At 46.5% G+C, this 576,716-nt stretch overlaps 4 protein-coding genes, 1 non-coding gene and 1 pseudogene across 8 annotated transcripts; 3 read left to right on the top strand and 3 right to left on the bottom strand.

The window, feature by feature from the left end:
* Positions 1-15,768: 15,768 nt before the first annotated feature.
* On the bottom strand, positions 15,769-78,968 carry TXNRD3 (thioredoxin reductase 3). Its single transcript, XM_053599554.1, has 16 exons — positions 78,549-78,968; positions 59,496-59,556; positions 58,128-58,237; positions 56,371-56,475; positions 56,067-56,139; positions 54,221-54,340; positions 43,900-44,042; positions 42,110-42,225; positions 40,916-41,141; positions 39,684-39,776; positions 36,396-36,472; positions 35,690-35,846; positions 28,237-28,344; positions 18,250-18,345; positions 16,771-16,905; positions 15,769-16,579 (listed from the first exon to the last, which is right to left on the bottom strand). Exons 1-16 carry the CDS (start codon positions 78,702-78,704, stop codon positions 16,517-16,519), a joined length of 1,839 nt encoding a protein of 612 aa, XP_053455529.1. The 5' UTR covers positions 78,705-78,968; the 3' UTR covers positions 15,769-16,516.
* Positions 78,969-116,837: 37,869 nt separating this feature from the next.
* CHCHD6 (coiled-coil-helix-coiled-coil-helix domain containing 6) lies at positions 116,838-428,293 on the top strand. Of its 4 annotated transcripts, none has more exons than XM_053599513.1 (8): positions 116,838-117,007; positions 131,136-131,271; positions 134,824-134,893; positions 136,851-136,995; positions 302,916-302,999; positions 378,934-379,004; positions 425,714-425,849; positions 428,089-428,293. In XM_053599513.1, the coding sequence occupies exons 1-8, from the start codon at positions 116,921-116,923 to the stop codon at positions 428,092-428,094; spliced, it is 735 nt and encodes a 244-aa protein (XP_053455488.1). In that variant the 5' UTR covers positions 116,838-116,920; the 3' UTR covers positions 428,095-428,293. The 4 variants fall into 4 exon arrangements, with proteins under 4 accessions (XP_053455488.1, XP_053455490.1, XP_053455489.1 ...); XM_053599515.1 differs by lacking the exon at positions 116,838-117,007 and adding an exon at positions 117,082-117,200; XM_053599514.1 differs by lacking the exon at positions 116,838-117,007 and adding an exon at positions 117,252-117,385.
* On the top strand, positions 361,470-361,576 carry LOC128592878 (U6 spliceosomal RNA). Its single transcript, XR_008382089.1, has one exon. It is a non-coding gene; the product is annotated as a U6 spliceosomal RNA (small nuclear RNA).
* On the bottom strand, positions 370,627-375,786 carry LOC128592315 (eukaryotic translation initiation factor 5A-1-like; annotated as a pseudogene).
* Positions 428,294-448,098: 19,805 nt separating the features above from the next.
* Positions 448,099-500,549, top strand: PLXNA1 (plexin A1). Its single transcript, XM_053599512.1, has 32 exons — positions 448,099-448,293; positions 453,371-454,643; positions 456,249-456,431; positions 467,324-467,464; positions 468,372-468,472; positions 468,744-468,867; positions 468,946-469,099; positions 469,814-469,913; positions 470,603-470,717; positions 474,724-474,924; positions 476,700-476,796; positions 476,864-477,057; positions 477,184-477,335; positions 477,412-477,532; positions 477,820-477,956; positions 479,157-479,324; positions 479,588-479,681; positions 479,922-480,161; positions 480,301-480,444; positions 480,759-480,993; positions 483,510-483,652; positions 484,935-485,191; positions 486,370-486,436; positions 493,384-493,530; positions 493,605-493,764; positions 493,922-494,025; positions 494,336-494,432; positions 494,728-494,918; positions 495,074-495,243; positions 495,884-496,096; positions 496,183-496,333; positions 497,095-500,549. Exons 2-32 carry the CDS (start codon positions 453,390-453,392, stop codon positions 497,188-497,190), a joined length of 5,751 nt encoding a protein of 1,916 aa, XP_053455487.1. The 5' UTR covers positions 448,099-448,293; positions 453,371-453,389; the 3' UTR covers positions 497,191-500,549.
* Positions 500,550-508,720: 8,171 nt separating this feature from the next.
* LOC128591770 (small ubiquitin-related modifier 1-like) lies at positions 508,721-509,667 on the bottom strand. The gene is made up of 2 exons (XM_053599517.1): positions 509,317-509,667; positions 508,721-508,863 (listed from the first exon to the last, which is right to left on the bottom strand). The coding sequence occupies exon 1, from the start codon at positions 509,620-509,622 to the stop codon at positions 509,317-509,319; it is 306 nt and encodes a 101-aa protein (XP_053455492.1). The 5' UTR covers positions 509,623-509,667; the 3' UTR covers positions 508,721-508,863.
* Positions 509,668-576,716: the final 67,049 nt, after the last annotated feature.

A 576,716-nucleotide genomic window follows, 5' to 3' on the forward strand; every position in this document is an offset into this window, starting at 1 on the left:
TCCATTGCTCTGCTGATCTACTCTTACCCTAATACCACACTGTCTTGATCCCCATAGCTTTATACTGAATATTGAAATAAAATAATTTAAGTCCTTTAACTGAGTTATTTTCCAAGTTAGTTTTAGCTACCTTGATATCCACTGCATCTTCACATGAATATTAAATTAGTTTTTCACTATATATGTATATATATGTGTGTGTATATACATATATGTATGTGTGTATATATATATATATATATATATATATTTTTTTTTTTTTTTTTGCAGTTTTTGGCCAGGGCCAGGTTTGAACCCAGCACCACCAGTCTATGGGGCCAGTGCCCTACTCCTTTGAGCCACAGGTGCTGCCCCACAATATATATTTTTTAAAAGATTGCCAGGAGGTTCTAATTCCAGGTAAGAAAAAGCAAATTATTTATAACCTTGTCTGAATCCAGGTATAAAACCTGGACAGACCTCAAAGAATCAATTTGAGATCTATAAAAAATAAGTAGAAGCAGATAAACTGAGGAAGAAAATAAAAAAGGATTTAAGGTACCATCAAACTGTAAAACAATTTATCATCTGTTTCCCACTGAACGCTGGTTGGAGGTCAACTGCCTGATGAAACAAAATGTCAATCTTTTCTGTAAGATTTAAACAAACTGGAAGACTTACAACATAATATTCAAAATATCTGGACTATAATACAAAATAACTCAGCATATGACAACTCAAGAAAATTTCTGTTTGTATGAGGAAAGGCAATTAATAAATGCCAACAAAGTGATGACATAGATTGAATTAACTAACAAGAATGTTTTAAAAATGTTATTAAAATGCTTCCAAGTAAGAGAAAATATTCCTAAAATGATTAATGATTAATACTGATTAAAAGTATCAGGACAGAAATAGAAGAGATAAACTATGAAGTGGAAAATTTAGAACTGAAAAATGCAATAATCATTTTATTTTAAATTATCAGATAAATTCAATAGCAGGATACAGATGACAGAGAAAGAATCCGTGAACATGAATAAGGATAAATAGAAATTATCCAATATAAATAACTGAGAGAAAAGAGATAAAAAAAAAACTTAACAGTGAACTGTGGGTCAATAGCCAAATTTCTAACATTTATGTCATTAGAGTTCCAGAAGGAGAAAGAGTACAGGTATATTTGAAGAACTAATGGCTGAAAACACCCCAATTTCAATATTAATATAGATCTAAGGATCCAAGAAACTCAATGGACCCAATAATGGACATAAAGGACAGCATTCGAGGTAAGATGGCCACCTGGAGCCAGCTTTTCCTGTCCAGAGGGAGAGATAAAAGACGGAATGAACTCAACAAGGCCGAAGGTCGGGAACTCAGCTAAGAAAGAAGATTGATGAGTACACATCATGCCTTCTGAGGCAAGCTGCAACGCCAAGGAACCAAACTACAGGTATAAAACCCTGCACCAAGAGGATGAGAGACCTGTCCCCCAAGACAGTGGCTTGCTGTGTGCTCTCTACAAGTGAACAGTGTTCGGAAGACCTCTTATTTCACCCCCCAGGAGAGAGCTGCTAAACACAGGGACTCCTTCTCTAGAGAGGTCCCAATGGTGAACCTAGGCATTCTGCCTGGCATAAAATTGAATAAATATTTTCCACACATTTCTGTATTCCCAGTCCACCCCTCCCCGCTCGCCTGTCTGAAAGCCTGTCCCCTGCAGAGCCAAGAGTGTTTGCCAATTCCTCGAGAGGTCTGGACATGGCAGGGGCAGCAGCGTGACTGCACTGAAACAGTGACTTTAGGGGTAGCTGGGGGTGTAGGGAGAGACTGACAAGTGGGAGAGGGAGTAACTTGGCACCAGAATGGCGGGGCTCATGCCTCGGGTTAGATTTTGAGAAAAAATTCCTGTTTCTGTTGACCGCAAGAGGGAGCCAGGCCTCAACCTGGGGGGTGGTGGTGCCGGTGGCTGAGGGTGGCTGGGGCAGAGATGCAGACTCTGTGAGAGAGAAATACGCACTGTGGTGGTACCTGCCATGGATGACGGTGATCACACCCCAGAACTGACTCTGGGGGTGATGCCGTTGAGCACTGGAGGGAGCTGGGCTTTAGTTCAATGAGGTTGCTCCAGTGGCAGAGTGTGGCATGGGAGGAGGCACTAACTCCCCTTTGACTCTGGCAGGTGCACATCCCTGTTGCCTTTGCTCACTACAGGGAGCTAGGCCATAGCCCCATGGGGTTACCAGTGTCAGGGCAAGGGGAAAGAGGGGCTGACCCCCCTGGACTGATTCTTTGGCTGGGTGGGCCTTCCTGACCCTATTGAGCACCAGAGGGAGCCACACTCCAGCCTCTCGGGTTTCTAGGATGGAGCTGCCTGTGGATCCCTGCCATCAGGTTGCTGGACACTGTTTGAACTCTCCCAGTTGAGCAGTGATTGTCCTGCCTGGGACAACTGGATTGGAGCTCTCAACCTGGGCTGTGGGCCATGGTTGTATTGAAGTGGGAGGGACTTATTCTTCTCCTGCAATTGTTGCTGGAGGGGGTTGGGGTGTCTCGGTTGCTTGTGTCTCCCCCCAGCTGAGATTTCAGCCTAATTCTGCACCTCAGTAGGATAGGATAGAGGCTGGCTGACTACAAGACAGAGCAAGCTAGCTCTATCACACCAATCAGGACCTCAGGGTCTCTGGCTGTAGGTCTGAAAGGGACCTTTGTAAAGCTAATGGGGAAAAGCCATAATCACTAGTCCCAGCTCTTTGGTAAAGGGCTGGTTAATTATAATTCCTGGACCCCCGCCAACCCACCCACCCAATCTCACACTACCAGTTTAAATACCCAAACTGTACTAACTAATCATGGGTTGGCACCACAGGAAGAACTCTGGCAACATGAATAATCAGAGTAGATGAACTCCCCCAAGGAAGGACAAAGGAGATATGTCAGAAGATGTCATTCATAAACAAATGGTTGAAATGTCAGAAATATAATTCAGAATATGGGTGGTAGATAGGATGAATAGAATGGAAGAAATGATGGAAATAGAAATCCAAAGAGTTATTCAAAAGTTGTCTCAAGAAATTAATGAATTCAAAGACAAAATCACCAAGGATATGGACATAAGAGCTCAAGGAAATGAAAAAGTTATTGGAAGATCCCCAAAATACGGTACAATCCCTTAGTAATACAGTTGAGCAGGCAGAAAAAGGGACCACTAAAATTAAGGTTATGGGTGGGGAGGAAAAGCAGAAAGAGGGTTGGAGGGAGGGGGGTGGAGCCTTGGTGTGTGTCACACTTTATGGGGGCAAGACATGATTGCAAGAGGGACTTTGCCTAACAATTGCAATCAGTGTAACCTGGCTTATTGTACCCTCAATGAATCCCCAACAATAAAAAAAAAAAAAGTCAAAGGATAAAAAAAATAAAATAAAATTGAAGACAAAGATTTTGAATGTTCTCAAACACTCAAAGAGGCAGATAGATGGAGAGCAAAAACTGATCATTCCCTGAGAGAGTTGTGGGACCACTCCAAAAGATCAAACATTCACCTTATAGGAATTCCGGAAGGAGAAGAGGATGGTACTAATGGAAGATGCTCTGTTCCAAGATATTATGGAGGAGAATTCCCAAGCATTGCAAGAGACACTGAAATTCAGATGGTAGACAGTTTCAGAATACTAGCAAGACTCAATCTAAATAAAGCATCCCCTACACACATTGTAATTAACTTTGCCAAAGTTAATATGAAGGAGAAAATTCTGAAAGCAGCCAGCCATAAGAAAAGAATTACCTACAAAGGGAGAAAAACTAAAATGACTGCAGATCTCTCAGCTGAAACCTTTCAAACCAGAAGAGGATGGTCATCGACCTTCAATCTCCTAAATCAAAACAACTTCCAGCCCAGGATCCTATATCCAGCTAAACTGAATTTCATTTGTGATGGAGAAACCAAATACTTTACTGACATACACATGTTGAAGAAATTTGCCATAACTAAACCAGCTTTATAGGATATTCTCAGACACATCCTCCATTATGGTCAGCTCGATGGTCTACCAACAAAGTAAATTTACCCAGAAATTTTTGAATAAAACCTAACTTTCATAGTGGTGAAAGGATTAAAAGTATCCACTGGACATTTGAAAAATATGACACCCAAAACACTACCATGTTTGTCAATTCTCTCAATTAATGTGAATGGTTTTAATTGTCCTCTAAGGAGGCACAGATTGGCTGACTGGATACAAAAACTCAGACCAGATATATATTGCATACAAGAGTCTCATGTTACCTTAAAGGATAAAAATAACATCAGGGCAAAGGGATGGACATCTACAAACAGGCAAATAGAAATCAGAAAAAAGCAGGGGTTGCAATTTTATTTGCAGATACAATAGGCCTTAAATCAACAAAGATAAGGAAAGCTAAGGATGGACACTACATATTTGTCAAGGGAAACACTCAACATGAAGAGATTTCAGTAATTAATATTTATGTGCCCTACCAAAATGCTCCTCAATTTATAAAGCAAACCCTTACAGATATCAACAATTTGATATCTTCCTGCACTATAATAGTTGGAGATTTTAACACCCCTTTGACAGTTTTAGATAGATCCTCCAAGAAGAAACTAAACAAAGAAATATTAGACTTAACTTGATCCTGGAACAAATGGACGTAGCGGTCATCTACAGAACATTTCACCCTAATAAAACGGAGTACACATTCTTCTCATCTGTCTATGGATCATCCTCCAAAATTGATCATATCTTAGGGCACATGTCTAATCTCAGCAAATTTAAAAGAATAGAAATTACGCCTTCCATCTTCTCAGACCATCACTGAAAAAAAGTTGAACTCAACAGCAACAGGCATTTTCATACTCAAATAAAGTCTTGGAAACTAAATAATTGTATGCTGAATGATAGCTGGGTCAAAGATGAGATTAAGAAGGAATTCACTAAATTTTTGGAACAAAATGATAAAAAACCTGTCGGATACTGCATATGTAGTCCTACGAGGAAGATTTACAGCGTTGGAAGCCTTTATCAAGAAAACAGAAAGAGAGGAAGTCAACAACTTACTGGGTCATCTCAAGCAACTGGAAAAAGGAAGAACATCCAACCTTAAACCCAGAAGAACAAAAGAAATAACCAAAATTAGAACAGAATTAAATAAAATTGAAAACAAAAGAATTGTTCAGAAGATTAATGAAACAAAAAGTTGGTTTTTTTGTAGAGATCAATAAAATTGATAAACTTTTAGCTAACCTAACCAGAAACAGAAAAGTAAAATCTCTAATATCATCAATCAGAAACAATAATGGAGAAATAACAATAGACACCTCAGAAATCCAAAAAGACTCCTCAATGATGACTATAAAATACTCTATTCTCAGAAATATGAAAATCTGGAGGAAGTGGTCCAATACCTGGAAGTACACCACCTTCCTAGACTCAGCCAGAAAGAACAGACCTGTATCAAACACTGAAATAGCATCAACTGTATGAAATCCCCCCAAAAAGAATAGTCCAGGACCAGATGGCTTCACATCCATTTAAAAGTTCTATCAAACTTTTAAAGAGGAACTAGTACCTATATAATCTTTTCCAAAACATAAAAAAGAAGGACTATTTCCCAACACATTCTATGAAGCAAATATCACCTTGATCCCCAAGCCAGGAAAGGACCCAACAAAGAAATAAAACTATAGACCAATATCATTAATGGCTATTGATGCAAAAATATTCAATAAGATCCTAGTAAACATAATTCAACAACACATCAAAAAAAATTATACATTATGATCAAGTTGGTTTTATCCCAGGGTGACAAGGTTGGTTCAACATGTGTAAATCTATAAATACAATACAACATGTAAATAAAATAAAAACAAAGACCATATGATTCTCTCAATTGATGCAGAAAAAGCTTTTGATAATATCCAGCATCCTTTCATGATCAGAACACCTAAGAAAATAGGCTCAGAAGTGTCATTTCTTAAACTGATAGAGACCATCTACAGCAAACCCATAGACAGTATCATATTGAATGTTGTAAAATTGAAAACATTTCCACTCAGATCAGGAACTAGGCAAGAATGCCCATTGTCTCTACTGATATTCAACATAGTAATGGAAGTCTTAGCTATTGCAATCAGGCAAGAGAAGGCTATCAAATGTATTCAAATGTGGTCAGGGGAGATCAAACTCTCACTCTTTGCTGATGATATGATCCTATACCCCAGGGACTCAACCACAAAACTCTTAGAAGTAATCAAGGAATACAGCAGCATCTCAGGATACAAAATCAATACTTACAAATTGTAGTTTTTATATATGCCAATAATAGTCAAGCTGAAAAAGTAGTCAAGAACTTTATTCTTCTTACAGTAGTGTCAAAGATGATGAAATATCTGGGAATTTACCTAACAAAAGACGTGAAATATCTCTATAAAGAGATCTATGAAACTTTGAGAAAAGAAATAGCTGACGATGTTAACAAATGGAAAAACATACCATACGCATGGCTGGGAAGAATCAACATTGTTAAAATATCTATACTGCCCAAAGCAATCTACAGATTTAATGCAATCCCTATTAAAGCACCATTGTCATATTTTAAAGAACTTGAAAAAATAGTACTTTGATTTATATGGAATCAGAAAAAACCTCGAATAGCCAATGCATTACTCAGAAATAAAAACAAATCAGGAGGTATTATATTACCATACTTCAGGCTATGCTATATATCTATCAAAACATCTTTGCATTGGCAAAAAAATAGAGAGGTAGATTTATGAAACAGAATAGAAAACCAAGAGATGAACCCAGCCACTTATCATCATTTGATCTTTGATAAGCCTATCAAAAACATTCATTGGGGAAAGACTCCCTATTTAACAAATGGTGCTGGGTGAACTTGCTGGTGACCTGTAGAAGACTGAAACTGGACCCTCACCTTTCATCACTAACAAAAATTGATTCTTACTGGATAAAAGATTTAAACTTAAGACATGAAACTATAAAAATACTGGAAGAGAGTGCAAGGAAAATACTTGAAGAAATTGGCCTGGGAGAGTATTTTATGAGGAGGAACCCCTGGGCAATTGAAGCAACACCAAAAATATATTACTGGGATCTGATCAAACTAAAATGTTTCTGCACAGCCAAGAGCACAGTAAGTATAGCAACAGACAGCCCTCAGAATGGGAGAAGATTTTTGCAGGTTATGCTTCTGACAAAGGTCTGATAACTAGAATCCACACAGAACTCAAACTAATCAATAAGAATAGAACAAAAAAACCCATTTCAATGTAGACAAGTGACTTGAACAGAAACTTTTCTGAAGAAGACAGATGCATGGCCTACAAACACACACAAAAAGGCTCAGCATATTTAATCATCAGAGAAATGCAAATCAAAACCACTTTGAGATACCATCTAACTCCAGTAAGATTAGCTCACGTTAGATAATCCCCAAACTACAGATGTTGGCAGGATGCAGAGAGAAGGGAACACTTCTACACTCTTGGTGGGGATGCAAGCTAATATGGCCTTTTTGGAAAGAAGTTTGGAGAACACTCAAGGAACTTAAAAGTAGACCTACCGCTTGACCTGCAATTCCTCTACTAGGTATATACCCAGATGATCAAAATCATTTTACAACAAAGACATTTGCACCAGAATGTTTACTGCAGCCCAATTCATAATAGCCAAGTCATGGAAGCAGCTCAAGTGCCCATCGGCTCATGAATGGATTAATAAATTGTGATACATGTATACCACAGAATACTATGCAGCCATAAAAAAGATGGAGACTTCACATCTTTATTTTTACCTGGATGGAGACGGAACATATCCTTCTTAGTAAAGTATCTCAAGAATAGGAAAAAAAGTATTCAACATACTCAATACTACTATGAAATCAATATATAATCACCTACACATTGATACGAATGGTAAAACGTAACTGTAGTCCAGGAAGAAGGAGTGAAGAGGAGGGAGCGGGAAGGTGAAGGGGGAGGCCAGGAGGAGGGAGGGTATTTGGGGGGACCTCACCTAATGTCCATCATGCAATGGTACATTTCAAAACTATTAAGAGTAGAGTATACATGCCTTACCACAACAAATAAGTAAGCCAGGTGACAGCTGTGTTAATCAGTTTGATGTAATCATTCCACATTGTATATCAAATCAGTACATTGTACCCCATAAATGCATCAATGCTATGACACAGTTATGATTTAATAAAGGAGAAAAGTGGATATAAAGGATAAACCCAGAGAAATCCACACCTAAACACATCCCAATATAACTGCTACGAACTACAGGCAAAATCTTGAAAGCAGCCAGAGAATAATCAAACATTACTTATAAAGGCACAATTCAAATTATAGCAGATTTCTTACTGGAAATCATGAAAGTCAAAAGGAGAGGGATCACATTTTGTAATTGCTGAAAGGAAAGGATTGTTGGCCAGGTATGGTGGCTCACATCTGTAATTCTGAGAGGCTGTGGAGGGTTGATTGCCTCAGATCAGGAATTCAAAACACTGTCTCTACTAAAAATAGAAAAATCAGTTGGGTATTGTGGTATGTGCCTGTAGTTGCAGCTACTTGGGAGGCTGAGGCAGGAGGATCACTTGAGCCCAAGAGTTTGAGGTTGTTGTGAGCTATGACGCCACAGCACTCTATTGGGGGCAACAGAGTAAGACTTTGTCTCAAAAGAGCGATGAAGGAAGGAAAGAGAAAGGAAAGGAAAGGGAAGGGAAGGGAAGGGAGAGGGGAGAGGAGACAGTAGGGGGGAGAGAGAGTGAGAGGGAGGGAGGGAAAGAATTGTTAATCCAGATTCTGTATCCAGCAAAAATATACAGAAGGAATGGGACATTAAATCACTTAAATTCTCAAATAAAAGACAATGAAAGAGAATCTGTTGTCAGCAAACCTGACGGGATTTTTTGACTGGTGTTGCATGGAATCTAAAAATCAATTTGGGGAGAAAAATATAGAATTGACTCTTCCAATCCATGAACATGGTATATCTTTTTATTTATTTCATTTAAATTTTTCTCTCAGCAATTATTTTATAGTTTTTGGTCTATAGGTCTTACATATATTTTGTCAAATCTGTTGTACATGGTATTGTAATCACATTTTTAAAATTCAGTATAGTTTTTTCTAATTCTTAGAAATACAATTAATTTTGTATTTGACTTTATATTCTTTGACTTCTTAAATTCATCTAGAATTTCCAGTAGTCATTTTCAGTACATTTCTTAGAATTTTCTATGTACACAATCATGTTATCAGCAAATTAAGACATTTAAATCTCCCCCTTCAAACCTGTTTTTTTTTTTTTTTGAGACAGAGTTTCATTTTTTCTCCCTCGGTAGAGTGCTGTGCCATCACAGCTCATAGCAACCTCTAACTCCTGGGCTTAGGTGATTCTCCTGCCTCAGCCTCCCGAGTATCTGGGACTACAGGCACCCACCATAACGCTCGGCTATTTTTTTTATTGCAGTTTGGCTGGAGCCAGGTTGGAAGCCACCACCCTCGGTATATGGGGCCAGTGCCCTACCTACTGAGCCACCTGTATGCTTTTTCTTCTTTTCTGCATTACTGCGCTGACTAGGGCCTCCACCCTGATGTTAGATAAAAATGGTGAAAGTCAACATCCGTGGCTGTGCTATCATCTTATACTATTTACGTATAATGTTAGCTGTGGTTTTTTATGTAGCTATCATTTATTAGCTTGAAGATGTTTCCTTCTATGCAGAGTTAGCTGAGAATCTGTATCATAAATGCAGCATACGCTTTGTCTTCTGCCTCTACTGAGATGACTCTATTCCTTTCTCCATTTCTCCCCCTTTGTTGGTTCAACCAATCCTGCTATAAACTCCGTAGTAGTTCATCACCCATCTTACATATTGCTGGATTCAATTTGGTATTTTGTCAGGAATATTTGAGCTAACTTTTATGAGTGATATTGGTCTATGATTATCTTTTCTTTGAAAATCTTTTGTCAGCTTTTGTTATCAAAAGGGTTATGCTGGACTCATGAATTGAGAAGTATTCCCTCCTCCACTTTATTGAACAGTTGGTGTAAAACTGGCCTTTTTCCCTTAAATGTTTGATAAAATTTGACAGCACAGCCATCTGGCCTTGGACTTTTTGCTGTGGAAAGATTTTAATGATTCATTTTATTTCTTTAATCAATATAGCAATATTTAGATTTCTTATTTTTTCTTGAGTCAGTTTTGGTATTTTTTGTCTTTCCAAGCGCTTGTCCATTTTCTCTAAGTTTTTTAATTTATTGGAATAGAGTTGTTAAAATATTGTATTATCTTGTTAATGTCTGCAGATATTTTTCATTTAAGAAAGATAAACTTTGTATTTTAGGAGAGTTTAGATTTGCAAACAACAACAAAAAACAAACGAACTGAGAAAGGTGGTTCAGAATTTCTGTAACCCCCTCACCTCATCTCATTTCCCTTATTTGTGTGGTGCACGTTAAAATCAATGAACAAATACTAATATATTATTTTTAACTAAATCCAATAGTTTACTCAGATCTCCTTAGTTTTTACTTAATTTTGCTTTCTGTTCTAGAACCTCACCCAGGACACTGCATTACCCTTATTTATTGTATCTCCTTAAGTTTCAGTGGTTCTCAACCTTCCTAGTGCCAGGACGTATTTTCATTGTTACAAAGGGGTTACGACCCACAGCTTGAGAACCGCTGCCTTAGGCTCTCCTGACTACGATGGTTTCTCAGGTCTTCCTTGTTCATCATGACCTTGACACTCTCAGGAGAATTGCTGAGGTATTTTGCAGAATTTATAATAGTTTAACTGGAACTTGTCTTATGTTTTTCTACTTAGACTTTATTAAGGAAATGCAAATAAAAACCTATATCATACTAATTCATAACTATGAGGATATGAAAAGAAAAGCGCTGGTGAGGACTGTACAAAATTGTTAGTCTTGTGCATTGCTGGGGAAAATATAAAATGATGTAGCCCCTGTGGAAAACAGTCTGATGCTTCCTCAAAAGGTTAAACATAAGAGTTACCACCTGACCCAGCAATTCTACTCCCGGGTATATACCCAATAGAGTTGAAAGGACTCAAACAGATACATGTACACCAACACGCATAGAAACTTTATCCACAACACCGAAACGGTGGAAACAACTCAAGTGTCCATCAAAAGATGAATGGATAAACTCCCTGTGGTATCTCCAATGGAATATTACTCAGCCCTTAAAAAAGAATGAAATCACAATGCTACAACATAATACCAAGTGAAATAAGCCACACACGAAAGGGCAAACGTTGTATAATTTTACCTATATGAGATACTATTATAGAACAGGGACACTCATAAGGACAGAAGGTCACCAGGAGGGAGCGGGGCATGTGGAGTTACTGTTTAATGCATGGAGTTTCTATTTGGAATAAAAAACAGTTCTAGAAATGGATAGTGGTGATGCTTATGTAATACCGCTGAACTTTTAAATGTTTTTTAAAGAAGATTAGTGCCCTTTAATCTTTTTGTTATATAAATTCTTTAATTTTACACTTCCAGTTGGGTGAACAGTGAGCCTCCGTTTCAGGAGTTTGTCTCTTCTACCCACAGCCGCCCTTCCTCGCTCCTTTCCTGCCTTCCTCCCTTCCCTGCTTCCCACTTGTCCCTCTTTTGCCTCCCTCCTCCCCATCTTCCCCCTTCCCTCCCTCCTCCTCTTCTTCTTCCCTTTCTCCCCTCATTCTGGTGATAACTGGATACACTTCAGAGATGGGTTCCTCTGTCCTGCTCATACCTCTAAGTTTCCTCTAAAGTCTCAAATCAGTGTCTTTAGGGCTAGGATTCTCCCACACGGCAATGGTGGAATTAACTCCTTGACTGTGCCACAGGAGTGTCATATATAAAGTTTTCCTATCACAGGATCCAGGATACTTTTTGGTGACAGAGGCGTACACATCAGCAAAGGCATTTTGTAGCATCCTAGTGAACCATGCACTTTGAAGAGCATGACCTTATCATGCCACACACTAACTGCTCCTCCTCCACAGGAACAACCATGTAATGAGCCCATTTATGGCACAAGGAATCGACCTTTCCCCTGAGTACTCCACAGAACAGGGGCTGTGCCTGCTGAAGAATACAGCTATGGCACAGAGTGGGAGTCATTCCCCTGAGGATCAGGGATGCCTGTCCTTGAGACATTCGACTCCATCTGAGACACCTAGATAGATATGGGCCAAGACACATGACTCAGGGCCATTTTAAGGAGAACGCCAATCGAAAATTTCTAACTTAAGTCAGTTAAATCTTTAATAGTAGAACACAGCAAATACAATCCAGAGCAGCACAGCTCCAAGGCAAGCTCGCCAGTGAGCAGCAGCCTTGAGTACAGTGGGGCCCCCCCAGCTCCCTATGCTAACTGCCTCCCTAGGATGACCTGATTTCCACAGCCAGACATGCACCACAGGTAGGCGTCCATACTGTAGGCCTAGTTCCTTAGGCTGGCCACCTCTATGTGCAGACCAGTTTGTTACAGTCCCTCACATATGAATTCTCTCATGCATTGTGAAGGTCACCTTATGGAGGTCCCACTGTATTATGTACAACACCAGCACATGCTCACTGGCAAGCAGCAAAGCCAGTGCGAGAGATAGCCTGCCCCCTGCACGTCCCGCCCCCCACCCAGTAGTCAGCTAGACATCTCAGACAGACAAAAACTTCCCTGCTGAGTCTGCAAGGATGAGGTGAGGTCAAGGCTGTCTGAGCTGAGTCCTGTTCATTTAACTTACAACTCTATATGAAGTTTATTTTGTCTGTCCTAGAAATAAAGTTCCCTAAGACATTTAGGTTATCAGATCTGTATTAGTTTTCATTTTCTTTGACTCATGTACTAATTACCTACTGATGTGTAAAAAATTACTCTACTAATCAGAGGCTTCAAGTACAAATATTTATTCCCTCATACTTTGTGAAGGTCAGGAATCTTGGAATAGACAAATTGGAGGGTTTTGGCCCAAAGTGTCTCAAGAGGTTATGATCAAGCAGCTGAGCTGGAGGAGGCCTGACTGACTATTCATTTCTAGGCTCATTCACAACTTGCTGACAGTTGACTGGAGACTTCACCACATGGGCCTCTCTGTGGGTTTCCTGAGCATCGTCATGACATGGCAGCTTCTTCTCCCACACCAAGCAGTTCAAAAGAGAGTACACAAGGGCGACCAGAACTCAGGCTTCAGCCCTGTAACAACCCAATCGTAGCAGCGATGTGCCACCTCTTCTGCCATTGCTACTGGTCACACAGACCAATCTCAGAACAATGTGGGTAAAGACTATACAAGAATATGATTATCAGCAGCTGGGGATCCACACTGGGGACCAGCTTAGCTCTCCCAAGGGTCAGTCTGCAGAGTGCTGCTGTGCTTGTCTTCCTCCTGAGTGCTCACCCAGTGGCTGGGCTGCTGTGTGTCTCAAGACCGTTCCTTAATAGGGTCCCTACTCACCATCACAGAAGCCACGACTTCCTACACCAATGTGCTATATGTGGGAACTTAATCAGTGTTGCTCAATTCTTAAAAGTCTATGAGACAGCATCAATACTGTCCACACTCAATAAATGAAGAATAGGAAAAGTTAAGCAATTTATTATCACTCACCTACTAAGTCACGGGACCAGAAGTCTCAAGTCTATCATTCCTCAAGGCCATACTTCCCTGCTTCTTGTGAAGTGGCTCCTGATTCTACCAATTTCCAAGTTTGTTCTCCCACTAACCCCTTACTCACCTCACGTGACACTCCATACTCTATTTTCCAATGCACTACATGGATTTTGAGGTCACTGGGCTCCTGGTGTTAGTGACATCCTCTTGCCCCATCCCTACACACCAGCCTTTGGAAATCTGTTAGGCCTTGCCTTTATGGCCTAGCACAGGGCGAGTTTCATAAATACTCGAAGTGTGCTTGAAATGAGTTATGTTTTCGAGATCAGAATTCATAAGTTCATTAAATCATTAAATATATATATTATATATATATTCATTAAAATATAAATTTTGTTATACTACTACTCAAATCTGCATCTTTACTGATTTTTTATCAAAAATTACTGAGGTATATTAAAATCTCCACTGTAGTGGAGGATATTAATTTTTTTCCTTGCAGAACTACACACACTTGCATGCTACTAGATGCACATATGATTTATCTTTAGTCTTTCACTATTATACTGTGTAGTCTATAGAGACTGGATTTACCCAAGTAGAGGAGAAAAAGAGGAAGGGGAGAGAGAGGAGGAGGAGGAGGAAGAGAAAAGGGTGAGAAGGAGCCAATTATAGACAGATGCAAAGGCAAACCTTCTCCTTTCCCTGCTCAAGAAAGATAATTAGCCTTTCGGTGGTCTCTAATCTTACAGATTCTTGGGGTGGTTATTTCTTCTCTCCCATGCCAGTGAGGGGTGAGGCAAGTTTCTCTGCCGGCTCTTTCTGTGAGACTGTTTTCCACTCAGCCTTCCCCCCGGGGTCCCAGCTTCACACAAGTCTTCTACTAGACCTGGAGCAAGACTGAGATTTAGTCTTTTTGTCCTATGCTCAGTGCAAAGCAAGAGTTCAAGGCTCACAGGGTACCTGGTTCCACTTCATTTGGGATTCTAGAAAAGGTGTGTGTGTGTTTGGTGCTTAGTAATACAGTAACACAATTTTTTAAAATAAATTTTAATCTAGTATTTTAATTGAATCTATTGAAAGCATTATTCAGATTATTTCCGTAGCTGAGCATGGTGGATTATGTAATCCCAGCACTCTGGGAGGCTGAGATGGGTGGATTGTTTGAACTCAGGAGTTCAGACCAGCCTGAGAAAGAGTGAGACCCCATTTCTACTAAAAAGTAGAAAAACTAGGTGGGTGTGGTATCAAGTGCCTGTAGTCCCAATTACTCAGGAGGCTGAGGCAGGAGGATCACTTGAGTCCAGGAGTTTGAGGTTGCTGTGAAATATGACGCCACAGCCCTCTACCCAGGGTGACAGCGTGATACTCTATCACACACACACACACACACACAAAAATTATTCTCTCCACATTGTTTCTAAATCTTTCAAATTTTGTTCCTCACCTTGTGACTCAGCTTGACTGTGGCTGCCTCCGTCACTCTTCACCCTACCTCACACCGCACACACCCAACACAAAGCAGTAGCATATTCCTCCCTCTGTCCCCACAGCACTGCTTCTACCCCAAGTGCATAATTTCTATACCCTGTTCTTACTTTCTGGACAGTTACATCTGTCTTCTTTCCCACTTGATAACCAGGTCCTGTGTCAGCTTTCTCTAGGTTCCACTCCCCACTCCTCCCTGGTTCCAGAGAGGGCAGCAAAAATGTTCATCTGAGGATGATGTTCCCATCTGTTTGTTGGCTTAAAATTTTGCTTTTAAGCAAATTTCAGAAATTTTTAAAAAGGACTTATGCCTAGAAATTCTGACCAGATAGACCCATCTGATCCTATGGCACTGAACTAACCAGCCTGTGTGGCTCAAGAGAGCAAGTGGCCTGAAGAAGCTTCAGCCCAGCTGCTGTGGGGTGCGCTCTTCAAGAAACAAGAGGCTTCCCAAAGGGTGCTAGACAGCCTTCCTTGCCAAGGGCCTTTGGGTGTGGACAAGGAAACCTCTTTTTGCCACCTGTTCGTTCATGGAACTTGACTACCATTAAACAGACTGTGACTGAATCATCTTATGCAGTTTGAAATTAGTTAGATGTCACATAATTCAGTATTGAAAACCTTTTTTAATATTGCTGTCAGGATCAACATGAAAAAGAAATTCAAGTAGTTTTCTGTACATGAGACATTCTTCCAAGGCTAGAGATACAACCAGGAGGAGAATGACTTCAAGTTTATTACCATCAATAAATGTATGAGAAGGTGAAGCATGAGTCAGGATTTTGACAGGAGGTTAAAATATACCTTAAAAGAGAAAACAGACGACTAAAATCTACACAAGAGTGCACTGGTTTTTGCTAAGGCACCCAGTCATCTGCGTCAGCTGCCCAACTGTATTTCCCTGGATGCCATTCACCAGTGAGCACCTGAGAAATCTAGGTCCACACAATGGAAGTTCACGTTATAGTTAGTTTCATAACCGAAAAACATATTTTCATAGAAACAACAAAGCAAGGGGTTAAACATTAGCTACCAAAAAAGTTGACTTAGGTTAACTGTGCCATTCCAAGGTATTGCAGAAGGAAGCTCAGTTCTGACTTGCAAGAGTCGGTCTCAGCTCACCTCATGGGGGCTCTGAGCCGAGGCGTCAAGCAGGCAGTCTCACTGCTTCTTGCTGTCGGCGAGCCTGCGAGGCAGATGCTGCTGCTGTCCTGTCTCCTTGTCAGCTCTCTCATCTCCGTGCTGCAAACAAGCCCTGTGCTGGTGCCTGAGTAACAGAGCAGGTGTCTGAGCACAGGCTCATTTTATATGAGTGTTCTTGTCTTTGAAAGAAATGAGAATATGACAAGGAAACCGAGCAGCAGCAGGCCTATCCTCAGCAGCCTTTCTGAGTGATGTCCAGGCCCGAGGCCTTGGTGATTTCCAAGGCTGTGAACACCTGCGCAGAAGGGGAACACAAAGTGGACAGACAGAAGTTAGCACTGCTTCAAGAAAGCAAGTTCTCAACGTTACATTTATGCCGTTCTTTTAAATACACAGTTACTAATACCAAAGTTTAACAATGTGCTTTATGATTATTTTTTGAACCACATCAATTGAAGCCAATTAAAAAAATGTTCTACTTCCTACCTCCCCGCATGTGGGGTGAATTCCAACGGTGTCATCAAGTTGCTGTTTAGTGAGCCCACATTTCATTGCAGCTGCAAATCCCTGGGTAACCTCACCGGCATTTGGTCCAAGAATATGTAATCCTATTACCCGATCCTTTAATACAGGAACAAAACAAACAGAATCCCAGTAGGTTAATGGTCTGAATAGGAATCTGTTCACCGCAATTCCACAGTTAAATTTTACAGTAAAATGTATAGTTAAAATCTACAGAAAAAGAACTCTCGCGTTGAAGTGAGCAGAGAACATTACCATGAAACTGAGTCTCTCTTAAGAAATCCGTTAAATGAGCCAGTAAATGCACATCCAGACTTAATTTACACTCAAATTTACTAGAACAAGCAATTTACCCACTGCATGAAGGAGTTCATTAGTATGATGTAAATTTCTGAATTATGCTGAGCCAGTGCTCAACAACAACATAACATATCTGAATTAAAGTCCAATGTTGGAATAATTCTAAGGCAGTGGGTTTACTGGAAATGCAGAGATTGCCAGCCCAGGAAGCAGGAAGCAAGGTGTCCTGCTCCTAACACTGAGATCAAGGAGTGGCAGGTGTGGGGCTGTTACCAAGCACTGTGTGCTGCACGGTATAGAGCGTATGTGGTGCACAGACCCTCAGAGGTGGAGGCAAGATTTGCAGTCAATTTCCAAGATAATGGTGCATTAGTATTTTCTCATCAGACTCTGTTCTTCATCTTGATCTTCAAAAGTGTATAACAGATGAAGAGAGGACTGTAAAAGGGCACCAGAGGTCAGAGGCAGGAGAAATATTTGCCCACTCAGATTTTGGAAAAAGAATAATGGTTTAGAGCAGCCAATCTCATCTACACCTACTGGTGGGCACTTAGATGAGAGGCAGGCAGATGCCATCTGGGCTGGGGGTTCCAAGTACAATTCCAAGGGCCCCATGGAAGGCTACCAAATTGGAATCCGAGGTGGTGCCTCACACAGCAACCTGGAAAAGGGCAGATGGCCCAGAGAAAATCAGGAAATCAGGGCATCTGGTGAAAATCTCCACTGATAACTGAAAATGAAGTCAGGTCCTTCACCAGGACTCAGCTCAGTAACATGTGTTTCACTTTATGAGCATCTCCTTCTAACAGCTTCGGAAACACAGTTTATAAAATGCAAACACATACTATACAATTCATTAATTGGTAGCCAAAATTTTCACAGATCATTCTGTTCTAAACCGTCAAGTTTCAACTACCAAGCATCGAGACAGCTCTGGCAGGAGACAGCTTTCGGTGCTCTGCCTTGAGAGGGCTTGTGAACTGCCACTGCTCGGCCTCTGCAAACACATGAGCTGGGTAGCAGTGCGAAGGGGTTCTGTTTGGCCCTCCAGGCTATCTTTAAACAGATTATAAAAATCCAAATTCTAGGAATGAAAGCTACATTTTAAAATCACAGCACTTCAGTTATAGTGGTATTACATACATGGTCCAATTTATTGCAGACTATCTTTGCATAACAAATATTGTTGTCTCTGCCGGCTAGTGTCCATTCAAGAGGCCAGAAGAAACTATGAAATACCTGGAAGATGAGATGAGAGAGAGATTAATGTATGTGAAAGCTACTCCTCCACAGGCTCTTTAATTCCCTAAAGACAATAATCTCTGTTACAGCTTTGAGAAATTTAAAGTTCAACGATCCCAACTTTATGTATCTGATGGGAGCATCTGGGCCGGAGCATGGGGCCATGGCTCCTGAAACATCAGTTCCACAAGTGTGTGGACCTTTGTTTTAGTTGCTCAACAGTTCCTGCCTGACTACAATGTTCAAATTCAAGCAAAATATAGAAAACAGAAAAAATAAAATAGTTCTAGCCCTTCAAAGAGATTAAGAACCTAGGTTAATTGAAAGCAGGGATCATGGCCCTCACATTTCACAAGACTGTCCTCCGTGTGCTGCTGAGCCTCTTCAACACGGCTCTGCCTCCTGAAGACTAGAAGAGAGCAGCGTGCCCTCCACCCAGCGTGGGATCGAGGGATGGCGATAACCTCCCAGCGCTGCTCCTCTGAGTCACTCCATACAGAAGTGGGAACTAATCCTGGGTGATGGAATAGGAAACATACCTGAACTATAATCTATAAGGTACCTCAACTCTCTACCCAGCTACGGAATCGAAGATAAATGTTTCTCTACCTCAAGATATAATCTCCTAAAATTACACCTCCAAGATTCAAAAAAAGCAAGGGTGACAACCTAGGAGCTGTGGCGTGACTTCAGAACAGCAGGCTTCTACTTCTGACGCTGCGCCCTGCCACAGACAGGGGTGGGCCCTCCTTCCGCTCTCTCCCTGGCTTTGCCACATGCTTTTTCCTTCCAGTACTTTAAAGTTTGTACTGTATTTAAGTTTTGATTCTCCTGGTTCAAGGTGGGTATGAAGTGTAGGTCCTACTTCTTTTTCCTTAACAGCTGCCCGCTTATTCCAGTAACAAGATAGAGTAATGGTAATCTGTCTTCTCCCACTGACTTAAAAACACTACTTGTGTCCTACAGCAATTCCTATAAGCATTCAAATCAGTTTCTGGACTTTGTTTGTCCCACTGACCTCGCTGTCCATCCATCCATCTGCCACCACTGTACAGCTGCGATACTGTGGCCAGATGTAAATTTCAGCATCTAATTAGGGCTGGTCTCCTTACTCCCTTTTCTCAGTCTTCCTATTATTGCCCGTGCTTTTTAAAAAGTGTTTATAAAATCACGAATGATAATTACAGACACAATTTTCAAAACTGTTATGAAAAACAGCCATTTCTGCCCCCACCTGTTTCAACAAACCCAAGGGCCGTCACTTTTGCCTCTGTATGTGCTCATTTTGGTATCTACCGCCATGTTTCTAAAAACATGCTTGTATCGCCACTATTTGACTTTTCTAGGTTAGGCTTTATCTGCCAACTTGGCTCTATCCAAGAAGGGGATTTCACCCTTTCTTCCCCAGCCATGCCCTTAGCATCCTCCTGCTGACACAGTGATACTCTCAGCTATGTAAGCACCAGTGTTTCCTCTACTACGTAACAGCTGTTTGAAGGCAACCACAAAGCCACATGCAAAGAAAGAAGGAAGCCACAGCCTTACCTCACACCACTGTGTATGCAAATATTGACTTAAACTGGGTCAGAGACCTAAATGCAAGAGCTAAAACTGAAGTCATGGGCCACATAACATTTCAGTCTACAACAGTCCACACAATGATGGTCCCCTGAGAAGCTGCAAAGTTCCTGTCACCTAGTGATGCAGCCGTCATCAGGTCAGAGCACAACACGTTACTCACATGCTGTGTGACGCTGTCACGTCAAAGCCTCGCACAGACGATTATGCAGGGTGCACGGTACTCGACGACGACGCCCACTAGCGTGGTGTGTGTACTTACTACACGACACATTTTGTCGTTATTTTAGAAGGTACCACTTTATTAAAAACTTGAGAGTTTTTATAAATAAAAAAGTTAACTTGTCAAGCAGCCTCTGACAGGTCCTTTAGGAGATATTCCAGAAGGTGGTATTGTACTCACTGAACACGATGCCACATAGCTGTCACTGCCCCTGTGGACCTTCCAGTGGGACACGGTATTGAGGCGAAAGACAGTGACGCTGATGATTCTGACCCGGGGTAGGCTCTAAGCTAATGTGTGTGTTTGTACCTTTGTTTTTAACAAGAAAGGTTTAAAAAGTAAAAAAAAACCTTTTTAAAAAAGAAAATGATTTATAGAATAAGGATATAAAGAAAAACATTTTTGGACAGTTGTACAATTTGTGTTTTAAGCTAAGTGCTATTACAAAGCAAAAAAAATTTTTTAATTAAAAATTACAGTAAGCTAATAAAAGTACACTTGTACCTGCCACTTATAGTAAGAATTGAAACATCCGTACCTTTGAGATCTCCTATAGGGTCCCTTCCAATCCGACTGCTGTTCCTCCCTGAAGAGTTAACCAGTCACTAGTCTAAATTTTGTAGTATTTGTTTTCTGTATTTTCATTATAATTACATGCTACATTCATGTTCTTCTAAATAATTACCATTTCGTTTTATATGTTTAATCATTGTAAAACTGGACTCACGTGTTGATTCTTACTATTTTTACTCCTAAATGCTATTTGAAATTGATGCATATTTTGTATTTATTTTACAGGATGTGCATATCTAATTATGAGAATATATATATTCACTATTGCATGGCTTTTCCCCCTCAAAAAAAAAAAAGAAGAAAAGAAAAAGAAAAATTACAGTAAGCTAAAGTTAATTTGTTAATAAAGAAAGAAAACATTTTTAACAAAAAAAAATTTTTTTTGAGACAGAGTCTCACTTTGTTGCCCTTGGTAGAGTGCTATGGCGTCACTGCTCACAGCAACCTCAAACTCTTAGGCTTAAGCGATTCTCTTGCCTCAGCCTCCCGAGTAGCTGGGACTACATCTGCAACAAAAAATAGCTGGGCGTTGTGGCAGGCCCAGGCCGGGCTCGAACCTGCCAGCCTCAGTGTATGCGGCTGGTGCCCTACTCCCTGAGCTATGGACGCTGAGCCCATTTTTAACAAATTTAATGTAACCTAGGTGTCCAGTGTCCACAAAGTACATGGCGACATCCCAGCCTTTCACGTTCACTCTCCATCACTTGCTGACTCACCCAGAGCAACTTCCAGTCCTGCAAGCTCCACTCATGGGACGAGCCCTATTACCTCCATTTATCTTTTGTGCCACATTTTTACTGTACCTTTTCTAGGTTTAGCTATACCACTGTCTTACAATTGCCTACAATATTGCGAGTAACATGCCATGTAGCCTGCAGCCTCGGAGCAGTAGGCTGTAAGCCACGCCACCTGGTTCTCTCTTAAGTACACTCTGATGTGCACGCACAGAACTGCTTGACGCACTCCTCAGAATACACTGCTGCTGTTAAGCAACGCATGACATTTTTAGAACTCTAAGAAGAAAACATGGGCATAACTTTGGATTAGGCAGTGTTTTCTTAGATATGACATGAAAAGTGTAAGTGACCAAAAAAAGATAAATTATATTTGATCAAAATTAAAGACTTCTGTGCTTCAAAGGACACCATCAAGAATGTAAAAACACAACCTCCAGAATGGGGGAAAAAAACCTGTAAATCATCTCTAGTAAGGGATGTGCATCTCCTCTCCACATGTAGAATGGGGCAAGGACATGAGGCAGTGGGGTTGTTGGCAAGCAAGTAGGTTGTGAGGGCCGGCACCCTTGTAAAGCAGTTCCAGGGAGCTCACTGTCCCTGTACTACACAGGGACAGAGAGAAGAGGGTCCTCATCAGATACTAAATATGCCTTGATCTATTGGAACTCAGCCTCTAGAACTCTAAGAAATAAATTTCTATTGTTCATAAGCCATCCACTTAAGCCATTTTGTTAGAGCAGCCCAAACGAACCAAGACACGATCTTTGAGAGTTTATTTTAAAACACGCACTTTCCCTCAAAAGCTTACAGACATCACGCATTGTGACTGGTACTGAATGTTTCTGGGCAAAAGCTCAAGGCCGGTCTGACTTTGTGCCCTCTGTGGACAACTCCTTTTCTCTGCCTGGATTCCTAAGTGTCAAGAACGTAACTGGGACATCCTTGTGTCAATTGCTCTGCATCAGTTTCTCCAAGAATAAGGTATGTTACATCAATCTTTAGATTCAGCTCTTCTCCAACATTAGCAATATACTCTTTATTATATTTCCAAATACTACTCCTATTACCACTTCTTAGGTTTTCCACTGAAGGGTGTGAATTATGTCTTTGTTGGATCATCTTTGCCTCTCCACATGTATCACAGTCCTTGTCTTTTTTCTCCCACACTGAAGTATAATTAACCCAACTTATATATAATTAAGTTTATATATATATATAAATCCTACATAATTAAGTTTATTTCCAGTCATATGCATATTGTAATTCTGATGTGTTAGTTCAGTGATATAGTATTTCTATTTCTCATTTTGTCCTTAATAATCAGTGCATGGCTGTGATGATTTCGCTCCCTCCTTCCGTATTACAATAGGTATTCGTTAGGAAAAAAGTCCAGGTTTTTTACTCAAGAGAAAGCCTAGCATCTCTTTCTTTCTCCCCTTTTTTTCTTTTCTCCCAAGTGGCAATATCAGATATGGGACTACTGCACTGGGGAAGAATAACATTATTTCTTTTTATCTGTCTCCTTTGGGTAACATTTTCCTTAATGTTGCAGGAGTGCTGAATAGCCTCGCTTTTTCACATATCACAGTAGCAAGCCAAGGAAACTACAAGTTCAGAGACTAGGCTACAGGAAAGAAACGATGAGGTTGGGGAATAAACAACAAACCAGCATGACTGGGTCATCCTGAGCAGGAAGGACTGGCGTGAACGACCTGAGAACATTCTGCCTCGCACGGCAAGAGGAAGGAATGTGGACTGGACTCTATGGGCACGGGGAAACTGTGGAAGAGCTTTAAGTGGGGAAATGGCATAATTGATTTGTATTTTTAAAAGATCCCTCTGGCTAATGTGTTATGACTGGATTGGTGTGCGTTACAGAGACCTGGTGAGTGAGCCAGAGGAGGGAGGACTACAACAGGATGGAGAGGGGAGGGAATAAGTAGACACACACCGGACATGTTCCACAGGGACCACAGACTGCAGGTGACAGCATGGAGGGTTAAGGATGACTCTTACGTACGCATGAAGGTGAATTTCCCCATATGGAACCAAAGATTTTATTCTCGAAGAAACTCTAGAGTAAAACAGGTTAAAACCTGGGGTCTAAAGTCTCTAAAATTTTCTATTTAGTCAGGCCACCAGAGAGCCCTGTTTTGGCCCATTTAGGAATTGCTTTTTTATACTGTATTTTTGATATTAAGCCATAAGACTGTATTTCTGGATCTAATAAAGAAAACTGTTCTCCAGCCTGGGCAATGTAGCAAGACCTTATCTCTACAAAAATAAAAAAAATTAGCCAGGCCCAGTGGCATACACCCACAGTCCCAGCTCTATGGAAGGCCAAGGTGGGACAATCTAGGTTACAGTGAGCTAGGAACATAGCACTGCCCCTCAGCCTCAGCAACTGAGCAAGACCCTGTCTCGGGAGGGGTGGGGGGGTGGGGATGGGAGAAACAATTCTATAAAACTCATTATATTTACTAAAGGGATATATTAAGGACATTATTGATATTATTCACCATATCAAAATGCCCCTTTCATAAGACCTTGAGGAAGTCTCCCAGTTCTCAGTTTCTCTTTGAGATCAGGTCGTAGAAAACTAAAATTAAATTTTCAGCTTAATCTCAAAGTAGAACTTCATAGCATGAATTTGGTGAACAAAAAAATTAACCTTTTTCTAGTTCTTATTTTTTTCCACTCTCATTTTCTTTTCACCTTGATTTTCTCAGTTTAAAAGTTATTATGTATATATTTTTAAAAGGCCTTCTCAATCCCTCTTTAACAAGAATTTCAACTATTACTAACATCATATTTTTGGTACTATAAAAATGCAAAAAAATAAGTGTTCTGCAGTGAACCTTAGGGAAAAGACCTTAAAATAATCCCACAAACTTGACAACTTGTTTCCTTTACCTAGGATACGGCCTTCTACATATTCTCCCTTCTGAGGTACCTGCCACCTTTCTACCCCAATTTCTCATTAATTTCATGAAGTTTCAAAACTAAGTACTAAATCCATAATTATTACTACCAGTTTTCTAAGACCCAAGTAGAAGTTCACAATTCCAAAAAAAATGGCTTATTATTACAAAGAGTTAATTATAAACACTAAAGAAATAACGTTCGCTAAATGTAAAATTTGAAAACCACCATCTAAACTAATGTTACAAGGTTTTTTGTTTTTTTTTTTTTAATTTTTTTTTATTGTTGCAGTTTGGCAAGGGTTGGGTTTAAACTCACCACCCTCAGTATATGGGACCAGCACCCCTACTCACTGAGCCACAGGCACTACCCGTCACAAGGTTTTTTAATCATTCATTTTTCCAGAACCAGAAATTTATTTTTTTTCTCTTTTTTTATTGTTGGGGATTCATTGAGGGTACAATAAGCCAGGTTACACTGATTGCAATTATTAGGTAAAGTCCCTCTTGCAATCATGTCTTGCCCCCAGAAAGTGTGACACACACCAAGGCCCCACCCCCCTCCCTCCGTCCCTCTTTCTGCTTTTCCTCACCCCCCCATAACCTTAATTGTCATTAATTGTCCTCATATCAAAATTGAGTAGACAGGATTCATGCTTCTCCATTCTTGTGATGCTTTACTAAGAATAATGTCTTCCATGTCCATCCAGGTTAATACAAAGGATGTGAAGTCTCCATTTTTTTTAATAGCTGAATAGTATTCCATGGTATACATATACCACAGCTTGTTAATCCATTCCTGGGTTGGTGGGCATTTAGGCTGTTTCCACATTTTGGCGATTGTAAATTGAGCTGCAATAAACAGTCTAGTACAAGTGTCCTTATGATAGAAGGATTTTTTTCCTTCTGGGTAGATGCCCAGTAATGGGATTGCAGGATCAAATGGGAGGTCCAGCTTGAGTGCTTTGAGGTTTCTCCATACTTCCTTCCAGAAAGGTTGTACTAGTTTGCAGTCCCACCAGCAGTGTAAAATGTTCCCTTCTCTCCACATCCACGCCAGCATCTGCAGTTTTGAGATTTTGTGATGTGGGCCATTCTCACTGGGGTTAGATGATATCTCAGGGTTGTTTTGATTTGCATTTCTCTAATATAAAGAGATGATGAACATTTTTTCATGTGTTTGTTAGCCATTCGTCTGTCACCTTCAGAGAAGGTTCTATTCATGTCTCTTGCCCATTTATATATGGGATTGTTGGCTTTTTTCATGTGGATTAATTTGAGTTCTCTATAGATCCTAGTTATCAAGTTTTATCTGATTGAAAATATGCAAATATCCTTTCCCATTGTGTAGGTTGTCTCTTTGCTTTGGTTATTGTCTCCTTAGCTGTACAGAAGCTTTTAAGTTTAATGAAGTCCCATTTGTTTATTTTTATTGTTGTTGCAATTGCCGTGGCAGTCTTCTTCATGAAGTCTTTCCCCAGGCTGATATCTTCCAGTGTTTTTCCTATGCTTTCTTTGAGGATTTTTATTGTTTCATGCCTTAAATTTAAGTCCTTTATCCATCTTGAATCAATTTTTGTGAGTGGGGAAAGGTGTGGGTCCAGTTTCAGTCTTTTACATGTAGACATCCAGTTCTCCCAACACCATTTATTGAATAGGGAGTCTTTCCCCCAAGGCATGTTCTTGTTTGGTTTATCGAAGATTAGGTGGTTGTAAGATGTTAGTTTCATTTCTTGGTTTTCAATTCGATTCCAAGTGTCTATGTCTCTGTTTTTGTGCCAGTACCATGCTGTCTTGACCACTATGGCTTTGTAGTACAAACTAAAATCTGGTATGCTGATGCCCCCAGCTTTATTTTTATTACTAAGAACTGCCTTAGCTACACGGGGTTTTTTTCGGTTCCATACAAAACGCAGAATCATTTTCTCCAAATCTTGAAAGTACGATGTTGGTATTTTGATAGGAATGGCATTGAATAGGTAGATTGCTTTGGGAAGTATAGACATTTTAACAATGTTGATTCTTCCCATCCATGAGCATGGTATGTTCTTCCATTTGTTAATATCCTCTGCTATTTCCTTTCTGAGGATTTCACAATTTTTTTTATAGAGGTCTCCTTCAACTCCTTTGTTGGGTATATTCCTAGGTATTTCATTTTCTTTGAAACTATGGTGAAGGGATTTGTGTCCTTAATTAGCTTCTCATCTTGACTGTTATTGGTGTATACAAAGGCTACTGACTTCTGGACATTGATTTTATATCCTGAAACATTACTGTATTTTTTGATGACTTCTAGGAGTCTTGTGGTTGAGTCTTTGGGGTTCTCTAAGTATAAGATCATGTCGTCAGCAAAGAGGGAGAGTTTTGGCCTCCTCTGCTCCCATTTGGGTTCCCTTTATTTCCTTGTCTTGCCTAATTGTATTGGCTAGAACTTCCAGCACTATGTTGAATAGTAAAGGTGACAGAGGACAACCTTGTCTGGTTCCAGTTCTAAGAGGAAAAGCTTTCAGTTTTATTCCATTCAGTAAAATATTAGCTGTGGGTTTGTCATAGATAGCTTCAATCAGTTTTAGAAATGTGCCACCTATGCCTATACTCTTCAGTGTTCTAATTAGAAAAGGATGCTGGATTTTACCAAATGCTTTTTCTGCATCTATTGAGAGGATCATGTGATCTTTATTTTTGCCTCTGTTAATATGGTGGATAACATTTATGGACTTGCGTATGTTAAACCAGCCTTGCATCCCTGGGATGCAGAACCAGAAATTTAAAGAAGAATTTCAGTAAGTCCATAGGCCAATTAGGCAATATCATTGGTTCTATATTTATATTCCCAATAATAAATTAAATCATACAATTAAAATTAAAATGCCTTCAAGGTAGAAGACTGAGATTTCAATTCTCTTTTACTTAAAATATCAAGTATTAGTAATTCCAACTCTCTTTATTTTTCCCTCTTTATTCCCACGTCAATTTATGTTGGGAGGGTGGGCAAAAAAAGCCAATCAAATTACCCACCAAAATATAAGAAAATATTTTTAAGATTATGATTGGCCAAAAGGTAGAGGAGTGAAAGAGAGATGCAAATAAATGTGTGTGGAGGACATCTCTTTAGGAATCTGAATAGCCCACACCATTAAGACAACCCTGAGACCACCTGCCTGCCTGACGCCAGCCCGTCCAGAGGGCAGGCTGCCAGAGCTCTAGTGATGGGTGTGGCTCTGCTGCTGGCCACGTCAACCCAAGGGGATGGACACCTGACCCAGTTGAGACCAACCAAGTGCCTTCTCTCATGTTGTGGTATTGAGACTGAGAAACAGTGTTTCAAATAAGGTCTTTTTAAGACCAGAACTATTAGATAAACTCAGGAGCAGAAGACAAGGTCATGTTTTGGCTGCATTCCAGCAGCAGATAAAATTCGTCTGCAGAAAGAAAAATGAACTGTGTACACACATATAAACGTACACAGAGACTCAAGAAAGTAAAAAGCTGAGATGACATTCCAAGGCCTGGATCTGTCCCTTCCTAAGGCCTTAATGCATTCCTACCCCTGGTTCCCAAAAGACTTTAAAACAACTTGGAGCTTCCTTGTACAAGCTTGCTCACACAGATTTTTGTTAACTGTAACTCAAAAGTCCTAACTTAAATATTGTAATCACCTCTTTCCCCAATTGTACTCTTATTATTAGTCTGATAGAGAAATAGTGTTTAATTTCTAATTTCCTAAATTAGTAATATTATCTCCTACAATATAACCATTACAGTAATCTGCAAAATGATAAAATATAAAGTGACTGTATAAACAGTTGATTAAAAGAGAAATTCTGAAAAAGGAAATAATAAAACACAGTCTTACTTCTAGATTCTCTTTTCTGTATGCTTCAGTAGCTTTCTCTTCAGATAATCCACAGCAACCATATTCCAGAGGGGTAAACACCGTAGTCGGAACATTAACATAATCACACTGAAAGGAAAACAAATTCCATTCTCTTATTTTGTGACACTGGAATGATGCTATTGCGTTGAAGCTGAGACTACCCCTGGACCATTTCATACTCCTGGACCACAGAGAGACCAAATCTGCAGGTCCGCAGTGCTGGCTGGCTGACTGTCCTTGAGCACCACAGGGAGATGGCACCCAAGTGTGTGTAGGGCGCTGATATACCCCAGGGCTGGTTAATGGTGACCCAGTTCCAAAGTCCAATAGCTAAGACAGACCATTTTCAGAGACTTATCAGACTGAGTTGCAGAAAAACAGAGACTGAAAGATGACTGTGGACTCCAAACGCAGCAAGCACTCCTCTGGCAGCCCAGGGGACCAGCCTGGGGGAAAGTGAGGGGACTGCAGATGGTATGGCTGCCTGGGAGGACAGGGCCTCTCTGACTGTGGAAAAGGGCTGGGACACGTGGCCAGAGGCACCGTGAACGCCATGTACACAGACATTCAGTTGGGCACAGGTGGCAGAGAAAGGTGGAAAGTGCTGCTCGACCCCGTTCCCTCCAAGGGCAGCACAGAACGCTGTGTGCTCCTCCCACCTCTGCCAATGGTTGCAGGAGCTAGATGAGAAAAACCCGTCTGACCCCAGAGAACCAATACATGAGCTAGCCAGAAATCTGTGAAATGCCAGAAACAGGTGAGCTGGGTCAATCCAATTCTTTCTTTGGGAGGAAATAAACGGCAAACAGAGAATGTTTCAGCCGGTAGTGGGAGAGGAAGAAGCATCCCTACACAGCCATAGCCAAGTCAGGCCAAGGAAGAGCAGCAGGACCCCAGGGACCCCTGAGCTCCAAGGGCAGTGAGGCCCAGCTTTGGCATGGTTCCTGTTCCAGCTCCTCTGTGATCCTACCTCTTAATCCTGCGATCCTTATAACAAACTGCCTCAACCTGTGTAGTCTGAGTAAGTTTCTATTGTTACCCTAGAGCAGTGGTTCTCAGCCTATAGGTCGCGACCCCTTTGTAACAATGAAAATACATCCTGCATATCAGATATTTACATTATGATTCATAACAGTAGCAAAATTACAGTTATGAAGTAGCAACGAAAATAATTTTATGGTTGGGGGTCAACACAACATGAGGAACTGTATTAAAGGGTCATGGCATTAGGAAGGTTGAGAACCACTAATTTAGAGGGAAAAAGCAGCACCACCAGGTATCACTGAACTGGCGAGGGGATCTACTCTTTACCATCCGGGCTCTGTTTGTGCCAGTTTGTGTCTGCCTACCTGTACGCACCATGGGTGAGCCAGGCATTTATTTTCTTTTTTCCAAAATGGATGTGAAAATAACATAACTATGTGAACTGCCCTGGTATTTTCTGACTTGTCTTAGGCCCTCGAATACTGATTGAATAACAGTCAATCCCATTATTGACTGGCAGCTGACCCCGGATTCCCTGGCTTACACAGAGGCCTCATTCTTAACAGATGTCTATTTACTATTTCACATCAATTAAGAAAAATCAATAGGAAACTACTCAATTTTCCTCCTCCTCCTCCTAAAACCCTTCTCCGCACTTCAGACCATCTCTGCACCTGACCTCATGGTAGCCGGCTGTTAGGCTTCCTTTCTGTCCTTTTGCTTTTATCTCCTTCTTTATACCCTATAACCAGGCGTTCTCAAACTTTTTAAACAGGGGGCCAATTCACTATCCTTCAGACCGTCGAAGGGCCGGACTATAGTTTAAAAAAAAAAACTATGAACAAATTCCTATGCACACTGCACATATCTTATTTTGAAGTAAAAAACAAAACGGGAACAAATACAATTCACACCGCTTCATGTGGCCCGCGGGCCGCAGTTTGAGGACGCCTGCCCTATGCATATGGCTCCATCTTCTAATCCCTCCTCCCCACAGATGCCATGATTAACTTGTTAGAGCATTAGGGAAATGCTCTGCTAACACACATTCAAATGCTATTTGCACTTGAGATGGGATGACTCTTCTTTGCACATTTAGCATTGCTGGCCTCCACCCACTAGTGCCAGCAGAGCGCCCCCCAGGTTCACTTCATGGGCCAACTCCTCCACACAGCCTGCAGGAGGCATGAGGGGTGAAACAAGCAGCACGTGGTGTCTCTAAAGGAGAATATGAGCCAGAACAATCACAGAAACTCAGTGTGGAATACTCTGCAAGAAAAGTAGCATGGGTTCATCAAAGAGTTGATGAATTAACTCTTAACAAGGGTGCCCGCTGTCACCACTGGAACAAGACAGGGGCGCCCACTGTCACCACTGGAACAAGACAAGGGCGCCCACTGTCACCACTCTTATTCAACAGGGTCCTGGGAGTCCCAGTCAGAATAAGCAGGCAAGAGAGAACATAAAGGGCATTTAAATTGAGAAGAGAAAGTCAATCTGTCCCTCTGTGTAGATGACATGATCTTATACACAGAAAAACCTAATGATGGAAGAAGCCCAAGTGCCCATCGATCCATGAATGGATTAATAAATTGTGGTATATGTACACCATGGAATATTATGCAGCCTTAAAAAAAGATGGAGATTTTACCTCTTTCATGTTTACATGGATGGAGCTGGAACATGTTCTTCTTAGTAAAGTATCTCAAGAATGGAGGAAAAAGTACCTAATGTACTCAGCCCTACTATGAAACTAATTTATGGCTTTCATATGAAAGCTGTAACCCAGTTATAACCTAAGAATATGGGGAAGGGGGAGAGGGATGGGAGGGAGAGGGGAGGATGGACGGAGGGAGGGTGATTGGTGGGATTACACCTACGGTGCATCTTACAAGGGTACATGTGAAACTTAGCAAATGTAGAATATAAATGTCTTAACACAATAACTAAGAAAATGCCAGGAAGGCTATGTTAACCAGTGTGATGAAAATATGTCAAATGGTCTAGAAAACCAGTGTATGATGTCCCATGATCGCATTAATGTACACAGCCATGATTTAATAAAAGAAAAAAAAAAAACCTAATGATTCTACCAAAAACAGTTTACAGTAAAGTTGTAGGATTCAAAACCAGCATGGGAAAATTAATAGCATTTCTATACATCAATAACTAACTGAAAAATAAATTAAGAAAGCAATACCATTTATGATTATCTAAAAAATAATAAAAACTGAATTTAACCAAGGAGGTTCTGAAACTCTCTACAAGGAAACAAATGGAAATATATTCCACAATCATGAATTGGAAGAATTAATATTGTTGAAATGACCACACTACCCATAGTAATCCACAGATTCAATGCAAGACCAAAGAAAATACTAATGACTGATGACATTCTTCATGGAAATAGAAAAAATACCCTAAAATTTATATAGGAATCACAAAAGATCCCAAATAGCCAAAGCAACACTGAGTAAAAAGAACAAAGTTGGAGGCATTACATTACCTGACTTAAAAAACTACTACCAAGCTATAATAACCAAAACAGCACAGTACTGGTAAAAAAAAAAAAAAAAAAAAGAACAGATACATAGACCAATGAACAGAACGGAGAACCCAGAAATAAATCCACATATTTATGGCCAATTCATTTTCAACAAAGGCACCAAGAACATATGTAATCGGGTGAAAGGTTGCCCTCTTCAATAAATGGTATTAGGAACTAAATATCCATATGCAGAAGAATGAGACTAGACTCCTACCTCTTAACACAGACAAAAATTAACTCAAAATGCATTAAAAACTTAAATGTAAGAACCACAGCTATAAAAGTACTAGACGAAACACAGAGGAAACATTTCAGGACACTGGTCTAGGTAAAGATATTACAGGTAAGACTTCAAAAGCACAGTCAACAGAATAGACAAGTGGGAGAACATAGAACTAAAAGCTCCTGCACAGCAAAGGAAATGATCAAGAGAGTGAAGAGACAACCTGTAGAATGGAAAAAAATATTTGCAAACTACTCACCTGACAAGGAACTAATATCCAGAGTATACAAGGAACTCAGACAACTCACAACAACAACAACAAAAAACCCTCAATAACCAAACTAAAAAATGGGCAAAGGAGCTTCAGCCAAGTGTGAGACCCCATCCCCACAAAATACAGAAAAATTAGCCAGATGTGGTGGTGCACGCCAGAAGTCCCAGCTACTCTGGAGGCTGAGGCAGAGGATTCCTTAAATCCAGGAATTCCAGGCTGCAGTGAGCTACGGTGATGCCATTGTACTCTAGCCTAGGTGACAGAGAAACCCTGTCTCCAAAAAAAAAGGGCAAAGGATCTCAATAGACATTCCTGAAAAAAAGCATACAAATGGCCAAAAAGTGTATGAAAAAATGCTCAACATCACTAATGATCAAGAAAATGCAGGAACACAAATGTCTTAATGCTGTAATTGGGTAAATGAGGTGAAGGCTATGTTGATTAGTAGGACTCCAATTTGTACAAATAATCAACACATTGAATCCCATAATGGCATAAATGTATTTGTGATCTATGTACAAATGACTTAATAAAAAACAAAAAAATTAAAAAATTAAGAAAATGCAAATCTAAACCACAGTGAGCCATCATCTCACACCATTTAGAATGGCTGTTATCAAAAGATAACAAATGCTTTAGCCATCAGGAATAAAAGTTTGGAGTATACTAATAAAAAAAATATATATATAAATGCTTTAGCCAAGCATGGTGGCGCATACCTGTAGTCTCAGCACCAGGGAGGCTAGAGGACGGCGTTGGCGCCCAGGTGTTGGAGGCTGCAGTGAGCAGTGATGATAGCTACACTCTAGCCTGTGCGACTGAGTGAGATGCCGTCTCCAAAATTAAAAAACATGCTGACGAGGATGTGCAGGATACACTGTTGGTAGGAATGTAAGTTGGTACAACCATTATGGAAACAGCATGGCAGTTTCTCAAAACCCTAAAATTAGAACTGCCATGGGACCCAGCAGCCCATCCATCTCAAGGGAGGAAAAGCAGGCAGCGTATGGAAACGGCATCTGCGCTGCCTTCACCGCAGCAGCTGTGCGACAGCCGTGGTAAGGAGTCGGCTGAAGTGCCCGTCAGTGGGGGAGTGGATAGAGAAAATGCGGTATATGGATACAACGGATACTATTCAGCCACAAGAAGAGCTAAACCCTGTCATTTTTGGCAACATGGAAGAGCCTGGCAGGTATTATGTTAAGTAAAATAAGCCAGGCACAGAGAGACTGATTCCACATGTTCTCACTCCTGCTGTGGGAGCTAAAACCAAGTTGTAGAGTGTGTAACTGTGGGGAGCAGAGCTGGGAAGGTGGGGAGGATGGAGAGCGGCAGGTATGGGTACAAAATCACAGCTAGACAGACAGGAAAAATAAACCTCGTGCTCTGCAGTGCTGTATAGTAAACAGAGGTAACAATAATTTACTGTTATATTTTCAAAAAGCTAGAAGATTTTGAGGTGTCCCAACAGAAAGAAATGATAAATGTTTGAGGTGAAAGAAATGCCAATTTACCTTGATCTAATCATTGTACATTGTCTACATATATCAAATACATCATAAATATGTACATCACATATCAACTAAAAATAAAAGGAAAAAAGTCAGTGTCATGAAAAATAAAATGAGAGGGGCGGTGCCTATGGCTCAGCAGGTAGGGCACTGGCCCCGTACACTGAGAGTGCCAGCTAAACGGTAGTGGCAACTGCAACAAAAAATAGCCGGGTGTTGTGGCGGGCGCCTGTAGTCCCAGCTACTGGGGAGGCTGAGGCAAGAGAATCCCTTAAGCCCAAAGGAGTCGGAGGTTGCTGTGAGCTGTGATGCCACGGCACTCTACCAAGGGCGACAAAGTAAGACTTTGTCTCAAAAAAAAAAAAGAAAAAAGAAAACGAGTCAACAAAGGAAGGGGAATGGGAAATGATACCAGATTAAAAGGCTTAAGAGTCACAAGAGCCAAATACATCGTGTGGGTAAAACACACACACACTCTACGTGCAACTGATCACTGTTGCATTTTTGTTGAATTTCTCAGATATGGTAATGAAACTGTAGTTCTGGACGTAAATATCCTTGTATTTAGAAGATCTAGGCTAAAGTACTTAGGGACAAACATTGGGGTCTGCCACTTTAAAAGCTCAAGAAAAAATGGAAAATAGAGCAAAAATGGCAAAGTGTTAGTAACTGGTGACTCTGGGTGAAGGATTTAATATGGGTATTGATTTACTGTTCTCTGTTTTGACATCTTTCTAAATATAAAGTCTGGGGAAATAAAGACCTTCAGAAGATCTCGGATGTCTTGAGAATCTCTGCCAACTCTCTACTGTGGCATCAAAGATTGCTGATGGTCTGACACTTAGGGTGGGCATGGTGGCTCACACCTGTAACCCCAGCTACTCTGGAGGCTGAAGCAGGAGGATCCTTTCAGCCCAGGAATTCAAGGATGCAGTGAGCCTGATCATGCCCCTGCACTCTATCCTAGACAACAGAGCGAGACCCTGTCTCAAAACAAACAAAAAAAACAACGATGTGGCACCAAATTAATTTTCCAGGCTCATTCTCAATTGTACCCCCATATCAACAACTGTTCTACCTACATACACCATAAAACTCTACATGCACTGCAGAGGGAATAATTCTTCATGTGGGACAGTACCTTAAGCCTTCCTAACCACAGCCACTAATGCTGCCGAGTCCCCCCCATCCCCCCCACGGCCACCACAAACTCACAGTCCTTAGCACAGACCCAGCCCTGCATATCTCTGGGTTCTTCATCTACCTACCAGTAAAGTCTTCTGCTTCCTCAGTTTTGAATTACTCACCTTACAAAGCCCATCCCAAACGTTTGATCAAAGAATGTAAAAAGTGGAACACAACTGTAGAAATCATGAGTCAGACCCTTGGCTTTGCAAATGAAAAAAATGAGGTCCAGACAAGTTAAATGATGTGCCCAAGTTCTCACACCAAGTAGGCACTGCAGCCAGCACCAGAACCTTGATCCATGTGAGTGTCCCTTCTGCTCTCTTAGGACAATTCTTTGTGAAGGCTGTTCTTAGTCCGTCAGCACTAAGAACTCAAGCACTCCTTACAGGGTCCCTAAAGCACTCTGCTTACAGCACTCTTTGGCACACAACCACCTTCTGTCTCATTGTTAGTCTGTGCCCATCTAACTCATGACCCCCTATCTGGTAAGCCCCGATCCTTCTGTATCACCCAGAATGACATCATGCAGAGAGCAGACACCCAAAATATATTTAGAACCATTAGTAAATAGCAAGTCAACTGCAAATTATATCTCCGAGGAACCCTTTACTTGGAAAACAAACCCCTACGTGTTATTTGTACTACTTTTTAAAGTCATGATTTTGATCAAAGTTTCATCTCAGAAACAATAGTAAGTAACTTACCTTTTCTAAAGAGGCCCCAAAAAGTCTCCGAGCTAGCAGCTTTCCTGCCTGTATGGCAACAGGGGTAAGCTCTGGTTTACCCTCCAAAACATCCCCAATAGCAAAGACATAGGGCACGTTGGTCTGTTCCATATCGTTTACAGGTATTTTGCCATTCCTATTAGTTTTTGAAAAGAAAAAAATAATGACTAACTCTATACTGCTGCTGATTAACACTATTCCAGAAGATTAAACACTAGAGAAAGACTTCCTCTAAGCAGTCATACACCTCAGGTTATATTTATCTACAAGGTTAATAACGTAAAATAACAAGGATTTCTGTAGCTCCGAAAGAAAACACACCTGGTGAAGCTATGCCTGTTTCCTGGATGCGGAGGATGTCTCCAGGCTTCCCCTACAGCTGCACTAAGCACTTCCGAGTTTTTCTCCTTGCCTGACCAAGGGGATAAAAATTAACTCCAAAATCACAGATAGTAAGTGAATGTATCTCCACTATTATTTTTCAAAAATCACTGCTTAATGCATGAGCTGATTTATGAAGAAACTGATAATAAAGAGCTGGTACAGTACTTACTGTAAGATAAAGCATCTAAATTTAAAAGCATTTAAATTTTATATCTTAGTAATCAATTTAGAATTTCTAAGATGATATGCAGCAAAATTTAGCTTTGTGCAGCATTAGTGCAATGATCCTACACATACTTACTTCTCATTAATTTTGACACCAATCTTCTCTAAGCCTATTTTCCTTGTACAGGGATCACGGCCAATTGCTAACAAAACCTGTATTTATAAAGAGATCAAAAGCACAAATTATCCACATCAGTAATTAAAGAAGGAACATCACTATAGATCTCACCAACATTAAAAGGATAATAATGGAATATTTATCAAAATAGGAAAAATAGAGTCCTGAAAAAGACACCATTTATCAAACACACACAGAAGTCTGAATAAGCCTAAGATATGGGTTAAACTGTGTCCCCTCAAAATTCTTATGTTGAAATGCCAATACCAAGAACCACAAAACGTGTATCTGGCTACTTCAAAGAGGTAATTAAGAAGATTAAGAACAAGACCAAAGGACGACCACGTGAGGACAAAGGGAGAAGACAGCCACGCATTTCCAGAAAAAATACAATCCCAAACACAAATCCAACAAATTTTTTCTTCTTAAGAAATTGATAATATGTTTTTAAATGTGTATATTAACAAAAATGCAAGGGACCTAAACAAGGATTTAGGAATCACTTCACTTGATCTAAGATTTAACCATGAAGCTTCAGTAACCAAAGCAACGTGGTGCTGGGGAATGTCAGGCAGATGGTCGATGAGACAGACTCACTGCTAAAGAGCCGGGCGGTTTCCTTATGGCACCAAAGTAATTCAATGGAAAAACAAAAGTCTTTTTCAAAACATGGTACTGGATATCCATATAGAAGAAAAAGAACTTCAATTCCTATGTCACACTCTATGTAAAACCTAACTCAGGCTTCGAGGCCTGGCCGAGGTGCCAGGCACCTCCAGAGAGCCCGAGGCTGCCCCGTGAAGAGACACCTCCGCATGGGCACCACACGGCCGGCAGGAGGGCGCCAAGGCTGCACGGATCTGAACAACCAGACCACACCGCTGCTGGGAAAAACAAAAGCACATCATCATCTGGAAACTGTCCGGCAGGCTCAGAAAGTATAAATACAAACTATCCTATGATTGAGAAATTTTACTCTTATGTATTTACCCAGAGAAGTGAAAACATACGTCAATGTGCAAAAACTTTATACAAAAAAATCTTCACAGCAGTTTTAATTACAATAACACCAACTACAAAGAGCCCAGGTGCTCTATCCACAAGAAAATGAATGGTCAAACTATGCTGTCTTCATGCAATCCATACAATAAAAAGATACAACACAGATGAGTTCTGAAAACACCAGTCTGAATAAAAGAAGCCAAATATCAAAGAGTACACAGTGTATGACTCCAACGTCTGGAACAGGCAAAGCTCGTCTATGGGGACAAAGTCGGAATGGTAGCTGCCTGGGGCCAAGGACTTGGGAGGGGCACAAGAGAGCTTTCTGGACTCACAGAGATGTTGTTTCCTTTAAAAGAGGGTGGATTACATGAACATACACATTCGTCAAAACTGATGAAACTGTACACCTAAAATCTGTGCATTTCACTAAATGTAAATTATCTCATTACAAAAACAGTTTACAGTAAGATATTATATACTTTATGCCAAATACATTTGAAAACTGATAAAACAAACAAATTCCTAGAAAAATATAACTAATGAACAGTAGTAACTCATGAAAAAACCAGAAAGCCTAGAAGTCCTTTGATCATTAAAGAAGTTGACTCAGTGATCAAATATATCTTCATAGAAAATTCTAAGCCCAAATGGTTGTGTCAGTGAATTCTAACAAACATAGAAAGAATCAATGCTAATACTGCTAGAGAATAAAAAAGATGGAACATACCGCAAACTTCTTTCATGAGTTAGAATAATCTTGATACCCAGATCTAAAAATGTTCAGAAACCAATATAATTCCTAAATATACATGCAAAAATTCTAAATAACCAACTCTAACATTTTCAAGTTGGGTTTATACAAAGAATACAAAGTTGATTGACCATTACAAAATCAATGTAATTCAACACTTTAACAGATTAAAGAAAAAACTGATCAACAGCTGCCAGAGACTCACAGTTATAATTGAACATCCATTCATGATTTAAAAATAAACAAGACAAAGTAAACAAAAGACATTTAAGAAATAAAAAATATGAAGAAATTTCCTTAACATGAAAAGGATTCACCAAAATCCTACAGAAAATATTACTCTCCAATAATGACACTGAATACCTTCCTTTTGATATTGAAAACAAAAAAAAGTATGTCTGATATTGCCAATTCTTATCAATATTGTACTAGAGGTCCCAGTTAGTATACTTATGCAAGGGAAAAAATAGAAAAACATTAGAAAAAAAGAAACAAAACTGTTATTCAAAAAATAAATGAATAGGTATTTAGGAAATCTAAAATAATCTAAGGAAAAACTATTAAATAAGAGTTTAGCAAGATGACTGAAAAGAAAATGAAAACAAAAACAGCATTTCTGTATACTACCCATAAGTAGTTAAAAATAACGACATTTTCAAAAAATATACCATTTGTAAATACATAAGTACCTAGGAATAAATCTGATAGAAGATCTCTGTGCAGAAATTTATTCACGTTGGGAATCATTAAACAATATCTAAATTAACGAACAGATACACCATGTTCGTGGACTGGAAGACCACATATTGCAAAGAAGTGTTTCCAACTGATCTATATACACAATGCAATCTGATCAAAATCTCAACAGGGTTGATTTGGGTTATGGTGTATCTTTTTTCGGCCCTGTTGATCCTCTCTACATTTTACATTTTTTAACTGAAAAAAAGTACATAAAACATAAATGTATAGTTTCTATTAAAACTATAAAATAATTGCAAAAGAATTGTTGGCATTCAAAATAGTCCAAGGATTGTTCACATTGCCTGGAGATTTCATATAGTTTGTTTTTGAAAAAGAAAGATAACTTTATTGTTGGTTTTGATTATAAAATATAATAATTAGTGTTTATTAGAAAAATATTCAAATGAAGAAATGTATAAAACACCTAATTCTCCAAAAGCAAGCACTAATAACATTTGGATATAGGTACTTCAAATTTTATGCTATACACAGTTACACATACGCGTATTTTACCATGGATATTCTGTATGTATCACTAAAAATTCAAATGTCAACAACTAAAGTATTTTCTGTATTTATTATAATCTTAAGGAGTTTCAATATGTTAAACCTTCTAACATATTGAAAAATTATGTTTTTCATAAAAATTTAATATATTTAAAAATTTATATAATTTTTCCATAAATTTCATCTCTGATAATTTATGAGCGTGTTCAATCACTTAGAGCTGATAAGATATAAAAACTTACCGTGTTATATACTCCTTCAATAGTTTCTGATCCTTCTGTGGATTTAGCCGATACTTTCAACTTTCCAGGTGATCCTTTCTCCAACTGTTGAACCTAGTAAGGACAAATAATATAATGATTGTATCTAAAGGTGACAAAATACTAATGGATTAAAGGGTGTATACAAATGTGTACATGTATACTTGCATGTGTGGTAGTACATATGTGTGCAGTGTATTTAAGGTTTCTGGACTAAGCAGAGAAAGAGTGAAGTGGACTATCGCAAGGCACATTTCGGAGATAACGTGACTTAACAGATTAGTGGAGACTAGAAGGAGCATAAAAGGAGAAATGAAGTCATCTTAATGACTTGTGTAGACTGTGATACCATTTTCTGAGTACTGAGATAGGCCAGAAAGACTGGGGGGCAAAATCCAGAGTTTCACTTTTGTCTTATTAATAGGAAATGTTTACAAGGGATCTGAGTATCCATAGCCAGCAGGCAGCTGTATAAGGACACCTGTCAGGTATCTTTCTTGAACTCCACAGTCATTTATGCAGTTTCCTGCTAGTTATGGAGACTATGGACAGGATGAAAACTAACAGAACTGGTGTGCGCAGGGTAAGTAGACATGGACGGGAAGACCACAGACGGTAGGCCACAAAAGCCTTCACACAGAAGGACAGCCAATTTTACCACAAGCTGCCAGGGGGGCCCAGTAAAAGAAGGACAGAGACATGACCACTGGATTTGACAATGGGCAGTTTGCTCAAAATCCAACAAGCAGAACCAAAGACGTGGTGGAGATGGAAGCAGCTGAGAGTTGGCCAAATGTGAGGGAAGCAGGAATGTGAAGCAGCACGTACGGAAGTGCTTTTGCTACGGGGAAAAGAAAAACAGGCGCCTAGCAAGAACGGCGCGGGGTGGAGGCGAGGAGGACTTAGTTGTTTCAAATGAAAGACACTGATGAGAATAAGGGAAGGACAACAACTAACTGAAGAAGGGACCTCTGGAGAAGGTGGAAGAAGTGAAAGACGGAGAGGACTCAGCTCTGAAGACCCTAAGGGCCCTTCTCCACCATCAGAGGTGGGGACGAATGAGGCTGGTTTTATAAATCTGGGGGTGAAAGCACTATTTTTAACACTGTTTGAGTACAGGCTAATTTATTTAATGAAATGAAGTAAGGAGAGGTAAAATTAAAAGTTAGAGAAGAAAGAAAATAAAAGGAATTCCAAGTGTCGCTGAGACTTACCATCACAGGTATGAATTTTCTTAAGAACTTAACACCGTGCTGTTCCATGTAGGAACCTACTTTCTCTGCCATTTCTTGGTCGAAGCCACGAAGAAGGATTGAGCGCACCATGACTGTGACATCTAAGCCAAGGCCAGCAAGAAATCCTGCACATTCCAGGGCAACGTACGAGGCACCAACTACTAACGTTTTGCCAGGGCAGTAAGGCAGAGAGAAAAGGTCATCACTGAAAAATAAAAATGAACAAAAGAATACCTAGGCAATAAGAATGAGATGAGTATTTAGGTTTCAATGCATTCTGATCTTTTGATGATTGAATTGCAATTTGGTGTGTGAATGAAAAAACACTAAAACACCTTCTGAAGTTTAAAACTGAGTCTACTGTGAAAAGAATGTGGAGGAGGAAATAGATCTCAGCTTTTTTCAAAACCAGATCACAAGCAAAGATATTTTAAAAACAGAATAAAAATATCAGACTACATTATACGTGATAAGAAGAAAAACAAGGGAATGTCTGCTCACCTGAACAACAGTGCAACAAGAAATGTCTTTCTTAGTGTGAGTCAGCCAAAAGTTTGCAAGTCACTGTATTCCATTATACAATGTCCTCTTTTTACCACCCGCAGAGAACTCTCAGTAAACTTCAGTGTTAAGAAGAGCTGTGTTGCTCCTACCCAGCCAGTTCGTGTTCATTGTGTGGACACTTAACCCTTAAAATTAATTGTATTTACTTCTTTGCTTTGGCCTGTAGGAAGTTTAGAACCAAATTCTCAGACCACTTCCAGCAATTAACTAGAAACATATAGCATGTATTTTGTGCATAAATTTGACCACTGACATTATAGGGTATCTCACCCATTCATGCAAAAATGGGAAATTAAAGCTAAATGTACCTTAATTTGCAAAACATTAGTTACAGAATTTTATAAAGTATTCTCTACGTGTTGGGCACCTCTCGTAAAATTTTGTAATGAATGTTCTCCATGTAGAGCAACTTTATGGGCAGCCTCTGGCACACCCTATATTTACCTAACCTTATTTTCTTCTATTTTCATTATTTTAACTATTCGGCTTCTTGGATTCTATGTACTTTATTTGTCATCAATTTAAATCATTCACGGAAGAAGACAGGGAGTAGTAAATGGGAAACAAATAATGGAATTTATTAAAGTGAAATGGTCTAGTTAATCTTACCTAGTAATACAGTATTCTTTATCTCCTTGGATTCCTAAATACCGTGGCCTTTCACCTGTTGCTATGACAAATTTTGCAGCAGTATAACAAGTTTCCTGACCTTTTCTATTGGTTGCCTTGAAAAAAGAAAAGTAAATCTCGCTTATTCAACAAACACCACAGAGTATCAGATAGCCCTGACAAAACAGTTATCACCCCTCTGAACAAAAGTAATCACACAATGTGATACGGGCCAACACAGATACTAGGAGTCACCACAGAGTACTGATCACAGCACCTCAGAGGGATGAAGGCTGCCGAGTGGAGACAGGGAGCGGGATTGACTCCAGAGGGAAGCATGGGTCTGGGGCACAGCAAGAGGCCACAAGTGACTGGAGACACGATGTGTTAGAGGCAAAATGAAATAGGCAGACTAGAGCCAAATGTGAAGGCCCTTATTCTCCATGCTAGAATTAAGGCTGTGGGAACTAACAAACATTGTTCATTATTTAATTATACAAATAATTAATAAATGCATTTTCATTGTGAAGATGTGTCAGACAAGTGGGCTCGCACCAGCAGTGGGCTGAGGTTGAGCAGCCTGGAGACTGGGGCCTTGCAGAGGAGGGCCCCAGACACACAAGTGAGCACAGTTTGTGGGGGAAGGGAGTACCTGGAGTTTCCAGCCTGAGCAACAGGGAAACACTGATGCCACCAAGTGATGGACCAAAGAAAAGGCAGGTATGGTTGAGGAAGGACTGATTTATTCAAACAGGTGTGCCAGAAGTAAAACTAACTTGTATTTGAACTGTGTTTTATGTTAACAATGCAATTCAAATTGGCCCAGGTAAGGCTTTAAAGAGGCAGCTTTAAATGAACCACCTTATAACTTTCAAACTTAAAATAATAACTGACTAGGGCGGCACCTGTGGCTCAAGGAGTAGGGCGCTGGTCCCATATGCCGGAGGTGGCGGGTTCAAACCCAGCCCCGGCCAAAAATCACAAAAAAAAAAAAAATAAAAAAAATAACTGACTAAAAAATAATCTAAAATCTTATCAAAATGATCTTACATGGTGCTACCAAAGTACAAAAATAAACTAGATATTGAGGATAATATCTGATTATCTTTCATAACTCCAATTTAAAATGTTTGTGTTCCTCAAATGAACTCATTTTCCTTACTATGATCACATAATATATAAACAGTACAAATGTAAACTTATCAATTTCATGTACTCCTTTTATCAGTGTTTTTATGAATAATATATATTGGAGTTCAAGTAAAAGTTTTGCTGTAAAAAAAAAAAGGTTCCATTAATAAAATTGTGATCTTTAAATCTTTGAATTTAAAATTTTTTAATCTAAACATTGTCTCTTTTAAGATGGCAATGAAATCAGAGGCAAATAACTTTAGATTATGAAACCAATATATAAATAATTGCACGTCCACACAAATAAAATACAAATACAGTCTAGCAAAGAGGAGGGACGAGGTGGAGGGAGGAGGAGGAAGGGCGACTGGCAGGGTCTCGTCTGATGGGAGGGTGCTCAGCAGCCCCTGGGTGAAGGGCTCACCTACAACTAGAACTCTATCATGGAAGTGAGAACAACATAACCGAAAAATCTGTACCCTCATATTAATTAAGAATTGAATTTGAAAAATAATTCTATAAAATATGATTTCTTCAATTTAGCCAGATGCATGGCTGTGCAAGTGTTTGCGTGTGCATTAAATATGTGCACAAAAGTCAAGGCAAATACAGGAATCATGAGGAAAGGCAATGACCAAAACAGGGAATTCAAACCATACCTTTATCTTATGATGTTCAACAAATTCACCATAGGAATTGACATAGGCCACAGACTTCTCCCGCAAAGACAGCCTGTAGCCCCAGTTTAGAGAGCCAATGTGGCTCTGAACTGCTCCTATCATTGTCTCCCAGCTGTGCCTCACTGCAAAGACAACAATCAGGTGAGGACGTAAAGTGATTTTACTTTCAGTGGTAAATATACATAACCACATGTGAGCCATCCTATACACTGTTTTAAAAATCTAGAAGTGGACAGGGATAATTAGCAACTTAATCTTTTTTTATGTCAGCTACAGTTCCTACCTCTTCCCATTTTATATTTCAAACAATAAGCAGAAAGCAAAGTCCTGAAAAGAAGAAAACCGGGCAAGAGCCCACAGAGGAAAAGATGGGGGCAAATGGCCCTCATACGGCTGTGCCAGCCAGGAGGCTCGGTTCTCTGTGGGGCACCCCAAGCACCCTGCCCTGCTCTGTGGGGCACCCCGAGCACCCTGCCCTGCTCTGTGGGGCACCCCGAGAACCCTGCCCTTCCCTGTGGGGCACCCCGAGCACCCTGCCCTGCTCTGTGGGGCACCCCGAGAACCCTGCCCTTCCCTGTGGGGCACCCCGAGCACCCTGCCCTGCTCTGTGGGGCACCCCGAGAACCCTGCCCTTCCCTGTGGGGCACCCCGAGCACCCTGCCCTGCTCTGTGGGGCACCCCGAGAACCCTGCCCTTCCCTGTGGGGCACCCCAAGAACCCTGCCCTTCCCTGTGGGGCACCCCGAGCACCCCGCCCTGCTCTGTGGGGCACCCCGAGCACCCTGCCCTTCCCTGTGGGGCCTGTAGATGGGAAGGCCTCAAGTCGGCGAGCACAGCACACACACCCTTCCAGGCTGGCAGCTCCACTCCCAATCAGCTCACTGGCTGGTGGTTCTCTGACAGTGAGTCTCACATTTCTTTATGATACATGTGGTTCATCCTCACTGCTGCCAGCCTTTCACACGTAAGTCACTATGAAAGTTTTGAGACAGACTATGTTGTGGTCCATTATTTCACTTCAAAGAAATACAACTGACAGAGTCCTTTCTCATCCTCTCTGATACACCAGTGCCAGTTTCAACTTGCTGGGCTTATTGGTGTTGCTAGAAGAGCTTCATTTGTTTCCATCCACACAGGTTTTGTGTTTATTGACTTTTGTGTATCTAAAAACTTTTGTAATGACCCACGTATAATTTTTTTTTAGAGACAGAATCTCCCTATGTTGCCCTCAGTAGAGTGCTGTGCCGAGCACCCTGTAGCCCTTCCCAGAAGCACAGGTTTGAGCCCAACCTCAAACTCTTGGGCTTCAGTGATTTTCTTGCCTCTCCCTCCCAAGTAGCTGGGACCACAGGTGCTGGCCACAATACCTGGCTATATTTTTGTTGCAGTTGTTGTTTAGCTGGCCCAGGCTGGATTTGAACCTGCCAGCCCGGGTGTATGTGGCCAGTGCCGTAACCACTGAGCTACAGGGGGTAAGCCATGACCCCTGTATTGTAACACTTAGCCCTTCCTTTTGAATTTGAGGTAAGGCTCAATTGCTGGGACTCCGCATCACCCCTACGTCTGCTAGGTGAGGTTTATCTTAGGGTGTTCACCTTGTTTACTGACGCTAGACTCCCAAGTCAAACTGGTCTTGGAGCCTCTCTGTGTTTGTAAGGCCAGCCCAGGGTTCCCGTGATCACTGGATAAGATCCCGAAAGACAAACCAGCAACCTGAGGTCAAGGATCCTGGCTGGAGACTCACCCCATCTGCTCCTCTCCAGCAGTGTCCCCACTCACCCTGTGATGTGGGGTGTGACTGTACAGAAAGGGAGAGGCCCAGGAAAGACACCTAGAGCACAGAGATGCTTCGCCAACCCAACACTACAGCCTGACCAATGACACCAGGGTATCACAATCTCATTTGGCTCTGCAGCCCACAACACTCACCTGGCTACCACATCACTGCACCCTCCCACACCCTGCTATCCGAGAGGGTTACAACTGAAGTACCTGTCTTAAAGAGTGATAATTTCCCTATAGTGGCATGTACCTTGACATCCTAAGACAGCACCTTCCCCAACTCTCAGAAAACCTTTTCTTCCTACCTTTAGATTTATCTCAAGAATCTTGACAGTTCCATTCACAATTCACATGTTCTTTTTTTCTTGTACTTTTGTAAAAGACATACTGTATCCGACTAGGTGAGGTTTATCTTAGGGCCACAGACTATGGAATCAGAAATAGGACCCACAAATACGCTCTTTTTACAAAGCTCCCCTGGGAGACTTTAACATGCCAAGTGTGAGGACTGGTGTTCTGGGACAACTTGCTCTGCCGCATTACTGATCTGCTTAGTCTCGTGCTTTCAATCCTGATGGGAAAAGTTGCCCTCCATACTTTCTCAAACGTTACTTACTATTCTCACATACCTATTTTTTGACACAATCTTTAAAGTAATCAACTGAGCTCAAAAAAGGGTGAAAGACTCATTGACATTTTTACTGGACTTACATAAAATTTACCAATTAAAATCACAGTGCATGTTTTTGCTGTGACTTTATATTCTTTCCTTATGTATCAGGTACATTCCTGGTTAAGTTTATTCCAAGGTGATGAAGTTTGGAAACTTGTCCCCTCCACACCTCATGCTGAAATTTCATCCCTAGTGTTGGAGGTGGGGCCCGGTGGAGTATTTGGGTCATCGGCACCGATCCCTCACAATCCTGGGTGCTTTCCCAGGACAATGAGTGAGTTCATATGAGAGCTGGTTGTTTTAAGGGCCTAAAACAAACAATCAAAAAACAACAACAAAATAAAATAGAAGAGCCTGGCACCCCTCGCCTCTTGCTCCTTCTCCACATATGACGTGCCTACTCCCATTTCACCTTCCGCCTGGACTGGGAGCACCCTGCAGCCCTCCCCAGAAGCACAGGTTGGCATGCTTTTCGTACACCCTACAGAACCATGAGCCGAACAAGCCTTTTTACTTTATAAATTACTCACTTCAGATATTTCCATTATAGCAACACAAAATGGACTAACGCACAGGTATTCTATTATTTTTGTCATAATTTTCCATTTTCTATTTTACTTGTTATTTGTGATATATAAGAAATATACTGATTTTTGCACATTTATCTTATCAACAATCAAGTGAACTCATTAGTTGTTCTTCTTTTTTTTTTAATAGAAAGAGTCTTATTTTGTGGCCCTGGGTAGAGTGCCATGGTGTCACAGCTCACAGGAACCTCCAATTCTTGGGCTCAAGTGATTCCCCTGCTTCAGCCTCCCAAGTAGCTGGGACTATAGGTGCTTGCTACGTGTTGAGTGGAAAGCTTGGAATAGTGGGCCGACTCGACAATATACAGCAACCAGATTCAAATGCTGGTTGGAATGGGTTTGCCATTGCTTGGTAGCTGGCAAAGCAGCCATACTCAGAAGGTCTTGGTGGCCAGAGGGCTGACATTGTGGGAAGGTTGGGAGAAGGTCTTAGCAGGGACTAAAGCACAGCCATCCTAATTCTGAAAGTAGGGATCAGAACCCCACTCTTGGGACAGGCTGAGGGATTCCCACACCCCATGGAAGCTGGAGTCAGGGGGCACTGTGAGACCTCTCCCTGAAGGATTCTTGTGAGCTTCAAGATCCCAACCCGGCAGGGTCTGAATGCTGAGGAAACAATCAGACGATCACTGAAGGCAACTAAGTTCAGAATAAGGACCATAGAGGCTGCCAGCTATGTTTTCCATCTCCTAAAAAAACCCAAAACACTGCCACCTGATGTCCTGTCAACATATGGCAACATACTGTCATCAAGAGCAAGGACTTCTGCTTGAAACAAAGGAGGCGGTGAGAAGGAAAAAGGAGGCAAGGAGGTGACAAGAAGAAAGAGCACATGAGGAGGAACCAACAGGACATTTCAGGCAACATGAAAAACCAAGCACAGCAACTTCCCCACGGGGCGATGAGGCAGCGACTGCAGCAGACTCCACCCATAAAGAATTGATGGACTTCACAGAAAGGGAATTTAAAATATGGATGATAAAGACAATAAAAGAAATGGTTGAGAGAATGGAAAAAATACAACCAAAAGTTGGATGAGAGATATGTAGACTATAGAAAGGATATGGCAGAGCTTAAGGAAATGAAGGAGACAACTAAGGAATGTAAAAATGCAGTAGAAAGTATCAAAAATAGGTTAGACAACGGAGAAGAAAGAACTGTAGAGCTAGATGATAAAGCTTTTGAGTTAACCCAGAGAGTTACAGAGGAAGAAAAGAACAGACAGCAGAACAGGCACTTGGGGAACGACAAGACACCAAGAAGCGTTTAAACATATGAATAATACAGATCCCAGCGTTCAAACATATGAAGCACAGGGATCCCTGAAGGGGGAGAAGATTGTCCCAAAGGAATGGCAGCCCTACTGGAGACTGTTAGAAACAAAAACTTCCCAACACACTCCTTTCAGATGGATATTGAACCCCAGGTTATCTCAGCTCAAACAGACACACTGTAACGAACCTGTCCAAAATCAAGATGAAGGAGAAAATTCTGCAAGCAGCCAGGAGTAAGCACCAAGTGACTAGAGAGGCAGAGCCATTAGGATGACAGTAGACTTTTCAATGGAACCTTCCAAACCAGAAAAGCATGGTCATCCACCCTCAACATTCTTAACAAAACAATTTTCAGCCCAGAATTCTGTATCTTGCTAAACTAAGCTTCAAAACTGATGGAGAAATCAAATCTTTATGGATATACAAGCACTGAGGAAATGTGCCACAATAAGACCAGCTCTATAGGAAACACCTAGGTCTCAACACTGATGACCAAATGTTTGCTTTTCTGATGGAACACCAGCAAAGCAAACACCCAGAAACTAAAGGTCAAAACATAGCTTCCACGATGACACAAAGGACATTCACAAAATAAGATGAATAGAAGTTCACCCACTTATCAATTCTGTGAATAAATGTCAATGGACTGAAGTCACCACTGAAGAGAGACAGGCTGCCTGACTGGATAAAAAAGTGCAAGCCAGCCATATGCTGTCTCCAGGAAACACACCTAGCCTTGAAGGACAAATCAAGACTCACTCATGGTTAAGGGATCAAAAATAGTATTTCAAGCAAATGGAAATCAGAAGAAAGGAGGAGTTGCAATCTTATTTTCAGATACAAGCAGATTTAAAACAACTCAAGTTAAGAAAGATAAAGATGACACATTTTACTGGTCAAAGGAATAGTACAACAAGAAAACATTTCAATTTTAAATATTTATGCACCCAACTTAAATGCTCCCAGACTTATAAAACAGATCATGATGGTTCTGAGCAATATGATATCGCCATTACTAGTCAGGGACTTTAAACCCCTCTGACAGAACTGGACAGATCCTCTAAACAGAAACTAACTAAAGATACAAAGGACTTAAATGTGACCCTACAAAAAATGGGATTAACAGACATATGCAGAACACACCATCCCAAAGCTAAGGAATATACATTTTTCTCGTCAGCTCATGGTACATACTCCAAAATCAACCACATCCTAGGATACAAATCAAACCCCAGTAAAATTAAAAGAATAGAAATTATACCTTCTATCTTCTCGAACCACAAATCAATAAAGTTGGAATTCAACTCCAACAGAAACATTCATCCCCACATGATGACTTGGAAATAAACAGCCTTATGCTGACTGATAGTTGGGTTCAGGAACAGATAAAAAAGGAAATCATTAAATTCCTCAAACATAACAACAATGAGAACACAAGTTACCAAAACTTATGGGATACAGCAAAAGCAATCTTTTTTTTTTTTTTTTCAGAGACAGAGTCACCCTCAGTAGAGTGCCAAAGCGTCACGGCTCACAGAAACCTCCAGCTCTTGGGCTTAGGTGATTCTCTTGCCTCAGTCTCCCAAGTAGCCGGGACTACAGGCACCTGCCACAAGGCCCGGCTATTTTTTTTTGTTGCAGTTTGGCAGGGGCTGGGCTTGAACCTGCCACCCTCAGCATACAGGGCCAGCGTCCCACTCACTAAGCCACAGGCGCCGACCAGCGAAAGCAATCTTAAGAGGGAAATTTATCTGATTAGATGTCTACATTCAAAAAACAGAAAGGGAGCACATCAACAAACTCATGAACCATCTTATGGAATTGGAAAAAGAAGAACAATCTAATCCCAAAACCAGAAGAAAAGAAATAACCAAAATTAAATAAGAGATTAATGAAATTGAAAACAAAAGAATCATTCAGATAATTAATGAAACAAAAAATTGGGTTTTTGGAAAAATAAATAAAACCAATAAACCTTTGGCCAGATTAACTACTAGCAGAAAAGTAAAATCTCTAATAACCTCAATCAGAAAGAATAAAGGGGAAATGACAACTGATGCCACAGAGATACAAGAGATCACCTCTGAATACTACAAGAAACTATATGCCCAGAAATTTGACAATGTAGAGGAAACGGTTCAATACCTGGAATCAAACTCTCTCCCTAGACTTAAAGAAGAAGAAATACATCTTTTGAACAGACTGATTTCAAGAACTGAGATCAAAGAAACAGTAAAAAATCTTCCAACAAAAAAAAGCCCTGGTCCGGATGGCTTCACACCAGAATTCTATCCACCCTTCAAATAAGAGCTTACTCCTGTACTGCAGAAATTATTCCAAAAAACTGAGAAGGAAGGAATCATCCCCAACACATTCTACAAAGGAAACATGACCCTGATACCAAAAGCAGGAAAAGATACCACTAAAAAGTAGAACTTCAGACCAATTTCACTAATGAAAATAGATGCGAAAATTCTCAATAAGATCCTAGCCAATAGATTACAGCTTCTTATTAAAAAATTCATACATCACGATCAAGCAGGTTTCATTCCAGGAATGCAAGGCTGGTTTAACATATGCAAGTCCATAAATGTAATTAACCATATCAACAGAAGCAAAAACAAAGACCATGTGGTCCTCTCAATAGATGCAGAAAAAGCATTAGATAAAATCCAGCATCCTTTTCTAATTAGAACACTTAAGAATTTAGGAATAGGTGGCACATTTCTGAATCTGATCAAAGCCATCTACAACAAACCCACAGCTAATACTATACTGAATTGAGTAAAACTGAAAGCTTTTCCACTTAGAACTGGAACCAGATAAGGTTGTCCTCTATCACCACTACCATTCAACAAGGTGCTAGAAGTTCTAGCCAATACGATCAGGCAAGAGAAAGAAATAAAGGGCATCCAAAGGGAGGCAGAAGAGGTCAAACTCACATTCTTTGCCGAAGATATGATCTTTTACTTAAAGAACCACAAGACTCCTGGAAGTGATCAAAAAATACAATAATGTCTCAGGGTATAAAATCAATGTCCACATAGCATGGCGCCTGTAGCTCAGTGGTTAGGGTGCCGGCCACATACACTGGGGCTTATGGATTTGAACTTGGTCAGGGCCTGCTGAACAACACCATCAGTAATAACAACAACAACAAAAAATTGCCAGGCGTGGCAAGCACTTGTAGTCCTTAGCTACTTGCAAGGCCAAAGCAAGAGAATCGCTTAAGCCCAAGAGTTTAAGGTTGCTATGAGCTGTGATGCTACAGCACTCAACTGAGGGCAATGTAGTGAAACTCTGTATCAAAAATAAAAAAAGAAATCAATGTCCACAAATCAGTAGCCTTTGTATATGCCAATAACAGCCAAGATGAGAAGTTAATCAAGGAGACAATTCCCTTCACAGTACCTTTAAAAAAAAGAAAAGAAAAGAAAGAAAGAAAGATCTCAGAATACGCATAACAAAAGAGGGGAAAGACCTGTACAAAGAAAATTATGAAACCCTAAGAAAAGAAAAAACAAAAGATATTAACATAATGGAAGAATATACCATGCTCATAGCTGGGAAGAATCAACATTGAGAAAATGTCCACACTACCCAAGGAAATCTACAGATTCAATGCAATCCCCATTAAAATACCATCATCATACTTTCAAGATTTGGAAAAAAATATTTCTTTGTTTTGAATGGAACTGGAAGAAACCCTGTATAGCTAAGGCAATTCTTAATAATAAAAACAAAGTTGGGGATATCACCCTAGCATACAAGGTCATAGTAATCAAGACAGCATGGTATTGGCACAAAAATTGAGACATTGACATTTGGAACTGAATAGAAAACTATGAAATGAAACTAACTTCTTACAGTCACCTGATCTTTGATACACCAAACAAGAACATACACTGGGCAAAAGAATCCCTATACAATAAATGGTGCTGGGATGCCTGGATAGCCACATGTGAAAGACTGAAACTGGACCTGCACCTCTCACCACCTACAAAATTGATTCAAGATGGATAAAAGATTTAAATCTAAGGCATGAAACAACAAAAATCCTCCAAGAAAGTGTGGGGCAAACACTTGAAGATATCTGCCTAGGGAAAGATTTTATGAAGACGATTTCTGTGGCAATTGCAACAACAACAACAAAAACACACAAATGGGACTTAATTAAACTAAAAAGCTTCTATACAACTAAGGAAACAACCAAAGCAAAAAGACAACCTACAGAATAGGAAAAGATATTTACATATTATGAATTGGACAAAAGCCTGATAACTAGGATCTATAGAGAACTCAAATTAATCAACAAAAAAGACCCAACAATCCCATATGTCACTGGGCAAGAGAGATGAATATAACCTTCCCTAAAGAAGACAGATGAATGGCTAACAGACACCCCTAATCATCAGAGAAATGCAAATCAAAAGCACCCTGAGATATCATCTAACCCCAGTGAGAATGGCCCACATCACAAAGTCTCAAAGCTACAGATGCTGGTGTGGTTGTGGGGAGAAGGGAACACTTTTACACTGCTGGTGGGACTACAAACTAATACAACCTTTTTGGAAGGAAGTATGAAGAATCCTCAAAGAATTCAAACTAGACCTCCCATTTCATCCTGCAATCCCATTACTAGGCATTAACCCAGAAGAAAAAAAAAATCCTATCATAAGGACATTTGTACTAGACTGTTTATTTCAGCTCAATTAACAATCGCCAAAATGAGGAAACAACGCAAATGCCCAGCAACCCAAGAATGGATGAACAAGCTGTGGTATATGTATACCAAAGAATACTGTTCAGTCATTAAAAAGAGGGAGACTTTACATCTTTTGTACTAACCTGGATGGAGTTGGAACACATTCTTCTTCGTAAAGCATCACAAGAATGGAGAAGCAAGAAATCAATGTACTCTATTCTAATATGAAGGCAGTAGATGAGCTAATACAAGGTGGGGGGTAAGGGAATTAGCAGGTGGGGAGAAGGGAAGGGAGGATGGAGGTCATGGTGTCTGGCACAACTCTTGGGAGCTGGACACAATTATAAGAGGGACTTTATCTAACAAATGCAGTCAGTGTAACCTAATTCTTTGTAGCCTCAATCAATCCCAAACAATAAAAAATATAGTAATTTTTTAAAAAGTCAGTAACAAAAATAAAATAAAGTGGCACTGAAGGGCCTTCAGGATCCACTTACCTCTCCAATCTCACTTCCCTAATACCCCTCACCCATTCTTCACTCCAGCCACTCACTAACTCCCCAAATACAAGGGAACGTGTTTCTGTGTTTCCTCCCTCTCCGTAGTGCTGGCTAAGCTGCTTTCCCGTCTTAAATGTCCTACTCCTCAGTAACCTTTGAGACACAGCTCAAAAGTCACCTTGTCTCGGAAGTTTTCTTGACACTACCCTCCTCCCCCACCGACCCTCAAGGCTACATTAAGTGCCATTAAGTAAATGTGTAAAACAGTGCATTAATTGCAGTGCACTGAATGGATTTCCTTCTCTCTCTCCCACAGGACACGTGCGGCCTACAGGCAGGAGCTCCGCTTTTCTGACATCTGCATCCTCAGAGCCCAGGCATGCGTGTTTATTGGATGAATTTAGTCTCTACTTTTCATTGACCAAAGATATATATAACCACTGAGAAAACGAAAACAAATGCTATTGTAATAACAGATAAAATTCAAACAATAACCTTGCTATTCTAGTTTCTTATTCTTGAAATAACTCTGAAAACAGTGATTATTTAGTCTTTCATATTTTGCTGAGGATCTGAACTACGACAGCGGAAATAGTCCCTCCCCATGCAGTGCAGCTGACGAGAGTGGGCATCTCTGTGCCTATCTGTCACACAGTGGTTTCCTAATGAGTGTTTGTTAAGCAAATTTCAAACTCAAGTATAAAAATCTGAGCAAGTCTTAGGTAGACAGCTCACTCTTTCTTTTTTTTCCAATCAATATTTTTATGTGTCATTACTCACCAGGTTGATTGTACTCCCAGCCAAACTTCTTTGAGTCATGTAATGCCTGTCCTAAAAGGGCAGCTTGATGCATCAATTTCTTAGGAACACAGCCTACATTTACACAGGTGCCACCAAGACCTGAGAAAGAAAAAGAACTTTCATGTTTCCTGTGAGGGTGAGTGTGGGTGTATTCTTACACACCTGCGCGGTGTTGTTATAATAAAACACAAGGAAATGACAAGCTTGAACGTGGTAGGGACAATACCTCACCCCAAAATAAGACATAAGTGATTCATCCAAAATTTCTTTTTCTTTTTTTGAAACAACAACGCCTGGCTATTTTTTTAAAGACAAGGTCTTGCTCTTGCTCAAGCTGGTCTCCAACCTCTGAGTTCAGGCAATCCACCCACCTCAGCCTCCCAGAGTGCTGGGATTATAGGCATGCGCCACCGCGCCCGGCCTAATCCAAAATTTCTAACCAAGGGGTCACGAAGGAGATTCAAGAATGAGCAAAAATAGAGTCGTGAAAAGTTCCCTGGGGACACAGTCCAAAACTTTCATGTGAATCTGATGCACAGAGGGATCAGAACTGTATCAGGTTAATTACATCTGCCCTATACCAAGGGTCAGCAACTTGGCTCCCAAGCCTGCCTTCTACTAGCAGCATCTACTTTGAATCCTAAACAAAAGAGATCGTGCAAAACCAAGTACTCTTCTGCAGGACAGGAGTCAAAGTTCCCTCTCCCATTGTAGTCTCTTCTCACATGACAGATCAGTAGGATTATTTTGGGACAGAAAGGGAGGAGAGGAGAAAAAGAGAGGAGATGGCTAGAGGAGGGCCATCAAGACAAGGGCGCACACGTAAGAATGTTACAAGAAAAATCAAGGTGGATCGTAGCTTTGGTGTAAAATTCTAGGCTACAACCTTTAGAGAAGTTTGAATTTTAGAAAATGATTTTCATATTTTATCAGTTAGGTTTCTGGCGGGAAAAAAAAAGACATACTCAAGCCAGGTAACTGAAGAAAGTTTATAGAGACATCGCTACGCAGTGTGGTTAGGAGAGGAAACAGGGCTAGAACAATGCCCTAACCCAGGGGCAGCCAGGGTAGCAACCAGCCACCCTGTGAAGGAGCAAGGAGACAGAGAGAGTGCCCCACCCCGAGGGAGCCTGCCATCCAACCCAGCAGACCAGGAGGGAGTAGGGTCGCCAGACCCCAACTCTGTTCCCCTCACTCCCTCTGCTATCTACCACTCTAACCAGACAACCCTCACAGTCGGCGAGGCTGCCAACTGACCCATCTGTTGGGGCACAGTGCAGGACAGAGACAGAGAGGGAACGCATTTGAAGCCACAAAAAGAGAACATCCAGCACAAAATGTCTTCTATTTTATTACAAAAAAACATAACAAGAAGAGCCCTGTCCACAGCAGAGTTACAGGGCTAGGGCTTCACTGGGTTCCTTACTAAATTAAAATGTGATGATTACACACACTGAATCAACTATTATGTAGCCATTAAAACTGTGTAGCCACTAAAGCTCCCATGATAAAACTGATACAGAAACACAGAAAGATGTTAAGAGACCACAATACACATAGTGAACAGTATGTGTACTGTAAACACAAAACTCTGTGACAATATCAGCACATGGACGAAAAAACTAGGACAGAAGTCCTGGAATACTAAGCTCACGGTATTTTTTTCTTTTTGCAAAGTCTTCCTTAATAATTTTCCTAGCATCTTCCGAATGTCACCACTTGTTCACTAGAACCTGAGACTCAGTATCCTCATCTATGAAACAGACTAGTTATACCTCTTGAGATCGTGGTGAGGGTTAAATCAGAGTGAAGAGCAGGGGCTTACCCCAGGACGTGCCCTGAGGAGACGGCACCACAAAGTCTACCACCATGACTTTCTTCCCCAAAATGGCAGCTTCCTACAAAAAAGCCGTGAATAAAGATCTTGTTGTTTTCCTGACATTCCCCCATTTTTCTCTCCCCTAAATGAAAACACAGTTTTTATGTGAAAACACAACTCTCTTCCCAGAATTAAACCAGCTATTAAAATGAAAGCTTAGATTGTAACATGATGGCTATTTTTGAGCAGCAGAAGTGCTTATAGTGATCACCAGGAAAACTGTCCACAAGTCTCACTTCCCTGTTCACACCTTTGCACAGGCGAGGCCGCCAGAGCCTCCACCAATGACAATGAGGTCATAGTCATATGCCGAGTCTTCCTGAAGGAGCTTCTGTAACAAACCACTCTGATGTGCCTATGGTTAAGGAAAGGAGGAAGAACACTGAGTTACTCAAAGTTTCAAAACTGTTCAATCAGTATGATTTTGTTCATGAAAAACTCATAGAAACAATTAAGCCATAATTCACGTAAGCTGGAATTGTAAGTTTATTTGTCCCTTCTGACCAATCACCTGACAGACAACTAGGCATGTGTCAAATAACCCAAAGGGTCATGGATTTGTATCTATGTCAGATGAAGTCATTTTTCTTGGTTTAATCATCCAAATATTATAATCTGGTGCAATGAAATAACTAAGTATCATTTTTCAAGATAATTTTGGAAATAATTTTTGTGTGCCATCAACAAATTTTGCTCATGGTTTCTCATAAATTGCCCTAAATTTTGTAGCTGGACTGGGCAACGACCTGTATAACACAAACATCTTGCTTTTTCTTACAGCAATGGTTGAGAGGCTGGCTCTGGGCCGTATTCTGTTTATTTGGCCCTCCTGGAGATCAGGAGTAGCCTAAGTGAAGTGAGAGGTTTGATGCAACATTTGGCAACAGTTCTCTACAAAGTCAATTGCTCACCCCATCAGTCTGGCTTTACAAATACCAAGCTCACTCCCAGGGAGCCCTGGGAGCCACCCAGGAAGCCCCAGAGGTGCTTCATAACCCTGGAGGATTCACCAAATACCACAGGGCCCACAGCAAGAAGGCTTTGAGTTCAGTGCTCAAGGCTTTTGGCACATTCTACAAAGCACTCCTTTGGCCACCTTATTTGCAGGTGACTTTAGGGAAATCCATCTCACAAGAATCTGCCATCCAAGGAAATATCTTTCAGTCTAGAAATAAAATTGCTATCTCTGCATGTCTAGAGTCATTGTCTGACATCATTTTCCAGGTTAGGACTGGCGAGATCAGCACTTCAGACACTAATCAGAAGCTATGATGATGGAACTCGGCCAGCCAGGTAACTGGGTTACACCTTCCAAGACTGATAAAGCAGGCTGTTATTATACAGCAATGATGATCACAGATTAACATAGCATGGAGACAATCTTTTTTTCCCACACAAAAATATAATCCTTAATTAAAATCTCAAATATAAGTATTTAATCAATCACTGATTATTAATACTGCATACATATAAAAAGGATACAAATGAGAATTTTAATAAAAGTAAATAACTAATTATAAAATAAGGACCTATTTAATAAACATCAACTTTCATCTATCACTGCCTAACTGACGATTCTTATTTACTTCTAGCATTCTAGGAATCAAAACATCCAAAGCTACCTTTGCAAAGCACCCCAGGGTGAGCAGCCTTGGCAGGAATTCTAATGAGCCTAGATAAGAATGTTAGTGTCCACCTCATTTCACTGAGGGAATAGCCTTGGTTTCTCTTCACATCAGAAGGAAAAGACCTGGAATGACCCCAGGATGGCCTCCCTGTCTGGCCTCGTACCTTCACACAAAGGTGAAGTTCTACAGTTCTGTGGTGGAAACTCCAATCTTCCTAACAGTAATCAAGATTATCTGTTAACTATTCTATAAGTATCTTCACTTTATAACTTCCAAAAGACTAATGAACAGACTTCTAAAAGTCTTTTTTTCTCCTGTTAAGTACTTTTTAAAATAAAATTTAAACGAACAGTATTAACATATATTCTATTCTTACTACCTGGAAAGTTCGGTCGCATCCACCCACGTGTACTTTATTCACAAAAATATTGGGCACGGTTTTCTGATTAGAGATTTCTGACAGTACTTCTTGAACATTGGCCCCATCATCTAAGAAGTAAAAAAAAAAGAATGAAAACATTGAAAAAGGTTGCAGTCCTTGGTGAGCTGAAGTGTCACAACACCCAAATGCTCACATGTACAGGCTTATAAAAGGTCACTACATTATATAACTTTATGAAACAATGACTCACAAGGAGAAAACAGCCACAATTTCAAATTAAACCTTAAAAAAAATGAAGATTAATATACTGATTTATTTTAAAATAAATACTTCCAAATTATATTTTGATATATAATTCAAGGACTATGGCAAGACAAATAGGTTAAGAACCCTAATCTTTAAAGAGAAAACATCAAGATAAAATCTGCTGCAACAGTAACTTAGAAAATACTTCCTACTATTATATTAGGAAAATCTATATGATTTAAAGTCTAAAATGTATTTTTCATCCCTAAAAATCAAATGAAGCCATGACGACTTAAGACTACCTTATCTCCGGGCGGCGCCTGTGGCTCAGTCGGTAAGGCGCCGGCCCCATATACTGAGGGTGGCGGGTTCAAGCCCGGCCCCGGCCAAACTGCAACCAAAAATAGCCGGGCGTTGTGGCGGGCGCCTGTAGTCCCAGCTACTCGGGAGGCTGAGGCAAGAGAATCGCTTGAGCCCAGGAGTTGGAGGTTGCTGTGAGCTGTGTGAGGCCACGGCACTCTACTGAGGGCCATAAAGTGGGACTCTGTCTCTACAAAAAAAAAAAAAGACTACCTTATCTCCAAGTCTACCTACATGTTCTCCAAGATTCAAGAGCCTTTCGCTTATTCAGGCAACTTGGTTAAAATGTGTCAGGGAAGTCGCAGAGGTCAAGTTTTCTGCCTGCCACCCTGTCCCCACCTCTGTAAAGCACCTCATGTATGAAGCGCTCAGCCAGGATTAGACTGCAAGGATGCCGGAACTGAAAGGTAAAGCTAAAACCTAACACGCTCTCCCTGGTGGACAGCAGGACCTGGGAACAGGAGCAGATACTCTCCATTTATTACAGCTTAATTCATTTGACCAGAGAGATACATCTGAAATGCCTCAAGTTCTTCAAATGAGTAACTTATATATCTTCTTTTTACTCCCTTCTCTCAAATATGGAAAACATAAATAAAAAAACCTACACCAAATTATCTGTCATAGGAGAGTTCATTTTCTGCATGACTGAATATAGGCAAAAATGGCTTATCTAACCCAGACACAAGAGCAATTTGAACTGAACAAAGCAAATGAAAAGAAGTCAATCTTGTTGGCATTCATCACAAGTCTACTTACCAACTTGATCAAGTTCCAAGATGTTACATCCAACTCCCAAAGAAGAAAAGAGTTCTTTAACCTGTAACAAAAAATTACCTAAGTTTCATTCTCACAAAAGATTCAACAGTTACGGGCCTGGCAATGTGGCTTGCGCTATAGTCCTAGCACTCTGGGAGGCTGAGGCAGGAGGATCAATTGAGCCCAGGAGTTCCAGTTTGCTGTGACCTGTGATGATGCCACAGCACTCTAGCCTGGGCAACCAAGTGAGACTCTGTCTCGAGAAAAATGCAAAACAAACAACAAAAAATCTTCAACAGGTATGAAATACAGACAGTAAGATGTCCAAAGGGGGAGTTCTTTAGGAATATGAGTGTTTTCCCCTTTCTTCAACACATTTTCCCAGAATAATTTCAGTCCAGCCTTGCCTTGTTTTTTTACTCTCTCCTTTTGACTCCCAAATCTATGACTTTTTCCCAAATGTCTTTTCTGAATTCAAGACCCGCAGCAAACATTTTTCCACCTGGATACCCCACAAGCACCTCACAGACCACATGCCCATAATGCACCTCCTCTCCTTCCACAGGCCTTTCCTCTCTGTGTTTCCTTTTAACAGTCACTAAATCGTTCAACTAACTTTTATCCACCAAATACCTTGAGTGGGTCAACGGCTATTCTAAGTACTCAAGATACAATAACGAACAAGATGAAATCACTGCCCTCAGACAGGGAAACAGTCAAACAAGAAGCTCCAGCACCTCGCTACTGAACCGGGGGACGTGGAGGAGCATGCAGACTCCAGAATCAGACCTGAAGCAGCACCTGCATTTTTAACAAGTCTGGCAAACTCTCATGGGGAATAATTTTAATGCCAAAATGCTGCCCTCCCACACTAATTCCTGTCTACCCAGTGACAGAGCTTATTAAGGCCCAGCAATTCTGTGTTGAGCTGGCTGATCTTTCTAGCTCCCCTGAGTAGCATCTTAATTTGAGCCACAAACACTGACTACTGGAAATTCTTAGTGACATCCTAAGAAAGCTCTCTGCATCAGCTTTGGTCCTTCTAGTCATCAAAACTGTGGCCAAAGAGGTCTTTTAGAACCTACTTTTGACCACATTACTTAAAACCTTTCAGTGTCCTTAGCCCTCAAGATAAAACTCAGAGGTTCCACTTCCAAAACAGAATCCTGAGCAGATTCTCCACCATGGTGAAACAATCACAACTGGGGAACGTACAGCAGAACCTCCCTGGCCGGTCACCTCCCCACACTGAACACCTCCTCAAGGGACTAATCCTCACAGACCAGACACGCGCCACATGTACGTATATGCTGACCAGTTAGGTGGTCAACTTACAGACGTTCTACTGTATTTTTAAACAACCATTAAGTCTCTGAAAAGTTTCTAAGGGCATATAGCAAATGAAAAAACAATTTACTCAAGAAACTCTACTAAATCTCAGTAAGAACAGAGAGCGGCTGCGGCACTTGTGCCCATCTGCTGCCTTCTCCCCAGCCCTGGAGCAAGCAGCTATGGAAGCTCTACTCCAAGAGAGCGCAGCCCAGAACCCCAGGCTCCCTAGCCCTGTCTCCAGTTAGGAGACTTAGGCTCTCACCAGAACCACAGGTGCTAGCAAGGCTCCCCTCCCCGCCCGCCCCCTCAGTGCAGAGGGACCTTCTAGAAGCAAAAGCTCTACCACAGGTGCAGCACGTGGGGATGCTGAGGTTCTGATCAATCTCGCCCCTGTCCACGTAGGGTGACCAGGGGAAGTTCTAGGCTGGAATCAGCAAGCCAAGAGGATCAGCAGCTACCATCCCACTCCCCTGCAGAGCCCAGAAGTGTCACTTGGAGAGAAGCAAGTCATTGCCGCACCCTCAGCTCTGGAGCAAGGGATAAGAGGTTTTGCCTGGTGCAAATCATAAAATCAGAGAGCACTGAAGCTTATTTTATTTCAAACAGACTGTGGAGAAGTTCAACTATACAGCCACTCCTGTAAACAACAGAGATTTTCATGGCAAGCACCTGAGAAGGCTGATCACCCTGCTAAAGCAACATGTGTACCACAGGCCAGTTCGGCCCCTCACAGGGGTCCTCAAACTTTATAAACAGGAGGCCAGTTCACTGTCCCTCAGACTGTTGGAGGGCCGGACCATAGTAAAAAAAAAAAAAAACTAAACAAATTCCTACACACACTGCACATATCTTATATTGAAGTAAAAAAACAAAATGGGAACAAATACAATCACACCACCTCATGTGGCCCATGGGCCATAGTTTGAGGACCCCTGCTAGAGCAGTGGTTCTCAACCTTCCTAATGCCAGATGTATTTTCATTGTTACAAAGGGGTTGCAACCCACAGGTTGAGAATTGCTGGTAGAGGGAGGGAGAGAGACAGCTAAGAATAGCCTTCCTGGTTTTATTTTGTTTTTGTTTTTTGTTTTTTTTTTGTAGAGACAAGAGTTTCACTTTATGGCCCTATATAGGGTGCCATGGCATCACACAGCTCACAGCAACCTCCAACTCCTGGGCTTAGGCGATTCTCTTGCCTCAGCCTACCAAGTAGCTGGGACTACAGGCACCCGCCACAACACCCGGCTATTTTTTTGTTGCAGTTTGGCCAGGGCCGGGTTTGAACCCGCCACCTTCAGCATATGAGGCCGGTGCTCTACTCACTGAGCCACAGGCACCGCCCAGCCTTCCTGGTTTTAAAATAAACTTTAAATACTTCCCTCAAAAACCACCTGAGAAGAAGCCCCAGATAAAATTAGATCAAAGTGTGTAATAATTTATGCGCAGGACATTGTCAAAATCGACACAGACAGGGACAATCCAAGATGGTGGCCAAGTAACAGCCTCCCTGCAACAGGGCATGGTGCGTCTGGAGAGATAAGACTCCAAGCATCTCTGGCTCGTGGGATCTGCCTATAATCATCCCTTTGAGGATACAGGGAGTCAGCAAGGGACTTCTGGACCCCTAGAGGAGGACAAAAACAGTGGAAAACTGGCAAGTGGTTGCGTGTGTCCGATCAACCTAATCCGGCTGGCAGCCGTAAGTACAAGCAGCAGTGAGACTGCAAACCAGAAAGGCCTTACCTGTGAACTGTTTCAGTGTTTTTGGACTTGGCACTCAGTTGAACTGCCTTGGGGAGAACTTGAGCAGGAGTGCAGAGAGCTTTGGGCACTGCCTAGGGCCACAGACTGAGCCGCTGAGCTGGACAGAGCTAACAGTATTTGGCTGTGGGCCGCAGGGAGCCATTGTGAGAAAATGGCCCCGGCAAGCTATGCCCTCAGAATCGCAGAGCAAGGATTGGGCGGGAGCTAGTAACCTAGTGACTGAGCAGCCTAAAAGTGGGGACTGAGCTACCTTACAGCCTTAACCCTCAAGGGCAGAGTGAGACCAGTTTTGGCACACTGGAGCCTTGGGCTGTTGCCCTGGCTAGAGTGACGTGGCATCACAGCTCATAGCAACCTCAAACGCCTGGGCTTGGCACTGCCCAGACCTCCATAAGAGCTGCGTCGTGACCCCCAAACAGTGACCCGCGCCCGCCAGGCCTCTGCATGCACCGACCAGGAACTGCGAGAGCCGTGCAACCCTGCGTCCTCCCTCCTGTACACTCCCTGACGCCACACCGGCCTGCTTGTCTGGCCAGGGACTCTGGTAGCACCATGCCCTCCGGAGCTCTCCCTGCCTCTGTGCAGAGCCCTTGTCCTGGCCAGAGACTGCTGCATCCTTGTGTTCTCTGTGCCAAAGTCACTGGGCGCCAGGCACTCCCAGAACCGTGCACACCACCTCCGGCCCTGTTGCTGGATCCAGGTGTGTTACACTCCAGCGCTGCTTCCACAAACAGAACTCCCTGGCTGGGGCAGCCCCAGAGGAACTACACAGGGCCACTCCCTACAAAGATCCAGCAACAATAGAGTGATCCCGCTGGGGTCTAAGCTTGGAGAAACACCTCCCCAACTCTGAGGACAGCCAGAGGCAACGGTGAAAAACAATCTGAGGTGAAATCAACAGAAAAACTCTGGCAATATGAATAGTCAGAGTAGATCAACTCCCTCAAGGATCAATGGGGCAGACACAGCACAAGGTCCCATGCACAAACAAATAGCTGAGATGTCAGAAATCGAACTCAGAATCTGGATAGCAAATAAGATCGAATTAGAATTCCAAGCAGTAACCCAAAAGATATCTCAAGAATTCAACGAATTCAAAGACCAAATGACCAAAGACTCTGACACATTGAGACAAGAAGTTGCAGCCCTCAAAGATCTGAGAAACACAGTAGACTCCCTCAGTAACAGAATGGAGCAAGCAGAAGAAAGTATTTCTGACATTGAAGACAAAGCTTTCGAATGCTCCCAAACTCTCAAAGAGGAAGAGAAATGGAGGGCAAAAACAGATCACTCTCTCAGAGAGCTCTGGGATAATTCGAAGAAAACCAATATTCATCTTATAGGGATCCCCAAAAGTGACAAAGTGACTTCACAAGGCACAGAGTCTCTTCTCCATTAGATTATGAAGGAGAACTTTCCAGACATGCCAAGAGATTATGAAATTCAGATAGCAGACAGTTTCAAAACTCCAGCATGAATCAACCCAAATAATACATCCTCCAGACACATCATAATCAACTTCACTAAAGTTAATATGAAGGAGAAAATTCTCAAAGCAGCCAGACAAGAAAGCCATTACCTACAAAGGGAAGAATATTAGAATAACTGCAGATCTCTCTGCTGAAATTTTTCAAGCCAGAAGAGGGTGGTCATCGACTTTTAATCTCCTAAAGCAAAATAACTTTCAATCCCGGATCATGTACCCAGCTAAACTGAGTTTCATTTATGATGGAGAAATTAAATACTTCAATGACATTCACATGTTGAAGAAATTTGCCATAACTAAACCAGCTCTCCAGGATATTCTCAGACCTATCCTCCATAAAGACCAGCATAATCCTCCACCACAAAAGTAAACCCACCCAGAAAAAATTTTTTTTCTTTAATTTTATTGTTGGGGATTCATTGAGGGTACAATAAGCCAGGTTACACTGATGCAATTGTTAGGCAAAGTCCCCCTTGCCCATCCAGAAAATTTTGATCAAATTCCAACTTCCACAGTTGCAAAAGGATTAAAAATGTCCACCGGATTCTCAAGAGGAGTATCAATATTCTCAACTAATGTGAATGGTTTAAATTGTCCTCTAAAGAGGCACAGGTTGGCTGACTGGATACAAAAACTCAAGCCAGATTATATGCTGCATACAAGAATCACATCTTACATTAAAAGACAAATATAGACTCAAGGTGAAGGGATGGTCATCTATACTCCAGGCAAATGGAAAGCAGAAAAACGCAGGTGTTGCAATCCTATTCGCAGACGCAATAGGCTTTAAACCAACCCAAATAAGGAAGGATAAGGATGGACACTTCATATTTGTTAAAGGTAATACTCAATATGATGAGATTTCAATTATCAATACTCATGCACCCAACCAGAACGTACCTCAATTTATAAGAGCAACTCTAACAGACATGAGCAACTTGATTTCCTCCAGTTCCATAGAAGTTGGAGATTTTTTTTTTTTTCGTAGAGACAGAGTCTCACTATACCGCCCTCGGTAGAGTGCCGTGGCATCACATGGCTCACAGCAACCTCTAACTCTTGGGCTTACGCGATTCTCTTGCCTCAGCCTCCCGAGTAGCTGGGACTACAGGCGCCCGCCACAACGCCCGGCTATTTTTTTTTGTTGTTGCAGTTTGGCCGGGGCTCGGTTTGAACCCGCCACCCTTGGCATATGGGGCTGGCGCCCTACTCACTGAGCCACAGGCGCCGCCCAGAAGTTGGAGATTTTAACACCCCTTTAGCAGTGCTGGATAAGATCCTCCAAAAACAAGCTAAGCACAGAAATTTTAGATTTAAACTTAACCATTCAACATCTGGACTTAGCAGACATCTACAGAACATTTCATCCCAACAAAACTGAATACACATTCTTCTCATCAGCCCACAGAACATACTCCAAAATCAACCACATCCTAGGCCACAAATCTAACCTCAGCAAATTTTAAAAAATAGTAATTATTCCTTGCATGTTCTCAGACCATCATGGAATAAGAGTTGAACTCAATAACAACAGGAACCTGCATATCCATACAAAAACATGGAAGTTAAACAACCTTATGCTGAAGGATAGATGGGTTATAGACGAGATTAAGAAGGAAATCACCAAATTTTTGGAACAAAACAACAATCAAGACATGAATTACCAGAGCCTCTGGGATACTGTAAAGGCAGTCCTAAGAGGGAAATTTATAGCACTGCAAGCCTTCTTCAAGAAAACAGAAAGAGAGGAAGTTAATGACGTAATGGGACATCTCAAGCAACTGGAGAAGGAAGAACATTCCAATCCCAAACCCAGCAGAAGAAAAGAAAGAACCAAAATCAGAGCAGAACTATATGAAATTGAAAACAAAAGAATTATACAACAGATCAATAAATCCAAAAGTTGGTTTTTTGAAAAGATCAATAAAATAGATAAACCTTTGGCCAATGTAACCAGGGAAAAATGAGTAAAATCTCGAATTTCATCAATCGGAAATGGTAATGATGAAATAACAACAGACCCCTCAAAAATTAAAAAAATCCTTAACGAATACTACAAGAAACTCTACTCTCAGAAATATGATAATCTGAAAGAGGGGCGGCGCCTGTGGCTCAGCGAGTAGGGCGCCGGCACAATATACCGAGGGTGGTGGGTTCAAACCCAGCCCCAGCCAAACTGCAACAACAACAACAAAAAAAAATCCAAAAGAAATCGGATCAATACCTGGAAGTATGCCAACTACCAAGACTTAGCCAGAATGAAGTGGAAATGTTGAACAGGCCTATATCAAGTTGAAATAGCATCAACTATACAAAATCTCCCTAAAAAGAAAAGCCCAGGACCAGATGGCTTTACGTCAGAATTCTACCAAACCTTTAAAGAAGAATTACCCTGTTTCCCTGAAAATAAGACTTCCTCCGAAAATAAGACCTACTTATAGGAAAGATAAGACGTCCCCTGAAAATAAGACCTAGCGCATCTTTGGGAGCACACCTTAAAATAAGACACTGTCTTGTTTTCGGGGGAAACAGGGTAGTACCTATATTACTAAACCTCTTCCAAAATATAAAAAAAGAAGGAATATTACACAACACATTCTACAAAGCAAACATCACCTTGATCCCCAAACCAGGGAAAGACCCAACAAGAAAAGAAAATTTTAGACCAATATCACTAATGAATACTGATGCTAAAATACTCAATAAGATCCTAACAAACAAACAACATCAAAAAAATTATACACCACAACCAAGTGGGATTTATCCCAGGGTCTCAAGGCTGGTTCGATATACATAAATCTATAAATGTAATTCAACACATAAACAAACTAAAAAGTAAGGACCATATGATTCTTTCAATTGATGCAGAAAAAGCTTTTGATAATATCCAGCATCCCTTCATGATCAGAACACTTAAGAAAATTGGTATGGAAGGGACATTTCTTAAACTAATAGAGACCATCTACAGCAAACCCACAGCCAATATCGTATTGAATGGAGTTAAATTGAAATCATTTCCACTTAGATCAGGAACCAGGCAAGGTTGCCCATTGTCTCCATTGCTCTTTAACATTGTAATGGAAGTTTTAGCCATTGCAATTAGGGAAGAAAAGGCGATCAAGGGTATCCACATAGGGTCAGAAGAGATCAAACTTTCACTCTTCGCAGATGATATGATCATATATCTGGAAAACACTAGGGATTCTACTACAAAACTTTTAGAAGTGATCAAGGAATACAGCAATGTGTCAGGCTACAAAATCAACACCCATAAATCTGTAACCTTTATATATACCAACAATAACCAAGCTGAAAAAACAGTCAAGGACTCTATTCTTTTCACAGTAGTGCCAAAGAAGATGAAATATTGGGGAGTATACCTAACAAAGGACGTGAAAGATCTCTATAAAGAGAACTATGAAACTTTAAGAAAAGAAATAGCTGAAGATGTTAACAAATGGAAAAACACACTATGCTCATGGCTGGGAAGAATCAACCTTGTTAAAATGTCCATACTACCCAAAGCAATATATAATTTTAATGCAATTCCTATTAAAGCTCCATTGTCATATTTTAAAGAACTTGAAAAAATAATACTTCGTTTTATATGGAATCAGAAAAAACCTCGAATAGCCAAAACATTACTCAGCCATAAAAACACAGCAGGAGGAATCATGCTATCAGACCTGAGACTGTACTATAAATTGATAGTGATCAAAACAGCATGGTACTGGCATAAAAACAGAGAAGTAGGTGTCTGGAACAGAATAGAGAACCAAGAGATGAATCCAGCTACTTACCGTTATTTGATCTTTGACAAGCCAATTAAAAACATTCAGTGGGGAAAAGATTCCCTATTTAACAAATGGTGCTAGGTAAACTGGCTGGCAACCTATAGAAGATTGAAACTGGACCACACCTTTCTCCATTAACTAAGATAGACTCTCACTGGATTAAAGATTTAAACTTAAGACATGAAACTATAAAAATACGAAGAAAGTGCAGGGAAAACTCTTAAAGGACTCAGACTGAGTGAATATTTTATGAGGAGGACTCCCCAGGCAATTGAAGCAGTTATCAAAAATACACTACTGGGACCTGATCAAACTAAAAAGCTTCTGCACAGCCAAGAACATAGTAAGTAAAGCAAGCAGACAGCCCTCAGAATGGGAGAAAATGTTTGCAGGTTATACCTCTGATAAAGGTCTAATAACCAGAATCCACAGAGAACTCAAACGTATTAGCAAGAAAAGAACACATAATCCCATCTCAGGGTGGGCAAGGGACTTGAAGAGAAACTTCTCTAAAGAAGACGGACGCATGATCTACAAACACATGAAAAAAAGCTCATCATCCTTAATTATCAGAGAAATGCAAATCAAAACTACTTTGAGATATCACCTAACCCCAGTAAGAGTAGCCCACATAACAAAATCCCAAAACCAGAGATGTTGGCCTGGATATGGAGAAAATGGCACACTTCTACACAGCTGGTGGGAATGCACACTAATACGTTCCTTCTGGAAGAAGGTTTGGAGAATAGAGACCTAAAAATAGACCTGTCATTCAATCCTATAATTCCTTTACTAGGTTTATACCCAGAAGACCAAAAATCACAATATAACAAAGACATCTGTACCAGAATGTTTATAGCAGCCCAATTTATAATTGCTAAGTCATGGAAGAAGCCCAAGTGCCCATTGACCCACGAATGGACTAGCAAATTGTGGTACATGTATACCATGGAATATTATGCAGCCTTAAAGAAAGATGGAGACTTTACCTCTTTCATGTTTAAATGGATGGAGCTGGAACATATTCTTAGCAAAGTATCTCAGGAATGGAAGAAAAAGTATCCAATGTACTCAGCCCTACTACGAAGCTAAATTATAGCTTTCACATCAAGGCTATAACCCAACTATAGTACAAGACTATGAGGAAAGGGCCTAGGAAGGGGAAGGGAGTGGGGACGTTAGGGTGGAGCGAGGGTAATGGGTGGGGCCACACCTACGGTGCATCTTAGAATGGGTATAGGCGAAACCTCTAAATGCAGAATACAAATGTCTGCATACAATAACTAAGAAAATGCCATGAAGGCTATGTTGAACAGTTCGATGAGAATATTCCAGATTGTATATGAAACTAGCACATTGTACCCCTTGATTGCACTAATGTACATAGCTATGATTTAACAATAAAACAAAAAAATCAATGCAGACAGAGAGCAACCAGCCTGTGATTAGCAAAGCCCAACACGTGGGTGTGAACACCAGCAGAGGCAAGCACCGTGGTTCAGGATCCAGAGTTGCTCTAATATATAACCTAAAATATCCACTATCAACAAAAAATTAGCAGACATACAAAAAAACAGGAAAGTGTAATTCATACACAAGAAAGTGGGAAACAGAAACTGCCTCTCAGAGGGCTCAGATGTCATATTTAACAGAGAAAGTAGCCATTATAGGTATGTTCAAAGAACTAGAGTAGCTCAACAGTAGATTTGAACTGGCAGAAGAATTAGCCAACTTAAGCATAGATCCATAGAGATTATGCGATCTGAACACACGGAGAAAAATGTTTCTTCATATACAAGGGAGTAAGAATAAGATTAAAAGTGAACTTGTCATCAAAAGCAACATCAGCCAAAAAACAATTTGGATGAAATATTCAAATTGTGGAAGATAAAAAAATCATTAACCAAGAATCTTACACCTAGCACAACTAAACTGTCAGAAATGATGAGACAGTGGTGCCAGCAAGACGGTGGACTAGGCAGCTCCAGGCCCTCATTCTCCACAGAAATACTGACAAACCAAAAGTTGACCAGAATTATCTTATACAACTCAGGAAATTGGTCAAATATCTATAGCAACTAAACAAATGCAACATCAAGAAAAAGCCACATTTAAAATGGAAGAACATGTCGAGGCATCTTTACTGGCCCTTGCCCCACCTGCTCCTGATGCTGCACAGCACAGGACTGGGGGAAGCTGTAACCTGGGCCCCAGTTCCTTTCCACAAAACAGAGATCAAACTACAAAATTCTAACATTCAGCAAACTAAAAATAGAAGGAAATCACCTCACCACATTAAAGTCATATAAGAAAACCCATAGCTGACATTGTACTTGATGAGGAAAGACTGAAAGCATTTGCTCTAAGATCTGGAAGCAGACGCCAGTGCCTGCCTTCACCACTTCTATTTAAAATTGTACTGCGAGTCGTAGGCAGAACAATATAGCAAGAAAAAGAAACAAAAAGCATACAAACTGGAAAAGAAGTAAAATTATCTCTTCACAGACAACATGAAATCTAAAGATTTCATATACCAAAACTGTTAGAATAAAATTCAGCGAAGTTGAAGATACAAAATCATACACAAAACTCATCCCATGTTCACGGATTATAAGATTTTATATTGTTAAGATGTCAATAGTACTCAAAGCATTCTATAGATTCAATGCAATCCTTAATCAAAATTCCAATTATCTTTTTTGTAGAAATAGAAAAATCCATCCTAAAATTCATATGGAACCTCAAGGGACACTGAATAGCTAATAGCTAATCTTGAAAAAGAAGAACAAAGTTGGAGATCCCACACTTCCTGATTTCAAAACTTACTATGAGTACAGTCATTAAAATAGTGCCGCAGTACTGGCCACAAGGACAGACCAATGGAACAGAATACAAAGCCTACTAACATGGCTCGGCACCTGTAGCTCAGTGGCTAGGGTGCTGGCCGCATACACCAGAGCTGGCGGGTTCAAATCCAGCCCAGGCCTGCCAAACAACAACAACTACAACCAAAAAATAGCTGGGTGTTGTGGTGGGCGCCTGTAGTCCCAGCTATTTGGGAGGCTGAGACAAGAGAATCGCTTAAGCCCAAGAGTTTGAGGTTGCTGTGAGCTGTGAGGCCGCAGCACTCTACCAAGGGTGACAGTGAGATTTTGCCTCAAAAAAAAAGAAAGCCTAGAAACAAAGCTTCATATCTACACCTAAATATTTTTTTTCTTTTTTGAGACAGAGTCTCATTCTATTGCTCTGGCTAAAGTACAGTGGAGTCATCATAGCTCACAGAAACCTTGAACTCCTGGGCTCAAGCAATCCTCCTGCCTTAGCCTCCTGAGCAGCTGGGACTACAGGTACATGCTACACACCCAGCTAATTTTTTCTATTTTGGGTAGAGACTGGGTGAGGGGGTGAGTCTCGAACTCCTGTCCTTGAGCAATTGTCCTTGGCCTCCCAGAATGCTAGGATTACAGGGATTACAGGCATGAACACTACAACTAGCCTATAGTCGAATGATTCTTAACTAGGGTCTCAAGACCATTCAATGGGGAAAAGATAGTCTTTTCAACAAATGATGCTGAGAAAACAGCCTATTCATATGCAAAAAATTAAATTGGACTCTTACCTATATGCAACAATATTTGAGTATAGAAAATAACTCAAAATGGATCCCAGATCTCCATATGACAGCTAAAACTTAACTCTTGACAAAAAAAAAAAAAACAAAAAAACAAAACAAGGAGTAAGTCTCACAGCATTGAATTTGGCAAGGATTTCATGGATAAGGCCTCAAAGGCACAAGTAACAAATTAAAAAAAAAAAAAAAGTCAAATATGACATCAGAAAAACGAGAAAGTAACAACCACAAAAAAAAATCCAAATACGACATCAGAAAAACTAAAAACTTTTGCACATCAAAAGACATTATCCACTCAGGAGGCTGGGGCAGGAGACCTGTTTGAGCCCAGTAGCGCAGGGCTGTAGTATGCTTTGATTACACCTATGAACACCCACCGTAGTCCAGCCACGGCAACATAGCAAGACCCAATCTCCAAATTAAAAGAGACAGAGAGAGTGAGAGAGAGAGAGAGAGAAAACAGAGGACCCTACCAACACCAACTCAACAAACAGGCAGCACAAGGCAGTGGAGAGATGTGTGCAAGTCACACATCTGATGAAGAGATTAATATGCAGGTAACAGAGAGAACTCCTAAAACTCAACCAAAAAAAAGTAACTAGCCCAATTAAAAAATGGGCAAAGCACTTGAACAGGTACTTCTGCAAAGATAACCACAATGACGGCCCAGGCATGGTGGCTCACACCTACAATCCCAGCACTCTGGGAGGCCAAAGTGGGTGGATCACTTGAGCTCAGGAGTTCGAAACCAGTCTGAGCAAGAGGAGACCTCCTCTCTAAAAATAGCTGGGTGCCTGTAGTCCCAGCTACTCAGGAGGCTGAGGCAAGAAGATCGCTTGAGCCCAAGAGTTTTAGGCTACCATGAACTGTGAGGCCATGACACTCTACTGAAAGTGACAAGGTAAGACTGTCTCAAAAAAAAAAAAAAAAAAACACACACACATAGTGAGATACTGCTTCACATCCATTAGGATAACTGATTTAATAAAACAAGTGTTGCTGAGGATGTGCCTGGATCCTTGTGCATTATTGATGGAAAAGTAAAATAGTGTTGTCACTATGGAAAATGATAGTTCCTCAAAAAATTAAAAATAGGAATAGTTTATGATCAAGCAATTCCATTTCTAGGTATATACCTAATAGAATTGAAAGCAAGGACTCAGATATTTGTACACCCATGTTCGTAGTAGCATTACTTAAAAAAGCCAAAAGGCAAAGCAACCAAGTGTCCACTGACAGATGACTGAATAAACAAAATGTGCCATATCCAGCCTTTAAAAGAAAGGAAATTCTGACAAACGGATGAGCCTGGAGGACATTACTCTCGTGAAGTAAGCCAGACACAGAAGGCCAGATGCTGTACCAGGTACTCATCTGAGGTACGCGGAGTAGCCAAAGTCCCAGACAGAAATGAGAACGACGGCTGCCAGGGGCTGAGGAGGGCAGGGTAGGGAGGTAGTGTTTAATAGGTATGGAATTTCAATTTGGAAAGATGAGAATTCTGTGGATGGATGGTGGTGCCGGCTACACAACAATGTGAATGTACTTAATCCCAATGAACTCCACACTTAAAAGATGGTTAAAATAGTAAATTTTATGTTGTATGTAAATAACCAAGGAAGTATAAATTTTTAATCCACCAATATATGAATTCAAGATTGAGGAAACATGGCTTAAAATTAATGTGAGGATAATGTTTTTTTAAAATTAGGGTATTTTATTCATTATGTAGTTACTAGTTTACATCTGTCCTTTAAAAGTGACTTCCCAACTAGTCCAGCCTCCGCACTCTCAGCCTAGGATCACACTAGGGCCAGATTTCCAATCCCAGGTCAGACCCTGCCCACAAGCCTGAACTGGGTTTTCTTTGCCGTATCATTAAGTCCACACTTAACAAGCGAGCATTTTAAGACCTTCTCAATTCATCTTTAAAACTAAACTTCCAGTCATTTTCCAGTGAACTGTCCTGATTCCCTTTTACATGGCCTGTGTTCAGCCACATTATTTCCCTTTCAACGTCTACTGTCTCTGCTTACACCAATTCCTTAGCCAAATGCTCTTTCTTCGCTACAGACATCCAACTCACTTCTCAAGGACCAGACCAGCTACGTATCATTTTTTAGATTGTTCTGGTGCCCCACAGAAGCCACTGTATTATCCCTCATTCCACAGTACTTGTCCATAGGTACTTCTGTGCAAGCAAGCTGGTTAATTACAGCTCAGCTGTTTACGAGTTCTCCTCAAGGGAGACCAAGGTTTATTCACTTTTGTGTACCCATAACACTAAGCACCCAATAACTGATGTTGAACAATATAAGGAGCCCACGCAAAGAACAAATCTCTCTAGTTGACACTACAAGGTCAAGGGTACTACCACAGCCAACGTGCTTGAAACTTGGATTGCTTCCACCTTTTGGCTGTTGCAAGTCAAATGTCTCTACTTGACATTACAAGAGTAAAGACATATATGTGGGATATGGTGTCTTCTTTGGGTAATAGATTTAAAGAGTTCACGCGCAAATGACTGCACCTTCAAGTTGGTCACATGTAAAGACAGACGTATGGGAAAGCAGGCTGTATGGCCAGGCAAGAAAAACACTCAACAAAAGTACCAGAAGATCTGCCATCTAGGTGGAAGCAGGGTCCTTAATCTGGCCCACTACAGCAATGATTTTCACCCAGTGTGAAGATCTTACATGTGCCAAAAAATTTTTAAAAATCATTAATTAAATTATTTTTGAAATAAGTTCAAAGTACAGTAAGTACAGTCTTATTTTTACTCTTTTTTTGATCAACATAATTCAAGGTGTTGCAGAGTACTAACGGTTCAAGTGTGTCATTAGATAAAAAAGGTTGAGAACACCGCAGCTCTGGAGTAATGCTCACCTCCAAGAGTATGTAAGCATGCCAGAGAGGGAGATTTTGGCTCACTTTAAAAAATTATAATAATCAGAGGTGCCCAATTACGTAATGAGACTTAAAGAGTAACTCAATTATTGGAAGTGTTGACACACAAAATGAAAGATCATTTGTTCTAAGATTTTTTTTTGCATCAGCAAAGGTTTGATCAGAACGATCTAAGACCATTTTTTCATTCAATTCATGTTATGTACCTAACACTATTCTATGCCCCACCAACAGAGTAGTAGACACAGTTCTGATCATTTGGTGCTTCTACAGACTCTCAAGTACAACATTTAAAATATATAGATAGAAAACAGACCTCAGAAATAGACCAACAGGGCGGTGCCTGTGGCTCAGCGAGTAGGGCGCCGGCCCCATATACCGAGGGTGGCGGGTTTGAACCCAGTCCTGGCCAAACTGCAACAAAAAATAGCCAGGCATTCTGGCGGGTGCCTGTAGTCCCAGCTACTCAGGAGGCTGAGGCAGGAGAATCGCCTAAGCCCAGGAATTGGAGGTTGCTGTGAGCTGTCAGGCCAGGTACTCAACCAAGGGCAACACTGTCTCGATAAAAAGAAATAGACCAACAAATATATGAGAATCTGATCAATGATAAGTGAACATTTAAAGTAGTGTGCAAGGGATGGGCTCTCTGATAAATAGAAATAGCTGATAAGTAATAAAGAAGAAAGCAAACTGGACCCCACTCATGTCACCAACATCATTTCCAAAACAAACCATAAAACGTTCAGAGGCTAAAACAGGAGAATATCTTTATGGCCTTGGGACAGAAATAGGTTTCCTACATAAGACACAAAAAGCACAAACCATAGAAAGAATACAGGTGCAACTGCATTAAACTTGTGAGCTTCAGTTAACCAAAAGATCCCAGGAAAAGAAGGGGAAAAAAAGCCAAATCTAGACTTCCTAATACATTAAGTCTTCAAATCATGCCATTACCTTCAACATCATTTACTTATTACATTAATGAGAAAAAAAAAAAATCCATTCCCCTCCATTGCCACTGTGAAGTGGAGCCGGCAGGTTCTTCCCACGTCCATGTGGGTTCATTCCAGGCACTCGTTTTTCCCCACACCCCACAGAGGTGCACATCAAGCTAATTAGCATGTCTACACTGCCCCAGTCTGAGTGTGGGTGTCCTGTGATGGAATGGTGTTCTGGCCAGGGCTGGTTCTCATCTTGTACCCTGGGATGCTGGCTGGCACAGGCTCCAGCCACCTACAGCCCTGATCTGGAATAAGTGGGTTAGAAAATGGATGAAAGGGGAGGTGCCCATAACTCAGTGGGTAGGGCACCAGCCACATACACCCAGGCTGACAGGTTCAAACCCAGCGCAGGCCAGGGCCAGCTAAAATCAACAATGAGAACTGTAAGAAAACAATAGCAGGTCGTTGTGGAGGGCGCCTGTAGTCCCAGCTTCTTGGGAGGCTGAGGCAAGAGAATCACTTAAGCCCAAGACTTTGAGGTTTCTGTGAGCTGTGACACCACAGCACTCTACTGAAGGTGACAAAGTGAGACTCTGTCTCAAAAAAAAGAAAAGAAAAGGAATGAATGATACAAACTATTGTCAAAAAAAAATTCATAAAGTGGACAATTATCCTCCGGATGTATGACAATAACTAGTGTGGTACCAAAGCACACAGCAAGCCCCCTTATTTGTTGTTTCTTTGTGAACTGCTCAGTGATAGGAGGTATTCCTCACAATTTCCACTTTGTAAATACGTATTCCTTAATTTCACCCACTACCACTAGGCTGCCACCACTCACTGATTCACCAAAAATTGGGAAATAATTACCTTCTTTGTTTTTATTAATCTTTCTTAGATGCATGTATAGCTTACATTTATTTCAACATTTACTATCACAAAATAATAAAAAACCAACAACCATAAAAAACTCCCCCAAAACAAAGCCAAAAATGGCCAACTTAAAAGTGAACATTTGGAAGATAACTCGCAGATAAGACAGAGAGTTTTGATTATTTTAAAATTTATTTCCCATTATGTAAAGTTGAAATAATTACCTGAAAGACAACAAGTAAAAGCATGAACTATTGGGTTAGGTGGCTAAGATTTTATTACATACATACATATCATAAGTGTTTGGGGCCTTTCTTTAGAAGGTTAATGATATTTTTGTGACCAGAAATATGACATAGGAACTTAACTCCTATTTCTATCATTTAGCCTGTGGGAAAACTGGTTTCATCATATGTCATTTCAGGTAAAGTTTCAGTTTCCAAGAATCTATAGCCAATGTTAAGTGAGGACTTACTGTATATACAACCAAAGGATTAGCATCCAAAATACATAAAGAAGGCCTATAAATTAGTACAAAAATATAAAAATGACTCAACAGAAAAATAAGCAAAAGACCTGAACATTTCATAGAAGAGGAAACCCAATGGTCCATAAACACTACGCATCTGGTCTGGGAAATGCAAACAACTAAAGCCACAATGAAAAACCATTTCATAATTGCCAGAATGAAAAAATTTCAAATATCAACCTTTGCCAAGGATGCAGAGCAGGAAGAACTGTTAAAAACTAGCCAGAGGGTAAACTGGTACAACCCCTTGGAAAATGAGCTGTGCATTATGTTGCTAAAGTAGAAATCAGCATCCCTTTTGCCCCAGTAATTCAGCTGCAAGGTATCTACCCCAGAGTGTAAGTCCTGCTAAGTGCACAGGGAAGCATATAGCTGTATTGTTTTTAAAAGCAAAATACCAGGAAGATTAGAATGATAAACTGTGGTATGACTCACCATAGGGAATATTACAGCAATGAAAATTAATGAACCACAGCTATAAATACTAACATGCATGAACCAGTAAAACATAACTGTTGAGGAAAAAGAACCTGAACATGACCTAAAGTCCCAAAACAGGCCAAAAGAAACAAAATGTTGTTTAATGATATGTATTTAGTGAAAATATAAGGAAGACTAAGGAATTCTGGATAATTTGAGAGGAAGGCACCACTGAAGGAGAAACCTGTGCTATTATTATTAATTTAAAATAAATATATATGATACGTGTTTTAAGAAATTACATATGTCGATGTAAACTTCAAACAAAAATGAAAAACTTAAGCCTATAATTTCATGAACCTAACCCAATAGTTCACGCTTTACCTTGTCTTTCATGTAATTATTTCAACTTTACACAATGGGGAGTAAATTTTAAAATCATCAAAAGTCCCTGTCTTACCTCTGAGTTATCTTCCAAACGTTCACTTTTAAGGGGGCCATTTTTGGTTTTGTTTGGGGGGAGTTTTGTGGTTGTTGGTTTTTTTATTTGTTTCTGTTTTGCTTTGAGACAGAGTCTGGCTATTGCCCAGGCTGGATGAAGCGCAGGGGTTATCACGGCTCACTGTAACCATGAACTCCTGGGCTCCAGGGATCCTCCCTAGCAGCAAGGCAGGGCGCCTGGTTCACTGATGGTACTTCTGTACAGAGGGGGTCCTGCTGGGTTCCTCAGGTCCTGGCCTCAAGCCATCTTCCCAGCCTCAGCCTCTCAAAGTGCTGGATTGCAAGCGTCAGCCACCGCACCGGCCTGGTGGGTTATTTTTAAACTCAGAATACACGTATATACAGAAATCATACTTGCTCCCTAGCTAGCCCCCCAAAGTTAGGGACCTGAAATGACCTCATACGATCCTGACACTCTTCCTGTACCTTCGTTTTACAAGAGGTGGAAACCAAAGCTCGGCGGAGCACCGAGTCAAGCTCACTCGGTTAAGTGGGTCAGTGGGTCTTGAATCCAGCTTTTAGCCGACTCCAAAGTCATCCTCTCTCCTCGCACCACCCTTTCGCCACGCCTAAACTTTTCAAATCTTTTCCCTGTCTTGATAATCAACTTTTTAAACGAGCCTACATCAGGTTCAAAGGCCGAGGGGAGTGCGAGCGGTCACCCCCCCAGGGGCGGGCGACCACTGGGCGGCCGCGCACCCCACTGCGCGCCAGCGCCTCTCGCGCGCCCCCCCAGGGGCGAAGGACCGCGGCCTCTCTGGGCTCCTGTCGCCGTCCGCGCACCCGGGGGTCGCGCCCAGGGGTCCGGGGGAGGATCGGGAGCGAGGCCGCGCAGGGCCCCCGGCCCAGCCGCCCCTCGCGGCCCCGCCCCGCCTACCCGCGCGCTGTGCGGACAGTAGCTCTTGCTGAAGATCATCACCCGGTTGCCCTCGATGAGGCCCATGATGCGGCGCCGCACCTCCTCTCGGTCCTCCGGCGGGCGGCTGGTCCCGGGGGACGACAGGCGGGTGCGGCGCCCGGGGGGCGACGACATGGGCACGCCGCGGACGCTGCCCAGGGGGCGGTTGGGGACGACGCCCACATTCCCCAGCCTCGGCGACTTTGGCGCCGGCGACGGTGACTTTGACGCCGGCAGCGGTGACTTTGGCGCCGGCGGCGGCGACGACGGCGACTGCCGCTCCAGGGTTCCGTTCGCCCTCCCGGCCAGGCCCGGCCTGCTCAGAAACTGTGACCGGAGCTCCGGGACCGCGACCACCGCCCACTCTTTCCCCGCCCCGTACCGGCCAGGAGTCCTCGGGGCTGCCGCTGGCCCCAGCCCCGCCCCCATAGCCCCGCCCCATAGCCCCGCCCCGCGCATGCGAACTAGGTCGTCTGCGCGCCCGCGGCGCGGGAGTTACCTCCTGGTCAGGTGCCCTTCTTCCAGCTCGGCGCCTAAAGGTGTGTGCACCCTGGACCACCTGGTCTCGGTGATGCGCCCAGAGACGGCCTTTGTACAATAACTTCCACTCCTAACAATCACCAGCCCCCTCAAACCACCTTAAAATCTATAGTCGTCAGGGAAGACAGACGTCTCCATTCTAGGAGGGGTGTGAATAAAACCATTTTTTTTTTTTTGAATAAAACCATTTTTAGGAAAGTTTACATATTACACAAGGTGAATAAAAATACTGCGTTTCCTATCTCAGTGTAGTTCTAAGACGAGTACCCTAGGTTGCTACCCGTCATTTCCCTACTAGATTAAGTTCCAGAGCCACGTCAATCTGTCTACCTCTCAGCTGCCTCTCCTGACACTCTCCTCTGGTTCACTAAGCTTCAGCTATGCTAGTTTCCTGTTAAAATCTGTATTCTAATTAAGGCCTTAAAGAAGCACAAGCTCTGGAGCCAGACAGCTCGGCTTTGAATCCTGGCTCCCTATTCTCTAGCTGATTATCTTAGGCAATACTTAGACTAATAACAGTCCTTGCCTTAAAGGCTTGGTGTACATTTGAAATGCATTGATTGAGGTCAAGGGCTTAGGACAGCATTTGGCCTGTGGTAAGGGTTCAATGAATTTGTGGATAAAATCTCATTACTTACTCCTCCTAACAGCCCTGTAAAAAAGAGGTTATTGTCTCTGTCTCACAGAAGAGAAAACTAAGGAAGAGAAACAGGACATAATTTGTCCAAAGTTACCTAGATGGTAAAAAGAAGTGAGATATAAATCCTAGCTCACTAGCCACTGGCCGTGATACTTTTTCCAGCATTAACACTGTACAAAGTTTTATTCTTTTGGTGGATTTTAAGCGTGGGAAGAAAGTAGAATTGTCTTTACTTCATCATCTTTAACTACAAGTTCTTTTTTTAAAACCCATGATAAATTCATTTTATGAATTTTTCTCTAAATGCTTCTTTGGCTCCCCATTGCATTTTGATCCTTGTCTTTCATTGTCATGTATTTCTATAAAATTTTTAATTTCTAAATTAAAATTTTTAAATCATTTTTTAAAAATTAAATTGGGGCACAGTAGCTCATGCCTGTAATCTCAGCACTTTGGGAGGCTAGGGCAGGAAGAATGCTTGAATCCAAGAGTTGGAGGCTGCACTCCAGCTTACCCAACAGAGCAAGACCTTGTCTCTAGAAAATTTATTTAATTAATTTGCTTTAATTTTCTCTTTAATGGAGCAGTTACTTAGGAGGTATATGTTGACACTTTCAAATGGATAGCTTATTTTTTTGTCACTGTTGATGGTGGTCTTTATAGCGAATTTTCAAATGTATTATATGATAGACCAAAAACATGGCTTCTCTAATTTCTGCTTGTTGCAATTTATGAAGATCTTCTTAATAATTTAACAGCAATTATTATTTTCTGCCAATACTTCTTTTTTTTTTTTGGCCGGGGCTGGGTTTGAACCCACTACCTCTGGCATATGGGACCAGCGCCCTACTCCTTGAGCCACAGGCGCCGCCCTGCCAATACTTCTTGACTAAAAAGAATGTACATTTTCAGCATATTGCATACAAAGTAGAAGCTTAAAATTGTGTAATCCACCTTGTTGAACTCTGACATAGTTCTTTTTTCTTGATATGTCAATTTCTAAGACAGATGTGTTAAAAATCTGCCACTTTGATGATGGATTGCTCAATCATCCCATCCATTCACTCATGCGTTTTGGACAATGTGGTTAGCTCCCTGAGATTTGTTCCATTGCTTCTATATGCACCATTTCCAAGTGTTTGGGATACTGCTGAGTCTCCTCCTACCACAAAGAGCCATGGTGGTCTCAGATAATTGAGGAATGCCTTCCCTTTGCTCCATTTCAGAATTGTTTGAGCCAACCAGTATCTCTCATTCTGCATCAACTGGTTCAGGCATGGTCACATGACCTAAGTTCATCCATGGAAAATGTAGCTCAGAATTTTTTTTTTTTTTCTGATTGCTGAAGAGAGATTCCTCAGTCTACATGCTAATGGGGAAATATTTGATCCAGATGATACTAGCAATCATCCTCTAATCATAAGAATAGACTTCCCACAGTGAAATTATTGTCCTGAAAGCAAGGATGAGAGAAAGCTGGAAACTTGGAATGTCACTAAGCCACTGGAGCAGACCCCATCTGAAAGCTACTTGGTCTCTGCATTATTGTGGTCCAGTGAAGTCCTCAATTTAAGCTTAAGTTGTATTTTCCATTACCTGCAATCAAATCCTCTTAATGAAGAAACATATTTTAAAGATGCAGAAAAATTAATAACTCATCATTTATTAGTGAATTATACCTTTTATCATAAAATATTCTTTTTTCCCTAGTTAACTCCTTCATCCTTAAATTATATTTTTTTCTAGAATTTCTGCATAACAAACTGCCACAAAATTTAGTAATTTAGTAGTTTGGAAAAAAAAAAAAGGTCAAATCTACTTTCTTTTTTTGGCATTTGTACCTGTATCTTTTTCCATCCCTTTCAGTATTTATTTGTCTTTTTTTTCTATATATGTCTTTTAGGACAGGATATGGCCTAGTCAACTCTTATCTCTCATAAATTCTTAATTAACTGAAGACAGATGCAAGAAATCAGTTAATAGAGCCTAGAAGATATTGCAAAGGAAGTAGATTAGTTATTGCCTTGGGCTAGAGGAATAGAACAAGAAAATAAGGAAGGGGGATTGGGAGTGATGGCTAAGGGCACGGGGTTCATCTTTTGATGAAAATGTTCTGAAATTAGGGCCAGGTACAGTGGCTCACACCTGTAATCCCAGCACTCTGGGAGACCGAGGCAGATACAATGCCTGAGCTCATGAGTTTGAGAACAGCCTGAGCCAGAGTGACACCTTACCTCTAAAAATAGCCAGGCGTTGTGGTGGGCACCTGTAGTCCCAGCTACTTGGGAGGCTGAAGCAAGAGAATCACGTGAGCCCAAGTGTTTGAGATTGCTGTGAGCTATGATGCCACAGCGCTCTACCGAGTGCAACAAAGTGAGACTCTGCCTCAAAAAAAAAAAAAGAAAAAAAGAAAAAAAAATGTTCTGAAATTGATTGTGGAGATTGGTGCACAACTCTGTGAATATACTAAAAGTCATATGAATCATATAGTTTTAAGTAGGTGAATTGTATGGTATGTGAATTATATCTTAAAGCTGTTAGAAGATATTAAAAAGATACTGAATAAACAAGATGCTATAAAAAAGAAGCCAAACCAGAAGGAATCCTTATAAATTTGAAGTATTTTTGCCAAAGGTTATGTATTATATTACATTATTTATAATTGATTATATATTACTTAAATCTGGAAAAATAAATGTATGTAGGTATATGTACACACACATCTGTGTATGTCTATGACTATGTATAAGAAAATTTCTCATGATGCGGAACAATAAGGCAAAAAAAGGCAAAAAGTATGAAAGTGTAGATGAGAAACCAAGAAAGTCAGTCCATGAGGTTGAAATGTCTAGTAAGGCAAAGTAGAGGACAAAGAAAAATGGATGGAAATAGTAAAATAATAATAACAGAAGACAATTTTCCAGAACACAGATCTTCATTTTTAAAAGGGCACCCAAATGCCCAGCATAATGGATAAAAAGGACCCATGTGGCACCAGCACAAAATTCCAGAATATCAAGAATCAGTGGAAATAACAAGCTTCCCAAATGGATGGATGCAGGGGAGATAAATTTTGGCATCAGATGCCTCATCAGTGACTCAGGGTGCCAGAAGAAAATGAAATACTGTCTCCACATTTATGAGGGAAAATAATTTTGAACTTAAATACCTACAAGGTTTAAAGGCAAAGTAAAGATATTTTCAGGTATGGAAGGACTCTCAGTTGACCTTTCACACATTTCAGGACATTATTTGACACTTCGCTCCACTAAAATGAAGGAGTACCCCTCAAGGAAGGGCTCCAGGAAGAAAAAGTGAGTCTACCCTAGAAGTGTCATGAATGAAAGTCCTTGGGTGACATCCAAACAGCAGTCTTAAAGAGTGATCCATCCACATAGGAGAAAAATATCAGGAAAAACCATACGCAGCACAACCTCTACACAGCAGCCTCTCAGCTCTTACTGGGATCAGTTCTCCAGGCGAGCCAACATCTCAGCTGATTCCCTATGTCCATAAAATTACCTACTGGCGGCCCAGTACTTCTGAGACCAAGGTAGGAGGATGATTTGAGGCCAGGTGTTCAAGATCAGGCTCGGCAACAAGCCAAGACTCTATATTTACCAAAGAAATGTTTTTGAATTATCCTGGCCTGGTGGCACATGCTTCTAGGCTGAGGCAGGAAAATTGTTAGAAGCTAGGAGTTGGAGGCTGCAGTGAGTTATGCCCATGCCACTGCACTCCAGCCTTGGTGACAGAGGTCTAGGGAAAAAAAAAGATAATTTAGTGGCAAGCTGCTTTCCTAACACCAGGCCCCCAAGGGGAGAGGGTAGAAAATAACCCATGGAGACACAGCTACCCACCTGGATGAGCTTGAGCAAGTCCATGAGCAAAAAAAGGAAGTTAGCAGGTGTATCAGTTAGGTGTTGCTGCATAACAAACTGCTACAAAATTTAGTAGTTTGAAATAATGATCATGTGGTACTGTTCATGAGTCTGTGAGCTGGTTCTGCTAATCAGAACTGGGCTCGGCAAGGTTGACTTGTGTATCGGCTACCTAACGGTGGTGTTTGAGCCAGGTGGCTTTGCTGAATTTAGTTGGGCTCATTAACATGTCTAAAGACTTCTGGGACCACGGGCTGACTCCTTCAGCAGGAGCTCTGTCATCCTACAGTGGGATAGCACAGAGATCTGAGAGAAAGGCCTATCCTCAGACCCAGAGCACCTTCATTACTGCCATATTTGGGTGACCGAAATAAGTCACAAGGCCAGCTTAGATCCAAGAAGTGGGAAACAGAAACACACCATGCGTCTTGATGGGAGTTATTACACATTCACATAGCTGAGAACATAGACAAAGGGGGGCTGTGGGGAGGTGGAGTAAAATGGCAGATTGGAAGGACATTTAGCTCAGCTTTCCTGGAACAGGTGAGAGTGAGTGGCTAGATCATTCCCAGCGTGGAATATTGGTGTGGAGAGGGCGTTCGGGTTGTGCAGCGAGGTGGCAGATTGCTGGACTTGGATTGTAATCTGGAGTTGCCGAGACTACCAGGAAAGGTTCTGCCCCTGCTGCAGCGGCTGTGGGCAGCAGCAACGGCAACCAACCCCACCACAGAGGATCTCAGTTCCCAGTTTGTGGGGAAACCAGGTAGTGTGTGGAGAGATTGGTGAAGTGTAGACTCCTGAGCAGAATTAGGCAGCCAGAGTTGGGTGCCATCTGGTGCAGCACCACTGCAGTTAGGTGGCAGGAGAGACACTCAGACAGGAAAGATCCTGGAGAGGAAGAGGCCATTGTTTTGGAATTTGGAAAGTAGTGTCCACACAGGCCAGGCACAGCGATTTGAGTCTCACCTGCAGACAGTCGTCCTACACTTGGAACTGGCACCAGATAGTCCACACTTCTCGGGAACTGTTGTAGGGAGAATTTGAGAAACCAGCCTGTGAAGATTTTTTGAGATGGGTGGAATCAGCAGTTTAGCAGGGTCTAAGCGCCAAGCGGGTAATCAGGCAACAATAATTTAAGCCTGGGAACCACTCATGGCACCAGCTGGTGTCCAGAAGTATATTGCAATATAAATATATTCCTACTAAAGTCCATCCCTACGGCATATATATAGTCTTATGTTTTTATATATACATATAAAAACTATTTTGTTGCCTTTTTTCTCTTTGCTCATGCTTTTTGCTTTTTTCCTTTTTTTATTTCTTATAGGAGTTATTGTTAATTTTTTTTTTTTTAGACAGAGTCTCACTATGTTGCCCTCAGTGGAGTGCTGTAGCCTCGCAGCTTATAGGAACCTCTAACTCTCTTGGGCTGAGCAGTTCTCTTGCCTCAGCCTCCCATGTGGCTGGGGCTACAGGCACCCACCACAGTACCCAGATGTTTTTTGGTTGTGGTTGTCATTGTTGTTTGGCAGGCTCTGGGCTGGGTTGGAGTCTGCCAGCTCTAATGTGTGTGGCTGGTGCCCTGGCTGCTGGGCTAAGGGTGCCAAGCCCTTCCCTTCCTTTTATGGTTGCTGAGATTGCTTACATAAGGCTATTCAAGTTTTTTTCTGTTTTCGTTTTTGATTATGTGTATGATTGTTTTTTTGTTGTTTGTTTGTTTTGTTTCAATATGCCTTGTGTTATGCTGAAACCTCAGGTTGCTATTTTCTCTAACTCCAATTTTTACATTCAGTAAGAGCAAAGGGGAGTGGGGGATAATAGCCAACTGAAGCCAGCTTTCAACAGAAGCTCCTGTCCAGAGAGAGAGATAACTGCCAGAAAGAACTCAACAAAGCTGAAGAGTGGGAGCTGAGCTGATAGAAGAGATTGATAATTGCACATCTTCTCTGCTGAGGCAAGCTGCAACTCCAAGGAAACAAACTTCAGTACAGAATCCACCCCAAGAGGACGCGTGTCTGTCCCTCCCCCAAGAGAGTTGTTTGCTTGTTTACTGTGAGATCTTTACTAGTGAGTGGTGAACTGAGGTCCTCTTCTCTCACCCCACAGGAGCAAGTTGCTGGAAGCTGGGACTCTTTCTCCAGAGAGTCCCTGCTGTGAGCCTGAGCATTCTCTTGTCTGGCAGGAAGGTTGAACAAATATTTTCCCTGCCACTTGAACTCCCAGTCCACCCTTCCACCTGGCTGGCAGTCTAGAAGCCCAACCCCTGCAGAGACCAGAACATTCACAGTTCTTTATTAAGACTGGGTATTGCATGGTCTTAGGTAGCATGGCTACACTGTACCTGCGGATCTGGTAACAGTGCAGAAAGGCACAGCAGGGAAGGTAGCTGGCTTGACTCTGAGAAAGAGCAACTCAGCAGCAGGTGAAGGCTTGGGTCTCCATACGACAGGTGGAAGTTCGGGAACTGCTGAGGCGTGGGAACCCAAGTGGAGACACCTCCTACCTAGCAGCAGCATTAATAGAGCAAGCCCATCTGCATCAAATTTCAGAGAGACACCTCCCAAATTCTGTGGGCAGCCAGAGGGAGCTAGGTCTCGCATTGCAGGGATGCCAGAGGTGCAGAGTGGCAGGGGCAGAGGCACGGTCTCTGAGGGTAAAAAACATTTGCTACTTTGTTAACCTGTGGTTTGGAATGATCAGGTGGAACACTCCCCAGTTTCCATTGAGCACCTGAGGTAATGAGACTTCAACTCCCTCAGCTGGCTGGGTGGCAGAGTGTGGTCACTTGGCTGAGGAGGCATTGACAGCCCTCTGACTCTAGTAGGCCCAAATCCATGGTGCATTTGCTCATTGGAGGGAACTGGGCCACATCCCCATGGGGCTACCAGTGCTTGGGTGTGATGGAGGTGCAAGGTGGGGAAGGAGGCACCAGTCCCCCTTGGATTATTTTACTAGGTGGGCCTTTCTGACTCCACAGAGCACCAGAGTGAGTTACACCTGAGATGCCAGTGGACTCCCACTGCCTAGATGCTGAAGACCTTTTGAACTCTCCCACCTGATTGGTGTTTGTGTTGACTGGGACAATTGGTTTGAAACTCTTGATCTGAGCTAATCACCCGGGGACCCACCAAGGTTGTACCCTGGCTGTGTTGTTGTGGGAGTGTGGGATTCTCCCCTTCCACTTGTCACTTGTGGGGGATGGCAGGGTGTCTTAGTTGCTTATATATCTACACAGCTGAGATTTCAGCCCAAAGCCACTGATTCACTAGGATTGGACAGAGACTGGCTGAATACAGGTCAGAGCCATCTAGCCCCACCACATCAAGCAGGTCTCCAGAGTTTCAGTCTATAGTACTGAATGGAACCTTTGTAAAGCTCTAAGGGAAAAGCTGCAATCACCAGTCCCAGTTCTTTGGTAAAGAGCTGGTTAATTATAAATCCAGGAGTCCTCAATTCAATTTCACCTTGCCAGCTTTTCTAGCCAAATGGTGAAAAATAATCATGGGGCAGAATCAGCGGAAATACTCTGACAACATAAGTAATCAGAGTAGATCAACTCCCCCTAGGAATGATAAAGGAGACACAACAGAAGATCCCATTCATAAACAACTGGCTGAGAGGTCAGAAATGAAGTTCAAAATTTGGATTACAAATAAGATTAACAGAATGGAAGTAAAAATGGAATTAGAAATTCAAGGAGCAGTTCAAAAGTTGTCCCAAGAATTCAATGAGTTCAAGGGCAAAAATTACCAAAGATTTTGACACATTAAGGCAAGAACTTTCAGCCCTCAAAGATCTGAGAAATACAGTAGAATCCCTCAGTAATAGAATGGAGCAGGCAGAAGAAAAGATCTTAGATGCCAAACATAAAATTTTGAATGCTCCCAAATGCTCAAAGAGGAAGAGAAGTGGAAAGCAAAAACAGATCATTCCCTGAGAGAATTGCGGGACCACTCCAAAAGAGCAAACATTCACCTTATGGGAATCCCTGAAGGAGAAGAAGATAGTACAAAAGGCACAGATACACTACTCCAAGAGACAATTGAGGAGAACTTCCTAAGCAAGGCAAGAGATACTGAAATTCAGATAGCAGACAGTTTCAGAACCCCAGCAAGACTCAACCCAAATAAAGCATCTTTTAGACACATTGTAATTAACTTCAGTAAAGTTAATATGAAGGAGAAAATCCTGCAAGCAGCCAGACATAAGAAAATCATAACCTACAAGGAGAAGAATGTTAGAATGACTGCAGATCTCTCTGCTGAAACTTTTCAAGCCAGAAGAGGATGGTCATCAACCTCCAATCTCTTTTTTTTATTATTATTAAATCATAGCTGTGTACATTAATGCGATCATGGGGCACCAGACACTGGTTTTATAGACCGTTTGACACATTTTCATCACACTGGTTAACATAGCCTTCCTGGCATTTTCTTAGTTATTGTGTTAAGACATTTACATTCTACATTTACTAAGTTTCACATATACCCTTGTAAGATGCACTGCAGGTATAATCCCACCAATCACCCTCCCTTTGCCCCCTTCCCCCTCCCTCTGCCCAATTCCCCCCTCCCTCCCCTCACCCCCTTACCCATATGCTTAGGTTATAACTGGGTTATAGCTTTCATGTGAAAGCCATAAATTAGTTTCATAGTAGGGCTGAGTGACCTTCAATCTCTTGAAACAAAACAACTTTCAGCCCAGGATGCTGTATCAAGCTAAATTGAGCTTCATTTATGACAGAGAAGTTAGATACTTTAATGACATACACATGTTGAAGAAAATTTCCATAACCAAACCAGCTCTTCAGGATATCCTCAGACTCATCCTCTATAATGGCCAACACAATGCTCTACCACCAAAGTAAACTCATTCTGAAATTCTTAACCAAAAGCCAATTTCCACAGTGGTGAAAAGATTTAAAATGTCCACCAGACTTTTGAAAAACTTGACACCCAAAATATTACCAGGCTTATCAATATCTCAATTAATGTGAACAGCTTAAACTATCTTCTTAAGAGGCACAGGGTGGCTAACTGGATACAAAAACTTAGGCCAGATATCTGCTGCATACAAGAATCTCATCTCAAAGGATAAATATAGATGCAGGGTGAATGGATGGACATCTATAATCCAGGCAAATGGAAACCAGAAAAAAGCAGGGGTGGAAATTTTATTTGCAGATACATTAGGCTTTAAACCAACAAAAGTAAGGAATGACAAAATGGTCACTTCATATTTATTAAAGGAAACACTCAACATGATGAAATGTCAATTATGAACATTTATGCACCCAACTAGAATGCTCCTCAATTTATAAGAGAGAAACTAACAGACACAAGCAATTTAATATCTTCCAGGACCATACTACTTGGAAATTTTAACACTCCTTTGGCACTGTTGGATAGATCCTCCAATAAGAAACTAAGCAAAGAAATTTTGTACTTAAATTTCACCATACAACAATTGAATTTAACAGACATCTACAGAACATTTCATTCTAACAAAACTGAATACACATTCTCATCAGCCCATGGAACATCCTCTAAAATTGATCACATCTTAGATCACAAGAATAACCTCAGCAAATTTAAAAGTATAGAAATTATTCCTTGTATTTTCTTGGATCATCACACAATAAAAGCTGAACTCACCAATAACAGGTGTCTGCATACTCACAAAAAGACATGGAAACTAAATAACCTTATGCAGAATGATAGCAGGGTCATAGATGAGATTCAGAAGGAAGTTTCCAAATTTTTGGAACAAAACAATAATGAAAACACGAATTATCAGAACCTGTGGGATACTGCAAAGGCAGTCCTGGGAGGGAAATTTATAGCATTGCAAGCCTTCCTCAAGAGAATGGAAAGAGAGGAAGTCAACAACTTAATGCGACATTTTAAGCAACTGGAAAAGGAAGAACATTTCAACTCTAAACCCAGCAGAAGTAAAGAAATAACTAAAATTAGAGCAGAATTAAATGAAATAAAAAACAAAAGATTATTCAAAAGATCAATGAATCAAAAAGTTTGGTTTTTTAAAAATTCAACAAAATTCATAAACCTTTGGCCAACCTAACCAAAAATAGAAAATTAAAGTCCCTAATATCATCCATCAGAAATGATAAAGGTGAATTAACAACAGACACACCAGAAAATCAAAAAATCCTCAATGAATACTACAAAAAACTTTATTCTCGGAAATACAAAAATCTGAAAGAAATTGACCAATACTTAGAAGCACACCAACTTCCTAGACTTAATCACAAAGAATTGGAAATGCTGAACAGACCTATACTAAGTACTGAAATAGAATTAAGTATACAAAATCTCCCAAAAAAGAAGCATCTGGGACCAGATGGCTTCACATCAGAATTCTACCAGACCTTTAAGGAGGAACTAGTATCTATATTACTCACCCTTTTCCAAAACATTGAAAAGAAGGAATACTTCCCAACACATTCTATGAAGAAAATATCACCCTGATCCCCAAACCAGGAAAAGAAGAAAGTATGTAGAATCTTCAAAGAACTCTAATTAGAATTCCCATTTGATCCTGCAATCCCATTATAGACATCTACCCAGAAGAATAAAAATCCTTTTATCGGCGGCGCCTGTGGCTCAGTCGGTAAGGTGCCGGCCCCATATACCGAGGGTGGCGGGTTCAAACCTGGCCCTGGCCAAACTGCAACCAAAAAATAGCTGGGCATTGTGGCGGGCGCCTGTAGTCCCAGCTGCTTGGGAGGCTGAGGCAAGAGAATCGCTTAAGCCCAGGAGTTGGAGGTTGCTGTGAGCTGTGTGAGGCCACGGCACTCTACCGAGGGCCATAAAGTGAGACTCTGTCTCTACAAAAAAAAAATAAAACGTTAAAAAAAAAATCCTTTTATCATAAGAACATTTGTACTGACTGTTTATTGCAGCTCAATTTATAATCACCAAAATGTGGGACTAGCTTAGATGTCCACCAACCCAGGAATGGTTTAACAAGCTGTGGTATATGTATACTATGGAATGCTATTCAGTAACTAAGAAAGATAGAGACTTTACATGTTTTGTATTAACCTGGATGGAGTTGGAAAGGAGAAGAAAGACTCCAATGTACTCTATTCTAATATGAATCAGTAGATGAGCTAATACAAGGGTGGGAAGGAGAATGAGCAAGTGGGGAGAGGGAAGAAGGAAGGGTGATGGGGGTCACGATGTATGCTACACCTCTTGGGCATGCAACACAATTATAAGAAGGACTTTAACAAATGCAATCAGTGTAACTTAATTCTTTGTATCCCTAATGAATGCCAAATAAACAAACAAACTAAATAAATAAATCTTTACTTATACATTTTTAAACAGTCAAAAAATTAACAAAGAACTCTTAGTATAAAAAAGTGTAAGAAAAAGAGGAAAGAAAGAAAGAATGAGTAAGCCTTGTAAGGAGAAAGCAAAAATTGTACGCACAGTTCCAATAATATGACAATAGATGTAAAGGAAATAATTTTTTAATTAAAAGAAAACAACTATCGTTGAATAAAAGTATAAACTCTAGCTGTATGCACATTTCGTGAGACACATTTAAAACCATTCAGAAAAAATTAAATTGAATAATGGAAAGCTAATAAAAACCATGGGATATGATAATATTACATTAAGATAAAATGGAATTCATGGTCAAAGCATTTAGAAAGACTAAGAGAAAGATATATTACATTGGAAAAAAGGAATAATATGTAGGTAACAAATAATAATATAATAATTATTTTTTGTTTCATTTAAATCATAGTTTCAGCATTCCCAACAATAAAAAAATTATAGCTTTAAAATATAGAACAGAAATCTGACGAAATTGCAAATAGGGAAAACCAGATCTTTAATATCTTATTAAGCCATTTTAACAAAATTTTCAAAGAAATAAGTAAAAAGAGGATTTGAATAAATCATGTGTGTGATTAAATCAAACTCTTTCTCTCTTACATTAACAATTAACAAAGATTAGATGTTCCTTTAATGACAAATTGAATATTCTGATAAAATTAGACATGTACAGGCTATAAAGGAAATCTTAATAAATTCTCAAGAGCTGCTGTTATTTAGGCTATATTCCCTGACTGAAATGTAATAAAATTACAAATTATCAAAAACATTTTAATAGTTCTTGAATTAAAAGGAAAATAAAATATATAATGTATAAACTATTTATGTCAGAACAGTAACAGGGGAAACACAGCACTAAATCAGTGTTTTGCTTCCAAAACAGTACTACTTGGTGGAAAAGTATGGTTCATGTGTATTTATTAGAAAACAGAAAAGACTGAAAATTAATTAAATTTAATCTCAAAACACTGTTAAAGGCGGCACCTGTAGCTCAGTGGGTAGGGTGCCCAGCCACATACACTAAGGCTGGTGTGTTCAAACCTTACCCAGGCCACCTAAAACAACAATGACAACCTAAACAAAAAAAAATAGCTGGGCGTGTGGCAGGCGCCTGTAGTCCCAGCTACTTGGGAGGCTGAGGCAAAAGAATCACTTATGCCCAAGAGTTTGAGAGTGCTGTGAGCTGTGACACCACAGCACTCTACCGAGGGCAACATAGTACGACTCTGCCCCCCCCCAAAAAAAAACTGTTAAAAAATACATTTAAAATTTCAAAAAGGTGGAATGATTGAGATTAACACTAAAATAGAAATTAATGGAAAAAACAAAAACAATGCCGTTGATCAGTGAAATAGATCTTTCAAGAGACAAAACTTTAATGCATCTAAGAAATGAAACTAAAAGTGAGACACAAGTACAGATACATAAAGATTTTTTTAATTATAAGACAAAACCGGCTGGGCATGGTGGCTGATACCTATAATCCCAGGACTCTGGGTGGCCAAAGTGGGAGGAATGTTTGAGCTCAGAAGTTCAGGACCAGTCTGACCAAAAGAGAGATCCTTTCTCTACTAAAAATAAGAAAAAGATAGCTGGGTGTTGTTCCAAGCACCTGTAGTCCCAGCTACTCAGGAGACTGAAGCAGGAGGTTCACTTGAACTCAGGAGTTTGAGGTTGCTGTGATCTATGACATCATTGCACTCTACCCTGGACAACAGAGTGAGACTGTCTCCAAAAAAAAAACAAAAAAAAGAATGGCAAAAATCCACAACACTGAAAACAAGACTCTCACTAATCACTGGTGGGAATTCAAAATGACACGGCCACTTTGGAAAACAGTTGGCATTGCTTACAGACACTCTTACCATACGATCCAACAATCATGTTCCTTGGCATTCACCCAAAGGGAATAAAAACTTAACGTTCACACACAAACCTGCATGCAGATATTTATAGCAGCCTTCTGCATAATTGCCAAAAGACTTGGAAGCAACCAACATATCTCTCAGCAGGAGAAGGGCTAACTACACTGTGATACATCCAGACAATGGAATATTACTCAGTGCTCAAAAGAAACAAGCTCTCAACCCCTGAAAAGACAGGTAGGAAGCTTAAATGCATCATCACTAAGTGAAAGAAGCCAATCCGAAAAGGCTGCATTCCACCTGCATAACTTCCCAGAAAGGGAACAATGTGGAGATAGTAAATAGAGCAGGGATTGCCAGGGACTAGGGGTGTGGAGGGAACCTCAGGACAGTGAAACTGCTCTGTATGATGCTGTGTGACATTTGTCCAAATGCATAGAATATAAAACACCAAGAATGAACTCCAATGTCAGCTACGGACTCTGGGTGATGTGACGTGTCACTGTAGCTTCATCCATTGTCTCACGTGAACCACTCAGGTGGGGGACGTTGATAGCAGGGGAGCCTGTTGAGGTGTGGAGTCAGGGGGCATATGGGAGATCTCTGGACTGCCTGCTCAATTTTGCCACAAACCCAAAACTGCTGCAAAGATTAAGTTTATTTGTGTTTAAAGCGGAAACAAAAAACGTCTAGAAAATTAGGTTCTGACTTAATATGATAAAGGGCTTCAGAATGCTATAGTAATCATCATACTTGATGATGAAATAAAAAGAAACAATATTGCTATTATTTCTCTATTCAACTTTTTTATTGGAGATTTAACCAATACCACAATGTGTAGGAAAAAGAGCATTGATATTGGAAAAAAGGGACAAAAGTGAGAGCATTTGCAGATCAGAGGATCATTTGCCTGGAAAAGTCTCCAGAGAACCAATGGGCAAGCCAGTAAGAATCTGGCCCTGCAGCCAGACATCAGATCAGCATAGAAAAATCAATAGCTTAGTCACATACAGACAAGGCCAATCAGAAGAGGATGTAAGCAATGAACTTATTCTTAAATCAATAAATTTCATAAAATATCTAGCAATAGAGCTAATAAAAATGCCTCAATACTATTTTTTTTTTTGAAGAGAAGGAAAGAGAAATTTATTAATTTGCCAGCAAGCGAGGAGCTGGCACACTCCAATCTCAAAATTACCAGCATCCACCTCTGAACAGAAGCACAGAGCTTTTAAAGGTTCTGACCAATCCCATAGTCTTGGGGTAAGAGAATTTTGTGACCTCCCAGATTAATCTTGGGCTGTGACAATCTCATGATGTCCCTCTGACAATTGCCTTGAGCTGTCCCCTGTGGCACAGAGAGCAAAAGATATTCCCCTGGCCCTCCTGACCACTGTCCAGGGTCAGAGATGTAGGGTTTAGTTCTCACAAAAGAAGGAAAGGCAGTTTTGAAGAGACAGAAAACATTTTTACCCTTTCCCAGGCCATCCTCTGTTACCTGTTTCCCATTGTGGATTTTACCCTTCCCGATCCGTGGGAGGAGGGGCAACACAGTACTTACTTCTGGGTGTTAGGAAGAGTCTCTCATAAACTATTTCTTAAGGGCTGAACTTAAGCCTGCTTCTAAAGGGTTGCCCTTACCCAGGGAGGGCAAGTGGCAATGCCTTATTCCACTTCCTGTGGGTCCCATGTAATTTTCATTCTAGATATAGAGCTTTGCTTACTTGCCAGATTACGTCTGCTACAAAAGAGGGTCGATTATCATTCAGGCTCCCATTGGGGGTTCACTCAGAGAAGTTCATAGGTGACTACAGAACACTGTGAAGATAGTAGGAACCAAGGTTTCCCCAGTGGACATGGCCACGGAGTAGCCAAGCCTTTTGATTCCTTGAGGGGAGCTGCTGAACTTCTCCTGGCCTGCCCACGGTGTCCACCGCCGGCGCGCCCTCCTCCATCCCTGACCTTTCCTCCTGGACTGTGGCTGCCTGTCACCCTGTCTTAGTTGCAGACGCCTTGTCCCGGGCCCGCATCTGCTGGGAGGAACCCATCTGGGAACTTCAGATGCTCTCTCCATTCATGTAGAGCAGGCCTCTGCCCAGCCTGGAAAGATACCTACTAACACCAAGTGAACCTGCATGTTGGGCTCCCAGAGCAGCGGTCACCTCTCTGTCTTCAGATTGTTCTGAGCACACAAACGGTGTCCCCCCAAATGAGGATACCCCAAATCCATGGGGCATGGCACCCCTAATGAGTGCATCCATGGAGTTGCCTCCCAGAGGACCAACCAAAGCTTCAGCCTGCAGGACTGAGATGTCTGTCTCAACTCAGCTGTGCCCCCCACATGTCAGAGCCCGGGGATTTCATGTGAAAGGGGATCTTGGCACCAATCAAATCCCTACTGTCAACTGGCATCTGGGGCTTCAGTGGGGAAGCATGGAGCTTTGGGCTTCCCCATTCAAGAAAGCCATGTCCTTGGTGTCCAGGGCTTCTGCAGGGATTTTGGGTTGGAGTCATATGAGCGGGGGGCCCCCAGACTCCCTCCTTCATTGTCAGAGTCTTGGGCCCGAAGGAACCATTTGCTATCCTGAGGGTAGCTTGTTACCTGGAGCCCCTTGAAAGTAGGGGGCAGGATTCTTTCCAATGTCCCTTTATTCTCCCCACAAATGCAAACTGATTGCACCCTACCCTAGAATGGCATTTCCTTTCAGCAGCCTCAAAGGATCTTGTAGCTGCAGGAACAAGCACAGTTTTTAGTTTTGGTTAAAGGCCACAGTATCCAGCTGGGAAGGATTCATGCTAATTGCTTTTCCCTGACTGTGGGTACCCTCTGGCCTAATCCAACTCCCACTTGGTAAGGAGAAACCATTCTTGACCCCAAGTGAAAGCAGAATAGGGTGAGATCAAAGAATCAGTTCAGTCATGGCCCTTCCAAGCCCATCCCATCGTGCCAAGATGGTGGCAGTGGCAGGCACTGCTGCAAGTTGTGTGCTGTGTGCTGTGTGCTGCTGTGTGCTGTGTGCTGTTGCTGCTGTGTGCTGTGCTGCTGTGTGCTGTGTGCTGCTGTGTGCTGTGTGCTGTGTGCTGCTGTGTGCTGTGTGCTGCTGTGTGCTGCTGTGCTGCTGTGTGCTGTGTGCTGCTGTGTGCTGTGTGCTGTGTGCTGCTATGTGCTGTGTGCTGTGTGCTGTGTGCTGCTGTGTGCTGTGTGCTGCTGTGTGCTTGTGCTGCTGTGTGCTGCTGTGTGCTGTGTGCTTTGTGCTGCTGTGTGCTGTGTGCTGCTGTGTGCTGCTGTGTGCTGCTATGTGCTGTGTGCTGCGTGCTGTGTGCTGCTGTGCTGCTGTGTGCTGTGTGCTGCTGTGTGCTGTGTGCTGTGTGCTGCTGTGTGCTGTGTGCTGCTGCGTGCTTGTGCTGCTGTGTGCTGTGTGCTGCTGTGTGCTTGTGCTGCTGTGTGCTGTGTGCTGTGTGCTGCTGTGTGCTGTGTGCTGCTGTGCTGCTGTGTGCTGTGTGCTGCTGTGTGCTGTGTGCTGTGTGCTGCTGTGTGCTGTGTGCTGCTGTGTGCTGCTGTGTGCTGTGTGCTGTGTGCTGCTGTGCTGCTGTGTGCTGTGTGCTGCTGTGTGCTGTGTGCTGTGTGCTGCTGTGTGCTGTGTGCTGTGTGCTGCTGTGTGCTGTGTGCTGCTGTGCTGCTGTGTGCTGTGTGCTGCTGTGTGCTGTGTGCTGTGTGCTGCTGTGTCCTGTGTGCTGCTGTGTGCTGTGTGCTGTGTGCTGTGTGCTGCTGTGTGCTGTGTGCTGCTGTGGGCTGCTGTGTGCTGTGTGCTGTGTGCTGCTGTGCTGCTGTGTGCTGTGTGCTGCTGTGTGCTGTGTGCTGTGTGCTGCTGTGTGCTGTGTGCTGCTGTGCTGCTGTGTGCTGTGTGCTGTGTGCTGCTGTGTGCTGTGTGCTGCTGTGTGCTGTGTGCTGCTGTGTGCTGTGTGATGTGTGCTGCTATGTGCTGTGTGCTGTGTGCTGCTGTGTGCTGTGTGCTGCTGTGTGCTTGTGCTGCTGTGTGCTGCTGTGTGCTGTGTGCTGTGTGCTGCTGTGTGCTGTGTGCTGCTGTGTGCTGCTGTGTGCTGTGTGCTGTGTGCTGCTGTGTGCTGCTGTGTGCTGCTGTGTGCTGTGTACTGTGTGCTGTGTGCTGCTGTGTGCTGTGCTGCTGTGCTGCTGTGTGCTGTGTGCTGCTGTGTGCTGCTGTGTGCTGTGTGCTGTGTGCTGCTGTGTGCTGCTGTGTGCTGTGTGCTGCTGTGTGCTGTGTGCTGCTGTGTGCTGTGTGCTGTGTGCTGCTGTGTGCTGTGTGCTGTGTGCTGTTGCTGCTGTGTGCTGTGTGCTGTGCTGCTGTGTGCTGTGTGCTGCTGTGTGCTGCTGTATGCTGTGTGCTGTGTGCTGCTGTGTGCTGTGTGCTGTTGCTGCTGTGTGCTGTGTGCTGTGCTGCTGTGTGCTGCTGTGTGCTGCTGTGTGCTGTGTGCTGTGTGCTGCTGTGTGCTGCTGTGTGCTGTGTGCTGCTGTGCGTTGTGTGCTGCTGTGTGCTGTGTGCTATGTGCTGTGTGCTGCTGTGTGCTGCTGTGTGCTGCTGTGTGCTGTGTGCTGTGTGCTGTGTGCTGCTGTGTGCTGTGCTGCTGTGCTGCTGTGTGCTGTGTGCTGCTGTGTGCTACTGTGTGCTGTGTGCTGTGTGCTGTGTGCTGCTGTGTGCTGTGCTGCTGTGCTGCTGTGTGCTGCTGTGTGCTGCTGTGTGCTGTGTGCTGTGTGCTGTGTGCTCCTGTGTGCTGTGTACTGTGTGCTGCTGTGTGCTGTGTGCTGTGTGCTGCTGTGTGCTGTGTACTGTGTGCTGCTGTGTGCTGTGTGCTGCGTACTGCGTGCTGTGTGCTGCTGTGCTGCTGTGTGCTGTGTGCTGTGTGCTGCTGTGTGCTGTGTGCTGTGTGCTGCGTACTGCGTGCTGTGTGCTGCTGTGTGCTGTGTGCTGCTGTGTGCTGCTGTGTGCTGTGTTCTGTGTGCTGCTGTGTGGTCCTGTGTATTGTGTGCATCTGTCCTCCCTCTTATCAGGTCTACTTCTTCTGTGACTCCTTCTGGCATCTCACCCTGTCACTGGCTCCAGAGTTCTGGCAGGGGCAGGGGGATCTCATTTATCAAAAACCCTACATGTACAGATCATTTCATGTACCATAAACAACAAGTTTATCTTAAGAACTGAGACTTAACATTCTAACTCTGGAATGGCGGCCAGTCCCTCTGAGCCCTGAATTTTCCTTGATATCATTTGACCCTTAGTAAAAACTTGTGCACAAGAATTGACCATTCTACAAAACCCGGAATGGCTTTGAACCAGAGAAAAAATACTACTTGCAAGTAGAGGTACCACAAGCCAGTTAAGATGCCCCCCCCAAGGGGCTCCTTCTCCCTGTCTTTCGTAACTTTTAAAGTTTTATTTCCCCTTGTTTTTGAAAGTTCATTTACCTACAAAGGAGATAGTTCAGTTCCTCTTTAACAAAGACAAAGAATGGAGAGTTTTTGGAGAGAGAGGCAATGCAGTAGAAATCACAAATCAACTATCTCCAAGAATTGTCTCAAGGAATTTGAAAAGAATAAACCAATCCCAAATCCAGCCAAAGAAAAGAAAAAAATCAAGGTCAGATGAGAACTAACAGAAATCTCTAACAAAAGCTGTTACATGGAAGATCAGTGAAACAAAAAGTCAGGCTCCTGACAGACCTCCTGCTAGATGAACCCAAACAAGAAGAGGACCCAAGTAAGCTCAATCGGAAGTGAAAACAGAGATATCACAACTGATGCTAGAGAAACACAAAACATCATTCCGGCATACTACGAAAACCTCCATCCACAGAAACGGGAAAACATTGAGGAAACAGATGAATTCCTGTAAACAAAACCTCCCCAGGCTCAACCAGGAAGAAATAGGATCCCAAACAGACCAACAACAAACAACATGATGAAAGCTGCTTTAAAAGCCTTCCAGTAAGGGGAGTCCTGCACCAGATGGCTGCATGGTCAAACTCTACCAGACCTAAAGGAGAAATGGCACTCACACTGCAGAAATGACTTCATAGCATCAAGAACGAAGGAATCCTCTCCAATTCACTCCACGAAGCCACATCACCCTGATATCAAAGCCAGGTAAGGACACAGCAAAAAAAGAAAACCGCATTCCCCATGAATACAGATGCAAAAACTCTCAATAAAATTCTAGCAAACCAGATTCAGTAGTATACACACACACACAAAATCCATCACCACCAAGCGGGCCCCATCCCAGGTCCAACATACACAAATCTGCAAGCATGACCACTACATAAACAGAAGCAATAACAAAGAACACATATTCATCTCAATGCGCACAGAGAGAGCACCAGAGAAAACTCAGCACCCTTTTATGATGCAACAAAATAGAATGCAACAAAATAGGTATGGATGGAACATACCCCCAGACTATAAAAGCCATACACAACAGACCCACAGCCAACATCACATTATACAGAGAAACATTAAGGGCATTCTTGCCTAGACCCAGAACCAGACAATATTGCCCTCTGTCGTCACCGCCACTTAACATAGTGCTGGAAGTTCCAGCCAGAGCAATCAGGCAAGAAAAGGAAACCAAACACATACAGACGGGGCCAGAAGAGGGCAAACTGTTTCTCTTTGCTGACATGATCTTACATCTAGAAAACACTGAAGACTGCCAAGAGATTCTCAGAATCAACAAATTCAGCAGTCTCAGGACACAGAATCAATGCCTATGAATCCATAGCATTCCTCTTCACCAACAATAGTCAACCAGACCCAGGAAGGAAATCCTGGAGGATATAAACAAATGAAAAAACATATCATACTCAGAGGTTGGCAGAATGCATACTGTCAAAATGACTGCTTTACTCAAAGCGATGCACAGATTCAAGGCAATCCCTACCAAAACACCAAAGTCATTCCCACAGATCCAGGAAAAATAATTCCGTGCTTTGGATGGAACCAGAAAAGAGCCCAAACAGCCAAAACGACCCCAAGCAAAAAGGACAGACTCGGGGGCATGACCCCAGCAGACTCCAAGCTATAGGAATCAAAACATCATGGCACCTGTTCTCAAGAACAGAGGCCAAGATCAGTGATCAGAATGGAAAACCCAGACACAGAACAATCCCTCACTGCCGTCCGGTCCCTGACAGAGCAGACAGCAACACATACTGGAAAAAAGAATCCCCGTTCAACAAATTATGCATGAAGAGTGAGACAATCACACACAGAAGATTGAAACAGGACCTGCACCTCTCACTCTCAACAAAAATTAACACAGAGCAATCAGACAAGAGAAGGAAACAACAAACTCAAACCTTAGACAGGAAACCATAAGAATTCTAGAAAACTCCAAGATGTCCTACAGACGTCAGCCTAGGCAAATGATTCACAAAGAAGAGCCCAAAGGCAATCCCAGCAACAACAAAAATCAACAAACTCCATCAAACCAAAAAGCCTCTGCACAGCCAAGCAAACAATCAGTAGAGTGAACAAACAACCCACAGAAGAGGAGAAACATCTTTGTGACATTGAAAAAAGGGCTGAATCCACAAAGGTCTCATAAGAAAAGTCAAACAGTCCCACAAAGGCTGGGCGCCTGTGGCTCATACACCTGAGCTGGTGGGTTCAAATCCAGCCTGGGCTGCCAAACAACAATAACGGCTGCAACCAAAAAATAGCCGGCATGTGGCAGGCTCCTGTAGTCCCAGATACTTGGGAGGCAGAGGCAGGAGAATCACTTGAGCCCAGGAGTTGGAGGTTGCTGTGACCTGTGATGCCACAGCACTCTACCCATAGCGACAGTTTGAGGCTCTGTCTCAAAAAAACAAAACAAAACAAAAACAACCCCACAAAAAGGTCGGCAAAAGAAATGAACAGAAGCTTTCCAAAAGAAGACAGACCAATGGCCAACAAACATAGACTGCACCTCTGAATCAAAATTAGGCAACCATCACTTTTTCTCATACTCCAGGTGAGTGGTATCACGACATAAAAATTCACCTGACAAGTAGTACTAAGATTTGCAAACAAACACAAACAGTATAGGGAATTCCCAACATAAATGATCCAGAATGTCATGATCTAACACCATTCTCTTTCCAGAGGTTTCTTCCAAGGGACTTTGAGATGGAGCTTTCTTAGGTTGTAATAAAAAGCACAAATAACAGATAACACAGGGGACACACACCACCCAATCTGGCATCTCAGATGGTGCCCAACTGCCCTACGGTGTGGATGGCTCACAAAAACCCTTCCCCACGTGGTGGCCTAGTTGTCTCATTCCCTGTGAACCACAGATAAGCTCTGAATTCAAACCAGTTTCCCTAGTTCTCCTCAACCTTGTTCCAGCTTCAAAAGACACCTCAAAACAAACAAAACTAATAGGAAGATCTGAAAGCCCTGATACGGGTATAATCAGGGAACTTACTCAAGAGGCCTGGCCACAGGCCACTTTCCAAGTCCAGTGCCTTCTCTTTAACAAGTTCCAGCTGTGGGAGAGGCAGCCACATGTAGCAAGGGGAGACTGGAGTTCTCTGGAGCTACGCTGACTCTGAGAGCTGCTGGGGAAGTCGTTCCTGCCCATGAAGACCATAACTTTGACCCAGGGCTGCTCCCTGCCTCTTACCGCAGTTGCAGGGTATCATTCCCCAGGGTGCCAATGGCATCACCCAGAGATGCCAAAATCTGAAAATACTGAAAAAATTATTGAAAGCATGTTTCCTAAAGCCTTATCAGAAAAATGGGGACAAGCAGTTTGAGAAGGAAAGAGAAATTTATTGAATTTGTCAGCAAATGAGGAGGCTTGCATATTCCTGTCTCAAAAATACCAGCTCCCCCCTAAAAACTATATTTTTAAAGAGCAACCAAGGTTTACTGAAAGGCCTTCAATAAGAGGGAGATAAACCAATTCTCTCATTAATTAATCTATAATTTCAATGGAATTCCATTTGAAAGCTCAGTAAGGGCGGTGCCTATGGCTGAAGGAGTAGGGCGCCGGTCCCATATGCTGGAGGTGGCAGGTTCAAACCTAGCCCTGGCCAAAAAAAAGAAAGCTCAGTAAGACTATCAGTGATATATGGCACACGTGGTAGACTGGAAGAAAACAGTTACAGCATCTAAAAAAGAGGAGTAATGTGTAAATCAATAATAAAAAGATCAAATAAATAAAGTGGGTAAAGTATATGAAAGGGTAATTCATAGAAAAAATGAATATAAGTGACAAAAAAGTAAAGATGGTTAACTTTAGATATGATGTTCAGGGAATTGAAATTAAAATGAAAAATTATTTTTCTTCTATTATATTGATGAAAATGAAATAGACACACCCAGCATTGGCCATGGTGAGAGGAGATGATCATTCTCATACATCATTGGCAGGTGAAGCGTCCTTGGTAGGTAGTGGTATTTATGGGAACTTAAAACGTGCATATGGTTTGAGCCAGCAATTGCCCTTCTTGGAATCTTCTTCAGAAACACATTCATAGGTGCACAAAGACATACACACAACTGAGTTCATTGTAGCACAGTGTAAACTGAAAGAAAATCCCCTCTTGAATTTTGCTCTGACTGAAAAGACCCCCTCTTGGCCAGGGGCATCCTAGAAAAACCTTAAAGCTGAGTTTCTGGCCAAGAAGGGAGGGGAGGTTGTTTAGTTACAATTGACCAGCATTAAAATTAAACCATAGATCCTAAGACTTGACAAAATGGATTCTTTGTAGTGCTAATATATGCAATTACTAATAGGACCTAAGGGTCTGTAAGGGAAAAGTTAAAATCATACCTGTAGACCATCCATTTTCTTAATAGAATACTTTGAATCAGTAAAACATTCCTTTTCTGCTGACGCCTTTATTTTAGACAAAGCTTTCTTTAACCACCAGGTTGTGCTGTGGTGTAAGGATTGAGAGAACACATGCTGGAAACCCCTCTTCAGTTGTTGAGCGGGTAGGTCTTGTCTTCCTGACTTGTTACCCTCAGTCAGTGCCTGTTTGTAGTCATCATTTAGTCCCTGCAGTGTTGGAGTCTTAAAGTTCTGGCCGGAGTCCTTAGGCAGCATGTCTCATGACACCCCCAACAATTCCCAGAGGTAAAATCTCTAATAACCTCAATCAGAAACGAAAACGGGAAAATAACAATAGCTATTAAAGAGATAATCTCTGACTACTACAAGAAACTCTATGCCTAGAAATTTGACAATTCATGCTGGTCAAGGGAACAATACAATGAGAGCATATTTCAATACTAAACATTGATGCATCTAACTTAAATGCTCTCAGATTTATGCAACAGACCTTGATTGGTCTGAGCAATATGATATCCAATAATAGCAATACCTAGATTAATACCTGGAATCACATCATCTCCCTAGACTTAACGAAGAAGAAATAGATCTCTTGAACAGACGGATATCAAGCATTGAGATCAGAGAAACAATAAAAAAATCTTCCAACAAACAAGTGCTGGACCAGGTGGCTTCACATCAGAATTCTATCACACCTTCAAAAAAGAGCTTATACCCATACTGCAGAAACTATTCCAAAACAGTGAGAAGGAAGGAACCTTCCCAAACATGTTTTATGAAGCAAACATCACCATGATACCAAAACCAGGAAAAGACCCAACTAAAAAGGAGAACTTCAGACCAATTTCACTAATGAACATTAAGGCAAAAATACTCAACAAAATCTTAGCCAATAGGTTACACCTACACATTAAAAAAATCATTCATCACAATTAAGTAGGCTTCATCCCAGGGATGCCAGCCTGCTTTAACATACCCAAATCCGTAAATGTAACTCACCATATGAGTAGAAGCAAAAACAAGGACCATATGGTCCTCTCAATAGATGCAGAAAAAGCATTTGATAAAATTCAGCACATTTTCTAACAGGAACACTTAAGAATATAGACGTAGGTGACACATTTCTTAAATTAATTGAAGCCATCTAAGACAAACCCATAGTTAATATTACACTGACTGCAGTAAAACTGAAAGCTTTTCCACTTAGAACTGGAACCAGACAAGGATGTCTACTATCACCATTACAATTCAACATTGTGCTGTACATTCTGGCCAATATAATCAAGTAAGAGAAGGATATAAAGGGCATCCAAATGGGGGCAGAGGAAGTTAGACGCTTGTTCTTTGCTGATGATATGATCTTATACTTAGAGGAACCCAGAGACTCAACCATAAGAGTCCTAGAAGTGATCAAGAAATACAGTAACACCTCAGGGTACAAAATAAATGTCCACAAATCAGTAGCCTTTGTATATGCCAGTAACAGCCAAGTTGAGAAACTAACCAGAGACACAATTTCCTTCACAGTAGCTTCAAAGAAAATGAAATAACTTGGAATATACCTAACAAAAGAAGTGAGGACCCCTGCATAGTGAATTATGAAACTCTAAGAAAAGAAATAGCAGAAGATGGTAACAAATGGAAGAACATAGCATGCTCATGGCTGGGAAGAATCAACATTGTGAAAATGTCTATACTACCCAAAGCAATCTACAGATTCAATGCAATCCCCATTAAAATACCAACATCATACTTTAAAGATTTGGAAAAAATAATTCTTCATTTTGTATGGAATCAGAAAAAAACCCATACAGCTGAGGTGATTCTTAGCAATAAAAACAAAGCCAGGGCTATCACCCTATTGGACTTTCAACTGTAATACAAGGCCATAGTGATCAAAACAGCATGGTATTGGCACAAACATAAAGACATTGACATTTGGAACAGAATAGAAAACCAACCACTGTTCAGTGAGAACAATATAACCTAAATATTATACTCTCATATTAATTTGAATAAAGTAAAAAAAAGACCATGCATTAGGGAAAAGAATTTCTATTCACTAAATGATGTTGGGAGAACTGGATAACCACATGTAAAAGACTGAAACTTGACCTGCACCTTTCACCACCTACAAAAATTGATTCAAGAAGAATAAAAGATTTAAATCTAAGGCATGAAATGATAAAAATCCTTGAAGAAAGTATGGGAAAAACTCTTAGAGATGCCAGTCTGGAGAAAGATTTTATGAAGAAGATTTTAGTGGTCATCACAGCAACAAAAATAAACAAATGGGACTTAATTAAACTGAAAAGTTTCTACACAACTAAGGACTCAAAAATCAAAGCAATTAGCCTTCAGAATGGGGAAAGATATTTGCTTATTATGAATCTGACAAAGGCTTGATAAGTAGGATTTACAGAGAACTCAAATTAATCAACAACCACAGAAAAAGAGTTAACAATCCCATCTATGACTGGGCAAGAGATACGAACAGAATCTTCTCTGAGGAAGACACATGAATGGCTAACAAACATGAAAAAATGATCAGTATCCCTAATCTTCAAAGAAATGCAAATCAAAACCACCCTGAGATATCACCTAACCCCAGTAAGAATGGCCCATATCACATAGTCTCAAAGCTGCAGATGTTGGCGCAGATGTGGAGAGAGGGGAACACTTTTTTTTTTTTGAGACATAGTCTCACTATGTCACCCTTGGTAGAGTGTGGTGACATCACAGCTCACAGCAACCTCAAACTCTCGGGCTTAAGTGATTCTCTTGCCTCAGCCTCTCAAGTAGCTGGGACTACAGGTGCCCATCACAATGCCTGACTATTTGTTGTTGTTGTTATTATTATTGTTCAGCAACCCAGGCCAGATTCGAACCTGCCAGCCCCAGTTGGCATCCTAACCACTGAGCTACAGGTGCTGAGCTGGGTGGAACACTTTTTTTTTTGCAGTTTTTGACTGGGGCCGGGTTTGAACCTGCCACCTCTGGTATGTGGGGCTGGCACCATACTCCTTGAGCCACAGGCGCCACCCTGGGTGGAACACTTTTATACTGTTGGTGAGACTGCAAATTGATCAGCCTCTTTGGAAAGAACTACGAGAAGCCCTAAAGAACTCAAAAGATCTCCCATTTGACCACACAATCCCACGACTGGACATTTACCCAGAAGAAAAAACCATTTTATCAGGAGGACATATGGACTAGATTGTTTATCACAGCTCAATTTACAATCGCCAAGACATGGAAACAATCTAAATGCCCATCAACTCCGGAATGGATTAACAAACTGTGGCATATGCATACCATGGAATACGTCACATCTTTTGAATTAACTCCATTTTGGATGGAGTTGAAACACATTCTTCTCAGTAACGTATCATATGTGGAAAAACAAATGTCCAATGTACTCAATACTAATTGTAAAGCCAGTAGATGATCTCATTCACACCTACATAAGAGAACTCATTTCAATTCAAGTTAAGGGGAGGGGGAATGAGGGAGGAAGAGGGGGTTTGGGGTGCTTCCACTGCAGGGGCACAGTGTAGGGGTGTGTGGCACATCTTTTGGGTGCAGGACATAACTACAAGAGGGACTGTACCTAAAAAATTCAAATATTCTGATTTGGTTGTTTATACCCTCACATTAACCTGAAATAAACAAAAATAACTACTAATCAGTGAACGTTTCCTCTTTGTCAGGTATTGGCAAAGTCCATGACATGTGTTAACTCATGCAATCCCAAATCAACTGTATTTATTCAGATGGGGAAATTGAGGCACGGTGAGTTTAAAAAAATATATATATATATATAACTTATTGAAGATCACATAGTGCATAGCTGAGACTCTGGACCCAGAATCTTTACTCTTAAACACTCCTTTTCTTTCCTCTCTAAATAAGAGATAGCTTGACATATATACTCACTCACTCATTCAGCCATTCAGTTCTTCAACAATTTGAATGTTTATCTCTGACTCCTGGTCTATTAGACAGTGCCTGAGTCTTCCAGCCAAGTGCCAACTAAAGAATCTGTAAACCCACCTGTAATCTGCAGGTCCTGCTTTGAGATGGTCCATCTTTCCAGGCCAAACCAATGTATGCCTTCCATATATCAATTTATGACTTTACCTGTAATTTCTGTCTCCCTACAAAACCAAATTGTAACCCCACTGAGTCAACTTGCTCAGGACTTCTTGGACATGGCTTCAGGTTATGGTCCTCAAATGTGGCTCAGAATAGTCCTTTTTAAATTATTTTACAGAGTATGGCTTCTTTCCCATACTCTGAGAGATGGGGTCTCTCCGTAAATGTGTGTGTGTGTGCACATGGGTGCATGCTGGGGGAAGTATTGGTTGGAGACCAATCTTAAACAAATAACTGAGCAACAGATTCTTTTTTCAGAGGGGGAGAAAGTGGTGAGAGAGGCCTATCTGGGAAGGGACATCTGAGGGAAGACCTGGATGCTGAGGACCAGTGCTGCACAAACAGCAGATGGAAAATATGTGTGGGCCAAGTGGCCTAGGGCCTGCACATAGCAGGTCCTCCAAGAGTTTCTTTTCTTTTCATTTTTTTTTCTTTGAGACAGAGTCTCACTCTATCACCAAATCTAGAGTGCAGTGGCGTCATAGCTCATAGCAACCTCAAACTTCTGGGCTTAAGCGATCCTCCTACCTCAGCCTCCCAAGTAGCTGGGACTCCAGGTGTCTACCACCATGCTCAGCTCGTTTTTCTATTTTTAGTAGAGATAGGGTCTTGCTCTTGTTCAGGCTGTTCTGGAACTGCTGAGCTCAAGGGACCCTCCTGCCTCGGCTTCCTAGAGTGCTGGGATCACAGGTGTGAGCCCTGAGTCAGGTCTCGAAGGATTCTGGACAAGTGGTGTAAGGAGTCATTTTGGGGCAATCCATTTAGACCTAATTCAATTCAAAAGCACTGATTGATGACTCAGAAAACCTTTTGTTGAAGAGTAATCTGCCACTGTGGCATAATAAAAATACATATTTGGTTGTCATCCCCAGTTCCTGGAACAGAACTCCTAGAACTTTTGACAGGAATATTTTTTTAATTTATAACAAGCACCTTGGGACTCAAGGGAATTTTTGTTACCTTATTTCAAAGTCACTTCCCTTCACTTCAAGATGACTCACGGTGAAGCCCCTGGCTAGCTTCAGGATGGGAGCCAGTCACCAGAAAGGCCAAACACATATTAAAAGGTGGGAACTTTTAGCTTACCCCCTGACTACTGGGGAGGAAATAAAAGTGGGACTGGAGATTGAGCTTGATAAAAACTCTTGAACAACAAGACTCAGGGAGCTTCTGGTAAATGTGTCTATATGCCAGAGGATGGCTTACCCTAAGTCCAGGGGACAGAGGCACCTGCCCTGGGACCCTTTCAGACCTGGATCTGTGGGCCTCTTCATCCAGCTGTTCCCTGTGTCCCTTGTTATAAACTGTAATTATCAATATTGTACTTTCTGAGTTCTGTGAGCCATTGCAGTGGATTATCAGACCTAAAGGGGCAGGGCAGTCACAGGGACCTCTGAGTTGGTAATCGGCGGCAGAAGTATGGGCAGCCAGGCACCCCCTCTGTGGAGTCAGCCACATGTGATTGAGCCCTGAACTGTGGGGTCTGCACTAGCACCAGGAGTGACCGTCACACTGAACTGATTTCTAGTTGTCTTAAGAGAACTGAAGAATTGGTTGGTAGGGGGAAAATGACACATGACTGGTGTCGGCAGTGGTATCAAAGACACCACTGCCACTTTTAACTTCAGCCTCTTTTCCCAGATTGTCTCTCCCTATTGAGTTTCTGTCTTTTCTCCTTCCTTTATCCAAACCCCACTCCTCCACAGAGCTGGCTCTTCCCCTCTAGGCAGAACACATCTGGCTCCCAACTAGCTCACCAAAGCCCCAGTGGTCACCCTGAGCGGTCCCAACAGCACCCACCCCCGAGACCAGCTGCTGCTTTTTTTTTTAATTGTTGGGGATTCATTGAGGGTACAAGAAACCAGGTTACACGGATTGCATTTGTTAGGTAAAGTCCCTCTTACAATCGTGTCTTGCCCCCAAAAAGTGTGTCACACACCAATACTCCACACCCTCCCTCCTTCCCTCTCTCTGCTCTTCCTTTCCCCACCCCCACTGTGTCCTTAATTGCCATTAATTGTCCTCATATCAAAACTGAGTATATAGGATTCATGCTTCTCCATTCTTGTGATGCTATACTAAGAATAATGTCTTCCACTTCCATTCAGGTTAATACAAAGGATGTAAAGTCTCCATTTTTTTAAATGGCTGAATAGTATTCCATGGTGTACATATACCACAGCTTGTTAATCCATTCCTGGGTTGGTGGGCATTTAGGCTGTTTCCACATTTTGGCGATTGTAAATTGAGCTGCGATAAACAGTCTAGCGCAAGTGTCTTTATGATAAAAGCATTTTTTTCCATCTGGGTAGATGCCCAGTAATGGGATTGCAGGATCAAATGGGAAGTCTAGCTTGAGTTCTTTGAGGTTTCTCACCAGCTGCTTCTTATACTCTAGGTCTACCTGGGTGGGAGGGTTGGGGTGGGAACCCTGGGCTCCAGTTGGCCCCACCCTGCAGCAGAAGGACGGGGCTTAGAGAGGTAAAAGAGCTGCAGAAATGGAGGCCATGCTCTGCTCTGCTCACTGGGACCTGCCCCTCCACCGTCCTCTGGGACGGGGCCCCGGGCAGGTCTGCCAGCAAGCAACTCCTGCAGCCCTGGATTCCCTCCCTTCCCATCAGGGCTCTGCTCCTCATCGTGGTTTCCAAACTGCAGCCTAAGGTAATTTTAATCAGTGTGCAGTGAATAGAAAAAAATAAGGACAAGCCAAGAATGCAGAATCTGGCCTCCTCTAAGGTATATGCATGTTAGCATTGCCGAGTGGCTGTTTTTTGCACCCCCAAAATAACTTCCAAATGCAGGAGATCCACAGAATATAGTTATTATTCAGCAGGAGACTTACATATACTCTTATCACAACACATATGTTCATAAAATGGATTGTGATTTTGTCTCTATGTGCTATTTCAGTGTGAGAAATTTCTTGGTTGTTATGAGTATGTTTTCCTCATGTGGACCTTCTCAGGAAACCAGGAGCCGGCAGGTTGCCCGTTCATCAGCTGTGTGTGCTGTTGGGTGTGCTTACTAGTTGCTTTCCTCTCTCCTCTGCCTCAGGGAAGATAGCCCTTCTCAGCCCTTGTGGTTGGGTGGGGCCATGTGGCCAGCTCTCATCATTGAGGCTGGGAGCTGCAGCTTAGTTTTCTGGTCTCCCAGGCTCACTCCCTGCTGCTGACTTTACCCAGGAAGCCATGTGGTCCAGGCAGTGCAGCTGAAGCACGGGAGAGCCTCTGTTAGCCAACGTTGCCCAGTGCCTCCAACCACATTTTGCCTGAGTGAAAAAAAAAGCATTATGTTGGCAATCCCCTCAAAAATATTTTACACTTTTATTGGGACGTACTGTTCATATAATAAAATGCATAGATGCTAAGTGTACAGATGATGAGTACCAATAAAAACTCCACATAACCACTACCCTAATCAAGATTTGGAAAACTTTCATTCCCCACAAACACCCCTTAAATCACTTTCCTGTCAATTTACATCCCCCATCCGAAGGCAACAGTGTTTTGTCATTTTCAGTATAAAAATCTTGCACTTCGGTTAAATTTATTTCTAGGGGTTCTATTCTTTCTGATGCTATTGTAAATGGAGTTTCCTTAATTTTATTACTGGATTGTTCATTGCTAGTGCATAAACATAGGACTGAGTTTTTTTGTTTTTGTTTTTGCTTTTGCAGTTTTTGGCTGAGACCGGGTTTGAACCCACCACCTCCCGTATATGGGACCAGCGCCCTACTCCTTTGTGCCACAGGCACCACCCAAGTACTGAGTTTTGTGTACTGAGCATAAACCTGCAACCTTGCTGCACTTGCTTAGTAGCTCTAATAATTTGTGTGTCTGTGAATCTCTCAAGGATTTTCTATATATAAGACCATGTCACCTGCAAATAAAGATGATTTTGATTCTTCCTTTTCAATCTGGATGACTTTTATTTCATTTTTCTTGCCTAATTCCCCCACTCGATCCTGCAGAGCAATGGTGAATAGAAGTGGTGAATGTGGACATCCGTGTTCCTAGCCTTAGGAGGAAAGTTCCCTTTTTCATTTAGCATGGAGAGAGACAGACTCCTGCTCCACAAACAGAGTAGTGGTCCTATCTCCAGCAAGAGATGGACCTCTTATGTGATAATGATAATGTTTTTAAATGTTCAGAAACTCTGTATGGGACCAGCATTGCCTTCAGGTCAGGTCATCAAAGTTACTCATAAACTTGGTGTCACAGAAAAATTAAGTGTAAACCGTTTGTAAGGCATCTGGTTTAGTAATCTATCCATCCTTGAGTGCTCCCAGGCAGGGACCTGCTGGCGACTTCCTGTTCAGGTGGTTAGGGTCTGGTATTGGTCAAAATGGCTGCACTGAGGCTCATTCAACCTTCCTGTTCTGCTTTATCTCTACGCTAAGCCCAGGAGCAACATAGTGAGACCTCTTGTCTGCAAAACATATATACGTATATAAAGGAAAGATTGATTGGATAAAAGACATATAAATTCATTTAACATGTATAGATGGGAGCCTTCAGAATGAACACTCAGAGACGTTGAGGAAATTGCCATTTTTATACTCAGGTTCAACAAAGTCTGGGAAGTCATGTAGAAATACGGCTTGACAAGAAGTGTCTGATCTAACGTTGATAGAGTGAATGGGGCAGTCCAGCACGGCGGTCCGTCCATATTTGATCTCTCTGCACAGCATTCCTTCCTTCCAGGTACAGAGCAGGACCCTCTCTGGAATGGGGGTCTTATGACCTATTGTCAGATGGTCTGTGTTCTTACAAAAAATAGAGGGAAAGTTAGGGTAGTATTTGTAGGTCTTACGGCTGACTTCAGGGAAATGGGGTTCTGGTTTCTACAACCTGCCTTAGGGAAGAGGGATTCTAGTTTCTATGTCTAGCTGAAGGGAGAATGAGACTGGGAGACAGAAAGGCCGAAGGATGTCTGAGAAAACTTCTGTTGAGGCCTTCATTATGTTATGAGGCATAACATTATGGGGTGTTATTTTCTGAGCCTCAGCATCATCAATTGGGTTCCTGACACAGAACTCCTCAAATCCTTAGAATCTCCAAAGTGATGTCTTTTTGTACACTAATGATTGACTGATGGCTGGCAGCGTATAGGTGACTTCAAGATGGGGGATGGTCACCAGAAAGACAGGATTAGAGGATTGGGATTTCCAGCACTACCTGTCCCCCAACCTCTAGGGAGGAAAGTAATGCTGAAGGTTAAGTCAATTACCAGTGCCAATGTAATGAAGCCTCCACAAAACCCTCAAAACACAGGGTTAGAAAGCCTCCAGAGAGCTGGAAACTTGGAAGCCCCTGCAAGGTGGCATGCCTAGGGAGGGCATGGAAGCTCCTTCTCTCACAGTTGGTCCTGTACAGCTCTGCATCTATATACTTTAAACTGTGAACTAAAGTGAAATCTTAAGGCTCCCTCCCAGCGACTGATTGATTGGATTCTGTATTAGCCAAGGGGATCCCCCAAAATTGAGTTGCTGGCCATGAGGAAGGAGATCAGACGTGCCTCATCAGGTCCCCTCCTTCATGACTCATTAACAGGCCTGGGGCTCTGCAAGACACACCTGCAGGTCCTCAATATATAGAACAAACCACTTGAGTCTGAGTGTATGTCCAGTACTGTGTCTCTGATCAACAGACCCTTTCATATTTTATTAATTATCATTATTATTATTATTAGAGACAGAGTCTCACTTTATCACCCTCGGTAGAGCGCCGTGGCGTCACAGCTCACATCAACCTCCAGCTCTTGGGTTTAAGCGATTCTCTTGCCTCAGTCTCCTGAGTAGTGCCTGCCACAACACCTGGCTAGTTTTTTGTTGCAGTTTGGCTGGGTCAGGTTTGAACCCAACATCCTTGGTATATGGGGCCAGCGCCCTACTCACTGAGCCACAGGTGCCACCCAGACCCTTTCTTATTTTAACTCAACATTTCTTTTCACCAAGTCCTGGTCTATTAGACAGAACCTGACTCTTTTAGCTGATTGTCAGCCAGAAAATCTTTGAACCCACCTATAACTTGTAAGCCCCTGCATTGAGATGTCCCACCTGTTGGGGCCAAACCAATACATGCCTTCCACGTACTGATTTATGACTTTACCTGTAATTCCTATCTCTCTGAAATGCATAAAATCAAGCTGTAACCCCATCACCTGGAGTCCACTTGCTCAAGGCTTCTTGGTTGTGGCTCCAGGTCATGGTCCTCAAATTAGGCTCTTCAAATTATTTAAGACTCTTTAAATTATTTTACAGAGTATAGGTTTTTTTGTTGTTGTTGTTAACAAAAAATAAGTATTATGAGTGGTTCCCCGTGAGTTCTGTGAAACACTCTAGCAAATTAATCAAACCCAAAGAGGGGATTGTGGGAACCCCAACTTGAAGCCAGTTGATCAGAAGTTCTAGAGGACTGGACTTGGGACTAGTGTCTGAGGAGAGTGGGAAGTTGAGTCCACAAGCTGTGGTATCTGACACTATGTCCAGGCAGATAGTGGCAGAATTGAATTGGAAGACACCCAGCTGGTGTCTGCTGCAGAATTGCTTGCTTGGTGCTGGGGGGAAATCTACACTTACTTCGTGTTAGGGTGGACAGCTCAACAGGTAGGTGCTCTGTCGGTGAGAAAGATATCTCAAGACCAAGATTAGAATATAAAGTATGCAAATTACCTTATCTTCTTAGAAGGAAAGAGGCAGTAAGAGGGTTTAAGAGAGTGGGGAAGGAGAGGGAGAACAGGGATCAGGGAGACGTGGAGGTGAAGAGGCGTCCCAAAGAAAGAAAGGAGAAGTGCCAGCAACATCAAGCAGAGGCCGATTTAAGGGGTGTGGGGAGAGAGAGAGAGCAAAGTAATTGCAGCCAAATTCCCAGGGTGCTGTGAATGCCATATTCACTTTTCCTCTGACAGGATGATAAGCAACTGTTTTTGCTACTAGGGACAGGCTTTCCATAGGTGTTTCTGTTCCTATTGTTGGTTGTGTCCTGAGATATGATTTTGACCAGGGTCTGGGGCCAGAGGCTTATACTCTATTGTTGGTCCAGGAAAGACTCAGGAACCCTTGAGATATAAAAACAAATTCTAAAAGACAGGGAGCTGGTGAATGTAAAAAAAAAAAAAGAAAAAGAATTTACATTTCCTTTTGGTGTACTCTTCTCAGTGGTTTGTGAAAATGGAACACCACAGAGTAGGCAGAGGAAAGGCTAGACAGAGAAAGAAAGCAGAGCGGGGAGAGTGAGCTTCATTTTTTATCCCTTACTGAAAAGCTACGAGTTAACAATTTCTCTGTTGTTTCACCATAGACCAACCATGTTTCACTTTGGGGTCACAGTAATCCTTGGTATTATCTTTAAAAAATTGTTATTATTCATTTATTTTAGAAACAAAGTCTCTCTTTGTCACCCAGGTTGGAGTGCAGTGGTGGGATGACAGCTCACTGCAGCCTTGAACTCCTGGGCTCAATTCATTCTCCTCCTCAGCCTCCCAAGTAGCTGGGACTACAGAGGTGCACCAGCATGCTCAGCTAACTATTTATAAATTTCTTTTTTGTGGACACAGTGTCTCCCTATGTTGTCCAGGCTGTTAGTGAACACCTGGCCTTGTACAATCCTTCTGCTTTGTCCTCCCAAAGTGCTGGGATCACATTCTCAGTGATGACTGTTGTTGTTGAGTAAGAGAATAGGGAAAAGCATGTTGAGTTTTGTTTTTCTGTAATAGGCTACTAGTTGAGTTAGAGAATAGGGAAAAGCACACTGAGTTTTGTTTTTCTGTAATACACTACTATGAACAATTACATGCTAACAAAACTATATAACTTAGAAGAATAGACAAATTCCCAGAAACATACAACCTACAAAAATTGAGTCATGAAGAAACAGGAAATGTAAACAGACTGATGATTGAATTAGTAATCAAAAACCTCCCAACAAAAGAAAACTGAGCACCAGAAGTAAGCACATCTTTACTTGGCTTTTCCCACAGCCTCATCCTGTTTCCCTCACATCCTTTATTCTGAAGTACTTCCCCAATAAAACTTTAGCACCAGAATTGCCTTTGTAGGCTCTGCTTATATGGAAGAAATGTAGAATAAAGGGGTTGGAGGGGGATTTGTAAATCAAGTAATTTTTCAATTTATTTTTTATTTCAAATTAACATGAGGGCACAAAGTTTTAGATTACATTGTTCTCACTTCCATGGTAAAGTTCCATTTGTAAAAGAGCCCCTGGCACTCTCACAATGTGCACATTAGGTGAGATGCCGCCTCACGCCCTCCCTCCTTCTGCCAATCATCCTCACCCTCCCCACCACCTCCCTCTACCACAAATAGACTATATTTGTGTTTTATTATTATATAAGCATGTAATTGTTTATATATTGGTTTCACATTAATGTGGTGTACATTGGATATTTATTTGTCCATTCTTGTGATACTTTACTAAGAAGAATGTGTTAACCCCATCTAGGTAAAGGTAAAAGAGGTAAAGTCTCCCTATTTTTTATGGCTGAATAATATTCCACGATGTACATATACTGCAGTTTGTTGATCCATTCATGGGTTGATGGGCACTTAGGTTGCTTCCACAACTTGGCCATTATGAATTGAGCTGCAGTAAACATTATGGTGCAAATGTCTTTGTAGTGAAAAGATTTTTCTTCTTCTGGGTTAGATTTCAGGATCAGGTTTACTTTTAGATCTTCAAATCAAAGTATTTTGAATGAAACTCGCAGGTATCTTTGTTCCTAAAAATTCTTTGGCTGCCTCACTTGTGGAACTTCTCCACCCTGAGCTATTCTCAGAGCACTTCATTGGTCAGTGGTCACTCTCTTACTCCTTTCTTTGCAGGTTGCCAAAAGAAGTTCCAAATGCTTGATATTTCATACATCAATCCAGTGTTCCCCATCTCCAGGTTCCAAACTCAGTTTTAGGCGCACTTTGGCAAATCAAAGCCATTCAAACAGGGGCTTAGTTCATAGTTCAAGGTGGACGTGTCTATGAATCGCAGTTACTTGCATTCCTTCATTACACACATGGTCTTGTGTAAGAAGCATAAACGCAACGTGTGGCATGCTGCGCTTAGTACATAGTATGTATACCTTTTGGATAATGACTCTTAAATGCTTAGGACCATTCATCCAAGACATTAGAAGAAAATCCGAGTCTGACTCTGTCTTAGACGACCCTACATGATTTGGGACCTCGCTGCTCATCTGACCTTGTTGCTCTGGCTCCCCTTCTCACTTTCCAGCCGCGTGATGACCTCTTATTGTCTCTCCTAACTCAGGGCCTTTGCATTTGTTGATCCCCAGAAAAGTTCTTCCCCTACCTTCTCCTGGCTGGATGCCAGCCGTCCACAAGTTTCCATACAAATGCCTCTCCCTCAGAGCATTTGCTCTGGCCTCTCACGTTAAAGGAGGGCTCCTTCTATTAATTTCTTTCGTGGCATCATGATGCACTTTTCCGTTCATCTCAGTAAATTTATTTCCTTGTTTGTTTTTTTGCTTGTTTCCTCCACTACGCTGTACAGCTCACAAAGACGGGACATAGCCTGTTGGTTGTGATCCCCAGGCGACAGGTGCCTGGCGTATAGTGGGTGCTGCTCAATGCGTGTTTGCCGGAGGGGCGAAGTTCGCCTCCAGGGGGTCGCCTGGGCCTCCTCCCCGTGGTCTCCCTGCCTCAGAGCATCACCCTGGGCTCTGCTTCCAGAGTAATCTTTCCAAAGCGAGCCCTTCACCGCCCTCCCCAGCTCCTTAGCCGGCTACTGCCCGGTACTCCCTCCGTCTCAGCCTAACGCGCCACCCAAGGCTCTGACCACCACGCCCCCCAACCTCTCCCCACAGACAGGCGGGACTACAGCCTCCAGAAGGCACCGCAACGCCACGCCACCTGATTGGCTAAACCTCCGGCCGTGGCCAATAGAACGCGGTCTTGTTGGCATGTGACGCGACGGCCCGACGCCGGCGCGGGGTGCCCACAGCGCGGCGTCTGTCAGGTTGCTTTGGAGCCGACCTACTTGGCCGACCGCCCGCGAGTCCGCCCGCCTCCGGCGATGGGGAGCACGGAGAGCTCCGAGGGCCGCAGGGTTTCCTTCGGAATGGACGAAGAGGAGCGGGTCCGGGTGCTGCAAGGCATCCGGGTGAGCGGCCCCGCCCGGGCAGGGGCGGGCTGAGGGGCGCCTGAGGGCATGGAGGGGCGGGGCGGGGCGGGGCGGGCGGAGAGCGCAGCCCGAGCGTCGTGCCCGGCTCGTGTGGTCCTCCCGCCGGGCGAGGGGGCTGTAGGGCTCGGCCCGCGCCTGCACCAGGAGGCTGCGCTAGGACACGAAGCCAAGGGTGGGCGTCTTCAAGTTTCACTGCTCTGGCTGGCGAAGGAGCGGAGGACTGGACAGGTGGGAGGCCGAGCGAATACGAGGGACTCCTGAGGCCGCCTCCCAACCCTACTTGGTTTAATTTTTACATTTCCTGAATTTGTTCCCGGTCTCCAATGCCGTGGTCCTCCAAGTGTGCGCGTCTCGTTGGTGTGTACCAGAGATGCTTCCAATCCCGGATGACTGCAACGGTCTCTGGACTGGGGCTTTTCCACTTCCCGCTCTGGTTTCTTTTTCTTCTTTCCTTCTTTTATTTATTTATCTTTTTTGAGTCAGTCTCAGTCTCTCACCCTCGGTAGAGTGCCTTGGCATCATAGTTCACAGCAACCTAAAACTCGTGGGCTCAAGTGATGCTCCTGTCTCAGCCTCGGAGTAGCTGGGACTATAGATACAGGCACACACCACGGACACCCAGCTAGTTTTTCTATTTTTAGTAGAGGTGGGTCTCTCTCTGGCTCAGGCTAGTCTCTAACTCCTGAGCACAAACCATCCGCCTGCCTCCGCCTCCCAGAGTGCTGGGATTACATTAATGCATGAGCCAACCCTCGGCCTCCTCTCCCCACTCTTGCCCTGAGAGTCTGTTCTCTCCAGCATAGCCAAAGAGGCACTTTAAGAATCAAACAACTTACCCTTTTCCTTGCTTAAACCCTCCTAGCACACTTGAGGAGTGAATGCCTTACTTGGTTTTACAAAGCTGTGGTGGTGCCCACTGACTTATCTAATGGCATCTCAAGGCCAGTTCCCTCACCTCCCACCCTCCACCTACTCACTAGCCACAGGGATCTTGTTCTTCATGGAAGATGCCCTGCTTGCTTCAAGCATAAGATATGTGGGTTTGCTGTCTTCTCTCTCCCAGCTTTCCTTAAAGCTTTCTAGCACTTTACTGTCATTCTTGTTATAGCTCATATGTCATCTGAGAACCCTTCTCTGACCACTCAGTCTAAAGCCATCCCACTGTCCTTCATTTATTATTTTCATGGCTCTCATCACAGTTTGAAATTTCTGTTTCTAATTGTGTTTGCATATTTGCTGTATTTCCCACTGGAGTATGAGCTGCTTGAGGCTAAGCGTCTTCTTTTTTTCATGACTTTATCCCTAGAACTTAGACGAATAATAAAAGCAGCTCATATTTCTGTGTATAGTAGGGACCACGCATTGGCTAAACCTTTATAGGTATCTTATTTACTTTTTAACAGCCCTATGAGAGAGGCAGAATTCTTTTAAGGCTGTTTTACAGATTAAGGGCTCAGGCACTGAGAGGTGAAGGAATTTACCCAAGGTCATGTGAGTAACAAGTGGGAGAGTTGGGATGGAAACAAGCCATGTCGACACCCATAACTGGCACTTAGTTGGTGCTTTGTAAATAACTGCGGAGTGATTAAATGAATGATCTCAGCGAAACAGAGCAACATTAAACGGAATGCACAGAGCTGAGTTTAGGTGAATTAGTTCATTCGGGAGGTGGTTCCCAAAGATTTCAGAAGTCTGATTTTTAGGCCCAGATACTCACTAGCTGTGTGGCGTTGGGTGAAACATACTTTGAGCCTCTATTGCCACATTAAGAAAAAAAAAATGTGTGTGTGTATTCTAGGTGTTGCCTAAGAGAAGATGAAGATGTGTGTGGAAGTGTTTGGAAAATGTACAGAGACCTTTGTGGGAACTTCACTTAGCCTAGCAGAGTACTCAGCCATTTGATACTTGCTAAATGGTGTATAGCCACGTTGACCTGGCTTGTGGTGAGGATTAAATGGGGGAGGAGATGGCTTGTGTTGGAAGGCTGAAAGGGGGACATCAGAATTGGAATTTAGAAAGATACCCTTGGCTCTGTTTGGGGAATGTTGTAAAGTTAGCTAGAAGTCTTCAAAGGTTTAGGGAAAATACCTCTGGAGGTCCTTTCTTCTAAGTTGACAGAGAAACAGCATCATTTTTGAGTATTATATCAGGCAGACACATTTTATTTTAGTTCTCTTAATAATTCTGCAAAATATAAATTCTCTTTAAGGAGAATGGAGAATGGAGGAATTAAGGATGGAGAATCAGGCTTAGAGAGTTTGGCTTTAATCTTATGGGTACAAAAAATAGCCTTTTCTCACCACTCCACCACCTCCCCCCAATGATATGTACAGGGCAGTCAAACTTTAAGTGACAGGGATGCTGATGCCCTACTGAGTTTAACAGACTATTAAAATTAGAAGGAGCTTTGATGACTGACTGTTTCCTTTTCCAGCTGGGTAAACTATTCAGAGTGAATGAATGGTTTGTCTGGAGGTACACTGTGAGGTGCACAGCACTATATTACGAGAGCCATGTTCTTCCTTCTGCTTGTGTTTGAAAGAGGAAGATGTGAAGAAAGGAGGCAATGGCAATAAAGTCTTTGGTATTGGGGCTTTTTCTGTTAACAGAGTTACTTGAGAATTGAGGAGTTCACTTTTTTTTAGGTAGGCAAATAAAAAAGACCATCAGATCAACAAAGCAGTTACCAAAGTGAACAATGAGAAGTTAATTTAATAGGAGATAGGTGCCAAAGAAGAGTATCTGCCCTAGCTTCTTCAGAGCAAATTGGATGTTCTTAAAGGCCATTTGTGTTGTTGAGACAGTCTCTCACTCTGTTGCCCTAGGTAGAAAGCCGTGGCGTCAGTATACTTCACAGCAACCTCAAACTCTTGGCTTTGAGCAATCCTGCCTAAGCCTCCTGAGAAGGTGGGACTACAGGTGCCCACCACAATCAATGCCCAGCTATTTTTTCTATTTTTAGTAGAAATGGAGTCTCACTCTTGCTCAGGCTCGACTACATCTCCTAGGCTCAAGCAATCACGTGCTGGGGCCTCCCCGAATGCTAGGATTATACGCATGAGCCACTAAGCCCGGCCACCATTTATATTTAATCCCTGGGGGCTTAGTCCTGGAAAATCCCCTTAAAATTAAGTGTTAGGGCCTTGCTAGTTTGCATGCTTATGTGCATAAATTTGTGTAGTGAATGTAGCCCTAATTCCATGAAAGGTAAAACAAATTTAATTAATGCAAAAATGCTGCAGTTATATTCAATTCCAGTTTTCAGGGCAAGCTTGTGTGAAATAAAGATTTTGTTTTAACTAGTACGTTCAACCTCGTCCTTCAGTAAGTGATGTCACACACAGTAGAACCTCCATAGCTGACCTCCCTACACTGCCCACTTCCTTAAGTTAACCTAATTTTCATAGACTGGACATGCACCACGTGTACGTATCAGTACAGGAGGCCTTGCTCCTTAAGTTGGCCCCTCCATGTGTTGACCAGTTTGTTGCAGTCCCTTGGGTGGTCAGTGTACTGAGGTTCGACTGTATATGGCAGTAATGTCCTGTATATGTCCATTTTTCCTCTCTACCCTCTGTAAACAGCCATCTTTGTAATTCACCCGAAGCTGGTTTCTTATCAACATTCAGGCTCCTCACTGCTCTCAACCTCTTCCCCTTTCCAGCTGTTCTGCTCTGCTCCCTTCACTTTGGGGGCTGCTTCTTTAGCCATGTTCCATGTTCCTAGCCTCATCATACCCTCCAGGCTAGATCACCTCTGCTGTTATTGCTCCTCAGAGGCTGATTCTGGACCACTGCTGAGGGAAAGATGCAGAAGGGCATGGTCAAACACAGGAAAGAGTCCAAATGTGCCAGTGCCAGAGAGCCTGCATGCCAGAGCACCACACCTCAGCCACCAATTACTTGTCACCTAAGCCAGTGTTTACTGCCAGGTTGTTACTTGCTGGGCACTGGGCCTGGCCTTGTTGAGACAATAAGGAACAAAGCCAAGGTTCCCACCATCATGGAGACCTCAGCCTAGTAAGAACAGAGGGAATAGACCAAAAAAGAAAAAGAGGCAAAAGAGTAAAAGATGGCAAGTGTTAGGAAGGAAACAAAATGGCGCATCCTTCCCTGGGCCGGCATGGTTTATTACGTGCTTCTTCCCTATTGCTTCCTGAGCAGGAGCCACAGCTTACTCATCTCTGTTCCCCGAGCTCCTAGCTCAGAGCCTGGCACAATGGGTAAAGTACTTGCTGGACAAAATTTTAAGCCACTGGCTCAGTTATTCTTGCCCTAAACCAAGAGTTCAGAAACTTTGTTACATTAATTAGTTGCTACCATTTAAAAATAGAGTTTTAGCTTTTTTTAGAATAAAATTGAGTCTGTCCAGTCTCATGGGCAATACTTTGCTGAAGTTCCGAGTTGCTTTCCTCTCCAGGGGGGGTATGTGCTCTCACCACTGTCATCACCACCGATGTTGTCCCTGTACTGTTTTTTTTTTTTTTTTAATTTTGTCAGGTCTTGTGGGCATTTGTGTTTGCCATGGTTGGTGTAGAAGGTCTCCAAGATCTCTTCTTATTCTGACATTTTGGAGTTTAAATCTGTGGTGAGCAGCCGGGGAATCTAATTTCAGATTATAGAAAACCAAAAGACTAGGGAGACAGAACTTCCAAGGCAAATAGCCTTAGGCGAGGAGAGGAATCTTTTTAGAATCATAAGATTGGGTATTCCTTCTGTAGGGAATGGGGTGTCCGGCACCAGCAGCCACTGACCAAAACTTGTGAAAGCCTTTTCTTCTGGAAATTGGCTTCTTTAGCACTGGCCTGGTAGTTGGCCAACACTAACCCACCCCCTAGCTGCATTCTGTAGGCCTGGGCTGGGAGAGACTAGGAAACTGGTTCATCCCCTAGCATCCACTGGGCCTCAGAAAATGCTGCATTGAGTGGATGATCACTGCAATGTAGGCCTGGCCCAGCCGCTGACTCATGTACAGCCTTGGGCAGGCTGCTTCTCTGCACTGTGCCCCCCCATCCTTGACGCTGTTCCTGTCTATATACAGGCTGATGCTTCACCTTGAACTCTTATTTGTGAACATTCAGCGCAAAGGATAATTTTTTGAAAAATCCCTCCTCAGTTTTCTCTAGGTAGTAACATTTTAAGGTGGAAAGCTGTGAATTTCATATGACACTCAATTAGTTTTGGCAGGTTGTCTGTTTTAGATATGTAGATGCTCTCCCTAGAATCTCCCAGGACTTCAGGAATGGGCGTTGAAAATCATTTTATTTTTTCAGACTTAGCCCTTCCATGACTTGACACTTGTTACTGCTGATCTTGGAGTCGCTCTGTGTTATGGCTTTGACTTGTGTGGATGCTACTGTGAAGTGCCCTGGGTTTGGAGGTGAGTCTTGGCTCTAGCACTTACGGTGTCTGTGATCTTAGGTGAGTGGTTTAGCCTTCCTAACTCCAGTTTCTTCATCTGCACAGGGAATGTGTGTAGCCTGGAGCCTCGCCAGTGAAGAGTGCTCCAGAACAGTAGTACACAGTCTTGGCATCAGTCTTTAGCAGGCCACCCTTGGCATCGTTCTGGGGCAGAGTTTCTCAGCTCCGGCCCTGGGCTCTGTTGCCTCCTCCTGGATATGGAGAAATGACATCCTCTCTCTGGTTTGCCTGGGGTGGGGTGTGGGGTGTCCCTGGTTTCTTTTTCCAGATGAGGCTTCTTGCAGCTCGCTGTGCAGCAGCCCTGTGGATGAACGACGGATTGGGAACCTTGCAGTTCTTGGCTTCTCTGTCTTTCAAGCAAGCCAGGCTTAGGGCCTTCCTGTCGTCTTTCATCTATTACTTTAAGACTTTTTCTTCTTGTAGACTGTATCTTATTTTTAAATGCCAACTGTTCACAATTTCATGTGAATTCTTTCAGACTTTTTCCAAGCTTATATATAAGCATACTCTTTCTTTTTTTATAGTACAAATGAGATCATGTTGTATATATCATGTTTCTCTTGCTTGTGCATTAAGTCAGTTGCCTGGTCTTATTTTACTTCCTTCTTGTCTTTTGTAGCTATTCACTCTCCTTCACTCCTGCAGCTGGTCCACTTTTTTGACCTTCTTACTTCTGACGTGCACCGTGGTGGGGACCCTGCTTCTAACGTCTTTATCATCTTAGCCCTTCTTTCTCCTTCGCCAGACTGTCCTGTGCAAAGAGAAGCTCCTGATCGAGTCCCTGCCCAGAAATCATCAGTGACTCCCATTGATTAGAAAATAAATTCCAGCCTCCTTGACTTGCTATTCGAGGCCTGCAATGGGTGGAACCCTAGCTGCCCTTCAGACCTCTGTCAGAGTTAAGCTCAGACTTCTCCCAGCTCCCTCCCTTCCATGCCTTACATATGTCTGATGGTAGTAAGTTCTGTGTAGAGAGCAAGGAGAGGAAACAGTGGGTGATGGGGCAGTCAGACAGGGTAGTCGGGAAATGCATGAAGTCCCCCTTCGGGGTGGAGCCTACTGGGACTCAATTGGTATCCCCTGGCTGTCTCTTAGCAGAATCAACCCCTTTGCTTTTTACTGCTTTAACTTCTGTGCTGAGTGATTATCCTTTTTGATCAGGTCTCTTCTAGCCCATGATGGCTGCTTAGCAAGTGTGTCTTCCCGTGTTCTTGTTGGGGTAACGTCCTGTGGCTCTTGGAGCAGAGCAGCACAGTGGTTAAGTGCAGGGGCCCTGCGGTCAGGCTGGCCTCCTGTTGGCTGCAGGGCCTGCGGCAAGCTCTTTAATCCCCTTCGCTGGAAGGTGAGGGTGGTGCTGCAGGATTAATGCAGTGGTCTGTAGGTGGTGAGTGCTGACTGAAGGCTGGCGGCTGCTGTGAGGCTCGTCCTTGGCACTGTCCTTCCATTCACCTACTGACAATATACACTTGAGTTTTTTCTAGCAGTACTTTTCTTCCTCCTCACCCCTTATTAGTTGTGGGGTGGCCACATGACTTACTAATAGATGTGTATGTATGGTTTAATAAAGAAACCTGTAGCCCTCTGTTTGGGAGCTTGCCTCTAAACTCAAAGTTGCTTTTGAGTGAGGGTAGAATTTTGGTGGAAGTCATGGAATGGTGATCCTTGGAAGGAAGTGAGATGTGGGTTACAGATACATTTGCTAGGATGGAAATGGTGAGGTCTCTGTGTGTGCACCACTTAGATCGGGGCGCAGGCCCCTCCTTGGCCTGTCCTTGCCTCTGCTTTTGGCTGCTCGTGGGCCTGCCTGTTCTGCATGCCTTCTCACCCATGGCTCTGGAGCTCACAGGGTGAGGGCTGCGGGCTGGAGAGAGTCCCTTTGGGGATTATGCTTTGTCACTGGAGACATGTGGAGGTGCCAGCCAAGTATGCCATGATGTTGACAAGGAAAAGGCCCCTCTCCTTGGCATCCCTCCAAAGCGAGAGCATGACTGGGTTGAGCCATATAATATCAGAGCTGGAGGACAATTTAGAAAGAATATGCCCAGTTTAGTTTTGTGGCCATCATGGACAGGGAAGAGACTTGCTCAAAGACACAAAGCTACGTGGAAAACACTTAGAATAGTGCTTGGTTTTATGGTTTGTGGCACATTCTAACTTGCCCTTGTTCATCAGCCATGTGTTTTCATACTCCCGTATGTGCCTGATGCAGATTATGATTCATATTTGTATAGTGCTCTGTGGCTTCACTTAATAGCTAATATCGATTGTTTTCCTTGTGCCAGTTGCTTTCTGTAGATTGCTTTGTTTAGTCCTCACAATAGTCCTACAGTCTGTGCCATTAGTTATTTCCATTTCACAGATGAAGAAGCTGACTTAGAGATGAGAAGTCCCCTGCCCAAGGTCACAAAGCTAGTAAGCAGCTTAGTTGGAATTCAAACCCAGCCTGATCTTAACTAAAGAGCACGTAATTCCTAAGCTGTGTTGCAGCCAGGCTAGCTTTGGCGGGGGCCTTCATTCCACAGGTCCTGAGAGTGAAGCTCAGGGAAGCTCAAGGACTGGGTCAGGGTTCCACGCCACAGAGCAGGCCGAGCTCCCTTTACCCCGTAGTGCTCTGGATTTCACCTTCCATCATCTGCTGACCACGCAGGACCCTCTCTGGCCATCTCTGATGTCACAGTGACCAGTGGGCCTCTGGCATCAAGCACCCAGCCCCGTCTGGCTCTGGAGGCCTCCATTCTGGTTCTGTTGGTACAGAGAGCCCTGCCCAGATGGTGTTTATTCTCGCATGACTACTGTGTGTATGTATATTTGTTGATTAAAAATATTACTTGCTGTGTTTTATGGTAACATTAAAAAATATTATAAATTTCTCGCCGCCAGCAAGAGTCTCGCCAGTGTTTTCCTTAACCCTTTACTTACCAAGCAGTGTGATTCTGTTCCTGCCACCTGGCCTGGGACTAATAAATCATAACCTCTAGTCGCATTTGCAGGACACCCATCGTGACTTCCTCTTGCCCTTGGATCAGATTTGAACTTCTTACCTTGGTCTGTCAAGGCTTGCACTGTCTTTTCTTTGCCTGCCCCTCTGGCCCGATCACCTGGTCCTCTTCTTTTCATTCATGTTCCTCTTGCCATCCTGGCCCTATGTGGGGCTTGCCAGACTCAGTCCTTCTTCTCTCCTCTGCTGGTACCAAATCTCAACATGTAAGTGTGACTGGGGCTTCTTGGCGAAAGGTGGAGTCTCGACATAAGTGTCACTGCTAAGCAGCCTCTCCAGTTGTGTGGCATCCTGTGCTCCCTGCCCTGGCCCTGCATGCTCCCATCACTTTAATGCTATCATTTCTTCATTCATAGCACTAATCATTATCACTAATGCATTTCATTGATTTTTTTTTTCCAGATGCATAAAAACATTTCTGAAATGGAGAAGTCACATAATAGGTGGAATATTAATTTCATTTGGGCGTTTTGTCTTTTATCAGGCAGTGTAAAAGGATGGTGTGATTTACTAGTTATGGTGTCTTAGAGTAGATGAAATAGGGTAAGTGGGGTGACTTGTTAGCTTTCTTATTGTTTCTTATGCCCTATTAGAAGGTGAGCTCCATGGAAGCAGTGACTATTCTTCACTGCTGTTACCTGCTGTTTCCAGGACGTCATCACATCATGGGGGCTTAATAAGCAGATAATTGGTGAAGGAGAATGTGGTGTCTTTATGGTGCTGTTGTTAGTTTTCCCCTGGCTGGGCTGCTTCCTCTGGCCTGTGTGGGCTGCACTCCTAGAGCCGCCTCTGTGTGTGTCAGGGCCTGCTCTTCACAATATGGCCCTTTCCCAAGGTGCAAATTAGGACATTGCCAGCTGTGACTGCCCCTTTTATGCCAGTCACATTGGTCATCAATGCCTTGTCCACTGCCTCATTGATCCCAGGACCACTAACATTTGGTCCTTAATGCTGACCTCCCTCAGGACACATGTCCCGTGTCTCCATCCCTTACAGGACGGTACATTCCCCTGCTCTACTCTGAGGTGGGGGGTAGTGTTTGGTGATGTGCTGGTAAATTTCTAACAACTGGCTCTCTCCCCACTAGAAAGGGGGAGAAGTCCAGTATGTCTCTTATTACTTCATTGCTCATCAGAGAATTCATTACCAAAGCCCAGGTCTCAATGCTTTACCCCGTTTTCTTCTAAGAGTTTTATTTTTTTTTTAGCACTTAAATTTCAGGGGTGCCTAATTTTTTTTTGTCTGCTGCACATTGGAAGAATAAGAGTTGTCTTGGGCCACACATTAAATACACCAACTCCAGTGAAAGCTGATGAGCCCCCCTCCCCCCAAAAAAGGTCTGTGCATACTTCTTGTGATATCTGACACCAAAGATAAGCAAAAGAAATCCTCAAAAAGCCAGCATGCATGCGACCTAGGAGCTGTAGGTTGGGCAACCCCTGATTTAGGTCTTTGATCCATTTTGCCTTAGTTTTTGTGTATAATAAGAGATGAAATTCAACTGCGTTCTTTTGCAAGAGGATACCTGGTTGTCCCAGTTCCATTTGTGAAAGAGGCTTTTTTTCCCCATTGAATTATCTTGGCACCCTGTTGAAAATCGATTGTATTGTATGAAGTCTGACAATAAAGTTTGTGAATTTGCCACCAGGCACTTACGTTGGCTACACTATGCAAACAGCTCAGTAAGGTTTCCTAATCTTGGTATATCAGTGTCTCATAGCTGCGTTTGTGTCGAAGTGTATCGTATCTTGCTGAGTGGTGTTCATTACTGTCTCATGTTTTTGTGTGCCATACGATGACGGCTCTGATAGCCATTCCAGAAAAAGGGTTCCAAAATTGCCATGAAGGTGGACTAGGTGCTGGCATCAGTGCACAGCTTCCCAAGGGGAGCACTTCGAAGGTGACTGTCGTGATAGTTAGCAATAAGGTATGTAGCACTTTTTCTAGGATGAGTTTATGAACTTAATTGTCAGACAATGTCTTTGAAAATTCAAACACGTTCATACTTGCAAATATGCTTATATGTGGGTATTCATATTTTCAACTTCAGCTATATTTGTCTGCATTTTTATAATTGTATCTTTTACAAAATTAAGATATACAGAGAGTTCTGTGGGTTTTTAAACACTCAGCAATATATCCCATGACGGTATATACATTCTCCCTCATTCTTTTTTAATGGTTCCATAATATTTCATAGAACGTATATGCTATGGTTTCTCTAACCAGTTCTCTGTTGTTGGATGTTTATGTTGTTTCTAATTTTTTTCCCTAATTCTCTCCATTGTCACAGTGAGTGTTCTTACACATGTCTCTGTGTACATGGGGGAGTACTTTTCATGGTTAGATATCTGAAAGCGGAATTGGTATTGTGCCTTTTGTCTTAAAGTTGTTTTTAATGTCTTCCCCTCAGCTGTGCTTTGTGATGCCTGGCACATATTAGGCACTTAATAAATATTTACTAAAGTGAGCTCTTAGGGGCTTTTATCCTGGATTTATCCCTAGCTTGCTATTTCATCTCAGTAAACTGTTTTATGACACCCATAGGCCTATTTCACTTCCTCTAAAGTGAATGAAGGTTCTGGTATCCAGTCTTCATTAGGGGAAGGTGGGATGAGTCAAGCAGGGTTCTCACTTGTGCTCTTTGTGTGGCCCTGGAGGTGGAAGTGAGGGAGATGGCAGCCCTGACCTTGAGAACACTGATGCCCTTCAGGATAGGCAGGCAGGAGGTGTGGTGCTTCTTGAGAGGCACGTGTGTTATCATGGGGGTTTAAAGGACAGGGAGAAATGACACAGGCAGACCTTGGAGATGTTGTGGGTTCCTTTTCAGACCAATACAATACAGCAAGTATCAAAGCAAGTGACAGGAATATTGTAGTTCCCAATGTATGTGTATTATACTGTATTATACTGTAGTCTCTGAAGTATGCAATGACATTGTCTAAAAAACCATGTATGTACCTTAATGGAAAATGTTGCTAAAAAACACTACAATGATCAGCCTTTGGTGATGGTCTTGCCTTAATGTTGATGGCTGCTGACTGATCAGGGTGGTGCTGCTGAAGGGCAGGGTAGCTGTGTAGTTTCTTAAAATAAAATAACAGTGAAGTTTGTCACATCGATTGACTCTCTTTCCTGAAAGATTTCTCTATAGCATGGGATGCCGTTTGATGGCTTTTTACCCAAAATAGAACTTTGAAAATTGGAGTCAGTCTTCTTACACTCGGTTGCTGCTTTATCAAGTAAATTTATGTAATCTTTAATTTTCTACATTCTTTGTTGTCATTTCAAGAGTGTTCACAGCATCTTCACCAGGGGTAGATTCATCACAAGAAATTATTTTGTTTGTTCACCCATAGGAAGCAAATTCTCATCGTGCAGGTTTGCTCACGAGATCGCAGCAGTTCAGTCACATCTTGAGACTCCATTTCTAGTTCTAATTCTCTTGCTGTTTCTGCCATGTTTGCAGTTACTTCTTCCCCTGATGTGTTGAACCCCTCAGAATCATTCAAAAGGTTTGAAATCAACTTCTAAACTCCTTTTAATGTGGATGTTTTGACCTTTTCCCATAAATCATTAATATTTTTAATGGTATCTAGAATGGTGAATCATTTCCAATAAGTTTTCAGTTTACTTTGCCCAGATCCATCAGGGCAAAGCTTTAAGAAATGTACTTTTTAAATAATAAGACTTGAAAGTCAAAATTACTCCTTGAGTCCTGGCTACAGAATGGATATTGTATTAGGCATTAAAAACAACAGTTATCCTCTTATACATCTCCCTCTCTTAGGTTATCTGCTGGATTGTTAGAAGAAATACTTTGAAAGGAATCTTTTTTTTATGAGCAACAGGTCTCAATAGTGGGCTTAAAGTACACAGTAAACCGTGTTATGAACAGATGTGCTGTCATCCAGGCTTTGTTCAACTCCAGAGCACAGGCAGAGTAGATTTAGCACAATTCTTAAGGGCCCTAGGATTTTCAGAATGGTAAATGATCATTGGCTTCAACTTTAAGTAACCAGCTGAAACTAGCAAGAGTCAGTTCATCCTTTGAAGCTTCCCTACTCTGTTGCGCAGCCTGGAGTGTAGTGATGTGACTGATCACAGCTCACTGTAGCCTCTAACTCCTGGGCTCAGGTGATCCTCCCACCACTGCCTCCTGAGTAGCTGGGACTACAAGCATGTGCCACCACAGTCAGCTAATTTGTTAACTTTTCGTAGAGTTGGGGTCTCACCGTGTTGCCTAAGCCAGTCCTGAATGCCTAGATGCAAACAGCCGTCCTGCTTTAGCCTCCCTTGAAGCTCTGAAGGTAGGCATTATTTTGTCCTCCCTAGCTATGAAAGTTTTAGATGGCATCTTCAAATATAAAGCTATTTTGTCTACACTGAAAATCTATCGTTAGTGTAGCCACCTTCATCAGTGCTCTAAGCTAGATCTGGTAACTCGCTGCAGCTTCTCCATTAACACTTGCTGCTTCACCTTGTGCTTTTATGTTATGGAGACGGCTTCTTTCCTTAAACTTTTCTTTTTCAGCTGCCTCTTTTCTCTCAGCCTCCATAGAATCGAAGAGAATCAGGCCCTTTCTCTGCATTTGGGTTTGGCTTAAGGAAATGTTGTGGCTGGGTTTGTCTTGTACCCAGGTCACTCTGATCTTTTCTGTATCAGCAGTGAGGCTCTGTTGCTTTGCTATCACATTTAACTTCCTTCAACAGCTTATCTTTTGCATTTACAAGTTGGCTAACTGGTGCAAGAGGCCCAGCTTTAGGCCTGCCTTTCTCTCCTAGCTTAGTCATTTCTAGCTTTTGATTTAAAGTGATAGATGTATGACTCTTCACTTGAACACTTAGAGGCCATTGTAGGATTATAATTGGCCTAATTTTAATATTGTTGTGTCTTAGGCAATAGGAGGCTTGAGGAGAGGGAGGGAGATGGGGACTGGCTGGTCAGTGCAGCAGTCAGAACACACACAACATTCAGTTCTGTTAATTAAGTTCATTGTCTTATACAGGCATGGTTTGTGGCACCCAAAAACAATTACAATCGTGACATTTGCGATCACTGATCACAGCTCACCATAACAGATGTAATAGTAATGAAAAGTCTGACGCGCTGTGAGAACTGTATAGAGACGCACAGCGCAGACACCACGTGCTCATGGACTGTGGCAAAACTGGCAGCGATAGGGTTACTCAACACTGGATTGCCACCGACTTCAGTTTGTAAAAATCATGGTATTTGCAAAGGATACAAAAGTGCTATCAGGAAAGGTTCCCTGGGGAGGGGGGCACTGAGATACTAATCAGGTCAGGGTAAGATCTGCACAGAGGGAGATGGAGCGGGGGAGCAAGGGCACAGGAGGCTCAGAGGGAACAGCATCTGTGCATTCAGAGGCGGTGAGGAAAGTGAAAAGTCAGGTTCCGTGGAGTCCAGGGTGTGTCTAGGGCCATGGTGGGACGTGAAGCTGCAGAGCCAGTAGGGAAGTGCAGTCCTGGGCTTGGAATTCCAGATGGGCAGGCCCTGGGCCACCAGGAGAGGTTTTTGAGTAGAATTTTATTTTCAGAGTTGATCTGGCGGAAGCAGTATATTCGGTAAATCTGGGGCATGAATAAAAGGGAGTCTTAATTTTCAGCGGTTTTGGTGACATAACTTTTTCTTGTTTCTCTTTTCCCCTTTCTCACTCTTCCATAGCTGTCTGAAAATGTGGTTAACCGCATGAAGGATCCCAGCCAGCCTTCTGAAGTGCAGCAGCCCTCCTGTCCACCGGTGGCTTCTCTACCTTCTGCATTTGGCCCTCGAGAAGGCAATTCAAAAGCCCCTCAGAAAGGTATGAGGAGTTGCAACAATTCTCTGGAGAGTGGGGGCAGAGGTGGGCATGGATAACCTGGCTGTCTCTGGAGAGTGGGGCAGAAGGTGGGCACGGATAACCTGGCTGTGTCTAGAGAGTGGGGCAGAAGATGGGCACAGATAACCTGGCTGTCTCTAGAGAGTAGGGACAGAAGGTGGGCGCAGATAACCTGGCTGTCTCTAGAGAGTGGGGCAGAAGGTGGGCGCAGATAACCTGGCTGTCTCTAGAGAGTGGGGCAGAAGGTGGGCGTGGATAACCTGGCTGTCTCTTAGAGAGTGGGGCAGAAGGTGGGCGCAGATAACCTGGCTGTCTCTAAAGAGTGGGGCAGAAGGTGGGCGCAGATAACCTGGCTGTCTCTACAGAGTGGGGCAGAAGGTGGGCGCAGATAACCTGGCTGTCTCTACAGAGTGGGGCAGAAGGTGGGCGCAGATAACCTGGCTGTCTCTACAGAGTGGGGCAGAAGGTGGGCGCAGATAACCTGGCTGTCTCTAAAGAGTGGGGCAGAAGGTGGGCACGGATAACCTGGCTGTCTCTAAAGAGTGGGACAGAAGGTGGGTGCAGATAACCTGGCTGTCTCTAGAGAGTGGGGCAGAAGGTGGGAGCAGATAACCTGGCTGTCTCTAAAGAGTGGGGCAGAAGGTGGGCGCAGATAACCTGCTGTCTCTAGAGAGTGGGGACAGAAGGTGGGTGCAGATAACCTGGCTGTCTCTAGAGAGTGGGGCAGAAGGTGGGCGCAGATAGCCTGGCTGTCTCTAGAGAGTGGGGCAGAAGGTGGGCGTGGATAACCTGGCTGTCTCTTAGAGAGTGGGGCAGAAGGTGGGCGCAGATAACCTGGCTGTCTCTAAAGAGTGGGGCAGAAGGTGGGCGCAGATAACCTGGCTGTCTCTACAGAGTGGGGCAGAAGGTGGGCGCAGATAACCTGGCTGTCTCTACAGAGTGGGGCAGAAGGTGGGCGCAGATAACCTGGCTGTCTCTACAGAGTGGGGCAGAAGGTGGGCGCAGATAACCTGGCTGTCTCTAAAGAGTGGGGCAGAAGGTGGGCACGGATAACCTGGCTGTCTCTAAAGAGTGGGGCAGAAGGTGGGCGCAGATAACCTGGCTGTCTCTACAGAGTGGGGCAGAAGGTGGGCGCAGATAACCTGGCTGTCTCTACAGAGTGGGGCAGAAGGTGGGCGCAGATAACCTGGCTGTCTCTACAGAGTGGGGCAGAAGGTGGGCGCAGATAACCTGCTGTCTCTAGAGAGTGGGGACAGAAGGTGGGTGCAGATAACCTGGCTGTCTCTAGAGAGTGGGGCAGAAGGTGGGCGCAGATAACCTGCTGTCTCTAGAGAGTGGGGACAGAAGGTGGGTGCAGATAACCTGGCTGTCTCTAGAGAATGGGGCAGAAGGTGGGCGCGGATAACCTGGCTGTCTCTAAAGAGTGGGGCAGAAGGTGGGCGCAGATAACCTGGCTGTCTCTTAGAGAGTGGGGCAGAAGGTGGGCGCAGATAACCTGCTGTCTCTAAAGAGTGGGGCAGAAGGTGGGTGCAGATAACCTGGCTGTCTCTAGAGAATGGGGCAGAAGGTGGGCGCAGATAACCTGGCTGTCTCTAAAGAGTGGGGCAGAAGGTGGGCGCAGATAACCTGGCTGTCTCTAAAGAGTGGGGCAGAAGGTGGGCGCAGATAACCTGGCTGTCTCTAAAGAGTGGGACAGAAGGTGGGCGCGGATAACCTGGCTGTCTCTAAAGAGTGGGGCAGAAGGTGGGCGCAGATAACCTGGCTGTCTCTAAAGAGTGGGGCAGAAGGTGGGCGCAGATAACCTGCTGTCTCTAGAGAGTGGGGACAGAAGGTGGGCGCAGATAACCTGGCTGTCTCTAGAGAGTAGGGACAGAAGGTGGGCGCAGATAACCTGGCAGTCTCTAGAGAGTGGGGCAGAAGGTGGGCGCAGATAACCTGGCTGTTTCTAGAGAGTGGAGTAGAAGGTGGGCGCGGATAACCTGTTTGTCTCTAGAGAGTGGGGCAGAAGGTGGGCGCAGATAACCTGGCTGTCTCTGGAGAGTGGGGCAGAAGGTGGGCACGGATAACCTGGCTGTCTCTAGAGAATGGGGCAGAAGGTGGGCGCAGATAACCTGGCTGTCTCTGGAGAGTGGGGGCAGAAGGTGGGCACAGATAACCTGGCTGTCTCTGGAGAGTGGGGGCAGAAGGTGGGCGCGGATAACCTGGCTGTCTGGACCCGGGTGACTGCTGGAGTGGTTCACGTTCACTTTTGGGTGAGTGCGTTCCGGGGGAAGCTGCTTCCCAGCTGGGACACATGCCATCTGCTACGATGAGGGCAGCGCACAATGCTCAGAGGTAATGTTACTGGGCCAGACCATTTCTCTCTGTTATAACTTGAAACAGCTATTGTCAGTAAATGAATAAGCATGTAAAGCATTGATGTTGAAGTGAAGCCCTGTAGCAGTCCACTTCATTGAGTCTCAGCTGAGATCCTCCGGGGTCTCTAAGGAGCAGGTGGTGTGGCTTCCTGGTGTGAGGTGGTTTAAAAGTGGAAGTCATACGCTGACCAGAGTGGAATGGCACATCCTCAAACACTCCCCCATAAAGCCTGGTTCTTCTCTCACACTGTGTGTGGTGCCGGCTGCTACTGCTTCAGAACTCTGTGATGAGCTGTTAAAGTTGGAGAAGGCTACGGACAGGTGTTGAACTTTGACTGACAGTTTGGAAGGGGAAAAGTTTGTGTGTGGGGGGTATCACCAACGGTGGAGAAAGGAAGTTGGATTTGCTCTGAACCCCCCACTTCATGATGATGAAGAGGTGGACTTAACTGTGACAGCTTAGGAAGTCCAGTAGTACTGAAGGTGATGGGTTAAAATATAGTTAGGTCTACTATGGGTATTTGGCACTTTGGGGATTAGATATCTGTGAGCACTGGTTCTCAACCTTCCTAATGCCGTGATGTATTTTCATTGTTACAAAGGGGTCACAACCCACAGGTTGAGAACTGCTGCTGTAGAGTGAGGTGCTAAGAGAAACAAGATTAAAGGAGTCTCCTACCTGCTCGCTCTCCCATGCCAAAATCTAGACCTGGGAGACTGTCCTCGTGAAGCATAGCAGTGGCTCCCTCAGCCCCTCCTGGGCACCTGGGAGACTGTCCTCATGAAGCACAGCAATGACTCCCTCAGCCCCTCCTAGGCCATGTTTAGGAGATGACCACAATTCCAAATAATTGTTGGGGGAGTAGGGGCAGATTTGGAATACTGCACTCAAGTGGTTCTGCCTGCAGTCTGCTCAGCACCATAAGTGCCCTGGGGGTAGAGAGACCACTTTGGGATGAGAAGAGGCTTGGGGACATCAGGTAGAATCAAAGATGTGTTCCTCGTCTGCCTGTGGGATTGCTCCTCAGTGAGGACGTGTCTCTCTTGGGGCACAGTCTTTCAGGGGAGCATCTTTAGACACAGGGCTGTGTTCCTGAGCCCCTTTCCTGGGTGACCACTGAGCCTTAGTTGACCCTGGAGTGCTGCTAACAGGACTTTTTCCCTCTTTCCTTTGCAGAATCCAAACTGTCCCAGTTGGAGAACAATGGCAGCCAGCAGCTCTCAGGGGCAAAGGAGGATCCCAAGAGGTGAGCCCAAGAGTCTGCTTGCTCCTGGCACTGTGCTCTACCTCAAAGCCTTTTCCTCACTGGCATCCCGCCCCTCACCTGAAGTCTTTGAGGCTTTGTCTCATGTATTTTTTCTCATTTGTGTTGAAGGACAGTTTTAGTTGTCCAGTGCCAAACTATAGGTGGCACTGGTCCTCGTTTGAAGAAATGACAAAAGGGACATGAGAGTGTTGACTGCAACTGTGTTTAAAATTCCTTTTTAAAAAGCTGGGATTAAACAGTTGAGTGGCTGGGCCTCCTGTGCATATGTGTGCATGAAGGCACGTTTTAGATGAAGGGAGTGGAGCCCTCACAGTTATAACCTGTCTAGATGAACTGGCACTATGATGTCAGTGACTTTCCATCAGCATAGGCCACAATCCCAAGAACTAGGCACACCTCTAAAACAGGACCTAATTCTTGTCCTCTGAGAACTTGTAGAAAAGTGGTTAAGGCACAGAAGACCAGGAAGCAGAGACTGACATCCTGACCCTACAATTTACTAGTTATGTGACCTTGGAAAATTACTGCATCTAAGAAGAATACTCTAACTGGGTGTTGTCATGACTATGTAAATCCTTGTAGATAGAGCACACAGCACAGTGCTGGCACCTGGGCTGTTAGTGAGGGCTGACTGTAGTTGTTACTGATTGACTGCTTCAGCATTCTTTTTTTTTTTTTTTTTTGTGGTTTTTGGCCGGGGCTAGGTTTGAACCCGCCACCTCCGGCATATGGGACCGGCGCCCTACTCCTTGAGCCACAGGCGCCGCCCTGCTTCAGCATTCTTGGGGAGACTGGCCTCTGTATGGCAAAGGACCCAGTGAGTTGGCTTAGGGGGCCCAGTGTTAGCCATAGTTGGAGGTTTCCCCTTCCAGTAGCTCAGCTTGCTGAGTGTTCCACAGCTTTGGATTAAGATGAACATTCTAAGAAGAAGGCCTCTGCAAGAATAACTGACCTCAGCCCGTTGCCCTTTTTGGTACTTCTGAACATTTAAAAAATGTTAAAGAAATGTATACTGATGAAGATTTACAAAATTTATGAAAGGAAAAATCTGCAATAGATGCATTACCTCAAGACAGCCACTGTTAATATTTTGGAGCGTTTCTTTTACATGTCTTCTTTCCCTCAGTTTAGGATTATTTTTTAAAATTCATATGATTTTATATCTTGCTATTTTTGCTTATCATATTATTTTTCATTAGTTATGACTGCTTTATAAACATTTTTATTGCTGACAGTATTGTTTATTTGTTCTCAAGTTTTTGATTCAACCTATAGAAAAATCAAAGTGTTTTCTAATTATGATGTAATATATCATTATATGATTATACCATATTTTCTTTAATTGACCTTGATTGTTGGTCTTACAGGTTACTTGCATTTTTTCCCACTTTAATAAATAATACTGCTGAGATCACCTTAGTACTAATCACTTTTTTTATCTTTGTAGGGTTATTTTACTAAGTAGAATGCCCAGAAATAGGCCAGAGGGCATGAACCCATGCAGAGGGCTGCCGTGTAAAACCTTCACACTGTCCAGTGGAAGCAGGGTGCCACTGGGGCCTCCCACCCTGCTCAGGCCCTTTAAAGGAGGGGCTTGTGTGGCCTGAGCCGTGCCCCAGGAATCTCTCATTGGCATGTGGCTGCCTGACTCCCCACCTGGTGGCCAGAGCTTCCGTTTCTGATCTGTGTTATCCTGGATGAGTGTGTTGGTCTCCCCTTGTCTTGGGAGATGTCACTGCACCTGACCTCAGGGGTGACATGGTGGGGCATGTGGTTTCACAGCACCCACTCCTTTCGTGGCAGGCTAGTGGATGGCCCACAAATCACAAATCCCAGTCCTGCTTGGTGACTGAAGTGAATGTGCAAACCGGGTCCTGGCTGTGCACTGCAAGTCATGCTGTCTGTGTCTCTTTCTCCTCGCCCCTCTTCTATATAGGTACAAACAGGAGCATGTCACAGTCCAGGATGAACTGTTCCATGTGGCAAAGAAGGAAAGAGAATCTGCCACCAAGCACTCAAAGGCATCTCTGCCTCATGGGGAGGGCAGTTTCGAGCCTGAGAAGCAGCAGTCAGCCCATCTGGTGAGTGTAGACTGCAGGAATGGACACTGTGTGCTTGTTGCTGTGCACAGGGAGGCAGATGGGCTTGGAGCCTGGTTGTCTGAAGCCCTGGTGGCTCAGGCTGCCTGTCAGATGTGCTCAGTGTCACCTACGTGGAAAGAGTGCCTTTGTAGGGGCCAGGAAGTGGGGTTCTTGTAGCCCTGGCTCAGTCTCTGATTTGCTTTGTTGCCTTTGGCATGGCTTTTCAGTCTTTGGGCCATAGGCTTATATAGTAGGGGCTGGATCTGTGATGGTCCCATTCAGCTCTGAAACTTCACAGGTGTAAGGGGCTGTGTGCTAGGAGTGTATGGGAGATGACTGAGGCCAGGTGTCATGTTGTGAAAGAGATGGGGAGCATAATACTCCAGAGTTACACAGGCTGAGTGCAAACCCTACCCACTACTGTGGGCACCTCCTCTGTGAGCCTTGCTTGATCCTGACGTTCACGGGAAGGATTGTCCAAGGGAATCATGGGAGATAATGTCTGCCCAGCGTTAGCACATGCCCCACAGATCAGAAAGTACGTGATTATTATTAACACATTCATCAAGGTTCTTTCTGCTTTAGTGCAGTATTGGTTTTGCAGTAGAAGTCTGGAAGTGCCCCAGGGTTGACTAATTCAGTGGCTCATTGGCGTCCTCAGGTACCTGGAATTTCTGCCCCTTCCACTCTGCCATCCTCAGTGTGCCAGTGTATCCTCAGGCCCGCTGTCCACATGGGTAAATGGTGGCTGCTATTGCCCCATGGGTCAAATGCAGATGGTACTGTACTTAGCAGAAGGAGAGGTCTCATGTTGGCCCGTGTGTCTATCAGCAAGGACCTTTTGTGGAAGTTCCCAGCAGAATTCCTCTTACATCACGTTGGACGAACTGCTCTGTAGCTAAGCCAGCCCTCCACTGGCAGCAGACAGCAAGAAGGGCTCCACTGGCTGCAGTGAGGGCACCTTTCTAGTCATGTGTGGGAGATTGGGCAGATGGGGAAGGACAGTGAAGAAGGAGGAGGGAGGGATGGCTGTTGGCAGTGTCTACTAATGTCTGCTCATGAGGCCACGTGGTCTGAGAGCAGGAGCAGCCTTGCCAGAGCTGCTTTAGGTAGTAGCCTAGCCCTGCGTCGGGTGAGTCCAAGACCACGTGGTTTGGTCTTTTGGGGCTGTGCTCTCTAGGAGGGGAAGGTGGACAGGCTGGCTGAGTGTAGGCCTTTGTTTACTGATTGGCTTATCACACAGATGTTCAAAGCACTCGGCAGGCAGTTAAGGATGCTGGTTGAACTAGGCCCTCTGGGAAACACAGTCAGTCTAGGATCCCAGCTCTCAAGAACTTTTAGTCTATGAGGTGACAGACTTAAACCAAGAACTTTGAAAAGGGTCAACTTGGTTACCGTTAAGTGTTAGATGGGGTAACAGTGACATGATGTGGAGATCCAAAGAGCATGGTGTAAGCTGCTAGGATCAGAGATGGCACTTGACCTTAGTGTGGTGTCAGAGAGGTGATAGGGTGAATTCAGAGGAGAAGAGGTTTGAAGCTAAGTAATAGGAGGCCTTGGATGCCTTCCACAAGTAGTGCTCAGTGCTCCAAAACAAATGAGGACTCCTGAGGTTTGCAAGGCTGGGAATGCTAGTGGTGTCCTGGGGAGAAATCAGCTGATATAGGGGCCAGGACATGGTCTCACCCCTCTGTAGGCTGCCTAAGTAAAAAAGACCCTTATCCCAGAGATGAAGGGTTAATTAATATGGACTGAGCAGGAAAAGTTGGCCACCTGGGACAGTCATCCAGCAGTGGAAAGTCACAGCCTGCAGGTGTGGTATCTCTTCCTTCTCACCTGGAATGTGTTAATTACAGTGAAGGGGAATTCACAGCTTCCCTTCCCTCCTCCGCCCCCCAGGAGAAGGCTAGGCTCCACCCCCTCACAACTGTCCCTGGGGAAGAACTCGTGTGTAGTTTGCTTTTAAATGAAGGGTGACTTTAGATAAAGAAAGTACATTCTTACTTGATTTTTTTCCTCCAGATCTCTAGAAGGATGTTATAATTCACTTCGCTGAACCAGAGTTCCTAGGGAATAGTGGAGCAAGTTACTTCTTTCCTTTTGAAAATACTAAACTACTTTTGTGGGCATTCCCAGTTTTTGATAGCTCAACATCTATTTCTCCATGTAGTTGGTATTTCAGTTTTCTTTTGGGAGCTTTTCTGTTTCCTGTTGTGTGTAGTCTTGGTGGGATTATATTTCATGCCCAGCTTCCTCTGTGGAAACTGCATCTGGGCACGGTTCCTTCAGCCAGCCAGACTTCTCTGCAGAATTTTGGTTTTGAGTGAGTACAGAGGAAGGGTGGGTGGCCCGGGTGGAGTTACTCATTGCAGCTCAAGTGTTCTGATCAGGCCCGTCATGCAGTGAGGTTATGTCTTTTGCTATCTCTTACCCTTCCAGGCTACCATTGGTTTTTCTCTGGTCCTCCTGCCTTCTTGAGGTTTGGGGTCATCTGCTGGTAGTCTGCTCGTCGACTCTCCTTCGCTGAGGTAGAGTCTGGTTTGCACTGCTTGATGGAGATGATTTTGAAGGTGTGCCACATCAAGTATTCAGTACAGACGGAGACAAGAAGATGGTGCCAGGCTAAGTGCTGAGCAGATGCTACAGCCGTCAGGTCTGAAGAAGGGGTTCCCTTTGGTTGCTGTCCTGGCGAGTGGTTCAATGGAGATGATTCCAAAACTGTATTTTGGAGTATTTATTTATTTTTTTATTAAGTCAAATACACATAGATCATGAATACGTTCATGCATATGTGGGGTACAATGTACTGATTTTTTTGTTTAATACACTCTGACGTGGGTAGATCAAACCAATCAACATAGCTTTCACCTCATTTACTTGATTATTGTGCCAAAACATCTATGTTCTACCCTTGACAGATTTGACTTGTACCCTTGTCCTATGCTCCATAGGTGTGGTCCCGCCTTTTACCCTCCCTCTGTCAAACCTCCCCCTTCCTACTCCATTTCTCTATTTTGGAGTATTTCAATAAGAAAAGGAAGGTAGAGAGAAGAGCCTGAACAGAAGTGTGGAGACCTTTCTCTCCTGAGCTGGTTTACCCTGTGCAAGTGTTGAAAGAGTCAGTAGGGTGGCAGGCTGCTGGTAGAGCCCCGAAAGGCCTAGTAGTCTGGAGGTGTTTGGATCATTGCCCATCCTCCCAGCCGCAGGGGCAGGTTGGTTCATGAGCTAGACCTGGCGTGGGCGCGGGCAAAGCGAGCTGGCGCCTGCTCCTCAGTGCCTTCTCTGAGCGCTGTCTCCAAGCTGCACCCCTGTGGATGGACCTGTGGCCTCATCTGTAGGGTTCCTTCTGAGTGTACTCAGGGGTAACGTGTTCTTCTACTCTTTCTGTTTGCCTCTGACTTTTTCTAATATTGATTTTTTTAGTCCTCTTCTGCATGAGGGAATGATTTAGCTTGTTATTGGGAAAAGTTCATAAAACTAATGACAAAGAGGGGAATAATTTTTATAACCTACTTGTGATGACGAAAGTGCCATCATTTCGCACCTCGTGCAGCCGTGATTGAGGGTGAAGACCATGCCATGGTTGTCACTGGCACCTGCATGAGGTATATTTCCCTCTGAATTGTGGAGGAAATGTTCTAGGTAAAAATAAAAAGAATACAGTGCTTTGTTGATCTGTGTCTTCTGACGGTAGGGCTTTAAAAATCCAGTGGATGAAGCAATGAACTCATGGCAGACATTACTTTAGGGGAGAATAAGATTTACGATCTTAAGATTTTGCCTTCTTAATGCATGTTATTGGACATAGGAAATTATAGAACACTTGATAGAAAGCAAGGCTTTCATTTCTTTTTTGGTGAGTGATTCTTTTATTATTTTACATATATATTCTCTCTGTGCCGATTGTATATTAGACACTGGGTTAGTTTCCTAGTAAATGGAAATGAATGAGATTACAGCTCCTGTCCTTGAGAAGACAAGCTCATTAGGAGAGGTAAGCAGTCTCAGAAGTGACAATAGGTTGCTGTCCCAGGGGGACAGAAAGGTGCTAGAGGAGCAAGGAGGCAGGGCCACTTAACTCTTCCTCATGGGGTGGGCAAGGCTCTGAGAGGAGGTAACACATGAACTAGATCTTGAAGAATGAGTACAAGTTTTCCAGTGAGCTGGAAGGATGCTGCAGATAAAAGGCAGCCTGAGCGGAGCAGGTATGGGGAGAGTGTGAGGTCTGTGTATGGAGAGGAGGGGAATGGCAGGGAGGCCAGAGAGGGTAGTATAGGTGCTGGTCTATCATCGGAAGTCCGATGGGGAAGCTTTGGGGAGTGGCTTTCCAACTCCTCAAAGAGACAACCGAGGTGAATGAGCCTCTCTGTTACTCAACGTTGAACACTAGGAAAAGTCTTCAGTGGCAAATCCAGAAGTTGGGACCAAATCCTTCCAATGGAGACAAGGCAATAAGTCCCTGGATGTGCCCAGTCTGACCTAAGAGTTCCGTCAGCAGAGCAGCTGTTCTGTCCCCCTCTCTAGTTGGCAGAGGACTTTAGATCTATTTTTGTTCCATTCTCTTCATTGCTCGAGTGTTCCAGAAAGCTACCACCTTAGCTATATGAGCTGTATACAGTCGGCCCTCTCTCTCTGCAGGCTTCTGCATCTGTAGGTTCTACCAACTGTGGACTGAAATCTGTAGGTACGGAGGCCGACTGTACTATGTCATTTTATATAAGGGACTCAAGCATCCACCGATTTTGGTGTTCGTGGAGGGTCCTAGGGACCAGTTCCCCTCTGGGGGATAGAGAGAGTTGACTGTATCATAATTTTAAGAAAATTTGTGGTTTAAAGATTTGAAATAAAATTTTCTAAAATTATGAGCAAGGTGGAGGATTAATTTTGTTCTTATTACAGTTGCCTTTCTTCCTGGTACCTGTCTTCTACATTTGTGTGGTCTTTTTCCTCAGATTATAAATGCAGAATAATAGCTGTGGTGTGAATGGTTATTAAATGGTAGATCCCAAGTTGGTGAGGCTGTGGGAATCCAGCTGCTCTGAAGTCCACTGTCCAGCAGTCCCTTATCTTCTCCTGGAGGGCTCGTTGCCGCACCCTCATTGCTAATAGTTGGAAGCATGTACTCATAACAGCTTCCTTTACAGTGGGTGCCAATTCAAAGATCTGACCTTTTCAAATAGTAGAACAAAACAAAGCAAATTTAAAGAGCCTTTCATTGTGGTTTTATATCTGGGAGTCAACTAAAAAGAAGTGTGACACCTAGTTGGAGACTTACGGACTTCAGGTTTAATTTTCTTAGAATGAGGGAGAGAGTGGACTGTGGTAACTCCAGTCTCAGTCTCTAGGCACACTGCTGGACTTGATGTCTGGGTGGAACTTGTCGGCGAGGCTGTTTGAGAACTTTGACCTGGGAATCTGGTGGCCTTGTTCTTATGTCCTCAATTTCTATAGAGATCTATATTGTTAGTACCCAGACAGCTGGCAAAGGTATACACTTGGAAACAAAAATCATAACATCCACAGCCTCCTTTCGTTGACCTTTTATTTTCCTTGGGATGTGAAGGGTACTTTAAAGTGATGACAATAAAAGGGAAGAGATTGTAGCTTTTTTTGAGACAGTCTCTGTCACCCAGGTTAGAGTGCTGTGGTGTGAGCCTAGCTCACAGCAACCTCAGACTCCTGGCTTCAAGCATCTTGCTTGAGTGTCTCGATTAGCTTGGGCTACAGGCTACCTTCCCCCCCCATCCCCTGTTGGGCTTGGTCCTTAGATTAGATTATAGGTTAACAGACTTTTTTGTGAAGAGCCAGACAGTAAATATTTTAGGCTTTGCAGGCCACATATGTGTTTGCCACATATTATTTGTGTTTTTACAACTCTAAAAAATATAAAAACATATAAAAATATAAAAAACGTTCTTAGGAGTGGCACCTGTGGCTCAAAGGAGTAGGGCACCCGCCCCATATGCTGGAGGTGGCAGGTTCAAATCCAGCCCCGGCCAAAAACTGAGAGGAAAACAAAACAAAACAAAAAAACCAAACAAACAAAAAAAAACATTCTTTGTTTAGAGGTCATACCAAAAGAGGCTAAGGGCTGAATTTGACTGGTAGGCAGAAAGAAAAAACTCCTGGAGTAAACCCTTGGGACTAGACTGTGCAGCTCCAGAGATTGTAGCATTTTTTTGGTTTGTGACAGAGTCTGAATAGAGTGCTATGGCATCAGTGCAGCTCACAGCAACCTCAAACTCCTGGGTTCAAGCAGTCCTCTTGCCTCAGCCTCCTGAGTAGCTGTAACTGTGTGCCCACCACAATGCCTGGCTAATTTTTCTGTTTTTAGTAGTGATGGGGTCTCGGTCTTGCTCAGGTGGTCTTGAACTCCTGAACTCAAGGGATCCTTCCACCTTGGCCTCCCAGCATACTAGGATTACAGGCATGAGCCGCCATGCTGGCCCAGAGATTACAGTGTTTTAAGTCTCTGAGTACCTAGGTGTCTCAAGAGTTAGGGGTGGAGGCATTGATGTTGGTCACAATTTCTTGGTGCTTCTTATTCCTTGTGAGAGGTTTTATGTCTTGGTATCTGACAGCCTCAGTCTTCTGATCTATAACATGAGGAGTTTTCTGGAGACAGCCCACTGAGCTATATGGGAAAAGTCATGAACTTCTACTTTAAATCCTGATTCATTTTTTGTTTGACATTTTTATACTTTCCATTTCTCTGCTGAAATTTCCCATCTTTTTTACTCATTGCCCACCTTTTTCTGTAAATCTTCTAAACACATTTATCATAGTTATTCTGAAATCTTTACTTGATAATTCTGTTGCCTGGGTTATCTGTGGGTTTGGTTCTATTGACTTATTTCCTCTCTTGATAAGAGATCACATTTTCTTGCACCTTTATGTGTCTTGTATTTTTTTTTTATTAAATCATAGCTGTGTGCATAAATGCGATCATGGGGTACCATACACTGGTTTTATAGACCATTTGACACATTTTCATCACACTGGTTAGCATAGCCTTCCTGGCATTTTCTTAGTTATTGTGTTAAGACATTTATATTCTACATTTACTAAGTTTCGCATGTACCCTTGTAAGATGCACCGCAGGTATAATCCCACCAAATTACCCTCCCTCTGCCTATCCTCCACCCTCCCTCCCCTCTCTCTCCCCCTTCCCCATATTCTTAGGTTATAACTGGGTTATAGCTTTCATACAAAAGCCATAAATTAGTTTCATAGTAGGATTGAGTACATTGGATACTTTTTCTTCCATTCTTGAGATACTTTACTATGAAGAATATGTTCCAGCTCCATCCATGTAAACACGAAAGAGGTAAAATCTCCATCTTTCTTTAAGGCTGCATAATATTCCACAGTGTACATATACCACAATTTTTTAATCCATTCGTGGATCGATGGGCACTTGGGCTTTTTCCATGAATTAACAATTATGAATTGTGCTGCAATAGACATTCTGGTACAAATATCTTTGTTATAATGTGATTTTTGGTCTTCAGGGTATATACCTAGTAGAGGAATTATAGGATTGAATGGCAGATCTATTTTTAGATCTCTAAGTGTTCTCCAAACATCTTCCAAAAGGAATGTATTAATTTGCATTCCCACCAGCAGTGTAGAAGTGTTCCCTTTTCTCCACATCCACGCCAACATCTCTGATCTTGGGATTTTGTGATATAGGCTAATCTTACTGGAGTGAGATGATATCTCAAAGTAGTTTTGATTTGCATTTCTCTGATGATTAAGGATGATGAGCATTTTTTCATATGTCTGTAGGCCATGCACCTGTCTTCTTCAGAGAAGTTTCTCTTCAAGTCACTTGTTCTTTTCTTGCTTATACATTTGAGTTCTCTGTGGATTCTGGTTATTAAACCTTTGTCGGAGACATAACCCGTAAATATCTTCTCCCATTATGAGGGCTGTCTGCAAGCTTTACTTACTATGTTCTTGGCTATGCAGAAGCTTTTAAGTTTGATCAGGTCCCAGTAGTTTTTTTTTTGAAGTTGTTTCAATTGCCCGGGGGTTCCTCCCAATAAAATATTCGCCCAGACCGATTTCTTCAAGAGTTTTCTGTGCACTCTCTTCTAGTGTTTTTATAGTTTCATTACTTAAGTTTAAATCTTTTATTCAGTGAGAATCAATTTTTGTTAATGGTGAAAGGTGGGGGTCCTTTTTCAGTCTTCTACAGGTCGCCAGCCAGTTCACTCAGCACCATTTGTTAAATAGAAAGTCTTTCCCCCACTGGATATTTTTGATGGGCTTGTCAAAGATCAAATGACAATAAGTAGCTGGGTTCATCTCTTGGTTCTCTATTCTGTTCCATAAATCTAACTCTCTGTTTTTGTGCCAGTACCATGCCATTTTGACCACTATAGATTTATAGTATAGGCTGAAGTCTGGTAATGTGATACCTCCTGATTTATTCTTTTTTTATTTTTCTTTTTTTTTTTTTTTTTTTTAATTTTTTTATTAAATCATAACTGTATACAATGATATGATTATGGGGCATCATACACTCACTTCATAAACCATTTGACACATTTTTATCACAGTGGTTAACATAGCCTTTCCGGCGTTATCTCAGTTACTGTGCCAAAACATTTATATTCTACATTTACCAAGTTTCGCAAATACCCCTGTAATATGCACCACAGGTGTGATCCCACTGATTCCCCTCCCTCTACCCACCCCCCCCTTTCCCACTTCCCCCTGTTGTTAAGTTGTAGCTGGGTTATAGTTTTCATGTGAGAGTCCCAAATTAGTTTCACAGTAGGGCTGTGTACATTGGGTATTTTTTCTTCCATTCTTGGGATACTTTACTAAGAAGAATATGTTCCAGCTCCATCCATGTAAACATGAAAGAGGTAAAGTCTCCATCTTTCTTTAAGGCTGCATAGTATTCCATGGTATACATATACCACAATTTATTAATCCATTCGTGGATCGATGGGCACTTCGGCTTTTTCCATGACTTAGCAATTATGAATTGGGCTGCAATAAACATTCTGGTACAAATATCTTTGTTATGTTGTGATTTTTGGTCTTCTGGGTATATGCCCAGCAGAGGAATTACAGGATTGAATGGCAGATCTATTTTTAGATCTCTGAGTGTTCTCCATATATCTTTCCAAAAGGAATGTATTAATTTGCATTCCCACCAGCAGTGCAGAAGTGTTCCCTTTTCTCCGCATCCACGCCAACATCTCTGGTCTAGAGATTTTGTGATATAGGCTAGTCTCATTGGAGTTAGATGATATCTCAAAGTAGTTTTGATTTGCATTTCTCTGATGATTAAAGATGATGAGCATTTTTTCATATGTCTGAAGGCCGTGCGCCTGTCTTCTTCAGAGAAGTTTCTCTTCAAATCCCTTGCCCATCCTGCGATGGGATCCCTTGTTTTTTTCTTGCTGATGCGTTTGAGTTCTCTGTGGATTCTGGTTATTAAACCTTTGTCAGAGTTATACCCTGCAAATATCTTCTCCCATTCTGAGGGCTGTCTGCTTGCTCTGCTTACTGTGTTCTTAGCTGTGCAGAAGCTTTTTAGTTTGATCAAGTCCCAGTAGTGTATTTTTGAAGCTGCTTCAATTGCCCGGGGGGTTCTCCTCATGAAATACTCACCCAGACCAATTTCTTCAAGGGTTTTCCCTGCATTCTCCTCTAGTATTTTTATAGTTTCATGTCTTAAGTTTAAATCTTTAATCCAATGAGAGTCTATCTTAGTTAATCTGATTTATTCTTATTTCTGAGTAATGTATTTGCTATTCGAGGTTTTTTCCTGATACCATATGAAACAAAGTACTATTTTTTCAAGTTCTTTAATTTATGACAATGGTACTTTAATATGGATTTCATTAAATCTGTAGATTGCTTTTGGTATGGACATTTTAACAATGTTGATTCTTCCCAGCCATGAGTGTGGTATGTTTTTTCCATTTGTTAACCTCTTTAGCTATTTCTTTCCTCGGAGTTTCATAGTTCTCTTTATAGAGATCTTTCACATCCTTTGTTAGGTAAATTCCTAGATATTTCATCTTGTTTGGCACTATTGTAAAAGGAATAGAGTCCTTTACCTTTTTCAGCTTGACTATTGTTGGCATATATAAAAGCTACTGACTTGGGTGGTGCCTGTGGCTCATGGGAGTAGGGCACTGGCCCCATATACCAGAGGTGGCTGGTTCAAACCCAGCCCCGGCCAAAAACTGCAAAAAAATAAAAATAATACATAAATAAATAAATAAATAAATAAAGCTACTGACTTGTAAGTATTCATTTTGTATCCTGAGATGCTGCTGTATTCCTTGATTACTTATAAGAGTTTTGAAGTTGAGTCCCTGGGATTTTCCAGGTATAGGATCATATCAGTGAAGAGTACGAGTTTGATCTCCTCTGACCCTATTTGGATACACTTGATCGCCTTCTCTTGCCTGATTGTGATGGCTAAGACTTCCATTACTATGTTGAATAGCAGTGGAAACAGTGGGCATCCTTGCCTTGTTCCTGATCTGAGTGGAAATGTTTTCAATTTAACTTCATTCAATTATGTTGGCTGTGGGTTTGCTGTAAAGGGCCTCTACCAATTTAAGAAATGTCCCTTCTATGCCTGTTCTCTTAAGTGTTCTGAACATGAAAGGATGCTGTGTATTATAAAAGGCTTTTTCTGCGTCAATTGAGAGAATCATACAGTCTTTGTTTTTTACTTTATTGATGTGATGTATTATATTTTGAACTAACCCTGTAACCATGGAATAAAACCAACTTGATCATGGTATATAATTTTTTTGATGTGTTGTTGAATTCTGTTTGCTAAAATCTTATTGAATATTTTCAATTGATATTCATTAATGGTATTGATTTATAATTTTCTTTGTTTGTTGGGTCCTTTCCTAGTTTGGGTATCAGGGTGATATTTGCTTCAAAGAATGTGTTGAGAAGTATTCCTTCTTTTTCTATACTTTAGAAAAGGTGTAACATAGGTATTAGTTCATTTTGAAAGGTTTGATAGAATTCAGTTCATTTTGAAAGGTTTGATAGAATTCAGATGTGAACCCATTTGCTCCTGGACTTTTCTTTTTTGGGATATTTCATATTGTTGATGCTATTTTAGTGATTGATATAGGTTTATTCAAGATTTCTAATTCTTTCTAGTTGAGTCTAAGAAGATGGCATGCTTCCAGGTATTGGTCCATTTCCTTCAGATTTCCATATTTCTGGGAATTGAGATTTTTTTAGTAATCAGCGAGGATTTTTTGAATTTCTGAAGTATCTGTTGTTATTTCTCCTTTATCATTTCTGATAAGACGATATCAGAGATTTTACTTTTCTATTTCTGGTTAGGTTGGCCAAAGGTTTATCAATTTTGTTAATATTTTCAAAAAACCAACTTTTTGTTTCATTGGTCTTCTGAATGATTCTTTTGTTTTCAATTTCATTTAATTCTGCCCTAATTTGGTTACTTCTTTTCTTTTGCTGAGTTTGGGGTTGGAATTTTCTTCCTTTTCCATTTGCTTGAGATGATCCACTAAGTTGTTGGGTTCCTTTCTTTCTGTTTTCTTCATGAAGGCTTCTAATGCTATAAATTTACCTCATAGGGATTTTTTTTTTTTTGCAGTATCCCACAGGTTTTGATAATTTGTTTCTTCATTATAATTTTGTTCCAAAAATTAGATGATTTCCTTCTTAATCTTGTCTTTGACCCAGCTATCATTCAGCCTGTGATTATTTAGTTTCCTTGACTTTGAGTATGAAGATTCCTGTTGCTGTTGAGTTCAACTTTTATTCCATGGTGGTCTGAGAAGATACAAGGAATAATTTCTAAACTTTTAAATTTGGTGAGGTTAGACTTGTGTCCTAGGATATGATCTATTTTGGAGGATGACTGATGGGCTGATGAGAAGAATGTACATTCAGTTTTATTAGGGTGAAATGTTTTGTAGCAGTCTGTAAAGTCCATTTTTTCTATGGTCCGGGTTAAGTCTAACATTTCTTTGTTTAGTTTCTTCTCGGAGGATCTATCCAAAACTGTCAAAGGGGTGTTAAAATCTCCAACTATTATAGTGCAGGGGGATATTAAGTTGTTTATATCCATTAGGGTCTGCTTTATGAATTGAGGAGCATTCTGGTAGGGTGCATAAATGTTAATTATCAAAATCTCTTTATGTTGGGTTTTTCCCTGGAGAGATAGGTAGTAACCTTCCTTATCTTTCTTTATCTTTGTTGGTTTAAAGCCATTGTATCTGCTACTAAAATTTCAACCCCTGCTTTTTTCTGGTTTTCATTTCCCTGTGTTATACAACTCATCCCTTCATCCTGAGTCTATTTTTATCCTGTAAGGTAAGGTGAGATTCTTGTATACAGCAGATACCTGGTCTGAGTTTATGTATCCAGTCAGCCAGCTTGTGCCTCTTTAGAGGACAATTTAAACCATTCACATTAATCAAGAGAAGTGGTAAGCCTGGTTGTGTTTTGGGTGTCATGATTTTTGGATGTCCAGTGGATATTTTTAATCCTTTCACTACTGTGGAAGTTGGGTTTTGTTCAAAAATTTCTGGGTGAGTTTATTTTGGAGGTAGAGCATCGCACTGGTTGTTGTGGAGGATGGGTCTGAGAATATCCTGGAGAGCTGGTTTAGTTATGGCAAATTTCTTCAACATGTTTATGTCATTAAAGCATTTGGTTTCTCCATCACAAATGAAACTCAGTTTAGCTGGATATAGGATCCTGGGCTGGAAGTTTTTTTTTTTTTTTTGGAGATTTAAGGTCAATGAGCATCCTCTTCTGGCTTGAAACGTTTCTGCTGAGAGATCTGCAGTCATTCTGATACTTCTCCCTTTGTAGGTGATGCTTTTCTTATGCCTGGATGCTTGCAGAATTTTCTCCTTTGTCTTAACTTTGGCAGAGTTAATCACAGTGTATCTAGGAGATGCTTTATTTGGATGGAGTCTTGCTGGGGTTCTGAAACTGTCTGCTATCTGAAGTTCTGTATCTCTTGCAATGCTTGGAAAATTCTCCTCCAGGACCTCTTGGAGTAGAGCATCTGTACCTCTAGGTCCATCTTCTTCTCCTTCAGGAATTCCTATAAGACGAATGTTTGATCTTTCGGGATGATCCCACAACTCTCTCAGGGAATGATCAGTTTTTGCTCTTCATTTGTCTGTCTCTTTGAGTGTTTGGGAATGTTCAAAATCTTTGTCTTCAGTTTCAGAGATCCTTTCTTCTGCCTGGTCAACTCTATTACTGAGGGATTCTGCTGTATTTTGGAGTTTCTCAACTAACTTTTTCATTTACTTGAGCTCTGCTATCTCTTATTATGTGCATATATTTGGTGACTTTGTATTCATTAATTTTTTGAGACAACTTGAGAACTACTCTTGGAATTCATTTTCTGTCTTTCCTTCTATTTATCATATGTGCCATCCATATTCTGAATTCGATTTCTGACATTGCTGCCATGTGTCTGTGCATGGCATCTTCACTTGTATCTCCTTTGTCATTTCTTGGGGGTTGATCTACTCTGGTGATTCATGTTGCCAGAGTTCTTCTGTTGGGTCTGTACCATGTTTATTTTCCACCTTTTGGTTATTAGAACTGGTAGGGTAAGATTGAATTGGGGTTCCCAGGTAGTAGAGATAGCCCCTTACCAAAGTGCTAGGCTTTGTAATTGTGGCTTATCTCCTACAACCTTACAAAGGCCCCTTTCAAAGTTTTGGTGGGAGATTCTGAGGACCTACTTTGTGAGATAGCGCAAGCTAGCTCTGTTTCGATATCAGCCAACCTCTACTGTATCCTCAGAAGCCACGGTATTAGGTTTAAATCTCGACTGTGAAGAGATACAAACAGCTGCGGGGCCCAGCCCCCACCCTTCAGTTCTGTTCCGCTACAGAACTTTGAAGGTCAACCTCACAATGTCTCTGAGTGGACAGTCCCGGACACCGGTTCCAATTAAATTCTCTCAGGCAGTGCAAACCCTGCTCAACAGAGAGGGGTTCAAGGGTCTCCAACAGCACAACTGGAGCCAGGGATCTACACTCCCACCCACCAGACACAGTCCACACTGTTGTCTGCTTCCCTGCTCACAGGCCCAGTTGGAGCCAGGGGCCATGCCCCCGCCCACTGGTCTCAGCCAGCAAGCTAGCCTCTGCTTGCCGGACCAGCTGGAGTCGGGACCATGCCCCTGCCTGCCAGCCTCAGTCCACTGCCTGGCAAGTCTCTATTCACAGACTCTGTTGGAGTCAGGGCACTGGCCCCGCACTCGGTCTCAGTCCACACCCAGCTAGCCTCTGCTTGTCGGACCAGCTGGAGTTAGGGGACCACACCCTCGCCTGCCAGCCTCAGTCCACTTCCTGGCAAGCCTGGGCTCACAGGCTCTATTGGAGTCAAGGTACTGGCCCTACCCTCCAGTCTCAGTCCACACCCAGCTAGCCTCTGATTGCTGCACCAGTTGGCATCAGGGGACTACGCCCCTGCCACAGCCTCAGTCCACTGCTTGGCAAGCCTCTGTTCACAGGCTCTATTCGATTCAGGGTACTGCACCCGCCCGCAGGTCTCAGTCCTCACTTGGTAAGCCTCTGCTCATCAGCCCTGCTGGAGACAGGGGACCACACCCTTGCACTCAGGTCTCAGTCCATGCCTAGCAAGCCTCTGCTCACAGGCCCAGCAGGGGCTGGGGACCAGCCCTGTCTGCCGAACTCAGTGCACACGGGGCAACCACTCTCCCACTGTGGGTGCCATCAGAGCTGGGGGTTCTGCACCCCATCCTGCCACACACAGCCCGAACTGAGGGTCAGCACCACCACTGGCCTGGCATAGTCATAACCAGGGGGCTGCTCCTCCTCCTGATGAGTGTCCCTTTCTTCCCACACCCTCTTTCTTCCCCATTAGTCACAGATTCCATCCTGAAGGGTGGTGGTGCACACTATGCCCAGATCTCTCAGGACAAGACCAAACACTCTGTGCTCTGCAGGGGGCAGAACTTCAGACCGCTATGTAAGGGGGAAGGTTGGACTGGGAGTTTGGACTTGTGGGGGAAAATACCTGTTCAATTTTATGCCTTGTGGGGTGGTGTCTAGGTTCATAAGTGGGACCTCCCTAGAGAAACAGACCTGGAGTTTAGTGGTTCTCTCCAGTGAGGTAAAAGGAGAGTTTATGTTCCCTGTTTGCCCGCAGATAGCCTGAGACAGGCCTCCTGCTTGGGGGAGGGGTCTTCTGTCCTCTAGTGATAGGCTTTGTCCCTGAAATTTGTTTTCTTGAATGCTCTTCCTTGGAGTTAACAGCTTGCTGAACTTCTTTCTTGGCTCAGCTCCCTACCTTTGGCTTCATAGAGTCCGATTCCGTCCAGTTTTTCTTCCTCTGCTCAGGAGCCTCTGCTGAGGATTGCTTCCAGTCAGCCATCTTCTCAGAATTCCTCTCCTTGTCATAACTTTAAAGCACCCTTCACACTCTAAGGAAAACGAAAAGGCCAAAATAATAGGACTGATCTCACACCCTCTGTGAATGTCAGGCCTCTGTGGCTGACAGAGATAGGAGTCTGTACCAGCTGGGTAGGAAAGGATATAGCCTGCAGTTGACCATCTACATACCCTGTTTGCATTCACATTTGCTCAAAGAGCAAGGGTTAGCTGATCATATCATTTTAGAGAATTGGAATTATTAGTTGGAAGGGGCACTATGAGGCCTCCTGAGTTCCCACTTAACCTAGATTTGGTGTTTACATGTTGTGACATGTTATGGAGAAAGGAAAACTGTAGATAAGCTTACATGAAAATGAAATCAATTATATTTTAGTTGATTATACACCAGAAAAGAAGTTTGGTTTATTTATCTCATATTTTATCCAAACTGAGGGTTGAGGGAGCTTATAAAAACCAGACAGAGCATCCAGTCATAGAACTGAGAATCTAACATGAGAGTCCAGGGATGGGCTTCAGTTCATCAGGACTGGAGGGATGAAGTCTGCCTTGGCTAAGTTGTGCAGACTGATGAAGGGAGCAAGTCTGTGTACAATGCCTGGTGTATAGGCACTCACTAGAACAGAAGTGTTATCCTGGAGTGGTGTAATGGACAGAACATGGCCTGTGAGGCACACCTCTGGGCCCCGGTGGCCTCTGTCATGGGTTCCTCATGTTTCTACCACATGTCCTTATCTCTGCGGTGGGGACAGTGGTACTATGCACTACAGAGAGAGCTGTGTGTCCACGACACACAGTTTATGTGAGCCGATTATCAAAGCAGAGCAGTTTTTTTTTTTTTTCCAGGGTATAGAAAGAGGCAAGAAACAAGTGAGATTCAGGTAGCTTCTGATTAGGAGACTAAAGTACTCTGAGATGAGATCCTAGACATACCTTGCTAAGGGCCAGATTTTGGGGAGCTTCCAGATAAGGCGTGCATTTCAGCCTTTCTGTTGAAGAAGGACTATTTGACCTGTGTGATCTGGGTCTTGGTTCACCTCACTGCCTCGCTTCTCGACCTGGCTGTGCATCAGAATCATCTTGGAACTTGTTAAAAATGAGGAAAATTGGAGCTTCTGCCAGAAATGCCTGGATTAGACTCTTTAATGCTGTGAACATGGAATCTGTATTTTAATAGCCCCCTTGTGGTTCTGGAACAGCAAGCCCATGCTGGCTCTTGGACTGCTGCTGGAGCCATTGATCTCAGAGTGGTTCTTGGCCCTTGTTGTCTCTTGGACACCCCAACATGTGGAGTGCTCCACTAGGAATGCTGCTCCCCACAGTCTTCAGGGCAGGGGTCTCTGGTATTTGAGAAAATGTGCCACGTGACTCTGATGATCCTCCCCACCCGCCCCGTGTTGTACCTTGTACCTCCCCTCCCCGATGCAGCTCCTGCCTCCAGGAATGGCTTTGTAAGGCTTACTGACCTCAAAGAGATGCTAGGCAAGAGAGTCAGCTATTTGTGTTACCAGTTCCAATGAGAGGCCCAGGCAGGCTGGGTGCAGCGTTTTAGGGGATGGTGGTGAGACATTTGTTCCAGACTCCAGAGGGATGACTATAGAGTGCAACTGACACAAGGTGGGCATCACTGGACTCTCACAGGAACTCGACTTGGGTGAGAGCTCAGAGCCTCAGCTTTTAGCTCAGTATAATATTGGAGGCATGTACAGGAACAAACATAAACCTTCTCAAGGGCTGTGGAATTCGTGGGAGGGGTGCTGGTGGTCTAGTCACTTCGTAGGTCACTGGGCTGTTCACCCAGGTGGGTACAACAGACCTGTGGGTTGAGCTCTCAGGTTCAGACTTGCTAGGCTCTTGTTTCTTGTCCACTTCAGGAGGTGCATTTTCATTGTGTCCTTGGTGCTATAGTTTGAATTTAATCCCCAATGTGGCAGAATTGAGAGGTGGGGCCTTTAAGAGGTAACTGGGTCAGTAGGGCCCTGCCTCGTGAGTGGATTAATCCATTCCTGAGTTAGGGAGAAACAGACAAGGGGGTCATTGTGGGAGTGGGGGCTTTATATGAAGAGGAAGAGAGACCTGAGCTTGCACACTCAGCCCTTTGCTATGTGATGCCCGGGCTGCCTCAGGACCCTGCAGCATCCCCACCAGCAAGAGGGCTCTCACCAGATATAGACCCTTGGCCTTAGACTTCTTGGCCTCCAGAACTATAAGAAATAAATTCAGTTTCTTTATAAATTAACAAGTTTCAGATGTTCTAAAGCAACAGAAAATGGACTAAGATGCTTAGGATGAAAGAAGTCCTGTTGTCCCGTAGCCGTGTCATGCATTCTTGACCTCCAGGTGGGAGGTAGGCAGCCTGGTAGTGGGGATGGGGACGGGAACTAGGGTATTAGGGTTGGTGGAGAGTTGCCCGAGGTAGGGGTGCATCTGGACAAGGTGGCCAACATGGCGAGGAGAAGGTGAATGGCAGTCTCTAGTTGTTTTGAATCCTAGTAGGCAAGGGGGAGCTTGTGGGTTCCTGCTTTTTAAAGAAACCTATTGCTCTGTGGACTGTTCAGATTCAATTGTGGGGATTTCAGAGTCTGATTGTTCCTGAATAGCTCTGTTATGGGAAAGGGAAGTCCAGTGTTTTTGAGTAGTAAAAAATAAGCATGTACTATGCTTTATTTATGAAGCTGGAATTACAAGTAGGTTTCACAGCCTATTTTATGAGAATTTTGTGGATCTTGCCTCCTCACTAAATCACAGGTCAGCACGTGCCTTTAGTTTTCCTTGCTCTGGCTATGGTGGCTCAGGTGACCTCTGCTGTGTGCTGACAGAAGCTGTGAATCTGCAATAGCTGCTAACTTTGTTAGGCAAATGGCTGATTGGCTTCCACTCTTGGTGTCATTGTTTCTTTTTTTTTTTTTTTTTTTTTTCTTTTTTTTTTTTATTGTTGGGGATTCATTGAGGGTACAATAAGCCAGTTACACTGATTGCAATTGCTAGGTAAAGTCCCTCTTGCAATCATGTCCTGCCCCCATAAAGTGTGACACACACTAAGGCCCCACCCCACTCCCTCCCTCTCTCTTTCTGCTTCCCCCCCCATAACCTTAATTGTCATTAATTGTCCTCATATCAAGATTGAGTACATAGGATTCATGCTTCTCCATTCTTGTGATGCTTTACTAAGAATAATGTCTTCCACGTCCATCCAGGTTAATACGAAGGATGTAAAGTCTCCATTTTTTTTAATGGCTGAATAGTATTCCATGGTATACATATACCACAGCTTGTTAATCCATTCCTGGGTTGGTGGGCATTTAGGCTGTTTCCACATTTTGGCGATTGTAAATTGAGCTGCAATAAACAGTCTAGTACAAGTGTCCTTATGATAAAAGGATTTTTTTCCTTCTGGGTAGATGCCCAGTAATGGGATTGCAGGATCGAATGGGAGGTCTAGGTTGAGTGCTTTGAGGTTTCTCCATACTTCCTTCCAGAAAGGTTGTACTAGTTTGCAGTCCCACCAGCAGTGTAAAAGTGTTCCCTTCTCTCCACATCCACGCCAGCATCTGCAGTTTTGAGATTTTGTGATGTGGGCCATTCTCTCTGGGGTTAGATGATATCTCAGGGATGTTTTGATTTGCATTTCTCTAATATACAGAGATGATGAACATTTTTTCATGTGTTTGTTAGCCATTCGTCTGTCGTCTTTAGAGAAAGTTCTATTCATGTCTCTTGCCCATTGATATAAGGGATTGTTGGCTTTTTTCATGTGGATTAATTTGAGTTCTCTATAGATCCTGGTTATCAAGCTTTTGTCTGATTGAAAATATGCAAATATCCTTTCCCATTGTGTGGGTTGTCTCTTTGCTTTGGTTATCGTCACCTTAGCTGTACAGAAGCTTTTCAGTTTAATGAAGTCCCATTTGTTTATTTTTGTTGTTGTTGCAATTGCCATGGCAGTCTTCTTCATGAAGTCTTCCCCCAGGCCAATATCTTCCAGTGTTTTTCCTATGCTTTCTTTGAGGATTTTTATTGTTTCGTGCCTTAAATTTAAGTCCTTTATCCATCTTGAATCAATTTTTGTGAGTGGGGAAAGGTGTGGGTCCAGTTTCAGTCTTTTACACGCAGACATCCAATTCTCCCAACACCATTTATTGAATAGGGAGTCTTTCCCCCAAGGTAAGTTCTTGTTTGGTTTATCGAAGATTAGGTGGTTGTAAGATGTTAGTTTCATTTCTTGGTGTTCAATTCGATTCCAAGTGTCTATGTCTCTGTTTTTGTGCCAGTACCAAGCTGTCTTGAGCACTATGGCTTTGTAGTACAGACTAAAATCTGGTATGCTGATGCCCCCAGCTTTATTTTTGTTACTAAGAACTGCCTTAGCTATACGGGGTTTTTTCCGGTTCCATACAAAACGCAGAATCATTTTTTCCAAATCTTGAAAATACGATGTAGGTACTTTGATAGGAATGGCATTGAATAGGTAGATTGCTTTGGGAAGTATAGACATTTTAACAATGTTGATTCTTCCCATCCATGAGCATGGTATGTTCTTCCATTTGTTAATATCCTCTGCTATTTCCTTTCTGAGGAGTTCATAGTTTTCTTTATAGAGGTCCTTCACCTCCTTCGTTAGGTATATTCCTAGGTATTTGATTTTCTTTGAGACTATGGTGAAGGGAGTTGTGTCCTTAATTAGCTTCTCATCTTGACTGTTATTGGTGTACACAAAGGCTACTGACTTGTGGACATTGATTTTATATCCTGAAACATTACTGTATTTTTTGATGACTTCTAGGAGTCTTGTGGTTGAGTCTTTGGGGTTCTCTAAGTATAAGATCATGTCGTCAGCAAAGAGGGAGAGTTTGACCTCCTCTGCTCCCATTTGGATTCCCTTTATTTCCTTGTCTTGCCTAATTGTATTGGCTAGAACTTCCAGCACTATGTTGAATAGTAAAGGTGACAGAGGACAACCTTGTCTGGTTCCAGTTCTAAGAGGAAAAGCTTTCAGTTTTACTCCATTCAGTAAAATATTGGCTGTGGGTTTGTCATAGATAGCTTCAATCAGTTTTAGAAATGTGCCACCTATGCCTATACTCTTCAGTGTTCTAATTAGAAAAGGATGCTGGATTTTATCAAATGCTTTTTCTGCATCTATTGAGAGGATCATGTGATCTTTATTTTTGCTTCTGTTAATATGGTGGATAACGTTTATGGACTTGCGTATGTTGAACCAGCCTTGCATCCCTGGGATGAAGCCTGCTTGATCATGATGAATGACTTTTTTGATGATAAGCTGTAATCTATTGGCTAGGATTTTGTTGAGAATTTTTCCATCTATATTCATGAGTGAGATTGGTCTGAAATTCTCCTTTTTGTTAGGGTCTTTTCCTGGTTTTGGTATCAGGGTGATGTTTGCTTCATAGAATGTGTTGGGGAAGATTCCTTCTTCCTCAATTTTTTGGAATAATTTCTGCAGTACAGGAATAAGCTCTTCCTTGAAGGTTTGATAGAATTCTGGAGTGAAGCCATCTGGACCAGGGCATTTTTTAGTTGGAAGCTTTTTTATTGTTTCTTTGATCTCAGTGCTTGAAATTGGTCTGTTCAGGAGGTCTATTTCTTCCTGGCCAAGTCTAGGGAGAGGGTGTGATTCCAAATATTGATCCATTTCCTTCACATTGTCAAATTTCTGGGCATACAGTTTCTGGTAGTATTCAGAGATGATCTCTTGTATCTCTGTGGGATCAGTTGTTATTTCCCCTTTATCATTTCTGATTGAGGTTACTAGAGATTTTACTTTTCTATTTCTAGTTAGTCTGGCCAATGGTTTATCTATTTTATTTATTTTTTCAAAAAACCAACTCCTTGTTTCATTAATTTTCTGAATGATTCTTTTGTTTTCAATTTCATTGATCTCTGATTTGATTTTGGAGATTTCTTTTCTTCTACTGAGTTTAGGCTTAGATTGTTCTTCTTTTTCCAATTCCATAAGGTCTCTTGTGAGATTGTTGATGTGCTCTCTGTCTGTTTTTCGAATGTAGGCATCTAAAGCAATGAATTTTCCTCTCAAAACTGCTTTTGCAGTATCCCACAGGTTTTGGTAGCTTGTGTCTTCATTGTTGTTATGCTTAAGGAAGTTAGTGATTTCCTGTTTGATTTCTTCCTTCACCCATCTGTTATTCAACAGAAGATTGTTTAATTTCCATGCCTTTGGATGGGGTCGAGCATTTTTGTTAGAGTTGAGTTCCACCTTTAGTGCCTTATGGTCTGAAAAGATACAAGGTAAAATTTCAATTCTTTTGATTCTGTTGATATTTGTTTTGTGTCCCAGGATATGATCAATTTTGGAGAATGTTCCATGGGGTGATGAGAAGAATGTATATTCTTTATCTTTGGGGTGGAGTGTTCTATATGCGTCTATCAAGCATAATTGTTCTAGGGTCTCATTTAAATCTCTTATATCTTTGTTTAATTTCTGATTAGAGGATCTGTCCAGGTCTGTAAGAGGTGTGTTAAAGTCCCCTGTTATGATGGTATTATCAGATATCATATTGCTCAGACTGAGTAAGGTCTGTTTCAAGAATCTGGGAGCATTTAAATTTGGTGCATAGATATTTAGAATTGAAATGTCTTCTTGTTGTAGTTTTCCCTTGACCAATATAAAGTGACCATCTTTGTCTTTTTTGACTTTAGTTGCTTTAAATCCACATGTATCTGAAAATAAGATTGCAACTCCTCTTTTCTTCTGAATTCCATTTGCCTGAAAAATTGTCTTCCAACCCTTGACTCGGAGCTTTAATTTGTCTTTTGAAGCCAGGTGTGTTTCTTGCAGACAGCAAATGGATGGCTTGTGTTTTTTAATCCAGTCAGCCAATCTATGTCTCTTCAGTGGGGAATTCAAGCCATTAACATTTATGGAGATAATTGATAAGTGTGGTAGTATTCTATTCGTCTTATTTGGTGAGAGTCCATTGCTTAGTTTTATCTTTTGCATCAGTGTGGAGGTTAGGTTCTGTCCTTTGATTTCTGAGTTCTTACTTTGCTGCTGATCCATTGTGGTGGTCAGTGTGCAGAACAGGTTGAAGTATTCCCTGTAGAGCTGGTCTTGTTGTGGCGAATTTCCTCAATGTTTGTATATCCGTAAATGATTTGATTTCTCCATCAATTTTGAAGCTTAGCTTAGCAGGGTACAGAATTCTGGGCTGAAAATTGTTCTGTTTAAGTAGATTAAAGGTAGATGACCATTGTCTTCTTGCTTGGAAAGTTTCATTAGAGAAGTCTGAGGTCACTCTGATGGATTTGCCCCTGTAGGTCAACTGGCGCTTACTCCTGGCAGCTTGCAGAATCTTTTCTTTTGTCTTGACTTTGGACAGGTTCATCACAATGTGTCTTGGAGAAGCTCGGTTAGAGTTGAGGCGACCTGGGGTCCGATAGCCCTCTGAAAGCAGTGTGTCAGAATCTTTGGTGATGTTTGGGAAATTTTCTTTTATAATATTCTCTAGTATGGCTTCCATTCCTCTGGGGCATTCTTCTTCCCCTTCTGGAATTCCTATAACTCGTATGTTGGAACGTTTCATAAAGTCCCATAATTCTGACAGTGAACGTTCTGCTTTCTCTCTCTTCTTTTCTGCCTCTTTTACTATCTGAGTTATCTCAAAAACTTTGTCTTCTACCTCTGAAATTCTTTCTTCTGCATGGTCTAACCTGTTGCTGATACTTTCCATTGCATCTTTAAGTTCCCTGATTGACTGTTTCATTTCCTTCAGCTCTGCTATATCCTTTTTATATTCTTCATATCGTTCATCTCTGATTTGATTCTGTTTTTGGATTTCCTTTTGGTTATTTTCCACTTTATTAGCAGTTTCCTTCATTGTTTCCATCATTTCTTTCATTGTTTTCAACATGTGTATTCTAAATTCCCTTTCTGTCATTCCTAACATTTCTGTATAGGTGGAATCCTCTGCAGTAGCTACCTCATGGTCCCTTGGCGGGGTTGTTCTGGACTGGTTCTTCATGTTGCCTATAGTTTTCTGCTGATTCTTCCTCATGAGTGATTTCTTTTATCTGTTTCCTTGCCCTAATTTTCCTTTCACTTCCTCTTGCTCTTTAAGTTCTTGTGCCTGTGGACTAAGGGTTACAGGACCAGAAAGGTGAGAAGGTTGAAGAGCAAAAAAGGGATGAAAGAAAGGATGACCGAGTGATAAGAAAAAAAAGAAAGATAGAGAAAGGAGAGGGGGTAGGGATAAGGAATATTGACAAAAAGAAGAGAGGCACAGAAAGAGGGAGACAGGGCAATATAGGTGTACAGTAGGGTACTTTGACACAACCTTAAAAAACCCCACCTTCTGGGGGTTGGGTGCCCAGTTGGGTGGTTCCCTTGAGGTCAGCAGCTCTTTGCTAACCTGGTCAGACACAGTACCCCACCTCCACCAAGTAGAGAGGAAAGACAAAAATGCTATAAATCAAACCAAAACAAGCAAACAGAAAACTTTATGGCGATAAAATTGGGTGAAAAACCAAGTGATAGCGGTAGAAACACTAGCAAAAATGAAGTTGTAGTTATTAAAAAAGGCAGCAATGGGAAATTATAATTAAACTAGAAAAATTGAGAAAGAAAAAGGGATCTGTATGGAAAAGATTGAAATTAAGAAACAAAAGAACATCAACAACGTCAAAATAAACAAACAAAAAAACCCAACCAAACAAAAAAAAAAAGAAAAAAAAATACACAACCAAAAACAAAGCAGTTTGTATATGTTGTTGAATATTGTCTGGGCAACACGTGGTCTTTTGGGGTATGAGATGTTAGTCACAGTTCTGATACGACTGGAGGCTGCTGATTTCTCAAACCCCAGCAGGTAGACACCCTAAATCTCTCTTCAGCCCACTTAAAAGGCACTTTGAACTTGTAAACTTGCTGAGCAGAAGCTTTCCCAGCTTTCTCGCTGGAATCACTGCTGAAGTGGCTATCCACTTACTCAGTGTGCCAAAACCGGTCTCACTCTGCCCCTGAGGGTTAGGGCTGCAAGGCGGCTCAGACCCCACCCTTAGGCTACTTGGTTGCTGGGTTACCAGCTCCCACCCGTTTCTAGCTCTGCTACCCTGAGGGCGGAGCTTGCCGGGGCAGATCACTGACAATGGATCCGTGTGACCCACCGCCAAACACTATTAGCTCCGTCTGGCTCAGCGGCTCAGACTGGGGCCCTAGACAACGGCCAAAGTTCTCCGCACTCCCACTCAGGCCTTCCCCAAGGCAGTTCAACTCAGTGCCAAGTCCAAGGACATCAAAAGAGTTCACAGGTAAGGCCTTTCTGGTTTGCAGTCTCGCTGCTACTGAACTTACAGTTGTGGGCGGGTTTAGACGGGTTGAACACACGCGACCACTTGCCGGTTTTCCACTGTTTAGTCCTCCTCTTGGGGTCCAGAAGTCTCTCGCTGACTCGTATCCTCATAGGAGTGATGATAGGCAGTTCCCACCAGCCAGAGATGCCTGGAGTCCTATCTCCCCAGACTCTCGGTGCCCAGATGCAAGGAAGCTGTTACTCGGCTGCCATCTTGCTCCGCCCCCCGGTGTCATTGTTTCTAATTAGCAGATCACATGTCTAGGAAAATGTCTGTTAGCACTAGGGATGACTAAAGAGGCCGACAGCTGTGGCTGGGAGCTGAAGAGAACTGTGAAGGAGTGTCTTCTCTAGCCTCTTGAGGAACGAGGCTACCAACCTCAGCCATGGGGCCCACGGGCATGGAGCTGCAGGCTTCCTTGGGGAAACCTGTCAAGAGGACAAGGGTGACCTGAACCGTGATAAAGGCATTGGAGCAGCAGGTGGTGCCCTCCCCAACTCCTTGCTTTATTAGGAGAAGCTGGGCTTTTGTGTTTTGAGCAGAGGTCTTACATGGTCATGCATAACCCTAAAATTGTAGGGAAACCTGAAGTCAGAACTGGGCCATCCCTTGTGGCTTGAGAGTAGATGGTGTGTGCAGGTGGTCAGAGGGAGCAGTGGCCACCAGCTGCTGTGTGCCTGCCCTGAGTGCACTCTTCTCCCTCTGGTGGCAGTGTCCACCACCCTTGCACTCTCTGTGCACATGGCCCAGGTGGGTGACCCACAGCCCTCACTCACCTTCACCACAGTGTATTCTCCTCTTCTCTCCTGCCCTAATGGAACTGTGCTTCTGGGATGCTGGCAAGGCTGGGGAGAGGGGAGGGTCATGGTTTATTTTAAGTCTATATTTTTTGCGAGTTATCCACATCACTTTTACTTTTTGTGGAAAAATTTTTGGATTTGTCAATTAAACAGATTGTGTTTGCCCTCTTAGACAGATGTCACTACTAGCTACTGGCGGGGTAAAGAATAAAAACGGGGTTCTTTGGCTGACGACATCAAGTGTGGCAGGAGAAAAGTCCCAGGTTTTTCCCTTACCTTTGTGTTCACCCAGTGGCCACGCCAGGTCCCTGTCTCACGTGTGTCAGCTCCAGAATGAGTGTCCTTGGATAGACCAACCTATGCACCAGTAGGAGTGGGTTTGGCTATAATGGACGCTAGTCTGTGGTGGCTTAAACACTGGGAGTGTATTTATCTCATAAACAAGAAGTTGAGAGGCAGATATTCCAGGCAGGTACAGTAGCTCGGTATATCACTGTACCTCTCCTCATGGTTGCAGAATGGCTACTGTGCCTCCAGCCATCACATTAATTTTCCATTTAGGAAGAAAGAAGGTCAAATAGTCTTATTTTAGTGAAATTTTATTATTTTGTCTGGGAAGGCTACCTTCTCTGGGAACTCTGTGGCAAAACTGTATCACAGGGCTACCTCTGGCTGAAAGGAGCGCTAGGATGGTACATGCTTTTAGCTGGACACATGACCACCTCAAACAAAATTAGGATTACGTAATTAAAGAAGACAGGGCTGGATGCTGGTGAGGAGTTGAGAGCAGCTTATGTAGCATGGTGCCTTAGAAAGAGCCCAACTTCTAGACCTTGGTAACCCTGGGGTCAGATCCTCTAGGTCCTCTTTCTGTGACCCTGAACACATAATTTAGCCTCTGTGAGCCTCAGTTTCTTCAGTTGTCAAGTGGCACACATCTCTTAGAGTTGTTAGGATGCTTCAGTAATATGTAAGCAAAGCACCTTAACATGATCTGGCAGACGGAAGACTGTCCGTAAATTCTTTTCTTTGTATTATGCCAGACTCCACAAAAATGCACAAGAGAATCTGCAAGGTGACTACTAGGAGTGGAAGGGACAGAAGTGGGAAATGAGGGATACTCAGCAGAGTGCTTTTGAGGCAGGAATGCTGGCTGTTACCGGGTTACCAGGGTTCCACCTTTTGCCTCTGCTGGCAGCAGGGATGAGGAATGTTTGAGACCACACATTCCTTTATTCTGGAACAGACTTTCCATTCAGTCCATTCTGACTATTCTCCCCTAGCTCATGAGGTGATTTGGTGCTTGGAGGGCAGGTGCAGGTTCTCCATGCTGCCTGGTTTGTGTTCCTGCTAACTCGGGCCTGTGTGAGGCAGAGCACGTGGGGCAGGCGTTCTTAGCAGAGCTGGGCTCTGGAGGCAGAGCCTCCTCCTCCCTTGTCAGATCTTGGCAGGATTTCTTGGGAGGCTTCTGCTGCTCTGTTCTCTCTTCAGACCTGGGTGGTTGGGGAGGGCAGCTGAAGGGTATTGTTGAGGAGAGCACATATGCCTGGAAAATCCCTTGCATGATGCATCACCAGGCAACAAAGTTCTGATGCCACTAGGACGGAGCCCCTGGGGGAGGTAGTGACTGTGGAGTGGCTTCTGCTTGGCACAGTTTGTCCTTGCCTCACGTGATGGCCAGAGCTGCCTTGCTGGGCCCCAGCCACCGCTTTCCCTCTTACTCATGCTGACTTTTTGCCCTTTCTCTCCTCTTGCCCTGTGGATCGGGCCCTTCCCCTTCCCTAGCACACTTCCTTCTGTGGTTTCCCTCCTAGTGTGTAGCTTTTGTTTTCCCGAAGCCCCAGCACCTGCCCTGCCGCTGGGCCCTGCTCCTTCTCCGCACCCTCCATCCGGCCACTATGGCAGGAGGTTCTCAGGCGCATCCAGGCCAGGATCAGCCCAAGAGTCTCTGTTCTCGGGGTGTCCAAATGTTAGACAATGTTGAACATGGGCCCATTCTCTAATTGCCTGGTTGGACACGATGTCGGCACCTTATCTTCATGCTGACACGCGCTGGACATTAATAGAAATACATCGCCACAGCACACGTGCAGAATGTCAAGCAGCCCGGCAGGCCGGCGCTTTCCATAGCCCATTGTGCGCTTAACCTCTCCGTAAGAGGCTTTTGATGAGTAATGAGAAAGACTGTTAACTCCAGGCCGCTGGGTATGTGGCAGGTTTTCTTTTCTTTTCCCCTCCTTGGTTCTTTATGGTGCTTTCTTAACCTTCACTCTAGAGGAGGGGCTTTGCCACTTCAGGGTTTTTATTTAATGCACGGCTGTGTGCGTAGCCATCTGCCAGCACTGGGGAGGAGGATCGGGGGTCGTGAGAGCCTTCATCTCAGCCTGAGGCACCTGGCCCTGGGCTCCTGGCACTGGTCTCAGGTTTGTGGCTGTGCATAGGCCTGTTGGGACCACTGGCTGCTTCTCTTCTGAGACACTCTGAACTTTGGGAGATGCTTTCATTTTTCCCCTTCATCTTGTTTCTTTTTCCTTCCTCAAGAGCAGTTGGTAATTCCTCAGTTTTTTCTACTAGGGTCCAGTGCCCAGGAGAAGAGTGATTCACTCAGAAGATCTGGGTCTTGGTGTGGTCTAGGGTAGCCAGGGTCTGAGTCATTGCTGGTGGCCCTGCAGGTGTTGTGGGAGATGAGTGCTTGCAGCTCATCTCCGCTCTCACTGTCTGCAGTAGCTCCATACATCTTCAGTTTCCCCAACCTTAGACGAGGTAATAGTGCCATTTGTATGGTCAGTGTGGGGTTCAAGTGAACTAAAATTTAGTCTCTGGGAAAATGTCTGGACTGTGGTAGGTTCTCAACAAAAACACATAAAGCATTCCTGGCCGTTGGCTTCCAGATCCCAGGTCTCAGTCTTCTTGGTAGCATGGCTCGTGTTTAACCTGTTCCGGTGGTGTTTCTTTCTGATGGCACATGTCCTTCCTCACTCCCACTGACTTCTGCCTTGGCGTTTATCAGGACTCTTGGTTTCCTGCATGTCCCCACACACGGAGTGCTTAGTGACAGCTAGCACCCTGTTGTCCTCTGTGCCCAGGTCCTTCCTCCATGCCCACTTAACCAATCTCAGCTGGGGAAGCACGGCAACTACTTTCTCTGTGCCTGGGCTCTTGAGGGCTGCTAGAAACAGTGACGGTCTGGACAGATGGGTTCCAGATGTGCATTTGTGCTCTCTGACCTCCTTGGTGTCACCCCAATAGCTACTGGCTTAGCCTTCCTTTCACTCAGCCCCAGCGACTCCTGTGACAATCCTTGCTATACCCAGCCTGTGCCCTCCCCACTCACTTGTCATACCTGCCTCGCTGCCCTCTCTTCCTTGCTCACAGGTCAGAAGAAGTTTCTCTTCTCTTAGAGGTGCCTTATCTGCTTGACCTGGACCTAGCTCCCTTCCTTCCCTCCTTCCCCCGCTCACTCCCAGCCTGAAATCAACACCCCTTTCCCAGACAGTTCCTGTGGTTTCCTGGCTCTTCTTTTCCTTTGGGATAAAGTCTCTTGGAATCATAGTGGTAAAGTCTCAATCTTGCTTTTCAAATTCATTACAATTTGGCTTTCATGTCTGTTACAGTTTGGCTTGATCTCGAGACACCACCATGATCATCTTTCCAACCAATCAAATAATTTTTGTCACAGTTCCTCTGGGGGGTATTTGACACCAAGGAGCCAGTCTTCCTTTAAGCTGTCACTTCTGCTGCCCTCTGTGCTCCAGCTGCCCTTCCCCGCTCTGCAGGCTTTGTTCACCCTCCACACATGTTCACTGATGGGCTCTGTTGCTTGTGCTGTGCTGAGTATCCAGAAGTCACAGTCCTGGCCCTGCAGGAGTCTGGTCCAGTTGAAGAAACAGACATTAAACAAGTAACTATGCATTGCATTACCAGCTCAAATTAAGTGTGGTGCTATTAAAGAACAAAGTTTAAATAAACAAATAAATGGTAGTGTACCAATTTAGACTGTGAAGTTAGCAAAGAGTTCTTTCGGGAGCGGGTGTGGGAGCTAGACCAAGGTAGGAGGTAGGCAAGGTAGGAGAGCACGGCATTCTGGGGAGAGCACGTGCCAGGTCTGGGACCAGCGTCCTCTGGAAGCTTATGGAACTGCCAACGCAAGGATGAGAGTGAGGGGCAGGGCTCAGGGGCACGGTGGGAAGTTGGGGCCTAAGACGTGATAAGGAGCCCGTGAAAAGTTCTTGGGAGGATGCTTTAGAGTGGGGAAGAAGCCCCCCAGAAATCCTGCAGAGGGATCACAGTAACCCAGAATGAGGACAGTGACAGCAACTGGGAAAAGAATTACACGGAGAAAGAACTGATGTGTTTGGTGAGGACTGGGTATGTGAGGTGAGGGAGATGGAACTGTTGAGAATGATTCTTGGATTTCTGCCCTTGTCTGACAAGGAGGTAACTGGGTCCCTCTCTGGCTTCCCTACCTCTGAGTCCTTAAATCAGTTAGGGTGTAGACTGAGCTACTATAACAGAGAGGGCCCCAGATACAGTAACTAAGAAAGATGTGTTTCTCTTCCATGTAGGCTAGGGTGGGTAGGCTGTCCTAGGCTTAGCAGCTATGAGTTAAAGTGGTTGTTCCAGTTTTCTCCAGGTCTGGCCCATGGGAAAGGGGAAAGGGGCCAGTGAGTGCATACCCATTTGGTTATCTTTTTATTTTTATTTTTTTATTGTTAAATCATAGCTGTGTACATTAGTGAAATCAAGGAGTACAATGTTCTGGTTTCATATACAATCTGAAATATTCTCATCAAACTGTTCAATGTAGCCTTCATGGCATTTTCTTAGTTATTGTATATAGACGTTTGTATTCTGCATTTAATAGGTTTCGCCTGTACCCATTCTAAGATGCACCGCAGGTGTGGCCCCACCCATTACCCTCCCTCCACCCCAACCTCCCCCATCCCTTCCCCTCCCTTGGCCCTTTCCCCATATTCTTGAGCTATAGTTGGGTTATGGCCTTCATATGAAAGCTATAAATTAGCTTCATAGTAGGGCTGAGTACATTGGATACTTTTTCTTGCATTCTTGAGATACTTTGCTAAGAAGAATATGTTCTAGCTCCGTCCATGTAAACATGAAAGAGGTAAAGTCTCCATCTTTCTTTAAGGCTGCATAATATCCCATGGTATACATGTACCACAGTTTGCTAGTCTATTCGTGGGTCGATAGGCACTTGGGCTTCTTCCATGACTTAGCAATTATGAATTTTGCTGCAATAAACATTCTGGTACAGATGTCTTTGTTATATTGTGATTTTTGGTCTTCTGGGTATATACATAGTAAAGGAATTATAGGATTGAATGGCAGGTCTATTTTTAGAACTCTAAGTATTCTTCAAACATCCTTCTAGAAGGAACGTATTAGTGTGCATTCCCACCAGCAGTGTAGAAGTGTGCCCTTTTCTCCACATCCATGCCAACATCTCTGGTTTTGGGGTTTTGTTATGTGGGCTACTCTTACTGGGGTTAGGTGATATCTCAAAGTAGTTTTGATTTGCATTTCTCTGATGATTAAAGATGATCAGCATTTTTTCATGTGTCTGTAGATTGTGCGTCTGTCTTCTTTAGAGAAGTTTCTCTTCAAGTCCTTTGCCCACCCTGAGATGGGATCACTTGTGCTTTTCTTGCTAATATGTTTGAGTTCTCTGTGGATTCTGGTTATTAAACCTTTATCGGAGGTATAACCTGCAAATATTTTCTCCCATTCTGAGTGCTGTCTGCTTGCTTTACTTACTGTGTTCTTGGCTGTGCAGAAGCTTTTTAATTTGATCAGGTCCCAGTAATGTATTTTTGATACTGCATCAATTGCCTGGGGAGTCCTCCTCATAAAATATTCACCCAGGCTGAGTCCTTCAAGAGTTTCCCCTGCACTTTCTTCAAGTATTTTTATAGTTTCATGTCTTAAGTTTAAATCTTTTATCCAGTGAGAGTCTATCTTGTTAATGGTGAAAGGTATGGGTCCAGTTTCAGTCTTTTACAGATTGCCAGCCAGTTCACCCAGCACCATTTGTTAAATAGGGAATCTTTACCCCACTGAATGTTTTTTTTTTTTTTTTTTATTGTTGGGGATTCATTGAGGGTACAATAAGCCAGGTTACACTGATTGCAATTGTTAGGTAAGTCCCTCTTGCAATCATGTCTTGCCCCCATAAAGTGTGACACACACCAAGGCCCCACCCACATCCCTCCTTCCCTCTTTCTGTCCCCCCCCATAACCATAATTGTCATTAATTGTCCTCATATCAAAATTGAGTACATAGGATTCATGCTTCTCCATTCTTGTGATGCTTTACTAAGAATAATGTCTTCCACGTCCATCCAGGTTAATACGAAGGATGTAAAGTCTCCATTTTTTTTAATGGCTGAATAGTATTCCATGGTATACATATACCACAGTTTGTTAATCCATTCCTGGGTTGGTGGGCATTTAGGCTGTTTCCACATTTTGGCGATTGTAAATTGAACTGCAATAAACAGTCTAGTACAAGTGTCCTTATGATAAAAGGATTTCTTTCCTTCTGGGTAGATGCCCAGTAATGGGATTGCAGGATCAAATGGGAGGTCTAGCTTGAGTGCTTTGAGGTTTCTCCATACTTCCTTCCAGAAAGGTTGTACTAGTTTGCAGTCCCACCAGCAGTGTAAAAGTGTTCTCTTCTCTCCACATCCACGCCAGCATCTGCAGTTTTGAGATTTTGTGATGTGGGCCATTCTCACTGGGGTTAGATGATATCTCAGGGTTGTTTTGATTTGCATTTCTCTAATATATAGAGATGATGAACATTTTTTCATGTGTTTGTTAGCCATTCGTCTGTCGTCTTTAGAGAAAGTTCTATTCATGTCTCTTGCCCATTGATATAAGGGATTGTTGGCTTTTTTCATGTGGATTAATTTGAGTTCTCTATAGATCCTAGTTATCAAGCTTTTGTCTGATTGAAAATATGCAAATATCTTTTCCCATTGTGTAGGTTGTCTCTTTGCTTTGGTTATTGTGTCCTTAGCTGTACAGAAGCCTTTCAGTTTAATGAAGTCCCATTTGTTTATTTTTGTTGTTGTTGCAATTGCCATGGCAGTCTTCTTCATGAAGGCTTTCCCCAGGCCAATATCTTCCAGTGTTTTTCCTATGCTTTCTTTGAGGATTTTTATTGTTTCATGCCTTAAATTTAAGTCCTTTATCCATCTTGAATCAATTTTTGTGAGTGGGGAAAGGTGTGGGTCCAGTTTCAGTCTTTTACATGTAGACATCCAGTTCTCCCAACACCATTTATTGAATAGGGAGTCTTTCCTTCTTGTTTGGTTTATCAAAGATTAGGTGGTTGTAAAATGTTAGTTTCATTTCTTGGTTTTCAATTCGATTCCAAGTGTCTCTGTCTCTGTTTTTGTGCCAGTACCATGCTGTCTTGAGCACTATGGCTTTGTAGTACAGACTAAAATCTGGTATGCTGATGCCCCCAGCTTTATTTTTGTTACAGAGAACTGCCTTAGCTATACGGGTTTTTTTCTGGTTCCATACAAAACGCAGAATCATTTTTTTCCAAATCTTGAAAGTACGATGTTGGTATTTTGATAGGAATGGCATTGAATAGGTAGATTGCTTTGGGAAGTATAGACATTTTAACAATGTTGATTCTTCCCATCCATGAGCATGGTATGTTCTTCCATTTGTTAATATCCTCTGCTATTTCCTTTCTGAGGATTTCATAATTTTCTTTATAGAGGTCCTTCACCTCCTTCGTTAGGTATATTCCTAGGTATTTCATTTTCTTTGAAACTATGGTGAAGGGAGTTGTGTCCTTAATTAGCTTCTCATCTTGACTGCTATTGGTGTACACAAAGGCTACTGACTTGTGGACATTGATTTTATATCCTGAAACCTTACTGTATTTTTTGATGACTTCTAGGAGTCTTGTGGTTGAGTCTTTGGGGTTCTCTAAGTATAAGATCATGTCGTCAGCAAAGAGGGAGAGTTCGACCTCCTCTGCTCCCATTTGGATTCCCTTTATTTCCTTGTCTTGCCTAATTGTATTGGCTAGAACTTCCAGCACTACGTTGAATAGTAAAGGTGACAGAGGACAACCTTGTCTGGTTCCAGTTCTAAGAGGAAAAGCTTTCAGTTTTACTCCATTCAGTAAAATATTGGCTGTGGGTTTGTCATAGATAGCTTCAATCAGTTTTAGAAATATGCCACCTATACCTATACTCTTCGGTGTTCTAATTAGAAAAGGATGCTGGATTTTATCAAATGCTTTTTCTGCATCTATTGAGAGGATCATGTGATCTTTATTTTTGCCTCTGTTAATATGGTGGATAACGTTTATAGACTTGCGTATGTTAAACCAGCCTTGCATCCCTGGGATGAAGCCTTCTTGGTTGTGATGAATGACTTTTTTGATGATAAGCTGTAATCTATTGGCTAGGATTTTGTTGAGAATTTTCGCGTCTATGTTCATGAGTGAGATTGGTCTGAAATTCTCTTTTTGTTTGGGTCTTTTCCTGGTTTTGGTATCAGGGTGATGTTTGCTTCAAAGTATGTGTTGGGGAAGATTCCTTCTTCCTCAATTTTTTGGAATAATTTCTGCAGTACAGGAATAAGCTCTTCCTGGAAGGTTTGATAGAATTCTGGAGTGAAGCCATCTGGACCAGGGCATTTTTTGGTTGGAAGATTTTTTATTGTTTCTTTGATCTCAGTGCTTGAAATTGGTCTGTTCAGGACCTCTATTTCTTCCTGGCTGTGTCTAGGGAGAGGGTGTGATTCCAAATATTTATCCATTTCCTTCACATTGTCAAATTTCTGGGCATAGAGTTTCTGGTAGCATTCAGAGATGATCTCTTGTATCTCTGTGGGATCAGTTGTTATTTCCCCTTTATCATTTCTGATTGAGGTTACTAGAGATTTTACTTTTCTATTCCACGTTAGTCTGGCCAATGGTTTATCTATTTTATTTATTTTTTCAAAAAACCAACTCCTTGTTTCATTAATTTTCTGAATGATTCTTTTGTTTTCAATTTCATTGATCTCTGATTTGATTTTGGATATTTCTTTTCTTCTACTGAGTTTAGGCTTAAATTGTTCTTCTTTTTCCAATTCCATAAGATCTCTTGTGAGATTGTTGATGCGCTCTCTTTGTGTTTTTCGAATGTAGGCATCTAAAGCGATGAATTTTCCTCTCAATACTGCTTTTGCAGTATCCCACAGGTTTTGGTAGCTTGTGTCTTCATTGTTGTTATGCTCAAGGAAGTTAATGATTTCCTGTTTTATTTCTTCCTTCACCCATCTGTTATTCAACAGAAGATTGTTTAATTTCCATGCCTTTGGGTGGGGTCGAGCATTTTTGTTAGAGTTGAGTTCCACCTTTAGTGCCTTATGGTCTGAGAAGATACAAGGTAAAATTTCAATTCTTTTGATTCTGTTGATATTTGTTTTGTGTCCGAGGAAATGATCAATTTTGGAGAATGTTCCATGGGGTGATGAGAAGAATGTATATTCTTTATCTTTGGGATGGAGTGTTCTATATGCGTCTATCAAGCACAGTTGTTCTAGGGTCTCATTTAAGTCTCTTATATCCTTGTTTAATTTCTGTTTAGAGGATCTGTCCAGCTCTGTAAGAGGAGTGTTAAGGTCCCCTGTTATTATGGTATTATCAGATATCATATTGCTCAGACTGAGTAAGGTCTGCTTCAAGAATCTGGGAGCATTTAAATTGGGTGCATAGATATTTAGAATTGAAATGTCTTCTTGTTGTATTTTTCCCTTGACCAATATAAAGTGAGCATCTTTGTCTTTTTTGACTTTAGTTGCTTTAAATCCACATGTATCTGAAAATAAGATTGCAACTCCTCTTTTCTTCTGAATTCCATTTGCCTGAAAAATTGTCTTCCAACCCTTGACTCGGAGCTTTAATTTGTCTTTTGAAGCCAGGTGTGTTTCTTGCAGACAGGAAATGGATGGCTTGTGTTTTTTAATCCAGTCAGCCAATCTATGTCTCTTCAGTGGGGAATTCAAGCCATTAACATTTATTGAGATAATTGATAAGTGTGGTAGTATTCTATTCGTCTTATTTTGTGAGAGTCCATTGCTTACTTTTATCTTTTGCATCAGTGTGGAGGTTAGGTTCTGTCCTTTAATTTCTGAGTTCTTACTTTGCTGCTGATCCATTGTGGTGGTCAGTGTGCAGAACAGGTTGAAGTATTTCCTGTAGAGGTGGTCTTGTTGTGGCGAATTTCCTCAATGTTTGTATATCTGTAAATGATTTGATTTCTCCGTCAATTTTGAAGCTTAGCTTAGCAGGGTACAGAATTCTGGGCTGGAAATTGTTCTGTTCAAGTAGATTAAAGGTAAATGACCATTGTCTTCTTGCTTGGAAAGTTTCATTAGAGAAGTCTGCGGTCAATCTGATGGATTTGCCCCTGTAGGTCAACTGGCGCTTACTCCTGGCAGCTTGCAGAATCTTTTCTTTTGTCTTGACTTTGGACAGGTTCATCACAATGTGTCTTGGAGAAGCTCGGTTAGAGTTGAGGCGACCTGGAGTCCGATAGCCCTCTGAAAGCAGTGTGTCAGAATCTTTGGTGACGTTTGGGAAATTTTCTTTTATAATATTCTCTAGTATGGCTTCCATTCTTCTTCCCCTTCTGGAATTCCTATAACTCGTATGTTGGAACGCTTCATAAAGTCCCATAATTCTGACAGTGAACGTTCTGCTTTCTCTGTCTTCTTTTCTGCCTCTTTTACTATCTGAGTTATCTCAAAAACTTTGTCTTCTACCTCTGAAATTCTTTCTTCTGCATGGTCTAACCTGTTGCTGATACTTTCCATTGCATCTTTAAGTTCCCTGATTGACTGTTTCATTTCCTTCAGCTGTGCTATATCCTTTTTATATTCTTCATTTCATTCATCTCTTATTTGATTCTGTTTTTGGATTTCCTTTTGGTTATTTTCCACTTTATTAGCAGTTTCCTTCATTGTTTCCATCATTTCTTTCATTGTTTTCAACATGTGTATTCTAAATTCCCTTTCTGTCATTCCTAACATTTCTGTATAGGTGGAATCCTCTGCAGTAGCTACCTCATGGTCCCTTGGCGGGGTTGTTCTGGACTGGTTCTTCATGTTGCCTGGAGTTTTCTGCTGATTCTTCCTCATGGGTGATTTCTTTTATCTGTTTCCTTGCCCTAATTTTCCTTTCATTTCCTCTTGCTCTTTAAGTTCTCGTGCCTGTGGAAGACTCTGCAGAGCACTTGAACTTTTTCGACTGACTGGACGCAGGCCCCTACCAGTCATCTCTAGAGGGGGATGAGCACAGGTCCCCACTGAATGTTTTTAATTGGTTTGTCAAAGATCAAATAATGGTAAGTAGATGGATTCATCTCTTGGTTCTCTATTCTGTTCCAGACATGTACATCTCTGTTTTTGTGCCAGTACCATGCTGTTTTGATCACTATCAATTTATAGTACACTCTCAGGTCTGGTAGCGTGATACCTCCTGCCGGGTTTTTATTGCTGAGTAATGTTTGGCTATTCGAGGTTTTTTCTGATTCCATATAAAACGAAGTATTATTTTTTCAAGTTCTTTAAAATATGACAATGGAGCTTTAATTGGAATTGCATTAAAATTATATATTGCTTTGGGTAGTAGACATTTTTACGATGTTGATTCTTCCCAGCCATGAGCACGGTATGTTTTTCCATTTGTTAACATCTTCAGCTATTTCTTTCTTTTAAAGTTTCATAGTTCTCTTTATAGAGATCTTTCATTTCCTTTGTTAGATGAACTCACAAATATTGCATCTTCTTTGGCACTACTGTGAAAGGAATAGAGTCCTTGACTGTTTTTATGGCTTGGCTATTGTTGGTATATATAAAGGCTACAGATTTATGGGTGTTGATTGTGTAGCCTGAGACATTGCTGTATTCCTTGATCACTTCTAAAAGTTTTGTAGTAGAATCCCTAGTGCTCTCCAGATATATGATCATGTGATCTGCAAAGAGTGAAAGTTTGATCTCTTCTGACCCTATGTGGATACCCTTGATCGCCTTTTCTTCCCTAATTGCAATGGCTAAAACTTCTATTGCAAGATTAGAGAGCAATGGAGACAATGGGCAACCTTGCCTGGTTCCTGATCTAAGTGGAAATGATTTCAATTTAACTCCATTCAATGTGATATTGGCTGTGGGTTTGCTGTAGATGGCCTCTATGAGTTTAAGAAATGTCCCTTCTATACCAATTTTCTTAAGTGTTCTGATCATAAAGGGATGCTGGATATTATCAAAAGCTTTTTCTGTATCAATTGAGAGAATCATGTGGTCCTTATTTTTTAGTTTGTTTATGTGCTGAATTATGTTTATAGATTTATGTATATTGAACCAGCCTTGAGACTCTGGGATAAATCCCACTTGGTCTTGGTGTATAATTTTTTTGATGTGTTGTTGGATTCTGTTAGGATCTTATTGAGTATTTTTGCATCAATAATTCATTAGTGATATTGGTCTATAATTTTCTTGTTGGGTTTTTCCCTGGTTTAGGGATCAAGTTGATGTTTGCTTGGTAGAATGTGTTGGGTTGTATTCCTTCTTTTTCTATATTTTGGAAAGGTTTAGTAATATAGGTACTAGTTCTTCTTTAAAGTTTTGGTAGAATTCTGACATAAAGCCATCTGGTCCTGGGCTTTTTTTTTTTAGGGAGATTTTGTATAGTTGATGCTATTTCAGAACTTGATATAGGCCTGTTCAACATTTCCACTTCGTTCTGGCTAAGTCTTGGTAGGTGGCGTACTTCCAGGTATTGGTCGATTTTTTTCAGATTTTCATATTTCTGAGAGTAAAGTTTCTTGTAATATTCGTTAAGGATTTTTTGAATTTCTGAGGGGTCTGTTGTTATTTCATCTTTACCATTTCTGATTGATGAAATTAGAGATTTTACTCTTTTTTTTCATGGTTAGGTTGGCTAAAGGTTTATCTATTTTATTGACATTTTCAAAAAACCAAATTTTGGATTTATTGATCTGTTGTGTAATTCTTTTGTTTTCAATTTCATGTAATTATGCTCTGATTTTGGTTATTTCTCTTCTTCTGCTGGGTTTGGGGTTGGAATGTTCTTCCTTCTCCAGTTGCTTGAGATGTCCCATTAAGTTATTAACTTCCTCTCTTTCTGTTTTCTTGAGGAAGGCTTGCAGTGGTATAAATTTCCCTCTTAGGACTGCCTTTGCAGTATCCCAGAGGTTCTGATAATTCGTGTCTTCATTGTTGTTTTGTTCCAAAAATTCGGTGATTTCCTTCTTAATCTCGTCTATAACCCATCTATCCTTCAGCATAAGGTTATTTAGCTTCCATGTTTTTGTATGGGTATGCAGATTCCTGTTGTTATTGAGTTCAACTTTTATTCCATGATGGTCTGAGAAGGTGCAAGGAATAATTTCTATTTTTAAAAATTTGCTGAGGTTAGATTTGTGGCCTAGGATGTGTTTGATTTTGGAGTATGTTCTGTGGGCTGATGAGAAGAATGTGTATTGAGTTTTGTTAGGATGAAATGTTCTGTAGATGTCTGTTAAGTCCAGATGTTGAATGGTTCAGTTTAAATCTAAGATTTCTTTGCTTGGCTTGTTTTTGGAGGATCTATCGAGCACTGCTAAAGGGGTGTTAAAGTTTCCAACCACTTTGGAACTGGAGGAAATCAAGTTGCTCATGTCTGTTAGAGTTTCTCTTATAAAATGAGGTGTGTTCTGGTTTGGTGCATAAATATTGATAATTGAAATCTCATCATATTGAGTATTACCTTTAACAAATATGGTCCATCCTTATCCTTCCTTATTTTGGTTGTTTAAAGCCTATGGCATCTGTGAATAGGATTGCAACGCCTGCTTTTTTCTGTTTTCCATTTCCCTGGAGTATAGATGACCATCCCTTCACCTTGAGTCTATATTTGTCTTTTAATGTAAGATGCGATTCTTGTATGCAGCAGATATCTGGCTTGAGTTTGTGTATCCAGTTAGCCAACCTGTGCCTCTTTAGAGGACAATTTAAACCATTCACATTAATTGAGAATATTGATAAGCCTTTTGAGAGTCCGCTGGACATTTTTAATCCTTTTGTGACTGTGGAAGTTGGAATTTGATCAAAATTTTCTGGGTGGGTTTACTTTTGTGGTGGAGGATTATGCTGGTCTTTATGGAAGATAGGTCTGAGAATATCCTGGAGAGCTGGTTTAGTTGTGGCAAATTTCTTCAACATGTGAATGTCATTGAAGTTAATTTCTCCATCATAAATGAAACTCAGTTTAGCTGGGTACAGGATCCTGGGTTGAAAGTTATTTTGTTTTAGGAGATTAGAAGTCGATAACCATCTTCTTCTAGCTTGAAAGGTTTCAGCACAGAGATCTGCAGTTATTCTAATATTCTTCCCCTTGTAGGTAATGGTTTTCTTTCATCTTGCTGCTTTCAGAATTTTCTCCTTCTTATTAACTTTAGTGAAATTGATTATGATGTGTCTGGGAGATGTCTTATTTGGGTTGAGTCGTGCTGGAGTTCTGAAACTGCTATCTGAATTTCAGAATCTCTTGGCATGTCTGGAAAGTTCACCTCGATAATCTCATGGAGAAGAGACTCTGTGCCTTGTGAAGCCACTTCATCACTTTCAGGGATCCCTATAAGACGAATATTGTTTTTCTTCGAATTATCCCAGAGCTCTCTGAGAGAGTGATCTGTTTCTGCCCTCCATTTCTCTTCGTCTTTGAGAGTTTGGGAGCGTTTGAAAGCTTTGTCTTTAATGTCAGATATCCTTTCTTCTGCTTGCTCCATTCTATTACTGAGGGAGTCTACTGTGTTTCTCAGATCTTTGAGGGCTGCAAGTTCTTTTCTCAATGTGTCAAAATCTTTGGTTATTTGGTGTTCGAATTCGATGAATTCTTGAGACATCTTTTGGGTAACTGCTTGGAATTCTAATTCGATCTTATTTGCTATCCAGATTCTGAACTCGATTTCTGACATGTCAGCTAGTTGTTTGTGCATGGGATCTTGTGCTGTGTCTGCCCCATTGTTCTTTGGGGGAGTTGATCTACTTTGATTATTCGTATTTCCAGAGTTTTTACCTTGATTTCACCTCATGATTGTTTTTCACTGTTGCCTGTGGCCGTCCTCAGAGTTGGGGAGGTGTCTCTCCAAGATTAGACCCCAGCGGTTTCCCTCTTGTTGCTGGATCTTTGTAAGGAGTGACCCTGTGTAGCTCTTCTGGGGCTGCCCCAGCCAGGGAGTTTTCGTTGTGGGAGCAGCTCCAGAGTGTGACACCCCCGATCCAGGAACAGGGCGGGGGTGGTGTACACGGTTCTGGGAGTGCCTGGCACCCAGTGACTTTGGCACAGAAGGCGCAACGCTCCAGCAGTCTCTGGCCAGGAGAAGGGCTCCACAGAGGCAGGGAGGGCTCTGGAGGGATGCGGCTACCAGAGTGCCTGGCCAGACAAGCGGGTGGTGTGGAAGCACGGAGGGTAGCGGAGGGAGGACACGGGGTTTTGTGGCTCCTGGAGTTCCTGGTCAGGGCGTTGGGAGGCCTGGCGGGTGGGGTCGCGGGTCCTGGTGCAGCTTTTATTGGGGTTCGGGCGGGCGTAGTTGTTTCTGAGGTTTGGGAGGGTGCTGATCACGGGTCCCAGTGTAGCTGTTCTGGACCTGGGAGGGTGCTGATCATGGGTCCTGGCGCAGCTGTTCTGGAGGTCCGGGAGGGTCCCCATTTGATTATCTTAAGGGCAAGACCAGAAGTGGGAAATATGTCCTTGCTGCAGGTTGTCGAGGAAATGTAGCCTAGCTGGGTGCCAGGCCAGCCTTCATACCAGTGCAGGAGGAAAGCATGGTTGTTAGAAGACAGTTCAAAATCTGCCATTGTTGTCTGTGCTTGTCCCCTTTGACAACTCTGCTGTCCACCTTGGCCTTACCTCTGTTCAGCACTTCTGTTCTGGGGACCCCCAACCATGGTGCCCACAGTAACAGTTCATGCCCTGTTAGGAAACAGGTGAGTGGAAGCTTCATCTGGTATTTGTATCCTCTCCCCATGGCACGTGTCACTACTTGAGTTCTGCCTCCTGTCAGGTAAGTGGCAACGTTAGATGCTCATAGGAGTAGGAACCCTACTGTCAACAGCACACTCAAGGGGTCCTAGTTATGCTCATTGTAAGAGTTTGTGATAATCTGATGCAGAGATGGTGATGTGCTTGAATCACCCTGAACCATCCTCCCCTCTCCTAGGGCATGGAAAATTTCTTTTCCATGAAATAGTCCCTGGTGCCAAAAAAGTGGAGGACCACTCCTTTAGGTGCCTTCAGTGACCCGAGGTGGAGGATGTCCAGTGCAGAGCAAAAGACTGCCCAGGTTTAAGTCTTCTCCTTAAACCTGGGCAGAATCATTTACAGACTATCTTGCTGTTGTGATGACACTTGGTGCTCCACATGTAATAATGAAAGGGTTCCACCCAGACATCCACGGTGGTGTTTCTGGGGAGCAAGGGGCAGAAATCTCACAGAGGTGAGTTGTCATTGACTTTTTCTTCCAGGTGATGAGCTGACCTGAGGGCTTCCACTGAGACCTCAGATATGTTTCTCTATGGTTTTAAAGATTATCTGTCAAAATGCTGACCATGGCAAAGCACACAGCTCTTCCCTGGCCATCTGTCCAATGTTTGGCCTTCACCAAACCTCACAGAGGGTCAGGATTTTCCACCAGATCAGATGGAATCAGAGAGCTGTCCTCTAGAGCTGGGGACTCCCTCCTGGAAGCTGCATTGGGATGAGGACTGAGATGCAGGTCCAAGTCAGCCTGGCTGGTGTAAAGTCTCTGGTGAGGTCTGGCCCCACCCAGCTTTCATGCTAATTCCCTTTGCAATGAGCTTGAATGTTCCTTGTCCCAGTTAAAGCCAGCCCATTAGCACTGGCCCATCTGTCACCATAAATGAAAAATTCTTCTAACAAGTGGGCAGGCAGTCTTCCCATGCTAATGAGGAATCTATGAAATTCCTCCAGGGATTTGGCAGCACAATTGTGGGTCCTGCTTTTGCTCTTTCTGCGGGAAAGCACATCTTACCAAGGGTAGCTTGTGCTCTGTGCTGATCGCAGCATGACCCCTTTGACCTCTGGACGCTCTGGGAGGACAGGAGAAATGGTGGTGCAGGGTCTCCTTATCTTTCTTACACTCTGGTTGTCCCTGGCATTACCACCAGTACTGGAGGAAAGGAAAGTGTGTTTCTGTCTTTTGTCCAGGCCTTACAGGACTTCCGGGGGGCTGACTTCTTTCCTCCCCATGGCTAGTGGTGGCCTGTGGACACAGTTGCTTTTTGTCCCTAATAAGAATTTGCCTGCATTCCAACCAAAAAATACTCTGGTCCAGGGCTTCACACCAGAATTCTATCAAACGTTCAAGGAGGAGCTTATTACTGTACTACAGAAATTATTCCAAAAAACTGAGGAAGAAGGAATCTTCCCCAACACATTCTATGAAGCAAACATCACCCTGATACCAAAACCAGGAAAATACCCAACCAAAAAGGAGAATTTCAGACCAATCTCAGTCATGAATATAGATGCAAAAATTCTCAACAAAATCCTAGCCAATAGATTACAGCTTATCATCAAAAAGTCATAAATCATGATCAAGTAGGTTTCATCCCAGGGATGCAAGGTTGGTTTAACATATGCAGGTCCATAAACGTTATCCACCGTATTAACAGAGGCAAAAATAAAGACCATATGATTTTCTCAGTAGATGCAGAAAAAGCATTTGATAAAATCCAGCATCCTTTTCTAATTAGAACACTGAAGAGTTTAGGCATAGGTGGCATATTTCTAAAACTGATTGAAGCTATCTATGACAAACCCACAGCTAATATTTTACTCAATGGAGTAAAACTGAAAGCTTTTCCTCTTAGAACTGGAACCAGACAAGGTTGTCCCCTGTCACCTTTACTATTCAACATAGTGCTGGAAGTTCTAGCCAATACAATTAGGCAAGACAAGGAAATAAAGGGAATCCAAATGGGAGCAGAGGAGGTCAAACTCTCCCTCTTTGCTGATGACATGATCTTATACTTAGAGAACCCCAAAGACTCAACCACAAGACTCCTAGAAGTCATCAAAAAATACAGTAATGTTTCAGGATATAAAATCAATGTCCACAAATCAGTAGCCTTTGTATACACCAATAACAGTCAAGATGAGAAGCTAATTAAGGATATAACTCCCTTCACCATAGTTTCAAAGAAAATGAAATACCTAGGAATGTACCTAACAAAGGAGGTGAAGGACCTCTATAAAGAAAACTATGAAATCCTCAGAAAGGAAATAGCAGAGGATATTAACAAATGGAAGAACATACCATGCTCATGGATGGGAAGAATCAACATTGTTAAAATGTCTATACTTCCCAAAGCAATCTACCTATTCAATGCCATTCCTATCAAAATACCAACATCGTACTTTCAAGATTAGGAAAAATGATTCTGTGTTTTGTATGGAACCAGAGAAAACCCCGTATAGCTAAGGCAGTTCTTAGTAATAAAAATAAAGCTGGGGGCATCACCATACCAGATTTTAGGCTGTACTACAAAGCCATAGTGGTCAAGACAGCATGATACTGGCATAAAAAATAGAGACATAGACACTTGGAATTGAATAGAAAGCCAAGAAATGAAACTAACATCTTTTGACCACCTAATCTTTGATAAACCAAACAAGAACATACCTTGGGGGAAAGATTCCCTGTTCAATAAATGGTGCTGGGAGAACTGATATCCACATGTAAAAGACTGAAACTGGACCCATACCTTTCCCCACTCACAAAAATTGATTCAAGATGGATAAAGGACTAAAATTTAAGGCATGAAACAATAAAAATCTTCAAAGAAAGCATAGGAAAAACACTGGAAGATATTGGCCTGGGAAAAGACTTTATGAAGAAGACTGCCATGGCAATTGTAACAACAACAAAAATAAACAAATGGGACTTCATTAAACTGAAAAGCTTCTGTACAGCTAAGGAGACAACAACCAAAGCAAATGGACAACCTACATAATGGGAAAGGATATTTGCATATTTTCTTTTTTTTTTTTTTTATTGTTGGGGATTCATTGAGGGTACAATAAGCCAGTTACACTGATTGCAATTGTTAGGTAAAGTCCCTCTTGCAATCATGTCTTGCCCCCATAAAGTGTGACACACACTAAGGCCCCACCCTCCTCCTTCCATCCCTCTTTCTGCTTCCCCCCCCCATAAACTTAATTGTCATTAATTGTCCTCATATCAAGATTGAGTACATAGGATTCATGCTTCTCCATTCTTGTGATGCTTTACTAAGAATAATGTCTACCACTTCCATCCAGGTTAATACGAAGGATGTAAAGTCTCCATTTTTTTTATAGCTGAATAGTATTCCATGGTATACATATACCACAGCTTGTCAATCCATTCCTGGGTTGGTGGGCATTTAGGCTGTTTCCACATTTTGGCAATGGTAAATTGAGCTGCCATAAACAGTCTAGTACAAGTGTCCTTATGATAAAAGGATTTCTTTCCTTCTGGGTAGATGCCCAGTAATGGGATTGCAGGATCAAATGGGAAGTCTAGCTTGAGTGCTTTGAGGTTTCTCCATACTTCCTTCCAGAAAGGTTGTACTAGTTTGCAGTCCCACCAGCAGTGTAAAAGTGTTCCCTTCTCTCCACATCCACGCCAGCATCTGCAGTTTTGAGATTTTGTGATGTGGGCCATTCTCACTGGGGTTAGATGATATCTCAGGGTTGTTTTGATTTGCATTTCTCTAATATATAGAGATGATGAACATTTTTTCATATGTTAGCCATTCGTCTGTCATCTTTAGAGAAAGTTCTATTCATGTCTCTTGCCCATTGATATAAGGGATTGTTGGCTTTTTTCATGTGGATTAATTTGAGTTCTCTATAGATCCTGGTTATCAAGCTTTTGTCTGATTGAAAATATGCAAATATCCTTTCCCATTGTGTAGGTTGTCTCTTTGCTTTGGTTATTGTGTCCTTAGCTGTACAGAAGCTTTTCAGTTTAATGAAGTCCCATTTGTTTATTTTTGATGTTGTTGCAATTGCCATGGCAGTCTTCTTCATGAAGTCTTCCCCCAGGCCAATATCTTCCAGTGTTTTTCCTATGCTTTCTTTGAGGATTTTTATTGTTTCATGCCTTAAATTTAAGTCCTTTATCCATCTTGAATCAATTTTTGTGAGTGGGGATAGGTGTGGGTCCAGTTTCAGTCTTTTACATGTAGACATCCAGTTCTCCCAACACCATTTATTGAATAGGGAGTCTTTCCCCCAAGGTAAGTTCTTGTTTGGTTTATCAAAGATTAGGTGGTTGTAAGATGTTAGTTTCATTTCTTGGTGTTCAATTCGATTCCAAGTGTCTATGTCTCTGTTTTTGTGCCAGTACCATGCTGTCTTGACCACTATGGCTTTGTAGTACAGACTAAAATCTGGTATGCTGACGCCCCCAGCTTTATTTTTGTTACTAAGAACTGCCTTAGCTATACGGGGTTTTTTCCGGTTCCATACAAAACGCAGAATCATTTTTTCCAAATCTTGAAAGTACGATGTAGGTACTTTGATAGGAATGGCATTGAATAGGTAGATAGCTTTGGGAAGTATAGACATTTTAACAATGTTGATTCTTCCCATCCATGAGCATGGTATGTTCTTCCATTTGTTAATATCCTCTGCTATTTCCTTCCTGAGGATTTCATAATTTTCTTTATAGAGGTCCTTCACCTCCTTCGTTAGGTGTATTCCTAGGTATTTCATTTTCTTTGAAACTATGGTGAAGGGAGTTGTGTCCTTAATTAGCTTCTCATCTTGACTGTTATTGGTGTATACAAAGGCTACTGACTTGTGGACATTGATTTTATATCCTGAAACATTACTGTATTTTTTGATGACTTCTAGGAGTCTTGTGGTTGAGTCTTTGGGGTTCTCTAAGTATAAGATCATGTCGTCAGCAAAGAGGGAGAGTTTGACCTCCTCTGCTCCCATTTGGATTCCCTTTATTTCCTTGTCTTGACTAATTGTATTGGCTAGAACTTCCAGCACTATGTTGAATAGTAAAGGTGACAGAGGACAACCTTGTCTGGTTCCAGTTCTAAGAGGAAAAGCTTTCAGTTTTACTCCATTCAGTAAAATATTGGCTGTGGGTTTGTCATAGATAGCTTCAATCAGTTTTAGAAATGTGCCACCTATGCCTATACTCTTCAGAGTTCTAATTAGAAAAGGATGCTGGATTTTATCAAATGCTTTTTCTGCATCTATTGAGAGGATCATGTGATCTTTATTTTTGCCTCTGTTAATATGGTGGATAACGTTTATAGACTTGCGTATGTTAAACCAGCCTTGCATCCCTGGGATGAAGCCTACTTGATCATGATGAATGACTTTTTTGATGATAAGCTGTAATCTATTGGCTAGGATTTTGTTGAGAGTTTTTGCGTCTATGTTCATGAGTGAGATTGGTCTGAAATTCTCCTTTTTGTTTGGGTCTTTTCCTGGTTTTGGTATCAGGGTGATGTTTGCTTCATAGAATGTGTTGGGGAAGATTCCTTCTTCCTCAGTTTTTTGGAATAATTTCTGCAGTACAGGAATAAGCTCTTCCTTGAAGGTTTGATAGAATTCTGGAGTGAAGCCATCTGGACCAGGGCATTTTTTAGTTGGAAGCTTTTTTATTGTTTCTTTGATCTCAATGCTTGAAATTGGTCTGTTCAGGAGGTCTATTTCTTCCTGGCTAAGTCTAGGGAGAGGGTGTGATTCCAAATATTGATCCATTTCCTTCACATTGTCAAATTTCTGGGCATAGAGTTTCTGGTAGTATTCAGAGATGATCTCTTGTATCTCTGTGGGATCAGTTGTTATTTCCCCTTTATCGTTTCTGATTGAGGTTATTAGAGATTTTACTTTTCTATTTCTAGTTAGTCTGGCTAATGGTTTATCTATTTTATTTATTTTTTCAAAAAACCAACTCCTTGTTTCATTAATTTTCTGAATGATTCTTTTGTTTTCAATTTCATTGATCTCTGATTTGATTTTGGATATTTCTTTTCTTCTACTGAGTTTAGGCTTAGATTGTTCTTCTTTTTCCAATTCCATAAGATCTCTTGTGAGATTGTTGATGTGCTCTCTTTGTGTTTTTCGAATGTAGGCATCTAAAGCGATGAATTTTCCTCTCAAAACTGCTTTTGCAGTATCCCACAGGTTTTGGTAGCTTGTGTCTTCATTGTTGTTATGCTCAAGGAAGTTAATGATTTCCTGTTTTATTTCTTCCTTCACCCATCTGTTATTCAACAGAAGATTGTTTAATTTCCATGCCTTTGGGTGGGCTTGAGCATTTTTGTTAGAGTTGAGTTCCACCTTTAGTGCCTTATGGTCTGAAAAGATACAAGGTAAAATTTCAATTCTTTTGATTCTGTTGATATTTGTTTTGTGTCCCAGGATATGATCAATTTTGGAGAATGTTCCATGGGGTGATGAGAAGAATGTATATTCTTTATCTTTGGGGTGGAGTGTTCTATATGCATCTGTCAAGCATAGTTGTTCTAGGGTCTCATTTAAATCTCTTACATCTTTGTTTAATTTCTGTTTAGAGGATCTGTCCAGCTCTGTAAGAGGTGTGTTAAAGTCCCCTGTTATGATGGTATTATCAGATATCATATTGCTCAGACTGAGTAAGGTCTGCTTCAAGAATCTGGGAGCATTTAAATTGGGTGCATAAATAAGGATATTTGCATATTTTCAATCAGACAAAAGCTTGATAACTAGGATCTATAGAGAACTCAAAATTAATCCACATGAAAAAAGCCAACAATCCTGTATATCAGTGGGCAAGAGACATGAATAGAACCTTCTCTAAAGAAGACAGACGAATGGCTAATAAACATATGAAAAAATGTTCATCATCCCTATCAGAGTCCAATGCAAATCAAAACCGCCCTGAGATACCATCTAACCCAGCGAGAATGGCTCACATCACAAAAATCTCAAAACTGCAGATGCTGGTGTGGATGTGGAGAGAAGGGAACACTTTTACACTGCTGGTGGGACTGCAAACTAGTACAACCTTTCTGGAAGGAACTATGGAGAAACCTCAAAGCACTCAAGCTAGACGTCCCATTCGATCCTGCAATCCCATTACTGGGCATCTACCCAGAAGGGAAAAAATACTTTTATCATAAGGATACTTGTACTGGACTGTTTATTGCAGCTCAGTTTACAATTGCCAAAACATGGAAATAGCCTAAATGCCCACCAACCCAGGAATGGATTAACAAGCTGTGGTATATGTATATCATGGAATACTATTCAGCTATTAAAAAAAAATGGAGACTTTACATCCTTCATATTAACCTGGATGGAAGTGGAAGACATTATTCTTAGTAAAGCATCACAAGAATGGAGACACATGAATCCTATGTACTCAATTTTGATATGAGGACAATTAACAACAATTAAGGTCACGGTGGGGGTGGGGGAAGGGGAGAGCAGAGAGAGAAAGAAGGAGGGAGGGGTGGGGAAAGGAAGAGCAGAGAGAGGGAAGGAGGGAGGGGGGTGGGGCCTTGCTGTGTGCCACACCTCCTGGGGCAAGATAGGATTGCAAGAGGGACTTTACCTAAAAAATGCAGTCAGTGTAACCTGGCTTATTGTACCCTCAATGAGTTCCCAGCAATAAAAAAAAGAAAGAATTTGCCTGCATTGTCCTCACTTGGTTCTTATCTTTGCTCCCCTAGAGTAGGAGCAAAGCAGAGGTAGGGTTTTCAGGTGGAGAGTTTAATTAATTTATTCTTTTGTTATGTCTAGCAGCTGGAATTGGAGGCAGCAACACAGTGTGGATTCAGAAGCTGCAGTGTCTGGGGTCACATCCAGCTTCCCAGTTAAGCTTCTGCGGAAGTGCCTCTTGTTAAGTGGGGCTGGTGACAGGGCCTTGCTCTTGAGTCCCAGGGGTCCTCAAACTTTTTAAAAAGGGGGCCAGTTCACTGTCCTTCAGACCGTTGGAGGGCTGGACTATAGTTTAAAAAACAAACTATGAACAAATTCCTATGCACACTGCACATATCTTATTTTGAAGTAAAAAAACAAAACAGGAACAAATACAATCACAATGCCTCATGTGGCCCGTGGGCCTTAGTTTGAGGATCACTGTGACTAGACTGTTGTGAGGACTCCTAGAGCTAAGTAGGAAAAGTGCTCAGTGTGGTGCTGGGCACACACAGTCCTTGGTAACTGTCACCTCCCATTTTCGTCTTGATTATGTACAGTTGAATATTTGTACACAGCTCTGTCATGTATCAGGCGTGCTCCTTCAAGGTCCCTTAGCCTGCCTAACTTGGGAATATCTCCTCATGTGTGGCAGAATTTTCTCATTTCATGGCCATGTGGTAATCACAGATTTAGATCAGAGTTTTAGGATAAGGCCGGAGCCCACAACCTGCATGTCTGGGTGGGGACACTCTGGGGCTGGCGGTTGGAATGGGTATACCTGCCCCCTGCATTTCCTGTGTTTGATTAGGGGCAGGTGTGGGAACAGAAAGGTGGGGAAGGAGCCCAGGCTCTGAGAACACCGCTGACTCCTTGTGTTTCATGCTGTCACTGGTCCTTGGGGAACTGTTTTTCCCAACAGTGATGGTGAATGAAGTCTAGGAGCTGCTGGGCAGGGTCTTGTTAGAGCAGCCCGTCTTCTGGGTTCTGGCCTCATGCTTACCTGCGTGTGGAGCAGAGCCCACTAGGTGGCAGTCCTGGGCCACTCGTCAGCTGGGAGGACAGGCGTGTGGGGAGCAAGCCTGATGAGGGTGGGGGCAGAGGGGCCGCCTGTGATGGGCTCCTCGGAGGGCCTGTACCTGGTAACTTGGAGACTGATTGGATTGGCTGAGAAGGCTGAAAGGCTCTTTGTCCTGGGTCTGATCTTCCACCTCTCCTGCCTCTCTTTTGTTGGGAGATCTAGATTTTTAGCCTTATCTAACCTCCTTTTGTTATGGCTGCACTGGGGGCTGGTGCAGGTCACCAGGTCAGTACTGTCCCTGGGGGACTTGGCATTCAGTTCTTCTAGGCCCTTTAATGCTACTGGTGAGAGGAGGAGTCCCTTTCTTCTTTTGCCTCATCAGGAAGGTTGCTATGGCTTAGCTTAGGTCTAGGAAAATGTAGAGAAGGAACAGTTGGGGTTAGATGAGGAATGAGAAATGTTGGAGCTTTGTGATGGGCTGGGTTTGGGATTCGCTCCTCAAGCCCATGTTACTTTGTTCCCAGACCTGATATGTCACATTGCTTTTCCTTTCCAAATACCCGAGATTAAGGCCAAATTAAGAGCTGAGTCTGTGGACTGCTTCTGGCAGATGGTGGTAGGGGTAGGAGGGTGCTTTCCCCAGCTCCTTCTCTGGGTAGCTGGCAGCACCCTGTAAGTGCCTTTTCCTTCACTGCCTTTTGCAAAACTAGCAGATTCTGACTTTGATGTGGGCGGATGGACTGCCATGATTTTGGCAGTCAAATATGTTTTCCAAAGGCCCAGAGAAGGGACACGGAGAAATCAGCAGCTAGCATAGCAGTGACTTGAACTTCCTATGATGAAGAGCTGAGGGTTTAAGGAACCTCAGGTTGATATCCAGATATGGGATTTCTTGCTCACTTCTGCACAGAAGCCAAGGTTTGGGCGGGCAGCAGGAGCTGCACTGTTCTTTTGCCCTCCTGGGGGCTGAGGCGTAGGGATGTACAGCCTGGTGCACATCATTCCGGTGATATTCTGGTGAGCGTGCTGCAGCCTGCCCGCGCGCCTGCCATAGCAGAGCATTGGCTGACAGCGACTCTGGGGTGGAGCTCTGTGTGAACATTGCATGGGCCTCTGAGCCAGTGGCTTCAGCAGAGAGTTCCTCTCAGCTTTACTGGGACCTTGGCATTCTCCCAGATAAAGATCAGCAGCTTCTGCCTCTTTTTCCTTCCTCTGCTTCCCCCCTCCCCACATCTTTCTGTTGTATACCAGGTGTGAAGAGAGGGACTGTGGGCTTTGTTCCTGCTCTGTGGGTGAAGGCTTTTCAGCCTGAGTCTGGATGGCATGGGGCATGGTGGTGTGGCATCCACCTGCCAAGTCCCACTGGAGGTGTGCCACCTGAGAGATACAGCAGGGTGGGCTGGAGAAGCTCAGTGGTGCCTGCTTTCCTCAGGGACCCTTGTTGGAAGACATTGTTTTGAAAGAGGTATACAAATTCCAACTGGGGAGAGGGGGTCCTATTAGAATTACCCAAGTGACTCCTTAAGAGAGTCACAGCAGCACTGATGTCCCTGTGACTCCAGCCAGTAATCTCTGGTTTATCCACACTAGTTCATAAAATAATCATAGCAATTAGAGCTCTAGTTCTTTGAATCACCATCTGAACTACCCCAATAGTATAAACAAATCTGAAAAATCTCATCTGTGTTATGGAAACAAATTGTGTGGCCTTGGCTAAATATCTCTGGGTATTAGCGTCTCCACCTGTGACTTCCCAGGGTGTCATAGAGGTCGAGTGTAAACGTCTTCAGACACTTCTGGCTCAGTGCTGTGAGGGCCCTAGGTCCTCAGTGAGCACTCACGTTCTCTGGGAGGTGCTGTGAGCATTTGGCTGTGGTTAGCACCTGCTTTTCTTCAGCCCAAAGCCATGTATGCAGCCATTTGGGGATGCACAGTTGTCCCTCTGTACATCCTCTCCCAGGACGCTTAGGATCGTCCCCCCCCGCCCCCCCCATGACTGAGCTCTTTCTAGGGCACTGGCTGCTGGTAGAGGAGTGAGCAGAGGAAAGGAGGCGAGCCTGTCCGGGAACATTCTTTCTGACGCTTCCTCTCCAAAGCAGGCTTCTTCTCACAGCTCAGCTGCCAAAGTGAGAATGCCGTGTGCTCACCCTAATTGGTTTTCAGGGGAGATTGATTTTTGCTTGTGTAATTGCTGTGAGGAACCCTGATGTACCTCCAGATGAATTTTGTTTTTAGTTACCCACCACCCACCACCTTTTCTAGAAGGCCATGTGTAAAAGTCCTGGAGATGAAATGGTAGGCACCTGTAGCCTTTTGTTGCCTTGGAAGCTGTCCCTTAACAGTACACTGGTTAAAAAGCTGATGGGCTGGAGGGGAGATGGCCACAAGGAGGGAGTGGGGCTGCGGTCTTCCTGGCCTGGAGTCTTTCCAGTGGCAGTAGTGCACTCCTGGGGAAGGGGAGAGTGAGCAGGCTCCTCAAGTCCATGCAGAACAATCACCTGGAAAGGGGTAGCCCAGCCACCTGATTCCTGTGAGGCAGAGGAAAGAGGATTGGTCATAAATAGTATGTCAGAGAATGTGAGGAGGAGAAAGGGTTAAGAGAAATTAGAGTTGAGAAAAACACTTCTGACAGCTCTCTGCCCTGAGTGGTATGCCTTCAGGTACAAATCATCAGAGCTGGGAGTGGGCTTCCCAGGTTCCCAAGACCTTCTAGCGTAGCTCTGTCACTGTGCGGGGCAGCCTGAAGCCCAGGTGAAGTGAGAGGCCCGGTCTGAGAACCTGAGTAATGCCCAGGTCTCTGAGTCCCTGGGCATCTGTGTTGGGGCCCTGGCTTTATATCCCTGGCTGGAGGGTCATCTCTGAGGCACCGCATGCTCCAAGAAACATCTTTCACGGCATTCGTTGAAATCCTGCAGTTTCACTAGGCTCCCCAGGGATTCAGCAGTGCATCTGTATTTGAGTCACTGTAGCTCTGTTTTTGGCAGCCCGATTATTTAGACTTGACAGGTAGGCACAACTGTCTCATTAAATGCAGATATACTTGTGTGGCTTAAAAAATGGAACATTCCATTAGCCTAAAAAAAAAAAAAATACCAGTTGCCTCTTCTATTCATAAACTCAAAGTATCAAAATTTGCGGTCATTAAATTTATGAAATTGTTAGCAAAGTCATTCCTTGCACTTTCTGATTATGCAGCGTCCAGGTGTTGGCGGTGCTGGTGTGTCTGTGTGTGTGCACACCTGTGCCTTTGTGTGTGTTTATAGACTCAGCCACTACTATGCTTGGTCCTGGGCTGGGTGCTTTGTGTGTGCTTTCTCTTTTGATTCTCACAGTACTCCTGGTAGGCAGTTTTACCTTTTTGCAGATGATGCTGAAGCTCAGGGACTTTCAGTAAGTTGCCCAAGCCTGGAGGTTGGGCCTGTGCTGGGCTGAGAGGTGAGTCCAGGTTGCAGCAGCTGGTCTGCCTTCTTAGGTGTTGGTGTTAAGAGAGCCAGGTGGACATTGTAGCTGGAGCACAAGACAGAGCTTCCCATTCTGGATTGGGATTATCTACCAGCCACTCCGCCCACCCACACACAGTCCCAGGCTTTAGAATCTGGGGCAGGGGTAGGTAGAGAAAGGAAATAGAGATTGCAGAAGTCTCTTGGGTGATTCTGTTAAATACTCCCACTATTGAGAATCAATAGTTTTTGTAAAGGGAGAAAGATGAACATTATTAAAATCCTTCTCCTTTGTCTTCACAAGGGCTGCTTGGGGAACTGTGGACGGGAAGAGAGGTGTTCCCTGTAGCCTTTTCTGCACTCCACCTGAACCAGAGAGGGTTCTGTCTGTTCTGACTTGTTTGCTGTAACTCAGCGCTGAAGTGGAATTGGCATCTCACCAGTATTCTTCAGCATTGTATCCCTTTGTGAACCTAGGTTTCTTTCTGCTCTGTCATACCCACACCACAAGGTGGTGGTCCTGGGTGATTCCGGGCTAATTACCAGACCTCTTTGGTCTCAGTTCTTCATTTATAGTGTCAAGCAGCTTCGCAGGGTATGAGGACTAAATGGGAAATCATTCAGCCGATGTTTATTGAGAGCTTTCTGTACACCATACTCTGTTCCAGGCACTGGGCAGCATGGACAGAACAGAGCTCTTCCCCTTTATTGCTTATATTCTAGCTGTAGGGAGTATAAGCATGAGGAGACAGCTGTGAACAGATGGTAGGTCAAGTGGGAGGTGCTAGTGGTTAATCTGAGTTTCATTACCTGATTATATCTTATTAGTGAAGGCAAGACTCATGTGTGTTTTCACTTGTATTCCTGTGCACCTGTAAATTAACTAGTGCTGTTAGAAATTTCTACCTCATCTTCCCTTCTGTGTTAGCATGGGGAAAAAAAAATCTGAAAAATCAAACACATTTATGTTTTCCTTTATAAAATTGCAGGTCGTACAAATCCAAGAATCCAAAATATGAAATGCTCCAAAATATGAGATGATATTCAAAGGAAATGCTCATTGGAGTATTTTAGATTTTGGTTTTTAGATTGAGGATGCTCAGTAAACATAATACAAGTATTTCAAAATCAGAAAAGGGTCAAAATCTGAAACACTTTTGTCCCAAACATTTTCTATAAGGGATATTCATCCTGTACCTGGGGACATTGCCTCAAGAAAAAAAGATATAACCTGTCAGGAGACAGTCCAGGGAAAGATATTTAACACAAATAAAGCAGGGATGAGGTGATGCTGGGGCAAAGGGTTAAAAAGAAAGAGGGGAAATGTTATTATGGAATGATAATCTAAAAAGTAAAGGGCTTTGTTTATAGTGAACAGATCCTTGTGAAAGAAGAGCTGGAGTGCAGACTCCTTCAGCAAGCTCAGACGAACACTAGGAGACATTTTTTTTTTAAGATTGAAAAATAAGAAATGCTACTTTGGCACAGAGCATGGGCACCTTGAGGTAGATACTATGAGGTGGTACAGGCTAGAAACCTAAGCCAGTTTTAGAAAAGTCTTAGATCAAAGTTGCAAATGTAAATGCCTTTCAGGAACAAACGAGAAATGGCAGTAAGAGGCAGTCGGGTCTGGTGAGGGCCCTGCAGATGTGGAGCAGCAAGGGGAGCTCTGGGAGTGTGCGCCCAGGGTGCTAAGCTGCAGACATACATTTTTATGTGAATTTTTATGTGTCAGCAACTAATTCAGAATTAAAAAAAGAAGAAGAGGAGAAAGAAAAAGAATCTGTGTGGTATAAACAAAATAAATCTGAAGTGTTAAATAGGGCCCAAAGGCCCCTCCGGTTCTGAACTCTGATTTGTATGAACCTACCCTTTCATCTTTTGTGGGGGAGAATACAGATTTTTGATAAGTTTATGAGCTGGAATTAGAGACTGGGTGAATTCTTGGGCCAGCCCTCTGTGACCCTGTTGATAACCTTCAGTTTGTCATCTGTGAACCAGGCCACCACCAGCTGCTCCATGTCTGCGGGGAGCTTTAAAATCTTGATTAAAAGGCCCCAGCTAAATAGTAAAGACAACCCTAGTGAATTGAGTCTCCCATGGTCCTTGGTGTCCATCGGCAGGTGCCACCCCCCGTGTCCACTCCAGCCTGTAGCTGTGTCTGCTATTTTTAGCTCTTTGGTAACTCTATTAACCACATCCACCTCCTTGTGCTACTTGTCTGTATGTTTAATTATGTAAATGGCATTTCAAATCACAGTGGTGTTGAACTACATCTCATTTCCTCACAGCAAATCACAGCATGTTACACTGTGTCATTGGCCATCCGTTCAGTCTAGAGGTGGACGCAGTGGAGGGTGACTGCTTCCTTCTTGTGAGGAAGGTGACTCAGGAAAATGGATTTCTCTGTAAAAAGGATTTCACAGGATGGATGTGGGATTGTTCAGAGCAGTTGACATTGTTCTGTTAACTTAAGATGTGGGTTTTGTGCCAATACTAAGCCAGTTCCTTGCTGGCTCTTCTTCAACTGTTGGCTTTGGTTCTCGGTTTGTATGTAATGTAATTTTTGAACTGGAGGAGGAAGATGAATGGGGCAGCAAGTCTGTCCTTTCCCAGGTCGCCTGTAGGAGGGGTGAGTTTGAAACCACCTTCTTTGCATTACCCTAGGGACAGAATTTCTTCTTCCCAAATGTCCACCCTGCCTCACGGATGCTGTAGTTTAAGTTTATTCTCTGATGACTGCTCTTCAACAGAGAAGGTGGCGAGCGCTTTCCTAGATTTTGTTTCTGTGCTCTTGCTGTCCTCTCCCCTGCTGCTTGCGGTCAGTGCCTGTGCATGGTGAGTTTGGGTATTTGACCCTCCAGACTTCATGTTGGACTTTGATCCCCCAGGGTTGGAAGTGGGGCCCAGTGGGAGGTGTTTAGGTCAAGGGGTTGGACATTTCATGAATAGGTTAATGCCCTGTGGTTTGGGTGAGTGAGTTCTTGCTCTGTTGGTCCCCTGGAGAGTTGGTTGTTGAAAAGAGCCTGGCCACCCCACCGCTTTCTCCTTTGCCATGTCATCCCTGCACACAGGCCTCCTCTTTGCCTTCTGCCGTGAGTAGAAGCAGCAGGAGGCCCATGTCAGAAGCAGATGTTGGTGCCAGCTTCTTATACTGCCTGCAGAACTGTGGGCCAAATAAGCCTCTTTTCTTCATAAATTACCAAGCCTCAGGTATTGCTTCACAATAACAGGAATGGCCTAAGATAGTCTGCTGCTCTCGCCTGTCCAGCCCTGTGGCCTCCTGCATCCCTGCGGCCTTCTCTTGCTGCCTTCTACCAGCTGCTTTCATCTCTCATTGCCTGCTCATTTGTGGAGGTTTTGTGATCTGGTGGTCAACCTTACTCTTCTCAAATGATTCACTTGGGTGCCTGCCAAATCTGGCCTCTTCTCCAAGTCTTGTCTGCCAGTGTTGTTCGTATCAAGTCATGTAAGAGTCAGATGCAAGTATTGTCATTTGATCTATAAATGACCTACGCATCTCATCTCCTAAAGATAAGAATATCCTTCTGCCCTCAGTGCGACAGTCCTGCTCCACTTAGTAACAGGCCATGCACAGCTCTCCTGGCTGTCCCAGTCATGGCCTGTAGAGCTGTCTTCCATAATCTCAGCATTCAGTCAGAGTCATGCGTTCCCGGTTGTTGCTATGCCTCTGTTACATGCTTTAATCTACAACAACAGTTGTCCAGGCCCTGCTTAGTCTTGGTTGAAGAGGCAGCTAGTGGTTTTGTACAGTGTGGCTAAGTTGGATTTATCTGCTGTTTTCCTCAGGATGGGATTCAGGCTAAATGCTTCAGTCAAGATGACCACTGAACACTCTTGGTGCCCTTCTCTGTGTCACATCTGGAGATTCCTGATGCCAGTTTTCCCGCTGTTGGTTTGAGTGAAGTTGATTATTTGGTTAGGGTGGTGTATAGCAGATTTTTGTATAATATAGGTACATTTGAAGTTAATAAGTTATCTTTGAAGTGATGTTTTGAGACTGTGGATTATCCTGTTTCCAAACAAACTTCTATGATTTTCCACGCATTGACAGTTCTTCATGTTTTTAAAATGATTCCTTTATTGTGGTAAAATGTATATAATATAAAATTTACCGTTTTAACCATTTGTCATTCCAAACTGAAACTGTATCTGTTAAATGACACTTCCCCTCTCTCCTCAGTCACTGGCAGCCACTGTTCTGCTTTCTGTCTCTATGAGTTTGGCTACATTTGAGACCCAAAGTGGAATCATACACTGTTTGTCTTTTTGTAACTTTTTGTAACCTAACATAATGTCTTCGAGATTCATCCATGTTGTAGCATGTAGCCAGAACTTTCTTCCTCTTTCCAGCTAAGTAATATTCCATGGTATGACTATGCCACGTTGGCTCATCTGTTCATCTGTCAGCAGACACTAGAGTTTTTTCTACCTTTTGCCGATTGTGAATAATGCTGTTACTAATATGAGTGTACAAGTATCTCTTCAGGACTTTGCTTTTAATTCTTTTGGGTGTAACCCAGAAGTGAAATTGTTGGTCATATAATATATATATATTTTTTGTAGAGACAGAGTTTCACTTTATGGCCCTAGGTAGAGTGCCGTGGCATCACAGCTCGCAGCAACCTCCAACTCTTGGGCTTGAGTGATTCTCTTGCCTCAGCCTCCCAAGTAGCTGGGACTACAGGTGCCCGCCACAACACCCGGCTATTTTTTTTGTTTGTTTTTTTTTGTTTTTGCAGTTCGGCCGGGGCCAGGCCTGAACCCACCACCCTTGGTATATGGGGCCGGCACCCTACTGACTGAGCCACAGGTGGTCATGTAATATTTTTATTTATTTTTTATTTTATATTGATATTTTTATTTTTAATGGTTTTAGGAACTGCCATTCTGCTTTTCATAGCAGCTACAGCATTTTACATTCTTACCAATAATTTATGAGTTTTCCAGTTTCTCCGCATACAGTATTAGTCAACATTATTTTCCTTTTTATTTTTTTTAAATCACAGCCATCCTAGTAGGTATGAAATGTTATCTCATTGAGTTTTGTTTTGCATTTCTCAAATGACTAATGGTGTTGAACATCTTTTAATGTGCTCATTAACCATTCGAATGTCTTACTTGGAGAAATCTTTATATAGAATGTTACTAATTTTTATTTTTATTTTTGTTATTGAGTTGTAGGAGTTTTTTAATTCTAGGTACAAGTGTTTAATCAGGTATATGATTTGCAAATATTTTCTCCCATTTTTGTAGACTGTCCTGTCACTTACTTGTTAATACCCATTAATACACTAAAGTTTTTAATTGGTTTCCAGTTTATCCATTTCTCTTCTTGTTGCTTATGCTTTTGGTGTCATATCAAAGACTCATTCCCAAACCCCAGGTTTTCCTTTGTGGAGTTTTATGGTTTTAGCGCTTATATTTAGGTTGTTGGTTTATTTTGAGTTAAATTTTGTGTAGATGTGAGGTTGGGGGTCCAAACCTCATTCTCTTGCTTATAGAAATCCAGTTTTATGAGCACCATCAGTTGATTGAATTGTTTTTCCACCTCGATCTTGACATCTTTGTCAAAAATCAGTTGGCCATACATGTCTGGATTTATTTTTGTACTCTCAATTCTGTTTATCATTGAGCTGCTATCACACTGTTGGCTTTTATAATTTTTATGTTTTAGAGAGAGGGTCTCTCGCTCTGCTGCCTGTAATCATGGCTTCTTACAGTATCATACTCCTGCCTTAGCCTTCTAAGTAGCTTGGACAACAGGTGCATACCACCATGTCTGGCCAATTTTTCTTGTTCAGTGTTTTTGTTTTTTTCATTATTTTTTTATTTTTTGGTAGAGACCAGGTCTCATTTTGCCCAGGCTGGTCTTAAACGCCTACCCTCAAGTGATTCCCTTCCTTACCTTGGCCTCCCTGAGTGCTAGGATTACAGACGGGAGCCCCCACGCCTGGCTACCACAGTGTTTTGATTACTCTAGCTTTGTCATAGGTTTTTAAATCAGAAAATACTGAATCCTTCAGCTTTGTTCTTCTTGGGTGTCACTCACAATTCCACATGAATTGAATTGTTTGGTAGTTTTCTCAGGGCTGCTGTGACAAAGTCCCTCATACTAGCCTGGCTTCATAAAACCCAGAAACCTGTTTCACAGTTTTGGAAGTTAGAAGGGCAAAATTGCAGTGTCCTCAGGACCATTTTCTCTCTGAAGGATCTAGGGAAGAATCCATTCTGTGCTTTTTGTCTCCATTTGAGTATTTGCCAGTAATCCTTGGTGTTTTGGGCTTGCAGCTGTATAATTCCACTCTCTGCCTCCATCTTATGTGGCAGTCTTCACTCTGTGTCCAGATCTCCCCCTTCTGGAAAGGACCAATCATAGAGGCCACCTTAAGCCAGTATGACTTTATCTTAACTAATTGCCTCTGTGAAGGTTCTATGTGTAAACAAGGTCACATTCTAAGGTTTTGGTGGACGTGAGTTTTGGAGGGAGGGGCACTATTCTAACCAACACAGTTGACATGTTACCAGTGTTAATTCTTCCTATTCTTAAACATGGGGTGCTGTTCCTTTTATTTGGGTCTTTTAGAAGTTTCTTCCAGCAACGTTTGGTGGTTTTTGGTGTATAACTCTTTCACATCTTTGGTTAAATTTACTTTTAGTTATTTTATTTTTTTAGAGGCTATCATAAATGAAAATGCTATCTTAGCTTCTCCTTTTGGAGTTTTTATTGCTGCTGTATAGAAACACAAGTGATTTTTGACTGTTGATCTTATTATATCCTGAAACTTTGTTACATTCATTTATTCTAATAGCTTTTTATGGATTCCAGGGATTTTCTTCGTACATAAGGTCATGTTGTCTGAAAATAGGGATAGTTTTTACTTCTTTCTTATCTGTTTGGATGCCTCCTTTTTCTTTTTCTTATTTAATTGATCCAGCTAGAAATTCCAGTTAAATTTTTGGTAGACTGAAACAGGATCTGCATCTGTCACATTCACAAAAATTAATTCACAGTGGATAAGAGACTTAAAACTAAGATGTGAAACAATAAAAATTCTAGAAGAAAATGTTGGAAAAACTCTTATAGATATCAGCAAAGGCAAAAAATGTATGAAGAAGACCCCAAAGGCAATCATAGCAACAATAAAAATTAACAAATAGGACTTGATTGAATTAAAAAGCTTCTGTATAGCCAAGGAAACAGTCAATGGAGTGAATAGACAGCTGACAGAATGGGAGAAAATATTTGAATGCTGTATATTCAATAAAGGGCTGATAACCAGAATCTATAAAAAATTAAAGACTCAGCACCTGTAGCACAGTGGTTATGGCAGCAGCCATATACACCAAGGGTGGTGGGTTCGAACCCAGCCCAGGCCAGCTAAACAACTGCAACAAAAAAATAGCTGGGCGTTACATCACCCTGATACCAAAACCAGGAAAAGACCCAACCAAAAAGGAGAATTTCAGACCAATCTCACTCATGAATATAGATGCAAAAATTCTCAACAAAATCCTAGCCAATAGATTACAGCTTATCATCAAAAAAGTCATTCATCATGATCAAGTAGGCTTCATCCCAGGGATGCAAGGCTGGTTTAACATACGCAAGTCCATAAATGTTATCCACCATATTAACAGAGGCAAAAATAAAGATCACATGATCCTCTCAATAGATACAGAAAAAGCATTTGATAAAATCCAGCATCCTTTTCTAATTAGAACACTGAAGAGTATAGGCATAGGTGGCACATTTCTAAAACTGATTGAAGCTATCTACGACAAACCCACAGCCAATATTTTACTGAATGGAGTAAAACTGAAAGCTTTTCCTCTTAGAACTGAAACCAGACAAGGTTGTCCCCTGTCACCTTTACTATTCAACATAGTGCTGGAAGTTCTAGCCAATATAATTAGGCAAGACAAGGAAATAAAAGGAATCTAAATGGGAGCAGAGGAGGTCAAACTCTCCCTCTTTGCTGATGACATGATCTTATACTTAGAGAACCCCAAAGACTCAACCACAAGACTCCTAGAAGTCATCAAAAAATACAGTAATGTTTCAGGATATAAAATCAATGTCCACAAGTCAGTAGCCTTTATGTACACCAATAACAGTCAAGATGAGAAGCTAATTAAGGACACAACTCCCTTCACCATAGTTTCAAAGAAAATGAAATACCTAGGAATATACCTAACGAAGGAGGTGAAGGACCTCTATAAAGAAAATTATGAAATCCTCAGAAAGGAAATAGTAGAGGATATTAACAAATGGAAGAACATACCATGCTCATGGATGGGAAGAATCAACATTGTTAAAATGTCTATACTTCCCAAAGCAATCTACCTATTCAGTGCCATTCCTATCAAAATACCAACCTCATACTTTCAAGATTTGGAGAAAATGATTCTGCATTTTGTATGAACTAGAAAAAACCCCGTATAGCTAAGGCAGTTCTTAGTAATAAAAATAAAGCTGGGGGCATCAGCATACCAGATTTTAGTCTGTACTACAAAGCCATAGTGGTCAAGACAGCATGGTACTGGCACAAAAACAGAGACATAGACACTTGGAATTGAATTGAAAACCAAGAAATGAAACTAACATCTTACAACCACCTAATCTTCGATAAACCAAACAAGAACATACCTTGGGGGAAAGACTCCCTATTCAATAAATGGTGTTGGGAGAACTGGATGTCTACATGTAAAAGACTGAAACTGGACCCACACCTTTCCCCATTCACAAAAATTGATTCAAGATGGATAAAGGACTTAAATTTAAGGCATGAAACAATAAAAATCCTCAAAGAAAGCATAGGAAAAACATTGGAAGATATTGGCCTGGGGAAAGACTTCATGAAGAAGACTGCCATGGCAATTTCAACAACAACAAAAATAAACAAATGGGACTTCATTAAACTGAAAAGCTTCTGTACAGCTAAGGAGACAATAACCAAAGCAAAGAGACAACCCACACAATGGGAAAGGATATTTGCATATTTTCAATCAGACAAAAGCTTGATAACTAGGATCTATAGAGAACTCAAATTAATCCACATGAAAAAAGCCAACAATCCCATATATCAATGGGCAAGAGACATGAATAGAACCTTCTCTAAAGATGACAGACGAATGGCTAACAAACACATGAAAAAATGTTCATCATCTCTATATATTAGAGAAATGCAAATCAAAACAACCCTGAGATACCATCTAACCCCAGTGAGAATGGCCCACATCACAAAATCTCAAAACTACAGATACTTGGGGTGGATGTGGAGAGAAGGGAACACTTTTACACTGCTGGTGGGACTGCAAACTAGTACAACCTTTCTGGATGGAAGTATGGAGAAACTTCAAAGCACTCAGGCTAGACCTCCCATTTGATCCTGCAATCCCATTACTGGGCATCTACCCAGAAGGAAAGAAATCCTTTTATCATAAGGACACTTGTACTAGACTGTTTATTGCAGTTCAATTTACAATCGCCAAAATGTGGAAACAGCCTAAATGCCCACCAACCCAGGAATGGATTAACAAGCTGTGGTATACGTACACCATGGAATACTATTCAGCTATTAAAGAAAATGGAGACTTTACATCCTTCGTATTAACCTGGATGGACGTGGAATACATTATTCTTAGTAAAGCATCACAAGAATGGAGAAGCATGAATCCTATGTACTCAATTTTGATATGAGGACAATTAATGACAATTAAGGTTATGGGGGGGAGGGAAAGCAGAAAGAGGGACGGAGGGAGGAGGGTAGGGCCTTGGTGTGTGTCACACTTTATGGGGGCAAGACATGATTGCAAGAGGGACTTTACCTAACAATTGCAATCAGTGTAACCTGGCTTATTGTACCCTCAATGAATCCCCAACAATAAAAAAAAAAAAAATAGCCGGGTGTTGTGATGAGCACCTGTAGTCCCAGCTACTTGGGAGACTGAGGCAAAAGAATTGCTGAAGCCCAGGAGTTTGATGTTGCTGTGAGCTGTGATGCCACGGCACTCTACTGAGGGTGACATAGTGAGACTCTGTCTCAAAAAAAGAAAAAAAATTCAAGTGAATAAGAAGGAAAAAAGTGTGGGCAAAAGACATGAACCGAAGCTTTTCAAAAGGAGATAGACTAATGACCAATAATCATATGAAAAATGTTCAACCTCTCTAATCATCAGGGAAATGCAAATCAAAACCACAAGGAGGTATCACCTTACTCTAGTGAGAATGGCATTTCTCAGAAAGTTCTAAAATAACAGACACTGGTGTGGCTGTGGAGTGAAAGGGACACTTTTAAATTATTGGTAGGACTGCAAACTAGTACAACCTCTGTGGAAAATAGTATGGAGATAACCTCAAAGAACTAAAAAGTAAACCTACCATTTGATGTGGTGATGCCACTATTGGGTATTTACCCAAAGGAAAGAGAGTCATTTTATCAAAAGACACATGTACTTGAAAGTTCATTGCTACACAAGTCACAGTTGCAAAGATGTGGAATCAACCCAAATGCTCATTAATACATAAGTGGATTAATAAAATGTGGGGCGGCGCCTGTGGCTCAAGGAGTAGGGCACTGGTCCCATGTGCCAGAGGTGGTGGGTTCAAACCCAGCCCTGGCCAAAAACCACAAAAAAAATAAATTAATTAATTAATTTTAAAAATGTGTATACTATGGAGTACTACTCACCATAAAACATGGTCAACTAAAACCTTTTGTAACAACTTAAATGGAATTGGAGCCCATTCTTCTAAGTTAAATATTTCAATAATGGAAAAACAGACAGCACATGTCCTTACTATTAAATTGGAAGTAATCGAAGAACTTAAAGTAGACCTTCCATTGTGGTAGATCCCACAATACCAATACTAGGTATCTACCAAGAAGAAAAAAAATCATTTTACCACAAGGACATTGCACTAGCATGTTTATTGAAGCTGAATTCATAATCTCCAAGACATAGAAGCAACCAAGTGCCCATCAGTCATGAATAGATTAACAAGCTGTGGTATGTGTACACTGTGGAGTACTATTCAGCCATAAAAAGGTGGAGACTTTACATCTTTTGTATTTATTTACCTGGATGGAGATGAAAAACATTCTTTTTAGTAAAATATCACATGAATGGAAAATCACGTATCCAGTATACTCAGTACTAATGTGAAACCAATATATAGACAACTATATGCCCACACAAGAGAAAAACACAAGGATATTCTAGTGAGGGGTGTAAGAGGGTTATTGATGGGATCTCACCTAATGTGCACAAAGTAAGCATATGCAGCACACCCCCTGGGTAAAGGGCTCAACTGCAACTTGAACTTTACCTTAGAAACAATAACAATGTAACCTCAACATTTGTACCCTTAATCTGAAATAAAAAGAATACTTAAATAAAAAAATAAACAAACTGGAAGTCATCCATCAACACCCATGTGCACATACGGAAGTAAAACTCAGTGGATACCAAGTAGGTGGGAAAGGAGAGGAGGGTACAGGTAATGCTGGTGGCATTGAATGAGTTAGAAAGTGTTCCCTCCTCTTAATTTTTTTGGAAGCATTTGAAAAGTATTGGTGTTAATTATTGTTTAAATGTTAGGCAGAACTTACCACTGAAGTTTACGGGTTTGGAACTTTTTTTGGTTGAGAAGTTTTTGGTTACTAATTTCGAATTGTTCTTTCTTATTGTAGGTCTTTTGAAAATTTTTATAGAGTCAGTTTGAGCAACTTGAGTGTTTCCATTTTGTCCAAGTTATCCAATTTGTTGGCATTTAATTGTTTACAATGCTTCTTTTTGTCCTTTTAGTTTTTGTTGAGTCAGTAGTAATATTCTCACTTTCAGTTCTGATTTGGATATTTGTATCTGCTCTCCTTTTTCTCTGTCAGTCTTGCTAAAGGTTTGCCAGTTTTACTGATTTTTTCCCCCAATAACTCCCTTTTGATTTCATTGATTCTCTGCTTTAATCTTTATTAATTCCTTCCTTTTACTAGCTTTGAATTAGTTTGCTTTTTCTAATTTTTCATGGTAGAAACTCAGGTTATTGATTTGCGATCTCTCCTTTTTTGTAATGTAAACACTTATACTATAAATGTCCCTTTGAGTAGTTGTCTTCACTATATCCCATACATTTTGGTGTGTTGTGTTTTTATTTAATTCATCTCAAACTATTTTCTAATCTCCCTTCTGTTTTCTTCCTTGACCCTTTGAAGAACATGTAGTTTAATTTCTACGTATTTGTGGAATTTTCACTTTTCCTTTTCTTATCGATTTCTAGCATCATTCCATTGTGGTTGGAGAAGACACTTTCTGTGATTCCAATCTTTCGAAATTTGTTGAAACTTGTTCTGTGGCCAGTGTGTGGTCTATGTCTGTTAAGTCTTGTTTTGTGGCCAGGGTTCTACATATATCTGTTAAGTCTAATTGATTTACAGTATTGTTGAAGTCCTCTATTTCCTTATTGATCTGCTGTTTAATTGTTCTGTCCATCATTGAAAGTAGGGTATTGACATTTCCAACTATTATTTTATAACGTTTTATTTCTCCCTTTTATCCTGTTAATGTTTGCTTCATTAACTTGAGACTTTGCTATTTGCGGCTTATATGTTTATAGTGGATACATCTTCTTGATGAATTGACCATCAATGTATATTATCCTTTTTTCTTTCTTGTGATTATTTTTTATTTACTGTCTATTTTTTTCTCATTATAGACACCCATCTCTCTTTTGGTTATTTTGCATGTAATTTTTTTTTCATCATTTAGTTTTAACCTATGTGCCTTTGGATCTAAAATAATTCTCTTGTAGACAGCATATTGTCTTATTTTTTTTGTCTATATTGTCAATTTCTGCCTTTTCATTGGCGTGTTTAATCCATTTATATTTGAAGTAATTATTGAGAACTAAGCATGTACTTTTTTGCTATTAGTTTTCTGTATGATTTATGGCTTTTTTTGGCCTTCATTTCTTCTGTTACTGCCTTCTGTTGTGTGTAGTTGATTTTTTAAAGTAGTAAATAAGCCAGTTTGATTCTTTTCTCATTCCTTTCTTTTCTGAGGTTTATTCTCTAGTTTCTTTTCCTTTCCTTTTCTTTCTTTCTTTTTTTTTTTTTATGAGACAGAGTCTCATGCTGTTACCCTTGGTAGAGTGCTATGGCATTGTAGCTAACAGCAACCTCAAACTCTTAGGCTGAAGTGATCCTCTTGCCTCAGCCTCCCAGGTAGCTGGGACTACAGGTATCCACCACAACACCCGGGTATTTTTAGAGATGGGGTCTTACTTTTGCTCAGGCTGGTCTCGAACTCCTGAGCTCAAGTAATCCATCCACCTTGATAAATAGTTTCTTTGTGACTACAATAGAGATTACATTTAACATGCTAAATTTCAAACAATTTAATTGAATCAGTACTAACTTAACTCCTTCCCCCCACCCCGCAGTTTTTGGCTGGGGCTGGGCTTGAATCTGCCACCTCCGGCATATGGGGTTGACGCCCTACTCCTTTGAGCCACAGGTGCCACCTTCCTTTTTTTTTTTATTATTGGGGATTCATTGAGGGTACAAGAAACCAGGTTACACTGATTGCATTAGTTAGGTAAAGTCCCTCTTATAATTGTGTCTTCTCCCCAAAAGGTGTGTCACACACCCAGACTCTCACCCCCTCCCTCCTTCCCTCTGTCTGCTCTTCCATTCCCCTGCCCCCCTTCCTCCTTGTTTAACTTAACTCTTAAAAGTTATAAAAGCTGTGCTCATTCATATAGGCAGAAAGTAGAATAGAAACTACCAGGGTTTGGGGGAGGGGAAGATGAGGGGTTATTGTTTAATGAAAAGTAGGAACTTTTGTGTCAGGGATGATGCAGAAGTTCTAGAAGCAGATAGTAATGGCTGTTATAGGACATTTTGGATGTACTTAATGCTACTGAGATTACACACTTCAAAATAGTTACAAAAGCCAGGTGTGATAGCATGCATCTGTAGTCCTAGCTACTTGGAAGGCCAAGGCAGGAAGATTGCTTGAGCCCAGGAATTTCAGGCTGTAAATGAGCTATATGATTGTGCCACTTCATTCCAGCCTAGGTGAGAAAGTGAGATCCTGTCTTTTTTATTTTTTTATTTTTTTCATGAACATGTACATCCTTCCATTTATTTAGGTCTTTCTAAATTTCTTTCAACAACACATTTAAAATTTTTCATTTTCTACCCAAGTCTTGCTCAAAATTTTTAAACTCATTTGTAATTTTTTTCTTTTTTTTATTAACTCATATGTACATAAATCATGAATACATTTCTGCCTTTGTGGGATTCAGTGTGTTGATTATTTGTACAAATTGGAGAGCTTACATCCTACTAATTAACATAGCTTTCACCTCATTTACTTAATCACAGTGTTAAGACCTTTGTGTTCTGTACTTGGTAGATTTGACTTGTACCCTTGCAATATGCTCCATAGGTGTGGTCCCACCATTGACCCTCCCTCTATTGAACTACCCCTATCCCTTCACATCTCCCTCCCCTTTCCTCCTTCTTCCTGGGCTATTGTTGTGATTCATCTTTCATATGAAAGTGTGAGTGATTATAAATTGGTTTCATAGTAGTACTGAGTACATTGGATATTTTTTTTCCATTCCTGAGATACTTTATTAAGAATTATATTTTCCAGCTCCATCCATGTAAACATAAAAGAGGTAAAGTCTCCACCTTTTTTAATGCTGCATAGTATTCCATGGTATACATATGCAATAATTTATTAATCCATTCATGGGTCACTGGGCACTTGGGCTTCTTACATGACTTGGAAATTGTGAACTGAGTTGCAATGAACAATCTGGTGCAGATATGTTTGTTGCCAAGTGATTTTTGGTTTTTTGGATATACACCTAGTAGAGGAATTGCAGGATCAAATGGCAGGTCTACATTTAGATCCCTGAGTGCTCCCCATACTTCTTTCCAAAGAAACGTACTAGCTTGCATTCCCACCAGCAGTGCAGAAGTGTTCCCTTTTCTCCACATCCATGCCAATATCTGTAGTTTTAGGATTTTGTGATACGGGCTACTCTTATTGGAGTTAGATGATATCTCAAAGTGGTTTTGGTTTGCATTTATCTGATGATTAAAGATGATGAGCATTTTTTCATGTGTCTGTAGACCGTGTGCCTGTCTTCTTCAGAGAAGCTTCTGTTCATGTCCCTTGCCCACAATGAAATGGGATCTTTTCTTATTAATAAGTTTGAGTTCTCTGTGGATTCTGGTTATTATACCTTTGTTGGAAATATAACCTGCAAAAATCCTCTCCCTTTCTGAGGGCTGTCTACTTGCTTTACTTACTGTAGTTCTTGGCAGTGCAGAAGCTTTTTAGTTTGATCAGATCCCAGTAATATATTTTTGATGTTGCTTCAATTGCCCAGGGGGCGTCCTCCTCATACAGTATTCTCCTGGTCCAGTTTTTTAGTGTTTCCCCTGCACTGTCTCCAAGGATTTTTATAGTTTCATGTCTTAAGTTTAAGTCCTTTAACCAGTGAGAGTAAATTTTTGTTAGAGGAGAAAGGTGTTGGTCCAGTTTCAGTCCTCTACAAGTGGCCAGCCAGTTCACTCAGCACTATTTGTTAAATAGGGACTCTTTCCCCCAATTTATATTTTTGATAGGCTTATCAAAGATCAAATGATGGGTAGCACCTGTGGCTCAAAGGAGTAGGGCGCTGGCCCCATTTACCGGAGGTGGTGGCTTCGAACCCAGCCCTGGCCAAAAACTGCCAAAAAAAAAAAAATCAAATGACGGTAAGTGTCTGGGTTCATCTGTTGGTTTTCAATTGTTCCATACATCTACTTCTCTATTTTTGTGCCAGTACCATGCTGTTTTGATCACTGTAGATTTATAGTATAGTCTGAAGTCTGGTAGTTTGATTCCTTCTGATTTGTTTTTATTTCTGAGTGCTGTCTTGGCTATTTGAGTTTTTTTTTCTATTTCCATATAAAATGAAGTACTAATTTTTCCAGATCTTTACAGTATGACAGAGGTGCTTTAGTAGGGATTGCATTAAATCTGTAGATTGCTTTGGGTAGTATGGACATTTTAAGAATGTTGATTCTTGCCAGCCTTGAGCATGGTGTGTTTTTCCATTTGTTAACATCTTCAGCTATTTCTTTTCTCAGAGTTTCATAGTTCTCTTTATAGAGATCTTTCACGTCCTTAGTTAGATACACTCCAAGATATTTCATCTTCTTTGGCACTATTGTAAAGGGAATAGAGTCCTTAATTGTTTTTTCATCTTGACTATTGTTGATGTATATAAAGGCTACAGATTTGTGAGTATTGATTTTGTATCCTAAGATGCTGCTGTATTCTTTGATCACTTCTAGGAGTTTTGTAGTTGAATCCCTGGGGTTTTCCAGATATACAATTATATCATCTGTGAAGAGTGACAGTTTGATCTCCTCTGATCCTATTTGGATCCCCTTGATTGCCTTCTCTTGCCTGATTATGATGGCTAAGACTTCCATTACATTGTTAAAAAGCAGTGGAGACAATGGGCAATCTTGCCTGGTTCCTGATCTGAGTGAAAATGATTTCAATTTTACTCCATTCAATATGATATTGGCTGTGTTTGCTGTAGATGGCCTCTATCAGTTTACGAAATGATCCTTCTATACCTATTTTCTTAAGTGTTCTGATCAGGAAAGGATGCTGGATATTATTAAAAGCTCTTTCTGCATCAATTGAGAGAATCATATGGTCTTTGTTTTTTATTTTGTGTATGTGATGCATTATATTTATAGATTTATGTATATTGAACCATCCTTGGAACCCTGAGATGAAACCCACCTGGTAATGTATAATTTGTTTGATGTGTTGCTGGATTCTGTTTATTAGGATCTTATTGAATATTTTTGCATCACTATTCATTAGAGATATTGGTCTATAATTTTCTTTTCTTGTTGGGTCTTTTCCTGGTTTGAGAATCAGGGTGATATTTGCTTCATAGAATGTGTTGGGAAGTATTCCTTCTTTTTCAATGTTTTGGAAAAGTTTAAGTAATATAGGTACTAGTTCCTCTTTAAAGGTTTGGTAGAATTCTAATGCTGGGCTTTTCTTTTTGGGGAGATTTCTTATAGTTGATGCTATTTTAGAACTTGATATAGGCTTGTTCAACATTTCTACTTCTTTCTGGCTAAGTCTAGGAAGGTGGCATGTTTCCAAGTATTGGTCTATTTCCTTCAGATTTTCATACTTCTGAGAATAAAGTTTTTTGTAATATTCATTAAGGATATTTTGAATTTCTGAGGAGTCTGTTATTTGACCTTTATGAGTTCTGATTGATGAAATTGGGGATTTTACTCTTTTATTTCTTGTTAGATTAGCTAGAGGTTTATCTATTTTATTGACCTTTTCAAAAAACCAACTTTTTGATTGATGGATCCATTGTATAGTTCTTTTATTTTCAATTTCATTTAATTCTGCCCTAATTTTAGTTATTTCTTTTCTTGTGCTGGGTTTGGAGTTGGAATGTTATTCCTCTCCAGTTGCTTGAGATGTCCCGTTAAGTTGTTGACTTCCTCTCTTTCCATTCTTTTGAGGAAGGCTTGTAACGCTATAAATTTCCCTCTGCCTTTGTGGTATCCCAGAGGTTCTGGTAATTCATGTCTTCATTATCGTTTTTTCCCACAAATTTGGTAATTTCCTTCTTAGTCTCATCTATGACTTAGATATCATTCACCATGAGGTTATTTAGTTTCCATGTTTTAGTATGAGTATGCAGATTCCTGTTATTACTGAGTTCAACTTTTATCACATTATGGTCCAAGAAAATACAAGGAATCATTTCTGTTCTTTTAAATTTGCTGAGGTTAGCCTTGTGACCTAAGATGCGATCAATTTTGGAGGATGTTCCATGGGCTGATGAGAAGAATGTGTATTCAGTTTTGTTAGGATGAAATGTTCTGTAGATGTGTGTTAAATGCAATTGTTGAATGGTTAAGTCTAAAATTTCTTTGCTTAGTTTCTTATTGGAGGATCTAGCCAACACTGCCAAAGGCGTGTTAAAATATCCGACTATTATGGTGCTGGAGGAAATCAAGTTGCTCGTGTCTGTTAGGGTCTCTTTTATAAATCGAGGCACGTTCTGGTTGGGTGCATAAATGTTAATAACTGAAATCTCATCTTGTTGAGTGTTTCCTTTGACAAATTTGAAGTGACCATCCTTATCATTCCTTACTTTTGTTGGTTTAAAGCCTATGTATCTGTGAATAAAATTGCAACACCTGTTTTTTTCTGATTTCCTTTTGCCTGAATTATAGATGACCATCCCTTCACCCTGAATCTATATTTATCTTTTCAGGAAAGATGAGATTCTTATATGTAGCAGATATCTAGCTTGAGTTTTTGTATCCAGTCAGCCAACCTGTGTCTCTTTAGAGGGCAGTTTAAGCCATTCAGATTAATTGAGTCTATTGATAAGCCAGGTAGTATTTTGGGTATCGAGTTTTTCAAAAGTCCAGTGGACATTTTTAATCCTTTTGCCACTCTGGAAGTTGGAGTTTGATCAAAAGTTTCTGAGTGAATTTACTTTGATGGTAGAGCATTGTGCTTGTCATTGTGGAGGATGGGTCTGAGAATATCCTGAAGAGATGGTTTGGTTATGGCAAATTTCTTCAACATGTGAATGTCATTAAAGTAATTTCTCCATCATAAATGAAACTCAGTTTAGCTGGATCCAGGATCCAGGTTTGAAAGTTATTTTGTTTTAGGAGGTTAAAGTTCGATGACCATCCCCTTCTAGCTTGAAAGGTTTCAGCAGAGAGATCTGCAGTCATTCTAATATTCTTCCCCTTGTAGGTTATGATTGTCTTACATCTGGCTGCTTGCAGAATTTTATCCATCATATTAACTTTGGTGAAGTTAATTATAATGTGTCTAGGAGATGTTTTATTTGGATTGAGTTGTGCTGGGGTTCTGAAACTGTCTGCTATCTGGATTTCAGAATCTCTTGCAATGTTTGGGAGGTTCTCCTCGATTATCTCTTGCAGTAGAGCATCTGGGCCTTTTGAAGCAATCTCTTCTCCTTCAGGAATTTGCCTCCTGTAACCAAATGTTTGCTCTTTTGAAGTGGTCCCACAGTTCTCTCTGGGAATGGTTTGCTTTTGCTCTCCACTTTTCCTCTTTGAGCATTTGGGAGTATTCAAAATGTTTGTCTTTAATGTCAGAGATCCTTTCTTCTGCCTGCTCCATTCTGTTACTGAGGAATTCTTCTGTATTTCTCATATTTTTGAGGGCTGCAATTTCTTGCCTCAATGTGTCAAAATCTTTGGTGATTTTGTTTTTCAATTCATTGAATTCTTGAGACAACTTTTGAAATGCTCCTTGAAATTCTAATTCCACCTTTGCCATCCAAATTCTGAAATCATTTCTGACATTTCAGCCATTGGTTTATGGATGGGATCATCTGGTGTGTCTGTTTTATCATTGCTTAGGGGAGTTGATCTACTCTGATTATTCATGTTGCTAGAGTTTTTCCCCTGATTCCACCCCATGATTATTTTTCACTGTTTGGCTAGATGGACAGGTAAGATGAAATTGAATTGGAGGCTCCTGGAGTTGTGGTTAACCAGCCCTTTGCCAAGGATGTGGGACTGGTGACTGTACCCTTTTCCCCTACAGCTTTGCAAGGGACTGTACAGTATTACAGTCCGAGGCTCTGGTGTCCTGCTTGATGTGGTAGGATTAGGTGGCTCTGTCTTGTATTTAGCTGGTCTTTGTCTGATACTAGTGGATCAGTGACTCTTGTTTGAAGTCTCAGCTGTGGAGAAATACAAGCAACTAAGACACTCTTCCCCCTATGGGCAACAACCAGCAGAGGACAATCAACCCTTCCCGTTACCACACAACCAGGGTACTATCCAAGAGGGTCCCTGGGTGATTGGCCCATGTTAGGAGTTCCAAACCAATTGACCCAGTCAGTACGAAGTCTCGAGTGGGAGAGACCTTTAGAACTAAAGGTCTCCAGCAATTAGATAGCAGAGGTCTACTGGCTGCTCAGAGTGGCTCACTCTGGTGCTCTGTGGAGTCTGAAAGGCCTGCCCAGTAGCAGAGTTGGACCGAGGGACTAATGTCTCCTTCCCCACCTCACACCTCTTTCACCCCAAGGCACTGGTAACCCCATGGGGCTGTGGTCCTGCTCCCTCCAATAAGCAGATGTGCCAGGGGATTGCGCCTGCCAGAGTGAAAGGAAAGTGAATGCTCCCTCGGTCTGGCCACCACCCTCTGCCACCAGCCGGCTGGGGCAATGGTAACTGTAGAGTGTTCCGCCTGAGCTCAGTCTGAGCCTAAGGATAACAAGTCAGTAAATGATTTTCTCTCTCAGTCACCGCGCCTTTGCCCCAGCTGCTCTGCAACACTGGTATCCCTATAGAGCAAGGTCTGGCTTCCTCTGGCAGTTCTCAGAGTTGGGGAGGTGTCTCTCCAAGATGAGACTCCAGGGGGATTGCTTTCCTGTTGTTGAATCTTCATGGGAAGTGTCCCTGCGCAACTCCCAGGTGGCTCACACAGCTATAGTGGTGGCTTGTGGGGGGAGGCGATTCCACAGCAGGGAGGGGCGGTGTGGCGTGCAGTTCTGGCAGGGCCGGTGCGAGGCTCTGACAAGGTAGGGTTTGGGGCACTCAGTTCCAGCTGGGTGGGGCATGCAGCTCATAAGCCTCCTCCTGCAGCTGGTTTGTACTTTGGCAGAGCCAAATCCGACAGCCTCCCCCGCTTTGTCTGCACTACTGCTGGGCCCACTGTTACAGTGCAGCTTTTCTACCACAGCCCTTGCTTTGCCCAGACCTGGCAATGAACCACAGACATTCTGGTCTCTGCAGGTGTTAGGCTTCTGGACCATCAGGCAAGGGGGAAAGGGCGGGCTGGAAGTTCAAAATGGCAGGGAAAATGGTAGTTCAACTTTCATGCCTGGCAAGAGAGTGCTCAGAGTCACAGCAGGGTCCCTCTGGAGAACTAGTCCCCACTTCCTGCACCTTTCTTCTGTGGGGTGAGACAAGAGGTCCTCAGTTCACTGCTCGCTTGTAGAAAACCTATGGACGCTTTTCCTTTGGGATGAGTTTTGTACCTGAAATTTGCTTTCTTGGAGTCTCAGCTTGCCTCAGCAGAGGAGACGTGCAGTTATCACTCTTCTCTCTCAGCTTGGCTCCCAGTCTTCAGCTTTATTGGGTACTTTCTGGTCATTATCCTTCTCTCTGGATGGGAGCTTCTGTCATAATCTGGCTACAGTCAGCCATCTTGCCCCTCCCCCTCAAGATCCTGTCTTTTAAAAATAACTAAGTTTTAAAAATGGAAAAAAACAGTAAATTTTATGTATATTGTAGCATAATCGAAAAGGCTAAAATGTCCCTCAACTCTGCTCCTATACAGCTGTGTTCCCTATTTGTGTTAATTTTAATACATTGTGTGCCAATCATATAGATTTATAATTATTTTTATGTTTATTTAAATAATGTAGGAAATAAAAAGTGGAAATACTAATCAAAAGTATATAATATATCTTTTTATGTTTGGCCATTTATTTTGTCTTTTCCTAGAGGTCTTTATTTCTTCATACAGCTTTTCAGTATCGGTCATAGTCTTCATTTCAATGTAAAGGACTCCTTTTTCTCCTAGGGGAGGGATAATGGTAACAGACTACTGTAGATTTTGTTTATGATGTTAGATAGCTAAGTTTGTGAATTCTTCATAGAAAAAGTGCTACATACCTCATTCCTGAATATCACTGTGGTAACTGTTGAAATACTCCCCTTTTGAGGCTATGCACTGACCCAGTGCCTAGTCCACCCTCTTATGTGGTCAATCACATACTTATCCTAGAAAAAGTTCTTTAAAGGATGGATTAAGTGCTGGTACTGGTGTATATGCTTCTCAGGGAAATTACTTCAAAGTTAACCAATAGTGATATTCAGCAATGGAGTACGTGGCCCTTTTTCTAGGATAGTTCATCACTTACTTGTCTGACCTTGTTTATAGGTATGTCCTAATTTCACCTTCATTTTGAATGAGGTTTTCAGTTTTGTTGGATATTGAATTCTTGGTTGAAAGATCCTTCTGGCCTTTGTGATTTCTAATAGGAAATTGGCTGTTGATCTGTTTTAAGTTGTCCTACTTGAAGTTTCTCAAGCTTCTTGGATTTGCAGATTCTGGTCATCAAATTTGGGAAGTTTCCAGCCATTATTTCTTTAAATATGCTTTCTACCTCGTCTCTTTCTTTCTTTCTTCTAGAACTTCCATATTGTGTCCCACAAGTCCCTTAAGCTCTGCTCACTTTTTTCCCCTGCTGTGTAGACTCAGAAATTTTAGTTCTCTCTTCATGTTAACGAATTTCTTTCTTCTGTTTGCTTAGATAGGCTTTTTATTTATTCTAGTGAATTTTTCTTTTCAGCCGTTATATATTTAGCTACAGAATTTCTAGTTGGTTCCTTTATAATTTTTATCTCTTTATTGGTATTCTTTTTCTATATCATTTTTCTTGACATCCTTTTGTTTTGTGTTTTGCTTTAGCTTATTACACATTTTAAAGACAGTTATTTTTAAAATTATGATGTTAGGGCTTCTTCAAGGACAGTTTTTGTCAGTCAAACTTGTTTCTTTGAGTAGGACATACCTGTTGTTTTTTGTATGTTCTTAAAACTTTTTTCTTTTCTTTTTCTTTTTTTATTAAGTCATAAACACATAGATCATCTTAAAACTTTTTTGTTGTACATTGGGTATTTGAATATGGGAAGCTCTGAAAATCAGATTCTTCCTTTATTCTAAGATTTGCCATTTTAATTTTGATTGATTAAGGCCATAGTAGTTTATTTATTTAGTAACTTTTCTTTAAAAAAAAAAATTAAATCATACCTGTGTACATTAATGCAAACATGGGGTACAATGTGCTGGTTTTATGTATAATTTGAAATGTTTTCATCAAACTGGTTAACTTGTTTAGTAACTTTTCTAAACAATTTTTTGGCAACAAGACTGTATTCCTTATTGTGTGTGATCATTGAGATCTGTTCTTTTAAATTGTGTTCAGCTAGTGTTTTTACAGAAGTTTCCCTGAATGCCAGGGACTTAGTTTAAATAAAGCAAACACACACTCAAACCAAAACAAACTAATTAGAAAAAGAAGAGGCAAACAAACAAAAATCCAAACACTTTCCCTGTCTGCAGGCTGACTCTATCGTGGAGAGCTCCTTCAGGTGTCAGTCAGGCTTTCACCCAGGGTGATCATCTCAGATCTTTTCTGACCATACCACTTGCCCTCGGTCTGGTTCTGGCTTTCTAAATTCTGCATACATGGGGCTTTTAAATGTCCTAATTTTCCAAATAATCTCCTGTAGCTTTAGGTGGTCTCAGGCATCTGAGAGTTGTTGGTTCACCTTCCAGCATTTTTAAGCAATGCCTTCTCATTTCTAGCCTTAGTTGTGAGTTAGGTGAAAAAGAGAAGTGCCTTGCATCAGCCCTTCTGGGAGCCCCAAACAGGTTAGAGCAGAAATACACAACACTTTTATGAATAAGGTCTGCTCTGTTCGCTCTGGAACTTGGGACCAGAGTCCAATGCAGGCTGCCACTGAGCCATAAAGGATGTGGCAAGGGCAAGTGAAGATGCCACAGAGTTTGCCTCCTGTTTTCAAGTTGCCTTTTTCTTGATTCAGTATTAAAACCTGGACTGTTTTTCAGAGTTCTGACAGTTACAGCTTTTTTTTTGATGTTTCTGTGGTAAGAGTAGAGCTGCCTCCACCATTTCCTCTCCATTAATGAATCTTGCCTGGATCAGTATGGTGGTGGCTCTAAAATAGTGAATTTTGTATTTCTAAAAATTCTTCTGCATTTATTAGTTAGCATTGTTCTGTTAAGAAAGACCCTTATTTTCTGTCTATGTTATTGATTTTGTTAGTATGAATTGAACAGCTTACTTTAAAAAATTAATTTATTAATAGGGCAGCGCCTGTGGCTCAAAGGTGTAGGGTGCTGGCCCCATATACCAGAGGTGGTGGGTTCAAACCCAATCCCAGCCAAAAACTACAAAAAAAAAAAAGTTGTTAACATAATTTATATACAATAAAATTCACATACTTTAAGTGTCTAGGCTTATGACTTTGTCAAATGCAACAAGTAACAACCATATCAAGATATAGACCATGTCTAGCTTCCTGGAAAGTTCTCTCATGCCCCTTTGCAAAGCCTTTTAAAAATTTTATATTTGAAATAATTATAGATTTATGGGAAGTTATGAAGATGGTAGAAGACCCATGTACCTTTCATCAGGTTTCCCTGTGCAAAATTTTCATACAATATCATAACCACAAAATTGACATTGGTACCATGAATATGTACGGCTCTGTGTCATTTTGTCACTTACGTGATTCCTAGAGCCAGGACTTTTAAGCCCCCATGAGGCCTTCCTGACACTATCCTGGTGGGATGGGGAGGGGTGCCTGGCTACTGCTCTCCTCATAATCTCTGTCTGTGCTGTGAGGAAGGCCTCACCACTCCCGGGCGGTGGGCGGAGATCTGCCTCTGGCTTACTATTCTCTAATGCCACTGGTGGGAAAGGTGGGCTGGGGTATCTCAGTACAGATGGTACAGGTGGAAGTCAGACTTCACAGCAGGCTTTCCTGGTAGAGGTGGAACTGTAGTTATTTCTGTGGTGTTAGGCTGGAGTAGGATAGTTGCTATCTAAAAGTTTCATTATTCAAAGCTGTCTGTCTTATGAAGCTACTTCTTTCCTTGTCCTTTGGCTAGAAAGAGCAGGCTTTTGGTTGTGTGTGTGTGTGGCTTTTTTTGGTGTGTTCCCTTTGGTGTCCCCTTCAGCACCCCGTCTGAAATACATGAAGCAAGAAGGAAACTTAGGGGACTCACTGGCCTGTTCTGAGGCCGCTAGCAAGGCTTCCTTCTCTCCACTTTTCAGAATCCTCTTACATCTCTTGTGTGTATATAATATCCAGGGGTTTTAGCTGTATTTTCAGAGGGAATAGGAGTAAGTAAATCTATTCTTGCAGTATCTTATTTTTTAAGACCTAAATTTTAGAGATTTGTGACACAAGTCATCATACTTTGCTCCATAGAAGAGTAATATGAGTTCACAATCCTGTCAGCGGTGTGTGAGAGTGCCTGTGGCTAACACTGGGTGTTACCGTCTTTTTTTATCTTGTTGATCTGACAGGCAGAAATTGGTGTCGCATATTATTAATTTTTGTTTCTTTGGTTTCAAGTGAAGATTGAATATTTTTCATATGTTTATTGTCCTGATTTTTCTGTCTTGTGAATTGCTTCTTTATGTCAAGAGAGAGATTAAAATAGGAGAGGGCTCATCTTGTAGAGGTTGCAGTTATTAACTCAGAAGGTTAAGGGAACTCAAAGAGTTTCAAAGAGGGGAAGGACTTGGTTGGGGCTTTATCTTCAGGGATGGGTGTATAATGAAGTCAGTCCTACAGGTCTCAGAGAAACATCTGTGTTGCAGGCTGCTCGAGTACAGAAGCAATACTGGGTGATACTCTTCAGAGCAGTAAGGGAAAGGGAGCAGGTGGGTTCCCTCCAGCTTCCCCTATTGGAGACACTCATATGGAGCCAGCTGGTTGAGTGGGACTGAGATTTCCCAATTGCCAGCCAGGCCAGCACCGCAGTGACCAGTGAAGAGTGAGCAGGGATCTGAGGTACAGGGACTTAGTGGCTGGTGCAGCTGCCACTCCCTGGGAGTTGCTGTCTTTTGATGAGCATGCAGAGGGAGATTCGGGTCTGCTGTGCCCCTCGTTGTCTTGGGTCTTCAGTTCTTTTCGTAGTGGGAACATCTGCCTCAGTGATCATGATCTTTGTGGACGGGTGTTGGTGCAGCATGGCCACTGACTGTGTGTGGTGCCTACACCTTGCAGTGTGCTCTGTGCTCACATCACTGTGCGTGTGCACATGTACTTCATAGGGGGAATGGGTTTTCTCAAAAGTATCTTGGATTACATATGATGCCAATTTTCTTTTAGATCCTAATCCTCCTCGTAGCCCCTCAGTGCAGTAACACTTTAGTTTAAATCCAGTCAGACTAGAGACTACCCAAGGCTGGAGCCTGCACACACCCTGTCAGCCTCCCTATTTGCTCATCCTATTTGGATAGATGTTGAATTTCTGAAGATAGGGATCATGTTTATCCTATTCATAGGAACTGAGGACGCTTAGTAGTTGCTCAACAGATGTTTGTTAAAGATACATAGCAACAATAGCAGTAGCAACAATATTTACTTTATATGCAATTACTCATTTAATCAACTCTGTGAGTAGTTATCATTACCATATTTTATCAATTCTGAGGTAAACTTATTTTTACATTATAGTATCTTTGAATTGGGAACATCTTTGTATTTAAGGACATCTTATAACATCACTTTTTTTCTTAGTGGTAGTGGAATAATTGTTCATCTCATAGTGGATGGTGTCTTAGATTTGAATAAATACTCTGTGGCACACAGAGGTAAAGTGACTTGCACCAGGCCACGCAGCGAGAAGTGGCAGAGCTGGGGTGTGAAGTCTGGCCTGTAGTTTGAGAGTCCTGTCTTTCACCAGTGGCTCCTGCCTCTCTGTGCCTCTGCAGAGGACAGCCTCTGCACCGTCCCCATCTCAGTCTTGTCCACCCTGCATATCTAGCTCAGATGTCACTTGCCATGCCAGCTGTTCCTCCTTTCAAACCCAAAGCATTTCTTTATGATGCTTATTTCACCTGGTCTGCTGTGTTTTTTAGTTAGTGGAGTTAACTTTTCAAGATATTCAGACTACAGGTGAACTTGTAAAAACCATACATGGTCAGATACATACCCGAAGATTGGTTAGGTTTCAGTACAGTATGCTCAATTTTTTATACCCCATTAGGTGCTATCTCAACATTGGATCAGTACTGGATCAAATAGTTTTTTTAGCCCCAGATCATTAGTTGCCAGGTCAGTAGTGGTGTCAGCACCAAATCAGAACCAGAGGAAATAGTTGGCTTGTGTTTTGGGGCCATGTTTTAGGAAGAATGCTAGTCTTCAACACTAGACTTAAACTTGTGAGTGTAATGAGAGATTTTCTTTCTTTTTTTTTTTTATTGTTGAGGATTCATTGAGGGTACAAAAAACTAGGTTACACTGATTGCATTTGTTAGGTAAAGTCCCTCTTATAATTGTGTCTTGCCCCCAAAAGATGTGTCGCACACTGAACCTCCTTTTCTTTCCCCCCTTTCCTCTCTCTACTCTTCCTTTCCCTACCCCTGCTCCTCCTCTCTCTCTCTCTCTGCTCTCCCCTTCATTAATCCCCACTGTATACTAGATCATTAATTGTCCTCATATCAAAATTGAGTACATAGGATTCATGCTTCTCCATTCTTGTGATGCTTTACTAAGAATAATGTCTTCCACGTCCATCCAGGTTAATACGAAGGATGTAAAGTCTCCATTTTTTTTAATAGCTGAATAGTATTCCATGGTATACATATACCACAGCTTGTTAATCCATTCCTGGGTTGGTGGGCATTTAGGCTGTTTCCACATTTTGGCAATTATAAATTGAGCTGCAGTAAACAGTCTAGTGCAAACGTCCTTGTGGTAAAAGGATTATTTTTCCTCCTGGGTAGATGCCCAGTAATGAGATTGCAGGATCAAATGGTAGGTCTAGTTTGAGTTCTTTGAGGATTCTCCATACTTCCTTCTAAAAGGTTGTACTAGTTTGCAGTCCCACCAGCAGTGTAAAAGTGTTCCCATCTCTCCACATCCACGCCAGCATCTGCAGTTTTGAGATTTTGTGATGTGGGGCATTCTCACTGGAGTTAGATTTGCATTTCTCTAATAAGTAGGTATGATGAACACTTTTTCATATGTGTCTTGGCTGTTTGTCTATATTTAGAGAAGGTTCTATTCATGTCTCTTGCCCACTGTGGGATTGTTGGCTTTTTTCATGTGGATTAATTTGAGTTCTCTATAGAGCCTAGTTATCAAGCTTTTGTCTGATTCAAAATATGCAAATATCCTTTCCCATTGTGTAGGTTGTCTATTTGCTTTGGTTGTTGTCTCCTTAGCTGTACAGAAGCTTTTCAGTTTAATGAAGTCCCATTTGTTTATTTTTGTTGTTGTTGCAGTTGCCATGGCAGTATTCTTCATAAAGTCTTTCCCCAGGCCCATATCTTCCAGGGTTTTCCTATGCTTTCTTTGAGGATTTTTATCATTTCATGCTTTAAATTAAGGTCTTTTATCTATCTTGAATCAATTTTTGTGAGCGGAGAAAGGTGCAGGTCCAGTTTCAGTCTTTTACATGTGGATATCCAGTTCTCCCAGCACCATTTATTGAATAGGGAGTCTTTTCTGCCAAGGTATGTTCTTGTTAGGTTTATCAAAGATTAGGTGGCTGTAAGGCAGTGGTTCTCAACCTTCCTAATGCTGCAGCCCTTTAATACAGTTCCTGTGGGTTGAGAACCACTGCTGTAAGTTGTTGATTTCCTGGTTTTCTATTCGATTCCAAATGTGTATGTCTCTATTTTTGTGCCAGTACCATGCTGTTTTGACCACTATGGCTTTGTAGTACAGCCTAAAGTCTGGTATGGTAATGTCCCTGGCTTTGTTTTTATTACTAAGAACTGCCTTAGCTATATGGTATTTTTTCTGGTTCCATACAAAATGAAGAGTTATTTTTTCCAAGTCTTGAAAGTATGATGTTGGTATTTTAATAGGGATGGCATTGAATCAGTAGATTGCTTTGGGAATTATAGACATTTTCACAATGTTGATTTTTCCCAGCCATGAGCATAATATGTTCTTCCATTTGTTAATATCCTCTGCTATTTCCTTTCTTAGGGTTTCATAGTTTTCTTTATAGAGGTCCTTCACCACTTTTGTTAGGTGTATTCCTAGATATTTCAGTTTCCTTGAAGCTATGGTGAAGGGAGTTGTGTCCTTAATGAGCCTCTCATCTTGGCTGTTATTGCCATATACAAAAGCAGCTGACTTGTGGACATTGATTTTTCTTTCCTGAGACATTACTGTATTTTTTTGGTGACTTCCAGGAGTCTTGTCGTTGAGTCTTTGGAGTTCTCTAAGTATAAGATCATATTGTCAGCAAAGAGGAAGAGTTTGATCTCCTCTGCTCCCATTTGGATTCCCTTTATTTCTTTGGCTTGCCTAATTGCATTGGCTAGAACTCCCACCACTATGTTGAATAGTAATGGCAACAGAGGACAACCTTGTCTGGTTCTAGTTCTAAGAGGAAAAGCTTTCAATTTAACTCCATTCAGTAAAATATTAGTTGTGGTTTTGTCATAGACAGCTTTGATCAGTTTATGAAATGTGCCACCTATGCCCATACTCCTCAGTGTTCTAATTAGAAAAGAATGCTGGATTTTGTCAAATGCTTTTTCTGCATCTATTGAGAGGATCATATGTTCTTTATTTTTGCTTCTGTTAATATGGTGGATAACGTTTATGGACTTGTATATGTTAAACCAGCCTTGTATCCCTGAGATGAAACCTACTTGATCATGATGTATGCCTTTTGTGATGATAAGCTGTAATCCATTGGCTAGGATTTTGTTGAGAATTTTTGCATCTGTATTCATTAGTGAAATTGATCTGAAGTTCTCCTTTGTAGTTGGGTCTTTTCCTGGTTTTGGTATCAGGGTGATGTTTGCTTCATAGAACATGTTGGGGAAGATTCCTTTCTCCTAAAGATTTTGGAATAATGTCTGCAGTACAGGAATAAGCTCTCCCTTGAAGGTTTGATAGAATTCTGGTGTGAAGCCATCTGGACCAGGACATTTTTTTTTGTTGGGAGATTTTTTATTGTTTCTTTGATCTCAGTGCTTGAAATTGATCTGTTCAGGAGATCTATTTCTTCCTGGCTAAGTCTAGGGAGAGGGTGTGATTCTAAATATTGATCCATTTCCTTTACTGGGCATACTGTTTCTTTTACTATTCAGAGGTAATCTCTTGTGTCTGTGTGGCGTCTGTTATTTCCCCTTTATGATTTCTGATTGAGGTTACTACAGATTTTACGTTTGTATTTCTAGTTAGTCTGGCCAAAGGTTTATCTATTTTATTTCTTTTTTTAAAAAACCAACTCCTTGTTTCATTAATTTTCTGAATGATTCCTTTTTTTTTTTTTAATTTCATTGATCTCTGATTTAAATTTGGATACTTCTTTTCTTCTGCTGGGTTTAGGCCAGCACCATTTGTTAAATAGGGAATCTTTTCCCCACTGAATGTTTTTAATTGGTTTGTCAAAGATCAAATAATGGTAAGTAGCTGGGTTCATCTCTTGGTTCTCTATTCTGTTCCAGACATCTACTTCTCTGTTTTTGTGCCAATACCATGCTATTTTGATCACTATCGATTTATAGTATAGTCTGAAGTCTGGTAGTGTGATTCCTCCTGCTTTGTTTTTATTTCTGAGTAATGTCTTGGCTATTCAAGGTTTTTTCCGATTCCTTATAAGACGAAGTATTATTTTTTCAAGATCTTTAAAGTATGACAGTGGAGCTTTAATAGGGATTGCATTAAAATTGTATATTGCTTTGGGTAATATGGACATTTTAACATTGTTGATTCTTCCCAGCCATGAGCATGGTATGTTTTTCCATTTGTTAACACTTTCAGCTGTTTCTTTTCTTAGAGTTTCATAGTTCTCTTTATAGAGATCTTTCATTTCCTTTGTTAGATAAACTCCCAAATATTTCATCTTCTTTGGTACTACTGTGACTAGAATAGAGTCCTTAATTGTTTTTTCAGCTTGACTATTGTTGGTATATATAAAGGCTACTGGTTTATGAATGTTGATTTTGTAACCTGAGATGCTGCTTTATTCCTTGATCACTTCTAAGAGGTTTGTAGTAGAATCCCTGGTGTTTTCCAGATATACAATTATATCATCTGCGAAGAGCGAAAGTTTGATCTCTTCTGACCCTATATGGATACCCTTGATCACCTTTTCTTCCCTAATTGCGATGACTAAAACTTCCATTACAATGTTAAAAAGCAATGGAGACAATGGGCAGCCTTGTCTGGTTCCTGATCTGAGTGGAAATGATTTCAATTTAACTCCATTCAATATGATATTGGCTGTGGGTTTGGTGTAGATGGCCTCTATCAGTTTACGAAATGTCCCTTCTATACCAATTTTTGTAAGTGTTCTGATCAGGAAGGGATGCTGGATATTATCAAAAGCTTTTTCTGCATCAATTGAGAGAATCATATGGTCTTTGTTTTTTAATTTGTTTATGTGCTGAATTATACTTATAGATGTACGTATATTGAACCAGCCTTGAGACCCTGGGATAAAACCGACTTGGTCATGATGTATAATTTGTTTGATGTGTTGCTGGATTCTGTTTGTTAGGATCTTGTTGAATATTTTTGCATCTATATTCATTAGTGATATTGGTCTATAATTTTCTTTTCTTGTTGGGTCTTTTCCTGGTTTGGGGATCAGGGTGATATTTGTTTCATAGAACATGTTGGGTAGTCTTGCTTCTTTTTCTACATTTTGGAACAGGTTGAGTAATATAGGTACTAATTCCTTTTTAAAGGTTTGGTGGAATTCTGACGTGAATACATCTGGTCCCAGGCTTTTCTTTTTAGGGAGATTTTTTTATGGTTCATGGTATTTCAGAACTTGATATTGGCCTGTTCAACATTTCCACTTGATTCTGGCTAAGTCTTGGAAGGTGATGTGCTTCCAAATATTGGTCAATTTCCTTCAGATTTTCATACTTCTGAGAATAAAGTTTCTTGTAACATTCATTAAGGATTTTTTGAATTTCTCAGGAGTCTGTTATTTGACCTTTATGAGTTCTGATTGATGAAATTGGGGATTTTACTCTTTTATTTCTTGTTAGATTAGCTAGAGGTTTATCTATTTTATTGACCTTTTCAAAAAACCAACTTTTTGATTTATTGATCTGTGGTATACTTCTTTTTTTTTTTTTTGTAGAGACAGAGTCTCACTTTATAGCCCTCGGTAGAGTGCCATGGCATCACACAGCTCACGGCAATTCCAACACCTGGGTTCAGCGATTCTCTTGCCTCAGCCTCCCGAGTAGCTGGGGCTACAGGTGCCCGCCACAACGCCAGGCTATTTTTTGGTTGCAGTTCAGCTGGGACCGGGTTTGAACCAGCCACCCTCAGTATATGGGGCCGGCGCCTTACCGACTGAGCCACAGGCGCCGCCCTAATTCTTTTGTTTTCAATTTCATTTATTTCTGCTCTAATTTTGTTCTTATACTGGGTTTGGGGTTGGAATGTTCTTCCTTTTCCAGTTTCTTGAGATGTCCCATTAAGTTGTTAACTTTGTCTGTTTCCATTCTCGTGAGAAAGGCTTGCAGTGGTATAAATTTCCCTCTTAGGTCTGCCTTTGTGGTATCTCAGAGGTTTTGATAATTCATGTCTTCATTGTCGTTTTTTTCCCCATAAATTTGGCAATTTCCTTTTTAATCTCATCTCTGACCCAGCTATCATTCAGCATAAGGTTATTTAACTTCCATGTTTTTGTATGAGTATGCAGATTCCTGTTGTTACAGAGTTCAACTTTTATTCCATGGTGGTCCGAGAAGATGCCAGGAATAATTTCTATTCCTTTAAATTTACTGAGGTTAGACTTGTGACCTAAGATGTGATTGATTTTGGAGTATGTTCCGTGGGCTGATGAGAAGTATGTGTATTCAGTTTTGTTGGGATGAAATGTTCTGTAGGTGTCTGCTAAATCCAAATGTTGGATGGTTAGATTTAAATCTAAAATTTCTTTGCTCACCTTCTTCTTCAAGGATCTATTGAACACTGCCAAAGGAGTGTTGACATCTCTGACTATTGTGGAGCTGGAGGAAATCAAGTTGCTCATGTCTGTTGGAGTTTCTCTTATAAATTGAGGTGCATTCTGGTTGGGTACATAGATACTAATAATTGAAATGTCATCATATTGAGTATTACCCTTCACAAATATGAAGTGACCATTCTTATCCTCCCTTATTTTTGTTGGTTTAAAGCCTATTGTATCTGAAAATAGAATTGCAAAACCTGCTTTTTTCTGATTACCATTTGCCTGAAATATGGATGACCATCCTTCACCCCGTGTCTATATTTATCCTTTAAGGTAAGATGTGCCTCTTGTATGCAGCAAAAATTTTTGTATCCAGTCAGCTAACCTGTGCCTCTTTAGAAGACAGTTTAAGCCATTCACATTAACGGAGAATATTGATAAGTCTGGTAAAATTTTGGGTATCGAGTTTTTCGAAAGTCCAATGGACATTTTTAATCCTTTCACCACTGTGGAAGTTGGAGTTTGATCAAAAGTTTCTGAGTGAGTTTACTTTTGTGGTAGAGGATTGGGCTGGTCATTATGGAGGATAGGTCTGAGAATATCCTGAAGGGCTGGTTTTGTTATGGCCAATTTCTTCAATATATGTCATTGAAGTATTTAATTTCTCCATCATAAATGAAACTCAGTTTAGCTGGATTGAGGATCCGGGGTTGAAAGTTATTTTATTTAGGAGATTAAAAGTCGATGACCACCCTCTTATGGCTTGAAAATTTTCAGCAGAGATATTTGCAGTCATTCTAATATTCTTCCCTCTGTAAGTAAAGGATTTCTTGCGTTTTGCTGCTTTCAGAATTTTCTCCTTCCTATTAATGTTAGTGAAGTTAATTATGGTATGCCTGGGGGATGTCTTATTCGGGTTGAGTCGTGCTGGGGTTCTGAAACTGTCTGCTATCTGAATTTCAGAATCTCTTGGCATGTCTGGAAAATTCTCTTTCATTATTTTATGGAGCAGGGCCTCTGTGCCTTGCGAGGCCACTTCATCACTTTCAGGGATTTCAATGAGGCGGATATTAGCCTCCTTTGAATTATCCAAGAGATATCTGAGAGAATGATTTGTTTTTGTTCTCCATTTCTCTTCCTCTTTGAGAGTTTGGGAGAGTTTAAAGGCTTTGTCTTCAATGTCAGAAATCCTTTCTTCTGCTTGCTCCAGTCTGTTACTGAGGGATTCTACTGTATTTTTCAGATCTTTGAGGGCTGCAAATTCTTGCTTCAGTGCGTCAAAATCTTTGGTGGTTTTGTCTTTAAATTCGTTAAATTCTTGAGACTACTTTTGAATTTTTCCTCAAATTTCTAATTCTGACTTTTCAATTACTCCTCGAATTTCTAATTCCAAATTTTCCTCCATACTCTTAATCTCGCTTGCAATCCAAATTCTGAATTTGATTTCTGACATCTCTGCCAGCTGTTTATGAATGGGATCTTCAGTTACATCTGTCATATCTTTCCTTGGGGGCTTCATCTATTCTGGTTATTTATGTTACCAGAGTTTTTTCGCTGATTCTGCCCCATGATTATTTTACACCATTTGATTTTTCCTCTGGAGCTTTGTCAAGGATCTGTATGGTGCTACGGCCTGAGAAACTGGGGCTCTGTTTGATGTGGTGGGTCTACGTGGTTCTGTCTTGTTTTCAGCTGTTCTGTGTTCAACCCTAGTGAAACAGTTACTCTGGGTTTAAGTCTCAGCTGTGGAGAAATACCAGCAATTAAGTCACCTTGCCCCCCACAGGCAACAGTTGAAAAAGGAAAATCAAACCTTCCTACAACCACACACCCAGGGCACCACTTGAATAGTCCTCGGGTGATTGGCTGAGTTCTAAAGGTCCAAATGAATTGTCTCAGTCTGCACCTTTCTCAGGTGGGAGTGTTTAAAGGTCTCTGGCAACTGGATCACAGGGGTCTGGTGACAACTCAGATATCATTTGCTCCAGTGCTCTGTGAAGTCAGGAGGACCCACCCACCAAATAGATTAGTCTGGGGAGATTGATGCCTCCTTCCCCACCTTGCACCTCTGTCACACCCAGTCAGTGATACCCCTGCAGGGCTCTGACCCAGTTGCCTCTAGTGAACAGATACTCCAGGGATTTGCACCTGCCTGAATCACAAGGAAATCTGTATCTGCTCAGCCAGGCCACTGTGCTCTATGTCTATCCAGCAGGGGGTGGTGTGGCCTGACAACCTCGGAGGCTTGATGGAGGCTGGGGGGTGTTCACTCAGTTACAGCCCTGCTCTTGATTGATGTTATTGACAGAACAGAACTGAACAACTTTGTGGGAATATGTTTCTGTCCCTGCTAAATTCCCCTGCAGAAGAGAAGCTGTTCTGAGTTCCCAGAGCCTGTGCCTCAGGCCCTGTCTTTGCTACTGCAGGTTTGTATTCGCAGCATGGTTAGCTGTCAGTTATATGCTCCTGCCTTCCTTTGTCTATAGGGTGATGATCCCCTGAGGGCCGGGTGCATCTTAGACTCAGTAAAGCAGTCCTCTGGGTCAGCCCCGCTGTGGCAGTTTCCCGGCTGTGTGCGTGCGTTTTCTAGTCTCCGTGCTCCAACCAGGCCGGTACTGCCTCAGGCAAACCCTTTACTCATGTGGCCTGTGTTTCCGTCCAAGATAGGTTCTGAGGTGGTTTCCACCCTAGAAGATGCCCAGTCTCCTCTGGTTGCCTATGGAGACAGGGGGTGTGGCTTTGGAATATCCGGGAGTGAGCCCTATAGTTGCCAAAAAGTGGCTGGTGCTCTGCACTTCGGGGCACCACCGCTCCGTTGTGATTCCCTCTCAGCCAACCGTCCTCTCTTCACTCCCGTGCCGCAGAATCAGCACTGACCAGCTGCAGTCTAGGCCCTGTCCACACCCCTTGAGAAATCACCCAAGAATCTGGACTCCTGGGGGACAGGCCTCCAGACCTCAGAGTGAGAGTGGAGGGGAGTGCTGGGAGCTCAGAATTGCAGGTAGGGAATATATACAGTTTTGTGCCTGGCAGGAGAATGCCGTAGTACCCTAGTAGGAGAGGTAGGTCCAGTTTTTAGAGGGTCTCTCCTGTGGAGTGTAGTGGGAGGACCTTTGAACTCTGCTTGTTAGCTTGTGGGGCACTCCGAGCCATTCTCATGGGGGAGGGGACCCCCGTCTGCTTGGTGATGGATTTTGTATCTTTTGTTTGTATCCTTGGGGTTGCAGCTCGCCTCAGCGGGGTTGATGTGCATTCTTCAACCTTCTCTCTTGGTGCAGCTCTAATCCACCAGGTTACTTGCTTAATTTCTGTCCTTTAACTCTCCTTCTGGATGGGGGCATCTTTGGAAAGCTAGCTTCAGTCAGCCATCTTTTTTCCGCCCATGGATGGATTTGGAGACCACTTTTTAAGAGAATAATCTGGAGAATCATGACGGGCCCTCCTGGGAGAAGATGGATCTCTTCTGGCTGCTCATCCATAAACTCAGTCACCACAAGCAAATTTCCCTCATCTTCCTCTTCTTCCTTTTCTGCTGTAGTGGTAGAAATAGCTGTCCAGCTCACATCGTCATCTACAATCCTCATTCCCTTGCCACTGCCCCTGTCAGACTTGGGCTGCTTTTTACAATGCTTGCGACAAGGCTCAGAACTGTCTACGCCGGCTTCTGTTCTGGACAAGTATCTCTCTGTCAATTTTAAAGCTTAGCTTAGCAGGGTATAGAATTCTGAGCTGGGAATTGTTTTGTTTAAGTAGATTAAAGGAAAATGACCATGGTCTTCTGGATTGAAATGTTTCATTAGAGAGGTCTGCAGTCACCCTGATCAATTTGCCCCTGTGGGTCAACTGGTGCTTGCTCCTGGCAGCTTGCAGAATCTTTTATTTGGTCTTGAGTTTGGACAGGCTCATCACAGTGTATTTTGGAGAAGCTCTATTTGAGTTGAGGCAACCTGGGATCTGATATCCCTCTGAAAGGAGTGTGTCAGAATCCTTGGTGATATTTGGCAAATTTTCATTTATAATATTCTATAGTATGGCTTCCATTTCTCTGGGGCATTCTTCTTCCCTTTCTGGGATACCTATAGGTCGTATGTTTGAACGCGTCATAAAGTCCCACAATTCTGTCAGTGAACATTCTCCTTTCTCTCTCTTCTTTTCTGCCTCTTTAATTATCTGAGCTATCTCAAGAGCTTTGTCCTCTACCTCTGAGATTCTTTCGTCTGCATGGTCTAACCTGTTGCTGATACTTTCCATTGCATCTTTAAGTTCTCTAATTGACTGCTTCAGTTCCTTCAGCTCTGCTATATCCTTTCTATATTCTTTATATCATTCATCTCTTATTTGATTCTGTTTTTGGATTTCCTTTTGGTTATTTTCTACTTTGTCAGCAGTTTCCTTCATTGTTCTTATCATCTGTATTTTAAGTTTCCTTTCTGTCATTTCTAACATTTCTTTATAGGTGGAATCCTCTGCAGTAGCTACCTCATGGTCCCTGGGGGGTTGCTCTGTACTGGTTTTTCATGTTGCCAGGATTTTTCTGTTGATTCTTCCTCATGAGTGTTTTCTTTTATCTGTTCCCTTGCCCTAATTTTCCTTTCACTTTCTCTTGATCTTTATTTTTCTGTGCCTCTGGCCTAAGGTTTCGATGAGTCCTTTTGGAACAGGACTTAAAAACCCTCAACCTCTGGATGTGATGGGTTAGATGGGTCCCTTGAGGTTAGCAGCTCTTTGCCAGCCTGAGAAAACATGGTACCACACCTCCACCAAATAGTGAGGAAAGACAAAATTAGTATGAATCAAACCAAACCAACCAAACAGAAAACCTTACAGGATAAAATTGGGGGGAAAACCAAATAACAGGGGCAGAAACACTAGCAAAAATGAAGTTCTTATTATTAAAGAAGGCGACCAGGGAAAATTATATTTACACTAGAAAAATGAAGACAAAAAAAAGAAAAATTTAGGGGGGAAAAAGTTGAAAAAAATGGAAAAAGCAAATCCAAAAATAAAGCAGTGTATATATCTTGCTGAATATTGTCTGGGGAACAGGTTATCTTCCGGGGTATGAGATGCTAATCACAATGCTGATACAGCTGTATGAGATGGAAATTGGAGGCCGCTTCTGTCTTTTTTGCCCTCAAACCCTACAGGGTTGAGAGCTTAAATCTTTCCTCAGGGTGCTCAAAAGACTTTAAACTAAGTCTTTAATTTTAATTGCTTTAAACTAAGCAGAAGCTTTCCCAGGAAAGCACTTGTTACTGGGATCTCTCCTGAAGTGACTGCCCGCTTATCCAGTTTGCCAAAACCAGCCTTTCTCTATTCCCCTGTCGGCTGCAAGGCAGCCCTCCTACTGCCAAACATTGAAAGCACCTCTCTTCCCCAGAGTCTCAGTCCCGGCCTTTGGCACTACTCACAGTCACTATATCATTCGCCCAAGGTTTCCCAGTCCAAGCCTTGCTCTGTGACCCTGAGGGCTTAGCCTGCAGGAGCAGTTCTCCCACAATAGCTGTGCCTGGCCCACAGCTGAACAATGTTAGCTCCATTCTGGCCCAGCGGCTCAGTCCCATGTCCTGGACAATGTTTAAAGTCACCTGCACTCTTGCTCAAGTTCTCCCAGGGTAGTTCAACTGAGTGCCCAAGTCCAGACAAATAAAACAACCCATAGGGAAGGCTTTCCCTATCTGCATTGTCACTATAGTAGTTACAACTATGGCAGCCTGTTTGCAACCATTTGCTACTTCTCCACTGCTTTTGTCCTCTTCCTAGGGTCCAGAAGTCTCTCGCTGTCTCCCTGCATCCCCAGAGGGATTTTTCTGGGCAGAGCCCATAAGTCAGAGATGCCTGGCGTGTTCTGTCCCCAACTCACTGCTCTCGTTGCAAAGAAGCTGTTACTTGGCCGCCATCTTGCTCCGCCCCCAATGAGAGACTCTCTAAGAGACACACAGAAATGAGGCAGATTGCAGCAGCCATCTCTTTATATAGGTCCATCACTTTGCACACCTCTCCATTTTGTGGATTGCAGCCTGTGTGGCCGTATGTAGCAGCCCATAGAGCTCCTTTTGAAGACATTTTCTCATTGAGAGGGATGGCAATCTTTTTCTATTTTCAAAATTAAAAAGAAAAGTTTCATTTTAATAGCTTTGTTTTTTGTTGTTTTTTTGATTTTTTTGACCCAGAATCTCACTCTGTCACCCTGGGTAGAGTGCTGTGGCATCATAGCTCACAGCAGCCTCAAACTCCTGGACTCAAGTGATCCTTCTGCCTCAGCCTACCACCACACATAGCTGTTTTAGAGACGGAGTATGGCTCTGGCTCAGGCTGGTCTTGAACTCCTGAGCTCCAGCAATTCACCCGATTTGGCCTCCCAGAGTGCTAGGATTATAGGTATGAACCATTGCTCCTTTGAGATATAATTCACATATCATATAATTTCCCCATTTAAAGTGTCTAATTCAATAATTTTTAGTATGTTCATAGAGTTGTATAACCATCACTACAGTCAATTTTAGAACATTTTCATCACCCCCCTCCAAAGAAACCCTCTATACATCAGCAGTCATTCCCTTAAACCTTCTTAGTCCCTGGCAGCCACTCACCCACCTACTTTCTATCTCCTTGGACTTGCCTGTCCTGAACATGCCACGTGAGTGGGACTGTAGAGAATGTGGTCTCTGTGACCGGCTCCTCACTCAACATGCTGTGTCCAGGACTCACCCATACAGTCGCTTGTATTAGCACTGTGTTTCTTTATTGCCGTATTCCACTGTTGAGGTATACTGTGCTTATATATCCATTAATTGCTTGATGAACATTAGGCCTGTTTCCACATGTTAGCTGTTATGAATAAAGTTTCTATACATGTTTGTGTGTAAGTTCTTCTGTGGATATATGTTTTCATTTCTCTCAGTTTACACCTTGGTGTGGACTTGGTTTTGAAATCTCTGAGGAACATTCAGACTGTCTTCCCCAATGCTGTCTCCACTATTTCACATTCCCACCAGCAGTGTGTGTGGGTTCCAGTTTCTCCATATCCTTACGAATCACTTTTTAGTGGGTGTGAGGTGGTATCTTATGGTTTTGTTTTGCATTTTGTTTGTGGCTGATGATGTTGCGTATCTCTTCGTGTGCTTATTGGCCATTTACGTATCTTTGGAGCAATTACTGTTTAGAGCCTTTCCTCATTTATTGGGTTGTTGTTTTACTGTTTTACTGTAAGATTAATTTGTATATTTTCAATAGAAATTTCTCTATGAGATACATGATTTGCAAAAATTTGTTTGCATTCCTTCAATGTTTTTTCACTTTCTTAATGATGTCCTTTGAAGCACAAAAGTTTTAAATTTTAATAAGTCAAATTTACCTATTTTTTTCTTTATTGCTTTTGTTGTTCCCTCTAAGGAGGTTTTGCCTAATCTAAGGTCCTAAAGATTTATACCTATGATTCCTCTAAGAGTTTTATAGTTTTAGCTGATATATTTAGATCAGTGATCTCTTTGGAATTAATTTTTATGTAAGGGCTAAAACAGAGGTCTGATTCCATTTTTCACAAACAAAAATCTGGACATCCACTTGTCCCAGCACTATGTATGGAAATGACTGTTTTTTCCCCATTGAATTGTCTTGACATACTTATCAAAAATAAAAATATATGGCCTGAGCATGGTGGCTCACACTTGTAATCCTCACACTCTGGGATAGTGAGGCAGGTGGATTGTTTGAGATCAGGAGTTCTCAGGAGTTCACCTGAGCAAGATCAAGACCCTCTCTGTAGTAACCATAGAAAAACTAGCCAGGCATTGCGGTGGGCATCTGTAGTCCCAGTTACTTGGGAGGCTGAGGCAGGAGGATCAATTGAGCCAAGGAGTTTGACATTGCTGGGTGCTATGATGATGCCGCTGCACTCTACCCAGGATAGCAGAGCAAGACTCTGTCTAAAATAATAATAATAATAATAATAATATTAGTTCTTTACTGAGCATGTATAGTTGATTTCATAGTCATTAAGTATATGGGTATAAAACACTTTTACTATATTTACTTATTTGACCCACTAGAGTTACAAATTCTTTAGGGCAAGAAAAGGCCATGTGTTATTTATCTTTTCTTTGGCTTGCAGCTCAGTGTCTGGTCTGTACGGCGCCTCTGAGTGGATCAGAGCAGTCAGGAGAGAGAGGGTTCCTTCTCATCAGTTACGTGTGTCTCAGAGCCTGCCAACGAGCTAATAGAGTCATTCAGTGCTTTAACTTCTGTGTAAAGTTTCAGTGTAATCCCTACCTGTTTGTAACACTAATCTTCCTTTTTGATGGAAAGTGCATGTGAGGCTTCTCAGCGTGGGTCTAACAATGTAGAATTTAAGAGTAGTTTGTTTTCATCACTTCTGCTTTTGCATTTAGATTCTATGATGGCAAGTGATAATGGCTCTCCATTTTTGCTAGTTATATAAAGTTTTAAAACCAGTTGAAGTAAAAAAGTGCTTATAGATTTTAAGAAAAATATTAACTAAGGTGATGCACAAATTGGCAAAAATCACCAAGTAGCACTTGGATAATCAAAGTTAGGGAAACAACTAAAGGGAGGTTTCTTCTACATTTTTTTTTCTATTCATTTCCTTCATATAAAATTTTATTTTTGAATAGATAACATAGGCAGTCCCTTAGTTAAAAACATTGACTAACGTACATCTTGCACTTTATAAACAGAGGCTGCTATAGTAAGTTGTTGAGTTACAAACATCCAGCTTATGTGTGGCTCTTATTTATGAACAGAGGCTATTACAGTTATAGGTAAATGTGCCTGTTCCAACTTACATACAACTTAAGAATAAACCTATAGAACCCATCTCATTTGTAACATAGGGACTGCTTATACATTAGCATGACTCAAAAGTCAAAATTTACAAAGGTATAGGCCAGGCTTGATGGCTTACAGCTCTAATCCCAGCACTTTGGGAGGCCAAGGTGGATGGATTGCTTGAAGCCAGGAGTTTGAGACCAGCCTGGTCAACATAGCAAGACCCTGTCTCTACAAAAAATAAAATAGGAATCATCTGGACATGGTGGTGCATGCCTGTAGCCCCAGCTGCTCAGGCGGCTGAGGCAGGGGACTTCTTGAGCTCAGGAGTTTGAGATGGTAGTGAGTTATGATGATGCCACTGTACTCTAGCCTGGGTAACAGAGTGAGACTGTCTTAAAAAAGAAAAAAAGCCCTAAAGCATACAATAAAAAGTCATCACTGCAGTCCTCTAGCTTCTAAGCTCTGTGCCTTAGGGTAAGATTTATTATGGATTTCTCCTGTAATCACCCAGAGTAGTTGATGCGTACACATGAAAGTACTCCCTGCCCCCCATGCATGATCTTTACCTGCTTTCTTCTTTTTCTTAATAATTTTTTTTATCAAATCATAACTGTGTATATTATTGTGTTTATGGGGTACAATGTGCCGATTTTATGTACAATTTGGAATACTTACCTCAAGCTGGTTAACATAACCTTCACCTTACTTATTTAATTATTGTGTTAGGACATTTATACTCTACTCTTAATGTAGAATGTAAATGTTTTGGCACAGTAACTGAGATAACGCCAGAAAGGCTATGTTAACCACTGTGATAAAAATGTGTCAAATGGTTTATGAAGCGAGTGTATGATGCCCCATGATCATATCAATGTATACAGTTATGATTTAATAAAAAAAAAATAGATTTGACATGTACCCTTGCAATATACACCATAGGTGGGACATCACCTTTACCAGCTTTCTAATGCAGATGCCTTTTACTCTTTGCTTGCTTCTCCCTTGCCCTTGGAGGTCATCTTCTTGGTCTGGGCTGGCTTGTCTGGGTTTGTAGTGGCCTCGATGTCCTGCTTGCCGTGATCCTTTACTGCCTCTGGTGATGTTTCAGGCCTGGGAGTCATTAGAACATTCTGTGAAGAGGCTGTGCTTCTCGGCAACGATGGTGTGTGTGGACTGGGGACTACATTTGGCAGCAAGGGGCAGAATACCCAACTATCAGTGGCTTACCAGCTCAAACATTTACTATCTTATTGCACAAGAAGACTGGAGGTGGGTGGCTGCTGAGGTGGGTGTGCCAGCCCAGCTGTTTCTGAGCAGATGGCAGCCTCTGCACGGTTTGGGGGCCTCTCCCTCATGGTCATAGGGCATTCTGTTCTCAGACCAATGGCTCCAGCTGGAAGGAGCAGGAGGGATACTTCTCCAGCACCTGTGTATGCACATGGCTGCAGCTGAGATATGTGACCATCTCAGATGAGTCCCTGGCAAAGGACCATGGTTCGTTTCTGCTGAGGCTGGCACAGGAGCCTGCCTTTCCTGAGACCAGAAGCTTTACCTCCCACAGAACTAGTGCTTCCGTCAGCATGAGGGACGGCACCAGCACTGGGGTAAATGGCTGCTGGGTGACCAGCGAGCAGGGTCTGCCTGCGCATCCTGACAGAGCAGACAGTGGGAGAGGCTAAGACTAGTCTCTGTGCAGAGAGGTCTGTGCACAGCCATTTCTAGCTCAAGAGCTAGAAGCACTAACTAGTTGTGATCTGGCCTGTGACAGTGGCAGTATTGAAGTGACAGACGCTCATTCTTGTTTTGTGCAGTGGAACTTCATCCCTGAAGTTTTTTCCTTCAAATGTTCTTCCCCAGGAAGGGCACCCTTTGAGAGACAGCTCTGCTCTGTCTCCTTTTAGAAGAAGGTGGAAATGCCTGTGTTAGTCGGCCAGCTTGCGTTTGGATTCTTGATGTCAGATTGAGCAGCTGGGCATCAGCCAGGGCTCAGACCTGCAGAAGAGTTTTGGAGAGTCCACAGAGAGGTGGGCTGGCCTTGAGGACGTGGGCCAGCTTTCAGGGACTCGGCAGCATTCATGTGCCCAGGCTGAGAGGCCCGGGTTCCTCCAGCAGTCCCCGCACCACCACCCATTTCAGCCATCTGACTTTTTTTCTCACTCTTTCCTTTCTCCTCTCTCTCTTCCACATCTTCTTTCTTTTCTAGCCCCTGGGAGCTGAGAGCCAGAGGCCCAAAGTCTTTCTCTTCCCTTGCAGCAAACAATGTTGGGAAGCCTTATTGTCTTTGCCAGCTGTGAAGGGGAGGGGCCCCTGCTTAGAGGGCGGAGACTGGGGTAGGGCAGAGCAGTGTAGTAGGAGAAACAAGAAACAGATGTAGAGCTCTCATGTAGCTGAGGCCAGTCACAGGAGTTGCAGGAGTGGGAGCAGTAAAGGCTGGAATTTGGTGGTTGTATTTATTTGTGTGTTTAATGCTTTTCTGGCTTTACTGGTGTTCAATGTAGCAAGTGGCTCCCAGCAAGGCAGTGAACAAGCTGATGATTAATTGCCCTTTTTAAATCGTAATTATGTCACTCACCAGAAACTGTGAACATTAATTCTCAATTTACAGAGTGAGTAATTGAATAATGAAGGGGCTGCCTGTTTGCTGTGCTCTGTTCTTGCCCTTGCATTTCTACAATGCCAGGCCCTTCTGTCGCTCTTAGTCCCTGGACGATGCCCACTTCCCTATTGATTCTCATGCCTGTTCTGGCCTCTGACTGCAGGCTGTCTGGCACTGCACTTCATTGCTGGAGAGTGAGGCCTGGCTGACGTCATACGGGTGTATGCTGTAGAGAAAGGGAGGCCAGCCACTTCCGACCTGATGCTGCCTTAGCCTTTCCCAAGCAACAAGAGCCAGCTCTGCTAATACAAGCCAAAGGGTGTGGATTTACTGGAAGGATATAGGGCAGCTCACAGAAGGAAAGGAAAAGCTAAAGAAGGAGGCCTTGACAGGAGAGAGCTAGAACCAGGGTCCAAGGTGGAGCACTAAGAGGCACTCGGTCCCTGCAGGGCATGCCTCTTGAGGTAATCAACTCCAGCATTTCCAGCCATTTCACACTTGATGGATTCAAACAAGTTTTACCCTTTGGAGCAGAGGCAGCTTGGTTGACCATCTTGCCAGAGTGTACATGGTGGCAGAGGGAATGGTCCTACACAATTAGCCTGCTCTTATCAGGAGGAGGGATGGATGCTGGGCAGGAAGACAGATACCACATAGGGCCTTCTCTAGCTCCATCTCCGACCTGGATGTTCTTCTCCTCCAACTCTTGGAATAAAATTGTTGATTACCCATGGGAAGGGAGGATTGGCACTATCTGGGGCCGGAGGTCTGCACTGTCCTTTCCTATGGACTTCATTCTGCAGTTTCCTTTTTGAATTTTCATTCTTATTTACTGACCTTGGGGTGCAGCAAGCCACATTCTTCAGTTTCACTATTTCTGGGTGTTTCATTAATATCATTTTGTGTGTGGCATTGGAACCTCACAAGCAGATTCATTGCCATTTTGGACAAGGAGTCTAAGAAGGACCTTGTATTTTAAGAAACTCTGGGGGTATTCTTTTATCAGATACCCCCACTCCTTTCCCTATACCCTATTTGATATGGTCTGATTGGGTTCTTGACTTATCAGCTTTATTTTTTACCACCGTTTTATTGAGGAATCATTGACAAAAAATTAGGGGTACAATGCGTATTTTTTTTTTTACAGCATGATGTTTTGATATTACTATACCTTGTATAATGATTCCCATAATCAAGCTTATTAACATACCCATCACCTCACATAGTCAACCCTTTTTGTGTGTGTGCTGAGAACAATTAGTAAATCTCCAGCATATAATACCATAGTCAACACTTTGTACATTAGATCTCCAGGACTTATTTATCTTAGATATGAAAATTTGCATCGTTCAACCTATGTCCCCCCTTTTCTCTGACCTCTTAGGCCTGGAAACCACCATTCTATTTTCTGTTTTTGTAAGTTTGACTTTTGTAGTTTCTGCATATAAGCAAGATAATGTAATAGTTGTCTTTCTGTGATTGGCTTATATCATTTAGCACATTGTCATATGATCATCTCAATAGATGCTGAAAAAGAATTTGATAAAATTCAACATCATTTTGTAATAAAAGCTGTCAGCATTAGGTATAGAAGGAAAGTCCCTCAACAGCACATAGGCTGCATATCAGTGGTCCCTAACCTTTTTGGTACCAGAGACCCATTTCATGGAAGACAATTTTTCCACAGACCAGGGTAGAGGGCAGACTGGCTTTAGGGAGGTTCAAGTGCATTATGTTTCCACCTTGGATCATCAGGCATTAGCGTCACGTAAGGAGGTGCAACCTGCATCTCTCACATGTGTAGTTTACGGTCGGGTTCATTCTCTTGAGAGAGTCTAATACCACTGCTTATCTGATAGGAGGCGGCACTTGGGCAGCAATGGGGAGATACTGTAATACAGATGAAGCTTTCTTTGCCAGCTTCTCACCATCTGCTGTGTGGCCTGGTGCCTCACTGGCCACAGATAGGTACCTGTCTGTGGCCTGCTGGTTGCGGACCACAGCTCGTATATGACAAGCCCACAGCTGTCATGATACTCAATGGTGAAAGGCTGAAAGCTTTTTCTGTAAGATCAGAAAGAAGACAAGAATGGCCATTCTTGCCACTTCTATTCAACATAGTACTGGATGTTCTTGCCAGAGCAATTAGGCAAGAAAATGAAATAAAAGTACCCAAATTATAAAGGAAGAAGTTAAATCATCTCTGCTTGTTGATGAAATGGTCTTATGTATAGATAATTCTAAAGACTTCACCAAAAACCTATTAGAATAAATGGACTCAGTAAAGTTGCAGGATACAAAATCAAAATACAAGTATCAGTTGCATTTCTACATACTAACAGTGAAATAGCTGACAATGAAATTTGTCGCTGCCAGGGACACTACACCCTCCGGTGCCACACGAAAGAACCAGGCAGGACAAAGATTGAAGTGCTAGCTTGCAATAGGTGGGCTAAGCAGAGGTGCAGAACTCTGAGCCTCCTCTGCAATGGGTATTAAGGTTATACACAAAAGGTGTGGAGAGTTAAGGTAATGACATACACAACAGGTGTGGAGAGTTAAGGTAATGACATACACAACAGGTGTGGAGAGTTAAACTAATGACATACACATCAGGTGTGGACAGTTAAAGTAATGACGTACAGGGCTGCATGCATAAGGATTGCCACGTGCTCTTTCCTCATGTGTTCTTTCCCCACAACCCCCATGAAGGAGCACCAAACATCAATGTTTAACCCCTGCATACCAACCAGTGACAGATCTTATCTCATTGGGGAACACTGCGTTACTAGGGGGATTGCCCCCAAGTCACATAACATCTCTAGGCTTGCCAGGAGCCTGTCCTGTTCTCAGTGTTTCCTTTTAATGTGATAAGAATCAGTAACTGTCCTTACAAGCACGGTGTCTGTTCCTCTACAGAAATTAACAATGTCATTTATAGTATCATCAGCTATAGATTTTGAGGAGTGTTTTCAGTAGTGAAGCTACTTGGTGTGGTGACAGCACAGCTGTCCTCTATAGGCTGAATGGTCTTGGGAAAGTACAGCCTGGGGCCATGATGTGCCATGCAGGCCTGCCATTCTGGACTGGGGGTGGGGTACACAGTGGGATTAAATTAATGATTATGGCTTTGTTAAAGAACTTCAATCAGAAAGAGAGAAATTATTTAGTACTTTTTGAAGCAGGGGGAGTCTAATTGTACTTTTCTTTGTATTCCTGCCCTACTTTTTTTTTTTTCTATTGATCTCCCTTGGACGATGCTTTGCCTTATACAAAGAGCAGTCTTGAAAGTTGCCTACAGGTAGCTTTCTGCGGTAGCCAGTGTGTATGCCAGCCACAGCTAGGATAAATAAGAATCCATGTCACACCCTTGGCCTCATGGTTTTCTCCATCTCAGTGGTGTCCATCTTCATTCTAGGGAAGAAGCCCAGAAGTTTCCCTTCAAGATCTCGAATGACACAGAGCTCCCAGTCAGCCTTCCACTGTCTGCTTTGCTCTGCCTGCTCTCTTTCCCACTGTACTTTCTCTTTGCTTTCATTATGCTCTCAGAACTTCCCTATTCTCTGAGCCTGTTGGCTCCTCCTATTCCCTTTGTCTCCCTCCCCAGCGCAGACCCCCTTGTCAGCATTTCAGATTTCACTCTCCTCCTGCTAATACTCATTATCTGCCTGCCCTGCCCTGCTGACACTACTGTCCCAAACCACAGAGTGTTGGTGGTGGAAGCTTCGGGGCTGATGTGCAGATGGCCTGGGTGCTACACACATGTCCTGCCTGGTATCAGTACTGCCCTGAAGCATCGCTGTCCCACCCTCACTGAGGCCCCACTACATTTGCCCACAGAAGCTTTTCACTCCTTTCCCCACCCAGGCATTCCTATCTTGGGCGATACCATTGCCTCTTAGTTCACAGAGGAGAAGGGCCCATGTAATCTGAACACTACCCCTCCTTCATATTAGTGTCTCTGTATCTTCACTCAAGTGCTGTCCTCGTGCCTGTGGGCCTCAGTGAATTCTGAGAAGGGGGTCTTTCCTTATACCTGTGATCATCACTAGATTCTGAGAAGGCGTCTCTCCTCATGCCTGTGATCCTCACTGGATTCTGAGAAGGCATCTCTACTCGTACCTGTGATCCTCACTGGATTCTGAGAAGGGGTCTCTCCTCGTGCCTGTGCACCTCACGGGATTCTGGAAGGGGTCTCTCCTCGTGCCTGTGATTCTCACTGGATTCTGAGAAGGTGTCTCTCCTCGTGCCTGTGATCCTCACTGGATTCTGGAAGGCATCTCTCCTCATGCCTGTGATCGTCACTGGATTCTAAGAAGGCGTCTCTCCTCATGCCTGTGAGCCTCACTGGATTCTGAGAAGGCGTCTCTCCTCGTGCCTGTGATCCTCACTGGATTCTGAGAAGGCGTCTCTCCTCATGCCTGTGATCCTCACTGGATTCTGAGAAGGCGTCTCTCCTCGTGCCTGTGAGCCTCACTGGATTCTGAGAAGGCGTCTCTCCCCGTGCCTGTGAGCCTCACTGGATTCTGAGAAGGCGTCTCTCCCCGTGCCTGTGATCCTCACTGGATTCTGAGAAGGCGTCTCTCCCCGTGCCTGTGAGCCTCACTGGATTCTGAGAAGGCGTCTCTCCCCGTGCCTGTGAGCCTCACTGGATTCTGAGAAGGCGTCTCTCCCCGTGCCTGTGATCCTCACTGGATTCTGAGAAGGCGTCTCTCCCCGTGCCTGTGATCCTCACTGGATTCTGAGAAGGCGTCTCTCCTCCTGCCTGTGATCCTCACTGGATTCTGAGAAGGCATCTCTCCTCGTGCCTGTGAGCCTCACTGGATTCTGAGAAGGCGTCTCTCCTCGTGCCTGTGAGCCTCACTGGATTCTGAGAAGGCGTCTCTCCCTGTGCCTGTGAGCCTCACTGGATTCTGAGAAGGCGTCTCTCCTCGTGCCTGTGATCCTCATTGGATTCTGAGAAGGCGTCTCTCCCCGTGCCTGTGAGCCTCACTGGATTCTGAGAAGGCGTCTCTCCTCCTGCCTGTGATCCTCATTGGATTCTGAGAAGGCGTCCCTCCTCGTGCCTGTGATCCTCACTGGATTCTGAGAAGGCGTCTCTCCTCGTGCCTGTGATCCTCACTGGATTCTGAGAAGGCGTCTCTCCTCCTGCCTGTGATCCTCATTGGATTCTGAGAAGGCGTCTCTCCTCGTGCCTGTGATCCTCACTGGATTCTGAGAAGGCGTCTCTCCTCGTGCCTGTGATCCTCACTGGATTCTGAGAAGGCGTCTCTCCTCGTGCCTGTGATCCTCACTGGATTCTGAGAAGGCGTCTCTCCTCGTGCCTGTGATCCTCACTGGATTCTGAGAAGGCGTCTCTCCTCGTGCCTGTGTGCCTCACTGGATTCTGGAAGGGGTCTTTCCCCATGCCTGTGCGCCTCACTGGATTCTGAGTAGGGGGTCTCTCATTGTGCCTGTGATCCTCACTGGATTCTGAGAAGGTGTCTCTCCTCGTGCCTGTGATCCTCATTGGATTCTGAGAAGGCGTCTCTCCTCCTGCCTGTGATCCTCCTTGGATTCTGAGAAGGCGTCTCTCCTCGTGCCTGTGATCCTCATTGGATTCTGAGAAGGCGTCTCTCCTCGTGCCTGTGAGCCTCACTGGATTCTGAGAAGGCGTCTTCTCCTCGTGCCTGTGATCCTCATTGGATTCTGAGAAGGCGTCTCTCCTCGTGCCTGTGATCCTCATTGGATTCTGAGAAGGCGTCTCTCCTCCTGCCTGTGATCCTCATTGGATTCTGAGAAGGCGTCTCTCCTCGTGCCTGTGATCCTCACTGGATTCTGAGAAGGCGTCTCTCCTCGTGCCTGTGATCCTCACTGGATTCTGAGAAGGCGTCTCTCCTCGTGCCTGTGATCCTCACTGGATTCTGAGAAGGCGTCTCTCCTCGTGCCTGTGATCCTCACTGGATTCTGAGAAGGCGTCTCACCTCGTGCCTGTGAGCCTCCCTGGATTCTGAGAAGGCGTCTCTCCCCGTGCCTGTGAGCCTCACTGGATTCTGAGAAGGCGTCTCTCCTCCTGCCTGTGATCCTCATTGGATTCTGAGAAGGCGTCTCTCCTCGTGCCTGTGATCCTCACTGGATTCTGAGAAGGCGTCTCTCCTCGTGCCTGTGATCCTCACTGGATTCTGAGAAGGCGTCTCTCCTCCTGCCTGTGATCCTCATTGGATTCTGAGGAGGCGTCTCTCCTCGTGCCTGTGATCCTCACTGGATTCTGAGAAGGCGTCTCTCCTCGTGCCTGTGATCCTCACTGGATTCTGAGAAGGCATCTCTCCTCGTGCCTGTGATCCTCACTGGATTCTGAGAAGGCGTCTCTCCCCGTACCTGTGAGCCTCACTGGATTCTGAGAAGGCATCTCTCCCCGTGCCTGTGAGCCTCACTGGATTCTGAGAAGGCGTCTCTCCCCGTGCCTGTGATCCTCACTGGATTCTGAGAAGGCGTCTCTCCCCGTGCCTGTGAGCCTCACTGGATTCTGAGAAGGCGTCTCTCCCCGTGCCTGTGATCCTCACTGGATTCTGAGAAGGCGTCTCTCCCCGTGCCTGTGATCCTCACTGGATTCTGAGAAGGCGTCTCTCCCCGTGCCTGTGATCCTCACTGGATTCTGAGAAGGCGTCTCTCCTCCTGCCTGTGATCCTCACTGGATTCTGAGAAGGCATCTCTCCTCGTGCCTGTGAGCCTCACTGGATTCTGAGAAGGCGTCTCTCCCCGTGCCTGTGAGCCTCACTGGATTCTGAGAAGGCTTCTCTCCTCGTGCCTGTGAGCCTCATTGGATTCTGAGAAGGCGTCTCTCCTCGTGCCTGTGAGCCTCAGTGGATTCTGAGAAGGCGTCTCTCCTCGTGCTTGTGTGCCTCACTGGATTCTGAGAAGGGGTCTTTCCCCATGCCTGTGCGCCTCACTGGATTCTGAGTAGGGGGTCTCTCCTTGTGCCTGTGATCCTCATTGGATTCTGAGAAGGCATCTCTCCTCATGCCTGTGATCCTCACTGGATTCTGAGAAGGTGTCTCTCCTCGTGCCTGTGATCCTCATTGGATTCTGAGAAGGCGTCTCTCCTCCTGCCTGTGATCCTCATTGGATTCTGAGAAGGCGTCTCTCCTCGTGCCTGTGATCCTCATTGGATTCTGAGAAGGCGTCTCTCCTCGTGCCTGTGATCCTCATTGGATTCTGAGAAGGCGTCTCTCCTCGTGCCTGTGATCCTCATTGGATTCTGAGAAGGCGTCTTCTCCTCGTGCCTGTGATCCTCATTGGATTCTGAGAAGGCGTCTCTCCTCGTGCCTGTGATCCTCATTGGATTCTGAGAAGGCGTCTCTCCTCCTGCCTGTGATCCTCATTGGATTCTGAGAAGGCGTCTCTCCTCGTGCCTGTGATCCTCACTGGATTCTGAGAAGGCGTCTCTCCTCGTGCCTGTGATCCTCACTGGATTCTGAGAAGGCGTCTCTCCTCGTGCCTGTGATCCTCACTGGATTCTGAGAAGGCGTCTCTCCTCGTGCCTGTGATCCTCACTGGATTCTGAGAAGGCGTCTCACCTCGTGCCTGTGAGCCTCCCTGGATTCTGAGAAGGCGTCTCTCCCCGTGCCTGTGAGCCTCACTGGATTCTGAGAAGGCGTCTCTCCTCCTGCCTGTGATCCTCATTGGATTCTGAGAAGGCGTCTCTCCTCGTGCCTGTGATCCTCACTGGATTCTGAGAAGGCGTCTCTCCTCGTGCCTGTGATCCTCACTGGATTCTGAGAAGGCGTCTCTCCTCCTGCCTGTGATCCTCATTGGATTCTGAGAAGGCGTCTCTCCTCGTGCCTGTGATCCTCACTGGATTCTGAGAAGGCGTCTCTCCTCGTGCCTGTGATCCTCACTGGATTCTGAGAAGGCGTCTCTCCTCGTGCCTGTGTGCCTCACTGGATTCTGGAAGGGGTCTTTCCCCATGCCTGTGCGCCTCACTGGATTCTGAGTAGGGGGTCTCTCATTGTGCCTGTGATCCTCACTGGATTCTGAGTAGGTGGTCTCTCCTCCATGCCTGTGATCCTCACTGGATTCTGAGAAGGGGTCGTTCCTTGTGCCTGTGAGCCTTACTGGATTCTGAGACAGGGTCGTTCCTGTGCCTGTGAGCCTCACTGGATTCTGGAAGGGGTCTTTCTCGCAACTTTCATGTGCTGTTGTCCATCCTTTTGATGATATGCTGATATGTAGTCCCTCCTTGTTTCTTTCCCTTAAGCTTATATATTTGCCCAATGTATTTTTTTTTTTTTTTTTTTTTTTACTTCTAGTGGTTTGGAAGCTGTGTATTCTTTTATTCTCCATGTGATTATGCTTGTATGTATGTATGTGTGTATATATATATATATTTTTTTTTTTTTTTTTGAGGGTTGCCCTGGGCAGGGTGCTGTGGCATCATCACAGATCATAGCAGTGTTAAACTCCTGGGCTCAAGCAATCTTCCTGCTTCAGCTTCCTGAGTAGCTGGGACTATAGGCAACTGCCACAACACTTGGCTAGTTTTTCTGTTTTGGTAAAGATGGGATCTCGCTCTGGCTCAGGCTGGTCTTGAACTCCTGAGCTCAAGGAATCTACCCATGTCAGCATCCCAGAGTGCTAGGATTATAAGTATGAGCCATCACGCTCTGCCATTTATATATTTTTTGATTTAATTACTGTGTTCCCTTCACAGCCTTCCCCATAGTGATGATCTCTTACATAACTTGTGTAACCATAGCACAGGGCTTCTCAGACTTAGCATTGTTGACATTTTGGTCTGGTAATGTCTTTGTTGTGAGGCCAGGGTTGAAAGTCTTGTGCATCAAAGGACGTAGCAACACTCTGCTCTTTGCTTACCAGACACTGGTAGTGTCTAGATGCTGGGGGGGCAGTGGCTGTCTTGTGCATCACAGGACGTAGCAACACCCTGCTCTCTGCTTACCAGATGCTGGTAGTGTCTAGATGCTGTGGGGTGGGGGTGGGGGCGCAGTGGCTGTCTTGTGCATCACAGGATATAGCAACGTCCTCCTCCATACTGTCTAGATGTTGGTAGTGTCTAAATGCTGGCCATGTTTAGTGAGTATAGGCTTGACAATCAAGATTATCTCCAGATGTTGCCAGGCGTTAGGGGGTGTAAAATCACCCTAGATGAAAATTACTTTGTGTTAGTTTTCTATTACTGCTGTAATGAATTACCACTAACTTAGTGATTTAAAACTTTGGTCCCCAACTCCTGGTTCATAGCCCTGTTAGGAACTGGGCCACACAGTAGAAGGTGAGCTGCATGCAAGGGAGCAAAGCTTCATTTATATTCACAGCTGCTCCCCATCACTTGCATCACTGCCTGAGCTCCACCTCCCATCAGATCAGTTGTGACATTAGATTCTCATAGGAGTGTAAACACTACTGTAGGCCAAGCACCGTGACTCACTCCTGTAATCCCAGCACTCTGGGAGGCTGAGGCAGGTGGATTGCCTGAGCTCAGGAGTTTGAGACCAGCCTGAGTCAGAGTGAGACACCGTCTCTAAAAATAGCCAGGTGTCTGTAGTCCTAGCTACTTGGGAGGCTGAGGCTAGAGAATCGCTTGAGCCCAAGCGTTTGAGGTTTCTATGAGCTATGATGTCATAGCACTCTACCCAGGGTGACATAGTGAGACTATGTCTCAAAACAAACAAACAAAACAAAACCCTAGTATAAACTGCACATGTGAGGGATCTCAGTTGTCTTTATGACCATCTAGTGCCTGATGATCTGAGGGGGAGATGTAACATGCTTGAATCATCCCCAAACCATCTTCCCTCTAAAATTCTGAATTTTCCTATTTCTCTCTCCAGTTCTGTTTGCTGTATTCTGGAGCTCTGTTGTTTGATACATACATGCTAAGATTGCTATGTCTTCTTAAAGAATTAACCCTTTTATCATTATGTAAATTATCATTATGTAAAAAAAGTTCTACTTTTTTCTTTTTGGTACTGTTCTTTGCTCTGAAGTCTACTTTGGTATTAATATAGACCATTCAGCTTTCTTTTGATTAGTATTTACATAGTGCATATTTTGTACTTTAATTTTATTCTATTTATATAAATTTCTTTGCTAGCATAGTTGGGTCTTTTTTAAAATCAGCTCCGAGAGTCTCTTAATTAGTGTGTTTATACCATTTACATTTAATATAATTAATGATATGTTAGGATTTAAATTTGTCATTTCATTTTTTATTTTCTATGTTTCTATTGTTTTTTGTTTTTCTTTTCTTCCTGTGTATTATGTGAGTATTTTATAGTATTTTGTTTAATTTATTTAAAGCTTTTTAAAATATTCTCTGCTTTGTTTTTTAGTAATTGCTCTATATACATATTTGTCTTACTACAGTGTTATTAGTATCAATATTCTATTACTCCAAGTAGAATGTAAGAAACCTCACCATGTATGTCCCCTTCTTCTCCCCCTCAATTATATAGTTGTCTTAAAATATCAGCTGTGTATATATTTAAAACCACATCAGACAGTATTACAGTTTTTGCTTTCAAATGTCAAATGTTAGATGATATCTCAAAGTAGTTTTGATTTGCATTTCTCTGATGATTAAAGATGATGAGCATTTTTTCATATGTCTGAAGGCCACGCACCTGTCTTCTTCAGAGAAGTTTCTCTTCAAATCCCTTGCCCAGCCTGCGATGGGATCCCTTGTTCTATTCTTGCTAATGCGTTTGAGTTCTCTGTGGATTCTGGTTATTAAACCTTTGTCGGAGACATAACCTGCAAATATCTTCTCCCATTCTGAGGGCTGTTTGCTTGCTTTACTTACTGTGTCCTTTGAGATATCATCTAACTCCAGTGAGACTAGCCTATATCACAAAATCTCAAGACCAGAGATGTTGGCGTGGATGTGGAGAAAAGGGAACACTTTTGCACTGCTGGTGGGAATGCAAATTCATACATTCCTTCTGGAAAAATATATGGAGAACACTTAGAGATCTAAAAATAGAGCTGCCATTCAATCCTGCAATTCCCCTAATGGGCATGTACCCAGAAGACCAAAAATCACATCATAACAAAGATATTTGTACCAGAATGTTTATTGCAGCCCTATTCATAATTGCTAAGTCATGGAAAAAGCCCAAGTGCCCATCGATCCACGAATGGATTAATAAATTGTGGTATATGTACACCATGGAGTATTATGCAGCCTTAAAGAAAGATGGAGACTTTACCTCTTTCATGTTTACATGGATGGAGCTGGAACATATCCTTGTTAGTAAAGTATCTCAAGAATGGAAGAAAAAGTATCCAATGTATTCAGCCCTACTATGAAACTAATTTAGGGCTTCACATGAAAGCTATAACCCAGTCACAACCTAAGAATAGGGTGGGGAAAGGGAGGGGGGAGGGGGTTAGAGGGAGGGGGATTGATGGGATTACACCTGCGGTGCATCTTACAAGGGTGTATGTGAATGGGGAATGTAAATATCTTAGCACAATAACTGAGAAAATCCCAGGAAGGCTATGTCAACGATTGTGATGAAAGTGTGTCAAACACTCTGTGAAACTAGTGTATGATGCCCCATGATCATATCAATGTACACAGCTATGATTTAATAAAAAATAAAAAATAAAAAAACAAATGTCATGTTATTTTTTAAATTCAAGCGGAGAAACATTGCTTGTTGTATTTACCTTTTCCATTGTTCTTTCTTCATTCCTTATATTGTGAGTTTGTTCATTCTTCTATCCCTTGCTCCTTCTCTCCTGCCTTTTTCCTTTCAATATTATTTTCTTTCTCTCTTTCTCTCTCTCTCTCTCTCTCTTTCACACACACACCCACACACACACATTTATATATAGAACTTCCTTTAACAATTAGAGCAGGTCTACTGGGAACAGATTCTTTTCGATTTGATTCACTAAGTCTTTATTTCTCTTTCATTCCTGAAAGGTATTTTTATGGATATAGACTTCTGGGTTAACAATTCTTTTCTTTCAGTGTTTGAAAAATGTTGTACCATTTCCTTCTGGCCTTCATCATTCTCCCACAGGTCATTTCTCACATGTCGTTTCTCTCTGGCTACTTTCGAGATTTTTTTCTTTAGGTTTATTCTGTGTGGGATTTGCTCAGTTTCTTGAATCTATAAGAGTTTTCTTTCACAAAATTGAGAAGTTTTAAACCATTATTTCTGCAAATATTTTTTCCATATTTCACTTTTCTCCTTTCCTTCTAGGACTGTAATCTTTCTTTGTATTTTGTGTTTTCCCCTATATTTTTCCCAAACTATTTTAAAAAATTATATAACTTGGGGCAGTGCCTGTGGCTCAAAGGAGTAAGGTGCACCCCATGTGCTGGAGGTGGCGGGTTCAAACCCAGCCCCAGCCAAAAACTGCAAAAAAAACAAAAACCAAAAACAAAATATATATATAACTTATTTGTATAAATTTATATTTTTATTAAAGAATTACTTGCATTTTTATACTCCAATACTTATTTTTTATTGAGCTAATTACTTATTTTGCAGAAACGCTACCTTAAGTTATCTTTTCAGAAAAAGTTTGGACATTGTAAACTATTTTTTCTACATCTAAAAATGTCTTTTGATTTCCACCTTGGGCCCAGCATAATGTCTCCCACGAAGAAGAGTGGTGAGAAGAAGGGCTATTCTGCTATCAGTGAGGTGGTGACCTGAGAACACACCATCAGCATTCCCAAGAGCTTTCATGCAGTGCGCTTCCAGAAGCGTGTCTCTTGGGCATTCAAAGAGATCTGGAAAATTGCCATGAAGAAGATGGGAACTTGTGAATGCTGATGGTGTATTTTCTAGGGAAACCAGGGGTGGTTTAATCACCCTTCTGTTTGAGCTCTCCATATACAAAGTCAGACAATTAAATTTGCAAACTCATCCTAGAAAAAGTGCTACCTACCTTATTGTTGGATATCACTATGGTCACCTTTGAAGTTCTCCTCTTGGGAAGCTGTGCACTGATGCCAGTGCCTAGTCTGCCCTTAAAAGCAACTTTGGAGCTCTTTTTCTGGAATGACTATCAGAGCTGTTATTGTATAAGGTCAGATAATTAAATTTGTGAATTCATCCTGGAAAAAGTACTTTGAAGAGTGGACGAGGCTCTATGATGAGTTCGTGCACTTAAATAGCCAACTTGGACCTCATGCCTGTAGGAGCCTTCTTGCTTTGGGCTAAAGGAACACACATGCCTGCCCCTGGGCGTATTAGCAGTTAGAGCCCAGGTAATAGCAGTTGTAGCAGTAGGTGTGGTTTCTTGGGAGGATGGAAGGCTGGCTACTCTGTCCTCTTCCTGGTTTTGTCTGATGGTGCTTTCACTGGTCACTAAAACGAACGCTCTTTGTCCCTTTCATTGTCTGCCTGCCTTTCCTCTACTTTCTCACTTACTGGGAGTAGTTGGTCACATGCTCTAGTGCAATGTTTTGTCGTCTTCTTGGAGAACCTTTATTAGGATAACAGGTGATTTTCCTGAGTGGTTTTCTTCTCATAAGAACTATGATCCTCTGTTGTGCCATAGAGTATCTGTGGGAAGTGGGCTCACAAGGCTATTCAGCTGGCTTAGATGTACCCCAGGGGAAGCCTCTGTCCACATCGTGCTCCGGGATTAGGACTCTGTTCTTATTTGGATAGTGACAATGTCAGAATCCTTCTGTTCTTAGTTGCCCAACCAGGTAGCACCGTAGAGAGGGTTTCTGTGTGGGGATCAACTCTGCCCCACATGCAGTTAGGAGTTTTTTTTTGTTTGTTTGTTTGTTTTTATTAAGATACTGGGTCTTGCCATGTTGCCCAGGCTAGCCTTGAACTCCTGACTTAAGCAGTCCTCCTACCTCAGCCTCCTGAGTTGCTGGGATAATAGCCATGAGTCACCATGCTAGGGCTTGGGAGTTTTTTGATGGCAGCCCACCCTCAGCTTCTCTCTCTCTGGCTGAACTAGAGCTTGCTTGCCTTGTACAGCATCTCTGTAGTCCTTATGGCCATGCTGGGAGGTCAGGAGGAGGGGGCATGCAGCATTTGGCCATGGGGCCTGGAGCTCCTGTGGCAGTAACTCCACAGGGAAGTGGCCTCCCAGGGACTTCTCTATCCCTGTCTTTTCCCCATTTTCCCCCCAAATCTTAGCATTTTTTCAGAAGCTCTGAGCCTTAGATGGATGAACTGCATCTGGTCTTCTGTACCTGGAGGTGGGACAGCAAAGAGGAATGGCACCTGAGCACCTGGGCCTGATACTGGTCTCTCTGCAGGGTGTGCAGGAGAGGGCATCTGAGGCTGTCCAGCCTGGTGGAGAGAGGCTGCTGTCCACCTGTGTATCTGTGTATAAGGCCTCATGTCTCTTATTCTTCCTGTCATGAATGCTAAGGGGATAGAGGAAATTGCTGAAGGACCATAGGAATAATGTGCCTGCCCAAGGTGATGGGCAGAGCCAGAAGCTAGATCTCTCCCATTTGATAGTTTTCCAGGGAATGGATGTTTCCCTAAAATACTGAAAAAGTGTTGAATCTCTGGTTTTAGGGAGGTAATCTCCAGATTTGTCTCTTTCTAGTTTGTTGTTTCCACTTACTTTTGGCTAGGAAGTGTGGTGTACCAGATGTGAGCTAAGGATCTTAAGCCCACTTTGAGACTTTAGGGTGTTTTTTATTGCCTGTCTTAGGACCTTTTTTTTTAAATATATTTTTTAAATATGGAAGTGATACATGTTTTAAAAAGGTAATACATGTTGGGTGGCGCCTGTGGCTCAGTCGGTAAGGCGCCGGCCCCATATACCGAGGGTGGCGGGTTCAAACCCGGCCTCGGCTGAACTGCAACCAAAAAATAGCCGGGCGTTGTGGTGGGCGCCTGTAGTCCCAGCTACTCGGGAGGCTGAGGCAAGAGAATCACTTAAGCCCAGGAGTTGGAGGTTGCTGTGAGCTGTGTGATGCCGTGGCACTCTACCGAGGGCCATAAAGTGAGACTCTGTCTCTACAAAAAAAAAAAAAAAAAGGTAATACATGTTCATTAAAAGCTTTAAAATTCCCAGAAGTGTTTAAAAGAGAAAATGAAAGTCTCCGTCCCTCTCGTCTACGTTACCCTCAGGTTTGCTACAGAGAACAGATCAATGGGAATCGTTCTGGATTTTTTTTTTTTTTTTTTTTTGTGATTTTTGGCTGGGGCTGGGTTTGAACTTGCCACCTCTGGCATATGGGACCGGCACCCTACTCCTTGAGCCACAGGCACTGCCCCGTTCTGGATTTGTTAACACGCGTACTCCCCAGCCACCCCGGCCCTCTGCCTCCCTCCCTCCCTCCTTGGTGCTGGATGTGGGAGGGGTTCCCTGGTGTGGGGTGGTTGCTGTGGGAAGGAAGGAGGAGGAGAATGACAGGGTACCTCTGCACCAGTGTCTGGCTCCAGTCCTTTTTGTCGGGGAGGAGGTTGGGAGAGATGAATAAGAATAATCATTTCCCAACCGTGCTTTTTTCCTTCTCAAGCCTTGTGCTGTGTGCTGCTAGGGTGTATTTAATAAAGACAGAGTTTCATGTTGTCGCCCTCGGTAGAGTGCTGTGGCGTCATAGCTCACAGCAACCCTCAACTCCTGGGCTTAAGGGATTCTCTTGCCTCAGCCTCCCAAGTAGCTGGGACTTACAGGCGCCTGCAACAACGCCCAGCTATTCTTTTGTTTCGCAGTTTGGCCAGGGCTGGGTTCGAACCCGCCACCCTTGGTATATGGGGCCAGCGCCTTACTGAGCCACAGGCGCTGCCCTTTTTCCTTCCTTCCTTCCTTCCTTCCTTCCTTCCTTCCTTCCTTCCTTCCTTCCTTCCTCCCTTCCTCCCTTCCTCCCTTCCTCCCTTTCTCCCTCCCTCCCTCCCTCCCGCCCAAGGAGTAGGGCACTGTACCCATATGGGTTCAAACCCAGCCCTGGACAAAAACTGCAAAAAAAAAAAAATAATAATAAATAATAAAAGTCTATAATATTTGCATCCCAGTTTGAAGCACAGAATCATAATGGAGAGGCAGTGGGAGGTGCTATGCAGGAGGTGCCACCAGGAGATCAGCAGAGGGACAAGGTGCAGGGGGTTTCCTCAGGTCCCACGTCACCGTGCGTGAGGGCACTGAATGGTACGGTCCTTGCTTTATCTCCAAAGACAAGTCAAACAGAACTTCGGAGCATTGGTTCTTGGAGTGGATTTTATTCATTGCCCATCTATCTAGAGAAAGATGGGGGCGACTTGAACCTGTCGAAGCCTTCCTGTTCTTCAAACAGCAGAAAGTGGTTTCATCAGAGGGCTTGGGGCTCTGCTGAGGTTTTACTAAGGCCTGTGTTGCCAGCCCACATTCCTAGCTTTCTGGATCAGCCATAGTTTGATCTGAAAACCTAATTTGCCCTTTTCTGTGGATGCTATTCTCTTTCCCCCAGTTTTGTCTTCCCAGCAGGCTGTAGTCACAAGGGTGTGAGTGTTCTCTCTGTTTCACAACAGCGTCATGCGTTGTCACTGAGCGCCACACTCTGTGCTCTTGTGGTCAGGGAAGACCGCTGACACTCACAGGAGCAGATGCTCACTGAATTGACACTGCTCAGCCTGCAGTGTTCCTCACTATGTGGCCCAGTGCCTGATCCATGCAGCCTAATAAGATTGGCAGTTTCTGAATATTCCAGGTTGTTCTATGCCTTGTGCCTCAGGTGGTTGTTCCATATCCTGGAATTTTTCATTTTCTTTCTTTCCCAGGTTACCAGGACAAGTTGCAAGATTGTCTAAATGTACCTTTCATCAAGAAGCTGCCGCTGACTCCCCCCCAGGCCCCCGGCTAGTTAGCTGTCCCTTGCATGTGCCGCCTTGGCTCCTGAGTTGTGCTGGACCCGTTTGCATCGCAGTTTCTCTCCTGTTGCATGGAGCACCACTTCCAGGAAGTTAGGACCTGTGTGTAGTCATTGAGTTTCTAGTGTTTAGCCAGGAACATGGTGGAGATTGAATTAAGTGATTGAGTGAATGAGGGAGCCTTGTCTTTAGCTGGCTTAGTAGATAGGCATGGTGCTGTGAGCTGTAAGATGTGTCTGAGAGAGAAAGCTGTGTCGATAGCCCAAGGAGGATCTGGATAGGGTCCAAAGGTGCCTTTACAAACTGTGGGATGCCTTATTCAACATTTTTGTCATAAAATTCATTTATTTCTTATTGGTCTGGTCTTATTTGTTTTCATAGTACTCTTGTGATAAAATATGGATCCATCTTATTTAGAAAACTGAAACAGAGTATAAGGATGGCTGTGCAGAATGGGCTTGGTGGCAGGGCCAGAGCTGAAATGCACACAGCTTGCCCTGACTGCTGAGTTGGGGCATCCTTGTTGCAGACCCTTGCAGTGCGTGTCACTCTGCTTCTGGTGCCCTTGGTGTGCTCGTTGGCAGTGTCACAGCATGGCAGGTGCCCAGCCTGTACACCTGGGTCCTTTTCCTTCCTGGGTCAGGGATTGAGGAAGAATGTCAGACAACAGAACAGCAAAAGAAGAAAAGAAGCACTCAGAACTCGACTATCGAGAGGGAGAGAAGACCTCAGCATCTTGGTCTCAGTCCTCAATACTGCTGGAGTTTTACAGCATGTGCACTTATATATTATATTTTGTAAATGGCCTTTTTCATTTAACAGAACATTGTGGGTACTTTTGATGTTGGTAAATACAGGTCTACACCATTATTTTAAAAGTCTGCATAGTATTTCATAGTTGGATACATGAGATTTATTTACCCAATTCCCTGTCATTACACATTTAACTCATTTCCTGTTTTAATGTTAAAATCAAGATTATGCCAAATACACATCTGCATCTTTGCTTCTTTAGATCTTTATTTTCTTTAGATTAAAGTCCTAAAAATGCCAATGCTTAGTCTGGTCACATGCACATTTTAAATTGTGATATAAGCCAGGCCAGGTAAGGTGGTTCACACCTGGAATTCCAGTAGGAGGGTAAGGCTTAGAGGACGCTTAAGGCCAGGTGTTCGAGACCAACCTGGGCAACATATTTAGACCCTGTCTCTATCTCAGAAAGAAAAAAAAGTGTGGTGGTGCACCCCTTTAGCTCTAGCTACTCGGAGGCTGAGGCAGGAGGATCACATGAGCCCAGGAGTTACCAAGGTTACAGTGAGCTATGATGGCACCACTGCACTCCCGCCTGGGCAGCAGAGCAAGTTCCTGTCTCAACACGTACATATGGACATATACACATGTACAAACATATGTAGCATACATAACTAACAATGTATATTATTGGATTGTTCTCTAAGAAATAAGAAATACCTCTAAAAAAATGTTTAAATTCGTATATTAGTTTCCTAGAGCTATTGTAACAAAGCATTGGAAGTTAGATGCATAAAACACAAGAAAATTATTATTTCCCAGTTCTGGAAGCCATGAGTCTAAAATCACAGTATTGGCAGGTCCAAGTGTCCTCTGAAGGGGGAAGGGGCCTGTTCCAGGGATCTCTCCTTGCTTCTGGCAGCCTCAGGCATGCTTGGGCTGTCTTGTACGTCTTCACATGCATATCTATCTCTCTAAGGATGCCAGTCATATTGGGGTCTACCCTAATGACCTCATTTTAACTTGATTACTTATACAAAAACTTTATTTCCAAGAAAGGTCACATCCTGAGGCTCCAGGAGCTGGAACTTCAACATATGAATTTTCAGAGGACACAGGTCAGCTCCTAACAGTTGGGGTATGGCGTGTCTGACTTGTCTTTTAATCTGACAGCATTAGAGAGTGCTTGGCAGAAAGGAGAGACTGGAAGGCACAGAAACTGGAAAGCTGTGGTTCTTCTTCAATGAGGGATTGAGAAAGAAAGGCCTGTGCTAGAGGAATGACATTGGGCTTGGAGAAGCACAGGTGATTATAAAACAGAATTATAGAACTCACTTATTGCAAGTATGTGAGAATTGAGGGCACCAGGGCTGTCTGTTATAAGACATATTGAACATAACCATTTACCTTAGCTTTATCCCCAAACCCAGTTAAAATGGGAGTAAAGATGGGGGAGAGGAGGATGCTGGCAGTAAAATTGTGATAGCTGGAAAAGAGGTGGTGGAGGGTGGGTAATTGACTAAGCAAACCAGAGATGGCTTGAATTTGGGTTGGCAATGCAGAATCACAGAAGCAGCTGGGCCACATTAGAGGGCTCCAAAGAGCTCCAAAATTATATAAGGCACCTCTAAAAAGAGTTTGGGTGAAGCAGAGAATGAAAGATTGAGTTAAAGTTGGTTAAGAAGCAGTCGCATCCACTTCCTACCTGTGTAGAATAGTAGTTGCATCTCATTCCTGCCAGCAGACCAGTGGGGTGAATCTCCAGTTTTCACCCCACACAGTTAAAATGGAAGGACCCTGGAGGCTGGGACAGGAAGTGCTGTGCTAAGAGGCTTGCACCCTACCTGAGGCTTCCTTCCCCACTTGGCTCCAAGAACACAGGCTTAGCCCTCCCAGATAGGAGATCAAAAAATTCCTTCACAAGAGGTTGAAAAGCCCAAGAAAAAAAAAGCCCCATAAACACTGAAAATTAGAAATTCTTTGGTAAAATGTTCTGACGGGATCACCCTACCAATTGACAAACCATACCCATGGAAATAGACCCCGCCATCAGTTTGTTTTTGCTTCATTCTTAACTTTGAGTGGTCCCCATCCTCTAACATGACCAAAACATAAACCAATGTAAATATGAGGCCAAAACACTCAGCTTCCATAGTCTGAAACAGGAAAGAGGAGCACAGGGAACAACCAGTGCAAAAGGCAGAAGGAAAGGGTTTTTTAAGTTGGAAAAGAATCCTCAGATGAGAGAAAATATTGCATTCATAAAATTAGAACAGGAAGCTATTAAAGTAACACAGAGAAAAAGAGCTCTTAGAAATTAAAAATATGGCACCAGAAATGGAAAACTCAATAGAAGGGCTAGAAAGTAGAATTGAGGAATTCTCCCAGAAATTAGAACAGAAAGACAAGGCAATAGAATATATGATAGAAGCATTACGAAAATTAGACTCAGTTCAAGAGATCCAGTATCCAAATAGTAGCAATACCAGAAAGAGAAAGCTGAAGAAATTAGTAATGAAATGATTTCAGAACATTTCTCAGAACTGGGGAACAAGAACTTCCACACTGAGAAGGCCCATTAGTTCCTAGCCCTTTAGGTTTTGAAAGTAGATCCATACCATGATACATCTTCATGAAATTTTAGAACATAAAGGACCAAAAGTAATCCTAAAAGCTTCCAAAAAGAGGATGTGTCATTATCTCCTGCTACATAACAAATTACTCCAAAACTCAGTAGTTTAGGCCGTGAGCTGCTCATCTCTGCCATCGTAGCACAAAATCAGCTCTAGACAGTCCATGCAGGTGTATGACTATGTTCCAATAAAACTGTTTTCAAAAACATTATAGTTTGCTGACCCCAGGCTTAGAACAATTACATCGCATGATTTCTGTGGACTTAGCTGGGTCATTTGGCTCTGGGTGATTCAGAAGAACTTCAGTCGAGGTATTGGTTAGGGCTACAGTGATCTGAAGGCCTGATTGGGGTAGATTCATGTATGCACTATTTCAGGTCATTTTTAGAACTCAGTTTCTGAGGGCCTCAGTTCCTTACCACTCTACCTACAGCAGCTCGTAATACAGCAGCTTGCTTTCATCAAGTGAGGGAGAGCATATGTAAGCAAGACAGAAATCAGTCTTTTGAAACTTAATCTTGGAGGGGACCTTCCCTCACTGTCAACTTTTGCTGTATTCTGTTTGTTAGAAGTGAGTCACCAAGTCAAGTCTTCATTTAAGGGGAGGGAATTACCATTACAAAGGCATGAATAGGTGATGGAGGTCACTGGGGCATCCCAGAAGGCTATGTGACTCAGGGAAGGAAAACATGTTATACTCAAAGGGTAAAGAGTCAGAGTGTCTTCAGGCAGCAATACTTAAAGCTATAAAAGAATGAAGCAATGTCTTTAAAGTTCAAAAAAAAGAACAACTTTCGCTCATAAGAAAATGTTATACTACAAAGGAAATACACCTGTTAGTACATGACATGACTCAGCAGTGAGTGACATTGCTGGTCCTCTGTGAACAGTACAAATGGAACTGTACTCACGCAGCAGTCAGACTCAGTTGGGTGTTGGAGATGGGAGAAGGGCCTGGATGCGTATGTACGCGAGCTGGAAGCCAGGGGATGACAGATCAGAGACAGGGAGGCAGTACTTGAAGAAATAGCTAAAATGCTCTAGATTATCTCCGGGAAAGTGGGGAGAGGTGACCCAAGCACTACAGTTTGTGGTTATGGATTTTATGTGCTGTTTGATGTCGATAGAAATAAACTTTAAAAATTAAGATGAGTTCTAAGTATAGTGAAATACTCTGTATTGGATGCTGGACCACAAAAAGAGCAATATTGGAAAACCTGGTGAAATGCAATTAGTTTCAAGTTTAATAGTAATAGTAAAGCATGTTTCTTTCCTTTATTTATTTATTTTTTGAGACAGAGGCTCACTGTGTCACCCTTGGTAGAGTGCCGTGGCATCACAGGTCACAGCAACTTCAACTCTTGGGCTTAAGCGATTCTGTTGCCTCATCCTCCCAAGTAGCTGAGGATACAGGCTCTACCAAAAAGCCTGACTATTTTTCTATTGCAGTTGTCATTCTTGCTTACTGGCCCAGCTGGGTTCGAACCTGCCAGCCTCAGAGTATGTGCCCGACACTGTAACCACTGTGCTGCGGGCACCGAGCCATTAGTAAAGCACGTTTGTTAGTTGTGCCCAAGGAACTACAGTAATATAAGATGTTAACATAAGGAGAAATTGGGTGGAGAGCAGCATACAGGTCTCTTGCAACTTTTTTTGTAAGTCTAAAACTATTCTGAAATGGAAAGTTTATTAGAGAGTGAGACAGACATGAGATGAAGAAGGCTCAGTGTCTGTGCCCTCGAGCTACTGTGGGTGGTGGGCACTGTCTGGGCTGGGGAGTGCAGGAGAAGAGCAGACTGTCTGGGTGGGATGGGGTGGCTGGGGAGGAGACTGGGCTCAGCTGTAGCTACTTTGGAGAGGCTGATGTGTGCGGCAAATCAGATGTCATCTAGGCAGCACTACCAGGCTAGACACAGAGTGGGAGACACCAGCTCATGGAAAATTGGAGCTCATGGAGCAGATGCGATGTGTTATGGAATGTGCGTAAAATAAGAAGATTCAGGGCTTAGGAGAGAGCTGGAATGAATAGGGGGAAGGTGCCATTTTTGCTGCTTGATTTTTATTCCTAATTGTAGTTCTTCGTATTAGTTCACTAATTTTTTATGAGACTAGTTGCCGAACTTCTAAATAATATTGTAATTCTAATCAAGAGCTAACAAACTCAAAAGCTTCTGGAAGCCAAGCAAAATTAATTGAATGAAGTTGGTAAGGGAATGTTGGCCATAGTGCTCGTTTCAGCTTCAGTTGATAGTTGCATATAGGAATATAGGTCTACTGTTGATACATTTTCTTATTTTTCTAAGTCATAAATCCAGTTTTAAATGAAACCTCTTACTGTTTAAATGTTGACAATTGTTAATTTTTATTAACCCCAAATTAAAAATGTTGTTGACTAAAATAGTGGCTTGCAGATCCCTTTCTTCTTCTTTTAAGAGATGGAGGTCTTTCCTTGTTACCCAGGCTTAAGTACAGTGGTGCAATCATAGTTCATTGCAGCCTCAAACTTCAGTGATCCCAGCCTTCTGAGTAGTTGGGACTACAGGCATGGGCCATCAGGCTCAGCTATTTTATTTTTTTCCTTTTTTAGAGATGGGGTCTTGCTATTTTGCCCAGGCTAGTCTTGAACCCCTGGCCTCAAGTGATCCTCTGACCTTGGCCTCCTAAAGTGCTGAGATTACAGGCATGAGTCATTCCACCTAGTATCACTTAAAAAAAAAAAAAATCTGTATTTGTGTGGCCACTCTTCCATTCTTTCTCCTGTCCCAGACCTTTTTCTGTGCATTCAGTCTGTGCTACTACAAGGGACTGGCAGCAAGGTATTTGATGAGGCTGTTGACGAACTTGGCCCAAGGACATGTTCCTGTGCAGTCCTGCTTGTTGAATCACCCACACTCCAGAAGACACTGGCTTGTTGATGTGCACTGAATACACCCTGCCAGACATCATGCTCCTTTCTTTGAGTGACTTTATCTCAGGGTTGTGGGGGACAGGGCCCACTGTCCTGCCACGTGAGACCGCATGGCACTAAGACCTAGAAGATGAATCTGACCTGGGTTCTTGTTTCCATATAGGCTTGCAGCAACATGGTTTTCCTCCCGGTATTTGCTAAGGACATTTGTGTTTTTATTTCCATCTCCAACCTGTTGGTGGCAGTAAGGGGAAGAGCACAATTTTTAGTGCAGACACTAGAAGAGAAAAACTCTGATGCTATAATGAAGTTTCTGGACTGGCAGCTTTCTAATCTTGTATCTTTGCAGTTTTTATAAATCAGAATCCCAGTGGCTCTTTTCCAGTTGTTAAAGTGCATTACCAGTCTTCCTGAAGTCCTAGAAATACTAATAATTCTGGAGTGTATTTAGCCACTTCTTTGAGGGTCTCTGTTCAGATATGGAGGCACAGACATGGTGTCCCTTCCCCTCCTTCTCTGAGGGTCTCTGTTCAGATATGGAGGCACAGACATGGTGTCCCTTCCCCTCCTTCTCTGAGGGTCTCTGTTCAGATATGGAGGCACAGACATGGTGTCCCTTCCCCTCCTTCTCTGAGGGTCTCTGTTCAGATATGGAGGCCCAGATATGGTGTCCCTTCCTCTCCTTCTCTGTATGACGGGATTGACATTTTTAGTCCACATGTGACTTTGGATTTGGAGTGAAAAAAAGATTATGAATATTTTTCACATGATCAGTTATTAACTTCATGTTAAAAATTTGTTAAGAGCACACTTTTCTGGCTCTTAATATAGCTAAAAAATGTTTTCCTGTTTATGATTTTGAGTTGCATCTCCATGATTGCTTTAACTTTTATTTTGTTTGAGACAGAGTCTCCCTCAGTTGCCCTGGGGTTAAGTGCCGCAGTGTTATAGCCCACAGCAACCTCAAACTCTTGGGCTCAAGCAATCCTCTTGCCTCAGACTCCCTAGTAGCTGGTACTGGCACTACACCTGTTTTTAGATATGGGTCAGGTTGGTCTCAAACTCCTGAGCTGAAGCAATCTACCTGTCTCAGCCTCCCAGAGTGCTGGGATTACATGTGTGAGTGAGCCATTACACCCGGCCTTTTCTTGCTTTAACATTTATGATGCTATTTTTTGTGGAAGACTTTTTCTTCTTTTCCCTATGGATTGGCACCTTGGGATTTCTGTAATTAACTTTGGACGTCCAATTGTAATTTGTCTCTTTGTCCTGGAGGTTTCCTGCTGCAGGGGCTGGAATTTGTGGCTTATCTTACCCCCAGGAATTCTAGGTGGTCATCTCAGAACGGACCATTATTATGTGTACATAATCCTTGCTTTATGTATTATAAATCTGATAAAGCATGTAAAAGTGAAAGTTTATGAGTCTTAGGGAATCATGGTGTCAGGGAAGGATGTGGAGTATATAATCAGAAAATTAGATCAATTGTTTTGTGTGATACTTACCTGTAGCAACAGTGAGTCAATCTTAAATCTTAAAATTTAAAAAATTTTAAAATTTGTTGATCTCCATTTTTTTCCTTTCATTGGCCACATGACCTTGGGAAAGTCACGTCTCTTTTCTGAGCATTGGTTTTCTCGTCTTGTCAGGAGGGATGTTGTTCCTTCCTTTTTGACTGCACCAGATGTTTACTAAGGATCATAGATTATAGGCGGAAAAGTTCAAAATTAATGTCACTGAATTACATTGCTGCTGTTATTAATATTTTAAAATATCTAAGAGTATTTTGCTGTTTTTGAAAAGACATGAGGTGGACACAAGGAACACGAATGGTCACAATGACTTTCCCTATAACTGTAGCTATCTCTACATTGTAAGAACTGAGGGGAATGTGCTACTACAGAGCATTTGCCAGGTACTGGCCACTGCTGAGGGCTTTCACCCACATTGGCTCTTTGAATTGTCACAAACACCCTTTGAGAAAGGTGTTAGCTTTATTTCTGGGAATGAAGAAACACAGGCTCTATCACTAACAGGTCAAGGCTTTGCACTGATCACAGGACCGCCTGACGTGAGATCCTACTCTCTGACCTTGACAGGGGGCCGGGGGGCCCATCAGTTGACCTAGACGGCTGAGTCCAGGGTCTACCATCTCCTGCTTCTATTCCTTATTGCTAGTAGTTCAGGCTCTGTGCTGATCTTTGAGGCATGGAACTGGTTTGTGTTAGGGACAAGAGGGTGTTGCCTAGGGGACCCTGAAAGCATTAGTTACTTGGAAGACACTAGCTGTGGCTTGGGGGATGTGCCAGGATCCTGTTAGTTGTAGATCTGATTTAGTTCTCATCCAGATGGGGAGTATTTGGGGGAACTATCCAGATCTAGCTCGGTATTTGTGGGGTATGGGATGGAATTTCCCTAAAGGAATTATTTGGATCTATAGCATTAGACATAGCTAACTTTGCTACAATTATTGCACCAAGAATATTGATGTGCGGCTTTTCTTGATTTTGTATTTCTAGATCGAAGTACATTTTTCAAGAATGGGTACAGGAATCATAAGTAGTAGGGAAAATATCTCTATGGCGAGAACAGAGATTTGAGGGTAGGTTTTGATATGAAAAACTGTTTGCCTCCTTAAGGAATTTGTCTCTCTGCTGAAGCACAGACAGAAAGTAGTTTATCAATCTAACCCAAACCTGAGGAGACTTTTAATCTGGTGACGATGAGCTTTAGAGAAGACACAGGGATGAGTGAGCATCCTAAGCCATTTTATTGCTGGGTTGTATTTTCAGCAAAGCTTGGTTATTTTTTCCTACTTGAGACTTTAAATATCAGTATTCCCCAAGGTCTTGATCCCAGGAGCCATCTCTCTGGGTCGTTTTGTATCTTTGCATGGGTCCAGCCCTCCTCTGTATGCCAAGACCCCTAATTCTGCATTTCCGGCTCTGCACTGCAGCTCATCTGGGATAGAACTGTCCTGTCTCCCCTGTGCTCTTCTCCCAGTGTGCTCTAGCTGGGGCAGCAGCACCCGTGCCCCTGTTGTCTAGGCTGGAAACCTGGACAGCCTCCTCGACTCTCCCTCTCTCTCTCCTCATGTCTCCTCATCGTAGTTACAGTCCTATTCACTTTTCCCTTAAATCAGCCTCTTCTCTTTCTCTGGTGTCCCTTCAGGGTAGCTGCGTGCTGTTGCTTCTGTGGACTCTTGCCCCTTAACTGATCTCTCCACTGTCCTTGTCTCCTTGGGTTCCATCTTCCTTCCATTCTACCCCCCGAATCATCCATCAGAAGCACATGTCTGATCCTGGTACACTTCCAATCAAAAACATGCAGTAGTTTTCCTACATTACTGTGATCAAGCCCCCAAGCTGTATAACCTAGCAGTTAAGGGGCTTAGCTGTGCCTTTCCTGGCTGCAGCCCCACTTTCCCCCATGAAGAGTTATGTACACCTGTCAGAGGCACAGAGAACTCCTCCCCTTGGCAGAACATGCTACCAGCAGAGGTGTCCGTTTTTTTTCTCTGCAGCACATTGGAAGAATAAGAATTGTCTTGGGTTAAATACACAAACACTAAGAAAACTGATGAGCCAACAGAAAGGTCTGTGCATACTTTTCCCACCACAGATAAGCAAAAAGTCCTCACAAAATCAGCTGGTGGCCTGCTCTGCCTGCAGTCTCCTTCCCCGTGCTCTGTTTACAATGTTCCTTCCTCCCAGAAGGTGCTTTCCCTCCTCCTCTGTCGCGGGAAAGATGTCTGTTGGCATCAGGCTCAGGTGCCACCTTCTCCTCTGTCCTGATTCACAGTTCTTCCTCTGACTACTCTTCCTCTGCCCCCCGCCCCCCACCCCCCGCATTCCTTCTCCTCGCCACTGTACTTCTGAACCCATCTCTAGGCCAGCATGTACCCAACGTACAGAAGGAGGAGCTGTTGCTGTTAATATTTCCTCCAGATCAGTGAAACCTGTGTACTCGTAAAAGATTTGTTGGGGGAATGACGGGGAGCCGAGCACAGGGCCAGGCACACAGAGGTGCGGAGCCTTCCTGCTGGCTTTGTCATGTTAGCCAGGATTAAACTTAAGTATAAGCAGCCACGGGCCAAGTGTTGATGGGGACCACAGAGCTATCACTTAGCTCTGTTTGGTGTGACAGACTGGCTTTCTCGCAGCTCACCTCTTCCTCCGCAGACGTGCTCAGCATTGGACTACTTAAGCCAGCCAGCTGTGATCGCTAAGAATGTGACCATTCAGGAAGGGTCTGGTTTGCAGAGTCTGGGGGTTCCCTAAGATGCTGAGTAGGTATGCGAGGGACTGCTGTCTGAAAGCACGTTGGGGACTGGGGACAGAGGAGGCACCTATCAGCTTGTTCACTTATCAGCCTGTCCTATGAGGAGATTCACCTGGGATGAATCAGGGTTCCAGTGCCTCTGCAAAGCATTCTTGCCTGTTTTAGTGACTAAAAGCCAGAAGGCAGCAGAGCCCTGAGGAGAGGAGTGCTGTTTGGTTGTTTTCTTTTTACAATTGAGTACCTTGGGGTTTTGCCAGATAGATTTCCTCTTGCTTTTTTTCTTTTTAAATGAAAAGCTTTCCTGGCAGATGTCAGAAAGCCACTTCTAGGGCATTGATAGTTACCAAAAACAGACCCTGGCTTCCTCTCCCTGTCAGCTGACTGTGCGTTTTCCCTGCCCCACATCTGTGCTTCATCTGCAGAAGGCTGAGCCTGCAAGTGCCTGCTGGGGTGTAGCCCTGGCCTTTGCTGACAACGCCCCCAGCCCCCAGCACAAATCTGTCTTGTAGAACGCTGTGCACAGGGCAGGTCAGCTGCTTCCCACCCAGATTGTTCATGGCCTTGTCTTCACTCTCTCCAGTCCCCAGCTCCGCAGGTGGCATCTGAACTCTGCTGTGTCCGTCATGCCCTCCTGCCTCAGCCTCCTTCTCTTCTCCCTGCGCCCATGCTGTGCTGCCTCTCTCTGTGCTGTCAGCCTGCATATCCTTACTCCCTCTTTCTCATCTCCTGTTTGAAATGCACTCAGTCTCCCCAGGGTGAGGTCACATGCCGTCTGGGGGCTGTAGAATGGGCGGGGGACAGTCCAAAAAACCCTGGATTTGAATCATACCTTGGCCCCTGCCCTGCTCTTCCTTTGAAGGTTTTAGCCCCCTTCTCATAGCCTCTTTCTGAAAGCAAAGCCTGGTAGTGGAGGTGTTCACAAATGTTTTCCTTCTTTCTTTCTTTTAGGTGGTTCTTTCCCAATCTTCCTAAGTGGAAAGGGGACCCACCCCATCCTTATGTATGCAGTAGCCCTAAAGGTAGAAATTAGCACTTTCTACATTTATTGTAATTATTATCAGATGAGCTTCTCGTCTTCCTCCATAAACAGACACTTGGGCAGTGTTTGGCTTTTTGACTCCAGGAAGCCTATCCCATTCGCTTGCTTAGGTTTCGTGCTCTATAAATCAGTGCTCACAGAGTGCGTGAGCCTTGCACTCAGAAGCTCTGAATCAGCTTCCCAGAGGTGACTGGAGCCCTCCGTGGCGCCTGCTTCTTGGCCTTTCATTATGTTTATTACCTGCACTGGTTTTGATTCTCCATTAAAATGTATTTTTTAAGAGGAAAGAAGTGAAGGCATGTAAAGCAGTGGCCTATCCACGTAGGCCCCAGGGTTCTGTAATACGGATCACTATGGCAACGGGGTAGCCGTCACATCTCACCAGTTGAGAAGATGAACTCTCCTGCCCACGACGCTGGGCCCACGATGCTGGACAGGTTGGCCACTATGACCCAGGGCAGCCAGTCTCTTCCTCAGTGGCAGGGGCCTTGTTCCTGGGGCTGTTCCTCATCAGGGATCATCAGACGGCATTCCTGGCCCTTTGCATCTCTCTATTGTCTGATTCAGTTCTCTGTGAAAACCCGATTCCTTCTGCAGTAGCCCTCCTGGCACCTCCAGTGTGTTTAAAGCAGGCCTGGGGTGAACAGCTGACCAGCATGGTGGCCCGGGGGCTGTGGTCTGTATCCCTGTTGCATCTGCTCTCAGGCCCACAGGGAGGCTGGGGAGGTTTGAGGACGTTTTTAAGGCTTAGTTTCGCAGGTCAGCTTGAAGCTGTGAGTCTGATGCTGGGCACCCCTGTCATGTCTCACAGCAGCCCCCATGCCTGCTGGCTGTCTCTGCCTTGTGCACTTTATGAGTGACAGGCATCAGCCTCCCTTTCTGTAACCAGCCTGTTCTCTGAGCATTGGCCACACTGTGTCATGATGGAAATGCGGGGTTATAAGCACCTGGTTTCTAGCATTTTCTCCAGTTTTTGTTTTGGGGGGAGGGTAACAAAATACATGGAGAACAGGTACAAGCACAATAGGCTTGAATTCTGACAGCCACCCAGGAGGGCACATAGCAGCTGTCCTCTGAGCCTGGCTGCCCCAGAATGGTGTGCAGGACTGATGCCTGGACAGCTCCGCCTTCCTTGCCCTGTCTGGCATTAACAGGGCCTCCCCAGCCAGGTGTCTGAATGCTGTATGCAGGCAACATGGTAGACACTGGCAAGGCTAGAAGACTCTTTGTGAAGAAGATGACAGGTCTCCCTACCCCCGCCTCTCCCCTGCCCCTTCCTCTCCCCTCCCCCTCCACCCGCCCCAGAGGGTATTTATGCAGCAGCATAGCAGGCCTGACTATTCCTGTCCCTTAGCATCAGGCCAGTCTAGCCAGGCACTGACTGCCACGGAGCATGGAAGCCGGCTGGCCAAGCCTTCACAGTCTGCCAGGAAGCCACATTCTTTGGCCCCCAGCATCTGAGTTGACAGAGGTCTAAGTAGCCACAGCTGATGGAGGTCTCTTTTGGCAGATAGATCTCTAAATGGACATTCAGAGCATGTGAGAGCATTTGCTTTTGATGATGTGCACATAGGGGAAATTGGGCCTACAAGCCTGAGAGTAATTTTGGCATAAAGATACTCAAGTTGAAATTCTGGCTATGCATGCAGCTTATGAGTTTATGGAACCTGGGTGGACCTTTCTCTGAAAGAGAGTTCTCTGCTAATCTGGAAATTTGAGGAAAAGCTGACTCTGAAGGGGCCTGGGAGTCTTCTGTTTGGGTAGCTGCCTGGGCTTTGTTTCATCACAGGAAGCAGTGTAGCTTAGAGGACAGAAGCAGCTTTGGAGACAGACCTAGATTTAAACCCATCTCTGCTACTTGATACCTGTGTATTCTTGTAGTGGGTGTGGCCTGAGGGTATTCCCAGTGATGCCTCTGGAGGCCCTAATTGTACTGTCCCCACCCCATTAATTCACCTTTTCTCCACTAAAGGCATTTCTTTCTAGTGAGAGCTGTATCTTCTTATTTTGGCCTCTTTGGCCACAGTGGCTAGTCAGTGTGTTATATATACACACACATATGTACACACACACATTATATATACACACATATGTACACACACATATATATACACACATATGCACACACATTATATACACACATATGTACACACATTATATATACACATGTACACACATACACACATAATATACACATATGTACACACATATTATATATACATACACACATATTATATGTATGCACACATACACATATATGTATATGTGTATATACATATATATTTTTAGGGATGGAGTCTTGCTATATCACCTAGGCTGGTCTTGAACTCCTGGCCTTAAATATTTTTCCCACCTCAGCCCACCAAGTAGCTGGGACTACAGGTTTGAGCTACTGCGCCCAGCTCATTTTTAAAACATATATTTAAAGTATAACAATAAAGACATAAGGTGAGCAGCCCCACACATTTTTATATAGGTGTTAATCACTACCTGGATGGAGGTATAGACTGTTTAGAATCACAGAAAGTTTCCTTATGTCTTGTTCTGATCAATACTCCCCAAATATAACCATTATTTTGACCTATCTTGCATGGATTGGTTTGCTCATTTTTGTACTTGGAAGTGTACAGTATAATATTCTTTGCTTTCTGGCTATTCTGCTATGAATATGTTTGTGTTTTAGTGGACATAAACATTTATTCTGTTGAGTATTTGCCCAGAAGTGTGATTGCTGGATCTCAGGTATATGTCTGTTTGGCTTTACTTTAGTTCAGACAACTAACAGTTGTCTGAAGGGGTTGTACCAATTTACGTTTCCTCCAGTCATGTGTGAAAGCTCCAGTTACTTCACATCTCCACCATCATCTATTGTCAGTTATTTTAATTTTAACTGTTCTTTCTGGTGGGGATGCAGAAGTTTTAGTTTACATCTTCCTGATGATTGTTGAGGTTGAGTACCTTTTCAAATGTTTGTTGGATATTTAAATATCCCCTTTTGTGAAATGCCAGTTCATATATTTCTCTTATTTTACAAAAAAAGTGGAGTATCTTTTCACCAATTTATAGGGGTTATTGACATGCCATATTTTAAATCAAGTTCTTTGCTGAATATTTATACACATACAAAGCAAATACCTTCTCCTAGTCTGGGGTCTGCTTCTTGACTCTCTTGGTAGGTCCCAATTGTCAATTTTTTCTTTTATATTTAGTGCTTTTTGTTTCCTGTTTAGAACATCTTTGTCCATACTGCTGATCATGAAGATATTTTCTGCTGTTTACTGTTTTCTTCTAGAAGCAGCTTTAAAAATATATCAGATTTATGTAGATATAATTCATGTACCACAGGATTCATCCTTTTAAATCATACAATTTTTATTATATTCACTGATTTGTGCACCAGTCACCATTATCTGTTAATAATTTTGGAACATTTTTACACCATCCCCGAGAACCCCAGGCCCATCAGCAGTAACTCCCTGAGCCCTACTGCATAGAAAGTATTCATCTACTTTCTATGTCTATTCTGGATATTTTATGTAAATAGAATAACACGTGGACTTTGTGTCCGGCTTCTTTCACGAGCATAATGTTGTCAAGGTCTGTCCATGTTGCTACATGTGTCAGCGCCTCATTCCTTTCTTATGGCTGAATCATTCCACTGTATGGATGGGCCACATTCCATTTATCCATTCCTCAGTCTATGACATTTGAGTGGTTTCTATTTCCTCGTTTTTATGAATGATGCTTATATGAACATTTTATTTTTTTTTTAGAGACAGACTCTCACTTTATTGCCCTGGGTAGAGTGCCGTGGCATCACAGGTCACAGCAACCTCCAACTCCTGGACTTAGGTGATTCTCCTGCCTCAGCCTCCCGAGTAGCTGGGACTACAGGTGCCCGCCACAACACCCGGCTAGTTTTTTGTTGCAGTTTGGCTGGGGCCAGGTTCGAACCCACCACCCTTGGTATATAGGCCCATTTATAAATAAGCTTTTGCTGAACATGTATTTTTATAGTAGTAGAATAGTAGTTACTCAGTAGAATTACTCCAATGTATGTTAACTCTTTTGTTTAACTTTGTGAGGAACTCACTGTTTCCCAAAACAGTGTATGAGGCTTCTGGTTTCTCCACATTACCCCTTAACCTTATTATTGTCTGTTGGGTTATGGTTATTATTGTGAGTGTGAGGTGGTATCTCATTGTATTTGTGATTGTGTTTCTCTAAGATCAGTGTTGCTGAGCATCTTTTTTGAAGAAATGTCTATTCAAGTCCTTTGCCCATATTAGGTTAGTTGCCTTTTTTATTTTTGAGTTAAAGTGCTATTTGTATATTCTGAATATAAACGTTTCATATCAGATATATGATTTACAAATGTTTTCATACGTTCTGTGTATTGTCTTTTCTTGATGTCCTTTGACACACTGAAGTTTTAAATTTTGAAGGTAAACTTTTCATTTGTTTATTTGTACTTTTGGTATCATATCTAAATTAAATCCACTGGCATATCAAGGTTAGGAAAAATGATGCCTGTTTTATTTTAAGATTTCTGTAGTTTTAGCTCTTACTTTCAGGTCTTTTATCTATTTTGAGTTAGTTTTTGTATATGGTGTGAGGTAGGGATCCAGTTTCTTTCTTTTACATATGGAAGTTCACTTGGAGTAGCATCATCAGTTGAAAAGACTGTTCTTCTCTCAACCATTGTTGAGAAACAATTATAAATATAAGGATTTATTTCTGGACCTTGAATCGTATTATTAATCTCTGTGACTGTCCTTTTGCATGTACCACACTGTCCTGATTACTGAGCTTTGTGGTAAGTCTTGAAGTCGAGAGGGTTGAGTCCTTGATTTTTTATTTTTCTCCTCTTTTGGTTATTAGGGTCCCTTGACACATACACACATACACACAGCCATTTATTTAGGTCTTCTTAGCAATGTTTTAAATATTTCTTTGTAGAGAACTTAGATCTTTGGTTGTTAGATTTGTTCCTTGGTATTTTATTTTACTTAATTATTTTTTTATTGAGACAGAGTCTCACTTCATCACCCTCGGTTGAGTGCCGTGGCGTCACAGCTCACAGCAACCTCAGACCCTTGGGCTTAAGCTATTCTTTTGCCTTAGCCTCCCAAGAAGCTGGGACTACAGGCATCCGCCACAACACCCACCTATTTTTCTGTTGCAGTTGTCAATTTGTTTAGCAGGCCCTGGCCAAGTTTGAACCCATAGCCCCAGTCATGTGGCCAGCACCCTAACCACTGAGTTACAAGCACCTCCTGTTCCTTCGTATTTTATTTTTGGATGCTAATGAAAATTCTATTGCTTCTAATTTTGTTTTCCTTTTTATTTTTATTATTGTTAGTATATAGAAATGCAATTGACTTTTATACGTTGACTTTGTATTCTGCAGCATTGATAAATTGACTTAATTAGTTGATGTATTTTGTAGTTTTTAAATTTTTCTATGTAGTCATGCCATCTGAGAGTCATGGAAATTTTGCTTTTTTCCACCCAGTCTAAAGATCAGAATTTTTTTTGTCTTTTGCATTCACTAACCCTCTAGTATAGCTTTGAATAGAAATTATTATAGGAGAGGTGGAGCAAGATGGCGGCCGAGTAACAGCTTCCTTGCATCTGGGTACCGTGAGCCTGGGGAGAAAGGACTCCAGGCATCTCTGGCTGGTGGGATCTGCCTATCATCACCCCTGTGAGGATACAGGGAGTCAGCGAGAGACTTCTGGACCCCAAGAGGAGGACTAAAACAGTGGAAAAACGGCAAGTGGTCGCGTGTGTTCAATACATCTAAACCCGCCCGCAACTGTAAGTTCAGTAGCAGTGAGACTGCAAACCAGAAAGGCCTTACCTGTAAACTGTTTTGATGTCTTTGGACTTGGCACTCAGTTGAACTGCCTTGGGGAGAGCCTGAGCGGGAGTGCGGAGAACTTTGGCCATTGTCTAGGACCCCGGTCTGAGCCGCTGAGCCAGACGGAGCTAATAGTGTTTGGCTGTGGGTCACAGGGAGCCATTGTGAGCCATCTGCCCCGGCAAGCTCCGCCCTCAGGGTCGCAGAGCTACAATCGGGTGGGAGCTGGTAACCCAGTGACCAAGTAGCCTAAGGGTGGGGTCTGAGCCACCTTGCAGCCCTAACCCTCAGGGGCAGAGTGAGACCGGTTTTGGCACACTGGGTAAGTGGATAGCCACTTCAGCAGTGATTCCAGCGACAAGCACTTCCCTGGCAAAGCTTCTGCTCAGCAAGTTTACAAGTTCAAAGTGCCTTTTAAGTGGGCTGAAGAGAGATTTAGGGTATCTACCTGCTGGGGTTTGAGAAATCAGCAGCCTCCAGTCATATCAGAACTGTGATTAACATCTCATACCCCAGAAGACCACGTGTTGCCTAGACAATATTCAATAACATATACATACTGCTTTGTTTTTGGTTGTGTGTTTTTTTTTTTTTTTGGTTTGGTGGGGTTTTTTTGTTTATTTTGATGTTGTTGATGTTGTTTTGTTTATTAATTTCAACATTTTCCATACAGATCCTTTTTCTTTCTCAATTTTTCTAGTTTAATTATAATTTCCCATTGCTGCCTTTTTCAATAACTAGAACTTCATTTTTGCTAGTGTTTCTCCTGCTATTATTTGGTTTTTCACCCAATTTTATCCCGTAAAGTTTTGTTTGCTTGTTTTGGTTTCATGTATAGCATTTTTGTCTTTCCTCTCCACTTGGTGGAGGTGGGGTACTGTGTCTGATCAGGTTAGCAAAGAACTGATGACCTCAAGAGAACCACCCAACTGGGCAACCCCAGAAGGTGGGTTTTTTTTAAGGTTGTGTCAAAGTACCCTACTGTACACCTATATTGCTCTGTCTCCCTCTTTCTGTGCCTCTCTTCTTTTTGTCAATATTCCTTTTACCCACCCCCTCTCCTTTCTCTATTTTTCTTTTTTTTTTCTTATCATTCCGTCCTCCTTTCTTTCATCCCTTTTTTGCTCTTCAACCTTCTCACCCTTCTGGTCCTGTAACCCTTAGTCCACAGGCACGAGAACTTAAAGAGCAAGAGGAAGTGAAAGGAAAACTAGGGCAAGGAAACAGATAAAAGAAATCACTCATGAGGAAGAATCAGCAGAAAACTCTAGGCAACATGAAGAACCAGTCCAGAACAACCCCGCCAAGGGACCATGAGGTAGCTACTGCAGATGATTCCACCTATAAAGAAATGTTAGGAATGACAGAAAGGGAATTTAGAACACACATGTTGAAAACAATGAAAGAAATGATGGAAACAATGAAGGAAACTGCTAATAAAGTGGAAAATAACCAAAAGGAAATCCAAAAACAGAATCAAATAAAAGATGAACGATATGAAGAATATAAAAAGGATATAGCGGAGCTGAAGGAACTGAAACAGTCAATTAGGGAACTTAAAGATGCAATGGAAAGTATCAGGAACAGGTTAGACCATGCAGAAGAAAGAATTTCAGAGGTAGAAGACAAAGTTCTTGAGATAACTCAGATAGTAAAAGAGGCAGTAAAGAAGAGAGAGAAAGTAGAACGTTCACTGTCAGAATTATGGGACTTTATGAAGCGTTCCAACATACGAGTTGTAGGAATTCCAGAAGGGGAAGAAGAATGCCCCAGAGGAATGGAAGCCATACTAGAGAATATTATAAAAGAAAATTTCCCAAATATCACCAAAGATATTGACACACTGCTTTCAGAGGGATATCGGATCCCAGGTCGCCTCAACTCTAACCGAGCTTCTCCAAGACACATTGTGATGAACCTGTCCAAAGTCAAGACAAAAGAAAAGATTCTGCAAGCTGCCAGGAGTAAGTGCCAGTTGACCTACAGGGGCAAATCCATCGGATTGACCGCAGACTTCTCTAATGAAACTTTCCAAGCAAGAAGACAATGGTCATCTACGTTTAATCTACTTAAACAGAACAATTTCCAGCCCAGAATTCTGTACCCTGCTAAGCTAACCTTCAAAATTGACGGAGAAATCAAATCATTTACGGATATACAAACATTGAGGAAATTCGCCACAACAAGACCAGCTCTACAGGAAACACTTCAACCTGTTCTGCACACTGACCACCACAATGGATCAGCAGCAAAGTCAGAACTCAGAAATTAAAGGACAGAACCTAACCTCCACACTGATGAAAATAAAACTAAGCAAAGGACTCTTACAAAATAAGACGAATAGAATACTATCACACTTACCGATTATCTCAATAAATGTTAATGGCTTGAATTCCCCACTGAAAAGACATAGATTGGCTGACTGGATTAAAAAACACAAGCCATCCATTTGCTATCTACAAGAAACACACCTGGCTTCAAAAGACAAATTAAAGCTCCGAGTTAAGGGTTGGAAGACAATTTTTCAGGCAAATGGAATTCAGAAGAAAAGAGGAGTTGCAATCTTATTTTTCAGATACATGTGGATTTAAAGCAACCAAAGTCAAAAAAGACAAAGATGGTCACTTTATATTGGTCAAGGGAAAAATACAACAAGAAGACATTTCAATTCTAAATATTTATGCACCCAATTTAAATGCTCCCAGATTCTTGAAACAGACCTTACTCAGTCTGAGCAATATGATATCGGATGATACCATAATAACAGGGGACTTTAAAACTCCTCTTCAGAGCAGGACAGATCCTCTAAACAGAAATTAAACAAAGATATAAGAGATTTAAATGAGACCCTACAACAACTGTGCTTGATAGACGTATATAGAACACTCCACCCCAAAGATAAAGAATATACATTCTTCTCATCACCCCATGGAACATTCTCCAAAATTGATCATATCCTGGGACACAAAATAAATATCAACAGAATCAAAAGAATTGAAATTTTACCTTGTATCTTCTCAGACCATAAGGCACTAAAGGTGGAACTCAACTCTAACAAAAATGCTCGACCCCACCCAAAGGCATGGAAATTAAACAATCTTCTGTTGAATAACAGATGGGTGCAGGAAGCAATAAAACAGGAAATCATTAACTTCCTTGAGCATAACAACAATGAAGACACAAGCTACCAAAACCTGTGGGATACTGCAAAAGCAGTTTTGAGAGGAAAATTCATCGCTTTAGATGCCTACATTCGAAAAACAGAAAGAGAGCGTATCAACAATCTCACAAGAGATCTTATGGAATTGGAAAAAGAAGAACAATTTAAGCCTAAACTAAGTAGAAGAAAAGAAATATCCAAAATCAAATCAGAAATTAATGAAATTGAAAACAAAAGAATCATTCAGAAAATTAATGAAACAAGGAGTTGGTTTTTTGAAAAAATAAATAAAATAGATAAACCATTGGCCAGACTAACGAGGAATAGAAAAGTAAAATCTCTAGTAACCTCAATCAGAAATGATAAAGGGGAAATAACAACTGATCCCACAGAGATACAAGAGATCATCTCTGAATACTACCAGAAACTCTATGCACAGAAATTTGACAATGTGAAGGAAATGGATCAATATTTGGAATCACACCCTCTCCCAAGACACAGCCAGGAAGAAATAGAGGTCCTGAACAGACCAATTTCAAGCACTGAGATCAAAGAAACAATAAAAAATCTTCCAACCAAAAAATGCCCTGGTCCAGATGGCTTCACTCCAGAATTCTATCAAACCTTCAAGGAAGAGCTTATTCCTGTACTGCAGAAATTATTCCAAAAAATTGAGGTAGAAGGAATCTTTCCCAGCACATTCTATGAAGCAAACATCACCCTGATACCAAAACCAGGAAAAGACCCAAACAAAAAGGAGAATTTCAGACCAATCTCACTCATGAATATAGATGCAAAAATTCTCAGCAAAATCCTAGCCAATAGATTACAGCTTATCATCAAAAAAGTCATTCATCATGATCAAGTAGGCTTCATCCCAGGGATGCAAGGCTGGTTTAACATACGCAAGTCTATAAACGTTATCCACCATATTAACAGAGGCAAAAATAAAGATCACATGATCCTCTCAATAGATGCAGAAAAAGCATTTGATAAAATCCAGCATCCTTTTCTAATTAGAACACTGAAGAGTATAGGCATAGGTGGCACATTTCTAAAACTGATTGAAGCTATCTATGACAAACCCACAGCCAATATTTTACTGAATGGAGTAAAACTGAAAGCTTTTCCTCTTAGAACTGGAACCAGACAAGGTTGTCCTCTGTCACCTTTAGCATTCAACGTAGTGCTGGAAGTTCTAGCCAATACAATTAGGCAAGACAAGGAAATAAAGGGAATCCAAATGGGAGCAGAGGAGGTCAAACTTTTTCTCTTTGCTGACGACATGATCTTATACTTAGAGAATCCCAAAGACTCAACCACAAGACTCCTAGAAGTCATCAAAAAATATAGTAATGTTTCAGGATATAAAATCAATGTCTACAAGTTAGTAGCCTTTGTATACACCAATAACAGTGAAGATGAGAAGCTAATTAAGGACACAAATCCCTTCACCATAGTTTCAAAGAAAATGAAATACCTAGGAATATACCTAACGAAGTAGGTAAAGGACCTCTATAAAGAAAACTATGAACTCCTCAGAAAGGAAGTAGCAGAGGATATTAACAAATGGAAGAACATACCATGCTCATGGATGGGAAGAATCAGCATTGTTAAAATGTCTATACTTCCCAAAGCAATCTACCTATTCAGTGCCATTCCTATCAAAATACCAACATCGTACTTTCAAGATTTAGAAAAAATGATTCTGTGTTTTGTATGGAACCGGAAAAAACCCCGTATAGCTAAGGCAGTTCTTAGTAATAAAAATAAAGCTGGGGGCATCAGCATACCAGATTTTAGTCTGTACTACAAAGCCATAGTGGTCAAGACAGCATGGTACTGGCACAAAAACAGAGACATAGACACTTGGTATCGAATTGAAAACCAAGAAATGAAACTAACATCTTACAACCACCTAATCTTCGATAAACCAAACAAGAACATACCTTGGGGGAAAGACTCCCTATTCAATAAATGGTGTTGGGAGAACTGGATGGCTACATGTAAAAGACTGAAACTGGACCCATACCTTTCCCCACTCACAAAAATTGATTCAAGATGGATAAAGGACTTAAATTTAAGGCATGAAACAATAAAAATCCTCCAAGAAAGCATAGGAAAAACACTGGAAGATATTGGCCTGGGGAAAGACTTCATGAAGAAGACTGCCATGGCAATTGCAACAACAACAGAAATAAACAAATGGGACTTCATTAAACTGAAAAGCTTCTGTACAGCTAAGGAGACAATAACCAAAGCAAAGAGACAACCTACACAATGAGAAAGGATATTTGCATATTTTCAATCAGACAAAAGCTTGATAACTAGGATCTATAGAGTACTCAAATGAATCCACATGAAAAGAGCCAACAATCCCATATATCAATGTGCAAGAGACATGAATAGAACTTTCTCTAAAGATGACAGACGAATGGCTAACAAACACATGAAAAAATGTTCATCATCTCTATATATTAGAGAAATGCAAATCAAAACAACCCTGAGATATCATCTAACCCCAGTGAGAATGGCCCACATCTCAAAATCTCAAAACTGCAGTTGCTGGCGTGGATGTGGAGAGAAGGGAACACTTTTACACTGCTGGTGGGACTGCAAACTAGTACAACCTTTTGGAAGGAAGTATGGAGAAACCTCAAAGCACTCAAGCTAATTTGATCCTGCAATCCCATTACTGGGCATCTACCCAGAAGGAAAGAAATCCTTTTATCATAAGGACACTTGTACTAGACTGTTTATTGCAGCTCAATTTACAATCGCCAAAATGTGGAAACAGCCTAAATGCCCACCAACCCAGGAATGGATTAACAAGCTGTGGTATATGTATGCAATGGAATACTATTCAGCCATTAAAAAAATGGAGACTTTACATCCTTCGTATTAACCTGGATGGACGTGGAAGACATTATTCTTAGTAAAGCATCACAAGAATGGAGAAGCATGAATCCTATGTACTCAATTTTGATATGAGCACAATTAATGACAATTATGGTTATGGGGGGGGAAGCAGAAAGAGGGACGGAGGGAGGGGGGTCGGGCCTTGGTGTGTGTCACACTTTATGGGGGCAAGACATGATTGCAAGTTGAACTTTACCTAACAATTGCAATCAGTGTAATCTGGCTTACTGTACCATCAATGAATCCCCAACAATAAAAAAAAATAATAAGAAAGAAATTATTGTAGTGGGCATTTTTATCTTAATTGTGGACTTGGGGGAAATAGAATTTCAGCACTAAATATGATGTTTAATACAGGGTTTTACAGATATTCTAAGTTGCTGACAGTTTTTTTTTAATCAATTTTTAAAATCTTTTTTAAGAACCAGTGTTTGACTTTATTTTCTTAATTGTACATTTATTTTCTACTTCATTGATTATGTTCTTTATAATTTGTTATTTTCTTCTATTCTCTTTGGGATTATTATACTGGTCTTTTTCTAGCTTCTTAAGGTGGAGGCTTATTTTGATTTTAAATTATTCTTCTCCTGTGTAGTCCTTTAAAGCTATAAATTTTCCTTCAAGCACAGTTTTTGCTTCATCTTACAATTTTGACATGTCATTGTTTCAGTATTACTTTTGTCCATATATTTTCTAAATCTATTGTGATTTAAAAAAAAATTCTTACCCATATTAGTATGTCATTTCCAAACATTTGGGTACTTTTCTAATTATCTATGTATCTTTCTGTTACTGATTTCTAGTGGAATTCTGTGGTCAAAGAATATACTTAGTTGGATTTCGATCCATCAGATTTATTGAGATACATTGTATAGTCTAGTACTTGGTGTGTTCTGGATAATATTGGGTCCTGCTTGAAAGTCATGTGTTTTTGTTTTGCAGTTACTGGTTGTAGTGTTCTGTATTTGTCATTTCAGATCAAGCTGATTAATTGTGTTGTTCACCTGTTCTGTTCATCCTTGTTTTTTTTTTTCTGCTGTCAGTTACTTAGTGTCCTGTCTCCAGTTACAGTTCTGGATTTCTCTGTTTCTCCCTTTAGTTTTGTCATCTTTTACTTTAAATAATATTAAATAACAAATACATAGATAATTATTAGATGCATATAAATCTGGAACGTTTTATATATTTGTGCTGAAATGATTCCTTTATCTTCGTAAATTATCTCTTTTTAGCTCTATTTTCATAATACCTTTTACTGAACGTCTGCTTTGATGTTAATCTGGCCACCATAGCCTTCTTTTAGTGTTTACATGGTGTATCTTTTTCCATCTTTTACTTTCTACCTTATTATGTCCTTTATATTTAATGATATGTCTCTTATAAATAGTGTATAATTCATCTTTTCTTCTCCTTAATTTGGTCTCACAACATTTGTGTCACCATTTCTAGGACAATGCAACACGTTTACCATTTCCATTGCAGTTTATTTCTTTCCGGTTATTCTGTGCTTCCACGTGTGAAGAACTCTGTGAGAATATTTTGTAATGACACATCACCAAGGGCAATGTCTCCTTTCACAATTCCCAGCATATTTGGTAGCCCTGTATTAGTCAGGCTCAGGAATATTCAAGAAACTTCCCCCGTGGCCACATTAAGTAGCCAGGTAAAGCCTTCATTTGAGTGATTCAAGGCTAACAGTGAAGCTAGGATTGTGTTAGGAGAGGACTTTGGCTTCTCAAAGAAGTCTTTCTTATATTTGCTCTTTATGTGGACACAGTTCCACAAACCAGAGTTTTAAAAGATTGACACGATTGGTAGAAATATGTGATAGGAGACCAGTTTTTTTAATAGAGACTGAGTTTCATTTTATCGCCCTCGGTAGAGTGCCATGGTGTCACACAGCTCACAGCAACCTCCAACTCCTGGGCTTAGGTGATTTTCTTGCCTCAGCCTCCCCGAGTAGCTGGGACTACGGGTGCCTGCCACAACACGCGGCTATTTTTTTTGTTGTTGTTGCAGTTTGGCTGGGGCTGGGCCTGAACCCGCCACCCTTGGTATATGGGGCCGGTGCCCTACCCACTGAACCACAGGCACCTCCCAGGAGACCAGTTTTTAAGTGGTGAGTTCGTTGGTGAAAAGTTTTTATGTCATGATGACTTTTACTTATGTGGTCTTATAAATGCAGGCAAATGGACAGTGAGTATTTGGACAGCAAGGATCAAGGATAAAGCTTCCAGCTTAGTACTTGGCAAATAGCAAGTACTCAGTAAATAGTAGAGAAAAGCAGACATTTTTCATATGCTGAAGGCTGACTGCTAAGTTCTGGATGAAAAGATACTGATAGTCATTTTCTTGTATTTACTCTATGCTACACTCTTTATGTGTTACGTAACTGTGTCTTCATACCAGCAACATATAACCTGGGTTTAGATGGACAAAGTGAGATGCAGAGAGATGTTTTTTGTAAAATTAGGCCAACATCCAGTCAACCACTGCAGTGGTAGTAGAAGCTGAGAATTCTTGGGGGGTCCATAAAAAGGACACTTAGACTTGAGGGACCAGGGAAGAAGGCTTCCTAGAAGAAGTGATACTGGAGACTTGAAGAATAAATAAGTGTTACCAGGTAAAGGATGCACCGAGTATTGAAGGGAGGGGAGAGCCAACTAAGAAGAGGCGATAGTGAGCTAAGAGATGAGAACAGGAGGCTGGCGTGTCAAAGGATGCCACAGAACCTGGGGGAAAGGGAAGGGATGAGATGAGAGGTAAGCAAGACCCAGACCATTTAGATTCTTGAAAGCTATTTTAAGGAGATTTGGACTTCACTCTATGGGCATTGTGAAACTATTATAGGCTTTATGCAAGGAAATAACATGATCAGATTTCTGTCCTAGGAAGATTATTCTTGCTGTAATTATTCTTGCTGTATTATTCTGGAGTGTCCCAGAGCAGAGCAAGGTGGAAGGGGAGAGCAGTCCAGGCTGCTGTTAGTAATCCAGGAAATAGTTTATGTGGCTCGAGCCAGGATGATTGATGGACATAGAAAGTTCAGGAAGTATTTAGTAGGAAAGCCCATGTGAAGTTGTTCTGGATAAAATAAGGACAGAAGGCTCACCTGACTGCCCCTCAGCCTGTGCTGCCCACCTCCCTGGGGCCATGACCTGAGGAACGACCGGCTGTGGCTTGTGGGTGCAGAGCTACAGCTGCATCTCCCTTCACCCTTCCTTGGCTTCTGACGCTGTGAACGGGGGGCCTTGGCTCTCCTTTGGGGTCTTCTGCCGTGCGTTGGTCTTACCACTCTCAGTCTCGATTCCATGGATCTTCCTCCTCTTCTCACCAGGAAGGTTGGGCCCCCAGGTTTCTCCCTGGGAATGTAATTTTGCCCTGTGGTTTCAGTTATCCCCTGTAAGTTGAGGGCCCCAGACTGCTTAACTAGCCTGTGAGCCAGTGGTCCACTTACATCTCCTCTTAGATGCTCCACGAGTTCCTAAAACTCAGAACTTGCCTTATTCTCTGCCATCCCCTTTCCCCCCTCTCCCTTTCTGGGTTGAAAGCTTTTCATTCCTTAACTTTCCTGATTCAGTTAGCAGCACAACTATTTGCATTTTTTTTCCTTGCTCAAAGCAAGTCCCTTTCTCCCTAACTTTGCACCGGTAACAGTGACTGGCACATGGCAGGCCCAATAAACACTTGCTGAATGACTGTCTCCCTCTCCCAGGGCAGTCTGGGCACTTAGGGGACCCCCAGCAAGTGTTAATGATGATAACAGCTCCACTTATGGACGGCCCACTGTGCTTGGTGTCCCTTGTCTCCAACTTGGAGGAAAGAAAATGCTGCTTCTGCATTCCAAGGCTTTGCCCTGGACCTTGGGGAAAGAAGGAAGGGATGAACAGTTACTGAGCACTGCAGTGTGCCAGGTCTCTTTCACCAGTACCATGCTGAGTCTCCACAGTAACCGCTCCGTCCTCTCATGTTGCACCCAGGAAAATCGAGGTTCACATAGGTTATATGTAGTGTAACTTGCCTGAGATCACATAGCCAGTACTCGACTGATTTGAACTTCCTAGGACACTCTGATGAATGCACAGTTAGCTTTTTATTTGCCATCATCATTCACTAAACTGTGAGCTTGAGAGCAAGGAGTGTGTTTTATGCTTCAGGGTCTGGCACAGAATATGTGTTTAAGAAATGCCAGTGGGATGAACAGCATTTTGGAAAAGGTGAGTGGAATGGTGAACTAGGAATCAATAATCTGCCTTCTGCTTCCACTCCCTTGTAAGTCTTTCATTAAGTTGGTTCCCTGCCTTCTTCCTTCTCAAGTTTGTTAGAGAGAGAATACCTCTTGCCTCCAGCTCCTGATAGATCGGAGCTGAGTTAATTAGATAGGTTGGCAAAGCTTTCTGAGTACTCAGCATAGCAGTGTGTGAACTCAGGGCCTTCTGCAAATGTGCTGGGCTGAACGCAGTGCCCTGCTCTCCGCGGGCAGTAAGCGGTAGCTACTGGACAACTGGGCTGGTTGGGAGATGGCCGTGGTCTGTGTCTGCTGGTTTGTTCAGACACATTCACTCACTGCTGAGGTGGATGTTAAAGCCCCAGAGGCAGGTTTACTTTCTCGCTCCTGCCTTCTTGGGTCTTGAACTCTCCTTCAGTGGAGGATATGTGCATCTCTTGGACAGATTGCTGGTTCTCTATTTCAGAGGCTCCTGGATGATCCTCAACTCCAAGAAAATTCTAATTGTTGCCACCCTATCTCTCTGTATTTCTCAGCCTCACCAAGAGTTTATGTCCTGACCACTTCAGAGGCCTCAGCACTTGAGCTCCTTGTGGGGCTGAGGAGGAGACTGGCCTGAGGTTTGGGTGTAGGGTTCCTGCTGCCCAGTTCTGGTGTCTTCCCACTGCTTGTAGTGCCAACCTCCATGCACCTGCCATTTGTCCTGACCAGGGGTGCCTAAGTGCCTGGCATCAGTTGAGATTCCTTGGCTGAAAACAATACACTCCAGCTCTGGCTAACTTAGATAAAAGGGAGTATGTCAGAAGGACATTGAGGGATACTGGAACTAACAGGCAGCTGGCACACTTCACCTCTGTGTCTCTGCTCAAAGCTGTCCTCACGGTGGGGCATGAGATCTTTGGTGTGAAGAAGAGATGAGGCCTGGACAAAGGCCACTCTGGAGTCTGGGAAGCAGGTTCTGCATTGCAGGCCTGTCCTGTTGGATGGGACAGTATGCAGCCACTTCACCTCTGTGTCTCTGCTCAAAGCTGTCCTCACGGTGGGGCATGAGATCTTTGGTGTGAAGAAGGGACGTTCTGTCTGGGCAGGGGAATGCATAATGACCTGGGAACATTTTAAGTGGTTTTTCCAGTCCCCCTCCAGCCCGGGCCCTGCCTGGCTCTCAGGAGATGCCCTCCTTGAAGCCTTGCTCAGCACCTCTGCCCCCAGGAACCAGCACTGTCTGTACCCCCAGCAGCACCCCCATTCCGTCCAGCTGTCAATTGTTGTGTTCTCCGTTTTGTCTTCATCAATCTAGCTAGGAAATTATCAATTTTGTTGATGTTTTCAAAGAACTAACTTTGGACTTCGTTGATTTTTTTTTCCATATTATTTGTCTATTTCATTGATTTCTGCTCCTATTTTTATTACTTCTTTTTACTTTTTGTTTAATTAGCTGGGGTTTGTTTGAAGCTTCTTAAAGTGGAACTATAAGTCATAGATTGGGCACCTTCTCTTCTAATATAGGGGTTTAAAGTTGCCAGGTTCCCTTTAATGACCATGATTACTGTACTCTACCAAGGTTGCTTTCCATGTTTAGTTCAGGCATCAGCAGGGCTCTGGACAGAGGTTTGTATGCAGGACTCCGTGCTCCCCTGCTCTGGAAGCCACAGTGCATGTGAGCTCAGACCTCTGTTTTCTATTTGATTTCTGTGCTCTCACTATTGCCCAATGGGGGTCTGTTTTTAGGTAAAACCCATTAAAACAGTAAACGTACCCAGTACTGTTCCCTCCTTCCACGTGTCAAGTTTTCCTCCAACTTCTTGCTTTCTGTTATTCTCCAGAGCCTTAAGACGATTTAGAAAATATTTTTTGTCCGGAATTTATTATTTGTTTTCATCAGGAGGTGTTATGGACTGAATGTTGTGTCCTTCCACAATTCACATGTTGATGGTGTGTGGTGAGCAGGTGCAGATGAGGCCATGAGGGTGGGTCTCTGTGATGAGATGAGGATCCTTGTAAGAAGAGGAAGAATCTAGAGCTCTCGCTTACACACACTGTCCTGTGAGCACAGAGCAAGAACGCGGCTGTCTGGAGAGCCCTTGCCAGACACTCTATGTGCTAATACCTTGACCTCGGACTTTCCAGTCTCCAGGATTGTGATCAGTAAACGTTTATTGTTTAAGCCACCCAGTCCATGGTGTTTGTTGTAGTGTCCTGGACTAAGAAAGGTGTTTTTTTTTTTTTTTTTTGTATTAAGTCATATGTACATAGATCATGAATACTTTTATGCCTTTGTGGGATTCAGTGTGTTGATTATTTGTACAAATTGGAGTTTTTACATCCTACTAATTAACATAGCTTTCACCTCATTTTACTTAATCACAGTGTTAAGACATTTGTGTTCTATACTTGATAGATTTGAATTGTACCCTTGCAATATGCTCTATAGGTGAGGTCCCACCATTAACCCTCCTACTATCAAACCATCTCCTTCCTTACTATCTCCTTCCCCTTCCCTCCTTCATCCTGGTTTATAGTTGTGATTCACCTCTCATATGAAAGTGTGAGTGATTATAATTTTTTATAGTAGTATTGAATACATTGGATATTTTTTCCCTTCCTGAGATACTTTACTAAAAGGAATATTTTCCAGATCCATCCATGTAAACATAAAAGAGGTAAAGTCTCGATCCTTTTTTAATGCTGCATAGTATTTCATGGTATACATATACCATAATTTATTAACTCATTCATGGGTTGATGGGCACTTGGGCTTCTTCCAAGACTTGGCAATTATGAATTGAGCTGCAGTGAGCAATCTGGTGCAAATATCTTTGTTGCCAAGTGATTTTTGGTCTTTTGGATGTACACCTAGTAGAGGAATTGCAAGATCAAACGGCAGGTCTACATTTAGATCCCTGAGTGTTCTCCAAACTTCTTTCCAAAAGGAACGTACTAGCTTGCATTCCCACCAGCAGCGCAGAAGTTTTCCCTTTTGATAGGAGTGGTTCTGTCATGTGGGAAGTAGGCACCCCACTGTTGTACTAGTGTTATGCCACCTCGTGTCATCAGTTGCCATTGGTCCCCAATTAGATTGTGAGGACTAGAAGGAGGCTTCTTGGTCTTGTACCTCTCTCTTTATAGCCTCTGGTCTGTCAATCCCAAGGCTTCAGCTTCCTTGCTCTCTATACAACCCACATGCCCAGCTGCCTCCTGGAGGCCCCTCATTGGAGACCCACAGCTGCCATGTGGCAGCATCTTCACCATGGAACTTGCTTTCTTCCTCAACAGTGTCCTGTGAACCTTTCTATGATGTGGAAACATTCTTCCTTTTCTCTAATCCCGCTTCATAAAGGAGCCTCGTCACGGCCACTGCCTTGGTTCCTGGCCTCAGCATCTTTTGTCTAAATCATGTATGGGTTGCATGGTTTTCTTACCCTTTTCTCTGTGCAGTCTACTGTTAACATGGACAGAGATCAACCTTAGGAAGTGGGCATGTTGTGTTAAGGCCTCATTAAAACTGTGAGCCCCTACTGTAATCACCTAGAGCTTAGAGTCCAGATCTTTGACTGTGGAATTCGGGTTCCTGTGGGTGTCGTCCCTGCCTGCCTTCTCTGGCCTGATCCTCTGTTGTTCCTGCTCTCTCACTCTGGGCTCCAGTGGGATTGCACCACACTGGCTGCGTGCGCCTGGCCTGCTCAGGCACCGTGCACTGTGTGCTTCCCCTGCTCTCTGCTGCTGGCGAGGGCTGTCAGTCTCTAGCTAGAACATCATCTTCTCTCTCAGCCTCCTTGCTCCTTCCAGCATTCAGTTGGGCAGTTGTTCCTCTTTAGATACCTCTGTGATAATACTTTAAGTGCGATTTTGCAATTAATTGTATGTCTTCTTCCTAATTTCAGAGATGAGTGGGACCTTTCTCTCATTTATATCTGTGCCCCTAGCACTTCATACAGAGCAAGGCTCAGCAGGACACTTTTAAAACAACAGAGTTTCTCCTGGGGCCATGGTGGTTAGCCTTGGGTTGGTGCATAGTATCATTGAAGATGGGATTACTCTTGGACTCACAGGATGTGACCTGTGTCTACCAAGCTGGGAAATTGGTCCGTATTCAATAGGTACACTTCAGACCCATTCCAAATCTGTATGCAAGAGAGCAGATTCTTTTACCAATCCTGAGAAAGTTTAACCATCTTTTATCCTCCCCTCATGCCATCAAAAAGGAGAAAAATGTGTTTTGTTTAATTTCCAGATGAGGCAATGCTGTTGACTTTAAGCAAGTGGTGAGCATATCATATGCATGCTGAGCAGTACGAGGGACTCACTCTGTGAGGGTTGGAACTATCACTGTTTTGAGACCTTCCTGCAGAATGAGATAAAAAATAAGTACATGCATTTCAAAGTAGTATAAAAATATTTGGCCAAAATAGGTGTTGTTTAAAGAAGAGAGCAAAAGGCCAGGCATGGTGGCTCATGCGTGTAATCCCAGCTTGTTGCGAGGCTGATGCAGGAGGATTGCTTGAAGCCAGGAGTTCATGACCAGTCAGGACAACCTAGCAAGATCCTCAGTTCATGAGTTTCCCTCCACCCCAGAGCCACCTGGGCTGTCCATCCGTTCCTGTTCCCTGCAAGGCACTATGGCTCATTTGCATACCATTTAAGCAACTTCTCTGAACTTGCTGCCATAAGAAGCAGCAGGCAGCTGAGTGGATTCACTGGCTCCTTTTCTACCCTCCCCGCCCCCCCCCCCCCATTTCTTTCTTCAGCTTGCAGATTTAGATGCCTGGCCAAGCTCTGCTTTGTCCAACTCTTTGCTTATTTCAAGTGGCTTGTTGTTACCCTGCACCTAAAGGCAGCCCCTGCCTCACTCAGGCAGGGATTTTATTCTCCATCATTACTTTTTAGAAGGTGTTCAGCTAGAAAATTGCATATTATTTCCTCTGCAAAGGTTTTTCCTTTCCCCCTTTGTGTAGCTGAGCTGTCATAACCACAGCTGATATTACGTGTGCCTGTGCATGTGGTGTGCGGTGTGGGAGGGGAGATAGGCAGGCTGTCCTCCTGGGCAGCAGCCTTTCAGTTTGGTTTTTATGAACTGGATTTAAAAATAAATAGATCATATCACTCTCCTGCTCAGAGCTCTCAGTGGCTTCTCATGCTGGTAGAAGAAAGTGGAAACACCTCACCACAGCCGGCCAGGGCCTGCCCTGCCAGGCCGCAGCCTGCTTTCTGCCTGTCTCTGGCCGTTCCCCCCACTCCACCCCCAATTACCTGTTGTGGTGTTTGTTATGTTCTCCCTGCCCCTCGAACATGTTGGGGCCTTTGCATTTGTTTTCTCTGCTGGGAATGAGGTTCCCTGAGATCTTTGGGCCTTCCTTCTGTTGTGCAGCTCTCTCTGCTCAAATGTCACTTTCTGAGAAGGACCTGCTCTGCTTAGTCACTGTAAATGAGTCCGCACCCCCCTCCCCGACCCCCATGGCTACTCACTGCCTGCCATGTTATTCACTCTTTAGTTTGTGTCCCTCTGGTCATCCCCTCCTGTGTGTCCCAGATCTTAAGAATAGGGCTAGATCCACAAGCATTGAGCACGTGTGTGTTGCTGACCCAGTGACAGCACAAGCAGAAGAGGGGTGTGGCAGCTGGGGCACTGGGTGGGCAGAGACTGTGCAGGGGTCTATTACCTGCAGCAGTGTGGCGGCATTGGCCGAGCTTGGTGTGCCTGTGTAGACCAGGGCTCAGCTGCCATGCCAGGCCAGGCCGGCTCTCTCTGGAGGAAGCAGGCTCTCCTGATGACTCAAGGCCAGGAAGGCCCCAGGCTGAGCACAGTGACAGGACAAGCCCAGGGGAGGGTCCAGATGGCCTGCTTTCCTTTTTGTTTTCACCATGCAGGTGGTCCCCCATGGTTAACTGCTGCCCTGTGCGAATCCTTGTGTATCCAAGTGGTCCTCTGTTTTACCTCCAGCTGTATCATTCCTATGCTCTAGAACTGTATTAGAAACTGCAAAAGTGACATCGTGATTTCTTAAAATGGCCTTGCTTGGAAAATTATACCAAGTAGGATTTTATTATGCCAGGAGGTGAAGCCCAGTACTTTAAAATGTTAGCTTGGTATGGCCTGATAGTGTGGCCCTGGGTGACTTGAGTACTCTGGGCCTCATTTTTCTCACCTTTAATATGAGTTTAGTAACAGTTATCTACCTCACTGGGTTATTGTGCGAATTGAAGGAGGGCTTAAGGAATTATTTATTAACTTTTATGAGTAGTCTCTGCTGCTTTTATTGATTTATTCTTAACTGTTGTGAGACTCCTCTGATCCTTGTTTTTGTCATAACCAAGGTTATTGTGCTTTCTGCCCTGATCTCAGTGTTGCTAAGAGGAAGGAAGGCTGCAGAATGTGTGGTACTCACTGGGTAAATGTGTCAGACATACACAGTTAACTGTCACGAAGAATTTTCCATTGTCTCTTTCCCTCTTGTTCTTTTCTTACTTGGATGAGAGCAAGCTACGTGGAAGAGAGCTGGCTCTGGTTGCCTAGGAGGCCATCTGTCCTGTGGTCCTTCGTATCTGAAGCCTCTGTTCTCCCATCCTCCCAGACGTGGGCACAGTGTCCACAGGATGGGTGGGGCGAGAAGTGGTCTCAGCACTGCAGCCTTGAGTGGAGCCTGGGACAGAGGCAGCATGAGCAGGCACACGCTCTCAGAATGGGACCTGTTTTCATGCAGCTTTCCCTGGTAATAAAAGGAAATGGGGGAGCTGAGAGAGCTAAGACGTTTCAGCAGATGGTCTTGTAATAGAATGTGTTTTCAAAGTTTTCTGCAAAGCATCAGTGACTCTTAGGAAATGTGTATCAAGTTATGAGGAGCCGGGTGTGGCTTTGTCCTTCTCTCTGTACCGCACACTTGCAAGGGGCCCCTCCCTCCTGGCATAGGCAGGTGGTTTTGGAAAGTGATCTTAGAATAGTGACCTTTCGTGATCTTTCCTTGGACTCTCAGGGTCAGTCCTGGGGTCTATAATGCCTATGCAGCTTTGCCCCTCTGCACTCTTCTCCTGGGCTTTGGCCTTGGCAGGACCCATTTGATGACAGTGAAGGAATATCTACAGTCCTTCAGTCCCTTAATAAGCCGCAGCCTCCCTGCTGAATTGTGCTTCGTGGAATGGTATACACCTGTCCAAGCTGGGTTTTGGGTTCTTTGATGCTCGTTTCTTCTTCACACGTAGGGCAGATAAGCCCAAGCATTCCCAGGACACTTACATCGGGAAAAAAGTCACACGAAACCCTAATAACAGCCCTATAAAGAAATTAGGGCTCATAGAAATTAAGCACCCCTTCCAGGGTCTTACAGTAAGTAATTGCCAGAGCCTGAATTTGAAACCAAGCCTCTTAACCATCACAGTGTGCTGTCTTCTCAACAGTTAGCATCTCCCAGGCCGCGGCCATAGCTCAGTGGGTAGGGCGCCAGCCACATACACCCAGGCTGGCGGGTTCCAGCCCTGCCCAGGCCAGCTAAACAACTATGACAACTGCACAACAACAACAGAATAGCTGGGGCATGGTGGTGGGCACCTGTAATCCCAGCTACTTGGGAGGCTGAGGCAAGAGAATCGTTTAAGCTCAAGAGTTTGAGGTTGCTGTGAGCTGTGATGCCATAGCATTCTACCAAGGGTGACATAGTGAGACTCTGTCTCAAAAATAAAAACAAAACAGTATCTCTCTTCTCTCTAGAATCAACTTTACAACATCATTTATTCATTTTTTCAGCAAATGCGGGAAAACCTCCATAGCTGACCACCTCCCTATACTCACCACCTCCTTAAATTGACCTAATTTTCGTAGATGGGACAACATGCACCACATGTACGTAGCTTCTTGTGAAGACCACCTCTCTATGTTGACCAGTTTGCAGTCCCTCGGGTGGTCGATTTACAGAGGTTTCACTGTATTCAGTGTGGGGCATTAGAAATAAAGCAGTAAACACAGTTCATTCCCTGACTTCTGGGAATGTAAGCCTAGCAAGAATGTAAGTAGGTAGATCAGGAAGAACACGACTTGCTCTTTGAACATTTCTCTGTATAGACACAAGAACATACACTTGCCAACTTGGAATCTGGCAGTAACTTGGCAACCTGTGTAAGCACATCCACAGGCAAAGTACCCATCAGCTTTGTGAATGTGCGTCTCAGTGTGCAGATGACCTGTGAACACAAGGTGTGCGAGCTGTATGCACCATTATAGCATAGGTTGACAAACTTTCCATCCCCAGACTGGAAGCTGGGAGTCACTGTGCTTCCCCTCCCCCACTCTTGTGTGGAAGCCGCCTGCTCCACCCACAGCTCCCAGCTGCATGGCAGGCCTCCTCATCATCCCTAACCTGGCTCACTATAGGGCCCTTTTTCTTAGTGTGTAAACTTTCAATATAATTAGTTTCCTTGGTAAACTTATATATTTTTAATACCTTTATAGAGGTGTTAATATACCATAAAATCACCCATTGAAATTATCCAGTTCTATTGTTTTTAGCATATTCATCGAGCTGCAGAACCACTACCCCCAATTTAAGCCGAGTGTGTTTTCATTATCCCATGTAGGAACCCTATTAGGAGGCTCCTCACCTTGGCTCCTCCCACCCCAGCCCTGGGCAACCACCCATCTGCTTTCTGTGTCTAATGGATTCACCCACCTGGGCATTTCATGGAAGTGAAATTAGACAGTCTGTGGCCTTTCAGGTCCGGCTTCTTTATTGTCATGTTTTCCGGGTGCATTTATGTTGTGGCGAATATTAGGATTCATTTCTTTTTGGCTGAGTAATATTCTGTTGTATGGATATACCATGTTTTTAAATCCATTAGTCGACAGGCATTTAGAGGCTGAGCGTAGGGGAAATGGGCGCAGAGTTTCTTTCTGGGGTGATGAAAATCCTCTAAAATTCGGTAGTGGTAATCATTGTACAACTCTGTGAATATACTAAAAACTATTGAATTATAGATTTTAAAAGAGTGGTGCCACCCACATACACTGGGGCTGGCAGGTTCGAACCCAGCCCAGGCCTGCCAAACAAACAACAATGACAACTACAACAAAAAATAGTTGGGAGTTGTGGCAGGCGCCTGTAGTCCCAGCTACTTGGGAGGCTGAGGCAAGAGAATTGCTTAAGCCCAAGAGTTTGAGGTTGCTCAAACGCCAGAGTGACATAGTGAGACTTTGTCTCAAAAAAAAAAAAAAGTGAGATTTGTGATACATGAATTACCAATATATGTTAATATATAAAACTTCACATTTTAGAAAGAAATCTGCGACAGCTGCCATAGGTGGACATATTAATAGAAAGAGCAGGCAGGTGTGGTGGTGGAAGCGCAGCACCGATGTAGAAACTAAATCACAGCACCCCAGAGCACCCAGCGTCAGCTCCAGATGTGCAGAGTAGCTAAGATCATCTCAAAGTTGTATTTGTCTTTGAGATTTGCCTTTTTATATTAAAAATCTGTTATCCATTATGGTTGCAGATAGTTTTATTTTCTTTTTTGATTGAATGGTTAATAATAATACTTCTATTATCATGCAAATAATTCCTAGCTGCCATTTATTTTGAACAGACTACAGTGTAATAGATACTGTGTTTAGTGCTTTCTGTGTATAATTTTATTTAACTTCACTACAACCTCATGAAATACAGGTGATATTAATTTATCCATCATATAGATTAGGAAATCGCGTCTTAGAAAAGTCCTGTTGACCAAGGTCACTCACATAGGAAGCAGCAGATCTAGTGTTCAAGTCTAATTTTTTCTGTCTCTAAAGCCAGTTCTCTTAAGACTTTACTCTATATTGGCTTTTAAAATTAGAGTACATTATCAGTCATCTGAAGTAAGGGTTGTGAGGAACTTAATTTAGACCAGTCACAGATCTCACAAGGTCATTATAAGCATCATTGGTCTTTATAGGCACGAGCTATTGTTATTCAAGGAAACGTTGACTGGGAGCTTGTTTGAAATGTAGGCCCAGACCTACTAATACAAAATATAGACTCTGACTTTTATCACAATCATAAGTGCTTAAAATGTACTTAAAACATTTGAGAAATACTGTTACAATACATGTGCCTTGAGTTGTCCGGTTTGATGATCAACCAGTGATTTTACATAATCAAAACACATAGTTCAGGATGGAATGATGTCTCTCCATGTTGAGAGGTTGCTAACCTGGGAGTTGTGAACCTGTCTTCATTAACATGTGTGACCTCTATCAGGCTACTTCATCTGAATCCTACTTCATTCATATATGAAATGAAGAATTATTTTGTTTAAATCTCAATTTTCACAATAAATGCATTTAAGATCATTAATTTTCTTCTCAGATACTTCATTAGCTGTCATGCTTTTTAATGTTAAATATTTATTCTTGTAATAAAAATTGAAATATCTAGTATTATTTTCTCTTAGCCTATGAATTATTCAGGAGGATATATTATACTAAACTAATTTTAACTGTCCTTTTCATAATATTAAAATTTGTTAAGTTTAGGGTATTTTTTAGTGGGTGTAGCCTAAAACAGTGATCTATTTTTACAAATGTAAAAAGAATGTAAATATTTAATTTGAGGAATAGAAATTTTAGAAATAAGACTATTAGATGAACTTTGTTAATTTTATTAGTAAAATTTCCTAAATCCTTATTAACTTCTTTTCTGTTATCTTAGGGGAAGAGCATTCAATATTCACCAATAAGGAGGATATTATATACGTATGTATAAGGGTTTTTTGGTACGTTTATGGAGTTAAGGACACTTTCTTCTATCATTAGTTTGCTTGAAGCTTCTTTTCATGGATAGGTGTTATATTTTGTCAAATTCTTTCATCTGTTTGAACTGATCATTTGATTTTCCTCCTTTTATTTGTTAATGTAGTGAAGTATGTTGATTGGTTTTTATTTGTTAAAAGTAACTTTAGACTGGGCGGTGCCTGTTTCTTGGTGGGTAAGGCACCAGCCCCATATGCCAAGGGTGGGGGGTTCGAACCCGGCCCCTGCCAAACTGCAACAACAAAAAAATAGCCAGCTGTTGTGGCTGGTGCCTGTAGTCCCAGCTATTCGGGAGACTGAGGCAAGAGAATCACCTAAGCCCAGGAGTTGGAGGTTGCTGTGAGCTGTGACGCCACACTCTACCGAGGGCCATAAGTGAGACTGTCTCTTTAAAAAAAAAAAAAGCGTAATCTTGGACTGCTGATATAAGCCCCATTTGGTCAAAGTTATTATCTTTCTTACATATTCATTTTCCATTTTTTTTGTTAAGGATTTTATATATCTTTTCTTGAATGATATTGGTCTGTAAATTTCCTTCCTTGCAATGTTTGGTATCGCAATTATAGTCGCCTCCTAAAAGGAATTGGGAGGTATTTTCTCCTTCTCTATTTGCTGAAAGAATTTTGCTTAGAAATGGTTTGATTTCTTTCTTAAATATTTTATGGAATTAATCAGTGAAGCCATCTGTGCAGGGAAATTCTTTGGGGTAAGGCTTTTATTTCGTAAATCAGGGAAAGGAATATGTTTTAAAATTATCAGGTATACAATTTTTGTGTTTCTATTATTGCATTGATCACATTTACTAATTGTTGCATTGGTTAGTTGAACTTCTTGGATCTATGGTATATGCTTTTTAACACATCTGGAAAATTTTCATCTATTCTTTAAATACTCAAATATTTTTTCACTGCCGTCACCCCCTCCCAGGAATTCAATTACTTGTAGTAGATCACTTGATACTGAAATTGTCCCCTAGGTCATTGAAGGTAGTATTTACTATTTCAGCCTCTCATTTTAAAGATTATTCTTTTCAGCTCTAGAAATTCCATTTGGTCCTCTTGAGTACCTTCCATTTATATCATTAAGTTCACATTTTCCTTTAAATCTTTGAGCATGTTTATAATAGCAGTTTTAAAGTCCTCACCTGCCCATTGCACCATCTTCATCATTTCCAAGTCTTTTTCTAAGTACTAATTTTTCTCCTGGTTAGGAGTCATGGTTATTTAGTAATATATTTATTTTGAAATGGGAGGATTTTCTGGGTATCTTTCTATTATTTCTAATTTAATACTTTTGTGTTTATAGAACAGACTTTGTATCATTTCACCCCTTTAAACTTCTTAAAAGGATATGGTCAATTTTAATGATAGTTCCATGTGTACTTAAAAAGAATATGTATCTTGGCTGGGCCTAGGTGGCTCATGCCTGTAATCCCAGCATCACTTTGGGAGGCTGAGGTGAGTGGATCACATGAAGCCAGGAGTTCGAGACTAACCTGGGGAATGTTGTGATATCTGTTTCTATAAAAATTAGTAAAAATGAGCCAGGCCTTGAGGCCAGAGCTTTACTCAGGATGCTGAGATGGGAGGATTGCTTGAGCCCAGAGAGTTCGGGGTTGCAATGGTAGTGATTGCAACCCCTGCACTCCAGCCTGGGCAACAGAATCTCTAAAAATATAAAGAAAGAAGGAAAAACAAGAATATATAGATCTGGGCATGGTAGCTCACTCCTGTAATCCCAGCTCTCTGGGAGGCTGAGGCAAGTAGATTGCCTGAGCTCAGGAGTTCAAGACCAACCTGACCAAGTGTGAGACCCCCATCTCTAAAAACTAGCCAGGCACCTGTAGTCCCACCTACTCGGGAGGCTAAGGCAGGAGGATTGCTTGTGCCCGAGAGTTTGAGGTTGCTGTGAGCTATGACACTATGGCATTTTACCAGCAGCTATAGAATGAGATTCTGTTTAAAAAAAAAAAAAGAATATGTATCTTGTATTTATTAGATATAGTATCCTACAAATGTTAATTAAGTCTTAATGATAATATTGTTCAAATCTCTGTATTCATTTGATTTTTTTTTGGTCTCCTTGTTCTATTAGTATTTTTAGAGCAGGGTATTAACATCTTTGACTGTGATTGTGAATTTATTTACATCCCTCTTTAGTCTGTCTCATTTGCTTTATGTATTTAGGAGTATTATTATTAAGTATATACACATTTAGAATTTTTTTTGGATAATTGCCTCTTTTATGATTATAAACTGCTCTCTTTGTATTTGATAATATTTTTTGTGTACTAATTTTTTAATCTGGTATTAACAGAGCTGCAGCAGTTTTCTTATACTTCGTGTTTACATGATACATTTTTCCATTCTTCTTTTTTAAGCTATTTGTCCCTTTATATTTAAAATAATTTCTTTCTTTCTTTCTTTCTTTCTTTCTTTCTTTTCTTTCTTTTCTTTCTTTTCTTTCTTTTCTTTCTTTTCTTTCTTTTCTTTCTTTTCTTTCTTTTCTTTCTTTTCTTTCTTTTCTTTCTTTTCTTTCTTTTCTTTCTTTTCTTCTTTTCTTTCTTTTCTTTTCTTTTCTTTTCTTTTCTTTCCAGACTCTCAAGCTGTCATCCTGGGTAGAGTGCTGTGGCGTCATAGCTCACAGCAACCTCCCACTTGGGATCAAGCTATCCTCTTGCCTCAGTTTTTCTATTTTGTAGTAGAGACCGGATCTTGCTTTTTGCTCAGATTGGTCTTGAACTCATGAGCTCAAGCTATCCACCCGCCTTGGCCTCCCAGAGTGGTAGGATTGCAGGAATGAACCACTGCGCCCGGCTAAAATAATTTATATAATCAATAACATATAATTAGGATTTTACCTTTTCACTGGGAAATGTGGTAGGAAGAATGCCTCCCCCCCACCCCAAGAAACGATATCCAACTCTTAATCCCTGGAACATATGAATGTGTTCTCTTTCAAAGCAGAGGGACTTTGCAGGTTTGATTAAGATACATTATGTGATGGGGAGATTTTCCATCATTATCCCAGTGGGTTCAGTGTAATCTCAAGGATCCTTGTAAGGGAAAGAGCAGGCAGAAGAGTCAGAAAAGATGCGATAAGGGAGGCAGAGGTCAAGGTGATGTGAGGCCATGAGCTGAGGAGTGGGGCATCCTCCGGAAGTGGAGAAGGTGCGGAGTAGACTCTTCTCTAGAGCCTGCAGAGTGGTGCAGCTCTGCAGTAAAACCACCTGAGACTTCAGACCTTCAGAATTACAACAAGTTATTGGTTGAAGCCACTAGATTTTTGGTAATTTCTTACAACAACAATAGGAACCTAACATAGGAAGTTAAGTTATGAGAGTTAACATTTAATGTGACTGTTTTATGATTGGAGGTAAATGTGCCATCTTGATGTGTGATTTGTGTTTGTTTCATCTTTAGTTTGTTCTTCCTTGTTCCTTTCTTGCAGGTTTGTTTTTGGGGAAGGGTGAGGATAAATCAATATATTTAGAATTCCATGATCTCCTCTCTTGACTTTTTATTTGTGCCTTTTGGTTATTTTTTTAGGATTGCTCTAGAAATGACAAATTTTTAAAAACTAATCACGGTCTATGTTTAAAACTGTTTGAGAACTTTACAAAAGCATCTTTCTTTTCTTGGAATTTTTCCAAGCTTCTCAGATATTTACTCTGTTGCTTTAAATTAATTATGGTGAATTTTTGGCTTTTATCTCTTTATTCCTTTGTCCCATTTTTCTCCAATTTAATGTATACTTTGGACATTTTATATTACTCATATAGCTCTTAGGTGTCCTATTCCTTTTTAGTTTTCATTCTTTTGTCCCTTTGTGTTTTAATTTGCATAATTTCTAGTGACTTGTTTCCAAGTTCATTGATTCTTTGCTCTGTCCAATATGTTAATAAAACCATGAATTCATACTATACCATGCGAGTAATTTATTTCTAGTATTTCCATTTGGCTATTTTATAGTGTCAGGTGGTATCAGTGAAATTGAGGGAGTAAAGAACTCTGAAAATTCTTTTTCGCAAAGGCAATCAAAATACTGGCAAAAATAGAATCTATTTATTCATAACTTTAAAAATTAACCCAAGGCTTATAGAGTATTTGTTCAAGAAAATGGATGACTCTTTGTAAGAACAGAAAGCTCTGTGGCATTTAAATTTATCCCATTCCACCCTTCTCTCCCCTGATGCTTCATGGTTGCTTTGAAAGCCCAACAGCCCACAGGCATGGAGCAAACCTCTAGCCTGCCAGCCCCTGGGAGGAGCAGGAAGAGCTGAAGTACCTTCAAAGCCCATTCCTAGAGAATTATTCTGACTTTTCCTATCTGGTGATTCCCTGACGAGACCCCACTTGCAAGGCTGTCTTTATTTGGCCTGATTAAGAGGTTGCCCAGTATAAACAGCATTTTCCCAGGGGGCATTTGTTGAAAACAACCAGAGGCAATTGTTGAATATTATAGCTGCTGGGGAGGTAGATAAAAGTTTGGTCGAACAATAGGGTAACCCAGAAGCTTGAAACGAAGATTTAGGGAATGCGATGTCCATAGGCGGCTTTGAAAAGCTCCTGCGTGTTGTTGGGATTCTAGAAGGCTGAAAGTGTGTATGTGGCTGTGCAAAAGGTCCCAAAGAGATCACAGAGACACTTCCTAATCAGACTGTCAGGATCTGGAAGGTAGCAGGAAGAGACCCATCTCACACGAGGCATCCCCTCGTTACTCCTCAGGAGTAATTGATAGTTTCCATCACTATTAGTGGAAGCTAATAGTTTCTATCACTCGGTGGAAGTCTTCTGTCTCTTCACATGTGGTGTTTCCCTTTATCTATGAGATTCTTTAACATACTAATCATAGTTGTATGTGTTAATTCCAGCATCTGGGCCATTGCTATGCCTGGTTCTATTGAATATTTTATATGTTTATGGAGGGTCATTATTTTCTCATATTTTTGCATGTGTGTAGTTTTAAATTTTCAATCAAATGCTCAACTTTTTGTGCAAACAAAATGAAACAAAGCCTAGATGGGAGGATTGCTTGAAGCCAGGAATTTGAGACCAGCCTGAGCTCCTTGGGGAGCTGAGGCAGGAGGCTCGCTTGAGCCTACGAGTTTGTGTTGTAATGAGCAACAGTCACACCACTGCACTCTAGCCAGGGTGACAGAGTGAGACCTTGTCTCAATAAATGAAATAAAAAAATAAACATTGCAATATGTATTTTTGCCCAGTAGAGGGTTTCTTTTGTTTTCTAAGACCATTAGTATGGGGGGTTGGGTTTCCTGTAAGTAGCATATAGTTGGAGTTTTTTTTTTTTTCTTTCTTTTATCCAAAGTGATCACCTTTTTCCTTTGAGAGTGAGATTAATCGGTTCACATCTTGTGTTCGTTATCTATGGCCAAATAACAAATTACAAAATTTGGTGTCTTTTTTTTTACTATTAAATCATAGCTGTGTACATTAATGCAATCATGGAGCACCATATACTGGTTTTATAGACTGTTTGACACGTTTTCATCACACTGGTTAACATAGCTTTCCTGGCATTTTCTTAGTTATTGTGTTAAGACATTTACATTCTACATTTACTGAGTTTGACATATACCCTTGTAAGATGCACCGCAGGTGTAATCCCACTAATCACCCTCCCTCCGCCTATCCTCCCCCCTCCCGCTACCCCTTCCTGCTATTCTTAGGTTATAACTGGGTTATAGCTTTCATGTGAAAGCCATATATTAGTTTCATAGTAGGGGTGAGTACATTGGATACTTTTTCTTCCATTCTTGAGATACTTTACTAAGAAGAATATGTTCCAGCTCCATCCATGTAAACATGAAAGAGGTAAAGTCTCCATCTTTCTTTAAGGCTGCATAATATTCCATGGTGTACATATACCACAATTTATTAATCCATTCGTGGATTGATGGGCACTTGGGCTTTTCCCATGACTTAGCAATTATGAATTGGGCTGCAATAAACATTTTGGTACAAATATCTTTGTTATGATGTGATTTTGGGTCTTCTGGGTATATACCTAGTAGAGGAATTATAGGATTGAATGGCAGATCTATTTTTAGATCTCTAAGTGTTCTCCAAACATCTTTCCAAAAGGAATATATTAATTTGCATTCCCACCAGCAGTGTATAAGTGTTCCCTTTTCTCCACACCCACGGCAACATCTCTGGTCTTGGGATTTTGTGATATGGGCTAATCTTACTGGAATTAGATGGTATCTCAAAGTAGTTTTGATTTGCATTTCTCTGATGATTAAGGATGATGAGCATTTTTTCATATGTCTGTAGGGCGTGCATCTGTCTTCTTCAGAGACGTTTCTCTTCAAGTCCCTTGCCCAGCCTACAATGGGATCACTTGTTCTTTTCTTGCTTATACGTTTGAGTGCTCTGTGGATTCTGGTTATTAAACGTTTGTCAGAGACATAACCTGAAAATATCTTCTCCCATTCTGAGGGCTGTTTGCTTGCTTTACTTACTGTGTTCTTGGCTGTGCAGAAGCTTTTTAGTTTGATCAGGTCCCAGTAGAGTATTTTTGAAGCTGCTTCAATTGCCTGGGGGGTCCTCCTCATAAAATACTCACCCAGACTGATTTCTTCAAGGGTTTTCCCTGCACTCTCTTCTAGTATTTTTATACTTTAATGTCTTAAGTTTAAATCTTGAATCCAGTGAGAGTCTATCTTAGTTAATGGTGAAAGGTGTGGTCCAGTTTCAGTCTTCTACAGGTTGCCAGCCAGTTCACCCAGCACCATTGTTAAATAGGGAATCTTTTCCCCACTGAATGTTTTTAATTGGCTTGTCAAAGATCAAATAACAGAAAGTAGCTGGATCCATCTCTTGGTTCTCTATTCTGTTCCAGACATGTACATCTCTGTTTTTGTGCCAGTACCATGCTGTTTTGATCACTATCGATTTATAGTATAGTCTGAGGTCTGGTAGCGTGATTTCTCCTTTGTTTCTATTTCTGAGTAATGTCTTGGCTATTCGAGGTTTTTTATGATTCCATATAAAACGAAGTATTATTTTTTCAAGATCTTTAAAGTATGACAATGGAGCTTTAATAGGGATTGCATTAAAATTGTATATTGCTTTGGGTAATATGGACATTTTAACAATGTTGATTCTTCCCAGCCATGAGCATGGTATGTTTTTCCATTTGTTAACATTTTCAGCTATTTCTTTTCATAGAGTTTCATAGTTCTCTTTATAGAGAACTCTTTTTTCATTTCTCTTTTCATTTCCTTTGTTAGATAAACTCCCAAATATTTCATCTTCTTTGGCACTACTGTGAATGGAATAGAGTCCTTGACTGTTTTTTCAGCTTGACTATTCTTGGTATATATAAAGGCTACCGATTTATGAATGTTGATTTTGTAACCTGAGACGCTGCTGTATTTCTTGATCACTTCTAAGTTTTGTAGTAGAATCCCTGGTGTTTTGCAGGTATACAATCATATCTGCAAAGCAATAAGCCTTTATTATCCTCATGCTTTCTGTGGATCAAGGATCTGGACATGGCTTAGCTGGGTGCCTCTACCTCAAGCTGTCTCACAAGGCTGTGGTTTAGGTGTCTGCCAGGGCTGCTGTTTCATTCACAGGCTCCACAAGGGGAGGCTCCACTTCCAAGCTCACTCATGTGACTGCTGACATGACCGAGGTCCTCAGTTCCTTGCTGATGTTGGCCAGTGGCCACCCTCAGTGCCTTACCATGGGGTGTTCCATAACATGGAAGCTCACTTCATCAGTGAGAGCAAGCAAGAGCAAGGGAGAAAGTGTGAGTGGGACAGAAATCACTGTCTCTTAGGATCATATCCCAGCACTTCTGCCATATTCTGTTCACTGGTAGTGAGTCAGGAGGTCCAGCTCACACTCACGGGGAGGCTTCCACCGGGGCATTAGTACCAGGTAGTGGAGATCACTGGGGGCCAGACTGGAGGCTGCCTACCACATGTTTATTGTGACAACCTACTTATTTATTTCCACAGTTTTATTTGGTATTTTCTGTTTACCATCTGCTTCTCCTCCTCCCCACTTCTTCCCCTTAGAGCCTTCATCTTTCTCCTCACCACTACCCCTTGCTCTCCCCGCCCCCATCTTCCCCTGCCCCTTGACCCCCTCTCCTCTGACTTGCCGTCCGTCTGGCTCCTGTCCCCTCTTTCTCTTTCCTCCCTCCTGCCTGTCAGTCTGCTTCCCGGCCTCCCTGCTCCTCAGCTCCTCCTGCAGACTTTGTAGCTTTGTCTTCCGTTACCATAGTCTTGGCTCAAAGCCCTACCCTACCTTCTATCTTGACAATTTTTTTCCTAACTGTCCCCAGTTTATAATGCTTTATCCAGTTTGTTTTTTATTTTGAAGATTTTATATTTATAATATTTACCCCAAAGTTTAGTCTTTTTCAGATTTATAATTTTTAAAAAAATCATCAGTTATTTCTTTGTTTATCTTTTTTGAACTATGTAAACATGCATATTTGCAATGCTTTATCAAATAGAAATTATGATAGTGGCCAGATATTTGATGATGAGGAATTAATGTTTTTTTTTTTTTTTTTTTTTGGCTTGCAGTGGTACTAAGATTCTGTTTAGATTAGAGCAATGTGTTGAAGTACGTATAGATGAGATGATCTTCTTTGAGAGACATGAGGTAGGAGAGGGTGGAGGATACAAATGAAAGCTCTCCCAAATGTCTAATTATTGGAGCTTGGTAGTGACTGTCTGAGGTTTTATTATATTATTCTTCCTTATGTTTGAATTTTTATACAATAAAACGTTTTTTAAAATTTTTGTCATATTGTCCCATCAAATTAATTTCATCTGGAGTAAATTCATATTTCAAATACTGATTATTTTGGTAGCCTTTGTGAGAATTGTAGTTATGCATGTATTTGAGATTTGGTTTGCAAGCTCCTGTTGAGTGGAAAGTAGTTTGATTTTTATTTATTTTGCATTGCTTTGTTTTCTTTCTCACTTTGTACATGGTCTTTTCTCCCTGCTTAGGTTTTCGGGGGTCACCTAAATCTGCACCCCACTGCATGGCCTGATCATGGCTCTGAGGCCTGTCTCCACAGTGGCCCCGGGGACATTGCAGAGCCAGGAGCTAAGTCAGCAGGGCCCTCGGTTTATTTATGCTCCTGGGGCTGAATCTGTGGCCTCCGGACTGCCTAGATAAAAGTGAACTGAAAGCCATAGCCTTGGTCAGAAGTCTTGGGGGAACATGTTAGGGCAGCCTTAGGTGGCCTTCAGGTGGCCAGCCTGGCTCCAGTCCCTGCCGCTGTGGCACATGGTTTGTTTTGATCCGGAAGGATAAAGGGAGGTCCTGACTGCTTCTGCCTGTTCCAGACCTGGAGCCCAGCAGGCCTGTGGCTTCAGCCCCACCTACTGCTGTGCATTTCTGTTCTGTTTTAGACACTTTAATCTTGTTTTTGAACCCATCCATGGCTTTTTAGTGGTCTGTTCTTCTATATTATCTGCCACTGATATAATGTGTGTGGAGCAAGGATCATCAAAGAGTGGGCTCACTGTACTGTCTTGCTAGAAGGAGGTCCACAACTCAGTCGCTAAAGATTCCTTCAAGTCTCCATTCAAAGACTTCCCTCTGCCGCATGGATCTTCATCCTAGTGAGGTTTTACTGTGAATTAGAGGCAGCATTCTTAATTCAGTATTTCCCCCAGAAGACTTTGTTGGAAATCTCAGAGAAAACAGCAGCCCACTTACCCTGTGAGTTATTCTGTTTTATGGTCTTCTCAGCACTTTATCACTCTCTGAAATCATCTTATTTATCGGCACACGCATTGTCTCTTCCACTGGGATCTAAGCTCCATGAGAGCAGAAACTTTCTCTCTGGTTTCCCTGTAGTATCCCCAACCCCTCTATGATAGTGTCTGCACATAGAGACCCTCAATAATCTGATAAATTACGGACTCAGCCACTGAAACCTGCCTCTGCTCCTTAATTCCAGTGTCATGCTGAGAGCTGCATGTTGTGCGGCCTCTGGCGAGAGCTGGGAAGCTGATATTAGACTACAGAGCAGCTGTGTAGAGTGACCAGTGTTGTCTCATGTCCTCCTTCATTCATCACAATCAAGTCCCTGAGTGCCTGCAGGGCCAGGCACTGACATCTGGGCATTTGTAGCATGCTTATTTCCTATAGCCTCTCCATGTACATAACCCCCATCCGTTGTCAGTCACGGGAGTTTCATTTTAAGTCTTAGAAGTGCGTAGAGTGGCAGGCCTCTATAGTGGCTGGAGCAGTCAGCCAGCTAGCCGCCTTGCTGACTCACTTAGCCTGGTCCTGAGTAGAAAAGGCCTCAATCTCCCCAGTGTTCCTTCTCGTGCGCATGATGAGGTGCTGACAGTTGGTGTCTGGTAGTGCGTCAGTTCTGCATCCCACTCCTGACACAGGCATCATGCTGGCACAGGCCCTGGACACGGTGGATTGTGGTGCTCTGTCCTGTAGCCTCATGACAGTGTGTCAGCGGGAGGGTGGATGGATGCACGGACACACTTGCCCCTCACGAGTGGCAGATGAAGATCCTCTTGCTGGTTTTGCTTTCAGATATCATCTTCCTGCTTGGCTGGGACTACTGGCCAGAACATGGCAGGTCCAGACCCCTGGGAGATATTCCTATACTGGTTCTTAATTGTATCAGACAAGCTTCTGCTCTGATTGCACCAGGGATCATTCACAGCTGAGCGCTGGGCTGCTGAGAGCCCCAGCACAGATGAGCCATGGTTGCTTTCCGGGACACAGCTTCAGCACCATGCTTTGAAAACCACGGGAGAAATCCCTGGCATTCAGTCCTACTGTTTGTTTTTAGCTTTTCTGAAGTGCTGGCATTCCAGATGCTTTCCAGAAGCCTTTTTGGCACTTTTAGATACTCTGCAGCTGCCTTGGGAGCCAAGCCACTACTACTCCTCTGCTCCCCAGGTGAGGGGAAAATGCGCAAGAGAAGCAGAGCGACGTGCTCATGCTCACTGCGGCCACTCAGTGGTGGGGCCAGTGTCGGAGCACGGCTCTCAGTCTCAGCCAGACTACCCCCTGGTTTAGTGCGGCTCTTTCTGTCTGCATCTTTCTGCCGGTACACTGTACTCATGGGCGCAGGTGTACCACCAGCTCCTGCTACCAGCCATCTTGCTGGTGGTTCCAGAAGGTTTTATGCCAGCTTTGCCAAGTGGTCTTTCAAAACATCAGTTCTTATCTCACCCTGTAGTTTTGAATGAGTTAAACCCGTGTGTCTCAGGACTTGGAGGCCATGCACACTTAGGTTCATAGCCTACCTTAGCTGTTGGTAGCTTGTGCTCTTGGAGTGCTGAGAGCTAAGTGCCATCAGAGCCTAGAACAGCAGCTGGTCACTCTTAGCCCCGGCACGGGCACAGTAACAGTAGCTGGTCACGCTCAGCCCCGGCACGTGCACGGTAATAGTAGCTGGTCACACTCAGCCCCTGCACAGGGACAGTAACAGTAGCTGGTCACACTCAGCCCCTGCACAGGCACAGTAATAGTAGCTGGTCACGCTCAGCCCCTGCACGGGGACAGTAACAGTAGCTGGTCACGCTCAGCCCCAGCATGGAGACAATAACAGCAACTGGTTCCGCTCAGCCCCAGCACGGGGACAGGGTGGGGGTGGTGTTCTTCCACACAGTCACCAACGGCGGTCTTGAGCGCATAGGCTTGGGTGGGCTGTCTGCCTGACCCGCGGTGCAGGACTGTGCATAGACTGCTCATGGAGGGCCTTGGGACCTGGTCCTGGGAAGCCCTAACAGCCTCAGGGGATATGGCTATCTCAGCGAGGGGATGTGTGTTCTTTTTCTGCCATGATGTTGGTACCCCTTTGTGGAGGCCTGTTATGACCCTGCCTATTTCTGTTGGGGTTTCCTGTAATCTTCCAAATAGTTCCGTGGGGTGGGAGGGCAGTTCTGCACTTCTTCCCAGTTTTTCGCATCATACCTGAGGAAGCTGAAACTCAGTGGAATTAGGGACATTGTTCCAGGTCACCCAGCTAATTAAGGGTGGAACTGAGTTCAACCCCATGTCTGCCAGCACCAGATCACTTGCCCTGGTGAGCTGAGCACTCGGCCTGACTATAATTAGATGTCTTCCAGCAGGGGTTCATTTATTCCCCATCAGTAGGCAAGGGAGCTTTTCTTAGTGTGTGTGTGGATCCCTACCGCTTACAGCTCAGAGCGTGAGGTGGTGGCATGGTGCACCAAGTGTAAGGACGCGGAGGCCACACAGCCCCTCAGTCAGGCACCAAGGTTCAAACCCCAGCTCCTCTCTGGTGGCTGTGAGGATTGGGGCAGTTCTTAGCCCCCGTTGTGCGTCTGTCGTCTTCTCTGTAATGGGCACCACAGTAATCCTACCTGCCTTTAAAGGTGTGGTGGGAACCAAAGGTTGCATTTTTGGGAAGCACTTAAAACAGTCCTTGGCAGATAGTAAGCATTCACTGATATCAGTGATTATAATTGCCCACCTTGAAGGGTTGCTGTGAAAATACAATACAATGCATGTGAGCGCTCTGGTACACCACTTACTGCCACTGCTCTTGTGAGTGTGGTCAGCAGAGACGTCAGTTGCTTTCTCCCTGTAGTCTAGCACCATTGCTGCTGCCAACTGAGGCTCTGTTCTCTTCCCTGCAGGCCAGGGAGCTGGAGAGCCGAGAGGCAGAGCTCAAACGCCAGGATGCCTTCTGCAAGGAGCAGCTGGGGTGCATTGAGAGGAAGGTAAGGCTCATTCTTGGCTGCCTTCCTGGGGGCCAGCTCCTAAAGGCCCCTGTCCAGGACACACCCTGTCACAGGTGGAGGGAGGCCTATGAGTCCAGTGCTCTTTCATCTCTGTGACATGTCTCCACGTTCCACAGCCAGCACCACAACAGACCTGGCCTTTCACCCATTTGCTTTCACTGAGGTAACTGGCTTTTAATTGGTCCCATTTTTTGTTGAGTGTGGCTGGCTCTGCTGTAGTTCAATTTTAGGAAAAATTCTTTTTCACCACAGGGCGGTGCTGAGACCTTTTTCAGTGTAGACCTTCATTGGTAAAAATAATAATAACGTGATGTCTTGCTATACAAATACATTAAAGTTGTATTATTGATTTTCTCCTGTGAGTTGGGAGGATCAAAGTGCACTGCTGTGCACACTCACCGCTTTTCTAAGGATACGCCTTTGAAATGAATGAGATTTAAAGACACATCATCATGCCTTTTAAAAAAGCCTACAACTCTTGAAAATTCATTTGGTAACTTGCTTACTTTTTTTTCAGTGTAATTTGTTGATCATGACAGATTTTTCAGAGAAATGGCTTAAAACGTGGGAGAGGATGGTGGGGAGGTTAAAAAAATTGTTCTTCCTCATGCCTGAGACAGCATGCCAAGCAACCTGAGCCGTCAGCTTATTGCAGGCAAATCTTCACAAATCATTTGTCACGGTTTGGAGCTTTGCAAGTGACAGTTAGCTCGAGGGGCCTGATTTCCACAGGGGCTTTCTCCCATGGCATGCCACAGTGGAGCCTGGCAGAAACACGATTTCTGGATTTCCAGGTAGTGGGGACAGAGTGGAGCTTATTCCCTACTCCTGGGACGCCCACTTGTTCACCTCGGCAGGGTGTTCAGGGCCAGAAGTGACTAGCTGTGCACACGCACCAGTCATTGACGGTGACATCCTATAGTCTGAGGAATGACAATGCACCTCCGAGCTGCTTTCAGAGTGGCCTATAACAAGCAAACCTTTCACAGAGCAACCTCATGTACAGGCTTATAGTGACAAGGATTGTGATTTGAGATCCCAGAGAAGGGTAAAAGAAAAAAATTCTACCAGCCATAGCTCCAATTATCTCAGTTGCCCATATGTTCATAGGCACAGGGCTTTTTAAATTTATTTTTTTGTTCGTGCAATTCTTTGGTGTCCTCTGTGCTCCCCTTGTGTTTTTGTGTCTGGGCTTGGCTGCTAGAGGCCAGTGTATATGTGTCTGTTCAGGACGGGGCGGGGTGGGGGGGGCGGAGCAAATGGCCTCAGCGTTTTTTTCCTTCTCTGAATCTCCTCCCCCTGCCACTCTCCTCTCCCATCCCTCCCCTAGTTCTCTTCTTTAAACCAGTTCTCTGCTTCACTGAAGGAAAGGAGATTCTTCTGGCTGAGCCAGCCCTTGTTTCTCATCTGCTCTTTCCCACTCTTCATAAAGTGACATCCAAACTCCTTACGTATGCAGATGTAGGCTTTTAAAAAAAATCTAGATTATCCTATGTGATTGTGAACAGTTATTAAATGCTTCCAGAAGAAGGTGCAAAAACATGATCTCCTTTCTGACTGTTAAACACAGCATTTTGCTGGTGATAATGAAAAAGGAGAGCATGTCCAACATCTCGGGAAATGGGGATCGGTGCGGGGGACAGAGCGGACTACAGGGGAGCCAGAGGAAGGAGAGAAGAGGCAGAATAATAAAGGCTTAATTGTGTTAGTTCTCAAAAAAGTTGTCAATCTTCTCAGTGGATGATTTTATTCCTGTAATGGCCGGGAAGATGGAAAACGCAGCATCCAACAATGTTTTTTATTAGCTGTTGCTTTGCTTTTAGACTATTCTGCTTGTCATTTGTTGAGTACTCACAGACCTTGACATTTCTAGCATCTGTACACACGGCTCCAGGACCTTCCAATCACCAGGCCCCTTTCCATTCTCCTCCCCCCCCCCCACCATTTCCCTTGAAGTTTAGAAATTGATGTGGAAACCAGTTCAGGCAGAAAGTTGGATCAGCTACTGCGTCATCCTTGACCTCCTAAAACAGCTCAGAGTGTGGTTTGGGGGTGGGAGCAGGTTGGGCCTGGGCTTTTGGAGGAGCTGTGGTGTGTCCAGGAGCCCCTGGCTGCAATCCCGCTGTCCACCCTTCTGGGGGTACTGTCCCCACTTACACTGTCCTGGAGTGCTGGTTGGGTCTCTGCTTGCGCATCGTGACTGGCAAGCAGGGAAAGCCTGCGCAGAGCCCAGACTCATTTTCGGGGAGACTTCTGCTTGTGTACTGCAGCATTTATCCCTAGTTGACTGTTCTCGAGTGTGAAGATCTTATTTGGTAGGGCTCCTATACTTCATAATCTTTCTGAGTAATTGTTCCTCACGCCCACCCTGGAAGATCTAAGTGAGGAGCATTTTTTCCATTTCTCCCTCCAAGGCAGTGAGCTATAAGGAAGCAAGGGCCGGTGGGAGGCTGACGGTGCTGAAGAAGAGCCCCAGATGTGGTGTTCCCAGAGGGCAGCAGCGTGGGATAGCTGGTGGAGCTGCACACCTGAATCCAGGACGAAGGCCCTACCCAGCTCTGTGTCATTGTCCTCTGTAGTCCATGCGCCTTCTTACACTTCAGTTTCTTCATCTGTAAAACACATGCACCAGGTTTTCTGCAGGGAGTTAATGGGAGGATTAAAGGAAACAATGTCATCAGAGTTGGCGTGTGTTAGTGCCCAGCACGTGCTGGCTGTGTTCCATAGTGGACTGGGGCCTCTGCTTCATGGTGCATGCTTCATGTCTGGGTCAGACTGTGCGTGTGGGCACACATGTTTGCTGAGGTAGATTTTACCACTGAAAGTGGCCTGACCCCAACGCCTGCTGTCTGGGTTGGAGAGGCCTCTTGGGGGCTTCACCAGGCTTTTCTCGGCTTGCTCAGGAGCCCCACCAGTTGTGCAGAGTGCAGCAGGTGCTTCTCACATGCCTGGCAGCGTCAGAGAACAAGGCCACCTTCCACAGCTATACGCTGGGCATAGGACCAGGAAGGTGAAACCCTCGACTACCAGTCTGAGTTACGGCTACTGAACCACTTGCTGTCTTAACTTCTGTCCCCTGGACAGCTAGCTCCAGAGCCTTTGCTTAGTTTCCTCTCTGTAGGAAAGTGTCCTGCAGGAAGCCGAAAAACTAGGGGTGGGGTCCAGCCTCACCGTGCTGGATTCAGCTCCCCTAGGACCCAGGGTTGCTTGTGCCTCTTCAGAAGCAGCACACTCCTGTCTTCCAGCAAAAACCTGGGTCCTGGGCAGCTCTGAGGTAGACCTTGAAGATCTGTGGAGCTGACCAATTTGCTGTCCAAGCCTTGTCTTCTTTTTGGCCATGAAACTGAGTAGGGTAGTAGGGACAAGCAGACTTTGGGGTCTAGCAGACAACAATCTAGTTCTAGCTCAGTATGCAGCAGCCTTGTGGCTCTGAGTATGGCGCCTCTCTGCTCTTAGCCCCAGTTTCCTTGACTTTGAAACAGGAACTGTCAGACTAACCTGGCAGTTCTTCTAATGTTATCTCCATCCTCTGTCCTCTTCTTTAATAAATGCACAGCCATTCATCAATTACACATTGGTTGCACCCACTAAGTACCAGGTGCAGAGATGGTTCAGACACTTGCGGCTCCTGCCTCACAAAGTCTGTGGTCTGGTTTGGGAGGGAAAGGAGCGGTTGGGGATTGGGACACCAGATGGGAGGAGGCCTGTGTGCTGCTCCCTGTGACCAGAGGGCCTTCCAGCTCCGTAAAAGGCCTGGCAATAGTTTTCCAAACTCAGCATCTGCAGAGTACAGAAGGCATTTTTTAGTATTAGCTTCAAAGACTAAATCAGAGAGGAAGAGAGAAACTCAGAACTGTATATATTCTTGTATTTTGGCTCTTTCCCCCAGAATTGAAGTTTCCTTTCCTGTCCCTCTCAGATGCACACGTCCTTCCCTGCACTGCTCCTGTTTGCAGTCAGCCCTTTCTCCCCACTTTTCTCTCTGCTTCTACTCAGACTTTCTTAAGGAAGGACTGTAATCGGATCCTGACCTCATCTGTGCCCATTCCAGACACACTGGTCTCATCCTTGTCCCTTGGTCTGTCAGTCAGTGTGTTGAGGAAAACGGAAGCTATGCCGGGTGCTTAAAGCAGCAGAACACAGGGATTCCACTTCACCGGAGAAGGTGACCCAGTGGCCAGCAAGCATGTAAAGAGCCTCGGCCTCAGAACACCTCAGGGAAATGCAGATGACGGCCACGGTGTGATCCTGTGTAGACCCAGGAGAATGGCCAAAGCAAAAATAATGGACAGCACCAAGTGCTGAAAACATGTGATTTAACCCAAGCCCTCAGATGTGTTGGTGGGAGCATAAGTTGGCACAGCATTGTTGGAAAACTAATAGCATCTGTTAAAGGCAAATAAAGATATGCTCCATGACTGCACACTTCTGTATGGGGTCAGCAGAAATGTGTCTGTAGGTTCACCCAAAGAAATGCTGTAGAATGCTCATAGCCACCCCATACAATCAACGGTAGAATAGGTAAGTCACGGCAGTAGCCACCTTGGTGTCCATACAGGAACAAGAATAGACACTCTGCAGCCACATGAAGTGGTGCTAATAGCTGACACAGAAGTGCTGTTAGGCAGAGAGGCCAGACGTGGAAGAATACCTGAAAATTCTGTTATTCCATTTATGTAAGGTTCGAAAACAGCAAAATGAATCTATGGGGTTAGCAGGTGGTGGGATTGTTACCCTGTGGGGGCCATAGTGGATAGAAAAAGATGGGAGAGGTTACTACTTTTCATGACCTGGGTGTTAGGCACAGGTGTGCCCAGCTAGTGAGAATTCATCTGGCTGTGCACAGTCTCCTGTCAGAGTGTTAAACCTCAGAAAAGCGGGTGCCTGCTGGCCTCTGCTGCCTTGCACCCTCTTTGCTTGCCTACAGGGATCTGCTTAGGTATTTCTTTCTAAAGCCCTGAGTACTTACAGACCTTGAATTACCCATCCTAGCCTTAACCAGGTTTGTCTTTCTCTGCACTGTAACTGGATAGTAGGTAAGCTGGGAAAGGTGAAGTCCCTTACCCAAAGATACACGGCAGTAGTGTGGCAGGCCCAACTGCAGCCCAGATCTAGCTTCCCTGGGCCTTTTGGGAATGTCGCCTCCTCCACGCTCCTCTGTTTCTGACTGACTCCACTTCTGACTGGTATTGTTCCATGTCTGTCTCCACACTGGAAGTTGCTGGGACACTGTGTCAGGTGCTGTGGGCCTGGGGCATAGGCACAGGATCGGGGGTGCGTATGAGGCTACTCCTCACCTAGCCTGCCCCACAGGCATTGGCGGGATGCCTGCCCCTCTGTTTTCCCTACTCCTCAGGACCTGAGGCCCTGATGAGTATTCTAGGACTTGTCACACTGCTTTGTGCTTATTAGCGTCTGTGGCTGTCCCCCCCCTTCCCAGCTGTGAAGGTGTGTGAGCAGAGTCCTCGACAGTCTGATTCATTGGGGTGACTCATCGCCAGGGCTGGGATGCAGTGTCTGGTATAAGGCAGGTGCTGAGGAAATGTTTGCGGAATAAGGAAGGGGAAGTGTATGTGTATAAGCTTGAAACCAGGGCCCAGTTTGGGTTTGGGGAGGAGGAGGGAGCTCTTGCCAAAAAGGGCTTCTTCATGGAAGCTTTATCTGCAGAGAGGCAGGAAGGGCAGCATGCAGGGCTCAGCTTGGAGAGGTTGGGCCTCTGGTCAGAATGCTGTGGCTCAAAGAGGTGCTCCTTGGGACAGGAGGCAGTGGCTGGCAAAGCTGCACACACAGGCTGGCCTGAGGTGGTGCGGGGCCTGGCTGACTGGCTGACATGTGCGTCCTTCACTGAGCCTCATGTTGGGAGCTGTTGAAGGGCTGCAAGCTGCAGAGCAATTTGAGCTTGAATGTCCAGAAGAGTAACAGTGCCATTAAGAGAAAAGAGAAAAATTCAAGTGAGTCACTATACTTGAGGAAGGTCACAAGTTTAATCCTAGACATGCTCTTAGGAGGCCGAGATGACCAGCAGGTGATTGAGAAGTGTCACACAAGGCATCTGTGTCCTCCAAGATGTCAGTTGCTTGTGGTTTTGTGAGCATATGCTGTGTGCCAGGCCCTTTCCCATAAGTTATTACTAATCCTTGCAGCAATTCCTTGAGGTGGATTATATGACAGGTGTTTTACAAATGAAAATCCTGGAAATCAGGCTGAACGTGCAGTTAGAAGGTGTGCAGTGGGTGGACTGGGTCAGCGCTGTGGGCTCCACAGTCTGCTCTTTCCCACCTCCCCAAACCAGTTCCTGAAGAAAAGTTTACAGAAGAATGTGGTCCACAGTGCCAAATGCTGCCTGTCAAAGACAATGAGGATTAAAGGGTGGCCTCTCTCATTGTGCTGTGAAGGACATGTAAGCTAAGTCACAGAGCCTATTCAGGATCGCAGTGGGGACTAAGGCTGGGCTACACGTAGGGTTGGGGTCATCAGTGAGTGGAAGGAAGTAGAGAAAACAGGTGTAGGCCATTTTTTTCAAGAAGTTTCATCAAAAAGAGAATGTTGGCAGTTTTGAAAGGTGGAAGCGACATCCCAAGGCAGGAGGGGATGCCCTCCCTGGTACAGCGGCTCTCAGAGGTGTCATCCTCTGGCTTGAGAAGTGGATGAGGTTTCCAGATGCATAGTGACCAGTGGTATGTCTATTGGAGGAACTGCCTGCTGCCTGCCATCCACTGAGATGTGCCAGCGGGCACTTCTGCCACGCATGGGACCTGTTTGGTGTCAGGCCCAGGCCGACACGAAAGATTCAGAGCCGGGTTCACCACCGAGAATGCGAGCCTGAAAGGCAGCATGGATTCCCAGTGCGAGGTGCCTGCAGAGAAAGAAACTCCCAGAGCATGAGATTCAGAGGAGAACAGGTTAATGATGACCTGGAAACAATACAGCAAGAATTCTGCTAGAGGGCAAGGAGTGTGCCCTGCTCATTGTTGTAACAGTTTTTCACTTCTTGAACTGATTGGTCTGAGCCCAAAGGACTCCTAAAGATTGTTGAATCCAGAAATTCTTCAGAAGGTTGGCCTAAAGAAGGATGTCCGCCAACCAGTTACCCTTTATTAGTGCCTCTTTCTGGTCATGGGACTGTCATAAAGGTGAGCATTTTCTATGTTCTTAATAGTGAACTGAAAGAAATGAAGTAACGCATTGCCGGGAGATTTGTGACTAAACTTTTTAATACTTGTCCTGTGGGACCCAAGTTTTTGATAAGGGTGATGAATAAGACAGAAAGACTCAGTGCAGTCCTTTTCACAGATAAGAAAATGGCTCTAAGGCAGTTCTGTGCTTTGAGAATCTCCTGGAGTAGCAGGCGAGCAGTGGGTTTTAGATCTGGAGGGACCTGTGCTTGTTTGAATCACAATTCATGACTTACTGGCTTTATGGGGATAATTAAGTCACTTAAGCCCTTGAGTCCTGGAGTCTTCACCTTTAACAGGAGGACACTGTACTTACATTTTTAGTTCACACAACAAAGGGCATAATACAGAACCTGGCCCATTGTGTCTCCCTGTGTAGATGGTCGCATCCTTGTTGTTGTCAGTCAGCTGTACTAGTGTAACTGCTCTTTTTTCTTATTGTCTGTAGAGGTCACACAACTAATTAATAACATAGCAAAGACTAAGTTCAATGCTTCTCTATCCAGTATACTTAGAGTTTTTCTGCTATAATGTGAGGATAGTGGTTAGGATCACAGGCCCTGGAGTTAGATGATTTCCCAACTTATGTGTGAACCATGGTTACCTTACCCTGAATACTCCTTCCTCAATTTTACTTTCTTCATCTATGCCAAGTATCTATTTCTTTGGGTCATTATGAGAAGAAATGAGGAACTGACACTAAGTGCTTATCCAGTAATAGCTCTCAGTATGCACTTAATAAAAGATTGCAGCTTCTACCCCCATCACCTCCAGCACCAACTCTACCCCCGTCACTTCCAGCACCAACTCTACCCCCATCGCCCCTACCACCAGCTCTACCCCCATCACCCCCACCACCAACTACCCCCATCACCTCCACCACCAACTCTACCCCCGTTACCCCCACCACCAACTCTACCCCCGTCACCCCCACCACCAACTCTACCCCCGTCACCCCCACCACAAACTCTACCCCCGTCACCTCCACCACCAACTCTACCTCAGTCACCTCCACCACCAACTCTACCCCAGTCACCTCCACCACCAACTCTACCTCAGTCACCTCCACCACCAACTCTACCTCAGTCACCTCCACCACCAACTCTACCCCAGTCACCTCCACCACCAACTCTACCCCAGTCACCTCCACCACCAACTCTACCCCAGTCACCTCCACCACCAACTCTACCTCAGTCACCTCCACCACCAACTCTACCTCAGTCACCTCCACCACCAACTCTACCCCAGTCACCTCCACCACCAACTCTACCTCAGTCACCTCCACCACCAACTCTACCCCAGTCACCTCCACCACCAACTCTACCTCAGTCACCTCCACCACCAACTCTACCTCAGTCACCTCCACCACCAACTCTACCTCAGTCACCTCCACCACCAGCTCTACCTCAGTCACCTCCACCACCAACTCTACCTCAGTCACCTCCACCACCAGCTCTACCTCAGTCACCTCCACCACCAGCTCTACCTCAGTCACCTCCACCACCAGCTCTACCTCAGTCACCTCCACCACCAGCTCTACCTCAGTCACCTCCACCACCAACTCTACCTCAGTCACCTCCACCACCAACTCTACCCCCGTCACCTCCACCACCAACTCTACCTGTCACCTCCACCACCAACTCTACCTCAGTCACCTCCACCACCAACTCTACCCCAGTCACCTCCACCACCAACTCTACCTGTCACCTCCACCACCAGCTCTACCTCAGTCACCTCCACCACCAACTCTACCTCAGTCACCTCCACCACCAACTCTACCCCAGTCACCTCTACCACCAACTCTACCTCAGTCACCTCAACCACCAACTCTACCCCAGTCACCTCCACCACCAACTCTACCTCAGTCACCTCCACCACCAACTCTACCTCAGTCACCTCCACCACCAGCTCTACCCCAGTCACCTCCACCACCAGCTCTACCTCAGTCACCTCCACCACCAACTCTACCCCCGTCACCTCCACCACCAGCTCTACCTCAGTCACCTCCACCACCAACTCTACCCCCGTCACCTCCACCACCAACTCTACCTCAGTCACCTCCACCACCAACTTCTACCTCAGTCACCTCCACCACCAACTCTACCCCCGTCACCTCCACCACCAACTCTACCTCAGTCACCTCCACCACCAACTTCTACCTCAGTCACCTCCACCACCAACTCTACCCCAGTCACCTCCACCACCAACTCTACCCCCGTCACCTCCACCACCAACTCTACCCCAGTCACCTCCACCTTGACCTTTACTTTCACCACCCATTATCAACTCCACTCCTCTATTTCCAACTTCTCTACTTTCACCAGCTCTTCTACCAACCTCACTTCCACCATGACCACCACCACTACCTCTTCGTCTCTATAGCCACCATTTTACACCTTCTCCACCCACCACCTTTACTGCCACCTCTGTCTCCAGCATCAGCTTCGTTTCTGTCACCACCACCTCCACCACCCCTGCTTTCATTGCTGCTGCTATCACTGAAAAATAGTCACTGTCACTGCTGCCACTCCCACCCCCCTCACCATCCCTGCATCCATTCTGTTGCTGCTTCTGTGTGCTTGCCAGAGATCTGTGTCTGTACCTTACATTCTCATCTCTTACCTTACAGAAATCTCCTTTATTTCACACTGATCTCTGAGGGGAGGGCAGAAGAAACTGCAGCCTCTGTTGCACATTTGGAGAGGCTCTGGCATTCCTGGGCCTGGCAGCCAGGCTACTCTGGGTTAAATGTCAAGCCAGGGACCCTGCTGGACTGGCTGCACATATGCTCTTTGCTAGGTACATTATCAGAGTCATGCCACTTAGGTTTCATGAGGGTAGAGTTGAGAGTGAGAAAGGGGAGATGGATTTGTCACAAATGAAAATGAGGACACTTCGAGGCTGAGGCAAGAGAATCGCTTAAGCCCAGGAGCTGGAGGTTGCTGTGAGCTGTGTGATGCCACGGCACTCTACCAAGGGCCATAAAGTGAGACTCTGTCTCTACAAAAAAAAAAAAAAAGAAAATGAGGACACTTCGCCGGGTTAAGGGGTAGTCTAAGCTATTAAACCTGAGATCTAAGATTTAATCAAGTCTTTAAGAATCTAGTTCTGAAAAAATAGGAATAATAGTGGATCTGATCTCCTAGGGTAGTTTAGAGAATGAATTTAATTAATACAATTTGACTATGTACCTCTCTGTCTCCGAAGCTTTTGTTTATTTTAGCTTTGTGCCCCCATTTATTGAGTGCTCCCCGTGTGCAAAGCATTTACCTGAATTGCCTCCTTTGACCTTCACAGTGACCTTAGTAAGCTGGCGTGATGGTGGTGATGACCTTCACACTGACTTTGCCTGTGTCCTTGCTGCAAAGAGCCCAGAATGGGCCACTTGTACTAATTTGTTACAGACTCCAACAAGCCTATGAGGAAGGAACTCTTATCAGCCCCATTTTACTAATAAAGAAACAGGCTTGGAAATCTATAGCAGCTGTCCTGTGAGTGATTTGGGATCATAGGGAACAGGTCAGATTTCACTGCCGTGGGGCCAGCTGTTCAGAGGATTGTTTGAGTTTGTACTGAAGTGATCTACAGTGGATTTACTTGTAAGTAGTATAGCACCCCAGTAGAAGGGGCCCCTCCCTCCTTCTCCTCCAGACCGGATGATTTTGCCACATTTGCTCTCATCTATCCCTTTTCTTGCTTTTGTTCTTAGCCCGAGTCTAAAGCGAATCCCAGTGACCCAGACATTCCCCTACATGCTTCAGTTTGCATTTGTAAAAATCACAGGCGTTTCTGGTAGAACTATGGTGTTTCTGCATTGCCTCCAAGAATTGACATTAGCTTCTCTAATTTCCTCAAAAAAGTCTTCTTCTAGCTTTTTGTTTTGTATTTATTTCTGGTGTAAGTCAGAATCCAGCAGAGTTGCCGTGTTGGAGTGGGTCTTTTTTTTTTCTCTGTTTCCTTGCCCGATTTTTTTTTATTAAGTCATATACACATAGATCATGAATACATTTATGCATATGTGGGGTACAATGTGTTCTTTTTTTTTTTTCTTTTCTTTTCTTTTTGTTTTGCAGTTTTTTGGCCGGGGCTGGGTTTGAACTCACCACCTTCGGCACATGGGGCTGGTGCCCTACTCCTTTCAGCCACAGGTGCCGCCCGTGTTGATTTTTTTTATACAATCTGACATGCTTACATCAAACCAATCAACATAGCTTTCGCCTCATTCACTTGATAATTGTGTTAATACATTTATGTTCTGCACTTGACAGATTTGACTTGTACTCTTGCAATATGCTCCATAGGTGTGGTCCCACCTTTTACCCTCCATCAAACCTCTCCCCTCCCCTCCCTTCCCACTCCATTTCTCTCCTTCATCCTCGGCTATAGTTGTGTTCTATCTTTCATAAGAAAGTGTGAGTAAATATAAGTTGGTTTCATAGAAGTACTGACCACATTGGATACTTTTTCCTCCATTCTTGAGATACTTTACTCAGGAGAATATGTTCCAGGTCCCTCCATGTAAACATAAAAGAGGTAGTCTCTATCTTTTTTAAGGCTGCATAGTATTCCATGGTATACCACAATTTATTAATCCATTCATGGGTCGATGGGCACTTGGGCTTCTTCCACGACTTGGCTATTACAAATTGAGCTCCAACGAGTCTCAGGCATTAAAGTCTCTTGTCACCTGGCATAGACTCCCAGGCTTGTTTTTTTTCTTCCCAGTAACTTGTTGCATAAACTCCTCAGGTTCTTACTCCCCTTTTTTTCTTATTCATTGCATTCAAATCTGGTTCAGAGAGGTGAAGGTCAATACTTTAGGAAAAGCCAAATATTTACCTTATTAGGAGAGGTGAAATTGTCATGCAAGGCCATGTGTTTTCCTCCATCATTGTTAGGAGAGTCATTTTAAGCACAGGTTTGATCAGTATCTCCTCTTGAACTGATTTCTACACCATTCCCGGCAGCGGCATGAGGGCACAGCAGTTCCTGCTCCAGGGTTCCTGTGTGTTGCTCCCCCCCCCCCCACACGCACACACATAGACACACACAGTAAGTCTCTGAAATAGGTCCTGTGGGGTTGTCAAGCCAGAAGCGCCTGTCAGGGTGAAGGTCACCACCATGTCTGTTGGGAAAGACCTAGTTAAATGAGTAAGTATAATCAGATTAGTTGCAGTTTGGTTTCATGCATTCATGGAGACAAGGATTACACATTGGTTTGGCCTGAAAAAGTGGGACATTTTGAAGGAGGGGGCTTTCAGGTTACTGGTGGGTTAAGAGATTCTTTGATTTATAATTATTAAAGAAATAAAGCTTGTTTAAACCCTATAAGGCTGTTTTAAGTTAGGGAAGTCTGAAATCAGAGACAAGCCACCAGACTCAAGTAATCTGCTAAGTAAATTGATGGTCTGCAGGTGATTTAACTTTTGCCTTGCATAGCCTTAGGTCCTGTTAATAATTTAGTATCGTATTAACCCAGGTATGTGCTACCATTCTTCTTTTTGTGGCCAGGAACACAGTTTTAAGGTTTTTCTGGGGTCCCCTTGGCCAAAAGAGGGTCCATCCATTCAGTTGCAGGGGGTGGGGGGCTTAGAATTTTATTTTACTTCATATCCCTGACAGTAGGGTCACCTGGCCAGCCCTGCTTACCCTGGAAGTTCTTCTGACCACTCCTTGTTGCCTTTTGTTTGCAGGTCTGCTATTTGGTGGCATAACCTAGCTTACTTTTTGTCCCCAGAGTCAAGCTAAGTGCCTGGTAGACACCTGACAAACTGCACTCAAGGCAGATTGCAGCATTGACCTACAAGTGGCAGGGTCCAGGCTTTGGTAATTTGAGTTATCTGAGTGTAAAGCTGGTGTCAACAGGGGATCCTGGCCCTCCCAGCCCTAAAAACTTTGCCTTAGTTCTTGGAACCAGGGGAATTAACCAATCTTCTGCTCTGAGTTTATCTAGCCATGGGGGGCGACATTTCCTTTTTTTGTTTTAATTGCTTATACTTATTTCTTATGTAACACATGCTCATAGTAGGTATGATATTGTGAAATATGTATTTGGTCTTTAGCCCATTTCCTGGCATACAAATCTTAAAATCCCTAGAATCTCTAGAGCAGTGGTTCTCAACTTCCGTATTGCCATGGCCCTTTAATACAGTTCCTGTGGCTCACCACCCACAGATTGAGAACTGCTGCTCCAGAGTGATGCCTTTTTGTACATTAATGATTGACTGATATCTTCTCGATGGGGCTGGTCAGTGTAAATCTAAGACTTGATTAGAGGACTGGGACTTTCAGGCCTGCTCCTCAGCTTCCAGGGAGGAGAGAGAGAGGCTCAAGGTGAAGTTGCTCATCTCTGGCCAGTGGTTTAATCAATAATGCCTACCAGGTGAAGCCTCCATAGAGAGCCAAGAGGACATGGTTTAGAGAACCTTTGGAGGGCAGGGCCAGGGGGCAGAGTTCCGGCCCTTTCTCATGCCTCTGGTGTGCGTGTCTTCATCTGGGTCCTCTATAGCAGTGGTTCTCAGCCTTCCTAATGCTACAATGTATTTTCATTGTTACAAAGGGGTCACGCCCCACAGGTTGAGAACTGCTGTTCTATAGCATTCTTCATAACCAGCAATGTAGTAGGTGTTCCCCTGAGTTCTGTGAGCCACCCTAGCAAATTGATAGAACCCAAAGAGGGGGTCATGGGAACCCTGACGTGAAGCCAGCTGGTCCAAGGTTGTGGAGGCCAGGCCTTGTGAGTGGTATCTGAAATTGGGAAGGGCGGAGTCTTACGGGACTGAGCCCTCAACCTGTGGTGTCTGAGGCCATCGCCAGGAAGACAGCATCAGCGTTGAAATGATCGCTTCTCGGCCTTCTGGCTGAGATCAAGTGCAGAATTGAATTGAACTGGAGGATACCCAGTAGTGCCCGCTGCTTGCTGTGTGGGAAACCCCCACATTTGGACACTTGTTACCAAGTGAGAGAATAGGAAAAAAACTCTCTTGAGGGTGTTTAAGCTTTTCCTAACAGTCAGAAAAAAGAAAATGTGGATAAGCCCAAAGAATAAAATGAAACTGGCTAGATGAGCCTGCCACCTAGAAAGGGGACCCTGGCTGCCCTCTTGGTGAGCGCGTGCTGGGCTGGCTTCTGTGAGGGTGGGACTTGTAATGGTGTAGTGGCTGCTTAAATGCACTTGGTCCCCTATGTGCCATTTGGAACTTTTTTTGCAGTTTTTGGCCGGGGCTGGGTTTGAACCCGCCACCTCCGGCATATGGGGCCAGTGCCCTACTCCTTTGAGCCACAGGTGCCGCCTGCCATTTGGAACCTTTCAAAACCCCAATCTATTATAAACCCTTCCACATGAAATCTATTTCTAGTCTTAATTAGTTGTATGTTGCTTGTTGTTATGGATGTGCCATGATTTATTCTACTAGTCCCGTCACTGTGCTGTTAAGTTGCTATAGGCTTTAACTGTTAGAGGAAAAAAAAGGTCACTTTATCTTTCTAGCTGCCTCAACTTATTTTTTTAGGAAAATTTTATTTAGAATTGCAATTACCAGACCACAGACTCTGTACAGCTTTATTTTATTTTATTTTGAGACAGAGTCTCACTTTGTTCCCTCAGTAGAGTGCTGTGATATCACAGCTCACAGCAACCTCAGACTCTTGGATTCAAATGATCCTCTTGCCTCAGCCTCCTGAGTAGCTGCAGGTGCCCTCCACAACACCTGGCTACTTTCAGAGACGAGGTCTCACTCTGGCTCAGGTTGATCTCAAACTCCTGAGCTCAGGTAATCTGCCTGCCTCGGCCTCCCAGAGTGCTGGCACTATAGGGTGAGCCCCTGCACCTGGCCTGACTGTGCATCTGAAGGCTTTTAGTTATACATTGTCAGATTTCGTTCACCAGGGATTGTGCATATAATAGTTCACACTCCACCGGGGTACATGGGGGTGCCAGTGCCCTGACTTTCATCAGCACTGAGTGTTTTACTTTTCACTTTCTTGCGGGGGAGGGAGGAGGACAGGGTCTTGCTCTGTTAGCTAGAATGCAGTGGCGTCATCATAGCTAACTATAACTTCAAACTCCTGAGCTCAAGTGATCCTCCTGCCTCAGCCTCCCAAGTAGCTGGGACTATAGGTACACACCACTATGCCTGAACAACTTTTTTTTTTTTTTTGCAGTTTTTGGCCAGGGCTGGATTTTAACCCGCCACCTCTGGCATATGGGGCTAGTGCCCAACTCCTTTGAGCCACAGGTGCCGCCCTATGCCTGATCAATTTTTTAAAAATTATTATTTTGTAGAGAGGAGACCTCACTGGGTTGCCTAGGCTGGTCTGTAACTCCTGGCCTCAAGCTCAGTCTCCCAAAGTACTAGAAATATAGACATGAACCACTGTACTAAGCCTTTTGTCATGAAAGGGTTATATTCACTGCTTTTTGAAATCCTGCTTATCCATTCTAATCATTGTCAGAATCTCTCCTCTTTGAAGGAACTTTTAACCAATGTAGGTTGTTTTCGTGTTGTCTCCCCCACGGGCAATTATGTGGCCCACAGGTTGAAAAGCGTGGAATTTGGATTCATATTTGGTTTGACTCCTTTACTTCAGCTCTTGCCATAGGTAAATGAGTTAAGTTTTCTGAGCCTAGATTCCTCATTCTTAAGGGAATAATCAAAACTCCCATTGGAGTGTTGCTAAGTACACCTGAGATAAGGCATGGATGTGCTTCCTAGAATGTGTGTAGACATTCCGTTGTTTTCCTTCTTCCTCTGGAGGTAGTTTGTCTATTCCTGGATGGTTGCGGTTATTCTTTACTTGAATTAGATGCTATATTTCCGTATGTAGCTGAGGCCCGGCTGCTTCTACTCTGTCCCTGGAGGGCAGCAGCTTCTGTTACAGACCACCTGCCGCTCTTCTTCCTGTGGCCTGTCAGGTTGAGGTGACCTTTCCTCTCCCTAAACTCTCATCCGCAGTTCTCTCAGGCATTCGTCACAGGAGGTGATACAGTACTTCTCCTGTTGACACTGTCCCTGTCTTTCCCGCCTGGATGACTGCACGGGGCTGAATGGTGTTGTGCAGGGACGCTCTTCTGGCAGTGCTGCCTGAGGCTTTTGGGTATGTGTGGCAGCCTCACTGCTCTCAGGCCTGGCTCCCCAGGAAGCCATGTCTCTCTGCGCTGCATGTGGCTGGTTTTCAGACCCAGGCACAGGACTGTCCTTAGAATGGACAAGGACAGCAGGTAGGAAAGTGGGCCTGGCCTGACCTGCTGCTCAGGGCCTGGGATGGGCTGGCTTTGGGTGGCCATACTTGTGTTTCTAAGTACATGGACCTTAGAATTCTGTCAGGGGCCCATGTCCAGCTCCTCAATCTGTGGTTTGCAGAAAATTTACCTCCTGTCTACTTTGCTAAATTGGACGTTGTCTTGTCTTGGGCCTCTTCCCATTTTCTCTGAATTCTCTAGGGTATGCACAGCAAGCAAGCCAGCCTCTTCTGTGAGTGAATTCTGGGCTGAGATGTGATTCATCTGGATCAGGAGATTTGAATTCATTTAGTTTGTCTAGATGTTCTCTCACAATCTCTTCCCTGACTTGCGTTTCAATTCCCTCATATCAGTGCTTGATCCACACTTTCAGTCTGAAGATTGTTCTTTGTGATAGAAAATGGGAGTTTAGTGGTCCTTTCTCTCCATCATCTGTTAACTGAACACCTTTCACCCCAATATAGGCCTATCCTTCTTGTTCCTATCGCTCCTAATCCAATTTTAAAAGCTCCTTTTTTGTCTTTAACATTTTCCAGAAGGCTTAGTTTGTCTGGGCCTCAGTTCTCCTGACCCCCTTCTCACAGGCCTGGGCAACTCCTAGTGTTTCTAGCTGGTTCTGTGCCCTTGTTACCCTCGGAGTGGGCTTTTCTGTGAAAGCTCCCTGTTTACCACCATGTTAAGAACCTGGGGTCAGAGATTCTCAGGGTCACTCCTAGAAGAACCTGATGGAAATTACCTCTGCACAGCACATACTGTGGATCTTCCTCCTCCAGGAGACCTGACGTGCTCCTCTAAGGGAACCCTGAAGGTACAGCCTCCTGCAAGCAGGGTGAGGTCAGAATCTGTAGGCTCCTAGTGGCTGGACAGCTCGTAAAGCCCCCTTTCCCTTTTAAAATAAATCATCATCATTGTATGTCTCAGAAATTTGTTTCCAAAGACTCTTACCTTTCTTAGGCCCTCTCCTTATAGGGCAGTAGTTCTCCCTGTTTTTTAGAACCATGGGGACAAATGTGACAGTCCTCAGATGACTAAAAGTAGAGGGGACTCCCCCCCCTCCCCCCCGTGCTCCTTCTGGACTATGCCCTGCCTGAGCCAGGGGAGCTCCTTGTTTTCTACTCAGTCCCTACCTCACTTCTCTCCTGTGCCTCAAGCCAGTTGCCTCTTTGCATGTTTAAGAGTATCAAGATATGCACTTTCTTTTGTGACAGGGGCTACTATCCTTGTACCTTCTGTTCAGGACTAGGGGAATCCACAGTCCTGGGATATCTGTTACTGCTGCCTCCTGGGACACGGCTGCTAAGTAAGCACCCACGGTCCTCTGAGCCCTTCTGTGCACATTCTTCCAGGAGCCATTCCCCTCACACCGGGGGTTGCAGTGTGTTTAGGATGTTCAAGGAGTAAACGGAGCTCCACAAGCCCGCGGGCATCTCCTCTGGGTGAGCACTCACGGTGGAAGGGGAGGAGCCCAGGGGCTGTCTGCTCTGCTGTGCCCGAGTAAGACCTGGTGACACTCGAGTGCATGGAGTATGAGGTTTGTCTGTTGTCGCTCTTTTCCCTCTCCTGCCTTCATTTGTTCTTTTAGGTCCATTATTCAATGCACACTTATATCACTAGTGGTTTTGGCAGAGTAAGAGCTGGGAGGAAGGAAGACTTCATTGTCTGAGGTCAGAAATACCCCAAGTGCATACAGTTTCCTGTCCTCCCTGGTGGCTACTGATTCAGGGATAAGAGGTGCCAGTTCAACTTCGGGTGAGTTCAGGTTGGTCAGCCACAGGAAACTAATCTACAGGCCTGGGTCAGGCTGTCGCACAGATAAGGCCTTCTAGTTTTTCATGCTGCTGCTCTGGCCTCTGTAGTCCCTGCCTGGCATCGTCACTGAGGGGTGAGTTGACGTTCTCTTACTTCAGCGTGCAGATGACCAGGCGCAGCCTAAGTATCAGGCACTTCACCAGAGGCTTTACTTCCAGTCACATGCAGGTCTTGGGAGTAGACACCGGAGTCCTGTTGTGCAGACATGCGGGCCTTGTGAGCAGGCACCTGCGTTCTGTTGTGCAGATGCCAGTTTGGAGCCTCTGAGAGTGTAGCTTGCTCAAGGCTTGGGAAGTGGTAGGAGTGGGATTTAAACCGAGGGCTGGTTGTTTTCAAATCTGTATTCCTGCCTCCAATTTTAAAGCTATGATTTTGTTTATCTTTTTAAAGGGCAGGAAGACGTGCCTTCTGATATGGGAATGGCCCACAGCCCAGCAGAATAAGACATGTTACTCTGATTATTTGGATTCTTGGCTAGATTGGGTACCCTCTCCAGTGGTTCTCAATCTGTGGGTTGCAACCCTTTTGTATCAATGAAAATATATCCTACATATCAGATACTTACATTACGATTCATAATAGTAGAATTAAATTACAGTTATGAAACAGCAATGAAAATAATTTTATGGTTGGGGGTTACCACAACATGAGGAACTGTATTAAAGGGTCACGGCGTTCGGAGGCATTAGGAAGGTTGAGAACCACCGCTCTAGACAGTCTGCTGCTGTGTCCCTTGTGAAGTGCATGTCCCAGGGCCGGCTGTGGAATTTCACTCTTTTGTTTGCGTTACCGCTTACTTTGGATATAACAGTAGATATTTAAAAAGCCTACAGCTTTGTTCTTGCTCTCAGGATCAATTAAAGTGTTCACAGTAAAGTTGAGTCTGAAAGAAGTCTTAGGAATAAGAGTGGAGTCATTGATTTAGGAGGAAAATGTCAGAGTCAAGGGTCAGGAGCACATGCCAGTGTGGGGAGCCAGCCCAGCCGAGGGAAGCTGGCCCACATAGCGAGTCAAAGGCCAGCAGCACGTGCCAGTGTGGGGAGCACAGGCCCAGCTGAGGGGAGCCAGCCCACATGGCGGGTGTCAGAGTCAAGGGTCAGCAGCACATGCCAGTGTGGGGAGCACAGGCCCAGCTGAGGGGAGCCGGCCCGCATGGTGGGGAAGGGGAAGGCAGCTGACTCTGCTTATGAGAGCAGTACCTGCCAAGTAGCCATGTGAGGCCACACTTGGGGCAGCTCTGTCTGGGGGGCTCCCGGTTACCTCAGGCACACATGTGCTAATATACACCACCCCTCCACAGCAGAAAACCCACGTTCTGCTAGGTCCTTTCCTCTCCCTGGCCCTGTGATCAGTCCATTCCCATGATTCCTCAGTATTCACTGTTCCCTCCCTGCTGCCCCATCTTCTGTCTCCTTGCCTTTATCCCCAGCCTCAATGAGTCCAGATTTCTCATTGCCACCACTAATCCTGCCAGCTCCCTGTTTAAAAGGGTAGTCTCCATCCTATGTCCTGTTCTTCATGATCCGGGTACCCCAGGCCCTCCTAGGCTGTCTGCTCACATTCCGGCTGGCTCTGCTTCTGCTGCAGGGTCCACGTGGCTCTCCTTCAAGTTTTGTTCCTTTGAGGACCTTGTCTGAGATGTGTCTCCCCACCCTGTCCTGGTCAGTGTCCCTTTTGAGACTCAGCTCAGCCATTGCCTCCTCTAGGAAGCTCTGGATCCTGTTTCCGGTGTTGGTCTGACTCTTGCCCTCATCAGAACTCTTCAGTTCAGGAAGTGATTCTTACTCCTCACAGTACCAGAATCCAGAGCAAGGAAAAGGGAGGAGGGTGCCCTGTGGAGAAGTACCACCCTGCACAAGTCATAGGAGAGTCTGATGGACTATGTGCCTGTCACCACAGGCTCTGCCAGGGGAAAAGACTGCCTGCCTTCTGATTAGCAGAAACCCAAGCCTACTATTGGGTGCTTGAGGACTGTGGGAAAGCTCTTGGAAAGCTGGTGTGTGGAGCCTGTAGCTGGCCAGGTGCTGGCACACTGCTCTTGCCGCAGTGACGTGGTGGCGCCCAAAATCCACAGAAGACCCACCCCTTAGAAATGGAGCACCAGCAGTGAAGATGGGGAAAGGGCTAGAGAGAAGCGCGTTCAAGTTTCATAGTATTTTAATTAAAAGACTGCCAGGGCTTCTGATGAGAGGGCTCTTGTCATACCTCATGCAGTTTTAAATAAAGCAACATTAGTTGAGAGATGTTTCAGTTTTCTTAGACTCCTACAATCCCAGATTTTAGAATCAAACCCAAGAAGGTTAGGTTATTTTTCCATGTTACATGATGAAAGGTCTTCTAAAAAACAATATGGCGTATTTTGTTTTTACTTTAAATGATTTGAAATATAAGAAATTCATACACTGTCACTGATTTTCTCTAAGGAATGTCACCATGAAAGCCTGTGGTGTCCTGTGTTTTCTGCTGTTCTCCCAGGAGGAGCATAGGCCATTTCACTGTCTCTTGTTAAAGGACTAGGTGGATATTTTTTGATATACTAATGGCATCTAATAAGACCACCAGCTTTCAGTAAAAATAAATAGAATATATTGTAGAATCTGCTAATTTGCTAGTGATTGTTGGATATTAGCCAGTGACTTTGCCTAACCTAGAATAATGGCTAATACTTAATGAGTGCTGGATATAGTGCGTGGCCAGATGCTGGCTCCCGTAGCCTGCCCCTTCACAGATAGAGAAAAAATGTTTGCTGTGTGAATTGGTGAGCAAATGAGCTCACTGCCGAAGCATGCTTTCTGATCAAGTGCACCGACCCAGTATCCAGGAGCAGGCATTGCTGGGAGGAGGGATGGTTGGAAAGAAGCCTGGTGAGTTTCAGATGATACAAAAGCAGCAGTGAGGTGCTTGGGAGAAGAGTGAGTGTGAAGGTTGTTTGAGTCTAGTGAGAAGAAACTAAGCTCAATTGCCAAAACTCTAGGGATGTTTGTCTGTATGTGGGAACTGTGTACGAGGTAACAGACCAGCCTGCCAGAAATGTGGAGTGTTGTGCTGTCGTTTTGGTATTTGTATTTTGTGACATTTTAAAAAGTATGGTGAAGTATAATTGTTAACATTTTATGTTTTGTTGGCAGTGTTTCATTAAAAATATCTCACTTCCTTCATCAACATGTGATCTTAAGAACATAGGCAGCACTTTTAAATGTGATATTATTATAGCCCATGACCACTTCCTCTGTGAACTGGAGTGCACTTCGGTGAAAAATGGAATTCACATCCCAGAAATTCATTTTACAGTAGCCTCTAATAGAGTACTTTTATTCCACTCAAGTAAACAGATCCTTTTTCTCTTCTAGACTAACTCTCAAGGATGTAAATGATTGAAGGAAGAATGAGAATTATGAGGAAAGTCTAAGGAAAAATCTGGATCAATAAAATTTAAAGAGGGCAAGCGGCCAAGTGACTCAACAGATTGAGGAACAGAAGCAGAATGGAAGGAGCGGTTTAAGTGGAATTAGAAAGGCATCTGAAAGGGTTTTGATAGGAGAAACATCTAGATTGTGAAGATTTTAAGTCATTGGGCTATGAATTATCAACTGCTAACTGAGATTCTGAGGCCAAAATGTGCATCTGCTAAAATAAGAGGCAAAAAGATGAAGTGTATGAATCTGCTTATTTTTCAGAAAGGAACTCAGGAAGGATGAACCAGGACGTAGTGAAATTAATATCCACAGGGTGAATTGGATGGGAGAGGAAGGCCAGGAGGGGCTGGAACTTCTCATAGTAGACTTTTTACAAATACTTTGACTTTTTAGCCATGTTGATGTTTTGTTGATCAAAAATTAAATAATCAAAGATGGAAAAAATGGATACAAACAGTAATAAATGAACCTTAGGTAGATATCACAACCACATAGAAGGAAAAAGATTAAGTGAGGTGAACTAAATATAGGCAAAAAGATGTGTGTGTGTGAGACTGGTGAAGGATTAGTGGATATGCCAATGTCGGCATCCTGGGTGTTCATGCCTGTGGTCACCTGAACCAGAACCTGTGGGGGACATTGGTCTATGTCGGCATCCTGGGTGTTTGTGCCCATGGTCACCTGAATCCGGACCTCGGGGGAGATCAGGTATAGGCTACGTAGGAGCCTCTGCATTACTTCTCACCACCACCTAGGACTCTGCAGTTATCTCAAAATTAATATTTAATGAAAAAGTTAATTTAGGTTAACTTTAAACATAGTATTCAGTGGAGTGTTTTCTAAGGAAGGAAAGAAATCTTGAATGGCACTTAGTAGGTTCATTTTCAGTAATGGAGTTGGTGTGGTGATCCTGGACTATTTTATTTTTACTGTAGGTTGAACATTTAAGTGTGGATGTCCTAGGAACTAGAGGAGGTAAAAGGCGCAGATATGGGATGGAAGAGAGAGGCAGAACGCTGTGGTGTTTGTTGGGAATGAGAAGAATCAATATGAACTCAGATTTTTTAAAAATCATATATTCTATTCACAGAACACTGAATGTGAAGGGATGTCAGTAGTAATGAGGACTCCTTTTACCTGGAATGTGGTTTCTTTGTGAGGATTCCTAAAAGAAAGATACCAGTGCTCTCTGAAAACTGGCCGCCTCCATGGCTGTAAGCAGGAAACTGATGAGGTGGACCTGGCGCACCTTAGTTTATGAAACAGCGAGGGCAGGGGAAGCCACACATGATGGAGCATCCAGCCCAGTCCCATCAGCCAAGTATAGAAGGCCTGATTTGAGCAACAAACTGAATAATGACAGAAATTGATTATAACATATTTTTGAGAAAGAATCTCACTATGTTGCCCTCAGTAGAGTGTCGTGGCATCAGAGCTCACAGCAACCTCAAACTCTTGGGCTCAAGCGATTCTCTTGCCTCAGTCTCCCAAGTAGCTGGGACTACAGGCGCCCACCATAACACCTGGCTATTTTCTTTGTTGTTGTATTTGTTGTTTAGCTGGCCCAGGCTGGGTTGGAACACGCCAGCATGGATGTATATGACTGGCGCCCTACCCACTGAGCAACACATTGTTTTTTTTTAAAAGAGAATCCAAGTCGGGCAGCACCTGTGGCTCAGCTGGTAGGGCGCCAGTCCCATATGCCGGAGGTGGCGGGTTCAAACCCAGCCCCGGCCAAAAAAAAAAAAAAAAAAACCACACACACACACACACACAAAAAAAAAAAAAACCCTAAAAGAGAATCCAAGTCTATTCTAATATAAAATAGAAATAAAAAAGAATAAAGAAAGGTAAACTGTCTTTACAAAAGAATACCAACTGGGCGGCACCTGTGGCTCAGTCAGTAAGGCGCCAGCCCCATATACTGAGGGTGGCGGGTTCAAACCCAGCCCCGGCCAAACTGCAACCAAAATATAGCCGGGCGCTGTGGCGGGCGCCTGTAAGTCCCAGCTACTCGGGAGGCTGAGGCAAAAGAATCGCTTAAGCCCAGGAGTTGGAGGTTGCTGTGAGCTGTGTGAGGCCACGGCACTCTACCCAGGGCCATAAGGTGAGACTCTGTCTCTACAAAAAAAAAAAAAAAAAGAATACCAACTAATAAATAAAGAATAATAAACAATTACTGTTATAATTCAGACAAAAATCATGAATTGATCTAAAACTATTGGATGAAACAGGATAGTCACATGGTCTCGTTGCATCTCCTTCAGATTATTTATTAATTATAGAGGTGGAAAGACAGGGTTGCAGTTTACCTGTTCCTGCATAGCCACCTCAGAACATTGTAGGGTCAGACAAGCATTTGATCCCAGCCATGGATGCTGTGAGTGGGGAGTTCAGGCGTCTCGCTTCCCGGTGTCTGGGCCTCATCTGGGAAGCCTTGGTAGCTGGGGGCTGGAATCACTGGAGCTGTCGGCACTCACACTTGTGGCCCTTGATGCTGGCCAGCAGTTGGAATCTTAGCTGGACTTTTGGCCAGAACACTTACACGTGATCTCTCAGTGTGGGCTCTTGTAGGCTTCCTCATAGCTTGGTGGCTGGATTCCAAGAGCAGGATCCCAAGACAGCAAGGTAGAAAAAGTATATGGCATGTCATGGTCTAGCCTTGAAGGTTACATAACGTCACTCTCAACCACATGCTATTGGTTGAAGCAGTCACAAACATTCACCCAGGGTCAGGGAGAGGGCAGATAGACCTCACCATGGGGTGGGAGGAAAGTCGTGCCTCATTAGAATCACAGCATGTGGGCTGGGAGACACTGCTGTGGCCATCTTTAGAAAGTATCTGCCATCGGCTCTTCCAATGGGAGAAGTCCAGTGGTCGCCACCTTAATTTCTTTTTCTTTCTTTCTTTTTTTTTTTTTTTTTGTCCTGAGAGGAAAGACATTTTAAGTTAGCTTGTGTCTCTCATACCTCATGTATCAGTGAGTGCATATTCCATTTACAAACAGAAATGTTCTATAAAACTATTAACAGTAAGTCAATTTCATATTAGCAATAATGGGACACATTGAGAAAGGCATTTTATCAACCAAGAATTTTTCTACCAAGAATTTTTAACCTGAATCTAATCATACAGAAATAATCCTTCAAATCTAAATCTGAGGGATATTCTCTAAACCCACTGTCCTAGATGTACAAAAGTATCAGTATCATGAACAGCCAAAGGAAAGCTGGCACCAGTGCATTACAGAGAGTGCAGAGGCAGTACCAGCTGACTGCAGTGTGTCATTTGGGAGTGGCTCCTGGGCTAGGGGAGGGCTGTTTTTCTAACTGTTGGCGTAATTGGAAAAATCAAATATAGGCTATATATTGGAAAAGTATTGTACTGCTGTGACGTGTCCTGAGTGTGCAGTCGTCTTGTAAGGACAGTGTAGCAGTGCATTGGAGCACCCTGGTTCTATGGGTGAGGGGTCATGTTGATGGCAACTAGCTCTCCAGTAGCTTCAGCAGAACAGAGGTGTGTGTGTGTGTCCATGTGTCAAAACACCAGCAAGGGATTAATTCAGGTGAAATTTATATGGAAATTTGTCTGCAAATCTTGTTGGTTTAAAATTTTTCAAAATAAAAGCAAGGGTAGGGTAAGACCATTCCCAGACTTTCCTCCTAAGTGGTAGAAATAAGATTTTGGGGAGGATAAAGGAATGATAAGGATGAAAGCTCAAGGAAAGTTAGCCGTTGGCTCTGCTGTCTGGTCAAGGAGGTACCGTCTATGAACATCTGACTAGATGTGACACATGAGGGCCCGGAATAGAAAGTCAGGGTACACCAGCTGACACTGCCCCTTTCTAGGAAGGAAACACACAGGGTGGGAACAGCCAAATTGCACAGTTCTCTATATTTTTTCCAGACAAAGACTACCGGGTGGGGAGTGATAAGACATGAGTAATATCCCTGGGAACCCCTTCTCAAAGTGTAGTGGTGCCATCCCAGCTGCCTGCAGGGACCAGGCTCCTCCCTGACCACACCTGTGACCACAGTCAGACCTTGGATCTGAAGTGACAGCCACATCAAGGAGAAAATGAAGCAGAAGACAATGATCACACCAGAACAGAGCAGGCACCCACAAAGACAGCCCCTTGTCCCTCAAACCTCTGACCGTGTGTCTTTCACCACGTTGAATATTTTTAAAATATAAATTTATATGAAAGCCTTAATATCTGAGAGGATGATGCTAAGATATCCAGGTGAAGAAAAGTATCAAAGGGGTCCTTTTGACACTATTTGGAGGGCAAATTCTAGCCCTAGTGAGATCAGTCAATTAACTATGAGTAAAAGGGAAAATTAAAAAACCGAGCAAGAGGCACATAGAAAAGTACGTAACATTAAAAGAGAGAAACATAGTGCCCAAAGTAAAGGCGTATTATTTTTAAAGTTTTGCTGGCCCTCTGGCCTGCTGCACAGCCGCTGCTCTGAGCCGGCTGCGTCACTGTCTCCTGTGTTGCCGCTCCTTGTCCTGGATCCTGTTTCCCTTTTTCTTGTTTTGGCTCTGGACAGTTTCCTCTAGTCTCCTGAGAAAGGGTGCAAGGAGAAATATTTCGAGATTTTGCTAGATGGAAAGCTTGTACCTAACAAGGACTTGTGGGGTCAAAACAGTGGGAAAGGTGAACTTGTTTCTTGGGGCAGGATGACTTCAAAACAGAGGCAGGAGTTCACGGGGAGGATTGGAAATCCTAACCGGTGAGGGGTAATGGAGATCAGATGACATGATGAGACTGTCTTTAAGGTGCTCAGGGCAGAACCTCCAGCCCTTTCCGTTGTTCCCTCTCAGAGCCAGGAGCCGGGGGAGACTTTTCCCTTTGCCACCCCTGGAGGATACAGGCACAGGAGCCCCATCAAGCAGTTCCCTATTGACCTTTCTTGCAAGAGCACAATCCCTCCTGTCCCAGCCCTGCCTGTGAAGCCAACCTGTGCAGATTTCTAACCTTTGAACTTTTCTCCACACCTAAAAAAATCCTTCTCTTCATTCATCAGGGTCACTCACTGAAATTCAGTAAAGCTTAGTGGCTGCTGTAACTTCTGAAGCCTCTTACGAAGAGCAGGGAAATTGGTAATTTGATGAGGTCGTGGGGTAAGTGCTCTGCACTCCCAGTTCCCAGCCACTCCTGCGTACAGGGCCACCTCATGCTGGCCCTGCATGGCTGTTTGCAGCAGGCGTCAAAGGACAGCTGCATTAGGCATACCCAGGCTTAAATATCTGCTGTCTCTCTACCTGAACTGTCACTACTGATGGGCCCCGTGGGACTTTCCAATGTGAAGGAGCCTGTCTTTTTCTGCCCTGGGTTAGGAAGTAGTTCTATCTCCAGGCAGAGAGAACCAGTTCCCAGTTCTGACAAAGGTCCTTAGCCTGAAGTATCAAAACTTCTGAGAAAATGACCCAAAGCTGTGAGCTGGTCAAGTTAGCAAATTCTTTTTTTTTTTTTTTTTTGAGACAGAGTCTCACTATGTTGCCTTCAGTAGAGTGCTGTAGTGTCACAGCTCACAGCAACTTCAAACTCTTGGGCTTAAGCTATTCTCTTGCCTCAGTCTCCCAAGTAGCTGGGACTACAGGCACCTGCTACAACACCCGGCTATTTTTCTGTTGTTGTCATTATTGCTTAGCAGGCCCTGGCTGGGTTGGAACCCACCAGCCCTGCTGCATGTGGCCGGCGCCCTAACCACTGGGCTACAGCTGCTGAGCCAAGTTGGCAATTTCTTTCCCTTTTATCCAGCCTACTCACCTTCCTTCTCTTATCATTTCTAAGCTGTGTGTTGGTAGCTGGAGATAAAACGTTGAATCGGGTTGGGGATGTGCCTCCTGTGATCTCCGCTCAGAGTCCAGGGGGTGCCGTAGGCTGGGAAGTGCTCCTGGAGGAGTGAAGGGCAGGGACACCACGCAGCCGCTGGCAGCTCGGGAAGGCCTTCTGCAGGAGGAAGAGCTGCCTGAGAGGAGGTCTCCGTGCAGGTGCACCTTCATCTCCTTTATGTACATAGGAGTGTGTGTTTTATAAGCAGATGTTTTGACTTCATCATACATCATGGATATCTTTTCTTGGTCATGTATAACTGTCTTACTTTTTAAAGGTCTGCATAGCATTTTGTTATTTAACTGCTCTCTTACTGATGGTTACTGGTTTCTTGCTGCTATAAAGAACGCTCTTATAGGGCAGCGCCTGTGGCTTAAATGAGTAGGGCGCTGGCCCCATATGCCGGAGGTGGCGGGTTCAGACCCAGCCCCGGCCAAAAACTGCAAAAACACACACACACACACACACACACACACAATGCTCTTATGTAATCTTTTTTTTTTGGCCGGGGCTGGGTTTGAACCTGCCACCTCTGGCATAATGGGGCTGGTGCCCTACTCCATTGAGCCACAGGCGCCACCCCGCTCTTATGTAATCTTTTCATCTACATCTCAGTATCTGCATCTGCTTACTTATGACAAGGTAGTGCATTACAGATGCTGACCCAGGTTGCCAGCTTGTCCTCTAGAAAGCTTCCACTGATTTGCACGCCCCTGATGGTGTGTGAGAGGCCTGCATGTGGCATAGTAATGCTTTCATCTTTGCCAGTCTGATAGGTGGGGTGCATCCTGGGTCTTCCCTGAATGTTTTTTGATCAGTGGTGGAGCTGAGTGTCTGTCCCGAGTTCAGTGGTCATTTTCCGTGAGGTTGTCCGGGAGGCTGCATAGCTGGGTTGGGGAGGACTGTGGGAGGTCCTGCAGAAGGAGGAGGCACATACAGAAGTGGGATGTATGAACAGCCTGGCATCTTCCAGAAGTGTCACCTGGATTACCATGGCCATGATGCCTGAGGGAAGCAGTGAGACATAAGCTGGACCTCAGCCAGGTGCCCAAGGGCCCTGAGTACATGGCATAGGGAACCATTGATGGACTCTGAAGCACATGTGTTTTGTTTCTTCTGCCTTTCAGGTCCCAGGTGCCCCTTTCCCTCCAGCTGGCTGCTGGCCTTCCCTATGGGGAAGTAGCTGCTCCTCCATGAGAGCAGCAGAGCCTTCCTGGAGACTCTGTGCCTGCTCCACAGAGCCCCAGCCTGCCCCTTGGTGTCTGCTGGGAGCAGGAAGGGGTGTGATGTGGCCATGCCCCCAAAGCAGGAGGCGGCGTACAGTAGTGGGGAGAGTGCAGCTCTCACATTTCAACCTGTGTTTCCCTGCAGCCCTGATTTTTACAAGCCAGTACTGTATGTATGCAGGGGAGGGCAGAGTGGGCATTTAGCCTCCCTAAGCCTTCTGAAATTCATGCATGGAGGTGCCTACTTCATTCATAGAGGCGTCATCAGGACAGAGTAAGAGCATGCTGCAGGCGTCCTTTGTCAAGACCAAAGCTCTAGGTGGACCCCACTGGTGGTGGTAATAGGCAAAGTCTTGGTCTTCCACTGCATATGTTCCTCTGATGTGACCTCTGAACCTAGCCCCACCTCTACTTCATTTCCTCAGACACTTCAGACTGACTTATTTTACAAGTCAATTGTTGGTAATAATAATCATGATAACTATGATTCATTTAACATCTACTCTTATCAGGATCTGAGTTAGACACCTGTCAGAAATGATCATTTTACTCCTCATAGCAGCCTGTCAGGAACTGAAGCTACCTCCATTTAAACAAAAGCAACTTGAATCTTTCTAAGGCAATGTCAAGCGCCCAGGGTTTCTGCAGGAGCAGGACGGTCAGTGTATAGGAGGCTCCTTGACTTGAGGAAGCCTGGTTTCAAAGGCCTGGTGTGGGTCAGATAATATTCTAAGGTGCTCGCCAAACCTTTCAGACTGCTGTGCCAGCCACTGCTGTCACCACTGTCCCCAACCTCAGCTGCGGCTGCCTTTGACTTGCAAAGTGTCACTCAGTCCCACATGACCGAGGGTTCTGGTTTCTAACTCCAGGCCTGCTTTATTTATGATATTGCTTATTACCTGTCTTCTGCATACGTGGGGCTGTATTTATGGATATGAAAATAGAACCTTTTAGAAAATACCTTTTTAAAGCCCCCAAACATCAGGCTTATGTTAAAACCTGTAGGTCTGCTTAGTCCTTGTGACATTTCCTGTTTACATTTGCACAGCTTGGAGAGCAAATACACACTGTTGGGTTACAGATTTATTTTCTCTTCTGTTTCCATTTCTGTACTTCATGTCTTAGCTCATCTGGGCATTCATTTTGTAGGAGCAAGCAAAATACTTACTGAATCTGTTACTTTACTTCGTATCAAATGTTCGAAAGAATTCTTTGGTGGAGAAGGGGGTAGGTGTTAGTGATGAAGCAATGGGTTTGGATACCGTGCCCTCACTTGCCTGCCCACTGTCATTCCAAATTTTGAAATACAAAAGTCAGGTTATTCAGAAGTTAGCTACCTCTGGAAGCATGAATCTAGCCCTTAACAGATACCTCTGTGGAGTACCAGGTTAACAGCAGGCTTTTCTCAAACCATAACCAGGCCCACTGTTCTCTAGGGTTCCCAGGAGACCCTGTGTCTCCTGCACCGCCTGACGTTCCCCCCCCTTCAGTTTGTGGAACAGAGGGCGCTTTAGGAAGCACCTCCCCCCAACCATTGCCTTCAAGGCCAGTTATCTTACCCAGGGTCTGGGGTGAGTATGTGGAAAGCCAATCCTGACACATCTGCAGGCCCAGTACCACGCCCACCCCCCACTTGCAGGGTGACCCTCCATCTGCAAGGACAAGCCCTGAGATTGGGGAGAGGGAGGAGTTGGCGTGGCCGGTTGGTCCTCTGATTCAGCAGCCTGGGCTCACGGCAGTGTTGAGTTTTGAGCACTGTGTTTCAGTGTGTGAAGGATCTGCTGGCTCCACACCAAGACTGTTCCTTGATCAGAGCTGTGATTTCCAGGTTTGGGAAAGATTTGAATCCTGTCTTAGCCTAACTCACTGATTCTTATGTTTTCTCCCATGTGTCTTCAGAGAAAACTGAGCCCCATTTTGCTAAGATTCTTGATAACTAAACATTGGTCTGGACTCCTTTAAAGAATCCAGGATCTCAGAGGAAATTAATTTTAAAGCATGCATTTCAAAATCAATTGAATCACAGTTTGCAAAATGTTCTGTATAAAATTCTTATCCAAATTGTAATTGTTTGAGCTCATGGTACAAAAGATAAGAGTTCTCTCAGAAAGTAACGTAAGATAATTTGTGAAATTTCAGGAAGTCTGTATATATCTAAAGGACAAATATTCTAAATCCCAATATTTTCTCTGGGTTGAAGGGAAAGTTACTGCCCTATGATTTGCACATGAAACAGATGAGAACCGGCTTGTCCTCTATTGCCTTGCCACTGCTATTCTCTTGGCTTCTCCAAAAATGAGAACAAGGGACCTCAGAAGGAGTCAAATCCTAGCAGGGATGATGTCAAGAGGATAATCCAAAGAGAACTGCAAAGTCGGGAAATTGAAGGGCTCTTGCTGCAGGGACAGGATGTCCAGGGAGTGAGGCCGCAGGCCGAGTCTTACTCTGAGCAAGTGTGAGGGCACAGAAGCCCTTTACAGTGCCAGGAAGAAGTCCCGAGTCCCAGAAGTGAACGACAGAGGTTAAGTACTGGAGAGGCTGCTGGATTGTGTTGATTTCTTTAAGAGCTTGCTGTGCAAATTCTATGTAAGTCTATTTATCAGAATACCTGAATTTCAACAACCTTGTTACCAAGGCCCATTCTTGTTTTGAAGGTAGAAGCTCCTTTTCTAAAAAACTTTTACAGTATCTACGGTTTCTCTTGCAGAAGTTTCAGTTTAACCTGCAGTCAGCTTGGCCTGAAAATATTACACAGAAAATTCCAAGAATAAACTATTCATAAGTTTTAAATTGCACATAGTTCTCCTTAGTGTGATAAAAATCTTGCTTCTTCTCATCTGGGACATAAACATCCCTTCGTCCAGGGTGTCCACACTGCAGACACTATCTGCCCATTAGTCACGTAGGAGCTGTCCCCTCAGGTTGGCTGTCATGATGCCACAGTGCTTGTGTTCAAGTAACCCTTATTGGACTTAATAATGGCCCCAAAGCACAAGAGGAGTGATGTTAGGAGTCTGGATATGCCAAAAGCCAAAAAGTACCCCTTTAAAGTGAAAAGGTGAAAGTTCACAGTTAATAAGGAAAAAACTGTATATACATGTGTAGGGTTCAGTATTATTTGTTTCAGTCATCCACGGAGGTGGGGTGGAACATACGTCTTGAAGTGTGTCCCGTGGATAAGGGGGACTGCTGTGAGTGCCTGTGTAGAAGCACACAGCCCTGCCACTGGGGTGGGCCACTCACCCAGCTCCTTCAGACTGAGACGCGTGCACCCAGGGACAGTGTCCAGGAACTGTGTCCTGGGCTGTGTCCTCATGTTCAGACACAGGAAAATGGCTCCCCTTTCAATCCAGTGCAGTAGCCACAGTGTGTTATGCATTGGGCCTAAAGTGTGTTCTCCAAAGATATTTTATCCCTTTTAAAGTCTTAACCACACTCAAGTAGTTTTTCTAACATTGAAATGAGCACCTGTGGCTCATCCTCTTGTGGATCCAGCTGCACACGTGAGTGTCCATGGTCATTGCACACATGGCCATCATCAGAATGTGCCTCTGCCACACGGGCACATGGGCCGGATGGGGAGGCTCGCGGTTGGTGGTGACCAAAGTTCAGCAGCCTGGTACCTCAGGTGGGAGGACTGGGGGCTGCACCGGAAAGGTATGTGTGGCCCTTCTTGTCTCCTATTCCTAACCCACCTCCAAGGCTAGGGAGTGTCTGGCCTCTATCAGGAGCCCTGCTGACCGTACCCTCTCTTGGGACAAGACACAGATGCTGTGGTGCCCACACTGCCCTGCCTCTAACTGCCAGGGGGACTCTGCAGGTCCCCCAAACTCAGCAGCATTTGCAGGGTACCTACCAGGTGTGGGCATACTGCCATACAGTGCAAGTGCAGTGATCAGGAAGACCCAGGTCTTGCCCTGCGCTCCTCCACCTGTGGGGAGAAGGTCAGCAGATGCTGAGAGCAGCCAGTTAGTAGGGGTCTGGAGCTAGCTCAGAGCAGACCATTTCCGAAGTCTTTCATCTGAGTTGGGTGCACAGTGTCAGTAAGAGCTGGGGATTTAGCCATTTAGAAGTATTTGTTGGACCCCTTTGATATGGCAAGGGGTGTCAAGAAAACACAAGCAGGGGGGAGCAAGATGGCAGACTGGAAAAAGCAATGGGCCCAACCCTCCTAGTCAACGGAGGAATGGAGGAAAGCTAGACTGTGCCTGGTGTGGAGTCCTTGCCTGGAGCTGTCTCTCAGGGTGCGCAGTGAGATGGTGAGGGGCTGGATACAGTACATGAACTGGAGAAATGGAGTTCTGACACACTGGGCAAGTTTTTGGGAGTGGTAGTGACTGGGAGCCACTGGCTTTATTGTGGAGGTCCAGGAGGGGAGGAAGCCCTCTCACAGTTTTCGTTTCTCAGGAGAAGCTGCAGGCAGAGTGGAAAGCCTGGAAAAGTGGGCACACCTGAACAGTGTACAGCAGACAGATGTGAGGACTGGTCGCAGTGGATTTGCCATCTGTTTGGCAATGGTAGAGACAGTTGTACTGGGAAGGTATTGGTAGCAGAGGGTAGCAATTATGGGAAGATGGTGGGAAGTTCGTGAGGGCAGGCCTCCTACTGGGACACAGCCTTTCGAGTTTTGCCTGCTGGGATTGGATCTCCAATCATGACAGCCTCAAGGCCTCCCACACCCCATGGGAGCTATATTGTCTGGGGGCAAGGTAAAACCTGCCTCTGAAGGATTCTGGAGAGCTTTGAGATCCCAACTTGATGGGGTCTGAATGCTGAGGGAAATCATCAATCATTACAGTCTGGGAAACAGGTCTATGCCTGGGAACTAGAGAGAGGTTACCAGCTATGTTGTCCGTCCCCTAAAACGACAGCATCACCTGGGGTCCCAGCAATATATTGCAACACAAATATATTCCTGCTGAAGTCAGACCCTTCTACTATATGTATATATGTATATATATAAAAACATATTTTTTCTTTTTTATTTTTTTCTTGTGCTTATTGTTAGTATTTTTTTCTTTTTCTTCCTTCATTTATTTGTTGCTGAGGTTGCTTATTTTTGGTTATTAGAATTGATATGTTTTGTTTCTTGCTAACTTGTTTGGTTGGTTCTTTTCTTAACTTCCATTTTTAGTTTCATAAGAGCAAGGGCTCCTTGGCCAGGTGTGGTGAGTCATGCCTGTAATCCTAGCACTCTAGGAGGCTGGGGCAGGTGGATTTCTTGAGCTCATAGACTCAAGACCAGCCTAAGCAAAAACAAGACTCTGTTTCTACTAAAACTTGAAAAACTTGAGGCAATAGGATTGCTTGAGCCCGAGTTGGAGATTGCTATGAGTTATGAGGCCATGGCACTCTACCATTTATCTGTTCTTATTATTATTTATTCTCTTTCTTTTTTTTTTTTTTTTTTTTTGCTGAGAGCTGGGGGGACCCAGATCTTGAGTTTCAAATAGGCCACAGCAGTAGTTTGGTTCAAGGAGGCTAAGAGACCTTTCTACATTTGGCCCTAGGAAGAAAGTTTTGGCATGATCACACCACAGAATTTTTCTATTTCATTTTCATCCTTAATTTTTCCTTCTTGTTTTTTGTTTTTGCACTTTTTCTTCTCTTCCTATTTTTGGCAGAGAAAGACTCTGGCTCCACTCAGGCTGGTAAGGAGTTTTCAAGGAACTGATTTCAAGGAACCTACCCAGCTCAGCCCCTCAAAATCCTTGAGTTACAGGCGTGGCTTTAGCACTGGGCTGATCAATACCATTTCTTTCATCACTCTCATCCTTGCTTCTTGACCCCCTACTCTCCTGTTCTTCAAGGGTTATTTCTGTTATTCCCCCCTTCCATTTTCATTTCTTTTATTCTTTCCTTCTTTTTTTCTATTTCTTTCTTCTCCTTCTCTTTCTCCCTGCTTGCTGTTTATTTTTTTCCTCCTTTGGCCTCATACCAAGAGGCCTGTTCATCACCTAAACTCTGGAACAAGATAATTTGGAGCAAAGGAGGAAGTGAGAAGGAAAAAAGAACACAAGGAGGTGAACAACAAGAAAGCACACACGAGGAGGAACCAACAGAAAAATCCAGGCACCATGAAAAACCGAAATAGACCAATTCCTCCATGGGACCACGAGGCTGCTTTTACAGAAGACTCCTCTATAAAGAATGGATTTGACAGAAAGGGAATTTTAAATATGGATGATTAAGACAATAAAAGGAATGGATGAGAAAATGGAAAGACAAAACCAATAGGCAGACGAGAAATATGTAGAAATAGAGATTGGTTATGATAGAACTTAAGGAAATGAAGGGAATATAAATGTGCAGTAGAAAGTATCAAAAAGATATTAGAGCATGGATAAGAAATAACATCAGAGCTAGAGGATAAAGTTTCCGAGTTAACAGAGGTAGTTATAGAGGAAGAAAAGAAGAGAGAGAAAGCAGAGCAGGCACTTAGAGAACTACGAGACTCCATGAAGCATTCAAACATACAAATAATAGGAATTCCTGAAGAGGAGGAAGATTGTCCCAAAGGTATGGAAGCCATACTGGAGACTATAATAAATGAAAACTTCTCAAATTTTACTAAAGATCCTGATACACTCTTTTCAGATGGATATTGAACCCCTGGGTCATGTCAACTCCCAACAGAGCTTCCCCAAGACACATTGTAATGAACCTGTCCATAGTCAAGATGAAGGAGAAAATTTTGCAAGCAGCTAAGAGTAAGCGTCATCTGAACCTACGGGGCAGAGCCACTGAGATGACAGAAGACTTTTCAACTGAAACTTTCCAAGCCCAAAGAGCATGATCATCACCTTCACCATCCTTAAACAAAATAATTTTCAGCCCAGAATCTGTATCATGCTAAACTAAGCTTCAGAATTGATGGAGGAATCAAATCTTTTGCAGATATACAAGCACTGAGGAAATTTGCCACAACAAGACCAGCTCTACAGTAAATAGTTAGACATATTTCCAACACTGAACACCACATTGGACCACCAGCAAAGTAAACACCCAGAAGCCAAAGGCCAAAAGTTAGCTTCCACAATGGTGCAAAGGATAAAACTACACAGCAGACTTTCTCACAACAAGATGAATAATACTCTGCCATGCTTATTGATACTCTCAATAAATGTCAATGGATTGAATTCCTCACTGAAGAGACACAGGCTGGCTGACAAAAAAGCATCCATATGCTGTCTCCAGGAGAGACATCTAGCCCTGAAGGACAAATCAAGACTCAGGGTTAAGGGATCAAAAACAGTATTTCAAGCAGATGGAAATCAGAAGGAAGGAGATGTTGTAATCTTATTCTCAGATACAAGTGGATTCATAGCAACTATAGTGGAGAAAGACAAAGATGGACACTTTTTACTGGTCAAAGGAACAAGACAACAAAAACACATCTCAGTTTTAAACATTTATGCATTATGCACCTAACTTAAGTGCTCCCATATTTGTGAAACACAACTTGAAGTTTCTGAGCAATATAATATAACACCATAATAGCTGAGGACTTTAACACCCCTCTGATAGACCTGGACAGATCCTCTAAACAGAAATAAAAAAAGGATATAATGGACATAAATGTGACCCTAGAAGAAATGGGATTCATAGATATATACAGAACAGGCCATCCCAAAGCAAAAGAATATAATTTTTTCTCATCAGCTCATGGCACATACTCCAAAATATGTCACATTCTAGAATAGAAATCAATCTTCAGCAAAATTAAGGGAATAGAAATTTTACCTTGTCTCTACTCAGACTACAAGTCTATAAAGGTGGAACTCAACTCCAACAAAAATGTGCATCCCTACACAAAGGTATGGAAATTAAACAACCTTATGCTGAATGATAGTTGGGTTCAGGAAGTAATAAAAGAGGAACTTGTTAAATTCCTCAAACATAACAACAATGAAGAAACAAGTTACCAAAACCTGGGGGATACAGCAAAAGCAGTCCTGAGAGGAAAATTTATTGGACTAAATGCCTACATTCAAAAAACAGAGAGTGAGCACTACAACACACTCAGAAACCAACTTATGGAATTGGAAAAAAGAATAACAATCTAACTCTAAACCTAGCAGAAGAAAAGAAATAACCAAAATTAAATCAGAGATTAATGAAATTGAAAACAAAAGAATCATTCAGAAAATTAATGAAACAAAAGTTGTTTTTGGTCTTTTGAGACAGAGTCGCACTATGTCACTCTTGGTAGAGTGCTATGATGTCACAGTGCACAGCAACCTCAAACTCTTGGGCTTAAGCCATTCTCTTGCCTCAGCTTCCTGAGTAGCTGGGACTACAGACACCCAAAAGTTGTTTTTTGAAAAAATAAATAATATAAACATTTAGCCAGACTAACTAGATACGGAAAAGTAAACTCTCTAGTAATCTCAACCAGAAACAATAAAAGGGAAATAACAACAGATGCCACAGAGATACAAGAGATTATCCCTGAATACTACAAGAAACTATATGCCCAGAAATTTGACAATGTGGAAGAAATGGATCAATACTTCGAATCACACCCTCTCCCTAAACTTAATCAGGAAGAAATAGATCTCCTGAACAGACCAATTTCAAGCACTGAGATCAAAGAAACAATAAAAAATCTCGCCCAATGTTGGTGCTGCTGTGGCATCTCATCACCGCGTGAATAAAACGGCCAGGACACAGATAGAAGTACAAATGCTTGCAAGAGATGGACTTCCCATAGGTGCAGGGAAGCCCTGAGTAACCTCTGCCATGGCCTTTTATTGAAACAGTATACAACAGGTGTGGGGGCCATGTACGTGGACTACGTGCTTAATGATTGCTAAGTGCTCTTTCCCCAAGGGCTCGACTCCCACCCTGTTGCACCACAAATGTTCAAGGTTCAACACCTGCTTGCTAATGAGCAATCAAACTTACCTCATTAACACCTGCAGTTGTTTGAGGGCTTGTCTCTGGGCTGCAAAACATCTCCATGCCCATTAAGTAGATTGTCCCACTCCTAGCACCTCCCTCGAGAACCAGTGACTGCTTCTGCAAGACTGGTGCTCAGTCTCCTACATCTGCCCCCTTTTTCCATTTAAGATATTCCTGTACTGGGCAAGGGAGAAACCCACAGTTGTCAGTCTTGTCCGTTGTCTTCATCGAGCAGCTCTCCTTCTAGCTAGGTAACAGAATAAGTAACAAAATTACACCAATGAAATCAGTGAGGGCTTTCACAGCAGAAAAGGAGAGGGATTAGCCATACTCTTGAATGTGTTCCGATTTTTGAGACAGATTTTACTCTTTTGAGACAGATTACTCCATGTCAAACAATATGGGTATGGTTGATCATGGCAGTAATAATACTGATCTTATACATTTAATATCAGGTGGGGAAAGGGTAGTATCACTGAGCTCATGCCCTTTCCATGCTGAAATCTGGAGGAGCAGTAGATAAGTAAAATTCTCTCACCTTTGCTGAAGTCAGTGCAATTATTGCCAGAAACAAGAAGTCTGCTGTTTTACCTTGTTGTGTCACCAATCTCTGGCTGTTGATGACAGTCTTCTGATGGAGAAGTGGAATTAGGGACACATGCTAACCACCACAAAACTGACTGCTTTGTTCATGATCTTGTTAGAGCCCAGAGGGTGCGTGCTGAACTCACCTGGACATAGAGAATGGGGGGCTCCCTGAGTGGTGGAACCCCATATAAATCCTTCCTTTCTGAACAGAAGCTCCCAACTGCTGTTGGGGAAAAGGGGTGTTGACCACTCCAAACTACTTCCTGCTGTAACTGGACGATGATATAGGGGGGCAGTTAGAGATTCCTCAGAGGAGGTTGATCCAGGTTTCACAGTGAATGAAAATAATGGTATCTTTGAAAGGAAGGCTAGGTTTAAGCCGTATAAATGAGATAAACAATTTGAACCATCTAATGAAGATCATTAATACCTAACACAGTTTCTTTTAGCTACTCATTATGGTATCTAATTTATAATAGAATATTTTAAGTCTCCTATTATTTTTAAATTGCATCAAATTTAAATTATTTTTAGCATAAGACAGACCTGCCAAACCAAACTATCGTAAAAGATTACATACACAAGCAACATTAGTCACAGATGTGTTCTGCTATACATCAAATCAACATTTACAGACACATAATTAGATGTAACTTAGAAAATCCTTAAGACTGGCGAGGTCTCTTGCTCATGTTGAGGTTTAATCCAGCGGGCAGGCAGCCACCACTTTCCTTGTTGTTCTGTAATGATACAAGGAAAACCTTGACCCCAATGTAGCACATTACCAGGTTAGAACATTATCAGGTTCCCATTCAGACATACCAGATTTTCCATAGGAAATAGGTTGTTTAAAATCCCCATGCTCGTGTTTTTTGCCCATGGGCCCCGTGTTCAGCCTGACTAGTAGTTTCCCTGCCCATTCTTACCAAATTGAGAGCAGCATCTTTTTGCCCAGTGGAACCCCTTTTTACACCTGGGGCATATACCTGGGGGTTTACATTCTCCTTGTTTCCTTTGATTACTAAATGAGAGATGGCCTCTCCATTGGTATTCTGATTTCTGTTCCTTTTCCCACATTCTTTTCTCATATGACCTAGCTTCCCACAATTCTGGTATTTAGGAGTTAGAACTGTGGGACTATTCACCTTGTCTTCCAACTGTTTAATCTGGGTTGCCATAACAGTTATTAAGGTATCTCCTTGTCCATTAGTATTTATATCACATTCTTCTTCTTCTGAGGAAGAACTAGAAGAACTCTCAAATTTTGTGTCATTTATTTTTTGGAAATTTATTCAGTTTATCATCGTGTTTTTTACTGAGTGAAGGTGATAATGAATGAGAGGGCACAGGGTCTATAGTCTTGTATCTTTTGTCTCTTATCTTCTTTTCCTCTGATTGAACCTTCTGTACTCTATCATTACCTTCCTCATCAGTTTCAACTTGTTGTGACTCTGTGGTCAGGAAATTACCCATCGTTTCTTTACTGTTTGCCAAAAGGTCTCACTACTTTGTGTGAGTTCCTTTGGTTCTTTTTCTTACTGTTTGCCAAAGGTCACCACTTGGCGCTACCCCCTTTTGTTGTCTTTTTTTTTTTCTTTCTGTTTGTCCTCAGCCTGAATGGGCCAAAGGTCCCACTTACTCCAAGCACGGCTCCCCTTTGGCTGAAATGGGCCAATAGTGATTTTATGGATGGGGAATTTCCCCTTACTCCCCCATAAAGTCCCTCTTGCCGTTTGCTAAAGGTTTCACTTACTCCGAGTGTAGGTCCCCCTTTCGGTCTGTGACCCCGTCCAGATCCTGCCAACTACGTTATTTGTTAGTGCCGCTGTGGCACCCTGTCCACCACGCTAATAAAACAGCCGGGACATGGATAGAAGTACAAATGCTGGCAAGAGATGGACTTCCCATAGGTGCAGGGAAGCCCTGAGTAACCTCTGCCATGGCCTTTTATTGAAACAGTATACAACAGGTGTAGGGGGCCATGTACGTGGACTACGAGCTTAATGATTGCTAAGTGCTCTTTCCCCACGGGCTCGACTCCCACCCTGTTGCACCACAAATGTTCAGGGTTCAACACCTGCTTGCTAATGAGCAATCAGTCTTACCTCATTAACTCCTGCAGTTGCTTGAGGGCTTATCTCTGGACTGCAAAACACCTCCATGATGGTTTGGAGATTGCCTGCTCCCAGCGCCTCCCTCAAGAACTTAACTGACTCTCTTGACCACTTCTACAAGCCCGATCCTCAGTCTCCTACACCCCAACACATTCTATGAAGTAAACATCACCCTGATACCAAAACCATGAAAAGACCCAACTACAAAGGAGACCTTTAGACCAATTTTACTAATAAATATTGATGCAGAAATTCTCAATAAGATCCTAGCCAATAGATTATAGCTTATCGTCAAAAAATTCATACATCACGATCAAGCAGGTTTTATCCTAGGTATGCAAGGCTGGTTTAACATATGCAAGTCCATAAACGAAATTAACCTTATCAACAGAAGCAAAAATAAAGATCACATGATCCTCTCAATAGATGCAGAAAAAGCATTCGATAAAATTCAGCATCCTTTTCTAATTAGAACACTTAAGAATTTAGGAATAGGTGGCACATTTCTTAATCTGATCAAAGCCATCTACAACAAACCCACAGCTAATATTATACTGAATGGAGTAAAACAGGAAGCTTTTCCACTTAGAACTGGAACAAGAGAAAGTTGTCCTCTTTTGCCACTGCTATCGAACATAGTGGTGGAAGTTCTGGCCAATACACTCAGGCAAAAGAAGGTAATAAAGGGCATCCAAATGGGTGCAGAGGAAGTTAAACTCTCCCTGTTTGCCAGCTATATGATTGTATGCTTAGAGAACACCATAAGACTCCTTGAAGTGATCAAAATACATACTAATGTCTCAGGATATAAAATCAGTGTCCACAAATCAGTAGGTTTTTTATATGCCAGTAACAGCCAAGATGAAAAGCTAATCAAAGACACAATTCCCTTTATCATAGCTTCAAAGAAAATGAAATACCTAGGAATGTACCTAATAAAAGAGGAGAAGGACCTCTATAAAGAAAATTAGGAAACCTAAGAAAAGAAATATCAGAAGATATTGACAAATGGAAGAACATACCATGCTCATGGTGGGGAAGAACCAACATTATGAAAATGTCTATACTTCCCAAAGCAATCTACAGATTCGATGCAATTCTCATTAAAATACCAACATCATACTTTCAAGATTTGGAAAAAATAGTTCTTTGTTTTGATTGGAACCATAAAAAAACCCCATGTATCTAAGGCAATTTTATTCTGGTAATAAAAACAAGGATGGAAGCATCAGCCTACCAGACTTAGGCTGTATTATAAGGCCGTAGTGGTCAAAACAGCATGGTATTGGCAAGATATGGAGATATAGACATCTAGTACCAAATAGAAAACCATGAGATGAAACTAATGTCTTTACAGCTACCTGATCTTTGACAAACCAAACAAGAACATACCACTGGGGGAAGGATTCTCTGTTCAATAAATGGTGCTGGGAGGACTGGATAACCACATGTAAAAGACTGAAACTGGACCCACACCTTTCTCCACTCACTAAAATTGATTCAAGATGGATAAAAGATCTGAATCTAAGGCATGAAACAATAAAAAGCCTTGAAGAAAGTGTGGGGAAAACACTTGAAGGTATCAGGCTCAGGAAAGACTTTATGAAGAAGACTCCAATATCAATTGCAAGAACAAAAATAAATGGGACTTAGTTAAACTGAAAAGCTTCTGTACAGCTAAGGAGACAATAACCAAAGCAAAAAGACAGCCATCAGATTGGGAAAAGATATTTGCATATTAATGAACTGGACAAAAGCTTGATAACTAGAATCTACAGTGAACTTAAATTAAGCACCAAAAAAAAAAAAGAGCCAACAATCCCTTATATCAATGGGCAAGTGAGATGAATAGAACCTTCCCTAAAGAAGACAGATGAATGGTTAACAAACATGTGAAAAAAATGCTCATCATCCCTAATCATCAGAGAAATGCAAATTATAACTACCCTGAGATACCATCTAACCCCAGTGAGAATGGCCAACATCAAAAAGTCTCAAAGCTGCAGATTCTGGCTTGTATATGGAGAGCAGGGAACACTTTTACACTGCTGCTGGGACTGCAAACTAATACAACCTTTTGGAAGGAAGTATGAAGAATCCTCAAAGAACTCAAATTAGACCTCCCATTTGATCCTGCAATCCCATTACTGGACATCTACCCAAAAGGAAAAAAATGATGATTTTATCTTAAGGACATCTGTACTATTGAAGCTCAATTTACAATTGCCAAATTGTGAAAACAACCTAAATGCCCAGTAACCCAGGAATGGATTAACAAACTGTGGTATTTGTACACCATGGAATACTATCCAGCCATTAAAAAAGATGGAGACTTTACAGCCTTTGTATTAACCTGGATGAATGTGGAACACATTCTTCTTAGTAAAGCATCACAAAAAAGGAGAAGCAAGAATCCAATGTACTCAATTCTGATATGAGGACAGTTGATGCTAGTGGGGTGGGGGAACAGGGGAGCAGAGAGAGGGAAGGAGAGAAGGGGGGGGGCCACAGGGGTCTCTTGGGGGTGGGACACAATTATAAGAGAGACTTTACGTAACAAATGCAAGCAATGTAACCTGGTTCTTTGTACCCTCAATGATTCCCCAACAGTAAAAAATAAAGAAAACACATGCGGCTTCTGCTCAAGAGCATTGATTCTCACATCTGACTTGATACGAGATGAGGACATGACCAATACCCTTGAACAGGGTAGGGGTGGGGCGTCCTCCTCTTCGGGAGGTTTTGGGAGAAGATTGGGCTTGGGGTGTCCAGCCAAGGGAGGTGAAGGAGTGTGGGTGTGGAGCGGCACGGCCAGTTGTACTGGCCTCAAACGGCACGGCCAGTTTGAGGTGGAGAAGTGGAGAGGTGGTGGCTAATGTTGGAAGACTGTCTGTGCTCGCCGCATGGGCTAGGAGATAGGGGAGTGAGGCTTGGCAGGGCCGGAGGCCATAGACAAGCCCATGTTCAGGAAGCGGTGATGGGACAGGCCACCTGGCATAGAGTTGCCAGCTGCTCTCAGACAGGGGTCCTGTTGTTCAGGTTTCAAGTGCGACAAGGTCATGTCCAATGGGAGTAGGTGTTTCTAGTGTAGATTCAGGGGGAGTCAGAGCCCCAGCTGTCCCCCAGAGTGGGTGTTCACTAAGAATTTAGGTAATTTCCCCCTAATGTTCCCTGCTGTCCTCACGGGCGCTAAGGTCCACGTTTCTTGGTGCATGGAGAATAGAGAATAGCGTGTCCTGCCTCAGAAGGTGGCTTCAGGAACACTCACAGACAGTGCGTGCTTTGGGACCCTGTGCTGTTGTACTCATTAAAAAAATTAGTAAGGACCCAAAGAGTTTTTGTTAATATGGGTAATAGCCATTATTATTGACTGTGTTAAGGTTGGAACCGAGCAGTTTGAAAGAGTTTATCTATGCATTTTAATGTACCAGGAGTAAGGCTTGAGCAGAGGAGTTGGAGGCTGCAGTGAGCTGTAATGCCACCACTGCACTCTAGCCTGGGTGACAAAATGAGATTCTCTCTCAAAAAAGTAAATTAGTTAAAAAAAAAAATAACAGAATAAGCCAATTACATGTTAATATACAAAATATTTTTAATGGAAAATAACTTTGTCAAAACAAAATAACAGCTTAATGAGAAGAGTAGCATGGTTTAAAATGTTTGCCAGGCCTCTTCCTGTTGAGCTGAATAGAAAGCCAGCTGGATCCTCTGCCTCTGCCTCCAGTCGGCCTGAGTGTGTTACCCAGTTGAAGCCAGGAAGGTCTTCTTATCTCTCACAGATAAGCCCTTGCTAAAGGAGTGTCTTGTAGATCCCCTGAAAGGGTCTTAAGACCCCACCTGGGAGTCCTCTAGCCACACTGTCAGAGTGCTGTCTACAGATGTTGATGGGAACATAAAGGACCGGTGTCCAAGTGTCCAGCAATGCACGCCTTTTACCTCCCCTCAGGCGAGCCTCTGGCCCACCAGATCCCCTTCATCTGCACCTCACATGTTCTGTCTGCTTGGTGCCACCTCGCTCACTGTGCAGCACACCATGCCCCTACAGGCCAGGACCCATGGAGGGCATCTGGGAACTGTGTGGACGGCCTGCAGGCCAGGACCCATGGAGGGCAGGCATCTGGGAACTGGGTGGATGGCCTGCAGGCCGGGAGCCATGGAGGGCACCTGGGAGACGGGTGGACAGGCTGCAGGCTGGGAGCCATGGAGGTCACCTGGGAGATGGGTGGACGGGCTGCAGGCTGGGAGCCAAGGAGGGCACCTGGGAGACGGGTGGACGGCCTGCAGGCTGGAGCCATGGAGGCACCTGGGAGACAGGTGGACGGGCTGCAGGCCAGGACCCATGGAGAGCACCTGAGTGTCCCAGAAGCAGCAAGATATGCTGTTGTTTTGCTTGGGTCCACCTTCCTACATTCCTGGAACTCTTTCTCAGCTGCCACTTAGAATCTGGGAGCCAGAAGTTTCCTCGGGAGTTCCTCAGCCCCCATTTCCCAGGATAGCACCCTGTCAGGGGCGATTCAGCCTCACCCTGTGGGCCCCAGAAGTAGGGTGTGGTCTCCTCCTCGCCAGAGCTACAGCTTCCCTCCCTGGCCCCACAGCCCTCCCTCAGCATGTCAACCCTGCAGGCTCCTTTCCACTCTGATGGGCTACACTTCAGCTGCATAGGTTGTTGCAGGGAACTGGCCTAGGACTTGTTCTTGATCTGTTAGCAAAGTTTGATGAAATTCTCTGTCTGGACTCTCAAGTTTGGTATCTGTGCTGTGGGTTTCTGCTTTGTATTTATTCCCCGTCTTTTTTTTTTTTTTTTTTAATGCTGAACCAGCATAATAATCTACCTTAGAATCAGGAAGGCCTAGGGGAGGCCTGTAACCTTAAGTAAGCTATTTACTTCTTCTGAGTATCTTTTTGTTCTTCCGATCTATAAACTGAGATAATAATTAGACTGTAAATAATTCCTACTGTAAAACACAGCTGTAAGGATTAGTGACCCTGCACAAAGTAGGTGCTTAATAAATGACTTTCATGTCATTGTCACTGTTTCTTTTTCATCCAGGGGTTTCTTGGCTCCTTGAATGAAGTGCTTTCATTTCTATCAGCCGTGCATTTCCTAGAAGTGTTGTATAGCATCATTTGGGGTTTGCATGGGAGGATCTCAGTTGGCTCTCTCACCACTGCCAACCCTGTGTGAAGGCCCAGGGAGATGGCTCCTAGAAAAGTCCAGTGAGTGGCCCAGTGTTCCTGGGCTGGACTGGAACCTGAAATCTAGGTCTTCTGACTCTCAGCCCCTCCTTCCCATTGGCCCTGTGTTCTTGGTTGCCCAGGACTCCAGATGCTGACCAAAGCATTGCTGATGTCCATGGGCCCTCGCTTTCTTAGCACCTCCTGGGAACACCACACCGTGGGCTGCTTCAGACCAGCCACAGCATAGGGACTGCCCTGGGAAGGCATCCAGGCAGCCCATGGTGCCTACCTAGCCAGAGCATCCTTTCCACTCAATGAGAATTCCAGACAGAGAACAGCAGGGGCGTGCTAATTGCCAACTCAACATGCAGTCTTGTCTTTCTTACTTCACCGATAAGAGAACTCCAGTTTTATGTGGGGTAGCAAAGAATCCTGCTGACATCCACTCTCTAGCCTGTTTGCAGCTAAGGGTGGCCAAGTGACCTCATTCTATGTGCAGAGAATCTGCTGGGGGCGCTCACCCCGAGACCTGCCTCCTGGTCTTGTCCAGCTGTCTGAAGTGTGGGCATGGGACTGTGAGCTTCAGCACTCTGCTCAAGCAAAGGCCACCTTGAAGAGGGAAGCCACACACAAGGACAACAGAGTAGAAAGACACAGGAGGTGGAGGCCCTGCAGATGATGGGGCCACCATGCCACTGGGAACTACCTGAGCTTTGGTTTCTTCTGTAAAAGAGAAAAGGACTTCCCTGTGGTTTGAGCCAAGATTGCTGTTATCTATAGCTGAATCTAATGCTAACAATAAAGAGTCCTTTGAAATGTATTTTGTTAACCGACATCTGATCTAAGGTACAATTAAGAACTCCCCTGATTGTGTTTCTCCTCCAAGCAGCCCTCATGCGGCACATCTTGAGTCATTCTTACATATGGGTGCTGTGCCAGCGCTTTCCCGTCTCTGCTGTTGAGATGAGAGCTCAGGCTCTGAGTACCTGTTTTCCCTGTGTTAGAAGACTTCCTAGAGACCCCCTAGATAGGGCCACTGGAGGGGCAGAGCAGACAGAGAGGCAGGGGACCTCTGGGTCCCTTTGGCTTCCATCTCGGTGCTGGTGTTGGGGGAGGGCCGGGAAGGGTGTGTGTGTGTGTGTGTGTGTGTGGTGGGGTTGATGTGCCGGGAAGGGTGTGTGTGTGTGTGTGTGTGTGTGGTGGGGTTGATGTGCCTCTAAACACCCCATGGGAAAAGCCCTAGAGAAGAAAGCTCACTGTGGCCTCTGCTCCCTGTGGCCTCTGCTCCCTTCACAGGCTTCTACTTTAGAGGGCTCAGAGCTGCCAAGCGGAGTTAGAGAGAAGTAGAAATACTCTGGGCTGGACGTTTCGGTCACCCTAGAGCAGCAGTTCACAACCTGTGGGTCTTGACCCCTTTGTAACAATGAAAATACATCGTGGCATTAGGAAGGTTGAGAACCACTGCCCTAGAGGGGTGGCATTCTGAAAGTTATTAGGAGAGGGGCAGGAGAAACAAACATCCCAGGGGCTGTGCTTACTCCCCACCTCGGGCAGGGGCCCTTCCTCTGTGGGTGCCTCTGCCAAGGGCCTGAGCCCAGGCACCCCTGTGAGTATAAGCAGCTGCCATGTGGATCCCCTAGGACTCCACTCCAGGAAGAAGGTGGGCAAGTCGGCTCCTTGTCTCTCTGCAGTGCTGCTGCCACAGTGAGGACAGTGTACCGTGCTCAGTCCCACAGCCGGACTTCAAGTCTGCTCTGAGCTCAGGATGGTTTCCCCCACGTGCCAGGAACTCACGACCTAGTGAGAGCACCAACTCACTGGCCAGTGCATTTTAGTGCAGTAGGGTGAAGGCAACATCCGGAGTGGCTGGCTCATTCTCTAAGTCAGGGGAGGCTTCTTGAAGGAGGTGGTGGTATGTGAAAGAGGAGTTCTAGGAGTTATCCTTGCTGAGGCTGTGGGGATGCTGGCCACAGCAGGCAGCTCCTGTGGGCAGATGTGATGTGGAGACCGGCCAGGCAAGGTGGCCAGGGCACTGAGGGGCCTGGACTGCTGCCTGAAAGTGGCTGCGGGGGCTGGAGTAGGCAGGGCTGTGGAGATGACTGGGGCATCTAAGTGGGAAGTGGCGGCCGACCAGCTGCCCTGCCTCAGGCCTTACTGAGGATGGAGCACTGCAGGCCTAGCTCCGGTTGTTCCATGTTGTGCCTTGGCCAAGGGATGACATTCTCTGGGCTTAGAAGTTGAAGATCCCCTACCCTTGGTGCCCCTGATTGTCAGGGCTTCTCAGAGCTCTGAGGCTCTACCCTGTTCCTGTGAGCCCCTGCCCTGGTCAGTGCCTATAGGAGCAAACTGCCCTTCACCCCTGCGTCCTCATACCATGGGCACACAGCAGTGGCCCAACTTTCCAACAACCTGGAGACAACCTGTTCTTGGCTAGCTCATCCTTGTGGTTCTGGGAGCTTTGCAGCAGGGTGCTCCCATATACCACCACTGCCTTTCTTTCCCTGCCTTTCTAATACCTCCTTCCTGCAGTCTCAAGCTGAGGACTCTGTGAGTGTCAGAGCATCATTTATGTGAAGGAGCCTGTTGCCACAGCAACCCCAGCAGATGGCCCAGTGCCTGGCCTGCAGTCTCAGACTGGGTGGTCCACAGAAAGCACTCAAGCGGGCAGCGTGGGGTGGGGAGGCAGTTGTGTTTGTGCTTTGCTGGTAGTTCTGGCAGAAGAATCATCAAAGGGGCTGGACTGACTGCCCTGAGCTGACAGCATCCGCAGGCTCTCTGTCCAGGTTCTGAGGCTTACCATGGCTGTTGCTATTTTCCCTACTATCTCTGTAGCCCATGTGGAGAGGGCCAGTTCAAGGGACTTTGCAGTGACCCCAGAGGTGCTGCAGTTTGTTGTTGGGACTTCCCTGGATTATGGGCCAGATGCTTGGAAAATGGCTGGCTTTTCTGGTAACTGAGAGAAGGGCTGCTGCCTGCAGGTGAACCGAGGAGTTGTTACCAGTTTGGACAAATAATAAATAGCTGAACAAGGGCTGCAGGTTCAGCCACATCCCAGGCACACACATGCCCCTCACAAGTGGGCTGGGGCCTGGAGTCAGCTCTGGCTCCCCCTGTAGACTGCTGTGGTCCTGTGGGGCTGAGTGATGCAGTGCACCATGTCCCTCTGGGTTTGGGAAGAGACCACAGAGTGGCACCCACAGAGCAGGCATAGTGGGTTGGGTCAGACCAGCTGTGCAGCTGCCCTGCGCTGCCCTGGGGCTTCTAGAGGCTCCAGGGTCAGCATAGAGAACAGGCACCAAGGGGCTACTTACTTCACCCCCACTTTACACAAAGCAAACCCTCATTTCTGTGCCTGTCACTCTGAGAGTTGGCTCTGTGCTAGATGGTCTCTGTGAAGCCCTCAAAATCATCATTGTAAGATTTTGTGATTAACTATAACTTAACACATTACAGCTCTTCGGGTGCCTTGGTTTTTCTAGATGTGTTTCTGAGCAATTCAGAAATAACAGTGATTCTCAGTCTTTGTTTCTGTCCCTAACCCGCCTCAGCACGATGGCCCTTCCCAAGTCCCAGGGCCTCACGTTGCCTGGGCTCCCAGGTGAGCAGGCATGGGAAGTGCAGAAATGCCTGCTCTGTGGTCCTGTGCTCTGAGTGAAGAAGGAGCTGAGAGGTTTTGTGGGCAGTGTCCATGGGGATTGCAGCTCGGCTGGGGATGAATGGGGTGGTGTGAACTCTATTCAGCGGCTGCTGTGTCCTGAGCAGCACTTTGGGTTCTGAGGAGTTAGCAGTGACAGGGTAGTGCCCTGTTCCCCAGGACACACATACCCTAGTAGGGGGACAGACAATAAACAAGCAAGCTTCCAGTGATGACACAGGTGCTGGCGGGTTTCAGAGGGTGAGGTAGACTGTGTTAGAAAGGGCTGGGGCGTTTTGTTAGCCAGGTCTGTGGCGCCTTCCTAAGACAGTGCATGGAGCTGAGGTGGTAGCAGTCCTGGGGACCCCTCTCCCCCAAGGGGTAGATCTTGATTGGAGCTCTAGATGGATCTGAAGGAGGAAATCTGAATCTGAGTTCTGGGGAGATCTTTGAGCAGAAGGAAGACCTAATGGCAGGACCTCAGGGGGAGATGGACTTTCCGTGAGAAGCAGGTGGAGTTGAGATGTGTTTGGTGTTATGGAGGTTATTGATGGGTTTTGAAGGTTAAATCAGAGAGAGGAGCTGGCTCCAGGAGGGCTGTGGGCCCTTGTCCTGAACTACTGCATACGGGAAGCAAGAGGAGGCTGGGGCCTGGTTATGGGAGGCAGACTTAGTTCTGTTCTGGAGCTTCTAGCCCCCAGATCTCCCATAATGGCCCTTTGTTCCGGGGCTGAGCCAGGACATTTGGGAAGCATTGATGCCTGGGACCTGTGACAGCCATGCCATGGAGCCTGTGGCACGGACACTGCCAGGATGGGTGGGTGCCACCTGTGCAGTCTTGCTGCCTGCGTGGCTGGCTGCCCCTCTGCTCTAGGCCAGGCCTGATGGGCCACAGACACCTCCCCCTCTGTGGAGTATTTTCTTCATGACCTCTCTGTGTCAGCCAGGGAGAGCTCAGCTCCAGCACTGGCCCCGCTTTGGTACAGGTCTGGTGAGCTAGTCTCTCTTCATTTGAGGTACAACGTCTCACAGGGACTGGAAAGCTATAAAATCCTCGAAAACATCATAGGTAAACTGGGTTTCTAATTCACAGAAGCCATCTAACCCAGCCTCTAACTCTGTCCAGAACACTGTTCCACAACATCCCCACCAAATGGCCCTGATCTTGATCTCTCACACCATAGGGTGCTCCCGACTTCACAGTGTAGTTTGTTCTTTTCTCTACAGCTCTGAGTTAGAGCTTTCCCGATGCCAGGCATCCTTGGAAACCCTACTAAATGATGCTGACTCAGCCCTGCAGAGGTGCACGGATCCTTCTGGTCTACACTCAGGTTTTAAGACACAGAGGATGGTGCTGGTGCCCCTTTGCTTCTGCACAGGCCCCTTCTCCGGACTTCATTCCTTATTCTCATCTGCATGTGACCATGACTTAGAAACTTGCGACCCTGGTTACTGCCCACTTCAGGAGCCGCTGTGCTTTGTCCTTCTTAGATTCATGGCCTGAAAGTGAGCCCAGCTCCTCGGCTGCAGTACTGTGTCCATGCTGTGCCCCTGACACTTCTGTCTGCCATTGTGTCTGTCTCAGGTGAAAGTGGTGCTGGCTGGGAGGATTGGGAGTAATTTCCTTTTCTCGAATGGCTCTTATTTCCTAAAAGTCTCTTCAGCTGATGCATTTTTAATTGAGTGATCTCTAAGCTTTGACTGGAGCGGTATATAATCATTTGGATTCCTGAGCATAGGAAGTCTCCCCTCTGCTCTCTGTCCCTGAGGTATCTAGTAGCCTGAGGGACTCATTCTTATTCTCTGCGGTGTCTGCCTCTGCGGGAGGAACTGCCAACACTGCTTCCAGGGCCCTAGCCTGCCTGGGTGAGGTCAACACAGACATTCAGCACGCCTGATAGCTCCCATCTCCTGCTCAAGAATTGCTGTAAAGGCCATCAATCCAGGGAGTGCTGGTACTTTAATAATTATTATTACAAAAAATGAATGATGCCAGTGCAATGATAGCAGGGCTCCAGATTGGGGGGGGGGGGCTGTAGGGACATTTGCTTATGAAAGGAACCCTCAGAGGCAGCAAATCTACCTGGACTTAATCACTGAGCACCTCTAAGGGGCGATGCTTCGCAGAATGGCTTGGTGGGGCCAGACCCCTTGAGCAGAGTGGAGGTGCACTGACTCCATGGGGCATTCTGCACAGCTCTGTCCCAGGCTTAGGGGAGAGGCAGCCCACCTGCAGGGACATGCACCAGGGGCCCAGGTGTCCCGAGGGCAGAGAGGGTGATGATGGGCAGGGAGGAAGCAGCGGCCCTGTGGGGTGGCTCTGCCCTGGGCTCATGGCTGTGCCATCATCTGTGAGTGCTTCCCAAGACCTGCTGGGAGGGCTGCTGTGTACTTGGGAGCTGTGCTTGGCTGTTACTGAGTTTCTGTGTTCTCCTCAGCCTCATGATTATCCCTCTCTGAATGGGGACCTCAGACACCTCCTGAGAAGCCCTACTCTGTACCCTGTATCTCCCTCTTCTTAGTGTTTTGGTCAAGGCTGTATATGTTTTCCTTAGACACAAGCTGGGACCAGAGAAGCCCTGAAGAAGTGAGGCAGCTCGCCTTGGGGATTGTCCTTCCCCGGTGTTTGCCAGTGTTCCGGGGAGGGCCGATGGGGGTGCATGAAATGAAGTAAAGGGAAAGCAGCTTCACTGCTTCTTGGGCCTTTTGAGACTCATGAATAGCTCAAGCCTTTACATAACAAAGGACAGACATTAAAGTTAGGGAGAAAAGGGACAGAAAATGTAAGGTGGATGCTGTGTAGGGGTATGGGGTGGGTGTGAGCTGCACTGGAAAGTCAGGAAGAGTTGGGAAGAGGGGTTCCATTCCATACCCTGAGATCTGTGGGGCAGCGCCCATTTTGTTCCTTGATGTGGCCTCAGCCCTCAGCACCTTTTTTCTGCCAATCCCTTATCCCACTCAGCAGACAGTACCCACTATTAACAGTTTGTTATGTATCTTTTCAAAAACTTAAAATGTACATTCAAGCATATGTTTTGCCCACATGGAATCATCCACATTGTTCTGCAGGATGCCCCCCAGGCCGTCCGGCCAGTGTCTACACACGCCTGCTGCAGTAGGAGGAAGACCATGAGTGTGAGCACCCACCAGACTGAGCAGGGGCTGGTGAAGTGCTAGCCACGTCACAGCGGTCCGGAAGAACCGCAGGAGGCTGCTGACCAGGCCAGGGCTTTGTTCTCGCCCACAATTCGCGTGGCAGGGTCACACAGGCTGGCCGGAGAGGGCCTACGGTGGTCCTCCTGCATGAGCAAAGGCAAGCAGAGATCTGGGGGCAGTGCTGAGACTCATGCAACAATAGCTGCCTTCTGTTCATTTCTTTATTTAATTTAAAAAGCCATGTATGCACACGTGGCAAAACGTTTAAGTCAATGGAAAATTGAACACCTTATTTCTGCCAACCCCTTATCCCACTCACCAGAGAGGAGCTGCTGTTAACACTTTCCTTGTGTATCCTTTCAAAAAAATTTAATGCATATTCAAGCATATATTTTACCCAAATGGAATCATACTATATTGTTCTGAAGCTTGCTTTTTTCACCTTAATAATATGTCTTGCAGTTCTTTCCCTGTCAGTATGTATAAACCTTTCTCATTCTTGTTAACGGTTGCATAGCTAAAATCAGATTCTTCAAGCTAGTTGGAACTTTGAAATCAATGTGATCTAATTGCCTCATTTTGCTGGAACCTGGAGAGGTGAGATGACTTGCCAGGGGGCACAGTGAGTTAGTGAAAGGGAGGGATTCCTCTGAGAACTATTTAGCAAGAAGAGCTTCAGAGAGTCTGGACACTGGGGATGACAGAGAGGAATGACCATTACTGCCGGCTGCATTTCCTCAGCAGCATCTATGTCCATAATTCCAGGCTGTTTGCAGCAGGGGAAAGGAGGGAGGATTGGAGAGAGGATGTGGTAGCCCTCTGCACAAGGTGGCTGAGTGGAAATGTCATTCTGGCCAGGAGAAGTGTGTGTTCAAGTTTTAGTAAGAGGCCCTCTGTCTTGATTGACAGAACAAAACACTCATTATTTGGAGAGCAAGTGTTTTCCTATAAGTCACTAGATTTTGGTGCGTTCTTTTGTAGTTTCTGGCATTGGAGCAGAGCTTGGTGGCAAGTGGTCCTGGGCTGCTTTTCCTGTCCCCACCCCCACTGCTGCCTGTTCCCTCTGGCCTCCCACCATGTCACGTAGGTCAGAGGGACAGAGGAGTGAGGGGAGCCTTCTAAAGGCCAGCAGGGCTGTTCTGTGTAAAGATGCCTCTTGCCACACTTAGAATGGGCAGAAGATGGGACCCACTCTCAGAGGTACTGAGAGACTGGCATTTGTGTGCTCCTGAGCCTTCTGCTCACAGTGTGCGGGTGAGAGCTGGGGGCCATTGTCTGGGGTACATGTGCTCCGAGCATTGCCCACTTGCCAGGGTATAGGATGGGAAACACAGACTAGAAGGGCAGTTTGTCCTACGACATTAGCTTTACATGAAGCTTTGAGGGAGAAATGCTATTTTTATATTAAAGCAAACACTGATATTATCGGCTAGCATGGAAAAGTCAAGTTACTTTTCAAGATAAAACAAGCAATTTCAAAGTGATTTTATCCTTCCTTGCCTCCAGCAACTTCAAGCTTTAACCCCTAGACCCTGGAGTTTCTCCCTCCTCTGCTCTTTGGAACTTTGTTGAAAAGTACTTTAAGTTAGATTGGGGTAGTTTTTTCAAGAAAGTAGAAGTTTTTCTTAATGATATACATGATGTAGAACTAGGATCAGGAAATGGCAGGACCCCAGTAGCTGCAGGCCAGGTCTCTGCCTCCCGCTGGACCAGACACCTTTGCTCCCTTCTCCCTGCTCCCCACAGCCCTGCTCTGTCCTTCCTCTGACCTCTCAGAGCCCCTTCCACCCTGCTGACTTCTGCTCAGCTCTCATCCACCCTGATGACTTCCTCTTGTGTTACCCCTATAGCCACCTGGCTGCTCTGTTTATTCCCAGAAGAAATCTGATTGGCCCGGCTCATCTTCCTACACCTGGTCACAGGTCACCGACCAGGATTTGGATAAGCTAGGCTCTGATCTGATCAGCTAGAGTGGGGAGTTCAGGGTCATCTCACACAAGACATGTTTCCCTGCGCCTCCCCTTCTGGAAGGGCAGGAGTGGTTAGGAGGCTAGCTGATCCTAGGTATGGACTAGCACATGATGCTTCCAGTCCAGCCGTCGGTGGCACCGTGGAGAAGGGGAGGCCTTCAGAAAGGGAAACAGCGATGACTGGTGGAGGTGGAGGGCCCTTTCCTAGGCCCTCTCTCTTTCAGCGAGCTATGGTCTGCCTATTGCTGTGACCCAGGCTGCCACTGAAGATCTTTAACTCACAAGAAGCTTATCAGTACAGACAACCTATATAGACCAGCGGTGGAGAGTCAGATAGGAGCTGAAGGAAGGGGCAAGGGGGACAGAGCATCAGCAGGGGGACCCTGGTGTTCGACCCACTTTGTTGGGAAAGAGTGGTGCTGGCAGGGCCCCCCAGCAGGTGCACCAGGGTCCTCCAGACATGCTGCTCCAGCAGGGCTAGCATCCCTGTTCATCGAGGCTGGCCATGTTTCAGGAGCCATTAATCCTCTTTGTATCTCTTAAGTATTATGACTGTGGACAAGGTTCTCTTCACAAGAATGTCATGATACCAGTAGATAACAAGTCTGAAATATTTTTCTTCTTTTGGATTAATATAGCGTGATGCTGTGAGTTAATGGGCTGGAGATAGGGTGTATTACTCTTTTAACTAGGACATTATTAACAGAACAAACATGCTTTTTCATCTGATTTTATCCTTTCCTATTCTTTACTGCCTTTTTACTGAAGGACTTTTTTGTTCTCTACTGTCTGATGGAGAAAGGATAGGCAGTCTGGTTTAGGGAGTCAGACAGGCCTGGGTTTACATCTTACCTCTACTGCTTGCTGGCTCTGTGACCTTGAACAACATTCTTCATCTCTATGAATCTGATTTCTCAGCTATAAAAAGGTGATGATGTTCCCAGGATTCTCTGGCCAATAGGATCTAATGGGTTGCTCACAGTTGGCACCGAAGAGCTCTCTAGTTGGCCCCCTGGGCCTGGGCTTGCTGTTTGCTCTGCCTGAGCAAATGCTCTTCCCTGTCCTCCCTCCTAGCCCTCCAGCCTGTGTCTTACCAGCTTGGACACTCTAGCACAGGAGCCTTTGCCCTGACTGTCCTGGTTTTCTTCCAAGTAGGATCATGGTCCGTGAAGAGTCTTTTAACCTCAGTCTCTGTCTGTAGAATGGGGCACATGGAGATGATATTTCTGGGTTTGATAGCTATAGATGAAGCCCCTCAGGTCTGCAAGGCCTGGTGCAGTGTCACTTCCCAGCCAGCCACCCAGCTCACTCTCCCCCGACTGTCCTCCAGAAGTGCATCTGGAATGAGGCTGTCCCCACTCTTCTTCAGAAAGGCTAAATGTTAAAAAATGTGAACACATGTAGCGTTTTGTTTTGCTGCTTGCTTCTCCCTCTGAGATTCCTTTTCTCCCCAGCTGGGAAGTCACCAGTAGCAGACAGGGTTGCCAAATGACTGAGCACTGGAAGTGTGCCAGGCATGTTTCCAGACAGGAGTCCTCACCACCTGCCCTCCATGAGGTAGGCAGTGTTACTGTAACTGCTTCACAGACAGGAGGGTCCAGCTGAGAAAAGCCATGTTACTGGGCATGGCTGCACAGGCTGAGCCAAGCCACTCTGCCCTCAAGCCAGTGGTTCTGGGTTGGGTGTGTGGTTCGTTCTGCTCTCACTGAGCCTCTCAGCTGCTCGCTGCTCTGCTGCTCAGCGCTCCTTGACCCCACACTCCCGTCCTTTGAGCTGAGTCTATTTGTACAATGCCAAAGACTTCCAGAAGTTTCCTGGGTCTACTTTGTATTCAGTGTCTTTGCCTATACAATGTGCCTCCCCTACTGAAATATCCTCTGCTTGAGGACAGGATGGAAAACATTCTCAGTTGATGTCTTTATGTAGCTGTGAGCACAGACAGAGTCTGTGCATTAATGTGAGCCCATGGCCACATCCATGATTTCTCTCCAATGCTGAGAACAGAAGGACTGTCTTAGAAGATGCAGCTGACCATGGCAGAACCAGTGGGACATAGGGTGCACCCACGCTATGCGCTGCACTCCCAGTCTCTCCAGAGCTCTGAGCCACTGTCTTCAGTGAAGAACAGCCCTCTCACTGCAGCAGCCTTCTCGTTGGTGACCACCAGGACTGGCTGGTTCCTTGGGATTTGTTCCTCCAGAGCAGCCCATTTGGAAGGCAAGTAGACAACTTGTCAGCAAGAACAACCATTCTTCAGGATTTGGCTTTTAGTCCCCTCGTCTCTGCCAGTGTTTGGATCGAGTCTTGATCGACATCCTGGTGATGTTGCCATGTTCCCAGAAGACACTCTGAGTTCACAGTGACTCACCACTTCCCAGCGCTCAGGCTGGCTTCCCTCACTAGATGCTGTGCACTCAGCACCCCAGCACAGGCTGGTGCTGCTTATGTGTGCATCCTGAAAGGAATGTCCAGCTCACAGTCTCCACGGTTCTCACATGGTGCCTGCTCACCCCAGCTCCACATCCATGTCCCGAGCCTTGACCAGTGAGACACTCTTCCTAGCATGGGCCCCTGCCCTCTGTGGCTCCCAGCACAAGGCAAGCTTTTCAGGACTTTTCCCAGACTCTGTAGTTACTTACTCTTTTGCAAAAGAGCTTTTCTCATTGAAGTCCCTCTTGTAAAAAGAGACCACATCAATAAGAACTCTAGATTGCAAGTGAAAAAAAAGCCACAATGCAAATGCTTAATTTAAAGAGAGAGATGCTTACTGCTTTACACAACTGAAAAAGTCCAAAGACAGGTTTGTGTTTTGGCTCTTATTGACCCAGGTCTTCTGCGAGGTTGTGAGAGGTGGTCTTTTCAGCCCTTTCGGCTCTGCTGCCCCAGTGAGCTCTGCTCCCAGGTCCCACAGAGTGGCCGCTGGCAACTTTAGGCTCACAGCATCATAATGCCCAGAAGACTCTGTTTCCTAGGGGTGGAAATAGAGTCCTGTGATGGAGCTACTTGGCTCTGATTGCCCCTGAGTAAGAATAAGGGGCTTTCCTTGTCCCTGTCCCTATGGCCAAGGACACAGACACATTCCCTGGCTCAGCCTTGATCACTAGCAGCATTACCTGAAATACCAGGGCCAAGTTGGGAGGATTGTTCAGAAGAGAGAGAGTCAGTAGACGCTGCATGGCAAAAGCAGCAGCTGCCTGCTGTGCCGGCTGACCCTGAGGTCAAGATGTGGGTTTCTGTCTCCAGGAAGGACAGGTTGGGTGTGCTGGGTCCCTTAAGTGAGATGTACCTCACAGGGGAAAAGTAACGCACGGGACCATCAAGAACCGGCTCACTCTGACTGCAGGAGTCCAGACACAGTCTCCAAGGAAGTTACATTGGATCCTATCTGATAGGTGAATTAGAAGAGGGGGCTGTTTTCCAGGCTGGAGGCCAGCACTGGCCAGGGCACATCTGAGCGTGTAGGCTTGGGAATGACTTCAGGTACGTTCTATAGAGCAGCGTTGCTGTATGCTGAAGACACAAGCAGGCGGATGAGGGCTTTGCCTCCTGGCCGAGATGTGCAGGCCTGTCCCGAAGGTGCAGGGAGCTGGGAAGTGGCAGCAGAGGAGTAATGAGGTACGATGTGTGCTACAGAATTTAGCAAGTGTGTGGAAGAAATCTGAAGGTGGGGAGAAAAAACACAAAGCTAACAGGATTTTCTGAGAAAAAGATCACAAGGACCTGAAATAGGGCATCTGAGAGGTAAGATGGAGAGGAAAAGAGAGATTTGATGTGTTTATGAGGTAGAACAGCAGAAATCTGTGACCCTTAGGATAATAAGTGACTGAAAAGATGAGATTCTGAAAGTTCTGACTGGAATAGCTGAAATCAGAGCAAATGGGAAACTCGCTTGCAACTCATTAACAAGAGACAGGTGACCCCGCAAGAAATGGGCACAGGACTTGAATAGACAGTTTTCCAGAAAGTATGTGCCAGCAAGCATCTGCGACGGAGCTCAGACCATAGCCACTAGGGAAATACTCATCAAATCAATGAGATGCCCCTTCACATCTACTGGGACGGCTGTAATTTTTTTACAAAGAAAAATAGTAAGTGCTGGTGGCGTCTGTGGCTCAGTGAGTAGGGCTGTGGCCCCACGTACCAAGGATGGCGGGTTCGTACCCAGCCCTGGCCAAACTGCAACAAAACCAGGCGTGTGCTTGCTTTGGCAGCACACATACTAAAATTGGAACAATACAGAGAAGATTAGCATGGCCCCTGTGCAAGGATGACACGTAAATTTGTGAAGCATTCCATAAAAAAAAAAGCCAGGCGTTGTGGTGGGCACCTGTAGTCCCAAGCTACTCGGGAGGCTGAGGCAAGAGAATGGCCTAAGCCAAGAGCTGGATATTGCTGTGAGCTGTGACGCCACAACACTCTACTGAGGGCAACAAAGTGAGACTCTGTCTCTAAAAAAAAAAAGAAAGAAAAATAGTAAGTGCTGGTGATGATATTGATATATCTGAACATGCATGATGGTGGTGTTAGAAAAAAATACTAGAGCCACTGTAGACAGCAGCCTGGCTATTCCTCAAAAAATTAAACAGAATTACTATGTTTCTCGAAAAATTAAACAGAACTACTATGTGATCATTTCTATTTCTGGATTTAAGTTTATACCACAAAGAACTGAAAAAAGGGACTTCAACAAACACATGTACGTGAATGTCCATAGCAGCACTATTCACAAATCCAAAAGCCAGAAACAGCCCAAATTTTCGTCAGTTGAATTGATAAACAAATGTGGTATATCTGGATGGTGGAATAGCATTCAGCCATAGAAGGAAATGCTACAATGTAGATGAATCTTCAAAACATTATGGTGAGTAGAAGAAGCCAGACAGATGGATAACACACAGCGACAGAGCAAGCAGGCTGGTGTTCCCAGGAGTGTGGGGAGGGACGGGGGGAGAAAAGCCTCGTGGTAAGGGGCTTTGCCTTGGAGTCATGAATAGAAGTGGTGATCATGCAACATTGTGAATGTTCTAAATGCCACTGATACGTTCACTTTAAAATGGTTAAATTTATATTATGTGAATTTCACCTCCATAAAGAATACTTCTTCAAAACAGAAGAAATAGGTAAAATAGGAGGCAATAGCACGTTGTGTATACATACGTGGAGGGGCCTGTGGGGTGTCTGGGTGCAGTCAGACATGGAGAGAGGGCTGTGGGCATCGCCAGCAACCTGTCTCAGGCTAACATGTTTCCTTTCATGACATCTCATCTGGTGGGCAGCAGCTCAGATCCACTGTGACTGCCTTTCTGAGCATGATTTTGTGGAGTCGGATGACATGGTTCTGGGTTAGGTGGCTGATGTTAAGATTGTCCAGGCTATTGTGTTTAATTACCATATTGGAAAGATGCTAACAGACAGGTCAGCATCAATCATCTCAGAGGTTCTCACTCTCATCCTGGGTAATCTTTTTTATTGTGATAGAGGTAAAGATGAGGAGACTGCTCATCAAATCTGCCAATTTCCCGAAAGTTAGACGGATAGCAAGTGTGTTGAATAACCGTCTAGGCTGCCGGCTGTCGTGGGCTGCCCAGAATTAATTTTCCTTCCTTTAATGTCAATATCTGGAATTTAAAAAAAATTTTAGCACAACTTAATGACCTATTACCACATTTCCAATTCAAAAGTGAGTTAACGTGGTTTTTGCTTTGAACCTTTATGTATAAAACTGTAATGTTGGAAATGGAATAGAACAGTTGTGGAGAGGCTATTCTCACTGTTCTCCAGAATCCCTGGCCTCTGATGAATAAAGTTTGGTGGACCTTAAAAAAAAAATTCAGTTTAATATGGAGCTTTACATGATGACGTTACAGAAATTGCTTTTGTAAGGTTAAATTTTGCATTGTAGCTTGTCCTTCACCCAGAAAGTGTGGCATATACTCATGGAATGTACCCTTTGGTGGGAACATACCCAACTCCTTCCCCCATTTGAATTTAGTTTTTCTCTCATGTGAACATGTAGTTGTTAATCCATTAGTTTGAAATTGGTATTGCGTGCATACAGTGCTTATTTTTCCATTCTTAGGATACTTGGCTTAGGAGAATATGTTCCAAATCTGTCCAGGTTGTTACAAAAGTTACAAAGTCTCTACCTTTTTTATGACCGAAGTGTTCAGTGGTATGCATATCCACAATTTATTAATCCATTCATGTGTTGAAGGGCACTTGTGCTGTTTCCACATCTTTGGGATTGTGAATTGTACTGCTATAAACATCAAACGCGTATGTCCTTATGGTAAAATGTCCTTTTTTCTCTTGGGTAGATACCTAATGGGATTGCAAGATCCAACGGAAGGTCTACTTTTAGTTCTTTGGGGACTCTTCATACTACTGTCCATAGAGGCTGAACTAGGTTGCAGTCCCTCCATTGGAATATCTGGATTTTCATTTGAAAACTTTCCTTTTCTCTTCAGACAGCCCATGCATTTTTTCATTACGTGAACCCAATGCTAATTCTCATGTGTTCCAAAGTGATAAAGTGACTGGCTCAGATTACATGACCCCATGTGGGGCAAAAATACAAAAAAGAAGTTTGGGGATCTGGGAGAAATAATATTCCTCGGACTTCAAAGAACCCAGTCCTTTTCTTGTTTCATCCATTCACCATTCTTGTTCTTAAGAGTTACCCTTTCATAGAGTACCATAAAGGAAGTTCTGTTTTCCTAGCGTATGTGAACTATGAAGCCCATGGCCCCGAACAGTGCAGCCATCGCTCAGCCACGAGGAGAGCCAGGCCTAGGATGAACCTGACCTAAGGACAGCAGGGCACAGAGCAGGCACAGCCCCGCGGTTTGTATAGCACCACAAGCCTTGGCCGTTACTGAGCCAGGTGTCCCCTTGCCTTGTTCAGACTGCTTTGTTTCTAATTATCTGTTAATTGCAACCACTAGTGACCTGATTGTCACAGTGATAAATCAGCCTCTCAAGATCTCACTAGATCTTATTAATTAAATTGTATGTTTATTAAATTGTTACATTGAATTTGGCAGGAATAAATGTTGGGTATTTTTACTTTTTCCTGAAAACTCACTGATATACAAAGTATATTGTATACTTAGGACAACTGCTGGGAATTCTGGGACACAGCATCTCCTGTTCTGGACAGTCATTGGACAGCAAAACCAAGGGAATCAGAGAGAAATGGGCAGTTTGTAGCTAAAGGTTGCACCATCCTGGGTCAGCCGGTACACATTTCTTAACTGTATACAAAGTATGCACATATACTTTGTAGCAACATGAATTATAATGGCCTCGGGAGTGTTCCTTGACATTAAGCTCGGTGTGACATGGAGTTAGCAACCTGATATTAAACCCCAGTCTTCTCCCTTCCCACCTCCGTGGCCTTTCTGAGCCTGCCTTTCATCATCTATGAAATGGGGTGACACCAGCCTTTTCTGTGTTATGAGAATCAAAGGAATACTGGTTTGTAAGTTATGCAGCATAGCACTTGGCTTAAGAGTAGATGCTGGTGGCAGGTGGTAATGTGAACTTTTAACTTTAAGAAACAAAAAGCCAAACTCTAATTAGCTTAACCAGTGAAGAAACGTGTAATAGGAGACCCACGATGGTGCAACCTTTAGCTACAAATTGCCCATATCTCTCTGATTCCCTTGGTTTTGCTGTCCAATGACTGTCCAGAGCAGGAGATGCTGTCTGTGTCCCAGAATTCCCAGCAGTTGTCCTAAGTTTCATTCATCTGGACTGGATCCGCAAAGGTGACTCAGCAGTCTTGTGGCCAGGGAAATGAATACACTGGTTGGCCTGACCTCAGATGCGTCCTGCCCCCTGGGATCTGAGGTTGTAGTCCAGTTCCCTAGAGCCACATGGATTCCCCCAGGGACATGGGAAGTATCCGGGAAGGAGAAAAGGAATGGGCACTAAAGTGGTCGCACATAGGGATTGAATCCAGTGGAGCCATCTTGAAAGCTGGCGTGTTCCTGCAGATGCTCTGTGTGAGAGGAGACTTCCTGGTCAGGCTACGATGTGGACTTGTGTTCCATTCTGAGCCTCTCTCTAGATAGTGCAGGCAGAATTTGAGGAGTGTTTGAAACCATATTACTCGAGAAAGGGTTTGGAACTTGTAAGAGAAGACTCAAGGGCACTGTGGTAACTAGAGCGTCACAGAGTGACGACGTGCGGGAGAAGGCCCGTAGTCACTGCCACTCACTGAGTGCTCACTGCGTCACCGGGCAGTGTACCAACCCTCCGCCCGCGTCGTCTGCCGTACCCTCCCACGGCCCTTTGAAGGAGGGAGCAGACCTACTGGGTAGTTACTCTCGCTGCCCTTGCTTGATGGGTAAAGAAACTAAGGAACGGGGAGGTTACGTAACTTATCTAAAGGCATAGAACCAGGAAGTGGAGAGCTCAGGATTTAAATTTGGGTCTCCATCTCAAGTTCTCTGAACTTAGAATGGTGATTCTCAACCTCACCTGCACATTTGAATCCCCTGGAGGAAGTTCTTTGAGAACTGATGCCTAGGGCCCACCCTTGACCAGTCCTGAGAGTCTGTGGGGTGACCTCAGGATGTCATATGAAGACAGCTCAGGCATTTCCAGTGTGCAGCCAGGGTTGGGGACCACTGGCCTCGAGTGTCAGCCAGTGGAGGACCACAGTACCTCTGCCTTCCTGAGCCCAGTGGGAATTTCAGATACGCAAAGTTGTAGGTATAATGCAAAACCCCAGGGACATGTAAGGACTGTGGTAAACAGAAGTGCAGGATCCAACTGGGGCTTGGAGACAAAGGCCGAGAGGCCTCCCTGCACATGCACGCTTCTCAGACTTGCCTGGGGACTGCTGCAGGCTTGGAAAAAGCAGCGTGGACGCGGCCTGAGGGATTCTGCAGTTCTCACAAGCTCCCAGGCTATGTTGATGCCACTGCCTCTGGAGCCATCCTTGGAGTAGCAGGGCTATAGATGGCCATGCTGCCCCAGCTGACCAGGTGGAGGTGCACTTGAGAGCTGGTCTTCAGTCCCCTGTGAGGACAGTGGGGGCAGGCTTGTGGCTGCCTTCCTGGAGGCACGTCCATCTAGTGGATGTCTTCTGAGAGGGACCAGAGAGCTGCTCTCAGGAATATGGCTGGGCTCTGTCAAGAGGGCTGAGAATCTCTCTACACAGGAACACTGAGTGCAGGGCCTTGTCCGGCCCACCTGTGCAGTCCCCCTGCAAGCCGGAGTCCAGGAGCAGCACAGAGAGGAGGCGTCTTACTGACCCTTCGTGGCCCAGGGGCAGCCTGTTGGCCCCATGGGGACAGTGTCCATTGCTGGGCCTGAGTGGTCGTTCTGCATCCCCAGGGATCACTGTTGTTGTTCTTTAACCATGGAACAGATTTCTAGGCTTTGGGTTTATCTGTGAGACTTTGTACTCCTGTGCTTTGTTGCAGAGAACCCCAGTAGCTCAGAGCATTGAGGCCCTGTGTAATCCGTGCAAGGTGGATCACCTGTGTGAGGCAGAACTGGATTAAAGTTCGTGTTCTTGATTTTTAACATTTTTATTTTCTGTTGTGCTGTGTATTTTGTTTTCAAACTTTATCGATCTTCATTTAGCCACATATGTTTCTACAAATGTAAGAAACCAGATAACGAGCAGCACGGAAGTATGGCTGGCTGCCCAGTGTTGGTGAGAACAGTCCTGCTTTGCAGAGGCCCTGCCTCCCTCCACACCCTGCCAGCAGGGTAAGTTGCTGGTAGATTACCTGCCAATCCTGTTTTCTCCAAGCACCCTCTGAATTTCCTCCCTGTCTACCCTCACATGCTTCTGTCCGTCTGAGTTAAGTGCCGCTGTGCACTTTGTGGCTGCTCATGGCTCTGTGCCCTCCTTATTTATTTATTTGCAGTTTTTGGCTAGGGCTGGGTTTGAACCTGCCACCTCCAGCATATGGGGCTGGCGCCCTGCTCCTTTGAGCCACAGTCTGTGACCTCCTTCTGCCTTTAACGCCCTCTCCCTGCCTCAGCTTGGCTCCGGAGGATCCCTTCCTAGTCTGCAGACCCTGGGTCTGGGAAGGCTTACCTTTCACACACCATAGCATATTTAAAAAAATTGTTTCTCACATATTACCTTTACTGGGACTTTGACCTTTTGTCCTTAACTATTTATCAGATACTTCTTCCATGAGATTGTTCCTTGAATAATCCCACTCTCTGAGTTCACCTTTTCTGGTCCCTTGCTGTACATTCAAACACAAATCCTTTGTTCCGCTCTCAGGGCAGTGCCTACAGGGTAGTGCCAAGGAGCTATCCTTCCAGCCCTGGTTATCCACTTGTATTGCAAATCACGTGGCTTCTTTGTAAGGAGCTATACAGTCAGCCAGCCAGCAATTTATAGTCTTGACAAGTTCCTGTGGGTATGTGCCCTTTCCAAGAAACTAGGCTATAGCACCTGTGTGTGTCCTCTGTGGCTCCTCTTCCAAGGCACACCAAAGGGGGGGTTGTTCTCACCCAAACCCCGTCTCAGCTACCCCCAGTCGGAAAGTGCTTTGGAGTGAAATTCAGTACCCATCCTAAGGTCTGAGGGTAATGTTTAGTATTCATTGTGAATCAGATGTTTAAAAGAATATGCAGCTAGTACTAATTTACACAGCTTAACATGTATCTCCTGTTGTATGACATGCAAAGTGTGTGTATCATATCATATGTACACACAAATACACACACACACGCCCAAAGCTCTGTTTTTTCACTGCCCTGTGAGGAGAGAGTAATAAGTCGTCCCTTCCAGCTGCACACGAAGCAACATACATGTACCCAAGAAGTGACCAGAAGTTAGAAGAGCCCAGAAGAGGCACAGCTCTGAGCCCCAGACCCCTCTTAATGGCACCAAAAGAGAGAGACAGTGACATACAGGGGTCTTTTCTATCTGCCTTTTCACAAATGCAAGCACTTCTGGGAGAGTCTCACCTAAAGCCACTCTCACTAACACTGTAATTAGCAGTTCACACTTCAGCAAGGTTCAGATGGCAGCCAGACGTGCATGTTCAGACACAGGACGTGGGATAGCTGTCCCAGGAATGAGAGGTGCCTGGAAGGGAAAGATTGGGATGCCCTGGAGGAGGAGGAGAGGAAGGGCATGAGCTGGGGCTTGGCACTACGGGGCATATGTTTCAGGAGGACTGGCTAGACAGGAGACACATCATGTGGGGAGTGGACTGGAGCAGCTTAGGCCCAGAGGTGGTGAGGACAGAGCAGTCTAGAACATGTCTGACCAGAATGAGCTGAGTAGTGACGCCTGCATTCATCTTTCATGTGTGCACCAGTCAGGCCTGGGGCTGGCCAGGCTTTGTCATTAAGCTAAGGAAATGACCATGAGCACAGGCAGCTCCAGTTCTTAGCCAGGAAGCTGACACGTTAGCAGTGAGTGCAGTGTGGGGCATGTCCAGAGCACCAGGAAGGAAATGAGTACTTCTGCCTGGGAGAGGGCTGATACTGTTCAGCAGAGAGCACGTTGTTCCTGGGTCTCAAAGTGTGGACGAGAGTTTCTCAGGTAGACAGGGAAGAAATAGCAGAGGAAGCAGTCCCTAGAAGAACCTCATGGAGGCGTGAACTGCGGCCAGGCATCGTAGGGAAAGGACATAGCCTGCAAGGATGGCGCCAGAGTCCTTTATTAGAGAGGCTAGACTCAAAAGGGCGCTGTGCAGGCAGTGGGGACTTTGAAAGTTTTCAACTGGTCTGCACAGAAAGCTTGCTCCAGCAGAAGGAGAGGAGGAACCTGGGCTGGGGAAGTTGAGGTGTGGGCTGTGCATGAGGCACATCCTCGTACTCAGCTTGCTCAGAAGATGATGGAGACTGAATGAAGGCAGTGACGGTGCAGAGAGAGGGAGGATTTAGGAGACACGTGGGAGAAAGGGTTATCTACACTCGATTGCCAGGTTGAGGTGGGAGACCCAAGGGACAGGAAGTAATGATAAGTGACAGGTTTAGGAGTTGGATGAGTAACTGATATGGTTCATCAATTCAGGGACTGTAGGACATGGAGACGTAAGGAGAAAACCAAAAGATGGGGGTTTGTAGGAGGAGGAGAGTTCTGGAAAGAGGGTATCTGACAAAAGGGAGGAAGAAAGAGAAGTGGGATCCCATTCTTAGTGGAGCACCGTTTTGCCAGGGGGCTCCAGAGCTCCGGCGAGGAGCATTGGGCAGACACCAGGGCTGCAGCTGTCCAGCGGCCATCTTGACATCCTCACCCATTGTCTCCTACAAAACATGTCAAGCTCACAGGGCCATGACAGAGGAACTGGCCTGATTGTGAACTGCCAGGCACCCAGATCCTGTCTCGCTCCTCAGTGAGTGACCTGACTGTCACCAGGTCTCTGCAGGTGCCCCCAGGTTGCCAGGCTGCTTCCTCTCCTTCCTCTCAGCAGACCCTATATGGAGCAGCCAGAGCCTCCCAGAATGGGGCTCAGATGGTCACACCCTTTAGGGGCTGCTGCTGCCGTCTGCTCTTCTCATCCTTGAACACCTTCTTCCCAGTACTCATCGGCCATTTGAGACCATGCCAAGCGTGTTTCTGCCCCAGGACCTAACCCCAGTCTTCACTTACCTCCTCTCTCATATTGTTCAGAACTCTGTCCAGGGTCACCCCAGCAGAGAGGCCTTCCCTAGTCCACTGTCTAACATCCTGTTGCTCATCCTGTTGCTCCTTCTTGCTCTAACTTGCTGTGTTTGTTTTATTTATTTTAATTTTTTCATATTAAACTTGAAGTTTTATTCAGGTTTGATTTTAACAACTTTGTTGGGGAGAGAGCCCGCAAGAAAGGGAGAAGCCCCTGGGGGCAGGACCCCTCTGGATGCCTGAGGAAGGGACAAGTCCCCTCCCCTGTCTTCCTCTTCCCTCCCCATCTAAAGGGGTTTGGGGAGAGAAAAAGAGGAGGGCGGTGGTCCCCAGTCTATGGGGGTGGTGTTTAGGGCAAAGGGCTATGGAGAATAGGGGACCAGACCAGGGGTAAGTAGGGGAAGGACACAAGGACCATTTTCCAGAATCCACAGCTTTCTGATTCCAGATTAAATGTAAAAAAAAAAGAACTAAACAACAAGCAGCACCCACCCCCCGTCCCCCACCAGGGCTGGAGTGAGAGGAGAAGAGGCAGGCAGCTCCACCAAGACCATGGCTCACTTGCTCCTGGCCAAGGGAGCTGGGTGAAGGGCAGGGGCTCCCCGACAGATTGAGGGGGTGGGGAAAACCAAAATAGAACATCAAATAAATTGTGTAGGAGTCCAGCCGAGGGCCAGGAAAGGCCAGACCAGGCTGGGGGAGGGGCCTCTGCAGGCTTGAGGATCACTGCTGTCACCAGCACCCTCCTGAGAGCCAGTTACTGTGCCATGGCCTTGATGGCAACAGTGGGCCCCTCTGTCACGGCAGGCAGCCCTGTGGTCAGGCTCTCTTCCCACAGTCAGGCTTCTGCTCAGTGTCCTTACCAAGGTCTCCCTCAGCAGGCAAAGGTCCTCTCGCACCTCTCCGCTGTCCTGGAGCAGTGATCAGTACTCAGCCTGGATGCCAGTCAGCTGGAAGTCATTCCTCTTGGTATTGGGGCCATCCACATTATGAGTTGACAGGCAGATAATCTTCATATTTCTTCCCTGTAAAGATGTCAGTACCAACCAGGTAGACCTTGGCATGGCCGTGTTTGCCAGTCTCTGAAGCAGACATCTCGACGATCTTACGTAGCTAGCCTTTGAGCACCACAAAGCCATTCTCAGTTAATGCTGAGCACTGCTTTGGGAAGGTGGTGAGGCGCCTGCATTTTCTGTCTCCAAGTCCAAATCATCTGCCCCTTTAAGAGGCTTCAATTCCAACTTGCGCCAACGCACTGACTCGACCCATCCGCTCGCCACAAGCCCAGCCGCTGCCTCCGAGCCTGCTGCCACTGCCGCCTCTACCGCCTGCTGTTTGTTCTTAAATGATACTTATTACTAAGTAAAAGGTTTTTTCTTATTTTTCCATATGTAGACTGTGAGCCCTGTTGAGCCTTACAAAGGCAAGGACTCCCGTCTCTCACTACTGCTATGCTCCCTGCTCGGAGAACAGGGCTTAGTAAATAATAGGCTCAGTAAATAATTTTTGGATGAGTAAAAGGAGCAAATCAACTATGACGCGCTGGGCAACATGTTTAAGTCCATTATTTGTTGCGTCCTCACTTAGAGCGCCCCTGAAAGTCAGGGAGGCACTTTTCTCCCTGGACCACTGAAGAAAGAAGTTCAGAGGGAGGGTCAAGAAGCAGATGGGGAAGGGACACACAGGTGCTGATGGAATTGTGGTGGCTTGTGTGCCCCAGCAGCAGCCTCTGTGGTCTCTCGGGAGGGACTGAGGTAACAGGTAAAGCATGGGACAGCTGAGGCAGAGAATGGGCAAGGAAGCCAGCCTGGAGTCTCAAGATTGTAAGTAGCTTGGAAGGTCCCATTGAGCTGGAGCCTGAGTTGGCAGCCATTCTCCTCAGGGAAAATGTCTGAATCTGTCTAGTGGCTTGTCTGGACAGTTCAGGTTGGGGGCAGGCGGGAGTGCCCTGGGAGTGAGCGAAATAGAGCCTGGTGGGCTGTGATGGAAGAACTGGGCCTTGGGCACACAAGGACAGAGAACGCAAAGCTGAGAAATCACTGAACAGGGGACCAGGAAGGGGCTTGGGCCAGGAGGTGAGTGCAGGGCAGGACCTGGAGACTAGAAAGAAAAATGTGGGTGTGGGAAAGGGTAAAGCCTGCCTCATGTGACTTGAAGGGATCACCATCTCCAGGGCCACTGACCGGGGACAGTCTCAGGGAGGGCTGACCTGTGGGGACGGAGGGAGGGTCCTCGTGAAGAGCAAGTCAGGAAAGAGGCCCCTCCATCCAGCTGGCAGCAGGGTGTGGCTCAGCCCACCAGCCAGGAGGCAGCCATGCAGCCACTTAACATTAAAATTTTCATACATTCATTGTTGTGTAGCTGACTACATGTTTTGAGCTTTTAATTTTTTCATGTTATTTGGACCTTTTTAAAAAGACTTGTGTTCAATTCTCACTCATTTGTGTTTTTTAATATTTTCACATCAGAGACTTTCTCCAAATCCTGAATATGTTAATTTTATTCAGTTCTCTTAAAATTTAGTGTTCCTGTGAGCTTTGAGAAGCATTTAATAATTAGGCGGGTGAGTTCCAAGTATCCCCAGCTGACCAGCATTTGGCCACGTTGCCAGCACCTTGGCATAGGGCTCTCCTATCTTCAATCTGTTCCTCGCAGATTTCTGGAATTTACTTGAGCCTTTACCCATGGCCCTTGTCCAGACTGCACTCATTTTGCTGGGAATCTCTCCCCTGCCCTGGACAGCCAGGATTCTAGGCATCACATTTTTCTACATGTAATCACGAATTGGCACTGTGTGCTGTCCTCGTGGCCTTTGGTTTGTTATTTCTTTTCCTAGGGGACAGCTGGGCACAGAGGGGAGGCTTGGAACTGTGCAGACCTGTTCTAGAGCCGTGCTCTTTGACTTGAAGTAGGAGCCTTTGCCTTGCTGAACCTGTTTCTTTTTTTTCCTCTGATGGATTTTTAAAAAAATTATTTTAGGGGAGGTGCCTGTGGCTCAAAGGAGTAGGGCACTGGCCACATATGCTGTGGGTGGCAGATTCAAACCCAGCCCCGGCCAAAACCTGCAAAAAAAAAAAATTATTTTAATTAACACATAATAATTGTACATGTTCATGGGGTACGTGGATGTACTGATACATACAATGTATAATGCTCAGATCAGGGTAGTTAGTGTATCCCCAAACCCAAACAGTTATCCCTTCATTGTACTGGGAGCAGTCAGTATCTCAGCTGTTTGAAGCTATGGAACACGCTGTTGCTGGTGTGGAACACTAGGACGTGAGCCTCAGCTTTTTCTCCGTCAGAGAGGCAGTGGCTCCTACCTTCTCTGAGCATTCTGGGCATAATGCTTGGCCTGAGGAGGTCTGCTGACCCTTGTGAGGGACGTGGCCCTGTCTAATGTAGGTTTTGAACACATTGCTAGTGGGCACAGGCAGTGAGTGTTGGCTCTTGCATTCTCCCAAAGCAACTTAATGAGAAAGGTTTCAAGTTCCTGATTCTCAATTAATCCCTCTGACCCTTCCTGACTTCACCTAAACTACTCCTAGCTGGTGGGAGCTTGGCAGACTTTCTTGAGTGGGTAATGAAGTGTCCTGGTCATCTTTAGGCACTTCTGACTGGGTAAGTAAGTGTCCTGGTCATCTTCAGGAGCTTCTTGTAGCTCTGACTTCTCTTTCCACTTACTCAAAGATTTTATACTGAGGACCTGCTGTGTGCCAGGCACTGTGATAGGCTCTGGGGATAGCTTATGTCCCCAAGAAACTTCTTTCACTCTTCCAGTACCCACAGATCTCTCTTCCAAATAGATCAGGTACTTTGTTGGTTAGTATGCATTTGAGCAGGGGTGTTTGTGAAGTTCTTAAAACATGTATTGAGCATTTACTGTGCTAAGCAGGGTTCTGAGCATCTTGCATGTGTTATATCGTTCAGTTTCCTCAAAACTGTGTGCAGGAGGCTCTGTCAGTATCTCATTTTACAAACTAGAAGCTGAGGAGACAGACACAGAGGCCTTGCCCATTGCCTGTGGTTACACACAGAGGGGGTGGGTCCCAGCCCAAGTCCCAGGCCAACACTCATGTGCATCATCTCTGCCCCATGTGCCTGTCTGACATTTTTTGGAATGCTCCTTAGACCTTAGTTCTGTCTCCTGTTCAGTACAAATCCCTTGAATGCCACGATCTCTCAGGTTCTTTTTCTCCATGACACCTAGCACAGCCCCATGCACACAGTGGGCTGTTGCTGGCAGCTCTTCCCTTGAGTGTGCCTGCCTGGGCCCAGCCCACAGTTGCTCTCCCAGGGATCGGTGCATTGAGCTCTGTCATCTTCAGTCCATGAGCGCTCACCTTGGTGTGCAGGCCACACTCCGCTCTGAGCTGACTCGGTTTGCCTGACACCTGTGGTGCCCTGCACCCTCCTTCCCCTCTGCTCCCTGATCTTAGCTCCAAGACAGGCTGCCAGGCCTTCTCTGCTGCCCACAACATGTTTACTGCCCTCCCTTCCCAGCTGTCTCGCTGTGGCTTCCCTCACCCTCACACTCGCTTTTGATCTTGCAAATCCAGGCCCTTGGAGAAATCAGACAGTATGAAATATGAAAACTGCTCGGGAAGTAATTGAAGAAACACTGTGACTTTTGAAACCCATAGAGATAACACTTACACCTTCTTACTCATGTTATTTAATTTTTAATGGCAGATTTAATTAATGGAGATCGGATCTCCTGCTTTCAGATGTGCCTACGGAGCAGCTGGAGAGGGGGAGGGGCAGCTGTTCATAGGGCAGAGGAAACGACTTTTTAGAATTGGGAAACTGTCAAGTCTAATGGGAAAGAAAATCACCCAGAAGTAATAGTTCATGTCAGTGGGTACTAACTAATGTGGTGAGAATTCAGTGCTGTGTGCTTCAGAGAGGCTTCCCCGATTCTTATAAATGGGCACCAGGGCTCCTTCATAGGCACAGTGACTGTGCCTCTGGATTCTCCCCAGTACTGACTTCTAGCTGGGGAGAACTGGGTTCTATTGTCCACACAGCAGCCAGAATGTTAATTTTAAAATACTAATCTACCTGCCACCCCCTTGCTTAAAAAGTCCTCCTCATTGCTTACAAGGTGACGTCTAGGCTTATGAGTGTATGGCTGAGACTACACCCTCCTTCACGTGTAGCCAAGAGGTGGCCACGGCTCCCCTATGTGGCTGCCCGTTGATAAGACCTTCCTCTCATTGGCTTATTTCTGCTCATCCTTTTAAAGTTCATTAAAAACAGATATACCCTTTGACCCAAGAATTTGACTTCTAGAGTGCTCCGTATAGATATCCTCATTTGCTTACAAAGGGATAGATACCACAATGTTCCTTTCAGCATTGTTTATCACAGCAGATGTCAAAGCTGCACCCAGTGGCTCATGCCTGTGATCCTACCCTGTTTCCTCGAAAATAAGACCTACTTGCAGGAAAGATAAGACGTCCCCTGAAAATAAGACCTAGCGCATCTTTGGGAGCACACCTTAAAATAAGACACTGTCTTATTTTCAGGGAAACAGGGTAGCACTCTGGGAGTTTGAGGTTGCTTTGAGCTCTGACATCACCATGGCACTGTAGCCTGGGGCAACAGAGTGAGACTCTGTCTCAAAATAACAGTAACAATAATAATAATAATAATAGCAGAAGTTTGGAAATAATCTGCTGTGTGTGGACAGGGTGCTGCTCGGGTGAGTCACAGGTTTCCTTCGGTGCTCCTTCCAGGTTCCTTCCATGCTGAGCAGGAGAAACGAGTGGGGTCTCTGAGAACTCAGTGGGAAGAGCGGTGTCTGCTGTGGACAGCCAGTGTCAGGAGCGAGCAGGTGGCTATGTGTGCTCACACTTGCATAGTAGCCCTGCAGGATGCTGGGATCCTGACTGGCCAGAGGCTCACCATTTACCATACTTCCTCTGTTCTTTCTGTGTTTGTTCCTTTAACATAGGTAAATATTAATTTTTTGAAAACCTTGTTTAATGTAAAAAAAAAAAAAATGTAGGCCTCAGTTAAGGTATTGGCTCCCAAGAAGCCTATCTGACCCTGGTTTCCATCAGGGGCCCTCACAGCTCCTGGGATGACTGGCCGAATGTCTTGCTGCTAATTGGACATTGTGTCATCTGAGAGCCTCACGAGGCCAGGGAGCAGCCTGCATTTGTCTGTAAATGCCCTGTTGACTGTTGGGTCTACCTGGTGGTGCCAGTCCTAGAAGCCCTGCAATGGTGGCTAGTCAGGAATGTGCAGAGTGCCCCATGCTTCCCAGAAGAGGGGTCTGGGTCCACTCCCACATCTGCCAGATGAGAGGGCTTCTGGCCACAGGAAGCTGCTCAGGATGCCCCGGATGTGGACAGGAGACCTTCCCAGCTACGAAAGCCATGGTTTTGATGACGTCCATCTCTGTGAATCTGCTCAGGCAGATGAGATGAGGAGGGTAGTTGCGTCAGGGCAGGACAGGATGGAGATTTTTCTGAGTCATTCTGAGCAACAATAGAGGAAGTTGCAGTGGGGCAATCGCCACCACTTCTTGGCCTGTGGGTGCTTTCCGTGACAAATCTAGTTGACCACATGCTCCAACCAAGCTCGCACTCAAGCCAGACTGTCCCTAGTGATACAGCATCTAGAGTGACAGCGTGCCAGGCCCCCTCTGGGCCACATGTACTCCCTGGAAGGCGGTGACGTGATGCTGAGGAGTCCAGTGGGCACAGCTACAGGAGAGAGAAGTTTGGCCCCCTGAGCCATGACCTTGTTTTCTGGGAAAGGAAGTAAACTAGGATCGGTGGGGGGTTTAGGATAAAGCATGTTTTAGCTTCAGGAACTTCAGTGGCCCTCTGGTGACTGAGTGGCTGTCTCTCAGCCAGCCTGCACGGTGGGCAGTACCCTGACTTATGGGTGATAAGAGAACACAACCAGCATGTGCCAGAGCGCGAGTTGGAACATGAGTCTATGGGCTGTGCCACTGCCTGGTGAGGGCCTATGCAGGAAGGTTCGGACGGAGTCTATGTGATCCCCATAGGATATGGGAGGGCAGGGCCCTGGTTTGATCCCTCTCTGTATTGGTACCTCCTGCTCAGGACAGGTGCTATTAGTAAGTGTTGCACTGGTTGAGGCAAAGTCCCAATCTCTGGTTTGAACATGGGGGCTCTAGAGAGGAGCATGGAGCCAGAACAGGCTATGGGGTGGGGGGCAACCTGTATTTACTTCCTGCCTGTTGTGTGCCTGGAGCATTGGTGTGTCCTCAGCTGGCACTCCTGACACTCAGTGAGGTTCAGAGGAAGCAGAGTGAGGAGAGGCGAGGTCGCTTGCCAGAGCTCACTTGGCAGCAGCTGGATGGTGAAAGGCCCAGAGGTGGTTCCTTGTCCTGCCTCACTCCCCCATGCCCAGCTGAAAGCAGAATTCCAGCACTTGGTGGTTCTTCTTTGTAAGGGGTGCAGCCTTCTATTGTCTGCCTCCAGCTCCCCTGAGGCCATGGTGCAGTGGAGAGTACCTGGGCTGCCCTTGGGGTGCTGGCTTGAGTTCAGTCCTGCCTTGGTTGGGTCCCTGCAGCAGGCAGCTGGGGTTCTGTGCTGATGTGAAGAGCTGTCCCTGCCGGGCTGAGGCTGGACCTTGCTGTCTGTCTGAGGATAGGCTCTCCACTGTTTTTCTCACCAGGCTATCTGTCTGAGGATAGGCTCTCCACTGTTTTTCTCACCAGGCTATCTGTGTGTGTAGTGGGTGGAGAGAGCCAGGCTCAAGTCAGGACCACAGCTGTGGCTTCTTGTCCCTTTGTCACCTTGCGAGCAGGCTGTAGGCACTGATGGATCTGTGCCTGCAGCAGGCACCTGAGGCCTGGTGTTTCTCTTTGCTCGTCTGTAAAGCAGGGCCAACTGCCACGCCTGTGAGGCTTTGAGGCGCAAATGTGGTTGGTCTACAAGGGGTCTGGCCTCAAGCAGACTCCACATGGCACCTGGTGCTGTCGTCTTCACCCTTGCTAGGGAGCTCTGACCTCTGACCCCTGCCCCACACAGGGACCAGCTGGCCTGGCTCTGTCTCACATTGTTTCGTTTTCAAAACTGCTTCCTGCATGAACCAGTAGCACCAAGCATGCCTCCCCTGTGGCCTACGTGTCTGTCCATCTGTGGGCCTTGCAGCTCTGTCACCTGGAGCATGGAGGGAGGTGGGGAGTGGATGTGTTAGTGTTGGTCTCCTCTGGGGATAAACGAAGTCCTGGGAACTTAGGGGAAGGAGAACGCTGAGTCTGTGCTTGCCTAGCCTAGAACAACTTACCCTGGGGCTCAAAGAAGGTAGGTAGCTTACCCAGGGTGATGTGGTTGTGGCACCACGGTTTAAACTCAGCTCTGTTTTGTTCCCAAGCTGGGGCTCTCCCCACACCAACCCAGCTCTGTACCGTGCATGAAAAGGGTGATCCCAGGAAAAGTAACGTGTGTGGCTTTGGAACCTCCATGCAGCATCTGGACAGGTGGCTGCCATTCCCCTGAGCAGGGTGGTGGTGCAAGCAGCAGACCAGGAATCCACACACCTGGTTGTGGTCTGGTGCGGCCCTGTGCTGTGTGATTTGGGGCAAGTCACTTCACCTCTTTGGGCAGCAGAGTCCAATTGTATAAAATAGGAGTTGGACCAGATCAACTCAGTAATTTTTTTTCTTCAAAGATAATAAATGTTTTAGGCTTTACAGGCCCATACTCTCTGTTACAACTGCTTAATGCCACTGCTGTGGCACAAAAGTGGCTGTAGACGGTACGTGAACAAATGCGTGTGTCTGTGTCCAGCACAGCTTCATTTATAAAGGCAGATGGCAGGCTGGATCTCACATGTGGGTCGTGGTTTGCCAACCCTCCTGCTAAAGGATTTCATGATGTTCTGGCCTGTGCTCTTCCAGGATTTTGTAGCGGGGGCCGTCTGTGGTAAGTGCTAGAAACCAGGCTGTGGACCTGTTGCCACTCTCCCTGATGCTGGTCAAGGAGGTAGCATCTGTCGGTTTCTCACGTGACTGCATGCCACGAGGGAGCCAGAGGGGACTTTCAATCTTTGGTAACCAGTTCTGCTTTTCTCTTTGCAGAATGCTGAGATGTATAAACTATCTTCACAGCAATTCCATGAGGCAGCATCAAAAATGGAGAGCACGATAAAGTAAGAATTTGATTATTCTTTGTAAACTTGGCCCATATTTGTAAAAATTCCCACATGTGGTTTGAAACCTGCCACCACCTGCCTAATTTCAAATTTTGCTAATAACACAGATAGCCATCTGTTCCTCAGCTCTCTCCACTGGATGTGAGGTGGTCATTGGTCATTGGTAATTGACCAAATTAGTGCTCAGTTCTTCTCTTAATCCTTGGGAAGCTGGAATGGGGCTAAGCCAGGCTTGCAGTGTTATTTCTAGGGCCTGGTGTCTCGTGACCAGGAGCTGTTCTCATTGTCTAGTTAGCCAAGGAACTGGGAAACAGGCCCAGGAAGAGGTCAAGACAGTTGCTACTGGCCCCTCCTCCCCTTGGGTGTGTGGAGGATGTAGGGCCGCATGTCTCCTTGGCCTCCTATGTGCCTGGCACGCGTGCAGTGCCTCCTGCACTCTCAGGGTGCCGTGGCTCACTCGGGTCATGCAGTGCAACTCCTCCAATCTCAGGGGAACTGGCGTACAGAGCGCCATGGCTCACTCAGGTCACACAGCTCCAAGCACCAGCATCTGACTGTCATGTTCTTGTCCTGTCCGCTGAGGGCTGCGAGCCAGAATGTCAAGGGAAGAGGAAGGTACATACCGGATGTCCATTACAAACACAGCTTTGCTCAGTTAAGGGCTCAGGTTCCCGAGGGTCAGGAAGAGATCCCTGGGGAAAGAGAGCCAGGCCTGTGTGTTCTTTGTGTGAAGACGGTTTCTGTGGAATCCAGAGACCTTCATATGTTATCCCAGAGGTTCCAGCATCCTCCTCTGTTCTCTCAGTGCTTCTCTCTCCCCCAGGAGTGAGTCAGGTGGATTCACCAGGCAAACCTATCACAGTACAAAGGTGAGCCGTTAGATCTGCACCAGGAGAAGAAAATTTCAGAGATTGGTTTGGGTAACTAGAAAATGACAAAATACCTGTGAGAATGGCTGCTGCAGAGAGCCATGGAAAGGAGCCAGGAGGGCAGTGGGGATGGGCGCAAAGTCAGTACGGCCCCCGTGTTACGGAGCAGGGCAGGGAACTTGAACGCAGAGTTCCCAAGGCCAGTGGGGATCCTACTCCCACGTGGCAGAACTGTTTAAGAATGCATTTGGGGAAGAGAAAACAATTATCTTGAATTAAGCCTCGGACGAAGAAAGTTTTCCAGCTGGCAGATGCAGACAAGGACAGGTGTTGAGGTGGTGGGACCTGGGTGTGAGTGAGAGCCTTTGGACTACACATACCCCAGAAGTGGAGGGTGCTCAGCTGCCTTACAGGGTGTGAGCCACCCGGCACTCAGAAGCCTTGCTCTCACTGACTGGCAAGCTCAGCCCATCCTGTTCATCATGGCTGAGAAATAATCAGAATCAAAAATCAGTGAGGGAGACAATGGGGAGAAGCCACATCAAAGAGGCCACTAAGTGACAGCTGCCACATTAATGTGATCCCTGGAGATGGGCAGAACCACAGCCATCCCCCCCCACCCCCCATCACAAGCAGCTTCTGTGAGGGTACATGACCCCTCCCTCTCTACCTGGAGCCAGGACGCACCTGCCGAGGGGAGGAAGCTCTGGGGAAGAAGCCAGACAGCTGTATGGTCCTCAGTGACTGTAGTGCTTGGCCACCTACCAAGTGGCCCACTGCCCTAAGGGTGAGGGCTCCTGGCCCTCTTGCCCCAGCCAGAGACTTTGCCATAACCTTTGTCATCCTCATATCCTCTGAAGGCAGGTGGGATGCCTATGAGTGTATTTTTAATGTGAGTGAAATATATGGGGTTTCTGTTTGCAACATCTCTTGATAATAATTACTGCCATTCACTAAGTGCGTCACTAAATGGTAACTACTCTGCAAGGCACTTCCACTGGGTCCTGCTGTTTGCTGTCGTCGGTTCCATTTAGCAGATCGAGAACTGAGGCCGCAGAATAACTACCTTACTCTGTCTGGTCACATGGCAGGGCTGCAGTTATTCTTCCCCTATCTGTCTCTGCATCACAGCTATCCCTCAAAGGCCCTCTCTGCATGGAGGACAGACAGGAAGGCGGAGCTCTCAGAGCCTGCCTGAGCTTTGGAGTGAAGCAGGCCGGGGAATCAGACCTCAGCCCTGCTGCTTCCTCTTTCCACACCCTTGGGCAGGTCACTTCACCTCTGCAGCCTGCCTTTCCTCAACTACAAAATAGATACAGCACCCCCTTTATTGCTTTGAATGGTGGTTAAACAAGATTCTATGGAGAAAGTAGACCTAGGATGTTAACAGTTGTTGGTATTAATGGCACCGTTTGCTGTAGACTAGGGCAGGCAGAATTCATGTTAAAACCTAACCCCCCAATGTGATGGTGTTAGGAAGTATGGGGCCTTGGGAGCTAAGCAGGGCATGAGAGCAGTGCCCTTGTAAGAGGGATCCTAAATCACTCCCATGTTCCTTCCACCACGTGGAGACACAGAGAGAAGACACCATCTGTGAACTGGAGAGTGAGTCCTCACCAGACACCAGTCTTCCAGAGCCTTGACCGTAGATTTCCAGCCTCCAGAACTGTGAGGGTCAAATGTCTATTGTTCATAAGCCACCCGGTCTGCAGTGCTGTCACAGCAGCCTGAATGGACTAAGCTGCTTTTATTAATAATGACAGTCTTAACAAATTGTGGTATATGTACACCATGGAATATATATATTATGCAGCCTTAAAAAAGATGGAGACTTTACCTCTTTTATGTTTACATGGATGGAGCTAGAACATATTCTTCTTAGTAAAGTATCTCAAGAATGGAAGAAAAAGTATCCAGTGTACTATTATGAAACCTATATATAATCACCTACACTTTCATATGAAAGATAAAACCCAGCTATTGTCCAGGAGGAAGGAGGGAAGAAGAGGGGGAGGGGAGGGGTGGGTGGGTGGAGGGAGGGTAATTGGTGGGACCACACCTGTGGTGTATATTGCAAAGGTACATGTCAAATGTATTAAGAGTATAAATGTCATAACACAATAATTAAGTGAGGTGAAGGTTATGTTAACCAGTTTGATGTAAGCATTGCAAATTGTATATAAACTCAGCACATTGTACCACATAAATGCATTAATGTATACAGTTATGATTTAATAAAAAAAAAATTTTTTTTTAAAGAGCCAAATAGCACTGTGATGGTTTATAGCAGAAAACCATGTTCTTGAACCCTCACAAGCAACTGCTTTCACATCTGTCACATGCTTCCTGCGGCAGGTGCGTCTAGAATTTTGAATTAGCCACTGATACTAGATTTCCTGTCTTACCACTTTCAGGCATTATCTAGTGATTTCCTAATTTGAAACTTGAAGAGTTAGCACTTCTCTGACTTCATCTCCCCTGTTCTATGTTCAGCATTTCTTTTTAAATTTTGATTAAATGAATAATTAGTAAATAAATTATTATGATCTTGTAAATAAAAAAAATAATGACAGTCATCTGAATCACTCCAGCTTGGTATAGAGTAGAACAGATTTGATGCATAACCTGAGTTTACAAAAAGCACTTTGTCTTTTTCCATATGGAGTAAACAAGAGCACTATAGAGGTAGAAATTATTTTATTTAAACATGAAGGGCAAATAATTTTTGTGAGATTTCTTGGATTAGCAAATGATTATAACGTATATCATAAATGCCATAGAAATAAATGCCAACTGCTGACAGCAGTAATATTTTCTTCCAAGGTATTGGAGCATCTTTTAATAGCTTTGAGTAGAGTGAGTGGTTGCTTAGATGGTAAACTAAATGTCCACGTATTTATTTAGCACATACATATGAGGTGCCTACTGTTTGCCAGGCACCATGCTAGCTAGGCCCTGGGGCTACAGTCTTGAACAAGGCAATATCAGTCCCTGCCAGAAAGTAGCTTATAGTATTTGCGGAATGGCAAACAGTATTTTAAAATTAATTGCAACACAAATTACTGATTACAGTAATGAATTCCAGGAAAGAAAAATTTTGAACTAAAAAGTGTATGTCAGGGGAGCCTAACCTATATTTAGTCTTTGAGAAAGCTTCTCTAAGGAAAAGACATCTAAACTAAACTGACTCCTTGCAGAACTAGAAGTTGGCCAGAGGAAGGTAGGGAAGAGAACACTTCCAACAGGATTATCAGGTGCAGAGGCCCTGAGACAAGAACTAATCTAGTTTGTTCAAGGAACTGAAGGAAGGCCAGTGTGGCTGGAGAGCAGTGAGCCAGAGGAGAGACAGAGGTGGAGCTCCTGGAAGCCCACCAGACCTAGACCACACAGGGACTTTAATTCCATCCTAGAGCAAGGAAGGTCCATTTTTAGATTTATTTCTTTTCTAATATGTACATTTAAACTTTTCTATAAACTTCTCTATAAGCACAGCTTTAGCTGCATCCTTTAAGTTTTGATGTATTTTTCTTATAATGAAGTTCAAAATGTTTCTAATTTTCATTCTGATTTCTTCTTTGATTCATAAGTTATTTCAAAGTATATTGGTTAATTTCTGAATAGTTGCAAACTTTCTAGTTATTGTAATTGATTTCTAATGTAATTCTGTGATTATAGAACATAGTCTAAATTTTTGGAAAATTTTTGAAATTTAATTTATGATTCAGTATAGCATCTGCTTTGGTAAGCTTTCCATGTACTCTTAAAAAAAATGGTGTATTCTGTTAATGATGTATTGTTTTGTATTTGTCAATTAGGTCAGTCGTGTTCAAATTTCCCATATTAATGACTTCCAAATTTACTGCTTCTTTGTAAGATCATTTTCCTTCTGACTATGGAACTTGCTTTAGTATTTCTTTTATTTATTTATTTATTAGTATTTCTTTTAGAATAGCTTTGTTGAAGTACTTTTATTTTACTTTTATTTAAAAATAATAGCAGTCATTTCTTCCAGGTCTTTGTTGATATCTGTACATTCTCCCTTGATTCTTTTTTTGAAAAGTCAGCTGTTGACTCAGCGCCCATAGCACAGTGGTTACAGCACAAGCCACATACACCAAAGGTGGCAAGTTTGAACCCAGCCCAGACCAGCTAAACAACAGCAACAGAAAATAGCCAGGCGTTGTGGCGGGCACCTGTTAAGCCCAAGAGTTTGAGGTTACTGCGAGCTGTGATGCGATGGCACTCTACCCAGGGTGACATAGCGAGACTCTTGTCTCAAAAAAAAAAGAAAAAGAAAAGTCAGCTGTTGATACTACTGTTACTCCCTTAATTACTTTTTTTTTTTTCTGTCTGCTTTTAAGATTTAGTGTCTTTAGTTTTTAGCAGTTTTACTAAGGTGTGCATAGGTATAGATTGTCTTTCTTTTTTCCTTTGGGGGTTCAGATCTTGGGGTTTGACATCCTTTTGTCAGTTTTGGAAATTTCTCATTGTCCTCAAGGACTGCTCCTGTATTTTATCTTTCCTCCTTCCTAGAGATTTAGCTACATATATTACTTTTCTCATGTGTCTCTTGCTCTTTACAGCATTTTTTAAACTCTCTGTGCTGTGGCCTGAGTTTTTCCCTATTGCTCTCTCAATTTATTTTATTTTATTTTTTTTTTTGTAGAGACAGAGTCTCACTTTACTGCCCTCAGTAGAGTGCCATGATGTCACAGGACTCATAGCAACCTCCAGCTCTTGGGCTTCCGCGATTCTCCTGCCTCAGCCTCCCGAGCAGCTGGGATTACAGGCGCCCGCCACAGCGCCCGGCTATTTTTTGGTTGCAGTTTGGCCGGGGCTGGGTTTGAACCCGCCACCCTCGGTATATGGGGCCGGCGCCCTGCTCACTGAGCTACAGGAGCCATCCTCTCTTTTTTGTGTCAAGTTTGCCTTAAATCTGTTTATTGAGTCTTGAATTTTGGTTATTGGGCTTTTTCTTAAATTCTCGAAATTCTGTTTTTTGTTTTTTAAGATTGATGGTCTCTGGTGAATTTTTGCTGTTTATTTTCTTGAACATATTAATTACACTTATTTTAAAGTCATCTTTGTTGCCTTTTTCTTTTTTCATGGTCCTATTTATTTGTATGCCTGGTAATTCGTGACTGAATGTCAGACATTATGCCTAGAAATTACAGAGTCTGTAATATTACCTTCCCCAGAGATGACTGCAATGCAGCTTCCCAGAACTCCTCTTCCCTGGAGCTTCCTGGGCTCTGTGAGACTTCTGAAAATTCCACTCTGCTTTGCAGTGCTCTTTTACTTAGCTGCTTAGCTCCTTGCCTTGGTTGAGTAGTTCAAGAATTTGACAATTTTTTTTTAAAAAAAGGAAAACATGGGTATTGGCTTACTGCTCTGTGACTCCCTTCTCTACAGAATAGTGACCTTCAAGTCTTAGCTGCCTTGGCAGCCTTAAGCTCCAAAGAAATATTTTCTCTCTACAATCCCGTGCGATTATCAAAAGCCCTGGTGGCTTCTCTACCTTTCCTCTGAAGCTATTTGCCTAATGTTCAGTCTCTCTTCTGCACCAACAATCGGCAGAAACTTTAAGAGGAAAAGTGACTCCAAGAATGAACACTCACCTCTTTACAGTCCCCTTCTCTTCATAATTTTGGACCTCAAGTCCTAGTTGCCTTGATTCTTAGATGCCTTCAAGTAGACTTTTTATTACAATTTAGTTTTTTTCCGCTCAGGGGAGAGCATAAGTCTTCCACAAGCTACTGCATTATAGCTGTAAGCAACAGTCCTGATATAGCTTTTGAGGTATTATTAGATTTTGTCAAGCAGAAAAGGGTCATTCCAGGTAGAGAAAATGCTAAGTACTAGAGTAGACTCAACTAAGCCCCCTCCCCCCGCCCTTTTTTAGAAGCATTAGGCATTGATGGCATGACTTTCCCAACTTTTCTCGGGACCACCAACCTTTACTGAGGTCTGAGTCAAGCCAGACATTATTTCAGGATCTCAGAAGACTCTGGCTTCAGGGTCCACAGAGAGCACTTAGCAGAAGAGGAGTGTTGATGGCAAGGCTGCAGGCACAGTGTGAGGGTTCTGGTTTAGAAGAATCCTACTGAGGAGACAGAATGAATATCCAAGGTACCTCTACCTCACAGCAGCACAGAAGGCAGAATTGTTCACATTTTCTGAAGGAAGAGATGAAGACCCCAGGGAACATCCTGCGTTTATTGTGTCACCTCTATTTTTTATGACAGTCTTCAGTCCTCTTCCCGTGGGATTCATTGAGAGTCTTTCTTGGCTTCTCATTGTCATGAAACTTGTACAGTCGGGCCTGGCCCCACAAATAGCCAGTCTTCAAAGAGATTAGAACAATTGAGTTAAAGGAAGAAGGTTATTAACTATTTCCTGAAACTGAGTCATAGAATTCTAAGGACTGTGATGCAGAGAAGTCTGATTCATGTGGATGTGGCTAACTTAAAACACACAGGGGCCAAGCTGTGGCAGTGTGTTCCCCGTGTCCTCCCCATGTGTTCCCTGTGTGCTCCTCGTGTCCTCCCCATGTGTTCCCAGTGTGCTCCTCGTGTCCTCCTATGTCCTCCCTGTGTGTTCCCCGTGTGCTCCCCATGTGCTCCCTGTGTGTTTCCCGTGTGCTCCCTGTGTCCTTCCTGTGTCCTCCCTGTGTCTTCACTTGTGCTCCCCGTGTCCTGTGTGCTTCCCGTGTCCTCCCCATGTATTCCCTGTGTGTGCTCCCTGTGTGTTCTCTCTCTGCTCCCCGTGTCCTCCCCATGTGCTCCCTGGCTTAGCAGATAGAGCTGACTCAAGAAGCCACAGGGAGGTGTTTGGTCCTGCCTAAGAGAATCAATTTTTTTAAATTGTTTCTAGGCATGTAACCTCCCCCAGTTTGTATCTTTTTAGATAACTAATGATAAATGACCTATTAAAACAGTGGTTATTTTTTTGATTCCCAAATAAAAATGCATTTTAAACATTCTTTAATCCAGGTTAACATTCAATTTAGAATTCAAAAGATGCTCTGTCTATATCTCACTTTCCTATTTAGATAACTATAGATAACGTTTTAAAGGAAATCTTTCCTATTCAGAAACTTATCAAGGTATATGATTCAAACTGATAGACTAGGTACTTTGAGAAGTTAACAAATCATAACCCATTTGATATTCATTTAACAGATCAAAATTCAGTTAACATATTTCTTTAAAGACAGAGTCACTGAACATCATCACGTGCACACTGTCCTGCTAGGCACTCATACCGTCCTGTGTCTCCACCTTCACAAGACACGGCTATGGCAGGTGCCACTGTTACTCCTGCTTTCCTGGTTTGTAAATCATGGTGCCTACTTTGGTAGGATTCTTACACAAAGACCAGATGTGATAATCCGTATTCATGCTCCAGGACACACCCCAAGGATTGGCAAGGTGGGATTGGAACCTAGGTCTTTATGAGTCTAAACTTGGTCTTTTCATATGCACTAAGATACTTACCTTTCTCAGAAACATACAGGGCAAGGGGATGAAGCTGCTTGCTGAATGACATCTGCAGGCCTGTCTGTGCCCTTCTCTGATAATGTTTTCCTTGTTTTAATACTTCAGCCCACTGTGTGTTTCCGGCCCTCAACAGGCATTTATTACCATTCAGTGCTGACAGAGTTCCGCCTCTTTTGTAACAAGGGACACAAAGACGTGTACAGAGAGAGCTGATCAACAGAAGTTAGTGGTGAAAAGACGTTGGGTGACGGTTTTCTCTCAGGACCAAGCCTAGGCTGAAGGTTAGCGTGAGCCGCCTTTGCAGTGGCATCGAGCTGCAGTGAAGGAGGCTGGCTTCTGTCTGGTGCCCTTGGCAAACATCATGAGCAGATCCCAGTAGTCTCCTGCTGGGCCTGGATATGGCCTCAGGATCCTTCCCACATCGCACCCTAGCAACTTGTATCCCCCATGTTGGACCAACACCAAGGGGAAGTGTCTGTCATCCCTGGACCAAAGAGACAGAAAGTTGAATTCTAGGTCTCTGCTTGGCTTCTGATTTCAGTACGTGGCATCCATGAGTCACTTGTCTTTGCATATCCTACTTCTGTCTAGAATGTCTTCCTTCTTTATTCTTACAGATTATGCTTACTTTTCAAAAACCAACTTAAGAATCTTCTGATTATTATCTGTCTCATCCAGAGTGCAATCCAATCATATTTAGCTCTGTATTTGCACCTTGCAACTCAGGACTCAGCCATAATATGTGCTCACTGAACGAGTGTCAGATGTTGGGGTTAGGCTGGGATTTACAGGCAAGTAGTTGCCTATTTAGTACCTACTCTGTGGTGGCACTGGCAGCATCAAGGCCCTGGGTGAGCAGGGCCTGTCCTTGTATGTATAGTAGGGGGCCTTGCATGGGCAAGAGCCCCATCCAGGGCAGGAGATTTGTGGTCACATAAGTGAGAGTACAGATCACGGTAGTAGGTGCATTAGAGAGACTCTCATGTGTGCACAAGCAGCCCTGGGCAGGACAGACACTGAAGCTCTGAGTATGAATGACCGAAAGCAGCTTGCCTGCCTGTTGACAGGGCAGTGGATAACTGTGACCCACGTGACAGTGGTGTGTCATGTAGCAATTACAGAGTGAGCCAGGGGTTTCAGGGATTACAAGCAAGGTGTAGTTCACAGTGTGCATGTGCAGTGGACACATGTTGGATGGCACCGTGTGTCTTGCATAGGTTTGTGTTTATGTGATGCAGAGAAAAAGCCTGAAAGGGCGCGCTCTTAATGGGAAATAGTAGTGACCTGTGGGTGTTGTAAAGGAAAAGTTTAGGGAACTATAACTTTAGCTGAAATGTTTATTTTTTTTTAAGTATACACTTGTGTATAGTTTATATAATTAAAAATTAATAAGATATAAATACACTTACATGGAAAGGCATAATGGAAAAGGATGAAGTAGGTTCCCAGTTCAGGAGGAGTCAGATCACCAAACTGTCAGTAGCCACGTGTGGGACAGGAGCTGGCCCAGGATGTGTCCTTCGTGCATGGGTATGTATACAGGATGTCCATAAAGCCTGTGTGTGCAACTTACAATGTAAAACTACGCTGGACTCCACACCGACTTCACGGACACCTGTGTGTGTGCTTGTGAGAGTGTGCCATTCTCTACTTGAGACTGGGCTCTCTGACTTGCCCCAGTATCCTGAGGCAGTCTCCTTTTGTGCCATGAACTTGATCTGTGGTTTTTACATGTCCTTTAGCTGTGGCCCTGTTACTCAAAAGAAATCCTGTGTGGACTGTGAGGCTAGGGGCACAGGTAAGCTGTGGTTGTAGGCCAAGCCAGAGCCGAGTGTCTCTCCTCCTCTGCAGACATTCTGAGGATCACGGGTCAAAAGCCCAGATGTCTCAGGAGAGCTGGTGTCTTTCTTTCCAGGCCTGTCGCCTAGCCTTCGTTAGGGTCTGGCCCACTCACTTGCTCAGGAGCTGCTGGCCAGGTATTTGCTGAGGTGGTGTTTCACGTGTTAGTAGGGAGAGATGAGGGATGAGGCTTGAAGCAGTCAGTGTAGCTTTTTGCTGTCTGCTATACCCAAAGTTCAACCAGGAATGAAGTTGAAACTTTATGGAAGCTAATGAAACTTAGGGAGTAGGCAGTGGTTTACTGTCCCCATTCTGCCCTGTCACCATAGTCAAGTGCAGGGTGCCTGCTGCTTCTCTGGAGGCTGTGCTAAGGGAAGAGACCAGCTGTTCAAGGGTTGAAAGGTACTACCTGAAGAATCCTGAGAAGGAAACCTTGTCTGAAGACTAGTCTTGAACTTAAGTTAGGTCTAGCAAACAACTTCCCGAGTCACAGTGTGGATTCTGACATGGTAACTAAGGGAAGCTGCACAGCCTTAGGCTTCCTGTGGAAATGTTTAGGAAGAAGCAACAATGTTACTGTGCTCCAGCAGCGTGCTGTGCAGCCAGCCCTCCTCCCTCAGCCGGCCCTCCTCCTCCATCAGCTGACCCTCCTCCTCCCTCAGCCAGTCCTCCTCCCTCAGCCAACCCTCCTCCTCCCTCAGCCGGCCCTCCTCCTCCCTCAGCTGGCCCTCCTCCCTTGGCCAGTCCTCCTCCCTCGGCCGGCACTCCTCCTCCCTCGGCCAGCCCTCCTCCTCCTTCAGCCGGCCCTCCTCCTCCTTCAGCCAGCCCTCCTCCTTCCTCAGCTGGCCCTCCTCATCCCTCAACCAGCCTTCCTCCCTCCCTCAGCCGGCCCTCCTCCCAGCTGCTCACTCATAGCAGAAGGCCCACTTCCCGTGTGTCTGTGTAAGTACTCTATCCCTCCCCTGCATGGCAGGTGTCCTGCTACCATGTTTCATTGAGGGACAGGCTCCTTGTGTTTTGTGCTTGAGCCCTTCTCTGAGCAGAGGGCTTTCGTCTCCCAGTGACTCATTTCCACCAACCCTGCTCTGATACCATGGCCACCACCGCCAGAAGTAGTCAGAGAGGGTCTGGAGCAAATTTGCCAAAAATCTTCACTCATATTCTTTTTCTTTCAATAATCATGTCTCCTTAAAGACAAGATCAAATGATGGTGATCTAGAACTTAACCTTTCCTGAGGCGGGTGGCGTAGCAGGCTTGGTGCTAGACAAGATGTGAATGACCGATAAGACAGGGTCCTGGCCTCCACCGGAGAGCCCAGCACATCCCAGGCCGCCCTTGCTTATGGCATCCCCACCTCCCCAGGCAGCACCCTTTCAGCTTAACTCAAACAGATATTTTTTAATCCTTCCTCCCCACCAGGGTAGAAAGAATCAGCTCTGTCCTCCCTCAGAGAAAGGAACCTGGGAGGCCCCAGAGACACCTGCTGGCTGCCACTTGTAGCCCTACTTTGTACTTCAGTGTTAAAGCATTGCATTTTACTAGACAAGCTTTTTGTGGGTAGGACCCTTGTTTGGGTCACTTCTGTATCCCCAGGGCCCAGTACTCACATACTCAGGAAACATTGAATGCAAGAAGCCCACTGTAATGACAGGTCTGCAGCTGTATAAGGGGAAAGCTCCCCTGCAACAGAGAGGAGAGAGCAGTTAGCTGTGGTCGAGCACAGTGAAGCTTTGGAGGTGAACTGAACTTGCACTGGGCCGCGGTGAAGTAGAGCAGTGCCAGCTCTGCAGTTGGAGTCAGTGTGAGCAGAAACTCAGATGGCCTTTCCTTGCAGGTGTTGGAGGAAGGAAGGGTACTGAGGTCAGTCGAGGAGCAAATTATTAGGGGGTACAGATGAGGCTCAGATGAGGCAAGCAGAGCAGGTTGTGAAGGCTTCCATGTACGCTGAAGTATCTGAGATTCGTCCTGTAGGCAGTGGCAGTCATACAAAGACTTGTAAGCAGGGAATTAATATGATCAGATTTGTGTTTTAGGGAGATAGCTGGCAGCATCTGAGAGAATGAAGCAGCAGTGGTGTTGAGAACAGAGATGATGGCTCACTGCAACAGTGCCAGCCAGGGTGACGCACTGTCCCACAGAAACGTACTGAGCCCTTCCCACCCTGGTATCTGTGTGCAGGGACCCAGCCATTGGCAGGACAGGAGAGATCCTGCTTTCAGGGCAGCAAGGAAGGCAAATAGTCAGCAGCAAACTAAGATGATTATACAAAGTGCTGTGAAGAAAATAAAATAGGATAATGTGATAGAGGGTGACTGGGAATCTGTGGGTGAGAGGATCCGGGATGCTTACTGACATTCAAGCCAAACTGACTGAGAAGAACCCCTGGCCTGGGAGCAGATGATTCCCTGCGACTCTGGCTTTGAGCAGCAGCTGCAACCAGGTGAGGAAGGCCAGAGGTGCAGAAGGTGGGTTTAGGGGACGCCAGTGAGTCCTGGGCAGCAGGCAGAAGGTGCATGCAGGGGGCGCCAACAAGCTCTAGGCAGCAGGGGAGGCTGTGGAGCCTGTATATTGGAGGGGCGGTTGTCCGCTCCCTCTCTCAAGGTCCATGGGCAGAGCAGGGGCTCCCTAACTGTCCCAGCACCTGGGCAAGAGGCTGGAGGACCTGTCTGAAGCCTAGGGGAGATCCACAGCCTGGATCGAATGCCTGGAGCCTGTATGGAGGGCGTCCCGGCCCAGCCTCTCGCTTCATGGGAGTGCTGACTGTGCTTCCTAAGGAGAAGGGCCGCCTGGCTATGTGACTGGCCTCAGCCCTGTGCTTTCTTAGTGTTCAGAGGTCCATGACTCAAAAAACTCGGCTTAGAGATGACAACTTGTTAATCTCCTCCCCTGGACTTAAAGTGAAAATGGCATTTCATTCCCAGCTCTATTAACGGACTCACTTAGGGAATAAAGCCAGAGTCCCCACAGGCAGTGGCTGGGACTTTTTTCCTTTGTGCCACTTTTGTTTTCTTTTAAGTGTTACATTTAGATTAGCTTCTTGGGGGGATTAAATGTTATTACAGTTAAGGAATTTTTTTTTTTTTTAATCAGTGGCGAGGTTACAGCTTCACTTTATTGCTATTAGGCTTACTTTCCCAAGTCCCATTGCCTCTCCTATCCCTGTCCTGAGAGAAGGCTGTGCTTAGGCTCCGTCTGGCTTCTGCCTTGGGAACAGCCTTGGTCGGGGCAGGGCCTTTCTGTCCAGCTGCAGTACTGACACACCCTGTGCTGCCACATATGGGTGGACATGCTGCTCCTCCTGAGGCAACCTTGACAGGGTTGGGGTGGGGTGGGAAATTTTCCATTGGTAAAATGGTTCCAGGGCTGGAGCATTCCCCTCAGAGCTGGTCACAGTAGACCACAGCAGTCATCCAGGGCAGCTATAGGGAGGTGAGGGGGAGGGGCTGACTTCCCTGAGAAGACACCAACAGGGCCAATCGAGGAGGAAGCTGCATGACCCACCCCTCTGCCCACTTCTCACAGAGTGGGTGTTGCAGGGAGGTTGATTTCCTCTGTAGCTTTCTATGAAAGCATATTCATCCAACAGACCTTGCAGTTTAGAGGTTTAGAGACAGGTATCTTAGATGATGGTGTTTCAGGATGCTGAGAGTATCCCAGGGGTGTCAACCTTTTTTTCCTCAGCTACACATTGGAAGTAGAAGAGTTGTCTTGGGCCACACATTAAACACACAAACACTGAAAGTTGATTAGCAACAGAAGGTCTCTATATACTTTTTGTGATACCTAACACCAGATAAGCAAAAAAAGTCCTTACAAAATCAGCATGTGGCCCTCAGGCAGCAGGTTGGACACCCCAGTAGCCTGCATTGGGAGACAGTTGGGGCCTCACCACTGAAGCTTTGGCCATCAAAAAGCTTTCTTTGTCTCTGCGAGTACCAGTGGGAGGGCCTTTCCTGAGAGGCTGCCCTTCAGAGAAATTGTGTCCATAGTGCAGACTGGCCACATGCGACCCATGGCACTTTAGTCGTGCCTACCCCAAGGCTGCAGCCCCCCAGCTTGCCTTTGGCTGTCGGCCACTGATTTTGCTATAAAAGAAAGAGGCTTTTGTTTCTGGTATAGCCAGATCTAAGAGAGCCAAGATCCATGGTTCTAAGACTTCTTCACAAAGCCCAGTCTCTCTGGGAAGTGGGAGATAGCTTCGCTGAGCCATACTTTCTAAGAGTGGTCTGAAGTCCCCACCACACACACAGAGAGGAGGTTCCAAGTTACTACAGGATGGCTTGCCTAGAACCACAGGGCCCCGTGGCTGAACCGGCCCCACATGCAGGTTGGGGTTGTCCAAGTTGGGCTCACCCTGGGGTTTCTACCCATTTTACTGGGACGAGTTTGGTCACCAGTGCCCAGCCTCACACTACTCATTTATTTTATGTCTGAGCTTGATTGTTAGCAAAGAGGTCTTTCTGATGGAGACAGCTCAGGGCTTCCTGAGAACTTCCTAGTTCTGCCAACTGGGACTTTATAGAGCACAATGAAAGTGCCTCTGCTTGTAGCCCTACCCGTGTTTGAAGGGAACTTTTGTATGTCCCCCAGACCATTCTTTTCCATTAGTTCTATCTTTCCCTAAGTCATCTAGGAGGTTCACATCTGGCTTGGAGTTCCTGTCTCCTTTTCCTATGCTCACTTTTAGAATTGGGTCTTCGCAACAAGAGCAGGTAACCAGCCAGAACGCAGTGCAGACATCACCTCCCCCAGGAAGGCCAAGCTATCAGCAGCTTACTGGGTTGCAGCACCAAATTCTCTGTGTTACTAGATACCCACTCCCTCCTGCACTGTACCCCACTGACTGTTCACGTAGTTTCCAGTGAACTTGTCTCCATGCCTGGCGACTAAGTGTTTGGGCTTGGGTGTATTCCAGTGTTCTTTATTCTGGCGTATTCAGCTTGTAGACTGATTATTTGAGTATGCAGATTCTGTCATCCTTCCCAACTCTATGTACCATAAATATGCTGAGTATGCCTTCTCTTGTTCAGCTAAGTCATGGATGAATATGTTAAGTTATGAAAGACTAAAGACCTCCTCGAATGTTGCCCACATCTGTTTGGGTACAGTGCTTCAGCCAATTCCTGACATATTTCCCTGGACGTGCAGGTCATGCTCTTCCTCCCTTCCTACCTGGATGAGTCATGGATGGTCTCTGACAGTGCAGCTAGAGACAGAGGAGATAGGCCATTATGTGCCCTTGGTGTCCCGCCGGGACCCTGTTAGAAGGGAGGAGACAGTCTGGTCTGCTGTGTTTCCAATAGACTCATCTCTTCCTACTGGTCACTTTTCCCTTTTCCAAGTATTCTGAAACCTTTCTTTTCACTAAATATTCTGGAATCTTACCTGGGTTCTGCCTGTATTCTATGGAATATATCCTTTTGAAAATCATGATGTAGAAGACTATACCTTTCCAGTTTTCTGGTGTTTGTCCTCACAGATTCTGTAGAAGTGACAAACAGTAGCTTGGTAGACCAGCCTGTAAGTTCTCACGTTGAATCAGTGAGCGGTGAAGCAATTCTCACGTTGACCAGTGAGCAGGAAGCAGTTCTCATGTTGACCAGTGAGCAGGAAGCAGTTCTCACGTTGAATCAGTGAGCAGGAAGCAGTTCTCACGTTGAATCAGTGAGCAGGAAGCAGTTCTCACGTGGACCAGTGAGCAGGAAGCAGTTCTCACGTTGAATCAGTGAGCAGGAAACAGTTCTCACGTTGAATCAGTGAGCAGGAAGCAGTTCTCACGTTGAATCAGTGAGCAGGAAGCAGTTCTCACGTTGACCAGTGAGCAGGAAGCAGTTCTCACGTTGAATCAGTGCAGCAGGAAGCAGTTCTCACGTTGAATCAGTGAGCAGGAAGCAGTTCTCACGTTGACCAGTGAGCAGGAAGCAGTTCTCACGTTGACCAGTGAGCAGGAAGCAGTTCTCACGTTGAATCAGTGCAGCAGGAAGCAGTTCTCACGTTGACCAGTGAGCAGGAAGCAGTTCTCACGTTGAATCAGTGCAGCAGGAAGCAGTTCTCACGTTGAATCAGTGAGCAGGAAGCAGTTCTCACGTTGACCAGTGAGCAGGAAGCAGTTCTCACGTTGAATCAGTGAGCAGGAAGCAGTTCTCACGTTGAATCAGTGAGCAGGAAGCAGTTCTCACGTTGACCAGTGAGCAGGAAGCAGTTCTCACGTTGAATCAGTGCAGCAGGAAGCAGTTCTCACGTTGACCAGTGAGCAGGAAGCAGTTCTCACGTTGACCAGTGAGCAGGAAGCAGTTCTCACGTTGACCAGTGAGCAGGAAGCAGTTCTCACGTTGAATCAGTGAGCAGGAAGCAGTTCTCACGTTGAATCAGTGCAGCAGGAAGCAGTTCTCACGTTGACCAGTGAGCAGGAAGCAGTTCTCACGTTGACCAGTGAGCAGGAAGCAGTTCTCACATTGAATCAGTGAGCAGGAAGCAGTTCTCACGTTGACCAGTGAGCAGGAAGCAGTTCTCACGTTGACCAGTGAGCAGGAAGCAGTTCTCACATTGAATCAGTGAGCAGGAAGCAGTTCTCACGTTGACCAGTGAGCAGGAAGCAGTTCTCACGTTGAATCAGTGAGCAGGAAGCAGTTCTCACGTTGAATCAGTGAGCAGGAAGCAGTTCTCACGTTGACCAGTGAGCAGGAAGCAGTTCTCACGTTGAATCAGTGCAGCAGGAAGCAGTTCTCATGTTGAATCAGTGAGCAGGAAGCAGTTCTCATGTTGAATCAGTGAGCAGGAAGCAGTTCTCATGTTGAATCAGTGAGCAGGAAGCAGTTCTCACGTTGACCAGTGAGCAGGAAGCAGTTCTCACGTTGAATCAGTGAGCAGGAAGCAGTTCTCACGTTGACCAGTGAGCAGGAAGCAGTTCTCACGTTGACCAGTGAGCAGGAAGCAGTTCTCACGTTGACCAGTGAGCAGGAAGCAGTTCTCACGTTGAATCAGTGAGCAGGAAGCAGTTCTCACGTTGAATCAGTGCAGCAGGAAGCAGTTCTCACGTTGAATCAGTGAGCAGGAAGCAGTTCTCACGTTGAATCAGTGAGCAGGAAGAAGTTCTCACGTTGAATCAGTGAGCAGGAAGCAGTTCTCACGTTGAATCAGTGAGCAGGAAGCAGTTCTCACGTTGAATCAGTGAGCAGGAAGCAGTTCTCACGTTGAATCAGTGAGCAGGAAGAAGTTCTCACGTTGAATCAGTGAGCAGGAAGCAGTTCTCACGTTGAATCAGTGAGCAGGAAGCAGTTCTCACGTTGAATCAGTGCAGCAGGAAGCAGTTCTCACGTTGAATCAGTGAGCAGGAAGCAGTTCTCACGTTGAATCAGTGAGCAGGAAGCAGTTCTCACGTTGAATCAGTGAGCAGGAAGCAGTTCTCACGTTGAATCAGTGAGCAGGAAGCAGTTCTCACGTTGAATCAGTGAGCAGGAAGAAGTTCTCACGTTGAATCAGTGAGCAGGAAGCAGTTCTCACGTTGAATCAGTGCAGCAGGAAGCAGTTCTCACGTTGAATCAGTGAGCAGGAAGCAGTTCTCACGTTGACCAGTGAGCAGGAAGCAGTTCTCACGTTGAATCAGTGAGCAGGAAGCAGTTCTCACGTTGAATCAGTGAGCAGGAAGCAGTTCTCACGTTGACCAGTGAGCAGGAAGCAGTTCTCACGTTGAATCAGTGAGCAGGAAGCAGTTCTCACGTTGAATCAGTGAGCAGGAAGCAGTTCTCACGTTGACCAGTGAGCAGGAAGCAGTTCTCACGTTGAATCAGTGAGCAGGAAGCAGTTCTCACGTTGAATCAGTGAGCAGGAAGCAGTTCTCACGTTGAATCAGTGAGCAGGAAGCAGTTCTCACGTTGACCAGTGAGCAGGAAGCAGTTCTCACGTTGACCAGTGAGCAGGAAGCAGTTCTCACGTTGAATCAGTGAGCAGGAAGCAGTTCTCATGTTGAATCAGTGAGCAGGAAGCAGTTCTCACGTTGACCAGTGAGCAGGAAGCAGTTCTCACGTTGAATCAGTGAGCAGGAAGCAGTTCTCACGTTGAATCAGTGCAGCAGGAAGCAGTTCTCATGTTGAATCAGTGCAGCAGGAAGCAGTTCTCACGTTGAATCAGTGAGCAGGAAGCAGTTCTCACGTTGAATCAGTGAGCAGGAAGAAGTTCTCACGTTGAATCAGTGAGCAGGAAGCAGTTCTCACGTTGAATCAGTGAGCAGGAAGCAGTTCTCACGTTGAATCAGTGAGCAGGAAGCAGTTCTCACGTTGAATCAGTGCAGCAGGAAGCAGTTCTCACGTTGAATCAGTGAGCAGGAAGCAGTTCTCACGTTGACCAGTGAGCAGGAAGAAGTTCTCACGTTGAATCAGTGAGCAGGAAGCAGTTCTCACGTTGAATCAGTGAGCAGGAAGCAGTTCTCACGTTGAATCAGTGCAGCAGGAAGCAGTTCTCACGTTGACCAGTGAGCAGGAAGCAGTTCTCACGTTGAATCAGTGAGCAGGAAGCAGTTCTCACGTTGAATCAGTGAGCAGGAAGCAGTTCTCACGTTGACCAGTGAGCAGGAAGCAGTTCTCACGTTGAATCAGTGAGCAGGAAGCAGTTCTCACGTTGAATCAGTGAGCAGGAAGCAGTTCTCACGTTGAATCAGTGAGCAGGAAGCAGTTCTCACGTTGACCAGTGAGCAGGAAGCAGTTCTCACGTTGACCAGTGAGCAGGAAGCAGTTCTCACGTTGAATCAGTGAGCAGGAAGCAGTTCTCATGTTGAATCAGTGAGCAGGAAGCAGTTCTCACGTTGACCAGTGAGCAGGAAGCAGTTCTCACGTTGAATCAGTGAGCAGGAAGCAGTTCTCACGTTGAATCAGTGCAGCAGGAAGCAGTTCTCATGTTGAATCAGTGCAGCAGGAAGCAGTTCTCACGTTGACCAGTGAGCAGGAAGCAGTTCTCACGTTGAATCAGTGAGCAGGAAGCAGTTCTCACGTTGACCAGTGAGCAGGAAGCAGTTCTCACGTTGAATCAGTGCAGCAGGAAGCAGTTCTCACGTTGACCAGTGAGCAGGAAGCAGTTCTCGCGTTGAATCAGTGAGCAGGAAGCAGTTCTCACGTTGACCAGTGAGCAGGAAGCAGTTCTCACGTTGAATCAGTGCAGCAGGAAGCAGTTCTCATGTTGAATCAGTGCAGCAGGAAGCAGTTCTCACGTTGACCAGTGAGCAGGAAGCAGTTCTCACGTTGAATCAGTGAGCAGGAAGCAGTTCTCACGTTGACCAGTGAGCAGGAAGCAGTTCTCACGTTGAATCAGTGCAGCAGGAAGCAGTTCTCACGTTGACCAGTGAGCAGGAAGCAGTTCTCGCGTTGAATCAGTGAGCAGGAAGCAGTTCTCACGTTGAATCAGTGCAGCAGGAAGCAGTTCTCACATTGACCAGTGAGCAGGAAGCAGTTCTCACGTTGAATCAGTGCAGCAGGAAGCAGTTCTCACGTTGAATCAGTGAGCAGGAAGCAGTTCTCACGTGGACCAGTGAGCAGGAAGCAGTTCTCACGTTGAATCAGTGAGCAGGAAGCAGTTCTCACGTTGAATCAGTGCAGCAGGAAGCAGTTCTCATGTTGAATCAGTGAGCAGGAAGCAGTTCTCACGTTGAATCAGTGCAGCAGGAAGCAGTTCTCATGTTGAATCAGTGAGCAGGAAGCAGTTCTCACGTTGACCAGTGCAGCAGGAAGCAGTTCTCACGTTGAATCAGTGCAGCAGGAAGCAGTTCTCACGTTGAATCAGTGAGCAGGAAGCAGTTCTCACGTTGACCAGTGAGCAGGAAGCAGTTCTCACGTTGACCAGTGAGCAGGAAGCAGTTCTCACGTTGAATCAGTGAGCAGGAAGCAGTTCTCACGTTGACCAGTGAGCAGGAAGCAGTTCTCACGTTGAATCGGTGAGCAGAAGGTGCAGGCACGGATTGTTGTTGGTCCTCTCCGGTTGTCTCCTGCCCATGAGGACCTTCCACACTTCTATACTAGCATTTGTTTTGTCTTCTGGGAGAAGCCAAATGTACATAGAAAAACATGGACTTTGGGGCAGAAAACTCTTAAGTCAAATACTAGTTGTGCTTCTCACTTGTTGCATAAACCTGGGCCCTGTAAGCCTCAGTCTTCTCCTCTGTAAAGGGAGTGACTATCCACAGTTCCGAGGGCTGTTGTGAGGACTGAGCACGGAAACCTCTGTCCATCGCTGTTCCTTCTCTTTTCCCTTTGTAATCCAAAGTTCCATCTCCTTCAGAAGCAAACAGTAGGTGCTGGTTCTCTACCACCAACTCATTGTGACTTCAGCCACTCACAACCAGCCTCCTCCCTCCTGTCCCTGCCCAAGTTTAGGGAATCTAGAATGAGATCTCCCGTTCCACTGCATCCCCTGCTGCTGCCCAGTCTGGCCACCTTGTCATCAAGAAGCCCCGAGGGAGTGGGTGTGTCCTGGCTAGCAGGGCACAGTGGGAAGCATGAGGCTTTGCTGCCCACTACCTCTGTCCAGCACCTACATCTCTGCCTGCCTCATCCCTGTGGGGCTCTCTGTCTGCCAGGGAAGGTTGGTTAAGTTCCTTTGTGAATCACCCTTGGATTTCCCAGGCAGGGGGACAGTGGTGCCCTCTGCACACACGGGTGGATCTAGGTGCACCTTTTTGTTTTCTGGCTCTCGGGCTTCAGGACACCCACCCTGAGTTCACCTGAGTCTTCAGGGCTGACTGTTTCTCATCAGCCAGTCTCGGGGCCAGGACCTGGGACCTGCTCAATGCCGTAACCGGTGGCAGGACTTGTGTGCCCCCACTGTGCGGCCCTTAGGACTGACACAGGGCTCAGTGCAACTTGAGGAGCCTGGAACTTTGCAAGCTCTTCCACCCAGGCAGCTCCCTCATCTTTCTCCCATGCCCCATCACTTTAGGTAGACTTGCTTAATGGTCCTTTCTTCTTAGTGCTGCTTGACATGCTGTCCCCCTTAAACTCCCAAACTTCAGAATGTTCCAATTTCCCATTCTTTGTGCTGTGCTCTAAGCTGCTTATCAGAAGACAAGGGATATAAATGAACTAATGTTTACACAAAATTATCAGCTGATAGGCCCCTGCTGTTGTCTGTTCTTCCAAAGAGGGGCCAGGACAGACTGCCTGTAACAGGAAGGAGGGTACTCAGCTCCTGTCTCGTGAAGCACTTAAAAACCCACTTGGAACTGGGGACATCCTTACCCCATTTTTGTAACAAGGAGATGGGGCTCAGCTGGGCTCACATGCCTAAGATTTGGGGCCAGAAAACAGCAGAGCCAGGAGTTAGGGCCTGGACCTTCTTGTCCTCAGCTGGAGTTCTTAGGCTTTATCTTGCATCCCCCAGAGTTCAGCACCACTAAGGCAAGTATTCATGTGAGGGCACAGAGGCTCTGGCAAGATGCCATGTTACTGTTGTCACTGTCCAGAGGAGAGAAGCGCTGCTGTCCAGAGGCCTCTGTCAGTGGCCCTGATAGTGTGATGCTTTGCAGGACTGCCTATGCTGATGTGCTGTAATCTGAGCTTGTTTACATGGGATGCAAGGTTCAGGGCCCTGCCCCAAGTTGGGGGACCTGGGAATAGGCCTTGTAAACAAGCTCCCAAGTGACTGCTTTGAGCCCTGGAGTTTAGATCAGCTGCCAGAGTGAATGTGTTCAGCCAACAAATTAATCACTTCCTCAGAAACCTCCCCCAGGGAAAGCTGTTAAATCCTTCTGACTTCTGAATTGCCTCAGAGGGATCTGCTGTCTTTTCTTGCAGTGAGGAAGTCTCCCCCACTCCTGCTTCTCCCCAGGGTCAGGGCCCAGAGTGCGTCATCTTGGGCCTTGAGCTTGCAGAGCCGGCAGTAAGCGAGCAGCACTCGGGCAGAGAGCTGAGCCCTTTCTGCGGAAGGAAGGCTATCCCCTGCTTGTGGATGCTGGCTCTGGCTCTCCAGGCTGGCATACACCTTCCTGCTGCCATGCTGGCACTGTAGGATGGCAGGTGTGCCTGACAGCCAGGCCGGGCAGCCCCAAGTGGGCATGCTCAGGGCACGGGTACAGAAAGGCCCCATTTCCTTACCAGGCCCAAGTCAGGCTGGTGTGATAAGCTCACTACCTGGGTGTTATTTCACTTCCCCCTTGGCCACTGAGCTCTGTTGACCCTGGGTTGCCCTGTTTGAGGACCCATCTTCCCCTAGTTCTGGAAAGAGCAGAGTCCTTGAGGACTGGAGTCAGGCTCAGGGTGACTGCCAAGGGAGCCTGGGGTCACCAGGGTGAGTGTGATGGCAGGAGAGTGCCCTGTGCTGATAGTGGACATACTCCTGACTGGGAAGGTGCCTCCTACTGTGGGCCTCAGCTTCCCCTCTGCATCATGAAGTGGTCAGACCACACAACCTGGGGGGGCTGCTGAAAGGTAAGCCCTCCCTGCTGCCAGAGGCCCTCTTCTCACCCTCCCGAGCTGGTGCAGCTCCCCTCTGCTTATGCTGTAGTGGTTGTTCCCTTGGCTTCCCCAGTGGGCTGCTATAGTGGTGGTCTGTGTCCCGACCCTATTTCCTGCCACTTCTGGGAGTGAAGTGAAGGGTTTAGGAAGCTTCAGGCTGCAAGTTAAATTTTATCCCAGTGGTGATAACAATTAAGAGTTAATTCTTTAAAGTTCTACCTTTGTGGGTTAAAAATAAAATCCTAGACATTAGTTTATCCTGTCCCTAAAATACCTCCTAAAAATAACAATACAAATGATAGCCCTTTGGGGGGTGGGGTGGGGATAGTCTCACTCTATTGCCTGGGGTAGAGAGCTCACAGCAACTTCAAATTCCTAGGTTCAAGTGATCCTCTTGCCTCAGCCTCCCAAGTAGCTGGGACTACAGGTGCCAGTGTGATGCCCAGCTGGTTTGTCTATTTTTAGCAGAGGCAGGATCTTGCTCTGAACTCCTGAGCTCAGACATTCCACCTGCCTTGGCCTCCCAAAGTGCTAGGATTATATGCGTGAGTCAGCATGCTCAGCCTACCAATGATGGTGTTTGTTAACAACTCGTGTTTTTAAAAACGTATCTAAGTAATGAATAAAATCATCTTTAGAGAACTTTTCTATTTTTATTTAACATACAAGATAGTTAAATTTGATTATAGCATGAAAACATCCCTTCTTCTCACTCACACACACACATACACACACATATACTCTTATATAGCCCAGGTGACCAGATTGCTCCTCTGCCGTGCAAGGGTTCTGGAACTGTCTCCTGTCCCGGGCTTAAGGCCTGAGAGAAACTAGACTGAACTCACAGAGGCAGAGCAGAGGAGGCAGGTGTGGAAAAGTGGTCTCTGTGCAGTGTGTATTTGCTGCGAGAGAAAGTTCTATCAGGAGCCAGAGGAGACTGCCTTTGAGCAGATTCCTTAAGGAGGCTGCCTCTGACTTTCTGGGTTCTTCCTTTGAATTTCACAGAAATAGATGAATTGCCTTCTAGACTTTTCTGTGATAACAGTTGTCAGGAAAGCCTGGGAGTGTTACTTAAGCTAACAAATGATTACCCTTCCCATTAGCTCTACAAACAGGCCCCTAATTAGTGAATTGGCTAATGACAGCCGCCTCTGGGGTCATTAGTCCTGACAGGCAGTGCTGGCACTGTTCTGGGTCCTGTATCACTGTCATCAAGTGAGCTGGCAGGCTCTGCGGGAGGGGGAGCCTGGGAACACATGTCATGAAGCCACCCTTTTTGTCTTTTACCTGATCTCCTTGGGTCAGGTAAATCAACTCCTATTTCTCACAGGTATGGATTTTTAAATATGAATCAGAAACATAGATTTTTTAAAATTTAAAAAAAGGACTAAGGAAACGGTCACGTCTATCATCCATAGATGAGAAAACATTTCTCAGGAAACATTTCCATTGTTAAAGACATAGTCAGATTTGAGAGTCACTTTAGAAGAGCCTCTGTCTTGCCCTGTAGTTTGGGCTTCATGTATGTACAGATCACCTGCTGTCTCTGGCCGGACAGGAACCTCAGCAGAGTCTTTGGAAATGTTTTCATCCAGAATTTTTAGTTTGTAGTGATCAGGGTGGCAGTGTGGCATGAAGCAGTGGGTCAGAGTATCTCACCCGTGGCAGCCTCCTCTGTGCCTCTCCCTTTTTGGGGAGCCTCTCTTACTCCTGACGAGTGGGCTTTAAGGCCAGCCTGGACCCTGTCCTGCCAGACTGTGTGAGGGATCTCTAGCTGTGAGTGCTCTTGGGACATGCAACCTCTCCCAACCAAACCAAGTCTCCTGATAACTAGTCTGGAAATCCCAGGCTTACTCAATTAAATCCCAGGCTGAGGTTCCAGTGACAAGGACAACATTGCATGGTTGAAGCACTCCCCTGTCTGGACGGGGAGTGCAAGGTGGGAGTAACCATTGTGACAAAAATGTGCTTGGAATTCAGGCTTTGTTAACGTACAGATTCCTGCTCCATCACCTCAATACCCTGTGCAGCCTAGTCTGAATGCCTATTTAAGCAAAGGCCAAAAGTCTGTTTGAACATGTAAAGGGAAACACAGGGTATTCATAAAATCTCAAAGCTTGCAGCTAGTCATGGCTGTAAAATTTCCATATAGTAAAAACAAGTAATGAAACTGTATTTGTTTCTTCAAAAGTAATAGAAATACATCTTGAACAATTAAGAAAAATTAAGAAAAGGTGATTATACAGCATAGCAAATCTCTAACATGGGTTAAACTGAATTGTTTAGGAGGTAAAATACCAGCATAAACATGCGTTTTGAAAGACGGAAGGGCAATGCCAAGTTTAGGTGGGGAGAGCCAAGTTTCTGCTTTTGCTTGGGACTGCTGTAGCAGCAAGTTGCTTGTTCATGGCACAGGAAATCCATAGATGGAAAGGTCTTGTTTGTGTCTGTGGAGTCTATATCTGATCTGTGCAAAGCGGACCATATAGGGCATTGCAAAGCCTAGGAGTTGTGGACATCTGGGGACCCCGCTAGAGCTGTGTGCCCCTACAGCCAAGGGCTGCCTCTCCTCTCCTATGGGAGCAGAGCCCCTGGAACATCTCCTGTAGTCTGAAGTCGGGTGAACCTGGCTTCACGCCTTGATCCTATGACTTCCTGCTCTGGGTCTTGGGACAAGTTGTTCAACTATGCTGAATCTCAGCTTCCTCCCCTGTGTGGAGGGGCAGTAATACCGCCCATGCAGGGCAGAGGGGAGGGTAATATGAGAGATGGTATTCAGAATGCCTAGGACAGAGCGTGGCTGAAAAAAAATGTAGCTGTGGGGCTGTCCAAATGCTGTCCCAACTGGCCACATATCACTGCTGGAATGTGGCTCATCTGCGGTATGTTGCAAGTGCAGCTGCACAGCGGGCCGCAGACCCAGCGCCAGTGGAAAAGAGGCCCATGGAAGTGTATATGTTGCTTGTATGTGAAATAATATTTTGTTATGTTTTATTCAATATATTATTAAAGTTGATTTCACCTATTTATTTTTCTTTTTTTAATGTGGCTACTAGAAAATTTATAATTCCATGCCTGGCCCACGTTCTTTCTGTCAGCCATCACTGTTTGCCCCGTTCTTTCCTCACTGTCGTCTGCCTCCTCCCTCCCTAGCATCCATCCCTGTCACTGCACATGAAGCCTCACGCAGGAGGAGTTCGTGTGCCTGGAGAAGAGTTACATAAGCTGAGGGACTCGCTGAGGGACTCGCTGCAGGTCGTGCAGGTGGAGAGCTGGGGAAGCAGTGTTGTTCTTGCAGGATGCCCCTTCGCTTCCCCATTTTAAATGCAGGGAAGCCATAAGCCAACGTAAAGTGCCCTTGCCAAGGTCAGAAGCCAGTGAGAAGTTGAGGAGAAGTCTAAATCCAGGTATTCTGGCTCTGGTCCCCCACTGGTTTCCACCATACTATGCGGCTGTTTATTTTATTAGCTGAAATACAGCAGCATCTAAGCTGTCTTTGAGCTTAACTTCCACACTGAATTGGAGAGGCTGAAATTCTGAGGCCTAGAGAGGAGCAGCCTAGCCAGTGAGAGATAGTCGGAACTTTGGATGGGAGCTAGTGAACAACTGCTGGGAGCAGAGCCTGCCAGCTCTCAGGACCCATGTTAGCGCAGCTGCCTCCCAGGAGGCTGGGAGAGGCAGCCTGGCACAGCTGGTCTTGGCATGTACATGGGCTTTGGAGTCCGCTGTGGTAACCTGGGGCAAATCATTCTCTGATTCGGTTTCAAAGCCTTCATTTGTACGATAGGTATAATCTCCTGTCAGCATTCTTTGAGGGTAAAGTCACACCCCTTTTAGGTGCTTGGTGCACGAAGGGCTGCCTGGATTCTTCAGTGATCAGGGGCCCCTCACCAGAATCTGTCACAGAGCACTGGTTGGCTGTATATACTCTCAGACTGACAATAGCAGGCATATATAGTACTAATTCAGACAGAGTATGAGGCATCTAAATTTGCAAGGGGGTAGCACTGCTGGGCTCTTTCACTCACTGCTGGGGTAGCAGGAATTGCAGTGACCCCAGGTGCCCAGACCCACATGAAGATCCTAAGGTCCAGAGCCCTAAGGACTCTGTCTCTCTGAGCTCCATGATTTAGGAAACAGGGGTCCCAGACTAGGCACAGAGAATAGGTTGCACATTGCCGTGCTGTGCACACGGCCAGTAGCAAGTCATGACCCCCAGAGTCCTAAGAGACGTCTCTTCTCATCCAGGTCACTGGGCTAACTCTTCTGATTTGCTGGAGTCTAGACTGTGATAGAATCCATATTCATCAGGGAAAATGGCAAGAGGTCATCAGCTTGTGACAGTTGGCCTGGGGACAAAGAAGGGGAATGGGAAGATATTTAACAAATGGCCACATCTTTTTAGCTGCCACAGTCCCAAGCACCAACCTGATGGCACAACAGGTTGAGATCAGATCCCAGTGTCAGATCCACTGTGACACCAGGCTGCTCTCAGATCTCTCTGCATCTGTTTTCTCAGGTGTGAAATGGGGCCAAGAGAACAAGGTGACGTGCTGGACGTTGAGGTGACTCAGGGTGTGTAGGACACAGTGAGCACAGTGCCTGGCACGCTGACTGTCCTTGCTGCTTACTGCCATTGACTGTGTTACAAACAGAATTTAGACTTTTCTAGGTTTCAATTTTTTTGTGCCACCAGCCACATTAAAATACCAGTGCCAAAAAGGTTTTAAAATGAAATGTCTCTCATGAGAACACATCAAGTCCAGTAACCAAGACATGCCTGTGCTTAGTCAGGAGCGCTCTCTTCCTCCCAGGGCCATGCCGGGAGGTAAACACAGCCAGGCACAGAAGGAAGGCCGTCCCTGCTGCTCTCTCAGGACTAACTGCAGCAAATCCCCTGCCCCGGGACCCAGGGCAGAAGCAGCTCTGAAAGCTCTGCCGGCACGCCACCAGGGCTCAGAGGCCTGCGATGCTGAGAAGCTGCTGCCTGAAGTCATCGCCCCTTCAGCGTCCTGTGTGTCAGGCTTGTTCTTCCTTTAGAACAACTTTCAATATTTCTGTGGACAGAGAGGAGTGGTGGGAGGGCCCCTTCCTGTGATTCAGGCAAATTGCCAGGCACGTTGAATGTATTATCTCATTTATCATCCCTATTTTATATAAAGACAATAGAATTGGATGTCAGTGAAGTGAATGGGCTTCCCCAGGGTCATGGAGCTAGGAGAGTCAAGTCCCAGTCTAGGTCTGCTCGCCTCCAGAACCTGCCTTTTATGGGAGGGATGTTTAGGGAACACGGCTGTGGCGGGACCAGACAGCAGACTTTGAGTGCCAGGGTTGGACTTTATTTTAATCCCTTAGGAAGCCATTAGAAGTGTCTGACTTTGAAATAACATGATCAGATGTGTGTTTTAGGAAGATAACTCCAGAAGTAGTATATTAAGTCTATTAAGCCACAACTTTCCCATCCTTCCCTTATACAGTTGAGTATTTTTAAAATGAGAGCAGGAAACAATATTTCTATCTACCTGACTTCTTGCTCACTTCACCCTGTTGTTCAGCCATCTCTGAGTTTGCATGTGTGTGCCTGTGTATGGGTCGGGGCCCGACGGGCCAGGAGGAAAGGGTGCCTGGAGATGGCTTCCTGCCATGCAGCCACTGGCTTGTGACAACTGTGACTTGTGACCGTGTAGAAAGAAGGGATTTTATCTCTCACATACCTGGGCAGTGATGGAACAGAGGAGATGCCAAAATAACTTGACGATCTTTTAACAAAAACATCAAGATTTATACTTATTCCATTTTTATAAGCAAATTTATCTGTAGTTTCCATTTTTGAATCTCAGAGGTAAGTGTATCTGTTTAATACAGTGAGTGCTAATTGAGTTCCTACGGTGTGCAGGTGCATCTCAACTCTGCGTTCAGTTATTATGGAAGATGGAGTGTGTGTGTGTGCGTGTGGGGGGGGGTGTGCGTGTGCGCGTGCAGGGACTGTGTATTCACCCGGGGACTACGCATGGAATTATAGATTAGTGCCTGCATTTTGTTTGATTTGCTGTTTACTAGCGTACCGTACAGTGACAGGTGAGACAAGATGTGCAGATGAGTATACATTCTTCAGTTTTTACAAAATGAAAGATAGGTTTGTCTTCTGATTATAAAAATGATATGTGAATATTGTTTTACAAAATCAAACTATACATAAAAATATAAAGTTTTAAAAAATCCCCAATCTCTCTCTGCTTCTCTTTTGGTGACGTCACTCTGCGTACACGTAGCACAGCCACACAATTGCACATGACCAGGACCTCAAGGACACACAGCTCAGCTCCTGCCGTGTCCTCTCATCCACGTGCCCAACTTCTGTGTCAGTAGATGTAGATTTTTATGTCTTCACTTTGAGGTAGCCTACTCTTGTTCTCTATGATTACACCAGAATTTATGTAACTAATCCCTTATTGATGAGTCCTTGGGTATTTTCCAGATTTTTTACCAATATAACAAACTCTGTGATTTGAAAAGAGTGGTCTTTTATATCCTTGTGTACTTATTTGTTTAAATTCTTCTAGAGGGAATTACTAGAAGACGAAGGACACACACCCCCCAAAAAATTTACAAACAGTGTATATTTATATACTTACATTTTACCAGCTAATACTCAAGAACAGAAAAGCACCAATTTTCATGCCCAACAGTGGTACACGTGCTAGAGGGTATCTGTTTTCTAAAGAACTCCAAAGCACAAGATTTTAAGATTTTTTTAAAAAATCTTTACTAATATCAAAGTGTAAAACTTCACTTTAAAAATTCCTCATTTCTCCAAATATTAATTGTGGTTAAAAACCTGTCCCTATATTATTGGCCATTTGTTTTTCTTTTGGGAATTGCTTACTCTAGTAACTTCTACCCATTTTTCTCTGTTTATTCATTTTTGAAAAGTCTTTCTGTAGTGGTGCTATTAATCTTTTATCATTTTTGTTGTGTTTATTCTCTAGTTAATGTTCTCTTTGGTTCTTGTCCCTTTGGCAGGTGATTTGGAGATAGGAATCAAATGTATTTTTGTCAACTCATTTTTCTGTTTGTGACAAGGCCTTCATTCCCCCGGTGCTATAATCCCATTTACCCATATTTTTAGGCCTGGTAATACTATGATTTTGTTTTCCACCATTAAATTGTTGTCCCCAATAATTTCCCTAAGATTTACTTGAGAGTAAGATCTGAAGTACAGATGTACTTTTATTTTCAAATGAGAAGTCCCTTGTCTCGTTACCCTGTATGAAATTCCTCCCAATCACACACCTGCATCTCTTTCCAGACTCCTTTCTGGGGCCACTCCTGCATGGTTTAAATGTGTGTAAAGCATGCTATAAAGCCAATTATTTAAAATGTTAAGTATTTGGCAGATCTTCTACCTTGGTCATTTTGAATTTTGTTTTTTGAGATGAATTTAGAATTACTTTGTCAAACTTCCCCAACCTCACTCCCAGCCAGGAAAAAAAAGAGAGAGAGAGAAAGAACATCTAATGGGCTCTCTTTTGAGAAAAGTGCAATCATTTGAATATATTCAATCCTATCAAATCTCCATCCTTATTTTTCATTTGCTTTATTTTGAAATGGTTTCAAAACCCATAGAAAGATTATAAGAACAACACTAAAAATTCCTGGAGCTCCTGAACCGAGGTTCCCTGATTTTTTACACATGGCAGAGCTTGGGTCATCATTTTTTTTCTGTCTTGATGAAAACCTTGTCTTTTGTTTTTTCTTTCTTTGGAGACAGGATCTCACTCTGTCGCCCAGACTGGAGTGCAGTGGAGCAGCCACAGACTTCTGGGTTCAGCCTCTACCTCCTGAGCAGCTGGGACCATAGTACATGCCACCATACTGGCTAATTTTTGAACTTTTCATAGAGATGGACTCTTGGTTGCCCAGACTGGTCTTGAATTTTTGACCTTAAGACAAAATAAAAAGGATTGCATGAGTTGGTATTAGTACTTCCAGTTCTAATACGTGGAGGTTCTTTGTAGGACTCCGTCTTCCCTTTCCCATGTTTAGATACTCTTCCTCAGAGAGCAAGAGACGGGCTCCTGTTAGCATCAGCATAATACTTATGTGCTCCATCAGTGAACTTCTGTGTTCACTGTAACAAGTCGCCCAGCCACTCTGGCAGCCTTCTCACCTGCCACATCCCCTCCTCACCCCACCTGCTGTCCCAGCAGTGGGCACACCACTGCGACCCACTTCCCTTAACTTTTCCTGCCGGGAGGGAGAGGGATATTTGAAGGAAAAGGCATTCAGCCTTCATTTTTGAAAACAACTCAAAGCGTTTCAGTGACTTCAAGTTGATGAAAGTTGGGGAATGGAGGTAGAGCCCAGGGTTTACCACTGCATGGCTATGGGGTGTAACCACGTCTCTTGGCCATGGGGAGTTTCTCCTCCTCACTTTAGGGCAGGTTATGTCAGGGGACCCCAGTCGCTATGGTGATTATACTGAGGGTAGTCACACTTTCAAAGCCAAGATGCAACAGTAGAGGATGAGGAGGGTTTTCTGGGTGCTTACTGCTCTAAGAACACACAGGCCCTCTCTTTCCTTTGCAGACTTTTGAGGTACAGGGAAAGGTGAATTCTGGAGGCCCTCACTGATGGGATGGGGAGGTAAGGCTGTCACCGTGGCTGTCTCCCACATGCTGAAACAGGCCTAGGTGCAGGACCTGTCCTCCAGAACGTCCAGAGGGTGCCAGGAATTTCTCTGCCACTCCAGTTTCTGACTGTGCCAGAGGAAGACAGAAGAGGCAGGAAGAACTCACAGAATGGGGGCCCCTGCCCTCCGCCTTAGCCCTGTATTAAACTGTTTATCCTTTTGAGATTAGGATAGAGATGTCAGCTGATTAAAATATATCTACAACTTAAAATCAGCGAGCTTCATAAAAATTAACACAGAACTGATCACTGACTGAAAAGTAACACGCAACAACTGTAGAACTCACCAACAATAATGCCAGAAGAATCTAGATGGCCTTGGGTTTGTTGGTGACTTTTTAGATATGATACCAAAGACATCCATGAGAGAAAGAATAGCTAAGTGAGCTAAACAGTGAGGGTAGTGAAGGAGACCCAGGTTAAGGGGTTACCACTTACCCCAGGGTCTGCTGGAGTCCAGTGAGGTTCCATCCAGTGGGATGAAGAGTGAGCTGAGCCACAGGAGCAGTCTCAGTTAGCACAGATGTGGAGACAGGTCACCAGGGCCCCAGGTGGTGCCTGGAGAGAGAATGTGTCCTGCCCAGTCTGGACATGAAGGCAAGGCAGAAGGAGTTAATCAGAGTGTTCCGAAGACTCAGACCCATTTGTCTGGATGGGGAGGGAGCTGGTGATAGTAAGGACCCCCAGCAGACTGTTGGGGAGATTGGAGTGGGAGGGGTCAGAACTCGGGAGCTACAGGAAGTCATAGGTAGGGGAAGACATCAGCCAGGGACTGAGGGGCACTGCAGGGAAGCCCCAGAGAGGAGGAGGGCTGGGCCAGGCCCATGTGACACCGTGAATCCAGCCAGGTGTGAATCCAGAGCCACCACTAGTGTATCATGTTAGCAGTCTCCACTGTCCCTTCCTGGGCTGGTACTACACAGAATCCCCAGAGTCCTGCCATATCAGCTAGACCAGCCTGTGGTTCTCCTGTGTGAGGATAGTTCCCACCTGTGTTGTGTGGTTGAGGGGGGTTGAGGCCACTGTGGATTTAGAGGCAACTAGAGGTGAGCAGATCTTGACATGATTTGGCGTGTCAGGAAAGTTCCGGCTCCAGGACCCTCAGGCAGGAGGAGCTGTGGCATGGAGGGCGGGACCTGGATACCACACCTTGGAGCTGGGGCCCTCTGGGCCCTGTGGCTGTTGGTGGGTGAACAGACCCCACTCCAGATACTGCGAGGCTTCCTGTTTCCAGGTCTAGTCAGCATAGGTGCTCAGTAAATAGCCGTCACTTGGGTGAAAGAAGCATCATTTGTTTATGACAGGCAGCTACAGGAGAGTCAGCCTGTGCACTGGATTTCCTGGATGGATGAGGCTCTGGGACAGGAGGCCAGGTAGTGGGGAGCCTAGGAAGAGCTGAGCAGGTGCCAGGAAGGCATCGTGGCTCACAGTGATATGTCCTTGTTGTGAGTTGTATGGGCTGAGCTGGCCAGAGCTTGGGCCCTAGAAGCCCCAGTCAATCGTGGGAAGGCCAGTGTCTGTGGGAGTGCCCAAGCGAGAGCACCTGTGGCATCGTGCCTTAGAAAGGACCCTCAGATTGGTGTCAGCAAGTAGCTGGATTGGAGGGGCAGAGAGAAGGGCAGGGTGGGGAACAGATGACTGCCCCAGACTAGAGTGCTAGAGACCCAGGCCAGTCCCCTAAGCATCGGCTCCTTGGTACGCTGGGGTCCTGTTACTGCAGGAGTTTGAAGGTTGTGTCCAGGAGCCTCCAGCAGAGCAGAGGGTGCAGCAGAGCAGGGGCAGCCCCGCAGCATCATCTGCCCCACACTGCTGTGTGGGTCTCTCAGCAGCAGAAACAGTGCCAGGAATCTCCTTCAACCCAGGCGTCTGGGTATTGGCGTCCTCAAACACTCACTCCACTGCCACCCTCCTGGCTCCTCCCTCCTGGCCAAGGTTCAGAAAGTGAACCAGGTCTCTCCCACACATGTGGTGAGTAGGGGCTCTCAGGAAGAAGCCTGCATCTTTTCACAAGAGTGATCCTTTCCCCTTTCCAGTGTCTGTGTGGGAGGTGGAGGGACAGTCCTCAGAATCCCGTCACAAGTATTGCTCCTTCACTGATGTTACGGTGGCCAGGGTCCCACTGTGCTTTAGGTCATCTTGAGAATGCAGCTCCCTGGACTCCACACGCCCCAAATAGCTCCTCTCCTGGCCGGGGGACGGAGCAGCTGGAGGCCAGCCTTGCCCCACTCCACTGCCTGTGCCCACCTGCCGTGATGATCAGTGGCTGTATCTCCAGGCTCCACTTTTGCCACCTGAATGGCACATGATTGATGGCAGCCAGTTAACCAAGTCCTTAGTAACCAGCTGATCTCATCAGTGCTCCAGCCCAGCCACGGGTTAAAGCAGAAAACCCTCCTGAGCCACTAGATTGGACCTGACGAAGATGAATGTCTGATCCACTTGGAATCTCCTTGCTGTTGCCTGTAATGAAAAGCCTGCTCTGTATATTCACCCCCTGTTGATGCTTCTCTGAAATTAAATATCAGAAGGACATATAATAGCCCGTCTCCACACCAGGCCAGTATTATCAGATTGATGTCTGCAGTGATAATAGGAGAAGGATAAGTTGATGAGATTCCATTTATTGACTAAAGTGAAGAGGGCATGCAGAGGGCTTGGGACCACACGTGTGAGCAGGTGCTGGAGTGCTCGGGCATGAGTGGCCACTGCAGGGAGAGAGTAGGGTGCCCAGATGTGCTCAGGAGTCAGAGGCCCCCACATTGGATTGAGATGTCCACCTGCCAGCATGAGCCCCCGGGACAGGGAGGTACTGTCCCTGCTCAGACCAGGCCGCAGTCATGAGGTGGGGATTCAGTTTGTTTCTTTCTCCTCTCCTTCCTGGCCTTCCTGTCAACTCTGCTGTTTGCAGTCAGCATCCTTTGCCACGTAGCCATCAACTTCCTCCCTCTCTTCCTCCCCTGGACCCCTGGCTACTAGCCCTGCCTCTGCTGCCCACCTGGGATCACTAGACTGCTCCACTAAAGAGCCCTGTATACCTTGTGGTTTGGGGGGCTAGCTTCCATTTCTGCTTTGCTCCCCCAGTGGTCTCTTCTTCTTTTAGAATGCTGTGGAACTTTCTAAAGACAGAGTACAAGCTCCCACGGCACAGTGTGAAGAGCAAGGGTTGTGGAGCTGGACATACCAGGCTCTTCCTGTCCTGGCTCCATCTTGCTGCTGTGTGATCTTGGGGCAGTCGTTTAACCTCTGAGACTCACTATCCCCATCTGCATACTGCGGTGGTAATGCCCAGCTCACAGGGCTATTGTGGATGTTCTTAGGACTAAGAGCACCGTAGGCCTTGGGAGGTGCAGTTCTCACCAGAACCAGAACCACAGGCCCACCCAGGAACACTCTCCAAGGCGGCCAGATTTCCTGCCCTGCTGCTTGCCCTCCTCACCCCTCCTACAGGCTGATTCTCACCCAGATCTGTCCCCACAGGTGTTGCCTGGGGAGCACTAGCACGCAGCTCAGCAGGCCTGGTCCCGTGTTTGTCCAGTAGGTGAATTAAGGCAAGTGCGTTCAGCTCTAAATGGAGGTAACGCCTCACGAGGTGGTACAGATGAGAGACACTGTGTGGATGCTGGCCCCAAGCCTGGCGTGCAGTAGGTAGTCAACGCAGCACAGAGGTCCCTTTGGCCAGGCCACAGTCATGGAGGAGCTCACACTTATCTCTGTCAGAAAGTCCACCAGGGAGGCATTGGACTCCCAGTGACTGGAGAATAGACCCTCCTCTGCACGCTGCTGCTGTGGGCATCCCAGGGCTGCTGTGTCCGACCGCCCCAAACCAGTCGCCCTTAAACAGCGGATGTTTATTCTCTCACAGTTGTGGAGGCCAGAAGTCCAAAAGCAAGGTGTCAGCAGGCCAGGCTCCCCGCGGGCTCGGGCAGGGCTCTGTTCCAGGTCCTCCCAGGCTTCTGCTGCTGCTGACAGTACGCACATTCCTTGCCGCCTGAAAGGTGGTAGGAAAGTCATGCCAGCGTCTCCCTCCATCCTCACGGGGCCTCCCTTCTGCGTGTTAGTCTTGGGGTGTCTTCTCTTCTCCAAGCGAGGATACAAGTTGGACCCACACTGGGTTAGGGCCCCCTCCCAGTAGGGCCTCGCCTTGACTGATCACATCTAGGACAACCCTGTTTGTAAATGAGGGCACATTCTGAGCTTTCAGAAAGGACATGATTTCAGGGGGTGGGGACTCTCCCGCCCACTAACCTTTACACACATGCAGGTAGTTCTCAGGGGCACTGAACCCAACAGCCCACCAGACTGTCTTCTCCTGGCAACAGTTTGGTTGTGACACCTAATCTAAACTAATCTAGCCACAAGGGGAATGTATAAGCTCGGAAAGCTAAAAACAGTTCCTAGCTTCAGATGGAGACACTCAGCAGAGTGATGGTGTGTCTTCTGGTAGGTGAGGGCCCTTGGTGAGTGCTCTCCCTGCAGGGCTGTGCTTTCAACCTGTGCCTTCCACTGGGCTTATGGGTGGGACCACACTAGCCCAGTCCAGGACACATGGCACAAACCTTTCCCTCCCCCAGCTGGGATGGCAAAGCCTCATGGAACGCAAGGACATGTTACAAATGCAAAGGGCACATCAGCTGTACCTGAGAGTCTTACTGTGTAAATTCAGTGCAGAGGAGATAAGCGAGGGGCACAGTCACTGTTTCAAGACTGTTTCCTCCCCTCCTAATGCACCTGCCTACCAGAGTCCCTTTGTGGACATCTAGCCTTGCTGCTGGTTCTGAGCCAGGGGGAACGGATGGAACAGCCTGATGCTACCCAGCAATCTGCCAGTTCTAGATGACCAAATAGGCCAAAATCTAGTCACCCCTACCCCTGGACCCCAGGGCTCCTCCAGTGGGGGACAGTGGCATCGAGGCCTTTCATGGAAGAAAGGGAAGGCTGCACAGAGTCCTACACAGATGGGCATGGAAGGCTGCACAGAGACTTCATGGATGGACAGGAAGGGGGTGCAGAGACTGTTGGGAGAGAAGGAACAGCTGACAGAGAGTTACTGTAAATGGAAAGGAAGGGGGCATAGAGTCTTCCCATAGGTGGAAATCGGAGGCTGCACAGAGGCTTGCTGTGGGTGAAGAGATAGCTGCACATGAAACATCACAGATGGAAGGAAGGCTGCACAGAGGCTCCTATGGATAAGCCTACACTGAGGCTTATCATGGGTGAGAATGGACAACTGCCAGAAGCTTATCATGGATGGAAGGAAAGGATGTATGGTGACTTGTCATGAAGGGGAAACTTCTGCACAGAGACCCTTGTGGAGGGAGGGGAGCATTGCACAGAGGATTGTCAAGGATAGACGAGAAGTTGTCTGCAAAGAGGCTATCATGGATGGAAGGGAAGGCTCACAGGAAGTTGTCATGGATGGAAGGGAAGGCTCACAGGAAATTGTCATGGATGGAAGGGAAGGCTCACAGGAAGTTGTCATGGATGGAAGGGAAGGCTCACAGGAAGTTGTCATGGAAGGAAGGGAAGGCTCACAGGAAGTTGTCATGAAGGAAGGGAAGGCTCACAGGAAGTTGTCATGAATGGAAGGGAAGGCTCACAGGAAGTTGTCATGGATGGAAGGGAAGGCTCACAGGAAGTTGTCATAGATGGAAAGGAAGGCTCACAGGAAGTTGTCATGGATGGAAGGGAAGGCTCACAGGAAGTTGTCATGGATGGAAGGGAAGGCTCACAGGAAGTTGTCATGAATGGAAGGGAAGGCTCACAGGAAGTTGTCATGGATGGAAGGGAAGGCTCACAGGAAGTTGTCATGGATGGAAGGGAAGGCTCACAGGAAGTTGTCATGGATGGAAGGGAAGGCTCACAGGAAGTTGTCATGAAGGAAGGGAAGGCTCACAGGAAGTTGTCATGAAGGAAGGGAAGGCTCACAGGAAGTTGTCATGAATGGAAGGGAAGGCTCACAGGAAGTTGTCATGGATGGAAGGGAAGGCTCACAGGAAGTTGTCATAGATGGAAAGGAAGGCTCACAGGAAGTTGTCATAGATGAAAGGAAAGGCTCCACATAAGCTTGTCCAGATAGAGGGGAAGGCTGTCCAGAGGCTTCCTGTACAGGGTACAGACACTCGTCATGGGTGGAAGTGATGGCTCCCAAAGACGTTACATGGATGGAAGGGGAAGGCTGCACTAAGCCCTTCCATGAAATTGAATGGCAGGACTTGGATGGAAGGGAAGGTATCAGAGAGGCTTTACAAAACAAAGATGGAAAGGACAGCTGCAGAGAGGCTTGGCTTAGATAGGAAGGGAAGGCAGCACAGAGAACTGTCACAGATGGACTGGTAGACTGTCCAAAGCTTATCCAGAATGGAAAAGAAAGAGGTTTGCCGTTATGGACAAGAAGGCTGCCCATGCATCTTGGAAGGGTGCAGTTAAAGTTTACTAAGTGTAGAGTATAAGGGTTTGAACACAATAATTAAGAAAATACCATGAAGGCTATGTTAACCAGTTTGGTGAAAATATTTCAGACTGTATATGGAACCAGCACATTGTACCTCATGATTGCATTATTGTACACAGCTATGATTTAATAAAAAAAAAAAAAAAAAAGAATGTTGTGGTTAGTAGGAAAGGCTGCCCAAGGGCTGTCAAGGGTCGGAAGGACAGGCTGTAGGGAAGCTTGCCTTGAATAGGAGGGAAGGGAAGAAAGCACTGAGACTGTCATGAATGGAAGTGAAGGCTACACAGAACATTGGCATGTGTGAGAGGGAATGCTGCTCGTGGCTTGTCCAGGACAGAAGAGGAGCCTGGAGAGAGACTTGCCATGATGGAGGGTAGAGTGCACAGAAGCTGACCATGCACAGAAGCAAAGGGCACACAGAGGCTCATCACAGTGGCAGCGGCGGTTTCTCAGAGCCCTGCCATATGAGTGAATACAAGAGTGACACAGGTTGCTGTGGACGGAAGGGAGGGGGCAGAGGGACTTGTGCTGGATTGAAAAGCAGGCTAAACAGAGACCGTCACGGATGGAAGGGAACCCCTCACGGCAGCCTTCCTGGGGTGCAGGAGAAAGGGCATAGAAGGGTCACACTGTGGAACAGGTCACTGTACAGATAGATGCCTGTCATCCATGGAAGGGAAGGCCACGTAGACACTTTCATGGAAGGAGGAGGAAGGCTACAGAGGGGTTTCACGTGGGTGGGAGGGAAGCTGCATGCACAGAAGCTTCTCATGGACGTTAAGGAAGGCTGCACCCAACAATGTCATGGGTGGAAGTGAGAGCTGCGGTAAGTTGTCTAGAATTAAAAGGAGAGTCCAGTATTGGAAGGATGCAGAGTTGCACACAGGTAGACCATGGGGAGGCTAGTTGAGATTGGAGGAAGGCTGCACAGAGACTTGCTGTGGGTGGGATAGAAGGCTGCAGAGAGTGGGTGGACAGAAGTGGAGGCTGGCTGGAAGCTCGACGCAGATGGAAGCCAACACAGAGGCCTCCTGTGGATAAAAGGACGGCTGCACACAGGTTTATTGTGGCTGGGAATGGAGGGCTGATGGACAGTTGTCATGGACGAAAGGAAAGAGTGAAGTGGCTTTTCCTGAGTGGGAAGGGAGTCTGCATAGAAGGCAAGGTTGCTCAGAGGCTTGCAGTGGGTGGGTGGAAAGGTGCACAGGGTCTCCCACAGATTGGGGGGAGGAGGAAGCACAGAGCCCTGTCATGGAAGAACAGGGAAGGCTGACCAGTGACCTAACATGGAGGAAGGGAGAGAGTGCACAGAGCTTGTCGTCAGTTGAAGGACTTTGTACAGGTACTGACTGTCCTGAATGGAAGGGGAAGCTGTAGCAGGGATTGTCATGGGTACAAAGATAGGCTTCAGACAGAATCGTCCAGATTGGAAGGGCAGGCAGCACCCTTGGAGGGGTGAGAAGGGTGACATTGGCCTGCTATAGATGGACAGGAAGGCTACACAGTGTCACAGCCAGAAGGAGCCAGTTGCATAGAGGCTCATCATGGATTCAAGGGATGGGTGCATCTTTTTATAGATGGAAAGAAAGGGCCAGGCACGATGGCTCATGCCTGTAATCCCAACCCTCTGGAAGTCCAAGGTGGGTGGATCTCTTGAGCTCAGGAGTTGGAGACCAGCCTGAGAAAGTGAGACTGCATCTCTACTAAAAATAGAAAACTAGCTGGGCATTGGGGGATGGGGGGTACTTGTAGTCCCTTCTGTTCAGGAGGCTGAGGCAGGAGGATCACTGGAGCCCAGAGTTTGAGGCTGCTGTAAGCTGCAGCACCACCACACTTCTCAAGGGAAAAAAAGAAAGAAACCAGGCTTCCCAGGGCTTCCCAGAGGTGCATGGAAAGAATACGTGGGGCCTGTAGTGGGGTGGGCACTCTGCAGCCCAGCCTGTTCTAAGGGGTGCACTGACGTTTCCATGGACGGGAATGGAAGTCTGTGCTAGTGCTGCTCATGGACAGAAGGGAGGCGGTACAGAGCCTTGTCGCAAATGGGGGTGGCTCTTTGTGGATGGAAGGGAATACTGCACAAAGGCTGTCATGAATGACAGGAAGTCTTCACAGGGACTGTCATACGTGGGAAGGAAGGCCGCAGAGACAATTGTTAGGTATTGGGGAATTCAGGACAGAGGCTTGGTGTGCGTGGCAAGAGGTATGCCATACATGGAAGGCTCCCAATACCTGGCTGGGAGGAAAGGGTGCGCAGAAGCTCATGTAGGATGGATGGGAATGCTGAGCAAAGATTTCTGTTAGTGGTGGAAGCAAAGGTTGCACAAAGGGCTGTCACCAGTGGGAAGGGACAGCTGCAGAGGTGTTGCTGAGGATGATAGAGAAGGTTGCATAGAGCTCTGCCATGGAATAGAAGGAAGGGCTGTGCAGAGGCTTAGCAAGATGGAAGGGAACAGTATATGGAGGCTTGTCGTCGGTGGATAGGAAGGCTGCACAGAGAGCTGAATGGAAGGAAGAAATGTCCGCCCAGAGACTTGGTGCAGATGGAGAGGAAGGATGCACACAGGTCTGACGTGGATGGAAGAGAAGGCTGCGTAGAGCCCTGCCATGGAAGAGGAGGGAGGGCTGCCCAGAGACATGGCATGGAGGGAAGGGAGGAGGAAGGGAGTCTGCACAGAGCTTATTGTAGAAGGAAAGACGTCGCCCAGGGCATGGAGAAGGCCACTAAGGAGATGTCACTGATGGACTGGAACATGTCACAGACGTGCATCAAGGGAGGCTGCACAGAGCCCTGCTTTGGGTGGGGCTGCTGCGTGAGGTTTGGTACAAATGGAAGAGAAGGCTGCGCATGGCCTGCCATGGGTGGGGACGGAAGCCTGCACAGATGCTTGCTGTGGAAGGAAGGGACGGCCACCGAGATGGTTTCCATGAGTAGAAGCAGGGACTGCACATACTGTTGTCACAAGTAGGGTGGGAAGCTTCTCAGCAGCCTGTGTGGGAGGAGGTGCACAGGGCAATGTTGACCAGCCCAACGTGCGAACATGGCCAGAAAGCCCTGGCTTCCTGCACTGGTTTTGGATACTGTGCCCTGTTGCAGTATACTTCACTTAGGGACATGCAGAAACAAAGCCAGCAGCTTACAGGCTGCAAAAGCCTGAAGCCAATGCTCTCATCCCACTGGGGAGGTGCTCTTGACACAGCCCCACCCTCAGGAACTCTTGAGGTGGTGGCAGCGTGTTCACCTCTTTGTCTAAGCCAGAGGGACAGGTCACAGTGCCGGGGTGTGCAGGGCTCGCTGTGGGGCCAGAGGACAGGTCACAGTGCTAGCAGGGCATGCAGGGCTCGCTGGGGAGCCAGAGGGACAGGTCACAGTGCTGGGGCGCATGGGGCTCGCTGGAGCATAACAGGCCAGCAGGTCTGGACGAGGCCTCGGCCTGAGTCCCAGCCCTGCCTACGGAATGGGGACTCACGGTTTTCTTTATTCACTTAAGGGGTATGCACCTTCTAACTTAGAGGGTTCTCCTGGGAGTTAAATGAGATGATACTCACTGTGAGTATCATCTGGGGAGTTGTAATCACCTAAGAAACTAGTTTTTGAATGGCGTGAAGTTCTAGAATAATCTGTCACCTGCTTTATGTTGTAAAAGTGTCACTCTTGGCTGCAGAGACACTGAGGAAGCTGTTGTAGTGACAGTGGAGATGAGGGTACGGACTAGGCTATTCTGGAGATGAGACTTGGGGGTGGCTGAGTGCAGGTGGCAGAGGTGGGGGGGGGCAGTGCTCTGGGCATGAGCTGGGCTGGCTGGAGGTGGTGAAGGGAGTACCTGCCTGGTCCCTGTGGGCTTATGAGTGCCTGCCGGGCTGCTTGTCCAGGAGTGGATGGCCTTTCTAGAGCTGGCCACCCCGCTGCTATGCCAAGGAGCAAGGGCAGAGTCGTGCACAGGCAGACCATGAGCTGAGAGCAGGAGGGCCAGAGTGGGCCAGAGCAGCCCTGGGAGCACAAGGCTCCAAGCTCTGAGTCTGAGCAGAGGCCATGTGGGACTGCAGAGTGCCCTTGAGCAGGAAGAGCTGGATGAGGCTGCACACAGGGACCAGAGGAGTGGGGGTCAGGGGCATCCCGGCAGCAGTCTTCTGGGAAAGGAGAAGAGCAGCATGTGGTTTGGGTTTGAAAACCTTTGAGATTTTTTGAGCAGTGAGTGTTACAGTGGAGCGATTGGGATGGTTCAGGAGAGATCCACTCAGGTGCCTGAGGTGAGCAGGAATTGCTGTGGGGCCTCTGCATTCCACTACCCCACTGTGCCTGTGCTCTGAGCAGACGGCACTAGGAGGTTTGTGGGCTCTGTGGAGCGCTCACAGGGACCAGGACCCATGTGCCCTGCCTCAGTACTATCAGGAGGCACATGGTATCCTCATGCAGGCAGAGCAGTATCCAGTCCTGTTTAGTCAGCACCTATGACCCCTCCAGGGCCATCCTGCTGCTGCTGAGTGCATCCTGGCTGGCCTCTCGTCTCATGACAGCTCTGCGGGCTGGGGCCCTGCTGACCACATAGTAGACCCCACGATGCCCTGAGTTCAGCCCCCTCTTAGTTGCCTATACTGACAACTAGCTTATTCATGAGAGCAGCAATTCCTAACACACACTCTCACATCTGGCTGTTGTTCCCATTGTACAGATGAGGAAAATGAGGGTCAATGAAATGAAATGAAATGACTTTGACTTTGCCTTCAAGGCTAAGAGACCAGAGAGCCCATACACTGAGGTGAGTGCCATGAAGCCCTTCAAAGCCACGTAGACCCTTATATCTGCGTACTCAGAGGCCATCCTCAGTGCAGTGGACGTTTGTTAGGCGGAGTACAGGACTTATTTCTCAATCTGGAAAGTTCGCATGGTGCTCTAGGTACCTTTATTTGTCCATTTTTGAAGAGCAGATGTTTGCAAGGCATTGTTTCTAAAAAAAAAAAAAAAACACAGGAGCTGTTGTGTGTGTTGTAAACAGGGCAGTGGCTAGGGGCAGGACTGGGTTGAACTTGGATAGAGCGGTTTGACTCCAGGCCTAGCCCTGCCTGGCTTCAGAGAACCTTCTCATTTAAAGAGCTTTGCTTTCCCTGCCTTATCCCATTTACAGCCCTTTTGTAGACAAGTGGGTGAACTTTCTTCCAGTTGACATTTGCCTCCCATTCTGTTCCCTAGTATTATCCCTGATAAATTCCAGAGGAAAGAGCTTCCAATATCAACCCGGAGGTGATACTGGGGTGGAGCGATAGGTTTCCCCAAGGCCCAGTTTCTCCTAAGCTGGTGTCCACTGGGTGTTCTGTGAGGTTTGCCACAAATGCACAGAGGCCTGTGTTCAGGGACCTGCAGCTACAGGGGAACCTGTGAGGAGGGGACAAAGCCCTGTGTGTTCCTCTGTGGTCTACAAAGTATCAGTTTCTGCACTGTGTTTCTGCACAGGGCAAGGTCAGCTGACTGACCTCTTGCTCCAAGACAATTGGCCACATGACTGAAGCTGGGACACTGTGCCTGTGCCTGTCTTGTCCAAGACTTTTCTTTGCACGTGGGTTAGTGAGCCCCACAGAGAGTTATAAATCATGACAGCTCTGTTTTATTGAATTAGAATTTTGCCCCAACACAGAGGTCTGATGCATACCCACTGGCCAGCACAGTGCAGCCAGGGGCCAGGGTCACCAGGGCCCCATGGTGGCAGGGTTGGGGCACTGCTTCAAAGGAGTGGAGCTGGGGTTGCCTTAGAACCTGTGCCTGCCTGGGGGCCTGACTCCAGAGGGGCAGCATGGTTGGGAAGGATGGAAAACGAGAAGCTGGTAGGAAGAGACTGCAACGTGGGCGAGAGGAAACAGCCCAGGAGGGCTGGCAGTGCCCCTAAGGTACCAGATTAACCTGCAGGATGTACCCTGCAAGGGGAAAAAATGGCATGCCACACCTTGCATGGATGGAGAGTCTGGCAGGAGTGTCCAACCCACAGCCTATGGGGTGCATACAGATTAGGTGAAGACTTTTTTGCTTATCTGTGGTGGCAGATAATGACAAAATTTATGCACAGAATTTTTTTTTTTTTTTGGCTCATCAGTTTTCGTTAGTGTTCATGTATTTGTGGCCCAAGACAACTGATTTTCTTCCAGCATGGCCCAGAGAATCTAAAAGGTTGGACACCCCTGGAACAAAGAGGGGATGTAGTTGGAATGGATGGAAGGCAGAAGGTCCAGGTCTAAACTGTGCCTTAAAGCTCCTGAAAGGCTCGTCAGAAGAGTTGGCACCTAGGCAGTCCACAGTCTCAGAGAAGATTTGTCTGAGATGAAATGCTGCAAGGACAGCTATCACCTAAGGAAAAGACAACTTTAAAAGGCCTAAACTAGACATATCCACATCAGGAGGTTCTTAAATACAAAAGCAGAGCCATTCGTAAGCCTTCAGAGAGGCCTTGGGGGCTGCCCCACGATGCCTCAGCTGCCTTTGCAGCAGCAGGTGGGAAGGAAGCCAGTGGAGGGTGCTGCAAAGGCCCGGGCGGAAAGGGCTGCATCCGAGGATGGTAGGTTAGTGTGGGGAAAAGACCCTGCATGTCCTCCTGAACAAGAAGGCTCTTAAAAAAGGCTTGGTCTGTGCAGCACTCACGTGTGAGTGACCTCAGGAGCCAGAGAAGGTTGAGATTAATGGACCGGTGGCCTCCCTGGAAATGGGAAGGCCCTCTCTCCTGTCACACCCTTTTCCTTCGTGGCTACCTGGCAGCACTGGGCAACTGTCCTGTACCCACACCGTTCCTCCCTGTCCTTAGTTACAAAGTATCTAGACTAGTGATTTTTAACAGGTGTGCTAGGATCTTAGGTGTGCTGCAAAAATTTTTAAAAGATTTTGATTAAGTTCTTTCTGAATGAAAGAAGTTCAAAGTATAGCAAGTAAATTTTTTTTGTTTTACTGTTTTTTTTTGTTTGTTTGTTTGTTTGTTTTTTTGGATCAACATAATTTTAATGTGCCACAGAAGTTTAACTATAAGTTCAAGTGTGCCGTGAGATAAAAAAAGTTGAAAACACTGCTCTGGGCTGTATAGTTCATACCCTGGGAATGAGCTGTGTACTGGTCTTAGCTAAACACGGTCATCTCACTCTTCTCGTTGGTGATGGTTTTGGGGTGGGCTTTTGACCCAGTCTTGGCCAGTGGGTAAGGAGGAAGCTGGGAGTGAGGTTTAAGGTAAGGTTCTTCTACCTCACAAAATGAGACAGCAGAGTGGCCCGTTCCTCCCTGCTGTTCTGCAGAGGGGATGGTGCCTGTAGATGATGGCCTAGGGATGGCACAGGAGGAGAAGGGGAACCCCCCAGGCCTGGATAACATCCTGAGCTAGGTCGGCAGTATAGACAGTGCCACCTTCAGACTTATGGAGTGACCAGGTATAACAGGGTCTCACGTCCTGAGCTGCCGTGTACTGTGTTGTCTGCTGACTTAGCTGCTGAACTCCACTCCTGTGGGTTACTTAGAGTAGAAATGGTGCTGCCTGGTCCTCACGGCTGCATGCCACAAGCAGAGAGGCCACAGATGGGAGGGTGTGGCCCACAGGCCTCCTCTATGCCTGGTAGAGTTGGCATAAAGATGACTTTTACCACTACAATGGTTTTCTGCATTTTAATAGCGCCTTCTGATGCCCTCAGCTGTGAGCAGGGTTGAGTTCTGATAATTGTCAGGTGTTACAAGCAGTCTGCGGCCAAGAAGGGTGGTGTGTGAGCATGGCTTCAAAACTCACCAGAAAACAAACCAGTAGAAACAGTACAACCAAAATCATGCCAATCAGCAGACCTGCCTTTCCCTGCCCAGCTGTGCGGCCTTCACCTCTCTGTGCTGTGGTTTCCTCGTTTGTAAGAAAAAGGGGGCTACTGCAAGGAAGGCTGAGAGAGGGTGTCGGCAAGTGCCTGCACATGCAGGCAGGCGTCACGGTTTGTGGGGTCAGAGTGTGTGTGTCATAGGGTGTGAGGTATATGTGAGTGTGCTAGAGTGTGAGCGTGAGTGGGGGTGTGTGCCAAGAGTGTGAGGGTGAGCAGGTGTGTGCATGTAAGTGTGCCAAGGTATGTGTGAGTGTGCCAGGGTGTGAGTGTGTGAGTGGGGGGTGCCAGGGTATGAGTGGTTGTATGTACAAGTGTGTGGCTGTGAGAGCAGGTGTGTGTGTGTGTGCATGCACATTTTTGGGGGGGCAGGGGTGGCCAGAGAACCTGGAAAGAGGCAAAATTTCCCCAAGGAGGCTGGGCTGGTGATCAAATTTAACATAATACATATTTCAGTTTTTATTGTTTTATTCCACATTTTTAAAAAGTAAACATGTTCATTTTTTGTTGATTCTAAAACTACTTTGATAAAGGGGAAAAAATGTAGTAAAGTGCCCTGAAAGATTACTGAGATTATCTCTAAGAAGTGAGATTCAGAAAATGTTTTACTTATTTTTTAGATATTCTGTAGATTTTCAGTTTTCCTTGTTCCATAAGTATTAGTTTTAAAATCAGGAGAAAAAAATTCTGAATGTGTATGAATCACATGGTTACAGTCATGGATAAACCACAGGCCCAGAAGGTCCCTGGGAAGCAGTTGACCTGTGCACAGCTGTGAGGGCCACAGGGTGGGGTGCCCCAGGGTTGCCTGTCCTCATGGGGGTCCTTCCCCTGGGGCCCAACCACCAGGCTCTTCTCATGGGATGCAGAGAAGGAGCTGGCTGTGTGACCTGCAGCTCTAATGCTCAGCGTCTGCTGTGTGGTCCTGAGCCGCCAGCTTCAACTAACTCTGTGAGTGTCTTATTCCTAGAATGGAAAACACAGTGCTTTTCTTGGAGAGTTAAAGGGATGCCAATGGAGGTGAGGTGCTTAGCTCAGCGTCTGGCAGGTCCCTGTTGGGTGAGTGTGACCTGAGTACCAAGCCTTTTCCTCCCGCAGGCCGCGCAGGGTGGAGCCGGTGTGCTCGGGCCTGCAGGCCCAGATCCTCCGCTGCTACCGAGACCACCTGCATGAGGTGCTTCTGTGCTCAGACTTGGTCAAGGCATACCAGCACTGTGTGAGTGCTGCCCGCAAGGTAAGCTCCAGAGCCTGGGTGCCTGTGGGAGCAAAGATTGCTGTGCCATCCCTGCTAGAGGTCTCCAAACTTGCTGAGGGAGGGAGTCTGAGGCTTAGATCTTCAAGGTCGCCATCCACCTGCTGCTGTCCTCAGTACCTAGACAAGGAAGAGGTGGTTCCTGTTAGCTTGGCCTTCCTAGGCTGGGCCAGGGGTGGCACCAGGTGAAGACGGGTCCCACCTTCAATGGGCCGGCCCCTAGCAAGGGCATACATGTGCCCTCCATGCAGGAGGGCCACAAGTGTAGGCGGGAGTCCTGCAAAGATGAGATGGCTGGAGGAGGGGCGGGAGTAGGTATAGCCATCCAGAGCTCCTGCCCCCCAGCCCCGCACCCAGGGCGCTGCCTGGCCTCCCTGCAGGGGTCCCAGCTCAGCTTGCAGGTGCTCACCAGTCCCCCAACTTAGAAAGTCCAACCCAGCCCGCTTTCCCCAACCCTCCAGCTGGGACTACTCATCTCCTCCCACCTCCTCCCCGCACTCCCCCAACCCCCGTCCTCTCTCCCCGAGCCCCAGCAGTGTCTTCTGAGGCAGGGAGGCTGTTCCAGGGAGTGTCAGGCCCCTCTCCCACCCAGCACATCACTTTCTGCCTAGGGGAGCATCATTCCCTCTAGAGGCTCCCAGCTTGGACTTCACCAGAGTCGGCACGTTTGTTAAAACATACAGAGCAGATGGTGGGCCAGGGCCTTCTTTCCCACTTGCCAGATGAGGAGATAAATGGCTCTGGGTGCTCATGGTTAAAAAAGCTGAGGTTGGAGGCCCTGTGCTATGGGCCATATCCAACGGCAGTCTCTCTCCCCCACTGAACACACAGCGTCCTGCAGCCCAGGCCTCTTTGTGAGAGCATCCTCAGGCCACAGCTCTGCCCCTTTCATGCCTGTATGAATGGCAGGCCACCCTGCCCTGTCCCAACTGTCCCTTCATAACCAGAACAGAGCCCAGGGGCAGCCCCACACAGGGCAGTATGAGGGTGACACCTTGGGCAGGAACATGGAGCTCAGAAAGCAGCTTGCTCTGTTTCCAGCTGAGCAGGAAGGGCACCACGCATCCCTGCAGGCTTGGGCAGGAGGAGCTGGGAGCTGGCAACCTGGGCTAGGCCACACCGTGTAAGCCCTTTGCACCTACAGCAGGTGAAGGTGTGCCCCCAAGTCCTCTCCCCAACCCAGGGACTGGGCTAATTCTAAAACTTCACCGAGCCCACTCCTCAGGCCTACAGCCCTGGACTCTCCTTTCCACACAGCCCCACCTCCCCACCCCCACAAGAGCACACCTTTAACCACACATCTCCTCCATGTATCTTCACTGGACCAAGGCAAAAATGTGATTACAAGGGACAGCAGATTGCATTAGATCCAGTGTGTTCTCTGCAGCCCCAGCACCCTGAGTGAGGTGCTTGGACACTGCCAGGCCCAGCCGACTCCTTCCCAGCCCTCCCCTGACATTATTAAAGAGGAGATTGGAGACTGAACAACTGGCAGCAGCAGAGGCCAGCCCCCTGTCCCCTGTGCTGTGTCTGGGGACAGAGTGTCCCACCTGGCTCCCTCAGGGTCTCCTGCTCAGACACTCAAGTGGCACCCTGTGCATGAGAAGCGGCCAGTGCCGAAGGAATTCATGCCACCTTCTGCCACTCTTCCCCTCAGAAAGCTCCTAGCAGAGCCCGGGAGGGTGGAAGGAAGGGTGTCTAGGAGGGATTTGCTTCCAGAGGGTCCAGGTGGCATGGGCAGAGGCCTATGTGGTCGGGGGGTGGGGGTGGGGCAGCACCACTTCCCCTCCTCAGAAGAGGCCTAGACCCAGAGATGTGGGCCTGTGTGTGGACGTCACAGCACGGACCTGGCTGTGCAGCTTTCTCACACCATTGGCCTCTTCCTGAGCCAGAAAATTCCAAGTTGTTAAATAAGAGAGGGGAGACCTGGGCAAGGCAGAGCCCCAAGTTGTGTGTCCAACACATCATCATAGGCTCTGAGCTAGCTCCAGTGAGGGCAGAGGAGTGGAGAGGGTGGTGTTCACTGGTGTCTTGTGGGATGTACTGAGTGAGAGCCTGTCCTCTGCTGTGCACTGGTGCCTGTGGTAAGAAGGGAAGTCACATGGTTAGTGCCACAGGGAAGCAGCTGCAGGGCCATCCGTCAGGAGCTCTGAGAGCCCAGTGGCTGTGGGTCTCTGGGCAGAAGGGGGCTTGACTGAGCTCTGACCTGTTCTCTTTGCAGGGCTGAGGAGCAGCCACCATGCCTGGCCCTGGCAGTGCTTGGAGCCCTGAAGGAAGGACCAATCATGGGACCACAGTCCACAGAGGCCAAGGCCCCTATGCCCTGCCATTTCCTGCTGGGCACCTACTATACCTCTGAGTTAGAGCTGCCATGCACTTGGGAAACAGTATGTGCCACTGTCCGAAGACAAATAAAGCAGTTGTCTCTGTTTCCTGTCGTTTACTCGCTAACAAACAATCATTGCTGCCTCCTCTGCTGAGCGTTGGTGAAGCAGAGCCAAATGAGAGAGGCTGCTCCCCTCAGGGAGTGCCTAGCCTCGCAAGGAGATGGCATGTGGACCTCAAAGCAGTGCAGCAGCAAGGCCACCACAGGCGCAGGGTGAGGCGGGCTGAGGGGCAGCAGAGAAAGGACAGCGGCTTCCTGAAGAGGGCGGTGGGCAGGCCAGAAGCTGGGTAGAGCGGATCAGATGTGGGGGCAAGACAGGTGACAAAGCTGCAGAGGCAGGGGAGCCAGGTGGGCTGTCCCAATGGGACACCGTCTAATCTCAGGTGGAGGGTGGCCTGAGTAAGGAGGGCTGCGTGGTAGACAGTGCAGTGCTGCAGTCAAGGGAAGGCATGCTGCCCCTGCAGGCTGCTGGTGGCAGGACTCCCTGATTCGGGGGCTGGTGATTCTGCTGACCAAAATGAGCAGGGCAAGGATTGAGAAGGGCAGATGACAACCTGGGTTGGGACATGTTCTGCTTAGTTGGTGTCCAAATGCTGACCTTCCAGCTTGTGACCTTTGGCCACATCCCTGACCTCACTGCAGCCTGCACCCTGCAGCAAGTGTTCAGGGTGGAGCTTGTGATCCTCTAACAGCTCTAATGGTGACCTTGGGTTTCCTGTTAAGGTTCGTTTGGGGAGTTCCAAGCCATCTGGAGTTGAAAACTTGCAGTCTTCAATCAGCCTTTGTAGCATAAACGGCTCTGCTTGTCCCCAAATCCTCACACTCAGAGCTCCAGGGAGCGCTGAGGCTTGGGAGTGTCCTGTTGTCTGGGCAGACAGCATAAAACAGTTTTATTCAACCAAACTGCACACTGGCTAGGAGGAGAACAGTGCTGTGCGGCTCCCTCTCTTTAACAGAGATTCTCGCCTGTGAGTCGTGACCCTTTTGTAAAAATGAAAATATATCATGGCATTAGGAAGGTTGAGAACCACTGCTTTAGAAGTTTCAGGTCAGCCTCTCAGAACATACATGCTGGACTTCCCCAGGGCACCTAGGCTGAACCCTTCAGGGAACTCTGTACCTAACCCACAGGGTCATAGGTCACCTTACTTACAGACCTTTTGGTGATGATCAGAGCCAGAAAGTGCCAAGGCCCTTCTGAGACTCCCTCAGAAGCCTTATCTTTCAGGCTTCACCTCACAGGAGTAACGTTCAGATGTCCATCCTCATCTTCAAGCACCATGGGGACTGGGGCCCCAGGTGGGAAGCAGAGTCTGCTGGGTGTATAGACCAGTGGGCCAGAGACCACATGAGCCTGTCCAGCTTGCTCTGTCTGAGTGACACACCTCCTGGTATAAAACAACCCCCATTTTGTGGGGCTCATGGTTCTGCTGGAGTGGAAGTTTCTGGCCTGGGCCTGGGTGTGTTCTGCAGACGGGTGATCTCTAAAGGCCTCACACACAGTGGCTGGCTGGGCCATGCAATCCCTCCAGGTGACCCCTCTTCCTCCCCGGGCTCTCCAGTCTCAGGGAGTGAGCACTCTTTATCCTTTTGTTTCGTTATCCCCTGGTAGCTCATTCTATAAGGGTGTGCATTTGGCCACCATGGCCCACAAATCACTGTGCAGTTTTCACCCCAACAAAGAGCAGAGCTAGGAACAGGCCCAGGGCAGCCTGAGCAGGACACTTCTCCAGCACAGGCCACAGACGCAGGGTGTGAGACCTAGGCAGAGGCTCTTAAAGGGGCTCATGAGAACCCAAGGCCTCTCCTTGACCACCCCTTCTGCAAGCACTCACCCTTAGCTGCCTAGGCCTGTCTTCTCCCGCCTCCCTTCCCCACAGTGTCCTTAGCCTTGGACCCCTCCCACATCCCCATATTCACACATCTCTCCAGGGATCTTGCCGAATGTTCATAAACTACTTTGTCTTGGGAATAAGACTTGCCCTACCCCAGCCAGCTGGCCTGTCCACTCCTCACCTTCACCTCTGTCTCCAGAGCTTCCGGCCCTTGCCCCAGACTCTGGCCTGCTCCCTTCAGGCTCCTGCTCCCCTACACTACATGCCAGGACCTTCTGCTCTCCTTTCAGCATTACTCAAAGGTCAAGTCTGCCATGGAGCCCCTGACCCCTCCTGAGACAGGCAATATAGCTGTGCACAGCCTGCAAGCTACTCACAACAGTGGCCAGGAGGAGAGACTGGGACAGCCCCTCTGCAGTCTCTGGTACCGGGAGGAAGTTGTCACAGGCCTGATGGGTGAAGGAGATGTGAAGACCATCACCAGCTTCAGTGCTTCCCGCACCTGCCGTGTCAGGTAGGGATGGTGCCTTAATACGCTCACACAGGGACTCAGGCAAGGGGCATGGTGTGCATAAAGGGAGCGCGGTTGCAGTGGCCAGAGGCCTGCTATACAACCCAACTCAGCTACCAGAACGGTCAGCAAATCCCCTAGGCCTGAGCCTCAGTTTCCTCTTCTGCAGAACAGCTAAAATGATGTCTAGGATTTGTTGAGAACACCTGTAGTTCACTCAGCATTCACCCGTCTTTTAGAAATAGTTTCTCAACTTTTCTGCAGGACACCCCTCCCTCAGCCCTCAGGCAGTGACTCCTGTCCCCCACCCTCACCATCACCTGCACGGGAGAGGCTGGCAAAGCAAAGGCAGCAGGCACATGCAGAGCCAGGGCATGGAGCCAAAGAGCAGCTGCTGTGCCCCCAGCTCAGCCATGCCTGCGGTTACCTGGGCCAGGGACTTCTCTTTCGGGATCCGTACCTGTCACTATAGCAGGAGAGAGTGCTGTCATGGGAGGGACTGAGACAGCTGTCTGGCACGTAGTGCCCTGCCCAGCGAGGAGCATGCTGGCTTACACTGACCCAACTCAGGCCACCCAGCAGCTGCCCCAGGGTCCTGCAGGGGCAGGAGACGAACCCCGTGTTCCTGTGCCCAGGAGAGAGGTTGGGAGGGGAATGTTTCAGGAACTCCAGACCAAGCCAGTTGAAAGTGGAACATTTACCACCTCACCTGATGAGCTCCTATCCATCCGTAGAGGTCCAGCCCAGACCTCTACCCACCCCTCTGCCCCTCTGCCCACAGGCACACTCGCAGGTAGATGCTGGCAGCTCTTCCGTGAGTCTCCACAGCCCTCACCTATGGACAGAGGCCAGTTCTGGGGGCTCTTGTCAGTAGGAAACCCTCGCACCCCTGAAGGAGCAGAGTATGTTTAAATATTTGCTTCAAGCCCAGCCCTGGCTTTTATACTGCAAGCAGTTCAATATTCTCTCTACCTAATTTCTTTCTGGGGACTCTGAATTGGGGGAGGGACGAGCTCCTGGCTATGCGCATGACATGTGCGCTCCTCTCCCTGGGTCTGTGCGGGAAGCATGTATGAACACGTGTGCATTGGTGTGAACTGTCCAGGTGTGTGTGTGCGTGAGTCTGTGTGCATACACCCATCTCTGCATATTTGTATCGTGCTTTTGTGTGTGTGCGCACGTGGGTGTGTTCATGCATGGACCTGTACTTCCCCTGCCTCCATGTGGCTGGCGCAGTGAGAGGTCAGTCCAAGCAGTGCTGAGTGAAGGTGGTTGAGAACCCAAGAGGACGGTGACCCAGAGATTGGCAGCAGTGGGAAGCCCGTCTCCCAGGCCTGCGGGGGCAAAGAGGCAGGATCACCTGGTGGAAGCTGGCACCACTCCCTCAGCGGGGCTGGAGCCACAGAAGAGACAGAGTGGCCGCAGTGGGCTGCCTGTGTGGAGAAGGTAGGAGGACCCTGTGTCCCCATTCTATCCTCCAGCCTTTTTAGTGCCTCCCACGGCTGAACTGAGTGGGCAGCGGCCACCTGCCCCACCTACGTGGAGGGCAGAGCAGGTACGGCAGTGGCACTGTTTGGGGCAGGTCTGTTGAGCAGGCACGTGTGCTGTGCATGGGCAGTGTGAGTGATGGCGTGTTTGCGTCTGCCCCACACTGGCAGGGAGAAGGCAGATGGAGGGAATAGCACCAACAGTCAGACTGTAGTGCTAGCCACCGTGCCATGCCTTTTACAAACATTGACTTGTTAAAAGTCTCACAGTTATAGGGTAGATGCTGCTATCATTAAAGTCATCCTTATTTTATAGATGAGGAAACCAAGGGACAGAGAGTGCAAATAGGCCAAGACCTTGCAGTATAAAAGCCAGGGCTGGACCTGAAGCAGCCTGGCACCAAAGTCGATCCACCCGGTACTGCACCCACTGCTGTAGACAGGGGTCTGGCTGTGTGCCAGGTAGGCTGTTCCAGGGACCCTGCTAAGGGGGCTACGCTTAGCTACCCTTTGCACTCGCCTGGCTCCAGAGATGGGGAAGGTGGTCCTGACAGAAATGGCTGCAGTTCCTTCCTTCCCACGTCATGACTGTCTGGAGAAGTCTAGTGATACCAGGCCAGGATCCAAGCTGGGTGCTCCAGCAAGGTGGCCATGAACCCTGGGGCAGCAACTGGGACAAGGGAGAGACCGCCCTGCCTAAGCCACTAGCCACCACGTCATCCTTTCATCAACACTGCCACCCCAGGGGCAGATGCAGGGACTCCCAGGCTGGGACAGGGCAGTCACTGTGGCCACTGCTATAGGAGCTGGACCACTGTGACTTCCTGGGAGGACATATTTGGTGAAATGCGTCAAATGCCTTTTAAAGTGTGTAAATGTGAATTCACAAAAAAACATGCAAAACCCCCAAATCTTTCTGTATGCTATTTACAAAAACCATCACCTCCTCAATTATTAAGGCACAAGTTGATTGACAATTAAAAAATGGAAAAGGATATACCTGCCAATTGTAAGAAAGCCGGAGTGTTGTATTAATATCAAACAAAGTAAGCTGAGATGAGGTATTATGAGCAAGAAAGGGGACGTTTTGCATAATAAAGGAACAAGTCCCAGGAAGACATAGAAACCCTAAATAAAATACTGTACACCTAACAAAAGGGCTTCAAAATACATGAAGCCAAATAGGCAGAATGAAAGAGAAACAGCCAAACCAGAATGGTCATCAGAGGCGGCATGTACACACCTGCCCCGCAGTTCTGATCCTGAGAACTGGTCCTGAGGACGTAAAGAGTGTGGCAGGTGGTATGTCCCAGGGTGTCATCCTGGTACCTGCTCAGCCTCCTCCCTTCCTTCTGACACAATCCTGGAGTGCCCACCCGCAGCACGGGTGGAGATTGGGAGCCAGAGCATGCGCACCGCAGACCCGTCCCCAACTTTGAGCCCCCTGGGTGGCCCTGAGCAGTCCTTCGACCTCTAAGGCTATTTGATGGCACCCCCGAGGGGATCGTGATGACTGGCTGTGGCTATGCTTAGCACTGGCGAGTGCTGAGTAGCAGGCGCAGGGGACCACCACACAGATCCCCTCAGGGCCAGTTGCAGGGGTGCTGCCTGCAGACTGTGAACCCCCCTCCCAGGAAGGGCCTGGCAAGCTGCTGCACCCAAGCTGGGCATGGCCTTTTAGCCTGCATTGCAGTGGCTGTCCGGCTCTTCTGCTTCCCTTACCACATGAGTATTGACCCCAGGGCACTCCTTGATAGACGTCCTGCAGGCTCATCTTTGCCTCAGGTGGCTGCTCAGGGGGCCCAGAGAGCTGGTGTTGTTAGTATGTCCTAGGTTCTGGCAAGGCCATGGGAGTTCCAGTTCATTTCCTCTTGGGTGTGGAATCTAGCAGGAAAGAGAACATTCCAGATGGCTGTAGTGGGTTTAGGGTTGAGGGTTAGGGCAGGATAGGGTAAGGTTAGGGTTAGGGGGTGCCCAGGCTATGTGGTCAGGGACAGCTTCTTTCAAGAAGTGAGGCCAAGGCCAGAGGTCTGAGCCAGAGGTGGCCAGGTGATGCGACTACTTTGTGCATATGTGGACTATTTTAGGGTTTTTTGACTTTACTTTGTTTTATTTTCTTTTTCTTTTTCCTTTTAGAGGCGGGGTTACACTGTCACCCAGGCTGGAGTGCAATGGTGCAGTCACAGCTCACTGCAGCCTGAAACTCCTGGGCTCATGCCATCCTCCTCCCTAAGCCTCCCAAGTGGGTGGGACTCCAGAGTCACACCACTGGTGTCTATAATAGTGGCAAAATATTGGAAATAACTTAAATGCCCACACGAGAAAGGAAATGTCAAATAAAATGCACACCCATGGACCGCCAGCTTGGCAGCCACTAGCGTGGTAGAGTGCAGTTACCCACAGAGAGCTGTGCTCAGGAAATCGCGTGTACTATAAGCCCGTTCTTGGGTTTATATGAAAAATGCATTACCCAAATACATGTAAAAATGTATACACACCCAAAGGAAAAGGCCAGAAAGGTTATATGTCAAAATGTTATCATACTTTTCCCTGAAGAATAGGATTATGGATGTTTTGTTTTCATTTTTATAACTGACTGTATTTTCCATTGTTTTAAACTAATCTGAAATTATGTATATACACACACACATATATGTATGTGTGTGTATATATATCCCCCAGGGTAGGTACCTCGTGAGTGCAGGTAGTGGGTGTGGCTTGCGACAGGGACCCTGTCTTCCAGCAGGTCTGGGGGCCTCAGTCGGTGTTACCCAGGCCTGGTTGTTCAGTCCCTAGATGGAGCCTGAAACTTCTTCAATAGGTGCTTTTCCCCCCTGCTAAGCAGGTGAACTGGGGGGAATGCATGCTGCTGCGAAGGAGAAGCTGGGAAGGGACAGATGGGAGACTCTGCAGACCGTAGGAAGGCAGTGGCACCCAGCAGACATCTGCACTAAATGCCTGAGATGGGCAGTCCCTTGGCCACTGTTTTAGACATTAGAGATACGGCAGTGAGCAAAACAGAGAGGAAATCCTGCCCTCATGGGAGGGGCAAGCCAGATACAAATGTCAAGTAGGACGGTGCTCAGTGGAGAAACAGCAGGAGGGCAGAAGGGGGCAGATGCAGGGGCTGCAGCCCCCGTGCGTCCCCTCCCAGGACACACCCCCACACAGGAAGCCCCTGTGCCTCCAGCCCTGGAGCCAGCACACCCGAAGCCAGGTTGTCCTTACGGAAAAGCACCTCCTTCTCATATGTGATGACCTGCCTCATTAAATTTAATGGGCTGGCTATTCCTATTATATAAACATCAACTAATTATGAAAAATATATTTGCCAAAGTTTGACTATGCAATGGATGAACTAATTACATGGTTATTCAGCCTCAAAACACACTCAGTAATGAAGTGGGGTGCAGGCCAGCAGCAGGGAGATACAGTGCCCTGCCTGTGATTCCCAGAGCTCCTGCCACCCTTTCCTGCTTTATTGCAGAGCACGGTGAGGCTCGAGAATGCCAGTGCCCTGGAGAGCCAGAGAGTGCGCAGGCTGGGACCCTGAGAGGGGCAGAGTAGGGCTCTGGGTCAGTCAGACCCCGTTAGCACTGATGATGGGATCCCAGCTCAAAGGGACTTGGCAGCAGGCATGCTCAGCTCTCCTGACCAAAAGAAGTCAGGCACAGTTGACTCCAGGAGTTTCACATAGGCCCAGGACGTGGGCACATTCCTTTCACCTCTCAGCTCCCTCTTCCTCTGTTCCCATCACTGTTGTAGTCCATGAAATGCCCAGCAGCACTCACCTTATGAAGAGGATTTCCTTTCCCTGCAGTTTGGGGCTAAAGAGCAGATTTTTAAAAAAAATCACCCTAAAGCTAACAAGGGAGGACCCCCCCCCCCAAGGGAGACCAATAAACATGAAAAAATGCTTCACCTCACCATGTCTTACCAGGGAAATGCAAGGGAAAACCACTAAGAAATACCTCTGAACACTTTATAATTGACTGACCGATGGCGGGTGTGAAAAGGACAGGCACACCGGTACTGGGAGAGGCAGCTGTCAGGGGCATGAGGATCATTCAGCTGCTTTGCAGAATGGTTTGGGGAGCTCTAGTACACCAAACACGCTGTGACGCAGCACTCTTACTGGGTCGATGCCCAAGAGCATGTATGTTCTCTAAACCATACATAAAAGAATATTCATATGGCCTGGAACAACCCAATGTCCATGGAAAGTGGCATGGTTAAAGTCTCTTAGCACGGTGAAACCCGACACAGCAGGGAAGAGAGAGCACTGGAGCTCCTGGACAATGCTGGGGGGTCTCACAGACACCTGTGGCCCGAGGAACCAGAGTGTGGCTCGCGGTTGCATGAGCGTCCACTTCGTGACACAACCGCAGATTTGGCAGCTCACAGATGCACACGCGTTTTGTCACATTTCCGTGGGTTGGCGCTCTGGTGCAGCTTGGCTCTGTCCCCCGCTCAGGGCCGCAGGTGTGGCCCAGCTGCGTCCCTCCCTGGAGTGAGGGCTCCGCTCCCATGCTCACCTGGATGTTGGCAGAATCCCTTTTCTTACTGCTAGCTGTAGGACAGAGGGGCTGTTTCTTTTGTTAGCTTGTTTTTGCTGACTGTCACCTCAGCTCCTAGAGGCCACAGCCATCTGCTGGCTCAGGACTCACCCTTCTTCAGCATGGCGCTCACTTCCTCAGAGCCAGCAAGGGCGTCTCTTCTGCAACATAACATAGTCGTGAGAGAACTGGCCCTTCATTTCCTAGCTGTTAGGAGTTATCACACTCTGTGTGAAGGTGTCACTCGTGACTGGACTTGGGTGTGTCTGCTGCAGTGCGGCCTGACTCCATTTATGTGAAGTTCAAAGACCAAAGATGGGCAAGGCCAGCCTCAGTGCTGGGAGTCTGGGCAGTGGCTCTTGTGTGCAAGGGGTGTTTGTAGGGGGCTTATCAGCAGGGAGCGGGGAAGGATCCCTTTGCTTTTGTGGTGCTTACACACGTGTGTCCCAGCGTAAGGGTGCATGGAGCTGTATGTTGAAGGGTCCTGCACTGCACTGTATGGAAATAAGTAAGAAGAAAAGGAGGAAGGAAAGGAAAACGGAAGGAGTGTGGGGAAGGAGAGAGAGAGAGATCTCCAGGCAGCTCTTGTGGAATGACCTCCACAAAGCTATTGGTAAGAGAAAAAAAGCACCCGTTTTCTCAATAGGTATCTTTTGAGAAAAGGGGCAGTATGTTCCTAGGTGTCTGCAAGCTTATAATAGTCTCTGCAAGGACATAGCAGATGTACCAGTTGGGGCTAGAGGGAGGCTGACTTTGTATTATGTGCCCCTTTTTTACACTGCTTGTTTGTTTTTACCATGAGTGTGTATTTTTTTTTTTTTTTTTGTAGAGACAGAGTCTCACTTTACCACCCTCAGTAGAGTGCCATGATGTCACAGGACTCACAGCAACCTCCAGCTCTTGAGCTTTCACGATTCTCCTGCCTCAGCCTCCCAAGCAGCTGGGACTACAGGCACCCACCGCAATGCCTGGCCATTTTTTGGTTGCAGTTCAGCCAGGGCTGGGTTTGAACCCGCCACCCTTGGTATATGGGGCCGGCGCCCTACTCACTGAGCCACAGGCATGTATTTTAATAATTAAACTATCTGTTTATTAAAAAAGCCAGACAACTTGGAGGGTGAGGGTTTGGAAATGGCAGCCATGACACCAGAGCAGTTGCCCCCACCTTATAGTGTGTTGTTGAGAGGTGAGTGCAGCTGGTGTGTGTGGGGGGAGGGTTCTGTAATTTGTTCTAGGCTGGAGTCTCCTGTGTTTTCCTCGCGGTGGCTGCCGCACATGGTCAGTCATGTGGCTCCAGTAAGCACAATGAGATACCAGGACCATCTTTGCCAGCTGGCTGGAAGAGCACACCTGAGGACGCTCACAGAAGGACAAGCAACCAGGAATGCCTGGTGACATTATTGAAGCCCCTGGATCCAGCCTTTCCTGAAGCCAGTGGCCTGTGCCTTTTAGAGAACTCAGTCAGCGAATGTCCCTTTGGAAAAAGCAAAGGGGGGTTTCCGACAGCATACACCTGTGCTGTCCCACCCATGGTTTATGTCTGATGTTTACTCTGTTAATTATTTTTATTTTTTAGAGATGAGGCTTCACTATGTTGCCCAGTCTGGATTTCAAACGTACGGGGAGAAGGGATCCTCCCACCTTAGTGTCCTGAGTAGCTGGGACTGCAGGTGTGCACCACCACACCCAACTTTGGCTATTAAGTATTTTGAATGTCATTTTGGTGTTTGTCCCTTGAGCCAAGAAAAGTGCTGCCTCCCTGGTGGGGTTTCCAGGGCATGGAACGTGGAGTCAGGTGGAGGGTGCTCAGGCCCTAGCCACTCCTGGCCCTGTGCTGCAGTAGGCTGTGTGGCTGCTCATCTGGTCTCAGGAGACACACACTGTTCCTTGCCACCCCTCACATGGGACAGCCTGGCTTTGTGGCACTGTCAGCCAACCCCAATGGTAGGTAACGCTATGTGGTACAGCACCCATGAGTCAAGTGCTGTTCCTGCCCCAGCAGGGTGGGTGGGTGCATCGGGCAAGCTTCCCAGAAGAGGAAGTTCAGTGGGGTGACCTCAGAGAAGGAAGTCACCAGAACAGGGAATAAGCGTCATGTGCAAAGCTCCTGATAAATTAGAAAAATCACAAAGACCCCCATGACAAAGCGTGGAGGAGGCTGGCAGTGGGGAGGGTGCTGCAGAGGGGATCAGGCCTTCCCTCTGCCCCATGCTTCATCATAAGGAATCCTTGTAACGTGGCCTTGGTGGCCCAAAGCAGCTTGCTCAGCATGTTCCCTGTTTCATGCCTCAGTTTCTTCATCTGTGAAAAGGGGACGGTCACTGCCCTTACCTGCCCAGTGGTCCTCCCTGTTGAACAAGGTTCCTTAGGGAAAGCTTGGCACATGGTAATCCCAGCTGCCTTGTGACATGGAAAGGTCACACAGAGATGGAGGCACCAAGAAGCCCGTGACAGTGACCAGCAGCCCCCATGCCCTAGTGGCTGCTCTTAAGTATCCCACCTGTCCATGTACTTACCAAGTCTCCTGCTGTCCACACTTCACCAGTTCAAGGGAAGTAAGATCCTTATCTTTATGTCCCTTTCCCCTGCCCCGTTTATTATATAATTACCTTAAATATTTTCTCTACATACATTGAAAGGTCCAGTCATGTTAAAATTTCTGCTTCAGCTATTAAATGTGATTTAGAAAGCTTTAGAGAAAGGGTACTGAACCATAGTTTTGCTTTTTCCAGTCTTTCTTCTTGATGTTCCAAGATTCTTTCTTTCATCATTTTCTTTCAGTGCAGAGAACTTACTTTGCCCCTTTTTCTGGAGTAAGTTTCCTGGCAAAGAACTCTCTTACTTTTCCCTTTATCTGAGAAAGTTTTGATTTCCCCTCATTCCTGAAGGATAATTTCACTGGAAATAGAATTCATGGTTGACAATTCTTTTCTTTCAGCACCTGAAAATGTTGTTGCCCTTATTTCTGGCCCCTGTGAGTTCTGATGAGAAACCCATGTCATTGGAATTGTTTTCCTCCAGAGACAAGACTATGGCTGCTTTCAAGTTTTTTTAGGTTTTGGAGGTCTGGCTATGATGTGTCGTGATATGGACGTCTTTGGGTTTATAATGTTTGGAGTTCATTCAGTTTCTTGAATCTGTACATTTATGTCTTTGCCAAATTTAGGAAAGTTCCAGTTATTACTTCTTTTGACTATTTTTTCAGCTTTTCCCTCTTTCTCTTCTTCTGGCAATGTGATAACATGAATGTTTAACCTTTTATCATATCCCAGAGGGCCCCAAGGGTCTCCCCCAACCCCAGTCTATTTTTGGTTTTCACACTGAGTAATTTCTGATGTCCTGTCTTTAAGTCTGGGTCTTTCACTTCTGTTCTACTGTGGAGCCATCCACTGAGTTAACCTGGCTATTGTAGTTTTTTTTTTTTTTAATTCTAAAATGTCTGTTTGGTTGTTCTTTAATACTTCTATTTCCTTGCTGAGACTTTTTTTCCTGTATAAGTTAAGATTTCCTTATTTCTTGCTGTGACAGCTGATTTTCTATTGGATCTTGAACATTTGGGGTATTGTGTGTTGAGACCCTGGATCACATTTCAATCTTCTGTTTCACAGCTGGCCTTTCCTGACCCCATAGTGCTGGACAAAGAAGGCTGCTGCCTCATTACCATTAGGGAGAGAAGTCCAGCTCCCACTTCAGCCCACGTGTGCTAAGCTCCATGAGGAAACTTGGGTTGCTTCCCTGAAATCCAGGGGCACTGAGAGGCGGACCTCTTGCTGCTCTGATTCTGGGGGTCATAGAGGGCAAGGGCTGCTAGACTCACAAAGGGGGTGTAAGCGATGGCTTTTCCAGAGGCCATGGCCCTGAAGAGGGCTCCTATCCTTGAGGGCATCAGTGGTGACCTGGCTATGGGCCCCAGGGTGGCATGTGATGTGTGGGAGCAGGACCAAGCCAGAGATTGGGACCTGGAGCTGCTGGCTGCACCCTACCTGCCACAGAGCCACTCACTCAGCACCCCCCAGTGATGCTCTCACTGCCCTCCCGGGCCTTCTTTGGCCTCTCCATCACCTGCACCTGGGCCTGTGAAGGCATCTGAGTTTGCAGGCCCAGGAGGAGGCTGTGTGGGTCCCTCTAGTGCCGTAGGAGTGTGTGTCTGAGTGTCTATACCTGTGTCCAGTGATTTGGTGTGTCTCCAAGGCTGGGGGTGGGGCCGTGACAGATCTGAGTCCAGACTGGCCAAAGCTGGCACAAGAGAGCCAGGAAGCCAAGGAGGCTCTCAGGGTGGGAGCTGTAGTTAGAGAGGCCTCTGGGAGAACGGTAGTAGGGGGTAGGTCTTAAAAGTTAAAGGGTGGAGGTGGGTCCCTCCTGGCTGGGGAAGAGCATAGGAAATGCCTGAGGCATGAGGCACCTTTGGAGTCCAGTGTAGCAAGAACACTGGGGATACAGGGAGGGAGGTGGCCTGGCATCCCCCCACTGCCCACGGGGCCCCACACACAGGGCATGGGGCTTGAGCACACATTGGGGAGCCACAATGCCTGCCCTGGAAGCTGGGCTCTGCTACCACCTCGCTGCAGCTGTGTCCTCATGTACAGAGTGGGGGCAGCAGCATACCCACCTCAGTTCATGGGGGTAAACGCATACCCCCCCTGCAGGTGTTGACATCCCAGTCTGTGCTGAGTTGGGGAGAAGGTGGCTGTGTTGGCCGGTGCTTGCCCTGTGTCCAGGCCAGCATGCCCCAATAGCTGTACCTGGGCTTTCTCTGGAGAAGCCGCCTCCCCAGTACCACCTGGCTCTGGAGAGGTCCCTGATCCTAGCTCAGGCAGCTGCCAGGTTCCACCCATGGCCACAGTGACTGGTTGGAGGGGGCCGCACAGTCCAGCCCAGTTCACTGAGCCTCCTTTGGGGGAACTTCCCTGGACATATGGGGCAAGGCGAGCCTGGAGCTGCTGAGGCTACTGTGTACAGAGGAGCAGAATGGAAGTGAACCAGGCCAGTATCCAGTGGGGCTCACAGAGGGAGAGAGATGCCAGGACCTGGCAGCTGTGCCTTGCCCAAGATCCTCCTGTCTGACCTGCTGCTCACCTGAGCCAACAGGTGCCTCCTGGGGTCTCATCTCAGGCCTCTGTCACTTGCAACCAGCAGCATCTGACTGACTTGAGACGAAGAGTGTGAAGCTCGGCGGGCTGGGAGGAGGGTGCGTGGGGCCGAGCAGCCTTCACTTTGCAGTGACTGCACTGAGCTGAGCCCCTCTGCTTGGTGAGGATCAGGTGAAACTCTGGGCCCTTGGAGCTGCAGGGCAGGGTCTTTGACCACCCCCTGGTGTCATGTTGTCTCTGGCTCTGCAGAGAGCCACGTCCATGCTTCTCCCACGTCCATGCTGCCCCCAGCACACTTCCCTGGCCAGAGTGAGTTCCTGGCATGTGACGGCAGCTGTATCCGGCCCAACATTTACCATCAGTGGTGCCCTGTGGACTTGGGCTCCCAGCAGGACCCCACAGGGGCAGATGGGGATGAGCCGAGATGACCACAGCACTGCACACGGCCTGGCACAGGGCATATAATAGTCAGTGGACGTCACAGAGCCTCCAGGGAGCACCTACTTTGTGCCAGGCAACAGGCACAGCAGGTAGGATGAAGGACCACGCAGTGACAATGGAGTGGTGGCACAAGAGGTGTGAGGGGCAGGGCGTCCGGGGTCCTCCAGGTGGAAAATGGGTGAACTTGGTATGCAAGGAGGCAGGCAGGCCAGCGTGTGTGCGTCGAGGGGAGAGGTGGGAGAAGCATGTGTTCGCTTGCATGTCAACGTGTGTGCACTGCGCACGTGCCTGAGTAGCGTGTGCTCGCTTGCATGTCGGCGTGTGTGCACTGTGCATGTGTCTGAGAAGCGTGTGTTCGCTTGCATGTCAGCATGTGTGCACTGTGCATGTGTCTGAGAAGCGTGTGTTCGCTTCCATGTCGGTGTGTGTGCACTGCGCACGTGTCTGGTGTCTGAGAAGTGTGTGTTCGCTTGCATGTCGGCGTGTGTGCACTGCACACGTGTCTGAGAAGCGTGTGCTCGCTTGCATGTCGGTGTGTGTGCACTGTGCATGTATCTGGTGTCTGAGAAGCGTGTGCTCACTTGCATGTCGGTGTGTGCACTGTGCATGTGTCTGGTGTCTGAGAAGCGTGTGCTCGCTTGCATGTCGGCGTGTGTGCACTGTGCATGTGTCTGGTGTCTGAGAAGCGTGTGCTCGCTTGCATGTCGGCGTGTGTGCACTGTGCACGTGTCTGGTGTCTGAGAAGTGTGTGGTCGCTTGCATGTCGGCGTGTGTGCACTGCACACGTGTCTGAGAAGCGTGTGCTCGCTTGCATGTCGGTGTGTGTGCACTGTGCATGTATCTGGTGTCTGAGAAGCGTGTCTCACTTGCATGTCGGCGTGTGTGCACTATGCATGTGTCTGGTGTCTGAGAAGCGTGTGCTCGCTTGCATGTCGGCGTGTGTGCACTGCGCAAGTGTCTGAGAAGCGTGTGTTCACTTGCATGTCAGCATGTGTGCACTGCGCACGTGTCTGAGAAGCGTGTGTTCGCTTGCATGTCGGCGTGTGTGCACTGTGCATGTATCTGGTGTCTGAGAAGCGTGTGTTCGCTTGCATGTCGGCGTGTGTGCACTGTGCACGTGTCTGAGAAGTGTGTGTTCGCTTGCATGTCGGCGTGTGTGCACTGTGCATGTATCTTGTGTCTGAGAAGCGTGTGCTCACTTGCATGTCGGCGTGTGTGCACTGCGCATGTGTCTGAGAAGCGTGTGTTCGCTTTCATGTCGGCATGTGTGCACTGCGCACGTGTCTGAGAAGTGTGTGTTCGCTTGCATGTCGGTGTGTGTGCACTGTGCATGTATCTGGTGTCTGAGAAGCGTGTATTCACTTGCATGTCGGTGTGTGTGCACTGTGCACGTGTCTGAGAAGTGTGTGTTCACTTGCATGTCGGCGTGTGTGCACTGTGCACGTGTCTGAAAAGCGTGTGTTCGCTTGCATGTCGGCGTGTGTGCACTGTGCACGTGTCTGAGAAGTGTGTGTTCGCTTGCATGTCGGTGTGTGTGCACTGTGCATGTATCTGGTGTCTGAGAAGCGTGTGCTCGCTTGCATGTCGGCGTGTGTGCACTGCCCACGTGTCTGAGAAGCTTGTGTTCGCTTGCATGTCGGCGTGTGTGCACTGCCCACGTGTCTGAGAAGCGTGTGTTCGCTTGCATGTCGGCGTGTGTGCACTGCCCAGGTGTCTGAGAAGCGTGTGTTCGCTTGCATGTCGGCGTGTGTGCACTGCCCAGGTGTCTGAGAAGCGTGTGTTCGCTTGCATGTCGGCGTGTGTGCACTGCCCAGGTGTCTGAGAAGCGTGTGTTCGCTTCCATGTCGGCGTGTGTGCACTGCCCACGTGTCTGGGAAGCGTGTGTTCGCTTGCATGTTGGCGTGTGTGCACTGCCCTCGTGTCTGAGAAGCGTGTGTTCGCTTGCATGTCGGCGTGTGTGCACTGTGCACGTGTCTGAGAAGTGTGTGTTCGCTTGCATGTCGGTGTGTGTGCACTGTGCATGTATCTGGTGTCTGAGAAGCGTGTGCTCGCTTGCATGTCGGCGTGTGTGCACTGCGCACGTGTCTGAGAAGCGTGTGTTCGCTTGCATGTCGGCGTGTGTGCACTGCGCACGTGTCTGAGAAGCTTGTGTTCGCTTGCATGTCGGCGTGTGTGCACTGCCCACGTGTCTGAGAAGCATGTGTTCGCTTGCATGTCGGCGTGTGTGCACTGCCCAGGTGTCTGAGAAGCGTGTGTTCGCTTGCATGTCGGCGTGTGTGCACTGCCCACATGTCTGGGAAGCATGTGTTCGCTTGCATGTCGGCGTGTGTGCACTGCCCTCGTGTCTGAGAAGCGTGTGTTCGCTTGCATGTCGGCGTGTGTGCACTGCCCACGTGTCTGAGAAGCGTGTGTTCGCTTGCATGTCGGCGTGTGTGCACTGCCCACGTGTCTGAGAAGCGTGTGTTCGCTTGCATGTCGGCGTGTGTGCACTGCGCACGTGTCTGAGAAGCGTGTGTTCGCTTGCATGTCGGCGTGTGTGCACTGCGCACGTGTCTGAGAAGCGTGTGTTTGCTTGCATCTCAGCTGTGTGCACTGCACACGTATCTGTGTAGGGGTCCCCACTTCCACCCCCTGTGCAATTGCAGTGTGGAGGGCAGAGGGGCCGGAGTGGGTGCGGCTGGTGACTGACAAGCTCACCATCTTTCCCAAATGTGGAAACCTGTGTACTGGGTTAGGCATATTTGGGAGTGGTATGCCAGGTTCTCATGGGGGTCCAGGGACAGGTGGGGGTCTGGATGCCCCCCAGCTCTGAGCCTGGTTTCCGGGGATCAGTGGGTTATCTCTGGCCCTTCTGCTCACCCAGTGGCCGTGGGACTGCCTCAAGGAGGGAAGAAGCTCGGCAAGTGTTTTCACAGGGGCTCAGGGCCAGCCACGCAGAAGTGAGCCCTCAAGTGCTCAGGTATCCAGAGCACAGGATGGGACAGAAAGAACCTCTACCTCACACCCCCTGAAATGGAGCCACGTCCCTAAAAATCACTGCACCCTGCCCACGGCATGCTGCCCAACCACCAAAGGAAACCCCAGGGGACGAGACTCAGCGGCCTGCTGACTCCCTTCCCCTCTGAAAGCCACAGACCCAGCTCCAGTCTCAGCTCTGCTGAAGTAGCACCTCAGACTTCACCTGCACTTGAGGTGCTAACCTCAGAGCTAACCAGAGGGTGGGTGCGGCTTGGGCAAAAGCGCCTGCAGGGGCTCGGAAGCCACAGCCCCCAGCACAGTCATCGCCGTTCTCTCCATGACACTGCCTACCCAGGTCTTCTCCCACCTCCCTGTGGGTTGTAGCATTTTCCTTATTGATTCTTGGGAGTTTTTTATATATTCTGGATATGCATCCTTTGCCAGTCTGGGGGGTGGGGAGAGCACCAGGATAGCCATGTTGTATGTGAGACATCTTTTCCGAGATTTTGGCCTGTCTCATTATTTTCTCTTTTATAACTTTTAATGAACAAAATTAACTAATTTTAATGTAGTCAGATTGACCCATATTTCCCTTTATTTTTTAATATCTTATTTAGGAAATCCTTCCCTAGCTCAAGGTTATAAAGCTAATCTGTTCTGCTGTCCAAAAGTCTTACAGTTTTCCTTGTGGTGCTTGAGCTTATGGTCCACCTAGATTTGCTGGCTGCGTATGGTGCGAGGTAGGATTTCCCCCAGGCTTTAATGAAAGGGTTATGTAGTCAGATTCTTATTTCGAAAGTCAAAGTCGTTGCTGCTGCTGTCTGAGGAGTGACAGGCGTGATCAATAGGTAGGGGAGCAGAGAGCAGGTTCTGCTTCCAGAGCAGCCAGAGTGGGAATGGAAGGAAGCAGAGAATTCAAGAAGGAATTTTCAGGAAGAATCCATGAGGCTAGGGAACATGGGGCAGGGGTAGGTGGGGGCACAGAGTTCCTGGCTAAGCAACCTTGTGATGTGGTACACTCCACAGAAATGGGGAAGAATGGAGGGGGTGGCACCCAGGTAACTGTGGGCTTGGTTCTGGCCAGTCTAGCTGCTCCCGAGCTTTCCAGAAGATAGCTGGAGATGAAGGCTGGACCTCAGAGTACAGGCCTGGGCTCTCTTGGGGACTGTTGACACAGAGCAAGAAGCACCCTGAGGACTGCCTGCCTTGGCAGCTCCTTAGAGGACAGGCTGGAAAAGGCCCTGGGATAGCCCTGGCACTGGTGAGAGAGGTGACATCTGGATGAGCATCTTCCAAGGCTAGCTGTGGCGTCTGCACTGTCTCTTCACTATAGCTCTACATCCTCTTACGCCCATTTCACGGATGGGGAAAGTGAGGCTCAGAAAGCAGACAGGACTTGCTAGTAGAGCCGATGGCTGCAATGCGTGTGTCCTGTAGCCCATGAGGAAGGAGGGCTCTTCAGTCATGTGTGTGTGTAGCCAGCAGTGGGTTGGGACCACAGACTCTGGAGTTGCTCTCCAGTACTGCCACTGGCCCGCCGTCCAGAGAGACATGGGCACATCTCCAACTTCAGGGCAGAGGACTGTAAAGGGTAGTGGAGCCTTGTGCAGAGTCAGCACTATTAATGTTTGTTAAATAAAATAGCAAATACACCTTTTAAAAAGATGTGTGAGTCTCATTCTGGGACAAGCACATTAAAACCACAATGAAGAACCAGTTCACACCACTAGATTGGCAAAAACTGAAAGCAAAAGTGTTGGTGGGGACATGGGGCAGCAGGGCGTGAGCTGGGGAACTTGTTCTGCACATCCACCAAAGCTGGACATATGCAGCTCCAGGCCCTCCCTCAGGAGGCACACGCAGCCGACCAGAGCTCAGCCATTGTGGCCCAAGACAGTCCCATGCCCATCAGCAGAGAGTGGACGGTCAGCAGTGCAAGGTGGTGCACATAACAGGATAGTAGAGGGACACACCGCCCGCCAGCAGAGACGGAGACCGCTGTGACCCTGTTTCTGGAATGGTCAACACCACACCGAGCCCCTCATGGCCACAGATACACGCGGTGACACCCAAGGAGAGGCCAGAGAAAGGGTAACATGGAATCAAGGGTCCTGGCTGCTTCTGGGGAAGGAGGAGAGGGATGAGACAGGCCGGGAGCCTTTGGTCATTTCTGGGTCCATTTTCTCTTAGCTGTGGGAGGTGGGAAGGGCTCCTCCCCTGCGCGGTGATGCGAGGCAGGTGCCCAGCGAACACCGCCTGCTCCGTAGACCAGGCCCCCTCCCACGGTCAGGCTCCCGGGCTCTTTTCTTCCGGTCCAGTCATGACTCGCCCCTGTTGCCCGTCTCACCATGGCCTGGCTGCTTCCACCCGGGGCGGAGGGGGGGAGGGGGGCTCTCAGGATCCGCAGGCCCGACGCCTGGGCACAGTCGCAGAGCCACTGGTGTCTGGGGGCTTGGCATGCTGGCTGGGCAGCACCCGCCCTGGAACCCCGCAGCTCCAGGCCAGACGGACTTGAGTCCCGCCACGCCCCTGCCTTGGCCCCCGGTCTGGGACTGGCGGTGACCAGGGCATTGAATGCGCCGTCCAGCCTCGGGCCGCAGAGGGCCAGGGGCTCCCGTCCCACCTAATGGACAGGGCGCCCAGGACCTCAGTTTACCCTCCCGTGAACGCAGGCTGTGCTCCTAGAACCGGCACACGGAGGCCATGCCCTGTTCCAGGAGACTAGGGTTTCCGCCAGCCTAGGGGTGGGGGTTCCTAGGACGCCCCTCGGGCGCCCAGTGATTTAAGGCGGGCGGCAGCATCGCCCTTTGAAGGCCCGCGGTGGGCCCTGGCGGGCGAGCTGCGCGGGGCAGAGCGCCCTCTGGAGGCCGCCTCCGGCCCCGCCCCGCGGCCCGCGCCGGCCCCGCCCCCAGTCTCGAGGCGGCGCATGCGCACGGCGCAGCGCTCCGCGGGCGGCGAGAGCGAGGCCGGTCCGCAGCCGCGCGGCGCTCGGCGCCCCATTCATGCTGGGCGTCCGCGGGGCGGCCACGCAGCGGAGCCCGGGCGCGGTGGCGGCCTGGGCGGCCTGCTCGGCTTCGGCGGCCCCGAGGCAAGTCGGGCGGCGGCGGCGCGGGCGACTGGGCGCGGCGATGGCCGGCGGTGGGGCGCGCCCCGGGGCAGCCGGTGAGTCGGGGCGCAACTTTCCCCGCGGCGCGGGACGGGTGGGTGGGGAGCAGGCCGGGTCGGACGAGCGTCCCGAGGCCGGGGTGGCCCGGGGGGCCGGCGCCGCGCCGTGCTCGGGGGCCGCCCTCCGCGTGGGGCTGGACGGGCAGGGGGTGTGCGCGGGGACTGCGGCGCGCGCGTCCGTGTCCGCGTGTCGCTGCGGCTCGGCCTGGACGCCCGCGCGGGTCTGGGCGGCGACGCGGAGCTGCCGCATCCCGGTGACGCCGCGGCTGGAGAGCGGCCCCCGGGCCCAGCGCCGCGGCCTCTCCCCGCCCTCCCCACCGGGCCCGCGGAGCTCCACCGCGCAGCGCTCCCGGGCCGCGCCGTGGGGGCGGGCGCTGCCCCCTCTGCAAAGGAGGAGAGAAAGTTTGCGGCAGCCCCCCCCCAGGAGGGCCCGCGGGGACCCAGGCCAAGCCTGGTCACTGGATGGCGGGGCTCCGACCTCTGGCCGCCGGCGAGGTCCGGGATGGGCAGGCCCGGGCAGGGTTCCGCAGCCGCCTGGGCAGGGCTGCTGGAGTCGGGAGGAGGTCGTGGGGCTGCCCCTTGGCCGGCCCTTGGGCGCTGGGGTGGAACTTGGAGCCGCTTCCTGGGAACCACCGCCTCCCCCGTCCCTCTGGCCCGGGGTGCTGGGAGATGGGCGCTGGGTCCAGCTTGGGCCGCAGGGCCGCCGCCGGGCTGGGAGGGGGCGGTACGGGTGCCGCCCGGAGGCCGCCCCGCTCGGGCTTCTTCGGCCTCCCCCTCTCAGGGCCTCTCCAGGGTCAGCCTGCTTCCTTCGGAGGCTTCCGATTGCTTCCTGGACAGTCCCCGGCCTGGTGCGCGACATAGCTGGAGGCGGCGGGCTGATTGGGGACCGCCTCCGGGAATGGAAGTGGGACTGCCAGGAAGCTCCTCTGCCAGCTGTGGGGTCCCAGGTGCAGCCCTGAACCGGGAGGGCGTACAAGGGGGACTTGAGGAGCTGCCTATAGCGAGGAGCTGCCCTTGGCTCGGGTGTGGGGTGCTGGGGCCACGCCCCTTGAAAGAAAGGGGTGTGTGTCGGGGGGAAGGGACGTGGCCAAGCCTCTGCCCTGTCAGCCAGCTCCTCCTGGACTGCCCAGCGCAGCCCACCTCTGCTCACGTTCCTTCAGGCTGTGCGGGGGCGGGGCTCGCCTTTACTGCCCTGGCCCTTGAAGAGCAGGGCCCCATGCCCCTGGCTCCTTGCGGGTTCGGAGGTGTGCAGGAGAGGCCAGGTGCTGCACCCAGTGCAGGGAGACTGCCCAGCCTGGTTCAAGACACACACACACACCAGCGATGGCGCTTTGGGGCCAGGCTTCCAGTCCTGGAGGTGGCACCGTGGGGCCCAGGAAGGGCATTTGGGGCAGAGCAGATAGCATGGGCGGAGGCCTGGGTTTGTGGAAGAGGCCGGCAAGCCCCTGTGTGGCCAAGGCATATGCTCTGGAGTGGGCGGCACATGAAATTTCTGTGGACAAAGCAGAACTGTCCCCTCAGATCGTTGTGTGCATGTTTTGAGTTCCCAGGAAGGTCCCCATGCTTGCAGCAGCTCCAAGCAGCTGGCCAGGAGAAGGAAGGTGCATGTAGGTTACTGCTTCTGAGCAGCAGGACCCCAAGCTGGAGGGGAGCAGAGCTACTTGGGATCAGCTCCTGGGGACCTCCACTGGGGGGAGGTCAAGTGACAAGGGCAGCCCTCTCTCCTGGTTGCAAAGGGGGAACCACTAGGCAGCCTGGCAGCATGTTCCCTTCTGCGGACATCCCAACCTGCCTGCATCCCAACCTGCCTGCATCCCAACCTGCCTGCGCTTCAGAAGGATCTGAGCAGAAGGGCTAGTGGGGAGTGGGCTCTTCCCCTGGGGGGAGGGATCTGAAGGCCTTTGTTTCTCAAGGTAAGAAGGAGCCTGGTGTCATTCAGCAAGGGGAGAGAGGAAGGGAGCGCTGCTATCTTGGCTTTCCGTTCAATGGCTGATCCCATCCTGTCTAGGATGGAGGCCCCTGGGTCCGGGCCCCTGCCTGCCTGTTGCCCAGCCTCGCTCTCCCTGGCTAGCCCCATTCAGCACATCCAGCATCCCCTGTTCTCCTAGTGCTCCAGCTCTGACTCAACACACTTTTACTGCTGGCAAGCTGCAGCCATTCTTGCTGCCCTCTACATGACCAGCAGGTCCCCACCCCAGGCCTGTGCTCTTTGCTGTTTGTCCCTGAGTGTCTGCCTTCCTAGTGTGTTGAATCCTTCTTAGGCAGGTGGAACAGCCCCCCTGGGGAGCCTCCCCAGGCCCTCGGCTAGCTCTTCTCCTTCCTCGGCTAGCTCTTCTCCTTCCTCGGAGAGCATAGTGTCTGCCAGGGCCCCTCCCAGCCCCTGTGGCCCCCAGGCCCCAGGCCCAGCACTGGAATAAATGCATTCATTCCTGGGCAGACCCAGCGCTACTGAAGTCGCGCCCCAGCAGGTTGTCTGGCACCTGGGTCTAGGGCCCCAGGATCGGGGCCCTGCCCTGCCAGGACTAACTGGGTGACCTTGGGTCACCAGGGCCCTAAGCCCTGTGTCTCTGAGGTAGAAGAAGTGACCCAGGCATCCTCAGCGTCCTTTGTTGGATGTGAGCATGAGGGACTCAGCTCTGAGCTTGGGCTACCCTCTTTCCTGGCTGGCAGCCCCGTGTCCCTGGGTCTGTCCCATCCCAGCAGCCTCTTTGTCGGGGGTAGAGGGACAGGGTAGTGGGCCCAGGGCCAGACTGGAGTTTGGATGGTGGCTTCTTCAGCTGGGTCCCTCCTGTTTAATATAAAAATTAGGGCCCATAATTGCATTAAGACATGTATAATTATCCCAGAGGAGGGGAGAGCCCGGCCCCTGGTAATTGCAGGCCTGCTTTGAACTGATAAACGGTGAGTGATTCATGTTTTCTTTGGAGTTCACATGTACTCAGCTCTCAGCCCAGCCTTGCTGCCTCCACAAGGAGCCTGTTCCCTGGCTCCCCTGTCTGCCTTAGGCTCCTATTAGTTGGGATGGGTCTCCTCTCCTGCTGCCTATGTAATCCCCTTACTGTTCTTGGGGTGCTGTCCTGCAGAAGTGGCCAACAGCCTGGGTGGAGCCTTGCAGCCCTGCTGTGGGACTCCAGCCAAAGTTCTTCTCTCCCCAGAGCCTCAGTCTCCACCTGAGCAATGACTATACACTGGGCACATGGGTGAGGGCTGGGGGCCAGGGAGACAGGGTGGAGGAACAGGGCTTCTGTACCCAGGCCTGGCTGGCCGCTGGTTTATTTGTTCACTCATTCATTCATTTGCGAGTATGCATTGCGCTCTTCTTGGTGTGGGCCTGACTCTGGGGTATAGCATTCAGTCACATGGAGCCAGGCCCGCTTACAGAACTGCCCTTCTGTACAGGGGGGAGGAACTGTCAGTGAGTGCTGTGCCACAGGGAAACATCTCAGCAGACACCTGAGCAGGTGAGAGCACCCAGGGAGAAAGGGGAAGTGAGGCACAGGGGACACTGGGACCAAGGCCAGCTCCCTACAGAAGGCGTCTATCTGTAGGCATCAGCTTCCTCGTCTGTAAAATGGGGCCGTCTGACCATGTGCGGTCGTTGTCTAGGGGTGAGAAAGGTGTGTGCAGCCCTAGCTGGTGCCTGCCCACACTTAGAGCTCAGCATTGCTGTGCCCAGGGCCAGGGTCCTGCTGGGAGTGTCGTGAGAAGCCCCCTGACACATACGGCTGATCCAGGGGAGGACCCCATTGACACCAAGAGGATGAGACTGTCAGCACCAGGCCCACAAGCCATGGTTTTCCCTCTCACCCCCTTTTTATAGGTGGGGAAAGGAACATGCCCCCACCAGGCCCACACAGCTATAGAGGGACAGGTCTGGATTTAACCCAGAGTCTGCCAGCTGCTTGGGCTGTGGGCAGGTGAGGCATTTCCAGGTGAGGCAGTGAGGGGGACAGGGCAGGATTTGGATGGCATTGACACATGTGCAGGTCAGAGAAGTGGGCCAGGGTGCTGCCTGGGTTCCAGGTGGAAGCAGGTGGGCAGGGCCAGTGACCCAGGAAGGAGGAAGTGGGCTATTTGGGGGATGTTTGGAAGCAGAGATCATGGACCTGGGAAGTAGGGGTGAATGTTGTGGGACGTGTCCAGGTGATGCTAAGAGCATGGAGGAAGGGGGTAGGTTGGCATAAGCCTTAGGTTCTAGTCAACTGTAGAATCTGGGTGAAGGAAGGTGCTGAGGCTGGGGAGGGAGGGTTGCTGCAGAGGAGTGGGGTTCAGGAAGCTCCCACCCACTTCTGTTTGGAGGACTTCATCCAGCCTTGGAGTTGGGTGTGAGGTAGGGGAAAGGAGGGAGGGCATGTGGAGGGGGCAGGTGGGCTGGGGTCGGGATGTGGGTGGGAGGTGCACACAGTGTGGCTTCCAGGGTGCAGGCCTTGAGGTCCGGCAAGGGGCTGGCCCCAGGACAGGGATTCCATGGAGAGTGACCCAGACTGGCTCTTGCCTGCATTGAGGAACGATACCCAAGTGTGCACTATGGCCAACGGGGGCCGGTTTGGGGCGTGGCGTCTGTGGCCGTAGGAATGAGCGTAAAGCCCATCTGTGTCTGACTTCTGTGGGACAGTGATGGTGAAGAGCATCCCCAGCAGCCTCAAGCAGGGAAGCTGTCACCTGCCCTGAGAACCAGGCTTGGGAGGCCTTGCTCCCTATAGTATAAGGAGGCTTTGGGTGTCTGCCAGGGCCCCAGTCTAGATCCCAGGCCCTGGTCTCCTGCTTCCCCATTTCCACACCTATTCCTGTCCCCCGAGAGTGATGGTGAGGCACAGGTGCAATTCTTGGGGTCCACATCTTGGTCTCCAGCCATGGCTGGTGCATTCTTACCCCTTGCAGGGCCTCAGGCTGGGGAGGAGGTCTTCGCACCTCCACCGCCTCCTTGAGGGTTGGGTCCTATCTTCTGGAGGTGGTTGGGCATGTCCAGCACAGGAAGGAAACACGTTGAGAGCTCATGAGACAGGGTGTGCGTGTGCTCTGGTGTGGGGATTGTGCCCACACTCATGTGCCCTCTCCTGCTGGTTCTCCCCAGGGCTGAGGCTCCCAGCGCCATGATGCTCGCCTCTGCAGGACCTGAGCACCGAGGCCCGAGGCCCCAGCCAGCCATGCCACTGCCACATCCGAGCCTGCGGGCATTCCTGATGCTGCTGCTGCTGCTGCTGCTGCTGCTGCTGGGGGGTGTGCAGGTGGTGGCGGGCTCACCCAGGACAGGTGGGGGTCTGCAGCCTCCCTTCCTAACCTTTGCGACCAGCGACTGGGGCCTCACTCACCTGGTGGTTCACGAGCAGACAGGTGAAGTGTACGTGGGCGCAGTGAACCGTATCTACAAGCTGTCCGGGAACCTGACACTCCTGCGGGCCCATGTGACGGGTCCTGTGGAGGACAACGAGAAGTGCTACCCGCCCCCCAGCGTGCAGTCCTGCCCACATGGCCTGGGCAGCACTGACAACGTCAACAAGCTGCTGCTGCTGGACTACGCCGCCAACCGCCTGCTGGCCTGCGGCAGTGCCTCCCAGGGCATCTGCCAGTTCCTGCGGCTGGACGACCTCTTCAAGCTGGGTGAGCCACATCACCGCAAGGAACACTACCTGTCCAGCGTGCGTGAGGCGGGCAGCATGGCCGGCGTGCTCATCGCTGGGCTGCCGGGCCAGGGCCAGGCCAAGCTCTTTGTGGGCACGCCCATTGACGGCAAGTCCGAGTACTTCCCCACGCTATCCAGCCGCCGGCTCATGGCCAACGAGGAGGACGCCGAAATGTTTGGCTTCGTGTACCAGGACGAATTTGTATCATCACAGCTCAAGATCCCCTCGGACACGCTGTCCAAGTTCCCGGCCTTCGACATCTACTACGTGTACAGCTTCCGCAGTGAGCAGTTTGTCTACTACCTCACCCTGCAGCTGGACACGCAGCTGACCTCGCCTGACGCAGCTGGCGAGCACTTCTTCACCTCCAAGATCGTGCGGCTCTGCGTGGATGACCCCAAGTTCTACTCGTATGTGGAGTTCCCCATCGGCTGTGAGCAGGCGGGGGTGGAGTACCGCCTTGTGCAGGATGCCTACCTGAGCCGGCCTGGCCGCGCCCTGGCCCGCCAGCTGGGTCTGGCCGAGGACGAGGACGTGCTGTTCACTGTGTTCGCCCAAGGCCAGAAGAATCGTGTGAAGCCGCCCAAGGAGTCAGCCCTGTGTCTGTTCACGCTCAGGGCCATCAAGGAGAAGATCAAGGAACGTATCCAGTCCTGCTACCGCGGGGAGGGCAAGCTGTCCCTGCCCTGGCTGCTCAACAAGGAGCTGGGCTGCATCAACTCGGTGAGTGGACCTCCACCCGGCCTCTGCCTCAGCCTGCGCTGCGGTGCTGGGCCGTTTCGCTGGGGCTGCTGCCTTCCTGTGTTTGTGCCCAGAGTGCCAGCCCTGAAATCTGCTCCTAGCATCCAGTGGCTGAGGGGATGGGTGTGGTACCCCACCCCCATCACCTGCAGTCCCTGTGTGATACTGGCCCTGTGTCTGGCACAGTGTTACATGCCCACCTGCTCTGTCGTGTTCTCATTTCGCAGAATAGGTCACTGAGGCACAGAGAGCAGAGATGACTTGTTCATGGTCACACAGTGCCAGTGAAAGAGTTGGGGCCGGACCCAATCAGGAGACCAAATGCTGTCTCTGGAGCACTGTTTCCAGTGCTCCTGTTTCCTGGTGCCCCTTGCAGTGGCCTGCCTGCTCTGCCCCCAGGGGACACCCTACTGTGGGCTGTGGTTTGTGCCCTGCAGGGAGGAAGCTAGGGCAGCTGGGCCCCATTTTGGGTGCTCCTGATTACCCAGGGTAACTCCTCGCTCAGGATTGAAAGTGAAAGAGCAGGAACTTTGCCTAGGTTGGGACCTCCAATGTTTACCCTTCAGGCCTCAGCTCCCATTGCCAGGACTTGCTGGGAGTCCAGAGAAAACCCAGCTCCTCTCTGGCTACTGTCTTCCCATCTCTGAACCGGGGGACGCTGGCTTCTGTTCAGGGCCGAGCAGGGCCATGAGGGTCCCGCAGTCCTTCCTCTTCATGTCCACAGGGAGTACAGGGTCCAAGTGTTCTCAGCAGACACATCTGTCCACCCTTCCCTGGCTTTCCGAGCATGGGAATTTTCTTCCCACCATACAGTTAGAGAAACTGAGGCTTTGAAGGGCAGCGTGTTACCTGGGCCCCACGCAAGCTATATGTGTTGTCCCCAAGGCTGGGCCTCACCCTTGTCCTTGGGGTCAGTTCTCACTGGCCCCCTCACCTGTCCCTTCTCTCTTCCTCATGGCCTCCATGCCCACCTGGCCCTGGCCCCTTCCTTTCACATGAGTGACCTGTCCCCCAGGAAGACTGCCACACGGGGGCTCAGCCTCCCCTGTCCTCTCCCCAAGCCCCTGCTTGTCTGCCTTGCCCGCTCCTGGGCCCAGCACTGGTGCAGCCCCTCCACGTTGTGCCGCGGTGCCATCTCTGGGATCTCGTGCTATTGATTGCTTCCGTGTGTGCTCAGCAGGCCCCTCACTTTGCCTTTTAGGTGTCACCAGCTACCTTTTGAATTAAATAAACCTTTCTGTCTCTACAACTCACTGGTGGCCACCCCCTCACCAGGACCACAGGCTGTGGCTGCTCTGTGGCTCCACCCTGCCTCGCCCTGGGCTGCCCCGAGTGGGACTAAGCTGTCGTTTTTCTTGCCCCCTTGTGCAAGACTGGGCGGGGGTGCAGGAGAGGTGTGTTCACCTCAGTTTTTCTGCAAGACAGACCCAGCAGTTCCTGGTCCCAGGGGCTGCATGCTCATCTCTCGTGACCCTCAGCGGCCCCAACCCTGCAAGCCCCGCTCTCCCATTGGTAGAGGCCCTGCTGGGAAGCCTGTGCTAAGGGAGACAGTGCCCAGAGAGCCACTCTCAACCCGTTCCCCTGCAGCCCCTGCAGATCGATGATGACTTCTGTGGGCAGGACTTCAACCAGCCGCTGGGGGGCACAGTCACCATTGAGGGGATGCCCCTGTTCGTGGATAAAGACGATGGCCTGACCGCGGTGGCTGCCTACGACTACCGGGGCCGCACAGTGGTGTTCGCTGGCACACGCAGTGGCCGCATCCGTAAGGTTAGGCCTGGGTGGGCTGGGGTGGGGAATGGGTGGGAGCAAAGGATGCAAACAGGATGGGGGCATAGTGTTGCCTCGTGACGTGGGAGCCAGATCTGGTGTATGAGAAGGGTGGCGTCATCGCCCTGTGCTGGGGCCCTGCTCCTCTCTGTGCCCCCAGTGGGCTGTTTTCTCCACTCCATCAGGGCTGTCCCACTGAGAGGGTCCCCTCGGTGGCAGTGTGGCCTGCCACACAGGAGTCTGTATGGGGCCCAGGCAGGCTCTCCAAGGGCACACGATGACCTTGGGGAGGGCTGTGAGTAGGCGGTGGGGGTGGGGCAGACTGCTTGGACTGGGAGATCCAGTGTCTGCTGAGGCAGCACTCTGCACCCAGTCTCTCCCCTGCACAAGGGGGCAGGGCAAGTGCAGTGCCCCCTGCCTCTGGCTGGCACTGCAGGAGCTTGGGGTGGCTTCTGGGGGCTCTGCAGGGAGGGTTGGGTGCCACGGGCATGGCTGGTCCGGTCCCTTAGGCTCTCTTCTTCTTGTGAACACTGGGCACAGGAGGGCTTCCTGAAAGGGTGGGCCATCCTGGTGTGGATGCAGGCTATGGGATAACAGCTGTCCTGAGGCCTGGTGTTGATGTACCTTTAATCCACACATACCCATAGGTAAGGCTGGGCCTGGGGCCAGCAGAGGCCTCGCCAGTTCAGCCCTGATGCCGTATCTGGAAGGGATCTCCCATTTCTGATGTGGCGGTCTGAGGTGGTGTCGTCCACTCACTAAACTCTGTGGTCTCTGGGAAGCCCTACCCCTGGGCCTTTGCTTCCCCATCTGTGACATAGGACCAGTATCAGGACTCTGGGCTACTCGGCTGCCAGTGGTCTTGGGGCCAGTGGGGGCCCAGTCACTGACTGAGGGCCTCAGGGTGGAGAGTGCCCTGGGGTTCTGCTGGGTAGACTCAGAGTGGCTGAGGCTGAGCACCCACATAACTCGGGCACCAGGGTGTGTGGTGCAGGTGGCAGGTAGCCCCTCTGCCCTCAGGGTTGGGCCTGTGATGTGACCCTGGGGGTGCTATCCTTCCCCCAGTGTGCATACCCTCTTTGCCTGCTCCAGGAGGCGCCAGGGGCTGGGGGAGCCTCAGAGATGGGCCAGTGAATGCCTATGAGTGGGTGTTGGGAGGGGCTGAGAGCCAGGGTACATTCTGCTTGGACACATCTCGTAGGACACACCCCCAAACCTGTCACCCAGCCGGAGTTGGGTGAATGTCCCTTTGGTGACAGGAAGGCTGGGGTAAGGACAGTCTTCCCCTTGAGGCCAGACAGTACTCTGCTCTCCTGTGCTCCAGCACCATCTGGGTGGGGGCTTTGGCTAGGGAAGCAGGATGAAGCTGTTTCCCTTGTCCTAGTTGGCTGTGCTCCCCTGCCTCCTTACCCCAGTCCCACAGAGGGGACACTGCAGCTCAGAGTATGGAACTGTGGAGTTGCATTGGGCCCATTTACTAGAAGAGGCTGTGTGGGGCCTGGGATAGCCATAGCTGGGGTTGCCTCCTCCTTTCCCATCCCCTCCCTGCTTCTCCTCCCTTTCCCAGTCCCAAGAAGGACAGTGGGCAGTGGTGTCCAGGCACCTGTCTCCTAGAGACATGGTGTTTGAATAGTCCAGCCGGGGAAGCTGTCTGTGTCCTCATAACACTACTGGGTCTTGCCATGTGCTCCTGGCCAGGTCCCTTCCTCTCAGAGCCTAGCATCTTCCTCAGAGACTCAGCACCCTCAACTGCCTTCTGGACCCCTGCCCTGGAAACCAGCTCTCTGTCCCTAAACACATGCGGCTGGTGCTACATGCAGCATGAGTGGACAGCACCCTTTGAGATGTCTGAGGTCAGCTGTGCTGGGGCTGCTGGTGTTGGGAACTGTCAGCGAGACATGGCGCTGTTGCCCCCAAGCCAGTGTCAGTGGGGACCTGCCACCATCCCTTCTCACCCTGGATGAGTTTCCACCTGCTGGAAACTTACCTCCCCGCATCCTGTGCTACTACTCTCAGTCCTGCCTTCCTCCCCTGGGCCAAACCTGCAGGTGGTGAGCCGGCAGGTCCCCACACTGCCCTCAGGCCTTGACCCACTGTGAAGGACTGCCTGCTACCTGCTCACTACATGGGCCTGGCGGGGGGCCGGCAGCAGGCAGAAGAGTTCCTACCCGACTCCTCTCTCAAGTTGTCCTGAATCAGCTTGTGTGTACAGATGACAGCAATCCAGGATCCAGGGCCCAGAGCCAGTGTGAAGAGGGCCGTGGGTCCTTCTGGACCAGCATGGTGGGGAGGTCTCCTCCCCTGCTGGCTGCCCAGTACCTCTACCCTCAGGGCCTTGGGACAGGGCTGGGCCCTCGGGCTCCTCCTCCCCTTGAGGCTGGCCCAGGCCTGGCTCCCTGTCTGAGCACAGCAGGCACTGGCACCCCCACCTTCCGCCTCTCCCTGCTATGTGCTGGAGCCTCAGCCCTAGGGACCCCCAACCTGCTGCCTGACCCAGCGGCAGGCCTTCTGTGCGGGCCCCTCCCCTTCTTTCCCAGGTCTGGTCCTTCCTCAGCTTTAAAAAGCATCTGGGGAACTCCAAGGACTTTACTGGATAGGGGCCAGGCCCTGCCAAACATGTTGTGTAAAATTGTAGCCGATTAATTTAAGACCTGCCAAGTTCAGCTGTTTAGGGCTGGCTAGGGGTGCCCCTGCCTCCCCCCTTCTCCAGAGCCTTGCCGCCACCTGCCTCACTCCTTCTGGGGTGCCTCTCCCAGCACTCCTCCTGCCCACACCCCCCAGCCTGAGCCCTGCCATAGCTTCCCAGTGGTCCCTGGGGACTCCTGGGCTCTGGCAGTTCTAAAGGGCGGCCTGTGGTTTGGGTCCTGTAGAATTAGCCCAGGTACCCAGTGAGTAGGGAGAGAGTAGGCTGAGGACTCCTGCATGGCACCTCTCCTCACAAAGCCACAGTGGGGAGAGTGCTGCCCCATGGGCAGGCTGGAGGCACCCAGCTCACTCTGCCACTACTGCAGGCTCCAAGGGGCAAGCCTTGTCCAGGGCCTCCGTCTGGTGACCATACCAGGCAGAAACATGACTACATCTGCCCAATCATCCAGTTTTTTAAGAGCATCTGGAAGTCTGTATTTTATATGAGATTGCTTGATTGTTAAACGTTGGCTCCTAATTTACATGTTAAGAAAGTATTATAGGCCAATTCTGGTGTGCCTGTGGGTCACGAGTTTGTGGCCCAGGCAAAGGGAAGAGGCATTGTGAGCCCGTGGAGTGCCAGGCCTCAGAGTGGGGCCTGAGGGAGGGCACCCACTTGGGCTGTGGGCTCAGATGGGAGCCTGGCAGCAGGAAGGCTTGCCCTAGTGACACCCCAGCCTCCTGGGCCTCCCTGGGAGCTGCTGGCAGGCTCTGGGCAGGCTCAGTCCCCCTGGGGTGGGCCCCAACCTGCTCTCGCATCATGCTGCAGCTGCAGTAATGGCCGGGCCGTGGGCCTTTTGCTGTGTGCATAGGCCTGGTCTTGCAGGCCACTGGTGCCATATGACTCTTTAGTTTGTGAGGGTTTGTGGAGGCAGGCCCTGTGGCTTGAGACTCTGACTGCTCATGAGCCCTGAGGCTGAGGTGCAGTGGACTCTCAGGAGCTATGGCCTGCAGGCCACAGAGCTCCAAGTGTGCACGAGGACCTACGGCCGGCTGGGAAGGGAGTGCTGCAATAGGGCGCTCTGCCTGACCCTCTCCCCACTCAAGACAGTTCTCCCTTGAGCTTGTGACTTCTGAGCTCCTTGTTTCCTGCTTTGGGCCTGGGCTTCCAGGCATAAGAGATGCCCTGGAGGTGTGTGCCTCTCTAGAAGCTTCCCGGACACTTCAGATCACTCCACTGGTGCTGCCCCTGCCTCTGGCCTGACCCCAGGGGTGTTATTCTGAGCATGGAGTGGTGTCCAGAGATTGAGCAGGTACAGAGCAGATGGCAGGTGCCTAGCCCCAGGGTCAGGTGGGTGGAGCCTATTCTCAGACCCCCACTGAGCCTCCCTGTCCAGGGTCTCTGCAAGGGGGTGGGCAGGAGATGTCCTAGGAGAGCCGCCTGGGGCTGGAGGCCAGTGGACAGGCGTGCTGACCTCTGCAGCCCTGGCCCAATAGAGGTGAGGTTACTCATCCCTGTTGAGTTGCATTTGTGTGTGTGGGTCGAATTCACAACTTGCCCTGCAGAGTCCTGTGGCTGCTCTAAGGGGCAGCTGTAGTGTTGGTGCCTCTGGGGAGCTGCCCTGTGCTGGCCGCATGGAGGCCTACTCCCTCCCCCAGGGGGTCCCGTGTCCTGCAGGGTGAGGCTGGGAGGATACCTACAGGTAACACACATGGAAATAGGCCAGTTGAGGGTGTATCACGGGAGAACACACTGGGCCCCGACCATCCCCGAAGCCCCCTCTCGATGCCACTTTTCCCCCGGATGGGGCCCTCGTGCTGGCTCTGCTCTTTCAGAGGGGCAGTCACACCAGGGTTTTCCTTGGAGTCCCTCTGCTCAACTCTTCACCAGGGCCCATCCTCACTGTCGTGGCAGCTGTGGTTCATGCTGTGTGTCTGGGCAGGTGTGCTGATATGTGCCTTGCACGTGCATGGATGTCACCCTACACGGCTCTGTCCTGGGCACTGCTGCCCCGCAGGCATCTGTGCTTTCTGGTGAGCATGTGCTGCCTCCTTTCCCTTTCTCTTGGGTATAGTTTGTGGGCTGAGTGAGCCCCTAGGACACAGGGCGCCCTCGTTTGCTCTGTGGGTATAGCTGGTGCTGTCTCAGCTGCTTGTCCAGAGAGCCCCAGCATCACTGCTGCTTCCCAGGGCCACTGGGGTCCTGTGGGGCATACAAGGGCCTTGGTGAGTCAAGCCTTGGTCTAGGCGCAGTATCTTAGGATAGGAATGACCCTCTCAACATCAGGCCAGCAAAGGACTTTTGAGTGCCATCCTGAGCGTGCCCAGACTCATGGCCAGCCTGGTGGGGCAGCCTGGCATGTGCCCACACTGGGCAGTTGTCTCCCACAGCAGGCAGGGGCTTGGAGAGTCTGTTGTGAAGGATGTTTTGGGGGACAGGGAACAGCAGGACCAAAGCCCAGAGGTGCACTACTGTATGCCAGGAGCCAAACAGTGCCCCTGGGGGGCCAGGGGTCCTCAGGTGCCACCTTGGGCACTTGGTCCTATGTGGCAGGTCTGTTCACTGGGGCTGCTGTAGTCACCAGCCTGGTGGGAGCAGGGTAAGCCAGGGGAGGTAGAAAGAACGGCTGGAAAGGAGAGGGGGTGTGATGACATGAGTCTGTGGGGGCACTGGGATCAGGTCTGGAGGTGGCATTGGGGCATTGAGGGCACAAGAGAGAGGGAGGACATTGGATGACGTGTGGGTTTGGGACAAACACATTGGGGGAGGGGGTCTCTGCTGCAGCCTCCCTTGCCAGGACCCATGCTGGTGACGTCCTGGACTGCAGGCAGGACCTAGCCAAGACAGGACAAGAGTCCTCATCAGTGCGGTGTGACTGAGGCTGTGCAGTCTACACTGTCTTGTGGTGGCCCAGCATGCCATGCCTCCTCAGGAGGCTGTGTGCCTCTCTTCCATAGCAGGGGCTGATTTTTTGGGCCTCATCTCCAGACTCCTTCCAGGCAGAGATGCTCCCTTTGGAACTGTGAACTCCTGGATTTTCACACAGCCCTGTGATGGGGAGGCCCAGGGTCAAGCAAGGCCACTGCTTACGGAGTGATCACTGCTGAAGCTGGTCTGAGGCAGCCCTGGCCTTCCCACCTGCTGGGCCCTCTGTTCCCTGTCTGGTGGGGGGGATGGGAGAGATGGGATTCCTGGGACCCTTCCTCCAACAGGTGTGTGGCCCAGTTCCAGCCATCAGGCCTCCTACAAATCACATTTTAATTACCTAATTACTGCCAAGAGGAAATCAACTAATTGCTTTTCCAGTATCAAATTCTTCCTGGCCTTTCTGAGAATGATGGGGACCCAGGAAGGGGGCCTGGAACCTGTCCCCAAACCCCAGCCCAAGGAAGGCTCCTGTGCAGGGGCTGGGGGGTTAGGAGCTGGTTTCTGCACTAGCTGTGCAGGCCTGACCCAGAGGGAGAGGAGAGGAAGAGGGGAGGTAGGTCGTGCCCCAGAGGGCCTGGGGTGGGGGGTGGCCAAGGGCCCCCACCCCTCCCTGAACACCTCAGCTGGGGCTGGCTCAGCAGCCATCTCTGTGGAAGGGCTGCAAGGCCTATGAGGCCACGACTGCCTGGCTGGCCACAGCTCCACTGCTCTGCCTATGCCTGGCCCTTGTCCCCTATCCCTTACCACAGCTCACCAGTGTACCTGTACTTCACAGGCGAGGGCTGGGAGGGGCCTAGTGGCCTGACCTGCAGCTGCCTTTGTAGGGTAGGCAGAGTAAGGCACTCTTCCCTCACCGGGTCGGGGCCAAGCTGGGCAGTCCTCTGCCTCTGGGCAGCTAGGGAGTGTGCTGGCCTTGGCACACAGCCTGGGTAGCCCAGACCTCCTCCTTAGTGCCCCTGCTACCCTCAGACCTGAGAATGGGCCCTTTGTTGGCTCTGGGCTGGACAGACAGCTGACCTGGCTGGGCCCACAGCTGGCCATCCTGGGGCTCAGCGGGGCTCCCTCTGCAGGGATCCCTGCCTGCTGTGTCCCCGGCAGAGGAGTGACCCTACTCTGGCCTGTCAATGGGGAGGGTCAGGTGAGCCCCATGGTGGTGCGAGGTGCTCATTCCACAGGGGAGGCCCATGCCTTGCCTGTTCCTGGCACTGAGGTGCCACTGGTCTCTGTCCCACAATCAGCATGCTGACACCCCTGGCGCCTCAGCTCAGAATCCTGGGCGGACTCTCCAGTGTGTGGACAGGACAGGGGACTTTGGGAGGTAGAAGGCCCTTGCAGAAACTGAGTAGGGTGGCCTGTGTTCCCCCCATCTGTGGGTGGGTGGATACCCAAGGCCCAGCACAGCCTGGTGAGCACATCCAGGGAGTTTGGGTGACTCACCGAGCCTTTATGGGTGAAGGGGAAGGATCCCAGGGCTGAGGGAGCTGTGAGCAGGGCTGAGTTTGCCACCTACCCCCCAGGTTTTGCGGTGGGAAGAGGGAAAGAGAGAGCTGTCAGGCCAGTTGTAAAAGGTTCTGATGGTCTGCAGAGAAGGATTTGCTGAGCAAGGAGGTGACAGCTGGAGGTGGGAAGATAGCAGGGACACCCTAGTTCGGCCCCATGCCCAAGACATCGCCAGATTCCTGTTTGGTCTGTCAGCTGCCAGCTGCTGTGGGAGGGGACTGCTGGGCCTAGCTGCCTCAAGGGTGGGCCTCCTGCAGGTGGGTGGCCCTTTAGTGGACAGCTGGGGCTGGGTGTAGGTGTTGGCATGTGGGACCTGGCACGTGCGCCCTGCGTCCTGCCAGGCCCCTGGCCCTGTGCCCGCCCTGCTGTCTGCTCTTCTGTCCTGCTCCTGGGATGTGCTTCTTGTAGGCACTTCTCCCTCCACCGTCTTCTGGGACAGACTGCATGGCCCAGGGGCAGCTGGGTTCCTCTGTCAGGTGCTTTGTGTACCTCAGTTTACCTCCTGGCTAGAGTGCTGGGGCCTTCAACCAGAATATGGGTCAGGGCACAGGGAGCATAACTTGGGGACTCCTTCCCAGCCAGACTGACCTTGTAGCACACATGTGCACGTGGGGACCTACTGAGCCAGGACTGTGATGGCTCAGCACGCAACCTGGGGCCTGCTACCTGGGCAGATCCGCCTCTGGCCTGGTGCGCTATGCGTCAGCCTCCCCAACACTCCTGCTTCTCTGTGCCCTCTGGAGTCACACAGTGGCTTCACCCTGGGCCCTGCCCCCGGGGACAGCCTGCGAAGGAGTGGGGTGGCCCAGTGCTGGCAGGTGTGTGAACAGGTGGGCGCATGGCGGATGGACAGCTGGACATACATGTGCTCCAGGCTGCAGCTGTCGGGCACCACCTGTCCCAGTTGCCTTGCTGCTGGGTGGGGTGAGGGCAGGGCATTCTGGGGCCTGGAGCTGGCCAGCCTGCCTGCTTGACCCAGCCTCGGGACCCTGGGGAAGAGGCCTGCTCCTGGTTGCCACCCACCCATGCCTTGGAGCTGCCCTTCCCAAAACCATTTCCTCTATCCCCTGCTGGGTGCAGTAGCCCAGGATGTGACATCTGTGCCCCCAGTCCACAGAGCCCCATCCTTGAATTGTGAGAATCCCAATTCATCCTTGAATGGGGTCATACCCTAGCAGTGTGCGGCTGCTAATGGGCAGGGTGGCAGAGGCTGGTACCTCTCCCTTGGTGTCCCTGTTCAGATGCCTCTTGGGCACCCCCTGCACACTAGGGTCAGGATCTAGTCAGTGTCATGACACTGCACGCCAGGTAGTAAGAAGGACAGGCCTGGAGCTGTGGAGGAAGGGCCTTGGACCTAGAGTACATCCTGGGTTTTGGGGCAGCTGTTAGACACATCTGCAGGGATGGGAGACCAAGGTGAGGGCCAGGGCTTAGGAGGAAATCCAGAGCCCTGATGGGGATCGTTTGGGTTGACAGTGGTGGATGTGGAGCACAGGGGTCCTGCTCCTGCCCGTTGTCCAGGCATTGCCCTGCCCTCCTTGTCTTCCTGCCTCCTGCTCCCTGGCAGCTGCTCAGGTGTGCGTGCGTGACCCTGGCCCCCTGTGAATCCCCCGTCTCACCCCTCCTGGCACGCTGGCTTGGTCTGTAGCCCCAGAATAGCTCTGTGGTGTCTGTCATTCCTGATTCACGGTTGGGAAACTGAGGCAAAGAGAGGTTTAGCTCCTTGCAGTGTCCTACCCCATTGTGGTGTGGACCTGGGCAGTGTGAGTCCAGAGGCTGGGTCCTGGCCGGAATCCTGGTGGGCCTCATGGGCCTGAGCTGTTGCCCAGAGGCCTTTGGGGTGGGCATCCTCAGTGCCCCTTGGTACACTTTTGGTCAGCAGTCATTTTGGGTGAAGACTTCTGGCCCAGATGTGACTGCAGGCCAGGCAGGCCAGCATGGGTGAGTAGGTAGGGTGCAGGCTGGGTCCAGTTCCAGGCCCCACCCACAGGCACTAGGCTCTGGTGATCCCCAGGCTGGGGGCACAGCCCCTGCGGTTGTCCAGAGCGGGCACTAGGCTCTCGTGGTCCCCAGGCTGGGGGCACAGCCCCTGCGGTTGTCCAGAGTGGGCACTAGGCTCTCGTGGCCCCCAGGCTGGGGGCTCAGCCCCTGCGGTTGTCCAGAGTGGGCACTAGGCTCTCGTGGCCCCCAGGCTAGGGGCTCAGCCCCTGCGGTTGTCCAGAGTGGGCACTAGGCTCTGGTGGCCCCCAGGCTGGGGACACAGCCCCTGCGGTTGTCCAGAGTGGGCACTAGGCTCTCGTGGTCCCCAGGCTGGGGGCACAGCCCCTGCGGTTGTCCAGAGTGGGCCCTAGGCTCTCGTGGTCCCCAGGCTGGGGGCACAGCCCCTGCGGTTGTCCAGAGTGGGCACTAGGCTCTCGTGGTCCCCAGGCTGGGGGCACAGCCCCTGCGGTTGTCCAGAGTGGGCACTAGGCTCTCGTGGTCCCCAGGCTGGGGGCACAGCCCCTGCGGTTGTCCAGAGTGGGCACTAGGCTCTGGTGGCCCCCAGGCTGGGGGCACAGCCCCTGCGGTTGTCCAGAGCGGGCACTAGGCTCTGGTGGCCCCCAGGCTAGGGGCTCAGCCCCTGCGGTTGTCCAGAGTGGGCACTAGGCTCTCGTGGTCCCCAGGCTGGGGGCACAGCCCCTGCGGTTGTCCAGAGCGGGCACTAGGTTCTGGTGGCCCCCAGGCTGGGGGCTCAGCCCCTGCAGGTGTCCTCTCTGGGCCCGTCCAGTAGCCTCCTCCCCTGCCCTGCTCTGGGCTCAGCTCTTCCGGGTCTGGTTTGACTTAAGCTTGCCTGGTGGGGAGGCAGCTGAGCGGATGTGGGGGGGTGGAGTGCAGGAATGCAGCTCCCCCCCACTCTCCTGCCTCCTGTAGCCAGCAGCCTCTTTGGCCCACAGACACGGCGCCCCACCCTGGCCCGCCGCCTTCAGCCAGGCCTGATGGGGCTGACTTCAGTGAGGGCTTTCGCCTGGCTCTGCCCTGCCCTGCCACTGTGGGGGCGCAAAGAAAGGGCACTGTGCCAAATGTGGGCCCCCGCCCCAAGGTGGAGGTGGGGCGTGGGTGCCAGGCTGGCCATGCAGCAGGCAGGAGCGGGCCTGAGCCAGGGGAGCCTGCCCGGAAGGCTGCGCTGGGTGGACACGCCCCACGAATCCCATCTCTGGAAAGCCCCCTGGGTCTCTCTGTTAATTAAATACATTTGTTTGGTAAAAGCAACTAAAAATACTCTCAGCATTGCAAGCTGCAGAGAAGAGCTGGCTAATTAACGCCCGGTTTATTTGGGATCTGGAATACATTTCCATGCCGATGAGATGCCTGCCCTCTTCTGTGGCCTTGATGGGGTGCCCCTCTCCACCTGTAGGATACCCCACCCTGATTTCATTTGGCAGCCACACTGGACTCCCCATGCTCCTGTAGGCCCCAGCCTCTGCCCTCCCACACCCCTTCCTGCAGAGACCCAGCCTGCCCCAGGGTATGGCCTTCACCCTGAGTATGGCCATGACACCCAGGGCAGTGGCCATCTCTAGTCCCTAGTATATCCAGCCAGGTTCCTGGCCTCTGTTGACTGATAAGGGCTGAGGCCAAGACCAGCCTGTCTGGGCCGAAGTTTGCCCACACAGGCTCCCATAATAGGGCTGGGGGTGGGGGCAGGGAGCATAGCCAGCCTCGGTCCCCTCTGAGCCCAGTCTTGTCCTTGCAGGGCCGAGTGGGCTGAAGGGGTCTTCAGACCCCAACCTCTAGGCTGGGTGGGGTTGGGTTAGGCAGGTGCTGGCCCAGCCCTGCTCAGGGAGTCTTACCGCCACAGATTCTGGTGGACCTTGCGAACCCCGGTGGCCGGCCAGCCCTGGCCTATGAGAGTGTGGTGGCCCAGGAAGGCAGCCCCATCCTGCGGGACCTTGTTCTCAGCCCCAACCGCCAGTACCTCTATGCCATGACTGAAAAGCAGGTGAGTGCTGTGCTGGCGGGATGCCAGTGTGCAGATGTGGACCGTGGTCATGGGGAAGCTGAGGACAGGGGCCACATCACAGTTGGGTGGCTACTTCTCCCAAGGGGATGCCACAGCTGGTGGCTGGGCATGGTTTTGCACCTGTCTGGGTGTGCACTCGGGGGCTGGGGCTGGGATTTCTGCCCCTCACTGAATGACTTCATGACCCGGAAGTGAGGACTTGATGGAGAGCAATTTCAGAGGATGGGTGTCACTGAGGGATTGGGCAGTGCATTGGGGCCCAAGGGTGTGGGCTGTGTACCTGGTCTGGCCTGCTTAGAGACTACCACCACCATTCTTCCCAGCTTGGTGACCCATGGCCTCTCCGGGGTGGGCAGGTGAGGTAGGCGGGGCCCAGCAAGGCACAGGGCTGGTTGAGTACAGACCTCCTGCCCTCTTGGCTGCTCCTGATTCTTCTGACCCTGAGACCTCACGGACCTGCCAGGGGGCTGAGAAGCCAGGCCAAGCCAGGAAGCTCCTGTGGGCCAGGGCCCCGCCTATCCTATGAGCACCATCCAGGCCTGCCTCCTGTGCTCAGACCGGGCTGCCCAGCCATCCGTTCCTCTGGAGCTCAGAGCTAGGCAGGGAAGTAGCACTGGCCAAAGCTGATTACTGCCGATTGGTTCACCCTGCCTCTGTCGGCTTTTCCACTGCCTTCCTGCCCAGGCAGAGGCCTGGCCCCTGTGACCTGACTTGGCCAAGGCAGGGTCCCTGTTATTGGCCTCTGAGAGGCCAGAGCCAGAACCTCCATGGCATGTGGAGAGGAGGGTGGAGCTGGGAAACACTAGGTGGCGGTGGTGCTGCCGGGAGGGGGGGGGGGACCCTAGGAGGAGACTGGCGGGGTCTGATGCTGTGCCTCCCTCCTCAGGTGACAAGGGTGCCCGTGGAGAGCTGTGTGCAGTACACGTCTTGTGAGCTGTGCCTGGGGTCACGGGACCCTCACTGCGGCTGGTGTGTCCTGCACAGCATGTGAGTCTGGGTGGGCCGGGAAGGCCCCAGATGCCCCAATCTGGTACTCCCCTACTTGGGGTGCCGTGGGGCTGCCTTGCTGTGTACCTCAAGTGGCACAGCCCCCTCTGAGCAGGGTGAAGCTGGCACAACCCTGCTGAGGAGGGTGGGAATGTCACAGGGCTCATGGGACAAGCCATCTGTGTCCTTGGCCCAGGCCTGCACAGTGGGCTGACCATTTGGGGTGCCCTGGGTCTCCCCACCTGCCCAGCTTTGCATCCTCTGCCTGCAGTTGCTCACGGCAGGACACTTGTGAGCGGGCGGATGAGCCCCAGCGCTTCGCCTCAGACCTGCTGCAGTGTGTGCAGCTGACAGTGTGGCCGCGGAACGTATCTGTCACCATGTCCCAGGTCCCGGTGAGTGGCCGCCCCAGGGCAGGGGCAGGGGGTGCTGGGAGCAGCCGCAGAGATGTACTCACCGGCTCTTGCCCCCAGCTTGTGCTGCAGGCTTGGAACGTGCCCGACCTCTCAGCCGGCGTCAACTGCTCATTTGAGGACTTCATGGAGTCCGAGGGTGTTCTGGAGGATGGTCAGATCCACTGCCGCTCACCCTCTGCTCGTGAGGTGGCGCCCATCACGCAGGGCCAGGGTGAGTGCCCCTCCAGTCCCTGCACCGGCAGCACCTCGGCCTCAAGAGGCCTGGAGTGGGGTTCAGTCACCCACGTGTTCTCAGTACCTCCCCAGCTCGGTTCCATTGTGAGCACTGGGACCCTGGAGTTGACGGGGTCTTTCAGGCACAGGGCCAGAGTGAGAAGCCCTCTTGCTAGGGAGGTGTCCAGGTGGGGGCGTGTCCCATGGTGAACCTGGAGGTGGCAGGAAGTGGCCCCAGGACAGAGACTTGTCAAAACCCCTGGAATTGGAAGGGGTAGAGGGGCAGGAGTAGGCGTGTGAGGTCGGAGGTCGAGTGGGGGCATCGACCCCAGGTGCATCAGGGCCTATGGGGGTCTGGGGTACAGGTCCTCTCCAGCTGCCATAGTCCAGGTAGTTGCTGTATTGACTCTGTACAAACCACCCCGTGAGCCGACCTGGCTAGGCTTGGGGGTGTGGGGAGGGCCATGTGGTTCCCAGTCCCACCACCACCACCACCAACTGAATAGGAGGCAGGAAGGGGCAGGGGTCCCAGTTGATCCAAGGTTCCTGCCTCCAGGATGCTGAGGAGGGTCCTGGCTGAACACTCGATGGGCCAGCGTCTGCAGCTTGGAGGGTGGCAGCTAGTTCTTCCCCTGTCTGGGCTTGGCTTGCATGGGGTCCTGGGCTCTGTGGCACCTGGCAGCCCTGGTGACTCAGCCCCTACTGCCCTCAGGGGACCAGCGGGTGGTGAAGCTCTATCTGAAGTCCAAGGAGACAGGCAAGAAGTTCGCCTCTGTGGACTTTGTTTTCTACAACTGCAGTGTCCACCAGTCGTGAGTGTCACTGGGTTACCTCACCCCAGCTAGACCTGGACCCACTGTGGGCCAGGCCATGTTTGTATTTCCAGCATGCAGTCTGCCTTGTGCTAAGCAGGGGGTGGGGATCTCTGGGGAAGGGGTCAGCACTGGTGGGAGCCTGAGGGGCCATGGCAGGTTGTAAGATCCTGGAGAGAAGGTGGAGGAGGTGGTATCCTCTGATGCTGTTGGGACAGTGAGGCCCGAGGCTGCACAGGCAGGGCACGTGTGATGGCCTGCCCATCACAGCCGTGGGATGTGTCAGAGGGAATGGACAGGCCCCTGCCAGGCGAGGGGGCGGCAGATGTGTACCACACTCCAGTTCTGTGGCAGTACTCACTGCCTAAATTTAAACCTACGTTTATTGAAATGTGGTAAAACTTAAAACACAGTTCCAAGTTATGCCAACATGTTCACAGTCACCTGAGGCTATTGGTTACCGCAGCAGCCACTGGGGCAGGCTGGCGGTTGCAGGAAAGTGTCAAGGAGGGCATGAGTGCCAGGACCTGGGAGACGAAACCAGGGGCTGTCCCCCACCAGCCCAAGAGGAGGCAGGGGAGTGTGGTGGCACGATGAGGCCCAGTGGCAGCAGTGTGGTGGCCCCTTATGGCTGCAGGTAGTAGCACAGGCAGGATCCTCAGGCCTCAGCGCCCTGCTCTCTCCCATAGCTGCCTGTCGTGTGTCAACGGCTCCTTCCCCTGCCACTGGTGTAAATACCGCCACGTGTGTACCCACAATGCTGCCGACTGCGCCTTCCTGGAGGGCCGTGTCAACGTGTCTGAGGTAAGGCTGGGCTGGGTTTGGGGACCAGGCTTTTGGAGGTGCAGCAGAACCAGGTAGAGACAGCTCTGCCTGAGTGTCACCTGAGCCTGGTCCTGTGGGTATCTGGGGTGTTGGGTCATCCACACACCTTGAGGGGGTGGCCAGGCTGCGTCAGTCTGAAGGACTCCGGCCTGGGGCAAGAGGTTCTGCGGGGCCAGGGACACCATCCAGGGCTGTTTTGGCCAGCCAGGTGGCATTGGCCAGTGTTCTCTGGATGTCCTCTGTGACCCTCAGGAGGGGGAGATGCCTCAGACGAGTCCTGCTCAGGCCTCTACATGGGGGCTGTGGACTGAAGAGATACCTGTGGACTCCTGGGCACAGGGAAAGGGCAGTGTCCAGGCCCCATAGACAGTGTAAGCAGGAGCTGGGAGGGTGCGTGCCTGGTGAGCAGGCATGCAGGCCTGGCCTGAGCCCTCTGGGAGGGTGAGGGAACTCATATTAACCCACTAAGTGGCTGATGGCTTCCTGGAGCTGTGTGAAGTGCTATGTGGGATTGCTGTTAATTGTGTAGTAACCGTCTTGGAGCTGGGCGAGGTACTGACCATGTGGACAGTAGGCTGCCCCTCCTGGAACCCAAGGCTGTCAGAGCCAGGGTACAGTAGACCTTAGGGCAGCGGTTCTCAACCTGTGGGTCGCAACCCCTTCTTAACAATGAAAATACATTGCGGCATTAGGAAGGTTGAGAACCACTGCTGTAGAGCATGGCAGGCACATGGGGGCTGCAGCTGGGCTGGAGTTCCCCTGGACAGGCTGGGCCAAAAGGTGAGTGGGTACAAAGCCCCCCAGTGCTGCAGCCTGTTCCTCCTCTGGGTCCCTTCCTCACAGAGACCCCCAACCATCCCCACCGTCACCCTCTGGACCTGGATTTTTTGCTCCTTGGAGTGATGTTGCATGTCAGGACATGAGATGGCAGTGGAGGCAAGGCTGAGAGCAGGCAGGGACCATGAGTGTTGAGGGAACAAGGCCTGATAGTGCGAGTGTGAGCGTTGGGGCTCAAGGGAGCTGCCTGGGGGTGCGTCCTGCCTGAGGAGCTGCGCCAGTGTGCCTAGATATAAGAAGAGCTGTGTTGCAGTGCCCTGCAGTGGGGTCTGAGGTTGGCGGGAACTGGTCCTGGGGCCTTGTGAGCCAGTAATGGGCAGCCACTGCAGATGCGACCTGTCGAGGCAGTGGCTGTGGTTTGTATGGAGCTCAGGAGGCAGCAGAGTGGTCACAAGGCCGAGGCAGGGCCCAGGCTGGGGCTGTGGGCAGTTGGGGTGGTTTTGGAGGCCAGGGTAGGCCAGGTCCTCACTGGCGCTGTCTCTAATTCCTCCTGTGTCCTTGCCATCACCTCTAGGCACTTGAAGGAGACCAGCCCCTGGAGGTAGTGACCCTGGGGCCTTGGGGAAGTAGGGCAGGAGGTGTTGAGTGAGCCTGTTGGGGGCTGGGCTGGGGTGAAGGCAGGTTGTTTGGAGGAATGGATTCTTCCCCATTTCTTTAGCTGGAGTCCCAGACTTTTACGTAGAAGTTTCTAAGGTGTGATAGGAGTCTGGGAAAAGCTTGGTGTGTAGTGCTGAGCAGCAGCCCCCATGCCCCTCCACCAGGCCACCTCTCTGCGCCTTCTCACCAAGGAGCTCTCCCTCCCACAGCCCAGGGTGGGACAGGTCTCTGAGGATGCTTGCCTTGCTCCCTGTGTTCTCAGGTCCATTTACTTTGCTCTGAGGTGGAAGTGACCAGTGTACTGTGCATGTGGGGAGGGCTGGGTACTGAGGCCAGTGGTGCCTCTGCCCAGAGCCCGAGGGGGGCCCCATGTGGACCCCAGGAATGGAGCTCACACTCACAGAGGCACTGATATATTAGAACAGTGGTTCTCAATCTGCGGGTTGTGACCCCTTTGTAACAATGAAAATACATCCAGCATATCAGATATTTACATTACGATTCATAACAGTAGCAAAATTATAGTTATAAAGTAGCGGTGAAAATAATTTTATAGTTGGGGGTCACGACCTGTAAGGGTCATGGCATTAGAAGTCATCAGGAGGGTTGAGAACCACTGTGTTAGAACTTCCCTGTGAGCAGTGCCAGCGTCAGACTTCTCTGCTGAATGGGGAGGTGTGGCTGGCACTTCCACAGGGTAGTCATGTCCCTGCCCTCTTCCCTAGCCTTGTCCTTTATGCCTTGACCTCTTCTCCTGCCAGCCTGGGGCCATCTGAGAGATGCCATGAGGAGCTGGACCCTGGGCCAGTTGGTCACTGTGTCCCCAGCAGTAAAGGATGTGGGCAGTCCACTTAGCTCTTTCTTGGTCACTGTGAGCAGAAGAGTCCCAGGTCATAGGAACGAAGCGGGAGCTGACTAGTGAGGGTCAGTTCTGTGCCTCAGTCATCCGTAGACACGAGCCAGTTCACAGACCCCAAAACCCTGCATGCAGGGGAAGCTGGGCTGCCTGGAGGAAGGACCCTGCTATGTTGTCAAATATGTATATGGTGAATCTTTCTCCCTGCTTGCCCCAAAGGGACCTCTGGCTTTTTTACCAGGTGACTGTGTTGGGGACCACTGGACAGTGGTTCTGGACTGACCAGTTCAGGGAGATCCAGAGTAGGGTCTGTGGAGTCAGGTGGTCAGTGGACTTTCAGCTCAGGCCCAACTTGCAGTGGGGCCCAGAAGGTCCCCAAGCTGTCCTCTCTGGTTGCTTCCTGAGTTCTAGAACTCATGATTGAAAGACAAATATCCTGCTGATACTGGGAAGAGGTGACAAGTGTAGGGGTAGGAGCGAGGTGGGAGTGGCAGCTGGAGCGGACCAGCTGTTACTTGGAGCTGGGAGGGCAGGGATGGCAAGGGGCCGGGCCATTCTTTGCCATCCTCAGGTCATGGGGTGGCCAGGTAGGGGCTGCCCACACCCATGCTGTAGTGCCATGGGGGCAGTGCTGGGTCTCATGCTGGGGGAGCCTGCCACTGGCCACAGAGTTCCTGGACTCATAGGCACTGAGCAGGCCCAGGCTTCTCTGTGGTTGCCCTCGGTTTTCCCACAGGCTGGGTCCTGAGCTGACCCCATTCTCATGGCTGGGCCCAGGGTGCTGTGCCCAGGGTGGTCCCAGTCATGGTGAGGCTCCAGCCTGCGTCTCAGCGGGCAGTGCTGGGCCAGGGAAGTGCTGGTGTAGATGCAGGCCGTCCTGCCTGCCGGTGCCTTTCCACTGAGGCCGTGTGGGGGCACAGTTGGATGTGCTGAGTTGGGGAGGTGCAAGCTCCACACCTGCCTCTTTCCAGCAGACACGGGAGCATCCCTGCAGACCCACCAGTTGGTGGTCAGCGTGCCTGGCCAGGCCTTGTGAGCTCTGCTTCCCTTGACCCCTTGGGGGCTAGGCCAGAATCCTCTCTTGGGGCCCCCAGCATCTCTGCAGAGCTGGCCCTGTGCTGTGCCCTCCTTGGGAGCTGCTGCAGGCTTGGGGATTACAGCCTGTTCTCAGCCTCCCTATTTAAAGCCTGGCTCAGCGATGTTCCCCAGGGCCTGTTTCCTCTGGAGGGAGGCAGCAGCCGTGCTGCAAGAAAGCTGGGCCCTTGCATCAGTTATTGTTGCTGAGGTGCTGGGGGCCCTGGGGTCCCAGGCTGTTTTTCTGCTGAGCTCTGGCTATTTTTAGACTCCCTGGGCTCCTAGCACAGTGCTCAAGCCCCAAGCTCTCCGCTGCTTTTGCCTCAGGGGCCTTTTCATCTGTAGCCCAGGTGGGGCTTGTTCAGTCCCCAGGATGACAGGGTTCTAGAGCCCAGATGGAGTATCTTAGGACCAGAGAGGAGAGGGCTTGTGCTGGTCAGTGTGTAGCCCTCCGCACAGCTGGCTGTCCCTGTGGGCTTTGGTGTGACAGTGTATAAAGTGGCCATAGCAGGGCCAGGCTAGGAGGAGTGTATGCTTCATACACAGCCTGCAGTCTGGGGTGTGGTGGGGTACCCCACCCACCGCCCCACCCAGGTTCAACTGAAGTGTTCTTGCCTCCAGGACTGCCCACAGATCCTGCCCTCCACCCAGATCTACGTGCCGGTGGGTGTGGTGAAGCCGATCACCTTGGCCGCCAGGAACCTGCCGCAGCCACAGTCAGGCCAGCGTGGGTACGAGTGCCTCTTCCACATCCCGGGCAGCCCGGCCCGCGTCACTGCCCTGCGCTTCAACAGCTCCAGCCTGCAGTGCCAGAACTCCTCGGTGAGGGGGTGCAACAGCAGGCTGGGGTGGTGTGGCACGTGCTGCCAGCCACCTGGCATGTGCTGGTTGACAAAGGGCAGTACAGGCAGTCCGCCACTGGGACAAGTCAGAGGCACCCTGGGAGTGGACTTCAGTGGTGAAGACCTGATTGGACACGTGGGCAGTGTCTCTGCGTGTGTCTCCGTGTCCTGGGCTGAGGGGCAGGTCTGAGTGTGTTGGGGAACAGCCAGCTGCCTGCCAGCAGTGGCCACCTGGCCCCCGGAAGGCCAAGGTCAGGCCTGTGGAACCCATGGACTCTCATGGCCCCACCAATCTGTACTAGACGTGCTCAGACGGGCACTGCTTGTGTGCCAAGAAGAGGCCATGTTTGGAGCTTCGTGTCTAGTCCAGCAACACTTTGAAAGTTCTATTATCAAGTTCAGTGAGTTTAGTGATGGGGACCCGGTCCTGCACTCTCTGGCTCCCTATGACTGGCCGGCAGGCCTCAGTTTCTCCCATCTGCTCAGGAAGGGTGTGGTCAGGGGAGCAGGGGCTCTTCCTGGGATTGACCTGGTCCCTGAGCTGTCGCCAAGGCTCTCTAAAATGCTCCTTGATAAGGTCAGAGGTCTGGCTTCTGTGGCCCCTTGGCTGAGCCCTCATCTGTCGTAACAGGGTGGGCAGGGAAGTCACAGCCAGCTGCCCAGAGTGGGGCAGGCTGCAGGTTGGCCATCAGGGTCACTCCTTGTCACCATGGCTGTCTCTGGAATTCCGTCTGCCTTCCTTCCTCTCCAGACATTCCTGCTCTCTGACACTGACTCCCCATCTGCCCTGCACCGCCACCTGCATCTCTGTGGCCCCTGTCTGTCTCCACACTGTCCTCTCCCCTGCCTTGAAGCGTCCGTCTCTGCTCCTTCCCTTCTCTCCGCATCTCTCCCACCCCTCCCTTCTCTCCAGGTCCACATTAATCTTTCCTTCAGCTGTGTTTAAAGGGAAGCAGGAGTATCAGGGAATTTGATAGGATCCAATTAAATTCCTGCAGATAAAATAATGACGAATTGCTGGGCTGCCCCTTGGAAAGACTGGGCTCCTTGCTTCTCCCAAGCACAGGCAGGGAGCTGAGGTCATCAGTAGAGAGAATGGGACACAGCTGAGCCCAGGCCTGCTCCAGAGAGGGCTGGGCCCCATGTGATGATGATTCTGCCTGTTTGGGCCCAGAGCTGGGGGACACACATCTCACACCTCAGGGCAGTCCTGGTCCATTCAGCAGATGAAGATACTGAGGTTCTTACAACACCCCTGGTGCATGTCCATAGGCCCCAGATGGGAGTCCTGGCTTCCCAGCAGTCTCTATGCAGGGAGTGGTTCAAGGGAGGCTGAGGGCTTCTGTGGCTGCAGCTGGTCTCTGAGGAGAGGTCTCATGGAGGCTGACCCTGGAAAGCAGAGAGGCCACTGTGCGGAGATGGAGGCTTGGCTAGGGGGTGGAGGGGCCATGGAACTAGGAAGAGAGCCAGTGTATAGGGGATGCCTATTTGTGTGGGGAGCTGAGGAGGTTGCAGAACCTGGCCCGCCAGCTGGCTGGTGGGCAGTGGCTGCTGTGAACTGTCAGGTTTCAGACTGGAAATGCCAGTCTCGCTCAGGAGCCTAGGTTCTGGGCCCTTCCAAGCCATTCCCAGCGGCTAGTCCCAGAGATGGCAGGGGGCATGCAGGCCCCGACCACAATGTACTGATTGTCCACTGTGGTCTGGAGGTAGTAGCTTGCAGCCCCAGAGCCTGACCGTGCTGTCTGCTGCCCACAGTACTCATATGAGGGGAATGACATCAGTGACTTGCCCGTGAACCTGTCAGTGGTGTGGAACGGCAACTTTGTCATTGACAACCCCCAGAACATCCAGGGTGAGCGCAGGCCCTCCCAGGGTGGGGTGGTGGGTGGGGCCAAGCTGACCATGCCCCCTCCCTGCAGCCCACCTCTACAAGTGCCCAGCCCTGCGTGAGAGCTGTGGCCTCTGCCTCAAGGCTGACCCTCGCTTTGAGTGTGGCTGGTGCGTGGCCGAGCGCCGCTGCTCCCTGCGTCACAACTGCCCAGCTGACGTGCCCATGTCCTGGATGCATGCCCGCCATGGCAGCAGCCGCTGTGCCGACCCCAAGATCCTCAAGGTAGGCCCTGGCCAGACCCACCCGCCAGTCCCATCCCGCCTGCCACGTCCCTCATCAGCAAGATCGCCCACCTGGGCCGGGCGTGGTGGCACGCACGCAGGCCTCTCAGCCTCTGCCTCCCTGCAGCTGTCCCCCGAGACGGGCCCGAGGCAGGGAGGGACACGGCTCACCATAACGGGCGAGAACCTGGGCCTGCGGTTCGAGGATGTGCGTCTGGGCGTTCGTGTGGGCAAGGTGCCGTGCAGCCCCGTGGAGAGCGAGTACATCAGCGCCGAGCAGTACGTGTGCAGGGGGCGTGGGTCTGCTGGGCCTGGGGAGGGCCCCACAGCTGCTGAGTCCTGCCTGTGCTCGTAGGATCGTGTGTGAGATTGGGGACGCCAGCACAGTGCGGGCCCACGACGCCCTGGTGGAGGTGTGCGTGCGGGACTGCTCTCCCCCCTACCGGGCCCTGTCACCCAAGCGCTTCACTTTCGTGGTGAGTCCCGCCTCACCCTCTGCCCTGTGCCGCCATGGTCTCTTCTGGGCGAGGGGCTGACCTAGACCCATAGGCCACACCCTCGTCCTCCCTGGGCTCCCTTGTTGAGCCACACTCTGCTCCTGTTCTCCATGGCCATGGAGCTGTTCCTCTCTCCCCTGCTGTGCTGTAGCCAGCTCAGGGCATGTGGACATGGCTAGCCATGCACATAGGCAGAGTGGGGCCTGTCACCGGGTGGCCCCAAAGGTGCCCTCCCAGGAACTCCACCAAGCCCTTTCTTTCTGCAGACTCCGACTTTCTACCGCGTGAGCCCCTCCCGTGGGCCTCTGTCAGGGGGCACCTGGATTGGCATTGAGGGGAGCCACCTGAATGCGGGCAGTGACGTGGCTGTGTCTGTTGGTGGCCGGCCCTGCTCCTTTTCCTGGTACGGGCTTGGTCGGGCTGGCTGCACCCGCTCCGGGTTCAGGTGGCTATATGCCTGCTGCTGTTGCCCAGGCAACGTGGTATGGAGAGCCTGGCTGGGGTGATCACTATGGAAACCCAGAGGCGGAGAAGGTTACCATGGAAACAGGGGTTACCTCTGAGGTGGGAGAAGAGGGGCAGGCAGGTGGGCAGGGCTTGGCCCCCAGGGGTGGGCACAACGTGGCTTCCTCCTGCCTCCCTCACCCTTCCCTGGGAGTGGTGGGAGTCCCTTGGGTGAAAAGTAAGAAGTGTTTAAACAAAATTTTAAGAGAAAACAGAAATCTTAACAAAAGCCCTGAGGCTTGAAGGGGATAATTTTAGATTAAGGTTGATAATGTAACGTCCCTTTAAATATTTTCCTGTGATAATTACCTGTTATCAGCATAATCATTGGTGTTTGCTATGAGCAACCTGGCAGCTGTAGGGCCCCTAGCTATTAGTGAAAGAGCAGGGTCAGGCCAGCGTGGACTGTACCTGACAGCCTGCCCAGTAGAGTTACCCCTGCCCAGACCAGCTCATTCAGTCTCCTCACAGCCCAGGGATGGGGGATAAAGCCCATCGATAAAGCCCACCCAGCGATTTTTCAGATCGCCACAGGTGTCAAGAGGGAAGGAGGCTGCCACCCTCGGGGCAGCAGGAGTGGGCCCTGGATCCCCTTGGACCACAGGCTGAGAGAGGGCAGCCTGGGACAGGTGGGAGAGGTCAGGGCCGTGGCCTGGCCTCCCTGACCATCCCCAGCAGTGGCAGAGCAGACTTGCTACTGGATACCATGGCAGAGGCTGGGGCCAGGAGTGTGAAGCCCTTGCCATGGTTGCCCAGAGAGCGTGAAGGCAAGGGCCCCTCAGCCACGGGGGCCATCAAGAAACAGACCTGGGGGTCAGAGGTCAGGGCAGGCCTGCAGGGGCTGGGAGCAAGAGAAGGCCGGGCTGGGCCCAAGAATAGGACCAGGCTTCCGTGGCCCTGGGAGGGTGTGTTGCCGCGACCGTGGACAGCCCACTGGAGGCAGGTCCTGTTCTACAGACGGGCAGTGAGGCCTGGAGGTCCAGTAGTTCCTCACCTGCCATCATGTGGTTTGTGTGAGGGAGCCTGGATGCTCAGCTCTAGGGGCCTGAGCTCTGCACAAGTTCTTGATGCTGCCTCACGTCCCTCTTGGCCCCTCCAGGAGGAACTCTCGGGAAATCCGGTGCCTGACACCCCCTGGGCAGAGTCCTGGCAGCACTCCCATTGTCGTCAACATCAACCGAGCCCAGCTCACCAACCCTGAGGTGAAGTACAACTACACAGAGGATCCCACCATCCTGAGGATTGACCCCGAGTGGAGCATCAACAGGTGGGAGGCTGTGGCCCGGCCACACTTGCCCTGTCCCTCACACTGGGACTAGTGCCCAGCCTGCAAGCTTCTGTCTGGGGCCTGGTAGCTCTTATTCCCGCCTGCTGTGCATCGCAGGGGGTCTGGTGCAGACAGCTTTTACTTGTTTGCTGTCTTTGGGAGCGGCGGGCCCTGTCCAGCTGAGCTGTCAGTCATGTGTCTGCCCCGAGCCACGAGCTGGCCCCTGGCAGCATGCAGTGACTTGCCCAATCCCTTGGTCCTAGTGGCGGGACCCTCCTCACAGTCACAGGGACCAACCTGGCCACAGTCCGCGAACCCCGAATCCGGGCAAAGTATGGCGGCGTTGAAAGGGAGAACGTGAGTCCCTGCTCCTCATGCCACTTGCCTTCCTGTCCCTGCTGCCATCTGTGCTTTCGCCTGGGCTGGGGCTCCTGTCGGGGATGCCCCTGCCCCTGCTGGGCTTCTCCTTGGGTGTACCTGAGGCCCTGAGGCTACAGCACCCCTGCCTGGTGCGGGGGAGGGCCTGGCACTGCCCTGTGGAGAGCCTGGAGCTGTGTGTGAGGGCTGGCCCAGTGCACTTATGCCCTGTGTCCCCAGAGCTGCATGGTATACAACGACACCACCATGTTGTGCCGGGCGCCCTCCGTGGACAACCCTGTGCGCAGCCCCCCAGAGCTGGGGGAGCGGCCGGAGGAGCTGGGCTTCGTCATGGACAACGTGCGCGCCCTACTGGTGCTCAACTCCTCCTCCTTCCTGTACTACCCCGACCCCGTGCTGGAGCCACTCAGCCCCACGGGGCTCCTGGAGCTGAAGCCCAGCTCCCCACTCATTCTCAAGGTGGGTGGCCTTTGCCCCTCTGCCTGGGCCACTGTGGCAGTGGCTGGGGCCAGGTGAGCTGGTGTGGGGTGGTCTTGGCTGGGCAAAGCCCTGAGCTGTGACTCACCACACACACACCCCCCCCGCCCCCCCTATGCAGGGCCGGAACCTCCTGCCACCAGCGCCTGGCAACTCCCGGCTGAACTACACGGTGCTCATTGGCTCTACGCCCTGCACACTCACCGTGTCTGAAACACAGCTGCTGTGCGAGTCGCCCAACCTCACAGGGCAGCACAAGGTCACGGTGCGTCCCTCACCCTGCTGCAGGACACCCCAACTCTGTGTCCCATCCCAGCGACACTCAGCTCAAGGGCAGGCCTGGCTGGGGTGCAAGCCTTATCATCCTGTACCTGAGCCCCCCAGACCACCTCCCCACCTCCCACCCAAGCCCTGTGAGCCCTGGGGCTTCCCTGGCTGGTCCCTGCATGCTGACCCCTGCTACCCACCATGGGCCCTATTGGTGGGACATTGCCCTCAGGCAGGGGCCCTGCAGGGTCTCCAGGGCTTCTGCAGGGGGCGCAGGTGGCTCCTGAGTGGCCTCTCCCCACCCCTTGGCAGGTGCGGGCCGGTGGCTTCGAGTTCTCCCCTGGCATGCTGCAGGTGTACTCAGACAGCCTGCTGACGCTGCCCGCCACTGTGGGCATTGGTGGCGGCGGGGGCCTCCTGCTGTTAGTCATCGTGGCTGTGCTTATCGCATACAAGCGCAAGTCACGTGATGCCGACCGCACGCTCAAGCGGCTGCAGCTCCAGATGGACAACCTGGAGTCCCGAGTGGCACTTGAGTGCAAGGAAGGTCTGTTGGGATGGGGGATCGAGGGCCCACTGGGGCAGCTGCCTCCTCCGAGCCAGGGCCTGTCCCACCCACCAACTCCAGCTGGGTTCACACTGTGCCCCATGGCTGGCTGTGCTGGTCCAGGTCCCAGGGAGAGGACAGGTGCTTGAGCAGGGCTTGCCGCCTGGCCCTGGGCAGCTGCCGTGTTTGTGCCTCAGTCTCCTCACCTACAGAACAGGCACGATGACAGTGCCCGTCTTACTGGGTGCCCTGAATGGCAGACATGCCTGGTGGCAGAGTCCTGGGGTGTTGGAGTGTGCACATGTGTCCATGCAGTGAGGGCAGCCCTGCCTGTCCTCAGTCCCGGGGCTGGCCTTAGTCTTTGAGGAGCTTTTGTTGGGGGCGGTGGGGTCAGGCCACACCTTGCTCTTAGTATGTATGTTACACGTGTGTTGTCTCCTTTCATGTGAGTGGCAGAAATCGGCTCAGACTGCAGCAGGGTGCGACGTGGGGGCTCTGTGCACGGGAGCCCAGGGTGTGCCGGGCCCTCCTGCCCTGTGTGCTGGACTCTGTCTATCGCAGGGCTCCTCTCTCCCGGGTACCAGTCCCTCTCTCTTGGGTGTGCTCATCCCATTGCAGATGAGCTCAGCTGTCCCAGTGGACAGTCACTGAGCCTGTCCCTGACAGCCACACCTGCTCACCTTCCTCCGTTCCTTGGGCCTGTTTCCTCAAAGCCCCCAATCAAGGGCAGGTGGACACCAGGAATAAATGGGGTAGGGCCCAGAGAGAGAGGGGTGGATTGCACTAGGCAGGAGCCGCAGATATTCTGGCTGTAGGCTCAGAGGAGTTAGGTGAACAGCAGCTTGAGGGTTGGCAGGGAGAGCTAGGGTGGTTGCCCCAAGGAGGAACAGAGGGTTCTATGTGGAACACAGCAGGGCCCCAGGGGCCATCTGTTGCTTAACACATCTCAGAGGGGCTATGAGCCAGAGCTAGAGCCAGGCCTGACTCAAGGCTGGCATCTCCAGACTCCCTGGCCTGTGGGTTGAGTGCTGTGGTCCAGTTGGTTGAGGTGGGGCAGGGGGTTAATGCTGGGAGCAGGGAGGTGGGCTCTGAAATGGGGGCTGGTCTGAAACCCTACAGACCTAGGACAGAGGCCCTGGGCTACCAGGCTGGTGGTGAGGGCCAGCTCCTGAGTCGGTGCATAGGGCTGGAGGCATAGCAGCCTTGGCCCTATGTGGCAGACATCAGTCCAAACTGGCTTCTCTGGCTGGATGTATGGTTAGGGGGGCTCAGGGCTGGTATCTGTGGGTACTTAGCCAGCCTGGGTTGGGGCCCCTGGCTCTGCCATGACCTCTCCAAACTTCAGCGCAGAAGTCTTGGCTAGTGAGATGAGAATGGAACAGCATTAATAATCAGCAACATTTATGGAACGTTTGTTAGGTGCCAGGCGAGACTTTGAGCACTTTGTGGCTATTAATTAGAGACTTTTAGCACTTTGTGGCTATTAATTAGCGCATGCTCACAGCTTTAGGCAGCAGACACTAAAAGTGTTTTTGCTGTGGGCCAGAGCTTGAAGCCTTGTTCTTCTTGGGCCACATGGGAAAGGGAGGTGTGGGCAGCAGAGATCCCAGTGCTACAGACTCTACTGAGTCTCAGGACTTGACCCATCTTAAAACATAGAGTCTTGTGTCCCAGGAGCCCCTAAATCCTGGATATTCCCAAGTGGCCCACTGATTGCTGGGGCTCATCCAGCCTCCAGCCCTGTGGACAGAACAGGGGGCAGGTAGCCTGGGTGGTGAGGCTGGCATGTAGATGCCTGTGTCTGTCAGCTCATGTGTGAGTGTGGTGGCTGGGGGCCACTCCAGGTGGAGATAGCAGACTTGGTAGGCAGCGGTGCCCAGGAGATGAAGGCCTGGCCCTTAATTAAACCTGCCAGAAGTCCCCAGAGTCTGCTGTGCTACTCTGGCTGCTGATCAGATAGTGTGTCCCTTGGTCTGCCGCAGGGCTGACAGCTCATGGCTCTGGAATGTTCTGTGGGACCTGCCCGCTGTCCTGCCTGTGTTTGTTCCTGAAAGGCAGAGCTGGCCCAGAGCACGGTGAAGTGGGCTATGTAGAGGGGCCCACTGGGCCTGAGGTGTGTGTGTGGCAGATGTTGGGACTTTGTGGACAGCCTGCAACCTTGGGACCTCTGCTGCCCACCCCCTCTCACACCTGGCCACACCTCCCAGGTAGCCCACAGAGCCACACGGCAGAGCTGCTCCACCTTTACGTGACAGCTCCGAAATGCAGGAGGCCTTGCCCAGCCTGGCTCTGGTGCTAGTGCCTCCTCTGCTCCTGTTCGGGTTGATCCCGTTACAACTCAGGGAGGGAGAGGATTTTTTATGTTTGGACTGGAGAAACTCAGGCACAGGAAGGAAAAGTGGTTTCTTTAAGGTCATAAATTCAGTAAGTGGCAGAACCAGGCTTTGGTCTTGGCCTTGAGAGGTGGACGAGCTGGGGAGCTGGTGGGGTTCCCCTGATACCACATCTGGCCACAGCCTTCGCAGAGCTGCAGACAGACATCCATGAGCTGACCAGTGACCTGGATGGTGCCGGCATCCCGTTCCTAGACTACCGGACGTATGCCATGCGTGTGCTTTTCCCTGGGATCGAGGATCACCCTGTGCTCAAGGAGATGGAGGTAGGGCTGCTGGCCCTGTGTGTGCAGGTGCTCAGAGGTGGCTGCTGTGCTGTGCCTTTGGGCTCCTTGGGTGCTGGTGGACAGCAAATGGCATGTGGCAGCCAGGGGACCTAGGGCCCTCAGCCTGCAAGTGGGGAGGGTACTGGCAGACAGAGCTGGGGCAAGGACTGGCCAGTATGACTCTACTCCCCACAGAGCCGCAGGAAGGCTGGCCCCACCCTCAGCCCAGCAAACTACCCTTTGCCCTGGGTTCCTGGCACTTCCCTGGGGCTACTCCTTGAGGCCTGCCTCTGTTGGCTTGGCTCACCTGCCGCTCAGCCAGCCTGGTCTCCCGGATGGCTCTGGACACTAAGCTTTGAGGGCTGCAGGCAGGGTGCTAGGAGGTGTAGGTGCTATTTGGGGTGGGAGCCACAGGTGGCATAGCAGGGGGGCCTCGGAGAGCTGGACTTTGCTCTGTAGATGCTGGCAGCACCCACGTTGTTGGCAGTGAGCCTGATAAGTAAAGAGGCTATCACCAGGTCCCCTGGGGGCCCTCCCATCAGCAGGCCAGAGGCTCAGTTCCCAGCTAACAACAGGCAGAGACTCAGGTCAGCTATGTCATACTCTCTGGCTAAAGGAGCACCATCTCGCACACCTAGGATGTTGGGGAGCCCACTCCCATATGGCTTTGTTGGCAGAAGACCCTCTTGGGCCTGCCTGTCTCTCCCTCCAGCTGCATCTCTTTCCCTCTGGTTGCTGCCCTGCTGAGGGGTCCACACACTCCAGTCTCTGCCCTAGTGTCTCTCTGGGGTGTCTGTGTGTGTTCTGCCTGAGCTGCCGCCTGTCTACCTGGCTAGGACTTGGATGTCACTGGTGGTGTGTGGGCACAGCCTGGTAGGGAACTTCTTGCCCTGACAAGCCTTGGTATGGACAAGAGAGAAAGCAAGGCTCTAGAGTCAGCCAGACCTGCAGCCCTTTTCCCCACCTCCATGCTGCAGGCCCTGATGAAGCCTCTTCACTCTCTGGCCTTCCGTGCCCCCAGGCTGTGTGAAGGCAGAGCCTTCACTCTCCTTCACCTCCTTGGCCAAAGGCTGTCCTAACGGCAGCAGGCAGAGGTGGCAGCTTCCAGATCACATTCGTTCTCACAAGAAGGACGGCTGAGGCTTGGAGCCCCACCCCTGCGTCTGAGGGGTCCTGGCAGTAGTCACCTGCTTGCAAGGCTCGTCCTGTGGCTCTGCCTCTCCCGTCTCCTGTCTCTGGCTGGGCGCACCTGTGGTCCCAGCAGGCCTGTGTGCTCCTGTAGGTGCAGGCCAATGTGGAGAAATCACTGACGCTGTTCGGGCAGCTGCTGACCAAAAAGCACTTCCTGCTGACCTTCATCCGCACGCTGGAGGCCCAGCGCAGCTTCTCCATGCGTGACCGGGGGAACGTGGCCTCGCTCATCATGACAGCGCTACAGGGTGAGATGGAGTACGCCACGGGCGTGCTCAAGCAGCTGCTGTCGGACCTCATTGAGAAGAACCTGGAGAGCAAGAACCACCCCAAGCTGCTGCTACGGAGGTGACTGTGCGGTGGGCTCTGTGGGTGTGGCATGGGTGGGGCGTGCTGTGGGGGCGGGACTAGCACTGTGGGTGGGGTGTGGGTGGGGCGTGCTGTGGGGGCGGGACTAGCACTGTGGGTGGGGTATGGGTGGGGTGTGCTGTGGGGGCGGGACTAGCACTGTGGGTGGGGTATGGGCGGGGCGTGCTGTGGGGGCGGGACTAGCACTGTGGGTGTGGCATGGGTGGGGTGTGCTGTGGGGGCGGGACTAGCACTGGGTGGGGCATGGGCGGGGCGTGCTGTGGGGGCGGGACTAGCACTGTGGGTGGGGTATGGGTGGGGCGTGCTGTGGGGGCGGGACTAGCACTGTGGGTGGGGTATGGGCGGGGCGTGCTGTGGGGGCGGGACTAGCACTGTGGGTGTGGCATGGGTGGGGTGTGCTGTGGGGGCGGGACTAGCACTGGGTGGGGCATGGGCGGGGCGTGCTGTGGGGGCGGGACTAGCACTGTGGGTGGGGTATGGGCGGGGTGTGCTGTGGGGGCGGGACTAGCACTGTGGGTGGGGTATGGGTGGGGCGTGCTGTGGGGGCGGGACTAGCACTGTGGGTGGGGTATGGGCGGGGTGTGCTGTGGGGGCGGGACTAGCACTGTGGGTGGGGCATGGGCATGCTGTAGGGGCGGGGCTGGCATTATGGGTAGGGCATGGGCAGAGTTGTGCTGTAGGGTGGGGCTGGGACTGCTGTGGGGGGCCTGCTGTGGTTGTAGGGCTGGCACTGTGGGGGAGAGGGGCTTCTGGGGAAGCAGGCCCAGGCTTCCCACTGCTACAAGCCTGTAGGGCTGGAGGTGCTGTCATGGTGGTTCCTGCTGGGTAGGGGTGGAAGGCATCCCCAGGTCCTGTGAGCAGGCACTTCAGCTGTCACCTTCCTCATCACCAGGTGTTGATAATGAAGACCCAGAAGTGCCAAGCACTGTCTGGGGCTCACTGGTACTAGGCCCTGAGTGTTTGTGTTCAAAGGCTTAGGCTCTAAGGGGAAGTACAGGGGTCTCCATGTCATCCCTTGATGCCTACTCAGGCAGGGCCTTTTGTCAGAGCTACCCACATTCTAGGAGGGGAGTGGAGGGTGGGACAGGTTTGGTGGGTAGCCCTGTGCCTCCTGAGCAGATAGAATGACACCACTTTGCCTGGTTCTGTGCCCCTAGGACGGAGTCAGTGGCGGAGAAGATGTTGACCAACTGGTTCACCTTTCTCTTGTACAAGTTCCTAAAGGTAGGCAGGGGCTGGAGGAAGAGAGTGGGTGTCAGGCAGAGTGACAGGTGAGAGAATACAGAGATGGGAGCTGGGGCTCAGAGGGCAGCACTGGAGGATAGACAGCAGATGGGGTCTCAGCCGGGCACTGGCACAGGGGGTTGGCCCCCAGGGCACAGGACCTTTGGCTCCTCTCCTACCACCCTTCTTCTGAGGCTGTCCACTCTTCTCCTAGCCCACTGGGACAGGTGTGGGAGTTTGGATGCTGGGCCAAGTCTATGCTGTGCCCTGGAGCTGCTAAGGAGGAGGAGGGTGCCTGGGCAGGGGTCTCCGGGTCCAGCACTCACTACTGGGTCAGCCTAGGGAGGTTTCCAGGGACTCTAACCTGTTGCCCATGGTGGGGAGTGGGTGGCTGTACTGGGTTTTCCCAGTGGTTGTCCCTTGGACCAACTGCTGCACCCCTACAGACAGGCACTGGCTATCCACAGAACAGGTGGAGGCCAGAGGTTGCAGACTGCAGACCCCAGGTGGACCTTAGTCCAGGTGGGCTTTATTGAGTTGAGTTGGCTACTAGTTTTGGTACTGGGAGATTGTACAGACCCAGGTGACTGGTTTCCCTTGAAAGATCTGAAGGCTTGGGGGGCAGACCCACATTCTAGGAGGTGGGAAACGTTCAGCATGTGTGTTAAGTGTGTGCTTCCTGCCTAGTCTCTGTGGCCCCCAGCGACCGGAGTCAGTGCCTTGTGTCTCTGCTGGCCAGAGGGGCACTCACTGTCCCTTAGCAGGGTGCTAAGCTTGCAGTGATGGGCACACAGATGGTGCACAGGCAGGGCCCCTGGCGAGGCATCCTCACTCACTGTGAGGAGACACAGTAGATAGGAAACATGGGAGACAGGACCAGGAGTAGAGTGAGCAGAGCAGGGAGGGAGAGAACTGAGCAGAGGTGTGAGGGGCCAGGCCCGTGAGGGGACAGCTGGGGAGAAGGCCCAGGTGGGCAAGTGGACAGGCTGCGTGGGGCTCATCCATCTGAGCCATCTCAGGGCATGGTGAATGTCCAATAAATGGTAGCATTGTTGTTATGTAGGACTAGTGGCAGATAACACAAAGTTGTGCATGTCCTGTAAAAAGGAAGTTCTATGAAAACTGCTTACTTTATTTACACGCTCATCAAGTTAGGCTCTGTAACCAAAAAAAAGGCAATCAAGAGTAGAGTTTGATGTAGGCTGGGTTCAGGCTACATCTTAGGGTATATTGCCCCCTATTTCATCTTGATTTTCCACACTCAGAGAAATAGGATTCAATCCAGCAAATCCAGTCTGAGATCCGAAGTTGAGAATGGGTTTCATTTCATTAGACTGTGTAGACAAAGGTCCAGCTTTGGGAAAGCTGGCAGAGCATGGCCTCCCCCATGACGTCACAAGCCAGGAAAGTTGTTTTGTGGGGGCAGTGGAAAGGTTGTTCTTGGGGTCTGCAGGGCAGGGCTCCTTGTGGATGGGTGGCTGCATTTCTGAGGGGTGCCAAGGGATGTATGGGGAAGTGGAGGGAGGTCACGTAGGGGGTGGGAGTGCACGAAGGGTGCAGGCTGAGCACTGGGGCTCTCAGCCACACTGACCCACCTCCCCCTACATCGGCAGTGAGGCTCAGCAGGCAGGGGCAGGGCCAAGGCCAAGTGGTAAAGATAGATTTTAAGATTTTTTTAAGATAGATTTTAGAGCACTTGTAGGTTCCTAGTGAAATGGAACATAATGTATAGAGCTTCCCCATGTGCACCTGCCCCCACACCCCACACCCCACAGCCTCCGCCACTGTCGGCACCCCATCAGAGGGTTGCACCTTGGTTGGCATTTCAGTGTCACACAGAGTCCATAGTTGATGTGAAGTTCATCCCTGGTGTGCTACATTCTGTGGGTCTGTAGTTGATAGGATGGTTCACCCCTGGTGTGGTATATTCTGTGGATCTGTAGTTGGTGTGTGGGTCAACCCTGGCATGGTGTGTTCTGTGGGTCCATAGTTGATAAAAGAGTTCACCCTAGCATGGTGCATTCTGTGGGTCCGTAGTTGATATGAGGGTTTACCTTGGTGTGATGCATTCTGTGGGTCTGTAGTTGATGTGAGGGTTCACCCTGATGTGGTGCATTCTGTGGGTCCGTAGTTGATATCAGGGTTCACCCTGATGTGGTGCATTCTGTGGGTCCGTAGTTGATGTGAGGGTTCACACTGGTGTGATGCATTCTGTGGGTCCGTAGTTGCTGTGAGGGTTCACCCTGGCGTGGTACATTCTGTGGGTCTGTAGTTGATGTGAGGGTTCACACTGGTGTGGTACATTCTGTGGGTCTGTAGTTGATGTGAGGGTTCACCCTGGTGTGATGCATTCTGTGGGTCCATAGTTGATGTGAGGGTTCACCCTGATGTGGTACATTCTGAGGGTCCATAGTTGACATGAGGGTCACCCTGGTGTGGTGTATTCTGTGGGTCTGTAGGTGACACAGGGGTCACCCCGGGCATTGTATATTCTGTGGGTCCGTAGTTGGTGTGTGGGTCAACCCTGGTATGGTGTGTTCTATGGGTCCATAGTTGATAAAAGAGTTCACCCTAGCATGGTGCATTCTGTGGGTCCATAGTTGATGTGAGGGTTCACACTGGTGTGATGCATTCTGTAGGTCCATAGTTGATGTGAGGGTTCACACTGGTGTGGTACATTCTGTGGGTCTGTAGTTCATGTGAGGGTTCACACTGGCGTGGTACAGTCTGTGGGTCCGTAGTTGATGTGAGAGTTCACACTGGCGTGATACATTCTGTGGGTCCGTAGTTGATGTGAGGGTTCACACTGGTGTGGTACATTCTGAGGGTCCATAGTTGACATGAGGGTCACCCCTGGTGTGGTATATTCTGTGGGTCTGTAGGTGACACAAGGGTCACCCCGGGCATTGTATATTCTGTGGGTCCATAGTTGATGTGCATTTTGTGGCTCTGTGCGTGTGTCACCACTGTAGCATCACGCAGAGTAGTGTCACTGCCTAACAGTCCTCCACCCTCTCCATCTATTCTCCCCCTACCCCACTCTAGCCCCAGCCACACTCATCCATCTGCCTAGCATTTGTTTTTCTCAGATGTTGTATAGTTAGAATCACACAGCATGAGGGTCTTCTCAGATTTGCTTCTTTCACTTAATCATATGCATTTAAAGTTCCTTCATTTCTTTTCATGGTTTGGTAGCTCATTTCTATTATTGTGATAAAATCCACATGACAGATTTTACCATCTCAGCTATTTTTAAGTAGTAGTGCAGTGGTGCCAAATATATGCAGAGTGTGGAGCCGTGACTACCTGCCATCTCTGTAACTCTTTTCATCTTGTAAAACTGAAACTCTGCCCTCTTAAACACTTAACTCCCCTCTTCCCCATCATTCTCTCTGTCTCTGTGAATTTGACTGCACTAGGTACTTGATTCTACTATGTAAGTGGAATCACACACTATTTGTCCTTTTGTGACCGGCTTGACATTTCACTTAGTGTACTGTGGAAACAACCCCAGCATCCATTAACAGAGGAGTGGATAAACACAGTCATCCATCCGTGCAATGCATTATTACTCAGCCTTAAGTAAGGGAGGAAATTCTTGAGAATGCAGGTTTGTTTGTTTGTTAGAAACAGGATCTTACTCTGTCACACAGGGTGGAGTGCAGTGCACAGCCATAACTCTCTGTAACCTTGAACTCCCAGCCTCAAGTGGTCTTCCCCTTTCAGTCTCCTGAATAACTGTGGTTGTACATCACCATACCTGGCTAATTTTTCAATTTTTTGTACAGACAGAGTCTCTTTGTTACGCAGGCTGACCTCATACTCCTGGGCTCAAGTGATCTTCTCACCTTGGCCTCCTACAGCACTAGGATTACAGGCAATGAGCTATTTACCCAGCCACAATATCCAGACTCTTTTTAACCAACAACCTATATCTTTTTTATCCCTTGATGTCTGTAGAAACAAAAGCTATAACTAGCACGGTGACTCCTGTGCATGTGAGCACATTTGCACGGCCAGCAGTGCCTCCACCCTGCACTTCTGGTGGTGACACCATTAGTGTTTTCACACCTGCCCTCCTAGGCTGGATTCTAGACTGAAGCAAATATCTATGCTAGAGCGTGCTCTTAATATTAAGAAGAAATCCTAGTAGTAGAGCTTTTTTCTTTTTAGACAGAGGGATTTTGGGTGTGTGTGTGTGTGTGTTTTTTTTTTTTTTTTAATAGCACACACTATGCCCTGCACCTCCCTCCCCCTCCCTTGGACATTTAATAGCACACACTATGCCCTGCACCTCACTCCCCCTCCCCTTGGACAAAGTGTTAGCCCACCTGTACAGGTAAGGACGGAGGTGTTGTTCTTGTGCTTCTGGTCACGGCATGCTGTTCTGCGATGTGGATGTCTGGTCACTTGTTCACTGTCACACTGCTGCTGGATGGAGGGCCGGGCCGAGACCTTAGCCGGCTTTCCTGTGCACTGTCTTTCCTTGCTGTATTAATGTGTAAGTGGATTTCTGAGAGATTGAGTACAGCACTCAGCCACGTTCACAGGTGATACCTGCTGCCGTGGTGTCCTACAAGAAAGGTGGTCCCAGTGTGGTGTCTGAGAATCTTACCCACGCCTGGGATGGAACTTGCTTTCTCAGCCTCATTCACTTTTGCCACTCTGAGAAGCTCAGATGGACAGGTTGTTGCTTTAGCTGGCGTTTCTTTAACAAGATGAGCATCTTTTCACATGCTTGATCAGCTACTTTTATTTTTCTTTGAAGCTAAGTTGCTATTTTTATCCTTGCCTGCTTTTCTAGGGCTTTTTCTTTCAGTAGTTAGTTTTAAAAAATACTTCCTGTCTTTTACAGCTCCTCTGTCGCTCTAGAAAGTGATTTTTATTTGTGTGTGGTGTGAGGTAGGGATCTAACTTGATCTCCCCACCGCCATGGATAAGTGCTTGTCCTAACATCATTTACTGAATTCCCCATACTTGTTATCTTTGTGCTGAAAAAGCAGCACTTTGTGTTGGGCAGTTTCTTTCTAGGCATTCAGGGCTGAGGCAAGGAAGAGTCTGAAGTGGTCACCTTTCCTCTTTATTGTCATTGTGTAAGGACCTGAGGGCCCTGAGAGGGAAGACTTGGTGAGGTTGGAGTCCTGGGCCTTCCTCCCCCCTCACCTCTGAGGGCCACGATTCTTCCTTTGCACCATCTGGGCCCACCTTGTAGAAGTGGTCGGAGGTGGCAGGGGAGCCTGCTGTCCCCTCTGAGGACACCTGGCTATTAAGGAGCAGATGGATCTAGGTTTAAATCCTGACTTCTCTAGTTATTGGCTATGTATCCTTGAGCTGATAGCCTCACTCCCCTGACCCCAGAGACTGTAGCTTCGCCCCTTTCACCCTCTGAGGTCCAGGCCTGGGAATCCTCTAGGGGTATCTGGTCTTAGGAAACCCCGCAGGGTTCTTGTCCTCTGGTCAACCTCCAGGAAGAGAGGTAGCTGGGAGTGTCTCTGCATCCAGATCCCCACCCCTTGCTGCTTCTTGTGGCTGACTTAGTGAAGCTAAGTTCACAAAGGAAACATGATTTGAAAGGCAGGTGTGCTGTGGGAGTTCTGGGACAACCCATGCTTGCCACCACTCTTAGCAGCTGTCCTCTAATTACTTCAGATGCTAATGGGGGAGCATCTGGGGGCGGGGGGGACAGGATTGCCTGGGCCTGCCAGTGGTGGGAGTGCTCATACCCTCAGACCACCTTCAGGTGCCTGCGACCTGCAGAGGACCCTGTGCCCACAGGCTGTGGCAGGGATCCACTTGTGCGATGCACACAGCCAGTCTGGACACTGTTGTCAGGAGCAGCCTTCAAGGCCAGTGGGACCGGGCTGACCTCTAGCCAGTCAGCTTTCTCCACTGTGCTGTAGGCATGTGAACCTTCCCTTGCGTAACTCTGCATGTATTCAGTTTGTTCACCAAGGTCGTGCACTTGGCCCGGTGCTGGGTGCTGGGAATGTGGACAAGCCTGATGTGCTCCAGACCTCTGGGGGTTTGGCAGAAAAATGAATAGGATCATTTCAGAGAGTGGCAGGTGTCGGGGGCGGGGGAGTGGGGTGGGTAAGAGACCATGGAGGCCGTGATATGGTTGGGTACTTAGGGAGAATTTTTCTGCGTGGGGGCATATCCGATTGAGTCCTGTGAGACCCATAAAGACATGGGCATAGATTTCTGATTATAGGGACTGTAACTGCAGAGGCCTAAGGTAGGAACAGGCCTTGTGGCTACACTGTGAGGAGCCAGAGCTTGCATGGCTAGAGGTAGGGGCAGAGCAACCCTCACCAGGGGCCACCCACACATACTCTGAGGCCCACCAGCCCTGGGCTGTGGGCTCCTGTGCTGGGTACAGCTGGGGTTGATGTGTTTCCACTGGTGATTACACCATGTGTCTTGAGTGATGCAGGGAGTCCAGCAGGTGAGTCCCTCAGTGTCTGACAGATCACAGTTACAGTTAGCATGATGTGGCAAAGGGTCCACCCGTGCTGTGAGCTGTGGGAGCTTTGCCCTGAGTGCAGGGTGCTGCGAGCCCTGGTGGCCTCAGTCAGGCACCAGGGAGGGGTCCACTGAGGTCTGAGCCAGGCAGACTTCTGGGCAGAGCCGGCCACCTGGGTCTTCTTTGGTGTAGACCCTACTTAGTCATGTTGTGTCCTCTGACGCGTCCTGGGTGCCCCCTCACTGTCATCTGATTTAGAATTTTCACTTTGGCACTCAGGAGGGTGACAGGTCTGTTTTCTAACTGATATTCTTAGACAGTATTTGCTGGGCTTTGGGCTCAAGCATACACTTGGCTCCTAAGAAGAGTCTGGAAAGGTGGTCTGTTTCTGCCTGTGGGGGATGGTCTGGGTGACACTGGGGAGGACTGAGGGCTGGATGGGGGACAGGAAGTGGGGTGTCGGCCAGCCTTGCCCCCGCTGCAGGAGTGTGCTGGGGAGCCGCTGTTCATGCTGCACTGCGCCATCAAGCAGCAGATGGAGAAGGGCCCCATCGACGCCATCACGGGAGAGGCACGCTACTCCCTGAGCGAGGACAAGCTCATCCGGCAGCAGATCGATTACAAGACGCTGGTGAGCGGCTGCGCCCCTGCCCGGGGACCGCCCAGTTGGGAGGTGGGACTGATGTGGCCGCCCCACCCCCACAGACCCTGAACTGTGTGAACCCTGAGAATGAGAACGCCCCGGAGGTGCCGGTGAAGGGGCTGAACTGCGACACAGTGACCCAGGTCAAGGAGAAGCTGCTAGACGCTGTCTACAAGGGTGTGCCCTACTCCCAGCGGCCCAAGGCTGGGGACATGGACCTGGGTGAGCAGCAGGCGGGTGTGGTGGGTCCTCAGGCCCCATCCACCTGCACCAGGTGATGTCTGGACAGGTGGGCCTGTGTGTGCCGGGCAGGAGCAGGGCATCTGGAGCTCAGTGCCAAGGGGAGAGGTGCCCAGCAGCCCTGCCCTCCTCCCTACAGAGTGGCGCCAAGGCCGCATGGCGCGCATCATCCTTCAGGACGAGGATGTCACCACCAAGATTGACAATGACTGGAAGAGGCTGAACACGCTGGCTCATTACCAGGTGACCCGGCCTCCTCCCCACAGGCCCCACAGCAGCATGGTACCAGGGTCAGGAGCCTTGAGCTGGAGGATGGCCCATCCTTTCAGAGAGAAAAGGGACACAGGCAGGCACGCGCATCTGTGGGCCACCCCAAGCCCTGTGTTGGGCTGGTGGGGCCTCCCAGTGGCTCCAGAGCTATCCCGATGGGGAAGCTGAGGCTGAGTGGTGAGGTGCACAGCACCAAGGTGGTCACTGGGTCTCGATGGGCGAGCAGGGCCCTGGCATCACAGTGGCATCTTGATGGTCATGTTGTCCCTGCCTCTGCCCACAGGTGACAGACGGGTCCTCGGTGGCACTGGTGCCCAAGCAGACTTCTGCCTACAACATCTCCAACTCTTCCACCTTCACCAAGTCCCTCAGCAGATACGGTGAGGGCGGGCAGCTGGTGGACAGGACTCTGCAGTGGGCCAGGGCGGGCAGGGCGGGGGGGCTGTCAAGGCCCATCCCTCACGTTCTGTAGCCCAGGCCTCTTTCCCTGCTGCACTTGTCCATATTCACTCATGCGGCCTCCTTGGTGTCACTGGCCATCCCCAAAAAATTTAGGGAGGAGTGGGGTGCTGTCTGCAGCTTTCAGATGAGGACCCTGAGGCTTAGGTGGGGGTGCTGCCCCTCAGAGGCAGGGCGGGTGCCGTGTGGGCTGTGGCTGACAGCCCGGTGCCGCAGAGAGCATGCTGCGCACGGCCAGCAGTCCCGACAGCCTGCGCTCCCGCACACCCATGATCACGCCGGACCTGGAGAGCGGCACCAAACTGTGGCACCTGGTGAAGAACCATGACCATCTGGACCAGCGCGAGGGTGACCGTGGCAGCAAGATGGTGTCAGAGATCTACCTGACTCGGCTGCTAGCCACCAAGGTGGGTGGGGGTGCTCGTGGGGAACATAGGGATGGCTGGACGAGCTCGGAAGGTGCCCCTTGTCCTCTGCTCATTCTGCCCACCTGCCTGGGTCACCCGGGAGGTGAGGGCAGCTGGCAGAGCCTCTGGAGCTCTGTGCCCTTGCCCACCTGCAGGGCACACTGCAGAAGTTTGTGGATGACCTATTTGAGACCATCTTCAGCACGGCGCACCGGGGCTCAGCTCTGCCCCTGGCTATCAAGTACATGTTCGACTTCCTGGACGAGCAGGCCGACAAGCACCAGATCCACGACGCCGACGTGCGGCACACCTGGAAGAGCAACTGGTAGCTGCGGGTGGGGCCTGCCCAGGGCCCGGGGTCGGGGCACCGCCAGGTGCAGCCTGGGCTGAGCCACCCTGAGTGCGGGATCTGGCCCTGTTCTAGCTGTCCAGTCCGCACCAGGGTCTGGCACACCCTCTGCTCCAGCTTTTAGGAGCCTCTGCCTCTGCTTCCCGAGAGTAGCATGCAGGTGTGAATACGGGCTGCATCCTGAGTAATGAGGCTCAGTGGGCCAGCCCTGAGCTAGCCAGTTGTGGTGACAGTAGCAGAGGGCCGGCAGCATGCTTAGTACTCACCTGTGTACGGCCCTTACAGCCCCACTGGCGTGCAGGGTCCGTGTGTGTGTGCATCTGGGCTCAGCCCCCTTTCAAGCATTACTCTGAGGGCGCCAGTGTCCAGGAACCCAGAGGGGAGGCTGCATGGCCATGGCTGGGTAGCAGGGGGCACTCACTGAGAAGCCCTGAGCCTTGCTGGGCTTCAGTTTCCCCATCTACACAGACGTCCACACCCACTTTGGAGATCAGAGCCAGGAGGGCGGTGAGGGCAACTCCATGCCCTGTGCTGCTCAGAAGGGGAACTGAGGCCCAGAGGGGGGCAGCTTCCCCTCTGTTGTGACTGACCGTGAGCCTGGGCCTGCCTACCGCAGCCTGCCCCTGCGCTTCTGGGTGAATGTGATCAAGAATCCACAGTTCGTGTTCGACATTCACAAGAACAGCATCACAGATGCCTGCCTGTCGGTGGTGGCCCAGACCTTCATGGACTCCTGCTCCACGTCCGAGCACAAGCTGGGCAAGGACTCACCCTCCAATAAGCTGCTCTATGCCAAGGACATCCCCAACTACAAGAGCTGGGTGGAGAGGTGGGCAGGGCAGCGGGGGCGGGGGAGGGGTAGTTTGCCACCCTACCCTGCTCACACACAACCCTCCCCCACCGGCCTGTTGACAGGTATTACTCAGACATTGCCAAGATGCCAGCCATCAGCGACCAGGACATGAGCGCATACCTGGCCGAGCAGTCACGGCTGCACCTCAGCCAGTTCAACAGCATGAGCGCCTTGCATGAAATCTACTCTTATATCACCAAGTACAAGGACGAGGTGCGTCGTGCTGTGGAGAGGGCCCACTGCTCTGCCTTTGGTCTGCTAGTCCTCCCTTAAGCATCCAGGCTGCTGGACACCTGCTTTGGCTCCAGTGGGGCTTTGTGGGGGTGGGGTACAGGGGAGCGGGTGGCAGCATCATTCCCGGGGGAGAATCTGGGTCATGAGTGGGCCTGTCACAAGATTCATTGGGTGGGGTGGACCTCTTCAGGCCTAGGTACAGACCCACTGAGCAGGGGCGCTGGGGGTCTAAAGTGGGGGGAACAGTCTTGCTGAGCCAACTGGAGGGGGCCGGCGGGGCTATGGGAGGCCCAGGGCTGAGGCTAGAACTTTGAGGGCATTAGAACTGAGAGCTCAGTAGAACTCTGGGCTAAGTCAGCATGGAAGCTATCTGTCGAACAGAGGGGACTTCAGGCAGAGGCTATGGTCAGCACAGGAGGGGTCATGGACAGGCAGTCAGGCCTCTGAGGGGAAGGGAGGAACAGTCGGAGGAGGTGGCAGCCATGCCAGAGCAGGTGTGGGTATAAAAGCTGGAGGTCCTGGGGTGCACACTGCACAGGGAGGGGGCAGAGGCTCTCTGGGGAGCAGTGCAGGGAGGGGCATGGAACCTGGGGAGGCACTGGCTGGGGGCTCAGAGCCATTGTTCTGGAGACGAGGGTAGGAATGATGACGGGTCATTCTCCACACTGAGGTCCTGGGGACAAAGGGGCTGAATCTCTGTGTGTGCCCCATTGTTACCGGACACCGCTGTTGCCTTGCAGATCCTAACGGCCCTGGAGAAGGATGAGCAGGCGCGGCGGCAGCGGCTGCGGAGCAAGCTGGAGCAGGTGGTGGACACCATGGCCCTGAGTGGCTAAGCTTGGCTGGTTACCTAGCAGGAGGCGGCTTGAGAGGGCGGCAGAGCAGGAACCTCAGCAGCCCTCACCCTGTGCAGAGTGCCCGGGGCACTATAGCGTCTTCAGTGGCTCAGTGCCCTCTTGGCCCCCTGCTTCGTTCCACCAGGCTGGGGGCCTGGTTTTTCTTGGTGTGGATGTGACGGGACCTGCTGAGCCATTGCTGCTCCCACAGCTGCCGGGAGAGCACAGGGGCCGGGCCAGCCCTCCCTGGGGGCCTTCGCTACCTGGCAGGAGCTGTCCAGAGGATTTCATGGGACAAAGGACAGCCTCGAGGGGCTGCGGGGTACAGCCAGACCCTCCAGAGGGAGAGGCGGCTAGCTTGGGCTGCACCCTCGAAGTCGGGACACGGGCTGGGGACGTGAGCAGTTCTTGGCCTCCTGTGCTGCCAGCAGCCTGCAGAGTCTTAAATGTCTAGGGGACTAGCTGGTGGCTAGAGGGAGGGCAGGCCACCCACTGTCTGCATCCAGCACTCCCATGCGCTCTGTGCTGCTACCATCCTCAGATTCACCGCGTGCTCTGCGCGGCCGAGGCCAGAGCGCCATGTTCACCTTACCCCATAGAGGCCCGCTGCCCTCCTATGGAGGGGTGCAGGCTGGCGCCGCTCACCACTCCCGAGGGACTTCCAGACAGACTAGACTCCCTCTCTGTCCTCAGGGCTGTGGCTCTGGGAGCCCTGGACCAGGGGCTCCAGGCCACAGAGCACACGTTCCCATTATTTATTCCCCTCTACATCTCCTGTCAGGGCCGGCCAGGGCAGCTGCCTGTGAGGTGGACCGAGCTCCCCTCTGGGGCTCCCGAGGGAAGCCCCGACCACGCCCCCTTCCTTCCCTCTCTCCTGCTGCCCCAGCAGCTTCCAGTGTGGCATCTCAGCAGTCTCCTGACCCCTCCAGAGCAGTGGGTCATCTGGGGACCGTTTTGTGTTGAAGGCGAAAATCCTGTGCTGCTCTCTGCTTGGGCTGCAGGCCAGGGCAGGGCCCCTCCAGCCACTTTTCTGGCCTGGAGCCATTCAGGCTGGAAGCAGCTGGCAGTGACCAGAGGGCCTAGAGGCTGGCTGTGTCCACCCTGCCCTCAGCAAGAGAGAACACATTTTTAAAAGAAACCTGTACATATATATATGTATATATATATATGGCGCTCGCCTCAGTGTCCAGCCCCAGTGGGGTCCTGTATAGTTATCTGAAGGAGAAGAAATTTTAAATTAGAGTAAGAAAATTCAGGCAGTGGGAAAGCAATACCAAATGGTTGCAGAAAAAGTGGCCAGAGTTCCCTGGAGTGGAGCACTCGAGCCCAGGCCCCTCGGCCTGCAGCTTGCTCTGTTTTCGTTTGACGTGAAAAGGAAAGAGCTTCTTGCTGATCCCCTGAGAGCGTCCAGGGCCTGGGATTATGCATGATCGTGCTAGCGTTTAGTCTGAGTTGATCTTTTTAAATCTGCAAATGTTGAATACTAGAGGTTGTTAGACCCTTTTTTATGTTTTTTAATTAATTGGTCACTTGTAAAAGCAAACAAATGGCCATCCCCTTTTCAAGGTCACTTTTTGATGGTACTAAAGATTCCCACGGACTTTAAGGGACAGCTAACTGTGGCCAGACCAAGTCTTGGTACCTCGACCCCACCCCAGGGGAAGAGCACTCTGCCCCCATGGGCTGCCAGTCTTGGGGTCCTTCCCTCTCAAGCAGCACGAGCCAGACTGGACAGCGTGGACACCACGAAGGAGCTGCCCCCTCACACGGAGGTTGGTGTGAAATTGGTGAACTGCTGACTCAGGGAGCTCCTCGACCCCACGGGGCACCGTGGCAGGGTTCGGCACCTGCTGCCATCGTGCCCAACTCTTCTCCCTGTCCCTGCCCACTGCAGGTGGAGGCGCACTCCCTGGGCAGACCTGGGTGGCTAGAGCTGAGGCCAGTCAGCTCCCTGGGATTTTGCCTCCCTTCTGATGCCGCCTGGCTGTGCCTGGGTGAGACCCTTGGTTTCCCCCAAAGTCTTCCCTGGACACTGGCTTCAAATTGAAGCCGTGGTTCTTCTAGCTCTGCATGGATCAGGCAGGGACTGCTCAGCTCCTGCATCACCACCTTCAGAATCCATTCTAGCCCTTACCCTTCCTTAGACCTCCCGCCCTGGCCCCTCATGGCCCTGCCAGGCTGCCCTGTCCACTTGGAACAGTAGTGGGCACAGGAGTGGTCATGGAGGAGGTATGCCTGCTGGCCTTGCCAGAGTGGCACCTGCAGGAGTGTGTGGCTGCCGCAGAACACACGGCCATGTCTAGCTGTAAGCACTTTAGCAGTACCTGTTTACATACAAGCTGACCAGCCTGATGCTAGCCGTGCTGTCTGCCCAGTACAGCAGGTCTCCGAGCAGCCCCGCCAGCCCCACAGCTTCCTGCCTTGTCATGGAGCTAGGCTCCAGTGTCCTCTCTAGTTCCCATAGTTCTCTAGGTCCTCCTAGTTCTGCAGAACCCTGGAGCCAGGCTCAGGCACCCACTGTTACTTCCTGCCTGCCAGGGGGCTCTGATCCTGAGCTCCGGAACTGGCAGGGGTCCTGTGGGAACCAGGGTTGGAGTGTGCTGTGGACCAGGAGTGCTCTCTCAGGCCCTTGTCTGCAGGGAGCCTGTGCTGCAATGCAGGGAAAGCCACACCCTCCCGGCCTGGCTCAGACACTGCTGCTACCACCACCTGTGCCGCCTGCTTCTCGCAGCCCTCCCATCCCACGCACTCAGTGCTTCCCTTTAGCCGCCTGCGTCTGGTCTCAGGAGTGCCCTGGACAGCTCTCGCCTCGGCCTGGGAGCCCGGCCTCTCCATATACCTCGAGTTTCCCTGCACTCTGCAGCCCAAGACCACCAGACCCTGACTCGCCTTTCGCTGGCCTGCAGGGCCAGGGGACCCCAAGACCCACAGCGTTGAGTCCCAGCACCAGCCTGGCATACTATGTTCCACAGAGGGCCTGGAACGGCCTCCTGCCACCCCTGGGCTGACCTTGCTGTGAGGGCCTCTGCCCTGTATGCCTCCCAGTTCCTCTGGATTTGATGGCTCACCTTGTTGGTGCTACACAAGCTAGATTCGATATATTTAGAGAAAGAGAAAGATATTTTTAAGATGAAGCCCACAACTAGCTGTCCTTTAATGCCACAGAACCCCAAACCAAGAGAAGAGCAATCACTTGGACGGTCTGAGCTGACCCTTAGCTATGGCTTCTCACAGAAGCAGCTTAGCTGCCCAGGCTCAGCCTTCAGATGTGTATATATACTGCTATTTCCTATTTTACTGTCTTCAGATTTAGTACTTGTAAATAAACACACACATTAAGGAGAGATTAAACATTTTTGCTAAAGCTTATGACTCCCGGCCTTCCTTGTTGGGAGGTGTGTTTGTGGGGAGGTTTCCAAGACCAGGAGGCAGGGTTGGGTCAGCAGCTCCCTGGACTTTCAGGTGCCACTGGTTCTGCTGCCCACAGGGCTTTGAAGGACTTCAGGTAGGCTGATTAGACAGTCTGAGAATGGCTCTTGCCACAAAGGCAGTAGCACCTGGGACTATAACTGGCCACCTCTGCACCAGCAGACCCCTGGGGGGTCCAAGGCACCTGAGCTGTGGCCGTGTTCCTTTTGCTGGAGTCTGAGCTGGGGCCCCTTATCCCAGTGACATACCGAGGTCCTTGGTGAAACTAAGGACCAGGACCTGAGCCCCACCAGAGCCCTCTGGTCCAGGCTTGGGCAGTGGTTCCCGGTCCTGCTGTGAGGCAAGAGTCCCAAGGTGCCTTATGAAATGAAATGCAGATTCTGGGCAGCCCAGGGGCCATGGCCAGCAGCAGGGGTGACCTGAGGCTGTGGCCTTGAGAGCCCACCTTGAACATAAGGGGCTGGGATTGTGTTTCACAAGCTTTCTCAGCCAGGGAACCTTCTTTCTTGGTAGCCTGGCAGCTGAGGAACCCAGTTTGAGAAATGTTTACCTTTCTGGTGTAAACTTAGATTTCTTGATCTCATGAAAATCTTTACAAATACTTTTGTGGTGGAGAAGATGTAGATGCAGCTTCTGCCAACATGTGGCTTTGGTCAGTGCCCCATTTCTGGACCCATTTCAACCACAGCCCAACAGGGGTAGCCATTCCTGCCTCAGAGGGTGGGCATGGGGGTCAGATAGGAGGATTCTGGGTGAGGCAGGTACTCTCTGGAAATGACGTGTTCCCAGGACCCTGGATGCCTGCTGTGTAGCTGCATCTCAGTTCTCCAGGCAGACCCCAGCCTAGACTGTGCCCGCTGTGCACACATCTGAGCATCACTTCAACTGCCCAGCCACCCTGCAAGGTTTGGGGGTATCCCCATCTATAGTGAGGAAGCTGAGGCGCAGAGGCTGCATGGCATGCCCAGGGCTACATGGGGGAGTGGGGGGTGGGGGGGTGTGACAGGGACTGAGTGGGCCAGCACTGAGGACCACTGAGTGGTCCTGGCCCGGATGGCAGACCCAGCACCCGCCATCCGGGCCAGGAAGGCCTTTTGGAGAGGAGCAAGGAGCCGGCAGAGGTGATGTGAGGGAAGCACGTTCCCTGAAACAGCAGAGTGGGTAGGGGACAGGTGTACACTGTGCTCCCTGGAGGCTTGGGGGTGACATGGGGTGTTGGGCTCTGATTTGCATTTGTCAGCCATGGGACTAGGGCACCAGAAGCAGGAGGAGACCAGAGGCCAGTTAGGAGGCTCCTGTTAGGACACCACCCTGCCTGCTTCCCTCCAACCTCTGGTCCATTCACACACCCTGACAGGGGTCCATAAATCATGATTAATACCTCTTGCTCTCAAGCAGGCCCATTCTGACAGCAGGGCTGCAAGTGTCGAGCTCCACGCCAGGCTCAGTGACTAAAAAGAAATCAGTGTAATCACCATGAAATTGAATCAGGAATAAATTTAGCAAATGTGATCCCGTTTGGGGTATGACGTGGCCCATTCTCACAGCTCAGTCCCCTTTAGCTTTCTGGCACAATCAGTCTTGCCTCAATTACCCTTGTTAGGCCGCTGAGGGCTCCAGCCCCGCCAGCCTGAAATCAGGGGCCGTCTCTGAGCTGCAATCAGCACTGGCTGTGCTGTGCGATCAGGCGAAATTATGCAGCGCTATGATTGCTGTGCCAGTTCATGATGGTATTAAACTATCAGCTGTTAATGCAGGGCCTGCCGGCTGCTCTGAGCCAGGTGCAGGGCAGGGGCAGGGCCTGTGTGTGGGCCAAGGCTGGCATACCCACTCGAGTGAATGAAAGGGAACTGTAAACTGTCTCTTCACCTGGGTCCCAGAGCAGCCACCGCTCAAGGCAGTGGACAAAACATAGACTCTGTGAGCAGAAGTAAAGTAGGCCAGGCTGAAAAACTAGCAAAGTAGCTGCAGGTGGGCTCAGTGCCTAAAGAAATGGTGTCTCAGGGAATGGTTTTGGGACCCAGCACCCGCCATCCGGGCCAGGAAGGCCTTTTGGAGAGGAGCAAGGAGCCGGCAGAGGTGATGTGAGGGAAGCACGTTCCCTGAAACAGCAGAGTGGGTAGGGGACAGGTGTGCACTGTGCTCCCTGGAGGCTTGGGGGTGACATGGGGTGTTGGGCTTTCATTTGCATTTGTCAGCCATGGGACTAGGGCACCAGAAGCAGGAGGAGACCGGAGGCCAGTTAGGAGGCTCCTGTAATGTCCCCCGGCCTGTGGCCTGCTGTGCTGTGTGGGGCCTTCCTGGGGACCTGTCAGCCCTGAGTCCAGGCTTTGTGGGCAGTTCGTTCTGGCAATGTGCCGGGTGGGGCTGTGCGACTTGTCCTAACTACAGAATTGTCAGTGAAGCAACTTGGGGCCTGTCCAGGCTGAGCATCTGATCCTCTTGGAGTGAGGATTCCAGGGAGCAGAGCCTCCAGCCATGGCACCAGCACCAACCAACCCTTTGGGATGCTACGTGTGGATGTGTGGGGAGCTGCTTTTGCAGCGTGCTCTGGCATCCATCAACGGTGTCAGGACCATTAACAGCAGCTCCATTTGGAACAAAGAAGAGAAATCACTCACCCAAGGACACAGGGCTACCCAGACTGTCCCCCAGGGCTCCTCGAGGACAGTGCCCTGGACCACAGAGCAGAGCCTGGGCACAGTGTGGAGGCCAGTGAGCAGCTGCCCGGGGAGTGGACCAGAGCCTGGGACACAGAGCTGCTCCCTGTGCAGCTGCCGTGCAGACTGCAGGCTCTGGAGACACCTGCCTCGCTGGGAGGCTCACTTCACTCCCTCCCCGAGCAGGGGCCGTCTGAGAGATTGTCTCTGTGGGCATGGGTGTTGTATCCAGCTGCAAACCACACCAAGAAGGGCCTGAGCATCTGCTTCTTTCAGTTGTGTGACAGAAACATAACCTCAACTGGCTTGAGTGAAAAGGGAGTTGGTTGGTTCACATAGTAGAAAAATCTGAGGGTGCATCTGGCCTCAGGTACGGGGGGCAAGAATGGCTCCAGCTGCCCTGGGCTGACCAGCTAGCAATCATGGTGGAAATTGAGCACCCTGGTCAGCAGATGTCCTGGGAGAGGCCTCTCCGGCCTGTGTTAGGGCCATGTGCTGCTATTTAAACATAAACCCTGGCCTGGAGGACGGGTGCACTGGCTGGGAGACCTGGGTCATGTGCTGGGAGAGGGTGGTCCATCTGAATCCCAGGGCTCTGTGTATTGTGCAGAGCTGTGCACAGGTGTAGGGGAGTTCTGCAGTGTCTGGTGACCTAATGCTGACTGCCTGCTTTAAATGCTGAGTCCTTTCTCAGCTCTTCCTGCCCATGTGACTTTAGCCACGGGGAGAGCCATCCGGAGGTATCCATGGTACCCAGTGAGCTCCGCCAGGGGACAGGCAGGACAGGGCAGAGGATGACAGTATCTCTTCTGTGAGGAGTGATTGACCCAGCCTCAGATTGGAGATGTTTTCATGTGGCCTGGGCCAGGGCCCTCCAGGACAGGGTGGATCCTTACAAAGTTAACATGAGCCCCACCTCCAAGTGGGTGCCTGGGAGGATTGACAGCAGAGACTTGAAGAGGTGCTGTACACCTGGGTTTGAAGCAGCATCATTCACAACAGTCACAAGGCAGGAGCAAGCCAAGTGTCCATGACGGATGAATGGGTAACCAAAATGTCTGTCCATACGGCAGAATGTGACTCCTCCTTACAAAGGAGGGAAGTTCTAATGCCCACTACAGCTTGGGTGACACAAAAGAACAAATACTGTATGATTCCACTCACACGAGGCACTAGAACAGTCAAGTTCATAGACAGAAAGTAGGGCCGAGCACCAGGGCTGGGGGAAGGGCTGGGAGTCAGTGAGTGATAGGGACAGAGTTTCAGTTTGGGAAGTTAGAAAAGCTCTGGAGGTGGTGGTGACGGCTGCAGGGCACGGTGAATGTGCTCAGAGCCCTGAGCTATGCACTCAGATGGTGAGGATGGTGAAAATATTATGTGTATGTTAGCACAATTAAAACTGATAAAATGTTCTTTTAAAAAGGACTTGAGTTTCCATGTGGATGGGAGAGCCACAGGGGACCACACTTTCCTTTGGACAGAGGCAACTTGGTCACACCCTCGCTGCAATGGCAGTGGCCACAGCTCTGCCTACAGCCACCCCTTACCCCCACTCCTGGCCTTGGGACACTGGCAGGACTCCTGGCGCTGGATGCTGCTCCCAGAACCCTGAGCCGAAGCTCCCATCTTACCTGCTAGGCCTCGTTGCTGGCTCCCTGTCTTGGCAATGCCACCTCCAGGAGGCTCCGGGAAGCTCCAGCTTCCTCCAGCTCCTGTCCTGCCAAGCAGCTCTGCACATCTATCCCCATGGAGCTGGAGTCATGAAGAGCAGGGCCACGTCAGGACCAGCCCCAGGCCTCTGCCCCAGTTGGGGCCAGTGAGAAGAAGGAGCTCAGATGTTCTCCTCCAAAGAGCCCGGACAGCAGGTCCTGCCGGCCATGCCCCTGCCCCAGGATAGACTGTTCTCTCTGGAGCCTCTGTCCAGACTCTCAGGCTCTAATTTCCTGTCCTGCCTCGTTGCTCCCAGGTGAACCTCCCCAAAGCCCAGCTTTTAAAAACTCCTGTCTTCTTTGTTTAGGAGACTATTTTTATTTTTATTTTATTTTATTTTTTATTGTTGAAGATTCATTGAGGGTACAACTATTTTTATTTTTCTTTTAATGGAGAAAGACATCTTCTTCTTCTATAGCAACCGTGTCATTGTCACACTAACAAAACTCATACCTGCAATGTTCACATGCTCCGAAGTGTCCCCAGACCATATTTTCACAAGTGGTTTGTCTGGATTGGGGCCCTAGACGGCTTTATGTCTCTTTGGTTCCAACCCATAGCAGCTCCCCTTCTGTGTCAGAGCCATTCTGATGCAGAAACCTCGGCCTGCTCACCCTGTGTGCTGGGTCCTTCTATCCACCTCAAATTGTTCTCTAAATACGATGCGCACTCCTCCCCTTTTAACTGGCAGAAATTATCCAGAAGGGAAACTTCGTGGCACCAACTGGATAACCACTCAAATGAAACCATTAATAGAAGGTGTAAAAATAAACACAATGAAAGTAAAAAAATACTAAACGCTAGCAACAAGCTTTTACCCACATAAAGGCTCCCCTCTGATAAAACTACCCAGTGCCAGTGAGAGGTCAAAGACCTATACAGAAGATTTTTCTTGATTTAAGAGGATTTCTGGGCCCATGTCCCACCTGTCGCTCTTGGATCTGTTCTTTGCTCTGCCCTGCTCTTTCTGGGGACATCTGACCCTGCCAAATCCACTCCATGCTCTCTGCTGCTTGCCTGGGGGAGGAGAGGAGAGGAGAGGAGAGACCCCCTCCCAGGGTGGGTGTCCACCCTGGCTCTGGTGCTCACCTAGCAGCCTGGGCCTGAGCCAGAGACGCCCCCTCTTCCTTGTGACCAGGCCTCCCTGCTGCCATTTTTCTTCCACACCATTCCTGTGCTGGTTAGTTTCCTGTGTCAATGTGCCCAGATATATGGGCACACCCTTCTCTGGGTATGCCTATGAGGGTGTTTTGAATCTATAGACTGCACCCACAGTGTGAGTGGGCCCCCCAGTAAGTCAACAGTCTGCCCAGAAAAAGATGTTGACCTCCCAGAGAAAGAGAATTTGCCTGCCTGACAGCCTTGGAGCTAGGCCAGCAGCATTTTCCTGAGCCTCCTGGGGCAGTTGACCCACCTGCCCTGCAAGATTTGGGGCACACTCTCCCCAATCCCACAAGCCGACTGTTAGCAGTGACTTTCCCCTCTGCCCGCCTGAATCCCAGTGCTTCTTCCTCTGGGGAACCTGAGACATCACCCTCTGTAAACAGCCTGTTCTCCTGACTGGATGCTGCCCGGGAGGGGCCCCTGGTGTCACCTAAAGCTCTGTCACCCCATCAGGCCCATGCTCTGCCTCCCCACCCTGCATGGCCCAGGCCCACCTGTCGGGGAGCCCCTCCCCTGGAGCCTGCGCTGCTGCTGCTGCTCCCTAGAGCCTGGTCCCTGACAAGTTGGCACAGGTTGTGACATTCCTCTCATTCTCTGTGCATTTCAGGGCTTGAAAGGACAGGGGGAGGGCACAAAAACAGTTTTTAGTCCAAGAAAGAGAGCCAGATAAACCTCTTGTCTCTTAGCAGAACAAATTCCTTAACAAATAGTTTTCAAGACACAGATTCCCCTTTCAGAGATGGGTCCACCAGAGGGGGAGGGGCAGCAGACCTGGTGGGGCCCCTGTGTGCTCAGAGCAAGTCTCTGTTTCTCTCGCCACCTCAGTGTCTTCATTGTAAAACAGAAAATCAACTGTAACTGCACCTCCTCCTGCCACGTTTGGGGTAGAATCGTACAACACAGCTGCAGCAGACTGTGTGGCAGGGGTGACGCTCCCACAAATGTTAGTCTTGTTTTCTTGGATGGCAGATTCATCTACTGGGGGTCACCTGGCCCCATCTTCCTGCCAGAGGCCACCACCAGGCCATGGGCGCAATGGAAGGGGCTTGTAGAGCCCCTTAAGCTACCTCATACGTCAAAAGCAAAGTTTTGATGGGCTGGGCTTGTTTGTCCCTGCCACTCTGGGCAGGTCAGGGGCAAGGTCAGGGAGGCTGTGCAGCTCCTGGTGGGACTGACGAGGCAGGTCGGAGGGAGAAGCCTGCTTTCTCCATCCTGACAGACAACCCCCCACCTTCTGTGGGGTGGAGACTGGGTCGGAAGCTCCCTGTGGGTTCAGAGGTGCTGAGAAGTCTATCAGATCAGGTGAAGCCTGGAGTCCGGAAGAGGGGCCAGGGTGCAGAGCAGCACCACAGTCCTGACAACAAGCCAGGGGCATTCAGGGTTGAGGTGTGAAAGTGAGTGACAGCTCCAGGGAGAACCATGCACACCACACCCTGGTCTGTGATAACAGCACTCATGGAGTTGTGCAGTATGCAACATGCACAGCTGTACAATGTGGCCCCAGGTATGACAAGGTACCTCCCCTGGAGGCTGAAGACCAACCTTCCCTTCCCTACTGTTGGGAAGACCCGTGTGCTTTGCCTTAGTCTCCAGTATTATCTTGGGAAGAAGAAAGAACAGGGTGAAAGAGCTCTGCAAGGAAGTTGAACTGTGACCAAGACTTAAAATCTTCCCAAAAGAAACTATTAAAACAAAAGAGATGATTTGAAAAGCACTCAATTGAGGCATTTTTAAAGTTTAAAAATTTGCTTCTGCTTCCCAGAAGGGCAGAAGCTTGGGAACAAAATTAGATAAGTTACAGACAATTAAGAAGCTACATTAACAAAACTGCCTAGAGCTGTGCACATTTTGAGCCCTAGAGGATGTGGGCTCAGGTACAGGGTGGAGGTGTGTCTGCTTTGCTCTGCAGGACTCCAGGCCTCCATCTTGGGGGGCAGACACATGGCCCCTGACTGGCGATCAGAACACCCCTTCCTCCCATCAGGGCTCAGCATGTCACCCCATCAGGGACTTTTTTTTTCCCTGAAAGAAAATTGCTCCTTTACATGGGGGTGAGTTTGAAAACCAAGAAATGCTGGGGGCCACTTCCTGAGCCTAAGAGGGAAGCAAATTCAGAAGAATTCAGAGCCAAGAGCTTGTCAGTGGAGTGGTTATAGAGAGTGGGGGGAAGAGAGAGGGAGAAAGTTTAAACTTCCTAATCCAGCTGTGTATAATGACTAGCTCTTTCTGGCCTTCAGTCCCATTAGCCAGCAAATTCCTTTTTTCCCTTTGCTTATGCCAATCTGTCCCTTGAGACCTAAAGAGGGCGGCTCTGTTCTGCCCATGCCATGGCCTCTGGTCACAGGCAGCTCTTGAGCACTTTCAACGTGCCTCTTTTATTTATTTGTTTTTTTTTTACAAATATTGTTTATTTTAATGAAGCTGGTACAGACAATATCCATTTAAAACCCATATCCCAGGCCAAAAAGTACAAATAAAACCAAGAAGAGCTGTGTTCTGTTTGTATACACTTCTGCATGATTAACTTTATTATTTGCTAATGAAAATTAGAACTTTTCTGGGATCTTCCAACAAGATCCTTAAAAAATCTTAAAATGCCTTCTCTTCAATGAAGCCATCTTTGGAGTTAGTCATTATTCTCACCTTATCTATAATCTTGACTCCAACTTGATACTCCTCTTCTTTTGGTCCAAACCCTCAGATTTAAAAAGTAGCTTCACGTTAAGGAAAGGTCATTTTTCTACAGTTCAGTTCTCTGAAAAACTTCCATCTCCCACTGAAAGTCACAGTCCAGGAGTGAAGCAATCACATGCTAGATTTAGGGCCAAATGGAAAGTCATTATGAATACTTTTTGCATTGATTGATCTTATTTATCACCACCACAAGCCTGGAAATGCACAGTCCAGAAAACGGTGGCCTCTCTGTGCACACATGTAATTTTTTAAAAGGAGTAGGCAATATGAAGGGGACTGAGGCTTGATCACCAAAAATCAGCACAATGAAAACAAACAATAATGAATAACAAGCACTATAATTCAAATTACCAGATGTTTTAAAGAGATGAGGTGCCAGTTTTCAATTGTTTTGAACACCACATTACAAAAGAACTATTTTTTAAAAATAAAAAAGGATTGACGGAAAAGAAAAAAAATAAAAGAATATCTAAACTGTTGAATGACCCCCCGTTTGTTCCTGATAAACTTCAATCACATCTTCTTCCTCCATTCCCAGTTCTTTTGGACTATGATTATCAGCAATTCTCTGTCCTTCAAAGAGAAACCTGAGTGAATTCATTGGAACTCCCTGTCTTTGACAGTATGATTCTTTGAGTTTCTTGAGATGTGTTGTCATTTTCACTTTGAAGTGAATCTCACTGCTATCCTGTCCAATGACTTTGAGTTTAAGGTATTCTCCTTCCTTCTTATCCCCCAAGTCTTCGGTTGAAGGTTTTGCCTCCTGGTCAGACATGATGACGGTGGCTTCACCTGGCGGTCTCCGCACAGCAGCGGCCTCGGGTAGCAACGTGCCTCTTTTAAATTGAGATGTTTTGTAAGTGTAAAACACACATCAGATGTAGAATATCAAAGTTTTAAGTATTGCTTACATGTTGAAATGATACTATTTTGGATATAATGAATTGAATAAAATATAGTATTAAAATTTTATCTGTTTATTTTTATTTTTTAAAGTATGGCCACTAAAAAATTTTAAAGTACATTTCTGGCTTGTATCTTATTTCTATTGATGGCAGAGAAGGAATGGATCAGCTTTCTCGGTATAAAATAATATGTTTTTTAATTTTCTGTGGAGGGGAGTTGTCTGTCTTAACACCAATGCCTCCGAAGGAAATGAGCTCTTCTAAGGAGCATTTGGTTTTCTGAGTCCATGAAGAGTCTCAGGCCAGTGCAGGGCCAGAACTGGGGAGGGGAGCAGACCTCTGCTGCTTGTTCTTTCAAAAGTTTTATTTAGCTAGAATCCACAGGACACACAGTTGGCCTAGTGGTTTTTTGTTACAAAGTTAGCTACCCATCACCACTACCTAATTCCAGAACATTTTTCATTACCCCCAGAAGAAATGCCCAAACTCCTTCCCTCTGTAGCCCTCATCTCTTGGCAATTAATCTGTTTTCTGTCTGTGGATTTGCCTCTGCTAGACATTTCATATGAGTGGAATTACGTTCAATACCACCTGTATTTCTTTACTACGAGCTTCTTTGACTTACCGTCATTTTCCAGACTCACGCTTCAGCATACGTTAGTACCTCATTCCTTTCCGTGACTGAATAATATTCCATTGCACAAATGCACCACCCACTATTAACACTTATCTGTTTATCAGTCGATGCGCATTTGAGCAGTCCACTTTCTGTCTTTTGTGCATAATGCTGTTGTGAACATTTCTGTCCAAGTTTTGCATGGGCGTTCATTCTGTGGATATGCATGTGGGAGCTGAACTGTGGCACCCTGTGGCAACTCTGTGTTTAATCTTTTTTTTTTGAGACATAGTCTGACTCTGTCCCCCAGACTAGAGTGCAGTGGCATCATCATAGCTCACAGCAACCTCGAACTCTTGGGCTTACACCATCCTCCTGCCTCAGCCTCCCGAGTAGCTGGGACTACAGGTGCCCATCACAATGCCTGGATAGTTTTTCTATTTTTAGTAGAGATGAGATCTTGCTCTTGCTAGGCTGGTCTGAGCTTAAGGGATCCTCCTACCTTGGCCTCCCAGAGTGAACCACTGTTCCCAGCCTATCTTCCACAGCATCTGCACCCACCAGCAGTGTATGAGGGTACCAGTCTCTCCACATCCTGTCAACACTTTTTATTACCTGTCTTTCTGATTCTAGCCATCCTGGTGGGTGTGAGGTGGTATCTCATTGTGGTTTCGATTTGTATTTCCCTGATGATTAAGGATGCTGTCTCTGTTCTTTATGGCCACTTACATGTCTTTTTTGCAGAAATGTCTATTCGAGTCCTTTTCCCATGTTGAAAGTGGGACATCTGTCTTTTTATTATTGAATTATCACAGGTACCCACGTATTCTTGGTACAAGTCCATTACTAGATACATGATGTGCAAACATTTCCTCTCATTCTGGGTGTTGCCTTTTCACTTTCTTTGTGGTGGTCTTTGAATGCTCTGCTTTTTACAAAAGAGTAAGAAATCAGATGTTAGGTTCAGAGGCAGGGGATATAAGGCAGCAAAGAGGGGCTGAAGCCAGTAGGCTGGACCGTGGCCAGGAAAGACGGAGGAGAATGAGCTCTGGAAATGGAAATGGTGACTACAAGTTCCTCTGAAGCCGTCTCCTGATTATAAAGCCCCTTTTTTCTTTACTGAAATTACCTTTCTTTCTTTCATTTCACCCTCATTTTGGAAAGACCGTTTTGTTGGGTATAGCCCTCTAAGCTGAGCTATTCCTCTTACACTGGAGACATCAGTCCCCACCTTGTGGGCTCTGCCACTGCCCTGAGGAGGTTGGCTGTCAGCCTCACAGTCTGTCCTGGAAAGCGATTCTCCTCCTTACTGGCTGTTTTTTTTTTGTTTTTTTTTTTTAATTGTTAAATGCTGTGTACATTAGTGCAATCAAGGGTTACAATGTGCTGGTTTCATATATAATCTGAAATATTCTCATCAAACTGTTCAACGTAGCCTTCATGGCATTTTCTTAGTTATTGTATGTAGACATTTCTATTCTGCATTCAGTAAGTTTCGCCTAAACCCATTCTAAGATGCACCGTAGGTTTGGCCCCACCCATTACCCTCCCTCCACCCTAACCTCCGCCCTCCCTTCCCCTCCCTTGGCCCTTTCCTCATAGTCTTGTGCTATAGTTGGGTTATAGCCTTCATGTGAAAGCTATAAATTAGCTTCATAGTAGGGCTAAGTACATTGGATACTTTTTCTTCCATTCTTGAGATACTTTGCTAAGAAGAATATGTTCCATCTCTGTCCATGTAAACATGAAAGAGGTAAAGTCTCCATCTTTCTTTAAGGCTGCATAATATTCCATGGTATGCATGTACCACAATTTGCTGGTCCATTCATGGGTCGATGGGCACTTGGACTTCTTCCATGACTTAGCAATTATGAACTGGGCTGCAGTAAACATTCTGGTACAGATGTCTTTGTTATATTGTGATTTTTGGTCTTCTGGATATATACCTAGTAAAGGAATTATAGGATCGAATGGCAGGTCTATTTTTAGATCTCTAAGTATTCTCCAAACATCTTTCCAGAAGGAACGTATTAGTGGGCATTCCCACCAGCAGTGTAGAAGTGTGCCCTTTTCTCCACATCCATGCCAACATCTCTGGTTTTGGGATTTTGTTATGTGGGCTACTCTTACTGGGGTTAGGTGATATCTCAAAGTAATTTTGATTTGCATTTCTCTGATGATTAAGGATGATGAGCTTTTTTTCATGTGTTTGTAGATCATGCGTCTGTCTTCTTTAGAGAAATTTCTCTTCAAGTCCCTTGCCCACCCTGAGATGGGATCACTGTTCCTTTCTTGCTAATACATTTGAGTTCTCTGTGGATTCTGGTTATTAAACCTTTATAGGAGGTATAACCTGCAAATATTTTCTCCCATTCTGAGGGCTGTCTGCTTGCTTTACTTACTATGTTCTTGGCTGTGCAGAAGCTTTTTAGTTTGATCAGGTCCCAGTAATGTATTTTTGATACGGCTTCAATTGCGGGTGGAGTCCTCCTCATAAAGTATTCACCCAGGACAATTCCTTCAAGAATTTTCCCTGCACTTTCTTCAATTATTTTTATAGTTTCATGTCTTAAGTTTAAATCTTTTATCCAGTGAGAGTCTATCTTAGTTAAAGGTATGGGTCCAGTTTCAGTCTTTTACAGATCGCCAGCCAGTTCACCCAGCACCATTTGGGAATCTTTTCTCCACTGAATGTTTTTAATTGACTTGTCAAAGATCAAATAACGGTAAGTAGCTGGATTCATCTCTTGGTTCTCTATTCTATTCCAGACATCTACTTCTCTGTTTTTGTGCCAGTACCATGCTGTTTTGATCACTATCAATTTATAGTACAGTCTCAGGTCTGGTAGCATGATTCCTCCTGCTTTGTTTTTATTTCTGAGTAATATTTTGGCTATTCGAGGTTTTTTTCTGATTCCATATAAAATGAAGTATTATTTTTTCAAGATCTTTAAAATATGACAATGGAGCTTTAATAGGAATTGCATTGAAATTATATATTGCTTTGTGTAGTATAGACATTTTAACAATATTGATTCTTCCCAGCCATGAGCATGGTATGTTTTTCCATTTGTTAACATCATCAGCTATTTCTTTTCTTAAAGTTTCATAGTTTTCTTTATAGAGATCTTTCACGTCCTTTATTAGATAAATTCCTAAATATTTCATCTTCTTTGGCACTACTGTGAAAGGAATAGAGTCTTGACTGTTTTTTTGGCTTGGCTATTGTTGGTATATATAAAAGCTACAGATTTATGGGTGTTGATTTTGTAGACTGAGACGTTGCTGTATTCCTTGATCACTTCTACAAGTTTTGTAGTAGAATCCCTAGTGTTTTCCAGATATATGATCATGTCATCTGCGAAGAGTGAAAGTTTGATCACTTCTGACACTATGTGGATACCCTTGATGGCCTTTTCTTCCCTAATTGCAATGGCTAAAACTTCCATTACAATGTTAAAGAGCAATGGAGACAATGGGCAACCTAGCCTGGTTCCTGATCTAAGTGGAAATGATTTCAATTTAACTCCATTCAATACAATGTTGGCTGCGGGTTTGCTGTAGATGGCCTCGATCAGTTTAAGAAATGTCCCTTCTATACTAATTTTCTTAAGTGTTCTGATCATAAAGGGATGCTGGATATTATCGAAAGCTTTTTCCGCATCAATTGAGAGAATCATATGGTCTTTATTTTTTAGTTTGTTTATGTGCTGAATTACATTTATAGATTTACGTATATTGAACCAGCCTTGAGTCCCTGGGATAAATCCCACTTGGTCATGGTGTATAATTTTTTTGATGTGTTGTTGGATTCTGTTTGTTAGGATCTTAGTGAGTATTTTTGCATCAATATTCATTAGTGATATTGGTCTATAATTTTCTTTTCTTGTTGGGTCTGTCCGTGGTTTAGGGATCAAGGTGATGTTTGCTTTGTAGAATGTGTTGGGTAGTATTCCTTCTTTTTCTATATTTTGGAAGAGGTTTAGTAATATAGGTGCTAGTTCTTTAAAGGTTTGGTAGAATTCTGACATAAAGCCATCTGGTCCTGGGCTTTTCTTTTAAGGGAGATTTTGTATAGTTCATGCTATTTCAGAACTTGATATAGGCCTGTTCAACATTTCCACTTCATTCTGTAAGTCTTGGTAGGTGGCATACTTCCAAGTATTTGTTGATTTCTTTCAGATTTTCATATTTCTGAGAGTAAAGTTTCTTGTAATGTTCGTTAAGGATTTTTAGAATTTCTGAGGAGTCTGTTGTTATTTCATCATTACCATTTCTGATTGATAAAATTAGAGATTTTACTCTTTTTTTCCTGGTTAGGTTGGCCAAAGGTTTATCAATTTTATTGACCTTTTCAAAAAACCAACTTTTGGATTTATTGATCTGTTGTATAATTCTTTTGTTTTCAATTTTATTTAATTCTGCTCTGATTTTGGTTATTTTCTTCTGCTGGGTTTGGGGTCGGAATGTTCTTCCTTCTCCAGTTGCTTGAGATGTCCCATTAAGTTGTTAACTTTCTCTCTTTCCATTTTCTTGAGGAAGGCTTGCAGTGCTATAAATTTCCCTCTTATGACTGCCTTTGCTGTATCCCAGAGGTTCTGATAATTCGTGCCTTCATTGTTGTTTTGTTCCCAAAATTTGGTGATTTCCTTCTTAATCTCATCTATAACCCATCTATCCTTCAGCATAAGGTTATTTAGCTTCCATGTTTTTGTATGGGTATGCAGATTCCTGTTGTTATTGAGTTCAACTTTAATTCCATGATGGTCTGAGAAGATGCAAGGAATAATTTCTATTTTTTAAAATTTGCTGAGGTTAGATTTGTGGCCTAGGATGTGGTTGATTTGAAGTATGTTCTGTGGGCTGATGAGAAGAATGTGTATTCAGTTTTGTTGGGATGAAATGTTCTGTAGATGTCTGTTAAGTCCAGATGTTAAATGGTTAAGTTTAAATCTAAAATTTCTTTGCTTAACTTCTTTTTGGAGGATCTATCCAGCACTGCTAAAGGGGTGTTAAAATCTCCAACTACTATGGAACTGGAGGAAATCGAGTTGCTCATGTCTGTTACAGTTTCTCTTATAAATTGAGGTGCGTTCTGGTTGGGTGCATAAATATTAATAATTGAAATCTCATCGTATTGAGTATGACCTTTAACAAATATGAAGTGTTGATCCTTATCCTTCCTTATTTCAGTTGGTTTAAAGCCTATTGCATCTGTGGATAGGATTGCAATGCCTGCTTTTTTCAGCTTTCCATTTGCCTGGAGTATAGATGACCATCCCTTCACCTTGAGTCTATATTTGTCTTTTAATGTAAGCTGAGATTCTTGTATGAGCAGATATCTGGTTTGAGTTTCTGTATCCAGTCAGCCAACCTGTGTCTCTTTAGCGGACAATTTAAACCATTCACATTACTTGAGAATATTGATACGCCTTTCAAGAGTCCGGTGGACATTTTTAATCCTTTTGTGACTGTGGAAGTTGGAATTTGATCAAAATTTTCTGGGTGGGTTTACTTTTCTGGTGGAGGATTACACTGGTCTTTATGGAGGATAGGTCTGAGAATATCATGGAGAGCTGGTTTAGTTGTGGCAAATTTCTTCAACATGTGAATGTCATTAAAGTATTTAATTTCTCCATCATAAATGAAACTCAGTTTAGCTGGGTACAGGATCCTGGGTTGAAAGTTATTTTGTTTTAGGAGATCAAAAGTCAATGACCATCCTCTTCTAGCTTGAAAGGTTTCAGCAGAGAGATCTGCAGTTATTCTAATATTCTTCCCCTTGTAGGTAATGGTTTTCTTTCATCTGGCTGCTTTCGGAATTTTCTCCTTCATATTAACTTTAGTGAAATTGATTATGATGTGTCTGGGGGATGTCTTATTTGGGTTGAGTCGTGCTGGAGTTCTGAAACTGTCTGCTACCTGAATTTCAGAATCTCTTGGCATGTCTGGAAAGTTCTCTTTCATAATCTCATGGAGAAGAGACTCTGTGTCTTGTGAAGCCATTTCATCACTTTTGGGGATCCCTATAAGATGAATATTGGTTTTCTTCGAATTATCCCAGAGCTCTCTGAGAGAGTGATATGTTTTTGCCCTCCATTTCTCTTCCTCTTTGAGAGTTTGGGAGCATTTGAAAGCTTTGTCTTCAATGTCAGAAATCCTTTCTTCTGCTTGCTCCATTCTGTTACTGAGGGATTCTACTGTGTTTCTTAGATCTTTGAGGGCTGCAAGTTCTTTTCTCAATGTGTCAAAATCTTTGGTCATTTGGTTTTTGAATTCGTTGAATTCTTGAGACATATTTTGGGTTACTGCTTGGAATTCTAATTCAATCTTATTTGCTATCCAGATTCTGAATTCGATTTCTGACATGTCAGCTATTTGTTTGTGCATGGGATCTTGTGCTGTGTCTGCCCCATTGTTCCTTGGGGGAGTTGATCTACTCTGATTATTCATATTGCCAGAGTTTTTCCATGGTTTTCTGCCTCATGATTGTTTTTCACCATTGCCTCTGGCCGTCCTCAGAGTTGGGGAGGTGTCTCTCCAAGATTAGACCCCAGCAGCATCCCTCTATTGTTGCTGGATCTTTGTAGGGAGTGACCCTGTGTAGCTCCTCTGGGGCTGCCCCAGCCAGGGAGTTCTGGTTGTGGGAGCAACTCCAGAACGTGACACCCCCGATCCAACAAGAGGGCGCAGGTAGTACACCTGGTTCTGGGAGTGCCTGGCACCCAGTGACTTTGGCACAGAGGGCCCAACACTCCAGCAGTCTGTGGCCAGGAGAAGGGCTCCGTGTAGAGGCAGGGAGGGCTCTGGAGGGCATGTGGCTATCAGGGCCCCCGGCCAGACAAGCGGCCAGTGTGGACGCAGGGAGGGTACCGGAGGGAGGACCCCGGGTTGCATGGCTCCCAGAGTCCTGGTCAGGGCGTGCAGAGGCCCGGCGGGCATGGGTCTTAGGGTCGCAGGTTGCAGTGCCGCTCATACAGAAGTCTGGGCAGGCGTGGGTCACGGATCGAGGTGCAGCTCTTACCGGGGTCCAGTCAGGCACTGATGGCAGGTCACAGGTCGCAGCACAGCTCTTACGGAGGTCTGGTGGTTACTGATCACGGGATGTGGGTTGTGGCGCAGCTCTTCCACCTAACTGGCTGTTTTAGGGTCTTCTCTTTACCTTTGGTGACCTGCAGTTTTGATACAATGTCTTGCTGACCCTTGCCTCTCAGATGTGGAAGAATGTTCAAGATAGCCGCCCTACTAGTGAAGCCACCTGGAGTTCCTGCCCAGCGGCCATTTCTTGGCCTTTCCAATGGTGGTGTAAGGGCTTTGTTCCCTCAGCTCAGTATCTTTCTCTTGTAATTGCTGCAGTGGTTTCTGTTTTGTGCAAAAAGTCCTCACTGGCATGGGGGTGTTTGTGCCCGATACTGTCATGAGCTACATCCTTGTGCTTTGTCTGAGCCCCCACAGACTCTCACCCTGATGCATCTGACAAAAGTCGTGGTGGTAAGTGGGAGAGCTGCATCCCAGCCTGGGGGTTTCTAATTTTTGCCTCCTGCTGCAACCCATCTCCCACCCTCTGTCGGAACATGTGAAGGGAGGCAGAGTGCTCCTCTTTGGTCCCCCTGTGGAGCCTGGTTGCACCTCCTGGGCACATGCAGTTCTTCCTGTCAGATATCTGGACCGGGGCATGGAATGATGTTGGGAAGTGTTGCAGCCCCAGCCCCAGTGTCTGACAGTTTCTCATCAGCGAGCAGGGCTCCTTGCTGGATTTTATCAAAATCCAGGGATCCCATCCAGCAGCCCCTAGCTCAGGGAAACCTACAGGAGCCCCCGTCTGTATGCAGTCCTGGACACCTGCCTGGGAGGTGGGCCTCAGCACCTGAGCTGCTGTGAGCACCAGCAGGGAGCAGGCAGCCACCTGCCCAGGGGCCAAGATTGTCTTGTTCTGCCTCTACCCTCAAAGGTCGATGATACGGGGGCTTCCTGCCTGGATATCAGTGAAAAGGGCACCAGCCATGGGCAGTGTAACCCTGGGTTAGGAAGTGGCACCGAGCTGCAGAGCCCTCCACTCCTGGGGGCTCCCAGCACACCAGACAAGGGCCCAGTGAGTCTCCTGTGGGGGTCTGAGGGTTGATGGGCAACCATCCTTGACTTTTGAATTCTTGCCAGTTAAAATACTTCCCACAGCAACTGACTGTCAAAATGCCTTCCACAGAAAGTGTGGGGAGTTTGGAGAAGAAATTTCCCCATTGCCCTATGCAGGGGCTCGTGGTCCATTGGGCTGGGCCTGGTCTGGCGCTTTGGGGGGTGAACTCCTGGGTTATGATCACTGGGTTCTAGAAACTGAATAAATATCTAGCATAGAACTTCTAGATTTTGCTAGTGTGGGTGCTCCCTGCATTTCCTCAAAGCCGCCTTCTCCATGAGCCCTTCCCTGGCCACCTGCTCACAGTGCCATGTTCTGCGGAGGCTGAGCCCTCATCTTGCCTTGTCTTTCCCCACAGTGCGAGTCACCTTGGTCCAGCTGTCTCCAAGGCCTGTAAGGACTTGGTCTGCCTCTGTCCCTGTGTGTGTTCAGCACGTGGTCAGCACACAGAGTTGGTGAGGCTGGTCTTTGCACACATGCACCTGCACCTCCCCGGGATGCTCTGCCCGTCATTAGCCAGGCAGTGTGTGCAAAGCTGTCACAGCTCCCCTCATGCCACAGACTGGCTTTGTGGGCCATATCGAGCTGTGCCCACTGCTGCTCCGAGGGCTGTGCAGGGCCCAACTTTTGGTTGTAATGGACAACTTTGTTCATCCCAGAGCAGAAACTAAGCTCTGTGCCCTGGGGAAGTCATAGGTATCTCTACCCTGAGGGTCATTTCTCCCCTGTGACTCTCACCACCACAGAGTGCGTTGCCCACAGAGTTCTGGGTCCAAACTCTTCTGTCCTTGCAGAAGCCACTATAGGCTTTGGGTTAGATGGTTCCAAGGATGTAGGGGCAGATTGATTCCAAAACTATCCCCGTTTTAGACTTCTCCCTGTCACAGCCTGTGCTGCTCGTCTGTGAAGACACAGAGCCCTCTGTTGCCCTGTGACTTGCTTTGCCCCATGAGGTGCAGCAGCGGCGCCAGTGTGCCAGCTCGGACTCTGGGCTCAGGAGGACTTGCGGCATCTGCTCTCTACAATCATGGGAGCAAATGAGGCCAACCTGGGAGGGTGAGAGACGGCATGGCTGGGGGACCAACTGCCCTGGCCACAGCCACTCAGGACTATCTATAGCCTCTGACCCCAAACACAGAAGGGGGCCCTGGCAAAGGAACCAGAATCACCTGTGGACCTGTGAGCAGGAGCTAGTGATTTTTAAGCCTCAGTTTCAAGGCAGTCTGTTAAGCCTGGAGTTGCTAGATCAGTTACAGGGCATCCTAGCTGGGCATGGTGGCTCATGCTTTGGAAGCCAAGGTTGGAGGATCACTTGAGGCCAGAAATTTGGGTAATATACTGAGACACCCCACCCTCCAGAAAAATTTTAAAAACTTACCCAATCATAGTAGTACACTCCTGTAGTCTCATCTAATCATGAGACTAGGGCTGGAGGATCATGTAAGCCCAGGAGTTCAAGGCTGAAGTAAGCTAGGATCGCACTACTGTACCCAGCCTCAGTGATAGAGTGAGACCCTGTCTCTTAAAAAAATAAAACAAGATAAACAAACAAAGAAAAAAACAAAAATCAATACAGCACAGTCTGGTTCTGATTCGTTGAGTCCTGTTGAGCCAGGGCGTGAGCAAACTTGGAGGCTTAACTGTTGTGTCATTTCCTGTCTCTCACTTGGGTACACTCAGTTACTAACGTGTGAACAGGTCATTCCTTCCAAGACACCCTGTCAGGAGCAGGAGCCCACTCACACACCTTGACCCACTCCCGCTCACTCCCGGGGTGCTGGGCCTCTTGGAGAAAGTTAACGTCATTTACACACAGCTCCTTGGAACCGTCTTGGGCAAATGTTCCCCACAAGGTGTGGCGGAGATGTTCTCATGGTCTGTATGATGACAGCTGCATTATAACTTTGACCAAAACCTGTTCCCCAGCCACTGACCAGCTGCATTTGCCAGAGTTCCCGGCTGTAGGCAGACAGAAACGAGCCCCAATTTAAACAGAACAGAATCTTTTAAACAGCTACAGGGGACCTCCCAGAATCTCCAATGTCCACGTGGCTGGAGTTGAGCTGCGGTCACTGCCCTTGCAGTCTGCCTGGGACTTGTATAGTACTCTGGGCTGTCCTGCAGCCACTGCTCTAGCCTTTGACGCCCTCACTATGATTCCTGCTAAGTAATGCCAGAAGCTTCCCACTCAAATTCAAGGGCCAGGGCTTCTGAGGGTGGAGCTTAGGTTCTGGCTTTTCAAGTGTGGGTCATGGGCCGGCCACTGGCATCACAGGGCCTGTGACCCATCTTAGACTTCAGCCCAAAGGTTGGATGAGAATCTGCATTTTAATGTGATTCCCAGGTCGTTAGTATGCCCATTGAATTAACTATCTATTATGGCCTAAAAATTACCCCCAAACTTAGTGGCTTAAGACAGTAAACACGGTGTGGGTCCAGTTTCAATCTTCTACAGATTGCCAGCCAATTCACCCAGCACCATTTTCCCCACTGATTTTAAATGGCCTGACGAAGATCAAATAACGGTAAGTAGCTGGATTCATCTCTTGGTTCTCTATTCTATTCCAGACATCTACTTCTCTGTTTTTGTGCCAGTACCATGCTGTTTTGATCACTATTGATTTATAGTACAGTCTCAGGTCTGGCAGTGTGATTCCTCCTGATGTGTTTTTATTGCTGAGTAATGTTTTGGCTATTCAAGTTTTTTTTTTTGATACCATATAAAACAAAGTATTATTTTTTCAAGATCTTTAAAATATGACAATGGAGCTTTAATAGGAATTGCATTAAAATTATATATTGCTTTGGGTAGTATAGACATTTTAACAATGTTGATTCTTCCCAGCCATGAGCATGGTATGTTTTTCCATTTGTTAACATCTTCAGCTATTTCTTTTCTTAAAGTTTCATAGTTCTCTTTGTAGAGATCGTTCACGATCTTTGTTAGGTATACTCCCAAATATTTCATCTTCTTTGGCACTACTGTGAAAGGAATAGAGTCCTTGACTGTTTTTTTTGGCTTGGTTATTGTTGGTATATATAAAGGCTACAGAGTTATGGGTGTTGATTTTGTAGCCTGAGACATTGCTGTATTCCTTGATCACTTCTACAAGTTTTGTAGTAGAATCCCTAGTGTTTTCCAGATATACAATCATATCATCTGTGAAGAGTAAAAATTTGATCTCTTCTGCCCTATGTGGATACCCTTGATGGCCTTTTCTTCCCTAATTGCAATGGCTAAAACTTCCATTACAATGTTAAAGAGCAAACCATTAACTAAGATAGACTCTCATTGGATTAAAGATTTAAACTTAAGACATGAAACTATAAAAATACTTGAAGAAAGTGCAGGGAAAACTCTTAAAGGAATAGTCCTGGATGAATAATTTATGAGGAGAACTCCCCAGGCAATTGAAGCAGTATCAAAAATACACTACTGGGACCTGATCAAACTAAAAAGCTTCTGCACAGCCAAGAACATAGTAACTAAAGCAAGCAGACAGCCCTCAGAATGGGAGAAACTATTTGCAGGTTATACCTCCGATGAAGGTCTAATAACCAGAATCCACAGAGAACTCAAATGTATTAGCAGGAAAAGAACACGTGATCCCATCTCAGGGTGGGCAAGGGACTTGAAGAGAAATTTCTCTAAAGAAGACAGACGCATGATCTACAAACACATGATAAAAAGCTCATCATCCTTAATCATCAGAGAAATGCAAATCAAAATTACTTTGAGATATTACCTAACCCCAGTAAGAGTAGCCCACATAACAAAATCCCAAAACCAGAGATGTTGGCGTGGATGTGGAGAAAAGGGCACACTTCTACACTGCTGGTGGGAATGCTCACTAATACGTTCCTTCTGCAAGGATGTTTGGAGAATACTTAGAGATCTAAAAATAGACCTGCCATAATTCCTTTACTAGGTATATATCCAGAAGATCAAAAATCACAATATAACAAAGACATCTGTACCAGAATGTTTATTGCAGCCCAATTCATAATTGCAAAGTCATGGAAGAAGCCCAAGTGCCCATCGACCAACGAATGGACTAGCAAATTGTGGTACACGTATACCATGGAATATTATGCAGCCTTAAAGAAAGATGGAGGCTTTACCTCTTTCATGTTTACATGGATGGAGCTGGAACATATTCTTCTTAGCAAAGTATCTCAGGAATGGAAGAAAAAGCATCCAATGTACTTAGCCCTACTATGAAGCTAAATTATAGCTTTCACATGAAGGTTATAACCCAACTATAGCACAAGACTATGAGGAAAGGGCCAAGGAAGGGGAAGGAATGGGGGAGGTTATGGTGGAGGGAGGGTAATGGGTGGGGCCACACCTACGGTGCATCTTAGAATGGGTACAGGTAAAACTTACTAAAGGCAGAATACAAATGTCTACATACAGTAACTAAGAAAATGCCATGAAGGCTACGTTGAACAGTTTGATTAGCATATTTCAGATTGTATATGAAACCAGCACATTGTACCCCTTGATTGCCCTAATGTACACAGCTATGATTTAACAATAAAAAAAAAAGAAAGAAAGAAAAAAAAAGACAGTAAACACAGGCTTAGCGCCTGTAGCTCAAGTGGCTAGGGCGCCAGCAACATACACGGGAGCTGGTGGGTTTGAATCCAGCCCGGGGCCTGCCAAACAACAATGACAACTACAACCAAAAAAATGGCCAGGCGTTGTGGTGGACACCTGTGGTCCCAGCTACTTGTGAGGCTGAGGCAAGAGAATCGCTTAAGCCCAAGAGTATGAGGTTGCTGTGAGCTGCGACGCCAGGCATTCTACCCAGGGCAATAGCTTGAGGGTCTGTCTCAAAAAAAGTAAACACGTCTGATCTCACACCATCCTGAGGGCCAGGGAGTGGCTTGCTGGAAGGCCCAGCTCAGTGCTCTTTATCAGGCTAAAGTCAGGATGTGGCCGAGGGTTGGCTGGGACTAGGGGGATCACTCCCAAGATGATTGACTCACTGGTAAGCTGGCCTCAGCTCCTCATCATGGGGACTGCTTGAGTGTCCTTACAACATGACAGCTGTCTTTCCCAGAGAGAGTGGGGCTCATGGGCCGCACTATGTGCTCAGGCCTCCGGTGCAGGGGAAAGCAAGAACCTGGCCTTTTTGAGGGCTCTGCTCACAGGAACAGTGTTCACATGCTGGACAGCCAAAAAGAACCACCAGGATTATCTTCATGTCCATTTTCTAACCTATTGAGTTTCTTGTTTAATTCACTTCATTTCATTGCTTCTTGTTTATTAATATAAGTAAGGACATGATTTTTCCTTTGAGGAACATTAGCTCCAAGGTAATGACTTTATTATTTCTGGATATTTCAAATTTGGGATTTGATTTCTCCTTTGATCCAAGCATTGCTTTGAAATTTCCTGGCAAAGGGCCTTCATATTAGTTATGTCTAGTTTTATTGCTTCATGAATTTTTTTTGAGTATTTATTTTTTAACCAAATAAAATGCACATAGCTTAAAAAATTCAGATTGAGCATTGTCAAGCTTAGAAATAAAAGCCTTGCATCCCTGGTCCTCTCTGCACAGCCCAAGTCTACTCCCCTGAGGCAGCTGTCCCCTGGTTCTGGGTGTCCAAACCTCAGGTGTTACCCAGACACCGCTGTCTTTATATTCCTCTCCTTTACGTATATCCCCTTTCCTGCTTCTATCTTTGTAGTTGTGTCACAATTACGTGTATTGGTTAAATCGTTTCCAGCATTTACATTACCCTGGTTGTGTAAATACTGTTCACAGCTTAGTCACCCAGAACACCATGATTACATTTCCTATGCAACATCCCTCCTGGAATTGCCCCATTTGAGGGTTTGCGTGGTTTGTATTATTATACACAAACACGGTAGGGAATCCACCAATTTTAACTTTTTCTTGCCGACACCACTCCCAGAACCCTGGATGTACAACAGGCTGTGCTCCTGTCCTGGCTGCTTCAACCCAGGCACCCGCTCGCTTCACCCCTGTGCTCCAGGCGCAGACCCTCCTGCAGGCCAGACGCATTCCCCACTAGGCTCCTTAGTAAGTGTGCCAACCATGTCTGAAAATAGTTTATTTTTATATTTACATTTTTAAATACGTATTTTCCATGTATATTTGTTGATACTTTGGCTGCGTATTGAATTCTATCTGGGGGTGTGTTTCTTCCAGCATTTGGAGCCACTGCATTATGGTCCTCAGATCCCGACTTGCTCTTGAGAATCTGATCTCACTGAGACCCTACACCACTGAGACTTTCCTGGTCATCTGGAAGAGTCTATGCTTAACTCTCATGTTCTAAAGTGCCGGGTGGGGGCTTTCTCAGTCACTAGCTGGACCTACTGAGATCCCTTCAAGCGGAAGCTGCTGTCCCTCACTCTGTGCTGTCCCCTCTCACTCTGTACTGTCCCCTCTCTCTCTGTACTGTCACCTCTAACTCTGCACTGTCCACTGTCACTCTGTACTTTCCCCTCTCACTCTGTACTGACCTCTCTCCCTCTGCGCTGTCCCCTCTCACTCTGCCTTGTCCCCTCTCACTCTGCACTGTTCCCTCTCACTCTGCACTGTCCCCTCTCACTCTGCTCTGTCCCCTCTCACTCTGCCTTGTCCCCTCTCACTCTGCGCTGTCCCCTCTCCCTCTGCGCTGTCCCCTCTCACTCTGCGCTGTCCCATCTCACTCTGCACTGTCCCCTCTCACTCTGCCTTGTCCCCTCTCCCTCTGCGCTGTCCTCTGTCACTCTGCGCTGTCCCATCTCACTCTGCACTGTCCCCTCTCACTCTGCCTTGTCCCCTCTCCCTCTGCGCTGTCCCCTCTGACTCTGTGCTGTCCCCTCTCACTCTGCTGTCCCCTCTCACTCTGCGCTGTCCCTTCTCCCTCTGCGCTGTCCCCTCTCCCTCTGCGCTGTCCCCTCTGACTCTGTGCTGTCCCTTCTCACTCTGCGCTGTCCCCTCTCGCTATGTCTTGTCCCCTCTCACTCTGCACTGTCCCCTCTCACTCTGCACTGTTCCCTCTCACTCTGCACTGTCCCCTCTCACTCTGCACTGTCCCCTCTCACTCTGCTCTGTCCCCTCTCACTCTGCACTGTTCCCTCTCACTCTGCGCTGTCCCCTCTCACTCTGCGCTGCCCCCTCTCACTCTGCGCTGTCCCCTCTCCCTCTGCGCTGTCCCCTCTGACTCTGCGCTGTCCCCTCTCACTCTGCTCTGTCCCCTCTCACTCTGCCTTGTCCCCTCTCACTCTGCGCTGTCCCCTCTCACTCTGCGCTGTCCCCTCTCCCTCTGCTCTGTCCCCTCTCACTCTGCACTGTCCCCTGTCCCTCTGCGCTGTCCCCTCTCCCTCTGCGCTGTCCCCTCTGACTCTGTGCTGTCCCCTCTCCCTCTGCGTTGTCCCCTCTCACTCTGCACTGTCCCCTCTCACTCTGCTCTGTCCCCTCTCACTCTGCACTGTCCCCTCTCACTCTGCACTGTCCCCTCTCACTCTGCTCTGTCCCCTCTCACTCTGCCTTGTCCCCTCTCACTCTGCGCTGTCCCCTCTCACTCTGCGCTGTCCCCTCTCCCTCTGCGCTGTCCCCTCTCACTCTGCACTGTCCCCTGTCCCTCTGCGCTGTCCCTTCTCACTCTGCGCTGTCTTCCCTCAGCATCTCTTGTCCTGTTTCCCTCTTCCTTCTCTCCATCCTCCCTGAAGTTCTGCTATTCAGATGTTGACTTGCTGGATTAATCAACAATGTACCTTTCTTTTTCTTCCATTTTACCATTTTATCTGAGTGTCTGGTTGTTTTCCTCAGCTTTATTTTCCAATCATGCAACTGAATTTTCAGAGTGCTGCTCCCACTCTTCTGTGCTCCCTGTTCCCGGGTGTTCTTTCTTGCCTGCTGTATCTCTCCACGGGCTCTTCTCCCCACTCTGCAGACACTTACTTCATTCCCCTCTGCTTTACTCCCTATTTTTCTTCTTTTTTTAAGCAATGAGGTAGATTTTATACGCTGTGAGAGAGGTTGATATAAGCAGGATAAACAAAAGAGGTTGAATAGAAGTGGGGAACAGAGCATCTGGCAGCAGATGTGCTCCTCCCTATTTTTTCAGAGGATGGCCATTCTTCAGGTAACTGTTGCCTATGTGCTCACATTTAAAGGGAGGCTGATTGAACACAATATATATTTGTAGCACTGAGTCTGGAACGAATGCCCAGCAACACTAGAGTGGGAAACAGCAGACCGGCACACTGGGACCCTGCACAGCCCCATTGATTTGCACATCTGTGCAGTTGGCCCTGGAATGTGATGTTGAGTCAAAGAAGCCAGACTTTAGACAGTACCCACATATCTGAAGCATAAAACCAGGCAAAATGGGTCTGTGCTGCTGGAATCCAGGAGAGTGTTACCTTCAGGGTGGGGCTTCTGGGATGCTCGTTTGCTCTACTTTTTGATCTGGGCAGTGGTGACACAGGTGTGAAAACTCTTGGCTCTAGACTCTTATGATAAGTGTGTGTCACTGTATGGCCCTTATACTTTCAGCTAAAAACATATGGTGGAAACCCCGGATGTCGGGGGTGAGCCTACAGGGCCAAGGGTGGGTGTGTACTTCCCCCACCGGCAGGCCTGCCCACGTGCCCCACTTTTTCCATAAGGAACCTGACTTCTGCCCCAGGGAGGCAGGGCTCTCCCACTCAAGAGAGGCTCTGCCTTACCCTCTGCTGAGAATAAACCTCCTGTCTTATGCTGGGGCAGGTTGGGGGGATGACCAGACCCCACCTCCAGGGAGGCCAGTCTTCTCTAGCTGTGCAGCCATCTGACTCTTGAGCCAGCTTGATTCTGCTCAGCATCCTCAATTTTTGCACCCAAACAATTTTAGTTGCATTGTGTTTTCCCTTTTGCCTTCCTGGGCCTTGTATCAGTTAGAGACCATCTGGCCTAATATGCTAAGACTTCTCTTTTCTCTCCTGTTTTTCATCTTATTTTCCTTTTGTCCTACATCCTAGTAGATTTTCGCAACTTTGTGTTCCAATATTGATGTAGATTTTTAAGAATCAGCTGTCATATTTTTATATTTTTAATTACATTTTAAATGTTGAGATAATTATCTTCACATGCAGTTACAACAGATAATACGGAGACCCCATGCACTCTTTACCTAATTCCCCCCCAAGGGTAACAGTATGCAAAAGTGCAGCAGAAAATCACAAACCAGAGTATGACATAAATGCAGTCCTGTCCCTCACTGCAGGGACAGCCTCGTGGCTCTCTGCAGTCACTCTCCCCTCTCCCCACCCAGTCCTATCCCGGGCAGACTAATTTTGTCATTTCATCAGATGAATGGAATCACACAGTGTGTGGTCCTTTGGGCTGGCTTTCTCTCTCTGCACAGAGCTCTGGAGACCCGTCCAAGCTGTGTGTGTGTGTCAGCCGTCCATTCCTTCCAGTGCCAAGTGCTGTCCCTGGGCAGCTGTTCTGCAGCTGGCCTTCACCTCTCGAAGGATATCCAGGTTCTTTTCAGTTTGGGGCAATTATGACTAAACACAGGGGAAGGTTTTGTGGACGCACGTGATGGGCTCAGTTGGGTCAATCCCTCGGGGTGTGACTGCTGCGTCCTCTGGTTAGACTGTGTTTAGCTCCCTAAAGTAGTGCCAGTCCTCCGCAGTGGGTGCACCGTTTTCCATCCCCCCCATGATGAATGAGCATGCTCTTGCTCTACAGGTGCACCTGCACCTGGTATATTTTAATTACCGTGATGTTCTTGTTTTATGTCTGTACCATATCTGGTATTGCTGTAACAGTGGCATCCAACTTGCGCCCACTGGCCTTATGCTGATTTTATGAGGACTTTTTTTTTGGCTTGTTTGTGGTGTTGGATATCACAGAAAGTATGCATGGACCTTTTCTTCTCTTTCTTTTTTTTTTTTTTGCTAATCAGCTTTTGTTAGTGTTTATGTATTTAAAGTGTGGCCCAAGACAACCCCTCTTATGTGTGGCAGAAAGAAGAAAGGTTGGACACCCCTGCTAAGAACAGGGGTAGACCTCCCTTCAGCCTCTACCTTACTGTGGGTTTCTTCAATTTCCTTTCCTAGGTTGATTTTGGTTTCTGGCTTTCCAGTAGGGGCTTTCTGCTCACATCTGATCCTCCTTGCTTTCCCATTTGTAATCAAGAGCAGCCTGGATGTTTGCAGGCTGGGCTTTGCTTTTTGGTTAATTGCAAGCAAGCTCAGCTATTTTCCTGGAGAACCACTGAATGTCCAGAGTGAACCCTCTGGTTTCCTCCCTGCTGGGGAGAGTGGGTGAGTAGCCCCGTCTCACCGGTGATCTACATGGGTAGAGGGGCTGGACTGGGCAGATGTTAGGCATTCAGAATCCAGACTTTCAGATGGCCACCCTGTGTCCCCAAATCTCTCATCCCTCACTTTCAACACATTCAGAGTAAGCCTGATGTCTCCTGTGGGGGCAGGGGTTGGGATCTTTGGGCATGGTGGGCATGAGAGAGTGATCTGGGCATGGTGGGCGTGAGAGAGTGATCAGCAGTTCTGCATGAGAGTTTCCAGCCCAGCCCTCCGTCGTCGGCTTGGCCATCCATCCAGAAGGTGCCAGCCAGTCTTGGACCCCTTGGGTTTGGAGAAGGGCTGGCTTCTCACCGCTGTTGCCCTCAGCTTGCCCTGGAGGTTGAGGCGTTTCTGACTTTTAAGTCAGATGTGTTTTTAATCTTCCAAAAGGAACACACTCTTTATCCACTGATGTTCCATTTATGTTTCCTGTCCTTGGTGGGTTTAAAGCTTTGAAACATCTTAATTCCTTTAGTGTGAACTTAGGCAAAAGTAGAGAAAAACTTATGATCAATCCATCACCATTAGCCCAAATCCCTCAATTTTTGTTTTTTTTTTTGTTTTTTTTTTTGCAGTTTTTGGCCGCGGCTGGGTTTGAACCCGCCACCTCTGGTATATGGGGCCAGCGCCCTACTCCGTTGAGCCACAAGCACTGCCCCTAAATTAATTTATAGTTATGGTATTATAGTATATATAGAAATATCTTAAACCACATAAAAGCATGCAAAAGCAAAAAAAGAAGAAGAAGAAAAGAAAAAAACTGTCATTTTGTTATCCTCTTGTGCCACTCTCCATTGCCCACGTGTGGCCGTCAGGAACATAGCCGTTCAGGTATTTTTCTGAGCAGGTGAGGCTGCTCACATACCTGCACACACTGCTGGGGCTGCCTGTGTTGGTGCCATGTGCCCCGGCTGTGGGGACCTGCCAACCCCGTGTACTCCAGCTGTGGGGAACTTCCACCCCAGTGTGCCCCGGCTGTGGGGACCTGCCACCACTGTGTATTCCAGCTGTGGGGACCAGCCACCCCCATGTGCCCCGGCTGTGGGGACTAGCCACCCCCATGTGCCCTGGCTGTGGGGACATGCCACCCCTGTGTACCCCGGCTGTGGGGACCTGCCACTGCTGTGTACCCCGGCTGTGGGGACCTGCCACCGCTGTGTATTCCAGCTGTGGGGACCAGCCACCCCCATGTGCCCTGGCTGTGGGGACCTGCCACTCCTGTGTGCCCCAGGTATGGGGACCTGCCACCCCTGTGTACCCTGGCTGTGGGGACATGCCACCCCCATGTGCTCCGGCTATAAGGACCTGCCACCCCCAGCTGTGGGGACCTGCCACCACCATGTGCCCCAGGTATGGGGACCTGCCAACCCCATGTGCCTCGGCTGTGGGGACCTGCCACACCTGTGTGCCCTTGCTGTGAGGACCTGCCACCCCTGTGTACCCCAGCTGTGGGGAACTTCCACCCCCGTGTGCCCCGGCTGTGGGGACCTGCCACTCCTGTGTGCCCCAGGTATGGGGACCTGCCACCCCTGTGTACCCCGGCTGTGGGGACATGCCACCCCCATGTGCTCCGGCTATAGGGACCTGCCAACCCCATGTGCCTCGGCTGTGGGGACCTGCCACCCCTGTGTGCCCCGTCTGTAGGGACCTGCCACACCCGTGTACCCCGTCTGTGGGGACCTGCCACACCCGTGTACCCTGTCTGTGGGGACCTCCACACCCGTGTACCCCAGCTGTGGGGACCTGCCACCATGTGGCCCCACTTCCTGGGTGCTTGATCCCTGGAGGAGCACCCACTCCCCAAACTCTTATTCTGAACGCCAAGCTTCTTAGGTGCCGTTTACCTGAAAGACCTGGCTCTGTCAGTGCAGGCACATTGGCCATGTTCTCTTTAATAGCTGTGTAGTATTTTATAGCAAAAATATATCATAATAATTTATATTCTCTTATTGCTGAAGCCTTAAGAGGTTTACAATTTTTCTTGAGAAAAATCTTGTGGTATTTCAAATGTTTGTACATTACGTATATCTTAGTATTATTTTAAATCGTATGGTTAGATATTACACATTGTATGTCATAGGTATGGCAAGACGCATCATGGGCCACAGTACACAGGGCATGGCACACATGATCTACACAGTCACAGCTCAACTGACATGGCACACATGTCAGACACAGTCACAGCACGCACGGCATGGCACACATGACGTGCACAGTCACAGCATGCACAACACGGCACACATGACCTACACTCTAGGCGGAAGGCCTATAAATAAGCCTTTAAATTATGCCATTTTGTGAAGGCAAGTTTGAAGTCTTTTGTGAGTTGGAAAGGAAAAAAACCTGGATAGAACTCCATATGTGGCAAACTACCTGGTCACGTAGAAGTGATTAAAGGCCTGTATTCATGGGATCAGGCCTACAGGCAAGTACCTGTATATCTCAGGAATTTCCAGACTACTCCCTAAAGATGAATGACTGCCTCCAGATGGTCTGTTAAAGGTCAAGCATTCAAACAGCTTATTCCCCCAGAACCTTGTTTTGTGGTTTGGTTTTGATTACTCAGGATAAGAATAACTTTAGATAATGCTAGTGAAGTGGTTATTGGTTAATCCGTAGACTTGTAGGTGCCAGGCAGTGAGAGGCCTGGGACTAAGGTTTAAGTCATATGTTTATTGATTAATTGTGTGTATGCGTAGTATTGCCTATATAAGCTTTGGTGGAAGAAATAAAGTTGCTGCATGCCATGAGAGAGCTGCAGCCTTCCTTATTTGCCATACAATTTTATTGCAGGTCTTAATCTCTGCAGCACAACCTTCGCACAACATTTTGGCACAGCAAGCAGGGTGAGCTTTGTGAGGAGAGCACAGGTCCACTTCCTTGGGATCACTTCTCTGTTCAAGTGGTTGTCAGCTTAAGGTGAGCCTGGTACTTTGAAACTGGAAGAAGGTCATCGCACCATAAGTATGCGAGACTTCTAGCAATAGAATAAGGAAATAGTGGGAAATTCTCAGTCCTTGCAGGACCAGTATGTGGCCCTGTTAAAGACTCTGTTAAAGTCTACAGGCACCACTGTCAAAACAAAGACCTTGCAAGGACTGTTTCAGATAGTAGCTAAACATTGCTACTGGTTTACTCCAGAAAAGAAAAAATCAGTTAAATTTAAAAGTTTGGAAGAGTGTAGGCAAAGCTCTTAGGTGTGCCCATCAGAGGGGAGAATGTATAAATAAAGATATTTGGGCCACCTATCACTTGGTCACTGTGGCACTGGAACCCTTACAATCTAGTTCTGATGAAAAAAATATTGAAAAATTTCCTCCCTCCTCCAGAAGAGGAATAGACTGTAGAAGAGCCTATGTATAATGAACCAGAAAATCCAGAAGTTAAGAAAGAGTCAGAGAAAGATCAAACCGAAAGTGACTCAGATTGTACTATAACCAATTTTTCTGATAGCGAAGACATGACTAAAATTAAGAAAAAGTTAACCCAATATTGCCAGGCCATTGAGAAACGTTATTCAAAACCTCCCAATTTTCCGACCTTACAAGATAAACCTTTGACACCTACTGCTCCTCCAGGTTGCTATCCAGTGTGGCCAAATCCTCTGGATTCTCAATTCATTACTAAACTCCATTTTCCTGTTGATCTGGCAACTTATAATATCGTCCAAAATGCCGAGTCTTCCTCAGCACTATCCCAAGCTTCTAATGCTCAGTCCCCCAGTGCTTTTGCTTTCCCATTACTTAAGGAAGTGCTTGAGGACGGGCAGGTACAAACTAGTCATATTCCTATTCAATGAAAAGTTTTAACTACATTAAAAGATGCCGTTCATACTTATGGCCCTAACTCGCTGTATGTTATGGGGATTTTAAGAACCTATTGTGCAAACAATTTACTTATTCCTTTAGATTGGTATACTCTAGCACAGACTAATTTGAGTCCAGGACAATGCATTCAATTTAAGTTCTGGTGGATGGAGGAAGTGAAAAAACAAGCTCTCTGTAATAGACTTGAAAATATTCCTACTTTTAACTTTGATCAGTTAATAGGACCTGGAGCCTTTGATGGTATAAATGCTCAAACACAGTATTCTAATGAATCACTGGCTAAATTTGAGATAATTGCCTTACTGCACGGCAACATCTCAATGAAAAGGGACAGATTAAACAATTCTTCACAAAAATATTGCAAGGAAACAATGAACCATATACTGAATTTATTGCTCATTTACAATCAGCAATTGAGAGATCAGTGCCTGGAGAAGATGCCTAAAATATGTTGCTTCTGCAACTGGCTTTTGAAAATGCTAACATTGATTGCAAAAAAGCCATGGCCAGACTCAAAAATCAGGATAATGTCACCATTGATGAATATATTTGCATTTGTCACAAGGTAGGATCAGGGACTTTCCAAGCTAATCTGTTAGCCTCAGCTTTGCAACCCAGTACTATGAGTTCTAAAAGTTACAAGTGTGGAAAATTGGGCCACATTCAGAAAGAATGTAGAAAAGATAAAAGTGAAACTAAAACCAAGACCAAGCCCCCAGGCATTTGTCACCAGTATGGTAAAGGCAGACATTGGACAAATGAGTGTCACTCAATTATGGACAAAGATGGCAATATTTTGCTTTCTACCCAGAATCAGGGAAACTCCAATGTGGGGCTAACTTCAGGCCCCCAAACACAAGTTGAGCTCTTTCCCTCAGCAGTTTCCAGTGAGCGACGGCCAGGCTCACGTCCAAATGAATCAGAACTAGGTTCTGTTAACAAAGTCTATGTCCAGGATTTATTTCATGCCACTCAAGGAAGTGCAGCCTTGGATCTCCCTTTATTAACAGATGTTAACTTTAACAGTGGGGACTGTCCTAAAAAATTACCCACTTGAGTTTATGGTCCCATTCCTTCAGGGATTACAGGATTAATACTAGGAAAAAGCAGTTTTACTATGGAAGGACTTTGTGTACACCCAGGAATAATTGATGAAGACTATAAGGAAGAAATTTTAATAATGTCTTCAGCCACGAAAAATATTCAATTGTCTGCAGGACATTGTGTAGCTCAAATATTAATATCACCATATCATAAAGGCAAAACAGCTCCTGTTACCAGGGAAGGTGGTTTTGGAAGCACAGGAAAACATGTCTTTTGGCATACTTTCCTAAATGATGCTTGCCCTCAATGTAAGGTGACATTTGAACATAATATTCAAATTGAGGGGCTAGTGGACACAGGACCAGATGTCTCTGTTATTGTTTCTCACATGTGGCCTGAATGTTGGTCAAAAGCTCAAGTAAAAGCTACTCTTGTTGGGCTTGGAACAATGACTAATATTGAACAAAGTACTTCTGATTTACATTGTCAAGGACCTGAAGGACAAGCAGCTCATATCTGCCATTATTTTGCACCTATACCCATTACCTTGTGGGGTTGAGATCTATTACAACAATGGGGAGCTATGCTCACTATCCCCACAATTTCAAATGCTGTTAAAAATATAATGTTTAATATGGACTATGATCCAACTCAGCCCAGCTCTTCTAGACAGCCTGAAATAACTCGAATTGGCCATAACAAAAAAAGCCTGGGGCTTCCTTCTTTATTAGAGGATTTTTCTTAAGGGCCTCTGCCCAGCACTTCACCCTTTCCTTGCAGTGGAAAACAGATAAACAGGTTTGGGTGGAGCAGTGGCCTCTTCCTTTGGTAAAATTAGAAGCACTACCTCAACTAATTGATGAACAATTACAAGCTGGACATATAGAACCCACTACCAGTGCATGGAATTCTGCAATATTTGTTATTAAAAAGAAATCAGGCAAATAGAGAATCTTCACAGATTTAAGAAGAATTAATGCAGTCATTCACCCAATGGGTCCTTTACAACCAGGAATTTCTAATCCAACTTTAATACCAAAACCTTATCCTATAATTATTATTGACTTAAAAGATTGCTTTTTAAATATTCATTTGCAACCAAAAGATGTGTAATGTTTTTCTTTTCCATTCCTGCTTTAAACAATGAAAAGCCCACTCAGAGGTTCCACTGGAAGGTATTGCCTCAAGGTATGCTTAACAGCCCCACCTTGTGTCAACTGTTTGTAGATCAGCCTTTAGAAGAACTTAGGAACTCTTTCCCAGAGGCCATGCGTTTACAATGATATATTGTTGGCTAATCCATGCCTAATAAATTACAAGAATTATACCAATTATCATGTTCCAAATTTAAAGAATATGGTCTTAAATTAGCAGAAAATAGAGTTCAAACTCAGGAACCTTGAGAATATTTAGGATATTGCATTAATGCTCAAAATATTGTTCCTCAAAAAGTACAGATTAGAAGACATTCTCTTCAAACTCTAAATGACTTTCAAAAATTATTAGGAGATATTAATTGGGTAAGGCCAACTTTAGGAATCCCCACTTATTCTCTTATTAATTTATTTTCCATTTTGGAAGGGGATCCTGATCTTCACAGCCCTAGATAGCTTACTCCTGAGGCTGAAAAAGAATTACAGTGGGTTGAGGAACATATTCAGGATGCTCAATTAAACCGAATCTCCTAAGTTAATAATTTTTGTATCTGTCTTTCCATCAATGCACTCTCCTACAGGACTGATTGTGCAATAAACAGCCTTCATTGAATGGTGCTTTTTACCTAATAAAGCATCCAAAAGGATGGAAACCTACATACAAAAAATGGCCTTTATAATATTAAAAGGAAGACAGCACTTTAGACAATTAATAGGAAGAGATCCTGAAAAAGTCGTTCCTCTAACTAATAATCAAATTTATGATTTACTTATATTGAATACTGAATGGCAAATTGCATTATCAGATTATATTGGAATAGACAATCATTTTCCTCCAGATAAAAGAATTCAGTCTCCTAAAAATACTTCTTGGATTTTACCTAAAATAGTAAAATTAGAACCCATCCTACATGCATAAACGTTTTACACAGTTGCAAATAAAATGGGAATATCTAGATATTTAGATCCTCATACTCAAGTACAACAATCCCCTTATTTATCTGTACAAAAAGCAGGCCTATTTGCTATTATATTACTTCTAATAGATTTTGCTGATCGTTCCCTTAACATTATTTCTGATTCACAGTATTCTACTGATACTATAAAAACTATTGAAACTGTTACTTTGCCATTTAATTCACAAGAACTTACTTTATTGTTTTCATGCCTTCAGCATTTAATTAGAAATAGATCTTATCCTATATATATTACTCATGTTAGAGCTCACTCCAATATACCAGGACCCATTTCATTGGGCAATCAAACTATTGATCAGTTACTAGGCTCAGTTTTATCTGCTCAACATGAGCATACATTACATCATACTAATGCTCAAGCTTTAAAAAGAAGACAGGACATTTCTTGGCATACTGCAAGAGCTATAATACGCTCTTGCCCTACTTGTCAGCTTTTAACAGCTCCACATTTACCTATGGGAGTCAATCCTAGAGGATTATTATCTAATCAATTATGGCAGATGGATGACACTCAATTTCAAGAATTTTGAAAATTAAAATATATCCATTATTCTGTAGATACTTATTCTCATTTGGGGGGGGTGCTTTAGCAATGACATTTGAGAAGTCTGATGCTGTAATTTCTCATTTATTAGAAGCCTTTTCAGTCATGGGTAAACCTTTGACTATAAAAACAGATAAAGATTCTGCTTCTATTTCTAGCAAATGTCAAGCTTTTTTAAAATTACATAATATAAAGCATATTATTGGAATTCCTGGTAATAGTACAGGATAGGCCATTATTGAAAGATAAAATTGAACTTTAAAAGAAATGCTGTTAAAACAAAAGAAAGGGGAAGAACAGTATAATATCACCCCAAGAAATAGATTATCTTCATCTCTTTGTACTTTAAATTTTTTGAATATGAATGACGAAAGTGAGACTCCTGCTCATAAGCATTGGATCAAAATTACTTCTCCACCATTAAATCAATCCATTTATTATAAGGATACTCTAACAAACTCATGGACCCTGGCAAAGGTCATACGATGGGGAAGAGGTTATGCTTATATTTCTACAGGAAATACTAAACTTTGGGTTCCAGATAAAAACTTGAAACTCTGACATGGCCCCTCGGACACACACCCAGAAATTGGAGAAACAAATGATGTCCCACTTGAATGGACTAAAACTGGCAACAACACAGAAGGAGAGATGATCACTGCTGCCTTGGACAAGCACCCCTGATGACTTGGGGTCAGGTAAAGAAATTGTGCCATCAAGTGGAGGAAATGGTGAATTAAACCCACCAGCAGATGAATGCCTCTAATCTATTTCTGGCAATGATGGCCCTTTTGACTGTCCAGACTCAAGTACAAAAATATGAATATTGGACTTACATTCCTAACCCTCCTTTACTTCAAGGTGTTATCTGCTTGAACCTACTATTCCTATTTATGTTAATGATTCTTCTTGGCTTCCTGGTCCTTATGACACCAGAGGGCCGTTCGGGCCTAATGAAGAAGGCATGGGAATTTCTAATTATATTACTGGGGTGATTGGTCCTCCCATATGTTTTGGAGATCACTCCCATTGCCTTAACATGTCTGTTCAAATGTGGGCCTGAAAACAAAGAACAAATTATCTGAAATGTTTTTATTAAGTGCTTACTCTCTAGACAAGGTCCATATTGATAAGATCTATTCCAATCCTAAGGGTTCCCCCCCACCCTGATACCTGGAATTGCAGCATATCCTAAACACATGAATTTGTGGAAAATTGCTGTAGCTTTACAACCTCTTAAGGCTTGGACTGGAGGATTATTTTTCCACAACAACCTCCAAGAATATGAAATGAAGTTTGTGGTAAATGACACCAAGTACATTCAAGCCTGTTTACAACTTCCTTTTGTATGGTTAAAAGGAAATGTTACTTGGAATAAAGTAATAGGAGAATTATTTTGTTCTACTTGCCAATTGTTCACTTGTATTAACAATTCTTTGAGTTTTAATCCATCTAAGGAACAATTGTATTTGCTGAGAGCTTGCACCGGAGTTTGGCTGCCAATCAACTTAAACAGACCTTGGCAGGAGTCCCCAACATTGTCCATTCTGCAACTTGTAGCTGATAAGATCCTGACAGGAAGCAGACTTTTCATCGGTCAGCTCACTGCTGCCATCTTTGGGATTATCGCTGTTATTGCTGCCACTGCTACTGCTGGCGTTGCATTAACTGAAAATATTAAGACTCAAAACTTTGTGGCCGATTGGCATAAGAACTCTGCACAATTATGGACTGCCCAAAGAGAGATAGATACTGAAATATATAATGAATTATCAGATTTAGAACAAGCTGTTGTTATGTTAGGTGATGAATCAGTCAGTTTAAAAAGACAGGTAAAATTGAAATGTGATTGGAATATGTCATCTTTTTGTATTACCCCTGTTATGTACAATGAAACTAAGCTCCCTGGGGAAAAAGTGAAAAACATTTGTTGAACCATGAAAATTTAACCACTGATATTGTTAATTTACAGCATGAAGTGTATTCCACTTTTCAGCATAAATTGGAAAAAGTAGATGGAGATGCGATTTTAAAAGGAATTGCTGATGGAATAGAATAGTTAAATCCATTGCCAGAAATTAATGGTCTACTTGGAAGTTCCATAGGATCATTTGCATTGTTATTAATTTTGTGTTTGATTTTATATATTGTGTGTAAGAGAATTAATCAAGCTAAGCAAGAAAATGAAAGACATGCTGCGATTTTCGCATTAATGATGAGTGATATAAACGCTCATACATACCACAATAAAAAAGAAAGAGGGAATTATAGGTGGAAAGCCTATAAATAAACCTTTAAATGGCTCCATTTTGTGAAGGCAAGTTTGAAGTTTTTTGTGAGTTAGAAAGGAAAAATAAAACCTGGGTAGAACTCCATATGTGGCTAAGGGCATGGTCACGTAGAAGTGATTAAAGGCCTGGCTTCATGGGGGCAGGCCTGCAGGCAGGTACCTGTATATCTCAGGAATTTCCAGACTACTCCCTAAAGATGAATGACTGCCTCCAGATGGTCTGTTAAAGGTCAAGCATTCAAACAGCTTATTCCCCCAGAACCTTGTTTTGTGGTTTGGTTTTGATTACTTAGGATAAGAATAACTTTAGATAATGCTAGTGAAGTGGTTATTGGTTAATCTGTAGACCTGTAGGTGCCAGGCAGTGAGAGGCCTGTGGCTAAGGTTTAAGTCATATGTTTATTGATTAATTGTGTGTATGCGTAGTATAGCCTATATAAGCTTTGGTGGAAGAAATAAAGTTAATGTATGCCATGAGAAAGCTGCAGCCTTCCTTATTCACCATGCAATTTCATTGCAGGTCTTAATTTCTCTGGCAATGCACCATGCAACCTTCACAAAACACTACACAGTCACAGCACACATGGCATAGCACACACGACCTATGCAGAGCACACACAGCATGGCACACATGGCCTATACAGTCACAGCACACACAACATGGCACACATGACCTACACAGTCAGAGCACACATGACACAGCACACATGACCTACACAGTCAGAGCACACATGACCTACACAGTCAGAGCACACATGACCTACACAGTCACAGCACACACGACACAGCACGCATGACCCATACATATCGTGTCATCATGTACCATTAATGCATGTCACATAAACATGAATCTTGAATTAATATGCATCTTTTAAATATTTCAGCACAACAGGTAATTTCAAAATGTTTTTCCTCATGTGTTCATTTTCCCTGCCTGCCTCTCCCTTGGTTCTCGGTGTGAAGCAGGCCCCCAACACTCCTTCTTTGTCACAACCCTTTTCTCCACTTGGGGAGGGAAGCCGCAAGACCCCCCACTGCTTCCTGTGGGCTGCTGGCCTGGGAAGGGCTGCTTACACAGAGCATAGATAAGATAATTACAGCTGCTCCTGCCCTTCATTAAGGCTGCCCCAGGGAGGCCTCCGCAGACCCCACTCTTTCAGAACTGCTCAAATTTCTACATGAACCAGAGATTTAAAAAATAGGAATTTTATTCTCCTCTAATGCTTCAGTAGGATTTTTGACAGGTCCTCTCCTCATTTTGAGTCTCACAAATATTTCCCTTTTGCTATTCTTATCACATCCCAATTAAACTGACCACTGGGTCTCCCCTTCCTGTCTCCCACAGCCCTGCACATGAAGCCTCCCTCTGAGGTCCCAACTCCTTCTCAATGGCCTCTGGGAGCTCCCCTTTCTCAGCCACCCCATCTGGCTGGGGTTTGTCTCCTGGGACCCTGCCCAGCCATTCCCGTTCCTCTCTGACATACCCTGACATACTCGTGAGGGATGTTGGACACCTTTCTCAGCACCCTCAATCTTCCTCCCCACTTTCTGTGTAGTTGAACGTGGATCCTGGTGCAACGGAGCTGCTCTGTCCCCAGGATGCAGCACACTTCTCTGGAGGTCGCTTGATAGAGATTTGGGGACCACACGCAGTACTCAACGCACACGGCTGATTAAATGTAATAAAGCACCAGCCACAGGCACAGGGAAGCCACATCCTAGGACAGGTGTGGGGGAGGCCCAGAGTCCCAGTGTGCCCTGTCTTATGACAAAATTCCTCTCAGCTGACAGTGCATCACCAAGACCAGAGTTGAGGACAAGCCAGTGGTGTCTGCAGCTGAAGAGTCTACCAGGAAGGGGACCCCAGGGGCCTGGATGGGTGTCAGCAGCAAACAACCAACTTATGATCTCACAAATATTAAGCATTAAGTAACATGAATGTTCAGCGTGCAGCCAGCCTCTGCGTATTCAGTGCCCACGTGGTCCTGGCCCGTTCGTCTATGTTCAGAACATATCTATGCTCTCCAGTACATCACATGGGTCACTAACCTGCTTATCTCTTGAATTTTACCCACTCATTGTTTTTTCATTCTCAAGCAGAGGTGAGAAAGCCCATTGGAGGGTTATTCAAATATATTTATTCAGAAATAGTAAACAGCAAATGTACAAGGCAGTCAATCTTTAAGTCAATTTTGTAAAATTAGGCAACATATGACACATATCAAATTGTGTATGTGTATGCAAATATATATATATATATATACAGTTTTAGAATCATAACAAACAACTGTGTATGCCTCTCAGTTGACATTAACACTCCCTGGGAAGCCTGTGACTCTCCCCACTGCTCACCCTCTTTTGTAATTGTGCTAAACATTTATTGGCTTTTATTGGCATTGTCACTCTAAACAACATATTGTTTGGCTTTGTCCATTTCTAGATTTATATGAATGGAATCACACCATATGCATTTTCTGTGGTTTGCTTGTATTGCTTAAGGTTGCATTTTTTTTTTTTTTAGAGACAGAGTCACACTTTCTTGCCCTCTGTAGAGTGCTGTGGTGTCACAGCTCACAGCAACCTCTAGCATAGGTGATTTTCTTGCCTCAGCCTCCCAAGTAGCTGGGACTATAGGTGCCCACCACAATACCCAGCTATTTTTTTGTTTGTTTGTTTGCAGTTTGGCGGGGGGCACGTTTAAACCACCACCCTTGGTATGTGGGGCAGTGCCCTACTCACTGAGCCACAGGTGCCACCCCAACATTGCGTTTTTGAGACTGATGGAGGTGGGTGTTTGTAGCTGGGGCTCTTTCCAGGCGAGCAGCTGTGCTTGCTTGCCTGGGGGAAGGGGTTTCCAGGACACAGGACATTCAGTCCTGGCATTGGGATGTCCTGGGAAAGCCTGGCTTGTTCTCACTGCTGAGCGCCCTATTGTATGAACATGCCACAACTCACGCCCGTACGTGTCTCTGGATGTTTGGGCTGTTTTCATTTTGAGGCTATTTGAACAGTGCTGAGGTGTGGAGCATTTCTGAGTGTACCTCTTGGTGTTGGAGTGTTCCTTTCCAAGAGTGTTTAGTGGCTGGGTCAGGTGCTACTGGTGCCAGCAAACAGGTGCCAGCAAACTGTTTTGCAAAGACTCACAGCAATTCACCTGCCCCTAGCCACACAGGGCCATCTCCATTCCTCTGCATCCTCACCGGCATAGGGTTTTTCCAGCTTCTAAATTTGTCCTCTATTTGGTAGGTGAGAAATGGGTCTCATTGTGGTTTTCATCCAGATCCCCAAGGTTACTAATAACGTTCATTGGCCATTTCAATTTCATTTTTCAGAAAGGCCTGTTCATGTCTTTTGCCCGTTTTTCTATCACATCATTTCTTTGCTCACTATTGGAGTCCTTTGTATATTGTGGACATTAATCCTTTGGAGTTAACATGTGTTACAAATATCTCTTCTCACTTTGTTACTTGCCATTTCATTTTGGGGGAGGATTTTGGTGAACAGAAATTCTTCATTTTGATATAGTTGATTTTGTCTTCTCCTTTTTTCTGTTCACTTAAGGGATCTCTCTTGAAAGCCAGGAAGAAATCCTCCCAGGCAGAGTTTGGGAAGTCTTACAATTTTGTCTTTGCCATTTAAGTGTTTTGTCTGCTCTGAGATGACGTCTGTGTGGGTGTGAGGCAGGGATCCTACTTTATCTCAGGACTCCCATATGGATCACCAGTGAGCATCACGTTATTTTCTCTGACTAGTCCATTCATTTTGCAAGTGTCCATGGAATTAGGGATCTCTTTCTAGTCTCTTTTCTGTTCTTAGTGAACAACTTTCCTTTTAGATGCTGGTCCTCTGTTTAGCAGGGTTCTCCAGTGCTGGTCCGAGAGGGTGCTTTCTCCTCCTCTGATACATGTACTGAATGCAGATGTGGCTATCCAGGCCTCTCTGTCCCCCCCACAGGGCTGTGGAGCAATCAGGGGGTGGTGTCCTAAGGCAGGACTGGGGAGTAGGCCTAGAAGGCCCTGGGCAGGGTGTGGACTGGACCCCGGGGGTGTAGGAGCAGTATGAGCTCTTCAGTCAGGAAAGATATATGGATAGATAGATATGGATTATATATATATATATATATCATACAGATATATACAGATATGTGTCTATATATTTGATTATATGATGTATATAGATGTGTGTGTCCATGGCTGTACATATGACTTGTATATGGATATATACAGATGTGTGTATGTAATATATGTGATATATATGGGTACATGAAAACGTGCATGTGTATGGATAGAAGTGCATCTTTTAATACAGGTCACTCAGGGTGTTTTGTGGCATATAGTTTAGAGTGGGCCAGAGTGACCAGTCAGGGTGCCGCCTCACAGACAGGGGTGGGCCCGGGTGCCGATTCCTCCTCATGAGGTTTCCCAGGTTCCCTCCAGCCTTTGTAGAGCTGCACCCACTATGTCACATCCTCAGCTGCCTCCCTGGCTTGCCACTGGCTTCTTCAGGGCCTGTGCCCTGGGACTTCTGCTCAGCAGCTCCCTCTGCTAGACGCTGTGCCTGGAGACACCTACATGATTCGCTGCCTCATCCCCTTCGGGTCTTTACTCAAAGTTCCCATTTTGAGCAAGGCCTTCCCTGGCAGCTTCATCTGAAACTACAGCCCCTCATGCTGCTAACTCCCTCCCCCATCCCCACCTTCATTTATCATCATTGAACTCTTGCCATCTGACGTACCATATAATAGCTCATTAATTTGGTTCATTGTCCCTTGTTTCCCAAATGTGGCTGTGCCACAGTGCCTGACAGGTAGCAGGTGCTCAGCAGAGACAGAGTGAGCAAGCCAGCGAGTGCAGGGCCCACCGCGGGGATAACACCTCGCAGGTGCTGAGAGTGTCCAATAAGAGAGAGCAGAGAGGGATGCTGGGGCCCAGCACCTTCTCAGGGCAGTTTGGGGAAACCCTCGGAGCGCCTCCCTCAAGCTCTGCCAGAGGCGGTGAGCACGTCTGAGGCTCTCGGGGCCTCCTGCCTGCCCATTGGGTATCTGCAAAGCTCTGTTCCCGGAGGCATCATGTCCCCTTATCCCCATCCTGGCTGCCCTGCACCTTTCACAGAGAGCTGCTGAGATGTGTTCCCAGTCTGACAGAAGCCTGATGTCCACAGGGATGGCGTGACTTTCTCAAGGCCCCATAGTGGGGCCATGACCAACCAGACTTCCAGACACCAGTGTGGCCGGGACAGAGGAAGTCCCATGTGCAGGCAGGCCTGGGCCTGGCACCCGCTGACCTACATTTCCTTATTGCAAGCATGGAGCATACACCCAATTCTTTGACATCTCTTTCTCAGGAGCTGTTGCTTGGCAATGGTTACTAGGCAAAATCCATAATTAATGGAGTCAGGGCTGTTGATTGGAGGCCTCCAGAGTGCTGGGTGTCCACAGGCTACAGCGGGCCCTGCTCTGAGATGGCCCGGATTCCTGCCCCTCAGGCACACCTTCTGTGGGATCCCTCCCCTGAGGCCTGGGAGGGACCTGTGAGTAGGTTACACTCTATGGCCATGGTGACAGGACTCTAATACCCATGGTCCCCTCATATTAGATTAAATTGAGGGTGATTGGAGAGAGGCAGCCAGTGCCCTGCTGTGATAGGGCTGTGTGCAAGTAGCTGAGGAATGCCGCTAGAGCTGAGACGATCCCACTGAATGCCAGGAAGAAAGTGGGGCATCAGGCCTACAGCTGCAAGGAACAGAACTGTGCCAACACCCAGTGAGCCTGCAGGAGGACCTGAGAAGCCCCAGCTGTGCTCACAGCCTCTGCCACCTAGATTTCTGTCTGGGGCAGAGGAGCAGCCCACCTGCGCTGGACACCTGCTCTGAGGGACTGTCAGACATGATGGGATCATGTTTTAAGTCACTGCACCTGTGGCACTTTGCTCTGCAGTGTTAAGAACGAAAACACAGACGTGGGGGTGGTGAGGAAGTGGCTTCTGGGGCTGCCTTGGAGCTGAGGCCACAGCCAAGGTAGAGGGGGAAGGAGCCCCAAGGGCTCTGCTTGTCCCTGTTCCTGGTGTCTTAGCTATGAGCTCTCACAAGATCAGGGGGCTCTGACCCCTTCACAGACAGCAAATGAGGCCCAGAAAGGCTATGACTTGCCCGAATTCCTGCCACCAGGAGACAAGGCTAACACCAAGGGTCCTGATGCTGAGGGTGTGTGATGTGGGAGGTGCTTGCCGTGTTTCAAGGTGATGGAGTTGACTCATGAGTGGACAGGGCGGGCAGGGTGGGGGGGGCTTGAGGTTCCCTATGCCTCCTCACCACCCCACCATGGCTAGTAAAATGGAGCTTCCAGAATATTCCAGCCCAGGCTTCTTAGCCCGCACCTCCTATGGAGGAGTCTTCCTGACCCAGGTCAGGTCCACCCCTCAACAGGGAACAGGACCTGCAGCTCTTCTCTTGGACCCGATGGGGTCTGTAAGGTGCTACAGGCCCACATCTACCCCCCATACCACGGCAGCCTCTGAACCACAGCATGGTGCCCCTGTGTGCGCTGGGGCTGCTGTTGGGGGTCTCTCAGTTTAGTGAACCTTCTAGAAAGCCACAGGGACAGGGACCTCCTCCTAGACAGGTGTCCTGGGCTCTCAGGAAGTCCTGGAGCAGCGCAGGAGAGCTGCAGGAGGAGGTGAAGGGAGCCCTACAGGGTGCGAGCAGGACGCAGGTGAGAGAGGGAGAGCTAGGTGAGCAGAACCACGGGGTGGGTGCAGCAGGAGCTCCAATAAAGAGTTAGCACAACTGTAAAAGAATTAATATTGTTGGGCGGTGCCTGTGGCTCAAAGGAGTAGGGCGCTGGCCCCATATACTGGAGGTGGCAGGTTCAAGCCCAGCCCTGGCAAAAAAAAAAAAAACCAAAAAACTGGAAAAAGAAAAGAATTAATATTATTACAATGCATGACACAACATTTAGAAACAAGAGATGTAAAGAAACTTAACAAAGATGAGAACTTGAGAATGCAAAATCAATTCCTGCTAAAACAAAACATAATAATAATAGATTAAAAAATGAGATTTAGGGTAAAGAGATAAAAGACAAGAGACCCATGAGCTGCTCAGCAGAAGGCTGGGAACACAGAGGGATGGGATTAGGAAGGAGGATAAAGTTAATAACCATGAAATAATTTTTTAAATAGATGAGACTGTAGATTGAAAATGAGAATTAAGGCCGAGCACGGTGGCTTACTTCTGTAATCCTAGCACTCTGGGAAGCTGAGGCAAGAGGAGTTCAAGACCAGCCTGAGCAAAGTGAGACCCTGTCTCTACTAAAAATAGAAAATCTAGTCAGGCTTGGTGGTGGGCACCTGTAGGCTGAGGCAGGAGGACTGCTGAGCCCAGGAGTTTGAGGTTGCTGTGAGCTATGACTCCAGGGTACTCTAGCCAGAATGACAGAGTGAGATAAAGGAAGGAAGGAGAGAGAGAGAGAAAGAGAATTAAGGGCTAAGCAGGTGGTGGGAACATGTGAGTCAAGGTGAATTTAAGAACCGAGGAGAACATACTAAAGAGTGCCTGTAAACTGTTCTCTCTCCTCCAAACATCGCAGGAGCAACCCAGGAAGGAAAGCTGAAGGGTGGCAAACTGAAGTTAGAATGCAAAAAAGATCACTGGAAATCAATACAGTAACTAATCAATAAAAGTGAGAAGTCAAGTCCTAGTTTCTTCCTTCAAAAAGCACGGACCCTGCTGGCAACAGGGGGTAAGGTCCAGAAACAATCAGACACCTCCGCGTGGCGGGGTTCTGGAACCAACACAGGTTGGGTGCTCCTGGAGCTCTCTGCCCTCCGTGTGGGTTGCCCAGGGGCCCTGTCCCCTCCTTGTGGCTGGTGGCATGAGCCCTGCACCTGCTGTGGCCAACCCATCATCCTTGCTATGCAGAAGTCTGCAGCTCCAGATTCTGCCTCCTTCCAACATAGGGTTGGGGGAAGAAGGCTCAGAGCACTGCCAACCCCAGGCTGCCCTGGTCTGGGGATGACAGAGGCATTCAGGCACCAGCCTGTTACATACAGGCTGGGCTTGCCGTGTTGCAGGGACTCGGCAGGATGGACGACACATCTCTAAAAAACCTGCAGGTGACCTGGACGGATGCCGTTGGTTCAGACCACACTTTGAATGTACTAGGGGCCACTCCTCAGGAAAGGAAACCTTAAAAGCAGCTTCTAGGTGATTCTTCTCCCACACAGCCAGGAGTACAACTCTTTCCCTGACTCTGCCATGCCCTAGGGCCCTGTCACCACCATGGGAGTGACCTCAACTAAGCCAAGGACTCCCATTTTCCCCTTCCTGCCCCAGAGGCCACATGTTCGCAAAGAGCCCTTTTCCACAGCCTTCCAACTGCTGTTTCCTTGTTCCCCCACCCTCCCGGCATTGTGGTGCAGCCCCATGAAAACTATTTGCACTTGAGTCCTTGTCTAATCCTGGAAGAACTCAAATGGAGACAGTGGGAGCAGGCCACCCCACCTCTGTGCTACCTTGACCTGGGTGGGGCTCCCTGGGCCTCCTGCACGCCCACAGGTGCAGAGAAGTCCCTGTGCAGCAGGGCTGCTAGGCCATGTCAGGTTACATAAGTGTTCATGGGACCCTGGAACAGGAGTGGCCAGCACAGGGTCTCCTGAGCTGAGAGGATGGAGGCCAGTGTCTGAGGCCCCCCGCTGCCGTGATCCTGACCCCCACTGCCTCCCCAGGCCTGCTCATCCCCAGCCTGGCATGGCGGGGCTGGGGCTTGACTACCTTGATAACACAGCTCTCAACCCCGGCCGTAGCCACAGCCTCAGCCTTGGGCCCCCAGGCCTAGAATTTGTACAGCAGGCATCCAGGGAGTTTCCCTCGCCAAGCCCAGCTCCTCCACCTCCGGCCTCCTCCTGAAAGTTGCATGGAGTTTGAAAATTTCATCAAAGCTGCTTGCTTTCTGGGCTTGCAGGTGAGGGGCCAGGTGCTGGAAACCCTGGGGGTCTCTGGCCATCGTGGGGCTCCATCAGCCCTGGACACTGCTCTGGGCTGTTATGGACTTGCTGGGCAGGGGTGAGGAGCTAGAGGTGCTCCCACCCCTCCTGTGAGTGTGCTCAGAGGGACAGGGGAGGGAGAGAGGGTGAAGGGCAGCCTGTGGGGTGAGAGATGCTGATATTCCACAGGAGATCAGAATGGGGAAGGGTCCCCAGTGTGTGACTGCAGTGACTGTGCCTCCCTCTGCCCAACCAGCAAACCTTCACTCACGTGTTCTGTGCAGCTTTTGTTATTGTTGTTTTTATAAAACAGGTAATGCATTTGCATGATTTTGAAATAAGGGGGACACATTGGGTTGTTCCTGCGCTTTTGCCATCAGAAGCAATGAGGTGCCGGTGATCCTGCCAAGAGCTGCTTTGCACTTGGGCGGGCACATCTATAGGGTGAAAGTCCACAGGTGGGATGGCTGGGTCCACGGATAGTCCAGACGAGGACACCATGCTGCCCTCACAGAGGCTGCTTTATGAGGCCCTCCCAGCAGCGAGGTTCCCTTCTAACGCATCTCACCCAGAGTGTGCTGCAGGGACACCCAGAGTATGGCCAATCTGCTAGGGAAAACACATTTGAAAAATATAAGGGAGCTGGTGTTCCTTGTCTTCTGGGAGTGGGTTTCCCAGCAAACAGCTACAAGGAGCTACAAGGTAAGTTGTCCAGTGTACAGAGTGTTATGAGATGGCTTTAACTGTTTATGTGCACACATGTTTGCGTATGTGTGCACATGTGCACTGCTGGTGTGTGCACATGTGTGTGCATGTGTACATATGTGTGCCTGCGTGTGCACTGCTAATATGTGTGCATCTGTGTGCACGTGTGTGTGCACCTGTGTGTGCACTGCTGGTGTGTGTGCATGTGTGTGCACGTGTACATATGTGTGCCTGTGTGTGCACTGCTGGTGTGTGCACATGTGTGTGCACGTGTACGTGTGCCTGCATGTGCACTGCTGATATGTGTGCATATGTGTGCACATGTGCACTGCTGGTGTGTGTGTGTGTGTGCATGTGTGTGCACGTGTGCATATGTGTGCCTGTGTTTGCACTGCTGGTGTGTGCACTGATGGTGTGTGCGCATGTGTGTGCACGTGTCCATGTGTGTATGGATGTCTTACTTGGAGCACCCAATCTATCTCTGGTCCCTGGGGAGGAGGAAGCTCAATTTGAGCACATAGCCTTCTGGGATGGAGGGGATAAATCTTTGTCCTGTTCCCAAATATCTGAAGTGGGTCTGGTGACAGGGGCCAGCTCCCTAGCAGGACAAGAATGACTGCAAGTTGGGGGAGCTGAGTCACGGGGCAGGCTGAAGGTAAGGCTGGGACATCAGCTGTGTCCAGGTGGTCTGGGCTGAGCTGGGCGGTCCAGGCTGTGCCCTCTATGGAGCAGCATTTAGTTGCTGGGACTTAGGGCTGGCTGTGACCCCCTGGCTCTCTTCCATGGGGCCTCCCATGCTCCAGCAGCCTGGATGGGGGCAGTTGCTGGGCAGAGGAGTGCAGGGCTTGCTAGGTGCTGATTCACTATCTTTCCTGCCCATCTTTCTGGCCACAGAACTGGCTAGCCACCAGCATCACAAGGTGGGGAGTGGCTCTGCCCCTAGTGGGAGGAGCTGAGATAGGGAGGGTGGAGCCTTGTGGACAGTTTTGCAACCCACCTTCCTCAAGAGGACAGGAGTCTACAGTGTCATGCCACCAACGACATTTAACAAACTACCTAAGCAGGGCACTGGGACCCTGAAGTAAGTGGTCTAGTGAGGGTGGGCATGGAGACACTATATACCTGCACTGGGTGGGCAGCAGGGGTGAGGTGTGGTCCTCCCCCAGCCCTCCATCAGAGGGGACCCCACCCCCCAGAGCAAGAAGGAGGGGAGCCCAGTGCTTGTGCCGAAGGTGCTCAGGAACCCACAGCCCTGAGTGGGCAGCCGAAAGCTTAAACAGACTTTGTTGGGATTACCACTGCCAATCAAGTTCAAGTGCATTTTTAAGAGCTTAATTTGCGGCCGTAGGTTTCGAATAAAATCATCAAGTCCAGTCAATTAAACTCATTACGGCGGGTAGACTGGCTGGTGTTTGCACTGCCGTCAGATTCAGAGAATTAATTAGGGCCTGTTATACTTTGTTGGGATTAGCTAAGCCAACCCAGAAGCCCAGCATTTTTGCTAAAAGACAGCCCCATAATCTCTTTAGTGGGGCCCTGGGAGATGGATCTGCGCAGCTTCTTCAGAGCAGGAAGCACCTTGCAGGGTGTCATGTTCTGCCAGGCGCAGACAGACTGGTGAGCACAGGGTGGAGCGTGGGCAGGCTCCAGAGCTCCAGCTGTCCTGAGACTTCAGGTCACACAACCCTGAACACCATCCCTGACCTATTCTTTCCACCCCCATCTCATAAGAGCCTGGGAGAGGTCTATATAGAAGGCACCTGTTGACTCCTTTGCCTTTCAAAACCACCCTCTACCTGCATTGCTGAGGTCTTGAGGCCTCTTATGAACCAGGTCAGGTGAGCAAGCTGGCTACCAAGAGCATCCTAATCCCTTGGGGGACATCGACTGGTCTCTAAGTGGTCATATGACCCCAAAAGAGCCAGTCAGAGCCCTGGGTGGGTGCAAAGTATAGCCCATGGTAAACACAGCAAGCCTGGAGCTCCCCTGCCAGGCAGGCCCTACATAGGATGGGGTGGAGAGGGGGAAGGGGAGATGAGTTTCTCATGACACTGAGTGAGTTTCTGGGTCTAGCCACATCTGAAGTTCACCCCTGGGCTTTTAATTACATGAGCCAGTCTGCTCCTCCTTTTCTGCTGAGCTAGTTGGAGCTGGTTCTCTGCCACTTAAACTGGAGGGATGAATCAGGTTTCCTGACTTCCAGAGCATTGAGGCTGCAAAGAAATACAGGGGGTCTTTTTTCCTTTTCCTTCCCACTTTATATACGGGAAAACTGAGGCTCAAAGAGGGAAGGGGACTTGCTGAAGGCTGGTGCAAATGTTAATGGAGTTTTCTGGTCATCTGATGTCTGCCTTCCTGAGAGAGGATCATCCCCACCACTTTCTGGATGGGTCTGGCCAGGTCAGTGGGGGGTGGGGTCTGCTGGTGTCCTCACCAGAGGGAGAAGGTGGCCTGAGCAAGAGTGGGGTATGCTGGAGACCTTCCCTGGGGGTGAGGAGACAGGCAGTTGCCCTGTCCTGGTTCCTGACAGCTACCACACAGTGCAGGCCGGGTGGGGTCTGTTCTGAGTGCTCCTTGTCAGTCCTGAGAGGTGGCCCACAAGGGCCTGGGCTCTGGAGCTGTGTGACCTGGAACTGGCAGTTTACCTTCCCTATGTGTGCTCTTTATCTGTCTGCGGTGGTAACAGTTGGAGGGACTGTGGGCGCGTGAAGAGAAGTGCAGGGGAAGCAGGAGGCTGCACGCCTGGTTCTTGCTGCGCCTGCCACCTGGGCGCCGCCTGACTCATCTGCCCTTGCCCCACCCGTCAGTGGTGTTACAGCAGCCAGGAGTAACATCCTAAATATTAAAGGTCAAATCTCGCCACTTTCATGCTGAAAGCTGCCAAATATGCATAGAACGCAGCTTAAACGTCTTGCTGGGTCTCATGCTCTGGCGAAACCACCTGCAGCTGTGTGGCGTGGCACTCCAGCGCTCTCAGACCCTGTGTGCTTGGACTCTGGGCAGGATCTGAGCAGTGGCTTGTTCTGCTGCACCAGGCCTGGGCTCAGGTGACACTGTTGATAGGGTTGCCTGCACATGGCCACCTGCATGGCCTAGGTGTCCTCACAGTGCGGTGACTGTGTGCTGGTGGGGCCTTTTGGAGAGAAGTTTAGACCGGGGGGAGCTGTGTGGACTTTTTTGACCCAGCCTCAGAAGTCACACTGTGCTCTGTTCATCTAAGGAGGCAAGCACACACAGTCACAATGGGGGGACACACAGGTGGGGGTGGCCGTGCCACATTACAGAACAGCACGTGAGCCAGGAGACGCTGGTGTGGCTCCTCTGGAAGGTATGAGTTCTCCAGTCTATACAGTCCAGGCCCAGCTGCACATTCCAGGGGGCTCCCTCCCTGCCTCCCTTCCAGGCCTCGGCCTCTGTCTGTCCCTCAAATGTGCCCAATGCATCCTGCCTCGCACCCTTCCCATGTGCTGTGTCCTCTTTCTCTACGTGGCTGACTCCTTCCCCTTCTGAAGTTCTCAGCAGCAAAATTACCTCTTTAGAGAGGCCTTCACTGACCATCGGTCTGACCACTCACCCCTCTAAGAATGCTCTAGAAAAACATCATCCAATAGAAACATCACACAAGCCATATATGTAATTTAAATTGCCACATTAAAAAAAAAATTTAATACTCTGGTTACTCGTGAGAACGTATGAATCTTCCACCTTTTACAAAAAAGGATTTAAACTTATGTCTATATTTATATGTATGTATCTTTAATATATTTTAAGCCAATATTTCCTTAACATTATAATTTAATTTGTAATGAACATGAAAATACCAACGAGATATTCTTTTTTAAAAAAATACCAATGAGATATTCTTTTTTTAAGTTTATTTTTGTTTTTTTATTTTTTAAAAATTTCAGAATATTCAGGGGTATACGTGTTTTGTTTACCTAGTTTGTATTTTTCATATTGAGTCAAAGTTATAATGTAAGTGTGCCCTTGACCTGGAGAGTCTGTCCCGTACCCAGCAGGTGTGAATTTGCCCACCCCATGAGATATTCTTACATTCTTTTTATTGTACCAAATCTTTAAAAGCTTGTGAATTTTATGCTGATAGCACATGTCAATTTAGAACCTAAATTTTTTTTCTTTTTGCAGTTTTGGCTGGGGCCGGGCTTGAACCCACCACCCCAGTATATGGGGCCAGCACCCTACTCCTTGAGCCACAGGTGCCACCCTAGAACCTAAACTTTTTTGTTGGAAATATTTGATCTGTATTTAGATTTGGTAAAATTTACTGTCCGAAGAGGAGATTTACATATCCGAGTTGTTCCAAAATACCTGAACTGATAGGAAGCATTGGTTTTAAAATTTAAAATTTCAATTACTTAAAATTCAATGAAATTTAATAAAATGAGAGTCCTCATTCTCACAGGTGCTCAGCCATCACATGTGCCTGACAGAATAGTTTCCTCATCACAGAAGGTTCAGCTGGACCGTGCTGCTCTAGAACGTTCCCCGAGCTTTGTCCGTGGAGCACTCACCATCATCTGCAGAGACCTCAGTCCATCTATTCAGTTGTTCGACTCCTCTGGCCTCTTTTGGAGTGAAAACTCCATGAAGGCAGGACCTCGTTCCTGCCCAGAGAGCCCCACCTGGTCCACAGCAGGCACTAGAGCAGGCGTCCTCAAACTGATTCACTGTCCCTCAGACCGTTGGAGGGCCGGACTATAGTTTAAAAGAAAAACTATGAACAAATTCCTATACGTACACACTGCACATATCTTATTTTGAAGTAAAAAAACAAAACGGGAACAAATACAATCACACCGCCTCATGTGGTCTGTGGGACGTAGTTTGAGGACCCCTGCAGAGAATAACTTGTTGAATGAATGAGTGAAAACCAAAGCCAGGCCTTGTTAACATCTTCTCAGCTAGTCCTCAGCACCGTAGGAGACTCTTTCACAGAGGAGGGGGCTGAAGTTCAGAGAGGCTGAGCCACTGCCCAGGTCACACAGCTGGAAGGGGCAGTGCAGAGCTGAGGTAGGTGTGTCCCTTGCAGAGCATAGCTCTGCCTCCCCAGACCACGGGGCTTCACAGAACAAGTGGACAGGACCCTTGGGGAGCTTATAGCCTATAGGGGAGATGGACATGCGGAAAGTGACATTGGCAGGACAAGGTGTGAGCGAAGTGCTGAGAGATGCCCTCCATCCCAAAGGCCGTCAACGCCAACTCAGACTGGCCCAAGGGAAAGAGGCACTCATGGCGCCCACAGCAGTGAGGGCTGAGCTTCCAGGGTGGCTGGAGCCCAGGCTGTCTCTCTCCACACCTGGGCTCTGCTCTCCTGTGTCCTGGCTCCATTCCTGGGAGGCGCTCTCTCTGTCATGACAGCTCCAGGCTATGCTCTCTTCAGCTGTTCCAGCAAGGAGAGATTTTTCCCTTCCAACTGTCACCAAAGTCCCAGGATGCGCCTTATTTGGCTCTGCTGGGGTCATGTGCCTATCACTGAGCATTCGAAGGAAATGCAATGATTGGCCAGTCTGGGCCTCCTGACCCCCCTGGACCTGGGCGAAGGCGATTCCAAGAAAATCTCATGTCCTGAGATTGAGGGGTCCCTATGAAAACTTTGCTGCTATTGTACATGCCAGGTGATACAGTTTGGACATTTGTCACCTCTAAATTTCATGTTGAAATTTCATCCCCAGTGTTGAGGAAGGGCCTGGTGGAGGCTTGTGCACCACTGGGGAGGACCCCACATGAGAGCTGTTACTGTGTGGTCCTCACAGTAACAAGTGGGTTCCCACTCTGATTTCTCACAAGAACCTGGCCCATCCTCCTCTCTCTGGGTCCTTTCTGCCATGGGACAATTGCTCCCCTTTGTCTTCCGCATGAGTGGAAACTGGCTGAGCCCTCCTCCAGAAGCAGACATCAGCATCATGCTTTGAGCTGTGAGCCAAATACGCCTCTTTTTTTTACAGGTTATTTTCTTTTCCTCTGTGGCACATCAGAAGAATAAGAATTTTCTTGGGCCACATGCTAAATACACAATAAGGAAAGCTGCTTAGCAAAAAAAGTCCATGTGTACTTTTCTTGATATCTAAGACCACAGATAAGCAAACAAAAGTCCTTACAAATCAGGAGCCAGCAGGCTACAGGTGGGACACCCCTGCATCTCAGGTGTTTCCTCGCAGCAATGGAAACAGACTAAGACCCTGGGCAGGTGCAATGATGCTCCTGGCCAGGAAAGCACTCTGAAAACCAGCAAGAGCTAGTGCCCAGTGCTCAGGACACCTTGGGGGACAGAGATGCAACTGAAGGGAGGGCGTCCTGCGTCAGCCCTGCCTGCCCAGCACCTGCCTCTGTTGTTCTTCAGGCAGAGACTTGACCCCAATTTTGAGTCCTTCAGAACACGTGACCCTTCCAGCTGCAGTGACTGGCTCCGAGCCGGGCAGTTGCAGAAGCCCCTGGCTGTGTGGAAAGGAGGTGCTCTTTCTGTGTGTGATGTGTCTGGGACCATTGGGGCCATCTCCTCAGCCACAAGGACAAGCTGGTGTGAAGGATGAGGAGGGCCCAGGGGAGGGAGGCTGAGGTGCGGGGAGGGTGTGGGGTCCCGACAATGCCACGGAGTCACGCTGAGCTGATGCACCCTGGATGCACCAGATCCATGGGCTGGTGGTGAAGGACAGGGTTGGGCAGGGTAAGTGTGGACCAGGTCAAGCCTTGGGCCTCGGGTGGGATCAGGCGCCCCACTTCTGTGTGAGCCTGGACCAGTCCCCAGCTCCTTGGGCTGCAGTGTGTGTGGAGTCGGATGTGAGTGCCCCAGGGCCAAGGGAGTGCTGTGTGCTCAGTGACTCCCACTCGCATTCCCTTCCTCTGCAGCAGCACCAATCTCTGCCCACATGGCAGCAACAGGACCCATGAGCTCTCCCTCCTGCTTGGGGCTGTATGTTCTGCGTGCATTTGATGTGTGTGCTACAGAAGTTACAGACACTGTGCGTGCAAGCCGTGTGTGTTGGACATGCACATGCATAACACACACACACAATACACGTGCGTGTTATGCGTGCGATGTGTGTTCACATGGTGTGCGTGCACAGGTGGTGTGTGTGTGCGCTGTGCACGTATGTGCTGTGTACACGTGATGTGTGACACATCGTGGCTTTGATTTGACATGTACCTGAGCCTGGAACATCCTAAGTGCTCACACTGATGCCTGCACCGCTCCAAGGGCCTCGCATCTGCTGGCTCATCCTATCCTCACAGTGGAGCAGGTGTGACCCTGACACACCTGCCCTGAACGGGTGGGATGGCACCGCCCCATGGAGAAGAGGCCTGCCACGGACCTTCCCTCTTTTTTCTCTCCAGGGAAGAATTTTCCCTGGTCTTTTCCTCTCTGCTGATCAATAGCATCCTGAGTTAGCCTCACCGGACCGTTTCCTTAGCAACTGGCCCATAGGCAGCCACCCTCGGTCAGTCTGCCTTCTGACCTGAAACTCAACTTGCAGCCTGTGAGGGTCCCTGCCCAGCACCTCCTGTGCCTGGTGAGGGGTTGCAAGCCCCATCCATCCTCCTGTCAGGAGCTGACCAGGCTTCCTGTGGAAACAGGGTGAGCACAGCCAGGTGAGGAGGGGCTGCAGGGAGCAGCCTGGGTCTGCTAGCCTGGGCTGGAGAGCAAATATGTGGACGCTGACCATCTGTTGTGGACACAGGCAGGCACATAGTCCCAATATGTGACCACTGATGTGACCCGGGCACTGGGCAAGTGGAGCAGCCTGTACTGGGCTGTCTGTAACAACCTGGGAATGAGGTTCTTGTCATTCCCTTTGCAGACAGGAGCATGCATTGTGTGTACATGTGTGAGCATACATTTATGTGTACACGTGTGAGCATGCATTTGTGTGTGTATGCACACATGTGAGCATGTGTTTGTGTGTGTGTGCGCGCATGTGCATGTGTTTGGGGGGGCTAGGGCAGCATCAGGAAGAGTCCTTCCCCAGGACCCCTTTGGCTTATAGGCCTCTTTTTTCCCATGGAGAGGCCGTCCTGGCAACAGCTGTGCGTGAGGGGGTGGCCCAGACATAGCTCTGCAGTGACCGCTCAGACAAGCTAAGACCCCAGAGCAAGACCCTGGGGTCACTCCATGCTCTTTGACCAACACCAAGAACTGCCACATGCCAACCTCTGTTCAGGGGCTTTTTAAGTATTAATTCATTTAATCTTCATAGGAAGAAACTGAAGCACAGAGAGGGCCAGCAGCACGTGTGAGGTCACTCAGCAAGGCCGGATAGACCCAGGATCTAATCTCTAGTCTAACTGCAGGGACTGCCCTCCTAGACACCCCTGAGGTCTGGCTGGCCCAGGCTCAGGACTGGACATTCAAGGGTTCCGGTCACAGATGCCCCTTTTCCGGCACCACATTGCATTCGAGGCACAGGGAACAGTGAGCCACATACATCTAGAGATGCCACATGCAGAAGGGCTGGCGTGGGGTCAACAGAGGCCAACACTCGGGTGCCTGTGCCTCAGGGGGGGCCTCTTGGTTGCAGCTCAAGTCTGGCCCCGTGGCCCAGAGTTCAGGCAAGCGCATGAAGCCAGGGTGGACACTGTGTCATCAGAAAGTACCGTTTCTTACATCATTTTTTTTTTTTTTTTGAGACAGAATCTCACTCTGTCTCCCAGACTAGAGACCCATGGCATCAGCCTGGCTCACTTCAACCTCAAACTCCTGGGCTCACGTGATCTTTTCACCTCAGCCTCCCAAGTAGCTGGGTCAACAGGCACCTATCACAATGCCCGGCTAGTTTTTCTATTTTTAGTGGAGATAGGGTCTTGCTCCTGCTCATATTGGTGTCAAACTCCTATGAGGAGGCCAGCCTCAGCCCACTGCAGCTGCCTACCTTGTGTGTGTCTGAGGAATCCCCGTGCTGCATACGCCGAGTGACCCAGAGCAGAAGAGACACAGCTCCCAGTGAGAATATGTAGCTTGGGGTTCAGGAAAATCAGGGGAAAGGAAAAGCCCAACTCCTGACTTCCAGGAGTTACTGAAGTGTGGTGTCAGGTGCTTGGGACAAGCTGCAGGGTGTTGGGCATGTAGGGCCAGGCCCAGGCCACGGCAGGAAGGGAGGAACAGGAGTGGCGGGGGGACCCGAGCAGCACTAAGGACCCAAGGACAGCCAGGTGACCTCAGGACTGGGTCAGATGGCCCAAAGCTGTCCCAGTCATTTGACTCAGTCACAGGATGTGGTCCAGGGAGCATAGGACTGGGATGGTGGCTGCTGGCATCCGGGGCTGATGCAAAGGCACCTGCTAACAGCCTCCAGCAGTTGGGCTAGCTTTGTCCACCAAGGAGGTCTGGGGCACATCCCTGCGGCCTCCTCAGGTAGCCAAGCTATAGCACCCCCATGCCGCCCAAGGTGTTCCCTCAGACATGGAAGGGGTTACAAGGAGTTTTCCAGCACCCCAAAGCCTGTCGTCACCTGCCTCCCTCAGTCCCCTTCATCCGGCCAGCCTTGGTATACCCATCAGAGATCCCTGTAGGGACTTGAATTTTCTGTTTGTGCCTTAAGAACAGGACTAACTGTCAAAGTCATTCGGACCTTGGCTCTCCCGCCTTGCACAGACTGGCTAATGTCCCAGAAAGCCACAGGCTTGGATCAGAGGGACAGTTCTGCCCCTTCAGTGGTAGCATATAGGACTGAGGGTCCTATCTATCTAGGCTTTTCTTGCCTATGTGAATCTCCCCTAGGTTCTTTTACCACCAAATTAAAGTCACAGGAGACAACAACAATTCTCATCCATTAGGAAAGTGCACCCAGTGTGAACAAGCTGTGTGCAGGTGGGCACGCTCCACCACTGCCGGTGTATGTGTGAACTGCCTTTCTGGAGATAATTTGGAAAAGGGATCAATACCTTGAACGTGTGCATACCTTTGGATCTAGAAATTCCACATCTGGGGATCAATCACTAGGTAATCATTTTCTAATACCAAAGCAAGAAGAAAAATGCTATCTATCATGCCAGAGCCACCTCATCCTGGCTCTTCAGAGACAATTGTTAAATATTCAGGAAAATCTGCTAGTCAGTTGTTAAACTGTTGACAACTTGACACAAACACGGTGGGGTATTTACACCACAGAAACTGGAAGGCTACTACTCAGAGCTGTTTAACACTCTTGGAGAGCTCATTTGTCAGCCTTCTCCGAGTCTGTAGCCACTGCGGCTCATCACAGCGTCCCAATGAGGGGCGTCCCGCAGGGCATATTGCCAAGTGGCACTTGGGGGAAATGTAGCAGCCTTAGAACGTAGGTTTTGGTATGTGTGGAGCATCTCTTGGGGCATACACCAGATACACACCAGGCACAGTTGCTGGCTTGGAAGGCTGAGGAAGTAGGACGTGGGAGGGGAACTCACTTTCCCCCGTGAACCCTTTTGTAGTCTTTGAGTTGTTTCTGTATTCAATTTTCTTTTTTACTTAAAAGACAATAAAAAAGAAAAGTTTTCTTTTCATAATTGTGCTCATCTGAGTGTTGTTTGTGAGTGCAAAAAATAAGATAACATAGCTCTCTGCTTAAAGTGGATAGTTGAAGCAAAATGTCGCTGCTGAAAGTGGATGTTTACCATTATTTATTGTGACAGGAAACTGCTAATGAGAGAGTTTGCAAAAAAAAAAAAAGCATATCATATGATTGTGTTTGCAGAATTGATTACAAAAGAAACAAAAATGTTGGTGGGAAATGTGCCACATTACGAACAGGGGGTCTCTGGTTGGTGGTATTGTGGACAACCAAAATTTCCTTTACTTTTCTCTTGAACTATTCAAATTTGCTGTGTTGAGTATAAATTAACTTTTATAATTCTCCCCTCCCCCAGAGTTCTGTGTTTGAATAAACGAGTGGAAGCCAGAATGCCACCCCCAAGTCCCGGCTGGTTGCCCTATCTTGCCGCCGGGCCTGGGCCTCCCACAGCCTCCCTGGCAAATGTGCTGCGGTCTCTGCATCTTCCCAACCCCTCCCTACCTGTGGCCCGGCCACCTTGCCCTTCTGGCGTGCCTCTGGCCTTGGGTGGTGAAGCGCAGCACATATGCCCTGCCGGGGTTCGAAGCTCAACTGTGAACGTTCAAAACCTCACGTTGGATGGGGCTTGGCTGGAGGCAGAGGAGACAATCATGTCAACCATTTTTGAAATCACTCTTCCTGGTGTCACAGGAGTCCCAGGGAGAAGAGGGTGAGGGTCTCAAGAGTAACCCTGCAGGGAGGTCTGCAGGGAGTTTTCTGTGGCTTCTCCTTGCCTGGGGCCACAACTCCTTTCAAATGGGACTTCTCTGATAGGGGCTTGGAAGGTAGTAATTCCCCAGGCAAGAAAACCCTACTCAAACAAACAAAGAATCAAATATTTGGTCTGTTGTTTCCCTGCAGGCTTCTTCCGGCTCTTGAGAACCTCTTGTTAGGACAGCTTGTCCCCCTTATCTGCAGTTTCAGTTGCCCACAGTCCAGTCAGCTGTGGTTTGAAAACGGGTGAGTGTGGTTTGAAAGAGAGAGAGAGAGAGACCACACTCACACAGCTTTTATTACAGTGTATGTTACTGTGCCTGATTTATAAATTAAACTTTACCATAGGTGTGGATTTGTAGGAGAAAACAGCACACACGAGGCTTAGCACTGCCCTCTGTTTAGGCCCCACCCGTGTTCTGGTGCAGCCCTGCGGCAGCTGAGAGGGGTGCTATGTTCAGGAGAACGTGCCAGACATCCAGTCTCTGGGAGTTGGGACTGAAACTGGCTTTATCAAAGCCGCCATGTGTCCCTGAGTGAGTGGCTTCACCTCCCCGAGCCTTAGTGTCCTTACCGTGAAAGGGTGACAGCACTCAGGGGTAAGTGAAGGGCTACAGGCTGGCAGCTCTGTCCATCAGTGTCAACTTGGCACCTGTCCCTGCATCCTGGCCTGGGGTTGTGCACCCTTGGAGCCCCTGTCCTGGTTGCCCCTCCTTCATGAGCCCTGGACTCCGGGCTGCTGGCCCCACGCTGATGTCCTCCCCACACACTCTGAGCATTTCTCAAACAGTCCAGGATTAACATTTGGACATCCGTGTATTGCACATAAAATCCTTGATTCCTGGCTTCCCCTAAGTTGTTAGAGCCACCTGGCTGCACATGGCACCTGGGACCTGGTGCTGAGGAGGGCTGCCTGTCGGTAGGCCAGGGGCTGCAGGCTGGGCCTCCTGCTGGTCCTTTAGGCTTCTGCATCCTTCACTTTGCCAGAACAGGCCTTCCTGACACACCAGGAGCCCACACTGGGCCATCCTCTGGATGAGAGGGAGGAACCTTACACATTTCTCATTTTTCCTGACTTCAACCCAGTGCTCAGACCAAGATTGGCCTGCATTGGGGAGGGGTCTTCAGGAAATGAAAGGCTGGTTTCCTGGAGGGGCAATGGATGGTGACGAGCTGCCAGGGGCAACATTCTTGGGTTGCTGCTCTGAGTACCCTGGGCACCTTGGAGCTGCTGACCTTAAGGTGATGTGTTCGCGACTTAGTCCTAGCTTAGTCCTGGGGGTCTGAGCTCTAGCCCAGGATGGTATTAGCTAGGGGATTCCCCTCCAGCAAAGCTCTCCCCTGCACCTCCCTTGAGCCTGTGTCTCCCAGCCCTATCTCCCAGCATCCTCTGCCCATAGCTCCCTGGGCCTCTTAGAGCCTAACACCCCACCTGGAATCACTGTCACTCTCCTTTCCATGTTAGTGGCATCATTTACATTGGTTAATGACACTGGAGGATGCCCTGTGTTTCTGTCTTATTCTAAACTCTTAATTACACCTCTGGAGGTCCTGCAATCTACATCTGTCCTGGGGCTTCATTTCTGCCAAGTGGGTGACATCTGGCTTCTGGTTCACTGGGACCTCTAACTCATTACCTCTTGCCTGCTCGGTGCCAAGCTCCAGGCTGGGCTGGGGACACAGAGGTGAACACAAAGTTCTACCCCTGCCCTCAAGGAACTCCCAGGCTGGGGGGGTCAGGGACACACACGTGTGCATAGAATTCAGAGGGGGCTGAGATCCCTGCTGAAAGCCCAGCGTCTGCAGGACCCCCAGGAAACACCTGGTTCCAACTGCAGGGCCAAGGAGGCTCACTGGAGGAGGGACCCCTGGCTGGGCCTTGAAAGATGCATTTGGCAGGTGAGGGAGAGGCAGCAGCTGTGCAGGTGATGGATGTGAGGCAGGGGTAGGAGCGGAGAGGCAAGGGCTGGGCAGTGAGGGCAGCTCTTCTTTCGAGTGCACTGGTACTGACATTGGAGGCTGAGGCCAGAGGGAGCGGGACAGAGAGCTCAGACCCAGGGGGCTCTGTAAGACCAGGGTCACCATCCCAGCCCCATGTTGGCAGTTCCATGACTTGGGCACATCACGTGCCTCTCTGGGCCTCGGCTTCCTCAGCTGCAAAATGGCTCTCAGAGAGCTTAGGGAGGGGGCTGTCCTGGTTTTACAGGAGGGTGCTGCTCCTCTGTCCTCCCAGCTAAGTTTCCCACAGGCTCCTCCCAGGAGACAGGGAGCTGAGTGTGGCCCTGTATCCTGGCTGGCGGTTGCTCAGGGTGCTCTTGGGACTTTTTACTGCAGAGGCTTCTGGCAGGAAGAAGGGAAGTGCAAATAGCTGGCCTCTCCTCTGTCCCCAGCCAAGGGTCAGTCCTGGCTCTGCCCCCCACTGACTCCCCAGGAAGGGCACTCCCACAGGAAAAAGACCAGAGGCAGAGCAGGGAGCCATGTGAGTGCCCAGGGCTGGGCCTTTCCTCCCCGGGCTCCCATGCCTGACTCAGGGTAGTAACTGGTGCTGTCTCAGGGTCCTAGTGCTGCGTAACAAACTTGGTGGTGAATGCTCCCAGCCTTGGGGAGGGATGGTCCAGGAAGAGTTCCTTCTGGAGCGGACTTTTAGCAGAGACTAGAAGCAAGTGCCAGGGTTGGGGGGAAGAGCTCCGGGCAGAGAGCGCAGCATGTGCAAAGGCCCTGAGGCCAGCAATGTGTGTGCATGTGCTCACGTGTGTGCATTTATGTGGGATTAACTGAAAAGAGGTCTATGTTTGAGGGCTGGTTTTCTCAGGATAAATGAAGACTTTCCCCATCTGGGGGAGGTGTTAGGCCATATTTTTGGTGTGGCAGGGGCCTAAAGTAGGCCAGCCAGCCTCACATGGTGGGGCAGCTAATGAGCCACCTGCTTCTACTTGGCTATGAGGGCAGGAGTAGGGGCTGCAACTGAGAGGCCTCTCACCAGAGGAACCCACGGGGCACTGGGTAGCTACCCACACTGAGCAAGGACTGGGGCCTCTGCTGTACCTGCTGACCACCCTCTGGGGAGCTACTGGAGTCTGCAGGTGAAGTCATTCCCCACGGTGTTATGGGTCTGGGTTGGTGAGTGGGAGGCCCCATCTCGGAAGGCGGAGTGAGGTCTAATCTCCTGTCAGACCCCCAGACCTTAGAAATGGCCTGTCCAGTTCTGTGGACAACTTCTGGGGGCTGGAACACAATAGGTCAGTCCCCTACAGTGGCAGTGCCCCCCCCCACTACCCCTATTGAGGGGCCCCCTCCTTGGAAAGTGCCTCCATGAAGAGCAGGAGAAAGACTTAATTGCAGCCTGGCTCAGAGCCTCCACACTCTGACCCCTTCCCAGCCACACCCCAGGGTTTAATTAAGGACCAGGAGCTGAGTGGGGGCGGCTCTGCTCAGCTGTCTGCCTCCCAGGGTGACCAGAGACATGGCCAGCTAACCCTCCACAGGGGTGGGGGTGGGGCTGCACTTCTGCAGACAGATTGGGGCTGCTGCTGCTGGGCTATTCTCTGATATGCCAGCTGCAGACAGCAAAACAAAGGGCTTTGGAATCACCCTTTCTTGAGAACCTACCTGCTGTCACCTTTGGCACAGCTGACAGTCACACTAGTTGGTGCCTGGGCAGCTGTGTGGCTGTGCCAAGGGACTGTGGCCAAAATGGCTCCAGAAGCCAGCGTGGGTGGGGGCATCCCTGGGTCTTTCCCCTTAAAGCCAGAGTCATATCTACTGGGGCAGCACAGAGGTTAAAGAGAACAGACACAGAGCCACCAGCTAGGTGAGTGTCTGTGGCTGTGTTTTCCTGTGTGACCTTGGCACTCAAACTCCCTTAGCATGGCTCCTCATCAGGGAGACCCCCGGGAGACTCTTGCAAGGACTGAGTGAGTTAGCACAGCGCCAGGACAAAGGGACCTTGCTGACAACACTCTCATCCCACCCCTGTGTGAATGGCAGCCGGGATGCCCAGTCCCGCACACGCGCTCCCTGGCTGCTCACCCCTGAAGCACCCGCATCCCTCTGCTCTTCTGCCTGAGGCCCCTCTTCTGTGCCAGAGGGGATTTGCAGCCTTGGGCCAGGGCAGCCCCCGAGAGTCACGGTCTAATGCTCCCAGGAATAGCCCCGACCAATGGAGAACAAGAGTTCACAGATTAATACCCCAGTTTCCCTGTCCTGCAGACTGGGGTGGGCAATCCTTTTCTTTTTTAAAAATTTGCTTATATTGTTTTTAATTTACTTCTTATAGTTCTTTTTGTCCTTAGTTTACATCTCGTTAAGGATATACTATGTAATTGCTATTAACATTTTGTTTCTCTTTCAGTTTAGTATGCGGTATAGACGATGAGTTTACGCTGTTTGCGTCTGTATAGACGATGAGTTTACGCTGTTTGCGTCTGTTAGGTAAAGTCCAAATTGCCGTCGTGTCCCTCACCCAGGAGGTGTGCCACATACCCCTGCACTGCACCTGTTAGCTGGGAGCACGCCAACCCCCCTCCCTTCTCTACCCTCCCCACTTGAATTTAATTGAGTTATTCTCTTATGTGGGCATATATTAGTTCATCTACTGGTTTCATATTAGTATGAAGTACTTTGGATACTTGCTTTTCCATTCTTGTAATACTAAAAAAATTTTAATTGTGGGGCGGCGCCTGTGGCTCAGTGAATAGGGCGCCAGCCCCATATACCGAGGGTGGTGAGTTCAAACCCAGCCCTGGCCGCACTGCAACAAAAAAATAGCCAGGCATTGTGGCGGACACCTGTAGTCCCAGCTACTCGGGAGGCTGAGGCAAGAGAATTGCCTAAGCCCAGGAGTAGGAGGTTGCTGTGAGCTGTGTGACGCCAGGGCACTCGACCTAGGGTCATAGAGTGAGACTCTGTCTCTACAAAAAAAAAAAAAAAAAAAAAAGATTAATTGTGGTAAAAACACATAATGCATAGTATTTATCATCTTAACCATTGTCAAGTGTATAGTGGAGTAGGGTTAAGTACAGCAGTGTTGCCCTGCACCCAATCTCCAGAATTCTTTGCATTTTGCACAACAGAAGCTCTTGCACCCATTAAACAATTCCCCAGCCTCCTCCCCAGCCCCTTGCCCAGCCCCCTCCCCAGCCTCTTCCCCAGCCCCCTCCCCAGCCCCCTCTCCAGGCCCCTCCCCAGCCCCCTCTCCAGGCCCTTCCCCAGGCCCCTCCCCAGCCCCTCCCCAGATCCATCCCCAGGTCCATCCCCCAGCCCTATCCCCAGGCCCCTCCCCGGCCTCCTCCCCAGGTCCATCCTCAGCCTCCTCCTTAGCCCCCTCCCTAGCCCCCTCCCAAGGTCCCTCCCCAGCCTCCTCCCAGCCTCCTCCCCAGGTCCATCCCCAGCCCCCTCCCCAGCCTCCTCCTCAGGCCCCTCCCCAGGCCCCTCCCCAGCCCCATCCCAGCCCCCTCCCCAGGCCCCTCCCCAGCCCTCCCCAGATCCATCCCCAGGCCCCTCCCCAGCCCCTCCCCAGATCCATCCCCAGCCCCCTCCCCAGGCCCCTCCCTGCTCTACTCTCCATCTCTGTGAATGAGGCTGCTCTAGGGCCTTATATGAGTGGAATCACACTGTGGTGGCCTTTTGGAGACTGGCTTATTTCTCTTAGCGTAATGTCCTCGTAGTCTGTCCATGTTGTTTTGTGGTGTTTCAACAGTGGTCTTTCTAACAGGTATGAAGTGATAGCTCATTGTGGTTTTGATTTACATTTTCTTAATGTCTATTCAAATCCTTTGCCCATTTTCGAATGGGGTTTTTGTTGCTGTTGAGTTATAGGAGTTCTTTGTATATTCTGGATTTTAACCCTGATCATATAAATTATTTGTAAATATTTCCTTCTATTCTGCAGATTTCCTTTTCACTCTGTGGATTGTATCTTTTGATGCATGGAAGTTTTAAATTTTAACAGTCCAAATTATTTTAATTTTTGTAGTCTGTGCTTTTGGTGTCATAGCTGAAAAATCAGCGCCACAACCAACATCATGGAGCTTTCCCCCCACTGTGATTTCTTCTAAGAGTTTTACAGTTTTAGCTCTTAAGTTTAGGTTTTTGATCTATTTTCAGTTAATTTTTAAATATGGTGTAGAGTTAGGGCCAAAATTCATTCTTTTTTTTTCTTTTTGAGATGGTGTCACTCAGTTGCCCCAGCTAGAGTGCAACAGTGTCGTTATAGCTTACTGTGTCCTCAAATCCCTTGGCTCAAATCATCTTCCTGCCTCAACCTCCCAAGGTGGGACTACTACTATAACCAAACATGGTTAATTTTATTTTTTTAAACAAATGGGGTCTTTCTATGTTGCCCAGGCTGTTCTCAAACTCCTAGCCTCAAGTGATCCTCCTACCTTGGCCTCCCAAAGTAATCTCTGGCATTACAGGTGCGAGCCCAAATTTATGCCTGGCCCCAACTTCATTCTTTTGCATGTGGGACAAGATCGTCTTTTCCCGCTGAACAGTCTTGGCACCAGCCCCTTGTTGAAAAGCATCTGACTATGTATGTGAGGGTCTATCCCGACAGTGGGTGACTCTGGGGATATTCTCCAGGGGCTCACAGAGGCCCCCACAGTGGTCACCTGATCACGTGCGCACACTATCAATAGCTTCCCTGCCTGCCTTCCCTCCTTCCTGAATTATTTACCCCAAACCACCTGCACCCAGGTCTTCATCTTAGGGCCTGCTTTTGAGGGAACCCAACACCGATCTTGGGCACATAGCATTTAGGAAATATTTTTTAATTCGTCTTTTTTTTTTTTTGAGACAGAGCCTCAAGCTGTTGCCCTGGGTAGAGTGCTGTGGCATCACAGCTCACAGCAACCTCCAACTCATGGGCTTCAGCGATTCTCCTTCCTCCACCTCCCAAGTAACTGGGACTACAGGCGCCCACCACAATGTCCGGCTATTTTTTGGTTGCAGCTGTCGTTGTTGTTTGGCGGCCCCAGGCTTGATTCGAACCCGGCAGCCCAGGTATACGTGCCTGGCGCCTTAGCCGCTTGAGCCACGGGTGCTGAGCCGTAATTCATCTTTGTATGATAGTCATCACAGTTATTTTTAAAGAACCTGGCATCTCTGAGGCTTCCAATTAACTGCTTTACACATTTTACATCCTTTAATCATCACAACAACCCTGAATGGTCCTTGTTATAATCTGTGTCTGATAAAAGAGAGGAGGGCTCGAAGAGGTCAAGGGCAGCATCCCAGGTTATTAGCTGGGCATGGCTGAACTGAGACCGGACCTGCACTGTTGGACAGCAGGTCTGGGCCTCATCCCTGCCCTGTACTGGCCCACAGAGCACTTATGAAGGCTGTGTAGAGCCAGGCCATAGGGACACTGGGCACAGCAGAACCTGAGGTACACCAGCACTCAGGGCACTTCCGCATTTGCCTGAGGGTACCTCTATGCCCCACCTTCCTCAGAAGGGGACACTGCCCCACAGCCCTTTCCAGGGCACCAGGTGTGTCTTCTCTGCAGCCAATCAGGGTCTGGAGGAGGCCCTGGGGGCCGAGGGGGGCAGGCCTGTCAGCAGCTGTCACTCCCCTACCCAAACATGTGCCATTCCTGCCCTCCCTATCACTCCCTGCCAGGTGCGGGCCCAGCTCCGGCCTGGGCGCGAGGTGCCCTGCAGCTGCTCTGGATGGCTGTGGCACACACTGCCACTGTGGATCCCACCTCCCTGCTGGATGGGTGGGTGGTGTCTGTCCCTGGTCACAGCTGACAGCCCCAGACAGATCTGGTACACAGGCTGTATAGGTCAGCGTGGGAGTCCCAAATGGAGTGTGTGGGGAGGGGAGCTCCTGGACGGCTCGTGGCCGTGGGAGGGTGCCCAGGGGGCCAGCACATCCCTTGACCTGCAAATACACACAGCAGATGGGTGTGGGCAGGGGCGAGGTGTGAGGTGCAGCCTGGACACTGCACTGCTGCAGGAGCCATACAGTTGTGCAAGGTTGAACTGGTACTGGGTGGGGCCACACCTATGGTGCATCTTAGAATGGGTACAGGCGAAACCTACTAAATGCAGAATACAAATGTCTACATACAATAACTAAGAAAATGCCATGAAGGCTACGTTGAACAGTTGGATGAGAATATTTCAGATTGTATATGAAACCAGCACATTGTACCCCTTGATTGCACTAATGGACACAGCTATGATGTAACAATTAAAAGAAATACCATTTATAACAGAACAATAAATAAATTATACTTATTTTAAGCCGCAAAAATAAAAATGTTATTTATGTTAAAAAAAATTAAGATAAAAAAAAATCGTGATGATATCTTCTGCGTTTTCAACTTAGCATTTCACTTTGAAAATTTCCCAAAGTCACTAAAATGTCTTCCTAAATTCCATTTCGATCTTTGTCACCACGCGCTGTAATCCACGTATCCACCTCCCGATGGCCAGATGTTTGCATTTCTCCTCTTGGAGGGTGGAGGTGCTGCGGCAGTGGGCCCCTTTTCGTGGACACGTTTTCTTTTCTGTAGCTGGTGTTGGTTTCACCTGCAGCCCCTCACTAGTCTCTGAGCCCTCACCCTGCTCACCCCACTGGATTTAGACTTGATGCCTCTCCTGTGAGTCCGTCTCCTGGAGCTCTTCCTTGTGTGTGTGTGTGTGTGTGTGTGCGCTAAGCTGGTTTTGTACACTAGCACCCCCTTCCTCGGTGCTTCCTATGACCCCTTCTTGGTGCTAGAACCAAGCTGTGGTTGAGGCCTGTAGCATCCATAGAGCTAATGGTGGAGTCTTCACCTAGGTCTGTACCTTGTAGCTGGGGAGGCTGGAAGATAGATGTTTGGAATTCTCACTTAGGCAGTTGGATTTCTACTCTGAGTGACTAAAGGTGAATGAATGAATGAATGAACAAAGAGTGATGGTGAATGTGGAGACAGTGCTCCAAGAATTTGGGGCAGCTGGGAGTGACAGATGTCCACCACACACAGCAATGCCATTCCTCATTGCCAATTATGGATAGGAGTAGGGAAAAAAAAAAAAGTTATGATTCTTGTCTGACAAGTGAGGCCCAGAGTGGGCAAGTCGGTTGCTGAAGGTCACACAGCCTGAGAGTCTGAGTGGCGATTCAAACTCACCTCTGTTCACCTGTAAACCCAAAGCTCTGGTGGGAGCCAAACCTGTGGCCTTTTGAAATTTTCCTTTTTTAAAGCACCAGATGTGGCAAGAAAAGCATCCTTCTCTGTTGCACCCCTTTTAATAAAATTTTTTTTTCTGTAAAATTGAGAGTCAGTCAAAAGGCTGCACCCAAGGATACTGAAGGCCATGTGTGGCCCAAAGGCTGCAGGTTCCCCACCCTGACAAAGGACAGGGACAACTCAGGGAGAAGCCACCCATGTCCTGACCACCAGCAGGAAGGGAAGACTTCTTTTTTTTTTTTTTTTTTTTATTGTTGGGGATTCATTGAGGGTACAATAAGCCAGTTACACTGATTCCAATTGTTAGGTAAAGTCCCTCTTGCAATCATGTCTTGCCCCCATAAAGTGTGACACACACCAAGGCCCCACCCTCCTCCCTCCGTCCCTCTTTCTGCTTCCCCCCCCATAAACTTAATTGTCATTAATTGTCCTCATATCAAGATTGAGTACATAGGATTCATGCTTCTCCATTTTTGTGATGCTTTACTAAGAATAATGTAGGAAGGGAAGACTTCTTAACCACAGGTCAGCCCGCCACCACCCGCAGGCTGACTCTGACCTGCTTGTCCCTTTTGGTAAGTTAAGTTTTGTTGGAACCCAACTCCACCTATTTGCTTAGGTGTTTTTATGGCTACTTTCACACGGTAACAGTAGAGTTGAGTGGTTTTGGCAGAGACTGTATGACCTGCAAACCAAAAATATTCGACCCTTTGCAGAAAACGCTTGCCACCTCCTGGTGCGCCTATAGTGCCTGGGCCTGCCATTGCAACTCGGATCTTGAAGGAATGTTTATCCCTCCACAAGAACCACCTGCAGGGAGGGAAACTGTCAGCACAGTCCCCTTTCTGAGTCCTCACTCCTCCTTTTCAGATGTTTTTTCTCTGTGACTCAGGGTCCTAATGGACATTTGAGGGCAGGGCACAGCTTCTGGAATAGCTGTACTATTCTCAGGACTGTTTCGATTTTTTTTTTTTTTTAAATTAAATCATAGCTGTGTACATTAATGCAATCATGGGGTACAATGTGCTGGTTTTATATACAATTTAAAATGTTTTAATCAAACGGGTTAACATAGCCTTCACAGCATTTTCTTAGTTATTGTGTTAAGACATTTATATTCTACACCTACTAAATTTCACATGTACCCTTGTAAGATGCACCATAGGTGTGGTCCCACCAATTACCCTCCCTCCACCCGACTGTTAGGATTTTAAGTGACAGAATCTCAGCTCAAACTAACTCTAACAAAGATGGAAATGTCCCATGTGACTAGAAGTCCAGGAAGTTGGCTTCAGGCGTGGTTGAATTCAGGGGCTCAAAAGACGTGTCTCCACCTCTGGGCTCTGGCGTCTGCTGTGTTGCCTTCACTCTGAGGCAGCAGAAGCCAAGAAGGACAAGGTTACTGTAGGCTGACAGCTTTCCACTGGAAGGAAAGCATCTTATTTCTGATAGCTGCTGTAAAAACCTGGGGGTGGGGTTCCCAGAGGTATGGGTACAGAGACCCTTCACCCGTCACCATGGTCAGGGCTATGGAGCATTTTGCGGGCCAGGGTTTGGGTGGGGGCACTCGAGGGGCAGGGTGCCGGGCAGGCCTGGGATAGGCAGAGCACATGAGTAGGTCACCCCTCTAGGCCCCTTGGTGTGAGGCTCCTTGCTCTCTGCACTGGCATACCCACAGAGCAAGGGCCTGGGCTTATTTATAACAATCAGAGTGAATTAGAAAGAATACTGCATTGGGAATTCTTCCAATTCTGCAAACTCTCTGGAGATAATTGGAGGCTCCCTGTTGTGTCAGAACTCAGGGACTCCTGGGGCGAGGGCAGAGCACTGCTGACAAGGGAGCCATCTGCTCCTGAGCAGGGGCTCTGCAGCGTGGCGGATTTCAAATGTGTTTGCTTTATCGTCCCATCAAAGTCACTGCAATTCCTGGGGGTGTTTTGAGATGGGAAGCTCACCTCAGGAGCCAGCTAGCTGCTCCTGCTATTCTATGCATGGGGAAACTGAGGCTCGAGGGAGGAAGTGACAGGCTCAGAGCTGGGCACTTGGGGAATCTGAAAACCAGAGAAAGGCTCTGCAGGGGCTGCCGTCAGGGGCCTTTGCCACCCAGGAGAACAAGGAGCTCACAGGTGGGGATGGCAAGGCTAGGGAAGACTCTGTCCTCTTTCAAGGTCCCCGTCAACAATGACACCCAGCCAAACCAAGCCGATGACTCATGTCCGTCACCATACCCCAGGCTTGGCTTTCCATTCACCAAAATATTCTTCCTTCTCAGATCTTGGCTCTCTGGTGGGTGCCAACCAAAGTGGAAAACGAAATCCTAAATTCAGTTACAATGGGGCTTGGTGGTGATAACAGCTCCATGTGAGATGGCTTCTCTCTCTCCCTCTCTCTCACACACACACAGCTTGGTGGTAGATAATGCCTGAATTCAGAACTTTCACACTGCAATATCTAACAGAGCCATGGGTGTTGGTCAAGGGTGAGTTACAGGGAAGAGTGGGGATTGTGGCAATCTGAAGAGCACCACCCATCTAAAGGAGGTGGCAGCTGTTCACCCCCAGGCAATGGATGCAATGCAGGAATGCCAGCCCAGGGTGGCTAGATCTCGGGATTTTTCAAAAGAAGTTGGGGATTCAGATTTTTAAATGAAGACTTCACATTTGAAAACGTTGGTGGCTTATTCAAATTTTTGTAAAACACGAAGTGGGTCATACAAAAGTAAGTGTGTTGGCTGGGATTCATCCTGTGTGCCTCTTTATCCAAGAAAGGGACCTTGTGGTGGTGATGGAAATACTGACTGGTTGGGGGAGGACGGAGTGACGCTTCATACTCGTGCTATGCCTTAAGCTCACAGGCACTGGGGACACAGGTGAACCGTGCGCACATGGGGCTTGTATTGTCACCGGGAGGTTTCTGCGCATCCATGAGCCTGTCAAGCATTACCTGACCACTGCGCAGGTGGCCCGAGTGGGCCGATCAAGGGCTCCCCCTGGACTGTCTGAACCAAAGCTAAAGAAGAATGACAGGAGCCACCAGTAGCCGCTTCTCCACGGCAGCGGCGGGAGAAGGGAATCCAGACTGGAGACAGAGGATGGGTCTTAGTGGCAGTGACGGTCCTCGATCCCCTTATCCCGCCACCTCTCTTTTTATGACACATCTGGGTCTTTATAAGAACTATCCTTTTTTGTTTGTTTTTTAAAGAAACGTATTTTTCAAACTTTAGAAATTGTGATGCAATACCCAGAGCATGGAATTCGCCACCTTAGCCATTTTGAGCACACAGTTCAGCGGCATTAAGCACAGTCACAGCGCTGTGCCACCTTCCACCCTCCCTGTGGCAGCTGCTCCATCTTGCAAACCCACAGCTCTGTCAGGTACACACAGACTTCCCAAGCCCTCCTCGAGCCTGGTCCCGCCACTCTGCTTTCTATCTGAACTTAGTGGAATCACACAGCATTTGTCCTTCGGAGACAGGCTTATCTCACTCAGCATAATGCTCTCAGTCTAATACTATGGTTTTTCCTGAGCAAGTTCAAGTGGGGATTGTGTCATTTGCAAACAAAATGACACCAACTAATTCAATCATTCTGGCTTTTTTTTTTAAGAAGGCAATGTAATTTAAACTGTAATATAGAACAACATTGAAAGCAATGCAAACATTGATGTTTAAGGTAAAAACCTTTTTCTCATTACACTCAAAAGGCCCGGTCACTGCCTGATGAGAATGTTGACTCTTCTCTCACTGTTTTCTCATGCAGGTGGTTGAAGGTCTCAGCTGTATGCACAGGTGTACACCTGCTGCTCTGTGACTCTGCCCACAGTGGACTGGACTCTTCCTCAGAGGATGTGGCCCGCGCCTCTGCCCAGCAGCCTCTCTCTCACCTGTGGGTGGGGTATAATCTGTTCATCTAGGTGCAGGTTACAAAATGCTAGGGCCATTTCCAGGCAGATTTGGGTTTTTCCTCTTTTCCTTAGCATTTTACAATGGCAGGTATTTCTTGACTCAATCTCCATAACCCTCATGGGTTTACCATCTGCTTCCCCTGATGTGTGTGTTGCTTGTGCCAGTGGGGTTAAATGTCTAACCATGGATTTGTTCAAATCCAATGGTGGCTGTCACGGTCACTGTGCCCTGTGTCTGCCTGTTATGAGTCCTTCCGTGAGGAGTTTGTATCCTGGGATTGCCCCAGCCTACTTTTCTTGAGCATGAAACTGAAGCCAGTTTCAGAAACAGCTCAGACATGGAGCCCCAGGACCAGGTTCCAAAGGTGCTGGGGGCCAAGGCCATGTGAGGGACAGAGGTTGGTATGAGAGGGTCAAGAGAGGGGCTTGGCGGGACCAGCTGGCTCAGAAGACCATTCAGTTGGTGAAGAAGCAGTTTTAAGGTAGGGATAAGGCAGAAAAATGGTGAGGCAGCCTGAGTTAGTTACCAGGCACTGACACCCTGAATGAAGTCACCAGCAAGTTGCTGGCCCAGGCCACCCCCGACCCGCTGAAGATGGATGAACACTAAACTGGATGTCTTACAAACTACAGGCACTTAACTGTGACAGCAGTTTATGGTTAACCCTCATGGCCTGACCACAAGACAATGCTGGACAGGATAGCTGTTTCCTAACGGGGGTTTCTAAAGGTTTAAAACATTACCATTGACCCATAAGGGGTCACCTTCTGCTTGGGAGAGGACCCCTACTTGGTCTGTGGAGTAGGACCTGTTGTCTGTCTCAATAAACTTTCTGTGGATAGCTGGCTTACACTTGAATTCTTTCCTGTATGAAGCCAAGAACCCACTTGGAGACTTTAGGGGCCTTTCCTCCCTTTGTTGGGTCACCCCTTGCATCAGCATGGGGAGTTAGCTGCTGTGAGCTGGCCACTAACTTGGGGCAGTCCCTCTTCAGAAGAGTGCACCCCCAGTCGCAGCCGGCCCAGTCTGGCTCAGTTATGTCACTAAGACACATGTCATAGTGCCGCATTCGGGGCTCAGAGGGTCTGGTCTCCAGAGGGTCTGGTCTCCTTGGGCTTCTCTCCGGCCTGTCCTATCCATCTCCTGCCCTGGGCTTCTCTCTGGCCTGTCCTATCCATCTCCTGCCCTCAAGAGCCCTCCCTCCAAAGACCTGGCCATGGAATCCCCTTCAGGCTCTGCTTCCAAGAAGTCCTGGAATGGGGCTGGGCCAGGGGAGGAAGAAGGCAGCAAAGAAGCAAAGCTATGAGTTGAATTTGAGAGGAGCTGGGCCTGGGAAGCTGTTGGGTTTGGTGGGCGAGGCCAGGAGCTGGCTGAGCAGAGTGGGTCTGGGAAGGCCAGTCCTGGGGAGGAGGGTGCTGGGCTCCACGCCCACAGCTCCTGGGAGCCGCTCAACTGCTCTCAAGCAGTTTGGAATATCACCACCGTGTGGTCAGTGTAGGAAAGGGATTCTCAAACCTGAGATAACCCTTAGCATAAGTATGGCCATTTCAGGGAGGCAGCCACTTAGAGAAACTGGGCCAGGAGTTACTCCAAAGATCAAAGCCCAGAACAATTGCCAAGTTGAGGTCCCAGGTTGAACCTGCAGAACAATGGTGAAAGCCCCAAATCTCAGGTAGACTGAGGGACAATCACTCCTGGAATGTTGCAGTATGGAGACTTTCACCCTGGCTGGTGGCACCTCTGCAGGGGGTAGGCTCTCCATGGCAACCCCCATGTATGCTTGATAAAAACATCTGGAACTGGGAGGGGGCTGGGCAGATTCTGGATCAGACTTCACTTTTGTTCTTTCCTCTGATAAACTCCCTTTTGTCCATGGGCTGGCCTCTTCTCCTTTCTATGAACTACCGCCCCATCTCTATCCTATGCCTAACAGCTGTATTCCTGTGGCAGTGTACAGTTCAAGTGCACCAGCGTTAGGTGGGGATGATGCTGTACCTTCAACAGCTATACCTTGATGTCCATAGCTCGGTCGATGAAAAAGAAGTCAAACCCTGTAACCTTTGTAAGCTGAGCACCCAAGGGACCACAAACTGGTCAACCTACAGAGGTGGCCAACATAAGGAACCAGGCCTACTGTATGGATATGTACGCATGGTGCGTGTCTGGTCCATGAAAATTAGATCAACTTCAGTGGGCAATGTAGGGAGGTATCAGCTTGGAGATGTTCCTGTAGTTTAAAGAGGTTTATTCTGAGCCAAATTCCAGGACCATGACCCAGAGTCACACCAGAGAAGCCTAGAGTGAGTGGATTAGCTGTGTGGGGTTACACTTTGGTCTTATACGTTTTAGGGAGACAGGAATTACAGGTAAAGTCATAAATTTATGCATGGGTGGCATACATTGGTTTGGCCCAAAAAGGTGGGATATCTCAAAGCAGGGGCTTACAGGTTATAGGTGGGTTTAAAGACTGATTTGTAGTTGGTTAAAGCAATGAAGCTTTCTTTAAAGGCTCAGGAAACTTTAAGTTAAGGTAAGGAAGTTAATCACTATGCCCAGACTCCACAGGTGTGCTGACCCGCAGGTCTGTCCTACAGTGCCCCAGGCTGCTAAGGTGGCACAAAGGACATCTCCAAGAAGGGAGGGGACACATCTGACCTCCTTCCTCCCAATCAGAAGCTCAGTTTTCAGGGATCCCCTTGGCCAAGAGGGGTACCTTTCGTCATCTTTGGGGGAAGCTGAAGATTTTATTTTAGTTCACAGATCTTAGGAAATAACGACTAACAACCAAAGTTAGGATTTCTGGGCTCTTGTGCCTGGGAAAGTATCTAGTTAAACAGAGAACGGGACCACTGCTGTGGGGGAGGCCAGGTCCTACTGGCAGCAGCTTGAGCAACAGCGATTTAGTGGGACAGGTTTTGTGTTGGGGTGGGGAGGTGGGGGCCTCACCTCTCTGGCCTTGTTAAGAGAGACAGGATGGGACCTCCAGCTCTCCTAAGGACAAAGGCCAGTGCCCCACCTTGCTGCTTCCTGGAGCAATTGCCACAGCTGGGGAAGGAGGACAAGGCTGAGGAAGGGTAAGTGTGGGTGCCCTACCCGCTGCCCCACCTTGATCCTGTCCCAAGCCACTGCCACACCTGGGGGAGGAGGAATGCCCCGTTAATCTGCAAAAGAATGGGAGGATTCCCCAGCCAGGCAGCCCAGGCTCAGAGGATCTGGAAAGTGACCTAGATTAACCTTAGGTTAGGGGTGAATGAATTGTCATGTCATTAACTGTGCCTCAAAGTGGTTCTTTGATGACATTGAACCAATCAGGGGGCCCAAGCTAGGCAGTTTAAAACAGGACCACAGGCGTAACCAGGGCCTGTTGTTACAACAGGGCCTTCTCTCTAACTGTGGCTAATGTATCTTGCTCTATAAACCTATCTTGCTCTTGCTCTGTAAAGTTCACCTTGTGTTTGCCCTGCTTTTGCTATGCCTGGTCATTCTTTGGCCAAGCACACACCAAGAACAGAGAACAGACAGCCAACCTAACAGCCTGATGGTCAGTCCCTTGGGGTCTTGCCGCTTCCAGGGTGGGCAGTGCCTCTGCCTCCAGCACAGATCTCTGGGGGCTTCACACACCCCAGCTCTGGCTTGAGCGGCTGCCTGGAATGCTCCCACCTCAGGCATCGTGGCCCTTCACTCTAGGGAAAGAGCAGTTTTGAAAGAAAAGACCAGGAGCCACTGTGTGAACCAGAAAAACCTCTGAGTCTCTTTGCTGAAAACAGCAGCTACTCAGCCAGGAATGTTCAGCAAGAAGAAAACTGCATTGTTGCTTTAAGAAAAAGCAGCCAGCAGGCCCAGGGGGGCAGCTCCATTGTATGCAAATGTAGTACCTGTTAGGAGTGGGGATGAGCCTGCTGGGGGGACAGGCCAGAAAAGCAGCTCTTCCAAGGCGAATGCTGGCTGGATCACAGCCTCTGGGAACAGAGAATCCTGAAGCCCAGGAGAAGAAGTGCAGAAGAGCTTTGGAAAGGAAAAGAGGGAGGACCCCT

This window comes from Nycticebus coucang, chromosome 8 (genome assembly GCF_027406575.1).
Source record: "Nycticebus coucang isolate mNycCou1 chromosome 8, mNycCou1.pri, whole genome shotgun sequence".
NCBI lineage: Eukaryota > Metazoa > Chordata > Mammalia > Primates > Lorisidae > Nycticebus > Nycticebus coucang.

Bases quoted from the DNA above. Each gene is read 5' to 3' on its own strand.
- TXNRD3 (XM_053599554.1), bottom strand. From the start codon at position 78,704: ATGTCGTCGCCCCCCGGGCGCCGCACCCGCCTGTCGTCCCCCGGGACC. The intron at 39,777-40,915 runs GTAAGTCTCAGC...TGTCCTTACTAG, and splicing joins GAAAATTCATACCTGTGATG to GTTCAACAGTTGGAGAAAGG. The intron at 35,847-36,395 runs GTAAGTATGTGT...AAAAACTAATAG, and splicing joins GGTGTCAAAATTAATGAGAA to GAATGGCAAAATACCTGTAA.
- LOC128591770 (XM_053599517.1), bottom strand. From the start codon at position 509,622: ATGTCTGACCAGGAGGCAAAACCTTCAACCGAAGACTTGGGGGATAAG.
- PLXNA1 (XM_053599512.1), top strand. From the start codon at position 453,390: ATGATGCTCGCCTCTGCAGGACCTGAGCACCGAGGCCCGAGGCCCCAG. The intron at 477,058-477,183 runs GTAGGCCCTGGC...GCCTCCCTGCAG, and splicing joins CCGACCCCAAGATCCTCAAG to CTGTCCCCCGAGACGGGCCC. The intron at 494,919-495,073 runs GTGGGTGGGGGT...GCCCACCTGCAG, and splicing joins CTCGGCTGCTAGCCACCAAG to GGCACACTGCAGAAGTTTGT.
- CHCHD6 (XM_053599513.1), top strand. From the start codon at position 116,921: ATGGGGAGCACGGAGAGCTCCGAGGGCCGCAGGGTTTCCTTCGGAATG. The intron at 136,996-302,915 runs GTGAGTGTAGAC...TCTTCCCTGCAG, and splicing joins AGCAGCAGTCAGCCCATCTG to GCCAGGGAGCTGGAGAGCCG. The intron at 379,005-425,713 runs GTAAGAATTTGA...TTCCTCCCGCAG, and splicing joins AAAATGGAGAGCACGATAAA to GCCGCGCAGGGTGGAGCCGG.